The 484,620-nt window shown below is 46.4% G+C and overlaps 42 protein-coding genes, 4 long non-coding RNA genes and 3 other non-coding genes across 82 annotated transcripts; 24 read left to right on the top strand and 25 right to left on the bottom strand.

Annotated features, from left to right (window-relative positions):
* The first annotated feature begins 29,467 nt into the window (after positions 1-29,467).
* rgma (repulsive guidance molecule BMP co-receptor a) lies at positions 29,468-38,040 on the top strand. The gene is made up of 4 exons (XM_088996535.1): positions 29,468-29,975; positions 32,178-32,293; positions 33,541-34,061; positions 36,212-38,040. The coding sequence occupies exons 1-4, from the start codon at positions 29,962-29,964 to the stop codon at positions 36,860-36,862; spliced, it is 1,302 nt and encodes a 433-aa protein (XP_088852661.1). The 5' UTR covers positions 29,468-29,961; the 3' UTR covers positions 36,863-38,040.
* LOC148897346 (uncharacterized) lies at positions 31,699-39,432 on the bottom strand. 2 transcript variants are annotated; one of them, XR_016114996.1, is made up of 3 exons: positions 39,287-39,432; positions 33,927-34,098; positions 31,699-32,287 (listed from the first exon to the last, which is right to left on the bottom strand). It is a non-coding gene; the product is annotated as an uncharacterized LOC148897346 (long non-coding RNA). The 2 variants fall into 2 exon arrangements; XR_016114995.1 differs by having other exon boundaries at positions 33,927-34,092.
* Positions 39,433-40,996: 1,564 nt separating this feature from the next.
* On the bottom strand, positions 40,997-72,771 carry chd2 (chromodomain helicase DNA binding protein 2). 3 transcript variants are annotated; one of them, XM_088996531.1, is made up of 38 exons: positions 71,827-72,771; positions 68,335-68,581; positions 68,160-68,246; positions 67,908-67,969; positions 66,974-67,069; positions 66,359-66,589; positions 65,198-65,337; positions 64,806-65,031; positions 64,512-64,612; positions 64,398-64,439; positions 64,157-64,332; positions 62,885-63,009; positions 62,214-62,430; positions 61,327-61,416; positions 60,897-61,087; positions 59,700-59,888; positions 58,612-58,774; positions 56,849-57,001; positions 55,481-55,552; positions 54,287-54,436; positions 53,536-53,684; positions 52,912-53,008; positions 52,737-52,829; positions 51,124-51,294; positions 50,506-50,687; positions 50,351-50,392; positions 49,310-49,449; positions 49,098-49,236; positions 48,641-48,791; positions 47,628-47,750; positions 47,437-47,556; positions 47,229-47,372; positions 46,206-46,322; positions 45,942-46,120; positions 45,291-45,390; positions 45,060-45,216; positions 44,744-44,972; positions 40,997-44,130 (listed from the first exon to the last, which is right to left on the bottom strand). In XM_088996531.1, the coding sequence occupies exons 1-38, from the start codon at positions 71,883-71,885 to the stop codon at positions 43,863-43,865; spliced, it is 5,418 nt and encodes a 1,805-aa protein (XP_088852657.1). In that variant the 5' UTR covers positions 71,886-72,771; the 3' UTR covers positions 40,997-43,862. The 3 variants fall into 3 exon arrangements, with proteins under 3 accessions (XP_088852657.1, XP_088852658.1, XP_088852659.1); XM_088996532.1 differs by having other exon boundaries at positions 47,229-47,369; XM_088996533.1 differs by lacking the exon at positions 66,974-67,069.
* Positions 72,772-73,339: 568 nt separating this feature from the next.
* Positions 73,340-78,822, bottom strand: LOC148897344 (uncharacterized). The gene is made up of 5 exons (XR_016114994.1): positions 78,597-78,822; positions 77,261-77,326; positions 77,088-77,145; positions 75,329-75,386; positions 73,340-73,633 (listed from the first exon to the last, which is right to left on the bottom strand). It is a non-coding gene; the product is annotated as an uncharacterized LOC148897344 (long non-coding RNA).
* Positions 78,823-83,925: 5,103 nt separating this feature from the next.
* On the top strand, positions 83,926-87,149 carry fam174b (family with sequence similarity 174 member B). 2 transcript variants are annotated; one of them, XR_016114993.1, is made up of 4 exons: positions 83,926-84,794; positions 85,638-85,769; positions 86,276-86,335; positions 86,384-87,149. XR_016114993.1 is itself a non-coding variant. In XM_088996536.1 (3 exons), exons 1-3 carry the CDS (start codon positions 84,442-84,444, stop codon positions 86,277-86,279), a joined length of 489 nt encoding a protein of 162 aa, XP_088852662.1. In that variant the 5' UTR covers positions 83,931-84,441; the 3' UTR covers positions 86,280-87,149. The 2 variants fall into 2 exon arrangements, 1 of the variants encoding a protein (XP_088852662.1); XM_088996536.1 differs by having other exon boundaries at positions 83,931-84,794; positions 86,276-87,149.
* A 1,354-nt stretch (positions 87,150-88,503) lies between these two features.
* phf21ab (PHD finger protein 21Ab) lies at positions 88,504-100,212 on the bottom strand. Its single transcript, XM_088996534.1, is given in 18 exon segments — positions 88,504-91,762; positions 93,150-93,253; positions 93,334-93,409; positions 93,626-93,781; positions 93,966-94,121; positions 94,123-94,220; positions 95,171-95,231; positions 95,421-95,500; positions 95,581-95,632; positions 95,709-95,822; positions 95,882-96,187; positions 96,264-96,500; positions 96,886-97,041; positions 98,238-98,303; positions 98,406-98,438; positions 99,146-99,235; positions 99,308-99,356; positions 100,155-100,212. Coding segments are annotated over 17 exon segments (2,349 nt in total). The 5' UTR covers positions 99,350-99,356; positions 100,155-100,212; the 3' UTR covers positions 88,504-91,240.
* Positions 100,213-104,701: 4,489 nt separating this feature from the next.
* Positions 104,702-117,069, bottom strand: ambra1b (autophagy and beclin 1 regulator 1b). 2 transcript variants are annotated; one of them, XM_088996554.1, is made up of 19 exons: positions 116,785-117,069; positions 113,533-113,700; positions 113,377-113,435; positions 112,670-112,853; positions 112,427-112,599; positions 111,613-111,682; positions 110,386-111,533; positions 110,235-110,321; positions 109,974-110,156; positions 109,823-109,903; positions 109,562-109,665; positions 109,386-109,496; positions 109,125-109,313; positions 107,990-108,144; positions 106,872-107,011; positions 106,640-106,744; positions 106,392-106,573; positions 106,233-106,319; positions 104,702-105,572 (listed from the first exon to the last, which is right to left on the bottom strand). In XM_088996554.1, exons 2-19 carry the CDS (start codon positions 113,662-113,664, stop codon positions 105,214-105,216), a joined length of 3,549 nt encoding a protein of 1,182 aa, XP_088852680.1. In that variant the 5' UTR covers positions 113,665-113,700; positions 116,785-117,069; the 3' UTR covers positions 104,702-105,213. The 2 variants fall into 2 exon arrangements, with proteins under 2 accessions (XP_088852680.1, XP_088852681.1); XM_088996555.1 differs by having other exon boundaries at positions 109,974-110,105.
* Positions 117,070-118,413: 1,344 nt separating this feature from the next.
* On the bottom strand, positions 118,414-126,986 carry nox5 (NADPH oxidase, EF-hand calcium binding domain 5). Its single transcript, XM_088996941.1, has 16 exons — positions 126,229-126,986; positions 126,008-126,158; positions 125,039-125,249; positions 124,044-124,281; positions 123,599-123,752; positions 123,361-123,533; positions 122,408-122,590; positions 121,892-122,024; positions 121,105-121,244; positions 120,039-120,227; positions 119,922-119,966; positions 119,734-119,858; positions 119,577-119,661; positions 119,283-119,382; positions 119,047-119,213; positions 118,414-118,961 (listed from the first exon to the last, which is right to left on the bottom strand). The coding sequence occupies exons 1-16, from the start codon at positions 126,439-126,441 to the stop codon at positions 118,830-118,832; spliced, it is 2,439 nt and encodes an 812-aa protein (XP_088853067.1). The 5' UTR covers positions 126,442-126,986; the 3' UTR covers positions 118,414-118,829.
* Positions 126,987-127,048: 62 nt separating this feature from the next.
* Positions 127,049-141,464, bottom strand: rpgrip1l (RPGRIP1 like). The gene is made up of 23 exons (XM_088996983.1): positions 141,068-141,464; positions 140,196-140,331; positions 139,353-139,675; positions 138,095-138,194; positions 137,926-138,018; positions 136,927-137,032; positions 136,141-136,287; positions 135,989-136,062; positions 135,496-135,635; positions 135,325-135,431; positions 134,668-134,718; positions 134,172-134,318; positions 133,954-134,086; positions 132,711-133,115; positions 132,548-132,648; positions 131,352-131,682; positions 131,009-131,283; positions 129,790-129,928; positions 129,601-129,707; positions 129,330-129,516; positions 128,550-128,634; positions 128,345-128,481; positions 127,049-128,246 (listed from the first exon to the last, which is right to left on the bottom strand). Exons 1-23 carry the CDS (start codon positions 141,141-141,143, stop codon positions 128,128-128,130), a joined length of 3,519 nt encoding a protein of 1,172 aa, XP_088853109.1. The 5' UTR covers positions 141,144-141,464; the 3' UTR covers positions 127,049-128,127.
* A 375-nt stretch (positions 141,465-141,839) lies between these two features.
* tph2 (tryptophan hydroxylase 2 (tryptophan 5-monooxygenase)) lies at positions 141,840-150,676 on the bottom strand. 2 transcript variants are annotated; one of them, XM_088995878.1, is made up of 11 exons: positions 150,506-150,676; positions 150,310-150,426; positions 149,380-149,563; positions 149,199-149,299; positions 146,759-146,826; positions 146,463-146,659; positions 145,243-145,378; positions 145,014-145,140; positions 144,806-144,901; positions 143,788-143,921; positions 141,840-142,265 (listed from the first exon to the last, which is right to left on the bottom strand). In XM_088995878.1, exons 1-11 carry the CDS (start codon positions 150,674-150,676, stop codon positions 142,091-142,093), a joined length of 1,506 nt encoding a protein of 501 aa, XP_088852004.1. In that variant the 3' UTR covers positions 141,840-142,090. The 2 variants fall into 2 exon arrangements, with proteins under 2 accessions (XP_088852004.1, XP_088852003.1); XM_088995877.1 differs by lacking the exons at positions 149,199-149,299; positions 149,380-149,563; positions 150,310-150,426; positions 150,506-150,676 and adding exons at positions 146,906-147,006; positions 147,087-147,270; positions 148,054-148,170; positions 148,250-148,485.
* A 1,204-nt stretch (positions 150,677-151,880) lies between these two features.
* On the bottom strand, positions 151,881-169,066 carry tbc1d15 (TBC1 domain family, member 15). The gene is made up of 17 exons (XM_088995816.1): positions 168,808-169,066; positions 165,095-165,196; positions 164,907-164,981; positions 163,676-163,823; positions 162,890-163,094; positions 161,277-161,379; positions 160,993-161,187; positions 160,796-160,924; positions 159,688-159,791; positions 159,487-159,581; positions 158,434-158,550; positions 158,271-158,371; positions 157,412-157,511; positions 153,972-154,069; positions 153,776-153,892; positions 153,586-153,672; positions 151,881-153,007 (listed from the first exon to the last, which is right to left on the bottom strand). The coding sequence occupies exons 1-17, from the start codon at positions 168,829-168,831 to the stop codon at positions 152,810-152,812; spliced, it is 1,998 nt and encodes a 665-aa protein (XP_088851942.1). The 5' UTR covers positions 168,832-169,066; the 3' UTR covers positions 151,881-152,809.
* Positions 169,067-169,440: 374 nt separating this feature from the next.
* zfc3h1 (zinc finger C3H1-type containing) lies at positions 169,441-195,336 on the top strand. Of its 2 annotated transcripts, none has more exons than XM_088995814.1 (35): positions 169,441-170,402; positions 171,505-172,077; positions 173,644-173,837; positions 174,559-174,859; positions 175,594-175,760; positions 176,950-177,073; positions 177,153-177,214; positions 177,883-178,050; positions 178,315-178,461; positions 179,651-179,913; positions 180,751-180,861; positions 180,936-181,026; positions 181,240-181,323; positions 181,398-181,541; positions 181,857-182,420; positions 182,478-182,581; positions 183,454-183,585; positions 183,680-183,801; positions 185,098-185,199; positions 185,298-185,435; positions 186,466-186,631; positions 186,714-186,900; positions 187,938-188,129; positions 188,541-188,787; positions 189,631-189,736; positions 189,811-190,009; positions 190,331-190,425; positions 190,496-190,603; positions 192,054-192,161; positions 192,287-192,425; positions 192,506-192,606; positions 193,047-193,148; positions 193,229-193,268; positions 193,424-193,486; positions 194,724-195,336. In XM_088995814.1, the coding sequence occupies exons 1-35, from the start codon at positions 169,811-169,813 to the stop codon at positions 194,883-194,885; spliced, it is 6,198 nt and encodes a 2,065-aa protein (XP_088851940.1). In that variant the 5' UTR covers positions 169,441-169,810; the 3' UTR covers positions 194,886-195,336. The 2 variants fall into 2 exon arrangements, with proteins under 2 accessions (XP_088851940.1, XP_088851941.1); XM_088995815.1 differs by having other exon boundaries at positions 169,445-170,363.
* Positions 195,337-197,250: 1,914 nt separating this feature from the next.
* LOC148897335 (receptor-type tyrosine-protein phosphatase beta-like) lies at positions 197,251-211,259 on the top strand. 2 transcript variants are annotated; one of them, XM_088995650.1, is made up of 30 exons: positions 197,251-197,389; positions 198,501-200,062; positions 200,271-200,544; positions 200,737-201,012; positions 201,101-201,367; positions 201,459-201,725; positions 201,809-202,072; positions 202,146-202,409; positions 202,494-202,757; positions 202,901-203,164; positions 203,245-203,517; positions 203,591-203,854; positions 203,951-204,217; positions 204,348-204,644; positions 204,724-205,017; positions 205,186-205,335; positions 205,470-205,725; positions 205,846-205,940; positions 206,004-206,112; positions 206,882-206,959; positions 207,054-207,074; positions 207,161-207,242; positions 208,448-208,538; positions 208,618-208,694; positions 209,017-209,151; positions 209,223-209,345; positions 209,857-210,020; positions 210,083-210,218; positions 210,306-210,392; positions 211,032-211,259. In XM_088995650.1, the coding sequence occupies exons 1-30, from the start codon at positions 197,335-197,337 to the stop codon at positions 211,050-211,052; spliced, it is 6,777 nt and encodes a 2,258-aa protein (XP_088851776.1). In that variant the 5' UTR covers positions 197,251-197,334; the 3' UTR covers positions 211,053-211,259. The 2 variants fall into 2 exon arrangements, with proteins under 2 accessions (XP_088851776.1, XP_088851775.1); XM_088995649.1 differs by having other exon boundaries at positions 211,013-211,259.
* A 141-nt stretch (positions 211,260-211,400) lies between these two features.
* Positions 211,401-216,880, top strand: LOC148897334 (fibroblast growth factor receptor substrate 2-like). Its single transcript, XM_088995654.1, has 6 exons — positions 211,401-212,079; positions 213,595-213,691; positions 214,330-214,426; positions 214,502-214,688; positions 214,785-214,922; positions 215,514-216,880. The coding sequence occupies exons 3-6, from the start codon at positions 214,358-214,360 to the stop codon at positions 216,629-216,631; spliced, it is 1,512 nt and encodes a 503-aa protein (XP_088851780.1). The 5' UTR covers positions 211,401-212,079; positions 213,595-213,691; positions 214,330-214,357; the 3' UTR covers positions 216,632-216,880.
* Positions 216,881-217,013: 133 nt separating this feature from the next.
* On the bottom strand, positions 217,014-231,767 carry nup160 (nucleoporin 160). 3 transcript variants are annotated; one of them, XM_088995653.1, is made up of 32 exons: positions 231,622-231,767; positions 231,082-231,196; positions 229,708-229,918; positions 229,129-229,542; positions 228,803-229,057; positions 228,641-228,738; positions 227,424-227,508; positions 226,745-226,813; positions 226,578-226,661; positions 226,044-226,214; positions 225,879-225,978; positions 225,642-225,807; positions 225,433-225,563; positions 225,205-225,353; positions 224,990-225,126; positions 224,715-224,921; positions 224,205-224,274; positions 224,028-224,126; positions 223,829-223,951; positions 223,634-223,729; positions 223,078-223,172; positions 222,907-223,003; positions 222,722-222,827; positions 221,581-221,735; positions 221,445-221,505; positions 220,438-220,548; positions 219,767-219,890; positions 218,927-219,028; positions 218,720-218,861; positions 218,112-218,237; positions 217,412-217,507; positions 217,014-217,343 (listed from the first exon to the last, which is right to left on the bottom strand). In XM_088995653.1, exons 1-32 carry the CDS (start codon positions 231,710-231,712, stop codon positions 217,260-217,262), a joined length of 4,170 nt encoding a protein of 1,389 aa, XP_088851779.1. In that variant the 5' UTR covers positions 231,713-231,767; the 3' UTR covers positions 217,014-217,259. The 3 variants fall into 3 exon arrangements, with proteins under 3 accessions (XP_088851779.1, XP_088851777.1, XP_088851778.1); XM_088995651.1 differs by having other exon boundaries at positions 225,433-225,807; XM_088995652.1 differs by having other exon boundaries at positions 224,990-225,353.
* Positions 231,768-233,013: 1,246 nt separating this feature from the next.
* Positions 233,014-244,472, bottom strand: LOC148897332 (transcription initiation factor TFIID subunit 4-like). Its single transcript, XM_088996097.1, has 15 exons — positions 242,789-244,472; positions 241,790-241,947; positions 241,604-241,711; positions 240,122-240,319; positions 238,916-239,038; positions 238,757-238,846; positions 238,510-238,665; positions 237,706-237,769; positions 237,516-237,612; positions 236,276-236,445; positions 235,433-235,563; positions 235,235-235,360; positions 234,333-234,389; positions 234,109-234,231; positions 233,014-233,715 (listed from the first exon to the last, which is right to left on the bottom strand). The coding sequence occupies exons 1-15, from the start codon at positions 243,972-243,974 to the stop codon at positions 233,548-233,550; spliced, it is 2,955 nt and encodes a 984-aa protein (XP_088852223.1). The 5' UTR covers positions 243,975-244,472; the 3' UTR covers positions 233,014-233,547.
* Positions 244,473-245,304: 832 nt separating this feature from the next.
* Positions 245,305-253,259, top strand: lsm14aa (LSM14A mRNA processing body assembly factor a). Of its 3 annotated transcripts, XM_088996099.1 has the most exons (9): positions 245,309-245,715; positions 246,593-246,756; positions 247,172-247,328; positions 248,067-248,273; positions 248,348-248,521; positions 249,143-249,302; positions 250,049-250,084; positions 251,244-251,454; positions 251,775-253,259. In XM_088996099.1, exons 1-8 carry the CDS (start codon positions 245,595-245,597, stop codon positions 251,446-251,448), a joined length of 1,224 nt encoding a protein of 407 aa, XP_088852225.1. In that variant the 5' UTR covers positions 245,309-245,594; the 3' UTR covers positions 251,449-251,454; positions 251,775-253,259. The 3 variants fall into 3 exon arrangements, 2 of the variants coding, with proteins under 2 accessions (XP_088852226.1, XP_088852225.1); XR_016114947.1 differs by lacking the exon at positions 251,775-253,259 and having other exon boundaries at positions 245,305-245,715; positions 248,348-248,576; positions 251,244-251,345; XM_088996100.1 differs by lacking the exon at positions 251,775-253,259 and having other exon boundaries at positions 245,306-245,715; positions 251,244-251,455.
* A 1,062-nt stretch (positions 253,260-254,321) lies between these two features.
* gpia (glucose-6-phosphate isomerase a) lies at positions 254,322-264,659 on the top strand. 2 transcript variants are annotated; one of them, XM_088996375.1, is made up of 18 exons: positions 254,322-254,546; positions 255,199-255,289; positions 257,874-257,942; positions 258,013-258,132; positions 258,213-258,296; positions 259,559-259,705; positions 259,779-259,850; positions 260,032-260,076; positions 260,147-260,200; positions 260,568-260,628; positions 260,721-260,764; positions 260,824-260,976; positions 261,514-261,643; positions 261,742-261,818; positions 262,811-262,939; positions 263,008-263,083; positions 263,615-263,681; positions 264,247-264,506. In XM_088996375.1, exons 1-18 carry the CDS (start codon positions 254,425-254,427, stop codon positions 264,368-264,370), a joined length of 1,665 nt encoding a protein of 554 aa, XP_088852501.1. In that variant the 5' UTR covers positions 254,322-254,424; the 3' UTR covers positions 264,371-264,506. The 2 variants fall into 2 exon arrangements, with proteins under 2 accessions (XP_088852501.1, XP_088852502.1); XM_088996376.1 differs by having other exon boundaries at positions 254,328-254,546; positions 263,008-263,134; positions 263,595-263,681; positions 264,247-264,659.
* Positions 264,660-264,781: 122 nt separating this feature from the next.
* mphosph6 (M-phase phosphoprotein 6) lies at positions 264,782-267,222 on the bottom strand. Its single transcript, XM_088996385.1, has 5 exons — positions 267,088-267,222; positions 266,872-266,984; positions 265,686-265,776; positions 265,480-265,580; positions 264,782-264,932 (listed from the first exon to the last, which is right to left on the bottom strand). The coding sequence occupies exons 1-5, from the start codon at positions 267,133-267,135 to the stop codon at positions 264,782-264,784; spliced, it is 504 nt and encodes a 167-aa protein (XP_088852511.1). The 5' UTR covers positions 267,136-267,222.
* Positions 267,067-313,857, top strand: kcnj11l (potassium inwardly rectifying channel subfamily J member 11, like). 4 transcript variants are annotated; one of them, XM_088996380.1, is made up of 9 exons: positions 267,067-267,205; positions 306,174-306,236; positions 307,325-307,462; positions 307,552-307,732; positions 308,568-308,727; positions 309,142-309,393; positions 309,638-309,907; positions 310,574-310,781; positions 311,429-313,857. In XM_088996380.1, exons 5-9 carry the CDS (start codon positions 308,569-308,571, stop codon positions 311,818-311,820), a joined length of 1,281 nt encoding a protein of 426 aa, XP_088852506.1. In that variant the 5' UTR covers positions 267,067-267,205; positions 306,174-306,236; positions 307,325-307,462; positions 307,552-307,732; position 308,568; the 3' UTR covers positions 311,821-313,857. The 4 variants fall into 4 exon arrangements, with proteins under 4 accessions (XP_088852506.1, XP_088852503.1, XP_088852505.1 ...); XM_088996377.1 differs by having other exon boundaries at positions 307,544-307,732; XM_088996379.1 differs by lacking the exon at positions 306,174-306,236 and having other exon boundaries at positions 267,189-267,205; positions 307,544-307,732.
* LOC148897328 (ladderlectin-like) lies at positions 268,631-270,209 on the bottom strand. The gene is made up of 6 exons (XM_088996204.1): positions 270,052-270,209; positions 269,939-269,966; positions 269,783-269,868; positions 269,600-269,710; positions 268,940-269,039; positions 268,631-268,867 (listed from the first exon to the last, which is right to left on the bottom strand). Exons 1-6 carry the CDS (start codon positions 270,112-270,114, stop codon positions 268,794-268,796), a joined length of 462 nt encoding a protein of 153 aa, XP_088852330.1. The 5' UTR covers positions 270,115-270,209; the 3' UTR covers positions 268,631-268,793.
* LOC148897327 (ladderlectin-like) lies at positions 282,596-284,491 on the bottom strand. 2 transcript variants are annotated; one of them, XM_088997121.1, is made up of 6 exons: positions 284,093-284,491; positions 283,997-284,024; positions 283,841-283,926; positions 283,655-283,774; positions 283,187-283,286; positions 282,596-283,118 (listed from the first exon to the last, which is right to left on the bottom strand). In XM_088997121.1, the coding sequence occupies exons 1-6, from the start codon at positions 284,153-284,155 to the stop codon at positions 283,045-283,047; spliced, it is 471 nt and encodes a 156-aa protein (XP_088853247.1). In that variant the 5' UTR covers positions 284,156-284,491; the 3' UTR covers positions 282,596-283,044. The 2 variants fall into 2 exon arrangements, with proteins under 2 accessions (XP_088853247.1, XP_088853246.1); XM_088997120.1 differs by having other exon boundaries at positions 283,655-283,926.
* Positions 293,839-298,071, bottom strand: LOC148897326 (lectin-like). The gene is made up of 7 exons (XM_088996386.1): positions 295,558-298,071; positions 295,395-295,457; positions 295,302-295,329; positions 295,146-295,231; positions 294,958-295,071; positions 294,331-294,430; positions 293,839-294,262 (listed from the first exon to the last, which is right to left on the bottom strand). The coding sequence occupies exons 2-7, from the start codon at positions 295,455-295,457 to the stop codon at positions 294,189-294,191; spliced, it is 465 nt and encodes a 154-aa protein (XP_088852512.1). The 5' UTR covers positions 295,558-298,071; the 3' UTR covers positions 293,839-294,188.
* LOC148897325 (galactose-specific lectin nattectin-like) lies at positions 298,076-303,287 on the bottom strand. Its single transcript, XM_088996387.1, has 6 exons — positions 301,386-303,287; positions 301,290-301,317; positions 301,134-301,219; positions 300,948-301,061; positions 300,322-300,421; positions 298,076-300,253 (listed from the first exon to the last, which is right to left on the bottom strand). Exons 1-6 carry the CDS (start codon positions 301,446-301,448, stop codon positions 300,180-300,182), a joined length of 465 nt encoding a protein of 154 aa, XP_088852513.1. The 5' UTR covers positions 301,449-303,287; the 3' UTR covers positions 298,076-300,179.
* A 1,314-nt stretch (positions 313,858-315,171) lies between the features above and the next one.
* Positions 315,172-317,842, top strand: LOC148897323 (ladderlectin-like). The gene is made up of 6 exons (XM_088996388.1): positions 315,172-316,454; positions 316,523-316,550; positions 316,621-316,706; positions 316,798-316,908; positions 317,433-317,532; positions 317,605-317,842. The coding sequence occupies exons 1-6, from the start codon at positions 316,392-316,394 to the stop codon at positions 317,676-317,678; spliced, it is 462 nt and encodes a 153-aa protein (XP_088852514.1). The 5' UTR covers positions 315,172-316,391; the 3' UTR covers positions 317,679-317,842.
* A 718-nt stretch (positions 317,843-318,560) lies between these two features.
* pdcd2l (programmed cell death 2-like) lies at positions 318,561-337,338 on the bottom strand. The gene is made up of 3 exons (XM_088996381.1): positions 337,045-337,338; positions 320,730-321,256; positions 318,561-319,525 (listed from the first exon to the last, which is right to left on the bottom strand). Exons 2-3 carry the CDS (start codon positions 321,187-321,189, stop codon positions 318,921-318,923), a joined length of 1,065 nt encoding a protein of 354 aa, XP_088852507.1. The 5' UTR covers positions 321,190-321,256; positions 337,045-337,338; the 3' UTR covers positions 318,561-318,920.
* Positions 329,393-334,995, top strand: LOC148897322 (acidic mammalian chitinase-like). 2 transcript variants are annotated; one of them, XM_088996384.1, is made up of 12 exons: positions 329,393-329,499; positions 330,973-331,007; positions 331,110-331,136; positions 331,217-331,430; positions 331,522-331,575; positions 333,465-333,609; positions 333,678-333,775; positions 333,857-333,950; positions 334,144-334,266; positions 334,346-334,417; positions 334,480-334,623; positions 334,900-334,995. In XM_088996384.1, exons 2-11 carry the CDS (start codon positions 330,980-330,982, stop codon positions 334,603-334,605), a joined length of 981 nt encoding a protein of 326 aa, XP_088852510.1. In that variant the 5' UTR covers positions 329,393-329,499; positions 330,973-330,979; the 3' UTR covers positions 334,606-334,623; positions 334,900-334,995. The 2 variants fall into 2 exon arrangements, with proteins under 2 accessions (XP_088852510.1, XP_088852508.1); XM_088996382.1 differs by having other exon boundaries at positions 329,395-329,499; positions 334,480-334,985.
* A 740-nt stretch (positions 337,339-338,078) lies between the features above and the next one.
* On the top strand, positions 338,079-340,180 carry LOC148897320 (uncharacterized). The gene is made up of 3 exons (XR_016114964.1): positions 338,079-338,481; positions 338,786-339,129; positions 339,325-340,180. It is a non-coding gene; the product is annotated as an uncharacterized LOC148897320 (long non-coding RNA).
* A 151-nt stretch (positions 340,181-340,331) lies between these two features.
* On the bottom strand, positions 340,332-354,366 carry glg1a (golgi glycoprotein 1a). The gene is made up of 24 exons (XM_088996310.1): positions 353,888-354,366; positions 352,152-352,181; positions 351,992-352,078; positions 351,703-351,918; positions 350,778-350,981; positions 350,448-350,706; positions 349,125-349,333; positions 347,911-348,032; positions 346,749-346,850; positions 346,517-346,670; positions 346,070-346,294; positions 344,951-345,013; positions 344,765-344,878; positions 344,581-344,669; positions 344,044-344,161; positions 343,084-343,176; positions 342,870-343,007; positions 342,659-342,782; positions 342,363-342,505; positions 342,164-342,265; positions 341,989-342,096; positions 341,783-341,903; positions 341,469-341,575; positions 340,332-341,096 (listed from the first exon to the last, which is right to left on the bottom strand). The coding sequence occupies exons 1-24, from the start codon at positions 354,236-354,238 to the stop codon at positions 340,929-340,931; spliced, it is 3,447 nt and encodes a 1,148-aa protein (XP_088852436.1). The 5' UTR covers positions 354,239-354,366; the 3' UTR covers positions 340,332-340,928.
* Positions 354,367-355,943: 1,577 nt separating this feature from the next.
* On the bottom strand, positions 355,944-367,059 carry rfwd3 (ring finger and WD repeat domain 3). 5 transcript variants are annotated; one of them, XM_088996313.1, is made up of 13 exons: positions 367,000-367,055; positions 366,506-366,554; positions 361,185-361,435; positions 360,945-361,114; positions 360,823-360,872; positions 360,107-360,292; positions 359,138-359,229; positions 358,952-359,066; positions 358,447-358,869; positions 358,164-358,340; positions 357,883-358,097; positions 357,104-357,318; positions 355,944-356,371 (listed from the first exon to the last, which is right to left on the bottom strand). In XM_088996313.1, the coding sequence occupies exons 2-13, from the start codon at positions 366,512-366,514 to the stop codon at positions 356,151-356,153; spliced, it is 2,124 nt and encodes a 707-aa protein (XP_088852439.1). In that variant the 5' UTR covers positions 366,515-366,554; positions 367,000-367,055; the 3' UTR covers positions 355,944-356,150. The 5 variants fall into 5 exon arrangements, with proteins under 5 accessions (XP_088852439.1, XP_088852440.1, XP_088852438.1 ...); XM_088996314.1 differs by lacking the exon at positions 367,000-367,055 and having other exon boundaries at positions 358,447-358,597; positions 358,671-358,869; XM_088996312.1 differs by having other exon boundaries at positions 357,883-358,340; positions 367,000-367,059.
* An 859-nt stretch (positions 367,060-367,918) lies between these two features.
* tmed6 (transmembrane p24 trafficking protein 6) lies at positions 367,919-371,120 on the bottom strand. 2 transcript variants are annotated; one of them, XM_088996324.1, is made up of 4 exons: positions 370,801-371,120; positions 370,082-370,202; positions 369,708-369,856; positions 367,919-368,238 (listed from the first exon to the last, which is right to left on the bottom strand). In XM_088996324.1, the coding sequence occupies exons 1-4, from the start codon at positions 371,056-371,058 to the stop codon at positions 368,011-368,013; spliced, it is 756 nt and encodes a 251-aa protein (XP_088852450.1). In that variant the 5' UTR covers positions 371,059-371,120; the 3' UTR covers positions 367,919-368,010. The 2 variants fall into 2 exon arrangements, with proteins under 2 accessions (XP_088852450.1, XP_088852449.1); XM_088996323.1 differs by having other exon boundaries at positions 370,082-370,208; positions 370,801-371,107.
* A 286-nt stretch (positions 371,121-371,406) lies between these two features.
* ankrd27 (ankyrin repeat domain 27 (VPS9 domain)) lies at positions 371,407-392,070 on the bottom strand. The gene is given in 27 exon segments (XM_088996311.1): positions 371,407-372,563; positions 373,574-373,689; positions 374,544-374,580; positions 374,583-374,639; positions 374,705-374,878; positions 375,085-375,204; positions 375,269-375,454; positions 375,549-375,656; positions 376,605-376,649; positions 376,739-377,011; positions 380,891-381,094; positions 381,165-381,257; positions 381,747-381,862; positions 382,317-382,399; positions 383,471-383,592; positions 383,666-383,746; positions 384,225-384,357; positions 384,441-384,519; positions 385,317-385,438; positions 386,450-386,526; positions 386,599-386,664; positions 386,748-386,801; positions 387,304-387,363; positions 387,447-387,770; positions 387,832-387,942; positions 388,905-389,029; positions 391,646-392,070. Coding segments are annotated over 27 exon segments (3,234 nt in total). The 5' UTR covers positions 391,668-392,070; the 3' UTR covers positions 371,407-372,317.
* On the top strand, positions 377,051-380,846 carry LOC148897316 (galactose-specific lectin nattectin-like). Of its 4 annotated transcripts, XM_088996322.1 has the most exons (6): positions 377,051-379,152; positions 379,220-379,247; positions 379,318-379,403; positions 379,498-379,647; positions 379,912-380,017; positions 380,110-380,291. In XM_088996322.1, exons 1-6 carry the CDS (start codon positions 379,090-379,092, stop codon positions 380,184-380,186), a joined length of 510 nt encoding a protein of 169 aa, XP_088852448.1. In that variant the 5' UTR covers positions 377,051-379,089; the 3' UTR covers positions 380,187-380,291. The 4 variants fall into 4 exon arrangements, with proteins under 4 accessions (XP_088852448.1, XP_088852446.1, XP_088852447.1 ...); XM_088996320.1 differs by having other exon boundaries at positions 379,912-380,846; XM_088996321.1 differs by having other exon boundaries at positions 379,498-380,017.
* A 1,490-nt stretch (positions 392,071-393,560) lies between the features above and the next one.
* znf277 (zinc finger protein 277) lies at positions 393,561-401,904 on the bottom strand. The gene is made up of 12 exons (XM_088996318.1): positions 401,746-401,904; positions 399,663-399,858; positions 398,450-398,538; positions 397,774-397,856; positions 397,600-397,691; positions 396,219-396,329; positions 396,018-396,150; positions 395,851-395,918; positions 395,676-395,772; positions 394,698-394,740; positions 394,437-394,611; positions 393,561-393,830 (listed from the first exon to the last, which is right to left on the bottom strand). Exons 1-12 carry the CDS (start codon positions 401,771-401,773, stop codon positions 393,650-393,652), a joined length of 1,296 nt encoding a protein of 431 aa, XP_088852444.1. The 5' UTR covers positions 401,774-401,904; the 3' UTR covers positions 393,561-393,649.
* LOC148897314 (uncharacterized) lies at positions 394,661-395,773 on the top strand. Its single transcript, XR_016114965.1, has 3 exons — positions 394,661-394,763; positions 394,854-395,020; positions 395,640-395,773. It is a non-coding gene; the product is annotated as an uncharacterized LOC148897314 (long non-coding RNA).
* A 3-nt stretch (positions 401,905-401,907) lies between the features above and the next one.
* immp2l (inner mitochondrial membrane peptidase subunit 2) lies at positions 401,908-406,951 on the top strand. Of its 2 annotated transcripts, none has more exons than XM_088996327.1 (6): positions 401,908-402,048; positions 403,614-403,778; positions 403,863-403,966; positions 404,837-404,902; positions 405,397-405,499; positions 406,655-406,951. In XM_088996327.1, exons 1-6 carry the CDS (start codon positions 402,043-402,045, stop codon positions 406,778-406,780), a joined length of 570 nt encoding a protein of 189 aa, XP_088852453.1. In that variant the 5' UTR covers positions 401,908-402,042; the 3' UTR covers positions 406,781-406,951. The 2 variants fall into 2 exon arrangements, with proteins under 2 accessions (XP_088852453.1, XP_088852452.1); XM_088996326.1 differs by lacking the exon at positions 401,908-402,048 and adding an exon at positions 402,137-402,612.
* Positions 406,952-409,558: 2,607 nt separating this feature from the next.
* Positions 409,559-421,859, top strand: LOC148897311 (zinc finger protein 609-like). The gene is made up of 8 exons (XM_088996233.1): positions 409,559-410,003; positions 415,704-416,478; positions 417,041-417,242; positions 417,607-417,694; positions 417,758-419,432; positions 419,898-420,243; positions 421,025-421,369; positions 421,501-421,859. Exons 2-8 carry the CDS (start codon positions 415,831-415,833, stop codon positions 421,572-421,574), a joined length of 3,378 nt encoding a protein of 1,125 aa, XP_088852359.1. The 5' UTR covers positions 409,559-410,003; positions 415,704-415,830; the 3' UTR covers positions 421,575-421,859.
* A 430-nt stretch (positions 421,860-422,289) lies between these two features.
* Positions 422,290-428,750, bottom strand: prr5l (proline rich 5 like). Of its 3 annotated transcripts, XM_088996234.1 has the most exons (10): positions 428,473-428,750; positions 427,925-428,015; positions 427,674-427,813; positions 427,142-427,222; positions 426,363-426,411; positions 426,227-426,281; positions 426,070-426,161; positions 425,781-425,918; positions 425,456-425,573; positions 422,290-423,878 (listed from the first exon to the last, which is right to left on the bottom strand). In XM_088996234.1, exons 3-10 carry the CDS (start codon positions 427,796-427,798, stop codon positions 423,613-423,615), a joined length of 924 nt encoding a protein of 307 aa, XP_088852360.1. In that variant the 5' UTR covers positions 427,799-427,813; positions 427,925-428,015; positions 428,473-428,750; the 3' UTR covers positions 422,290-423,612. The 3 variants fall into 3 exon arrangements, with proteins under 3 accessions (XP_088852360.1, XP_088852361.1, XP_088852363.1); XM_088996235.1 differs by lacking the exon at positions 427,674-427,813 and having other exon boundaries at positions 428,473-428,749; XM_088996237.1 differs by lacking the exons at positions 427,674-427,813; positions 427,925-428,015 and having other exon boundaries at positions 428,473-428,746.
* Positions 428,751-430,622: 1,872 nt separating this feature from the next.
* Positions 430,623-436,612, top strand: actr6 (actin related protein 6). The gene is made up of 11 exons (XM_088996704.1): positions 430,623-430,814; positions 431,106-431,223; positions 431,972-432,040; positions 432,112-432,235; positions 432,304-432,439; positions 432,529-432,585; positions 433,049-433,147; positions 434,365-434,443; positions 434,520-434,691; positions 434,782-434,920; positions 436,189-436,612. Exons 1-11 carry the CDS (start codon positions 430,747-430,749, stop codon positions 436,316-436,318), a joined length of 1,191 nt encoding a protein of 396 aa, XP_088852830.1. The 5' UTR covers positions 430,623-430,746; the 3' UTR covers positions 436,319-436,612.
* Positions 436,613-436,807: 195 nt separating this feature from the next.
* Positions 436,808-439,597, top strand: sycp3 (synaptonemal complex protein 3). 3 transcript variants are annotated; one of them, XM_088996706.1, is made up of 8 exons: positions 436,808-437,417; positions 437,505-437,598; positions 437,674-437,708; positions 438,441-438,558; positions 438,676-438,775; positions 438,881-438,979; positions 439,075-439,179; positions 439,242-439,597. In XM_088996706.1, exons 1-8 carry the CDS (start codon positions 437,294-437,296, stop codon positions 439,293-439,295), a joined length of 729 nt encoding a protein of 242 aa, XP_088852832.1. In that variant the 5' UTR covers positions 436,808-437,293; the 3' UTR covers positions 439,296-439,597. The 3 variants fall into 3 exon arrangements, with proteins under 3 accessions (XP_088852832.1, XP_088852831.1, XP_088852833.1); XM_088996705.1 differs by having other exon boundaries at positions 439,075-439,597; XM_088996707.1 differs by lacking the exons at positions 437,505-437,598; positions 437,674-437,708 and having other exon boundaries at positions 439,075-439,597.
* Positions 439,598-442,122: 2,525 nt separating this feature from the next.
* On the top strand, positions 442,123-447,915 carry LOC148897307 (uncharacterized). Its single transcript, XM_088996553.1, has 11 exons — positions 442,123-442,263; positions 442,537-442,659; positions 444,184-444,241; positions 444,326-444,659; positions 445,244-445,338; positions 445,405-445,455; positions 445,574-445,684; positions 445,759-445,871; positions 445,939-446,038; positions 446,467-446,520; positions 447,776-447,915. Exons 2-10 carry the CDS (start codon positions 442,547-442,549, stop codon positions 446,512-446,514), a joined length of 1,023 nt encoding a protein of 340 aa, XP_088852679.1. The 5' UTR covers positions 442,123-442,263; positions 442,537-442,546; the 3' UTR covers positions 446,515-446,520; positions 447,776-447,915.
* nedd1 (NEDD1 gamma-tubulin ring complex targeting factor) lies at positions 447,081-454,033 on the bottom strand. Of its 2 annotated transcripts, XM_088996552.1 has the most exons (15): positions 453,944-454,033; positions 452,553-452,699; positions 452,360-452,454; positions 452,182-452,298; positions 451,983-452,123; positions 450,855-451,084; positions 450,587-450,788; positions 449,708-449,816; positions 449,516-449,644; positions 448,966-449,022; positions 448,683-448,897; positions 448,440-448,608; positions 447,893-447,971; positions 447,737-447,803; positions 447,081-447,672 (listed from the first exon to the last, which is right to left on the bottom strand). In XM_088996552.1, the coding sequence occupies exons 2-15, from the start codon at positions 452,695-452,697 to the stop codon at positions 447,565-447,567; spliced, it is 1,863 nt and encodes a 620-aa protein (XP_088852678.1). In that variant the 5' UTR covers positions 452,698-452,699; positions 453,944-454,033; the 3' UTR covers positions 447,081-447,564. The 2 variants fall into 2 exon arrangements, with proteins under 2 accessions (XP_088852678.1, XP_088852677.1); XM_088996551.1 differs by having other exon boundaries at positions 449,516-449,816.
* A 755-nt stretch (positions 454,034-454,788) lies between these two features.
* pclaf (PCNA clamp associated factor) lies at positions 454,789-458,917 on the top strand. The gene is made up of 4 exons (XM_088995804.1): positions 454,789-454,983; positions 456,861-456,950; positions 457,315-457,507; positions 458,497-458,917. Exons 1-4 carry the CDS (start codon positions 454,938-454,940, stop codon positions 458,537-458,539), a joined length of 372 nt encoding a protein of 123 aa, XP_088851930.1. The 5' UTR covers positions 454,789-454,937; the 3' UTR covers positions 458,540-458,917.
* A 249-nt stretch (positions 458,918-459,166) lies between these two features.
* On the top strand, positions 459,167-471,296 carry fcsk (fucose kinase). Of its 2 annotated transcripts, XM_088995801.1 has the most exons (24): positions 459,168-459,551; positions 459,625-459,776; positions 460,130-460,180; positions 463,352-463,477; positions 463,556-463,628; positions 463,712-463,809; positions 463,895-463,975; positions 464,054-464,173; positions 464,441-464,597; positions 464,670-464,776; positions 465,153-465,254; positions 465,322-465,495; positions 466,392-466,465; positions 466,533-466,888; positions 466,967-467,041; positions 467,106-467,337; positions 468,155-468,321; positions 468,429-468,656; positions 469,150-469,293; positions 469,356-469,475; positions 469,539-469,726; positions 469,849-469,948; positions 470,412-470,635; positions 470,710-471,296. In XM_088995801.1, exons 1-24 carry the CDS (start codon positions 459,479-459,481, stop codon positions 470,779-470,781), a joined length of 3,294 nt encoding a protein of 1,097 aa, XP_088851927.1. In that variant the 5' UTR covers positions 459,168-459,478; the 3' UTR covers positions 470,782-471,296. The 2 variants fall into 2 exon arrangements, with proteins under 2 accessions (XP_088851926.1, XP_088851927.1); XM_088995800.1 differs by having other exon boundaries at positions 459,167-459,551; positions 466,533-467,041.
* Positions 471,288-474,429, bottom strand: commd9 (COMM domain containing 9). The gene is made up of 6 exons (XM_088995802.1): positions 474,309-474,429; positions 473,794-473,910; positions 473,033-473,172; positions 472,208-472,242; positions 472,030-472,133; positions 471,288-471,942 (listed from the first exon to the last, which is right to left on the bottom strand). Exons 1-6 carry the CDS (start codon positions 474,360-474,362, stop codon positions 471,814-471,816), a joined length of 579 nt encoding a protein of 192 aa, XP_088851928.1. The 5' UTR covers positions 474,363-474,429; the 3' UTR covers positions 471,288-471,813.
* Positions 474,383-477,431, top strand: LOC148897299 (small ribosomal subunit protein eS17). The gene is made up of 5 exons (XM_088995803.1): positions 474,383-474,523; positions 475,401-475,552; positions 475,790-475,895; positions 476,986-477,051; positions 477,287-477,431. The coding sequence occupies exons 1-5, from the start codon at positions 474,521-474,523 to the stop codon at positions 477,362-477,364; spliced, it is 405 nt and encodes a 134-aa protein (XP_088851929.1). The 5' UTR covers positions 474,383-474,520; the 3' UTR covers positions 477,365-477,431.
* On the top strand, positions 475,579-475,704 carry LOC148897302 (small nucleolar RNA SNORA71). The gene has a single exon (XR_016115143.1). It is a non-coding gene; the product is annotated as a small nucleolar RNA SNORA71 (small nucleolar RNA).
* On the top strand, positions 476,786-476,913 carry LOC148897301 (small nucleolar RNA SNORA71). Its single transcript, XR_016115154.1, has one exon. It is a non-coding gene; the product is annotated as a small nucleolar RNA SNORA71 (small nucleolar RNA).
* LOC148897300 (small nucleolar RNA SNORA71) lies at positions 477,078-477,210 on the top strand. Its single transcript, XR_016115157.1, has one exon. It is a non-coding gene; the product is annotated as a small nucleolar RNA SNORA71 (small nucleolar RNA).
* Positions 477,432-484,620: the final 7,189 nt, after the last annotated feature.

Below are 484,620 nucleotides of genomic sequence, written 5' to 3'. Positions count from 1 at the left end.
GGACACATTTACACAGGACACATTGTCGGCATGGACTGGACGATGCGGCAAGCTAAATCCACCAAATAAATACATGAATAAATAAAAACAAGTAAACAAAAAACACAAAAATAAACAATCAAGTAAACAAAAAACACATAAATAAATAGATAAATACATAAATATATCAATATATCAACAAATAAATAAATAAAATGCAAGTAAATAAATAAATAAAAACAAGTAACAAAAATAAATACAGAAGTAAACAAAAAAACCACATAAATAAATAAAAAACAAGTAAACAAAAACACATAAATAAACAAATAAATAACAAGTCAATAAATAAATAAATACATAAGTAAAAACACATAAATAAATAAATAAACACAAAAATAAATAAACAAGTAAACAACAAAAAACAAAATAAATAAACAAAAAATACATACACACAAAAAAAAACAAAAAATATAAAAAAATAAAAACAAGTAAAAAAACAAATAAATAAATAAATAAACAAATAAATAAAATACAAGCAAACAAAAACACAAAAATAAATAAGCAAGTAAATAAAAAACCACTAAAAACACAAATAAATAAAATACAAGTAAACAAAAAAACACAAAAATAAATAAATCAATTACATAAATAAATACATAAATAAATAAATAAACCAATAAATCAATAAATAAATACAGGGCTGTTTTTGGTTGGTCATCCCGTTTGAATGGCGGCTTGCTAAAAGGCGCCAGGTGAGAAACGGCACAGCGGGCCAAATTCCCCACAGCGGAGCACAATGTACCCAGCGAGGGGGAGGAGTGGACCTCCATCGCCACGGTAACCAAAATGTCAAGTGGAAGGCGGGATGGGGGGTGTCGAGTAGAGGGGGACGCCGCCATTCAGGAAGTGGCAAATCTTGGCAACCTCGCTCGTTAGCCGTTGTCAATTTCATCCAAGTGGAGAGCTATCTAGCTGGCTATCTATTTGCTATCTGGCTATCTAGCTAGCTGGCTATCTATTTGCTGTCTACCAGCTATCTGGCTGGCTATCTAGCTAGCTAGGTATTAGCTTAATAGCTAATAGCTAGTTAGCTATGTAGTTAATAGATAGCTTGCTAGATATGTGTTAAAAAAAAGAAACCTAAAAAAATCTGTAATCAAATTCTGTCTCCTGTTTCATCGAGAACTGCTTCATGTCACAAAGAGGGTACAGAAAGTGCCGAAGAATGTAGTATGACTACGATAGACGGTCTTCCCCACATACCCTCCCCTTGGCTCCCCCCCCCCCAACAGTAAGAAGACACCCCAGAGCTGTTTATAAACTTGTCAAGTGGCAAGTATGCAAAACAACTCTATCGATCGCTTGTCAATCAACGAGCAAAGTCCAGTCAGACGATCGTTTCGAGCAAAAAAAGAAAAAAGACCACCAGGCGCCGTTTTGATTGACTGATGAAGAATATGAGACGTGGCCCGTTGGGGAACGGGAGGTGTCGAGACTTGGCCCGGCGGGGGAAGTCCGTCCAAAACAAGTTACGCGCTCCGTTATTCTAAAGTTAGCCAAGACGGACGGGAAATATACTCAGTTTTAATAAGAATAATAACAACAATAATAATCATTAATAATAAGAATGGGAATAAGAATAAGAATAAAACGAAATAATAATAATAATAATAATAATAATAATAATAATAATAATAATAATCGACCATAATCCGCTCCAGAAAGCTCTTTGAAAACAATTTGGTTGAAAACCAAAACACAATTTCCCGTAATAATAATAATAATAATAATAATAATAAATTGAGAGCTTTGAAAGGCACTTCTCTCTATTAGCTATCTAGTTGGCTATATCGCTGGCTAGCTAGCTAATTGAGTCAGGGAACATATTGGCTATCTAGCTAGCTATTGGCTATTAGCTATCTATTCCGGGTTGAGTGAATGCTGGCGCATGTGACTGCCGCAGCTCACCCACAGAAAAACCGATCCTGTGACTGTGAAGTCACATTGAGAGTTTTGAAAGGCACTTATAAATAAAATGGATTATTATTATTATTACTAGCTAGCTATTTATTAGCTATCTAGTTGGCTATCTATTGGCTCTGTGGCTGGCTAGCTAGCTAATTGAGTAAGGGAACATATTGGCTATCTAGCTAGCTATTGGCTATTAGCTTTGACATTCAATTTCTTTTGGCTCAACTCCAACCGGGTGATTGGGGTGTCTTTAGTGAATCCCAATGGATGGATGGAGCGTGTGGCCCCGCCCACTTTTGGCTAAACGACAAGCAAAAAAAAAAAAAAAAAAGCTTTTGTGGCGGCGCCGGTGGGAGGCGCATCATAAAACACTGGTGACCTTCTCCTTTTCTCTCTTTTGGACGCGAGCAAAAGTGCAACGCGCTTCATTCCCACCCGCAAATCCTTTTAATATTGACAACAATAAATTGTGCCGGCGATGGGTGTAAATCTCACCTTTGTGTGTGTGAGAGTGTGTGTGTGAGAGTGTGTGTGTGAGAGTGTGTGTGGTCTTCCCACCGCGGGAAAGGAAAGAAAATGTCACCCCCTGTTACATATCACAAAATCAATAGGCTGACTCTCTGGAACTATCCGAAAACTATCAGCAGGGAAATCAAAATGGAGGATGCGGAAAAAAATAAAAATTAAAAAAATATATATATGTATATATATCTACAGGTAACATCCGACTTACGAGCGGGTTTCCTTTCCGACAAAACGGTCGTAAGTCAAACGGTTGTAAATCGAAATGCATTCAAAATGGCTGACGTGAGGTTCATACAACAGGATAGCGTACGATGTCAATGTGTTGTTTTTTTAAGCGACGTTTTCGATTGAATACTATGATATACGTCTGCGTAAGCTCTCAGTCGTACAGGAATGGTCCATCGATGAAAAGGTTTCTTCAGCCGTCATCGGTACTATGATATACCAAAATGTTGACAGTTCATTTCTAAATGTGATCACTTTTAGTGTCATTTTAATCATTTTATATTTCGTATTATCAAACGTTATTACTGTGTCGGCGCACCCACTTTCTGCTGACCCAAATACGCACGGCTTTCCGCGCATGCGAGCTGTCCAAAAAAAAATCGCTCTCCATGCTAACGGAGAAGTCACCCAACACACACGCTCGGAAAGTAAAAAAGTTGTAGCGGTTGAGCTTTGCCCGCCATCTCGCCGCGCAGCAGAACGAACTGTCTCAAAGAGGCGGCGGGGCCGAGCGACCGCGACCCCTGATTGTGGTCAGGGGCCCATCCTTGCCCATCCCTGCCTTCCAGTCTAACCTAGCGTGGTTGCAAATGTCAGGAACGAAACGGCGAGGTGGCTTCGCTAACCACTTTTTACTTGCTCTATGCTAATCTAAGGTCCTGGTTTTTACTTTTTAGGTGGCGACACGTTTGCTTGTGGCTCTCAAACATATTGCTATTTTTCCATTTTGATTAGCATTTCCTGTATATGATACTGTAGCTGCCCATGTTAGCGCTTTGTTCCAGCTTTAGCTGTCGTTTGGCACGTTTTCATTGGACTCGATCCACGCTTCTTAAAATAATACTAAGAAACATTGGTGGCCGTTTAGCAGTCTCTCTATCGAAACATGCTATCGCTAGCTTCCATTTACTACTTGGAGCATGATTGGAAATTCCGAATCAGCGTTGTGAGGAAGGCCGCACAAAAGCGAGCGCAGGGATGATTGACACCCACTAAACGTTTCACTCGTTTTAATAATAATTATAATAATAATCATCCATTTCATTTCTAAGCGCCTTTCAAAACTCTCAAGGTCACTTTACAGTCACAAGATAAGTTCTTTCCGCAGGTGAGCAGCGGCAGCCACACGCGCCAACCCGGAAGCTAATAGATAGGAAGCTAGCTTAACATCTAGTAGATAGCCCATAGATAGCCAACAGATGGCCAGCCAGCTAGCTAGCTAGCCACCCAGATAGCTCCACAGTCAGTAGCTAGCTAGTTAGTTAGCTAATCTTCAGCGTACCTCATTTTTCCACCTGTTGCTTTTTCTTTGGCTTTCTTTGCTCCATTTAGCTATCTAGCTGGTTGGCCAGCTAGATAGCTATCTATTAGCTATCTATTAGCTGTATAGCGACCTGGCTGGCTTATACGGATTTGATCATGCACTGACATTTCTTGTGGGGGATGATGCAGAACCTCTCCTTTCCTTCCTAATCATTATTAATTATATAAAAACGGGTACAGATTTGGAATAATCTAGAAAAAAATACAAGGTTTGGAAAAAAAGCAAAAATGTGTAAAGTGTCATCTAAATTATAATTAGCATTTTATTGTCATTAATCCTCAACGTGTAGTGGTGCACGACCGCCCTCTCGTGGTATACGAAAACAACCACAGGCCAAATACAGTTCGGTAGAATTTCACAACAGTGTTAATTTAGTGACATCTCGTGGTCAACTAAGAGAACGCAATTAGTTGAGTTCGAAGCCGCTAACACACTACGGTGCCTCAGAAGGGCCATACTTCGCCATTAAAAATAGATTAAACATTTGTTTACGGTCCCACTCTACAAACATAAACATACCCAAGCACACTTTAATTACGGGCAAATAAATAAATATAATTACATCAATAAATAAATCAATAAAAAAATAAGTAAATAAATAAATATGTTCTTTTGACTTCAAAATGGCGCCGCGAGAGTGGCTGCCTTTGAGCAGCTCTTGTATTGCTTTTCCACTTCTTTCTTTCCTTTCCTCTTCCTTACATAACTTAAGCTGCTGCGAAATGTCAATTTCACCAATGTGAGACTAATAAAGGCTAATTCAAGCCAACCCAACTAACTAACTAACTAACTAACTAAAAATAATAATAAATTTAATTTATAAGCGCCTTTCAAAACTCTCAAGGTCACTTTACAGTCACAGGATAAGTTTTTCTGTGGGTGAGCAGCGGCAGCCACGCGCGCCAGTGTTCACTCAACCCGGAAGTAACTCAAATAGATAGCTATCGAGACGGCCAGCTAGCTAGCTAAACAGCTAGTCATCCATTATCTACATAGCAATACATCTAGCTAGATAGCTATCGCGATAACTATCTAGGAGCTATCTATTAGCTACCTAGTTAGCTAGCTATTAGCTATATATGTAAATATATATCTAGCTAGGCAGCTATCAGTGTGAATTTTAGACATCAACTAACTAGATAAATAAATAAATAATAAATACGTAAATACATGTCAGACTCATTCAATACATCGAGCAGATATTTTTTTTAACCTGAGCAATACTGAGTTTGGAATATAAATACACGCACGTATTTGTATAATTAAAACAAATGTCATGTCAATTTTTACCGACAGATGGCAGCATAAGCAAACAAAGTCCACATTGAGCGGGGGAAGGTTTCGAGATCTTCCTCCAGCGTTGATCAAGAAAGACACGTACGTCACGACGTATACACTAAAGTAAAATTCACACTTAGCATCACGTCGTTGAACCGAAAAAGGGGGATTCAAACCCACAACCTCACGACGGTGAGCCGGACGATCTTCCCTGAGCATCTGCAATGACATATAATAGATATTTAACAGTACAAATAAAACCCACCATCACAATCTGGGGTGAAAACAAATAAAATAAAAGGCCTATTTTTATAGCATTAACAGCACTTATTTTGAAATTGAGTGAAAGGACAACAGGAAGTTGAACAATTAAACAATTAATTAGGAAATCATGAATCAAAATAAAGAACTATTTTCGCAACTGAGACATCATTTGCCGACATTTTGCAACTTCAAATTATTGACATCTTTATTTCAGACTCTTAAAAAAAATGAAATTATTAATGAATTATAATTAAATATTGTGTGTGTGTATAATAAGTTAATACGAAAGAGTAGCACAATGTCCATTCAGTTGAAGTAAAAAATACGTTTTTTGATATTTTGTTGAACGATGTCATGGCTGACTGCATGCATTTACTAAGTAATAATAATAATAATAATAATAATAAGAAGAAGAAGAAGAAGAAGAAGAAGAAGAAGAAGAAGAATACATTTAATTTCTAAGCACCTTTTAAAACTCTCAAGGTCACTTTAGAGTCACAGGATAGGTTTTTCTGTGGGTGAGCAGCGACAGCCACACGCTCCAGCGTCCACTCAATCCGGAAGTAACTCAAATAGAGGGAAAGCTAGCTAGCTAGATAATGGATAGCCAATAGCCATGGAGCTAGATAGCTAGCCAGCGAGCTAGATAGCTATATAGATAGCTAGATAGCTAATATAGTTCACCAGCTAGACAATAAAATAGCAAATAGATAGCCAGATAGCCAACAGCTAGCCAGCTATATCACCCATTCCAACCCCAAGCCTCACGCTTATTTTGGACGGGGAAAATATTTTCTGAATGCAGGGGTGGTTCGGGACGGGGGTGGGGGGCTTCCAGCCAGCAAAAAGATTCATGACAGGCCTGAAGCCGCGCAGCTAGCAGACGTTTTCCCCCAGCGAGCAGCTGGCAACCGTCCGCTTGCCCAATGTCAACTCGCACTCCTCCACCACCACTCCCCCATTTTTGATCCCAAACAGCTTTCAACACTCATCTATTAGCTAGCTAGCTAGCTAATTTTCTGTCTATTTGAGCTATTCCGGGTTAAGTGAACGCTGGCGCATGTGGCTGCCGCTGCTCACCCACAGAAAAACTGATCCTGTGACTGTAAAGTGACCTTGAGAGTTTTGAAAGGCGCTTAGAAATGAAATGTATTATTATTATATAATAATATTGCTATATAGCTGGCTACCTTGGTAGCTATCAATTTGCTAACTAGCTATCTATCTGGCTAGCTACCTATCTATTTGCTATCTATTAGCTATCTAGATGGCTAGCTATCGTATACGATCCTGTCGTGTAAACATCATGTCGGCCATTTTCAATGGATTTCGACTTGCGACCGTTCGACTTACGACCGTTTTGTCGAAATGGAACCCGGTCGTAACTCGGATGTTACCTGTACTTTCTCACTTTACATTTTAAATGTCACACAAATACTCCACTTACAACCAAAAAAAAACTACAACTAAAACAAAATCTCACAAGAACACTAAACTAAAATCAAGCGTTTTCCCCCAAAATACTAATAACTAATATCAATGATCAATTTGCTCTAAAAATAAATTCAAAATCAACAGAATTTAACTCATTCACTGCCAGACGATGTGCAGAAAATGTGTCGCCGCCACTCGACTCCCCTTCACTTCCTTATACGTCACTTCCTCGTAGCGCGTTCCGTTTGTGCAGGCGTGTTCGTTTTGTTCAACTACAATAATAAATAAATAAATAAATAAAAGCAGGTGGAACGGATTAACCATTTTTGCATTGATTATAATGGGAATTGCTGTTTTGGTTTTCGAACATGTGTCAGGAACGGATGATGGTTGAAAAATCCGGTTTGACCATTTGAATTGGGATTCAACATTTCCATGAGAGTATGAATCCTGTTTTTTTTTGTATATATTATGGGCTGGCAACCGACCCTGGCGTGCTTTTCGATACAAAAAAATGGCCGTCACGGCTAACATAAAACTCAATTGCGATCGATTGTGTGTGATCAAAAAGTGATGATGATGATGATGATGATGATGCACCTGATCTCATGCTGTGACCTGATTTGTGTTTCCATGGATACGGCTGCGGTGGGAGGGGTCGGGTGTCCGACAAAATTGCTTTGTATGCGCTTGTAGCAATGCACACATTTTCAGTGTGTGTGTGTGTGTGTGTGTGTGTGTGTGTGTGTGCGTGTGCGTGATGTCAAGTGATGACATTGCCATAAGGCGTTTTTTTTTTTACATCCTGCCCTTCTACTTTTGGCTCTGAGGTCCAGCTGGCGCTTTCGTGTCAGTCAGTGAGGCCGAGCACCCCTCCCTACCGACCCCCCCCCCCCCCCCTGCATTAAAAAGTGACAAGTGCAAAATGGACACAATTAGAAGGAAAAATAAATTCTTTGGTTGATCAATCGCAATGTCTGAAATAGCGTCTGCTCGGATGCCCGCGGCGTGCAACATTGGGAAGACATTAAAATAAAGTATTCCCCAATCTTCATATCTTCAGGAATTATTGATAGAAATGTCGTTTGGGCGATGAAGCGATGGGTGCCTGTTGATGGCGCCATCTTAGAGGAACTTTGGGGGTGAGTGGGGGTGTCACAAAAACAAACGAGGAAAAACTCCCCAAATGCTCTTTTTTGTGAGCACTAATCTGTCTATTGATTATTAATTAGTTAATTTCATAATAAAAAAATTAATCATTTAGATAATTATCTATCTATCTACAGATCTACCTAGCGATTGACCTACTTACCTATCCATACATCCAGTATGAGATGATTAGTTTTCGTTGTATTTTTGTCTGAGTTGTTGTTTTTGAACGTGTCTTTCTTTTTTGTTGAGGATTGTCGAGGAATGCGTGTGTTGAAGTAGCATAAAAGCGCCAGACACAGAGAGATTGGACCCCCCCCCCCCCCTCAAAAAACAATCACGGTTTGTTTTTGGTCTTCAGCTCCAACAAATAAACGGCGGCGAGAGCGCAAACAACAAGCACGGCGACTGAACAAATTGCTAAAAGGCGCAGGGAGACAAAACGAAGCGGCAGCCGACGCACATTCTGGCGCTCCGTCTTACCAGGCCTTTGGGATACAAACAAGACCCCCGAAAAATTTGCTGCGCTCATTCCCGAGTGGGTGAGTGAAGGTGACAAATAAGAAGCGGACGGCGGCAATTTCAAAGAGTGAAAGGAAAGAATTCTCCGGAATGCCCATCGCCAAATTGGGAGAGGAAGACTCGTCGGGAGGGAGCCGCTCAAGTGTTGATCACGTGTCAAGCAGCTTAGCGTAGCTTATCTCGGACATCGCTACTCCTCGCTAACGAACATAAAACACAAAATAATTTACCCACGCGCCCCAAAAAAGACACTTTTTGATTACTTTGTCATCACATTTTTTTGATGCTGGCACCCTGACCTAAAAATAGACTTAAAATAATAGAATATAAAATAAGATAATAGGTTGGAGTTGAGACAGGACTAAAAAAAAAAGGTGCTGCGACCTCGACTCCAAAACATTTCTTAACTTGAAAATGGAAGCAGAAGCGTGTTTTCTTCGCCATAAAAGAAGTCATGCAGCTTGGGGAGAGATTCAAAGATGAGGCTGGACACAAATAAAAAAAAAAAAAAAAAAACAAGGGGGGGGGGGCGACCTGGGGCTTGTTGCCATGGAAACAAACCATGCTAATGGTTTGTTGACTCTGTCGATATTCATTGTTGTCCAGCGTGGCGCGGCATAACGAGATGCTCGTTAGTAAGTGCCGCTGCTCAACCTAGCTAGCTGGCTATCTAGCTGGCTAGTGCTTGAAAGGCACTTAAAAATAAAATGTATTATTATTATTATTATTATTATTAAATATACTTGCATGCAAATCTATCTATTAGCTCTAGTTAGTTATGTATTATGTATATTGCTATCGAGCTAGCTTTCTGTCTATTTGAGTTACTTTCAGGTTGAGTGAACGCTGGCGCGTGTGATTGCCTCTGCTCACCCACAGAAAAATTGATCCTGGAGATGAAATGAAATGGATTATTATTATTATTATTATTGTTGTTGTGGACCAACTGGAGACATTTGGTGGAGTCAGAACTCTCTCCGCTATATTATTATAAAAAAACCCAAAATGTCATCCAATTTTCTCCAAGCATGTGTCTTGGATTGGCCGACGGAGGCTGAGCCGTTTGGGTTGGGGCAGCCAAGGTCAGCGGCGGTATCAGGACCAAAGCTGTCAATCAAAGGAGAGAGTTCGGCGACGCTGACAAAATGGCCCCCGAGGGAGGAAAGGCCGCAAAAGTGCCGCAAAATCTGATAACCTTCACAAGAGTCCTTCGGGTGACAAGCTAGCGTCGATTACCACTTTTATTTTGAAAAACATTTGGAAAAAAAAGCTGAGAAGGAGATTCATTAAATAAATGTATTCTTGGTGAGGATCTCCAGAGGAATATAAAAAATATACATCAACATATAAATAAACAAACAAATAATAATAATAATAATAATAATCCATTTCATTTCTAAGTGCCTTTCAAAACTCTCAAGGTCACTTTACAGTCACAGGATAAAGTTCTTCTGTGGGTGAGCAGGGCTGGCTAGCTATTAGCTGTCTAGCTGGCTAGCTATTAGCTGTCTAGCTGGCTAGCTATTAGCTGTCTAGCTGGCTGGCTGTTAGCTATCTGGCTATCTATTAGCTATCCATTAGCTAGCTAGCTATTAGCTGCCTACCTGACTGGCTGTAAACTGTCTAGCCGTTGGCTATCTATTAGCTATTCATTATGTATCCATTAGCTGGCTGGCTAGATATTAGCTGTCTTTCTGGCTGGCTGTTAGCTATCTGGCTATCAATTAGCTAGCTAGCTATTAGCTGCCTACCTGACTGGCTGTAAACTGTCTAGCCGTTGGTTATCTATTAGCTATTTATTATGTATCCATGAGCTGGCTGGCTAGCTATTAGCTAACTGGCTGTAAACTGTCTATCTGTCTATCTATTAGCTATTTATTTGCTATCCATGAGCTAACTCTATTGATCGGCAGAATATCAACTGGGGAATTGTTGTGGTTGGGGGTAGTAATTGTATCGGGGTGGCCAAGTGGTTAGCGCGTCCGGCTCACAGTGCAGCGATACCGCTTTCAATTCCAGCTCCACCACTCCCTGTGTGGACTCTGCATTTTTATCCCCGTCCCTGGGTGGCTTTTCTCCTGGTGTTCCAGTTTCCTCCCACGTTCCCCAAAACATACATGACAGGCACATTGAACACTCCAAATTGTCTCCAAAAGGTTTTGAATGTCAGAGCATTATTATTATTATTGTTATTGTTGTTATTGTTATTATTATTGCTATTGTTGTTGTTATTATTATTATTATTATTATTGATCAGATGAACTGGAAAAGGGAAGATTTGCCTTTTTGCCACCCCTGTTTCGACGTGTGCCGCGGATATCTTGCCGACAGGTTCATTCACCTCCTTCCCGCCCTTGCATGACAGCAGCCATTTGTTCAGCAGCTTATCTCCTTCTCACCGACCGGCCGTTTTGTGCGTCTTGTCGCATACGGGCCTGCCGCCGGAGACACCTGACTAATAACAGCAACCCCCCCTTTCACACTGTGGGGGCTAGCTAATAGATAGCAAATAGATAATGAGTTAATTCCTAAACTAATTGGGTCTGTAGTTATATGAGCTTGAAATGAGGGTGGCTGTCTAAAATATAATGCAATAATACATACAGATTTGTTTATTTAGCGTTGGACAAAAGGCAAATGGTTCGCTGAAAATTATCGAAATTAATTGCTGATATAATAATAATAATAACAATCCATTTCATTTCTAAGCGCCTTTCAAAACTCTCAAGGTCACTTTACAGTCACAGGATAAGTTTTTTTTGTGGGTGAGCAGTGGCAGCCACACGCGGCAGCGTTCACTTAACCCGGAATAACTCAAATAGATAGCAAGCTAGCTAGCTGATAGATAATAACTAGCTAGCTAGCCAGCTAGCTAATAGAAAATAACTAACTAGCCAGCTAGATAGCTAGCGAGGCAGCTAATAGCAAAGCGATAGAAAATAAAGTGCTAGCTATGTAGCCAGCTAAATATTCAGCACAGTCTGCTCCATGATGAATGTTGTGGCCAAAAATGCTAACTAACTAAAAATGTTAGCTTGTAGTTATTTATTTGACACAGGGCAGCTCCGTTTTCGTCTATCTTTCCATATCAGTTCCTTTCAGATTTTTTTCATGCCATGTAGCAATGCGGATGCTAGCTAACAAGCTAATAAGTTGTTAGCACACACAAAAAAACGTTAGCTTGTGGTAATTTATTCGACACAGGGCAGCTCCGTTTTCGTCTATCTTTCCATATCAGTTCCTTTCGGATTTTTTTCATGCCATGTAGCAATACGGCTGCTCGCTAAAAAGCTAACGAGTTGCTCGCACACACAAAAATGCAAAGAATGTCGGCTAAGGTTGCCCCGCCCCCTTTACATTATTAACACACCAAATACTAATCCTTTCGCTACTCCTTGGCTATAAATCCAAAGCTAAGCTAACACATTCTGTCCGTACGTTACAAAAACGGCCATTAGCGCGTTCAGGGGTTTGCTTCTGTTTTTTCTCACTGTCTACGTTAGCTTCACGCGAACGATCGATCGATCGGTGAAAAAAAGAAGCTGATCGGCACCGTCGCAAAAAGGCTTCCAAATTCAAGATAGAAACACAAAACCGTGGCTTGGCTAATTAACTTTTTGAAACGGAGCCGTTTATCTTCATCGGAAAGGCTCGCAGATAAGAGCGCCGCGCATCAGCCGCCCAAGCGATCGATCCAAAGTTACGGGAAGACGTTGAATGGAGCCCACCAGCGCAATCGACCAAAACAGTCCGAGTACAGTGATACCTTGGCTTACCAACTTAATTGGTTCCAAAACAGAGTGTGTAAGGTGAAAAATGTGTATCCCAAAAATGAATTTCCCATAGGAAACCATTCAAATGAGAATAATCCGTTCCCAGGTAACCATAAAACATCATTTTCTAATTTTCTAAGCCTTCAAACTACACAAAATAGACCTTATTTTATGTATAATAAATGTGCTATGGTATTATCATTAAAGAAATAAACTGTACTGTATAATAAAGTGGTTTTATTGACCTTTGTGATGGTCGTTGATGGCTTGATGAAATGGAGTGGCCACTTTCATTAGCATTAAACACATGATGAGGAACGTAGCCTTCTTCTTCTACCATTTTGAGGAATGATTCCTTGTAAGCTTTGGCAGCTTTATCGTCAGAACTGGCTGCCTCACCATGACGAATGACACTATGAATCCCTGTACGACGCTTAAAGTTCTGGAACCATCCGTTGCTAAGCTTGAAATCAATCATCAATGGATGACGAACTTCCAGGTTGCCTCTTGACGATATCCGAGTGAAGTTGCCGCGCTTTCTCTGCCATCATTTTACCTAGTTCCTCATCAATTGTGATCTGTTTAGCTGGGTTGATAGCTTTTTGCATCAGGTGTACAGATGGCTTGCACGGGTTATTTGTTGAGCCTGATTGATGGGATATTTTAACCTTGCAGTCTACACTCTGGCTTTGAACTATCAAAGTTGAAAGGAGTCCAAATTTCACTGTTTTCTATCCATTTTCTCACACTCTCTCTCTGTTTGTGCATCTCTGCTTAGCTTTTGCGATGGCATAAAAAACCGAGTTTCGGCCTTCATCCAACCAAAGATTCTCTATTAGGTTAAATTGTGGACAACCCACTCAGCGAACAAGTCAATGTGCCTTAACAAGCTTCTGAAATGTTACAAAATGAATTTTCGCCATAGGCAGGATTTCAACATTGGCGTTGACAAGGCCCCGTCGGATGAAGCTAGCAGGGCTAATATTCTCCTGGCATGCGATAGCGGAACGTAGCGCTTGCGGCGTTCAATTGAGCGTGAAATGACCTACTTGGCGGCATCGTTCAGTGACGGGGGGCATCGGATTCGCCGCGACAAGCGTTCCAGAGGAATGGCACGACGGCCATTTTGATTTCGGTATTTGCATCTACACTCATACCTCAGCTTACAAAATCAATTGGTTCCCAGAAAGTGTGTGTAAGGCAACAAGATAGTCTTCCAAACATTTATTTCCCATAAGAAACCATTAAAATGAGAATAATCTGTTCCCAGGTCTCCATAAAACATCATTTTCGACTAAATAAGCCTTAAAACTACACAAAGTACAGTGATACCTCAGTTTACAAAATCAATTGGTTCCCAGAACGTGTGTGTAAGGCAAAAAGTTAGTCTTCCAAACATTTATTTCCCATAAGAAACCACGAAAATGAGAAGAATTTGTTCCCAGGTCCCCATAAAACATCATTTTCTCCAAAATGAGCCTTAAAACTACACAAAAAATACCTTATTTATTTTGGAAAAAAATTATGAACTACAAAAAGTTTGTCACTCAAGATGCATTTTCCATGTAAATGCCCAAATCCGTTCCATTCCCCGTAAAATACTGACGTGCAATGACGAACGAAGGTCGAATGTTTAAAAATTGTAATAGAGTGGGCCCTCTACTTACAAAATGAATTCGTCGTGGAAGAAATTCATGAACTACAAAAGGTTTGTAAGTCAAGACGTATTTTCCATGCAAATGCCCTAATCCGTTCCGAGCCCCGTTGATTGATGCACACTCGTGCTTTGGTTGAAGCTACCGTCTTAGGTTGCTTCTTTGAGGAAACGGAACCCGTTGTCGCCCGTCGCCCCCCCCCCCCCCCTCTGGCGTCATTGAATATTTATCAAGTGCGTGATTTGAGGCAGGAGAGAATGGCCAGGTCCCCTCAAGGCCTGCAACTCAACACCCTGTAATAGAAGCTCCAAAATGTGGCTGCCATTTATTTGTATTTTTTCGCCCGAGGACATGGATAATTAATTGCGTGCTGACTGCTACACTACAGTCCCCGAGCAAACTTTTTCCACATTAGCGCCAACTGGAATCATCTGAAAGAAATATTTATTCATTTTGAAACTGGGAACAGATGGAAAGATGGCGCAGGGCGTGTTTCAAAGTGTCAGATATCTTCTTTCTCGTGGCGTTATGAAAGTCAACCGATTAGCCGGATGATTTGAGCGCTCGCTCAGAGTGAGGACCGAGCTGGAGGATTGTCTTCAAGACGTTAGCTTGTCCTTGTGGGAAGCTTTGCATTATATGAGCGTAAATATGTCATTTTTCCTTTTTTTTTTAAATACAATTAGATTTTTTCTTGTCATCAGCTGGCGTTTTTTTTACCAGCTATCATTTTTTAAACAATTAGCACCTTTATTAGCTAGCTTTCTGTCTATTTCAGTTACTTTGGGGTTGAGCGAACGCTGCCGTATGTGGCTGCCACTGCTCACCCGCAAAAAATGAAACTTATCCTGTGACTGTAAAGTGACCTTGAGAGTTTTGAAAGGCGCTTAGAAATGAAATGTATTATTATTATTATTATTATTATTATTATTATTATATCAGCAATTAATTTAGATAATTTTCAGCGAACCATTTGCCTTTTGTCCAACGCTAAATAAACAAATAGGTATGTATTATTGCATTGTATTTCAGACAGCCACCCTCATTTCAAGCTCATATAACTACAGACCCAATTAGTTTAGCGCTTATAAATCCAATGTATTATTATTATTATTACTCTTTAAAGCGTGCAAGTGCGCGTTTCCTCAGCGCGGACCAAACCAAATATTAGCTTCTTTGGGGTTATTATATTAATAATAATAATAAGTAATATGATGATATGATGTCACCAGGGCTTGAAATTCCTCCCGTCTCCGACCGGCATCTTTCTAGTTGAAGACACTGGAGTCTGGCGATCAATCGATCGTCTGCAAAGGCAACATTAGCAATTCTGGGCTGGAGGGCATTCAACGCAAATGATTGTGTTCTATCGTTCGGCGTGTTGGATTGATTTCGTACCGGGTTTCGGCGACAAAACGGAAAGACGCTAGCATGGACGCTATCACGCGCAGAAAGATCTGGATCCTCACACAGACATTTTTGAAAAGGGATCATCATAATAATAATAATAAGAAGAAGAAGAAGAAGAAGAACAAGAAGAAGAAGAATCCATTTCATTTCTAAGCGCCTTTCAAAACTCTCAAGGACACTTTACAGTCACAGGATATTTTTTTCTGCGGGTGAGCAGCGGCAGGCACACGCGCCAGCGTTCACTCAACCCAGAAGTAACTTAAATCGATAGAAAGCTACAAGCTAGCCAATCACGCGCATTTGACAAGAAAACAAACATTTTCAGCAAACGGATTGTGAAAACTCTCATTTATTTACATGTATATATAATAGTATTCAATCGAAAATGTTGATTAAAAACAACATTGACATTGTATGCTATCCCGTCGTGTAAACGTCACGTCGGCCATTTTGAATGCGTCTCGACTTACGACCATTTTCGTCAGAACGGAACCCGGTCGTAACTCGGATGTCACCTGTATATTCTTGTAAACGTCACGTCAGCCATTTTGAATGTGTTTCGACTTACGACCGTTTTGTCAGAATGGAACCCGGTCGTAACTCGGATGTTACCTGTATATTGTTGTAAATGTCACGTCGGCCATTTTGAATGCATTTCGACCTACGACCGTTTTGTCGGAATGGAACCCGGTGGTAACTCGGATGTTACCTGTTTAGTGTTGTAAACGTCACGTGGGCCATTTTTAATGCGTTTCGACTTACGACCGTTTGACTTACGAGCGTTTTGTCGGAATGGAACGCGGTCATAACTCGGATGTTACCTGTATTTGTTGTAAACGTCAGGTCGGCCAGTTTGAATGCATTTCGATTTACGACCGTTTTGTCGAAAACATGATTTTGTGGGCTAAAGACACGCTTTGCTGCTTCACCACGCGGACAAAAAAAAATCCATCAGACAACACCAGAGCTAAAACAACCTTCAAGCGAAGAATAGAAAAGGGGCTGTGTGTGTGTGTGTGTGGGGGGGGGGGGGGTCTTTTTTTGCCGTGTCTCTTCATTTGCATGGGCTTTGTTTCACGAGCAGATTGTGACCTTTTTCGATCTGAAATCTTCCCAGTCTTTGTTTCCGCAGCCAATGAATTTCATGCCAAAACATTTAGTGAATTTATCACCTTGTGCGTTTATGTTCAGCGCAAACAATGCCTCCCTGTATAAACAGAGAAGGGGGAGATGGGGGTGGGGGGCTTTAATATGCTTCTTATCTCGTCGCATTTGTGTCCATTAAATTTTCAGCTAGACATTATTCTTCCTTCACGGCCCGGTTTGTTGGTCTGGATTTCCCGTTGGGTATTCTGCACGCGGTACTTTTGCCAAATAACTTTTAAAGATGATACCTCAGCTTAAAAACTTAATTGGTTCCCAGAAAGTGCGTGTATAATATTTATTTCCCATAAGAAACCATTCAAATGAGAATAATGCGTTCCGAGGTCCCAATAAAATATACTTTTTTTACTGTAATAATAAAATGTGCGGGTAATGCTGGCAGGCCATCTATTAGTTATCTATCCAGCCAGCTGGCTATTTATTAGATATCTATTAGCTAGCTAGTTAGCAGGTTATCTATCAGCTAGCTGGCTATCTATTAGCTATCTAGCTAGCTGGCTGAATCTGTTAGCTATCTATCCAGCTCGCTAGCTATCTATTATCTATCTAATAGCTAGCTAGCTTTTTATCTATTTGAGTTACTTCCGGGTAGAGTGAACGCTGGCACATGTGGCTGCCGCTGCTCACCCATAGAAAAACTTATCCAGTGACTGTAAAGTGACCTTGAGAGTTTTGAAAGGCTCTTACAAATGAAATGTATTATTATTATTATTATTATTATTATTATTATTATTATTATTATTAATGCTCTGTGTTAGCACACTGGAAAAAAAAAACGCTAACGAAAAATGGCGCTCATAGATTTAATTAGCCTGTTCCCATCACGGAATGGGGTCACCGCTACGTGATGCTAATACTTGAAGCTTCCTAATTGGATGTCGGGGGGGGGGGGTCTTAGTTTTTGTCCGTATGAGGTACATGCAGCGCACCCACCGCGCTGTGACATTTGGCTCACTGGCTAGCTCACAGCGGCGGGATTAGGATGCCTTTAATTGGAGCTGATTAGCCGTTGACAGCACTGCCGAGAGAAAGGTCACTTTGTTTGCATTCACAACCTTTTGGGCCAATTAAAACCTCAATAGCAAGTGTCTGCGCAGTCACCCACAGCCCACCCTCACCTCGCTCAATGTTATTCTCTCAATCATAATAATAATAATAATGACAGTCACAGGATGTGCTTTTCTGTGGGTGAGCAGCGGCAGCCACACGTGCCAGCGTTCACTCAACCCCGAAGTAACTCAAATAGACAGCAAACTATCTAGCTAGCAAATAGATAGCTAATAGCTAGCAAATAGATAGCTATTAGCTAGCGAATAGATAGCTGATAGCTAGCAAATAGATAGCTAATAGCTAGTGAATAGATAGGTATTAGCTAGCGAATAGATAGCTGATAGCTAGCAAATAGATAGCCATTAGCTTGTGAATAGATCGCTATTCGCTCGAGAATAGATACCTAATAGCGACTAGATAGCTATTAGCCAACAAATAGATAGCCATTAGTACTTGAGACGTGAAACAAAATGGCAGACCAAAGATCGTGTAAACGAAACAAACACCATAATAATAATAATCATAATAATAATACATTTCATTTGTAAGCGCTTTTCAAAACTACTATTTACAATACTACTACAATATTCATATGTGCCGTCGTTCATAACTCAAATGTTCGTAAGTAGGGGAGCGTCCGTATTGAAGAAAAACCAAAACTGACTTGAGATTTTTCATTTCCTGTCAGCCCCCCGGCGCAGCCTCTCCCCAAATTTGACCTCTCACACACTGACCCCTCCCCCCCTCCATGAATGGACAATTGTGGCCTTCAGTGGGGCCCCCGAGGCCATCGCGAAGCCTGCAGCCGGAGCGCAAAGCCCGGCCGCCCGAGGGCGTGCCGACAGCTGAGGAAGATCACTTGGGGGAAACGTTTGGCAGGGGAGCGCAGATGTGCGGGATGAAAAGTGACCTCGGCGACCCTTCGTGGGGATCAAAAGTTTGGCCCGCTTATTGGATGCGGAGGCGGCGTGGTCTCCAACAGGTGCTCGAGGTCTCAAGGGGGGGTTTGGACGGGGGGTGACGGAACCCGTCCAAAAGCAGACCGGGATAGTGACCATCAAGTACGGTGGTCAAATTCAAAATACAGAATGGGTTACTACTCGCGGCTCGATAGGCTCTGGAGCTCGTGGTCGTCACTACGGGTGGTCGTAAGTCCAGATGGTCCTAAGTCGGATGTCACCTACGGTTACGATCAAGTACGGTGGTCGCTCTAAAAGCGTCTTTTCGGACGATTTTTTCAAGTTATGAAACGCCTCAACAGGAAACAATTGCCTCTGGCTACAAAAAAAAACTTCTGATCGATAGCTAGATAGCTAGCTCGATACCTCACTCGATAGCTTGATAACTACATACTTCGCTCGATAGCCCAATCGCTCGCTCGCTCAATTTACATGGGACGTATTTTAGCATTTGCTTATTTTAGCGTCAAGTGTTTGAGCTGCATGAAAGATTGTGGGCAATTATTGCTGTGGCTTGATCAAGTGGCTAATAGCCCTTTTCTCTTCAGCGCTAACACGTCTTATCTCGCCCGAGCAGAGTTATTCGATGCGCCGCGGGGCAACGAGGACAAAAAAATAAAGAATATGCAAATGAGCAAAGGGGAAATAAAATCACGGTAGAAACGCAGCGGTGTGTGAACAAGATAAACACGATTGGAAACTGGCCGTCTTTCGTCATGACATCCTGCCTCGGAGGCCATTTTGTTCAACGTCCTCCCGCGTATTTTGTTTGGAAAGGCGCTTACAAAGGAAATGGATTATTATTATTATTATTATTATTATTACAATTTGATAGCTATTTGCTATCTAGCTAGTTATTCACTATCTAACTGACTGGCTATCTAGCTAGGTATCTGTTGGCTGACTATTAGGTGTCTATTAGCGAGCTAGCTTTCTATCTACTTGAGTTATTCCGGGTTGAGTAAACGCTGGCGCGTGTGGCTATTATTATTGTTAGTATTATTATGATTATTATTATTTGCTAGCTATTAGCTATCTGGCTAGCGATTTGCTATCTAGCTAGCTATCTATTCACTATCTTTTCATATAGATAAAAAGCTAGCGGGCTAGCTAATGGACAGCTAATAAATAGGTAATAGATGGCCAGATAGCCAACAGCTAGAAAGCTAGACAACTTACAAGCAGCTAGACAGCTAATAGCTGTGTAAATGGAGAGCTAATAATAATAATCCATTTCATTTCTAAGCGCCTTTCAAAACTCTCAAGGTCACTTTACAGTCACAGGATAAGTAGTTCAGTGGGTGAGCAGCGGCAGCCACACGGGCCAGCGTTTACTCAACACGGAATAACTCAAATAGAAAAGCTAGCTAGCTAGCTAATAGAAAATTAGCTAGCTAGCTAACTAGATAGCTAATATGTTTCCTGACTCAAATAGCTAGTTATATTGCTAATAGCTAGATAGCTAAAATATAGAAAGCTAGCTAGCTAATAGAATGCTAAATAGCTAGCTAGCTAACTAAATAGCTAATAGATAGTTGACAAATGACAATGACAAAAACCCTGGCACTGGAGTGGACACATTTTTGCACATTGTCTGGCAGTGAATGAGTGAAAATGCAAATGACCCAAAACGATTGTTGCTAAAATACATGCAGGCTTCCAAGCGGACCACAAGGACTGAGGAGAAGAGGGGGGGGGGGTGTCACCTTTCACCTTTGTCTGTATACAAAGCCCCTCCCACCCCCGCCCCCCGGTTTGCCGACTTGGTATAAAGAGCATGGCTAATATGGCCGCCCCCCATCACCCAGGAAACCGTTCCCTCTTTGGCTGCGAGAACTGGCATGCGAGTTGTCAGTGGCGGCAAAGCTGAATGTCACGTACCAAGAAGGCCAGCGGCTTTCTTTAAACCCCGACCCCCGACCCCTCCACTCTTTCAGAACTTGCTCCAGTCAGTTGAGGACGGGGGGGGGGGGGGGGGGGGGGGGGGGGGACCTGTTGTAGCAACCAATCGGAGATGAAAAGTCAAGATTGCGATTGGACAACAAAACAACAAAATGGCTGCTTTTGAAGCCCTAAAACGCAAACACTAGAACAGCTTTAGAACCTTTAGAACCTTGACTTCGGCGCACGCCAATTTCGTTCCTTCTGCAGTCTCACAATTCCAAATTATCAAAATGGTGAAACATTTTGCTTATGTAGCTAATGAACATGTTGGGGCTGAGCGAGTTCTAATAGATAGCTAGATAGCTAGACAGCTAGCTAGCTCATTAGCTAGATAGCTATCTTGAGAGCTAAATAGCTAGCTCGATATCTCACTCGATAGCTCGAGGCCTCACTTGATCGCTCAACTGATCGATCGATAGGTCGCTCGCTCAATCGATAGGTCACTCGATCGATCGCAAGTTTGCTCGATCGAAGGCTCAATCGATCGCTCGATCGCTAGCTTGATCGCTAGTTTGTTCGTTCAATCAATCGCTAGATCACCTGATCAATCACTCAATCAATCGCTCGATCGCTAGTTTGTTCGCTTGATCGATCGCTAGATCGCTAGTTGGTTCGATCGATTGATCACTGGTTTGCTTGCTCGATCGCTAGTTCGCTTGCTAGTTTGTACTATTATTCTTATTATTATAATAAACCCCAATTTTTTTCTGCGCAGGTAAAAAAATGGCGTTCTTGGCAAAATAAACCTCAATTACCAAACCGCTGCAATGTATTAATTCCCCCCCGCCATCAAATTCTTGGGGTCGCCATGTTCCCACTGGGGGGTGTGGGGGGGGGGGGTGTCTTTTTCAATTCATACACTTGTGCATGAATGCTCTTGAATGAGAATGGTAGGGCCCAATGTGCATTCCATTGGCTTTCCGTCCTTCAAGAAGGACAAATCAGCATCTCTCTGAAGCGCCTTTGGTCCTTCAGCCCATTCTCTGGAGTTTGCAATCCATTGGAGCTTCCTTGGTTTGGGTTGCCAGCACCAGTGTGGTGAGAACACCAAGCATGCTTTGAAAAAGCCTCAATGGGGGCATTGAAAGAAGCGGACATTTTTCTTTTCTTTCCTTCCATCCCCCCTTTTTGTTTCTTTCTTTTGCGGGGACTCCTTCAGTCGGACGGACAAAGACGACTCAAGAGGAAAAGCGCTTCATTGCCGGCTAATTTGAAAGAGGATCGGAAAATACCCAGAGTGTGTAAGGCGAAAAGTGTGTCTCCCAAACATTTACTTCCCATAGGAAACCATTCAAATGAGAATAATCCGTTCCCAGGTCCCCATAAAACATTGTTGTCTACTTTCTAATTTTTTTAAACTACACAAAATAGACCTTATTTTATGTAGAATAAATGTGCTATGGTATAATAATGAAAGAAATACACTGTATTATATAATAAAGGCATTTTATTGACCTTTGTGATGGTCGTTGATGGCTTGATGGAATGGAGTCATCAGCATTAAACACATTCTTCTTCTTGTGATATTCAGCCATTTAGTTATTCATCTATTCATCCATCCGTCCATTTATTTATATGTATTCAATAATTTATTTATGTCTATTTTATATTTATTTATTTTTTGATTTAGATATTTATTCCTGTTGTATTTATTTTTAGATTTTTCATTTTGATTCATTTTTTTCATATAAAATTTATTTATTCATTTTTTGTATATATTTTTTATTCATTCATGTTCCATCTGTTCTAGTGCTTGGGTGGATCTAGTTTAGCTAGTTATCATGTTTATCTAGCTAGCTCCCTATCTAGCTATGCTTATAAATGAAATGTATTATTATTATTATTATTATTATTAGTTGCAGTAGACGCATCCCAGCGTGCAGGTGGCGCTTTGACACGTCACTGGAATGTCACGTCGGATCTCCAAGCGAGGCGTGTCAAGTCACTGGAGACCTTTTAACAAGCTACAAATGAAGCTTTAACACTTCAAAGGATCCATGACGGCGACACGACGGGGCGTCCAGTTCTTTTTTGGGGGTCGGTCCAGAGTGTTGCAAATCCGGAGCTGTTGAAATAAACATCTTTTTGGGAGGTCTGTGGCTCCAATGAACACCCGGGCCGAGCTTGACAGCTGTGACGGCAGCCAGGGAGTCAATGGCAGGTGCGGCGTGTGGGGGTGCAGGAAGGAATTTCTGCCAGTGTTTGACAGAAAAGGCCACCGCAAGAAAGACCATGACAGCTGCTCCCACTTGATCCTGTAACGGGCTGACAAAATTACTTTGGTTCCGTCACCCCCCGTCCGTCCGTCCATCGGGAGGGAGGGAGCTCCGGTAGAAGAAGGAAAATGGCACCATGTCAAGCTAGCTAGACAGCCATATAGCTAGCTAGATAGCTAATAGACAGAAAATAGTTAGCTCGATAGCCAGGTACCTGTAGATAGACAGACAGCTGGATAGCTAGCCAACTGATAGATAGCCAGCTAGACAGCTAGATAGCTAATAGATGGATTTTTTTCTTCTATTCCCCGCCCCGTCTTTGGTTAGAGCCGCACGTGATTGGTCAAGCTCTGTGGTAGCTAACTAACTATCTAGCTGGCTTGCTATATTGCTATCTATCTGGCAAACTATCTGTTGGCTATATATTAACTATCTACTAGCTGACAAGCAGGCTTTCTATCTGTGTATTTTAGTGACATTCAGTGTATTAGTTTAACTATCTAGCTAACTAGCTATATGGCTATCAAGGTGGCTAGCTATCACATCAGTGAGGAGAAGGCGGAGGGGTTCGAGAAACTTTGTGTCGATTTCAGAGTGTCCGAGCGTGACCTGCGATTTTTAAGTATGGATCGCAGAGTCCATGAAATTCTGCTTAATCAATCAATCAATCAATCAATCAAGTAAGAAATGGAGGAAGTTAGCATTCCAACATCTGTGTGATACACGGAGCTAATATCGCTCTCACAGGTTCTCAACTGAGCCCAAAACAAAGTCGATAAATGTGGCGGAAACCTTTCCCCGAGCGTATTATTGATCTCAGAGTCATTCGATTCCGTTTTCCTTTGGGTGGAGAAATTCCCCTCATGATTCCTTCCTGCTACGATTAATCGGAAAAGCTTCCTCTCGCGACCAAAACAACGACTTCCCGGATGCTAGCGACCAAAATGAGTTTTCTCCGCAGGTTGCCCGGACTCTCCCTTGTAATAAGAATCATAATATTAGGATAAATACGATACATTTTTCTGTTGGTGAGCAGCGGCAGCCACACGCGCCAGCGTTCACTCAACCCGGAAGTAACTAAATACTGTAGATAGAAAGCTAGCTGGCGAGCTAGCTAATAGATAGCTAGATAGCTAATTGATAGCTAGCTAATCAATAATAATAATAATAATAACAATAATAATAATACGTTTCATTTATAAGCACCTTTCAAAACTCTCAAGGCATTCACTCAACCTGGAATAACTCAAATAGATAGAACTTTAGCTAGCTAGCTAATATATTCTGTTGCGCCTTATACGCCAGAAAATACGGTTATTTAGACTTGAGCTATGTAGCTATCAGGCTTGCTATCTATTTGCTAGCTATTAGCTAGCCGGCTAGCTCTCTAGCTGGCTATTAGTTATTCATTGGCTAGCTAATCTCGCTATCTAGCTGGATATCTAGCTAGCTACCTTGCCACATATCTATTTGATTTCTATTTGCTAGCTAGCTAGCTGGCTACCTAACTAGCTATCCATTTCATTTATATGCTATCTATTCGCTATCTAGCTCCCTAGCTATCTATTAGTTATCCATTAGCCAGCTAGCTAACTTTCTATTTGCTATCCATTATCTAGCTGTCTAGCTATTAGTTATTTATTGGCTAGCTAATCTCGCTATCTAGCTAGCAATCTAGCTGGCTACCTAACTAGTTATCTACATGTTAACGATCTATTAGCTATCTAGCTAGCTATCCATTAGTTATCCATTAGCCAGCTAGCTAACTTTCTATCTATTTGAGTTATTCCAGGTTGAGTGAACGCTGTGGCTACCGCTGCTCACCCACAGAAAAAAACTTATCCTGTGACTGTAAAGTGACCTTGAGAGTTTTGAAAGGCGCTTTTAAATGAAATGCATTATTATTATTAATGTACGCTTTGTGAACGGTACGGTCGCAAATAAGCCTCAATTCTTTCTATCCCCGGCATTAATTTAAGTCTCCGGCGAACGGACAAGGCTGCAAGTTGAGACAGAAAAGATCACGTTAGCCTGAAGGTAACGATGACTCATCAATGTTATTCCGTCTCTCGCCATTTTGTTTGTGTCTTCAGCTGTGTTGGGTTCAGGTCTCTTCCTGTTCCACAACTTTTCATGGCCGTCACGGCGTGAGGTGTTGACACAGCGAGCCGTCAGTTCACCGTCAACAGGTTCCATCATGGCGGCAAACACCTGACTAAACAACAGGCGACGCGTGCTCTTTGTGGGATGACTTCAGCTATGCTAGCTCGCTCCCTTCGCGGCATCTTCAGCACAACACATTCCACCACTATCCATTCGGGGCCATTTTTCCTTCAACCGGTCCGCTTCAGTCAACCCGTTTGGAAAAGTGGCCCAAGCGAGAGGTTGGACCATCTCAGTGGGATCTTCGGATCTTTCCTAAAGTCATTGCAGATAAGTTGGGGCGGCGCGGTGAGTCACTGCTTAGCACGCCTGTCTCACACTGCGGGGGTGGACGGTTCAATTGCTGTTCCTCAGTCACGTTCTTCTGTGCCTCCGTGGATTTTGGATGGATGGATGGAATAATGGATGAATGGATAGGTGGGCTTGGATGGATGGATTGAAGAAAGGATGGATGGATAGATAGATGGATGGATGGATGGAAGAATGGATGAATGGGCAGATAGATGGGTGGGTGGATGGATGACAGAGAGTGGCTGCCTTTCCAGCAGCTCATGTATTTTGTTTTTCTACTTTCATAATTTTGCTGCTGTGAAATGTAAATTTCTCCACTGCGAGACTAATAAAGGCAAATCCAATCCAATCAATGACCATCACAAAGGTCAGTAAAACCACTTTATTACATAGTACAGTTTATTTCTTTCATTACAATCCAATGGCAGATTTTTTATACATACAATAACATACTTTGTGTATTTTTATGGCTTATGTCGTATAAAATGATGTTTTATGGGGACCCGGGAACGGATTATTCTCATTTTAATGGTTTCTTATGAGAAATAAATGTTTGGAAGACAAAGATTTCGCCTTACACACATTTCCTGGGAACCAATTAAATGCGTAAGCTGAGGTATCACTGCACTTAGCACCTGGGCGCTATCTTGAGTCCCCTGCTGATATATTTTAACGTTGGGATAGACTTGGCCGTCGCTGCCGAGCAGAAGCTCTTAGCGTCAAAACGTGTCACGAATCGCTTTTGGTGTACATTGACAAATGGAATCTTCACGCAGTCAAGCCAAAACGTACTCCCGTCGGCTTCTGCTCGCGCAGGAATTTCAGAAGCCACAAATGAAAAAGGCAGCTGTCATTTGGACGGTGGGGGACGGTGGGGGACGGGCGCTTCAGCTTTTGTTTAAGGCATTCCGACGCACTTTGGGCCCCTTAGCAACGAAAAGTAACACTCCGCCAGGTGTGACATTGTCAGGAACGTTCTTTCTTTGTGTGAGTGACTTGACGTGAAATTTGTCTTGATGTTCTGCCTTTTTATTCGGGTTGGCGTGGCTTCGCGCCAAAGCTAATTATTTGTCTTGATGTTTTGACACACCACAGTGATACCTCGGTTGGTTGACGAACCACTTGGCTTACAAACTTTTTGGTTCACCAACGTTAAATGTATGAACATTTTACCTTGGCATACCAACTATTTTTTGGGATACACACGGAACGCGTCAAGAACGCAGCAGTGAAGGGGGGGGGGGTTACAGAGCGAGAGAGAGAGTGAGGCCGTTCTCCAAAAAAGAAAATGGCAGCCGACTTTTTTTTGGTCCTCTATTCCCCCACCCCCTAGAAGAAATGAGAAAATGGATAGAAAACAGTGAAATTAGGACTTGTTTCAACTTGTTTGATAGTTCTAAGGCAGAGTGTAGACTGCAAGGTTAAAATTCCCATCAATCAGGTTCCACGAATAACCCGCATAAGCCATCTGTACACTTGATGCAAAAAGCTACCAACCCAGCTAAACAGAACACAATTGATGAAGAACTAGATACAATTATCACAGAGAAAGCACCTCCAAGGGATCATTCGTCAAGATGGTGAAAGAAAAGGCTACGTTACTCATCAAGTGTTTCATGCTGATGCAAGCGGCCACTCCATTCCATCAAGCCATCAACGACTATCACAAAAGTAAACAAAATGACTATATTATATAGTACAGTTTATTTGTTTCATTATCATACCATAGCACAGTTATTATACATAAAGTAGTGTCTATTTTGTGTAGTTTTAAGGCTTATTTAGTAGGAAATGAAGTTTTATGGGGAACTGAGAACGGATTATTCTCATTTTAATGGTTTCCTATGGGAAATTAATGTTTGGGAGACACACTTTTCGCCTTACACTCTGTCTGGGAACCAATTAAGTTTTTAAGCTGAGGTATCACTGTAACGAGTGAAGTCCACAGCCAGAATTAAACTGATTTTGTATTTTTTTTGGGGGGGCAATTCCTCAGTGGATTGCAGTCTGTCTTTCTTCAAAAGCCTCCCTTCATCTTTCTGCCGCAGGAGGAGAAAAGGAGATGGTGTAATGAGGGTTGAGGTATTCAAGCTCACTCGTCGGCGGCGGCAGCCATTTGCAAAGCGTGCCTTCCCGCGTTCGGGGGGCAGTTAGCGAGAGCGCGCCAATCATTGCGCACGGCGCCACGTATCACCTCTTAATGCACTTTGGGAATTCATCCTCACAGCTTGCTTCTCAAAAAGCATTCGGATGGACGCATGAATTTGGTCGCATTAACATCGGTGGCAAATGCCAAGGACGCCATTTCCATTTGTAGCAGTTGTCGCCATTTTAGAAAATACAAAACATTGACAATCGCGTCTATTATAAACGTACATTTCTTTGCGAAAATTACCATTTTAGAAAAACTAAATTGCCACTTGAGAAAAATTGTAAAAAATTGAAAATCATCATTTTATAAATGATTTTTTTAAGAAAATCCCCATTTTAGAAAAAGAAAATCACAATTTTAGAAAAATGTAAAAAAAAAGTGCAAATTGCCATTTTAGGAAAAATGTAAAACATTTAGAAAATCGCCATTTTAGAAGAATTTTAACCATTTGGAAATTTGCCATTTTAGCAATTTTTCAACATTTATAAAATTTTCGAAACCTCCCCCAAATTGAGCATCATGAGAATTGAATGGAAATGGGCCCCGTAGCAGCAGGGTGGAATCGGGTGGGATGGCGGGTGGGATGGTGGCTGGGGGGTTTTGTTTTTTGTTTGAGGAGGGCCACGTGGAGCTTGCACCTGTGTTTGAGGATCAGGCCGCCAGCAGGAAAATACCACTGCAACCTCCCCCCTCCGGTCTAAAGCCACACAGGTGGCTCTCCCACCTCCGTTTTCGACACCTCCTGATCAGACCAAAAAAAGAAAGAAAAAAAAAAAAACCCATCTCTGCCGAGATCAGAATCAAAATGGAGGACCAGAACGTGGCTCGCTCGGTATCCAGCTCCCTTTTGTTACTTCCTCTATAAAGACCACGTAGAAGATGACGCTTTAATAATAATAGTACTCCGGAGGAGGTTGAAAAGGCACACCGACTTACTTACGCTATTAGCTATTGAGCTAGCTCGCTCTCTATTTTCTATCTAGTTGGCTGGCTATCTATCTAGCTCGCTATTAGCTATCGAGATAGCTATCTAGCTCTCTATTTGCTACCTAGCTGGCTAGCTATCTATCTGGATATTAGCTATTGAACTAGCTAGGTAGCTAGCTCTCTATTTGCTATCTAGCTGGCTATCTATCTAGCCATGAGCTATCTATTAGCTTGTGAGCTAGCTTTCTATCTGTTTGAGTAACTTCCGGGTTGAGTGAACGCTGGCGCGTGTGGCCGCCGCTGCTCACCCACAGAAAAACTGATCCTGTCACTGTAAAGTGACCTTGAGTTTTGAAAGTGCCTCAAATAGATAGAAAACTAGCTAGCTAGCTAGCTAGCTAAGAGATAGCTAATAGATAGCCAGCTAGACAGTTAAAATTAAAATCGCCATTATAGAAATGACACTTTTTTTTAGAAAATCAACATTTTAGAAAAAGAAAATCGCCATTTTAGAAAATTTAGAAAAATTGAAAATCGCCGCCATTTTAGAAATGTAATTTTTTTTTTTAGAAAAATCACTTCGCTTAAAATGTAATGAATTATTATTATGATTATGATTAGACATTTAATTTCAAAGCGCCTTTCAAAACTCTCATTGCCTTGAGCTAAAAACGAATAGCGACATGGTTGTTTTCAAAACACAGTCTAATTCTCTTTGTTTTAGATGAACTATTTTTAAAATAATATTCAAATTGAATTAGAAAAAAAAAACAGCTTAGGGAGTTGTTAAAATAAACTAATCTGTCAAATGTCTGCTAATGTTTAAATGTGGCGTATTTTTAAACGTTTTGCCTGCGGGTGAAAAGACAAAAATGAACCCAAATGACGGTTCTTATCTCAACAACAAAAAACAAAACAAACGTAAATGGAGTCACTTGAATCAGAAAAGTGTGACTTGAATGGAAACGTCATGAGCGGAGGCTGAAAAGCAATCAAAACAACTTGATTGCAAGCAAAAAGGATGCTGGCGTTGTCTTTGGTCGGTGGTTGCTTTTCAGAGCTTGACGGGGGGAGGGGGGGGGGGTCGCAGGCGAGGGGGGGGGGGTCTTTCACAGCTGAAGCTCGGCGTCACGCAGCGCCGATCGTTGTCTCCCTCGCACTTTCTAACGAGCCATTTCACAACATCCACACGACGGATCGCCTCACAGCAGCGGCGGCGGGCTACTAGCGACCCCCCCCCCCTCACCGCCGCTCCTCCTTTCCACGCGACGCCAACAATTTGGATTAAACGCGCCAATGTGGACCTCGACGGCGGGACTCGGGCTCACTTTTTTTACCCTTTGACAGGCACTCCATTGCAAATAGCAGAAGGTTTGGACCCCCCCACCCAACTTTTTCTTTTTCACACACGGGGCGTCCGTCATGTGCACGTCGGCGGCGCATTTGACGCGCGCGGAGCCGCCCCATCCCTGCGATTTTGGGATTAGACTAATCCTGGCCAGCCGCCTTGATTGACTTGGAGCAAGAGCCCCCCATTACCCCCTCGGCTTCCCGGTTCTCCGTCCTTCGGGATCCCGCGGGACTCCATGCAGCCGCAAAGGTGGGTTTTTCTCGAAATCAACACCTTGCAAATTGGCCTCGCGTGTGCACCCACGAGCGACGATGCCCCCACCTTGCCCTCCCTTCCCATCCACACGCACATTTCGACTGAAAAGGGAATGCAAACCTGTGGAGCGAGCGTTTTGTTACCCGTGCATTCATTGAGTCTAAAATCAAGTCACCCACGACCCCCCCCCCCACACACCCACACACACACACACTGGCCCGGTCTGCATGTTCACATTGCTCAAAGCCTATTAGCATGACAGCTGCAATTAGCATCAACCGAGGTGTCCGTTGAGATGGACGTTTCATGGCAGGTCTGGCCGTGGGGGGCCGTAGCAGATGGACCGGACGCACACAAGGTTTTCACATACAATATTTGGAGCCGCGAGGGTCGTTGGACACCATCTAAATCAAATACCTCAGCAGGTTTTAATCACAGATTTCAAGACCGCGTTCTATAAAAGTACATGGAGGCCATGACAACTGAATCTTGTATATATAATAATAATAATAATAATAATAATAATACATTCAAAATTGTCATTGCTTCAGATGTCTCGAAGCTATGTGATATGAATTATGGATCAACGCAGCGATTTTAAACACAGCGAGTATAAATGACAGATATTGTTGAACGTTTGGGGGGTAATGAACAGATACAAAGATTTTTTTCTTTATTTGACACTCGTGTGGGTAATTCTTATTCATATTGTGTCAGTCGGCGACATATTGAGTCATGTAGTTTATCACAACCCAGTCACCCCTAAAAAAATGGCCGATCAACGTTGTTGTCTGTGTCCTGATTGGACCTCAATGAGTCTTTTCCAGCCCCTTCAATTCGTCAATGAAAATATCCATTGTACTATCGCAGCGTCTGACAAAACATATTCCGTTACGAACTGTCATTCCACAGGCTTAACCAGAAAAACAATTCGTATCACGTCAAGGTTTCCCGTCAATCATCCAGCCGATACAATGCGATCGATCGGTCATTTCAGGCTGTCGTCGTTCAACGCGTGGATGTACGAGTCTGCGGAATTTTCGATCGGCGTTCACCGTACCGCATGTTTAACTCAATCGCTACCATTCCCAAATTTATTCGGGTATTGAAAAGTGTGACATTGAGCGCCATTCCCAAATTTGGGCGGGTTTTGGTTTAATCCGTGTCATTTCTAAGCGCCATTCAAATCTCTCAGGGTCATTTTACAGTCACAGGATAAGTTTTTTTTTTCTGTGGGTGAGCAGCGGCAGCCACACGCGCCAGCGTTCACTCAACCCAGAAGGAACTCAAATAGATAGAAAGCTAGCTAGCGAATAGATAGCTAATAGCTAGTAAATAGCTAGCTCGGGCTCGTTTTTACAATCCACTCCCATCACGCACAAATACTGCACCCCCCTCCCTAAAAGACATACTAATAGTACAGTACCGTACAAGTGTGTACAGTGAACCCTCGTTTATTGCGGGAGATAGCCTGTGATAGGTGACATCCACGAAGTACAATCTAGTCAGATTGTTTTTTTTACCCCAATGCAAAACTGTACATACTGCAAAATGAACCAAAAAAGACTAAGACTAATAAAGGCAAATCCAATCCAATCCAATCAATAAAACCTCTTTTGTGATAGTTTAAAGAAGGGTGTCGTAAAACTATCTTTTGCTGCTGCGCCTATTCGTCCTGACTCCGCTGGGATTTTTTTTTTTTTTTTTTTTTTGGGAGGGAGGGGGGGTTGCCTCGTCGTGTAACTTTCAGCATAGTTGAAAAATGAGTGTGGGGATTGAATTGCTGAATTCGTCCTTCTTCGGGAACGCTTGAGTGGCTCAACGTGGAACAAGTCGGCGCATTGAGGTGGAATTGGAACTGTGTGGAGTGGGGGTCGAGGCTAACCCCCCCCCCCCCGACAAGCGATTGGCTCCCCGGATCTCCCCCTCGACCTTCCTCGCGCTCTATCTACCCGGCCGACTCGCACACATTTGCGGCTAGCCCACCGTGCTCCCTCCCCTCCCCTCCCGGCAAGAAACGACCCACTCACTCGCCGCCTTTCCAACCGCGGCCGGCCGGCCGGCCGGCTAGCTTACTTTTCGCTTGACTTACCGACGACGAGGAGGGGGGAGTGATGAGAGCGGACGGGCCCGACTTGAGACTCGTTTTCCGGGCTTTTGTCAACTTGTCCCCCGCCGCGTGGCCTCTTCCGGCAGGCAGAGGAGTGAAGGGCGACCCCGAGCTGGATGGATGGTTATGGGGAAGAGAGGCAGACCTCCGGCGATTCAAGTGTGCGCAGTCTTCGCTCTCTTTTTATCGCTCTTGCCTTCAGGTAAGACACACACACTATTCAAATTAAAATAGAGCTTATTAAAATATTGATTATAACATGAAACTAACTCACTGGTCAAGGCTCCTTCCGATTGTTTGTTTTCGAACATTTGGCGCCCGTCAAGTGTTGTAAGTCGATCCAAGTGTCGTAAAAGGTTGCTAAGTGCTAACTTGTTCCGCAATTAGCGACAATCAATTACGACAAACGAGGAGTCGGGTTGCCAGATTCGAGACGACGTTAGTTCCTCCTGCGGCGTTTGGGGAAATATCAATGCCAGGGGGGGGATAAACTGCATTTAATGTTTGAAAAAAATGTATTGAAAAACGTATTGCCGTGTTTGTTTTGAGTCTTTGGAATTATCGTTGTTGGATTAGTGAAGGCAGAGAATAATAACATGTTTTTTTTAATGGTTTGTTTTGTTTGGGGGGAGGGGATTGGGATTTATACAGTAGCTCGTGGAAAGTTAATACTACCCCCCCCCCCCTTCAGTCCATTTGCTCATACCGAAGAAGATGGCTCAACGTTGAGCTCCATTTTAATAATCTCATCTCTCATCTCATTTTCCGTAGCGCTTCTTCCTCATTAGGGTCGCGGGGGTTGCTGGAGCCTATCTCAGCTGTCTTCGGGCACGAGGCAGGGGACACCCTGAATTGGTTGCCAGCCAATCGCAGGGCACACAAAGACATACAACAGTCACTCTCACACTCACACCATTTTAATAATAATACATTTAATACACATTTAACATTTAATAATACATTGAATTTCCAAGTGCCTTTCAGAACACCCAAGCACACTTTAGAATTAAAAGAAAAATACACCAAACAATAAAACCATCAATATATGATAAATCAATTCTCAATAATCACGTGTGGAGAAAAATGCACTCTTGTACTGTAAATATGGGTTGATGCAATACAGCTACATATCAATATACCTTTCTTGATACGTGCAATATGTACAGTTTTTATGAAGTGTTTTTGCACATTTAATAATAATAATACAGTGATACCTTTATTTCTTTAATTACAATGAAATATCACATTTATTATACATAAAATAAAGTATATTTTGTGTCGTTTGAAGGCTTCAAAAATTAGAAAAAGATGTTCTATGGGGACCTGGGAACGGATTGTTGTCATTGTAATGGTTTCCTATGGGAATTGAATTTTTGGGATACACACTTTTGGCCTTACACACTCTGTCTGGGAAGCAATGAAGTTGGTGATGCGTTTGTTCCCAAACAGTGAGTCTGCAGTGCAAGATCCTCAAGTGCAACTCTGAATTGTGGGCCTCCACGACAAACTCCGGACCGGAGGAGGAATTCTGCACGGCGCTGCGCACGTACAACAGCTGCGTACGGCGCACCGCTCGCACCTGCCGAGGCGACCTAGCGTACCACTCGGCCCAGCACGGCATCGAGGACCTGATGAGCCAGCACAACTGCTCCAAGGAAGGCCCCACCTCGCAGCCGCGAGGACGGACGCCGCCCCCGCCCGCCCACCCGCCGCCGCCGCCGCCCGACGGCCAAGAACGCTCGGACGGCCCGGAGGTTTGCCGCTACGAGCGCGGCTTCCAGCGCGACGGCGCGCGGCCCCATTTCACGCATTGCGGCTTCTTCGGAGACCCTCACCTCAGAACCTTTGGCGATGATTTCCAGACGTGCAAGGTGGAAGGCGCCTGGCCGCTCATTCACAACAAATACTTGTCGGTGCAGGTGACCAACACCCCCGTCCTGCCCGGATCTTCCGCCACCGCCACAAGCAAGGTGAGCCCGATGCTCGTTTGTCCTTTCGGGCCTGCAACTCATCCCAAAAAAAAAAAAAAAATTCATCCATCCAGGATTAAAATCGGCCAATTCCCAGTTGGGATCTCTGATAATAATTAAGATACAGTGATACAACTTGGCTTACGAACTTAATTGCTTCCCAGACAGAGTGTGTAAGGCCAAAAGTGTGTATCCCAAAAAGTAATTTCCCATCGGAAACCATTCAAATGAGAATAATCTGTTCCCAGGTCCCCATAAAACATCATTTTCTAATTTTCTAAGCCTTAAAACTACACAAAATAGACCTTATTTTATGTATAATAAATGTGCTATGGTATTGTAATTAAAGAAATAAACTGTACTATATAATAAAGTGGTTTTATTGACCTTTGTGATGGTCGTTGATGGCTTGATGGAATGGAGTGGCCGCTTTCATCAGCATTAAACACTTAAAATGTAATGTATTATTATTATTAGTAGTAGTAGTAGTATTGATGAGGAACGTCGCCTTCTTCTTTCACCATCTTGAGGAATGATCCCTTGTAGGTGCTTTCTCTGCCATCATTTTACCTAGTTCCTCATCAATTGTGTTCCGTTTAGCTGAGTTGATAGCTTTTGCATCAGGTGTACAGATGACTTCTGCGGGGTATTTGTAGGAGCTTGATTGATGGGATATTTTAACCTTGCAGTCTACACTTTGAACTATCATTAAAGTTGAAACGAGTCCAAATTTCACTGTTTTCTATCCATTTTCTCACTCACTCTCTGTCGTGCCTGTCTCTTTAATGTTTAAACCACCTCCCCTCACTGCTGCGTTCTTGACCAATCACATGGCTTTAATTGAAGTCTGTGGGCGGGGAATAGAGGACCGAAACAAGTGGTCCCCGGATCATCGCTGGCGAGTTCACGGGCGGGCTTTGCCGTGCTATGAATGCCTCGTCTTTGTGTCTGCACACTGAGGCCTGATTTGTTTTTTTTTTGTTTTTTGACACATTTTTCAAAGCTGATGGCTTTTTTTTGGACGGGGAGGCCAAGTTAAATGCCCCCCCCCCCTCACCTCCTCCCATGTTGAGCTGGCTGAAATGTGACACCAAAGCCATGTGGACGACATGGCGCAAAAACATTGGAAGAACTTTTCCTTTCGGTGGTTCCACTCCAGCTGAATATATTTGGATATGGGGGGGGGGGTGTTGTTTTTGTGTGTGTATACCTTGGAAACTACTGCGGTTTTGCTGTAATGACTACGGTTTTCGTGATCCCATTTCGCGTTACAGTTTATTAATGAAAATTACTGTATCCAATAAAAACAAAAACAAGTCAAAAATCATTTAAATTGTACACACTGTACTCAACATTCTGGCTAGTTAGCTAGCTATTAGCTATCTAGATATAATAGTAGAAAAGTAGAAAATTATGTTTTATGGGGACGTGGGAACGAATTATTCTCATTTTAATGGTTTCCTATGGGAAATTAATTTTTGGGATAATAATACATTTTTTTTCTAAGCTCTTTCAAAACTCTCACGCTCACTTTACAGTCACGGGATCAGTTTTTCTGTGGGTGAGCAGTGGCAGCCACACACGCCAGTGTTTACTCAACCCGAAATAACTCAAAAAGATAGAAAGCTAGCTAGCTAATCGAATTATAGATAGATAGCTAATAGATAGCTAGCTAACTAGATAGCTAATATGTTTCCTGACTCAAATAGCTAGCTATATGGCTAATAGATAGCTCTCTAGCTAGCTAGATAGCTAATAGATAGACATATAGCTAGCTAATAGAATGCGAGATAGCTAGCTAATGTTTCCTGACTTAAATAGCTAGCTAGCTAGCAATATTGCTAATAGCTACCTCTCTAGCTCACTAGATAGCTAATATGTTTCTTGACCCGTCCAGTTGCAAATGGCTGAAGAGTTGCTAGCGCGCCCAGATAAGAAGGCTAACGTCAATCGCAAGAGCTGCCTGTTGCCATGGTAACCACCGTCTTCTTTTTCTCACGTAATAAGGTCATTTGTAAACTACTATAAAAACAAAGTGTCGTGTTTTATGATTTCATAGTGTGGAAATGATATCCGATATCGGTACTCTAAGCGAAAGCTACTTGCTGCGAAAAACCCTAATAGCCTTGGCTCCCCTTACCCCCCTGCAGCTGACAATCATCTTCAAGAACTTCCGGGAGTGCGCGGAGCAAAAAACGTATCACGCCGAGACGGACGAACTCCCCGCCGCCTTCGCCGACGGTTCCAAAAACGGCGGCGAGCGCCACGGCGCCAACGCGCTGCGCGTCCTGGAAAAAGTTCCCGGCCGCCACGTGGAGATTCAAGCTCGCTACATCGGCACCACGCTGGTGGTGCGGCAGGTGGGCCGCTACCTGACCTTCGCCGTGCGCATGCCCGAGGAACTAGTGCGCTCGGCGGAGGAGGACGCCGACCGGGACTTGTACCTGTGCCTGCGCGGCTGCCCCGCCGACCAACGCATCGATATCAAAAAAGCGGGTCGGCGAGCGGCGGCGGCCACGTACCGCTCGGCCAGGGCCGAGTGCAAAGAACGTCTCCCCGTGGAGGACTTGTACTTCCACTCGTGCGTCTTTGACCTTCTGTCGTCCGGGGACCTCAACTTCACCATGGCCGCCTACTACGCGCTGGAGGACGTCAAGACGCTGCACTCGGACAGGAAGCGCTTTCACGTCTTTGACGAGGACGCCCTCGTCGGTGGCGCCGCCGCCGCGTTCCGGGCGGCGGCGCCACGCTTCCCCTTTGACCTTCTGGCCGTCCTCTTGTGCTCCGTTCTGGCGCTTTAGCCACTGGAATTTTGTCTTCATAATAATTACTATAGGCCTTCACTCAGTAACTCGGATAGAAAGCTAGCTAGCTAATAGACAGCTAACAGATAGCGAACTAGGCCTTCACTCAAACCCGGAAGTAACTCAGATAGAAAGCTAGCTAGCTAATAGACAGCTAATAGATAGCTAAGTGACTCGGATAGAAAGCGAGCTAGCTAAGCCTTCACTTAACACAGAAGTAACTCAGATAGAAAGCTAGCTAGCTAATAGGTAGCGAACAGATAGCTAGCGATCGACCTAGCTACTGATCGTCCTCGCTATTGATTGATCTAGCGAGCGATCGAGCTAGTGAGCGATCGAGCTAGCTAGCTCTCTTTCTATTCAGCTAACTGACTAATCCATTCGATCAAAGGTGTCAAAGTCAAGGTCCGGGGGCCAAATCTGGCCACCATTCATTTTAGACCTTTATCTTGGATGAGGCTTAATTTAAGCTAATGTGTACGCGCGACGCTTTGTTAGCATCAGTGCTACTTTTTTGTTTGTGCTGAAAAGGCGTCATTTCGCATCAGCGTTGGTGCAGAAGTCCTTTTGAGAGCTTGCTAAAGAAACAAGCTTCTGTGGCAACATTTTGTGGACGTCGACCAGGCTAACAACAACAACAACAACGTTTGAAAAGTCACATTCGCGCATTAAGCCTCGATTTCGACGTTAGCGCTCAACTCTGCTTTTTGTTTGATTTGAACACTGAAGTATTTGTCCCGACTGCTCGTTTTTGTTTTGTTTTGTTTTGTCGACAGCAGTGACGCCATCTTAAGTGATCGTAATGTGGAATCTGAATGTTTGCAGTTTGTGTGCTTTTTATTGTGACTTTTACAGTCGCTGCTGTGATATTGTAAATCGTGTGTATGTGTGCGCACGCGTGTGTGTGTGTGTAGTTTGACTAACTGTGAATGTGATTTAGATTTTTATTTTTCGCAGATATGAACAGCACGCAAGACAATTTTTGAGTGTTTTGTGCTGCTCATGATTGCCAAATGAACGCACTTTATGTTTTTAGCTAGCGCTTGTCGTTGTGGTGGTCGTTTGGAATTTAAAAAAAAACAATCGGGAAATGCTCAAATTGATCAAACTATGTTTTTAAAAACACTCACTGTTTATGTGTTTATTATTTATTGAATAAAAAGAAAAATGTGTTGTTTGTGACCGTCGTCTCTTTTTGGTGATGTAGCGTGTATGTCAGGCTTCTACTGCCCCCTTGATGGCTAGGATATACAGTGATACCTTGGTTTACGAACTTTTCGGTTTACGAACGTTAAATTTATGAACATTTGACCTTGGCATACCAACTATTTTTCGGGATACACACGGAGCGCCACAATAAGTGACGTGTCGTTCGCGAATGAGCCTGTTCTAACAAAAAAATGGCAGTCGCCAGCCCATCTTCGGTTAAAGCCATGTGATTGGTCTAAAACGCAGCAGTGAGGGGAGGTGGTTTAAACATTAAAGAGACAAGCAGGCGACAGAGAGAGAGAGAGTGAGAAAATGGATAGAAAACAGTGACATTTGGACTCGTTTCAAGTTTCATAGTTCAAAGGCAGAGTGTAGACTGCAAGGTTAAAATATCCCATCAATCAGGCACCATAAATAACCCGCGCAAGCCATCTGTACACTTGATGCAAAAAGCTATCAACCCAGCTAAACAGAACACAATTGATAAGGAACTAGGTAAAATGATGGCAGAGAAAGCATCTCCAAGGGAAGATGGTGAAAGAAGGCGACGTTCCTCAAGTGTTTCATGCTGATGAAAGCGGCCACTCCATTCCATCAAGCCATCAACGACCATCACAAAGGTCACCACTTTATTATACTGTACAGTTTATTTCTTTCATAATAATACCATAGCATATTTATTATACATAAAATAAAGTATATTTTGTGTTGTTTTAAGGCTTAGAAAATTAGAAAGTAGAAAAAGATGTTTTATGAGGATCTGGGAACGGATTATTCTCATTTTAATGGTTTCCTATGGGAAATTCATTTTTGGGATACACAATTTTCGCCTTCCACACTCTTGTTTGGGACGCAATTAAGTTCGTAAGCCAAGGTATCACTAGTGACATTTGGGACAGTGACATTTGACATTGATGTGCCATCAATAAACTTAATATTTCATTTCTAAGCGCCTTTCAAAACTCTCAATGTCACTTTACAGTCACAGGATATTTTTTTTAGGAATATCTTTTAACGTTGTTTGTTTCTGATAAACTTTTGTTCAACACTCGAGCCCATTTATCTATCAGTAGTCGTGAAAATGAGTGGAGTGAATGTTTACTTGACAATTCTCTCCTCGCCACCCTAAAACTGTCGCTAATGGGCGAGCGTGCCGGTCGTAAAACAAAGTTAGAACGGTCGTAAAACAAAGTAAGTACGGCGTCGTCTTACCATCGATTGGAAAAAGGGCTGCCACACGAGTTGTTTCGTGACTGTCGTCTCTTTGTGGCGATGTAGGCGTGGTTGTCAGTCTTCTACTGCCACCTATCGGACGCTAGGATGTAGTGACCTTTGAGACAGTCCAAGTAAATATTACAGCAGGGGTGTTCGTGCCAGCAATAAAAATGCCGTTTTTATTTGTTTGTTTGTTATTTAAATATCTTTTAACATCGTTTTGTTTCTAATAAACTTCTGTTTGACACTTGATCCCGTTTATTAGTAGTAGTGGAGTGAAAGTTTACTTTACAATTTTCTCCTCTCCCCCCTAAAAGTGCTGGTAATGGGGCTAGTCTGCTGGTCGTAAAAATAAATAATAATAATAATAATAATAAATTTCATTTCTAAGCGCCTTTCAAAACTCTCAATGTCACTTTACAGTTACGGGATACGTTTTTCTGTGGGTGAGCAGCGGCAGTGAATAGACAGCTAATAGATAGCTAAGTAACTCGTATAGAAAGCTAGCCAGCTAATAGATAGCTAACAGATAGCTACCTAGGCCTTGACTCAATCCGGAAGTCACACAGATAGAAAGCTAGCTAGCTAATAGACAGCTAATAGATAGCTAAGTAACTCAGATAGAAAGCTAGCCAGCTAGTAGCTAGCTAGGCCTTCACTCAACCCGGAAGTAACTCAGATTGAAAGTTAGTACAAAGTCAACTGATTATACATTGGAAAACATTGTGGACTCGATATTAATGATGGGAATTCTGGCTCTTTTTAGAGACTCTTTTGGCTCTTTCGGCTCTCAAATGGATCCTCAGTTGTTGTTTTTTTTGTTGCGTAAATTAATTTACAACCACAAATAATGTCAAATTATATGTAAAACGAATTACTCATATAAAAAAATGAACATTTCATCATTTTTTAAAATGTACTGTATATGGCTTCATGTATATTCTTCTCAACATACTCAACATTGAGTACTACCAAAAAAACTAAAATATAATGTACAAAAACACACATCTCAAAACAAGGGCAACAAGCATTTTCAATCTGTGTATATTTATAAGCTTTTTTTGCTTTTGACAGTAAAACAACACAAGTAAAGTTTACTTGATTACCACTCAACAAATTCTAAATTTTAATTTGTAAAGCCAAAAGGAAAAAGCAGCATCCAGGTAAAAGTTTTAGCTATATCTATATCTATGTAGCTATAGCTATAGATATCGATAGACATCTATCGATACCTATAGATATATACAGGTAACATCCGACTTACGACTGAGTTCCGTTCCGACCAAACGGTCGTAAGTCGAAATCGGTCGATTGCTGTGCGAGAGTGAGATGCTGGCTGGCTGGCTGGCCAGAATTGCCGTACACGTTGCCGGCCTGCTAGCGCGTTGCGGTGCCAGGCGTGAAATTAAATTTTTAAAAATAGGGTCTGGAGGTCGCGGTCGTAAGTACGGGTGGTTTTAAGTCGAGCTGGCCGTAAGTCGAATATATATTAAAATGTAACGCGTGAAAATAAAATGGAGTCTAAAAATTCAATATTGTGTGCGGTACAAAAAAAACACTCCCAAAAAGTGCAATAATGAAGTATTTGCACTCATTATTGCCACCTACTGGAGTATATGTGGAATAACATTCTAGTTCCTGGGGGTGGCACTCCGCTCCCCCATTTTCAAATGACCGTATTGTTCACAAATGACCTCAAATTGTGTGTACTTTTGTGTAACAAATTTTTATTACATATGTCCAAACATACGTACGAGAGCATTTCTCATCAAGAGTGGTTGTTGTCACAAATAGAAATTATTGAGACATTTGTTTGTTTGTTGTTTTTTTTGAAGCTATCATACAAGGACTGGAGTTTGCTTGATGTAGTACCGGAGGATGAGAAGAACACTTTTTTTTGGGTGTGTATTACTACCACATACAATACATGATGATTAACAGTTGGATCCTTTTTGCCACTTTTCACTTCGAGTCATTCCGTAAATCCTTAAAATGGCATTCTTAAAATATATATTAGGGTTACTTTTAATAATAATAACACATTTGATTCATAAGCGCCTTTCAAAACTCTCAAGGTCACTTTTTACAGTCACAGGAATTTTTTTTCTGCAGGTGAGCAGCGGCAGCCACACATGCCAGCGTTCACTCAACCTGGAAGTAACTCAAATAGATAGAAAGCTAGCTAGCTAGACTGGCTAGCTATTAGCTATATAGCTAATAGCTAGCCAGCTAGCCAATAGCTAGCAAAAGCTAGATAGCTACATAGCTTATAGCTAGCTGGCTAGATACTACTACGACGACTACTGAACGCTGGCGCATGTGGCTGTCGCTGCTCACCCGCAGAAAAACGTATCCCGTAACTGTAAAGTGACCTTGAGAGTTTTGAAAGGCGCTTAGAAATGAAATGGATTATTATTATTATTATTATTAATTTTACATGATTTGTGAAGGGATTTTTTCCCTTTAACAGTGCAAAAAAAATAATCCTCATTTTTTTTCCCCAAGGATGCTCTACACTGAAATACTTGTGAAAATGTACATATGAATTATTGAGAAATATTCACCCCCCCCCCCCTCACAAGCCCTCAAATCCAGTTGGACTGAAATTTGCTTTGCAAAAAAAGTCTCACAAAGACACGGCAAGGCGGCCATTTTAGGCTCTGCGCGTGGCAACTTCCCAGCGTTGCTTCCAAGATGGACTCCATCCAAATATTTGGTTGGATTGCCAACAAATTCCATTCGGGTTGCAACGTTTTGGACATTTTGAACGTGGGGAAACTTTGCTTTGTTTTAAGGAAATTTGCTGGGAAATTTACATTCCTTTGCAACAGTAACATTGAACCAAGTCAATCAATTCATTTGCCATTTGCGCAATTAGCACAATTAGCACAATTACACCCCCCCCCTCACCCCTCTTCCTTGATTTAAATACTGGTCATTAAGCCCCACCCCCCTCACAAGTCGCGTACAAGACCCCCGCAGGTCATAAGGCACAAACAGGAGAAAGAAGTTAGCACAAAATGGAGGCCAGCGCAATCCATGACGCGTACCCGAATTTAATACCACAAGGGGAAAAAAAAGAGGCAAAAATGAGGTGGGGGGCGGGGGCGGGTTGTTATGACGTAACTAATACTGATTCTTCCCATTTCCTTGGAAATTTTTCACTTGATAAAAATTAAAAAAAAGGAAATGATTCTATTTCTGCAAAGTGTGTTCATGAAACAGCATTGCGACAAGCAATGGAACAATTCCACCGTCATCCGCTAGAGGGAAGCAGAATCAATGGAAAGCGCCTCAAACGAGACAAACGGAAGGAAGAACTTTTTGCTCACAAACAAGTTGGCGCTGATTTCAATACTTTTGTGTCAAATAGATAGACGCTAAAGTGATTTGTTGACAGAAAAATGGTCACGCTAGCAAACATACCGAGCGGTGGTCGCGTGCGCTGACGCCAGGACGGGAAATTTCATGGCGTCTATTCGGATTTCACAAAATGGAAGATTCTTAGCAGGGAATTTCAATCCAATCTACAATTTTAGCATCATTTTGCTAGCTTAACTTGAGAGCACCTCGACGTCACAGTTACTGGCTATCGCTAAATTGTTTTTTAATCTTTTTTTTTTTTGCTTTGTGTTGCAAGCTAAATTTGGGCATGATTGGGAGGGGGGGCTAGTGTGGGGGGGGGGTCACTGATGATGGACAGGAATGTCCTTACGAGGAGTGCTCGCTAGTTTATGGCGAATAGTTTTCCACTTTGGACGGAACAAAACGATTGGAAATACAGTTCATGGACCTCCATCCCAAATCAATTCCCGCCAAAGTATTCGTTTTCAACTTGCCCGTGGAAATCTTCCATCGCTTTTTGCAACCCGAACAAATGCCGCTGCTGCTGATGCGGCGGCATCAAAGGACAACCAATTGTTCTGTGTTCACATTGACACTTAAAGCTAAACACACATTATCGCTAGCCATTGTTGCTAGCGAGCCAGGTAGGTCGCTAGCCAGCTAGCTAGCGTGGTCGCGAGCTGGCTCGGTCGCTAGCTCGCTTGGTTGCGAGCTAACTCGGTCACTAGATAGCTCGGTCGCTAGCTAGCTCGGTTGCTAGCCAGCTCCGTCGCTAGCTCTGATGCTGGCTAGCTCTGTCGCTAGCTAGCGCGGTCATGAGTTAGCGCGGTCGCGAGCTAGCTCAGTCACTGGCTAGCGCGGTTGCAAGCTAGCTCGGTCGCTAGATAGCTCAGTCGCTAGCTAGCGCGGTCACTAGCTAGCGCGGTTGCGAGCTAACTTGGTCACTAGCCAGCTCGGTGGCTCGCGAACTCGGTCGCTCGCTAGCTCCGTTGCTCACTAGCGCGGATGCTAGCTAGCACATTATGATTCCTCCTCGTCGTCCACTAAAAAACAAAAACCAAGCAGGCACTTTTAGGTCAGTGAAAAGTTCCTCGGGTCCAAAAGTAGCCCATGGGACTAAGCCTCCATTTCCGTTTCGTCCAGTACTTTCTCCATCTTTGAGGGCAACGTGGTCCGCTTCTGATGACGGACGGGGGTCCGGTTCTAAAGGGTTTTTTTTGGGTAGTTTTTAGGCCTTCCTGTGGTTCCAGGTGGTCTCGGCGGAGGCGTTGTTCTCCGGCGGGGACGAGCGGGAGTCGTGCGGGGACTTTTGGGCCTGCGGGGACCGCGGGTCCAAGGGCGAGGCTTTGTCCTGGTGGAAGGGTCGGCCGTAGTGGTCTTGGCCCGGCGGGGGGCCGGATGCCCGGTGCCGGAAGTCCTGAGAGGGGCCGTCGCGTCCTTGGTGGTGGTAGTTGGGGCGGAAGTCGTCCGGGCGCCTTCGTTTCGAGTCCTGGTGTCTGAAAGACAAAATGGCACAAATAGATAGAAACCTAGCTAGCCAGCTAGTAGATAGCCAACAGATAGCCAGCTAGATCGTGAGCCACCTCAATAGCTCTATAGCTAATAGCTAGCTAGCTTGATAATACACTGAATGTCACTATGAAACACACAGATAGAAAGCTAGCTAGCCAGCCAGCTAGTAGATAGCCAACAGATAGCTAGCTAGATAGCTATATAGCAAATACTAATAATACGTACATTACATTTGAAGTGCCTTTCAAAGCTCTCAAGGACACTTAGCTCAGCTCAGTCGCTAGTTATGCTAGCTGTCGGTAGATAGCGTGGATGTTAGCTAGCTCGGTCACTAGCGAGCTTGATCGCTAGCTAGCTTGTTGGCTATCGATTGGCTAGCTAGCTAGCTAGCTTTCTATCTATTTGAGTTATTCCAGGTTGAGTGCACGCTGGCGCGTGTGGCTGCCGCTGCTCACCCGCAGAAAAACTTATCCCGTGACTGTAAGGTGACCTTGAGAGTTTTGAAAGGTGCTTATAAATCAACTGCATTATTATTGTGATGCGAAAAGTGGGTGTTCCCGGTGCGGGGGGGCGTGGCCGCCCGGCGGTGGCGCTGACCTATCATAGTAGGGCCGGTGCAAGCGGTGGTCCCGATCGTTGCCGTAGAGATCGTAGGGCCTCTTCCTCGGCGAGCTGTTGCTACGGTAACCGGCGGCGCTGCGGTACGAGTCGCCGTGGGCGTGCCGCTCGCCGTAGTGGTCCTTGTAGCGGTGGGCGTCGTACGGGTGATGGCGCTCGCCCTGCCACGACGGGTTGTATTTGCGCTCCCTCTGCCAGTCGCCCCGATCTGCGTGGGCGCAATGACGGGCGGACGGCCATTTTGACTTCTGACTTCCAAATCAGCAGTCGCCGCTAAGCTAAGCCTCGTTTTTACCGTCGTTGGGAAAATGGCGCTTGGCGGCCATGTTGTAATCTCGGCGGCGTCCGTGCGGGCCCGACGTCGACTGCGAGGAGTCGCGAGCGGACGCCGACCCGTCGGCCCGGAAAGCTTTTCCTCTCCCCGAGGCCTCGTCTTTCTTCCTGTGCTCCTTCTGGAAGGGTCCGAAATGGAGGTCAAAAGGTCAGAGCGAGGACAAAGAGGACCGAGAGGACGCCGCTTTCTTGCCTCTTCCTCGTGGGAACGTTTCTTCTGCGCCATCTTGTAGAGCTTGTGCAACTTGCGGGCGCTGAACTCCGTGAACTTTGACACGAAAATCCACAAGTTTCTGTGACGGCGAAAGAAAACAACTTTCACAATAATAATAATAATAATCCATTTCATTTGTAAGCGCCTTTCAAAGCTCTCAAGGTCACTTTACAGTCACTGGATCAGTTTTTCTGTGGGTGAGCAGAGGCAGCCACACTCAACCTGGAATAACTCAAATAGATAGAAAGCTAGCTAGCTAGCGAATAGATAGCTAATAGCTAGGAAATAGATAGCTATTAACAAGTGAATAGATAGCTATTAGCTAGCGAGTAGATAGCCAATACCTGGCGAATAGATAGCTATGAGTCAGTGAATAGATAGCTATTAGTTATCTATTAGCTAGCTACCTAACCCTCCATCTATTTGAGTTACTTCCGGGTTGCGTGAAAGCGAGCCAGCTAGCTATCGGATAGCCAACTAGCTCGCTATCCAATAGATAGCCAGCTAAGCAGCCAGCCCTCTAATAGATAGCTAGCTAGCTGGATAGATAGCTCACAGATCGCTAATAATAATAATAATACATTTGACGGAAGCAAGTTGATGGACGGCGAGAGCGATCGTGGCTCTTACCGCCGCCATATTTTGACGTGTTCGGGGTCGTTGTAGGCTTTGAGGCACTCGGTGATGCGGTCGCCGATCTTCAGCAGGCACGTCCGCGTGTGCTGGAGCTGGTCCTGGTCCGACAGGCCCTCGTCCGGTTTGTCCAGCTGCTTCAGGGCCTTCTTGACCGGCCTCATGCGCTCTTTGCACTGCCACGCGACCAACGGCGACCGTTGTTCACGGACGTCGTGGCAAAGGCGGAAAAGGGCGGGCGGCTTTCATTTCAAAACTCACAATACTGAAAGTCTCCTGGTCCAGTTCGTCGTCCTCTTTGCCCTCGATGGGGACGGGCTCCGAACCTGCCGTGATGTGAACCGGACCTTGACTTTTCTTCCCTTTGGCTCCTTTCGGCTAAAACGCGCAAATGCAACAAAAGGGCGTCATAACAAATCATGGGACACAACACAGAGAGACAAAGACAGTTGTTCAGTCTTAACTATTAACTTGCTAGCTTTCTACCTGAGTTTATAGAAGGCCCAGCTAGCTATCTGTTAGCTATCTATTAGCAAGCTACCTTTCTATCCAAGTTACTTAGCTAAATATTAGCTAGCTAGCTTTCTATCCGAGTTACTTCTGGGTTGAGAGAAGGCCTAGCTAGGCATCTGTTAGCAATCTATTAGCAAGCTACCTTTCTATCCAAGTTACTTAGCTATCTATTAGCGAGCTAGCTTTCTATCTGAGTGACTTCCGGGTTGAAAGAAGGCCTAGCTAGCCATCTGTTAGCTATCTATTAGCTAGCTAGCTTTCTATCTGAGTTACGTAGCTATCTATTAGCTGTCTATTAGCTATCTAGCTTTCTATCTGAGTTACTTCCGGGTTAAGTGAAGGCCTATCAAGCTATCTGTTAGCTATCTATTAGCTAGCTGGCTTTCTATCCGAGTTAGATATTGATAGCCAGCTAGCTAGCTAGGCAATAGACAGCCAGCTAGCTAATAGATTACTGTGTTCCTGTTTTTTTTTATTTATTGTATTCAATATGTGATTGTATTTTATTTATTATAGTACTTATGTTTGTCTGCGACTGTAAAGTGTCCTTGAAATCTTTGAAAGGCGCTTAACATGAAATGTATTATTATTATCATTATTATCTTCATTATTATTATTATTTTCATTTTTATCTTCATTATTATTATTGTTATTATTATTATTATCTTTATTATTACAACTGGAGAGAATACTACATATGTTTGTATGTACCGTCGTTTGTAAGTCGAATGTTCGTAAGTAGGGGAGAGCGAGCGAGCGAGCGAGAGTGACCTTGTCTTTCGTGGCCCGGTTTGCTTTTTCTTTGTGGCCTTCTTTCTCCTTCTTGGGGGTTCCTTGTTTGTCTTTGTTCTCCTTGTTCTCCTTCTTCTTCTTGGCTCGTTTCTTGGCAGGAGATTTCTGGCTTGCGTCTTCCTGCTGGGAAAAGGGCAAGCGGTGAGAGCGCCCCCTAAAGGCGTCTTCCTTTTGGCGGCGGAGCCACCTTGAGCTCGCCTTCCTCCGACGGATTGTCGGAAAGTCGCGGCGACGACACGCTGTTGCCTTGCTCCTCTTTGACACTTTTGTCCTTTTTAGCGCGAGGCTTCCTCTTCTTGACTTTGACCTTTGGGGCGAACGGAGGTCAAGGACGCAAGGACCGACGGCGGGAACGGCGCCGGCTAGCCGCCGACTCACCTGGCCTCCCGTTTGGGCGGCGTCGGCGCTGTCTTGTTCCTTTTTGAGAAGCTTGAGGAGGTACTCGGCCCTCGCTTGGAGCTGCTTGGCTTGAGGTTTCTTGCCTGGATCGTCCGGAAGGATCTGTGCTTCAAATTGTTAGCTAGCTAGCATAGTTTTGGGCTTCCTTGTACAGCGATAGCTTAGCTTACGAACGCTTTAGCTAACAAAGTTCTCGCCTTACGAACATTCCTTGTCTGTTGATGAACTATCTATTAGCTATGTATGATCTCGCTAGCTTTCTATCTATTTGCTATCTATTGGCTAACTGGCTAGCTTGATAGCTAACTATCTATTAGCTGGGTGGCTATCTAGTTCGCTATCTGGCTAACTCTCTATTAGCTATGTATTAGCTAGATAGCTTTCTATCTATTGCAGTTATTGTTATGTTATGAATGCTGGCGCATGTGGCTGCCGCTGCTCACCCACAGAAAAACTTTGAACTTGAGAGTTTTGAAAGGCACGTCTGAATTAAATGTATTATTATGATTATTATTATTAAATTTGCGAGAATATAATCTTGGCATACAAACTTGTTTTCAGGAAACACGGAGCGTCACAAAGGCTGGCGGAAGAACACAAAACTACACTACAAGTTCTTTAATAATAATAATAATAACAATACATTTCATTTTTAAGCGCCTTTCAAAACTCTCAAGGTCACTTTATCTATTGGCTATCTGTCTAGCTAGCTAGCTATGTAGCTGGCTATTTATTAGCTATATGGCTATCTAGCTACTTAGCTAACTGTCCAGCTGGCTATCTATTAGCTATCTGTTAGCTCGCTGTCTAGCTTTCTATCGACTTGAGTTACTTCCGGGTTGAGTGAACGCTGGCGCGTGTGGCTGCCGCTTCTCACCCGCAGAAAAACCGATCCTGTGACTGTCATTTTCAGGACAACTTATGATGCGCAATGAAGGCACTCTAAAACATTTTTGAGGTGGCGGGGCGTGGCGACTATTGCCGAGTCTTGCCTTTTCAGCCAGTTTGAGGTCCGGATCGGTCTTGATCAGATCCCAGTTGCTGAATCCGTGCTCATAAATTCCAAGTAAGAGCTGAACGTCATCGTCGGCGTCCCAGTCCACATCGAAGTGGGCCACCTTGACTCTGCAGCTCAGCTTGAACCTGCGGGAAAAGGCCGGGCAACGTCAACTGCATGCAACCCCCTAAAAAACACTCAACACCTAGCTAGCTAGCTAGCTAGGTGGCTATTATTTTTAGCTATCTGTTGTCTCTCTGTCTGGATGGCTATTTAGCGAGCTATCTATTAGTTGTCTGGCTCGCTAGATGGCTATCTATCTATCTATCTAGAGATCTACCTCCTACCTACCTAGCGATCTCTTGAGAGTTTTGAAAGGCTCTTCTAAATGAAAGGTATGATGATGATGATGATGATTGTGAAGGCCCGGCGCGGTGGCCGGTCTGGCTTACGTATTGCGTTGCGCGGGATCGGACGGCACGGCTTTGTGCAAGGGTTCAAACTCCTCCTGGTGCTGAACGATGGACTTGGCGTTGACCTGCACCCCCGAGATCTTGATGTTGATCCCCCGCCGCTTGCCGGGCCCCTTGGCTGCAAAACAAACCAAAAAGCACAGGGTTTTCAGCCGCGCGACGGTAGAGCGGCGCGGCGCGGACGCCGCTACCTTCGATCGGGTTCTCTTTGAGGTTTTCTTCGTGCTCGTGCACCGCCGCCGCGCAGCTGCTGTGAATGAGCTCCCCCAGCCGCTTCAGGTCGGCGATGGATTTGTCCACCAGTTCAGAGTCGCGCGCAATGGCTTCCAACCTGGAGATACATAATAGTCATCATACATTTCATCTATAAGCGCCTTTCTAAACTCTCAAGGTCGCTTTACAGTCACAGGATCAGTGTTTCTGTGGGTGGGCAGCGGCAGCCACACTGGAAGCAACTCAAATGGATAGAAAGCTAGCTAGCTAGCTAATAGGTAGCTCACAGAATTTCAAATGAAGTAAATTTTAAAATGTGGATAATAAATAAAGCAATATAAATGAACAAACAAATAAATAACTACATATGCGAATGGATAAGATACATCAATAAGTGAATGAAGGAATGAAAAAATAAATAAATGGATAAATAAATATGCGTATGATTTCATGAATGAATAAATATGTGGAAAAATGAATGCAAAATAATAAATATTGACTGAATGAATGGATAAATATAGATAAATAGATGAGTTAAAAAAATAAATGAACGAATGAATTGCTAAATGAATACATATATGCATACATAAATAAATAGATACATAAGCAAATAAACACAAATAAATCAATAAAAATGAAGTGCATAGATACACAAGTACATTTTAAAATGTGGATAATAAATAAATCAATATAAATAAACAAACAAATAATTACATAGGTGAATGGATAGATACATAAATATGCGGATGAATGAATGAAGGAATGAATAAATACATGGATAAATAACTGTATGAATGAATATGTGGATAAATAAACAGATGAAAGAATAAAAATAAATAACAGAATGAATGACTGAATGAATATGTGGACAAATAAACAGATAATGAATACAAATAAAAAAACTGAATGAATGCATGAAAAAAAGGTGGCCTTTATTTGAGGTGAGGTCCGAATGATTTAGTGCGAGATGACGATTAAAATGGAGGTGTGTTATTTTTTTCACTTGAGCGCTTGCTTACCTTTCAAGTGGCGCTCCAAACTTCTTGTAAGCCTTAATGAACCTGGATTGACAAAAACAAACAAACAAACAAACAAACAGCAAGCAAGCAAGCAAGCAGGCTTTCAACAAAAGTTGTCCAAAAAAGTGGTCGGTCATCAACTAAAAAGCGGTGACCTGCGTATCTCGCCATCGTTGAAACCCTCCACGTTGTTCTTTCGGGCTCGGGGTCGTCCTCTGCGCTTGGGTTTCTTCTCCTCGTCGCTGTCGTCCGTCTCGCTGTCCGAGGCGGACGAGCGTTGCTTGAGCTTGGAGCCCGCGTCGCTGTCGCTGTCGTTGTCGTTGTCGTTGGCTTGAGCCTGAAAGGACAAAAACAAGATGGAGGTTGCCCCGGGAGAAAGGAAGTGCTCGTGGTGCGGGAGGGAGGAGCACAAGATGCCCGCCGCACCGTATTCACTTATTATTATTTATCTTTTATTATTATCTGCTTCCATCTATTAGCTACTCAGCTGGCTAGCTAAAATATAGTTAATAGCTAGCCAGCTGGCTGGCCAGATAGCTAATAGCTAGCCAGCTGGCTGGCCAGATAGCTAATAGCTAGCTAGCTTTCTATCTACAGTATATGAGTTACTTCCGGGTTGAGTGAACGCTGGCGCGTGTGGCGGCCGCTGCTCACCCACAGACTGTAAAGTGACCTTGAGGGTTTGAAAGGCGCTTAGAAATGAAATCCATTAATAATTATGATTATTCTGAATCTAAATAAGCCGCCTTGTTTTTGACTGTTGTTGTCGTCACCCGCTTGTTGGAGCTTCTGCTTCTGGGCAGCATGAAGAGATCCATTTCCCGCTGCTTTTCCTCCTCCTCGATTTTGCGCCGCTGATCCTCGGGGATGATGTCGTCCCATTCGCCAGCCGCTTTCTCCTCCAGGTCCGCAGCGCTTTCCTCCATGCTGGAAAAATTGGCCACCTGCAAGGGCGTTAAAAAATATACAATCATAATACTTTCAAAACTCTCAAGGACACTTGACAGTCACGGGATAAGAACAACAATGTTTTTTCTGCAGGTGAGCAGCGGCAGCCAGACACGCCAGCGTTCGTTCACTCAACCCGGAAGTAACGCTACACATTTATCTCAGACTTTTAACTCATGTAAATAAGGCTGCTTCACACGTTAGCGTCAATGCTCTACTTCAGCGGTCCCCAACCCCCGGGCCGTGGACTGGTACCGGTCCGTGGGTCATTTGGTACCGCGCCGCGCAGAAAGAATAAATAATTGACATAATTTCCGTTTTATTTGTTACCTGAGTCCGAACTATGTTTTATTTTGAAAAACGACTTCCTCTTGACGCATGTCAAAACGCTTGTCTAGGTCACGTGATACATACCGCTAAAATTAGCCCACCGTGAGCTAGCAAAAGGAGTAAAAAACAAACGTTGCGTTGATCCGCCGGTCCGTGAAAATATTGTGTGACATTAAACCGGTCCGTGGCGCAAAAAAAGGTTTTTGGACGGCTGCTCTGCGCGATCCCTCACGATGTCTGTCTCCAAAGACAGTTTGCGTTGGGGAAAGCGAGCAGAAGCTAATCACCTTTTGTCCCGAGTGGCCGCTACGCACCGAAAGAGGTCGAGAAAAAGTGTGGGTGGAAAACCGCGCCGGTCAAAGTGTGATCAATGGCTTTGCCCAGCTCGCATGTCAACGTGGCGACTCCAATTTTCTTGTTGATATTCGTTCGTCATGGATACCGTCAGCACAAAATGGCCGCCTGGGCCCACAATGCAATTTGGAGGACGGGTGAAAGGGTTTGACAAAAGGTTTATAATAATAATAATACATTTCATTTATAAGCATTTGGATTGACATAATTTATCAACGATAATATACGACACGGGTCGGGAACCCACATATGGCTAATAATAATAATACATTTGATTTCTAAGCGCCTTTCAAAATTGTCAAGGTCACTTTACAGTCACAGGATAAGTTTTTTTCTGTGGGTCACTCAACCAGGAAGTAACTCAAATAGATAGTAAGCTCGCCAGCTAATAGACAGCAAATAATAATTACTAGTAAAAATGACTACAAAAAGTAAAAATTCCTAAAAAATTACTAGTCACAGGATACTTTTTTTTTATGTGGGTCCCTCAACCCAGAAGTAACTCAAATAGATAGTAAGCTAGCTAGATAGATAGCTAATACATAGCACATAATAACAACAACAATACATTTCATTTATAAGCGCCTTTCAAAACTCACTTTACAGTCACAGGATCATTTTTTTTCTTGTGGGTGAGCAGCGGCAGCCACAGGCGCCAGCGTTCACTCAACCCGGAATTAACTCAACTAGATAGACAGCTAGCTAGATTTTACGGCATCAAATTGATGAAGCAAAAGCGATGAAGCGGACTGGCCTTAAACTGTGAGAGCAGCTCATCGGTGGCACTTTGACCCTGGTCGCTTTCTCTGGTTTCGGCCAACCTGAGGATCTCATCAATGTCCATTTCCTGCGGGAAAAAAGAAACGCAGGTCAGAGGTCAAATCAAAACCCTTGAAACGTGCGCTCTCGGGCGGTACCCCGCAAATCACCTGAGGTTCAGACTCTTCTCCTTCCGCCTCTTTGAAAAGTTCTTCGGCGCCAAATTTCAGGATCGCCGTCAGCTCTTCCTTGTTGAACGGATTGGAGCTGAAAGAGGTCAAAAAAAGGGCAAATGTGATCATAATAATAACGGAAATAGATAGAAAGCTAGCTAGCTAGTAAATAGCTAATAGATAGCCAACAGATAGCTAGCTAGCCACCTAGATCGATAGATAGCTAGTTAGATAGTTAGTTAGCTAAAACACTGAATGTCAGTATTAAACACACAGATGGAAAGCTAGCTTGCCAGCTAGTAGATTGCTAATAGATAGCTAAAAGGTAGCTAGCTAGATAACTAGCCACTTAGATAGCTATATAGCTAATAGATAGTAATAATAATAAGAAAGAGAGTTGCCCCCCACACCAAAAGATTGCTAGATAGCTCGCTAGATGGCTAGCCAGCCAGGTAGACAGCTAGTAGATAGCCATTAGATAGCTATGAGATAGCTATCCAAATAGCTAGTTCGATAATTAATAGCTAGCCAGCCAGCCAGACAGCTAATAGATAGCTTAAACGGAGTGATTTTGTCGCCAAAAGCGTGCGGGTTTGATTCCCAAAAAGGACGAGGTCTTACTTGGTGTTGCCCGAGTTGCTGTCCAGAACCGTTCGTCCAGTGGTGTCCATTCGCTGGATGACCAGATGGTCCAAAACCATCTTCTTCTTGGCCCTTTCGATAATGTCCTCCTCAACCGTTCCCTTGGTAACCAGTCGATAAATATTCACCTGCAAAATGGCCGACACCGAAAGGGGTTAATGTTACCGAAAATTGAAAATATGACGTGGAGCGCCATTCCTCAATTTGTCTGGGTTTTATTTTTTCATGCCTGGGTGCCGACCCAGATAGCTATATAGCTAACAGATGGCTAAATAGATAGAAAGCCAGCCAGCTAGTAGCTAGCTAATAGATAGCCAACAGATTGCTAGCCCCCTAGTTAGCCATATAGCTAATAGAAAACTAAATTAAGAGAAAGCTAGCTAGCCAGCTAGTAGATCGCTAATAAATAGCCAACAGATTGATAGGCAGATTGCTAGTCCCCTAGATAGCCATATAGCCAATAGAAAGGTCAATAGAGAGAAATTGGCTCTCTATTAGCTATCTACTAGCTTCCTATTTATTTTCTTCAGGGTTGAGTGAGTGAGGGTGAGTATAAAAAAAAAGTCCAAATTCTGTGGGTCCTGTCATTCAAGTGAAAATGACAACAACCCTGGCACTGGAGTGGACACATTTTTGCACATTTGGCAGTGAATGCCCTCCGTGTCCATCATGAATTTGAATGACGTGACGCTACGTGATGAGATTTGCGATTTTAGCGGCGCTAGCATACCTGCTTCTTCTGGCCGATCCGATGAGCCCTCGCTTGAGCCTGCAGGTCATTCTGAGGGTTCCAGTCAGAGTCAAAGATGACCACGGTGTCGGCCGAGGCCAAGTTTATCCCTAAGCCTCCGGCTCTCGTGGACAAGAGAAAGCAAAAGTCCTGCAAGAGATATAGCGCTTTGCTAACAAACAACATTTTTTTCATAGTGGGGTACCATGACGGTGTGTGCAAAAAATAATATTCCAATATTCCAATTATATAATACAGGTAACATCCAAGTTACGACCGGGTTCCGTTTCGACAAAACGGTCGCAAGTTGAAATGAGGATAGTCACGCAGTAGATTGCTGTGCGAGTGTGTGACATGCCGGCTGGCCAAAATTGTAGTACGCGTTGCCGGATGCTTGCGCGTTGCGGTGCCGGGCTGATAGAGATTAGACAGAATAAGAAGTTATCATATTTAATTTAAGTTGTTTCATTTTTATTATTTTATTTGTATTGATTTAAGTTTCATGCTTAGCTGGCCGGCCAAGCAAACAAAAGGTGCAGATGGCCTGAGGTGTCCATTTAAGTTTAACAGACGCAGCAAGTTCAACTGTCATCTTCATCTACCGTGTGCCGCGAGAGTGGCTGCCTTTCCAGCAGCTCCTGTATTTTGTTTTTCTACTTTCATTCCTTTGCTGCTGCCAAATGTAAATTTCTCCACTGCGAGACTAATAAAGGCAAATCCAATCCAATCTAGGAGATCTGGCCTTGGACAGAATTGAGGACTTGGGAAACTCTTTTATCACGGAGTCATTTACGCCTTCACAGGAAGAGCTCATTAGCCAGGTTACAAATTTATCAGTATTGCTTACAGCTGTTTGGGCTCAGAATGCTCAGGGGCGTGGTTTTCTAATCAAGAAAACAATGTTTTACTAATGTATCACTTAAATATGGATATACTCTCAATAAATAGCTTGGCAGAGGGCTGCAGAATTCGGGCGTCTGTCAAGAATGACTACGTTCCCTGCCGGCAGTAAAAGACACTCTTCCTGTGTTGGAGCCTTTGTCCACGGTGTCAGGCGTAGAATTAAAAAATAAAATAAAATAAAATAAAAGGGTCTGGCGGTCGTAACTGGGATGTTACCTGTATATAATATGGAATATTCGGCCCGTGTTTTTCTTTTCATGCAATGTTTGTCACCATTTGTGTATGCGGTACCTCTGAGCCTTCGGCATTAAAGTGGTCCAAGGCTTGCTTGCGAATTTCTCCCTTGATGGAGCCGTCCAATCGCTAAAAACCACAGAGACAAATCACAGGCGTGCGTGCGTGCGTGCGTCCATGTTGACTTTGCGCTCGATCGCAACAAATGCGCTTCGGCCGGAGACAAGGCGGCGATATAAATAACCGCGCCAACTGGCGGCCCGGCCGAGGACGCGCGACCGGGCTGAAATGTGATCCGTGTCACAAGTTTTTGCGCCGACGCGGAACCAGACAAATCTTTTTGGGACACGTTTGGACATTTGCAGAAGGACAACGATTCCATTTCAAATTGGATCTCTCATTGATTGACAAGTTAGAAGATGTGACGTTGAGGCGTGGGAGGGACATCAAAGTCGGAAGAGAACCAATATCCAACCAATAACCGTGTCTGAAATAACGTCTGCCCGGATGCCCGCGGGCGTGCAACTTTTACCTTGGGCGTACAACTTGCAAAACGTGTCCGCCCGGATGGCCGACAACTTTAAAAAAATGGCTTTTTTTCTCAATTAAGCAAACGTTTGAACAAATATTTCAACATCTGAATAAATTATTCCGATTTTTGGTAAGGAATAATAATAATAATATAATAATACATTAATAAATTATTCCCATTTCAAAATCTTCGTTTGGTTTGGAGAAATAATTATAATATAATTATAAATAATTTCAGTTCGTTTGGCAATTTGCATACTCGGCACGGCAGCCAATCAGAACTTCTCAAGGTCACAGGATACATTGCGAGCTATCTTGTTACCTCAGCTTACGAACGCTTTAGTTTATAAACTCGTCCTTTTATAATAATAATACATTTCATTTCTAAGCGCCTTTCAAAACTCTCAAGGACACTTTACAGTCACAGGATATTTTTTTTCTGTGGGTGAGCAGCGGCAACCACATGCGCCAGCGTTCACTCAACCCCGAAGTAACTCAGAGAGAAAGCTAGCTAGCTAATGGCGAGCTAATAAATAGTTAAAAACAGCTAGACAGGTTACAGCCAGCCAGCTAGACAGCTAATAGCTAGCCAGCTAGCTAATTGTAAAGTGTCCTTGGGTGCTTTGAAAGCCGTATTATGATGATGATGATGATTATTATTATTATTAGCATCATTATCATCATCATCATTATTATTAGTAGCAGTACGAGCAGTAGTAGTAGTATTAGTAATATTATTACTATTATTATTTAGTAGTAGTAGTATTATTAGTAGTATTATTATTGGAATTAATTCATGTCTTTGCATACGTGTTGAGAACGTAAATCAGGTCATTAGCATTATTGTTAAACGACCTTTGGGCCCTGCGTGATAACAACCAAAGTGACTCCCACCTGGAAGGGGTAGCGTTTCTTGGTGAGGTATTCAGCCAGGATGTCCAACATGCGAACCATCTGGGAGAAAATCAGCACTCGGTTGCCTCGCTCGCGCAGGCGAGTCAGCAGCTTGTCCAGCAGCACCAGCTTGCCGCTAGCCCGCACCAGAGCCTGCGGCAGCGCACGTTCTTTAGCTTCACGTCGATCGAGCTAGCTAGCAAACGAGCAAGATACTGTGATACCTCAGCTTGCAAACTTAATTGGTTCTCAGAAAGTGTGTGTAAGGCCAACATTTATTTCCCATAAGAAACCATTCAAATGAGAATAATCCGTTCCCAGGTCCCCAGAAAACATCATTTTCTACTAAATATTCCATAAAACGACACAAAACAGACCTTATTTTACGTATAATCAATGCCCTATTGTACCGTAATCAAAGAAATAAACTACAGTATAATAAAATGGTTTTATTGACCTTTGTGATGGTCGTTAATGTCGTTGCCTCTTGATGATATCCGAGTGAAGTTGTCGTGCTTTCTCAGCACACGGTCCCCTGCTAGCTGCTTTTCGTTAATCCAAGTTTTTCAACCTCTTCTATTGCCTGAAACCGTTGCTTAGACAACACCGACAACACCCTTAGCCGCACGCAGCAATGGTCGACTTAGCATACTGGTAGTGGGACGCTAAGTCACACAAACCCACACCTCGTTGGTGTTTTTTGATGATCGTTGACCGTCATTTTCTTTTGTGTCCTCTTTGGCTGAACACTAGCCTGTGGTGGAGTCTTTTTCCGTCCCATAATAGCACAAGTACTCCACTTGATAACAAACTATGTCTGCACTCAAAGAAAGTGGGTGTGGAAAAGTAGTCCACCAGCCACCGTGGCGCTGTTCCACTGTGTGGTTTGGTGTTCATCCGCCGAAAACAAGGTTATATTCTTGCCAATTTAATGTTCGTACAATAAAGAATAAATAAAATAATAATAAATAAGTACATAAGTGAATGAATGAACCAATAAAATAATAAGACTGACAAATAAATTAGCAATAAAGTACATAAATAAAGACAACATAAACAAATTAATACAAAATAAAGAGACAAATAAACGAAAAACAAATGAATAAATAAATTAGACATATACATGAATTAAAAAAAAAACAGATGATTAAATAGACTAAATAAATAAACAAATACCAAACACAAATAAATGAATAAATAAATAAGTGAATAAATGAATAAAAAATAAATGAATGAATAAATAAGTAAATAGATAAAACTGACAAATAATAACATAAACAAAGTAAATTAACAAGTTAATAATAATAAATAAACACATTAATAAAGAAACAAATAAATGAATAAATAAACAGAAATAAATAAATAAACTCAAAAACAAACAATCATGACTAAATAAACACTATTAATTCAATGGTGGAGAAAATATCATTTGCTAGCTATTTGCTATCTGGATGGCTAGCTAGCTAGTTATCTATTAGCTAGTTAGCTAGTTATCCAAAAGATAGATTGTTATCTATCGATGGGCTAGCTAGCATGCTTTCTATCTATTTGAGTTACTTCCGGGTTGAGTGAACACTAGCGCTTGTTGCTGCCGCTGCTAACCCGCAGGAAAACTATCCCGTGACTGTAAAGTGTCCTTGAGAGTTTTGAAAGGCGCTTAGAAATGAAATGTATGATGATTATAAAAGGAAAAGTTTGTAAACGAAAGCGTTCGTAAGCTGAGGTATCAGTGTCGCCGGCTAACAAGATAGCTGGCAAAGTACCTGCAGTTGTTCGGGTTGCGACTCGGGCTCTCCGTCCTCGGGCTGCTTGATGAGGAAACCGTGGTTGCAGCACTTTTTCAGCTCCATCACGATGTTCAGGAAACCCGAAGAGCTGCCTCGGGTGCCTTTGGAAAGAGCTTTGTAATTCCGCGTTAAAATCCACCTGCCAAACACAAAAGACAGACACCTGACGTCAACTGACGGGGAGAGCATCAAATTCACACAATCAATTCAAAGTCGGGTCTTACACCGATACCTTGCTTGGCGTACAAACTTCATTGGTTCCCAGATAGAGTGTGGAAGTGTGTGTCCCAAACATTAAATTCCCATAGGAAACCATTCAAATGAAAATAATCCGTTCCCAGGTCCCCATAAAACATCATTTTCTACTTTCTAATCCTTAAAACTACATAAAATAGACCTTATTTTATGTCTCATAAATGTGCTATGCTATTATCATGAAAGAAATAAACTGTACTTTATAATAATAAAGTGGTTTTATTGACCTTTGTGATGGTCATTGATGGCTTGATGGAATGGAGTGGCCGCTTTCATCGGCATGAAACACTTGATGAGGAATGTCGCCTTCTTCTTTCTCCATCTTGAGGAATGACCCCTTGGAGGTGCTTTCTCTGCCATCATTTTACCTTGTTCCTCATCACTTGTGTTCTGTTTAGCTGGGTTGATAGCTTTTTGAATCAAGTGTACAGATGGCTTGTGCGGGTTATTTGTGGAGCCTGATTGATGGGATATTTTAACCTTGCAGTCACAGTACACTCTGCCTTTGAACTATCAAAGTTGAAACCAGTCCAGATTTCACTGTTTTCTATCCATTTTATCGCTCTCTCTCTTTAATGTTTCACCCCCTCACTGCTGTGTTCTTGACCAATCACGTGGCTTTAATGGAAGACTGAGGGCGGGGATAAGTCGCTGCCATTTTCTTGTGAGGAGAACCGGCTCCTTCGCGAACGACAGACACATCACTCATGCGGTGCTCCGTGTGTATCCCGAAAAATAGTTCATATGCCAAGGTAAAATGTTCATCAATTTAACGTTGGTAAACCGAAAGGTTTGTCGTATCACCGCACTTGTAAAATTGCTTCTGCTGCGCGCTCATGTCGACGCGAAGAATTTGCTCCACTTTGGCGGGGAGTGATTTCTCCACGTCCTTTTTGACGCGTCGCAGCAGGAAGGGTTCCAGGACTTTGTGAAGGCTCTGGTAGCCGTTTTCTCTTCCTTTGCCGTGGTCGTCCTCAAAATCTTCCCACGAGTCAAACCTGGGAAGGAGATTTTAAATACAGTAAAGTCTCGTTATCTCGATATTCAAGGGAGTCCGAAAAAATATCGATATAACCGGGACTATCGATATATCCGACCCTGTTTGCATGTAATTTTCTCCGTGCGTGCATAGAAATAGTATCGATATAACCGGGACTATCGATATATCCCATATCGATATAACCAGACTTTACTGTAATAACACATTTCATTTCTAAGTGCATTGAGTTTTAGATCTGATCAAAGGTGGCGCGGAGTGGAGCATACTTAATAAATAATAATCCATTTGATTTCTAAGCGCCTTTCAAAACTTCCAAGGTCACAGGATAATTTGCTTTCTGTGGGTGAGCAGCGGCGGCCACACGCGCCAGCGTTCACTCAACCCCAAAGTAACTCAAATAGATAGAAAGCTAGCTAGCTCATAGATAGCTAATATGAATGGATGGATTAATACATAGATAATACAAATAAATAAATAAATGCATGCATATGTAAATAAATTTTGAAATGTGGATAACAAAGAAATGTAAATAAATTAACAAATATATAAATAACTATCGCCGAATGGATGAATAAATACATAAATATTTTGAGTAACAGCTAGCCAGCTCGACAGCTTCCAGCGATCCAGACAGCTAATAGCTAGCTAGCTACCTAATGGACAACCAACAAATAGCTAATAGCTAGCTAGCTACCTATCTATTTGAGTTACTTCCGGATTGAGTGGACGCTGGCGCGTGTGGCTGCCGCTGCTCACCCACAGAGAAACTGATCCCGTGACTGTAACGTGACCTTGAGAGTTTTGAAAGGCGCTTAGAAATGAAATTTATTATTATAATATAATATTATTATGTTAGCAAGCTAACATCCAGCCAGCTAGACAGCTAATAGCTATCCTTGCCGTTTAGCCATTTTAACAGAAGTATGTCAAAAGTGGCGCAGATCATGTCGCGATATGCGCTAATCGTAATAGCCTCAACAAAAAACGATGTCGGCGTGTGATTTACTTGTCCGGCATGAGGAAGTGCAGCAGGGACCAGAGTTCTTTGAGCGAGTTCTGCAGCGGCGTGCCGGTGATGAGAAGTCGGTGGTTTGACCTGAACTCCATCAAGGATTTATACAAGAGGGAATCGTCGTTTTTCAGACGGTGAGCTTCGTCAACGCCGAGGAAGGCCCAGTTGATGTTTCCCAGGACTCCCTAGAACACAGGTGTCAAAGTCAAGGCCCGGGGGCCAAATATGGACCATCGCATCATTTTATTCGGCCCATGAAAGCAAATCGAGCAAGTCCAGTGCCATGCTCAATTATCAAGCTAGCTAGCGATCTAGCAAGCAAGCTAGCTAAGTGTCTTTCTACTTAGCTTGCTCGCTAATCCCTTACATGGACAGGTGTCCAAATGTTATTGTCGTTGTGAAAGTGAATTTTTCAAGTACCCACCTTGTCTTTGAGGAGAATTTCGTAAGTGGTTAAGAGCGCATTGAAACGGATTCTTTTGGTTTGGTGGTTCACCCACTCGTAGTCGCGAATCTGTTTGGAAAAAAAATGAAGAAGAAAAAATCATTGAGGAGGCTCCGCATTCATTGACGGTCAATCAATTTTGATTGAAATTTGGGTCGGGGAAATGATAAAAATCCAGAACTTGGCAACGGCCATTTTGTATTATTTTGATTGAGAGAGCGTTTTGTTTTTGTTTTCGATTGATATGTGTTCGTTATATGGATAGCTCGCGACCCAGCTGGCTATCTATTTGCTGTCTATTAGCTATCACGCTGGCTAGCTAGCTATCCAGCTGGGTATCTATGAGTTATATGGCCGGCTAGCTACCTAGCTGGCTATCTATTTGCTATCCATTTGCTGTCTATCAGCTATCTAGCTGGCTAGTTAGCTCTATAGCTGGCTATCTATTACTTATATGGCTATCTATTTGCGAGCTGACTGGCTGGCTAACTATCTCGCTAGCTATTAGCTATCAATTAGCTAGCTAGCTGGCGATCCAGCTAACTAGCTGGCTCTCTTACCTAGGTAGCTCTCTCTGATCTAGCTGGTTAGCAATCTATCCCACTAGCTATTAGCTAGCTGGCTATCTAGCTAAATAGCTAGCTCTCTTAGCTAGCTAGCTGGCTATCTCACTAGCTATTAGCTATCTATTAGTTAGCTAGCTTTTCATCTTTCTATTCAGGGGTGAGTGAGCGCTGGCGCGTCTGGCTACCGCTGCTCACCCACAGAAAAATGTGTCCCGTTACTCTGAAGTGACCTTGAGAGTTTTGAAAGGCGCTTGGAAATTCCGATTCTTCTTGTAAAATGGTGGCGAGTGGCGTCCGTACCGTTTTCCTGCTCATGACGTCGCCGAGGTAGACGACGACGTTGATGTCGGGGGCCCAAGTGTTGAACTCCCTCTGCCAGGAAGTGAGCGTGGACAGCGGGACCACCACCAGGAAGGGTCCGTACAGCTGGTGCTGGTGGAACAGGTAGGACAGGAAGGAGATGGTCTGGATGGTCTTCCCCAGGCCCATCTCGTCGGCCAGGATCACGCTGTTGCACCTGAAGGTGAGCGCGGGCCACAGGAGATCGCGTCTCAACAAAAGTGAACATGGGCAACGGCACCGCCGGGTTGTTGTTGTTTTTTTTTTGTCTTTTATTGATCATTTCGCAAGTTTAGCTTTTGATGATTTTAGTATACGATTGATTGATTTTTTTGTGAAATAAATTCAATATTTCCCAAGTGCGGGAGATAGGTAGCTAGCCAGCCAACTAGCTATCGAGTTAGCGATGCAGCCAACGAACTATTGAGCCAGCTATTCAGGCAACTAGCTATCTAGTAAGCTATCCAGCTAACTATCTGGTTAGCTATCCAGCCAACTAGCAATCTAGCCAGCTACGCAGCCAACAATCTCGCTAGCTATCCAGACAGCTATCTAGACATCGAGGGAGATAGAAGGATAAATAGATAGACAGATTGCTAACATAAAAGACCAGAGGCGACGCCGCGCTCTACCTGCACCAGGAGTGAGCGAGCCAGTTGAGGCCGGCCAGCTGATAGTCTCTCAGTTCCAGGTTCTCATCTCCAATGTAGGCGGGCTGTTTTTTCAGAGCCACAAATCGGGGCCTTTGCTTCAGGACCTAAAAACAGACGGATGGGGGTGATATATATCATAGTGGCATGCAAACTAGTCTTCGGGAAACACACGGAGCGCCGCAATGGCTGGCGGGCTAATTTTCAGCAGAGGAACACCAAACTAGCGGACTACTTTTCCGCACCCACTTTCTTTGCATGCAGATGTGGTTTGTTATCAAGTGGGGCACTTTTGCTATTAAAGGGACTGAAAAAGAGCCCACCACAGGCTAATGTTAAGCCCAAGAGGACACAAAAGAAAATGATGCTTAACGATCATTGAAAAACACCAACAAGGTGTGCGTTTGTGTGACTTAGCATCCCAGTACCAGTACGCTAAATCGACCATTGCTACGTGTGGCTAAGGGGCTTTCCGTGTTGTCTAAGCAACGGTCTCAGGCAATAGAAGAGGTTGGAAAACTTCTGTTGGTTTGAGCAAGCGGGGGTAAGTGTGAGTAAGTGTATTATCACAGAGAAAGCACTCGGATATCATCAAGAGGCAACTACATCAACGACCTTCACAAAGGTCAATAAAACCACTATATTGCATAGTACAGTTTATTTCTTTCATTACAATACAATAGGACATTTATTATACGTAAAATAAGGGCTGTTTTGTGTCGTTTTAAGGCTTATTTCATCGAAAATTCGGTTTTATGGGGACCTGGGAATGGATTATTCTCATCTTAATGATTTCTTATGGGAAATTAATGTTCAACAGAGGAACTTTTCACCTTACACACACTTTCTGGGAACCAATTAATAATAATAATCCATTTCATTTCTAAGCTCCTTTCAAAACTCTCAAGGTCACTTTACAGTCACAGGATATTTTTCTGCGAGTGAGAAGCGGCAGCCACATGCGCCAGCGTTCACTCAACCCGGAAGTAACTCAAATAGATAGAAAGCTAGCTAGCTAGCTAACAGATGCTAATAGATAGCCAAATAGACAGTTAGCTAACTAGCAAGATAGCATATAGCTACATAACCAGCTAGCTAGCCAGATAGCAAATAGATAGCCAGCTAGGTAGCTAGCTAATATATTGCAAATAGCTAGCTAGCTTGGTAAGATGAGGTAAATGAAATGAAATGAAATGAAATGTATGATTATGATTGTAAAAGGCAATGTGTTTCCCCCGGTGGCGGGATTGGTACCTTGCAGTCTTTGGAGGGCAGCGTTTTGCTGGAGTTGCGGTTCAAGAAGCCGTCGATGCAGTGCTGGAACTTCTTCATGACCAGCGCGCCGTCTTCCCAGCTGCACTCCGAGTACGGGAGGCCCATCCACTTGCAGAGGTACTCTGGCTGGTCAGACGCGTTCTTGTGACTGTGAGCTGGGGACGACAAAAAGACATTTTGAGCGGACTTCACGCGACGCTTCCGACGGCGAGTCGCTTACACGGGAAGTCGGAGGAGCCGTGCGTTTTTCCCGTTTTGGTGGCTGGTGGTGACAAATGCAATCAGCGCCAAGGATTGGGTCCACGTCCGCACCGAGATGGAGACGGGCGCTTACCGATCACGCGCTCCACGAACTGGAACTGCTTGTTCAAGTCTGCGATCAGCTCCAGTTGGCAGTTGTGGAACTCCACGTCCTCTGGAGACGCTTTCTTCAACCTACCACATTTTCAAAACACTTTATCGTGAGGCGCCAGAGTAATCATCATCATCATCATCATCATCCTCATCCTCATCCTCATCCATTTGATTTCTAAGCGCCTTTCAAAACTCTCAAGGTCACTTGGAAATGAAATGAACGTGGAAAAAGCCAGACTGTGCATGTCAAAGAAAAGCAACAAAGTTTTGTCACCATGCGCTGAGCTCTTGGTTTTTCTTGGTGAAGTTGTCCAGCTTCTTCAGACCTTTGACCTTCTGCCGCGTCAGCGAGTCCAGGCTCTCCCACGTGTTGTGGATGTACGACCAGCCCTTCCACTTGACCAGATAGTGCCTTTCACCTTCGGGGTCGTTGGGGTCAAAGCCTCGGCACGGGTCCCCGTCCTCCTCCACGGCGTACAGGGTCGTGGGGGCGCCGGTGGCTAACAGACAATGGAATCCAATGGAAGGAACATTTAACTTTCGCTATCTAACTAGCTAGATGGCTAACTGGCGGCGCCATCTTGAAATGACAAATCATATGCTAGCAAAGCGCGGCAAGTGGTGATCTTTCAAATATGTCTGCCTTGCAGATGGTGTTGTAATGACCTCCTTTTTTCCCGATCCTGGTGTCCATGACTTTCTCGATGGTCTCGCTGTCGTCGTCTTGCTGCTCGTCGCACGCGTCGCCCGTCATCTCGATCAGGTCGTCGGAGTCCGTTTCAAAGTCGTGTTGGTCTTCTTTGTAGCTACGACAAGGAAAGGCCACACACACTATTACCACATTGATTTGATTTGATTTTTTTGGAGGGGGGAGGGCGAAACCCACCTCTTCAATTTATCGATTTATTTCTCAATTGGGCATATATACATATTTATTATGTATTCGGACATGTATTTATTTTTCTATCTATTGGGCATTTATTCATATACATATTTTCTTGTTTATTCGTCCGCTTAGTTATTTAGTCATTTATTTATCTCTTTGTTTCTTCATTTATTTGTGTATTTTATTTATTTATTGTGTATTTATTATTTAGTTATCAATTAAGTTATTTATTCGTTCATTTATTCATGTATTTATTCATGTATTAATTTATTTATTGTGCATTTATTTATATACATATCTTATTATTTATTTATTCATTTATTGATTCGTGTATTTATTTATTTATTTGTTTATTCATTTCTGCATTTGTTTCTATATGTATTGTGTATTTATTTACATACATATTTATTTATCCATTTAGTTATTCATTCATTTATTTATTCGTGTATTTATTCATGAATTTATTTATTTACTTATCGTGCATTCATTTATTTACTCATTTAATCATTTATTCGCCCATTTATTTATTTATCCATTTCTGCATTTATTTATGTATTCTATTTATTTATTTATTGTGTATTTATTTACCATTTAGTTATTTATTCGTTCATGTATTTATGTATGTATGTATTTATGTAGTTATTTATTTCTTTACTGTTCCGGCCAAAGCCATGCCTAATATATATATCCTGTTTCCTGGACATTTTTGCCAGTCTTATCAAATAATCGATCAATCAAAAAACAAATACAGTAAAGTCTGGTTATATCGATATGGGATATATCGATAGTCCCGGTTATATCGATACTATTTCTATGCACGCACGGAGAAAATTACATGCAAACAGGGTCGGATATATCGATAGTCCCGGTTATATCGATATTTTTTTGGACTCCCTTGAATATCGATATAACGAGACTTTACTGTAATAAAGAAAAAAAACCTTTTGACTTTGGTGGCCCCTCTTCGACGAGTTTGTCTTTTTGGGGTGTCCTCATCATCGTCATCATCATCATCATCATCGTCGTCGTCCTCGTCTTCCTCATCGTCGTCGTCATCTTCGTCGTCGTCGTCCTCATCGTCGTCGTCGTCGTCGTCGTCAGGAGAGGATTCGTGTTTGCGGGATTTTCTTGCTTTTTGGGCCACTTTTTTGGTTGACGATTTTGTTTGGGGTCTGCCAAAGAGCAAATGGCCCAACATGACAACAGAGGGGCTTAGGGGGGGGGGGGGGCACCAAACCAAACAAAAAGAAAAATACGGCGCTAACTTGACGAATTAAATACATGACGTGTATCTCAAATCAAAGTTTCCAATTGAAATGAATGGAAACACCATTAATTCGTTTTTTTCAAGACAAGCTTTCCTCACTTTTTCAACAAACTTTTCAATATTGCCTTGGACAGAGTTGCTCAGCATAAAAAGAACTTTTAGGCACTAGATTAGCATATTAGCCGTTAGCGCCGCTTTAAGTCGGAGCACGCCACAGAGAAAATTCCTGGTGGAAAGAAGACGACCAACGGGAAAGCTGTCTGACGGCCAGGCCTGGCTAAGCTCTTACCTCCTAGCAGGAAGTCGTCTGGATCTTACTTTTTTCTCTTCCTGTTCACTGTCTGTACTGCTGGAAGCTTCTTCCTCGTCATCATCATTCCAGATACTTTACGACAAAGAGATGCCACAAGTTCACCCACAGGGCCCATCACCACTGTTTTACCTGACAACGTGCAAGCTTAGCATTTTGGGGGCGAGGGTTTTGGGTCGTGGCTAACTGGCTTTTTTGGGGGGGGGTCAGGTTTATTTAGCGACCTATTAGCTAGCTAGCTTTCTATCGGAGTTACTTCTGGGTTGAGTGAAGACCTAGCTAGCTATCTGTGAGCTATCTATTAGCTAGCTATCTTTCTATCCGAGTTACTTAGCTATCTATTAGCTGTCAATTAGCTAGCTAGCTTCTTATCTGAGTTACTTACTGGTTGAGTGAAGGCCTAGCTAGCTATCTATTAGCTAGCTTTCCATGTATTTGAGTTACGTCCGGGTTGAGTGAACGTGGCGCGTGTGGCTGCCGCTGCTCACCTACAGAAAAACTTATCCTGTGACTGTAAAGTGACCTTGAGAGATTTGAAAGGCGCTTAGAAATGAAATGTATTATTATTATTATTATAATAACTGGAAAATGCTGAGAATGGCGATAACGTCATCTCCACGGCTAACTGGAATCTAAGTTGGCCAACAACAGTGACCCCGTTCCAAATGAGAAGACTAACTGGAAAGGCCGCCCCACCGATTGATTGTGAATAACTAGTTGTCAAATCTGAAGTCAAGAATAATGATGACTGTGATTGTGGTTGACATACGACATTTTGAAATTTGCGTTCGCAAGCATCATGGAATTTGCTATGGAGGGCCGAATACAATGATGCGTCGGGCCGTATTGGGCCCCCGGGCCTCGACTTGAACACCGGTGACCTATCAGATGTTTTCGCGCTGTAAATACTCACTCCTTCTTTTTGCCCCGTAAGCTTTTTCTTTTGGGACTTTCACTTTCTGAGTCGCTGCTGCCCTGCGAAAACATCAACAGAGGTGTTCGGCACAAAACAAAAGCAAAAAAATGACAACGGGGGTGGGGGCTCGTCTGTTTGACTCGCGGACTGACAAACTGCCGTCGCAACGGCCGTCACGTCACAAACAGAGGACCCCCCCCTTCCCCCGAGCCCCTCACGAACATCTGTTATGACTGTCTTGGCCTTTACCCCAGCGCCGATGTTCAGGCGAGACGGTTCCTGTCGACTGCGATTTGACCTTCTCACCCCGTACACATCTGGATGCTCCTCCCACATCTGGAAAGAACACGTTAAAAAACTCGGAATTCAGAGTTACAAAGTTGGAATTCCGAGTTAAAAAGTCGGAATTTTTGTAGTTTTTTACCTTCTTGACATCTGCCAGACGTTCCTTCTTCTTCACCGGTTTGTCTTTGGGATGTCCGCTCGGTTGCCTCTTGGACTCGGCAGACTCGCTGCCGCTGGCCGATGGGCTCTCCGACCCCGAGGAGCTGTTGGACAGCGTCCGGCGGGGGCGTCGCGTCTCGCCGCCGCCACCGACGCTTCTGCGCTGGCTCTCGGAGTGACTTCCCGACTCTGACGCCGAGCAATTGGATTCATCCGAGGCGGAAATGCTGCGGGAATGACGACACGGAATGTTTTCAATTTGCATTTTGTGTGATTCGTGCAAATGAATCAACTATTTCGAGCTGATTTGTCAAGATGTTTTTTTAAGAAAATAATTACGGGGCATATAATTCGCACAGATTTGCAGTGACTCGTTAGCAGGCCAGTTTCACGGTTGGATACAACAATATTAATAATAATAATACTAATCATAATACATTTCATTTATAAGCACCTTTGTGGGTGAGCAGCAGCAGCCACACGCACCAGTGTTCACTCAACCCGGAAGTAACTCAACTAGATAGCTAGCGAATAGATAGCGAATACCTCGCGAATCAATATCTATTAACTAGTGAATAGATATCTAATAGCTAGTAAATAGATAGCTAAAACCTAGCAAATGGATAGCCAATAACCAGCTAGCTATGTAGCTAATAGATACAGTAGCTAGCTAAATAGCTAGATAGCCAGCTAGATAACAAGATAGCCAGCTAATAAGATTTTCAAGACATCTTGAATGAGGTCAACTGGAGACACATAGCTGATGGATTGCCTACATCTGCTCAATTAATAATAATAATAATAATACATTTAATTTATAAACCCCCTTCAAAACTCTCAAGGTCACTTTACGGTCATGGCATACGTTTTTTTCTGTGGGTGAGCAGCTATTAGCAATATACCTAGCTAGCTAGCTATTTGAGTCAGGAAACATATTTGCTATCTAGTTAGCTAGCTAGCTATCTAGCATTCTATTAGCTAGCTAGCTTTCTATTTTTTGGGAATTGGAATTGGAATTGGATTTGCCTTCCAATTCCAATTCCCAAAAAATGACATGACACTTTTATATTATATGACATTATTAAGACAGAATGATCCATCACGAAATAGATTTATCACAAAATATACATTACAGCAGTCGTTAAAATATATTTTAGGGATGACACTACACTATTAAATTAATCCGTGGAGAAGCGAACAAAAAATAAGACATGTCTGCTGTAATGACACATGCGAACACATGGGGACGCCATTCAACAATACATCAACAGCTTTAAAATATACGTGTCATAACTAAGTGCTGAGTTTAAGCATTCAATTAATGATTTCAATTGTTTTTTAACAATTTAAGGTAAAGGGAAAACGGTTGTAGCGATTTATTAAAAAAAAAAAAAAATACAACAACAATCCAGGACGGAACTAAAACGGAAAAGCAAAGCATTTACTCTTTGTGGGATTCATAATAACGGTGGGACCAAAGATAAATTCTCGACTTCCTATTGGTTAAGGCGTTGCTAACGTGCCAGTCCAGCCAATCGCCGTTGTTCTGTTCAAATTGGCGGAAGAAGCACATCCGGTTCCCGAGCTCCAAATGTAGGTGAAGGGAACTCAGCACATGCAAATGACATTTGGAGATTTTTAAACAATATTTAACTCAAACGTGGTTTACACGCTGGGGGAATTCTTGCTTTGCGCCTTTCACGTTTGCTTGTATTATGTTAAAGTGAAAAAAAGAGGCAGTTTGACGGCGAACAGGAATAAACTCAGTTTCATGTTGAACCGACATAAAATGGCTTCCCACTAGTGCACCATTGCGTTCAAGGAGGAGTGGAAAGTTTGTGTGTATTCTGCGGTTTCTGGAGAAAATTTTGTCTCTGGCACATAGCTAACGTAATATTTAAATTTGGAGTGAAAATATATCTGGAGGAAGCGGATATCTCCAATCATCCGCCCCAGTTTATCACTTTCTAAATAAATTGAGTCATCACATTAGAAATACATGTTTGACTGATGCAAATTGTGCCAACAATATCAGTTTATTTATTGCGCAAAGTTAAAGGAGCCATAAACACGAGAATAAGACTACTTTTTGTATAACTTATGGAAATTAATGTTTAAACAGAAAAAAAATCCATATCTCGGGTCAAAGGTTACAATCGTATATTCTCAATTAGATGTTGCAAAGCCACACGAAGAAAAGTATCCACAGGCAACAGTGTAGTTACATTTCATTTGCTGATATGAAGTCATCCTGATCTGATTTTAAAGGTGACACGTCAAATCAAAACCATGACAGTAAATATAAGATCAATGAAATCAATAAAATTGTGAGAAAAAAAACATAAGGTGTGCTTTTTCTTTGAAAGTATTATAATGCGTTTCTAGTCACATTGTTTCACTTGTGTTTAAAATTTTAAACGAGTTAATTTTAATAAACGTGATGTGATGATATTGATCACAAGAAAAAGTGAACATGTTGTGATTAAAGTTCATTTGTATAAATATTGTATTGAACAAACATTGCATTCAAATGCATGTAATAATCCAAAATGGACTTTTTATCTATTTTACTATGTATTGATCTATTTTACCATTTATTGTATTGTTTTATTTATCACTTCAAAATGGTGCCGCGAGAGTGGCTGCCTTTCCAGCAGCTCCTCTATTTTGTTTTTCTACTTCCTTTCATAACTTTGCCGCTGTGTTACTTCCGGGTACAGTGAACGCTGGCGCGAATGGCTGCCGCTGCTCACCCGCACACAAAAGAAGTTCTTATCCCGTGACTGGAAAGTGTCCTTGTGAGTTTTGAAAGGCACTTAGAAATTAAATGTATTCTATTTGAGTTACTTCCGGGTTTAGTGCACACTGGCGGGTGTGGCTGCCGCTGCTCACCCACAGAAAAACTGATCCTGTGACTGTAAAGTGACCTTAAGAGTTTGAAAGGTGCTTAGAAATTAAATGTATTATTATTATCAAATAACATTGATAAAATGGTGCAATGCAGCACAAAGTAGAAATTACAAGGCCCAGCATGAGGCTTGCTTCTTCGTTTTTCTCTTTTATTTTGTACTTCTATGGTCTCTGTCGTCGTTTTATTGTTAAAATGATTATTTTTGCTCAATGTACAGCATTTTATAACACGTGGGGCTGTTTTAAAGTACAAGTTCTCTATAAAACAGTTGAGTGGAATGAAATTGAGTTGATCAACAACACCAAACGTGCACAAAACACTTTTGAGATGGAGGGAAGTTCGATCGGTTGCTTTCACTTCCAGGGAAAACATCTTCCGGCATGCTCACTACACTAAGAAGTGCTAGGAAAATCGGGGTGTGGCTATTAAAAACAATAGCAAGGTCATTGGTGACACTGATGTACCTCACGCATATGCAAATAACACGTATACAGGTGATCGACCACGCTTGACAAGGTAAACAAGTTCTGCAGAAGAAGAAAAAATGAATGAGTTTCATACCTGGAAGCATTGCTTTGAGTAGATCCTTCATCTCCTTGCTTTTTATTTGTGTTCTTCATCGTCGAAGAAGAAAAGTAATGCGCGTGCTTTCAATGCAAGTGTATCATCAATAAATCCGTTGGGAGAGGTGATTTTATGTCCTGGTATTCCGTCTCAGAAAGTTCCAGGAGGCATAACGTAGCATACAAAGTGCCTCCCGATTCTCTTCGCCTGTCGGGCAAGGCACTTTAGATCCCAACCGGTGCGACACGAGAGGAAAAAGTGGAATTTAATATAAATGATCGATCATGATAGATACAAACGCATTTGTTATCTAAACGAAATATACTTGCTAACGGCATGTGCTATTACATTAGCATACATATGCCAGCAATGTGGCTAAGTGCCGAGTCGCATCAATTAATTCAAACTGCGTCATCAAAAAAAGACTCGGTTAAAAATAAAGTTAAACGTAAAGATAATGTGGGACTAATCATGAAATAAATGTAAACAAGGCGATCCCGGAGCGACGTGGTGACGATAGATTGACAGTATTTTCGTGGTTGCAAAAAATGGAAATAAAACGTCAAATCGGCAGAGGCAGCCCAACGAAAAGTAAATTAATTGTGATTAAATATGAAATGAATTGAGTTTGGAATCCATTTTAAGGGGCGAAAGTGCCGTGCTGTCAAGCGAGCAAGCGCTCTTAAAAATGGAGGCGCGCCATGGCTGCCGGAGCCCCGCATAGAAAACGACGGCGAGCTACTCCCACGGCGCTCGCCGCGCGCGGTACAAAAGGGGCAGCAAAGCCCGGCGAAACGGCTTCAAACCCGTCCAAACGTCAAGCGAGTGAGCGAAGGCATCACTTGGAACATAGCAGGACGTCGCCTCAGTCGACACGGGGTTAGCGAGAAAAAACGCAATAACGACAGTTCCAATAGCAGGCTTCCGAAAGGCTCGTCCGCCATTGAGAGCTCCTTCCTAGCTCTGAAAGCCTTTGATTGACGTTATTTTCATTAAACCAACACTCAGGTGATGTTTAAGTCCCTCCCCTTCATCTTCATCTTTAACTTTTCGTTGACAGAAACGTTACAATTATATTTATCGCCATCTAACAAGCAGAGATCGAACAGGGAAACCTTTTGTATCACTTAAGTGGACAAAAGAATAACGCCTGGAAATATTTTGTTCTCTTCTTTTGCAGCAATTGCATCACTTCCTGTACGGACAGGAAGAAGAAAGCCAGAAGCCATTTTAGAAAGATGGAGGAAACCATTTCGTTTGCCCTCAAGTGAGATTTAACCATTTCACAGCCGTTATGTCACACCTTTATTAAAAAAAAAACATGTTAATTAATAAATGACTCACACTTTGTACCATTTGATCATAAATAATTCTATTAAACAGCAATTACAATATAATAAGAGCCCAACCAATGTCCTTTTTTAGGGAAAATAATGCAGCAGCCATCTTCAAGACTCAAATTCAGAATAACGAGCCAATTATCCAATAAGACAAAGCCAAGAAAAAAAACTACAGAACATATTTTATTCAAAACAGCAGAAATATCAATGTACAGTTGCCAATTTTGTGCTTCTGAAAAACAGTAAAAATGAAGACCACGACATAGCTAGCTAGCTACGTTGTTCCAATATCCAAGGTGTTGCCAAGTCTTTAGAAAATCCATACAAAAAGTCGTCAAAAACATCATCGTAATAATAAAAAAAAAGATTTCCGCTTGTGAAAAATAGCCATCTTCACGTTAAACAACGCGATCTTCACGTTTTAATGCCGTCTCCTTTGTCAGCGAAATCCAGTTGAATGGGGTCTTGATGAGACAAATGAAAAAGAACAACATTTCGTAAAGCCACATATCAATCACTGTCTCACATTTGGCAAAAATCGGAACGTGGTCAAATGTTCGTGAATAATAGTTCGGAAAAAAATATCAATTATAGACCACTAGATGATTTGGGGGTATGGCCAAGACAAAACTTCAGGTTTTATTACACCTCATATTATTCAACAGTAATAAGCAGTTGCACAATGAAAGTTAATAGACAAAACTAAATAAATAAAATGGAAAATAGGCAAGTCGAGGAAGTCGATGGCTTAGCGACGTCGCACATCAGATTGTAGACAGCTGCTTATCATTTTAAGACTTATCTGCAAATCCTTTCAAATATTTTAAATTGCGAATGATCTCGGAATAAAACATTAAATTTGAGTTTTATTTAAATTCAAAGTATTATGAAACTGTGAGATAGGGGAAGTAGACCTCCAGGTTGTCTTGGTTCACCCTCAAAGTATTTATCCAGCTGTTGTTAAACCGCTTTATAAATCAATATGTATTGTATTGTATTATCAACAATTTAAATGTCTGCCTTGTCGAATCTGATAAAGAATAGGACGGGATCCCATTGGCGGATGGGCCGTACAACATTTGCAAGAAAAAAAATTGTCCATTTATAATTTGCGATGACAAAGTAGACAAAATCTATTTTACAACCACAAAACTATGCCGTGCGTTTATTACAATTATTAGTTGAAAAGCCCAGTCGTTTCTATAAAATACAGCATTGGTTTTCCATATCAATGGCAGCAAATCCTTGATTTGAGAGTTTTGAAAGGCACTTGAGAAATGTGAAATGAAATGGATTATTATTATTAATGGCTAGCTCAATCTCTATTTGCTATCTGGCTGCTAGCTAGATCTCTATATGCTATCTAGCTAGCTATTTATTAGCTAGCGAGCTAGCTTTCTATCTATTTGAGTTACTTTCGGGTTGAGTGAACGCTGGCGCGTGTGGCTGCCGCTGCTCACCCGCAGAAAAAATATCCTGTGACTGTAGTGTCCTTGAGACTTTTGAAAGGCGCTTAGAAATGAAATGTCGTATTATTATTATTATTATTATAAATGCCTTTGCATTCAGAAGGGAAAGCTAAATCCACGCTTGTTCCAGACAAGTGGTACAATTCAGTTTATACCAACAGCGTGTGGTGGAAACAAAAACATTAAATAATAATAATAATAATATTAATAATAATAATAATAAAGCAATCATTTGTAGTCCCCATGAGCCAAGGCCACAAATAAAAAGGGCAACTCTGGCAATTCGTATTTTCAAAATGGGGTTTTTCATTTGTTACGTACTAAGGTGGACCAATCAACAGACAGCACGGCCTTAGGCTCCACCCCCTCTTTTACACTAGCACCCAACCAGTGTGCAGAGAAGTGCCTTTGTAAATTGTCTGTATAGCTTGGCCTAAAACTGCATGTCTTGTTCCAATGATGCTTAGCGCTGGATTTTTTTTTATGCTGAAAATTAGCAATAACTGTTGAAAGACTTGAAAATTGATGGTTCAATGTCATTTTTAAATAGTGGGGCGTTAACGGACAGCCATCTTGGGGCGGCGGAAAATAAAGGTTTCAGGTGTCCATTGAAAACTTTTTCTAAAGCAAAGATACAACCAGCGCGAGGGGCAAAAAAATAAAATAAAACGTACAAAAACAACAACTTACAGCGCTAGCGCCGTCTTCTTTTGATCCCAATTTGTGAAATCCTCCCACCTTGTCTCCTCTGTGGAAGAGATAATAATAATATTAATAATAATACATTTCATTTCTAAGCGCCTTTCAAAACTCTCAAGGTCACTTTACAGTCACAGGATCAGCTTTTCTGTCGGTGAGCAGCGGCAGCCACATGCGCCAGCGTTCACTCAACTCGGAAGTAACTCAGATAGAAAACTAGCTAGCGAGCCAGCTACCAGATAGCTAATAGATAGCCAGACAGCTAGCTAGCTAATAGATAGCTGATGGATAGCATATCACCTCTGCTGCAAAAAAGGTGCTTAACAGAACATTTAAAATACTACATACAAAAGGTCAGAATATTGTTCTATATAAAATGCATCAGATTATAAAGTGCACTGTCGAGTTTTTTTTCATGCTTTTTATAAGGACAAAAATAAGCGATATCCAATCGAGTGAACGCTGATCTGTGTGTTTGTGCTGGCTAAGTCAAATTCATTTTTCAAAGAGGTTCAGATAAGCTTGTGATCAAATCATTTTCACAATCCTTATTTGTCGCCTGAGTTGTAAAACGCAACTTATTTGAACAGCTAACATTGTTTTGCATTTCGAAAACAGTTCAGGGTGCCCTCGCACATTGTGTTTGGTTCCGCATTTTGTTGATGCGAGATCGAATTTGTGTTTGGGTCACATTCCGATATTTCGATTCATTTTGACTACCATCCACTAGGGGCGCCCCCAAAACGATCAATCTGTTTGTATCAAGTCTCACGTGTTGCAATATAAATTATCGATATTTTGAATCATTTTTGCTTACCATCCACAAGGGGTGCCCCAAAAACGATCAGTTTGTATTGAGTCTCACGTCTTTCACAAAAAAAGATCGGGATTCAGATCCATTTTGACCAACATCCACTAGGGGCGCCCCATAAACGATCAATCTGTTTGTATTAAGTCTCACGTGTTGCAATATAAATTATCGATATTTTGAATCATTTTGCTGACCATCCACTAGGGGTGCCCCAAAACAATCAATTTGTTTGTATGGAGTCTCATGTGTTTCACAATAAATGATCATTAATATTCAAGGTCTATGCTGTTGGTTGTGGTTTGGGAGGTATTGATTGCAATTGTCAAAAAATAGTAATCAGCAAACATGTCATCGCGGACCAATGAAACTAACCGAATCCGCCTTCATACCGAATACTAAGCCATTTCCGGTTAGGTTGCGCACACGTGAAGGCCCTCTGAATACTTTGTCCACGTTGCAGTTCGCATTTTAAGATGTTTATGCATAAAAAAAAAGTTTAAAGTCCATTTGTTTGAAAATGTCTTGAAAAAAATTCCCGAGTCATAACAGAGACCCGCTTCTAAGGTCAATGTATGTATAAATTAGTTTTTATGGCTAACTTTAGCATTAGCATCTTATAACCAGTTGCGATTTATCATCTGGGAATTGTAGTAATTTAAGAATCGGTTCTGCAAAATAAATCAAAACGAATGAAAGTCAACTATATTTCAGTATTCACAAAATGCAAAAAAAAAAAAACATAAACATCGTAGCACAGGCGGTATAACAGCGAAAATGTCCCGGCAGCATTGTAGTTATGAAATTGTACATTAGGAAAAACGATACGATACTAGCACACTTTTCAAATTCCGTTCTGTTCAAAGTGTTTAATTCGCAGCTAATAGCGAAATAGTATTTTAAAAACATGATTTCAATCTTTGGAGAAAAAAAAACACTTACAATTCTACTACGGAGAGAATATCGTACAAATCCATCCACGTCTCTCTCGACGTCAAGCCTTTAAAATACAAAAAGTTGAGTTACGAAATGAAATAAGAACATTGGTCACCCTAGTGGCGGCATGTAAAAGGCAGCTAATTCGGAACATCGGAAAAGGACGAAAACACACGTACCATTTTTCTTCGGTCAGACGATCCGATCCTTCTTTTCCGGATTGTGTTATCGACCAAATGGAACTCCTTGAAAATACAAAATCATTGATATTTTAAAAGCACGCTAATTTTTCAAATATATTTTGTTTTCAGATATTTTCGACAATATCTTCAACGTCCAGTTAAATTGTGTTTAATTATCTTGGCAACTTGCTTTGTTAATGGGCAAATGCTTCATATCTCTTGGGGGATTATTATTTTGCTCTCTATAGTCCAAACCTATAGGGAATCTATGAGCGAACATATTTTCCGCCCAATGTCGAGTAATTCTTTGATGCAATAATATATACTTTTGAGATTCACTTCAAGTTAAACTTGTCTTTGTAAGTGTCACTAACCAATAGTCTGTCTATGGGATTGGGTTTTTTTTTTTTTTAGAATATTTCATATTTTTTTCCCATTTTGGTCCAATATTTTAAGTTAACTCTATATAAATGTGCTTTCATATTCTTTAAAAATCACGTTTTAGGTGTTTCTTGCATGTTTAATGTGAGAAGGCGATGCAATATGTATGGCAAATTTGAAATAAAATCTCCATGCAGTCCCTTAAAGGGTTAAAAGCCAACACCCTATTTTATATATCCAGATATATTAAGTATTTCCACATTTCACATTTTCATTTGCTTAACATACCAAATACAATGCACACAGGGAGTCTACGGTTTATCTTTTGTCTTAAATGTGTGTTTTTTATTGTTTTTTTTAATTATTTTAAAACACATTAAATTGTGTTAAGACTTTGAAGAAATCTTTTCTAATGCATGTTCGGTTGCATCTTCGATTGTGAGGGGTACAAAACGTCTTTTTTTGCCATTTAATAAAATGAACAATTCGACGAAAACTCTTAAAAATTATTATTTAGAGGGAAAATCATCAAAACACGCAAACCGTCAAAGAATTCGTCACAAAGCACCAGTACACGGCTGAAAAAGTAAACATTTAGCACATTGTTTGGCTTTTATTCGACAAAAACCACACAAGGGCATTCGTCCCTTCAAGGACAAAGCAAATTTTAAATGCGTATGTTGGAGGGACAACAAGAAAATTCGAGAAAAAGACCTTTGTTCAAATTCCATCCATGTAAATACAATGCAAAGCAAGCAAACAAGTGATTTTACAACCAAAGCCAGTCAAGACCGAGCGAAATTTCGTCGTTGAGGTCGTTGTCTTTATTAAAAACCAGCACACCATGGCCATTTTGAGTCTATCAGTCGTCCTTTTCCACCATCTTGTCTCGTCCTCCCGGTCGACGCGCTTTCCCGCCTTTTCAAAGTATATTGTGCGATGAGTTTCTTACCGACTCCATGGAAAGCGACGATCCGCCGTCGTCTGCCCCGGACGGTGTGCTGTTTTCTGGCCATTTTCGTCGTTTTGGTGACCGTTTAGGCGGCGATGTTCGGGCGCTCTCTCTCGTCGATGTTGTTCGCTTGGCTTCGGTGTGGCTTGTGTCCTTCCTCTCCGCCTCCCGACCAGCTCATATCCTTTGCCGGCTCTGCCCCCTTTTTCGTTTGTGAGGCGGAAGCAATGGCCGCCACTGAAAGGCAACTAATGTCGTCGTCGTCGTCGTCATGTTGTTGTTTTCCAAACGCTACATAACCAAGAAGACACCATTTCTGTAATCCTATTTTATTAAAGTAAAATAATGGCTTGCTACAAGGAAAGCTAAAATAAATGTTGAACAGAAAATGACATCCGTGGCAGGTTTCAATGAGACAGTCCCAATTTGCATATTAGCAATAAATCGGGATGTGACAAAATATTTCAATAATAATTCATCACACATTTTATAATACCATATTAAAGTGCATTTAAATAGCTTTCAAATGATGTATAGATTATTGTTCTATGACAAATAATAAGGAAATAATGGAATGTTTAATTTTGGAAATATGAGGGGATTTTCTGCCTGTAATACAGACAGTTAAAAAATGAACATCTGTGACCGAGTTCTTTATTACAGTTTAAACTATCATAACTTTCTTAACTTTTCGTCAGTCCTTAACGAGTAAGGTACCATTGGAAAGCTTTTGAAATTCTAAACAAGAAAAAAAAAATACAAGAAAAGATTCAAAATATGAATGAGCAAATATCAACAATCGAATGCAGGCATATTTTGGTCAGAAATCCAAAATGGCTGTCACTGAATACTAGGAAAGAAAATAATAAAGAGCTCTAGAAATATAGATGATAATGCTTCTTTTTGCTTGAAACTTGGCACTTATGGAGAAAAATATATATTCTACCACTTCTATGAGTTATGAAAATACAACCTACTCCTTTCCTTACCTTTATAAACTGTAGTGTTAGCAAAAAGAGTGAAAACTTTAAACAATTTTTTCCCCGTTTCTCGTTGTCGTATTCGGACAGCAGCAGCAAAGTGATGAAAGGAAGAGTAAAGGAAAGAAAGAAGTAGAAAAACAAAATACAGGAGCTGCTGGAAAGGCAGCCACTCTCTGCGCCATTTTGAAGTAAAAAAAACTAAATAAATAATATGACAACACAAAGACATAGTCATTCATTCTTCAGCACTCTCTGTACCCTCTTTCTGACATGAAGCAGGCAAAAATACAGTACAATACACATTGATTGATTTATGTCTGTATCTTTCATCTAGAACTGCTTCATGTCATCACAAAGAGGGTACAGCAAGTCCTGAAGAATGAATGTCTCTCTGTGTCTTTGTTTGGTCATATTGTCTCTATGCTGTCATATTATTTGTTATTTAGTTTTTTTTTTGTTCTTTTGACTTCAAGACGGCGCCGCGAGAGTGGCTGCCTTTCCAGCAGCTCATGTATTTTTGTTTTTCTACTTTCATTCCTTTCATCACTTTGCTGCTGTGAAATGTAAATTTCTCCACTGTGAGACTAATAAAGGCATATCCAATCCAATCCAATCCCCCAAAACTCTCAAAATTGGCGGGGATACAACAGACTATCGTTTAGCTATCTAGCTATCTGGCTGGCTGGGTAGCTATCTATGAGCGACTCTATCCTGTGACTGTGAAGTAACCTTGAGAGTTTTTAAAGGCGCTTAGAAATGAAATGGATTATTATTATCCATCCATTTTCCGTAGAGCTTATTCCTCATTAGGGTCGCGGGGGTTGCTGGAGCCTATCTCAGCTGTGTCCGGGCACGAGGCGGGGGACACCCTGAATTGGTTGCCAGCCAATCGCAGGGCACACAAAGACAGACGACAGTCACTCTCACACTCACACCTAGGGACAATTTGGAGTTGTCAATCTGCCTGCCATGCATGTTTGGATTGGATTGGATTGGATTGGATTTGCCTTTAATAGTCTCGCAGTGGAGAAATTTACATTTCACAGCAGCAAAGTTATGAAAGAAATGAAAGTAGAAAAGCAAAACACAGGTGCTGCTGGAAAGGCAGCCACTCTCGCGGCGCCGTCTTGAAGTCAAAAGAACAAAAAAAAAAAAACTAAATAACAAATAACATGACAACACAAAGACACAGAGAGACATTCATTCTTAAGCACTTTCTGTACCCTCTTTGTTACATAAAGCAGTTTTTGGAGTGTGGGAGAAAACCTACGCGGGCCTGGGAGAACATGCAAACTCCACACAGGGAGGCCGGATCGGGACGCGAACTGGCAACCTCTGCACTGTGAGGCCGGTGTGCTAACCACTTGACTACCGGGACGCCCTATTATTATTATTATTATTGCTGCTCACCCACAGAAAAGCTTATCGTGGTACTGTAAGTGACCTTGAGAGTTTTGAAAGGCGCTTAGAAATAAAATGGATTATTATTATTATTAATGTCAAAATCTTAACAGAATTCCTCTTTTTAGACTGCCATGGAATAGTATTCAGATCATGGCTACGTGAAGCTAATTTTGTCGGCAAATTCCAAGTGCGCCACCCAAAACCTTGCAAAGTGGCTTTTGGATCAATGCAGTATTTGTTGTCGGCTCTGTAGAGCCTGCGGTATGCACTCCGCCCCGTTGCTAGCCAATGAGATGTTTCCATGCCGCAGCGCATGCACACTGCATAAAGGAGGTAGAGGGGGGAGGGCAGGTTCTGCAACAAAAAAAAAAAAAATCATCTTTTGCCTGGCAACAGCACCGGCCCGCCTTGGTGGGCTGTCTAAATGGCTTTCCTCCTTGGAAAAGAACACACAGTGGCCAGGCAAACCGCTTTGAAAGAGGAAGTCAGCAATTGCTAAATGTCGCTAACGTTACTAGCATGTTGTCTTGTTCAAAAACCTGATTTTTCTTCCTTATTTTTTTTTAAAGTAGCAGCCGTGTTGAACTCTTGGATCTTTTTGTTTCCAAGTGCCGATCTATGTCATCTTTTTGCACCCACCCTTTCCTCCTCGCCGTTTCCCAACGCACACCATCACCACCTTATTTATTTCTGATTGATGGACGAGCCATCCCATCATTTTGTCCAGCCTCCTCGGTGTGAAAATAAACAAAATAAAGTGTTTTTTTTTCTAAAATGATGATCACCAACAATTTAGCTAACTAGCTAGCTATCTATTTGCTGTCTATTAGCTATCTGACTAATTAGCTGGTTAGCTAGTTAGCTATTCGCTATCTGTCTAGATAGCTAGATATTAACTAGCTATTAGCTGGCTAGCTTCCGGGTTGATTGAACGCTGGCGCGTGTGGCTGCCGCTGCTCATCCACAGAAAAAACTTGCCCTGTGACTGTAAAGTGACCTGAGAGTTTTGAAAGGCGCTTAGAAATGAAATGTATTATTATTTATTATTATTATTATCGAACAATGGCTGCTGATGTAAAGCGATGGCGGTCATAAGTAATACAATAATAATAATAATAATCCATTTCAGTCAAAGGATAAATTATTCTGAAGTTGAGCAGCGGCAGCCACACGCGCCAGCCTTCACTCAACCTTGAAGTAACTCAAATAGATGAGAAGCTAGCTAATAGATAGCTAATACAGTATTATAATAATAATGCATTTCCTTTATAAGCACCTTTCAAAACACTCAAGGTCACTTTACAGTTACAGTTTTTCTGCGGTTGAGCAGCGGCAGCCACATGCGCCAGCGTTCACTCAACCCGGAATAACTCAAATAAATAGAAAGCTAGCTCAGGGATAGTTAATAAATAGGTAATAGATAGCCTTCACTCAACCCGGAAGTAACTCAGATAGAAAGCTAGCTAGCTAGCCAATCGATAGCCAACGGATACCTAGCTAGATGGCCAGCCAGCTAGATAGTAAATAGCTAGCCAAATAGCTAATAGATAGCAAATACATAGAAAATGATAATAATAATACATTTCATTTATAAGTGCCATTACAAGCACTAATACGACCGATAATTCTAATACTACTACTACGACTAATAATAATACATTTTATTCATAAGGACATTTCAAAGCTGTTCAGGACACTATCCACTGTGGCTTGTATCAGTCCATGAAATGTGTCGTGATCAAAAAAACTTCGTGACAAAGTGTGTTTTCTAGCCGTCAATTAACAATGCAGATCTCGCGGTTTCTCGTCACATCTTAGGCGTCATGCCAAATGTTCATTTGCAAACTGACGGGAGACATTTCACACAACAGAAATATTTCACCACTTCACCGATGATTCACACTCAAACAGCCTGTCGTGACAAGATGGCGTGTCGGGTTACGTCACACAAGGAAGTTTTCTTCAATTAGGTTCGACATCTTTTCAATGGTGAAACGTCGTCGCTAAATCGCTGTTTGTACAAAGGTCAACACTGTTCGATCGCTAGCTAGCTAGCTAGCAGTTCCCCCTGAAGCAAAGGTGGCTTCCTATTACAGGAAACGACTCACAAGGAGAGTCGCTAGGGGGGCGGAGGGGTTAACGTGCACATTCGGCAGCAATGTGTCCCTTTTCGAAAATGCTGCATGTTGAAGTTGAAACACAACAACGACGCTTCGATGGAAAAGCCAAAAGCAGATTGCAGAAGGGGGCGGGGAAAAGACATCTGCAGTTGTTTTCGGCTGCCACCTGCTGGGCTCCTTTCACTAAAACACAACCAACACATGCGAAGACTAACTACTACTACTACGTATTAATAAGAATAATAACTCATTTCATTTATAAGCGCCTTTCAAAACTGTCAACGTCACTTTACAGTCACAGGAAAAGTTTTTCTGTGGGTGAGCAGTGGCAGCCACAAACACCAGCGTTCACTCAACCCGGAAGTAACTCAAATAGAATAGTAAAATAGATAGATAGAAAGCTCACTAGCAAGCCAATAGATAGTTAATAGCTAATACTACGACTATTATTACTACTACTACTACTACTACTACTACTAATAATAATAATAATAATAATAATAATAATAATAATAATAATAATAATAATAATAATAATAATAATAATTGGCTAGCTATCTAGCTATCTATCTGTTGGCTATCTATTGGCTGGCTAGCTAGCTCACTATCTATTTACTTCCGGGTTGAGTGAACGCTGGCGCATGTGTCTGCCGCTGCTCACCCACAGAAAAACTGATCCTGTGACTGTAAAGTGACCTTGAGAGTTTTGAAAGGCGCTTAGAAATGAAATGTATTATGATTATTATGATTATTATTATTATTATTTATTATTATTATTATTAAGGGACCGCGTCGTTAATTTTGTCTTCGGTGTGATCGAAGCTGTGACGTCAGTGGTGAATACGAAAAATCGGACACTATCCTTTTTTATATTTAAATTCAAATGATAATGTAACTTTTTTTTGTTTGGTGGCGGACCGAGTTTTAATTTGTAAGGGGATCTAAGTGACGGAAATGGTCACGTTTCTTTAAAAAGATGAAATCTTTGGTTCCGAAACTGCCGAAGGAATCGGTGACGTTGGTCGCCGACGGTGGCGATTCCGAGTGTATTTTGAAGGCGTCACTGAATGTCTACGTCACACGCGAGGAGCTAAGAGGGCGTGTCTATTGAGCGTTTCCGGAGGAGGTGGCTAATCCCAATCTCCTAATTCGACCGCAAGGGAACCGGCGACCGCTTCTCGGGATCACATTCAAATTCATATTTCAATTCATTTTAAAGATGGATTCTAGCCGAGATGTTATTTAGTGTCCCCAATTGTTTTCATTGTGTAAAATAGGGGCGAGGGAGGGGGGGGCGTCAATCCTAATAATGTGACAGCTGTCGTTGCGTATCTGAATATGAGGTTTTTTTTAAGGGGGTGTGAGGACCAAGCATCTGTTTTCCGTTTCGGCTCAATGGCGACTTTTTATTTCGCCCTTACTTTGCTGGTGGCGACGTTTTGGAGAGCCGGCGGCGAGCCACGAAGTCTGTTTTCCTCTCCGGTTTCGCTGACGAACGCGACGTCGGTGGCCGTCGGCCTCCAACCCGATGACGGCGGCCACGGCGGTCCCAACAACGGCACCGGGGCGGCGGCCGTCGGTTCTCCGACCTCGTCCGTCATGACGCCCCTGCCGACGCTCAAAGTCGTCGTCATTCTCACGTGCGCGGTGAGCGGCGCTCTCGTCACATGCCTGCTCTTCAAAGTGCTCAGGTAGTGGCATCGACGTTTGCTCTTCACTAAAAAACACCGATACGTATGTATAGTCAGAAAAAAATCCATATGTATTTTTTTAAAAAAGCATAAAAACAAAAAAAGCGAGATAGATGGATAGTGTATAGATAGCGCATAGATCGCTAATCGATAGCTAGCTACCTAGCTAGACAGCAAATACGTAGATCGATAGGGAGAAGCAGCAATAGCTATAGAGACTTTAGTTTGTATGAAAGAACCCTAAAATACACATCAATAATAGTAATAATAATAATAATAATACATTACATTTTAAGCGTTTTTCAAAGCTCTCAAGGACATTTTACAGTCACAGACAAGCATAGGTACTATAATAAATAAAATACAATCACAAATAGAATACAATAAATAAAATATTCTATTATAAACAGAAAAGAGAGAGAGAGAGCTACACAAAAAATGCAATTTTAAATAGCTATCTATCTATCTATCTACCTATCTATCTATCTATCTATCTATCTATCTATCTATCTATCTATCTATCTATCTATCTATCTATCTATCTATCTAGCGGCAGTAGCTGGCTGTTAGCTATCTATTCGCTGGCTGGCTATTAGCTATCTAATCGCTAGCTGGCTATTAGCTATCTATTCGCTAGCTGCTATGAGCTATCTATTCGCTAGCTAGCTAGCTATCTATTTGAGTCACTTCTGGGTTGAGTGAACGCTGGCGCGTGTGGCTGCCGCTACTTACCCACAGGAAAAAAAAACGGATCCTGTGACTCTAAAGTGACCTTGAAGGTTTTGAAAGGCGCTTAGAAATCACTTTATTCTTATTTTTTTTTTTTTTTGGGGGGGGGGACAGATCTGGGCGACGAATCAGGAAACCGCGCAAATATGACATCATCACGACCCCGGCGGAGCGCGTGGAGATGGCCCCCCTCAACGACGAAAACGACGACGAGGACGACTCCACTTTGTTTGACGTCAATTACAGGTTTGTGCGTGGAAACGCACCTTTTACAGTTTACCTTGGGTGGGTGGGGGACACCCTGAACCGGTTGCAAGCCAGTCGCAGGGCACACGGAGACAGACCAACATTTGGACTCACGGGGACCATTTAGAGCACAGGTGTCCAAGTCAAGGCCCGGGGGCCAAATCTGGCCCGCCACATCATTTTTGTCGGCCCACGAAGGCATATTACACTTTTGCGATTCCATGCTCATCCATCAAGCCAGCGAGTTAGCTAGCGATCAAGCTAGCCACCTGGCTTTCTTTCTATTCGGCTAGCTGTCTAATCCCTTAGTTCACAGGTGTCCAAGTGAAGTCCCGAAGGCCACATCTGGCGTCCAACGTAACACCCCCCCATCCTACCGGCGCTATTGTTCCTGCGGGTCGCTTCCTCAAGGGAACATCCGGCCGGCGTCCTGTTTGCCCCCGCCCACCTCCCCTTTTCCTGTCTTCGCTTTCAAGTGACATCCCCTATTTTCTGCTTTCTTGCAGGTGACTTTGTCGGGCCTTTTGACATTTTTGGATCCATTTATGCAGCGTCTCGTCTAGCTAGCTAGCTAGCTAGAAGGCTAGCTAGCTAGCTAGAAGGCTAGCTAGCTATATAAGACGAAGCTTCTTGGATAAGAAGCGAAACGTCCAACACCTTCCAAGAAGTACAGATGACGGCTGAAGCAACCTTTTCATCGATGGACCATTCCTGTACGACTGAGAGCTAACACAGACGTATAGCTAGCTATATAGCTAACAGATACACAGCTAGATAGCTTGCGAGCCAGCTAATAGATAGCAAATTGCTAGCTAGCTTTAAGTCATTTTCATCCAAACGTCAAGTAAATTCTGTGACCTAGCTAGCTAGAAAGCTAGCCAGCTACATAGCTAACAGATATATAATAATAATAAACATGCGACCATGCTTTTAAAAATGTTGTACGTTTTTTTATGAATATATTTTTCTTTATTCAAGACAAAACATTTATGACCGTTATTTTACATTGTTGTTTTATTTCAATTTTTTTAGACCACTTTTATTTTAGAATTTGAATTTATTATTATTTTTGGGTCATTTAGAAAAATTATTCAGAACTTTTTTATAACGATTTAAAGGACAACCGACACCCGGATAACCGCTGTCGTCATCTCAGCCAGTCTGACGATGGGTAGAAAGTTGCTTCCAGTGGTGAAAGAGAGCAATCGTCATAATAGTGGAGCAAAGCTATGGGACAAACATTCGGCTGCTGGAACAAGGAGCTAACCGGAGTTAGCGATGGCTAACCGCTGTCATTCATTCATACCCACGTTCGTAACTCTTCATCTTGAAAGTTTAAACAACGTTTTGCATGCACAACCATTAAACAATCTGCATTGACATCTTGTAGCTTATTATTTGTTATTCATGTCTTCATATGCCACATATCACGCAAGTTAATGCGATATTGCTTCTTCACGGAGCTTCATATATGCTTCATATGCCAATTTCGGCGCTTTGCTTACACGGCTCAGAATTGATACGGAAGGACTTCTTCAATCGATGGCAAACATTTATGCTTTCCTCTTCAGAACTATTTGAATCATATTCACAAGTGGATGAGTATCAAGAAAGGATCTTCTCCCAATCTGAAGCCATTCTTTTGATTCTGAGCAAGGCAGTTTGTGAAGGAGTTTCCTCCTGTGACCTCACAAATTTGGGGCGGCACTTTCTGAATCTCTCCAGTTCTGAGCTCATTTTGTTGCAGTTTTGGGCCACTTTCAGTCATTTGTATTGGTGTTTTGCATTTGACTAAAATATCCTGTGTGTTTTGGTTATTTTAGATGCTATCAAACGTTTGATGACGTCTGATGTCAGTTAGGAAAGCAAATAAAAAATGGTGTCGGTTGCTTTTAAATATTCTTATCCCCCGTGTTCTATTGTCCCAGTCAAAAACGTCTTTATCAATGTAACCTGAAAACGTTTTGAGCCATAAATCGGCTCGCACCTCACCAACACAAAATAAGTTGAGAGCATTGTCATCAAATGGTGACTAATTTGACTTGATTTGAATGTTATTGTGCCGATCAGCCATTTTAGATTCCAGTTACTTCCGGGTTGAGTGAACGCTTATCCCGTGACTACAAAGTGTCCTTTCGAGTTTTAAAAGGCGCTTATCAATGAATGTTATTATTATTATTATAACTAAAACAAAATGTAAAAAGTTCTTTTTTAAAGAAGCCGACACGAACATACCCGAAAGCGTTTCCGTGTTGATCTCCCATTGGCTAGTAGCTTCGGCTCTCTTTCGGGCGCTCAGGGAGCGCCCGGAAACTGCCGGTATGAAGCCGCAGCGCCCCCTGGCGGTGTAAAGCGCTCAGCGTCCTAAATTCCAGAGGCATCCCGTGCGGGCTGGAGTTGGACTGTATATATGTACAGTAAAGTCTCGTTATATCGATATGGGATATATCGATAGTCCCGGTTATATCGATACTATTTATATGCACGCACGGAGAAAATTACATGCAAACAGGGTCGGATATATCGATAGTCCCGGTTATATCGATATTTTTTCGGACTCCCTTGAATATCGATATAACGAGACTTTACTGTGTATATATATATATACACACATATGTATATATATAATCCATTTCATTTCTAAATGCCTTTCAAAACTCTGTCACTTTAGTCATAGGATCAGATTTTCTATATACTGCATATTGTTGTCCAGCAAAAATACAAAGACAAAAAGTGATGGTTTTGAGGATTTATTAGCAAACTGATAAAATAAATAAATAGAAATTGATCAAATGCTCCTAGTGGTGGCTGGTGCCATCCTGTAACCTAGCAACAGTATTTAGTGAAACACTGCATCATCATCATCATCATCACAAGAAGAAGAGGAGGAGGCTCAATACAGAGGTAAGAATCCCAGCAACATGGCCAACAGAAGACACGTGTGGAACGCAAGTCCCAAAAAAATAAACACATTCCTTTCCAAAATTATGAAAAAATACAAACAATTATACAAAGATTCCCCATGTACACTTGTTCTTTATTTGGAGCGCTACAATGCGTCTGAGCACATGGATTAAAAAAAAAGTGTGTAGGGGTCACGGGGTCACGTGAGGACAACACTCGAAGGCCACAGTCATGACGAGACGCTTTTTTTTCAAAAATGGACACTTGACTTTTTGAGCAACGCAGGCAAGCGTCATATGTTCTTTGGATGAATGGGCCATTTTTTAAAAATCTTTTTTGCTCCGCCCACTCAGACGACAGCTCCGCCCATTCCGAACCTACCCCCCCCCAAAAAAAAAAAATTTAAAAAAAATCCCAAAATGACCAAGATAATAAACAAAACAGGAATGCATCATGAACTTGTGTATAAAATTTGCATAAGAAGGCATGCATTGATGGGGGTGAGGCAGGGGGAGGTCACATTTATAATTACAGGCAACATCCGATTTACAACCGGTTCGATTTACGACCGGCTCAACTTACAACCAACCGTACTTATGGCCCTATTTAAAAAAAATATTCTATGCCTGGCACCGCAGCGCGCTAGCAAGCAGGCAAGGCGTACGACCATTTTGGCCAGCCAGCCAGCATCTCACGCTCGCACAGCAATCGACCGCGTGATTGCACCAGAAGGGGGAGTTTGCGAGTCATTTAGCCTCTGAGTCTCTATTCAACATTTTTAATGGATTTTGACTTACGACCGTTTTGACTTACAACCGTTTGGTCGGAACGGAACTCGGTCGTAAGTCGGATGTTACCTGAATTATTATTATTCTTTTTTTGTTATAATACTGCTCAAGTGAAAAAGTGCATCACCGCCTAGGCTTTTGTCATCGTGACTACCCGGCAGACTTGGCAACCTTTGACCCCCTCAATGAGCGAGTTGATCAGGTTAAAAAAAAAAAAAAAAAAAATTAAATAAAAATAAAATAAAAAACATTTAAGGCAGTAAAACACTGAGCGGCCAATGAGGTGAATGGGCGGGTCCACGTGTCACAGTGCAAGTCGAGACAAATCGAAGAAGGCACTCGAGGTACCTACTGGGGGAGTGAATGGGCGAGGGGGCGGGACAGCATGGGGCGGGGTTATGACTATGAGATATGTTCATTGGCTGACACGAGTCAAATGTGGACGTAAAAAAAAGAACGTAGAAAAACAAAAGAGGCACGTGAATGAGGAACAAAGCGGGAAGTGAGCGGGGGCGCCCCCTGCAGGCTCTTCTTGTGCTTCCTCCAAAGTGGGAGGAGTCAAGTGACGTCACAGAAACCAACTTGTGCTTTTTTTTGGGCGGAGGTCGCCGTTAAGTGGAAACTTTAGCTCCGCCCACCCCCGAGGGGGCGCATTTGATGCGTTTGGCAGTTGAAGATGGTGGGCTTTGGGGGGGGGGGCGGAGCTTAACACAAAAAAGCACTTATTTCCCAACACACCAGGAAGACGTGAACACATTGTCCTAAAAACAAAAAAGAAACCAAAGAAAAAAGCACATGACACGGACACACCAATGACGACTCACGACAACAACTTCGCTCTGGCTCCGCCTCCTTCCACGCCTGCCGAGATGGGTGGGCGGGGCTACAGTCTGTAGAACAGGTGCGGGGGGGCGGGATTCTTCAAACAAAGAAGTGACGGACAGGTGGCGGCACTTTTAGGGGGCGGGGGGGAGCTCCGGGCGGCCATTTTGGATCACCACGGCGATGATGTCACCGTCGTGCTCCTTCTCTAATTATAATAATAAATTTCATTTCTAAGCGCCTTTCAAAACTCTCACCTTACAGTCACAGCACAAGTTTTTCTGTGGGTGAGCAGCGGCAGCCACACGTGCCAGCGTTCACTCAACCCGGAAGTAACTCAAATATATAGAAAGCTAGCTAGCTCGCGAATAGATAGCTATTTACTAGCAAATAGCTATTTGTTCGCCAACAGATACCTAGCTAGATAGCCAGTCAGCTAGTGAATAGATAGCTAGCTAGATGGCTATATAGCTAATAGATAGCAAATAGTTAGCATGCGATTAATAGAGCCTTACTTAGTGTACCGTTCCTCTCACCGAAATGGATAAAAAAGTTCACGTTAGCAGCTAGCGCTAACGGATGCATTAACTCATTCACTGCCATTGTCAAATTTATTCTGGAATTGAAAATATGACGTTAGAACGCCATTCCCAAATGAGTTTGCGTTTTGGTTTTTCTTGCTGGGGTGCCGATAAAGCGCCGGCCGGACCTCTAGCGACGCTTCCTCCCCTTCTTTGTTTGAAGGACCTCGACGGGGGGCGGGACAGGCACACTTTGGCGAGATGGATTCAGTCTCCTTTGCGAGCGTTCCCATGACAACGTGTCTGGCGAAGTGGCCCCGCCCCCCTCGCCGCTATCTACCATCGACAACAGGCTGACGATACCACGCAAACAGACGACATTTTACACACATTGGCAACTTTTTTTCGGGTTGATGTTCGGCGGCGGCGGCGGCGCTCACTCGGCTGGCACAGAATGTCGCGAGGGTTCTGAGGTTTTGCTGTTGCTCATGTCCCGTATGTCCCTCGCCGCCGCCGCCGCAGGGTCGGCGGCGGACATTTTGTCCTCGGGGGCGTCCGCGGCGAGCAAAGGCGGAAGCTCACCCGTACCGTTGGCGGCGGCCGGCGCGGGCGCCTCCGGGGAAGCCGCCGCGCCCGTCCCGTCCCCCGCCGCCCGTACGGGAGCTTCCGTTAGAGCCCCTCCCCGCTCATCCGTGACGTTCTCGCTCCTTTGCGCCGCCGGCTCCTCCGCTCGGTCGGTCTTTGTTACTTTGTTCCCTTCGGGCGGCGTGGGGTCCATTTGGGGCGGCGCCGACTCGCTTTGGGGCGGAGCTTCCTGGACTTCCCGGACCGGTCCGTCGGAAGCAGGCGGCTTGAAGTTGAAGGCCTGGATGAGGCGCACCAGACGTTTGACTTTGTCCAGGGACGTCTGCATCTCCTTCTGGCGGGCCACGATGCCGTTCTTGCTCTCCATGCACTTCTGAGCCACACAAAATAAAATAAAAAAGTCCGCACGTCAACAAACCAACTTCACTCGCCGAAAATGTGGACTTCCTTTTTTTCTTGCACCGGGGTGCATATCAAGCTCTGGTCAGACCCGTTTTTCGGTGGGCGAGCAGCGGCAGCCGCACGCGCCAGCGTTCACTCAACCCGGAATAACTCAAATAATAATAATAATAATACATTTTATTTCAAGCGCCTTTCAAAACACCCAAGGACACTTCACAATAAAAACAATAGAACACAGCACATAACAATAAAACCATAAGTAAAATGATAAATAATAAAATAGAGAGAATTAGACATTGAAAGCAATTTTAAACAAATGGGTTTTGAGATGAGCCTTGAAAATAGGGAGGGAGTCAATATTACGGATGTTGGGTGGGAGTGAATTCCAGAGTTTGGGAGCAGAGCGGCTGAAAGCTCTGCATCCCATCGTGGTGAGACGGGCAGAGGGCACATAGAGGTGAAGGGAGGATGAGGATCTGAGGGACCGAGAGGGAACAGAGATTTGAAGCAGGTCAGAAAGATAGGGAGGAGCAAGGTTATGGATGGCTTTGAAAGTAAACAGAAGTATTTTGAATTCGATACGATGTTTAACCGGTAGCCAGTGGAGTTGCTGGAGTACAGGGGTGATGTGGTGATGTACAATAGATCAAGTTAGCTAGCTAGCTCGCTAGGTAATAATAATACATTGTATTTCTAATCGCTTTTCAAAAACTCTCAAGGTCACTTTACACAGCATCAGTTTTTCTGCGGGTGAGCAGCGGCAACCACACGCGCCGACGTTCACTCAGCCCGGATAGAGAGCTAGCTGGCTAGCCAATCGTTAGCCAACAGATAGCTAGCTAGATAGCCACATAGCTAATAGATAACAAACAGCTAGCAAATGATAATAATAATACTAACTCTACTGGATAGAGAGCTAGCCAGCTAGCTAAAAATAGCTAGCTAGATAGCTAATAGGTATCGCCGTGATAGCACTCGCTATTTGTGTTGACTACTTTGTGGACAATGATTCTTTTTTTCCAAAGTTGGGTCGGCTAGCTAGCAAACGAGCAAGCTGACCGTTCGCTAGCTCGCTCGTTCTCTAGCTAGCTAAATAGGAAACATGGAATTTCAAAAGTTTGATTTGCTTTTGCGGGCCGAATAAAATGAAACGGCGGGCCGAATTTGGCCCTCACGCCTTGACTTGGCCACCCGTGGTCTACGAGCTAACCTTTAACGGGCCTATTAGCACTACCCGTGACGAGTTGCGCAAGCATAATCGCCCCCTCCATTTGATTAGCAGTAGTGTAGTTTTCAGCCGACTAGTAGGACAAAACGGACCGATCGATCGATCGATCGATCAATCAATGAAGGTTTACCGTGATGGAGTTGCTGAGCTGCTTGACTCGCTGCTCCAGCTGCTCGCGCTCCAGCCGCAGTTCTGCGCTCCACTTCATCAGCTTCTGCTTCTCTTCTTCTTTCGCTGCGCAAAACGAGCGGCAATGAGATGAGCTAGCCGTAGCCTAGCCTAGCGCCGCGCGAGGATTCGGGGTCGGAGGTCACCTTCTTTGTAGGCGATGTAGGAGTGGACGATGGCCAGCGTCCCGGGCCACGGAACGGCTTCGTCTTTCTTGAGGATCTGCCGAGAGAAGCTGGCATTGGTCAGGTCAGAGGGGGCGGGGTTTGCGCACGGACGGGGGCGGGGTTTGCGGATGGAAGCGGGCGGATGGGCGGCGACAAACGGTACAAGCGTGCGGCGTGGATGCTTACAAAGGGTTGAACAGGCCTAAAAAAGGGGGTGTGGCGTGGCGGGGGGGTCAGAGGTCACGGGGTCAGAGGGGGGGGGGGGCGTTACCTGATCTTGGCATTTGGGACAGATCCACATGCCTTTAGGAATGCTTTTCAGGGGCGGTTCCAGGCAGTCCAGGTGATAAACACGAGAACACGTGTCGCACATGAGCAACTGGCCACTGCGTCTGCACACAGTGCAGAAGTCCTCATGGATGTCGCCCTGCGGGCAAGAATTGGACCAATCAGTCGCCCCCCTCGCCCGCCCGTCGAGCTTTTAGTCAGGGAGGGGCGCGCCGATTTCATTTTGGCCGACGGGCTGTTCACTTTGTAAGACGATCTGATGATGACATGTGGGCGGATGATTGACAAGACGAGCGAGACCCCGCCCCCCCGCGGTTACTTACGTCCCCGGAGGCGGGGCTGGGCAGGGGGAGGGGGTGGGCGGGGCTGGAGGGGGAGGTCGGGGTGAGGCAGCCCAATTCCGGGACGCCGACGTATTTGGGTGGGCGACCTGGGTGGAATGAGACAGACGACAAAGACCGACAAAAAAAAAAACAACAAAAAGAAAAAAGAAAACACAAAAAGATGGAGGAGGAGGGGGGTGGGGGGAGAACAACAACAATCTGCGTGACATACCTTGGAAAGGGAGTCGTCGTTGGCTAGCGTGAGGGGTGGGAGGGGAAAGGGGGCGGGAGGAGGAGGAAGGGGGAGGAGTCAGAAGCACAGACAGTGTTAGTGCGCGCGGCGCCGTCATGCGAGAAAGAAGAGAAAGAAGATCCTCAAGGGGGTGGGGGGCGGGGCATCGAACCTGCTAGCGGGAAAGCTACGCTACGTGGACGCGCGATCCATCTTTTCGCCGGGCGATTGCACGCATTTGGACCGTTAAGCCCCTCCCCCTCCCCTCGCCGGGGGCTTCCGAAGCGGGTTAGTAGTGAAAAGGGAGTGAAACTGCTAGCGTGTTAAGAGACACGGGAGGGTGGGGGAGGGGTGGGACCCGCCGTTAGCGCCGACGCCATATCATAATACGACATTTCATTTCTAAGCCCATCAACACACGCCTTCAGCCCGGAAGTAACTCAAATAGATAGAAAGCTAGCTAATAGGTAGCCAGCTAGATAGCTTGCCAGATAAATCGCTAATAGATAGCTAATATATAACCAGCAAAACAGATGATAGCAAATAGATAGCTAATAGCTAGCCAACTAGATAGCTAGCCAGAAAAATAGCTAATAGTTAGATAGCTAATATATAGCCAGCTAGACAGATAATAGATCGCAAATAGATGGCTAATAGCTCGCCAGATAAATCGCTAATAGATAGCTAGCTAATATATGCAAATTTCCCCATTGTGGGACGAATAAAGGTTTTCTGATATAGCCAGCTAGACAGATAATACATGGCAAATAGATAGATAGCTAATAGCTAGCCAGAAAAAGAGCTAATAACTAGCTAGATAGATGATAGCAAATAGATAGCTAGCTAGTTGGACGGTCGAATTTTGAGGTTAGAAGACGGAGGGCAGCGTCGGTCAGTAGATCGGTCAGTCGGTGGGTCACGCACGCACTTTGCGGCGGGGGCGGATCGGTCGCCGCGGCCAGAGTATACCGACCTCTCTTCCGGGTCCCAAGGTGCAAAGGGCTGTTCAGGTAACTCACGGCGCTCTTTTTCCTCTGAAACGCACAAACAAAAGGGCAAAAGCGTGAGGTGACAATGGCAATTTTGGGACCTGTCGCCCCCCCCAAAAAAAAAATATATATATATATATATATATATATATATATATATATATATATATATATATATATATAATAAAATAAACAGGAAAAGCGGTGCCTTTTGACGGACGGACGGGAATTTACCTCGGGCTCAAACACGGCGCCGCTGTAAACGGGGTTGGCCGTCGTCCTCCTTTTCCTTTCCTGACGTTTGTTCTGAATCTCTGCCAAGAGTCGCCACGCGTGACAAAATGGCGGCCGCCGAGCGCCCACATGGCCAAAGACGGTGGGGGCGGAGTCTCACCTTCCAAGTGGTCGTGCGTGACGAGGCCCAAAGACACCATGAAGGCCACTTTCTACAAGCACAAATCCCGCAAATGAGAGCGGCGGCGATGGCGGCGCGTCGCCACGGCGATGCCTCGGCTCGCCTACCTCCGGGCTCTCCTCCTTTTTGGGCACGGGGGGCGGAGACGGGGGCGGAGTCGACGACGAGGGGAGCCCGCCGGCTAGCTTGCGTTCGGCTCCGCCCGCCGATTTAACGGGCCGCTGGGAGAAAACGGCCAGAGGTCACGTGACGCGGCCAAGGGGGCGCGGCTCGACCTTACCTCGGGCTCGGCGGTCACGGCGCCGATCTGGAGGGGCCGGGCGGGGGCGGCGACGAGGGCGGGGTCGGGCGCCCGGGCGGGGCCGGCGAGGCAGGCGGGGGCGATGACGATGCCCGTCAAAGGGGCGGAGCCCGTCTTGACGCAAGGCTGCCCGTTGACGATGCGCAGCTGGTGGATGGGCGCCGCCGACGAAAGCGACGGCGACAGCATGACGGGCCTCTGCAGGAGCTGCGGCGCCGCCATCATGGGCGGCGGAGGGGCGGGGGCGATGGGGACGTTGGCGGGCAGGGCGGACTTCGGGCGGACCTAAGGGGGACAAACGGGGCGAGGCGGGTCCAGGTCACGCCGTTTGTCGCCGACGACAAACGGCGGATCCTCGTACCAACACGGCGTTTTTGGAAAGCAGCCTGAGCGGCTCCAAACTGTGAGCGCCGAGCTTGGCCGCCACCTGCAGGTTGACGGGCGCGTTGTGGGCGTCGCCCTTGGAGAGGGCGGCGGTCACCATGGTGACGGTGGCCGGGCGTTGAGGCAGGATGGAAGCGGGAAGGGAAGGCGCGCCGGCCGCTTTCAGCACCAGCGGTAACGTCTTGGCGGTGAGGACCGGCGTCACCGTTAGCGTCTGCCGCAGTCGCGCAAACAAATCAAACTTGGCTGGGGGTCGATCATCATCTAGCTAGCTGGCTGTTAGCTATACAGCTAGTTAGCCAGCTATTTGAGTCAGGAAATATACTAGCTAGCTAGTCTGTGTACGTACAGTAAAGTCTCGTTATATCTCAGGAGTGAGAAAAAAAAATGGATCTAACCGGACTATCGATATATCCGATCGTGCGGCATGTACATTTTCTCCTTGCGTTCATAGAAATAGTATCGTAATAAGCAGTACTATCCATATAACCAGACTTTACTGTATGTATACACACACATACATATAGATATACATACACACACATATCCACATTCACACACACACATATGTATCTTTTTTTTTTATGTGTGTTTGTTACCTGCTGCAGGGCGGCAGGAATCTGTTGGCTCTGCATCAGGTTGGCGGGCTTGTTGACATCGCCCCCTACAGGAGGCGCGTGGACCTGCAGCTGCACTTTGCTTTCCGGTTCTTGCTTGACCAGCAGTTCTTTCCTCAGCTGCTCCACCACCTTTTTCTGTCGGTGGAAAACGCACAAGTCGTCACGCTAAATATTCTCGCCCGTTCGGAAATTATTGGATTGTAGTTTTTTTGTTTTTCTGTTATTAGGAGCCACCCGGTATGGAGTGTGTTCTTCAGACGCAATGTTAGCGCGACCTTTTCAGGCAATTTCCACGTTGCGTTGGTCTCCGAGGGAACCAGCGACAAACTCAAAGAGCCCAAAATCTTTTTCAAGGACGGCGATACCTCCACTTACGAACGCCTTGGCTAACGAACTTTTCGCCTTACGAACGTTAAATTCACGCAAATTTAATCTTGGCACACCAACTGGTTTTCGCGATACACACGGAGCGCCACAATGAGTGATGCGTCGTTCGTGATCGAGGCCGTTCTCCTAACAAGAAAATGGCAGCAGACATTTTTTTTGCCGCACGTGATTGGTCAAGAACGCAGCAGTGAAGGGGGGGGGGGGGGGGGGGGTGTTACAGAAATACAGAGCTGCAAACATTAAATAGATAGGCAGACGACAGACAGAGAGCAATAAAATGGATAGAAAACAGTGAAATTTGGACTCGTTTCAAAGGCAGAGTGTAGACTGCAAGGTTAAAATATCCCATCAGCCAGGCTCCACAAATAACCCGCACAAAAACCCATCTGTACACTTGATGAAAAAGCTATCAACCCAGCTAAACAGAACACAATTGATGAGGAACCAGGTACAATTATGGCAAAGAAAGCACGTCAACTTCACTCGGATATCGTCCAAAGCAACCTGGAAGTTCGTCATCCATTGATGATTTCAAGGCTAGCCACGGATGGTTCGAGAACTTGAAGCGTCGTACAGGGATTCATAGTGTCATTCGTCATGGTGAGGCAGCCAGTTCTGACGAGAAAGCTGCCAAAGCTTACAAGAAATCATTCCTCAAGATGGCCACTCCATTCCATCAAGCCATCACCGACCATCACAAAGGTCAATAAAACGACTTTCTTATACAGTACAGTTTATTTCTTTAATTACAATACAATAACACATTTATTATTCATAAAATAAGGTCTATTTAGTGTACTTTCAAGGCTTAGAAAATTAGAAAGTAGAAAATGATGTTTGATGTGGACCTGGGAACGGATTATTCTCATTTGAATGGTTTCCTGTGGGTAATTAATGTTTGGGATACACACTTTTCACCTTACACACTCTGTCTGGGAACCAACCTGCTTCTCGCTCAGCGCCGTGATCTTTGCTTGGAGTTCATGGAGTTGCTTCTTCAGATCTGCGTTCTGCGGAAGAACACGGGAGGAGGGCGGGATTATTATTATTATTATTATTATTATTATTTTTGAAACTTTGGGTCACATGATGGCTTCTTCTGGTGACCTTACCTGAGGGTCCCGCTTCATCTGGGCCACCAGTTTCTGCGGACGACAAAACACACCGTCAGCGAGCGCTCCTGAGACCGAGTGCAATGGTGACCGATATTGACGCCCGATGGGGTCAAAGGTCACGGGCCTTCAGTGATGCTTTTTGGCCTTTTCCCGCTTCGTGCGTTCAATCTTTCACTGGCTATTGAGCACCGAGGAGTATTAAAATACGGTAGCATCTTGTGAGTTAGAATGTATCATGTATCAAATCATAGTTCACCATTGGAATGAATAGAAATGTGATTAATCTGTTCCAGCTGCCACCCCTCGCCCCCCCCAAAAAAAAAAAGTAAAACACATCCTTTCATCACTTTGATGCTGTGAAAGGCCAATTTCTCCTCTGCAAGACGAATAAAGGTATATCCAATCCAACTATTTATTTATTTATATATATATATATATTTGTATTTATTTATTTCTATATTTTATTTTGGTTTGTTTATTTTTAAGACAGACTTCACGACAGCAGTCTGGTACCATACATAAAACCTGTCCGCTTCTCAAAAAGTTCCCAAACTACCAACAGAACTTGTTTTCCTTTGCGCTTTCCCCTTCGTTCCCTTCCCTTTTTTTTGGCCAAGCTTTTACGTGGGATGCCCTTCCTGACACAACCCTCTGTATTTATCCGGGCTTGGGACTGCCAGCAGAACAAAGGCAACGAATATGGCAACAATCAACAGCGAGGGAGGCGGGATCATCACCTGATGGATCTGGATCTCCACCTTCAAAGCCTCCTGCAACGTCTGTAATTCCATCATTGACGCAGTCAGTCTTTCAGCTGATGGATCAGCCTGGAAGCGGGAAAAGGGAGCAACGGTTTGAAAGGGGGCGCCGCCAAAATAAAAGGATTGACGCGACGCTACCTGAACGCCGTCTCCGGTGGGAAAAGCATCCAACTGAAGCATGAACGTGCTGCTGGGAGAAACACATCATGGTTGACACTCAACAAGTCCAGCCAAATACTGCAACACATTTCACCTCTCGCGCAACAACTTTTCATTTCTAAGCGCCTTTCAAAACTCTCAAGGTCACTTTACAGTCACAGGTTCAGTTTTTCTGTGGGTGAGCAGCGGCAAGTAAGTCACTCAACCCGCAAGTAACTCAAATAGATTAAAAAAAACTAGCTAGCTAGCCACTAGATAGCTAATAGATAGCCAGCCTGCTAGCTAACAGATAGCCAGCTAACCAATAGACACCCAGCCAGCTAGTCAAAATAATAATAATCCATTTTATTTCAAGCGCCTTTCAAAGCTCTCAAAGACACTTTACAGTCACCTATAGCTATCAAAGTGGCTAGCGACCTAGCTAGCTATCTGTTGGTTATATATTAGCTATCTACGAGCTAGCTTTCTATCTGTGTATTTAATAGCGACTCAGTTTATTAGCTAACTATCTAGCTAGCAGCTATATAATAATAAAAAAAATAATACATTTTATTTCAAGCGTCTTTCAAAGCTCTCAGGGACACTTTACAGTCACAGACAAGCATAGCTATCGAGGTGGCTAGCTATCTGGCTAGATATTTGTTGGCTAGCTAGCTTTGTGTCTATTTACTTCCGGGTTGCGTGAACACTGGCGCGTGTGGCTACCGCTGCTCACCCACAGAAAAACTTATCGTGTGACTGTAAAGCGACCTTGAGAATTTTGAAAGGTGCCTATCAATGAAATGTATTGTTATTATTATTAAATATGGACTAAATGGGGACTCACCACCCGGCTGTGGGACTGGACTCCGCCCCTCTGCCTTGCCCTGCACAAAGGGTGCACATAGCGGCCATTTATAGACATCAACATCTTACAAATGAATCGTCAATACACTTGCAGGTGGTAGGAACGCACTCCAGCCAGTCAAATCCGTGACTGAACAATACAGTCGAACGCTTTAGTTTACCAACTTTTCGCCTTACGCACATTAAATTCGCCAGAATATCATATCTTGGCATACCAACTAGTTTTCGGCGGATGAACACCAAACCACACGGTCCAACAGCGCCACGGTGGACTGGTTTTCCACACCTCCTCTGAGTGCAGACGTGGTTTGCTATCAAGTGGAGTACTTTTGCTATTACGGGACCGAAAAAGACTCCATCACAGGCTACTGTTAAACCGAAGAGGAAACAAAACTAAATTACGGTCAAGCAGAAGAAGATCATCAAAAAACACCAACGAGGTTTATGTGACTAAGCTGTCACAGTACCATTACGCTAAGTCGACCGTTGCTACCATCCATTGACAACTACCATCACAAAGGTAAATAAACCGACTTTATTACACAGGACATTTTCTTTAACTAACTTTTCGCCTTACACACACTTTCTGGGAATCAATTAAGTTAATAAGCTCAAGCATCACTGTCATCGATGATTCATACAGATGTCAGATCAAACGCTTTAAAAAAACTGCATCGAAAATGACATCCACAAATATGCTTCAACTTGTTGAGGCATATTAATCATGTTTGAGCTGCTCGCCAACTTCATTAGTGACAAAGGGTATGATGTGCTACAGTTGTACAGTACAGTTATTAATTAGCATTGTTTTGTAACAGCACCATAAGGTACCGTAAAAGCTTTCCGTTCTATTTTAGTGACGTCGGTTGCAAAGAGGAGACGCAGTGACGTCACGAGCAGAATTGTTTCACTCCTCTTGGATCAAAAAAAAAAAATAATAATAAGTCGGTTCTTTCCACTTTCGGAGTAACTGGCGAGTAAAACGTGCCCACTGAAGGCTTGCCAAGTTGAAAAGTTGCAAAAGCGACACTCGTGAACGCGAAGGGCGCGCAGGTGAGCGGCGGTCGGTCGCCTCCGGTCGCCGCCGGGCTAATCGGCGTCATTGTAGCCGGGATGGGACGTCAGGTCGGCGGGACCGCGAGGACGGCCCGCCGACACCGACCACGTTAAAAATGGACGTTTCACTTTGTGCTCCGAGCACTCGAGTCAAGTGCTCCAATAAATGTTTTATAAGCGACTCCGTTTTATAAGCGACGCCGGATGCTCCAACTCGGCTTCGGAAGCGGCCCGGGCCACCGCCGCGAGCGACGTCGGTTCCGGCGGGGGTTCCTCGGAGCCTCACCGGTTCCGAAAGGTCCAAAGCGACGGTGGCGCCCGACGGTCGGAGAACAAGTGAACGTTCACGTTAGCTCGCTCGCTCGCTAGCTAGCGAAGGCTAGCGCCGCGTTAGCCTGGCAAGCTAACGCGGCTAAGTTCTCCCGAAAGGTGAAGAAGAGGCGACGGGAGAGCGGAGGGGGGAGGCCGGCCAGGCCGGCCGGGCGGCCGGAGCGCCCTCCGAAGCCCACCCGAGACCGCGACCGCCGACGGGCGGCGGGAGGGCGCCTCCGAGGCCGCAGAAAGGCGGCCCCCTCCGCCGGCCGCGGAGGTGCGAGCGAAGGCTACGGAGGCTACGGAGCCGCCCGCCTCTGGCTGTCCAACTTGTGTCGGCCTCTTCCTCGTCGTCCTCGTCCGCAAAAACTCCGACAAGAAGCCGCAAAGAGGCAGCAAAGAGCCCGACGAGGCCTCCCCCAAAAGAGCCCGCAGGCCGCAGGCGAGCACGGGACGCGCTTCAACTCAACTCGGGGCGAGCGAGGTCGACATTAAAGTTAGCAACATTTGAAAGCTCGACGTGCACTTACTCAGCAGCGGTCCTCCTCCAGATTAATTCGAGATAGATCCCCGAGTAGCCGATCGGCGATGGAACAAGAGCCCGCAAAGAGTCCCGCTCGCTCCTTCCGCGGCGCCTTGACTCGGTTGCTCAATTTTGGACGTAGTTTGAAGCAAATTGCTAAGAAAAGACACAAACTGAAGCTACAAAACAAGAACTCTTGTTCAATCTCATTCAGCTCAGCCTGCGCGCAGCTCGTATCGCTCCGCCGCGGAGCTACGCGAAGGCCCGACCAAAACTACTTGTCCGTCCCCGTCAAGTCGCTTTGGGTCGCCCCGAACCGTCGACGTCGGCGACGCCGTTGCCGAAAGTGCGTCGGACGGCGCCGATCGGCCCGACCGGGACGCGAAAAGACGTCTTCCCGAGCGGACTAGTTTTTTTGTGTCGGTGCGGCGAATTTATTTCACTTTGCCTAAGGAACGGCGGTGCTGCGACTCCCATTGCCTAGGGAAAAGACCCGGATGTAAACTCAGCGAAACTACCGAAAGTGCTCGCGAACGCGCGAGCGTTTCCACGTCCGCGCGCGCGTCCGACCCCACTCTTTATATCGATTGAACTATTGGCGCGGATCATCTGCATATCGATCGATCGTGGTTTGTGATCGATTTGGAAATCGTCTAGGCGCTTGTCGCCTCGTGTGCTTCAAACACTTGGGAAGAAGTCGGCCGCTTACGAGAATCGTTCGTCATGACGCCGTCGATATTTTTGACGGGATTTGACTCACGTTTGTTCTTCTCCATCTTTTCCAGCAGGGGTCGCGAGAGCGTTCCATTTTTTTCATCGCGTTTCAGCAAGGAGAGGCTCGCCCGCCTGCCTTCGCTGGAGCAGCTTGTCCCAACCGCGTCTGTGGTCCTCGAGCACTTGCTGAATGTTTCCGGATTGCTTTTTCGACTTGTTCAAAAATACTTTCAAAAACTCACAAATTCTACCCTCTCCTCTTTCATCTAGAATTGCTTCATGTCACAAAGAGCGTACAGCAAGTGCTGAAGAACGAATGACTCCATGTATTAAGAGTACAGTATGTACTTTCCATGTACAGGCATGGGCGTATTTTGTTCAATAAAAACAAAACATGTTCACCCCCTGGCTCGTTCTACACGTATTTCCACAAATGACCTTTAGAGGGTGCTGTTTCACTTGCATTCAATTTGTATCGTACGTTTTGCAATTTTGGGCTGCTTTGAAATGGCGCAAATATGCAAATGACAACAACTTGGCGGCGTATAGACAAACACGTTCCTCTTTGTGCCGTCGTGACGTCACAAGTGGGGTAAGCAGATTCATTTCAAGAATTACTTTTTATTTTTGTACCCTTGACACTATTTTTCACTCCGATTTGATGTTTACTGTAAAATATCTAGCGACCTAGCTAGCTAGCTAGCTATATTCTATGTACAGGTATTAGCTATTTAACTGGCTGGCTATTTTTTGGAACATGTCACACTTTATTTTTCACTTCAATTTAATGTTTACTGTAAAATATCTAGCTGGCTATCTGGCTCGCTACCTAGCTAGTTGCTATCTATTAGCTATCGAGCTGGCTGGCTAGCTATTAGCTATGTAGCTCACTTTCTATCTATATCAGCAGGCGTCGGAAGGCGCTCCTGAAGGCGGGGTTGCAGAGGACGTAGCAGGCGGGGTCCACGGCGCTGTTGACGTAAACCAGCCCGAGGCCCGCCTGCCACAGGAAGTCGTGGACGCGCACCTGACAGAAGGCCGCCGGCGGCGCCCGGGTCAGGACGAAGGTCGGCGGGACGGTCAGGATGGTGCGGGTCACCCTCCTCTCCCGGGCGGCTACCCGACGGCGGCGCGGGGGAGCCGGACGAGGCCGCCCGGTAACGGCGAGAGCGAGCCGAGGCGTCGTCGCCGTGGTTTTGGCCGCCGCAGGACGGGGGCGGCGAGAAGGCGGTCAGCTGGGACCGGCAGCTTCCGACGGACGACGCGCCGCTCCGCCGAAATCCCCCGGCGCTCACGCGGCGCCGGCCGCCACGTGCCCGTACAGGCCCGCCGCGGCCAGGCCGGGGAGGAAGAAGGCGGGGCTGGCCAGCTAGGCCGTTAGCTAACTAGCTAGATAGCAATATAGCTAATAAATAGCCAGCTACATAGCTAGCCGGTTTTAAATGGGTTGTTACTTGTAGTTGAATGGTTCTCATTACATCATGTAAGCTTTCTAGCTATCTAGCTGGCTACCGAGATAGCCATCTATTTTCTGTCTATTAGCTATCTGGCGTTCACTCAACCCAGAACTCAAATAGATAGAAAGCTAGCTAACAGATATCTAATAGATAGCCAGCCAGTTAGCTAATTAGCTAGATTGCAATATAGCTAATAAATAGCCAGCTACATAGCTAGCCAGACAGATAGCAAATGGATACCAAAAAGATAGCTAATACGAGAAAGAGAGAGAGATAACTGCTAACCAATTCTATCTTTGTCATTAACTTATTCACTGCCAGATGATGTGCAAAAATGTTTGCACTCCAGTGCCAGGGCTTTTGATTAACGGGGACGGGAAAAATAAAAATGACGTGACAATCATCCGTCCATCATAATGGAGGCAAGCCGGCCGCCGTGGTTGTCGTCATCACACGTCGAAAACAAACAAAATGGAGGAGGTGTCGGGAGTCTCCACGTTCTTTAATGACATCACATCTAAAAAGTCAAGAATGACGACAACGGCGTTTTCGTTCAGTGTTAAGCAATCAAGTAAAGCCAGGAGGAGGAGCTTGGCCAGGTCGCCATGGAAACGCCACCTCCGCCTGACCTGACGCACGCGCGCACGCTTGGAGGAAATGTAAACGCGGCGCCTGTACAGTCGACAGGATATATTTCAAATTTTATTTTGAAGGAGTCAGAGGGGGGTGGTCTTGAAAGCCGACTCTGCTCATGTCCGTCATGAATGGTGAGCGAACGGCGGGCGGGCGGGCGGGCGGGAATGTTTTCATTTTTTTTCCAATAAATTAAGCGAGCGAGCACCAGTGGGAGGAGCTTCGGCTGTCGCAAATGATTGACAGCGGCGCAGTGGCGTCTCCAAACGCAAACGTTGGAAAAGTCACGCAAGTGCTAGGTTTGTAGAGAAGATGACGGCGATTGACGGCAACCGCGCCCTCGACTACCTGCTATAAGCGTCGCCGTGGAAACTGTTGCGAGGGGAGGAAGAGGCGGGGCCCGGCAGGGCGTCCCCCTCCGCCCTCCCCGCGTCAAAAACGTCGTCGGCGCCTTGGGCGGAGCGCGGGCCCGAGGAGGGGGCCGGGCGCTCGGGGGACGGCCCGGCGGCGGTTCTGCCGGACCGGGCGCCGGTCTGCGAGCCGCGGTGGATCCGGTGGCTGACGATGATGTTGTTGCCGAAACCGCCCATGGACGCCATGGTGGTGCTCTGCTCGCGCTGGACCACCGCCGTCATGCCGCCCTCGGCGATCAGGCGCCGGATTCGGGCCAGGGCGTCTTCGCCGGATCCTCCCCCTTCCTCGCCTGCAACCGGAACAACCCGTCACATACGGCTCGCATCCGACTTACGACCGGGTTCCGTTCCGACAAAACGCTCGGAAAAGGTCGTAAGTACGGTCGTAAGTCGGTTGTTACCTGTCGTTGAATGATTGGCGTTACATCACGTGTATGCTATCTAGTTGGCTACTTATCCGGCTACTCAGATAGCCATCTATTTTCTGTCTGTTAGCTATCTATCTAGCTGTCCATCTATTAGCTAGCTAGCTAGCTATTAGCTATCTACTGAGCTAGCTATCTGGCTGGCAATTTATTAGCTAGCTGGCTAGCTTTCTATCTATTTGAGTTATTCCGGGTTGAGTGAACGCTGGCGCGTGTGGCTGCCGCCGCTCACCCACAGACAAAAACTGATCCCGTGACTGTAAAGTGACCTTGAGAGATTTGAGAGTTACCCGGAAGTAAGTCAAATAGAGAGAAAGCTAGGTTCATCCTTCATGAAAAAAATCCTTTGTACTTTGCAACAATCTTTTTGTGTTTCAAGTTGTGAAAAATGGGGCAGGCAGGCAGGCAGGCAACTTTTCTGCCCTGTTGTCTGCCCTGGTGTCCGCTAACTTTTTCTCATGAGTTTCAGACAGCGACTGTAAAAAAGGCCCAATTTCCAGTTTGCGACTTTTGCGGGCGGCGTACCTGCGCTCGCCGTGGCGTCCGCCGAGGCTCGGCCGCTGTCCGGACCTCCCGCGTTCTGAGACTCAAGATGGCCGACGGGCGGCGGCGCTAGCCCAGCGAACGAGACGGAAAGCGGATGGGTGAGATGGCCCAAAAGGAGGGAGGCGGGAAAGTCAGTACCGTGTGGCGGGCGGGCGGCGCCGGACTCGGAAAGCTCCGTTTGGGTCTCGGCGTTGTGCAGCTGGACCACGGGCGTCTGCGTCCCCTGAGAGGTGACGGAGGGGGCGGGGTTTCTGGGCTGAAGTCCGATGGCGTTCATCAAGCCCATGTCCCGGTCCAGCCTCCATCCCGAGCGACTGGGCCTGAAACGCAACCGGGCCCGTTGGCGCGCAACCCACGGCGTGGCCCGCGGCTTGGTTCCTACTCACCCGGGGCGATCGGACCCCCGCGTCCGGCTGCTCCCGCCGTTGTTGACCGAGAACAAAGGTTCGGCGCCGGACTCTACGACGCTTTCGCCGTCGCTGCGGTAGAACCTGAACAGGCGAAGCAAATTGAAGGTCAGACTTCCTGATGCCGGCGACCGTTAGCATTAGGACCATAATCGCATCAACGGCAAAAACGTCGGAACGGGAAGCGACGCGGGCGGGCGGGCTAACTCACACGGGTCGACAGATGACCAGGTCGCCCTTGTTGGTTCCGTACGCCAGGCCCATGCCGGGCTCGGGGAGCCAGCGGGCCGAGTTGATGCTGACGTGGCGCCGCTGATCCGGCGCCATGGGGTAAACCACGTTGAAGACCATCTGGAAGACAGATGAAGAATTAGCGCCGCTAAGCCAGACGCCATTCCATTCGCTTCTGGGTGTAAACGGTACCTCGGTTTACGAACGCTTTCGCTAACGAACTTTACGCCTTACCAACATACGGGCATAAGGACTAGTTTTCGGCGGATGAACACCAAACCACACGGCAGAACAGCGCCGCGGTGACTAGTTTTCCACACCCCCTTTCTTTGAGCGCAGACGTGGTTTGTTATCAAGTGGAATACCTTTGCAATCATAGGACCGAAAAAGAACCCGCCGCAGGCTAGCGTTAATCCGAAGAGGACACAAAAGAAAATGACGGTCGAGCGGAAGGAGATCATCGAAAAACACCAACGGGGTGTGCGTTGGTCTGACTTAGCGTCCCAATACCGATATGCTAAGTCGGCCATTGCTACGTGTGGCTAAGGGTGTTTGTGCGTTGTCTAAGCAACGGTCTCAGGCGATAGAAGGGGTTGATTTGGATTAACGAAAAGCAGGAAGCAGGGGACAGTGTGAGTGAAGGTATTCTCGCCCAGAAAACACGGCAACTTCACTCGATTATCATCAAAAGGCAACTACATCAATGACCATCACAAAGGTCAACTGTATTATAACACAGTAGTTTATTTTTTTTATTACAATACAATAGCACATTTATTCTACATAAAATAAGGGATATTTTGTGTAGTTTTAAGGCGTAGAAAGTAGAAAATGATGTTTTATGGGGAGATGGAAATGGGTTATGCTCATTTTTCATGGTTCCCTACGGGAAATTAATGTTTGAAAGCCACGCTTTTCACCTTACACACACTTTCCGGGAACCAATTAAGTTTGTAAGCTGAGGTATTTGGTAAACGGTCATCTTGAAATATCACATAAGGGCGGCGACAGCACGGATAAACTTGTCACGATAGTTAGCGGACGCTAGTTTGACCCGCCAAAATGTTCCGACTTTGCGTCGCGGTGCTTTGGACTCACCCTGATGGAGGTCTCTCCTCCGTGAGGCTGCTGCAAGCGGAAGACTTGCGCCACCATGTGGTCGGTGGTGGGATGCAGCAGGATCCTGCGAGAAGCCAGGCCGACCATCACGTAGCAACCCAGCGGCGAAAGGCTCACCGAAATGGCATTTGGACCTGCCCAGGGTAAACCAGGATGGTTTTGGCTTACATTTTTTTGGTAACCGATTCATTGCCAGACGATGTGCTAAAAATGCGTCCACCCACCCCAGTGCCAGGGTTTTCGTCATTGTCACTCAAATTCCAGGACTCGTTGAATATTGAGTTTTAGGACGACATCAACATTCAATGCAGCGTAAAAAAACCTTAGACTCTCTACTATCATCTGAAAAAAAACGAGTTAATTCCTAAGTGGTATGGGTCTAGAGTTATCTGAGCTTCAAATGGGGGCAGATGTACAAAATACAAAAAAATATTCTAAAATAACGATTTTCTACATTCAAAAAACAAAAGGATAATTTCTACATTTCAAATGATATTTTTCAAAATGGAGATTTTCCACGTGAACAAAAATCTAAAATAGTGATTTTCTACGTTTAAAAAAATCTAAAACGGTGATCTTCTCCATTAAAAAAAAAATAACCACATTGAGAAATTCACCTTTTTAAAAAATTATTCTAAAATGGCAATTTTCTACTTGTAAAATTAGAATGGTAATTTTCCACATAAAAAAAAAAATCTAAAAGGGAGACAATCAACAAAAGAACAATTACAGGTTACACCGACTTACGACCAGCTGGACTTACAACATCCCCTACTTACGACCATGACCTGAAGACCCTATTTTTAAAAATTTTAATTCTACACCTGGCACCGCAACGCGCCAGCAGGCCGGCAACGCGTACTGCAATTTTGTCTCGCCAGCCAGCCAGCCAGCCAGCCAGCATCTCACGCTCGCACAGCAATCGACTGTGCGATGCCAGTCATTTAGCCTCCGAGTCTCTATTCAACTTTTTGAATGGATTTCGACTTACAACGGTTCGGTCGGAACGGAACTCGGTCGTAAGTCGGATGGATGTGTCCTGTACTTGCGTTGAAATTCGCCAACGGCAGCGAATGAGTGGACGCGGTCGGAGGGTGAAGGCGGGCGACGCTACCGAATCGTTTGGTGTAGAGCATCTCGCCGAGGTTGTGCGCCGCCAGCGAGTAGATGGCGAGGATCCCTTCGTCGGGAAAACCGCGCTGACTGCTGGGAATGAAGACGGCCAGCAGCTGGCCGTCGGCCGAGATGTCGCAACTGGCGTCGTTGTAGATCTTGCAATTTGGCACCAGGACGTTGGCGGAGGCTGCGTGCAGACGTCGCCCTTTAGCGTAAGGGGGAGGCGGCGCTAATCGATTAGCGGACGCCACGCGGGTACCGTTGCTGATCTCGGGGAGGTCAAACTTGGTAAAGTCCCACCACTGCAGCCGGTAGGTCGTGTTGGCGATGTTGCTCGCCACCGCCGACTGGCCGTCGCCGATGGAAGCGCCTAAAAAGGGGGCGGGGTGAGCCGGCGGGAACGGGACGCCATGTTTACGGGAGACGCCCCCTTACCGGCGAGCACCCTGTTGACCGACGAGTGCGTGGCTAGGCCGGGCTGCCCCCTCTCGTGGTGGAAGATTCCGGCGTAGGGAAGGTACTCGGGAAGGTGGAAGCGCCTGCGGTCGAGACGGCGACACCTCGCCTCACAAACTTCATTGCTTCCCAGAAAGTGTGTCTTCCAAACCTTAATTTCCCATTGGAAGCCACGACACACTTTCCGCCCAAAACCAAAACCCTGGGAACCAATCAAGTTCCGAAGCCTCGCTAACTCACCTGGGCACGAAGCGTCCTAACGACGGCGCCGACATCCTGGCGTTTCGGGGCGCCCTGTGCCGCGCTCGCTCGCCGGTATCACTGAAACAGGGTCACGGGGTCGTCAGTTGACGCCGGCCACGCCCCCCCACCCCCGCCACCGCCCACTCACTCGAGGTCGTCAAAGTCCACGTCGGCGGTTTCCACGGAGCCCGACGCGCTTCCGGCCGGCCCGTCGGACGACGACACGGCCCGCAAGCGGTTCTGCTGGTAGCGGGGAGACCGCTGACGGATGCTGTCGCGTCTGGACAAATACTGGATCATTCTCTGCGCGTAGTACGCGGCGGGGGACAGCCTGGACAGCGAGCGGTTCGGGCGCGTGACTGCGCGTGCCTCGACGGGACGGACGGGGCGGGGCGTCGACGGGGCTCACCTGGCCGGGTCGGGATAGATGGGGTGGTCCCGAGATCCGCTCACGTCGTAGCGAGACAAGGACATCAGGGAAGACTCCAGAAGTCTCCTGAGGGACAAAAAGAGGTGAGGGGAGCCGGGCCGGACGGGGATTCCGCCCGGCGGTCGACTACCTTCGCAGGTAGTCCTCGTCCACGGGGGGGTCCGCAGGCATTTCCTGGTTTAAGGCCTCGGGGGCGGCGGCCTGGCGGTAGACCCGCTCCCACTGGGCCGTGTCCTGGTTGTAAACCAAGCCCACCGTCTGCTCGCCGGTCGACGCCGGCGGGGGGTCCGGCCGCCTCCGGCCGCCGCCCGCTTCCGGGCCGCCGGTGGAGGACGTCTGGTCGGTGCGCTCCCAGCGTTGAGAATCGTGATTGAAGGTCAACAGGTTGTGACACGCCCGGCAGCGGTTCAAGTGGCCCCGAGAAGGCGGGGCCGCGTCCGGGGGCGGGGGCCGGTAGTGGACGACGGCGGGGGACGAGGACGGTCCGGCGCCGTCTGGGTCCACGTTGTTGTTCAGGAGCTCGCGGCCGTGTTCCGGCCCCGCCTCCATTTCCTGCATGCGCTCAAACTCCAGGAAGTAGCGCCTCAGGTTGCACTGCAGCACGTTGCGAAAGGAGGCGGGGTTGCCGCGGGAGACGTCCCAGAAGGGGTGGTGCCCGCCGCTGGTGCCCGCCCCCTCCCCCCGCTGCGGGAAGCCCCGCCCCTCGCCGGCCGAGGTGTACACCGGCGAACGCGACGAGCCGTCCTGCTGCCGCAACACCGCCAGGAGGCTGAGCGAGGACGACGACGAGGTCCGCGGCGGCGGCGGCGGCGGCGCCTGGGGGGCCGCGGGCCCCTCCCTCACGCGCGTCCAGTCCGGACCGGGCCCCCCGCCGCCGTAGTAGAGCGAGGTGAAGGCCGAGGGGCGGGGCTCCGAAGGCTGCCGGGGCTCCGTGCGGGCGGCGGAGGAGGAGGAGGGAGGCGGGGGCGGGGCTTCCGGCGGCAGAGCCGCGCCGCGATTGGCCGAGCAGTGAGCGCACATGCACGCCATGCCCAGGAAGCGGGTGCAGCCCAGGAAGGACAGGCCGCGCTCGGCGTTGGCGGGCGATTCCGCCGTTTGGGCCGGCGGGCGGGCGTGCTCCGCCGGGTTCTGCGCGCCGGGCGAGCGCGACGACAGGATGTGCAGGAAGTTGTGCAGGATGGGCGTGCGGCGGACGGGCTGCGGCAAGAAGGACCGCTGGCGGAAGTGCGGGTGAGGGAGCTCCACGCTGTCCACGGGGACCTCGGCGTCATCTTCGCTCTGAAAAAAGAAAACGAGCCAACGTTGAGTTGGCGCGCCGAGCCGCCGGAGCCCCGCCCCCCCGCAATCAAGCGCTCACCTGCTGATTGGACGACGGGTTGACGATGGCCGTCAACAGGTTGTGACCCAGCGGGTCGAACCTCACCAGCCTGAGGAACACGCGCGACTTTGAGCTCGCCGGGCGGGGACGTGCCAAACGCCACAGACAATACAACAAGCTTTACTGACTGATAGAGCTAGCCGTCGAGCTATCGAGCTGGCTATCTCAATGGCTACCTACATAGCTAGCTAGCTAGCTAGATGGCTACCTAGCCGGCTATCGATTAAGTAGGTAGCAAAATAAAATTGAGATTTGCTACATTTTACCAAAAATGTCTAAAATGGTAATTTTCAACATTTTTTAAAAATTTTCTAAAATGCCGATTTTCTACATTAAAAAACATCTACAATCGTGATTTTCACATTAAAAATAGATATAAATAATTGAGATTTTCTACATTTTAAAAAATATTCATAAAGTGTGATTTCTACATTTTAAAAAGATAACAAAATTGAGATTTTCAACTTTTTAAAAAATATTTTAAAATGGAGAGTTTGTACATTTTGAAAAAAATACTTTAAAATGGCGATTTTCTACTTAAAAAAAAATCTAACATTGAGATTTTCTACATTTTTAACAAATATTCAAAAATGGTGATTTTCTACTTTTGAAAAAAATCTAAAATGGTGATTTTCTACCTTTATTAACCCGAAAATAGTGATTTTTCCACTTGAAAAAAGTCTTAAATTGAGATTTTCAACATTTTTCACAACTATTGAAAAACGGCAATTTCCTCCTTGGAAAGAAAGCAAGGAAAAGCGGCGCTTTGTCCGTTTGTCGCCGGGCAACCCACCTGACTCGCTCGGCGTCGCCGGCGGTCTTGACGCAGGCGAAGGGTCGCGGTCGGCTCCAGTCCCAAAAGTGCAGCTCGTTGTTGGCGGCGATGAGGAGGAGCTGAGCGCTGGGATGGAAGGCCAGCGAGGCGATGGCCACGTTGCTGTCCGTCAACCAACTCTCGCTGCCGCCCTGCTCGCGCGCAAAAACAAAAAAGTCGTCGTCGTCGTGGTGGCGGCGGTCGCCCGTCCCGCCTACTCACGTGCAAGTCCCAGATGCGCACTTCGCCGTCAAGGCACCCGGAAGCCACCAGGCCGGGAATGGTGGGGTGAAAGGTCACGCACCAAGGGGTCCGCCGGTGGCCCACCAGGGAATGGAGGCACTTGCCGCTCTTCACGTCCGTGATGTAAATATTGTGGTTGACGTGAGTGGAGGCCATGAGGGTCCTTGGAGAGCACGGGCGGCAAAGTCAAGGGCCACATTTCCGGGGGGCCAAATGTGGGCCCGCGCGTGCATCAAATCCAAACCAAAAGGGCTCATTTAATAGCTAGCTAGCCGTTACGCAGTCTGGCGGGGCTACCTGGCTGGCTATCTATTTGCTATCTGGGTAGCTAGCTATGTCGATGGCTATTTATTAGCTATACGGCTGTCTAGCTAGTTAGCTGGCTGGCTATCTATTAGCTATATTTCTATCTCTTTGAGTTACTTCCGGGTTGAGTGATTATTAGCCAACTCTTAGCTAGCTAACTTTCTATCTATTTCCTCAAGGCAACTAGCTTGAGTTTTGAAAGGCGCTTAGAAATGAAATGTATTCTTATGATTGTTATATTTGAGAAGTTATGATTAGTTAGTTATGAATTCACATTTGGAACAACAGCAAGCGCTGTTTTTTGGTGGTCTCGGTATGACTCGGCACCGATTGGAAGATATATAGACGAGATAAGAACGAAGCTAACGTAGCATCCTCACCGGTCAGGGCTGAAGGCCAATAGGAAGGTGGATCTGGGGCTGTCCGGCAGTTCCACTTTCTGAGCAGCAAAACAACAACAAGAAGAAGAAGAAGAAGAAGAAAATTGGCCAGGTGCTTGAAAAGGGCGTCGTTGTCGTTGTCGGCGGGCGACTCACTTGACTCTGCCACTTCATCCAGCGCACTTTTTCCTCCACCAGCAAGTGCAGCAGGCGCTGCGAGCTGCACGTCAGCCAGCCGCGCTCCCGTCGCGACAGCAGGCGCACCGCGTTCCTGGGACTGGACGACATGGCGCCGTCGGGGAACGTCTTTGCTGCCCGTTTAGGCTGCCGCTTGCCAACAGACAAGCAAAAACAAAGACAAAACAACAACAACATAAATGCACACGAATGAGTGGTCGTCATAGCAACGTGCTATTTGTTTATCTGTCTATTCACAGATTTATTTATCTATGTATTTATTGGTGTATCTATCCATGTATTCATCTATTCATATATTTATTTATCTAAGTATTTATTGATGTATCGATCCATTTATTTATTCACCCATTCATTTATTTATCTATTTGTATGACTATCCATTGACCGATGTATTAATTTAGCTATTTATTTATATACGCATCTATCCATGTATTTATTGATGTATTTATCCATTTTTTAATGTATTTATCTATCTACTTTGTTACTTCCGGGTTGAGTGAACGCTGGCGCGTGTGGCTGCCGCTCCTCACCCGCAGAAAAAAAATGATCCGGTGACTGTAAAGCGTCCTTGAGAGCTTTGAAATGAAATGTATAATTATTATAATTATTATTATGAAACTACTGAAAAACAGATCAGCACTGCAAATGTTGTCAGGGTTAAGGAAGTAAAGTGCAATTTAATTTCTAAGCACCTTTCAAAACTCTCAACGATACTTTACGGTCACTGGATTTTTTTTTTTGTGTGCGCGGGTGAGCAGCGGCAGCCATTCGCGCCAGCGTTCATATAAAAATGCTATGTAGCTAGCTACCTAGCTCTATCTATTTGCTATCCATTTCCTATCTATTAGCTTGGCTATCTATAAGCTGTCTAGCTAGCTATGTACTTGGCTATCTATTAGCCATATGGATGTCTAGCTAGTTAGCTTGCTGTCTAGCTGGCTATCTATTAGCTATCTGTTAGCTTTCTAGCTATTTGAGTTACTTCTGGGTTGAAGGAACACTGGCGCATGTGGCTGCCGCTGCTCACCCGCAGAAAACTGATCCTGTGACTGTAAAGTGAACTTGAGAGTTTCGAAATGAAATGTATGATTAGTATTATGATTATAACGGTAACTCGGCTGTTTTTTTTTGTTTCTTTTGGTATACGTTTGTCAGTGCGAATGAATCAAGACAAAAGACCTTTGAGTCACGCAAACATCAGGACAATCTTTGGACTCTTTCCAAAAAGAAAGAAAAGGATCTTTTGATCCATGTTTTGACGCTGGCTTCTATCTTTAGCTGACCTCATCCCTCAAAAGTCCAACTCACTCCCACTTCACCGCACGCTGTCTGTCACCAGTCACGTCACACTCACACAAATTACTTCCAACAAAGAAGTCTTTGAACAGAATGCATCTTTTTTTAAGATATATATTTTAAACAAGTTAAATCTAATGGATGGATAAAATAAAGATGGTACTTATTTTTAACTACATCATCAAATATGCAAGTATATATATCAACCTTGGATCATACACGGAACACAATATACAGTGACCCCTCGGTTTCCGAACGCTTTAGCTAACCAACTTTTTGCCTTACGAATATTAAATTTGCGAGAATATAATCTCGGCATACAAACTAGTTTTCGGGAAACACATGGAGCGTCACAATGAGTGATGTGTCATTCGCCAACGAGACGGTTTTTGGAGCTCCTAACCAAGAGCTGAAAATGGCAGCCGGCTTTTTTCCCCTCTATTCCCAGCCCCCAGTCTTCAGTGAAAGCCACACGTGATTGGTCAAGACCAGAGCTCCTTGATACACACACTTGATGCGAAAAGCTATCCATTCCATCAAGCCATCAACGACCATCGCAAAGGTAAATAAAACAACTTTATTAGACAGTACAGTTTATTTATTTAATTATAATACCATAGCACATTTGTTATACATAAAATAAGGTCTATTTTGTGTAGTTTTAAGGCTTATTGGGTTGAAAATTATGTTTTATAGGGACCTGGGAACAGATTATTCTCATTTTAATGGTTTCCTATGGGAAATTAATTTTTGGGACACACTTTTCTCCTTACACACACTTTCTGGGAACCAATTAAGTTCGTAAGCCGAGGTATCACTTTCTGTAGGTACGCTACAGTTTGCTATATTCCACCGCGATTGTACCTGTCCAGTGAAGCGAGCGCACTCTGTACTCGTATCTCATTTCATTTTTGTGAAGTCCATTGTGGTTTTTGGTGGGATTTTCCGAGCTATGCAGTTTATGATGACGTATGACACGTTTCCCTTCATGCTGGTTCTTGAAATTTCCCAATAGGACAACCAGAAACGGGGGGGATTGAAGTTGACACTATTTTGCTAACACTACAGTTTATAAGGGCGAGTAAGTTGTTTTTTTATAGAAGTGGTAGTATATATATTTTTCTCCATAATTGCCACGTTTCAAGCACAAAGAAGCATTAGCATCTATATTTCTAGAGCTAGCAATTTTCTTTCCTAGAATTCAGTGACAGCCATTTTGGTTTTCTGACCATTTATTTATATTTTATATTTTGAATCTTTTCTTGTGTTCTTGTTTAGAATTTCAAAATCTTTCCAATGGTACCTTTATTCAGTAAGATTTGCCAAAAATTAACAAAGTTATGATAGTTTAAACTGTAATAAAGAACTCGTGGACAGATTTTCATTGTTTCAACAGGCAGAAAATCCCCTCATATTTCAAAAATTAAAAAGTCCATTATTTCCTTATTATTTGTCATAGAACAATAATCTAGACATCATTTGAAAGCTATTTAAATGCACTTTAATATGCTATTGGAAAATGTGTGAATAATTATTATTGTCACATCCCTATATACATACACACACAGACGTAGGTACACATCAACTATGTCAATCAAAGAGACTGCTGTGAATTACGACGAGGCTTATAACGTCATCTATTTTGTAAAGATGATTAAATCTTTGAGTCAGCCACGAAAAAAGGAAAGGGGGAAAAAAAACGACATTTGAAAAGTGCCCGTCGACCAGAAGACGCTCGATGACATTTTGTTTTTCGCCGTGCTTTTTCCGACCAAATACTTCCAAAAACCGGCTCGTCCTTCAAATATTATTCTCACCTTATAACTGTGGGAGGATGAGTTGATTTCGCGTTTAATTATTAGTGATATAGAGAGCAGGAAAGATGAAGTGAGAGTGTTTAAAAGGAAGGCCTACCTTTCTTCATCTTTGGAGCTGCTAAAGTTAGCTACGGAGCCGCTCGCTTGAGCCGAAATGGTGGCCGAGGGCTGTCCGTTGGAAAGAAAACTCAATCTTCATTCGTTTTGGGTTCAAATGCGGCGTTCACTTTCACGAATGGGCACTATTGACATTTTGCGTTGGCAAAGAAAAAGCGACGTTTGCGAAGCTTTTGGTCCACAGTTCGACTAGCTAACCGACGCCGTACGGCTCCTGCGTAGCCAGCCAGCTAAGGGCTAGCCGCACGCTATGCAGACCAATCAACAGAGCGCCGAGTACTACTCATCGATCAAACCTACGAACGAAAGGCAAAGTGGAGTCTCATTGTCCAAGAAATAGAACAAACAAAAACAACAATCACAGTTCACACTCCCAGCAAAAGAAGCACAAAGCTACCTTTGATTGACTGAAATATGTTCTATCGGCATAAACAATCATTTGAAACGCGAAAAACTAACTGACAGCTCTTCCGTACTTTACTCTTCAAGTCACGACAAAGACTCGATATAAACATACTAAAATAATCACGCAAACATTTACATAATCTGTACAGTGATACCTTGGTTTACGAATTTAATTGGTTCCCAGAAAGTGTGTGTAAGGCGAAAAGTGTGTATTGAATACACTGTATTCCAAACATTAACTTCCCATAGGAAACCATTAAAATTAGAATAATCCGTTCCCATGTCCCCATAAAACATAATCATCAACTAAATAAGACTTCAAACTACACGCAATTTACCTTATTTTATGTGTAATAATTTGGCGGGCGCTAAGACCATGTATCTCACCCAGCAGGTGTACAGCAAGGGCCGTGTTTATGATAAGACTATTTTACTGCATTTTCTGTTCAAGTCAGATCCACTTGTTAGCCGTTGGAATAAACACGTCTCCACATTCAGTCGTGTGTGCTCCTTCCTCAACGGCTACAATAAAATAACAAATGTGCTATGGTATTGTATTTAACGAAATAAAGTCAAAGTCGGGTTTATTGTCAAAGATTGCTAATATGCATGACATACAGCACGGATGAAATGACTGTCCTCTCTGACCCAGCGTGCAGGCACTTATAATGACTTTAGCAAACATAATAAACACGAAAACGGCAATTTGCCGAGAGAGTGGGCAGCCGCTGCGTGGTCACGCGCCGCCATCTTGGGGGAAAAAAATCTAAACTGTACTGGATAATAAAGTTGTTTTCTTGACCTTTGTGATGGTCGTTGATGGCTTGGATAGCTTTTTGCATAGTGTGTCAGGGAGCATCTTGGAAGTTGTGATATAGCAACAGATGCAGGCAGACACACTCGAGCCTTGCATGCTAACCGAAGACTGGGGGCGGGAAATAGAGGGGAAAAAAGCCGGCTGCCAAGACACATCACTCATTGTGGCGCTCCGTGTGTATACCGAAAAATAGTTTGTATGCCAAGATGATATTCTCGCGAATTTAACATTCGTAGGGCGAAAAGTTCGTTAGCTAAAGCGTTGGTAACCCGAGGTATCACTGTACTTCCATTTCTGTAAAACTGACATTCACATAACATTGGAACTACGATTACCAAATTTAGCACCACAGTCGATCAATACACATACACGGTGATTTAAGGGAGTTAGCAATTTTATTTTTGAAAGAATCTACCACAGCAGAGTATCTTTTGTTTAATTCATTATACATTACAACAAAATACAACTTCAAATGTATAATTTTTGAGTTAACGTAACAGGTAAAAGTCACATATTACCAGCGAAGCGGCAGTCGCTAGCTTGTTCACTGTATTTATGCTATCTTACTTTTGCTAGCACTGTGATTTCATGTACGTTGAATATTCAAGTGCGTGTGAAGCGGATGATAATTTGGCAGTAGTCCATACGCGGTGGGTAAAGATGCTTTGGTGTGGTGCTCTGGTCCCATTCGGGCTTGCGTGACAAGGGTGTGATGATAGCCCCGACTGTTTGCTGCGCAAGACGCCAGTTAGCACTCCAAGCCGATGGACGCATTGTCACGGAAACGTGTCTTCTTGGACTTTTCAGAAGTTTTCCTTGTAAAAGTGGAAGCCAAAGTGTTCACATTGAGCTTTGATCACTTTAGCCAACGCAGGAGAACCGCAGTAGAACACGTGAACTTTCCCTTTGTTCTCCTCTGAAATTTTCTGGAACACCTGATCGTGACCAGAACAACATTGGTTCGGTTTGGTTCGTTAGCACACAAAAGTAAGTCTTCTGGTACATCTGGAATGATCTAACCTTGGCCCATTCGGGTCGCCCGGGTTGCGTTCTAGTCCTCAGACCTGTGATGGAGTCTCTCTTCTCCTTCTTGGCCAGTAGATCCAGCGCCATCTGTAGGCCAATGGCCTTCATGTCGTTCTTGCACAGGGCCGACGTCATGTACATGTGCATCTCCAGGAAGCGACCTTAGCACAAGAGACCAAATTGAGGTCACACCGTTGATTGTTGAGGTCACACCATCGGCTGGGCGGGACCTTCGGGCTCTCCGTCGGCCTGGTCCATCTCCAGTTTGGTCAGGAGGCTGACAAACCACTCAAAGGACTTTTGGTCACGGTTGATCCAGATGAAGTCAACCTGAGAAACCAGCAAAATGAGTTCTGGGTCCCACTCAATACGGAGAAACAAACAAACATTGGCGCGACGGTTCCCGTCTAAAATGGCACCAGGAAGCACCCGGCGTTCTGTTTCTCAGTGGCAGCGCCACGGCAGCTACCGTCACAGATTTCGGGAGGTCGCTTGACTGAAACGAGACTCTCCAACAAGCTTACTTTGCGTAGCTTCATTTCGCTGTCCTTAATGTTTTCGCACCACGAGTAGCTGCAGTTGGGACAATTCTGCTTGCGGCGGCGGTACCTGGGCACACAATTTCACGGCGTCGCGGGAAGCCCGTTACCGCGAGGCATGGACGGGACGCCACGGAGTCACCTGTACATGATGCTTTGCAGTATGGAGGCGAAGGGTGTGATGCCGATGCCCGCCCCGATCAGAACGGCATGCTCGGACGCAAAGATCTGTCTGGTTGGGGTGCCGTAGGGTCCGTCTACATAACACTGCGGCGAGGCGGAGGTCCCGTGACCAAGGCGTCAAAGCACTCCAGCCCACCGTTGGCTCACCTTGATGTTGCAGAAGCGGTGGTTCTCGCCAAACTTTGCGGAAACCTAGAAGAACGCCATCCGGCATCGGCGGGTGTCGCAAGGTGACCGGTTGTGAATGCTCATGAGCTGATCTACCTCTCTCGTGGGCGGGGCCTCGCCTCTCTCGGCGGTTCCTTGATCCTCTGAAGGGACGGGGGGAGGATTGGAGGTTGGTGGGACTGCGGCAGCCCGGGACATGTTTCGACGGTACATGGTAAGCTCCACCGCGTTGTCCTCGTTGGACGCTACGGTGCCGTTCTCGTTTGGTAATTTGAACAATTCCTCCTGGGGGTTTATGGCAAGGATCTCTTAGTCGCATGGAGAAACGGTTCAAAAAGGTGCACCTGGGGTCTATGAAATGATTTTGTTTGTGCTAGAAGGGAAAAATCCTCTTTCAAATAAGGATTACGAAGACATCAGATGCCAAAGAGGCCCCTAAAGATCCCCCATTTTTAGCTCTGTGCCAAACGAGTGCCAAAGACTACCACAGACGTTAAAATGGATGCCAAATCAGGACCAGGAAGAGGCCAAGGCTTAATCCACTCAGCAGCTGCATCTCAACCAGTCGTTAGCACCTCAAGGCCATCTCTCCAGGTCTCCTTGGACAATCCTACCCAGAATGTCGACACTCAACATTAAATTAATTGTACTCTTGAAATTCTTCTGAACTTTTGAAAACGGAGGTTCCGTTTTCACCAGCTCCAGGTTACCCAAACTGAACTCAGACCTGCTTTTACTACTAAGAACCGCTGCCCATCTTTCGCAATGCACTGGCTCTGCTCCTGTACTGTCACAGTGCTGGGACTTTTAAGAGAGCTGATTCTGTACTCTGGTGGAGGCGGAAACCAGATTGGAACGGTTCGTAGAGATCATTCTGGGAGAGGTGAGAGTGTAGCTGGGAGGACACCATTTTTTCGAGGATTACAGAGCTTTCAGCTGCTCTGCTCCCAAACTCTGGAACTGGAATTTCATTGATTGTATTCTATTTATAGTTGTATTTTATTTATGATTGTACCTATGCTTGTCTGTGACTGTAAAGTGTCCTTGAGAGCTTTGAAAGGCGCTTAAAATATCATGTATTATTATTATTATTAACTAGTTGATCACCAATGAATCACTAATCCAAACATGAATGCTGAATGTTTTCTTCCTCCCCCCCTACCGGACTCTTCATCAGTTGTCTGTTCCGCAAGCTTGCAGCTAGCCTCGTAGGACTCGGCGCCGGAGTCTGCGGCTGGCGGAAGTACTCATACAGACGGTTGGTCCACTGGCCCATGGAACGGATGTGCAGCCACAGGCTGTCTGTGCACAAAAACACACCAGCGCGCAATCGGAACCGGAATCAAAATCTTTATTGGTCAAGTAGGGAGAACACACAAGGGATTTGTCTCCGGTAGAACTCGGTGTAGAGAGTTAATGGCCAAGGGAAAGAAGCTGTTTAAATGTCTGCTGGGTTTGGTTCGCACGGATCAGTATGTAACTGACTGGCTATCTAGCTAGGTATCTCTTCGGCAGCTAGCTAGCTTTCTATCTATGTGAGATACTTTCGGGTTGAGTGAACGCTGGCGCGTGTGACTGCTGCTGCTCACCCACAGCAAAACTCATCCAGTGACTGTAACGTGACCTTGACAGATTTGAAAGGCGCTTAGAAATTAAATGTATTATTATTATTATTAGCTAGCTATTTACCAATTATTAGTTATCTGGCTTGCTATTTGCTATCTAGCTAGCTATCTATTGGATTGGATTGGATATGCCTTTATTAGTCTCACAGTGGATTCACTATGTAACTGAGTGGCTATCTAGCTAGGTATCTGTTGGCTATCTATTAGCTAGCTTTCTATCTATTTGAGTTACTTCCGGGTTGAGTGAACGCTGGCGCGTGTGGCTGCCGCTGTTCACCCACAGAAAAAAACCTATCTTGTGACTATAAAGAAACAAGGCGTTACCAGATTGTTCCGGAGCGCTGCTGATGGTGAACGGGTGCCACTCGTACTTGGCGATGACGGGAATGTTGATGTACACGTAATCTCCCGGCTTGAACTGGAAGAACTGCGGACGCTTGATGACCAGATGAGTCACCTGCACATGAAATGACTCCCAATGCAGGTAACATGCCACTTACGACCACCAGACCCTATTTTGAACATTTTCATGCTACGCCTATGCTAAGTGCTGCTTTGGCTCACAAGGGAAGCCATTTTGCGAAAACGGCATCGTGGCGGTCCATACCGTTAGCGTTCACGCTAATATATGAACATGCCACATCGGATACCGATGATCTTAGCGGCTGTTTTTAGAATAGAAATGGGGGTTGCGAGTCTCTATTCAACATTTTGAATGGATTTCGACTTACGACCATTTGGTTGGAACGGAACTCGGTCGTAAGTCGGATGTTACCTGTATAATGCCGCGGTGATGGAGCGGGAAAGTCAACCAAAGGTCACACAGAAGTCGTTTGTCACCTTAGACGGCAGCAGGTTGACCTCCACGATGTAAAGACCTCCTATTCGGGATACAGCGATTCCGATGATCTTCTCTAGGAGGAAGAGCAGACCGGGAACCAGGAACCACTTCCAGAAGTTGGCGCAATGGACCATGAGCAGTGACCAGACCCACACGTAGGACAGGTGGGACCAGTAGAACACCTACCAGGTCAGGGGGGCGGAGCATGTGACTGTGCTACTGTGTTGGAAGTCAAAATACAGTAAAGTCTCGTTATATCGATATTCAAGGGAGTCCGAAAAAACATCGATATATCCAACCCTGTTTGCATGTAATTTTCTCCGTGCGTGCATAGAAATAGTATCGATATAACCGGGACTATCGATATATCCCATATCGATATAACCAGACTTTACTGTACTTCATCTTCGCTAGCTATTAGCTATCTATTCGCTAAGTGTCAGCTATTCGCTAGCTATTAGCTATCTATTCGCTAGCTATTAGCGAGTTATGTATTCGCTAGCTAGCTTGCTATCTATCTGAGTTACTTCCGGGTTGAGTGAACACTGGTGCACGTGGCTGCTGCTTCTCACCCACAGAAAAACTGATCCTGTGACTGTGCAGCTTGGAGAAGAACGTGAAGGGGGAACAAAATGTGTCAAGGAAATTATTAGCTAACTACTGTATCTATTAGCTATATAGCTAGCTAGCAATTAGCTATCTATTCGCTAGGTATTAGCCAACTATTCACTAGGTATTAGCTATCTATTTGCTAGCAATTAGCTATCTATTCGCTAGTTATTAGATATATATTCCCTACATATTAGCTATCGACTATCTATTCACTAGGTATTAGCTATATATTCGCTAGCTATTAGCTATGTATTGGCTAGTTATTAGCTATATATTCACTAGCTATTGGCTATCTATTCGCTAGCCAGCTCGCTTGCCCTTATCTTCATGGTCACCTTACTTCAAAATGTCCGCTGCGTCGTACAAATGTGCTGGAGCAGATCCCCATGAGGCAGATGACCACCTGAAGAACGACCCCCGTCAAGGACGCCGTGCCCTTCACCCACCCGATGCCGGGCCGCGTGGTCAGCAGGTACTCCCAAACGCTGAAGCCGCTACGCTCGGACAGCTGGACTGGAAAAGACACGCGGAGAATCGGAAGCCGTCGCATGCTCCGACTTAGCTTGGGTACGGCGTACCAAAGTTGAAGATGTGCGCCGTGGTGTGGACCAACGTGTAGCCCAGGATGGCGTAGCCTACGATCTGATGCAAGAGAATGTTCTGGTCCAGAGGCAAAACCCGGACCAGCCAGGTGGCCCTCAACCACGTGAGACAGCGACGTAGCATCAGGACCTTGAAGCAGGCGCAGATGAGCCGCGTCCGCTAAACTATTAACTATTTATTTGCTATCCATTAGCTAGCTAGATAGCTATAAGCTGTCTAGCTGACTGGCCGTAAACTGTCTAGCTGGCTAGCTGTAGGCTATCTGGCTAGCTATTCACTATTTATTTGGTCTCCATTAGCTAGCTAGCTATTAGCTGTCTAGCTGGCTGACTGTAAACTGTCTAACTGGCTAGCTGTTGGCTATCTGGCTAGCTATTCACTATTTATTTGCTATCCATTAGCTCGCTAGGTAGCCATTACCATGACGAAGGTGCAGTTGAAGTTGAGGCACTGCCCGCATCCTTTGGCTAGCATGTAGCAGGCACTCCCGTGACGATGCTGCAGGACGGCGCCCACGAAGAGCGCCAGGCTGAGGCACGCGTAGCCGCACAGGAACAGCAGCTTGCGACTGTTGTTGTGCCAGTACGCCCGCGTCAGGTAGCGAGGGGTCTGACGCTTCTTCTGATCGGCTTCCGGAGGTTTCAGCCAGTTTGCGGCACTGAGGGGGGCAGTTGAAACAATGCTGATAAAGACGTACGGCGATACTTTAGCTTACGAACTTAATTGGTTCCCAGAGAGAGTGTGTAAGGTGAAAAGTGTGTATCCCAAAAAATAATTTCCCACAGGAAACCATTAAAATGAGAATAATCCGTTCCCAGGTCCCCATAAAACATCATTTTCTACTTTCTAATTTTCTTTTCTAAGCCTTAAAACTACACAAAGTATACCTTATTTTACGTATAATAAATGTACTATGGTATTATAATGAACGAAATAAACTGTACTGGATAATAAAGTGATTTTATTGACCTTTGTGATGGTCGTCGATGGCTTGATGGAATGGAGTGGCCGCTTTCATCGGCATGAAACACTTGATGAGGAACGTCGCCTTCTTCTTTCACCATCTTGAGGAATGATCCCTTGGAGGTGCTTTCTGTGCCATCATTTTACCTTGTTCCTCATCAATTGTGTTCTGTTTAGCTGGGTTGACAGCTTTTGCCAATTTCCCCATTGTGGGACGAATAAAGGTTTTCTGATTCAGATTTTTGCATCAAGCTTGCGCGGGTTATTTGAGGAGCCTGATTGATGGGATATTTTAACCTTGCAGTCTCTTCCCTTGAAATATCAATAAGGTTGAAACGAGTCCAAATTTCCCTCTTTCCTTTCCATTTTCTCACTCTCTCACTTTGTCTGCCTGTGTCTTTAATGTTGACAACAAGAAGTTCTTGAAGGGAGGGGGCGAGGGCGGGACCCACCTGATGGTCAGGTTCTCCATCACCTCCGGAAAGTCTTCCAGTTCGGCTTTGAGCTCCTCGAAGGTGATGGCCCCGCTGTTGTCTTTGTCGGCCGACTCGAAGAGCGCCAGCGTCAAGTCGTCCAATTTCTCTTCCGGCAGAGAGATAGCGCTCTCGCGCAAACACGATTTGAGAACCGTGCGCAGCTCGTCCGGGTCGATTGAACCGCTCCCTGCGCAGTCCCGCCCAGAACCTCTTAGAATTTGCCGGATCAGGTGACATAACCACGACCGACTCAGAAATCGTTTTTTTGGACTCGACACTTTACTAGACAGCTAATAGCTAGTGTTAGGTGAATAGCAAATAAATAGCAAATAGATAGCCAGATAGCCAACAGATAGCCAGCTAGTCAGTTTACAGACAGTAGGTTAGACAGCTAATAGATAGCCAGCTAGCTAATGGATAGCTAATCGATAGCCAATAGCTAGCTAGCTAGACAGTTTACAGCCAGTCAGCTAGACAGCTAATATCTAGCTAGCTAGCTAATGGATAGCAAATAAATAGCGAATAGATAGCCAACAGCTAGTCAGCTCGACAGCTATCTCTTGGCTATCTAGCTGGCCGGCTGGCTATCTATTAGCTATGTATCTCGCGAGCTGGCTCTATATCAGCTATCTATTGGCGAGCTGGTTGGCTGGCTCGCTATTAGCTACCTGTTAGCTATCTAGCTAGCTGGCTGGGTATCTGTTAGCTAGTTAGCATGCTGTCTGTCTATTTGCTATCTATTAGCTAGGTAGCTGGCTATCTATTAGCTATCGAATAGCTGCTCACCCACTGATCCAGTGACTGTAAAGTGACCTTGAGAGTTTTGAAAGGCGCTTAGAAATGAAATGAAATGGATTATTATTATTATTATTATTTGAATGAATGAATGAATGGAAGAAGCCTTGCACACCCTTGAGTGGTCAAGGAGCGGGTGCGCGTACTCACCGTCCACATCGTAGACCTGGAAGAGGAACCTGAGCTTGTCCGTCTCGCTGCCGTGGATGAGGAGGTCCAACGCCTCCAGCAGCTCGTCCAGGCTGATGGAACTGCTCCCGTCAGAGTCGAAAAGCGCAAAGAAGCGCTCGGCGAAAAAAGACTGGGAGACGGCGGCGCCGGAGCGTGAGGTCATGTGACGCGCGGAGTTCGGGGGGCACGGGCGGACCGACCTCTTTGACCTTGAGAGCCGTCTTGAACTCGTCCAAGTCGATTTCTTTGTCGTCTCCGGCGATGCTTTCAAATTGCTTGGTCACCCAGTCCAGCCATCGCGCGTCCTCGTCCGCGCTCATAGCGCACACCCGCGCAATCGCCACCCACGATCTCCACTGGAAGAAAAGACGCCAGTGAGGTGGGGACCCGTTTGAATAATAATCATAATACATTTCTAAGCGCCTTTCAAAATTCTCAAGATCACTTTACAGTCACTGAATATGTTTTTCTGTGGGTGAGCAGCGGTAGCCACACGCGCCGGCGTGCACTCAACCTGGAAGTAACTCAAATAGATTGAAAGCGAGCGAGCTCGCGAATAGATACAGTAATAATAATACATTTGATTTCTAAGCGCCTTTCAAAACTCTCAAGGACACTTTAGTCACCGGATCAGCTTTTCTGTGGGTGAGCAGCGACAGCCGCACGCAACACAGCCGGCGTTCACTCAACCCGGAAGTAACTCAAATAGATAGAAAGCTAGCTAGCTAAGAAAAGACGTCAATGTGGGGGGAGCCGTTTGTAGCGCTCTGGTCCCTTTTTTCCCCCTCCTGTGATCATGTGATTTCGCGGGCGGTGAAAGACAAAGTCAACATCCACAATGCGGGTGTCAAGCCAGATCAGCCATTTTTTTGCCAAAAAAGGAGTTTTTACCTGCGTCTGTTCCCGGTCTTCTTAGGCTGCCGCTCAATCTTCCTCCTCGTCTTCATCGTCAGCTGGAGGTGACAACCAGCCCCGGTCTCCCCCGCCCTCCCCCCCTCACCCATCCCGCATTTTTTCCAAACCGGCCCCTTCGTCCAATCACACGGGGCGGAGGTGCGCTCTTGACATATTTTTTTGTCGTCTTATACAAAATACTGCAATACCTCAGCTTACAAACTTCATTGGTTCCCAGAAAGTGTGTAAGGCAAAATGTTGGTCTTCCAAATATTTATTTCCCATAAGAAACCATTAAAATGAGAATAATCCGTTCCCAGGTCCCTATAAAACATACTTTTCTACTAAATAAGTCTTAAAACTGCACAAAATATACCTTATTTCACGTAAAATAAAGATGCTATTGTATTGTAATTAAAGATATAAACAGTAACGGTATAATAAAGTTGTTTTCATTGACCTTTGTGATGGTGGTTGATGTCGTTGCGTCTTGATGATATCCGAGTGAAATTGCCGTGCTTTCTGGGTGATAATACCCTCACGCACACGGTCCCCTGCTAGCTGCTTTTCGTTAATCCAAGTTTTTCAACCTCTTCTATTGCCTGAGACCGTTGCTTAGACAACACAGAAGCATCCTTAGCCACATGCAGCAATAGTCGACTTAGCGTTTTGGTACTGGGACGCTAAGTCACATAAACGCACACCTTGTTGGTGTTTTTTGATTATCTCCTTCTTCTGATCGACCGTCATTTCCTTTTGTGTCTTCTTCGGCGTAACGGCTTCGGCTGTGGTGGGGTCTTTTTCGCTCGGGTAATAGCAAAAGTACTCCACTTGATAGCAAACCACATCTGCACTAAAAGAAAGTGGGTGTGGAAAACTAGTCCGCCAGCCACCGTGGTGCCGAAAACCAGTACGTACGCTCGCAAATTTAATGTTCTTGAGGCTAAAAATTTGTGAGGTTAAGCGTTTGTCAGCTGAGGTATCACTGTACAACAGCTCACCGGTTAGAAACATAGAAAATGGTTTTTATTTCACAAAACGGAAAATTGCACTCGACTTCCTAATTAAAATGATGACCAGAGCAAAATTGGGCTCGGTTCTTACTTGCCCACAACTCACTCGCACGTTAGCGGTTAGCACGCTAAGATGCTAGCCTGTCACATGTCCGGCGTCCCGGCATTCAGCGGGCGCCCGTCACGATGACGTCACCGCGACGACGGGGCAACGCCGTCAGACTCTTCCAAGATGGCGCGCAGCGCCCGCACTCCCTCGAATGAAACGCCAAGACGGCCCAGCGGCGTCACGCCGTCTTCCGTGTCCAGAACTGAAAGACACGCACGAGACAGTCCGTCCGTTCCGAACCGGGGACGGACGCACGTAGAAAGCGTGATCCGAAAAGGAAGAAGGACGAGGCGCTCAGACCTGGCAGGTCCAAGCGGGCGACGTCATCCGCTTGGCTCAACAGGTCTCGGATCCTCAGATAGGCCACGCCCACGTCCTCGCACTCGCGCTCTTGCTCCTCCTCTTCCGGCGGTTCGCTCACCACAGTGAAACGAATTCTGCCCGGCGACGACGACCACCAGCGGTCAGTGCGAGTCACGAGGGCGAAAATCCCAGATGGACTCACCTCTCCATGTCGGGGTTTCGTCCTTGCAGGACTTCCTTGAGGAGTTTCCGTCTCGGAGCGCTGCTGGTCGAATCCACGGCGATGACTGACAACCAAACAAAGTTTCAGTGGGACACTTGAAGGAACCGCACACGGGGGTGAGGGGGACGGACATTTTACAGCCCATAGCTTAGCGTGTCATTAAAAAGGGACGTTGAAAAGAAGATCCAAAATAAATGAAAAACGAAGCTTCACTCGATGACATTTTTCACTTTGAAGCTTCTCATATTTTGGATCCTCGTCGAGTGAAGCTTATTTTTTGGATTTTGAAGCTTCACTAGACTAGTAGGCAAAATACGTGAAGCTTCAAAATGAATAACGAAGCTTCCCTCGATGAGGATTTTGAAGATTCACATATTTTGGATCCTAGTTGAGTGAAACTTCATTTTTTATTTTGAAGCTTCACTCGACTAGGAGTCAAAATAAGTGAAGCTTCACATATTTTGACTCCCAGTCGAGTCTTGAAAATGAAAAATGAAGCTTCACTTGACTAGGTTCCAAAATATGTCAAGCTTCAAACTGAAAAATGAAGCCTCACTCGTTTTGGATCCAAAATATGAGAAGCTTCAACATGAAAAACGAAGCTTCACTCGATTAGGATTTTGAAGGTTCACATATTTTGGATCTACTTGAGTGAAGCTTCATTTTTTATTTTGAAGCTTCACTCAATTAGGAGTCAAAACATGAGAAGCTTGAACATGAATAATGAAGCTTCACTCAACGTCGCGCGCGCTAACGCACTTTTGCTAAAGTTAAAGCTGACGCTCTTCCCTGGAGGAGGTTTGGGTAGCGACACGGGGGTCTCCTCGGTGGGCATGTCCAGGAAGCAGAACTCCACGAAGAGTCGGACCACGTTGACGTCTCCATACAAGCGAGACTCCGCCTCCAGGCTGAGGGAGGCCACCTCCACGCGCACTCGCTGCGAGCCCTGAACATCAAACGGAAGTGAAAGGTGACTCGGGGTGGCTCCGCCCACAATGGACAGCGGCGGGCTCGTCGAGGCCACGCCCACCCGCCCGGCCCGACGGTGAACGATGTCGTCGTCGTCGTCGTCGCTGTCGGATGGAGACCAATCGCTGGCGTTGCGTTTCGACGGCGACTCCACCGCGCCGCCGCCTGCTGACAAAACACGTCAAGGCTACTTAAAAAGCCTTCGGCACGTGCCGGGCGGGGGAACGAGGGGTCAAAAGGTCGTGCTCACCGGGAGGAAGTGGCTGTTGCGGGGCACGGAGGTCAGAGGTGAGGCTCGGAGGCGGCAGGAGGAGTTGACCTTCGGAGATGGAAGACTCTTCATCCTCATCGTCATCCTCGGCGGGGTGGATTAGCCTGCTAGGTGCTAACTGCAAAGAGGAAGTTGATGGATCAGGCTCCGCCCACTTGACTGCTTTTTAGTATGTGATAATAATAATCCATTTCATTTTTAAGCGGCTTTCAAAACTCTCGAGGTCACTTTACAAGTTTTTTCTGTGGGTGAGCAGCAACAGCCACATGCTCAACCCAGAAGTTACTCAAATAGATAGAAAGCTAGCTAGCGACTAGATAGCCAATAGCTAGCGAATAGATAGCCAATAGCTAGCAAATAGATAGCCAATAGCTAGCGAATAGATAGCTAATAGCTTGTGACTAGATAGCTAATAGCTAGCAAACAGATAGCCAATAGCTAGCGAATAGATAGCTAATAGCTTGTGACTAGATAGCTAATAGCTAGCAAACAGATAGCCAAGAGCTAGCAAACAGATAGCCAAGAGCTAGCGAATAGATAGCCAATAGCTAGCGAATAGATAGCTAATAGCTTGTGACTAGATAGCTAATAGTTAGCAAACAGATAGCCAAGAGCTAGCGAATAGGTAGCCAACAGCTAGCGAATAGATAGCCAATAGCTAGTGAATAGACAGCCAATAGATAGCCAATAGATACCCAATAGATAGTGAATAGATAGCTAAAAGCTAGCGAATAGATAGCTAACAGATAGCGAATAGATAGCCAATAGCTAGCAAATAGATAGCCAATAGCTAACAAATAGATAGCTAATAGCTAACAAATAGATAGCTAATAACTAGCGAATAGATACGTCTGTGTAAGCTCTCAGTCGTACAGGACTGGTCCATCGATGAGAAGGTTTCTTCAGCCGTCATCTGTACAAAAGTGAAGGTTTCGGACGTTTCGCCTCCTATCCAAGAGGCTTCGTCAGCCAACTAAAGTCTGACTGATATATAAATGGGGCCGATACGACCAGTCAGACTTTAGTTCGCTGACGAAGCCTCTTGGATAGGAGGCGAAACGTCCGAAACCTTCACTTTTGTACAGATGACGGCTGAAGAAACCTTCTCATCGATAGCGAATAGATAGCTAATAGCTAGCGAATAGAGAGCCATTCGCTAGCGAATAGATAGCCTAAATAGCTATTAGGGGGGAATCACCTTCGGATTGGTGGTCTCGGCTTCTTGAAAGGTGACTTTCTTTGCAACCTGCTCGTCTTTGCCGGGAAGCTTCTTGGCAGGCGTCGACGCTTTGGCGGCAAAAACCCGTCCGCCGCCGCCGCCGATGAGCTTTGAGGGCTCCGCATGCGTTTTGAGCAACCCGCCGCCGCCGCCGGCTTCCGCTTTGCCGCTTTGGACAAAGGGCAACTTCCACTTGATGGCGAGATCAATATGGCCGACGTGGCGCCCGGTGGAGTCGTGGAGGTCAAAGGTGCCTTGAGAAAATGGGCAAAATTCCAATTCAATAGCAATCACGGGCGAGGGCGCAGGAGGACGCTCTCACCTGCGATTTCCTGGTCCTGGAGTAGCGGCGCTAGAGGAACGGCGGCCTTCCCCAAATACTCGTCCACCCGCGGCTCCTTGTAGTCAAAGACGTAAAAGCTGAGCGCCTCCGAGGCCAAGTAGTCCTCCAGAGCGCCGTCGGCCACCAGGCGGAAGGATTTCACGTCGGCAAAACGAGGCTGGCAACAGTCGTGCGCGGTGGAGGTGGGATAGTCGGCCAAGTGGAACAACTTGTAGACCACGTAGGGACTGGGGAGGGACGCGCATCTGGATTGCAGGCCGCCGCAGCCGCGTACTTCCACCAGCAGCTCCTTCTCAACGCCGGTCGCCATCTTGTTTGTATTGTTCAATCACAATTTTAAAAAAACAAAAAGCAGATGGAACGGATTAACGACTTTTACATGCATAACAATAGGAAATGCTGTTTTGGTTTTCAAACAAAACGGTTTTTGACTCTATTCTGTTTATGTTGACATTAAAAACATCGTCCCGACTTCATGAAGATAGTTTTTCATGTGGAATCACTACGTTGTCTCAATGTCGTGGCTGCGTTTGGATGTGTATTCATTGCGAGAAATGTAGAATAATAATAATAATAATTTCAAAACTCTCAAGCCACTCGCGCCAGCGTTCACTCAACCGGGAATAACTCAAATAGATCAAGTTAGCTATATAACTAATAGATAACTAATAGCTAGCTAGCTAGGTAATTAGCTATTTAGACAGCTAATAGATAGCAAATAGATAGCTAGCTAGGTAGCCAGCAACGGTGACCCCGTTCAACCGGGAATAACTCAAATAGATCGGGTTAGCTAGCTAGCTGACAGATGACGAATAGCTAGCTAGCTAGCTAACAGCTAGCAAATAGTTAGCTAGCTAGGTAGACAGCAACGGTGACCCTGTTCAACCGGGAATAACTCAAATAGATCAAGTTAGCAAGCTAGCTAATAGATGACTAATAGATAGCCAGATAGCTAGTTAGCCAGCTAATAGATAGCAACTAGACAGCCGGCTAGGTAGCCAGCAACGGTGACCCTGTTCAACCGGGAATAACTCAAATAAATCAAGTTAGCTAGCGAATTGATTATGGTCACGACTGGCCCGATTGCCCCATTCGCTTTGGTATCACCTCATCGGCATGACCGGCGGCCACTGGCGCCAGCGTTCACTCAACCCGGAAGTAAAGGACGGGGGTACCTGTTGACGGTGGCTACCGAGCCTGTCGGACTCGGCAAGGGGATGGCGCAGCTTGACCCAATACTCCAGCGAGCCGAAGGAGGTCTCCTTTCCGTAATTCCCTGAAAACGGCAAAAGCGCATTCCGTGTCCGGCGGCGGCCATTCGGGCGCAAAGTTACTCACCGACCAGCGGCAGCGTCCCGGCCACGGCGCCGTCCCGCAGGAGGCGGCGCAGATCCAGCGAGGCGGTGGCCATGGTTTTCCAGCGCAGGCCGAGCGCCTGATGCAGCTCCACGCACAAGCGGCGCCCGCCGACGTATTCCAGGAAGCGGCGGTCCACGCTAACCACGTAGCGCGACGTGAAGCCGTAGCGCGGCGTCGGCCCCGTGGCCACCGGAGTGGCGTGCAGGTCGAAGAGGTAGAAGGCGTACGTGCAGAAGGTGGACGGCCACGCGTCGCCCAGAGCCTCCAGGGCGGCCGGCGACAAGGCGGCGCCGATGATCTGGAGTTCCACCAGGTTCTCGCCGTCTTCCAGCGCCGGACTTTGGTCCGGGTCCGCTGCGCCGATGCTCTTGGCGCCGTAGGCTACGAGCGGTCGGCAGGAGGTGACGGAAACGGAACCCCGTGAAAACTCGATTGCTAGCTAGCTCCATTACTAGCTAGCTTGCGATCAAGCTAGCAAGCTCGATTGCAAGCTAGCTCTATCATTAGCTCAATCGGTAGCTAGTTTCATTGAGCTAGCTTGCGACCGAGCTAGCGAGCTCGATCGCAAGCTAGCTCTACTGCTCGCTCAATCACTAGCTAGCTAGCTCGACTGCTAGCTTGCTCGATTGAGCTAGCTTGCGATCAAGCTAGCTCTATCACTAGTTCAATCACTAGCTAGCTCGATCGCAAGCTAGCTCGATCACAAGCTAGCTTGATCGCAGGCTAGCTCCATCACTGGCTAGCTTGATCGCTCACTAGCTTGCTCAATCGAGCTAGCTTGCAATCAAACTAGCGAGCTCGATCGCAAGCTTGCTCTATTGCAAGGTCAATCGCTGGCTAGCTCGATTGCTAGCGAGCACGATCGCTAGCGTTCGCGGGCCGACAAAAATGATGTGGCGGGCAAGATTTGGCCCCCGGGCCTTGACTTGGACACCTGTGATGGAAGGGATTAGCTAGCTAGCAGAATAGAAAGAGAACTAGGTAGTGATCGTGCTAGCTAGCTCTCCTTCTAGCGAGCAAGCTTGATTGCTAGTGAGCTTGATTGCTAGCTAGCTTACTAGCTATCTAGCTTGATCACTAGCAAGCTCGATCGCTAGCTCGCTCACTAGGTAGCTAGTTCGATAGGTGAGCATGGAATTTCACAAGTTTGATTTGCTTTGGCGGGCCGAATAAAATGAGGTGGCGGGCCAGATCTGGCCCCCGGGCCTTGACTTTGACACCAGTGCTTTCAGTGTACCTTCCATCTTGAGCATTTTGGCCTCCTTGGCGGCCATCATCTGCGCCTGATGTTCCAGCTGCTGAGCGTGCGACCGCTTGTCACTCTCCATTTTCTTCTGAACGCTATCAAGCTCCACCTACAAACGCGTCACATGATGAGCTTTCGTGTGGCGGCTCGATCGCGGTAAGCCAAATAAAAGAAAGAAAAGATTGAAAGTGGACCTTCAGGTCACTGCTGATGCGACTCTCCACGGCCAGCAGCTGCCTGACCTTCTCCAGCTCGTGAATGGTTTCCACGTGAGCGTCGGCGTGTTCTCTCACGCCCCCATCTTGGCCTTCCAATTCGCCGCTTTGCTGAGATTTCTGCGCCTAATAGATAGCCAGCTACACAGTTAGCTGACTAGCTAGAGGGCTAATAAATAGCCAGCTACATAGCTAGCTAGACATAGCCAATAGATAGCCAGCTAGAGAGTCAGCTAACTAGCTAGATCGGCATATAGCTTGTAAATAGCCAGATACATAGCTACATGTGCTAATACATAGCAAATGGATAGCAAATAGATAGCCAGCTAGGTAGCTAGCTAATAGATAGGAAATAGATAGCCAGCTAGACAGTCAGCTAACTAGCTAGATTGCCATATAGCAAATAAATAGCCAGCTACATAGCTAATAAATAGCCATCTAGATAGCCTGCAGAGCTACGTGACCGGCGACGCACCTTGATGAGCAGCAGCGCCTCGGTGAGTTTCTCGCCGTCGTAGTCGTCCGTCTGCGAGCGACACAAAAATGAGTGTCAGGAACCAAAAAGAAACATTTCCAGATAGCCAGATGCGCCATATAGCTAGCTACATAGCTAGACTGCTAGCTAGCTAGCAAGATAGCCAGCCAGCTAACATATAGCTAATGAATAGCAAACAGATAGAAAATAGATAGCTAGCTAGGTAGCCAGCTAGATAGGAAAGACATGCATAGACAATTTTTATCTATTAGCTGTCTGGCTAGCTGACTGCCTATCTAGCTATCTATGTATTAGCTGACTCGCTATATCGCGAGGCATCTAGATGGCTACCTAGCCAGCTCTCTATTTGCTATCTATGAGCTATCTAGCTAGATGGCTGTCTATCTAGCGGCCTATCGAGCTATCCTTCTATTAGCTGACTACCTATCTAGCAAGCTATCTGGCTGGCTACCTGTTAGCCATGTATTAGCTAGCTAGCTTTCTATCTATTTGAGTTATTCCGGGTTGAGTGAACGCTGGCGCGTGGTTGCCGCTGCTCACTCACAGAAAAACCTATCCTGTGATTGGAATCGTGTGAGAGTTTTGAAAGGCGCTTCTTATTCTTCTGATGATAATTCAAGATGGCGGCGGCCTCACCCGACTGTAGGCGTCCACGCGGCGTCGTAGCTGCTCGATCTCCCGTTCCTGTTCGTCCAGCCGGTCCAGCAGCTTGCGATTTTCTTGCGTCAGGTTCTGGAAGGCATCTGAACAAATGCGACGACGGTCTCCTGTTACGAAACGTCCTTGTCATCGATCGGGGGTTGTCACCTCTTTCCGCCTTGACGTCCTCCATGATCTTCTTCTTGTCCTGGAGGTCCCCTTGCAGCGCCTGTTCCAGCTGAGCGATGTGTCGCTGAAGATGCTGTTCCTGAACGCTCCGCCGTTGCTGGTGGGCGCCGTCAAACATGCTGCGGGCGAACACATTGCCGTGTTGCGCATGATCATTCCGCGGCTTTTTCATATCGAAAACAAAAAGTGAGCTTTGCCGCCATTTTCATATCAAATTTGAACTCATTCCCAAATGTATTGGCCAATTGAAAATTCGACGTAGAGCGCCATTCTTGAATTTATTCGGCTATTGAAAATTTAACGCACAGCGGCATTCCCAAATTTATTATTATTATTATCATCTGGCTATCTAGTTGGCTAGCTGTTGGCTATCTAGTTGGCTAGCTAGCTGTTAGCTATCTGGCTGGGTATCTAGTTGGCTAGCTAGCTGTTAGCTATCTGGCTGGGTAGCTGTAGTAACTTGAAGACTCACCTATGAAGCAATTTCTCGTTGTGCTCCTTGAGAAGCTCTTTCTCCTGCTCCACCTCGTCCACGCGCTCCTGCAGCTGTTGGCCAAAAGAGACGTGAGCAGCGGCGAAGGCGGAGAAGGCGGCCGGCGAAGGCCCAGAAAGCGCCTCGGGCACCTGCCGCATGGTGGCGTGCGACAGCTGCTCCGTCTGCAGTTGCGTCCTGAGCTCCACGCTTTTGGCGCGTTCGTCCCTCAGCTGCGACGTCAGCTCCGTCATCTTAGCTGTGGCGGCTTCGTAACACGCCTTTTGCGTGTGCTGACTCTGTTAAACGCAGGTGTCCGAGTCAAGGCCCGGGGGCCCAATATGGCCCGCCACATCATTTTATTCGGTCCGCAAAAGCAAATCAAACTTGTGAAATTACATGCTCATCTATTGAGCTAGCTTGTGACTGCGCTACATAGTGACCGCGCTAGTTAGCGTTCGAAATAGCTCCTTTCTATTCAGCAATCTGAAATGAAATGTATTATTATTATCTATTCGCTAGCCATTAGCTATCTTTTTGCTAGCTAGATAGCTTGCTATCTATTTGGGTTACTTCTGGGTTGAGTTAACTCTGGCGCGTGTTGCTGCCACTGCTCACCCGCACGAAATCAGTTCATTTGGTCCGCGAAAGCAAATCAAACTTGTGAAATTACACGCTCATTTATCAAGCTAGCTAGGGAGCGCACTGTGACTGAGCAAGCTAGTGACCGAGGAGGTAGCTAGCGACCACACCAGCGAGTGACAGAGATAACTCTTTCTATTCAGTTATCTGGCTAATCCCTTCGTTCACAGGTGTCCAAGTCAAGGCAAGGGGGCCAAATCTGGCCCGCCACGTCATTTTATTCGGCCCACGAAAGCAAATTTGAAAAGTAGTTTTTCAGAAATTTGTTGTGCGCGTTCTCGATGTCATCACGTCACCTCTTGCAGTTGCAGGAAGCGTTCCTCCAGCTCCGCCATGGCGTTGCATCGTTCCGTCAGCTGCTTTTGCAGTTTGATCATGGTCACGTTGTTGTTGATCTGCGACCTGCGGCGGCACCGCCGCCATCATTATCATCATCATCATCATGGTCGACATTTTGGTCATAATAATAATAATAATAATAATAATAATAATACATTTCATTTCTAAGCACCTTTCAAAACTGTCAAGGACATTTTACAGTCAGAGGATATTTTTTCTGTGGGTGAGCAGCGGAAGCCACATACGCTAGCATTCAACACCCAGAACTAAATAACAAATACAAAAATAAAAATAAAAATGCATATAAATAAATATACACATAAGTGAATAGGTGAATAAATGAATAAAAATGAATTAAAAAAATATGCGGACACATAAATAAAGCAAATAAGTAAATAAATACATAAATAAATGAACAAGTAAATAAGAACCAATAAAGGAATCAATCAATAAAACATATAAATAAATAAATATATAAACAGACATATAAATAAAAGAATAAATAGATAATTAAATAATTGGACAAACAAATAAATGAAGAATAAATAAACAAAATTTAAAATATATATATAAATAAATGAATCGGTGAATAAGTAAATAAAAATGAATTAAAAAAATAAGCGGACGGATACATAAATAAAGCCAATAAATAAGTGAATAAATTAATGAATTAAAAAACATATATAAATAAACAAATGAACAAGTAAATAAGAGAATCAATAAAGGAATGAATCAATAAAACATAAATAAATACGTGAGTAAATAAATATATCAACAGATACATAAATAAAAGAATCAAGAAATAGATAATCAAATAATTGGACAAACAAAAAGTGAATAATAAAGAAATAAAATGTAAATAACTATATAAATAAGTGAATGGGTGAATAAATAAATAAAAATGAATTTAGAAAAAACTAAGCGGACGGCTCGACGGTGATTTGTGTGCGTTGTACCTGAGTTCGGACTTGTTCTGCTGCTGAAGCGTCACGTGTTTCTCTTCTTCCAGTTGAGCGATGCGACGCTGCTGCGACTCCATCACGTTTTCTCTGCGGCGCCAAACCTTTGTCAACATTGTACTCCACCCTCAGCGGCCAATACGACGTAGTCGCGCGCGGCTCTCACAGGTTTCGACTCTTTTCTCGCGCTTCCTCCAGCAAAGCCTGCACGTACGCCATCGGCTGGCCGCTCAACGGACGCTCGTCACCCGCTACGCTCCTGGCGCCTGATTAATAATCATAAATATCCATACATTTCATTTAGAAGCGCCTTTCAAAACTCTCAAGGTCACTTTTCAGTCAAGTAAATAGATAGAAAACAAGCTAGCTGATAGATAGCCAGCTACACTATAAACTAGCTATATAATTTATAGATCGCCAGCCAGATGGCTAGCTAGCCGGTAAGTTAGCTAATAGGTAGATAATAGATAGCTAATAGAAAGCCAATAGATAGCCAGCTAGACAACTAGCTATATAACAAATAGATAGCCAGCCAGATAGCTAGCTAGCCGGTCGGTTAGCTAATAGGTAGCAAAGAGATAGCCAATAGATAGCCAGCTAGACAACTAGCTACATAACTAATAGATAGCCAGCCGGATAGCGAGCTAGCCGGCCAGTTAGCTAATAGATAGCAAATAGATAGCCAATAGAAAGCTAATAGACAGCTAGACAGCTCGACAACTAGCTATATAACTAATAGATAGCCAGCCATATAGCTAGCTAGCCGGCCAGTTAGTGAATATGTAGCAAATAGATAGCTAATAGAAAGCTAATAGATAGCCAATTGATAGCCAGCTAGACAACTAGCTATATACCTAATAGATAGCCAGCCAGATAGCTAGCTAGCTGGCCAGTAATAACAATAATCCATTTCATTTGTAAACGCCTTTCAAAACTCTCAAGGTCACTTTACAGTCACAGGATCAGTTTTCCTGTGGGTGAGCAGCGGCAGCCACACGCGCTAGCGTTCACTCAACCTGGAATAACCCAAAAAGATGGAAAGCCATAGTTGTATGAAGTTCATCCTGTCTACTTGATATCTAATTTAAAACCAATTCTTATCTTCCAGACAGTCTATTACAGACGGTGTTCAAAGACGCCGAAACATGTCAGCTATTTGAACACCGTCTGTTATAGACTGTCTGGAAAATAAGAATCTGTTTTAAATTAGATCGAAAGCCAGCTAGCTAGCTAGCTAATAGATAGCCGGCTAGATAGAGAAGATAGCTAATATGTTTCCTGACTCAAATAGCTATCCAGCCAGCTATCTAGCCAGCTGTAAGCTAATAGGTAGCAAATTGTCACTGGAATTCCAGGACCCACGCGATTGTGGGGAAATTAGCCACAAGTTAGCTGGCGTGCGGCGTTTTTTTGACGTCACTCACGTCTGGGCGGCGTGGGCGAAGGTGACGGGGCGTCGTCGGGCTTCCTGGCGCCGGAGACGGCGCGCGTTTGGACACGTACGTGCGCCGAGCGGGCGACGGGGGACGAGGCCATCAGCTGCCGCTGTTGCTTCGCCACGAAAAGACGCTGCCGAAGCTTGTCGTTGTCCGTCTCCAAGGCTCGCACCTTCTCCTTCAACTCGTCCACCAAGTCCTCCTTGTCTGCGTCCCACCGCCTGGGCGTCACAGGACCGCCGCCGCCGCCGCCGGCTAGCTGCTCCATTCGGCGGCGGTCATTGACCAACTTCAGCAACTTCGTCCCCAGCCTGCAAGATGGCAGAGGATGGAGCATCAGAATCATAATCATAATTATAATGATAATAGCTAGTGAATCATTAGTTAATAGCTAGCGAATAGATAGCTAATACGTAGAAAATAGATAGCTAATAAGCTAGCTAGCTATGTAGCTAATAGATACAGTAGCTAGCTACTTGACAGCTAATAATAATAATCATCATACGTTTCATTTCTAAGCGCCTTTCAAAACTCTCAAGGTCACTTTAGTGACAGGACGAGTTTTTCTGTGGGTGAGCAGCGGCAGCCACACGCGCCAGCCTTCACTCAAATAGATAGAAAGCCAGCCAGCCAGCTAATAGCTAGATAGATAGCCATATTGCTAATAGCTAGTCAGCTAGATAGCTATCCAGCAGACCAGACAGATAATAGCTAGCTAGCTAGCTAGCTAGCTAGATAGCCATCCGGACAGACAGCTAATCTAAAATAAGTAGCAAATAGCTCGTTAGCTAGGCGTTCAGCGAGAGCAAAATGGAGAAGCCGCCATCTTACTTCTTGATCTTGTCCTCCTGTTGGTGGATATGTTGCTTGTGAAACAGCGATTCATCGTGCAGCTGCAGGAAGTTGTCCTCCAACTCCTTTCTGGACACCCGCGACACGTCCACACGCAGCCGCACATTATGAACGTCTGATAAGATAACAAGAAGATGAAGCAAAGACCTCCATGTTTGCTACTCGTATCTTTCTCTCCCTCCCCCCAAAAGCAAAAGGAGTCATTGAAGCCTCCGAGTCTCTCTTCAACATTTGGAATGGATTTCCACTTACGACCATTTTGACTTAGGACGGAACGGAACTCGCTCGTAAGTCGGATGTTACCTGTACATATTTGAATACTACAAGATTGTGTGAAAAAAACATGAAGTTCAACTCATTCACTGCCATTCCCAAATGTATTCCGTAATTGAAAATATGACGTCGAGCGCCATTCCCAAATTACTTCAGTGCATTAGCATCTCTATTTCTGGAGCTGCCATTTTTCTTTCCTATGATTCAGTGGCAGCCATTTTGACGAAAATCTGCCTGCATTCGATGGTAGATATTTGCTCATTGATATTTTCAATCTTTTCATTTGTTTTCTGTTCTTGTTTAGAATTTCAAACGCTTTCCAATGGTACCTTACTCGTTAAGGTCTGCCAAAAATTAAGAAAGCTATGATCGTTTCAACTGTAATAAAGAACTCGCTCACAGATTTTCATTGTTTAACTGTGTTATTACAGGCAGAAAATCCCCTCATATTTCCAACATTAAAAATGCCATTAGTATTTCCTTATTATTTGTCACAAACAACAATGTAGACATCATTTGAAAGCTATTTAAATGCACTTGACTAGTATTATGTGTCACATCCCTTCACGAAGACAGACCTGGTGGAGCTTTGAGAGGTTGGCTGATGTATTTGACAGGTTCGTGTACTGCTGTGTCGTCCAGTACAACAGACATCTTTCACCTATGAAATATAACCAAAAATAATAATCCAGGCGTAGATTAAACATATAGAAGATAGTCGATGTTAAATTTATGAGGATGAAATTGAGACGTGGTGAAAAGAAGAAGCGGAAAAAAAAGATTGTGGCGGGTGCCAATATTAGCATTCTTCGAGGGTGTCCATTGAGGAAGCCACTATCATCCATGTTGGATATACATAAATACATAAAAAAAAAACAAGAAACATGAAGTACTTGGAGTACTTTAGCGTCCGCGCGAGGTACTCAATTGAAGAGGGTTGCCAGTGTCAACAATGGCCATCTTTTTTCCTGATTTTTCTTCTTCTTCGCATAAACTCCCCGAACAGCGCCCGTTTCTGCCACCCGCCGGTCATGGCCGTCATTACACCTCGATTCATTTCGTTTGCTCTGTTCCGAGTGTTAGAATAATAATAATAATAATAATAATAATAATAATAATAATAACACACTAAGACTAATGCTAATACGAAACGTACTAATACTAATTCGACTACTACTACTATTACTACCACTACTACTATTAATAATAACATACTAATACTAATTATACTACTACTACTACTACCACTACTACTACGACTTTGGCTACTACTACTAATAATAATAACATACTAAAATTAAATTAAATTAAATTCGATTAGGCCAGAATAAGGAACAAACTGAAGCCCCACTTGCCCATCTTCTGTATTTTTACACTGACAAGCAAAAATCAATTATATTTAATGACACATTGGCACATTTCTTTCATACTATACTAATACTACATGTTATTCATAAGATCATAATACATGATGAAAGGCAATTCAATTTGGCCGTGTCCCTGTTCAGCCTCTTGTAATGTTGTCATGTCGTGTCGTGTCCAATAACTTGACTATCTCTGAAGTCTTCTGCCAGATTAGATGTTAAAGTGGGCGGCGGCGGTCAGATGCCCATGTAAGTGTTCATCTTGCCCAGTGCATCGCACACGGTGGTCAAGTCGTTGCGGAGGTCCTGCACCACGTCCTCGATGCTACGCGTGTCTTTGAGGAGATCCACGCTTTGCGTGTACGGGTTGTAGTACACGGAAAACGGACGCTTGATGCTTTTGGCAAACTCCCTGAAAAAGAAAGAGTCCAAAGCTTTCATTTGGACATTTAGTTGACGCAAGCAAGTTAGCTGTGGATTGGAAGACCTACGGGGCTCCGTCCTTAGACCAATCCTGTACTGCGATACCTCGGTTTACGAAGACCTTGCCTTACAAACTTTTCAGTTTACAAACGTTACATCGATGACAATTTTACCTCGGCATACAAACTATTTTTCGGGATACACACAATGAGTGATGTGTCGTTCAAGAACCAGCCCGTTCTCCTCACAAGAAAATGGCAGCCGACTTGTTTTTTGTCCTCTATGCCCCGCCCCCAGTCTTCGGTTAAAGCCACGTGATTGGTCAAAGCAGTAGTGAGGGGAGGCGGGGGGGTTAAATATTAAAGAGACAAGCAGACGACAGAGAGTGACAAAATGGATAGAAAACAGTGACATCTGGACTCGTTTCAACTTTGATCTTTCAAAAGCAGAGTGTAGACTGCAAGGTTAAAATTTCCCATCAATCAGGCTCCACAAATAACCTGCACAAGCCATCTGTACACTTGATTCAAAAAGCTAAACAAAACACAATTGATGGGGAACTAGGTAAAATGATGGCAGAGAAAGCACCTCCAAGGGATCATTCCTCAAGATGGTGAAAGAAGAAAGCTACGTTCCTCATCAAGTGTTTCATGCTGATGAAAGCGGCCACTCCATTCCATCAAGCCATCGACGACCATCACAAAGGTCAATAAAATCACTTTATTATCCAGTACAGTTTATTTCGTTCATTATAATACCATAATACATTTATTATACGTAAAATAAGGTATACTTTGTGTAGTTTTAAGGCTTAGAAAAGAAAATTAGAAAGTAGAAAATGATGTTTTATGGGGACCTGGGAACGGATTATTCTCATTTTAATGGTTTCCTGTGGGAAATTATTTTTTGGGATACACACTTTTCACCTTACACACTCTCTCTGGGAACCAATTAAGTTCGTAAGCTAAAGTATCGCCGTACGTCTTTATCAGCATTGTTTCAACTGCCCCCCTCAGTGCCGCAAACTGGCTGAAACCTCCGGAAGCCGATCAGAAGAAGCGTCAGACCCCTCGCTACCTGACGCGGGCGTACTGGCACAACAACAGTCGCAAGCTGCTGTTCCTGTGCATCACAAAGGTCAATAAAACCACTTTATTACACAGTAGTTTATTTCTTTCATTATAATAGCCTAGCACATTTATGAGACATAAAATAAGTGTAGTTTTAAGGCTTATTTAGTCAAAAAATGATGTTTTATGGGTACCTGGGAATGGATTATTCTCATTTGAATGGTTTCCTATGGGAAATGATTTTTTTGGGATACACACTTTTCGCCTTACGCACTCTGTGTGGGAAGCAATTAGGTTGCTAAGCCAAGGTATGACTGTATTGTCGCTATCAAGTGTCGTACTTGTTTGTAACACACAGAGAGGAATAAATGGCTTGGAGGTGGCGTCCTAATCCCGTAAGTACGCGTCATGATGAAAATGTTTGCGGGTGTGTCAGTTTACCGCATCTTCTGCTTGGCCTCGTCAAAGCTGTCGGAAACAAAGTAAACGTCCTGGAAGCTGGTGATGAGACATTCTTGCTTGCAGGTGGTCTTGGGGTCAAAGGCCTTCACGCAGGCTCGATCTGACAAAGCGTGCTTCGGGGGGGAAAAAACAACAACAACAACAAGCAACAAACAAACAAACAAATAAATACATCAATAAATAAATAAATAAATAATTTAATTAATTCATCATTTAATAGAGTAATTTATTTATTAGTGAATTAATTCATTAAATAATTAGCAAATAAATAAATTAATTGGCGCAAAAAGAAATAAATACATAAATGGATGTGTCTGTCAATGGATATGTAATAAACAGATAAATAGACAAACATAAATAAATAAATGGGTACGTAAATAGATACATAAATGAAGAAATAGATAAATAAAATAATGAATGAATACATAAATAAAAGCAGATGTACATGGATATGTCAATAAATAAATACATAAATAAATAGAAACTTAATTGATCAATAAATAGATGTATAAATAAATGGACATGTAAAGGGGTAAATAAATAAATAAGAAATAAATTGACAAATAAATAGATGAATGAATGAATGTTACATATGAATACATACATACAATGAATACATAAATTGATAACTAAATAACTGGAGAGGTAAATTGATATTTAAATAACTAAATAGATACAAACTTCATTGATAAATAGATATATAAATAAATGGAAATGTAAACGGTTGCATAAAGAAATAAATACATCGATAAATAAACAAACAAATAAATACATTGATCAAGAAATAAATACATTAATTAAAAGTAAACACAGTGATAAATAAATAACTACAATATCAATAAATTGAGAAACAAATACAAAATAAATAAATAAATGTAAAAAAAAAAAGACATTGATGAATGAATTGAACGTGTGTACGCGTGTACACGTGTACGTGTGTACGCGTGTACGCGTGTACGTGTGTACGCGTGTACGTGTGTACGTGTGTACGTATTACTCTGAGTTCTCCAATGGACGACAGCAAACCAGCCCCGTAGGCTCTCAGCTGACCTTCTTGCTTGCAGAGTCCAAACTCAATCGTGAAAAAGTAACACTGAGGAGGACACGGACACACAAAGCGCCGTGCGGATCAATAATAAGCAACGTCTCAAAGACACCAGAGAAGAGCGCCAGCTAGCTAGCTAGCTAGCTAGCTATCTCCTCACCGTGGCCAGTTTCTGCACGTCGTCATCCGAAGCTCCCAGCGACGCCAAACCGATCTCCTGAGAAAACTGAGCAAACTTGGGATCCGCCAGCAGAGGAACGTGACCCAGAAGCTCGTGACACGTGTCCCTGAAAGGCAAGCAGACGCGTCACGGATGGCTCGAGGCCTTTTCGCCGGAACCACGAGGAACCACGAGGAACCACGAGGAACCACGAGGACGCCGGACTCACGGTTCAGGCGTGTAAAGCGGGTCGGTGCCGTGGCGGATGTATTGCGTACAGTTGAAGACGCGGTAGGCCAAAGCCGCCAGAAAGTCTCGGGGCGACAGGTAACCTGCGACCGGTCGCACGCTGAAACCGGACCTCTCTGGAGCACAACAAAGATGCACGCCCGTCAACCCGGCAACTTACGAACGGCGACATTTTGCAAACTGACTGACGACAGCAACAAAAAAATCAGACGCGAGTGTCCAATATTTCACATGTAAACATGAATGCTTGGAACAAGTTACAACATATTTCCAGCAATCAGCAAGTATGTACAGTGATACCTTGGCTTAGGAACTTCATTGGTCCCCAGACAGAGTGCATCCCAAAAATGAATTTCCCATAGGAAACCATTCAAATGAGAATAATCTGTTCCCAGGTCCCCATAAAACATCATTTTCTACTTTCTAATCCTTATAACTACACCAAATAGACCTTATTTTATGTATAAGAAATGTGCTGTGGTATTATAATGAAAGAAGTAAAGTGTACTGTATAATAAAGTGGTTTTATTGACCTTTGTGATGGTCGTTGATGGCTTGGCTCCATTCCGGAGTGGCCGCTTTCATCGGCATGAAACACTTGATGAGGAACGTCGCCTTCTTCTTTCTCCATCTTGAGGAACGTGAAGGTGCTTTCTCTGCCATCATTTTACCTAGTTCCTCATCAATTGTGTTCCGTTTAGCTGGGTCGATAGCTTTCTGCATCAAGTGTACAGATGGCTTGTGCGGGTTATTTGTGGAGCCTGATTGATGAGAATTTTTAACCCTGCAGTCTACACTCTGCCTCTGAACTATCAAAGTTGAAACCAGTCCAAATGTCACCGTTTTCTATCCCTTTTCTCACTCTCTCTCTGTCGTGCCTGTCTCTTTAATGTTTAAACCCCCCCCCCCCCTCACTGCTACGTTCTTGACCAATCACGACGACTGGGGGCACGGAATAGAGGACAAAAACAATCGGCTGCCATTTTCTTGTTCGTAGAACGGGACCCATCACTCATTGTGGCAGCTCCGTGCGTATCCCGAAAAATAGTTTGTATGCCAAGGTAAAATGTTGATCAATTTAACGTTTGTAAGCCGAAACGTTTGTAAGCCAACCGAGGTATCACTGTATTAAGATGGCCGACTTGTCGGATGAACTTGGGTGAAAATAGGTCCAAAAAGCGAAGAGAACCAGGACAGGACCTCTGAGGAAATGCGAGACGTCCTCCAGCTGAGGGATGTTATCGTGTCTGTAGCCGCAGCGCTGACTGAGCAGGGGGAGATTCTTCAAGTATTCCTTACAGGCGTGAGTGGGGTACAGCTTGTTGAGCTCCCTGAAGACCACCCCCCACGTGCGGACCTCCTCGGGAGTGTACTCGATGCGGGGGATGGGCTGGCCGCTGTAAAAAATGTCCCCCCCCCCAAAAAAAAACACACACACACACACACACACATTTGAAAAAGTCGCCACGGAGTCCGTCGGCGTCGGCGGCGCTTACAACTTGTACTTGGCGGCCACCTCCACGAAAAACTTGCGGCGCTGGCGGTACACTTCGTCTTTGAAGCCCTGAAGACCCAAAAAAGTGTTTTTCACCCGTTGCGCCTGGTCCATTCGGTTCTTGAGCGGAGAGTCGCGGTGAACGTACCGGGTGGTCAGCATCCAACTCGGAGCCGTACATCAACACCCGATGGCAGCACTGATCCAGTTCTGAGATCTTCATGGGAAACCACGGAACGTCTTCCTCATCTGCAGGAGCGCAAACACACGATGGGGGTCTGAGAAAGTCCCAGGTGACCCCGTCGGGTGTCGGCGTGAGGAGCACCGACCGGCCTGAGCGGCCCAGACGTTGGCCGGCGTGTTGAAGGACAGGATGTTGACGTGATCTTTCAGGACCTCCAGCAGTTCATTGAAGTCCTTTTTGCTGCAGATGCAGTCGGCAAAGATCTCCACCTCGTCGGCCACGCGTTTGGACGAGCGCGACTCGATGTGGTTCAGGTTCACCCGTTTTTCCTGCCAAAACGGGAACTTTCCAGTTGAGACCCGAGACTTTACGGTGACTTAGTCCCACTGGCGAGCTGTGGATTTCACTGCCGGGCCTTCAGTAGTGCTATGTCTCAATCAATCAGCTGCGAATGTCGTGTGATATTACTAAACGTCCACTAGATGGTGCCATTGGCCAGGAAAGAAAGGTAAAAATAATCATAATCCATTTCATTTCTAAGCGCCCTTCAAAACTCTCAAGGTCACTTTACAGTCACAGGATAAGGTTTTCTGTGGGTGAGCAGCGGCGGCCACACGCGCCAGCGTTTACCCAACCCGGGAGTAACTCAAATAGATAGAAAGCGAGCTGGCTAGCCAATAGATAACTCATAGATAGTTAGCTAACGTCTGTGTAAGCTCTCAGTCGTACAGGAGTGGTCCATCCATCGATGAGAAGGTTTCTTCAGCCGTCATCTGCCTTAAAACTAGACAAAATAGACCTTATTTTATGTAATAAATGTGCTATGGTATCGTAATTAAAGAAATAAACTGTACCGTACAATAAAATCGTTTTATTGACCTTAGTTTATGTAGTCCTAAAAGTCAATATCGTGTGGGTCCTGGAATGACAAAAACCCCGGAACTGGAGCCGACACATTTTTGCACGGCGTCTGGCAAGGAATGAGTTAATACGTAATAAGAATTCATGGACAAAATGTCATTGACATTAGTGGCCAGCAGAGAAGGCCTTGCGGGCCCTGCCGTCCACCACTGCTTCTTAGTCCCCCATCGCGCGAGGAGATTCTTTCTCACCTGGAAGAGTCGCAGCGCTCGAACCAAACACCCGACTTGGTTCTTCAGGGAGAAAACCACCGCCCGACTCGGTCCGCCTTCGGTCTCGCTGACGGGATCGAAGGACGGGCGACGCGACTGGACACAAACACGGAAAACGTCAACATGAGGACCGATACGTTGAAGGCCGGTCAAGCGTGAAGGAAGTTGAGGTGACCATCTGGCCGCCGGTGTGACGTAGCGGCGGGCGGCGGTGGTCCAACGTGGCCGAGTCGAAGGAAAGTCCCCGTCGGTTCCAGTACTTGCTGGAGAACATCATCATGGCGGGTTGCATGGCGGGCGGCGGCGGCGGCTCGTCCTTCATCACGTGAGAGGACGCCATGGGGAACCAGTGGGTGTACGAGTACCACGAAGGCTCCAGTCTGAACGTTGGTGGCGAACAACCCGATGGCCGACCGGTCGCCGCCTTTAAATAAGTCGCGGAGGGGCGGAGACCGATCCTCGGGAGTCCTTGCGTCACGTTGGACCTTTCTTGCGCTTCGTGCGTGCATAGATTGAGAAGGTCGGCCAAAATGGCCGTCCAAGTCGTCGGCTGATAACGTTAGTAAGCACCTGGCGCTCCGAGACAATTTCCTGTCAGTCAGGAAATGAAAGCGGGACGGCCTCTCAGATGTGCCGCCGCCATTATGAACTGATGCGCCGATAGCGTCGCCGCCACGCATCCGCATTCAACATCTCGCAGTCAGCGCTAATCACCAAACGTCACCAAAGTCCAGTTTAAAATCGCCATTTTAGAAGGTTTGAAAATAAATAGAAAAGCAAACATAGAAATTCAATATTTTACAATAACAAAATAGGAAATCACCATTTTAGATTTTTTTTAATATCAGAAAATTGTGATTTTAGAATGAAAAAAAACCTGAAAATTGCCATTTTAGATTAAAAACAATAAAAAAGCAACATTTTAGAATGTTTTTTTGAACATTGAAAATCGTAATTTTAGAATTAAAAAAAATAAATAGAAAATCAACATTTTACAATTTAAAAAAAAATCACCAATATAGATTTACACTTCGTCTTTGAAGCCCTGAAGACCCAAAAAACTGTTTTTCACCCGTTGCGCCTGGTCCATTCGGTTCTTGAGCGGAGAGTCGCGGTGAACGTACCGGGTGGTCAGCATCCAACTCGGAGCCGTACATCAACACCCGATGGCAGCACTGATCCAGTTCTGAGATCTTCATGGGAAACCACGGAACGTCTTCCTCATCTGCAGGAGCGCAAACACACGATGGGGGTCTGAGAAAGTCCCAGGTGACCCCGTCGGGTGTCGGCGTGAGGAGCACCGACCGGCCTGAGCGGCCCAGACGTTGGCCGGCGTGTTGAAGGACAGGATGTTGACGTGATCTTTCAGGACCTCCAGCAGTTCATTGAAGTCCTTTTTGCTGCAGATGCAGTCGGCAAAGATCTCCACCTCGTCGGCCACGCGTTTGGACGAGCGCGACTCGATGTGGTTCAGGTTCACCCGTTTTTCCTGCCAAAACGGGAACTTTCCAGTTGAGACCCGAGACTTTACGGTGACTTAGTCCCACTGGCGAGCTGTGGATTCCACTGCCGGGCCTTCAGTAGTGCTATGTCTCAATCAATCAGCTGCGAATGTCGTGTGATATTACTAAACGTCCACTAGATGGTGCCATTGGCCAGGAAAGAACTTGAAGTAACTTGAAGAAACGTAAAAATAATCATAATCCATTTACAGTCACAGGATAAGGTTTTCTGTGGGTGAGCAGCGGCGGCCACACGCGCCAGCGTTTACCCAATCCGGGAGTAACTCAAATAGATAAAAAGCGAGCTGGCTAGCCAATAGATAACTCATAGATAGTTAGCTAACGTCTGTGTAAGCTCTCAGTCGTACAGGAGTGGTCCATCCATCGATGAGAAGGTTTCTTCAGCCGTCATCTGCCTTAAAACTAGACAAAATAGACCTTATTTTATGTAATAAATGTGCTATGGTATCGTAATTAAAGAAATAAACTGTACCGTACAATAAAATCGTTTTATTGACCTTAGTTTATGTAGTCCTAAAAGTCAATATCGTGTGGGTCCTGGAATGACAAAAACCCCGGAACTGGAGCCGACACATTTTTACACAGCGTCTGGCAAGGAATGAGTTAATACGTAATAAGAATTCATGGACAAAATGTCACTGACATTAGTGGCCAGCAGAGAAGGCCTTGCGGGCCCTGCCGTCCCCCATCGCGCGAGGAGATTCTTTCTCACCTGGAAGAGTCGCAGCGCTCGAACCAAACACCCGACTTGGTTCTTCAGGGAGAAAACCACCGCCCGACTCGGTCCGCCTTCGGTCTCGCTGACGGGATCGAAGGACGGGCGACGCGACTGGACACAAACACGGAAAACGTCAACATGAGGACCGATACGTTGAAGGCCGGTCAAGCGTGAAGGAAGTTGAGGTGACCATCTGGCCGCCGGTGTGACGTAGCGGCGGGCGGCGGTGGTCCAACGTGGCCGAGTCGAAGGAAAGTCCCCGTCGGTTCCAGTACTTGCTGGAGAACATCATCATGGCGGGTTGCATGGCGGGCGGCGGCGGCGGCGGACGCTCGTCCTTCATCACGTGAGAGGACGCCATGGGGAACCAGTGGGTGTACGAGTACCACGAAGGCTCCAGTCTGAACGTTGGTGGCGAACAACCCGATCGCCGACCGGTCGCCGCCTTTAAATAAGTCGCGGAGGGGCGGAGACCGATCCTCGGGAGTCCTTGCGTCACGTTGGACCTTTCTTGCGCTTCGTGCGTGCATAGATTGAGAAGGTCGGCCAAAATGGCCGTCCAAGTCGTCGGCTGATAACGTTAGTAAGCACCTGGCGCTCCGAGACAATTTCCTGTCAGTCAGGAAATGAAAGCGGGACGGCCTCTCAGATGCGGCGCCGCCGCCGCCGCCATTATGAACTGATGCGCCGATAGCGTCGCCGCCACGCATCCGCATTCAACATCTCGCAGTCAGCGCTAATCACCAAACGTCACCAAAGTCCAGTTTAAAATCGCCATTTTAGAAGGTTTGAAAATAAATAGAAAAGCAACATTTTAGAATTAAAATCAAACATAGAAATTCAATATTTTACAATAACAAAATAGGAAATCACCATTTTAGATTTTTTTTAATATCAGAAAATTGTGATTTTAGAATGAAAAAAAAAACTGAAAATTGCCATTTTAGATTAAAAACAATAAAAAAGCAACATTTTAGAATGTTTTTTGAACATTGAAAATCGTAATTTTAGAATTAAAAAAAATAAATAGAAAATCAACATTTTACAATTTAAAAAAAAATCACCAATATAGATTTTTTTAAATATTAGAAAATCGCCATTTTAGAATGTTTTTAAAAAATAGAAAAGCGCCATTTTAGAATATAAAACTGGAAAATCAACATTTTACAATTTAAAAAAAATCACCAATATAGATTTTTTTAAATACAGTAAAGTCTGGTTATATCGATATCGGATATATCGATAGTCCCGGTTATATCGATACTATTTGTATGCACGCACGGAGAAAATTACATGCAAACAGGGTCGGATATATCGATAGTCCCGGTTATATCGATATTTTTTCGGACTCCCGAGAATATCGATATAACGAGACTTTACTGTATTAGAAAATCCCCATTTTAGAATGTTTTTAAAAAATAGAAAAGCGCCATTTTAGAATATAAAACTGGAAAAATCAACATTTTACAATTTTTTTACATTTTTTTAAATAAAAGAACATTGCGATTTTAGAATGTTTCAAAAAAAATGAAAATTGCCATCTTAGATTAAAACAATAGAAAATCAACATTTTAGAATAGTTTTTTTAATTGAAAAATAGAAAAATTACCATTTTAGAATAAAAAAAATAGAAAATCAACATTTTACAATAAAAACACCAATATAGATTTTTTTTAAATATAGAAAATTGCCATTTTAGAATTCGAAAAATATAGAAAATAGACATTTTAGAATGTTTTTTAATTGAGAAGCGCCATTTTAGAATTTAAAAAAATAAATAGAAAATCGCCTTTTAGAATGAATTTTGAATACGTGAAAGTCTAAATGAATCATAGAAGACGCAATCATCCAATTGAAACCTGACTTGTTTAAGTACAAGCCATCACACGCGCTCGATTGCTGTGCGAGCGTGACATGCTGGCTGGCTGGCCAAAATTGTTCCAGGCGTAGACTTAACATTTAAAAAAACAATAGGGTCTGGAGGTCGTGGTCGTAAGTCGGACGTTACCTATAGTTGAATGGTTCTCTTGACATCATGTGTATGCTAGCTTTCTAGCTGGATACCTAGCTCGCTACCGAGATAGCTATCTATTTACGGTCTATTTTCTGTCTATTAGCTATTTATCTAGCTCGCTGGCTTTCTGGCTATCTATCTATTAGCTATCTTCCGAGCTAGCTATCTGGCCGGCTATCTATTTTCTGTGACCGTAAAGTGTTCTCGAGAGTTTGGAAAGGCGCTTAGAAATGAAATGTATTCTTATGACGACGATGATTATTAAGACAAGGTTTTTAATGCGTCCAACCTGTCGCTTGAGGAGACAACGGATGTTTCCATCTGTTGCCAATGCGACGACGACCAGCGTGCTTTAAAAAGAAAAAAATCCTTTGCAAAATATGTCCCAGCGGCAACTTCCAATCCGGAGTCATCGAGGACAAAAAAGTGCACGCGGTCGGAAAAAAAAAAAAAAATAATAATCAGAATACGAATCTTGTGTTAGGACATGAAGGCAACTTTGCTCAGATGCTGAGAGTCGATGGCTGTCAAATGTCCGTTAGCGCAGGCGCGCCCGCCTCGATGCTGCAACGCACCCGCCTGCGCCGGGGCCTGCGCCGGGGCCTGCGCCGGGGCCTGCGCCGGGTGCGACGACTTCCGTTCCAATGCCAGGATGTTGACCACGGACTGAGGCAGGCCCTGAGGACACATATCAGGTCATGTGACATACCTGACAGATGACAAAGCTACTTGTCTAGCTGGCTATCTATTAGTTACCTATTAGCTAAGTGGCCGGCTGTCTCGCTATATGGCTGGCTCTCTATTAGTTATATAGCTAGTTGTCTATCTGGCTATCTATTGGCCATCTATTAGCTTTCTATTTGATACCTATTAGCTAAGTGGCCGGCTGGCTATCTATCTGGCTGGCTATCAGTTATATAGCTAGTTGTCTATCTGGCTATCAATTGGCGATCTATTAGCTATCTATTTGGTACCTATCAGCTAACTGGCCGGCTGGCTAGCTATCTGGCTGGTAATCTATTAGTTATGTACCTGTCTAGCTGGCTATCTATTAGCTAGCTTTCTATCTATTTACTTCCAGGTTGAGTGCACGCTAGCGCGCGTGGCTGCCGCCGCTCACCCACAGAAAAACCGAAACCGTGACTGAAAATTGACCCGTGAGAGTTTTGAAAGGCGCTTAGAAATGAAATGTATCCTTCTTATTAAAATCATCGACGGGGGACACCCTGAACCGCTGGCCAAAACAACTTGACTACCTGACACTGGTGGATCTGCAGCCAGATGCTTTCTCCTTCCTGAAGGATCTCCTCGACGTCCAGCTTCATGGAGAGCTCGTTGACGTGCTGGCCAAAACGAACATTGGTGTCATGGACGTCACGTCACGTCGCGTCACGTCGCGTCGCCGACCGCAACCAGCAAAATACGAGGGGGAAAAAGCGCCTTTACTTTGAGGATCTCGTTGAAGCCAAAGTTCTCCTCCATCATTTTGCTCTTCTCCGAGTCCAGGATGGCACAGCAGAGCAGGAGATGGAAATTGTGACAGGGGAGGCCGGTCCACATGACCTGAAAACGGCCACCGGGTCAAATGTCAAATGTCAAATCCCCACGAAAAACGGGTCGGCGTGGCGTCGGGGTCACTGACCTCCCACAGCCTGAGGATATCCTGGAAGGAGAACTCCCTCTTGAAGCGGATGAGAAGCCAGCGGAAGCAGAAATAAAGATAACCCGAATCCTCACGCTCTGCAGGCGCAGCGGACCATCGTTACAAGGATGAAGGAAGGCCTGGCTGGCTATCTGCTAGCTAGCTAGCTAGGATCGATGAAAAGCTTTCTTCCGCCGTCATCTGCCGAAGAAACCTTTACATCGATGGACCGCTCCTGTAGGACTGAGAGCTTACGCAGACGTATAGCTAGGTAGTAGCTAGCTAGCTTTCCATCCAAGTTACTTCCGGGTTGAGTGAAGGCGTTGGCCATCTATCTGTTAACTATCCATTAGCCAGCTAGCTTTCTATCCGAGTTACTTAGCTATCTATTAGCTGTCTCTTAGCGAGCTGGCTTTCTATCCGAGTTACTTCCGGGTTGAGTGAAGGCCGAGCTAGCTATCTGTTAGCTAGCTATTAGCCAGCTAGCTTTCTATTCGAGTTACTTAGCTATCTATTAGCTTTCTCTTAGCGAGCTGGCTTTCTATCCGAGTTACTTCCGGGTTGAGTGAAGGCCGAGCTAGCTATCTGTTAGCTAGCTATTAGCCAGCTAGCTTTCTATTCGAGTTACTTAGCTATCTATTAGCTGTCTCTTAGCGAGCTGGCTTTCTATCCGAGTTACTTCCGGGTTGAGTGAAGGCCGAGCTAGCTATCTGTTAGCTAGCTATTAGCCAGCTAGCTTTCTATTCGAGTTACTTAGCTATCTATTAGCTTTCTCTTAGCGAGCTGGCTTTCTATCCGAGTTACTTCCGGGTTGAGTGAAGGCCTGGCTGAGCTATCTATTAGCTGCTAGCAAATAGGATTCTTATTTGTTCTTCTTCTTCTTCTTCCTTTTGATGGCAAGTGAGGCGTACCGAGATAGTTGACGAAGGCGGGATCCAGCAACCTGAGTAGCGTGCTGAGCTGGATCAGCTGAGTCTTCATGCCTTGCATCTGCTCCTCAAAGTTGTGGTGCTGCAAAAACAGCAAATCAAAACAGGCGCAAACGTCACCAAAGTCTCGACCAAAATCGACATTTTACAATTTAAAAAACAAAATCGCCATTTTTGATTTTTTATTCAATATTTTAAAAAATCGCCATTTTAGAATGTTTAAAAAAATAGAACATTGCCATTTGAGAATAAAAAACAATAGAAAAACAAAATTTGAGATGTTTTCAAAAAATACAAAATCGCTATTTTAGATTTTTTTTTAATTTCTAAAATCGCCATTTGAGAATATTTTTTTTTATATTAGAAAATGGCCACTTTAGAATTTTTTTTAAATATAGGAAAATCGTCATTTTATCATTTTTAAAAATGTTTGAAAATAGACATTTTTGAATAAAAAAAAACATTTAAAAAAATCACATTTAGAACAAAATAAATATGAAATCGCTAGTTTAGAATTTTTGTCAATATTAGAAAATGACCACTGTATAATTTTTTAAAATGTTAGAAAATCACCATTTTAGATTTTTTTTAATGTTTGAAAATAGACATTTTAGAATTAAAACAACAAAAAAAAAATCCCAATTTTAGAACCAAAAAAAATATGAAATTGCTATTTTAGAATTTTTGGGGAAAATTGCCATTTTAGAATTTTTGAAATAGACATTTTAGAATAAAGAGCAATAGAAAATAAATAATTTAGAAAACGCCATTTTAGATCATTTTTTTAAATTTGAAAATGTCCATTTTAGACGATTTTGTTTTTTTTTGCGCTTCGACTCACCACGTGTTCCATGAAGGAGACGAAACACCAGAAAGCGTCCACCTCGTTCTCCATCACGAAGACGATGGGCGACAAAAGGTCGCTCATGCCCTGCACGTAACCTGCCAGCAAGTAGAAGGTCAACGAGGCGGTATGGGAGGGCTCAAAGGTCACGCTCGCTCACCCAAGTCAAAGTCGTACATGCAGTACGTCATCAGGATGTCGTGCAGGAGGACCAGACCCGGATTATCGATCCCCTCGTAGAATCGATTGCTTCGGTCTGTCCGGTTGACGTCTTTTTCTGCGAGCGGGAGGGATGTCGTGAGTAAATAGGAAATCATAATAATAATAATAAATGACATTTCTAAGCGCCTTTCAAACCTATCAAGGTCATTTTACAGTCACAGGATAGGTTTTTCTGTCGGTGAGCAGCGGCAGCCACACGTGCCACCGTTCACTCAACCCGGAAGTAACTCAGATAGATAGAAAGCTCGCTAGCTACTAGATAGCCAATAGATAGCTAATAGATAGGCAGCTAGCTAGGTACCTAGATAGCCGTATAACTAATAGACGTCTTTCAAAACTCTCAAGGTCGCTTTACAGCCACGGGATCAGTTTTTCTGTGGGTGAGCAGCGGCAGCCACACGCGCCAGCGTTCCTTTTTGATGAATAGCTAGCTACCTAGCTCTTAGCTATCTATTATAATTTTCCGACCGGTGAAATGTAAAAGTAACGCCTACCAGTGACCTTGGGAGTTTTGAAGGGCGTTTCGAATTGAAATGTATTAATATCATTATTATTATCATTATCTATGAGCTAGCTAGTGTTGGATTGGATTTGCCTTTATTCATCTCGCAGTGGAGAAATTTACATTTCTCAGCAGCAAAATGATGAAAGTAGAAAAACAAAATACAGGAGCTGTTGTGTTGCAGTGTGAAAAGTGTTTGAGCTATTTGAGTTACTTCCGGGTCGAGTGAACACTGGCGCGTATGGCTGCCGCTGCTCACCCACAGAAAAACTGATCCCGTGACTGTAAAGTGACGCTTAGAAATTAAATGTATTATTATTATTATTATAGCCAGCTAGATAGCTAGCGAGCCAGCCAGATAGCTAATAGATAGCCAGCTAGGTAGTAATCCTAATAACCATGATAATAATGACAACAACATATTACTAAGATAGAAAGGTTCGGCGTCATTCTCACCGATGAGACTTTGGTAGTGGCGAAGTCGTGAATTCCTCCTCTGCTGCTCCTCGCTAAGCGACTTCCACTGCAGTTTCATGCGGAAATATTCATCCCTGCGACAGCAAGCGGCGCACGCGTCAATCATCATCCTTCCAGAAACACGCCCCCCTAATTTGCGTTGGCCATCTATCTGTTAACTATCCATTAGCCAGCTAGCTTTCTATCCGAGTTACTTAGCTGTCTCTTAGCGAGCTGGCTTTCTATCCGAGTTACTTCCGGGTTGAGTGAAGGCCGAGCTAGCTATCTGTTAGCTAGCTATTAGCCAGCTAGCTTTCTATTCGAGTTACTTAGCTATCTATTAGCTTTCTCTTAGCGAGCTGGCTTTCTATCCGAGTTACTTCCGGGTTGAGTGAAGGCCTGGCTGAGCTATCTATTAGCTGCTAGCAAATAGGATTCTTATTTGTTCTTCTTCTTCTTCTTCCTTTTGATGGCAAGTGAGGCGTACCGAGATAGTTGACGAAGGCGGGATCCAGCAACCTGAGTAGCGTGCTGAGCTGGATCAGCTGAGTCTTCATGCCTTGCATCTGCTCCTCAAAGTTGTGGTGCTGCAAAAACAGCAAATCAAAACAGGCGCAAACGTCACCAAAGTCTCGACCAAAATCGACATTTTACAATTAAAAAAACAAAATCGCCATTTTAGATTTTTTATTAAATATTTTAAAAAATCGCCATTTTAGAATGTTTAAAAAAATAGAACATTGCCATTTGAGAATAAAAAACAATAGAAAAACAAAATTTGAGATGTTTTCAAAAAATACAAAATCGCTATTTTAGATTTTTTTTTTAATTTCTAAAATCGCCATTTGAGAATATTTTTTTTATATTAGAAAATGGCCACTTTAGAATGTTTTTTAAATATAGGAAAATCGTCATTTTATCATTTTTAAAAATGTTTGAAAATAGACATTTTAGAATAAAAAAAAACATTTAAAAAAATCACATTTAGAACAAAATAAATATGAAATCGCTAGTTTAGAATTTTTGTCAATATTAGAAAATGACCACTGCATAATTTTTTAAAATGTTAGAAAATCACCATTTTAGATTTTTTTTTAATGTTTGAAAATAGGCATTTTAGAATTAAAACAACAACAAAAAATCCCAATTTTAGAACCAAAAAAAATATGAAATTGCTATTTTAGAATTTTTGGGGAAAATTGCCATTTTAGAATTTTTGAAATAGACATTTTAGAATAAAGAACAATAGAAAATAAATAATTTAGAAAACGCCATTTTAGATGATTTTCTTAAATTTGAAAATGTCCATTTTAGACGATTTTGTTTTTTTTTGCGCTTCGACTCACCACGTGTTCCATGAAGGAGACGAAACACCAGAAAGCGTCCACCTCGTTCTCCATCACGAAGACGATGGGCGACAAAAGGTCGCTCATGCCCTGCACGTAACCTGCCAGCAAGTAGAAGGTCAACGAGGCGGTATGGGAGGGGTCAAAGGTCACGCTCGCTCACCCAAGTCAAAGTCGTACATGCAGTACGTCATCAGGATGTCGTGCAGGAGGACCAGACCCGGATTATCGATCCCCTCGTAGAATCGATTGCTTCGGTCTGTCCGGTTGACGTCTTTTTCTGCAAGCGGGAGGGATGTCGTGAGTAAATAGGAAATCATAATAATAAAAATAATAAATGACATTTCTAAGCGCCTTTCAAAACTATCAAGGTCATTTTACAGTCACAGGATAGGTTTTTCTGTCGGTGAGCAGCGGCAGCCACACGTGCCAGCGTTCACTCAACCCGGAAGTAACTCAGATAGATAGAAAGCTCGCTAGCTACTAGATAGCCAATAGATAGCTAATAGATAGGCAGCTAGCTAGGTACCTAGATAGCCGTATAACTAATAGACGTCTTTCAAAACTCTCAAGGTCGCTTTACAGCCACGGGATCAGTTTCTCTGTGGGTGAGCAGCGGGAGCCACACGCGCCAGCGTTCCTTTTTGATGAATAGCTAGCTACCTAGCTCTTAGCTATCTATTATAATTTTCCGACCGGTGAAATGTAAAAGTAACGCCTACCAGTGACCTTGGGAGTTTTGAAGGGCGTTTCGAATTTAAATGTATTAATATCATTATTATTATTATTATCTATGAGCTAGCTAGTGTTGGATAGGATTTGCCTTTATTCATCTCGCAGTGGAGAAATTTACATTTCTCAGCAGCAAAGTTATGAAAGTAGAAAAACAAAATACAGGAGCTGCTGTGTTGCAGTGTGAAAAGTGTTTGAGCTATTTGAGTTACTTCCGGGTCGAGTGAACGCTGGCGCGTATGGCTGCCGCTGCTCACCCACAGAAAAACTGATCCCGTGACTGTAAAGTGACGCTTAGAAATTAAATGTATTATTATTATTATTATAGCCAGCTAGATAGCTAGCGAGGCAGCCAGATAGCTAATAGATAGCCAGCTAGGTAGCCAGCCAGGTAGTAATCCTAATAACCATGATAATAATCATAACCATAATAATAATCACAACAACATATTACTAAGATAGAAAGGTTCGGCGTCATTCTCACCGATGAGACTTTGGTAGTGGCGAAGTCGTGAATTCCTCCTCTGCTGCTCCTCGCTAAGCGACTTCCACTGCAGTTTCATGCGGAAATATTCATCCCTGCGACAGCAAGCGGCGCACGCGTCAATCATCATCCTTCCAGAAACACGCCCCCCTAATTTGCATACGGGCGTGACGTAGAAGAAACAAAAAGGGCAAATGGTACGTTTTGCTTCCGCGCAGACTTTTCCTCTCGTCCAGCGTGCTGTTCCAGGGAAAGTATCCCAAAAGAAACTTCCAGGCTTCTTTCCGGATGGCGTGGCTCAAACCCTGCACGTGGGCGGGGAAGGAGGGAAGGAACGCACACCACAACATTGCAATCTAAGACAACAATCAAAAAATAATGATGATGCTATATTGCTAGCGAGCTCAGTGTGCAGGTTGGCTTGAGTTTAACCTCGGTTAGCATGCGCTAATCTCATCCTCTTCCCTTCTGGGTTACGACTCCGTTCAAATTGGAAATTGGCTGAATAAATTGGAGCTTTGGAAGCTACATCCACAGGAGTTAAGCTAACTAACTGCTAAATTGAAGTTTGATGCATTACAGTGAATTTGCCATCTCTTTGCTATATATTAGCTATCTGGCTAGCTATTACTTATATAGCTATCTAGCTGGCTAGACTTTTAGCTATTTATTGGCTATAACAAAAATAATACATTTCATTTACACGGGCTTGCTAGCTATTAGCTATCTGTTAGCTAGCTTTCTATCTGTTTGAGTTGGCTTGAGTGAACGCTGGCGCATGTGGCTGCCGCGGGTCACCCGCAGAAAAAACGATGCCGTGACTGCAAAGTGACCTTGACAGTTTTGAAAGGCTAGCTAACTAGCTAGACAGCCATATACGCGAGACTAATAAAGGCAAATCCAATCCAATATAGCTAATAAATAGCCAGCCAGGGGCTATCTATTTGCTATCTACTTAGCTGGCATTCTATTTGCTATCCATGTTTCTATCTATTTACCATTTACTAGCTATCTACCTGGCTGGCTACCTATTTGCTATCCAATTGCTATCTATTAGCTAGCTAACTGGCTGGCTATCCATTTGCTATCTATTAGTTGTCTGGCTAGCTAGCAAAGCTAATTAGCTATCTTTTTATCTATTAGAGTTATTTCTGGGTTGAGTGAACGCTGGCACGTGTGGCTGCCGCTGCTAACCCACAGAAAAACCTATCCTGTGCCTGAAAAGAGACCTTGAGAGTTTTGAAAGGCGCTTATAAATGAAATGTATTCTTATGATGATTCTTATGATTATTCCCAGAATGCAACTTGCCCCTCTAAAGATGGCCTCCCGTAGACGAGCGCCGTGCATCAAGCGTCCGTCCTGGTCTTGGTGTCCGTTCCACACGTCGGCGGACACGGGGGGGCCCCGTGACACCTGCGGTCGGGCGCCCAAATCCACCTGGCGGAGGCGGAAGGGTTGACGGGCGGCGCCCGACGGACTGGAGAAAAGCGGCAGCGGCAGCTCACCCTGGTGACCACCTCAAAACCGGGTTCCTCCTGCTGGTTGATCTCCAGGCCCGGGATGATTTCCCCCAGGAGGTTGGCCACCTCCTCCGGGGGGCGCTGGCGCTGCTCTTCGGGGCCCTTGAAGGCGTCGAAAAGGTAGTTGGTGACTTTGGAGAAGCGGCCCAGCGTGGTCACGTAAGGATCCTTGCGAAATTTCTGCCCAAACGAACACAAAGCGCCACGTGGACGTGCGCGGCGATTCCGCAAAGGACCGCGCGGCGATTCCCAGGCGGTTGAAGACTTACGCGGACCAGGCCCAAGTTGTTGTCGTCGGCCAGGTTTTCAAAGGACTGACTCAGGACTTTGTTGGGGGCGCCGATCAGCAGACGACGTTCATCTTCTGCGCACCTGAGCCAACCAATTCGGCAGATGTCATCGTCATAGCAACACATTTTGTTTCAGATTGTTGCACACACACAATAAGGATCACTCTGTGTGTATTTACTACGATAATATTGCTATTTATTAGCTGTCTAGCTGGCTATATGTTAGCTATCTATCTGGATAACTAGCTATTAGCTACATTTCTATCTATTTGAGTTACTTCCGGGTTGAGTGAACGCTGGCGCGTGTGGCTGCCGCTGCTCACCCACAGAAAAACTGATCCTGTGACTGTAAAGTGACCTTGAGAGTTTTGAAAGGCGCTTAGAAATGAAATGTATTATTATTATTATTAGTAGTAGTAGTAGTAGTAGTAGTACTAGCAGTAGGAGTAGTAGTATTAAATATTGTAGACTGTGTCTTTTGTGTTGTGTCATATTATTAGTTATTCAGTTTGGGTCTTTTGACTTGAAGATGGCGCCGCGAGCGTGGCTGCCTTGACAGCAGCTCCTGTATTTTGTTTTTCTACTTCTTCTTTTCCTTTCCTCTTCCTTTCATCACTTTGTTACTGTGAAATGTCCATTTCCGTCCACCGCGAGACAAATAAAGGCTAATCCAATCCAAGATGGAGTTATTGCTAATTGCAAAGAGAAGTAAGTCAGTAAAAAATATTAAAAATTAGGATGGAGAAATAAAAAAACTCAATTTTCAAAAAGCTGTTTATACGCTGTGTGTGTATTGCAGAGAAATGGTGGCGTCAAGCCGGGTGAAAGGATTTGGCACGTGTCGCAGCCCAGACAATTTCCTGTGTGTGTTCAGATAAGAGGTTTCATAAGGTGCCATTTTGTTCAAAGGAAGACAATTATGAGCATCTAAAGGACGCGCGCTGGTGCCACTTGCCAAAAGATTGCAGGCGCTTAGGAATCGGCCCTCGCCATCAAAGCCTTCATCCATGGCGGCTTTGCTTTGGAAAACACTTTTTAGCCATGTATTTCCTTACCTATTCTTTATGTATGTTTTATTTATCCATGTTTATTTATTTATAATAATAATCATCATCATCATCATCATCACATATATGTAATTTATAAGCGCCTTTCAAAACTCTTAAGGTCGCTTTACAGTCACAGGATAAACGTCTCTGTGGGTGAGCAGTGGCAGCCACACGCGGCAGCGTTCACTCGCCCCGGAAGTAACTCAATATATTTATGTATTTATTTATTTATCCGTCCATCACGGGTTCTTTTTGAAACGTCACCCTTGGAATAACCAAAGGGGCTTCGTGGTTTTGTGTACTGGCTGGCCTTTAGCTGTTGGCTATCTATTAGCTATCCATTAGCTAGCTGGCTAGCTCTTAGCTGTCGAGCTGGCTAGCTGGCCAACTAGTCGCTATTTATTTGCTATCCATTAGCTAGCTAGGTACTAGCTGTCTGGCTAACTGTTGGCTATCTACTATCTGTTTATTAGCCGTCCATTCTCCTTGAGTTTTGAAAAGCGCTTTGAAATCAAATGTATTATGATGATTAATATTACTCACTGGCTGAGCGTGGCCACTCCCATCAGGCTGTCCAGGAGCTCTTTGCTGCCGCCCTGGTGGAAGTGCAGCGAAGGCAGCGCCGAAGACCCCTTGAGTGCGAAAAGCAACGCGGGCGTATTGCGATGGCGGCAGCAGCCATGACGCTGCGTGACGGCGGCCAGCTGACTCAGACTGACCGAGAAGAAATGGCCGCCCGTGGCGGAACCTGCCGGAGGGATCGACAACCACTTAGCCAGCGGCCCGTAAAAAAACTAAAGCGCGGGCTGCTAACATGCTAACGTGCTAACGTGGGGCCAGGCCATCCATCGCCTTGACTTTTCTTCGTGACATTAAGTGTATTAGCTAACTAGCTGTCTATCTATTAGCTGTATAGCTATCAAGCTGGCTCGCTATCTATTAGCTATCTACGAGCTGGCGAGCTAGCTTTCTCTCTATTTAGCTTTCCATTGGCGATATGGCTATCTAGATTGCTAGCCATCTGTTGGCTATCTGCTAGCTGGCTGGCTGGCTTTTTATCTATTTAGCTATCTATTAACTATATAGCTATCTGGGTGGCTGGCTATCTAGTTAGCTATCTGGGTGGCTATTTATTAGCTATCTACTGGTGGCTGGCTAGCTTACTATCTATTTACTTGCGGGTTGCATGAACGCTGGCATGTGTGTCGGCCGCTGCTCACCCACAGAAAAAAAAAGATCTTGTAACTGTAAAGTGACCTTGAGAGTTTTTAAAGACACTTATAAATGAAATGTATTATGATGATGATGATGATGATGATGATTACTGACCATGTCCGGCGACGCAGGCCTTCTTCTTGAAAGACGCGGCGTTGATCAGGTCCCATTCGGTGTCGTAGTTCTGCTGGCTCTCCGAGGGACGCTGGCCCGGCTGGCCCGGATGCTGACACTGGACCCACTCCATGACCGAGCTGGAGTCCTGCCGGCACAGCAAACGCTCCAGGATGGCTGAACCGGAACGCTTGACAAGATGCTTGGCGGGTCGGGTCGGGTCGGGACTGTCACGGCCCGTTTTGGAGTTAAGGGCGTAGAACCGCCGTGATTTATCGAGACATCACCACTGCCATCTTTGGCTAGCTAGCTATGTATTAGCTATCTATCCATCTTACTATCTATTAGTTGGCTATCTAACTAGCTAGCTATTTGTGTCTATTAGCTATTTAACTAATTAGCTGGCTATCTATCTATCTAGCTAGCTATCTCGCTATCTATCTAGCTATCTATTAACTGGCTATCTTGCTAGCTATGTATTTCCTGTCTTTTAGCTATTTAACTAACTAGCTGGGTATCTAACTAGCTATCTATTAGCTAGCTATCTAGCTAGTTATCTATTAACTAGCTATCAGCTAGCTATTTGCTGTCTATTAGCTATTTAACTAACTAGCTGGCTATCAAGATAGCTATCTCACTATTTATCTATCTAGCTATCGATTAACTAGCTTTAAGCTAGATATCCAGCTAGCTATAAAGCTATCTATCTATTTGCTGTCTATTAGCTATTTCACTAACTAGCTGGCTATTTATCTATTTGCTATCTATCTATCTAGCTATCTATTGGCTGGCTATCTAGCTAGCTATCAACTAGCTATTATCTGGCTAGCTATCTAGCTAGCTATCTATTTGCTATCTATTAGCTATTTAACTAACTAGCTGGCTATCTAGCTAGATATCTATTAACTATCTAGCTGGCTATCTATTAGCTGGTTATTATCTAGCAATCTAGCTAGCTATCTAGCCAGGTATCTAGCTGGCTATTAGCTAGCTATCTTTCTATCTATTTGAGTTACTTTCGGGTTGAGTCAATGCTGGCGCATGTGGCTGCCGCTGGTAACCCCGCTGGTAAAACTATGCCTGTGACTATAAAGTGACTGAGATTTTTGAAAGGCGCTTATAAATGAAATGTATGATGATTATTATTATTATGATTATTATTATCACTGCCATCTTGGAGGCTTCATTCACAATCACAAGCATCTGATATTGGCCATTGTCAAACAGTCACCTTGGCGGCACACAAGATGTGTGAAGGGTCCACGGAATCCTCAAGAGGCGTGAATTCCATCGTGATGTCACCATCCTGACATTCGAATCAAGAAATCAACACAGAAATAACATAATAATAAAAAAATGATTCGCCCACGTTGTTTGCCCTTCATTTTAAAAGTAAGACTTGTTAAAAAAAACATTCACCTTGTCAACGATTCTTAAAGAACCACAAACAAGAAAATCCTCTTCCGTGTCGTCTTCATCTCCACTCGGATGGACGAACACGCCTTCCAGCTCAAGCACAACCTGAACATGACACACAAGAGCCAATGTGAACAAATAGCAAACAAATGTTTGTGTGTTCAACACACACCGAAACACCACAAGATGGTGGCAAAAAAAAAAAAAAACAAATACAGGAAACATCAGACTTACGACCGATTTCCGTTCCGACCAAACGGTCATAAGTCAAAATGGGCGTAATTGAAATACATTAGAAATGTTGAATCGAGACTCGGAGGCTAAATCATCATCATCATAATACATTTCATTTCAGGATCAGTTTGTCTGAGGGTGAGCAGCGGCAGCCACATGGACCAGCGTTCACTCAATAACTCAAATAGAGAGAAAGTTAGCTAGCTAGAAGATAACTTGTGTATATATATATATATAAAAATCCTCGTCTCACCCACCATGGGTGGTGTCTGTCCCCATTTCAGCTCGGGTCCTCTACCAGAGGCCAGGAAGCTTGAGGGTTCTGCGCAGTATCCGTGCTGTTCCCAGCACTGCGCTTTTCTGGACCGAGATATCCGATGTTGTTCCCGGGATCTATTGCAACCACTCGTCGAGTTTGGGGGTCACTGCCCCAAGTGCTCCGACCACCACAGGCACGGCTGTCACCTTTACCTTCCAGGCTCTCTCCAGCTCCTCTCTGAGCCCTTGGTATTTCTCCATTTTCTCATGTTCCTTCTTTCTGATGTTCCCATCACTCGGGACCGCTACATCCACGACAACGGCTTTCCTTTCCCCTTTATCTATGACCACGATATCTGGTTGGTTGGCCATTACCATCTTGTCAGTCTGTATCTGGAAGTCCCACAGGATTTTTGCTCGGTCATTCTCCACCACCTTGGGAGGTGTTTCCCATTTTGACCTTGGGGTTTCCAGTCCATACTCCGCACAGATGTTTCGCTAGACTATGCCAGCCACCTGGTTATGGCGCTCCATGTAGGCTTTTATCGTCGTTTATCTCTATCTCTCTATCTCGAGATGGACGATATATATATATATATATATATATATATATATATATATATATATATATATATACACACACAGTAAAGTCTCGTTATATCGATATTCAAGGGAGTCCGAAAAAATATCGATATAACCGGGACTATCGATATATCCGATCCTGCGCCGAACTGCATTAAACAAAAGCCGCCAAAAGAGGGCAGCCAAGCGCCATATAAGAAACGGAGCTGGCCATTAGCTCCCTTTTTTTTGGGTGAGATGCTCCCCCAATCGATGAGAAGGTTTCTTCAGCCGTCATCTGTACAAAAGTGAAGGTTTCGCTGACGAAGCCTCTTGGATAGGAGGCGAAACGTCCGAAATCTTCACTTTTGTACAGATGACGGCTGAAGAAACCTTCTCATCGATGGACCACTCCTGTACGACTGAGAGCTTACACAGATGTTCCCCCAATGTTGCCTCAAAATGGCACATATAATTCTTTAATGATTGTAAACATGTATGCTTTAATCTTCACAACTACAGTGTATTTGAAACATATTCATAACTGGATGTGTAACAAGAAAGCATATTATCCGAATCTGAAGCCATTGTTTGGATTCACAAGCAATGCAAGACGTCTTGGCGTGAAGTCATTTTTATTTGCATTTGAATAAAAAGCGACATCGGCTGTCCTTTAATACACAGTATGGAATGTTAATAATTTTCAAAATCATCGCGCTTCAGCAGACAAAACAAGAAACATTGTTTGCATTCATATACAGTACAGTGGGCATGTACATAACACAACAGGGAAACTGCAACGCTTACATCTTACTGTATTATGTATACCATTGAAAAAAGTCATCCATCTTCTCCTGCTTCCCATTTTTACCTTTTAACACAAACACTTCAATCTCGTCTGCTACACACGAGCTAGCGTCTGAAAATGAAAATGGCTCTGCTACACGGGTGCTGGGCACGTAACCAAGTCACCTGACCAAGTCGACCAATGGCGCGACTGATGGCGTGACACGTGACAAAGTCACACGGCCAAGTCGACCAATGGCGCGACCGATGGCGTGTCACGTGACAAAGTCACACGGCCAAGTCGACCCAGTAGCGTGACCGATGGCGGCTCATGTGACCAAGTCGACCAATGGCGCGACCGATGGCGGCTCACGTAACAAGACACGTGACCAAGTTGACCAATGGCGCGACGGATATATCGATATAAACAACAAAAATGGCCGGCGGGGGATGAAAAGGAGCACCGTAATAACCGGATTATCGTAACAACCGGGTATCGTACTAAACGGTACTAATTATACATAAAAAGACTAGAAATGTGCAAGGGAAATGAAAATAGTATCGTAATAAGCGGTACTATCGATAAAATCGATATCGATATAACGAGACTTTACTGTGTGTATATATATATATATATATATATATATATATATATATATATATATTTATATATATATATATAACCGGGACTATCGATATAACGAGACTTTACTGTATATACAGTAAAGTCTCTTTATATCGATATGGGATATATCGATAGTCCCGGTTATATCGATATTTTTTCGGACTCCCTTGAATATCGATATAACGAGACTTTACTGTGTATATATATATATATATATATATATATATATATATATATATATATATATATATATATATAGCTAGTTAGATGGCGAATAGATAGCAAATAGATAGCTAGCTAGGTAGCCAGATAGCTAGTTAGTGAATAGAGAGTAAATAGATAGCTGGCTAGGTAGCCAGCTAGCTAGTTAGATAGCGAATAGATGGCAAATAGATAGCAAACTCCCCCCTCTGCTGCCATCACACGGTCGCCATGCACCTGCCATCTATTTGCTATTTAGCTAGCGACCCACCCATCCACCTGACACCCAGCTTGCCGGGCTATCATCGGGCTATCTAGCTAGCTACCTAGCTATCTATTTGCTATCTAGCTGGCTGGCCATCTAGCTGGCTACCTAGCTATCTATTTGCTATCTAGCTGGTCAGCTGGCTATCAATTAGTTATAGATAGCTGTTAGCTATTTATTAGACAGCTTTCTATCTATTTGAGATAGCGAGCTAAACAGCAAACAAACAGATAGCAGTACATAAGTGTCCCCTCATATTTCGAAAATTAAAAATATTTCCTTATTATTAGTCATTGAACAATAATCTAGACATCATTTGAAAGCTATTTAAATGCACTTTAATATGCTATTAGAAAATGTGTGATGAATTATTATTGAACAATTTTGTCACATCCCTTCCAGTGACGGTGGGCAGATCAATATTTTGGTCACAAATAAAACACGTTTTGCGTGCGCAAGCTGTGTCGTCGCTTGCGGTGGAGGCAAACTTGAACAAGTCGCGTCTCCAGTTGACAACGAGTTCCGTGTTGGGAGATTTCAAGAGCCTCAAGGCGGCGTATTAAAAAGCAGCTAGCTCGCTAGCTGTCGAGCTCAGTACGTAGAGATAACTCGCTAGCGAGCTAGCTCACGTTATTGTTGCTGATTGCGGCACAATTCCGAGCAGCTCCAAGGAAGACGAATGACAAAAGACGGCACAAGACACCCGCGCTGACTTCCTGCCGACAAACGTCGTCAGAGCAGCCAAGCCTTTTCGAACAGTCGCGGAGAGACACGCCTTGTTTTTACCTTGACGGGAGACTCGGCCGCCATGTCGCCACCGCGTCACGTGTCCGTCGTGCGCCACAACAACAAGACCGACGTCAGCTTCCGGTGACTTTCTTTTTCCCGTCACGCTATCACAGGCGAATGGAAATTATATTCTGTCCATGAAGTTTTATGAAATCATTCCACATTGTCTTTCCTTTTTCTTTTCATCCTGTAATAACTATTTGTGTACACTTAAACTGTAATTTTGAATACTTGTTTTACAGACGAGTTAGCTTCCGGTGTTTCTAATCTTCTGTTGCTTGTTAATTGCGTGTTGAGGACTTCCTTCTTGAAAGAGTATGACGTCATATAGAGACGGGACGAGCCAGATTAAAGAGAAAGGACGAGCCGGATAACAGGAAAGTCCGCTCTCTGTCCTCGTGGCTGGGGGTATAGAGAGTATGGGGGTGAGTTGTGGCCAGCAGAAACTCGAGCAAAGTCAAAGTCAGCTTTATTGTCAAATATGCTTATACACTTATAATGACTTTAATAAACATGAAAACGCCAATTTGCCGGGAGAGGGGAGACGCTGCGTGTTCATGCGCCGCCATCTTGGAAAAAAAAACAAAAATAACGAATATGACAACACCAAGACAGAGTCATTCATTCTTCAGGACTTGCTGTACCCTCTTTGTGATGACATGAAGCAGTTCTAGTGTGATCAGTGCTACCTTTGTGAAAGAAAAGGCCTGGCCAGTTATTATTATTATTATTATTAATAATATCGTATAATCTTCAACGTGTCGGTTCATCTCGATTTGCCTGGCATTTGCAGTTCCCGTAAGATAGGTGGCGGTATTTAGCTAAAGCGACGTCGTCAGCCGTGAAATAAAACCAAAGAAAAAGAGTCGCTCTCGCGAGACTCAACGAAAATGAGGCGAACGAAACTCGTCTCTAGCCAAAGGACGAGCCGCTTAATGTGACACGATGGCCTCGTCGAGATAAAGACAACCATTGCGAAATTGCCACTTTCCTTTTCGACATGAATTTGGAGTCGGCGGCTCGGCTTCCGCCCATCGACGTCGAGTTAGAAGACGGAGAAATCTGCGACGACGACGGCGAGGAGAGCTCCGCCGCCCGGCTGGGGGAGGGGAGCGGCAGAAGGCCTCCCGGCGCCGCGGTGTCTTCTCGGGGTCCGAGGCCGCCCTACGCGGGCCCCTCGCCGCCAGCCTTTCACCGCATGATGGCCTACAACTTCCACGGACCGTCGAACCACCGGCAGCAGTGCGGGCCGAGCGGGCCCGAGCGACCTCACCCTCACGGCCCGCTGCCGCTGCCGCTACCCCTACCCCTCCCGCCCGGCCCTGGGCCTGGGCCTGGCACTGGGCCTGGCCTCCCCCCTCTGTGTGGCGGGCCCGGTCCGCGCCCCAGCTTCTGGGAGCGGAGCCACGGAGCTCTCGGGAGGTTCCGGCACCGAAGCTTCTCCAACGGCGGGCGAGGAGGCTGGAACCGAGAAGGCTGGAGCGGCCACAGACCCCCGATGCCTCGCTACGGGCCGGCAGAGAACGACAACTGGGAGCCCCCCGGCCGGAAACGTATCCTAACTTCATCACAAACTTTGCACTCTGACCTAGGCACGTGACCAAAAAATTCAATCATACTTCATCACGCATTTCTAAAGCCATATTAAAGTGCATTTAAATAGCTTTCAAATGATGTATAGATTATTGTTCTATGACAAATAATAAGGACATAATTTCCGAAATATGAAGGGATATTCTGCCTGTAATTCCACAGTTAAAACACGAATTTCTTTATTACAGTTTAAACTATCATAACGTTCTTAATTTTTGGCAGATCTTAACAAGTAAGGTACCATTGGAAAGCTTTTGAAATTCTAAACAAGAACCCCTCTCCCGGCAAATTGGCGTTTTCCTGTTTATTATGTTTGTTAAAGTCGTAAGTGCCTTGCATGCTGGCTCCGAGAGGACAGTCATGTCATCTGTGCTGTATGTCATGCATTTTAGCATATTTGACAATAAAGCTGACTTTGACTTTGAGAAAGCACAAGAAAAAAATCAAAATATAAATGAGCAAATATCAACGATCGCATTCAGGCAGATTTTCGTCAAAAATCAAAAATGGCTGTCACTGAATACAGGTAACATCCGACTTACGACCGGGTTGCGTTCTGACCAAACGGTCGTAAGTCAAAAATGGTTGTAAGTCCATTCAAAATGTTGAATAGAGACTCGGAGGCGAAATGACACGCCACCCACTTGTGCCATCACACAGTCGATTGCTGCGCGAGCGTGAGATGCTGGCTGGCTGGCCAAAATTGTTGCACGCGTTGCCGGCCTGCTACCGTGTTGCGGTGCCAGGCGTAGAATTAAAATTTTAGAAATAGGGTCTGGAGGTCGTGGTCGTAAGTCGAGCTAGTCGTTCAGCGTTCACACAACCCAGAATAGCTCAGATAGAAAGCGAGCCAGCTAGCTAATAGCTAGCCAGCCAGCGAGATAGCTATCCAGCGAGCCAGACAGCTAATGGATAGCTAGCCAGATAGCAATCCAGATAGACAGACATGGAACAAGTTTGAAAAGACACCATTCATTTATCAATCTCTCCAATTTGAATAATTGTTTGCCTCCATCGTTTGAGCGAGGTCTAATGTTCTCGCCATTTTGTCTCATTATTTCAAAACAAATAATGGTGCCTCTCCTTGACACGCCACCGCAGAAAAGCCGCCCGGGAGGACCCCGGCAAGAAGACCGCCGCCCATTCAGGCCAAGTGCGATGGAGTGGAATCCTTCGAGGACCTGCTGTCCAAGTATAAGCAGATCCAGATGGAGCTGGAATGCATCCGCAAGGAGGAGAGCGTGGCCCTGGAGGCCAAAGCTCAAGGGGCGGAGCCTAGGGTTCAAGGGGCAGGACTTAAGGATCAAGAGGTGGAGCCTAAGGCTCAGGAGGTGGCGCCTAAGGCTCGGGAGGTGGTGCCTAAGGCTCGGCAGGCGGCGCCTAAGGCTCGGGAGGCGGAGCCTAAGGCTCGGGAGGTGGCACCTAAGGCTCAGGAGGCGGAGCCTAAGGCTCAGGAGGTGGCGGCCAAGATTGAAGGGGTGGAGGAATGTCCCACGGAAGAAAACGACGTCATCGTCGTCGGCGCGCTTCCGCAGGCTTCCGCGCACGTTGCGGCGGTCGCCAAGAAAAGTTTCCAGGCCTTCAACATCAAACCTCTGCGGGTGAAACTTTTTACGCCTGCCGCTCTGGACACCAGCGCAGTGGAGAAAGAGAAGCCAAAGGAGGAGAAAGGCGGTGAGCCAGTCGGAAACGCTTTCTTCAGCAACTGTGACCCCGTTCAGCCGGGAATAATAATCATAATAATAATCCATTTCATTTCTGAGCATCTTTCAAAACTCTCAAGGTCACTTTACAGTCACGGGATTGGTTTTTCTGCGGGTGAGAAGCGGCAGCCACATGCGCCAGCGTTTACTCAACCCGCAAGTAACTCAAAAAAGCTAGCTAATAGATAGCAAATGGATAGACTAGATAGTAAACTACTAAATAGATGGAATTGATAGTTAGCTAACTAGCAAGATAGTCATATAGCTAATAAATACCCAACTACATAACCAGCTAGCTAGCCAGATAGCTAATAGATAGCAAATGGATAGCCAGCTAGGTAGCCAGTTACATACGATGAGAAGACACTACATGATATGCTAGCTAGGTAGGTATCTATTAGCTATATGGCTATCTCGCGTGCTAGCTTACTAGCTGGCTAGCAATCTTGCTAGGTATCTATTAGCTAGCTAGCTCGCTTTCTATCTATTTGATAGGGATACCTATGTCCTTGAGAGTTTTGAAATGGCACCTATAAATACAATGTATTATTGTTACTATTAGCTCTGTATTAGCTGGCTGGCTAGCTTTCAATCAATTTGAGTTCCAGGTTGAGTGAACGCTGGCGCGTGTTGCTGCCGCTGCTCACCCACAGAAAAGCTTAACATGTGACTAAAGTGACCTTGAGAGTTTTGAAAGGCGCTTATAAATGGAATTACATTAAAGTCTCGTTATATCGATATTCAAGGGAGCCCGAAAAAATATCGATATAACCGGGACTATCGATATATCCCATATCGATATAACGAGACTTTACTGTATTATTGTTATTATTATTCCCAGAATAATAATACATTTGATTTATAAGCGCCTTTCAAAACTCTCAAGGTCACTTTTCAGTCACAGAATAAGTTTTTTCCGTGGGTGAGCAGCGGCAGCCACATGCGCCAGCGTTCACTCAACCCGGAAGTAACTCAAATAGATAGAAAGCTAGCTGACTAAATACAGTGTTACCTCAAATTGATAGAAGCTAGCTGGCTAAATACAGTGTTACCTCAGCTTACGAACTTAATTGGTGTGTGTAAGGCGAAAAGTTTGTCTTCCAAACATTTATTTCCCATAAGAAACCATTAAAATGAGAATAATCCGTTCCCAGGTCCCCATAAACCATAATTTTCAACAAAATAAGCCTTTAAACTACACAAAATATACCTTTTTATTTCACCTTTATGATGGTAGTTGTCAATGGCAAGTGTAATGGTCCTGGGATGCTAAGTCACACAAACGCACACCTCGTTGGTGTTTTTTGATGATCTCCTTCTTCTGATCGATCGTCATTTTCTTTTGTGTCCTCTTCGGCTTAACACTAGCCTGTGGTAGGTAGGGTCTTTTTCGGTCCCATAATAGCAAAAGTACCCCACTCGATAACAAACCACGTCTGCACTCAAAGAAAGGTGGCCACCTCCCACAAACTCCAGCAGCCTGTAGGTCCCATTGATGCAGTAGATGACCTCGTCCATGTTATTTTGTTGACTGCAGAGCCTGAGGTGGCAAAGACGGACTTGGAGGTCGTCAAGCCGGCAAAGACGCAATTGGACGTCGTGAAGACGGCAAAAACGGAATTGGATGTGGTGAAGACGTGCGTGTGTTGCGACAAAGAAGCCAAAAAAGACGACAAAACCCCCGGCAGAGAGTCGTCGTCCTCCGAGGACGTCTTCATTTGTATCGATGAGGTAACGTTTGGGGTCTCCGTCTTTGTCCTTCTTGAGCCTGAAATGGACATTTTGGTGGCTCGAATTGTATTTGAAGACGGGGGAGAAATGATTGTTGGAATTAAAAGTACAGTCAAACTTGGGTTTTTGGCCATGTAAATTTCTCCACTGTGAGACTAATAAAGGCATATCCAATCCAATCCAATAAACTGTACTGTATCCCAAATAACCCGCACAAGGCATCTGTACACTTGATGCAAAAAGTTATCAACCCAGCCAAACAGAACACAATTGATGAGGAACTAGGTAAAATGATGGCAGAGAAAGCACCTCCAAGGTATCATTCGTCAAGATGGTGAAAGAAGAAGGCTACGTTCCTCATCAAGTGTTTCACGCTGATGAAAGCGGCCACTCCGGAATTTAGCCAAGCCATCAACGACCATCACAAAACCACTTTATTATACAGTACACTTTACTTCTTTCATTACAATACCGCATAGCACATTTATTATACATAAAATAAGGTCTATTTTGTGTAGTTTTATGGCTGAGGAAAGTAGAAAGTGATGTTTTTTGGGGATCTGGGAACAGATTATTCTCATTTGAATGGTTTCCTATGGGAAATTACATTTTTGGGATACACACCTTTCCCCTTACACATTGTGTCTGTGAACCAATGAAGTTGGTAAGCCAAGGTATGAGTATATGTTGTTGTTGTTGTTGTTGTTTTTCGCCGCTGCAGCTGGGCGGTCCGACGGCGGAGGAAGACCTGTCGGAGTTGCAGCTGCGTTTGCTGGCGCTGCAGTCGGCCAGCAGGAAGTGGCAGCGGAAGGAGCAGCGGGTGATCAAGAGGAGCAGAGAAACCGTGGCCGCCAAGGCCAGAAGCGACGAAGCCCGGACCCGGACCCGGTCCCGGTCCAGACCTCAGGACCGGGAAGGAGACAAGACCAAAGCCGGGAGCAGGGAGCGTCCCAAAGCCTCCCCGAAAGCCGCCGCCAGAACTCCTCCGGACAGAAGTCGTCCCAAGAAGAGCGGCGGCTCAGGTAGAGGACAGGAAGTGATTTTTAAAATGTCCAAAAAATTCCAGTGTCTAATTTTTGAAAATGTAGCAAATCTCCCTATTAGACATTAAAATGTCAGAAAAAAAATACAATGTAGAAAATCTCTATTTTAGAAAAAAAATGATACTTTTATTTCACGTTTGTTAGAAAATCTCCATTGTTGAAACGTTTTTAAATGTTTTTATTGTCATTATTATTAAATGTAGAAAATCTCCGTATTAGACATTAAAAATGTGAAAAACCTCCATTTTATAAATCTTTTAAATGTAGAAAATTTCCATTTTTGACATTTAAAAATTGTAAAAATCTGCATTTTAGACTTTTATTGAAAAAATAAAATAAGAAAATCTTCATTTTAGAAAAATACCATGGAGAAAATCCATTTTTGATTTTTTTTTTTTTTTTAATGTAGAAAATCTCCATATTAGACATTAAAAAATGTGGAAAAATCTCCATTTTATAAATCTTTTAAATGTCAAAAATCTAAATTTTAGACATTTAAAAATTGTTAAAAATCTAAGAAAAATCTAATCTAAGAATCTTTAAAAAATTTAGAAAACCTCAATTGGTGACATTTTTTCAAATGTAAGAAAAATCTCCATTTTAGAAACATTTTTAAAAATGAGGAAAATCTCCATTTTAGAAACGTTTTAAAATGGCCGAGGTCGTGAAGTGGGCGGAGCAAAATGATGTGAAGGTGTTTGTGTGTCCCGCAGCCCCGCCCACTAAGCAGGCGCTGAGGAAGCTGCAGCGCCAGCGGGATGAAGACGAACGCCACAAACGGGAGGACGAAATCCGCAAGATCCGAGACCTCTCCAACCAGGACGAGCAGTACAAGCGCTTCATGAAGCTGGTGGGCGGCAAGACGCACGCCCCCGCCAAGGTAAACTCCGCCCCCTAACTCCAAAACGTCATCATCAACATCATCGTAATACATTTCATTTCATCCGAAAAAAAGAGTTAATTCCTAAGTGAGATGGGCCCGGAGTTATATGAGCTTGAAATGGGGGCACATGTACAAAATACAATAATACATTTCATTTCTAAGCGCCTTTGAAAACTCTCAAGGTCACTTTACACTCACAGGATCAGTTTTTCTGCGGGTGAGCGGCGGCAGCCACACGCGCCAGCCTGGAAGTAACTCAAATAGATAGAAAGCTACTAGACAGCCAGCCAGCTACCCAAATGGCTAATAGATAGCTAGCTAGGTACCTAACTACCTAGACAATAACCCGGTCAGGAACACCAGCGCCACCTCTCCAAGACACTTCCATACCTCGATTGGTACATCATCAGGCCCGAGTGAGTGCCTTTCCCCCCTTCGTCCTCGCTAACGCTTGCTACGTCTTGGTCTTCTGCTCTTTGTTTCTTGTCATTTTCCTCATTCGTCAATTCTTCAAAGTCCTCTTTCCATCTTGCCATCACACTACCGGCGCCTGTTAATACATTGCCATCTCGATCCTTAACCACCCGAACCTGCTGCAGGTCCTTCCCGTCCGTCTTTGTCTCTGTGTCTCGCCTTCCTTGCTGTCCAGCCGAGCATTGGATTGGATTGGATATGCCTTTATAAGTCTCACAGTGGAGACATTGACATACAAGTCATCATAGTTTGGCCTTTGCCACCGCATCTCCTTGTACTGCCGTCTACTCTCGTCCGTCCTGTCCGTGTCCCACGTCTTCTTTGCTAACCTCTTTCTCTGTATACACTCCTGCACCTCCCCGTTCCACCACCAAGTCTCCTTATCTACCTTTCTCCCACTTGATACACCAAGTACTACCACCAATACTACTACTACTAATAATAATAATAATAATAATAACAATAAGAGTAGTACATTTCATTTATAAGCGCCTTTCAAAACTCACGGGATAAGTTTTCCTGAGGGTGAGCTGCGGCAGCCACACGCGCCAGCGTTCACTCAACCCGGAAGTAAATCTAATCGATAGAAAGCTAGTTAGTCAGCTAGCCAAATAGCTAATAGATAGCTAGCTAGGTACCAAACTACCTAGACAGCTAATAGATAGCTATAGAATAAAAGCAACTAAAAAATAACCACATCTCCGTCCTTCAGATCAGGGACGGCGAGGGCAGGAAGTCCGCCGGCAGGATGGGCGCGGACGCCACGGGAAACCTTTACCAGTATGATAATTACGACCAGGTTGCCATGGAAACGGACAGCGAACCCGGTTCTCCAGGTGCGTTGGACGCCCGCGTATTTAAAAAAAAAAATGGTCGTGAATTGAACAATTTCAGTTTTGGCGTTTTGTTTTTCAGCGTGTGGCTCCGCCCCCTCCGTAGTCCCCGCCTCCTCCCCTATGACGTCACTTTACCCGACGGTACGTACGCTTTTCTTCATATTATCACAAAGTCATTTCAAATAATACATTCTGACATTTTGTTGAAATCATCGACCTGCGGAACAAGAAGGTGAGTTTTTCATTATTTGCCCAAAAAAAAATAATAATTTTGAGCGGTCCGACGAGCTAGCTAGATAGCTATTGGTCATCTATTAACTCGCTAGCTAACTTGATCTATTTGAGTTATTCCCGGTTGAACAGGGTCGCAGTTACTGGCTACCCAGCTAGCTATCTAGTTACTATATACTAGCTGCCTAACTAGCTATCTGGCTATCAATTAGCTAGCTAGCTAACTTGATCTATTTGAGTTATTAAAGGCGCTTAGAAATGAAATGTATTATTATTATTATTATTATTATTATTCCCGGTTGCACGGGGTCACAGTTGCTGGCTACCCAGCTAGCTATCTATCTGCTATCTATTAGCTGCCTAACTAGCTAGCTTGCCTTTATTATTCTTGCGATTATTATTTGCTATTAGCTAGCTAACTTGATCTATGTGAGTTACTTGCGGGTTGAGTGAACGCTGGCGCGTGTGGCTGCCGCTGCTCACTGACTGAAAAAGTGATCCTGTGACTGTAAAGTGACCTTGAGAGTTTTGAAAGCCGCTTAAAAATGAAACGGATTATTTTGATTCTCTTGCGACAGGCTTTGGCCAGCGGCCCCCCTCCCTTGCCGCCGCCTGTCCCTCCGCCGGCCAACGAGGGCGCTCTCCCTCCAAAGCCTCAGTTTGCGGATGAAGAAGAAGAAGAAGAGATGCTCCTCAGGGAAACCTGCCTCATGTCCATGGCCAACAAGCGGGGGCCCGCCGCAGAGGTTCACATACTCCCTTTTTTGCTATTTACACGCTGTCTAGCTAGCTATCTATTAGCTATCATCTCAAATGTAGAAAATCTCCGTTTTCGAAAAGCATTTAAAATAGAGAAAATGTCCATTTTAGGCATTTTTTCTTTTGGATGTCGAAAATGGGCCTTTTCGAAAGATTCCACAATTCCCCGCTTGTCCAATGGAATAACATCGGGTGACCTTTCAGAATGTCTCGCTCTATCAATGACACGGTGGTCGTCCGTCCGTCCGCAGGAGCTGTCCTGGATGGGCTCCCAGAGCGTCGTCGCCGCCGCCGAGCCGCCGGCCAGGGGCAACCTGAGCGCCGTCAGCCTCAACACCATGACGGTGCCGCGCGCACACAAATTTGCCAGAGGGGGGGCTTCCAGAACGCCATTGGTGGTAAGATCATATCTATTAGCTATCTATCTATCTATCTAATTAGCTAGCTAGGTAGCTATGTAGCTAGCTAAGTAGCTAGATAGCTATATATCTTTGTAGCTTTGCTAGTTTTCTATCTATTTGAGTTATTCTGTGACTGTAAAGTGACCTTGGGAGTTTTGAAAGGTGCTTATAAATGAAATGTATTATTATTATCATTATTATTATTATTATTATTATTATTCATCCATCCATTTTCCATACCGCTTATTCCTCATTCCTTATTGTTGTTGTTATTGTTATTGTATTTATTGTGATGAATATGATAATGAAGATGATAATAATGGCGGAATTGGCAAAGGTACTCATGTTGATGAAAAGCAACATTAATATCATAATCATCATATGTAAATAACTAAATTATCATGTATGTAATTATTTTATTGTATATTGTTATTTGTTTAATACTTAATTTTATTAATGACAAAAATACATGTTGAAAAACTATTGATATCATGATTATTGTATGCAATTTATGATATCATAAATTGCATGTATTTAATTATTTTATTATATATTGTTATTCGTGTAATAATACAACAGTAAATTAAAAGTACATAAAATACAAATAACAAATACATTAAATTCTTAATACATTTATAATAAATAAATTAGTAATCATTTTATATTAAATAAATGCATTATTACAATTGTGTACTATATATATATACAGTAAAGTCTGGTTATATCGATATGGGATATATCGATAGTCCCGGTTATATCGATATTTTTTCCGACTCCCTTGAATATCGATATAACGAGACTTTACTGTATATATTAAATGATGACCCTAATTATTTGTTGACTTGACTTTATGGCTTAATTAGCATTATTTCTCATGCCAGTTTGCATCACAATTTCTTGATTTCCCCAATTTGTGACTTTTTTTTTTTTTTTTTGGCATTCTCGCCCGCGGTTCAGAACCGCTTGCTTAAGAAGTACCGCTACTTCCTTTTTTGGGAATCAATGCGTTTGTATTTTGATTCCTGCCGGCGAGCTAGATAGCTAGGTAGCTAGCTAGATAGCCAGATAGTGAGCTAAATAGCAAATATAGATGGCTAGGTAGCTAGCTAGATAACGAGCTAAATAGCAAATACAGCTAGCTCGGTAGCTATCCATCTGACTCATTTGCGTGACGCGTGTTGCGCAGCTGCCGCGCCACAAGTCGGTGGTGGTGTCTCTGAACGGCTCGGACGACAGCGACTCGGACTCGGACGCGACGTCCCGCGCCGCGTACGGCGGCTTGGAGTTTATGATCAAAGAAGCCCGAAGGACGGCCGAGGTCAACGCCAACAAGTCCAAAGGCGCCGCCGAGACTTGGGAGAAGGAGAACGAGCCCCTGCGCGCCCCCGAGGCCTCGCCCCAGGCCAAGAAGGCCCGCTGTCGCGGCCTCGGGGACCACCGGCTGGACAGGTAGGGACGGACAAAATTCTACGCTCTTTACTCAAAATGCGCACATTTGCTTTTGGATCCATTTTGGTTTTCCCAAACCGACATTTCAATCAAGGTCATTTTTGGGCTTGTGTCGCACCAAAAATGAACCAAAGTGTCCACACTCTCAGAATCATCCATCAGTATCCTGGGAAAAGACTTGAAAAATGGAGAAAAGCTCCAGTTAATAAACTACATTTTTTATGTGGAAAATCTCCAATTTAGAATATTTTTCAATTTTAGACATTTTTAAATATAGAAAATCTCCTGTTTAAAAACTGTTTTTAAAATGGAGAAAATCTCTATTGTAGACATTTAATTTTTAATGTAGAAATCAGAATCAGAATACCTTTATTCGTCCCGCAATGGGGAAATTTGCAGTCCACAGCAGCAATTGAAGAGGGATGGGGTTGGAGTGAAAGGATAGAAAACAAGATATTCTAAGCAAATATCCAAAAAAAATATCCATTTTAGACCTTTTTAAATTAGAAAAATTCCATTTTAGAAAAAAAAATATTACAAATGTAGAAAATCGCCATTTTAGAAGTTTTTATGTAAAAAAAAAAACTCTCTATTTTAGAACAAAATTAAAACATCTGGAACATCTCCATTTTAGAGACATTTTTAATGAAGAAAATATTAATTTTAGAAAAACAAATCTGAAAATGTTCTAATTTTTTCCCCCAAAATGCTGCATTTCAGTGTTTATGGGATTTTTTTTTTTTTGGGGGGGGGGCGGTAGAGGGTGTTCATCAAGTGAGAGACCCCCCCCAAAAAAACGAGCTGACAAAGTATTGTCGTATGGCGTTTGCGCTGCAGCAGAGAGAAGCAGAAGGCCTCCGTCGGCCGTGACGCTCACTCAGCGACGGCCCCGCCTCCCGCCGCCCCGTCGCTCGTCAATGAAGCCGAGCAGAAGCTGCTGAAGCAAAGGTGAGTGAGGGCGCGACGACGGGACAAACGGACTGGAAAAAGCGGCGACGTCAAAATCACCTCCCGCCACTCAGAGAGTTGCTGGCCCGAGACGAGGCGCTGCTCAAGAGCCTCCTGCTGCAGCAGCTCAAGAAGTCCGAGTCCCTCAAGACGGCCGAGACCAAGGTCAACACCAAAGATTTGACAGTCCAATCAAATAGCAAGGAAAAATGAAAGGGAGGGGTTTATTTGCATGGCAACCAACCTATCTATCTATTTGACGAGCTAGCGAGCGATCTGGCGAACTAACCACCTAACGAGCGATCTGGCTAGCGAGCTAGCTCGCTGACTGGAAAGTGACCTTGCGAGTTTTGAATGAAACGTATGCTGATTAATAAGGTGGCCAGGCTGCGGGAGCAGATGCAGGCCTCTGAGAAAATCGTCCTGGCCAACAAAACGCTGTTGAAGAAGATTCAAGAGCAGGTGAGCTCCGCCCCCTCCCCGGCCGCTACGCCACGCCCTCTCTGTCCTCTGACCGCCACGCCGCCTGCGCTCAGGTGCGCCGCGTGGAGCACCGCGTGTCCATCAAAAAGGCGCTGGCGGCCCGTTTGGAGCAGGAAATGCTTTGGACGCACAAGGCCGCCGCTGCCGCCGGAGGAGGAGGAGAACACAAACGCAAAGCCGCAGGAGGACACAAGCCGGTGAGCCATGGGCAATTTTAGACAGTTAAAAAACAAACAAAGAAAACATGTTCATTTTTTTCATGTAGCAAATGTGTCTTTTAGAACTGCATTGTAGACTTTTATTTCAAAAGCTTAAAAACAAGTACATTTTAGATACAAATAACACGGAGAAAATCAATCTCTACATTGTAGACATTTTTAAGATGTGGACAATCTCCATTTTAGAAACATTTTTAAAAATGTGGGAAATCTCCATTTTGGACTTATTTCACAAAATGTAGAAAAAGCTCCATTTTTGAAAGAAATCCAATCGATTGGACTGCGCCCTCTCAGGCCAGGAAGCTGCAACGGGTGGATGCGGCCAATCACGTGGCGGCGCTGATGGCCCAGAAGCGGCGCCTGCAGCAACTGGAGTCCGAATACGCTTTGAAGATCCAAAAACTGAAGGAGGCGCAGTTGTCGCGCAACAGGGCGGCGTCCGAAGCGCCCGGCGAGCGGCGGCGTCCCAAAGCGCTGGCGCTACCCGACCCCAAAGTCCGCGTCCCGGGTTGCCCCGGCCCGCCTCAGCCCTCCCTGCACGACCTCACCCAGGACATCCTGGTCCTGGACGGCGACGACGGGCCGGAGCCCGAAGCCGACGAGCCCGCTTGCGCCGAGTCGGCTCCCCCCCGGCGCCGCTCCGGCTCCACCAAACCCAACCTGGAGCGGCTGAGTTCCCCCCCGCCCCTTAAAGGCCCCGCCGAGAATACCCGGGGGGACGCCGCCCCCGACGCTCTGGACTTGGAAGCCCTCAAGATCCTCCACCGGCGGCGACTCGGGCTGGGGGAGCTCCTCCTGCGGGAACTGTCCGGCCTCGGCGAGCTTCACCGCGCGGAGGAGCGGGACCGAAGCGCTAAGGTACGCTAGTTAGCGGTCGCTCTTGACTTCGCCGTCATTTACGCAGGCGTCGCGCAGGTGCTGGCGCTCAACGCGGACACCGGCAAAAGCGTCGGGGGTCCCGCCGGGCCCGTTCCTTTTGCTCCGTACCAAAGTCCGCTGTTGCTCTTCAAGTCTTACAGGTGAGCTTTCCATTTCGAGTCCTCCGCCGACACGCTAAATGCAGAGCTCCCACACGTCGCTCCACTATTTAGTGCAATTCGGCAGACGACAGAGCGACGGTGAGAAAACGGTGACATTAGGACTCGTTTCAACGTTTTTGATAGTTCAAAGGCAGAGTGTAGACTGCAAGGATAAAAAATCCCATCGGTCAGGCTCCACAAATAACCCGCACTAGCCATCTGGACACTTGATGCAAAAAGCTATCAAGCCAGCTAAACGGAACACAATTGATGAGGAACTAGGTAAAATGATAGCAGAGAAAGCGTGGCAGCTTCACTCGGCTATCGTCATGAGGCAACCTGGAAGTTCGGCAACCATTGATGATTTCAAGCTTAGCCGCGGATGGTTCCAGAACTTTAAGCGTCGTATAGGGATTCGTAGTGTCATTCGACGAAAAAGCTGCCAAAGCTTACAAGGAATCATTCGTCAAGATGGTAGAAGAAGAAGGCTACGTTCCTCATCAAGTGTTTCATGCTGATGAAAGCGGCCACCCCATTCCACCAAGCCATCAGTGAGCATCACAAAGGTCAATAAAACCACTTTATTATACTGTACAGTTTATTTTTTTTAATGCTAATATTTTATAACATTTATTATACATGAAATTGTGTATTTATTTTGTGTCGTTTTAAGTATTATTTTGTAGAAAATGACGTTTTATGGGGACCTGGGAACGGATTATTTTCCCGTGGCAAATGAATTTTTTGGGATACACACTTTTGGCCGTACACACTCTGTTTGGGAACCAATGAAATTGGTAAGCCAAGGTATCAATGGGTGTGTGTGACTTTCCCCATGACGTTTGTGAGCCCGCCCCCTTTGCCGGCGCCAGGTTCAGCCCGTATTACCGAACCAAGGAGAAGTTGTCCCTGAGCTCGGCCACCTACAGCAACAGCATCCGGCCCAAACGCTGCTTCTGCCGCTTCGACCTGACGGGGACGTGTAACGACGACGACTGTTCGTGGTGAGCGAGCGGCGCTTTCGCTCACGTCTACGTCACGCCGGCGATCGGCGACAATGACGTTAACGACCTGCGTTTCCTTGGGGTCGTCCTGCAGGCAGCACGTGAGAAGCTGCGCGCTGACGGGAAGTCTGCTTTTTCAGGACGTGCTCTCCTACGACTTGTCTCTGATTGGCTGCTCGGACAGCAGCTCCGATCGCCAAATCGGCGCCGCCACGGGTGGGGTCACTTGCTTTTTCCTAAAATACAATACAATACAGTACCTCCATATTGATTGATATAGCGCTTTAACAGCCGTAGCTGTAACAAAGTGCTAACATGGACAAAAGGCAAATGCTGCCCCCTCGTGCAAGGGGGGGGGAAAAAAAAAAAAAAAAAAAACCATTGCCGGAGGTCTGGCCAGCGCTTTATCGGCACCCAAGCAAGAAAAACCCGAAACCCGAAAAAAAATTCAGGAATGGCACCGCTATGTCATATTTTCCAATTACCAAATACATTCGAGAATGGCAGTGGATGAGTTCGTTTGTTAAATTCGTCAATTGGCTAGTTAATTAATTAGTCATTGAATTGGTTGATTAGTTAATTGGGAAATGTATTATTGAATATGTTTGTCAGTTAGATAAGTAATTAAGAAATCATTTCATTCATATTTTAATTTGAATAATAACAATAATATACAGTAAAGTCTCATTATATCGATATTCAAGGGAGTCCGAAAAAATATCGATATAACCGGGACTATCGATATATCCGATACCGATATAACGAGACTTTACTGTATTTCATTTGTAAGCGCCTTTCAAAACTCTCAAGTTCACTTTGCAGTCACAGGATAAGTTTTCTGTGGGTGAGCAGCGGCAGCCACACGCGCCAGCGTTCACTCAAACCGGAAGTTACTCAAATCGATAGAAAACAAGCTAGCTATTAGATAGCCAGCTAGCTAGCCAATTGATAGCTAATGGATACCCAGATAACCAGCCAGCTAGCTAATAGATAGCTAGCTAGCTGGGTAGATAGCTAACAGATAGCTAGATAGCTAATAATGATGATAATACATTTCATTTGTAAGCGCCTTTCAAAACTCAAGGTTCCTTTCCAGTCACAGGATCAGTTTTTCTGCGAGTGAGCAGCGGCAGCAACATGCGCCAGTGTTCACTCCCAGAAGCAACTCAAATAGAAGGCTAGCTAGCCAGCCAGCTAATAGATAGACAGTTAGCTAACTAGCTAGATAGCTATATAGGTAATGGATAGCCAGCTGGACAGTTAGCTAACTGGCTAGATAGCCATACAGGTAATAGATAGCTAGCCAACTAGCCAGATAGCTAATAATAATAATAATACATTTCATTTATAAGCGCATAATAGATATTATTGGTTATTTAGGTCATTAATTTGTTGGTTAGTTAATTAGTTGTAATTGATTAATTTTGTGTTTATTTGGGGTGAAATGTGAACTTTTTCTGTATTTGTTGACACCGCCAAAAGCTAAATTGTGATGGTTATGGCGTCTCGTAGAAAAGTACCTGAGCAAGCTGTTCGGTCCACACAAAGACGGGATGGCGGTGGACCAGAAGGCCGTCTTTCTTGTCAGCAAAGTCAACGAGAGCCGCCGTCACGGTGAGCGACGGCGTACATCCTGGACTTTCCTTTCCTGTCCCGTCCGGGCTAGCGGGGGCGGGGCCTCTGGCTAACTCCGACGCTTGCTTTGCGCGCAGTTCCGCCTTTCACCACCTGGAAGGACAAAAGGAAATGGAGGCCGTCGGCGCAAAACGAGCGCCCCGAGGACCGCGACGGCGAGGAAAACGCGCCGCCAGAAGAGCCCACTTGCGCGACGTCCAGTCACTTCCCTGCGGGTGCGTACCTGCGACGCAACTTGCATGGGATTAGCTTTTGTTTGTCGCGCGGTGGAGAAATTGACATTTCACAGCAGCAAAGTAGGAAAACAAAATACTGCTAACGTCTGACTTACGACAGAGTTCCGTTTCGACCAAACGGTCGTAAGTCAAATAGGTCGCAAGTTGAAATCCATTCAAAATGTTGAATCGAGACTCGGGAGGCTTAATGACTGGCAAACCCCCCCCTCTGGTGTCATCGCACGGTCGATTGCTGTACGAGTGTGTGACATGCTGGCTGGCTGGCCAAAATTGTTGCCCGCCTTGCCGGCCTGCTAGCGCGTTGCGGTACCAGGCGTAGAATTAACATAACAATAAAATAGGGTCTGGAGGTGGTGGTCGTAAGTACGGGTGGTCCTAAGTCGAGCCGCTCGTCAGTCGGATGTTACCCGTACCGGAGCTGCCGGAAAGGCAGACGCTCTCGCGGCAGCCATCTTGAGGTCAAAATACCAACAAACTACCAAATAATGTGACACAACACAAAAAATACAGACCACTTCCTGCACCCTCTTTGTTGTATGAAGCACTTTTACATGAAAGAGAGGGTCAAAGCGCCCTTTTCACCAGTGGATCAGGGACGTCATCATCATAATAATAATCCATTTGATTTCTAAGCGCCTTTCAAAACTCTCAAGGTCACTTTACTGTCACAGGATAAGTTTTTTTTTCTGTGGGTGAGCAGTGGCAGCCACGCGCGTTCACTCAACCTTGAAGTAACTCAAAAAGATAGCTAGAAAGCTAGCTAGCTAATAGATAGCCAGCCATCCAGCTAGATAGTTGGAATGTGCTGCACGTCTGCTACAAGCTAAATATTGAAAGCAAACACCAAGCTGTTAGCATCCATTGACCAAATCTCCCGTTGCCACCGTAACTCCGCTTCAATTCCAAGCTGCGACCGATCCACGTCCACTTTGTCCCTTTCGCAAGGTCGCTGTCGGTCGTGCGTGCGCATTGACGCCCGCCCGTACGGTGTGTTGTGTCGTGTCGTCAGACGTGGGCGTTGGCTCGCCGGACGCTCTGGTGACGTCCGAGGACAAGCGTTACTTTGTCAGCGACACGGACGACATCTGCAAGCTGGAGAGCAGCGTGGCGGATAACCCCGGCGACACGCAGCTGTGGATCAAGCTGGCCTTCAAATACCTCCACCAAGAGCGCACGTACGCCCGTCTGGCTGACCGTCTCGCCCCGTCTCGCTTGTGACGCCGTCCGTCTTGCTCTGTCGTTTGTTTGTTGTCGCAGGCCCGCCGGCGAGTGCTTGGAGGCGGCCCTCAACGCGCTGTCTCGGGCGCTGGAGAGCAAGTGCGACGACCCCGAGGTGTGGACGCACTTCCTGACGCTCTTCTCGCGCCGCGGACGCCGAGACGAAGTGGAGGAGATGTGCCGCGTGGCCGTGGAGCACGCGCCGCACCACCGCGTCTGGTGGAACGTCAGTCTCATTCACTTTTACTCAATAGTCAGAGCAATACGCATTTACAAACAAACAAACAAACAAACAAAAAGCAGCATAATAGGAATGCATTCTGGGAGGACTGGTAGAATGATACAATTGCTTGTGCCTATGTTTATTGACAAGTTTCACAATGTATTATTATTCTAATATACAAATATGAATTTATAATCATCATAATAATTTATCTAATTATTCTATTTGTATGTAATAATACATTTGATTCATCAGCGCCTTTCTGGACAGTTTTGAAAGGCTCTTTTAAATAAAAATGAATTATTATATACACATTTAAATAATACATTTTATTTATAAGCGCCTTGAAAAACTATAAACAAATAAGCAATTCTATAATTCTACCAGTCCTACCAAAATATTATCATAATTATTATTATTGTTATTATTTTATATTTTTATACAATAATAATATATTTTACTTACAAACACCTTTCTCGAGAGTTTTGAAAGGCACTTGTGAATAAAATGTATTATATACAAATATTAATATATAGTAGGAAGTATAATATGGTAGGACTGGTCAAATTATAGAATAATTTGGCGCTTATAAATAAAATGTATTATTATTATTTATTAATATTTGTATATAATAATACATTTTACGCTTATGCATAAAATGTATTATTATTATATATAAATACAGTAAAGTCTCGTTATATCAATATCGGATATATCGATAATCCCGGTTATATCGATATTTTTTCGGACTCCCTTGAATATCGATATAACGAGACTACTGTATTAACAAATATGAATAATAAATCATTTTATTGTATAGTATAGTATAGTTTATAAGTGCCTTTCAAAACTCTCAAGAAACAAATCTTTCTATAATTGTAGCAGTCCTACCAAAATGTATTATTTTGATGTACACTGCAAGAATAGAAACAAGGGCGCGGAAAATCCTACTGGACCCTCCGCACCCTGCCCACCACCTTTTCCAGCGACTCCCCTCAGGCACTGTGTTCTATTAAGACGATTGCGATTGTGGTGTCCAGTATCTGAGTTTGGCGAGCACCTTCGAGGCCAAGGACTCCGTTTGCGAGCGCCTGGTGGGCTTCCTGTTGGGGGCGGAGTCTAGGGGGGCGGAGTCCGAGCAGCGCTCCTTCCAGCTTTTGGAGGCCCTGCTCTACCGCGTCCACTTGAACGTCTTCACGGGCCGCTCGGATGCCGGCCTGGCCATCTTCCGGGTACGCCTCACCCTTTTCGCACATTATTGATCACGGAGAAAATGTCAATCAATCAAAAAAAAAAAAACAAGCGGGAACACAAAAACTGATCCTGTGACCCTAAGAGGTCTTAAAGGCGCTTAGAAATGAAATGGATTATTATTATTATCATTATTACCATTTGCTAGCTGTTTGCTGTCTATTAGCTATCTGGCTATCTAGCTAGGTATCTGTCGGCTATCGATTGGCTAGCTAGCGAGCTTTCTATGTATTTGGCTTACTTCCCGGTTGAGTGAACGCTGGCGCGTGTGGCTGCCGCTGCTCACCCACAGAAAAACGTATTCAGCGACTGTAACGTGACCTTGAGAGTTTTGAAAGGCGCTTAGAAATCAAATGGATTATTGTTATTCTTCTTCTTCGCCGCATTTCCAGGACGCCTTGACACGCGAACACCCGCACGAAGAGCCGCGCGTGGCCGCCCGCCTGGAGGTTTCCCACCGCGCGCTGGCCTGGTTGTCGTACATCCACCTGAAGGAGTTCGGCCGCCTCCCGTCCGCTTTGTACGACCCCGCCGAGTCGGGCCCGTCCAGGCTGGTCAGCGCCGAAAGCTTCCTGTTACCGTGGCGATCAGCCTCCGACGTCAATATGCCCGAGGAGCAGCTCATCGGCCTTTTTACAGGTAAATAAAATGGTGTGGTGAGCATGCGAACATCCGACTTACGACTGAGTTCCCTTCCGACCAAACGGTCGTAAGTTGAAATGGTCGTAAGTCGAAATCCATCCAAAATGGCATTGCGGTGCCAGGCGTGGAATTAAAAAATAGGGTCTGGACGTCATGGTCGTAAATATGGGTGGTCGTAAGTTGACCTGGTCGTAAGTCGGATGTTACCTCGATGATAATATATATAATAGCTAGCTAGCTAGCTATCAAGCTATTAGCTATCTATCTAGCACTCAATATAGCTGGCTATCTATTAGCTAGCTAGCTTTCTGTCTATATATAGTTATTCCGGGTTGAGTGAACGCTGGCATGTGTGGCTGCCGCTGCTCACCCACAGAAAAATGTATCCTGTAAAGTGACCTTGAGAGTTTTGAAAGGCGCTTAGTTATTTGCTGTCTTTTAGCTAGCTATCTGGCGGGCTACCTAGATGGCTATCTGGTTTGCTACGTAGCTGGCTATTTATTAGCTAGCTATCTGGCTGTCTACCTAGCTTGCTAACGATTTGCTGTCTATTAGCTATAATTCTGGCTAGCTGGCTATCTAGCTAGCTATCTTTTTTGACTTTACAGTCACTGGATGATTTTTTTTTTCTGTGGGTGAGCAGTGGCAGCCACACCCGCCAGCGTTCACTCAACCCGGAGGCCACTCAAATAGGTAGAAAGCTAGCTAACTATCTATTAGATAGCCATGAGATCGCTCGCTAGCTCATAGATAGCTGTAAAGTGACCTTGAGAGTTTTGAAAGGTGCTTAGAAATGAAGTGTATTGTTATTATGATGATGATTATTTGTGTGTATTCCAGACGGCATCCGCCATTGCTGCGACGAGTCCCTGTCGCCGCGAGAGCGGACGTTAGCCTGCTTGCCGCTACATACCAACTTCCTGCTCCTGCACAAACTGTTGGGCAGGTGAGCCGCTCGCTCGCTCGCCCGGATGGATGTCCAAGTCGCCCGGCGCGACCTGACCGAGTCCTTGGGCGTAGGTTGGAGGCGGGCGCGCTGCTGTGTGAGGCGCTGTTGGAGGCGTGTCCCGACTCGTGCGTCCTGCGCGACGTCCTGTGCGACTTCCACGTGCTCCGCGGTAACGCCAACGGCGCCGCCGGCGCGTGGCTACGGGCGCTAGCCGAGTGTCCTGGCAACGCCGAGGTTTTCTACCATTGCTGCCGCTTCCTCATGGATCAGGTGGGCCCCACTTCCCGTTTTCTCCGGGTGCTCCGGTTTCCTCCCACGTTCCAAAAACCATGCTTCCAAATGGTCCGGGGATGTGACTGTCGGCGCAAACGGTGCCCTGCGATTGGCTGGCGAGCGGTTCAGGGTGTGCCCTGACTACTTCCCGATCACAGCTGACGTTGGTTCCCTCATGAGGATAAAACTATGAGCATAACTAACTCCAATACAATTGTCAATGGAAAGAAGCCGGTGATTGTTTGACTTGACCACAAGGGGGAGGCAGAGGCTATCTGATGAAAATGAGCTTTTTGTTTGGCCATGTTTGTGCGACAGGACAAACGGAGCGCCGTCACGCCGCTTTTCCGACAATTCGTGTGGTCTGTGTGCGAGGAGCCGCGCGCGGACGTGGCGCCCGTCCATCTCCTGCGGTGCGTCGTCGCACCTTTGCTTTGTCCGCGCGGTCGGCCATTTTAACGGCGGGTTTTTGCCCCCCCGCAGGAGCATCCTGGGCCTCCCCACAGATGAGGTGCGGGCGTCGGCCGTGGTCAGGAAAGATCTGCAAGATGGCCTCCTCCGACAGCGCTCCTTCCTGCACCTCCTTCACTGGTAGCGAGCGCATTTGCATGCCGCCCTCTATTTCCTAAATGGCCCTTTTACATTTAGTTTTGTTTCATGGTGATTTTCAATTGGCTATTTTTTTTTTTTTTTCATTCTAAAATGGCGAATTTCTTATTTTTTTCTAAAATGGTGATTTTTTTTCAAATGTAGAAAATTCTAAAATAGCAATTTTCTATTTCTTTTTTCATTCTAAAATTGTGATTTTTGTATTTATAAAAATGGTGATTTTCTATTATCCTTGGCATGAATTCATTTTGATGCATTTCAGAGATGTTTTAGATTTTTTTTTTTTTTTTTAGAAAAAAAATTCGTTTTAAGAAAATGGCCGCTTTTTTAGAAAAAAAAGATGTAGAAAATCACCATTTTTTTTATGTAGAAAATCTCCATTTTAGATTTTTATAATATAGAAAATTGCCATTTTAGCATTTTTTAATGTAGAAAATTGCTGTATTCGATTTTTTTAATGTAGAAAATTGCCATTTTAGGATAAAAATTAACATAGAAAATCGCCATTTTATAATTTTTTTAATTTTGAAAATTGCTGTTTTAGATTTTTAGGTAGAAAATCTCCATTTTAGATTTTTTTAATATAGAAAATTGCCATTTTAGATTCTTTTTAATGTAGAAAATCTCAATTTTATAAAAAAAATAATGTAGAAAATCTCCATTTTTGATTTTTTTTAATGTAGAAAATGCTGTTAAATTTTTGAATGTAGAAAATCCCCATTTTAGCTTTTTTTATATAGAAAATTGACATTTTAAAATCAGAAAATCTCCATTTTACATTTCTTTAATATAGAAAATTGCCATTTTAGAATTTGTTTTAATGTCGAAAATTGCCATTTTTGACTTTTTTTCAAATTGTAAAAAAATCTCCTTTTTTGATTTTTTTTTATGCATAAAATCTCCATTTTACATTTCTTTAATATAGAAAATAGCCATTTTTGATTTTTTTAAATGTAGAAAATCTCAGTTTTAGAAAAAAAATGAATGTAAAAAATCGCCATTTTAGATGTTTTGAATGTAGAAAATGGCTGTCTTTGAATGTTTTCAAATTGTAAAAAAAATGTCCTTTTTTTGAATGTAGAAAGTTGCCATTATAGATTTTTATAAATGTAGAAAATGTCCATTTTAGGGAAAAAATGTAGAAAATGGCCGTTTAAAATTATTTTTAAAAATGTAGCAAATCTCCATTTTGGGAAGAAAAAGAAAATTGCCATTTTCAAGAATGGGGAAGCTGAGTCAGTCATGTACTAATTTGCAGTGCAGTTCCTAATTGAGCCTCTAGTTGGCAGCACTTAATTCAATGTTCAATGTTATGGATTTTTTATTTTTTATTTTTTTTTTGGAATGAATTTCCGCCATGTTGCTGATGATGGATGCGTGGTTGGTTGAAGTGATTTGAGGAGCTCACACGTCCCTTTTTGGCTGTTTGCAGTCGCTGGCATTGGCTGCAGGGCTCGGCGGGGGACACGCTGGACGCCTTCGAGAGGGCGCTGGGCTCGTCGGCCATGACGCCCGGCGAGCTTCACCGCCTGTGGAGCGAGTGAGCGTCGGCGGATCAATAAATAACGAGCGACTTGGGAACGATTGGCAATTTGTCAATGAGCCGGCGCTAGCCCCTCCCCCTTCTTTTTGTTTGTTTTGTTGTTGTTGTTTTGGCGTCCTCAGCTACCTGCGCTTCTGCCGCGCGCACGCCGCCCAGCGCCTCCCCAACTTGATCCTGCGCTGCCTGGGCACCGTGCCCGCCCGGCTGGAGGTGCCCTTTGACCCCACCCACTTCTGGACCTCGTACGCCTTCCACAACAAGGCCAGAAATTTCCCGCCGTGGGCTTAGGCCACGCCCATCGGCGGCCTCTGTCAACGCCGCGTCTTGCCGTTTGTCCGCAGGTGGTGGCGCTCTACCTCAGCTGCGTGGACGCGGCGCAGCACGCGGCGCTCCTGGAAAGACTCCATTACGCCATGCCCGCCAATCTGCCACTTTCGCTCAGGTAAATCATTTCTCTCAAGGTCACTTTACAGTCACAGGATTCATTTTTTTTCTGTGAGTGAACGGCGGCAGCCACACACGCCGCTCAATCCGGAATAACTCAAATAGATCGAAAGCTAGCGAGATAGCTATCAAGGTATTTAATAGATAGATAGCTAATACATAGCTAGCTAGATAGCAAGCTCGGTAGCTAGCCAGGCAGATATCTAGCTAATAGACAGCAGATAGATCGCCAGCTAGGGAGAAAGCCAGATAGCCAGCAAATAGATAGCTAGCTGGATAGGCAGCTAGATAGCTAGCTAATAGATAGCCAGCTAGGTAGACAGCCAAATAGATAGATTGCAAATAGCTATCTAGCTAGATAACCATCCAGCTAGATAGCTATATAGTTCATCGATAGCTAGCTAGCTAGCTAGTTGACGGATGTGCGCCTGTGGCCAGGTTGATGCAGCACGAGTGTTCGGAGGGCAACCTGGAGCACGTCCGCTTCCAGGCCAGGATGCTGACCAACAGCGCCCCCAAATGTTTGCCGGCGTGGAGCGTGTGAGGACATCTCCGTGCCGCGCGTCCGACCCCCGACCCCGACCCCGTCCGTCCCACTGACGTCATCTGTTCCCTTGCAGAGCCATCGCCGCCGAAGCGGAGCTGAGGCAGCCGGCAGAGGTGAGCCGCCGACGCTAACGACGCTGCTGGTTTGAGGCTAAGCGCGACGCCAGCCGCCCTTCAAAGCGTCCCCCCGTCCGTCCCTCGTCCGTCCTTGTCCCTCCTCACCTCCACTCTGTGGTCTTCCTGGCGTGCGCTTTTGCCGTCTTTTGCAGGCTCGTCGTGTGCTCCAGCAAGCGCTCCACAATCTGCCGCTCTGCGCTCAACTCTGGAAACATGTAAATCACACACACACACACCGCTAGGCTAACATAGCGGATCCAAAGTAAGAATATTAATCATAACAACAAGAATATAATAACCATAATCAAATAGAACGGATAGAAAGCTTGCTAGCTAGCTAGCTAGCTAGCCAAGAGATAGCCAATATTGAGAAAATAATCAAGAGATCACAAATTCATGTTGATTGAAAAAATAAATAGGCAACAGATAGCTTGCTAGTTAGCTAATACACTGAACGTCACTAAAATACACAAATAGAAAGCTAGCTAGCCAGCTAGTAGATAGCTAATAGATAGCCAACAGAGAGCTTGCTAGATAGCCATATAGCTAGCTAGCTAGATAGTTAGCTAGTACACTGAATGCCACTAAAATACACAGACAGAAAGCTAGCTAGCTAGCCAGCTAGTAGACAGCCAAGAGATATATTTAAAAAATCTAAAATGGCTATTTTAGATTTCTTTTTTTAATCATAAAATGTTGAGTTTCTGTTTTTTGTATTCTAAAATGGCAAGATTCTATTTTTTATGTTGAAATGGTGATTTTTTCTATTTTTGTTATTCTAAAATGTCGATTTTCTGTTTTTTTATTCTGAAATTGCAATTTTCAAATTAAAAAATTGTAAAATGGCAATTTTTCTTTTTTTATTCTAAAATGTAAAATAAAAAAATCTAAAATGGGAATTTTCTTTTTTTTTATTCTAAAATGGCGATTTTTCTATTTTTTTTTAAATTACAAAATGGCAATTTTCAAATTAAAAAAAAATCTAAAATGGCGATTTTTCAATTTTTTGGTTTATTCTAAAATTGCAATTTTCAAATTAAAAAAAATCTAAAATGGCAATTTTCTATTTCCTTTTTTAATTATAAAATGTCGAATTTCTGTGTTTTTTAAATCACAAATTGCAATTTTCAAATTAAAAAAATGTAAAATGGCAATTTTTCATGTTTTTTAATTCTAAAATGTTAATTTAAAAAAATCTAATGGCAATTTTTCTATATTTTTAATTCTAAAATGGCAATTTGAAAAAAATCTAAAATGGTGCTTTTCTGTTTTCTTTCTTGTAAAATGGCCATTTTCAATTGTTTTTTTTTTTTCTTGTAAAAAAATTGCTTTTTCAGCCCCTCGCCTTCTATGGAGTGACTCAGGTTCACTTGTGCATCTCCTATTCCTTCCCCCCTATCCCACTTCCTGCTTGTCCGCCATCCTATTCCTTCCCCCCCCCCCCCTTTCAAGCTTCTGCAGTGGGAGGCGAGCGTGGGCAACGCGGGCGCTCCGGAGCGCGCGTGCCGCGTGCTGTCTCGCAGCCGAGAGGCGGGCGTGTCGTTAGCGGAGGCGATCGGCGCTGACGCTCGGACGTCCGCCGATTGGTCCGTCCAATCGGCGGGCTCGCTTTGACGGCCTTTGCCGGGCGGCCATACTTTGCGAGTCAGAAAGTTGAGAGCAAAAAGCGGCGCCTCCTCCTGGTTGTACGTAAGTATTTCCTGTTGAGTGACGTTTGCTTTGTCTCACTTGCTCTCTTTTCCCCTTGGGGGGAGGGGCCCGAGCCTGGGGGGGCGGGCTCACATGCCAAAAGACCTCCTCCTTCGCCAATTTTTTTTTCTTCTCTTTTTGTGAGGAAGGAAGCAGACTTTTATTTTGTTAACTCGTTAGAAACAAAGACAGTGGCGAGTGCATCGCAAGCAGGGCGCAAGAAACGCTGGACACCAAACGACACATTTTGTCTCTTTTTATTTTTTATTTCATTTCATTTTTTTCCCCCTTTTTTGTGATTAAAATCATTGGTCATCACTGAATGTTATTTTATTTTTATTTTTTTTGCATATATCTATATTAAATTATTTAATCCACACAACTCGTCTCTCTGGTCTTTTTTTATTTTTTGACTAAACAGGAAGTTGCATCTCAAAATAATCATAATAAGAATAGATTTCATTTCTAAGCACCTTTCAAAACTCTCAAGGTCACTTTACAGTCACAGGATAAGTTTTCCTGTGGGTAAGCAGTGACAGCCACGCGCGCCTGCGTGCACTCAACCCGGAAGTAACTCAAATAGATAGAAAGCTGGCTACCCAGCTAATAGATAGCTGCTACCACTAATAATACATTGTATTTGGAAATGCCTTTCAACTCTCAAGGACATAGCTAATAGCTAGCTAGCTAGCTTTACATTACACTAAGCACATTCAACTAGCTAGCTCATTGAGAACTAATAATACATTGTATTTATAAGCGCCTTTCAAAACTCAAGGACCGAGCTAATACCTAGCTATATAGCTAATAGCGAGCTAGCTTTACATTAAACTACACTACGCGTACGTACGTGCGTGTGTATATGTATGTGTGTGTGTATGTTTGTGTGTACATGAGCGAGCGTGAGAAGGTCAGGACATTGATGGGTGTGGGCCGGCACAGGATGCGACGGGGCGTGCAGGGAAACGGGAGGCGACTTTGACGCTTAGCCGCCGGCTTCTTGAAGCTTCAGACAAGTGGGAGAAAATCATCAATCAATTCAAAGAACATCAAAATCCATGAAAATTCACAGAATTCCCAATCAAAGCAAATGGACTTGCTCAAAGTTGCTTTAGTAAACGCGCGTGTTGCTCATTGTTTTTTTGTTGGCTTGAATTGAAGCAGGATGTTGTGTTGCTGTGACCTTTTGACCCCACCCTCGCCGGCTTCCTATTTGCACCCTTGCACGCATACCCGGATGGCCATCCATCTCCTTCTGCGACATTTCCAAAGGAAAGCGGGGCGCGCCCCCTCGATCCAATCAAAGGTGTACTTTCAAACCTTTGTCCATTTACGTGCGTGCGTGCGTGCGTGCGTAGAAGGCGCAACGGACACGAAGGCGTTGAATAAAACAAGTTTTCCACATTTTATATATAAATACAGTCATAGCTCAGCTTACGAACTTAATTGGTTCCCAGAAAGTGTGTGTAAGGCAAACAGTTTGTCTTCCAAACATTTATTTCCCATAGGAAACCATTCAAATGTGAATAATCCGTTCCCAGGTCCCCGTAAAACATCATTTTCTAGCAAGTAAGCCTTAAAACGACACAAAATAGACCTTATTTTATGTAGAATAAATGTGCTATTGGGTTGTCATGACATAAATAAACTGTACAGTGATACCTCAGCTTAATTGGTTGCCATAAAGTGCACGTAAGGAGAAAAGTGTGTCTTCCAAACATTAGCCATTTCCCATCGGAAACCATTAAAACTGAGAATAATTTCCCCTTTTTTGCCATGTTAGCGCTTTGTTCCACCTTCGGCTGTTGTTAAAGCACGCTAGTATAAATCAACGCGTATTGTATTTTGTCCATCTGCCCCCATTTCAAGCTCATATACCTCCAGACCCGTATCATTTAGGAATTAACTATTTTCTTCTGATGAAATAAGCGAGTCTAAGGATTTTTACACTGTATTGAATGTTGATGTAGTCCTAAAACGCAATTTTCTGCGGGTCCTTCCATTTGAGTGACAATGACAAAAACCCTGGCACTGGAGTGGATACATTTTTTGCACGTCGTCTGGCAGTGAAGGAGTTAAATGTCATGGCTTTAAAAAAATCATTTTGAGCGTCAAATGTTGCGCTTTCGGAATTGTTGACGTGCTTCGCGCGCCGCGTGAAGTTGAGGTGTTCTGTGGAATTTCCTGCCGTGTAAAACATGAAGCAGAAGAATTGAATTGAAGGAAACGGCGCCGCTTTGGCTTTTTCCTGTCCGGGGTTTGACGCCCCGACGCCCCGCCCACCAAAGGGCGACGCTTCACTTGTTCACTTGCCTTCCAAACGAGCACGCGTCGGACAACGTTGAGCGCCGCATGAACGGCGGCGGCGGCCGATATGGACTCGCTTCTACTTTTGTGCTGGTTGGCCTTTTGGGGGACGTCTTTCGCTCGTGAGTCGTCGATGCCGCCTGATCCTGGTTTTGTAGTTCCGAGTTTCGCTGTTCACTTGGCGTTTGTTCAACTCGCCGTCGAATTGATTCGGGAATTGAAAATATGACGTCAATCCCCATTCCCGAAATTGTTCGGGTTTTGGTTTTTCTTGCGGGAGGCCCATAAGGCGCTGGTCTTCCCTCTGGCAATGTTTTTCCCCCCACGAGGGGGCAGCATATACATTTTGTCCATGTTAGGGTTATCTAGCTCACTATCTTGCTAGCTAGCTATTAGCTAGCTAGCTAGCTGGATTTCTATTTATTTGACTTACTTCCAGGTTGAGTGAACGCTGGCGCGTGTGGCTGCCGCTGCTCACCCACAGAAAAACTTATCCTGTGACTGTAAAGTGACCTTGAGAGTTTTGAAAGGCGCTTAGAAATGAAATATAATTATTATACAGTAAAGTCTCGTTATATCGATATTCAAGGGAGTCGGAAAAAATATCGATATAACCGGGACTATCGATATATCCGATATCGATATAACCAGACTTTACTGTATATAAATATTGTTATTTATTATTATTATTATTATTAGACCTCTGGGAAATTTTTTTTGCCCTTCCACGACGGGGCGCCGTTTGCCTTTTGTCCATGTTAGCGCTTTGTTACAGCTTCGGCTGTTGTTAAAGCCCCATACAAACCAATATGTATATTGTACAGCCGCCCCCATTTCAAGCTCAGATAACTCCATATCATTTAGGAATTAACTCTTTAAAGCTTTGTTCCAGCTTCAGCTGTTGCTAAAGCGCTATATAAACCAACATGGATGTATTGTATTGTATTTTGGACATCCGCCCCAATTTCAAAATCAGATAACTCCAGACCCATATAACTTAGGAATGAACTCTTTTTTTTTCTGATGAAAGAAGATAATCAAAGGTTTCTTACGCTTTATTGAATGTTTATATAGTCCTACAACTCAATATTCTGTGGGTCCTGGAATTTGAGTGACAATGACAAGAACCCTGGCACTGGAGTGGACACATTTTTGCACATCGTTCGGCAGTGAATGAGTTAAAAATGAATGATTTTAATTTATTCTAATTTTTTTGGTGGTTTTTCCATTCAGACCAAAGTTCAACGTTCAGTGTTTCCTCAACAACACGTGAAAGTTCATCAGTGACAAGATCACCTTTAATGTCACCCATCGCAACGTCCCAGCATGTGACCTTTGCCCTTTTGCCACTGAGGTCAGACAAAACTCCGCCTCAGGTCATCACGTCTGACTGGCAGCAAACGTCGGTGACTTCGCTTCCGCCAACGTCCGATTGGTCGGAAACATCTGAAACCATCATGTCGGAAACTTTGGTCGCATCCGATTGGCCAAAGATATCGAAAACTGTACGATTGGAGACCCTGCCGTCAGTCACAACGGACCGGTCGCAAACATCAAAGCCAATCAGATCCGAGACTCCACTGACAGACTCGTCTGAAGGCCAGCAAACTTCAAAGTCGATAACGTCCGGGATTTTGTTTTCCGCAACGTCCGATTGGCCCGAAAAACCAAAAACGCAAATGGCGGAGTCTTCGTCTTTGGTCACATCTGATTGGCCGCAGACGTCTATGACGATAACGTCCGAAACTCCGCATCCGTCTGCGTCCGATTGGACGCAAACGTCAGAGATGACGACGCCGGAGACTCCGCCTTTACCTCCATCGGAATGGCCGCAAACGTCAAAGACGCTAACGTGGGAGTCTGCGCCTCACAACCCCCAAACGTCCGAGACTTCGTCCAACAACCCCCAAACTTCTGAGACGATAACGTCCGAGACTGCGCCTGACAACCCCCAAACGTCCGAGATTGCTTCCGATAGACAACAAACATCTGGGACGATAACATCCGAGACTTCGTCCGACAATCCCCAAACTTCCGAGACGAAAACGTCCGAGACGAAAACGTCCGAGACGATAACGTCCGAGACGATAACGTCCGAGACTTCGTCCGACAATCCCCAAACGTCCGAGACTGCTTCCGATAGACAACAAACATCTGGGACGATAACATCCGAGAATTCACCTTCCGTCATGACTGATAGGCGGCAAATTTCAAAGACGACAAGACCAGGGACTGGGTCTTCTGGGGGGTCAACGGCAAAGACTTGGGAGACTCAGCCACACGCCACGTCCGATTGGTCGCAAACGTCAAAGACGCAACCGCCGCCGTTCAACATGACTGACGGTCCAGTCGCGACACGTAACCTCACATCAACGACGGATCTCGGCGTGACGTCAATGAGTGCCGTCACTCCTGCCATCCTTGACACCGACAGGACCGCCTCGACTCCTCCCCTTCATGCTAGCGGACCCCCCACCCTTGCCGGCAGAACGGTTGATTCTACTTCTAGCAACACCGGCGCCGGCGCCGTGACCGCGTCCGGTCCTGGCTGGACTTGGGCCAGCACTTCCGCCTCCCTTGGATTGGGCTCCCCCGTCCTTCCTCTGACCTCGAGCCCCATCACCACTCCCACCACCTTACCCTCCTCCGCTCCTAACCCCGTCCTGTCCACTCCTGCACGTAGGCTTATGAAAACATCCTTAGCCCCGCCCACATACCCAACAGACATTATGCTGACGATGGTCGCCGTGACCGCTAGCAGTCCTTCAGGAACTGAACCAAAGATCAAACCGCCTGTAAGTTGAGCGACCTTTCCTTTTCTACCGCCGCATCCTGGCCTCGCACTGGCTAACTCGCCTGTTCACAGTGTTTGGCACTCTGCTGCCACCTTGTGGGATTGATGTGTAACTACACCATTTTATTTTCCATTCCCAATCGACGTACTTCCCGTAGTCACTTTGTATGATTCGTTTGTCCCTTGCGTATTTGTGTTTCCGTGTTCAGAACCGGCCCAGCTGCTTGGTCACCTTCACACAGGTCAAGGTTGGCGTTACTTGGGCGCTACTGACCTTCAGCTCCCAACCCTTGTGCACCAACTTTACGGCAGCCGCGGCGGCCGCGCACGTCAACCACGTGAGGCTTAGCGAGTGCCAACCAGTTGCAGAGACACGACAAAACTTTACCTGCGCCATCACAGAATTGCTTCCGGGGACAGCGTACCACATTAGCATTGTCTCGGCCCTGAAAGGACCGCCGGCACAAGCGGAGGTGCACACGGGTAATCCCTCCCGTCACCCTTCAGTCACCTGACCTTCAAGTCACCTTTGTTGTCACAGTGGAAAGCGTCTTTCAGAATTTTATGAAGCTAAACTTAGAGTCCATCCAGGACAGCCAAAGCCGACCAGTTAGAAATGACGTTAGCCTAGCGAGCAAACATTGATTTTGGTTGATGTTGTTTGGGGTGTTTCAGTTCCCGATGGGGTGTCGGCGTTGTCCGGCGTCTCGCTTTCTGAAGGCAGCGCCTTGCGTCTCGCTTGGATGCCCCCCAGTGGTAACTGGGACAAGTACAGTGTCCTGCTGCGTAACGGGTCAGCGGTTCTGGTCAACGCTAGTATCGGGAAGCTGAGCCGGAGCTACGAGTTTCACGCCAAGGAGCTGGACCTGGTGCCGGGTCGGGTCTACGGCGGCGAGGTCATGGTGCACAGCGGCACACTGACTAACACCACCCGCTGTCAAGCACAAGTGGGTGAGTTGGCGTTCAGTTCTGTGACAAAATGTGAACATGACCTCTTCGGTTCTGGTGTTGGCGGACTTCCCGTTTGTGAAATGTTTAGCCCCTGGGTTGGTCCAGCAGCTCCGCGTCTCTCGTGCCGTGGAGACCGCCGTGTTCCTCCAATGGCAGTCCCCGCGGGGCGAGTGGGACGGCTTCAAGGCGGTCATCCAAGCGGCCCGGCCCAACTCATCTGCGGTTCAAACCCTCCTCCCCCGAGACGCCACCGGTTGTTCCTTTGGCGAGCTCACCCCGGGCCAGCTGTACACCATCACTGTGGCAACCACCAGCCGCAACCTGAGTAGCTCCGTTTCTGTCAACACGTGGACCAGTAAGATTCCTTCAGCTGACTCGGGGTTGTGGCGTCTGCTGATATCCTCGTGTTAGTAGGGTTGTCATTTGGTCCCTTTGTCCCTCCTCAGCTCCATCTCAAGTGACCAGGCTGGAAGTTCGCAATTTGGGGAGTACCGAAAGCCTCTTGGCTCAGTGGGAGAAGGCCAGCGGGCGTGCAGATTTGTACCTGGTCCTGCTTATCCACGAGGGCAGCATCATCAAGAACCAGAGCGTGGCGGCGGATGCTTTCAGCCTGATTTTCATTGACCTGAGGCCTGGCGCCCTCTACAGGGTGGTGCTGACAACAGTCCGAGCGGGACGCACGTCCCGCCAGGCGGTGGCTGAGGGACGCACCGGTAACACTATCGCCCTTGATGGTTTTGAACATGGTGTGGTCTACTACTTCACAGCCACCCCTGTTGTCATCCTACCCCTTTAGTACCCGCTGCTGTTGGTGAGGTAACCGTCAGTAACAACGGGCGCATGGACTTTCTTAGCGTGTCGTGGCGTCCTGCTTTGGGGGAGGTGGACAGTTACCTGGTGGCCCTGAGAGACAGAGACAAGACAGTCCACACGCTGGTTGTCTCCAAATCCAGTCACCAATGCGTTTTTAGCTCCCTCGTCTCCGGACGCCTGTACAACATCTCCATCACCACTCGCAGCGGAACCTTCCAGAACCACACCTCCGTCCTGGAGAGGACACGTGAGTGTAGCAAACAGAACTTCGATGTGACTCAGAAAGTGATTTGGGAATTTGAATGATTGTCATTGCTCAGAGCCCTCTAAGGTCCAGAACCCCACGGCTATACATGGTGCCCGTGACGACTTCCTGAAGGTGTACTGGCGTCCCGCCTCCGGAGACTTTGACTTCTACCACGTTGCCATCATGCACAACAACGCAGTACTGCAGAACCAGACGGTGTCCAGGATGCGTAATGAGTGCGTCTTTCATGGCCTGGTCCCTGGACGAGTTTACACGGTTGTGGTCAGCACCTGGAGCGGCAACTACGAGGCCAGCGCCTCCACCCACGGTCGCACCTGTCAGTGTCTCGCGTCTTCCTCTGCATCTGTAAAAGGTTCGATCGTGTGAGAACTCAGCAGACGTTCCGATTTGCATTCCTCAGTCCCGGCAGCGGTAGTTTCCCTGCATGTCGCCCGTCAGACCTCCCAGAAGCTCTGGGTGGCCTGGACGGCGGCTCCTGGCGATGTGGACCACTATGAGGTGCAGGTGCTCTTCAATGACATGAAGGTGCTCCCTCCGGTCACCCTGGGAGACAGTGTGGGAGAATGCCTGGTGTCCTCTCTCACGCCTGGACGACTCTACAAGGTCTTGGTGACCACCTTCAGCGGCCCCAACCAGAGGACCCAGTTCATCGAGGGTCGGACAGGTCAAATGCACACGAGAACACAATACCGGCTTGATTTTTGTTCCAACTGGGGTAAAGCCGTGTCCGACGTAGTTGCGGGAGAAAGTGTAAGTTTGTGGGCCGGGATGAGGAAGCGGGCCGTCTGATGGTGCTTTCCCATTTAGTTCCCAGCCGAGTGACGAACATCCAGGTGAGTAACGGCGGTGACAGCAGCAGTTTGCTAGTGAGCTGGACCCCGGGCCAAGGAGACGTGGACCGGTATGCGGTGGTTCTGTACAAACAAAGCCAACAGTTGGACACGAGGCTGGTGCTCAGACATCAGAATCAGGTTACCTTCGGCTCGCTTCAACCGGGTCAGCTCTATGGTCTGATGGTTCAGGCGTTCAGCGGCAACCTCTCCAGCAATCAAACGGCCAGCGGACGCACAGGTGAAGATCGGTTCCTTGTGGTTGTTTGGCTTTGGTATCGCTTGCTCCCTGAAGTGGACCGCTGGGTGTGCTCTGCTCAGTCCCGTCGGCTGTAACAGCACTGCAGGTGGAGAGCCCAGTCGGTACCGGCAGTCTGCAAGTGACCTGGCGGAAAGCCGCGGGAGTGTCGGACGGATACTTCCTGCAGCTTCTGGATAATAAGCTAGGCTCCGTCCTCGCCAACGCCACGCTGACTGCTGCCCTCACGCGACACACGTTTGACGGTCTCAGCCCAGGAAGACAGTACAATGTCCTGGTCCGGACCACCAGCGGGGGAGTCCAAAGCCTCGGAGTCACCGCACAGGCTCGTACATGTAAGACTTGCTGTTTCTGTAAATTACGACGAGGTCTGCGTTGACGACACGCCCTGCTTCCTGTTCCCGTCAGGTCCGGCGGCCGCCACCCAGCTGTCAATCCAGAGCAACACCAGCACCGGTCTGACATTCTGCTGGTCCCGGCCGGCGGGTGACTTGGACTCGTACGATGTTCTCCTGTACGGGGCGGATGAGGTTCTGCGGGAACGACGGCAGATCGGGCCGTACAACCTGGAGTGCTCGTTCCGGGGACTAACACCTGGTTCGGCTTACAAGATGGTGGTCGTCACGCGCAGCGGAGACTTGAGCAACCGCTCCAGCATTTGGGCTGGCACAGGTCAGCGCACGTTCCGGACATACGGCGACTTCGCAGAGGTATAATCAATCGCCATGGTCTTCATCATCGCCATCTTCATGCGTTGTCTCCTGTCAGTACCGTCCGCCGTCACGTCTCTACGTGCCGAAGGCGGGGATGGTTGCGACCAGCTGCGAGTCTTGTGGCGGCGGTGCCAAGGCGGCGTGTCCGGGTACCGGATTTCGCTGTCCGGCCCTGACGGCTCGCGACGGGCACCGGAGGAGCTGGAGCCGCAGGTCACAGAGTTTGTTTTCAGTGGCCTGACGCCAGGTCGACTTTACCGGGTCGAGGTCCTGAGCCTCAGCGGAGGTCTCGCCAATGCCGCCAGTGTGCACGGAAGGACAGGTCAGACTCACGATCCTTCGCAATCATCACGGGCTATACAAACCCGCATTTACAGGATCTCATGCGGACGTTTTTGTGTATGTGGGTGATCTCCTGGTACAACTTCATCGGACTCACCTATGCCTCTCAGCTCCCAAACCGCCGAGCCCAGTCCTGTTTGGAGCAATCACCAACACGTCTCTGGAGATCACCTGGACCGCCCCGCCGGACTCCGACTACGATGACTTTGATGTACACTGGACGCCGCCCGACCGCGGCGCTATTGTCAACCCATACGAGAACCGGCGGTCCGGCAGTCGCATCGTTCGAGGGATGTTCCCCGGACGTCTCTACAACTTCACCTTGCGCACTGTCAGCGGAGCCTCAGAGGCCAGTGACGGGGCACTGCCCTCCTACAGCCTGCCCATCCAGCGTAGCATCCGCACCAGTAGGTCCTTCAAAGTGATCACGAGCGACCAGTCCCTAAAGACGGATGGAGTTCCTGACTAGCCGCTGTGTTCCCGCAGAGCCGTCCCCCGTCGTCGGCCTCCACTGCCGCCCTCAGAGCTCCACCTCCATTTCCTGCTCTTGGTCGTCCCCGGAGGCCGACTTTGACTCCTATACTGTCGAGTGCCTGCACGAGGACTCGCAGAGTCTGGTCTATTCGCGCCGGGCGGACAGACGCCGGGCGGACAGACGCCCGGCCGGGTATGTCATCGACCTGCTGGAGCCTCACAAGCGCTACACCGTGTGCGTCAAAGTCATCTCGGACACTAGCGTCAGCGAGGCGGCGCGGGATAGCGTGGTCACCATGATCGACCGTAAGTGCGCGACGGCTCCGTGGTGGCCCACAGCGAAAACTGTGCTTGTGCGGCTTTTCTTCGGGTATTTGGGTTCCTTCCATATGACATCAAAGCACTCTCAATGTGGATGCGTCAACGGACGGTACATGAGGGTTAAAATTTCACGAGTAGTCGCCCTGTGTTTAGGTCCCCCCGTACCGCCGGTCAGCACCCGCGTGGACGCCGCGTCGGCGCTGGCCACCGAGTCCTCCATCCTTTTCCACTTCAACTGCAGCTGGTTTAGCGACATCAACGGCGCCGTCAAATTCTTCAGCGTCGTCGTCACAGAGTCCAAAGGCAGGAAACGCTCGGCGTTGTTCAAACCTGATTCGAAGGACGCCTCCACAAGATTGTCGATGCTTAACAAAGTGATAAAGTTTTATCGCAATCTTTCCTGTGCGCGCGGGTGTGTGCGTGTGTGTGGTACGTAGGTGAAGACAGGGTTTTACCCGAACAGCGCCACCCTCTGCCCTCCTACGCCGACTACATGTCCAATACGTCCATCAAATCATACCAGACATCGTTGTTTGCCGGCGGAATCCCCGCCGACGCCTGCGCTTATGACATCACCGTGGGGGCGGGGTCAGACACCCTGGGAGGGTCATGTGACCGCCCCCACTCGCGCGCCCACCACGACCGCCGGCATCGCTTCTGTGACGGACCGCTTAAACCCACAACCGCTTACAGGTGCCTGTCCAGAACATGCTAACATGTCGCTAACATGATATCACCCGCACACCCGCGCAATCACACCCACTGCAGTAATGTGACAAAAAAAGAGGGGTCACTGTTCTCGTTGCGCTTTAGGTTGAGCGTGCGAGCGTTCACCCAAGTTCCCGATGGCGTTTCGGCGCCGCTCTACGCCGACACTTTCCTATCGCTGCCCGTGCGCACCGCAACAGGTGAGCAAAGATGGCCGCCAGCCCCGGCCCGCGACCCCCCGCTGAATCGCCTCCCGTCCGCAGACCCCGCCGGCGGTCTCGTGGGAGGAATCGGCGCCGGGGTTTTCGTGATGGTTGCCGTGACAACGCTGGCGGCGCTCATCCTCTACAGACGAAATGCACGACCCAAAACGTAAGTGGGTGGTTGATATCCGGGTGTGCGTGACTTTCACGTGTGTGTATGGGTGTGTGTGTATGTGCATGCGTATGTGTATATTTTGACGGCTATACTTGTGAGGACAACCGTGATTATATACCATACGTAGTGAGGACATTTTTGACTAGCTATTTGCTGTCTATTAGCTGTCTAGCTAACTAGCTGGTTATCTAGCTAGACAGCTATTTTCTGTCTATTAGCTATCTAACTAGCTGGCTATCTATCTAGCTAGCTATTTTCTGTCTTTGCTATCGGACTAACTAGCTGGCTATCTATCTAGCTAGCTGTTTTCCGTCTATTAGCTATCTAGCTGGCTATTAGCTATCTATCAAGCTAGCTAGATAGATAGCTATCTATTAATTAGTTGGCTACCTAGCTAGCTATTTGCTGTCTATTAGCTAACTAACTAGCTGGCTATCTATCAAGCTGGCTATTTTCTATTAGCTATCTAACTGACTAGCTGACTATCAAGCTGGCTATCTATTAGCTATCTTTCTAGCGAGCTATCTAGATAGCTATCGATTATTATTATAGTGAGGACCGTTAGTTCGGTCCTCACAAGCTTTTCATTCAAAAGGCTTCTAGAAGGTCTAATGTGTGTGTGTGTGTGTGTGTGTGTGTGTGTGTGTGTGTGTGTGTGTGTGTGTGTGTGTGTGTGTGTGCGTGCGTGCGTGCGTGCGTGCGTGCGTGCGTGCGTGCGTGTGTGTGTGTGTGTGTGTGTGTGTGTGTGTGTGTGTGTTAAAAGTGCCCATGAGAGCATGTCCGTCAACATGTGTGTGAGGAGCGACCGAGCTTTGCCAAGAGGTCACCTGGGGGTCAGAGGGTGAGGCCACATGACTCGACATAATACACACCAGACGACAAACATGCACACACACACACAAATGACGACTTGTTTCTCCTTTTTCCGAAATCAGGAAAGGTCGTCACGTGACGAGGTAGCAACATTTTGATGGTCATTGTTTGGGTGGTTTGAAATCACGCCGCGTGGTTTTGAAAATGCTTGTTTTCGCCGTTCTTTCAGCCCCATCAACGTGGCCGAATTTGAACGTCACTACAACAAACTGCAGGCCGACGCCCACTTCCTACTTTCGGAGCAGTATGAGGTGAGGCATTGCCATCTTTGCTAGCTTCTTCTCGCGCGGAATTTTCCCCCAAATTTGCCATCCGGCTCACATTCAGTTGGGATGCTCATACAGTGAGACCTCGGCTTACGAACGCTTTAGCTCATGAACTTTTCGCCTTACGAACATTAAATTCACGACAATATAGTCTTGGCGGGCGGACTAGTTTTCGGAGGAAGAACACCAAACCACACGATCGAACAGTGCCAAGGTGGATGGCAAACTTGTTTTTCACAGCCACTTTCTTTGAGTGCGCTTTGTTATGGAGTGGAGTACTTTTGCTACGATGGGAGCGAAGAAGACGCCACCACAGGCTAGTATTAAGCCAAAGAGGACGCAAAAGAAAAGCACCAATGAGGTGTGCGTTTGTGTGACTTAGCGTCCCAGTACCAGTACGCTAAATCGACCATTGCTACGTGTGTTGTCTAAGCAACGGTCTCGGGCGATAGAAGGGGTTGAAAAACTTGTGTTGATTTGGATGAATGAAAAGCAGCTAGCTGGGGACAATGTGCGTGAGGGTATTATCGCTGAGAAAGCACGGCAACGTCACTCGGATATCATCAAGAGGCAACATCAAGAGGCAACAACATCAATCAATAAAACCACTTGATTATTACACTACAGTTTATTTCTTTCATTATAATACCATAGCACATTTATTATACATAAAATAAGGTATATTTTGTGTAGTTTTAAGGCTTAGAAAATGAGAAAATTATGTTTTTTGGGGAGATGGAAACGGATTATTCTCATTTTAATGGTTTCTTATGGGAAATAAATGTTCGGCAGACGACCTTGTCGCCTTACACACACTTTCGGCGAACCAATTAAGTTCGTAAGCTGAGGTATCACTGTACTGTTTATTTCTTTAATGACAATACAAAAGCACATTCATTATACATAAAATAAGGAATATTTTGTGTCGTTTTAAGTCTCATTTAGTCGAAATGATGTTTTATGGGGACCTTGGAACGGATTATTCTCATTTTAATGGTTTCTTGTGGGAAATAAATGTTTGGAAGGCAAACTTTTTGCCACTTTGCCACAGGTATCACTGGATACGTTTTTTTCAAATGGAATTATTCATTTATTCCGCGCTTGCTAACCAAAGACATCCATCAAACTCCAAAATGGCCGCCTTTTATTGACATGTTTCAAAATGGCCCCCGTCCGCCTCGCCCACCCAGAGTCTAAAAGAGGTCGGCCGCAACCAGAGCAGCGACGCCGCCCTGCTGCCCGAGAACCGCGGCAAGAACCGATACAACAACATTCTACCCTGTGAGGCCCGCCCTCGCCCGCCATCGCCCGCCGCCTGTCAAGCGCACGCGTGTGCGTCACGTGTGATTTCCGTTTGCAGATGACACCACCAGAGTCAAGTTGTCCTACGTGGATGACGACTTCTGCTCCGACTACATCAACGCTAGTTACGTACCCGTAAGACTCTCTTTCTTACTTGCTCTTACACGCACTTTATGGCAGTCGGATCAAACTCATTTTTTGCCGCGGGCCGAATAAAATGCTTTGGCGGCCCAGATTTGGCCCATGGGCCTTGACTTTGACACCCGCGATCGAATGGATTGGCCGGCTAGCTGAATAGAAAGAGTTTGTTTGCTACTTAGCGAGTGAGCTAGCTAGCTTGATAGAAAAGCATGGATTTTTCACCAGATTGTTTTGCTTTGGTGGGCCGACGGCCCAGATTTGGCCCCCGGGCCTTCACTTTGACACCGGTGCTTTATGGGGTCGATTGTCCCCACAGGGCAACAATTCCCGGCGCGAGTACATCGCCACGCAAGGTCCGCTGCCGGGAACCAAAGACGATTTCTGGAAAATGGCCTGGGAGCAAAACGCCCGCAACGTGGTCATGCTAACGCAGTGCGTGGAGAAAGGACGCGTACGTAGCGCCCGTCGTAGCTTACGCCAGGCTTCGTGAGTGCTAAGCTGGCGTTTGTGCGCGACCCTCAGGTCAAGTGCGACCGCTACTGGCCGGCGGAACGCGAGCCGCTCTACTACGGCGACCTCATCGTCCAAATGACCTCCGAGTCGGTGCTGCCCGAGTGGACCATCCGGGAATTCAACGTGTGCAGCGTGAGTTTTTTTTTTATTGTCACGCCGCCGTCAAAGTCGCCACAACTCTCAAGTGACCTTGAGAGTTTTGAAAGGCGCTTAGAAATTAAGTGGATTATTATTAGTACAGTAAAGTCTCGTTATATCGATATTCAAGGGAGTCCGAAAAAATATCGATATATCCCATATCGATATAACCAGACTTTACTGTATTATTATTACCATTTGTTAGCTATTTACTAGCTATTAGCTATCTGGCTAGCTCGCTAGCTATTTATTTACTATATAGCTGGCTGGCTATCTAGCAAGGTATCTGTTGGCTATCTATTAGGTATCTAGCTAGCTTTCTATCTATTTGAGTTACTTCCGGGTTGAGTGAACGCTGGCACGTGTGGCCGCCGCTGCTCACCCACAGAAAAACTGATGCCGTGACTGTAAAGTGACCTTGAGAGTTTTGAAAGGCGCTTAGAAACGAAACGTATTCTTATGCCGATGATTGTGACCAAGTATGGCGGGTGCGTGACCCCGACAGGAGGAGGACGTGCGTCAGGTGCGCACGCTTCGCCAATTCCACTTCACGGTGTGGCCCGATCACGGCGTTCCCGACGGCACGCAGTCGCTGGTCCACTTTGTCCGAACCGTCCGAGACTTTGTCAACCGCAGTCCCGCCGGCGGGCCCACCATCGTCCACTGCAGGTAAGGAAGTAGGATGGCCTTTGCGCGCCAACTCGACGGGCGCTTGACGCTTTTTCCGTTAGCGCCGGGGTGGGCCGAACGGGCACCTTCGTGGCGCTGGATCGCCTCCTGCAGCAGTTGGACACGTCGGACGCGCTGGACATTTACGGCTGCGTTTGGCAACTGCGCGTGCACCGCTCGCACATGCTGCAAACCGAGGTGGGTTTCGTCTCGCTCACCCCAACGTCGGACGCTTTTTCAAACGTGTCCTTCTCACGCCGCCGTTTTCCGCGTGCGTGCCTGCAGCGGCAGTATGCGTTTGTCCATCAGTGCATTAGCGACGTGCTACGAGCTAGGAGCTTGATCGTGTATGAGAACATCAGCTTGAGCCAGGTCAGTTGTTGATTTTTGTTTGTGTGTCTCTGTTTTCCCTTTGGGTATTGTTTTTTGTGTGTTTTTGAAATGATTTCTGGTTAGAAAGGGTTAGCTAGCTAGCTAAATAGCTATTCGCTGCCTAGCGATATGATGATTATGATTACTGCCTGGCTGACTATCTAGCTAGCTACCTAGCTGGCTATCCATTAGCTATCTGGCTGGCTCGCTAGCTGTCTAGCTGGTTATCTATTAGTTATACGGCTACATAGCTAGCTGTCTACCTATTATGGCTATCTATTAGCTAGCTAGCTTTCTATCTATTTGAGTTACTTCCTGTTAGCTATATAGCTGTGTAGCCATCTAGCTAGCTGGCTGTCTAGCTAGCTATCTAATGGCTAGCTCTTAGCTAGGTAGCTTTCTATCTATTTGAGTTTATTCCGGGTTGCGTGAACGCTGGCGCGTGTGGCTGCCGCTGCTCACCCACAGAAAAACTGATCCTGTGACTGTAAAGTGACCTTGAGCGTTTTGAAAGATGCTTATAAATGAAATGTATTATTATTATTATTATTATTATTATTATTATTATTATGATTATGATTATTAAGTTGTACATTGTTGTTGTTTGTCTTATTTGTCAGTCTTCTGTTTCGTCCTCAGACGCTGAACGGTCGACCGTAACGTCATAAGACGACGCCACGCCCCACCTGTGACGTCCGCGGAAGTCTGCAGAACTTCCGTATAAATCTGATGTCAAAGTATCGATGACATACGGTTTCTATAATTTGACGTATTTTGGAACTTTGCGGCGGATTATTTTGCACATTGCCGTTAGAAAGTGTACAGTATAGTCATTTACACTGCACGAACATTTTATATATATATATATATATATATATATATATTACATTTATGTGTATTTGTCGAATGTTTGGCGCCGGAATTAAATATTTCTCTTTTTTATTGTTGCTTAGAGCACATAAAACCTGCTGTTAATGGTTGTGTAGTTAATTTTTTAATGCATATTAAATGTTCTTAAAGAAGACGTCGTCTGACGTGTGAACGGATTGCTGCGCATGCGCAGATGATAGCTGCCTGCACCGCACCGCTTCACTTGTGGTTGCTTAGGCGGTGTTTGGCAGCTGAGGTAATGGCTACCTCGCTGTAAGAGGACTTATGATTGGTTGGTTGGCTCATTGGTGGATTTTGATTGGTCGATTGCGATTGAGTGGAGGTTTTGGGGCAACTTTGAGCCCGACGGTCGAGCTAGCGAGCGAGCGAGCTAGCGAGCTAGCAGCGACAACGAAGAGGCCAGCAAACTTTCTCTTTCTTTTTTCCTTGTTTTTTCTTCGCCTCATTTACAGCGTCAACGTCGCGCTCGGTTGGCGGTGCTACGCCGACGCCTTCTCGATGGATCCCGAACGCTTTCCATCGTTTGAGCTCCACGAAAACGAGCGTTAGGAAGACTTTGGGACAACTTTTCTGGTGTGTTTTTTTTTTCTGGCGGAGGAGGAAAGAGAAAGATGGACGCGGCGGCGGCGGATCTCGTGTAAGCAGCGGGGGCTGATTCGGATTCTAATGCTAATGCTAAGGCTAATGCTAAGGTAACTGGTGCTAATGCTAACGCCGACCGTCCATCCGTCCGTCGGAGCTGCTCGGCCGGACGCAGCGCGAGGATTTCTGCCGCCTTTGGAGGGATCCAGTCTGGGTGAGTTTTCGGGCCTTTCTTCTTTTTTTTCCTCGTTGTTTTGTGCCAATTAGCCCTTTAGCCTAGCTTTAGGTTAGCCTAGTCGTGCTAACCAAGTAAAGTAATAAGTAGCTGGCATCACAACAACGGTTCCCAAAACAACTTGAAGGCGACATGAACCAACTGCTCTCATCTCACATCTTTTAACATCTTATTTCAATAAAAATATAATATTTATTTATTATTCTTTTGCGGCTTCCGTAAACGTACTTTGGTACGTTCGATGGAACGCTTCGGCAAACTGCGGTTGTCAGGAAGAACAGGTTTTCGTTTCATGTCCTTTTTTAATGTGTTGTGCACTTTAAAAAAAGAGCGAATATTCAAATAATATTTATTTATTGAGATATTGCGTTCCACGGACGTGATTTTCGAAGAAAAAACGGTCAAATGTCAACCGAGCTGGACATTCAAACTTTTTTTCCAATATCTAAAACGTCCAAATGAATATTTTCTATTGATTAAAAAAAGTAGACACCGAAAATAGACAAGTACAGTGGTCCCTCAGTTTACTAACTTCATTGCTTCCCAGAAAGTGCGTGTAAGGCGCAAAGTGTCTCTGCCAAACATTGATTTCCCATAAGAAACCATTAAAAATGAGAATAATCTTTTCCCAGGTCCCCATAAAACATCACTTTCCACAAAATAAGCCTGAAAACTACACAAGCTCTTGTGTTGTAACTAAAGAAATAAAATGTGTCATTTGAATTGACCTTTGTGACGGTGGTTGATGTCGTTGCCTCTTGATGATATCCGAGTGAAGATGCCGTCCATGCTTTCTCGGCGAGAATACCCTCACTAACACTGTCCCCTGTTAGCTGTTTTTCCTTCATCCAGATCAACAGAAGTTTTTCAACCTCTTCTATTGCCTGAGACCGTTGCTTAGACAACACCGACAACACCCTTAGCCACACGTAGCAATGGCCGACTTAGCGTGCTGGTACTGGGACGCTAAGTCACACCACGTTGGTGTTTTTCGATAATCTCCTTCTTCTGCTCGACCGTCATTTTCTTTTATGTCCTCTTGGGCTGAACACTAGCCTGTGGTGGGGTCTTTTTTGGTCTCATAATAGCAAAAGTAGTCCACTCGATAACAAACCAGGGCTGCACTCAAACAGACGGGGTGTGGAAAACTCGTCCGCCAGGCACCGTGGCCCTGAGCCCTAATTGCGCCAATGCCAAAACAAGAGCAAAGTATTAATCAATTAATCCCTCAGACTTCAAAAAACAAAATGGCCGTATTAAAATAATTGGTAGTTGATAATATTTCATAATAATATTTTTCACCGCGTAGCAAACTTGCTTGGATTACATTTAACATTCTTGAAATTCTTCTTCCTGAATTGGATGTCAAATAGAAGGCGAAAGATGTTTGTTTTCTATCTTTGGTGGCGCTTTGGAGGACGTCGCGATGGCATTGTTTGAAAGTCAAATTCAACATGAGCTTTTTTGTGTGTGTTTTTTGTCTTTAACCTGCAGCTGCTTTGATCTTCGTCTTCATTATCATCTTCATCTTTGCTGTGGCAAAGGCTCGCGTGCCGACGATTGCGCCGCTAACCATGGAGGAAGACCTTAGGCGAGTCTGCCGAGTGACATTGATGATGAGAATAATAATAATAATAATTCATCACGACATTTGTTTCAATTAGGCGATGTTGGTCACATTGCTTTATTGGCAGTAAATAGATGTGTTCATTTGTTGTTGTATCTATTGTATGATTGCACAATCATTTCTTGACAAATTATAACAGTCATGATTCACTTCTTTTGATTTAGCTAGCTATCCAGCTATCTATTAGCTACATAGCTAGCTACCTAGCTAGCTATTAGTTATCTATTAACTAGCTAATCTCACTATCTAGCTAGCTATCTAGCTGGCTACCTTGCAACATGTCTATTTGCTAGCTGGCTAGCTAACCAGCTATCTATTTGCGATCTATATGCTATATATTGGCTAGCTGGCTATCTATTAGTTATCCATTAGCCAGCTAGCTAACTTCCTATCTATTTGAGTTATTCCAGGTTGAGTGAACGCTGGCGCGTGTGGCTGCCGCTGCTCGCCCACAGAGAAAAACCTTTCCCGCGACTGTGAAGTGACCTTGAGAGTTTTTAAAAGCGTGTCTAAATGAAACGTGTTATTAAAACGACATTTGCTTTGTAAGACGTCGACGTGGCGGCGCTTTGCGCTAATCTCACGACGTTTGTGGCCCGCAGACGAGGCGCGCGGGTGCAGTGAGGCATCATGGGTAGTCGCTGTTCAAGCTGTCCAGACAAAGAATTGATCGCGGATAATCATCAAAGTCAATTCAAGGTGAGTTCCTTCGTCTCTCGGGAGCAAAATGGCCGTCGAATTAGCGGCGTAACGGAGCGAGCGCCCCGTCGTCAGGTGATCAACGTGGACGACGATGGCAACGAGCTCGGCGCCGGCGCGATGGAGCTGACGGACGGCGAGCTGGTCCTGCACACGCATCGCCGCGACGACGTCAGGTGGCCGTACCTGTGCCTGCGTCGCTACGGCTACGACTCCAACCTCTTCTCCTTCGAGAGCGGCCGGCGATGTCAGACGGGACAAGGTTGCCGTGGGCGGGGCTCGGACCGGGGGACGCGGGCGGGGCCGGGACCGGCGCCACGGCGGCCGTGACGCCCAACTTTGTTTTGGTGTCTTTCAGGCATTTTCGCCTTCAAGTGCGCGCGAGCCGAGGAAATCTTCAACATGCTGCAGGAAATCATGCACAGTCACAGCATCAGCGTGGTGGAGGAGGCCGTCATGGACGCCGGCCACCAGGGGGCGGCGCTCTCACCCGCAGGTTGTTATCATCTTCATTTCAATGTCATTTGGGAGCGCCTTTCAAAACTCTCAAGGTCACTTTACAGTTTTTCTGTGGGTGAGCAGCGGCAGCCACATGCGCCAGCATTCACTCAACCCCAAAGTAACTCAAAAAGCCAGCTAGCTAATGGATTGCAAATAAATAGCTAATAGATAGCCAACAGCTAGACAGTTTACAGCAAGTCAGCTAATAGCTAGCTAGATAGCTAAGATAGCAAATAAATAGCGAGCCAGCGAGATAGCTATATAGCTAATAGCTAGATAGCCGGCCAGGGAGCTCGATAGCAAATAGCTAGCGAGATACAGTAAAGTCTGGTTATATGGATAGTACTGCTTATTACGATACTATTTCCATAAATGCAAGGAGAAAATGTACATGCCGCACGATGGGATATATCGATAGTCCGGTTAGATTGAGAATATCGATAGAACGAGACTTGCCTGTACTTACAATTACTTCTGTTCAACTGCGACAAAAATGTTCGTGTTGAAAAAAAGGATGAGAAGCGTATGAGGTTAGCCGCGTACGCGAGCGTTTGTCGGCTAACGTTGGCCCCGCCTTCTTTTCCAGCCTTGGGGTACTTGGTGCCGACGGTGCCCAACGGCGTCTCGCGGCTTCCGTCGGCGGGCGACGTCCCGTCTCACCCGTCCAGCCGCCACCCGTCGGTGGCCAGCACCCGGCTGCCGTCGGTGGGCGAGGAGTCCACGCACCCCCTGCTGGTGGCCGACGAGGGCGTAGGCGCGCCGCGCGCTAACGCCGCCCCGGCGCCGCCCGACGAGCGCTGCGACTGCTTCCAGGCGCACACGTACGTCAACACGGCGCGGCTACCGGACGAGCCGCCCAGCCCGCCCGGCGCCGCCCCGTTGGTGGAAAGCCCCGCCCCCTCGGAGGCCCCGCCCACCCCGCCGCCGCCCCCGCGGGCGGCGGAGCCCCGGGTGCTGCTGGAGCCGCAGGGCGCCCGCTTCGTGCTGGGCCCCACGCCGGTCCAGCGCCGGCAGCGGGAGGCGGGCGACGGCGAGGCGGGCGAGGCGGGCCGAGCCCCCCACTGCCGCCGCCCCACCCCGCCGACCCCCGACCTGCACAACGCCAACAACTCGGCGCAGCGACGTACGGCGCTGCTGGACTACGAGAACCTGCCGGCGCTGCCGCCCGTGTGGGAGGCGCGCAAGTGCGGTCGGGGGGGCGAGGACGCCGGCGGCGGCCTGAAGACGCCATCGCTCAACGGCTTCAACTCCGCCCACTGCTGCCCCCTCCCGCTGTCGCCCGCCGCCGAGTCGTCGCACAACTACGTCAACACGGAGAACGTGACGGCGCCGCTGAGCGCCCACCGGCCCGACACGGCCCGGCGCCGCCCGGACGGGCCGCCCACCGTCTTCAACTTTGACTTCCGGCGGGCGGGCGGCGGCGAGCCCGCCAAGACGCTCAACTACATCGAGGTGGAGACGGACGTTGGCGGCCAGCGCGGCGCCTCGGACGGCAGCGGCCCGCACACGCCGCGCACGCCCACTTCGCCGGCGATTCCGCCCGGCACGCCCACCCGCCGCACCGAACTCTACGCCCTGATTGACATTGAGCGCACGGCCGCCATGTCCAACCTGCAGAAGGCGCGGCCGCGCGACGACGGCACCTCGCGCAAGACGCGCCACAACAGCACCGAGCTGCCGAGCAAGAGCGCCGCCGCCATGTGACTCGCTTCTTCTTCTTCTTCTATGGTACAAATCAGTATTACTGAAGCAAGCATTCCATTCAGCTCTTTTGGTGCTGCTCCAACTTCCCGGTAAGAGCGCCGCCGCCTTGTGACTCGCTTCTTCTTCTTCTTCTTCTATGGTACAAATCAGTATTACTGAAGCAAGCATTCCCATTCAGCTCTTTTTGTGCTGCGACACTTGCGACTTTCTTTTATGATTGCGCCACATTAAAAGTATCTTTTCTTTGTAGACGCTCTCGTTTGTCTTTTGAACTCTCGGGGTTCTAATTTTTGTCTCGTCCTTGAGGGGAACTCCAAAGTTGGGCTGGAAAGTCCATTCGGGGTTCCTCAATAAGGTGCGGATTTGAAAATTCTGCCTCGCTCGGTCGCTAGCTAGCTAACTGGCTAATCACGTGACTGTAAAGTGACCTTGAGAGTTTTGATAGGCGCTTAGAACTCAAATGTATTATTATTATTATTCTAATTATGATGATGATTATAAATGGAGCTGGGAGGGCCGCCGCAGCCATTTCAAATGGAAATAAAAAACAAAAGGCGCTTTGGTTGGTTGGCAAAAAAAAAACGTCACATTTTATTTTCTCAACAGGTAACAAAAAAACAGTGAATATTTAACGACTTGCCAGCACCATCCGACTGGCGTTTTCCACCATCTTGTGGTAGTCGGCCATTTTGTCGAAAAGTCGCCTGTAAAGCTGAAAAGGGGGAGCGAAAGGTCAATCCAAAGCGCCTCCGCCCAAACAGGAAGTGAGGTCACACTCACGTCTCGGTTGCCGTGCGTGTCCTTGAGCGCCGCCATCAGCTGATCGATGGGCGTGTACGGCAGCCAAACGCACGGATTGCGTGCCGAGAGCGGCGTCTGAACAGCAAAAATCAGATTTGTTGTTCCCAGAAAGTGTGTTTAAGTCTGCCAAATATTTATTTCCCATAAGAAACCATTAAGATGAGAATAATCCGTTCCCAGGTCCCTATAAAACATTAGCTAGCTAGCTCGCTTTATTTTTGATAGAGATAGCTATGATAATAATAATAATACATTTCATTGATCAACACCTTTCAAAACTCTGAAGGTCACTTTTCAGTTACTGGATAAGTTTTTCTGTGGGTGAGCAGCGGCAGCCACACGCGCCAGCGTTCACTCAAACTGGAAGTAACTCAAATAGATAGAAGGCTAGCTAGCTAATATGGAATAATATGTCCTTGAGAGTTTTGAAAGGCACTTATAAATACAATGTTTCTATTAGCTGGCTAGCTAGCTTTCAATCCATTTGAGTTACTTCCAGGTTGAGTGAACACTGGCGCGCGCGGCTGCCGCTGCTCACCCACAGAAAAACTTATCCGGTGACTGTAAAGTGTTCTTGAGCGTTTTGAAAGGTGCTTACAAATGAAATGGATGATTATTATTATTTTTCTTATTCTTATGATGACAAATGTCGGCGAGATGTAAAGCCGTCAAGCGTTACCTTGATCCCGAAGTATTGGTGTCCGCGTCCCAACAGGGCGTCCACGTACTCGATCACCAAGTCACCCGCTGCGTCCAGCAGGTCAAAGTTCAAGTAGAGACGCAGCAAAGCCGCCGCGTCCACTTCCTGTGTAAAGCAGGAACAAACGGGAAGCAACACGACAATCTGTCAACATCCCGATGATTAGCGCCACAATTTTGGGACCCGCAGGGTTATCATCATCAAGTACAGCCCAACCATAATCCGGTTTTAAAACAAATTTGTTCAAAAACCAAAACAACATTTGCCCTTATAATCAACGTAAAAATGGTTAATCCGTTCTTTCTGCTTTTGTTTTATTGCGATTGAACAATGCGTACCGGGAAGCGTCGGGGAATCGAGTGGTGCATTCAAGTGCACTCAGTTAATTCGAGAACTGATTTTTTTTTTTTGTTATAAACCGAGACGTAAAAAAAAAAATGGAAATTTTGGGTGGAAAAGTTTGACGGTAAAAAAATTGGGACTTTCAACCGTTACGAAAGGTTAGCGATTTCAGTCGCGCAGCGGATTAGCCGTTAATTGTGCCAGCTAGCAAGACGGGAACCCGTTTGTGAGTTTGAGACACGCACTTTGTAGGACTTGACGAGCCAATCGGGCGGCGGGACGCCGTGCGACAGCAGCTTGACAAGAACTTGGCGATGGTGAAGCCCGTCGGATGACGGAAACTCCGAAAGGAACCACGACAGCAGGCGCCACGCCTCGTCCGCCGCGCTAACAACAAACAAACAAAGTGTGATGTCACCAAGGGGGAATTTTGTTGAAGCGTCGCAACTCACCTGGACTCTTTGGTGTTGACCACAAACGGGAGCTGATTGGCCGCCAACCAAAGCCAAGCATCGCTTTGAGCTTCCTCGCTGCCAAACTGAAGCTTGATGCACCTGAACGCAACGCAACAACGCAAATGCATTTTTAAACCAATTTTGATTTATTATTTTAAAAACACAAATACAGTGACAGTTCAGCTTCCGCACTTAATTGCTTCCCAGAAAGTGTGTGTAAGGTGAAAAGTTCATCTGCCAAACATTTATTTCCCATAAGAAAGCATTCAAATGAGAATAATCTGTTCCCACGTCCTCATAAAACATCATTTCCTACTAAATAAGCCTTAAAATTATTATGATTATTATTACTGTTGTGTAATGATGATCATTTTAGGTTGAGTGAACGCTGGCGCGTGTGTCTCCCGCTGCTCACCCCCAAAAAATATCACGTGACTGTAAAGTGTCCTTGAGAGTTTTGAAAGGCACTTACAAATGAAATGTATTATTATTAAAACTACGCAAAATATACCTTATTTTATGTCTAATAAACGTACTATTGTATTGTCATTGTCAGCCCGTGGTGGGGTCTTTTTCACTCCCATAATAGCAAAGGTGCTCCACTCGATAACAAACCATGTCTGCACTCAACGAAAGGGGGCGACAAAAACTAGCCCGCGGCGTGGTTTGGTTTGTCCGCCGAAAACTAGTACGTATGCCAAGATGATATTCTTGCGAATTTAATGTTCATAAGGCGAAAAGTTGGCGAGTTAAAGCGTTGGTAAGCTGAGGTATCACTGTCCCAATTTTAGCGGCGCGCACCTCCCAGTAGATGGCAGCAAATTTCTGGCCACTTACCTGAAGGTCAGCGCGTCGAAAATGGGCGCCAGCGGCAGCTTGAAGACGTCGCACAGTTGCCGGGCGCACATGAAGAGTCCGGCGTCCAGTAGGAGGCGCACCAACTCCGAAGGACCCGTCCCGACTCAACGCAAAAAGAGGGTTTTGGAAAACTCTTAGCTTAGCTTTCTATCTAGTTGAGTTACTTCTGGGTTGAGTGATTATTAGCTAACTCTTAGCTAGCTTTCTATCTATTGGAGTTACTTCTGGTTTGAGTGATTATTAGCTAATTCTTAGCTAGCTAGCTTTCTATCTATTGGAGTTACTTCTGGGTTGAGTGATTATTAGCTAATTCTTAGCTAGCTAGCTTTCTATCTATTGGAGTTACTTCTGGGTTGAGTGATTATTAGCTAATTCTTAGCTAGCTAGCTTTCTATCTATTGGAGTTACTTCTGGTTTGAGTGATTATTAGCTAATTCTTAGCTAGCTAGCTTTCTATCTATTGGAGTTACTTCTGGGTTGAGTGATTATTAGCTAATTCTTAGCTAGCTAGCTTTCTATCTATTGGAGTTACTTCTGGGTTGAGTGATTATTAGCTCACCCACAGAAAAAGTGATCCTGTGAGTGCGTGCAAAGTGACCTTGAGAATTTTGCAAGGCGCTTAGAAATGAAACGGCGGCGTGGCGGCTTACCAACGACGGCGGCCGCCCGCGGCTGATGTTGAACCAACGCCAGTCGACCGGTCGCCATCATCAATTCTTTCTCCAGGTCGCGCAGTTCCAAAATGTCCACCTGCCGCTTGACTGCCACACATACAGGAAGTGACATCACACACCACGAGGATCATCGGCCTATTCGCGAATTGATTTGAGCATTGAAAATACGACATCGAGGCGCCATTCTCGAATTTGTTTGGGTTTTGGGGTTTTCACGCTCGGGTGCCGATAAAGTGCTGGTCAGACCTCTGGCAATGCTTTTTTTTTCTTCCACAAGGGGGCGGATTTTCCCCTTTTTCTATGTTAGCGCTTTGTTCCAGCTGAAGCTGTTAAAGCGCTATATAAATCAATATGTATTATATTTTGTACATCTGCCCCCATTTCAATCTCAGATAACTCCAGACCCGTATCATTTAGGAATTAACTCTTTTTTTTTTTTCTTATGAAAGAAGAGCGTATATGGTTTCTCACGCTGCATTGAATGTTTACCTAGTCGTAAAACTCTAGCCAATAGATAGCCAGCTAGACAACCAGCTATATAACTAACGGATAGCCGGCCAGATAGCGAATAGATAGTAAACAGCTAACTTATCCTGTGACTGTAAAGTGTCCTTGAGAGTTTTGAAAGGCGCTTATAAATGAAATGTAGTCATAAATATATACAGTAAAGTCTCGTGATATCGATATGGGATATATCGATAGTCCCGGTTATATCGATATTTTTTCGGACTCCCTTGAATATCGATATAACGAGACTTTACTGTAGCTCATAGAAAGCTAATAGATAGCCAGCTAGACAACTAGCTATATAACTAACGGATAGCCAGCCAGTTAGCTAATTGATAGCAAAATATACTGTGACTGTAAAGTGTCCTTGAGAGTTTTGAAAGGCCCTGATAAATGACATGATTGTTATTATGATTATGAAGAGATAGCTAATAGATAGCCACACTCGCTATTGATTGACAGCTGTCCAGTCTGACCTGGTGGGTCCACAATGTCGCCGTCAGAGTTTCGTTTGGGAGATGCTCCCGGATGCTGGGCCTGCAAAGACAGCAATAAAATTAATCATAATAATAACAAATGACATGAGCGATGCCGGTCGGGTGCGCTGGTCACCTCGGAGACGGGCAGAACCATCCAGGCGTATTCGGGCCGGATGAGGCGCAGGCAGTTGATGGCGGCCAGGAAGCAGTTGACTTGTTTCTTCAGGCCGCGCACTGAGCACACTTCGCGACCCAAACGCACCGCTAGCTCCAACATCACCGTGCCCGCTACACACACACACACACACACACACACACACACACACACACACACACACACACACACACACACACACACACACACACACACACACACACACACACACACACACACACACACACACACGCAGCGATTCAGATCATGTACCTATATCATGAAATGTATTATTATTGGCTATCTATTAGCTAGCTAGCTAGCCTTCTACCCATTTATAATAATACATTTCATTTATAAGCACCTTTCAAAATTCTTAAAGATCACAGGATACAGTCGCTGATAGCTAAACAATAGCTAGCTAGATGGCTAGACAGCTAATATTTTGAAAGGCGCCTAGAAATTAAATGATACGATATATTATTACAATAGATAGCTAATAGATAGCAAACACTGTAGATCGCCAGGTAGCTAGCTTGAGAGCTAGCTAGACTGTCATAAGTCTTCTCTCATAAGGAATTCTGTCAAACGGAAATTCCTTAACCCGAAAAAAAAAAACACGTATGATGTATGTATTTGAGTTACTTACAGGTTGAGTGCTATTAGCTAGCTGGCTAGCTAGCTATTTGCTATCTGTCAAGCAAGATAGCCAACTTATCCTGTAACTGTAAAGTAACCTTGAGAGTTTTGAAAAGCGCTTAAGAATGAAATGTATTATTAGCTATCTATTAGCTAGCTAGCTTTCTATCTATTTGAGTTACTTCCAGGTTGAGTGCTGTTAGCTATCTAGCTGGCGAGCTAGCTATTAGCTATATAGCTGTCAAGCTAGATAGCTAACTCATCCTATACTGTAAAGTGACCTTGAGAGTTTTGAAAAGCGCTTATCAATGAAATGTATTATGATTATTATCTAGCTAGCTAGCTTTCCATCTATTTGAGTTACTTCCAGGTTGAGCGAAGGCTGGCAAACGTCATCCTGTGACTGTAAGTGACCTTGAGAGTTTTGAAAAGCGCTCAGAAATGAAATGTACGATGATACCCGCGCTAGCCGCCCGCGTACCTTTCCTGTAGTTGTGTCGGTTGATGTGAAAGGCATAAAGGAGTTCGTAGTAGTTGTGCGCCAGAAGGTCGACGCCCCTCGCCCGCGATTCGATGATTCCGACCACCTGATCGAGGAAGGAAGGAATGATGGAAAAAAGTGGGCGGAGTCTCCTTAAAATGGTGGCTTTTGCCCCTCCCTCCCACCTGGTCGTGCAGGTTGACGTAAGAGAAGCGGACCAAGTCGTGAAGCTGAGCTCGCTCGCAGAGGACCACCACCAGCTGACGGAGGCAGTCCAGCTGCCTGCGCGCAAAACGCACACGCGTCTTCGTGGGTCAGGCGGTCGCGCGACGGCACGCATGCGCGCGCGCACTCACATGCTAGAGTCCGGGTTCTGGATCAAAGCCTCGTAAGCTTCGCGGTTGTGTCCCAGATCCAGATGATGCTTGAAGATTCGGGTCCACAAGGCCGCCTACACGCGCAAATCATAAATACACAAAAATGACAGGGAACAACCGAGCTACGAGCGGGTTCCGTTCCGACAAAACGGTCCAAAGTCGAAATCCATTCAAATTGCAAACAATGGACGACTTGTTGGTACATTTTCAAACGCTTCGCGTCGAGTCAATGAAAGGATGAAAGACGGGAAGGCTTCAACTGGAGCTGGAATGAGTCGAAATCCATTCAAAATGGCCGACGTGGCATCTATACGACAGGATAGGATAGGATACCGTGTCTACCTCTTGTTTCCTACTCAATACTAGTGGATAACAAAGTGTTTACAGGTCATTGATTAATTTCATCACTTTTCGTGTCATTTTATATTTCGTATTATCCACACGTGTTCTGCTATATATCATAAATATATATTTTTTGGGGAGGTGATTGAAACCATCGTGTGTGTGTGTGTGTGTGCGCGCGCGGTGTAATCACCTGACTGCCGACATCATTGACGGCTTCGGCTAACGCTAACATCGCTAACTGGATGACAAGCTCCGGCAGGCCGACATCCTCCAGCAAACGCAGCACCTGAAACAAACGCGGGCACGCGGCCCGTTAGCGGTTAGCACGAGCGGCAATCTTTTCGGGAAAGTGCCAGCCGGTCGGCGGCGGTCGGCGGCGTCTAACCTTGTTGTAGTAGCGCAACGCCGGCGAGCAGGCGGCGGCTCGCTCGTCCTCGGCTCCCGTCAACCTCACCAGGAAGTCTTCCTTCTCCACTTCGGTGGCGGCTTCTTGGAAGCACCGCAAGGCCTGATGGGAAGTCGGGAAGAAAGGTGAGAGTCGACGGGACGCGTCCGCGACGCGGCGGTCGGCCGCCAGCGCTCACCTTGTGACCTTCGCCGTTGGCGAGGTAGCATTGAGCTAGCATAAAACGGCAAGAGCCGATGTTGACTTGGCACCACGGCGCAATCAGACGCACGTAATCCTGCGCCCAAAACACAAACGTTTGGCCGACGGTTCCGTCTGGCGACGAGGCGGCGGCGGCGCCTTGCGCCGTACCGACCTGCAGCTGAGCGTACTGGCAGTTGGCCATGAGGCATTCTGGGAAATGGAAACCCGAATTGCTGGGCCAGCTGCCAGGCAGCGGTTAAGTGAGGACAACGTATCAAAGTATTTGCTATCTATGAGCTCGCTAGCTAACTGTCTATCTATTTGAGTTATTCCCGGGTTGAGTGAACGCTGGTGGTGCATGTGGCTGCCGCTGCTCACCCACAAGAAAAAAAAAACGGATCCTGTGACTGTAAAGTGACCTTGAGTTTTGAAAGGCGCTTAGAAATCAAATTTATTATTATCATCTAGCTATCTGTTAGCTAGCTAGTTAGCTTTCTATCGATTTGTTATTCCAGGTTGAGTGAACGCTGGCGTGTGTGGCTGCCGCTGCTCACTCACAGAAAAAACATCTCCCGTGACTGTAAAGTGACCTTGAGAGTTTTGAAAGGCGCTTAGAAATCAAATGGATTATGATAATTATCAAAGTGCGGTGGGTCGTCACGGCGATGGCGGTTGAGGATACAGCAGTTGAGCGAGCAGCTGCAGCACGTTGGCCGCGGCGTGGTTCCAGGAGGCGGGGGGGCCGCCCGCCGCGTTCTGGGCGAAAAGGTGGCGCACGGCTAGCTTGCGCCCGCAACTCCGGTAGAACATCTCCGCCGCCGGAACGCACGAGACGGCGGCCGGCGCGTCGTCGAGGCGCAAGGCGCCGAGGCGCCGCAGGTCGGCGTCTCTGGAGAAACGGCGAGGTCAAAGGTCAACGGCGGGGCGCGGCTTCGACCCGGCGCGCGGGGCACTCACGCCGCGTCGTCCGCCACTCGCGCGCCCACGCCGCGGCTGAGGCGGCGGAGCAGGAAGTACGACGACAAGAGCTGGGCCGCGCGCGGGATCGCTTCCTGCTGGAGCCGAAGCAGCTGAGACGCCGCGCCCGGCGACGCCTGACGCGCAAAGAAAGCTTCCGTGAGCGGCGTCAAAACGGCCGCCGTCCCATCCCGCGGCGGGCGCCGCGCACGTACGTGGTCGCCCAGGCGCAGGCACAGCTTGAGGAGGAGCAACGCGTCCCGGCACAGCAGCGTCCGCGTGGCGCTCACGTGACTCAGCGCGCGACACAACAGCGACGCGGCCGCGTCGCTCGAGTACAGCTGAGACGCGCTCAGACTTTCGCCTGGAAGACGCACGCGCAGGGGCAGGCGCAGACAGTTCACGCCGAGCAGCTGCTTGGAAGGAAGGAAGGTGAGCCATACCCGCTAAGAGGGGAGCGTCCCCATAGTCCAAGTCCGTCTCCAGGTCCAACTCGCTCAGCAGAACCAACATGGCCGCCGTCAGGTTGGAAACATCCTGCAGTTTGTTCTGAATGTCCTCCACCACGTTTTGACTGCACACACGCACGCACGCACGCACGGTAACCACGGTGACAGCAGCGCGCGCACGCGTACATGCGCCGGCGACGGACTTGTCCTGCGCCAGCATTTTGTCCAGGACGACGTTGGCGCTCCTCTCGGGCGACTCGGCGTGCCGCAGCGCCGTCTCCATGTCGGCGGCCATTTCCGACGACACCCCGTCCCTCAGCACGCGCAAACACGCCATCAGCGCCGCCACGTCCGCGCCCGCCGCCGACTCTGAACGCGCGCGCGAACGCGTCAGGAAGCGCGTACGCAGGCGCAGGAAGCAGGAAGCAGGCGACGCTTACCCCGGGCTAGCGGGACGTCGTCCTCGGACGGGAAGCGGCGGTCGGACGACAGGTAAAGATGGTCGACGGCGAAACAAGGCAGCAGGAAGGAAAGAAATCCCTAAAACGGGCAAACGCGCGCCGGTGAGCGGGAACGGGCGCGAGGCGGCGCCGACCGTCGCGGACCTTCTTGAGCAGGCACGCCATGTGACTGTGCGGACTGACGCTGATGGCGAGGGGCGTGGCCAGCGCCTCCTGGTACTGCACGCAGCACGTGTACAACTTGGACCAGAATTCCACCTGAAGGTGGCCGTATTCCTCCTGGGAAAACTCAAACTCCGTCACGCTGCTCTGGAGCTGGACGGACAAAAACAACAACAACAACATTTCAGGAGGACGGACGCAGATGGATGGATGGATAGATAGACAGACAGACAGACAGACAGACAGACAGACAGATAGATAGATAGATAGATAGATAGGTAGGTGGGTAGGTAGGTAAATAGATAGACAGCCACTTAGCTAAACAGCTAAGAGCTAGCTAGCTAATGGGTAGCAAATAAATAGCGACTAGATAGCCACCAGCCAGTCAGCTAATAGCTATCCAGCTAGCTAATGGACGGACGCCGCCTTTCAATTTGGTCCTTCTTCCCGCCATGTTTTTTTTTTTCTTTCTCCAAACTCAAAAGGTGAATTTGGATCGGTGACAATGACGCTCACCTCGTTCTCCACGGCCAGCGTGATTTCCTTCTTCAGCCCCTCCCGCGAAACGTCGGCTAGCACGTCCGGACCTCGCCGGAAGATCTGCCGGTCAAGACGGCGGCGACGGGGGTCACCCGCGAAACCCCCGCAAGGATTGACCCGTTGCCGCGGTAACGGCCGCTCACCCGCAGAGCTTTGACGACGGCCGCCGCCGCGAAGCCGTGAGGCGAGAAGATGGCGTCCAAGTAGGTTTCCTGCCAATCATGTCGACAGGAAGTTAGCAGTCCCGTTCTCGCTGTCATGATTAGTTATTGATTCATCTGTCAATTTTTTTCATTGATTAACAGACGCATTTGATTGATATGACAGGAATTCAATAGAAACCTTTTAAGAAAACAACGGATTTTTTCAAAAGCTGACCATGTAAGCTGGCTAGCTGTTGGCTATCTATTAGCTAGATGGCGAGTTATTGGCTGTCTAGCTGTAAGATGTCTAGCTGGTGGCTATCTATCCGCTATCCATTAGCTAGCTGGCTAGCTATCAGCTGGCTATCTATTCATTATTTATTTGCTATCCATTAGCTAGCTAGGTAGCTATTAGCTGTCTAGCTGGCTATCTAGCTAACTATTAGCTATTTATTTGATATCCATTCGCTAGCTAGGTAGCTATTAGCTGTCTAGCTATCTGGCTATCTATTTGCTATCCATTAGCTAGCAAACTTTCTCTCGTAGCTCTATTTGAGTTGAGTGAATGCTGGCGCATGTGACTGCCGCTGCTCACCCAAAGAAAAAAAGTGACTTTGAGAGTTTGGCGCTTATAAATGAAATGTATTCTTCTTCTTCTTATTATTGACGGGCGACTCACCCGGGGGTCCTGATCCACGCCGATGTGGACTTCCTCTTCTGGGCGAGGCTGAACAAACACCTGATTCCATTTCCCCGATACGTTCCTGAGGAGTAACGACAAAAAAAGATGCATGCGGATCAGCATGTAATATGCCAGCACCGTTTTTGATTGGGAGGAATGTCGGTGCCATTCGACTGCCATTGTGCTTTCTTGCGCCTGTCGTGGGGGGCCACTGAACTTCTCGCTACTTCAAACCAAGAGTGACAAATTATTTGCTTGAGGAAAGCAGACTTTGGTTCTTAGTTGGACACGTGTGCTGCTGCGGCTTGGAATTGAAGCGGATCTACTTGGGAAAGTAGATATGAGACAATCTCTTTTTGTAGCAGACGTGCACATTCCAACTGTGACGTCCCTGATCCACTGGTGAGAAGGATGCTTTGATCCTCTCCTCTTTCATCTAGAACTGCTCCATGCAACAAAGAAGGTACAGAAAGTGCTGAAGATTGAATGACTGTCTTTTTGTTGAAAACCGAAACAACCTTTTCCATTATAAACAATGTAAAAATTGTTAGTCCGTTCCATATTATTTGTTATTTAGTTTTTTGTTGTTGTTTTGTACTTCAAGATGGCGCCGCGAGAGTGGCTGCCTTTACAGCAGCTCCTGTATTTTGTTTTTCTACTTCTTCCTTTCATCGATTTTCTGCAGTGAAATGTCATTTTTTTTTTGTCCACTGCGGGACGAATAAAGGTACATCCAATCCAATTATTTAACATGTATTATTATTATTTAACTTGTAGCAGACGTGCACATTCCAACCATGACGTCCCTGATCCACTGGTGAAAAGGACGCTTTGATCCTCTCCTATTTCATCTAGAACGGCTTCAAAAGAAGGTGCAGAAAGTGCTGATGATTGATTGACTGTGTCTTTGTGTAGTCATATTATTTTGTTATATGTTGAAAACCAAAACAACCTTTTCCATTATAATCAATGTAAAAATTGTTAATCCGTTCCATATTTTTGTATTTGTTTTTTTACTTTAAGATGGTGCCGCGAGCGTGGCTACCTTTGCAGCAGCTCCTGTATTTTGTTTTTCTACTTCTTCCTTTCCTTTCATGGATTTGCTGCTGTGAAATGTCAATTTCTCTACTGCCAGACTAATAAAGGTTCATGGAATCCAATCCAATTTGTTGCCGGGCGAAGACAAAGAAGCAAAGATGAAGTTTTGGACTGACTGCTCAAAGTTGATGTATTTGACGACGGCGTTGTTGTCTTCGTCCAGCCACAGGGCCCAAACGTCGCTGGCGGTCAGCGTAAAGTCCACCGGCGTCTCCTGAGGACAAACATGGCCGCCGGTGGACATTTGGGAGATGCTCACGTAAGGAGTTTCCGCTTACATGAGAACAGAAGAGCGAGGAGATGTGCTCCAAGACGTAGCGGTTGCTGTTGTTGTCGGCGGCGGCGGCGGGCAGCAGCTGCAGTACCACAAACTGGCCCACGCGGGGCGCCGCCAAGTACACGGCCAGACACAGGCCGGCGGTTGCGCAAGAGGTGAGGCGTACGCGGTGCCCCGCCCCCGAAAACCGCCCGGCGCCTTTCCACGCCAGCGGCATGTAATCTAACATGTCCGCCTCCAGGAGGCACGTCTGCTCCTGAACGGATGCAAAACAATACGATCGTTTCACGCGCGGCGTCGTTGTCGGCGGCGCCGTCGCCGACTCACCCGCAGCGACCACACGCGCAATTTGTGGTCCAGACACACGGCCAAGACCAGCGAGTCGTCGTCCATCTCCCGCGCCGCCACGCCCGCCGCGCCGTCCCACGCGCCGTGCTCGCCGCGCATGGCGCTGGGGATCCACCCCGACAGGCGGCGCATCATCCACTTGGTCTTCAGCTCCGTCACAAACGCAGCCCGCGCCGCCTCGGCGGGCAGCGTGACCACCGCCGCGCCGCCGCCGGGCGAAGCGAAGGCGTAGTGGGCGTCGCCGTGCTGCGTTAACCAGGCGGCGCTCACTCCCGCCGCGCCGCCGGCGGGGCGGAAGGCGGCGGGGATGGCGGCGCCGTGACAGACGTCCTCCAAATTCAGCTTGCCCACGTCCGTCAACACCGACTGCGTGTGAAGCTCCGTCAACACGTCCTGAAAACGCCGGAGAAATACACACGGGGAAAAATAGAGCCGGCTCTTTTGGCTCAGCTCACTAAAAAGAGCCGACTCTTTCGGCTCCCAAATGGCTCCGCAGATTTTTTAATAATAATAATACGACACGACGCAGCACTAGTCATAACCAAGGAGAGGACTTACGCTGCGATACATGCGCTTGGGATGCGGCAGCAGCATCCTGTGGACGCTCTGATTGGTGGCCACCAGGACCACCACGTTGTGGAGGGTCTCGGCCAGGGCCACGCCCCCGGGCATCACCTGGCAGTGGGCGAAGCGCAGCCGCACGGCGTTGTTCAGCAGGTTGCCGTCCAACGAGTGCTCCGTTAGCTGCACCGCGTTGCCCGAAGTGGTCCTGATGGCGAACGGCGGGAAGCGACAAAAGATCAGTCACGGGCTTGCCGAAACGTAGCGCCGCATCCTTTCAAAATAAAATCACATTACATTTCATTTCCAAAATGGCTGTTTGCGCAGACCACGCAAACAACAACAAGCAACATCAATGCAGCTTTCTATCTATTTACTTCCGAGCTGAGTGAACGCATGTGGCTGCCGCTGCTCACCCGCAAAAAAAATATCCTGTGACTGTAAAGTGACCTTGAGAGTTTTGAAAGGCGCTTATAAACGAAATATATTATTATTATTATCATAAAGTAGTAGAAGTAAGTAGTAGAGTAGAAGAAAAGAAAAAGAAAAGCAACAATAAGTAAACATGTAGAAAAAAGAAGACTAATACCAAGGCCGATAATAATAATACCAAATGATAAAAATTATAATAATGATGATAATAATAATGATAATACATAATACCAAACGATAGTAATGATAATAATAATGATAATAATAATAACGATAATAATAATAATAATACCAAATGATAAAAATAATAATAATAATGATAATAACACATAATACCAAATGATAATAATGATAATAATAGGGGAGACTCAACAAATTCTCAAAAAAAAGACTTTATCAACATGGCAGGGATAATACTAGTGGGCCTCAATCGGTAGTACATTTGCACCTAAAAGCTAGCAAGCACTCATTTGACGACAATGAGGTTAAAATCTTAGCGAAAGAACGTAGATGCTTTGAAAGGGGAGTAAAAGAAGCGATTCTTATAAAACAACAAAATCCTTCTTTAAAGCGGTCTGGTGGGGTGAGGTTCAATTTGGAGCGTTCATACAAGAGCAGTCGTTAGTCAGGAATGTAGGAACGATCAGTGGGGCCACAGGGAGTGGTCCTCTGCCCCCCCAACCTGAGAGTAGGGACCTATCCCAGCTGTGTCCGGTGCCGCCATGTCTGGACATTAGAGATATATAAATAGGGCCGATACGACCAGTCAGACTTTAGTTCGCTGACGAAGCCTCTTGGATAGGAGGCGAAACGTCCGAAACCTTCACTTTTGTACAGATGACGGCTGAAGAAACCTTCTCATCGATGGATGGACCACTCCTGTACGACTGAGAGCTTACACAGACGAATGATAATAATAATCAATGGATTGGCGCCGACCATGAGATGAATCTGTTGCTGGTGAGCGAGTGCACTTTGTCATCGCCGCCGCTGTCATAGTGGAAGGCGCCCGCAGAGTCTGGAAATTTCACGGCTCCCGCAACGGGCGCTGAAGCTGCGCACATCACACCAACATTGAAATTCAGACAGTGGCATTTTGGAATGCAAAAAAAGGTTCCTAACAGGAAATGCCAGCAAGAAATTCCGGGTCAATGATTCCAAATTAAAAGTGTCTCAGTATAGGAGCGGTCTCAATATTTCATTGATTAATTCCACAAGGGCTTATATCGATTGTAGAATTTACGTTTAAACGTATGTAAGGACATGCATAGGTCGCTTCTTTAAATATGTAGTAATCAATATTAAACACGAAGATAAAAGTTACGGTCTATTCATACACACGCGCGCGCGCGCAGAGCGTAATCGGCTGTTGTCTCCGGTTAGCATGTGCCGTCCGTAAAATGTCTTTGTTTATAACGAGCGGAAGTTGGACATGTTAGACAAGACACAAGACACAAAACACGCACGCGTTGACCTTACCGAGTTTGATTTGGACTTCTCGGAACCTTTGGACGGCTTCCCGCTCAAACGCGCAGACCTCAAAGAAGCTTTTGCCCAGCGTGGCCGCCATGTTGGTCGCTTAGCATGTGACGTCACGACCGGAAAGAGATGGGAGGCACACCGGGGACGTCCTTTAAAAAGATGGCGTCACATTGTTTAAAAAAAAATAATAATAATAATAATAATAATATGTGCATATAGATCATCGGGAGTCAAGATGGCTGCGAGTCTCCCACAAACAACCTCGCTGTGAAGAAAGCTTCAAATAAACGCAGACATGTCTTTGCTTCCTTCATCTTTGTGAATCAGACAAGATAAGTAAACAAGCAAACCCAGGATGATGTTAGCTGTAGTATTTTCCAAAACACGGGTGCTAATTTTCATTAGCATGTCTGCCTAATTCAGTACTGTGTGATAGCTAAGCTTCCCCAGTGTGATGTTATTTCTTTTTATTTGTTGATTGAGAAATAAACAGACAAATAAATTCGCTGTGGCGAGACCTGAAGGGAAAAGACAAAAGAAGAGTGATAGTTGCTTGTTTGTTTCTTGAGAGGCACCAATAAATAAAATGATTTATTATTATCATATACAAATATAAACAATCATGATACATTTTATTTGTGTAGCCTGATGGCTAGCTATATTAGCTAGCTGGATAGCTAGCTATTAGCTATCGATTAGCGAAGTGATAGCTAGCTCTCCCGGCAAATTGGCGTTTTCATGTTTATTATGTTTGTTAAAGTCATTATAAGTGCCTTGCATGCTGTGTCATTTCATCTGTGCTGTATGTCATACATATTAGCATATTTGACAATAAAGACGACTTTGACTTCTATCTATTAGCTATATAGCTAGCTAACTCTTTGAGTCAGGAAATATATGAGTTATCTAGCTAGCTACCTATCTATTGGCTATCTATTAGCTAGCTTTCCATCTATTTGAGATACTATTTGAGTGAACGCTGGTGCGTGTGGCTGCCGCCGCTCACACACAGAAAAACTTCTCCCGTGACTGTATAGTGACCTAGAAATGAAATTATTATAGCATGTAGCTAACTAAGGCCGGTTTTGGATGCAACAACAATGGCTTGGCATGACAAATAAACAAGTTGAAGTGACAACGTTTGGCCTCTTGTCAAAGTGGTTAAATGGCATTTTTTTTTTCAAAATAAGACGCTACATTGCAGTTCTTCAACTGATTTTTAATAGCATCGTTCGAATGTAAAACTTTGCCGGGCCCGGCCATCGCCACGGTGACGTCAGTGCGCGATGATGACATCACAACGGCGACATCGCTGCCCGCTCACGTGACAAAGATCTTTGATTTGAGTAAAGGTACAAACAGGTGTAAAAGTCCGTGGTTGGAGTAGAGAATGTAGGAAATATAAATAATCGTAAAAGTTGGCGGCGCTCGTCGCAAGAAGCCAAAGAAAAGAAAACATTTAAAAACCTGCAAAAGAGAGACTGCATTCCGCACTACAAGATCCAAGCGGAACGAAAATGTGCTGCCGTGGCACCGCGCGGGACCAGAGCCTCCCGCTTCGTCCAGTGTCCACCGTACTTTAGCATGTTAGCAAAGCCGCTAGCCGGCTTGGATGTTACGGCAACAAAAAAATTCAGTTACTGCTAGCGTGCCGCGGTCAGGTCTTGATCTTGATTGGCCGGCTCACCTCCGATGGCTTCCGATTCTGTTGTGTGTGTGTGTGTGTGTGGGCAGGACCCCCATTTTAGCGTTAGGAAACCTCGCGCACGCATTTAGCCCACAGACGGGCCGCCACCGAGCCGTCGCTTGTTAGCTCCGCCGTCTGACCCCACGTGTGGTCACGCGATACTACGGGAAGTGTTGCCGCGGCGATGGGGGAAGGCACACGTCAGCGGATGAGCTTGGGGGGGCGGGGTTTCGTCCTCACTTGAGCAGTGCCTTGTAGAGCGTTAGCGAGCGTGCTGTGCTGCCGTCCTGTTCCAGACATACGATCAAGTCCCTGAGGTTGACTCTGGTGATGCGCTGGCGCCAAGGCTGGCGAGGCGACGACAAAGACGCCGCCGACGTGGACGCCGACGATGCGGACGACGCCTGCCGACAGAGGAGCCGCTCACTTTCACGACACCGATTCAGCTAGCTAGCTCGTGAACTAGCTAGCTTGATAGACGAGCATGGAATTTTACAATGTTGATTTGCTTTCACGGGCCGAATAAAATGATGTGGCGGGCCAGATTTGGCCCCTCGGACCTTGACTTTGACACCTGTGATGTAAGGGATCAGCCAGCTAGGTGAATAGAAAGAGAGCTAGCTAGCGAGCTCGCTTTATAGATCGCGAAGTAGCTCACTTGATAGATGATCATGGAGTTTCACAATTTTGATTTGCTTTGGCGGGCCGAATCAAATGCTGTAGCGGGCCAGATTTGGCCCCCGAGCCTCGGCTTGGACACCCGCGCTTCATCTGGTGTGCGTGTGTGTCGATGTTACCTCGGCAGCGGCGCTGCCACCGCCCGGCGAGTCCATTTTGCGTTTTTTTCTGGGCCCGATGGCGGCGAGCGCCGTCAGGTTGGCGTCGCGTTGCCGCATCTGGGCCAACTCCTGCTGCTGCATCTGTCAAGCAAAAAGCACAAAAACAAGTTGAGAAGATCCAGAAGGGACGGACGGACGGACGGACGGAGGGAGGAAATGTGGTCCCACGAGACCAAACAAACCTCTTTGGCCTTCTGCTTGAGACGGGCCTGCTCGGGATCTTCTTGCCTGGCTCGACTCTGCAAAATTAAACACAAATGAAGCCAAATAGAATAATAATAATACAGTAAAGTCTCGTTATATCGATATTCAAGGGAGTCCGAAAAAATATCGATATAACCGGGACTATCGATATATCCGACCCTGTTTGCACGTAATTTTCTCCGTGCGTGCATAGAAATAGTATCGATATAACCGGGACTATCGATATATCCGATATCGATATAACCAGACTTTACTGTAATAATAAATGTCATTTTTAAGCGCCTTTCAAAACTCTCAAGGTCACTTTTCAGTCACAGGATAAGTTTTCTCTGTGGGTGAGCAGGGGCAGCCACACGCGCCAGCGTTCACTCAACCTACTCATAGAAAGCTAAGTAGCCAGCTAATTGATAGCTAATAGCTAGCTTGCTAGCCAGCCAGATATCTAATAGTTAGCAAATAGCTAGCAAATAAAGTGCTCTCAAGGGCACTTATTTAATAAGAAGAATAATAATTATAAATGTCCTTTTTAAGCGCCTTTCAAAACTCTCAAGGTCACTTTTCAGTCACAGGAACTTTTTTCTGTAGGCGAGCAGCGGCAGCCACCCGCGCCAGCGTTCACTCAACCCGGAATAACTCAAATAGATAGAAAGCTAGCGAGCGAGCGAATAGATAGTCACCTAGATAGCTAATAGACAGCAAATCGCTAGCTAGCTAGTCCGATAGCTAATAGAAAGCAAATAGATAGCTAACTAGATATGTACGCGGTTGCAATGACGCAAACCCAGTTTTCACGGCAAAGACCCGATGAGCGTTCGCAGCCTCCATTTTGGCTGATAACGGAGGAGGCTCAACCTGAACGTTAGCGTGGCGTTTTTCAGACCTTGGCGGCCTTGAGCAGGATTTCCCTTTCTTGCTCGTCCTTGCGTTGCTTCTCCAGGCGCTCCAGTTGCTCGAAAAAGCGCAGCTGGGAACGCACGTCGCTCGTCTGCTCGTGATGCTCTTCGTCCTGCTCGCAATAGCAAACGTGGTTAGCGGGTTAGCTGTCAGGTCAGCGGCGGGGCGTCATCGGCTGCGTCACCTTGACGGCGTCCGATCGATGCTGAGCCAGCGCCGAGACTTTCTCCAGCAACGAGCGCAGTCGCGACTGCGTGGCGTGCGACACCAAGTTGACCACTTCCAGGGGGACTTCGCTCACGCCGAGTCTGCGGGCTGATCACGCAACACGGCGGCGTCGTAATACGGTCATGGCATTTTTTTTGGGTGCGGGTGAGCAGCGGCAGCCATTCACGCCAGCGTTCACTCTACCCGGAAGTAACGTAGCAGCAAAGTCATGAAAGGAAGAGGAAAGGATAGATAACTAATAGCTAGCTAGATAGCTAATAGATAGCAAATAGATAGATGATAGCTGTGTAGATAGCTAGCTATCCAGCTAGCTAGATAGCTTGATATCTCATGTGAGCAACATGATGTCAACAAAGCAGAAACGACCCAGTCTCTCAATGGGACATCAACAACAATAGATAAAAATAATAAATAAATAATAATCATAAAATTATAATACATTTAATTTCAAAGTGCCTTTCAAAACACACTACAGTCATGGGACAAGAACTACCCGGCGGAAGTAACACAGCAGCAAAAGTATGAAAGGAAGAGGAAAGGAAAGAAAGAAGTAGAAAAACAAAATTCGGGAGCTGTTGGAAAGGCATCTTGATTTTCTCACTTTCTTTGATTATACCTCTTTTTCTTTCTATTTGAGTTACTTCAAGGTTGAGTGAACTGTGGCGCGTGTGGCTGCCGCTGCTCACCCGCAGAAAATGTTATCCTGTGACTGCAGTTTTGAAAGGCGCTTATAAATGAAATGTATTCTTATGCTGATGATAAAATGTAGCAGTGAGTGGCGGCCATTTTGGCGGCTGACCCGTGTCCAAGATGCGTCGGTGCAGCAGGTTGGCGGGCAGGAAGGCCTCGTCCTTGCACGAACGGATCTTGGTGCCCACCAGCTCCGAACTGGTGGCCAGGATGCGGGCGTTCTCCTCGCTCAGGTTGACGCCGGCCATGGAGGCCACGTCGTTGATGTCGTCGTCGTCCCTGCCACAAATAAAGTTTCCAAAGCTTGAACGTGAGAGTCCTTCGCGTTCCACCCGTAACACGTTCAGATCGCACGCTAACTCGACTGACTGATGCTAATACAGTCAATACCTGGCTCTTCTACCATAATCCGTTGAAGAAACCTGTTTTAAAACCAATTTGGTTGAAAACCAAAACAACATTTCCCATTATAATCAATGTAATTTTTTTTAATCCGTTCCATTTGCTTTTTTTTTTTTTTTTTAATCGTGATTGAACAATACAAACACAACTCCACAGAATGGGAGGACTACACGAGGCTAATGCGTCGGACACAATGAGATGAGACACCGGGAAGTGACATATAAGGAAGGGGAGGGGAAAATGACAGTCGAGCAGAAGATCATTGAAAAACATGAACAAAGTCTGTGCGTTTGTGTGACTTAGCGTCCCAGTACCAGCACGCTAAATCGACCATTGCTACATGAGGCTAAGGGTGAGTCTGTGTTGTCTAAGCAACGGTCTCGGGCAATAGAAGAGATTGAAAAACTTTTGTTGATTTAGATAAATGAAAAGCAGCTAGCAGGGGACACTCCTTACGGAAGGTGACTCTCCTGCCAAACAGTAGCTCTCCCTCCCTCCCTCCCTCCCTCCCTCTCCCACTCCATTCCATCAAGCCATCAACGATCATCAATAAAACCACTTGATTATCTTCTTCTTTTCCTTTGGGCTTTTCCCTTCAAGGGGTCGCCACAGCCAATCAGTAACCTCCATCTTCAGAGGTATGATATTATACAGTACAGTTTATTTCTTTAATGACAATACAACAGCACATTTATTATACATAAGATAAGGTATATTTTGTGTAGTTTTCCGGCTTATTTAGTTGAAGATGATGTTTTACGGGGACCTGGGAAGGGACTTTTCTCATTTTTAATGGTTTCCTATGGGACAAGACACAATTTCTGGGAAGCGATTAAGCGCATCAGCTGAGGTCTCACCGTACGGACAGCTTATTTCATTCCCACGAGCGTAAGTGTGTGCTTTGAAATTTACGAGGAGGTCCTGGTGAAAAATGTGACAAGACTGACCTGAAAGTCCCGCCCCCGGGATCTCCCAATTTCTTCTGATTGGCCGGCGCCGCCAAGGAGACCGCACCTTTAGCGACGGGTCCTCGCATCAGAGCGCCTGCACAAAACGAGCAATACGGGGTGAGGCAATGGCGCAATTGCCCCGGTGCCACACTGACACCTGGTGGAGGGAGGACCTTCCAACACTCACCTGGAGTTCTCACTCCCATCATCATGGGGGAGCGAAGAGTCTGCATCCCGCCTCGACCCATAGCCTGAATACAAATTCGGCATTATTTAGTCTTATTCTTTCAACCAATAAGAATGTAGACAGTTATCTAGCTGGCTAGCTAGCTTTCTATCTATTTGAGTTACTTCCGGGTTGAGTGAACGCTGGCGCACGTGGCAGCCACTGCTCACCTGCAGAAAAAAAAAACTTTTCCTGTGAATGTAAAGTGACCTTGAGAGTTTTGAAAGGCGCTGAGAAATGAAATGGATTATTATTATATAAAGCAATAAGTATGTATTGTATTTTGTACATTTGCCCCCATTTCAAGCTCATATAACTCCAGGCCCATATAACTTAGGAATTTGCTCTTTTTTTCGGATGAAAGAAGAGAATCCAAGGTTTCTAACACTGTTTTGAACGTTTATGTAGTTCTAAAACTCACTATTTTGTGGGTCCTGCAATTCGAGTGACAATGACAAAAACCCTGGCGCTGGAGCGGACACATTTTTTGCACGTCTGGCAGTTTACAAAAAATACGCAAGCTAAGTATTTATAATAACTATAATATATTTCATTTCTAAGCGCCTTTCAAAACTCGTTTTTTTCTGCGTGTGAGAAGCGGCAGCCCCGAGCGCCAGCGTTCACTCAACCCAGAAGTAACTCAAATAGACAGAAAGCTAGCCAGCTAGCTAACTAGCTAGACAGCCATATAGCTAATAAATAGCCAGCTACAGCTACATAGCTACATGCGCTAACAGACAGCATCCAAGCAAGCGTAAATATCACCGTGGAGAGCGGCGCGTTCATTCGGACGCCGGGCGTCCCGACAGGCAAACGCGGTCGGATGGCGGCGTTGATGGGCGGGGCGTAGTTGGCGGCGGGGGGCGTGGTCAGCGACTGCTGGCTGCTGAGAAGTGATTGACGCAAGGCGGGTAGACTTTTCTGAAAAGGTGAAAAAAATTTCGATTGGCGTGAGACGAGGCGTCGGTCGGGTCATTCGCCGGTCGGGCTTGAGGACGACGACGACGACAACCTTGAGGAAGGGGATGAGGTAAGGTTGCGGGGACGATTTCAGCTCCGCCTGCAGACGACTGGTGAACTCCTCAGGCTCAATCTTTGCATCCTGCCAACGAGCACACGGGCGCACCTTAGCCTGGCGGCGTCCGCACGCGGCGCCGACGCCGTGACGTACCAGCAGATCCTGGACCAGCGCTTTCACGTTCTTGGACGTGTCCGGCGAGGGCGAGTTGTTGGACGCTAGCTTGATGAGCGTAGCCAGGAAGTTCTTGCACTTCTTGACGTTCTCCTGCATTTCCTGTCGCCGTCAAAATAAAAGAAAGCCTTTCACCACCCGTTGCCGGCCAGCCGCGAATCCGGCGATCAAATAAGAATGATAATAATTAGAATAATAATAATACATTTCATTGCTAAGCGCCTTTCAAAAATCTCAAGATTTACATATTTATTTATGTTTTTTATGGGATTTATTCATTTTTCATTTATTTACTCTTTGTTTGTCCAATTATTTGATTATTTATTTATGTATCTCTTTATGTACTTATTTATTTAATTGATTATTTACTCATTTATTTATATATATATATATATGTTTTATTTATTCATTACTTCGATTGTCTTATTGATTTGTTAATTTGTTTATTTATTCATTAATATTTTTGCTTATTCATTTGCTTTATTTATGTGTCCGTACACTTATTTTTTATTCATTTTTATTTACTTAGTCACCTTTTCACTTATTTATATATTTATGTATGTTTTTTATTTTATTCATTTATTTACTCATTTATTTGTTTGTCCAATTATTTGATTATCTATTTATTTATTATTTTATTTATGTATCTGTTTATACATTTATTTGATTATTTATTTACTCCCTTATTTATGTATATGTTTTATTTATCCATTACTTTTTCAATTCTCTTATTTACTTGTTCATTTGTTTATTTATTAATTAATTAATTTGCATTATTTATGTGTCCGCTTAATTTTTTATTAATTTATTTCCCTATTCACTTATGTGTATATTTATGTGTTTTTTCATTCTAGGTATTTATTATTTGTTATTTAGTTCCGGGTGTTGAGTGAACACTGGCGCGTGTGGCTGCCGCTGCTCACCCACAGAAATACTGATCCTGTGACTGTAAAGTGTCCTTGAGAGTTTTGAAAGATGCTTAGAAGTGAAATTTATTATTATTATTACATTATGTATATCCATATTTATTTCTGAATAATTATCACATCACTGCATGCTTTCTTAGCTCATTCGCTGTCATTCTCGAATTTATTTGGGAATTGAAAACCCAAATTTGTTTGGATTTTGGTTTTTCTTGTGGCGCGGGTGCAGACCAAGCTCCGGTCAGACCTCCAATGGACGCACCTGCGAGACCAAGGTCACTCTGCTGCCGCCAGGTGGGGCGGCGGTACCAGGCGGCGGCGCTGCCGCCGCCGACTTGACGGCGGCGTTCGTCACCGTAGGTGCGGCCGTCGTGACCTCCGAAGACAATGCCGGCGCTGCCTTCGGGGGCGGGGCCATTTTGACCGGGACGCCGGCAGCGCTGGAAGTCGCCGCGATGGCCTTTGGGAAGAAAATAAAAATGAAATAATATTAATAATGATATATTTCATTTAAAAGCGCCTTTCAGAATACACTGATACCTGGTTTACGAATGCGCTAGCTAACAAACATTTCGCCTTACGAACATTAAATTCGCGAGAATATAATATTGGCATACAAACTAGTTGTCAGGAAACACACGGAGCGCCACGGCGGCTGGCGGACTAGTTTTCCACACCCCCTCTCCGAGTGCAGACCTGGTTTGTTATCGAGAGGAGTACTTTTGCTATTATGGGAGCGAAAAAGACCCCTTCACGGGCTAGTGTTCAGCCCAAGAGGACACAAAAGAAAATGATGGCCGAGCAGAAGAAAGGCATCATCAAAAAACACCAACGAGGTGTGTGTTCGTGTGACCTAGCAACCCAGTACGAGTACGCTAACTCGACCATTGCTATGTGTGGCTAAGGGTGTTGTCGGCGTTTTCTAAGCAACGGTCTCAGGCAATAGAAGAGGTTGAAAAACTGCTGTTGATTTGGCTGAACGAAAAGCAGCTAGCAGGGGACAGTGTGCGTGAGGGTATTATTACAGAGAAAGCACGGCAACTTCACTCGGATATCATCAAGAGGCAACGACATCAACGACCATCACAAAGGTAACCAATAAAAACCACTTGATTATAATTCTTTCATTACAATATAGTAGCACATTTATTATACATCAAATAAGGGATATTCTGTGCAGTTTTAAGGCTTATTTAGTCGAAAATGATCTTTTATGGGGACCTGGAAATTGATTATTCTCAGTTTTGATGGTTCCCTATTGGAAATTAATGTTTGGAAGACTTACACTTTCTGGGAACCAATTAAGTTCGTAAGCTGAGCTATCACTGTACAGTTCTTTCAATAAAATACAATAGCACATTTATTATACATAAAATAAGGTCTATTTTGTGTCGTTTTAAGGCTTATGTAGTAGAAAATGATGTTTTATGGGGACCTGGGAACGGATTATTCTCATTTTTAATGGTTTCTTAGGGGAAATTAATGTTTGGAAGACACACTTTTTGCCTCACATGCACTTTCTGGGAACCAATTTAGTTCGTAAGCTGAGGTATCACTGTAGATAGATCTAAAGCTAGCCAGCTAATAGATCGCTAAGAGCTAGCTAGCGTATTCATTTGGGTGGCAATATTGCACAAACGTTTTGAAGGCGTCATCGCTTGGAATTGAAATCCGTGTGAGCTGATTGGTGGATATTTTACACGCCTTCATTGTGATGAAGGTGGAAGAGAAGAAAGAGTCTCACCTGCACCGAGGAGGACGAGGATGGCGAAGGGGACGAAGAGGACGAGGGAGACTGAAGTCTGGCGTGAGGGGGGGTGGCCAGACGGATGTTTTGAGGTGAAACAGGAGTCTGCGCATACACACAAGACCCGCACAAAATCAGACGCTACGCCGCTTGGCGCCATCACTTGGCGTCACCTCCACTCACCGGAGCGGCGCCGCTGACCCGGATGGCGGCGGGCGCGGTGGGCCCGGCGGGTCTCTGCGGCACGCCGGGGTTCTGCTGCGTCTTGGCCTGCGCCTGGGCTAGAACCTGCTGCGGCACCATCACCAACTGACCCGTTTCGATGCGGACCAGAACCATACCTGACACACCACCAATATGTCAACACCAATCAGAATACAGTCGGCTTACGAAGCCCTTGACTTACGAACTTTTCGGTTTACCAACGGCATACAAACTATTTTTCGGGATACACACAATGAGTGATGTGTCGTTCGCGAACGAGCCCGTTCTAACAAGAAAATGACAGCCGACTTTTTTTTGCCCTCTATACCCCGCCCATAGTCTTCGGTTAAAGCCACGTGATTGGTCAAGAACGCAGCAGTGAGCGGAGGTGGTTTAAACACACAACAAAGAGACAGGCAGACGACGGAGAGTGAGAAAATGGATAGAAAACAGTGAAATTAGGACTTGTTTCAACTTGTTTGATAGTTCTAAGGCAGAGTGTAGACTGCAAGGTTAAAATTCCCATCAATCAGGTTCCACGAATAACCCGCATAAGCCATCTATCTGTACACTTGATGCAAAAAGCTATCAACCCAGCTAAACAGAACACAATGGATGAAGACTAGATACAATTATGGCAGAGAAAGCACCTCCAAGGGATCATTCGTCAAGATGGTGAAAGAAGAAGGCTACGTTCCTCATCAAGCGTTTAATGCTGATGAAAGCGGCCACTACATTCCATCAAGCCATCAACGACCATCACAAAGGTCAATAAAATGACTTTATTATACAGTACAGTACATTTCTTTAATTGTAATACCATAGAACGTTTATTATATATTATAATATTCTATTTATTATAGAAAATTAGAAAATGATGTTTTATGGGAACCTGGGAACGGATTATTCTCATTTTAATGGTTTCCTATGGGAAATTAATTTTTGGGATACACCCTTTTCACCGGTCAAGACGCTCACCTGCGGGCATGGTGAAGCCGGGGGGCAGCTGGATGGTGGCCTGTTGCTGAGGCCGGACGGCCAACAGGGGATGAGGGGCGGCCGGACGGACGCTGCCGGTCACCGGTCCGGCTCTCTGGACGTGGACGGCGCCGGCCGCTCTCACCGCGCCTTGGCCGAGTCCGTTGACGGCCGGCTTGGCCGCCGGGGGGACGGGCGAGCAGGCGCTCGCGGGCGGCGGGGTGCTCGCCAGGATGACCGAGTTGCCGGAAGCGGGCTGACCCGCCACCGCCATTTTGCCGTGGTTCCCCACTTGAGACGGCGAGGGAGCCACCGGGGCTACCGCGGACCCCGTTTTGGACTCCGCGCCGTTCTGTGCCGGGCCGGGGAGTCTGTGCTGGGGCGCGGGTGGAGCCCCGGACTGGGCTCCAGGAAGGAAGTTGACCGGGGCGGCCATGGCCGAAAGCGGGCTGTTCGCCGCCGCCGTCACCGCCGTTGTGGTAGCGGTGCTGCTGCTGGTGGTGGTGGTGGTGGTTGTTGTTGCGGTGGTGGTCGAGGCGGCAGAGCTGAGCAACTTGACAGCTCCCGCCGCGCCGTTCAAACTTTGCGAGCCGGGCGACGACGCTTCGGGAGCCCGCTGGAAGCTAACGGCGGCGGCGGCGACGCCGCCAGCGGCGGGCTGGCCGCTCAAACTTTGAACGGGCGAGCTCGAAGCCGCCTGTCCGAACGTCTGCGGGCCGCCGCCGCCGCCGACCGGAGCCGCGCTTCCGCCGCCGGAGGGAGAAGAGTACGAGGGGAGAAGCGTAGCGGCGGGAGGCTGGAGCTTTAAAGCCGCCTCCGGGTGTCCTTGTTGCGGCTCTTGCTCGCGCACTTTCCCTGAGAAGTGAGTGGCGGCGGCCGGAGCTCCCTCGCGTTTTCCGGCCGAATAGGACGCGGCGGGGCCTTCGGCCTCCCCAAGTTGCGATTCGAGCGAGCCAACCAAGTCGCTGACCGCCTTCTCGTCTACTTCATGGAAGAGCATGTCCTCCAGCGGGTCGGAGGCTCCCGCCATCTTTGATGCTGGCCCCTTGTGCAAATCGCCTTTTAGAATTTTGCGCATGCGCCGAGCACCCGCGCGGTTTTCCAGCATAGAAACATACAAACTAGATCCACTCCAACGACTCCACGTTCTTCGGTGCGTTACGTAAGCCGAGAAACAAAAATACATCAACGATTGTAACCGTTATTGTTGTCGCTGTGTTTTTTTTAAATAGATATTTTACATGTTTTTTTTCTATTTCATCCATATTTTAACAAACATGAAAAGTTTGAGGAAGGAGTGTGGAATTTGTGTCGTCTTGTGTTAGCCGACACGGTGGGATTTTTTTAGAAAGGATGATTCAGACTGTTATCCCATTAATTAATCATGTAATCTGATAGAAAAAAAACATTTTGTTGAATTAAAGTGAATTACAAAAGTACTGATAACATTATATTAACCAATTGGGGACTATTTAGTATTGTTCAGTGATGTAAACACCGATAACAAAACTGGGTTACTTTTTTGTAACTTTTGGACCTATTTTTGTGCATAAATATATTAAATAGAGACTGCTCTTTAAAAAATGCAAATGATTAGAACGCATTCGGTGACATGAGGTAGGTACGCTACACGTCGCTATATTCCACCGCGATGGTTTCTGTCCAGTGAAGCGAGCGCACTCTGTACTTGCAGTCGTATATTTGTCGCATTTTTGTGAAGTACGTCATGGTTTTTGGTAGGATTTTCCAAGCTATGCAGTTTATGATGACGTATGACACGTTTCCCTCCATGCTGGTTCTTGAAATTTACCAATACGACAATGAGAAACGCAGAAATAAATGGATTGAAGTTGACGCTCTTTTTGCAAACACTACAGTTTATAAAAATGAACAAGTTGTATTTTCATAACTCATAGAAGTGGTGGAATATATATTTCTCCATAAGTGCCAAGTTTCAAGCAAAAAGAAGCATTAGCACCTATACTTCTAGAGCTGGCCATTTTCTTTCCTCGTATTCAATGACAGCCATTTTGGATTTCTGACCAAAATCTGCTTGCATTCGATCGTTGATATTTGCTCATTTGTCGCTTATATTTCGCTTTAGACAACAAATACTGAAGAATACAGATGATTTCATATAAATTCAACTAAACGATGGCTAAATCATTTCAATTAATAATTGACATAACTAAAATAGTGACCGTGTTCAGATGTTCGGTCACAGATTTTGTCATTACAGGCAGAATATCCCCTCATCTTTCCAAAATGTCATTATTTCCTTGTTATTTGTCACAGTAATCACAATAATCTATAGCTCATTTGAAAGCTATTTAAATGCACTCTGTTATGCTATTAGAAAATGTGTGCTGAGTTATTATTGAAAGATTTTTGTCACATCCCTACATGAGGAGTGATGACATCACCCTTTGCCTGTCTCCGACGCGACTTGTGCAATTTATGACGTGAATTGACGCCTAGCGACTTTTGAATGTTGTCTTGGACTTGTCACGAATGACCGTGGCGACGGCGTGACATATCGAGCACCAGTTTTGTTTCTTTCCACGTTGGCAAATGGCGCTACGGTCGACGTTCTTGATCATCTACATCTGGCTTTCCGCTCAGGCAAACGTTTCCCATCATCCTTCGCGGCCGCGGGCTGTCAATGGCGGATGAGGGTGACGACGGATAGCAGCCCTGTTAGCAGCCCTGTTAGTAGCCCGTTAGCATGTAGCGGCGAGAAACCGACGTCGCCGTCGACATCGACGCGCCCGTCGTCACGAAATCGTTGACATTTTAGGAGGACAACATGAGCGGCGGTACGCCCTACCTCGGCAGCAAAATCAGCCTCATTTCCAAGGCCCAAATCCGCTACGAGGGCGTCTTGTACACCATCGACACGGAGAACTCCACCGTGGCTTTAGCCAAAGGTAACCATTAGCATTAGCATTAGAACGCTAGCGGCTGCTAATTCGGGAACTTGTCGCCGGGCTGTCAAACTTGATTTGGTCGCACTTAACGCTTCCATTCCCCTGGAAGCGTTTTGCTGCCACACCGGTAAATAAAAGTTTAGCGCCACATCATAACGTGATATGTTAGACATTTCAACGTGAAAATAGTTGTCTTTAAACGTGATAAATGGCACATTTTATACGTTTGGCTTTTGGATTCGCCTAAAGAAAAACAAAGCAATTCCTTTCATGTTGGGATGTGACAACATTTTTCAATCATAGATGACACATTTTCTAGTACTATATTAAAGTGCATTTAAATAGCATTCAAACGATGTCTAGATTATTGTTCTATGAGAAATAATAAGGAAATAATGGAATTTGCTGCCTGTAATTACAGTTAAAACGATGAAAATATGTGACCGAATAACAAACATCTGAACACTGTCACTATTTTAGTTATTTAAGTTATTAATTGGAATGATTTAACCATCATTTACATTTATTTGAATTTATATTAAATCGTTTGCATTCTTCAGTATTTGATGTCTAAAGCGAAATATAAGTGAAAGATTAGCAAATAGCAGGCAGATTTTCGTCCGAAATCCAAAATGGCTGTCACTGAATACTCGGAAAGAAAATTGCCAGCTCTAGAAATATAGATGCTAATGCTTCTTTTTGCTTGAAACTTGGCAGTTATGGAGAAAAATATATATTCTATCACTTCCGTGGGTTGTAAAAATGCAACTTACTCACCTTTATGAACTGTAGTGTTGGATAAACAGGTTAACCAAGCGTATGAGTGAGTAGGTGATGACGTGAAAGGACGCCATCGGAAATGCGTGTGTCTCCACAGTGCGTTCTTTCGGAACCGAGGACCGGCCCACCGAGCGACCCGTGCCCCCCCGAGATGACACCTTTGAGTACATCATTTTCCGAGGCAGCGACATTAAAGACCTGACGGTGTGCGAGCCCCCCAAGCCCACCGGGTCCCTCCCACCGGACCCCGCCATCGTGCAGGTGCCAGCACTTTTTATGGCAATTCCTTGCCAGAGAAAAAAAAAAAAAAAACTATTCCAATGTAGCTGTCTATTAGCTAGCGAGCTAGCTAGCACACTTGTCCTGCGACTGTGAATTGACCTGGAGAGTTTTGAAGAGTGCTTGTAAATGAAATGTATTATTATTATTATTATTATTATTATTATTATTATTATTAATAGCTATCTCTTAGCTAGCTAGATTTGTATCTATTTGAGTTACTTCTGGATTGAGTGAACACTGGCGCGTGTGGCTGTCGCTGCTCACCCGCAGAAAAACTGATCCTGTGACTGTAAAGTGACCTTGAGAGTTTTGAAAGGCGCTTATAAATGAAATTTATTCTTCTTCTTATTATTCTATCTATATATCTGTGTGCTTTTATTTTTCTTCTCCTCAGTCGTCCGTAAGCTCCGCCTCTTTGTCGTCGTCGTCGGTGTCAGGCGATGCCTCGCTTCCCAACGCCTTCCGATCGGCACCTTCCTTCAACCGGACCGCCGCCAGCCCGTTTGCTCGCACTCGTCAGCTATCGCCGCGCACGGCATCCGGCGTTAGCGGTAAGCGCTTAGCTTCCCCGCTAATGACATCACTGGCGCTGCGCTCCGAGCACACTCATCTGGTGAGCGGATGATTGTCAGGTTTTGACGGAATACTGAGCTGGCGATCAATAATTAGCTATCTAGCTGGCTATCTGGCTGGCTATCTATTAGCTACCTAGCTAGCTATTAGCTTTTCTAGCTGGGTATCTAGCAGGCTATCTAGCGAGCTATTTGGCTGGCTATCTCGCTATTAGCTTTTCTAGCTGAGTATCTAGCTGGCTATCGAACTGGCTATCTAGCTGGATATATATTAGCTATCTAGCTATTGGCTTTTCTAGCTAGCTATCTGGCTGGCTGGCTAGCTATCTAGCTGGCTATCTGGCTGGCTATGTATTAGCTATCTAATTATCTATCTAGCTATTAGCTTTTCTAGCTGGCTATCTGGCTGGCTATCTAGCTGGCTATATAGCTGGCTATCTAGCTGTCTATCTATTAGCTATCTAACTATTAGCTTTTCTGGCCGGCTATCTATTAACTAGCTATCTAGCTTTCTATCTATTTGTTATTCCGGATTTGACTGAATGCTGGCGCATGTGGCTGCCACTGCTCACCCGCAGAAAAACGTATCCTGTGACTGTAAAGTGACCTTGAGAGTTTTGAAAGGCACTTAGAAATGAAATGGATTATTATTATTATTATTATTATTATTATTATTATTATTATTATCATGTACGAGTTTGGCTCATTGTCCTGCAGGTGGTGTTGATGCGTTGGGGAGGAACCCTGCGGGTGGCGAGCAGACACCCATCCGGGCGTCCTCATCAACTCCGGGCGACTCCGCAGCCAATCCCGTCACCAAAACGGGGGAACGCCCGAATCCCCGCCAACGCCGCGCGGCTCCTCCTGCTTCGGGGGCGAGCGGCCATAGTCGCCCTGAACAGGACGCCGCTGACGCCAGGAGGGGTGAGAGCGCACGTGAATCTACGCCCTCTGACCCCGTTGTGTCCCCCGCCGAGCGTTTTTCTCTCTTTCCCCAGCGCACAACGGTCGGCGAAGCCGAGGCGGCGGCCAGCGCGGCAGAGGATGCTTCATGGTGCGGCGAGACGGCGCCAGCGTGAAATTCGACAAGGATTTTGACTTTGAGAGCGCCAACGCGCAATTCAACAAAGATGACATTGAGCGCGAGTTTCAGAGCAAGTTGAAGCTAAAAGGTGCTCGCCCTCGCTCCTTCGCCACCATGACAGCCGTGTCTCGAATTAATTACAGGTAACATCCGACTTACGACCGAGTTCCATTCCGACCAAACTAAATGGTCGTCGGTCGAAATCCATTCCAAATGTCGAATAGAGACTCTGAGGCCAAATGACTCGCAAACTCCCCCCTCTGGTGGCATCACGCGGTCGATTGCTGTGCGAGCGTGAGATGCTGGCTGGCTGGCTGGCCAAAATGGTGGTACGCCTTGCTTGCCTGCTAGCGCATTGCGGTGCCAGGCGTAGAATTTAAATTTTAAAAATGGAGGTCGCGGTCGTAAGTACGGGTGGTCGTAAGTCGAATGTCACCTGTATTTAAATGCCACACGAGTTCTACTTTATCGTGGACCCTTTTGATGTATTGTACAGGTAGCTTCTGACTTGCGACCGAGTTCCATTCCGACCAAGCGGTCATAAGTTGAAAGGGGGTCGTAAGTCGAAATCCATTCAAAATGTTGAAGAGAGACTCAGAAAACGTGGACGCATCAAAGCGCCCGTTCACGTCTGAACAAGTCCGAGTCACATCAATCTCCCCCCCCCACCCCGTATGTGTTCAATGTGTGTTGCTGTTTTGCCGCCCAGACGAAACGAGCGACCCGGCGCTCGACGGCCAGGAGAACGTCGACGTTCTCGACAAGGTGAGCGACGCGCATGGACGACGGGGAGGAGATGCGCTGGGACCAAAGTGCTACTATGACAAGTCCAAGTCCTTCTTTGACAACATCTCCTGCGATGACACCAGGTGACGTCACACACGGCGGGCTATTAGAAGAACAAGAATAATAACAATAAGAATCATAAGAATACATTTCATTTATCCATTCATCCACGCGCCAGCGTTCACTCAACCCGGAAGTAAATAGATAGAAAGCTAGCCAGCCAGCTAGGAGATAGCTAATAGATAGCTACCTAGATAGCTAGCCACCTAGATAGTTATATAGATAGATAGATAGTTAGCTAATACACTGATTGTCACTATTAAATACACAGATAGAAAGCTAGCTAGCCAGCTAGTAGATAGCTAATAATAATAATACATTGTTTTTTTTTTTTTTTTTACTTTGTTACTTCCGGGTTGAGTGAACGCTGGCGTGTGTGGCTGCCGCTGCTCACCCGCAGAAAAGATATCCTGTGACTGTAAAGTGTCCTTGAGAGTTTTGAAAGGCGATTGGAAATGAAATGTATTATTATTATTATCGTTACATTTTCTGCAGGTGAGCAGCGTCAGTTCACTCAACCCGGAAGTAACTCAAATAGATAGCTGACATCTTTCTAATAGCCAGCTAGCCATATAGCTAATAGATAGCTAGCCAGCTAGAGAGCCACATTGCTAATAAATAGCTATCTAGCTCATAGATAGCTACATAGCTAATAGATAGCCAGCTAGCTAGAGAGATATCACACATGTCAACGAATGTCTCCCGTGAAATGTGCACAAACTACAGAGCGGTGAACTCTGACCCCTAATGCGTGTTCTTGTTCCAACAGAAAAGGCAACAACGGCTGCGGCGGCGTCTTTCCCAGGTAGTGGCTGAGCTCCCATACTGACGCTAGCACGGGGTGGCGGAGAAATGATGCTACAATACAATACAATACATCCTCATTTATATAGCGCTTTCACAACAGCTGCCGCCGTAACAGCGCTTCACATAATAGTCAACACAAAGCAAAATAATAAACACAACAGGAACATAATGAATGTAGCAGCCCGGCTCAAGCCTGTCGATTGTAAGTTCCGGTTGCTAAGCAACCAAACAGGAAGTAGCCCGGTGCCCTTTTACCCGTAGTTCAGACGACAAGTAGGAGGCCGCCGCTGGGCACTATGCATTTGTCGCCAACCGAAAACCTAAAACCTGCGGCATTTTACCACTTTCCACGCCGGGAACGGTGCGGATCTGCCTCCATTGCTGCATGTTGCGATTGGATCAGATTAGCCTTTATTAGTCTCGCAGTGGAGAAATTGACATTTCACAGCAGCAAAGTGATGAAAAGAATGAAAGTAGAAAAACAAAATACAGGAGCTGCTGCAAAGGCAGCCACTCTCGCGGCGCCATCTTGAAGTAAAAAAAAGCCCAATAAAAAAATATGGAACGGATTAACACTTTTTACATTGATTATAATGGAAAATTTTGTTTTGGTTTTCAACCCCAAAAAAATACTAATATGACAACACAAAGACACAGTTATTCAATCTTCAGCACTTTCTGCACCTTCTTTGTTGCATGAAGCAGTTCTAGATGAAATAGGAGAGGATCAAGGCATCCTTTTCACCAGTGGATCAGGGACGTCATGGTTGGAATGTGCATGTCTGCTACAAGTTAATAATAATAATAATAGGTATACATGTTAAATAATTGGATTGTATGTACCTTTATTCATCATGCAGAGGACAAAAAAAAATACATTTCACTGCAGAAAATCGATGAAAGGAAGAAGTAGAAAAACAAAATACAGGAGCTGCTGTAAAGGCAGCCACTCTCGCGGCGCCATCTTGAAGTCAAAACAACAACAAAAAACTCAATACAAAAATATGGAACGGATTAACAATTTTGACATTGATTATAATGGAAAAGGTTGTTTTGGTTTTCAACAAAATCCATATCACTCGGACGCCATTTTGGCCTTCAGATTCCATCAGCATCTCTCATGTGGAAAATGCGTCAAGATGTCGATCCCTTTTCAGGGAACGCCGTCAGACGTGGGCGGAGGAGAGACGGATGAACGCCGAGACGTTCGGCCTGCCGCCGCGTCACCATCGAGGTTTCCGGGCGAGAGGGCGGCCCGCCGGGCGAGGGTCTTCGGCCCCGTCTCCAGGGGGGCCGGGGCCTCCTCGGGGAGGATACAGAGGAAACCGGGCGGGGCGGGAGTTTGGAGACGTCGCCGCCTAATACAGGGTAACGCAACGTTTTGTTTTTTTTTCAGATATTAGCATGGAAATTTCAGCTCCGTCGCTAGCTAGCTCGCTAGCTCGATAGATGGCCACGGAATTTCACAAGTTTGATTTGCTTTTGCGGGCCGAATAAAATGATGCGGTGGGCCTCCTGTGAACTAAGGATATTCGCCAGCTAGCTGATTAGAAAGAAAGCTAGCTAGCTACCTAGCTAGCTGGCCAGCTTGATAGATGAGCGTGGAATTTCACAAGTTTGATCTGCTTTGCGACAATGCCAATATTGTGAATTGATCGACAACTCTCTTTGTTTTTGTTTGTTTTCAGAAGGACAAAAAGATGGCCGCGTTTTCGTCACCAGCACTTGCTTGACTGCTCCGGTTTCCCAGAAAAAAAAAGCCCACAACAATCCATGGCCTTTGGGTGCGTTAGCTTGCTCTGATGCAACTGTCCGTTGGAGTCGATGTCACGTTGTTGACAGATGCTCACCCTCCCTGTCCTCCAGGTCACTGCGCTTCTCCTTACATTACATGGTCAATGTCATCACGTCGCGTTTGTTTCTCCTCCGAGCGTTACCTCAAAACAGTTCAGACTGTGCGAAGCTAACAAAGCAGCCCTCGCCTTTCTTGTAGTGTTAGCTTAAAAACCCGTCAAGCTAACGGCGCGTTAAAGGCCAACCGACACCTACGGACAAGTTGCGTCCGTCATTTGTCAGATGACTCGGTCGCGCCATGCATTTTGGCTACTTTGTTTCGTCTGAAAACACCGCGTCGATGGCGAAATGACAAGGAAAACAATAGAAATAACTGCTGGAACGAGGATCTAAACGGAGTTAGCGATGGCTAACCGCTGTCATTCATCCGCAAGTTTGTTACGCTTCATCTTGAAGGTTGAAGCACAACCAGTACACAATCTGCATTGATGATGTTGACATCTTGTAGCTTAGTATTTGTTATTCGTGTCCTTCTATGCCACGCATCACGCAAGTTGATGCGATATTGCTTCTTCGCCGAGCTTCATATATGCTTCGTATGCCGCGTCCCTCACCAGATACGGAAGGACTTCTTGAATCGACGGCAAACATTTGTGCTTTCCTCTTCACAACTATTTGAATCCTATTCAGAACTGGATGAGTAACAAGAAAGCATCTTCTCCCAATCTGAAGCCATTGTTTTGATTCTGGAGCAAGGCAGTTTGTGAAGGAGTATCATGGCGTGACGTCACGAACTGGGGGCGGGGCTTTCTGAATCTCCCCAGTTTCGAGCTCATTAGCGGCATTTTTGCGTTTGACTAAAAATATCCGCTTGTGTGTTTTGGCTAGTTAAGATGCTATCAAATGTTTTTCGGAGGTCAGGAAACAAAAAAATGGTGTCGGTTGTCCTTTAAATAGCACATAAACCATGTTTACGTGAGTAAAATGTCCCAGAAGGCCATCAAACGACCAGCAAGACCTAATGCCTAAGGCCTTTCCAGCAGCTCCCGTGTTTTGCTTTTCTACTTTCATTTCTTTCATAACTTTGCTGCTGTGAAATGTAAATTTCTCCACTGCGAGACTAATAAAGGCAAATCCAATCCAATGGTGGGGTGGAGGGGGGGGGGGGGGTGTGTAGAACGTTAATGAAGAGTTGTCTATCAAAGCCAATTCGTTTTCTTGATACGATTTCTGCTCCGGAGAACCTGCTGACTTCTTTTTGCCTCTCCAAACCAACAGAATGGCGGCTGGTGCCGGCTCGCCCTGTAATGTCACATAAAAGGTTCCCTTTTTTAACAATAAATGACTGAAATAAAGTGGCGTTTCCCAAACATTTTAGATTTGCGCGACTTGAGTGTGTGTGTGTGTGTGTGTGTGTGTGTGTGTGTGTGTGTGTGTGTGTGTGTGTGTGTGTGTGTGTGTGTGTGTGTGTGTGTGTGTGTGTGTGTGTGTGTGTGTGTGTGTGTGTGTGTGTGTGTCTGTCTGTCTGTCTGTCTGTCTGTCTGTCTGTCTGTCTGTCTGTGTGTGTGTGTGTGTGTGTGTGTGTGTGTGTGTGTGTGTGTGTGTGTGTGTGTGTGTGTGTGTGTGTGTGTGTGTGTGTGTGTGTGTGTGTGTGTGTGCGTGTGCGCGTGCGCGTGTGGGTGTGTGTGGTTACTTCCGGGTTGAGGAAGGCTGGGGCGAATAGCTGGCGCCGCTCAGGGAAAAAAATGTTCTTATCCTGTGACTATAAAGTGTCATGAAAAGTTTTAAGAGGCGCTTCTAAACAACGTATTATAATATGATTAATGATCATATTTCCTCCACCTGTGGACAGAGTTGAGAGGGCAACTTTTTGTAAACGCCCATCTTCGTCGTTCGTTGTAGTGATGTGTCGTTCGCGAACGAAGACAGCAGGTGTTTAACAAGGAGCCGGAAATGGGAGCCGACTTTTTTGGGTCAAAACAAACAAACTGAGGAGCCATTCGGGAGCCAAAAGGGTCGGACGTTTTTCGGGAACTGAGCCAAAAGAGCCGGAATTCCAATCACTAGAACTAACTAATATTTGATATAGTGTATTTTTGACACGAGTAATTCGTTTTTCACATAATTTTACATGCTTTTTAGTAGTAATTTAAGCAACAAAAAAATAAACAAACTGAGGAGCCATTTCGGAGCCAAAACTGTCCGATCTTACAAGTGAATCGAGCCAAAAGCACCGGCTCTGTGAACAGAGCCGCGATTGCCATCACTATTTCATTGCCTGGACAGGAACTGTGGGCGGGAATTTCCGCTGCTCATTGGTCAACGCGAAGAAAGGCGGGTCTAATGAAGTGGTGCGCCGTCGCTCATGGGCTGGAACGCGGGGAAGGCGGATGTCATTGGACAGGGTTTATATGATCCTGCTCGCTTGGCGTTTTGGACTTGGTCTCTGCGTCTGCACCGAGCCGAGCAATAGTGGGTGGCAACAACCGATCGGCGAGTGTTCTCCGCGTTTGTCTTCTTCTTCTGCTCGTCGCGTCGTCCATCATGTCCCTCCTCACCGAAGATCCCAACTATCGACGCCTGGAGCAATGGCATCGGGCCTTTGGCGGAACTATGAAGATGAGGGACATGTTCGCCGCCGAACCGGAGCGCTTCAGTCGCTTCAGGTGGGTGACGCGCTTCCAAAACCAATAAATACATGGCGAACGTCACGAAAGGTGCGCGCGTGCTTGTCACGTCTCGTCTTGCGCCGCAAGGTCACCTCCAACCACCACAACCACCACCACCGCCACCGCCGACGATTAATCGACACGAATTCGGGGTTTTTCAAGTTAATTTACTCTCCCGTCGACGTATTCGTCGCATCTAAAAACGTGACGACGCACGGTGACCTTTTAAACCTTTTGGCGGCTTAATAAGGAAGCGAGCCTGCGGGTTTAAGCCCGCCCCCTTCCCGGCACCCGCACTTCTAATAATCAAATAATAATCATCGCCATCCAGAATGAATGACAAAAACAATGCGGTGGTGACGTCGCGAGCGGTGAAAAGAAACGCGCCCCGCCGCACGTTCACCCTGCGACCCCCTCCCGCACTCCCCGTGCTTGAAAAGAGACGACGTGACGTCACACATGACGTACCATCTCACTTGAATAATTGCTAGAAGGTGTGTGTGTGTGTTTGTATAACTATTCTTGTGAGGACCGCTAACATTTTATACCACACAAGTGAGGACGTTTGTTCGGTCCTCACAAGTATTTCATTCAAAAGTCTTCTAGAAAGTCTAATATGTGTGTGTGTGTGTGTGTGTGTGTGTGTTAGCGTGAAGGCGGAAACGCCTGATGGGGACCTCCTGCTCGACTACTCCAAGAATCTCATCACCCAGGAAGTCATGTCCATGCTCATCGCCATGGTAACCACTCCCTTTTTCCAATCAGCTTCAAGTTTTGCTTGGGTGATTTCGTATAGATATTTTTTTATTCCGTTGCGAAAATACGTCCGTACGCATTCAAACAATGTTTTCAACAATCGGGATTAAAATGTGAGCCATATTGCACACTGCTCGTATGTATCCAGTCCAACCTGGGTTTTCGACCGTAATCACTTCCAGAATCTCAGAATGGAAAGTTACACATGGATAATGCGTCGGACACAATGAGACAAAATAGCAGGAAGTGGAGGGGTGTCGAGTGGTGCATTCAGGTGCACTCGGTTTAGTCGAGAAACTATTTTCAATTGAAAACCGAGGCATAAAAAAAGACATTTTTGGTCGAAAACCATATTGTTTGAAAACTGAAACAACATTTACCATTATAATCAATGTAAAAATTGTTAATCCGTGTTGTCTGCTTTTTTTATTTTTTATCGTGATTGAACAATACAAACACACCTCCTCAGAATGAAGGTTACACGAATAGAATGCGTCAGACACAATGAGACGAGACATCAGGAAGTGACATACCTGTATAAAGAAGTGGAGGGGAGTCGAATGGTGCATTCAGGTGCACTCGGTTTAGTCGAGAAACCATTTTCTATTAAAAACCGAGGCATAAAAAATAATTTTTTGGATCGAACACCAAATTGTTCTAAAACTGAAACAACATTTGCCATTATAATCAATGTAAAAATTGTTAATCTGTTCCAGCTGCTTTTTTTAAAAAATTGTGACGGAACAATACAAACATGCCTGCTGACCGTGCAAGGCTACACGAGTATAATGCGTCAGTCACAATGAGACTTTCGAGGTTTGACTGGGAGTAAATTTTGGATCAATAATAATACATTTCATTTAATCCCAATAATACATTTCATTTGTAAGCGCCTTTCAAAACTCTCAAGGTCACTTTACAGTTATAGGACAAGGTTTTCTGTGGGTGAGTAGCGGCAGCCACACGTGCCAGCATTCACTAAAGCCGGAAGTAACTCAAATAGATAGAAAGCCAGCTAGCTAATAATAATAATAATAATAATAATAATAATATATTTCATTTATAAGCACCTTTCAAAACTTCCGAGGTCACATGTATTTCTAAAAAGTTGTTTTGTTCATCTAGTAAGCTAATTCTTGTCAAGCTAGCAGTAGTTCAGTTCACATCATGCATCTGTCTATCTAGTTAGTAAATGCATGGATTTGTAAAAAAAAGTTGTTTAGCTCAACAGCTAGCTAAATAAGGTCTATTTTGTGTAGTTTTAAGGATTATTTAATAGAAAATGATGTTTTATGGGGACTCGGGAACGGATTATTCTCATTTTACTGGTTTCTTGTGGGAAATAAATGTTTGGAAGACGCACTTTGTGTAAAACTCTGTAGGACATTTTTCCAGTCACAGGATATTGAGATGGCGCTTGGCCTTTTCCACTTCTTTGTTGTCGTGGAAAGAGGAAGTTGGCGGGTCTTATTTGGCAAACAAGGCGGAACGGGAATGTCGCAAGGCAGCAGGTGAAGGCGTCGTCATCGGCAGGCGCAATAACGTCCCGTTCTTGCCTCTCAGATTAGAAGGAAATGTCGTAACAACAACATTGTTTGGCCTGAGGGGGAAAATGGCGAAAGCTTTGCTCAAGGCTCCAGGGTTAGATGTACATTTGGCAATCCTATTTTGGCCACTCAATGGCCAAATCAAGTCAAATATTGAAATATTTGTCAGAGGTGACGAAAACGGGCTGAAAATGGGGGTCGTGTTCAGGCTTTGTCTTTTCTCTCTGTCGGGGGGCGGGGGGGCTCCATCTGGGCTCCATCTTTTTTTTTTCTCCTTCACTGGCAGACGATGTGCAAAAAATGTCCACTCCAGTGCCAGGGTTTTTGTCATTGTCACTCGAATTCCACGACCCACAAAACATTGAGTTTTAGGACCACATAAATATTCAATGCAGGGTAAGAAACTCTCTTCTTTTATTTGAAAAAAGGTTAATTCCTAAGTGACTTAGGTCTGGAGTTGTATGAGCTTGAAATGGGGGCAGATGTACAAAATACATTGATTTCTATAGCGCCTTAACAACAGCTTGAAGCTGGAACAAAGCGCTAACATGGACAAAAGGCAAATGCTGCTGCCTCGTTTAAGGGAAAAACATTGTCAGAGGTCTGACCAGTGCTTTATCAGCACCCCCCGGAAGAAAAACCAAAACCCGAACAAATCTGGGAATGGCGCTCCACGTCATACTTTTTAATTCCCCGAATAAATTCGGGGAATGGCAGCGAATGAGTTAATCCGGCTACAAAAAAAACAAAAAAAACAAACAGACACCTTTGCCCCTACTAGCTTAGCGCTACTGTAGAGGTACAGCTCCAAAGAGGCGTGTTCTTTTGACCCGCTATCCTTTGCAGATTTTGTCCCCCCCCCCCCGGTTTACTCTAAGCCTCGGCGCAGCATGGCAGATCACTTCCCCTACGCGCGACCAAACCCGCCGACACTTTTGCCCCTACTAGCTTAGCGTCTTCTTTTAACCGGGCATTTTTTTTTGTCTCTGCCCCGTCACGTGACCTTTCCCGCGGGGGCCAGGCGGAGTCCCGAGGAGTCGAGCAGGCCCGGGAGGCCATGTTCAAGGGGGACAAGATCAACTTCACCGAGGTGCGTTCGATTGCGTTAACGTGGACGCGCCTCCGGATGGCGCTCGTTTATTTTGCACGTGCCCGTATAGGGTCGCGCCGTGCTGCACGTGGCCCTGCGCAATCGCTCCAACGTCCCCATGGCGTTGGACGGCAAAGACGTCATGCCGGAAGTCAACCGCGTGCTGGACAAGATGAGGGTCTTCTCGGAGGTGCGTTGGCGGCGGCGTCGGCGAGCGGACGGCGCCCGGAAGTGGCGGCGCTTGAGCGGCGCGTGTGGTGTGCCGGACAGAAAGTGCGCGGCGGCCAGTGGAAGGGCTACACGGGCAAGAGCATCACGGACGTGGTCAACATCGGCATCGGCGGCTCGGACCTGGTGAGTTCACCTCAAAGTCGCCGCCTCAAATGCCACGAGTCGGCGTTTGAGTTGTTCTTTTATTTTGAAAGGCACCGCATACGGAATGATTTATTGTGAAAGTTCAGCGTGATCTGTGGCTTTGTTTTGCGATGGCCTTTTTTGTTTTCAAAGTGACCTCACGTAGGATGCTTTATTGTGAAGGTTCCGTGTGATTGATTCTCATTTCCTGTCGGGGAATCTGAGGTTTTGTTTTGTGATTGGCTGTTTTATTTTGAAAGGTTCCCCCTTTTGATTGGAGCAGTTCTATTGTTCGATTTTGAAAGTTACCTGACGCGGGATGTTTTGTTGTGAAAGTCGAGTGTGACTGATTGTCATTTCCTGTTGTGGAATCTGAGGGTGTTTGGTTGTTTTATTTTCCCCTTTAGTTTTCCTCTTTTGAGTTCAGCAGTCACTTAGGAAGCTTTATTGTGAAAGATTAGCCTGACTATTTCTCATTTCCTGCTGTGGAATCTGACTGGGTGTTTTATTTTGTAAGTCACCTCACCATCGGAGCTTTATTGTGAAAGTTTCAGGTGATTGACTCTCGTTTCCTGCTGTGGGATCTGAGCTTTGTTTTGTGATGGGGTGTTTTATTTTGAAAGTCACCTCACCATGGGTGCTTTATTGTGAAAGTTTAGGGTGATTGACTCTCGTTTCCTGCTGTGGAGTCTGTTGTTTTGTTTTGCGATTGGGTGTTTTATGATGAAAGTTTCCCGCTTCTGATTTGAGCAGTTTTTGTTTTATTTTGAAAGTCGCCTCAAATAGGAAGCTTTATTGTAAAAGTTTCTTGTGACTGATTCTCGTTTCCTGTTGTGGAATCTGAAGTTTTGTTTTGTGTCATGGCGTTTCATTTTGAAAGTTTCCCGCTTCTAATTTGAGCAGTTTCATTGTTTGATTTTGAAAGTCGCCTCAAATAGGAAGCTTTATTGTGAAAGTTTCACGTGTTTGATTCCCGGGTGGGTTGGGTGTTTTATTTTGAAAGTTTCCAGCTTCTGATTTGAGCTTTTGTTGTTGTTTTATTTTGAAATTTCCTTACATAGGACGATTTATTGTGAACGTTTCGAGTGATCGAGTCTGGTTTCCTGTTATGGAATCTGAGGTTTTTTTTTTGTTGTTGTTGGGTGTTTTATTTTGAAGTTTTCCCCTTCGTTTTATTTTGAAACTGGATCTTGTAAGTTTTGTCAAGGTTTTGTTAATGCCTTGTAAATGTTGCGATTGACGGTGGCGTTTGTCGCTTGCAGGGTCCTCTGATGGTGACGGAGGCGTTGAAGAGCTACTCGGCGGGGGGTCCCAACGTCTGCTTCGTCTCCAACATTGACGGCACTCACCTGGCCAAGACGCTGGCCGGCCTCAACCCGGAGACCACCCTCTTCATCGTCGCCTCCAAGGTCACTTTTTGTTTTTTAGGGGGGGGGTCTTCGTCATGATGACGACGATGACGGCGGCCATTTTTGCGCGCAGACGTTCACCACGCAGGAGACCATCACCAACGCTGAGTCTGCCAGGGACTGGTTCCTGGCCGCTGCCCTTGACGTAGGCACACACACACATTCTCTCTCTCGCTCTCTCGACCAATACGGCGGATGTTTTCGTTGGTGACTGCCCCCGTGTGTCCTCGTAATACATGTTTGTTCCATTTTGTTGATGTCGTCCCCCCGCCCCCAAGGCCCACTTGTAATACTTTGTCAATGTTGATATTTCTATTGTTTTGTAGAAAAGCGCCGTTGCCAAGCACTTTGTGGCTCTCTCCACCAACTCGGTACGTTCTTGGACTTGAACGCGCTCACCGCCGGTGCTCCTCTGACAATGAACTTTTTTTTGGTCTTCAGGTCAAAGTTGAACAATTTGGAATCGACCCGGCAAATATGTTTGAGTTCTGGGACGTACGTATGTCGTCTCTCTCTCGCCGCATTCGCTCGCGTCTTGACATTCGATTCTCTCAAGGTCACGTTACAGTCACAGGATCAGTTTTTCTGCGGGTGAGCAGCGAGCTAATAGATAACTAATAGATAGCTAGCTCGCTAGTTAGATAGCAAATAGACAACTAGCTAGGAAGCCAGTTAGATAGCTAGCTAGATAGCCAGCTATCTATTTGAGTTATTTCGGGTTGAGTGAACGCCGGCGCATGTGGCTGCCGCTGCTCACCCGCAGAAAACGTATTCTGTGTCTGTAAAGTGACCTTGAGAGTTTTGAAAGGCGCTTAGAAATGAAATGGATGATTATTATTGCCGTGAGTGATGTCATCCGCAGTGGGTCGGAGGTCGTTACTCGCTGTGGTCCGCCATCGGCCTCTCCATCGCGCTGCATATTGGTACGCCTAGCCACCATTTTTATTGTCCTTTGCTAGCTAGCTAGCTAGCCAGCCTTCTGAACTCACCCGTGGTTTTTTTTTTTTTTTTTCAGGCTTCGACAACTTTGCGCAGCTTCTGAGCGGCGCTCACTGGATGGTAAGGATGCTAACCGCCGTCTCGCGTCGTGCTAGCGGAATGACGGCGGCGTGTTGCAGGACAATCACTTTGCCAGCACCCCCCTGGAGAAGAACATTCCGGTGTTGCTCGCCCTGCTGGGCGTTTGGTACATCAACTTTTTTGCGGCCGAGACGCACGCCATGCTGCCCTACGACCAGTACATGCACCGCTTCGCCGCCTACTTCCAGCAGGTACGCCCGTTAGCATACGCAGGACTAGCAAGATAGCATCAACTTGGTTGATATGTGGCACAATAACTAATGACATGACATGAAAAACAAATAATAAGCTACAAGTTAGGTTTTCAAATGCTAGCTAGCTATCTATTTACTAGCTATTTAATAATAATAACTTTCATTTTTAAGCACCTTTCAAAACTCTCAAGGACACTTTACGGTCATAGGATAAGTTTTTCTGTGGGTGAGTAGCGGCAGCCACACGCGCCGGCGTTCACTCAACCCGGAATAACTCAAATAGATAGATAGATAGCTATATAACTAATAGATAGTCAGCCAAATAGCTAATTGATAGTAAATAGATAGGCAGCCAGATAGCTAATCTATATAAAGTATAAATACTGTTAATAATAACATAAAGAAAAAAAGCAATGTATTATTGTTATTGTTGTTTATCACATGACTGCATGCTTTCTTAGCTGATTCGCTGCCATTCTTGAATTTATTTGGGAATGATGATGATGAAAGTGGAGGGCGGGGTGGTGTCGGCAGGGGGACATGGAGTCCAACGGCAAGTACATCACGAAAGAAGGAAGTCGGGTGACGTATCACACCGGGCCCGTCGTGTGGGGCGAGCCGGGAACCAACGGCCAGCACGCCTTCTACCAGCTCATCCATCAAGGTGACGCATGCGCGCCGTTGATAACTTTTGGCGCCAATTAGCATCCATTTTTATTTTTTTTATTTATTTTTTTTTTTTTGGGGGGGGGGGGGTTGCAGGCACCCGCATGATTCCCGCCGACTTCCTCATCCCGGCTCAGACGCAAAATCCCATCAGGGACAACCTGCACCACAAGGTTAGCCGGGGCGTCTTATTGGTGGCTTTTGTCCCTCCCCTTCAGGTCATGTGACGCTTGAAACTGGACTTTCCAGTTGAGCCTGAAACTGGGACGCTTTAGACCAAGGGTGTCAAAGTCCTTTTTTGTGGGCCATATAGTAGTTCCCATTTCCTCACGGCGGCCATTTTGAATTTGGGGAAGCCATTATAATACATTTAATTTATAAAAAAACGACTTTATTATATAGTACCGTGTATTTCTTTAATTATAATACAATAGCACATTTATCATACATAACATAAGGTATATTTTATATAGTTTTAAGGCTTATTTAGTAGAAAATTGTGTTTTATGGGGACCCGGGAACGGATTATTCTCATTTTAATGCTTTCCTAAGGGAAAATCATGTTTGGAAGACGTACTTTTCGCCTCATATACACTTTCTGGGAACCAATTGAATTCATAAGCTTGAGGTATCACTGTACAGTTTATTTCTTTAATGACAATACAATAGCACATTTATTATGCATAGAAGAATGTGTGTGTGTATATACAGTCAAGTCTCGTTCTATCGATATTCTCGGGAGTGGGAAAAAATATTGATGTAATCGGACTATCGATATATCCTATCCTGCGGCATGTAAATTTTCTCCTTGCGTTCATAGAAATAGTATCGTAATAAGCAGTACTATCCATATAACCAGACTTCTGTATATGAAATAAATGAAAATGGAATCTCACAAGTTTGATGAGCTTTGGCGTGCCGAGTACAATGATTTGATAAGCCACATTTGGCCCCCGGGCCTTGATTTTGACACCTGTGATCGAATGGATTAGCCAGCTAGCTGAATAGAAAGAGCGCCAGGTAGCTCGTTAGCGAGTGAGCTAGCTAGCTCGATAAATGAATATGGAATCTCACGAGGTCGGTTGATTTGCTTTGGCGGGCCGAATACAATGACGCGGCGGGCCGGATTTGGCCCCCGGGCCTTGACTTGGACACCTGTTTTCAGATCCTGTGCGCCAACTTCCTGGCTCAGACGGAAGCGCTGATGAAAGGCAAAACGGAGGCGGAGGCTCGCCGGGAGTTGGAGGCCGCCGGCTTGTCGGGAAAAGCGCTGGAGCAACTCCTTCCTCACAAAGTAAAACTTGTCGGAGGTCAGGGGTCGGTTGTTTTTCACGGCGTCGGTGACTCTTTGAACTTGTGAAGGTCTTTGAGGGGAACAAGCCAAGCAACTCGATTGTCTTCAAGAAGCTGACGCCGTTTGCGCTGGGAGCGCTCATCGGTCAGTCCCCTTTGCTCTCCCATTTCAAGGACATCGGAAAAACCTTTGATGGCATCTAAAATAGCCAAAACGCGCAGGCCGATTGATGTTTTGAGTCAAAGTGTCCCAAAAGTGCCACAAAATGAGCTCGATACGGAAGGACTTGTTCAACCGATGGCAAACATTGATGCTTTCCTCTTCATTCGAATCATATTCATAAGTGGATGAGTCACAAGAAAGGATCTTTTTCCCAATCTGAAGCCATTGTTTTGATTCTGGAGCAAGGCAGTTTGTGAAGGAGTGTCCTGGCGTGACGTCACGGACAAGGGGGCGGGACCTTCCGAAAGTCGCCATTGCCGAGGTCATTTTGAAGCACTTTTGGGACACATTTTGATCTGTGTTTTTTTTTTCATTGGACTCAAAAGATCAGCCTTTTATAAAATGTTTCCCTGATGTCAGTTAGGAAAGAAAAAAAATGGTGTCGGTTGTCCTTTAATGATCCAAATTTGATTTCTTTGACCTTTTTCTGATGATGATGATGATGTGTGGCAGCCATGTACGAGCACAAGATCTTCGTCCAAGGCGTCATCTGGGGCATCAACAGCTATGACCAGTGGGGGTAAGTTAGCTTAGCATTTGAGGCCTGCCTCAAATTTGAGCCACTTTGGCATCGAGAGCCGACGGAAAAGAGGATTAGGGCCACCGAAGAGGAAACAAAAAAATAAAGTTGGCAAGATTTGGACTTTTGTTCCCCTCAGAATTCTGACCATTAAAGTGAGAATTCTGACTTTATTCTCAGAAGTCTGACTTCTCCGAATTCGGACTTTAAAGTGAATTTTTTTCCCTCTCAGAATTCTCACTTTAATGGTCAGAATTCTGAGACTAAAGTGAGGATTCTGCTGACTTTGAATTGTGACTTTATTGTCAGAATTTTGAGATTACAATCAGAATGGTGACTTTGTATAGTTCTAACTATAGCTCCACGAACAGAATTGTGACTTTCAAGTCAGAATTTGGAGAATAAAGTGAGAATTGTGACTCTTGCCAACCTTTTTTCCTTCTTCCGTCAGCGCCAAAGTCGTTCGTTTGAGCCTCTTGTTCGTGACTGAACTCACTCACTCACTCACTCACTCACTCACCGTTGTTGTTGTTGATTTTTCTTGTGTGTTTTGCGCGCCCCCTAGTGTGGAGTTGGGCAAACAGCTGGCCAAGAAGATCGAACCGGAGCTCGGCGACGGCGCCCCGGTTTCTTCTCACGACGCCTCCACCAACGGACTCATCCATTTCCTCAAGAAAAACTTTGCTTGACGTTTTCCGCCTCGCCTTGTTTGTGTCGTCACCAGAAGCCTTTCTTTCAATCCGCCCAACAAACGAGCAAACGCTTCCTGCTTTAGTTTTGTGGCCAAACACTTCCTATTTTTGGCAAGGCCCCGCCTCCAAGCACTTCCCGCTTCTGTTCACCACCAAAACGTGCAAAGACTTCCTGCTTTGGTGAGGCCCCGCCCCCAAAACAGGTAAACCCTTCCTGTTTTTGGTTAGTCCACGCCCCCATATCGCATCAGTTGCTGTCAACTAACAATAAAAGTGTCCAAATGTCTTCTGCCAAAGGCTTTTTTTTACTTACTAAAACCTCCAATGTCCTTGTGTGCGTGTATATTAAAAAAAAAAAAAAAAAAAAAAAGTCAAAGAAAAAAAGCAGTTGACTGGTGCGTTTGTGTGTCAATCGGAAGGTTTCAGGAAGCTTTTCTTGACGTTTTGCTGCGTCTCGTTTCTGTTGACGTCCAGGTCGTCGTCATCGTCGTCTTGCAAGGCGTTTCGCTCTCGCTTGCGGGCAAACTTCTTCTTCAGGCTTCCCACTAAACTTTCATACCTGCAAAATAATCATCATCGTAAGAATACATTTCATTTTCAAGCGCCTTTCAAAACTCAAGATCACTTTTTGTCCGTGGGTGAGCAGCGGCAGCCACATGCGCCAGTGTTCACTCAACCTGGAAGTAACTCAAATAGATAGAAAGCTAGCTAGCTATTAGACAGCCAACAAAGACAGCTAGCTAGCTAATAGATAGCTAACAGATAGCTAGCTAATAGATGAACAGATAGCCAGCCAGCTCGCTAGATAGCTAATAATAATAATACACTTGATTTCTAAGTGCCTTTCAAAACTCAAGGTCACTTTACAGTCACAGGATCATTTTTTTTTTCTGCGGGTGAGCAGCGGCAGCCACACGCCAGTGTTCACTTAACCCGGAAGCAAATCAAATACATAGGAAGCTAGCTAACTAATACATAGTTAATAAATAGAGAATAGCTAGCTATTGGATAGCCATTAGATAGCTAGCCAAATAGCTATCTAGCTAGCGAATGGTAAAAGCGTCTATCGTTTGGGATTGTCCCCCGCGTGCCAAGCAAGGACCGACCTGAGCGCCATCTCCTCATCCGTCACGTCCGTCTGCATGGCCCCGACGTGGGCCTTTTCTTGGGCTTCCTCCACGTTGGAGTTCATCAGCGCCATCAGCTTCTGCAAAAAGCGCAAGGTGACATTTGGGTGTGGCACCCGACGTGGCTTCACAATCACAAAACCTTTATTCGTCCTACAATGGGGACATTTGCAAGGTTGACAAACCTCCACTTCGGGGTTGAAACCTCGGAAGGACATTCGGCCGTACAGAAGATCCTCAAACGGGACCAAACTTTTCTCCTCCACGATCAGGTTCCTTCAAAATAAAACAGCACATTTGACATCCAGTCACAATTGCCATGGCAAAAAGTCACTTTTTTTGTGCATGTACTTATTTTAAATGCTGTCTTATATTACATGTGCATATCTATATCGCATCTATTTGATTCAATGTTTATTTTTCAGTACAAACCAATACAGGTTACTTATACAAGCCTTAAAATAGCCAAAACACGCAGGCTGATATTTTGAGTCACATGAAAAAAAAAAAAAAAAAAACACCAATCAAAATGACTTCAAGTGTCCAAAAACGACTTCAAATTGAACCCGGATGTGGCCAGTTTCAGAAGGTCCCGCCCCCTTGTTCGTGAAGCATTCAGATTGGGAGAAGATGCTTTCTTGTCACTCATCCAGTTATGAATAGGATCCAAATAGTTCTGAAGAGGAAAGCATAAATGTTTGCAATCGATGAAACAAGTTCTTCCAGGTCATTTTGAGGCGTCAGGACTGATGTGTAGCGTCCCAGAAAATGCACAAGATGGTGCCCAAGCTCCGTTGGGATTTGTGTCAGCGAATATCAAATAGTTGTCTTGGTGCAACACATAACGAGTCACCAACGCGTTATTGATGTGTTTTCCTTCTAATTTCGCCATCAACACGATGATTTCAGACAAAAAAAGGAGCCAAAATGCATTGTGTGTCGCTTTCTCTGTCAGGGGCGTTCCTTCGGTGACGTCACGTCAGGTATCGTCACCAACTCAAAAACAAGACTTCATGAATATTCAGCGCGAGTCTTAAAAGGTCAAATAGAGCTATATTCTGTGTTATCTTTGTCAAATACGCTCAGTAGAAGTCAGTTCAAGTGATTTTACAAATTATAGCTACAACTTGTCCTTGAAATGGTTCAAGTTGAGTTCGTTTTCTAGAGCTCGCTGTGCGAATGTGAAAGGTCATTCGTTACTTGGCAACGGTACTTGTTTTCACATCATGTGGTTCTTTGTTAGGTTGAGGAGCGTTCGTGGATTTGGGGGACATGTTTTGTTTTTTGTTTCTTTGACGTCAGGCGTTTTACGCCGTCCCGGATGATGACGACGACCAAACGCGTCGTCAGTGTGCGCATGTGCCTACGTACTCTTGCGTGCGTTGTTCGGGCAGGTCCAGGTACCAGTGCTCGTCGCTGATGATCCTTTTCTCGTCTTCTTGTAGCTGCCTCTTCGTCTCGGCGTCCAAACCTCTCTGCATGAACTACAAACAAGCACGCGCGCGCACGCACGCATGCGGAAATGTAAACACGTGCTCTTCGCGTGATGAATTAGCAGCTCGCTTGCCAGTCGTCGGCGTCACCTACCTTCATGCGAAGAAGGTTTTTAGAAAGTTTCGCCGTCTCGGCTGACATCGTCGACTTTGAAGGGGAGTCGACGATTAAATGTCGACGGAAGACAACAAATGAAGACGACAAAAAGAAGGTAAAAGAACATCGACGCTCGACTGAAGTGAAGCGGCTCTTTCTCGAGTAGGGTTGTGTCGTTCGTGAACGAGCCGGTTGTTAGAGCAGGATCTCCGAAGTGAACGAAGGAGCCGGAAATGGGGGACGACTTTATTGTCTTCCATTCCCCGCCCCCAGTCTTCGGTTAAAGCCGCACGCGATTGGTCGATATCCGCGGGAGGGGAGATTTACAGACACACATGCAGCAGTGAGTAGAAAAGCGGGGGGGGGGGGGGGGGAGTAGACAGGTGAACAAATGTTATCACATTATGCTGTTGTTATTATTCACTTATGATATTTTGTACGAGTATGATGGCATTATTAATATAAAAAGCAAATGAGTGACAGCTGATCATCAGACCGGGGTAACCACAGGGAAAGTCAAAGTTAGCATCCACTAACTCTGTGCACATATAAATCAGAATCATCTTTATTACCAAGTATGTAAAACACACAAAAAATATGTAATATGGTGTATTTTTTTACATGAGTAATTCGTTTTTCACATAATTATCCCTGATTTTTTTGGTAGTTAATTAATTTAAGCAAAAAAAAAAAAAAAAACCAGCAACGAGGAGCCATTTAGGAGTCAAAAGAGCCGAATCTTTTTATTGAGCCGAGCCGAGCCAAAAGAACCGGCTCTCTGAAAGGAGCCGGAATTCTCATCACTATTCTCTGGTGGGCGTATGACGGCGCTTTGGAAACACAAGCAGTACGTTACCCCCACCCAGTGGTTTGGCGTCATTACTGCATCGTTCCTTTCCAACTTGAACCATCTATCTATCTATCCATCCATCCATCCATCCATCCATTTATCCATCCATCTCTTACGCTGTCTGTCTGTCTCTCGATCTCTCTCACTTTCTCTCTCTCTAGCTGTCTGTCTGCCAAGATCGGATAAATAGCTATCTCGTTTGATAGCCATCGAGCTCTCGGGTGAATCTCAGCAAGGAGAGGGCTATTATAATCGAGTACCATACAATCAACCCTGGGTTTTAGACCATAATCCGTTCCAGAAACCTGTTCGAAAAACAATTTGATCGAAAACCAAAACAACATTTCCCATTATTACCAATGTAAAAATTCGTTCTGTCTGTGTTTTTTTCTTAATACAAACACGCCTGTCTATGTTGGAATTCTACTTGAGGCACTTATAAATGCAATGTATTATGATGATGAGATGATGGTGATGCATCGTTCATCATGACACGCGACACCAGGAAGTGACGTAGAAGGAAGCGGAGGTGAGTCGAGTGGCGCGTTCAGGTGCGCTCTGTTTGGTCGAGAACCCTTTTTCGGTTGTCAACCGAGGCATAAACAAATTTGGAGTTGAAAACCGAATTATACGAGAATCGAGGCGTTCGAGGTCTCGCCTCAATTGCATGAAATCCGGTGGAGGCGCTTCTACGGTGGGCAATGTCTTGATTTATTTGAAAGAGAGAGATTCTCTTTGAGCTGGCCGTTCATGATAACGTGCCAAGAAAACAAAACAAGACAAGACAAAGACAGCACTCAAGTTTGTCCAGGTGTCATTGAGATCGCTGGCGAGATGGGAGCAGCTCCGTCCGTCACCACCGGGGCGCCAACTTCCTTTTGCAAACAAACGGGAGCTCCGTCATACACGGAGCATCTCCCCACACTCCTGCCGGCGGGCGGAAATATTCGGCCTTTACAAATCTGAACGGGACTCTCTCCTCAACACATTTTCACTCACCGGCTAGGCTACCGACACACGGACCGGCGTTACTGGGTTGTCCCGTCGCAAAATTTCGGAAATCGTCTTCGGTGCCGTCGGTCCAGAAGAACTTGTTATCCTGGGACACACACAAAGACCAAATGTAGTCTTAGAAAGCGGAAAGGAAATCTGCCAAGCGCCGGTCCAGGCTGGTGTCCGATGCCTCGCCGGACAGACGGGCTTCCTACGTCATCGCCAACTCGTAGTTTGGCGGGTCCTTTGCAATAAAAGATGACAAATAAGCTGACAGGCGACACTGACATCTTCAATTTGGACTTTGATCTCACGAGCTCGATAGATGAGCGTGGAATTTCACAAGGTTGATTTGTTCTGGTGGGCTGAATAAATTGATGCGGCGGGCCAGATTTGGCCCCCGGGCCTTGACTTTGACACCTGTGATCAAATGGATTAGCCAGTTAGCTGAATCGAAAGGGAGCTAGTTAGCTTGTTCACGAGCTGTCTTTCGCAGACAGCCCCGTGGCGTCGGAATTAGGTCGTTTTCAAGTCCTTTTGCACCGAGTCTCTATTCAACATTTACAACATTTATTCAACATACGACCATTTTGACTTATGACCGGTTGTTCGGACTGGAACCCGGTCGTAAGTCGGATGTTACCTGTATTGCTTAGGCTTTTTTACCTCAACTGTATCTTGGAATCCAATCCAGACAGGACCCAATATTTGAAGAAAACTATTTTCCACGGCGCTGTGGATGGACGCCAGATTCCCATCGAGAATGTTGCAGACGCTCTGACGGGGCGAGAGCGGAGTGAGAAAATGGCCGCCAGGGATTTTGGGCCCGTAGATCCAAGTGCGCCTCACCTCGGCGTCGGCGAAGGTCCTCCGGTGTTCTTGTACGATGTAGCAATGTTGGTCCAGGCGAGTCCAACCCTTTGGACAGCCGTTGTCTGCCGCACAAAAGCAAATCCTTCACAAAAGAAAATGGTGGCATCAAAGACGTACCATTGAGGGTCCGACCTTTTTCTTGAACGACGACCTTGCACCACTGAAGAAGAAGAAGAAGAAGAAGAAGATGAAAATGAGACGGCGGAAAACCAAAGTGGGAGCCTGCAACCGAGTCGGGGACTTACGGTTCCGGTCGCCAGGAGGCCGAGCCCCCAAAGGAGAAACAACGAGCGACGGGCCGACGCCATCTTGGAAGCCAAAAACTGGATGAGTTTCAAGCGTTGCCCCCCCTCTAGACCCCCAACGTGCCGATGGAGGCTGAACAATGAACGCTGCACTTACCTTTGCCTTGGAGATGCTGGTGGAGTTCCACGCATCCTTTTTATGCTCCACTTTGGAACTTGTGGAATGTCATTTGTTCGGTCAATTATGTTGACGATGCCAAGTGTTTAGCGTCACGCCCAAACACATCTGGAGAAACGACTTTGAGAGCCAAGCCAAATCAGTGTCCGGTTGCTAGCTGGCTCAGTCGCTAGCTAGCGCGGTTGCTAGCTAGCGCAATAGATGACCATGTAATTTCACAAGTTTAATTTGCTTATGAAGGCCAAATAAAGTGTTGTGGTCGGCCAGATTTGGCCCCCGGGCCTTGGCTTGCCCACTTGTAATGTAAATAAGGGTTGATGCAATACAGCTACATACAGTAAAGTCTCGTTATATCGATATTCAAGGGAGTCCGAAAAAATATCGATATAACCGGGACTATCGATATATCCGATCCTGCACAAACTGCATTAAACAAAAGCCGCCAAAAGAGGGCAGCCAAGCGCCATATAAGAAACGGAGCTGGCCATTAGCTCCCTTTTTTGTTCCCCCAATGTTGCCTCAAAATGGCACATATAATTCTTTAATGATTGTAAACATGTATGCTTTAATCTTCACAACTACAGTGTATTTGAAACATATTCATAAGTGGATGTGTAACAAGAAAGCATATTATCCGAATCTGAAGCCATTGTTTGGATTCACAAGCAATGCAAGACGTCTTGGCGTGAAGTCATTTTTATTTGCATTTGAATAAAAAGCGACATCGGCTGTCCTTTAATACACAGTATGGAATGTTAATAATTTTCAAAATCATCGCGCTTCAGCAGACAAAACAAGAAACATTGTTTGCATTCATATACAGTACAGTGGGCATGTACATAACACAACAGGGAAACTGCAACGCTTACATCTTACTGTATTATGTATACCATTGAAAAAAGTCATCCATCTTCTCCTGCTTCCCATTTTTACCTTTTAACACAAACACTTCAATCTCGTCTGCTACACACGAGCTAGCGTCTGAAAATGAAAATGGCTCTGCTACACGGGTGCTGGGCACGTAACCAAGTCACCTGACCAAGTCGACCAATGGCGCGACTGATGGCGTGACACGTGACAAAGTCACACGGCCAAGTCGACCAATAGCGCGACCGATGGCGGCTCATGTGACCAAGTCGACCAATGGCGCGACCGATGGCGGCTCACGTAACAAGACACGTGACCAAGTTGACCAATGGCGCGACGGATATATCGATGTAAACAACAAAAATGGCCGGCGGGGGATGAAAAGGAGCACCGTAATAACCGGATTATCGTAACAACCGGGTATCGTACTAAACGGTACTAATTATACATAAAAAGACTAGAAATGTGCAAGGGAAATGAAAATAATATCGTAATAAGCGGTACTATCGATATAACGAGACTTTACTGTATATCAATATCCCTTTCTTGATATTTGCACTATGTCCAGTTTTTTAATGAAACGGTTTTGCACATTTGCAGTTGTAATGTCATGAGAGGCTAGCTCTCAGCGGGGCAGGACAAGGAGTCCAATGGGTGACAGGTTTGAATGCAAACAAAGGTTTTAATAAAGGGTTTCAAGGGGAATTCACAAGCAACAAAAGCAAGAATAGCGTCCCTTCCAATTCTTAAATCATAATAAAGTCTCTTCTGAGGTGAAACTGAAGACGGAGTTCTTTTCCATGTGTTTCTAGGCCTCACCTCTCTTGATGTCCTTCCTAGGTAGCCTAGCCACCATTAGCAAGGTTCCAAAACCGGTGTTCCGTGCTACGGTCCCAACTGGCGCCGATTTCCCTGCAGCAATCAGTTTCTCTGTGTTTCTCCACCGAGGACAACAATGGCGCTTGTCTCCCCGGCTGCACACTCAGAGGCTCTTTGGCCTTAAAAGCCACGCATGCCAATCAAGCCACGATCAGCCACAGGTGTGGGGTTTGGATTGCTGCCTTCCACCAGACAGGGCCAAAAAACTCTCTCTGGATGAAGCCATCTTAGTGGAATGTATTTACCCTCCAGGACCCAGCCTCTCGTGACGTCACACAGTATACATCTCAGTCTGTTGACGTTTTTATTTTACTATGCTTAGAATATCTTGTTTTTCTATCTTTTCCCCTTTCAAATTGCTGATGTGGACTGCACATTTCCCCATTGTGGGACCATTACAGGTTTTCTGATTCTGAATATAAGGGATTATCCAAATAACTGAATAGAAAGCGAGCTAGTTAGCTTGCTCGCGAGCTAACTCACTCACTTGCAGGCTGTTGTAACTTTGACTAGTTTGACTCGGCTTCTCGGCTTTTCCAACCCGACTGAGAAACCATCGAGCATGCGTGCCACGTCATGTATTGCTTGTCCCGGATCGGGTACCAAAGACCCAAATCAGCGTTGCATATACAGTAAAGTCTCGTTATATCGATATTTTCTGGAGTCGGAAAAAATATCGATATAACCGTACTATCGATATATCCAATCTTGCGCCGAACTGCATTAAAAGTGGGCAATAAATCTTTGATAAGGCATGTCATTTTCTCCTTGAGTTCATGGATTGCGTAACTAGCATGCTTTTGTACTATAGTGTGTCACGGTTTGCTAGGTGGTGATGGCGGTTGTGGATCCCCAAAAAAAAGCAGGCAGGAGGGAGCAGCAGGTCAGCAGTCAGCAGGAACAAAATCTAAAACATCAAAAATCATCTGAACAGAAAAATACAACGTATCAAATAAAAAGCAAGAGTAAAAGTCTGACAAGATGAAACAAACTTGACAGGGTGAAGCAAACACATTCAATGCATACAATGCATACACAATGCATATACACTACACAATGCAATGACCCGACACCAAATGGTCGTGCCGGGAGTCCTTGTAACCGCCACTGATTGGAACGACCGACACCTGTGCGGGTGCAGGCGGGGCCGACAGCGCCACCCTTGGTCGCCAACCAGATCATGACATAGTGAAGTGAAAAATGCATGCATGAAATGCCTCCACCGGATTTTATGCATGAAATAAAAACGTGATTTATTATTTTCATAACGCACTCTTGCGAGAGTGACTCTGAGTAGCACTCTGCATTGTTCTATACACACGAGAGAAACCACCAACGCCAGCATGTACATACTGTATGAAAAACAGTGATTATTGCAAGCGATAAAGATATCTGAATACAACACAATTACATACATGTATGGAAAACTGCAACGTTTACATGACTTACGTTGATATTAGTATTCTGCGGCACATCGAACTCTTTCGCAATTCTTGTTGGATTGTCCTCCACAGCCACTATTGCCTTGTACAGTGAGACCTCAATTTACAAACTTAATTGGTTCCCAGACAGAGTGTGTAAGGCGAAAAGTGTGTATCTCAAAAAAAAAAAAATTCCCATAGGAAACCATTAAAATGGGAATAATCCGTTCCCGAGTTTCCATAAAATCTACTTTTAAAACTAAATAAGCCTTAAAACTACACACAACCTGCCTTATCCTATGTATAATAAATGTGCTATTGTATTGTAATGAAAGAAATACACTGCACTGTATAATGAAGTCACTTTATTGACATTTGTGATGGTCATTGATGGCTCTTAATTGACACCTGTTGCTTTCTGACTTGTAAGGTCTTACGAAACTGAGGCATCACATTATCATTCATCATGTTGATGATTCCTATAGCCTTTTTCGAATGGAACTGTTCGATAAAAGCCTGCACATCAACTGTTGAATGGCCTGCTTGCGCTTGTCCTCTTGAAGGCAAATCAAATTCTCTGTGTTGATGACCTCATTATGGTCAGCAACAAGCTCCTCGATGTCATCTGCATATACTTCGAGTCCCGTAGGTGACGCCACAGATTTTATGACAACAAAGGGCGCGAGTCCGATGATTCCATGGACGCGGAATAAAATGCGACAAAAGAAGGCGGGCGGGGCAAATAAAAGGGCACACTCGCGTCTAACAATCACCTCGTGCAAATCAAACTTTTGGAGCACAAGACATAGCGATGCACTTTCGTCGTAATCATGTCACTGGTGAGGTGACAGTGACTCGTTGAAATGAAATGAAATTGAAGTGTCGCGAGCGGCAGCCACGCCCGAGCTGTCAACTCGCACGTGACAATTTAGCGTGACTATTGACACGCTGTTCCGGCTGTGTGAAAACACTAGCTCTGATTGGCTTACCATGACACATGACTCTACCCTTTAGCCAATCACAATCACTTCTATCGCATCTTGACAGGGGGGTGCGTTCCAGTGTAGCAACGCAAAAACGTTGGCAAGTGTTTGTCACCGCTCATTCAGTTAGACAATGCTTTCCAAACAGCCTAGAGTCATAAGAAGTCGTGCGCTATTCTCGAACCTGACCGCACCCCAAGTCTTGGATGACAAATAAACAGAGAAGAGTAGACGTGTACGGCTGGTAGTTCCTTCCATTTATTCATAGTAACGCACCACATTTGAACTGAGGCTGAACACGAGCCTGTGGTGTTTATTTTCCGGTCCCATAATAGTAAAATTATCAGCAAAAAGCTCCAAGTAGGCGATCGACGTGTGCATTCAATGAGAAGGGGTATGGAAAGTAGCGCCGGCTGGAGCGCTGTTCAGTCGGGTGCTTCTGCCAAAGATCACTTTTGCCAGATCCGAAGGTCGTGTGCTTGATGGACCGGCCGTGGTGGGTGTGTATTATGAAAATAGTGCTTATTATATGGCTTAATTTTCATAAATTTGACGTTCATATGATGAAAAGTTCGTATTATAAGGCGTTCGTAAGTTGAGGTCTCACTGTACTTCGTTCCGAGGTCACAATTCTTACGTTTCCCCATGGTTGAAATTGGTGTTGAACAACGGTATACTGTATAAGAAGAAGACTAGAGTATGTTTCAGATGCCATTGCAGCTCTGCTACACAGTGCGAGACACGAAAGCTGGTCACGTGACCAACGGTGTTACAGATACAGATTTCGCTAATGGTGGTACTGTATTGAAATCCTGAAGCAAATATCGATTCCGCTTCCGAAACTGCTTTTGTATCGATATAAGCAGAGCAAATTGGCTGGCGGGAGATGAAAAGGGCACCGTAGTAACCGGATTATCGTAATAACCAGGTATCGTACTAACCGGAACTAATTATACATCAAAGACTAGAAATTTGCCGGGAAATGAAAATAGTATCGTACTATCAATTTAACCGATATCGATTTTACGAGACTTTACTGTATTTACAATTATTTTTTTTTACGTATGTGTGAGTGTGTGTGTAGTTCCCAAACGTTGAATGTTGTTGAAAGAAACGATGATCGGACACGGTGTAACAGGTTTTTGCATCCATAAAATCTGTATCCGTTGTCACATTTCATATCTTGTCTTTGTTGTACAGTGACACCTCAGCTCACAAACTTGGTTCCCAGAAAGTGTGTGTAAGGTGAAAAGTGTGTCCTCCAAACATTAATTTCCCATAGGAAACCATTAAAATGAAAATAAACCGTTCTCATCAAACACAATTTTCAACTAAACAAGCCTTGAAACTTTACACAATATACCTTAACTATACTATAAATGTGCTCTGATATTGTAATTAAATAAATAAACAGTACTGTATAATAAAGTCGTTTTATTGACCTTTGTGATAATAATAATGATAATACATTTTATTTAAAGCGCCTTTCAAAGCTCTCAAAAATACTTTACAGTCACAGACAAGCTTCTTCTTTTCCTTTGGGCTTTTCCCTTCAGGGGTCGCCACAGCGAATCAATGTCCTCCATCTATCCCGGTTTTGTGCATCCTCTTCTCTCACATCAGCTACCTTCATGTCCTCTTGGACCACATCCATAAAGCTCCTCTTGGGTCTTCCTCTCGGTCTCCCGCCTGGCAGTTCAAGGCTCAGCATCCTTCTCCCGATATAGTCACTCTCTCTCCTTTGGACATCTGGTCCAAACCATCTCAGTCTGACTTTCTCTGCAAAGCCTCTAATATGTACTCCTTCCTGATCCTATCCAACCTGGTCACTCCCAAAGAAAGCCTCAACATGTTCAGCTCTGCTACCTCCAGCTCTGCTTCCTGTCTTTTCTTCAGTGGCACTGTCTCCAGTCCAAACATCACGGCTGCTCTCACCACGGTTTTATACACTTTTCCTTTCATCCTAGCTGAAACCCTCCTATCACACTTGACATTTTTCTCCAGCCGTGTCAGCCTGCCTGGACACGCTTCTTCACCTCTTTTCCACACTCTCCATTGCTCTGGACAGTTGACCCCAAGTACTTAAAATCCCCCACCTTCTTTATCTCTTCTCCCTGTAGCATCACTCTTGCACTTGGATCCCTCTCATTCACACACATATATTCCATCTTGCCGCGACTGATCTTCATTCCTCTCCTTTCCAGGGCATATCTCCACATCTCTAGTTTCTCCGCCACCTGTTCCCCGTTCTCGCTACAGATCACGATGTCATCTGCAAACATCACGGTCCAAGGAGATTCTTTTCTAACATCGTCTGTCAGCCTGTCCATCACCATAGCAAACAGGAAGGGGCTCAGAGCTGACCCCTGGTGGAGTCCCACCTCCACCTTGCATTCCTCAGTCACACCGACAGCGCACCTCACAACTGTCTTACAGTCGTGATACATGTCTTGCACCGCTCTGACATACTTTTCCGTCACTCCAGACTTCCTCGGCTCTTCTCTGGGCACCATGTCGTACGCTTTCTCCAGATCCACAAAGACACAATGCAATTCCTTCTGACCTTCTCTGTACGTCTCTATCAGCATTCTTAAAGCAAACACTGCATCTGTCGTACTCTTTTTTTTGGCATGAAGCCATACTGCTGCTCACAAATGTTCACTTCTGCTCTTAGTCTAGCTTCATCTTCTCTTTCCCAGAGTTTCACAGACAAGCATAGATACAATAATAAATAAAATACAATTATAAATAGAATACAATCAATTATTTGTAAGTACGTTCGTTGTCAGGAAGAACTCTTGGATTTGGTTATGTGAAGAAAGTTATAATGTATCCTCATTTTGTGCGACGACAAAATGTGACGGAAGACAACAAACAAAACTAAAAAGAAGGGAAGGGAAAGAACGTCAACAAGCTGTACGTTGCCGCCACCCAGTGGTCAACCGTCAGGACTGCATCAGCGCGCGACTCAAATCGTTCCTTTCCAACTTGAACCATCTATCTGTCTGTCTGTCTGTCGGCCTGTCTGTCTGTCGTCCTGTCTGTCTGTCTGTCTGTCTGTAGTGCTCAGGTAATAGCTATCTAGCTAGATACCTATCGAGTTCTCGGGTGAATCTCAGCAAGGAGATGGGTATCGATGAGAAGGTTTCTTCAGCCGTCATCTGTACTGTTTTGAAGGTGTCGGACCTTTTGCTTCTTATCCAAGAGGCTTCGTCAGCGAACTAAAGTCTTACTGGTAGTATCGGCCCTATATATATATATATATATATATATATATATATATATATATATATATATATATATATATATATATATATATATATATATATATATATATATATACAGTAAAGTCTCGTTATATCGATATCGGATATATCGATAGTCCCGGTTATATCGATACTATTTCTATGCACGCACGAAGAAAATTACATGCAAACAGGGTCGGATATATCGATAGTCCCGGTTATATCGATATTTTTTCGGACTCCCTTGAATATCGATATAACGAGACTTTACTGTATATATATATATATATATATATATATATATATATATCGGAAGCGGAATCGATATTTGCTATATATATATATATATAATAATAATACATTTTATTTCAAGCGCCTTTCAAAACACCCAAGGACACTTTACAATAAAAACAATAGAACACAGCACATAACAATAAAACCATAAGTAAAATGATAAATAATAAAATAGCAGAGAGAATTAGACATTGAAAGCAATTTTAAACAAATGGGTTTTGAGGTGGGCCTTGAAAATAGGGAGGGAGTCAATATTACGGATGTCGGGTGGGAGTGAATTCCAGAGTTTGGGAGCAGAGCGGCTGAAAGCTCTGCATCCCATCGTGGTGAGACGGGCAGAGGGCACATAGAGGTGAAGGGAGGATGAGGATCTGAGGGACCGAGAGGGAACAGAGATTTGAAGCAGGTCAGAAAGATAGGGAGGGGCAAGGTTATGGATGGCTTTGAAAGTAAACAGAAGTATTTTGAATTCGATACGATGTTTAACCGGTAGCCAGTGGAGTTGCTGGAGTACAGGGGTGATGTGGTGAAAGGAGGGGGTTTTAGTGATGATCCGGGCTGAAGAATTTTGGACCAGTTGGAGTTTATGGAGAAATTTCTGATTGACACCGAAGAGAAGTGCGTTGCAATAATCGATGCGGGAGGTGACAAGACTGTGGATAAGGATAGCAGCGGAGTGAGGGGTGAGCGAGGGACGGAGACGCTTAATATTACGGAGGTGGAAATAAGCAGACCGAGTAATGTTATTAATATGGGAGTGAAAGGAAAGTGAGCTATCGAGGATGACACCCAGACTCTTGACCTGAGGGGAGGGGGACACGGTAGAACTGTCAATGGTGAGGGAGAAACTGTTAGTTTTGTGGAGGGTGGATTTGGTACCGACAAGAAGAAGTTCAGTTTTTTCACTGTTGAGCTTGAGAAAGTTATGGGAAAGCCAGGATTTAATTTCTGAGAGGCAACATGAGAGGGATGAAGGTGGAAGAGAAGCGTCGGGTTTGCTGGAGAGGTAGAGTTGGGTGTCATCCGCGAAGCAGTGAAAGTGAATGCCAAACTTACGGAAAATATTGCCAAGAGGAAGTAGGTAGATAATAAAGAGAAGTGGCCCCAGGACAGACCCTTGAGGCACACCAGAGGACACCGGAGAGGACCGTGAGGTGAACGAGTTGATTTGGATGAATTGTGCGCGATCAGAGAGATAGGAATGAAACCAGCGGAGTGGGGTGTGGGTGATGCCTAGGGTGGAAAGTCTGTCGAGCAGGATAGGGTGGGAAATGGTGTCAAAAGCTGAGGTCAGGTCGAGAAGAATGAGGATGGAGAGTGAACCGGCATCGGCTGCCATAAAAAGATCATTCGTGATTTTTATGAGAGCCGATTCAGTACTGTGGCGGGGGCGGAAACCAGACTGGAATTGTTCGTAGAGGTTATTGTGAGTGAGGTGTGAGTGAAGCTGGGAAACAACTGTCTTTTCAAGAATTTTGCCGATGAATGGAAGGTGGGAAATTGGACGTAAGTTATTGAAATCGTTAGGGTCTGAGCCAGGTTTTTTCAAGATTGGAGTGACAGCTGCAGTTTTGAGTGGGATAGGAACAATTCCAGTTGATAATGAGGAGGTAGAAATAAATGGGAGAAGAGAGGGTAGGCAGGACTTGATAAGGATAGTGGGGAGGGGGTCGAGTTGACAGGAGGAGTTCTTGGATTTAGTGATAATGTCTGAGATTATAGAGGGATGGGGGAGTGCAAAAGCGGAAAAAAGTTTGGAAGGAGTAGAAAGGCTGGGAGAAGGGGGGCGGACAGAGGACCCGAGGTGCTGATGGATTTTGTTGATCTTTTCGCTAAAAAACATCAGCAGAGTGTTGCATGTCTCAGAGGAATAAAAGTGTGAGGGGAGAGAGATAGGAGATTGTGTGATTTTGTGATAGAGGGAAAAGAGGGCCCGTGAGTTACCAGAATTTGAATCAATGAGTCCAGAGTAATAAAGCGATTTTGCGCGTGAGATAGAGTCCTTATAAAGGGTAAGGTGAGTTGCATACATGTCCTTGTGGATAGTGAGCCCGGACTTTCTGTAAAGTCTTTCAAGTTGGCGAGTCTTTGTCTTGATGGAGCGGAGATGGGGGGTGAACCAGGGTGCAGGTCGGGTAAATTGAACAGACCGGGACTTTACAGGAGCAAGGGCGTTGAGGGTGTTTGTGAGGTCCGCGTTGTACCGGGAGACAAGTTCATCAGGAGAAGAGTTGTGGTCCAGAGTCAGGGTGGCAATCATCTCAGCAAGGGTGGCAACGTTGATGTCCTTGATGTTGCGATATGTGATGACACGGGGTGGTTTGGGGAGAGAGAGAGTGATGGAAACATTGAATGAAACCAGGAAATGGTCTGTTATAGGGATTTCATCAGCTGTGCAATTCTTAGGGGTAAGGCCAGACATGCAGATGAGGTCCAGGGTGTGGCCTTTTATGTGGGTGGGAAAATCCGAGAATTGGTGCAGACCAAGGCTGTCGAGTGAGGAGGTGAAGTCTTTAGTGAGGGGAAGAGTGGAATTGTCCATGTGGATGTTGAAGTCTCCGAGAATAATTACATTCGGTGACAGGGTGGAGAGGTGTGTGAGGACCTCAGAGAAAGTCACAATGTGGTTTTGGTGCACGGTATACAGTGGCTATGATGGTGGGTGAGGGTCCAGAAATTTTACACGCAAGACATTCAAAAGATTGGGTTTCCTGGATAGAAACTTGAAGGATTCTCCAGTTCTTGCGGTAAAGTATCGCAAGTCCACCTCCGCGGCCTGAGAGGCGGGGCTTAGCAATGTAAACAAAGCCTGGTGGAGTTGCGCCATTGAGCTCGGAGAAGTCTCCCGCCGTTTGCCAAGTCTCAGTTATACAAAAAAAGTCAAGCTTACGGTCAATTAGAATGTCTTGGATAAGACAGCCCTTTCCCGTAAGCGAGCGGACGTTGAGGAGGCCGAAGTTGACGCTGGTGGCGTCCCCACGACGAGGCGCATTAGCCGACCTAGCCAGGCCGGCTAACATACGGTGGTCGATCGTGCGGCTACTCCCTCTGCGCGGCTGGCGGACGGATGACCACAGGGAGGTGATATCCTTGGAGCCATCGAGGTGAAAGCCTCGACGTGATCCGCGGTGGATATACCTCCGTGAAGGGCGACGAGCGGTTTCCGGAAACCGGAGAATCGCCGGTGGCACGCTCGTCCATCGGGAGCGGAACTTCAGCAGCTCCGCCGCCGAGTACTGTAGCCGCCCAACAGGTCGATGGAGAAGCGCCATGATATTCACCGGCAACACCCAGAGGGAGGCAGCGGCCAGGTAGCCCTCGACAGCGGGAACAGGTGGGTGGAGATGATAACGCGGCTTCGTCAGTGATCCGGATAAGCGACCGGAATCATGAGATGGATCGATAGCCAACGTTCGTTTGGTGACTGTCTGGTAATTCCAGAGGTTCGTGAACCATAAAAAAACTAAAAAGAGGTTTAAAAGGCTAAAAGAAGGTAAAAAACAGGTAAAAAACATTACGCGGGAAAGCAGCGGCAGCCAAAGCGCGCCAGCGTCCGCTCCTCCCGGAAGTTCACCACGAAATATATATATATATATATATATAAAATCTCATCTCATTTTCCGTAGCGCTTGTTCATTAGGGTCGAGGGGGTTGCTGGAGCCTATCTCAGCTGTCTTCGGGCACGAGGCGGGGGACACAAAGACATACAACAGTCACTCTCACACTCACACCTAGGGACAATTTGGAGTGATCAATCTGCCTGCCATGCATGTTTTTGGAGTGTGGGAGGAAACCGGAGGACCCGGAGAAAACCCACGCGGGTCCGGGGAGAACATGCAAACTCCACACAGGGAGGCCGGACCGGGATGCCAACCGGCGACCTCTGCACTGTGAAGCCGCTGTGCTAACCACTATATGTATATATCCCTAATGTCCAGACATGGCGGCGCCGGACACAGCTATGGTAGGTCAATGATAGCCAAGGTATAATAGGACCTATCATAGCTGTGTCCGGCGCCGCCATGTCTGGACATTAGGGATATATATATATGTGACGGGTGTCACAACAGTGACTGTCTTCATCTAATTTAATAATCTAGTGCACAACTCCGTGACATATACTATATAGGGCTGATACTACCAGTAAGACTTTAGTTCGCTGACGAAGCCTCTTGGATAGGAGGCGAAACGTCCGAAACCTTCACTTTTGTACAGATGACGGCTGAAGAAACCTTCTCATCGATGGATGGACCACTCCTGTACGACTGAGAGCTTACACAGATGAAGGAGATGGGTATTATAATCAAGTACAATCAAACCTGGGATTATTATTATTATTTATTTTTTTTTTTTATATAATTTTTTACTATTATTTGTATTATTTGTATTCTTTTTCTATTATTATTTTACTATGATTATTATTTGTATTATTATTTTTATTGTTGTTGTTATTATTTTTATTATTATTATTATTATTTTAATGTTATTGTTATTTTGATTAGTTTTTACTATTCTTTTTATTTTTCTATTATTATTTGTATTATTATTTTTATTATTATTATTTTAATTGTTATTTTTTATTGTTATTTTTATTATTCTTTTTTATTATTTTTCTATTACTATTATTATTATTTTACGATTATTATTATTTTACTATTATTATTTGTATTATTTTATTATTATAGTTATTGTCATTATTATTATTGTTCTTATTCTTATTATGATTATAATTCTTCATCGGCCATAATGAGACGCGACACCAGGAAGTGACGTAGAAGGAAGCGCAGGTGAGTCGAGTGGTGCGTTCAGGTGCGCTCAGTTTGGTCGAGAACCCATTTTCAGTTGTCGACCGAGGCATACAAAAATGTTTACGTTGAAAACCAAATTGTACGAGAACCGAGGCGTTTGAACAATAGGTTTCACTTCAATTGCATAAAATCCGGTGGAGGCATTTCTACGGTGGGACATGTCTTGATTTATTTGAAAGAGAGAGATTCTCTTTGAGCTGGCCGTACACGATAACGTGCCAGGAAAAGAAAACAAGACAAGACAAAGACAGCACTCAAGTTGGGCCAGGTGTCATTGAGGTCGCTAGCTCGCTGGCGAGATGGGAGCAGCTCCGTCCGTCACCACCGGGGCAGCAAATCCCTTTTGCAAACAAACGGGAGCTCCGACGTACACGCTAGATCTCCCCACAATCCTGCCGGCGGCAATATTCGGCCTTTACAAATCTGAACGGGACTCTTTCCACAACACATTTTCACTCACCGCTCATGGTAATGACACACGGACCGGTGTTATCGGGTTCTCCCGACGCAAAATTTCGGAAATCGTCTTCGGTGCCGTCGGTCCAGAGGAACTCGCCATCCTGGGACAGACACAAAGACCAAATGTGGTCTCAGAACCCAGAAAAGAAATCTGCCAAGCGCTGTTCCAGGCGGGTGTCCGAGGCCTCGCCGGACGGGCGGGCTTCCTACGTCATCGCCAACTCGTAGTTTGGCGGGTCCTTTGCAATAAAACACGCCAGGATTAGCCATTTGGCTGAATTGAAATAGAGCTAGCTGGCTAGCTTGTTCGCTAGCCCCCGTGGCGTCCGAATCAGGTTGGTTTCAAGTCCTTTTGCACCAAGTCTCTCTTCAACATTTTCAATGGATTTCGACTTACGACCGGTTGTTTGGAACAGAACCCGGTCAAGAATTGAATGTTACCTGTATTGCTTATGCGTTTTTTTTTTACCTCAACGGCATCATGGAATCCAATCCAGACGGGACCCACTACATCTAGTTGAAGAAGGAAAACATTATCCACGGTGCTGTGGAAGGATGCCAGATGCCCATCGAGAATGTTGCAGACGCTCTGACGGGGGGAGAGCGGAGTGAGAAAATGGCCGCCAGAGATTTTTGGGATCAAAGTGCGCCTCACCTCGGCGTCGGCGAAGGTCCTCCGGTCTTGTTGTAAGATGTAGCAATGGCAGTCCAGGCGAGTCCAACCCTTGGGACAGCCGTTGTCTGCCGCACAAAAGCAAACCCTTCAAGAAACAAAATGGCGGCATCCAAGACGTACCATTGAGGGTCCGACCTTTTTCTTGAACGACGACCTTGCACCACTGAAGAAGAAGAAGAACAAAATGAGACGGCCGATTGCGCAAGGCCAAAAAGCGAGTCGGGGACTTACGGTTCCGGTCGCCAGGAGGCCGAGCCCCCAAAGGAGAAACAACGAGCGACGGGCCGACGCCATCTTGGAAGCCAAAAACTGGATGAGTTTCAAGCGTTGCCCCCCCCCCCCCCTCTAGACCCCCAACGTGCCGATGGAGGCTGAACAATGAACGCTGCACTTACCTTTGCGCTGGAGATGCTGGGGGAGTTCCACGCATCCTTTTTATGCTCCACTTTGGAACTTGCGGAATGTCATTTCTTCGGTCAATCATGTCGACAATGTCGAGTGTTTCGCGTCACGCCCAAACACATCTGCAGAAACGACTTTGAGGGCAAAGACAAATCAGTGGCAGTTTTTTGTCACTTCAAACAATCTCTCAAACGATAGCGTTTGTCATCATAGGGGCGAGTCGCTAGCTGATGCGGTCGAAAGCTAGCTTGGTCACTAACTAGCACGGTTGCTAGCTTATGTGGTCGCTACCTTATGCGGTTGCTAGCTAGCTCAGTCACTAGCTAGCGCAGTTAATAGCTAGCGCAATAGATGGCCATGTAATTTCACAAATTTAATTTGCCTAATAAAGTGATGTGGCGGGCCAGATTTGGCCCCCGGGCCTTAGCTTGCATACATCTAATATAAGGGATTAGCCAGGTAGCTGAATAGAAAGTGGGCTAGTTAGCTTGCTTGTTAGCTTGGTTGCTAGCTGAAGCGGTTCCTAGCTATCTTGGTTGCTAGCTAGATCAGTTGCTAACAAGCACGGTTGATAGCTAGTGCAATTGCTATCTAGCGTGGTCGCTATTTTATGCGGGTGCAAGGTTTTGCGGTTGCTAGCTTATGTGGTCGCTAGCTTGCGCCATTGCCAGCTAGCGCGGTCGTTATATGCATTCGCTAGCTAGTGCGATAGATGAACATGTAATATCCCAAATTTGATTTGATGCCACTTAGACAATCCCTCAAACAACAGCGTTTGTCCTCATAATCAGAATCAGAATCATCTTTATTGCCAAGTATGTAGAACACACAAGGAATTTGTTTCCGGTAGAACGCGCTGCACTAGTATCATCGTCCAAAAAACTGCTAAGTGGCACTATACGAGTCGGTAGCTGATGCGGTCGAAAGCTAGCTTGGTCACTAACTAGCACGGTTGCTAGCTTATGTGGTCGCTAGCTTATGCGGTCGCTAGCTAGCTCAGTCACTAGCTAGCGCAGTTAATAGCTCACGCAAGCAATGGCCATGTAATTTCACAAATTTAATTTGCCAAATAAAGTGATGTGGCGGGCCAGATTTGGCCCGTGGGCCTTGACTTTGACACCTGTGATATAAGGGATTAGCCAGATAGCTGAATAATGAGTGAGCTAGTTAGCTTGCTTGCTAGCTAGCTCACTCGCTAGTTAGCTTGAAAACAAGCTTGACCCTTTTTAGGTAGCTCACCGCATATTTTGTCGGTTGTGACTGACTGTGCGGAGCGCAAAAGTTTTTGTTTTTCCTTGACGCACCTGAACACAGCACCTTTTGATGGACAGGTGGGACCTTTCCCATGCATTTCCTCCAAATTGGTGCAGGGCTCCTCCTGCCCCACCTGTTCCACGACGCTACCCGATAAGTGTGTGAGAGAGGTGTGCCGATTTGGGCTTTGCTTCAGCTCAACCCCGCACATACTGTACTTCCAATTAACTTTTTTTTCTAGCGTGTGTGTGTGTGTGTGTGAGAGAGAGTGTGTGTCGTTCCCAAACGTTGAATTTTGTCGAAATGTATGCGATGATCGTACACGGTCTAACAGGTTTTTGCAGGTTAATCATTCCTGGCTCAAAGCAATCACCTTTATCCGTTGTCACTGTCATGATGCCAAAAGAAATCTCATCTCATTTTCCGCAGCGCTTCTTCCTCAGTAGGGTCGCGGGGGTCGCTGGAGCCTATCTCAGCTGTCTCCGGGCACGAGGCGGGGGACACCCTGAATTGGTTGCCAGCCAATCGCAGGGCACACAAAGACGTACAACAGTCACTCTCACACTCACACCTAGGGACAATTTGGAGTGGTCAATCTGCCTGCCATGCATGTTTTTGGAGTGTGGGAGGAAACCGGAGGACCCGGAGAAAACCCACGCGGGCCCAGGGAGAACATGCAAACTCCACACAGGGAGGCCGGACCGGGACGCGAACCGGCGACCTCTGCACTGTGAAGCCGCTGTGCTAACCACTCGACTACCGGGCCGCCCGCCAAAAGGAATGTGAACTAATTTCTTGTTTTCTGGATTTTGAATGGCAGAAAGCTGCGCATTTCTCCCCATCCAAAACAGTCGAGTCGGGCGACCATTAAAATGGTAATAATCCGTTCCCAGGTTTCCATAAAATATGCCTTAAAACTACACACAACATACCTTATTCTATGTATAATACATGTGATATTGTATTGTAATGAAAGAAATACACTGCACTGTATCATAAAGTCACAAAGAGAGGCACATTACATGAGGACTGTAATTAAAGAAGAGAATGGGAGCAATGGTTGACTTAGCATAGCCGTGCTCGGCCACTAAATCACACAAATGCACACCTCGTTCGTGTTTTTCAATTATCTCCTTCTTCTCAGCGACGGTGTCTTCTTATTTTGTGTCTTCTTGGGCTGAACACGAGCCTGTGGCGGTTTTTTTTCGCTCCCATCATAGTAAAATTATCAGCAAAAAGCTGCAAGGAGGCGATCGATGTGTGCATTCAATGAGAGGGGGTGTGCAAAGTAGCGCCGGCTGGAGCGCTGTTCGGTGGTGTGCTTCCGCCGAAGATCACTCTGCCAGCCGTGGTGGGTGTGTATTATGAAAATAGTGCTTATTATAAGGTTTAATTGTCATAAATTTGATGTTCTTAAGACGAAAAGTTTGTAAGATAAGGTGTTTGTAAGTTGAAGTCTCACTGTATACCTTATTTTTGTCACGATCTGGTTGGCAACCAAGGGTGGCAGTGTTGGCCCCGCCTGCACCTGCACAGGTGTTGGTCTTTCCAATCAGTGGCAGTTCAAAGGACTCCCGGCACGACCATTCCTTGTCGGGTCATTGTATTGTACTGTATGTGTTTGGATTGGATTGGATTTGGATTTGCCTTTATTGGTCTCGCAGTGGAGAAAGGTTGAGCAGCAGATGGCTGCGCTTTATTTTCTTGACGTGCATTGCTGTTGCTTTGTTTGTCGTCACTTTTGGTCCAGGTTTTTTTCCGCGCTTCTTGACTTCACTCACTTTCATTTGACCGAGAAGACGGCGAGAATGGACACGCTTGATCATTGTCCTGTTTAGCAAGGAAAAGATTAAAAAGATCAAAACTTCCATATCGGAGCGCAGAGCGGGCAAAGTGGGTTGTACCATTTTATCGCATACGTTTATGTGTAAATAATAGCGATATTTTTAGACTTGTTTGTAGTTCTACGCTGGCGATTCATCATGCAAGTGAAATCACATTCAAGAATTAACCATCAGTGGAAAGACCCGGAAGTCCTTGCATGTTTCGTAAGGAAGCACCTACTCTTTCCCATAGTTTCATTGTATGGCTCATCAACTTAAAAACATTAATAATAAGAAGAAGACATTTTATTTCAAAAATAATACTACATTTAATTTATTTCAAAACTCTCAAGGACACTTTACAGTCACAGACAAGCATAGCGTATTTTTCGGATTATAAATGGCTCCGGATTATAGGTGGCACCAGGCAAAAAAAGCATCATTGCGAAGAAAAAAGCGTATATAGGTCGCACTGGAGGATAAGTCGCATTTTTGGGGGAAAATTTATTTGATAAAATGCAACAGCAAACAACATACGCACATGTCATCTTGAAAAGCAATTGAAAATAAATGAAAATAAAATGGAGAACATCAGGCTCCGTTTCACTTCTTTTTTTCCCAACGTAACAGCGCAGCTCTCGCCGTACGCAACTCCGATGGACACACCTCCTTTTTGGTAAGCCACAACAGTCTTTTATTCAGATAACACAAAGGACATGCTAACAAGTTAGAGAGGCGTTTGCGTGGCATGAAGCGGTAACACCAAGAAGGTCCTCCTGCAAAGCCGTTGCTATTCATCGCCTTGGCAACGACCTGGGCGTGGACTGCACCGTTGACAAACCTCTCCCAGCAGCACCCACGCGTGAACTCGTTCCTCCAACTGCGGCCACCTAGCTTTTGGAGCTTTTGGTCTTTGCTTCATTTCAGTAAGCGTCACCTCTGCTTTTCGCCAGTCCCTGACAAGTTCTTCGCTCACTCCAAACTTTCTTTCTGCTGCTCGATTGCCGTTTTCGGCTGCATATTTCGCTATGTGCAGCTTGTAAGCTCCAGAATATAACTATCTTTTCGGCGCCGGTTTTATTCAGCCCTTCTCGGTTGTGTTTATAAATAAGAGGCAGAAGTGACAGAAAAATCTGAGCCTGCAGAAACCGCGAGCGCAGGGACGACACCTGTTCTCGAAATGTGTAGGCTACTGTCTCTGCGCTCACAGATTTTGACGGCTCGCAGATGTTTCAACAGCACAATATCAGCACAGGCCGAGAGCGCGCTCTTGCGCTTTAATGTGAAAAAAAAAAGCATATATAAGTCGCACCCCCGACCAAACTATGACAAAAACTGCAATTTATAATCCGAAAAATACGGTAGATACAATCATAAATAAAATAGAATTAGTCGTAAGTAGGTTTGTGGTCAGGAAGAATTGTTGGATTTAATTATGAGGTTGGAGATTCCTCTGTAGTGAGTACAAGTGTGCACATCTGCCTTGTTCTTCAAAATGGCCACTTTGCCTCCATTCTTCAGGCTCAGATCTTGTAGAACAACAACAATTCAAACGGAGAAAATAATCAACATGAATTTCATATGAACACACTCGTGCTTAAAGTGGAGCTGGTTTTTTTACAGCCAGTTGTAAGAAGGTGAAAGGTCATTTTTTTTCAAGCTTCTTTTTATTTGGATCCAAAAAGAAAGTTTGAAAATGTGAAGGAATTTCATTGGTTTCGCTGTCTCGGCCGACATCGTCGAGTTTGCTCGGAGCGACGACAAAATGTCGACGGAAGACAACAAACAAAACTAAAGAAGGCAATCGACGAGAAGCTTTGGTTTCTTCAGCCGTCATCTGTACGAATTTGAAGGTGTCGGACGCTTTGCCTCCTATCCGAGAGGCTTCGTCAGCCAACTAAAGTCTGACTGGTCGTATCGGCCCTATTTATATCTCCCTAATGTCCAGACATGGCGGCGCCGGACACAGCTAGGATAGGTCCCTACTCTCGGGTTGGGGGGAGTAGGGACCTATCATAGCTGTGTCCGGCGGCGGTCCCAATGAGACGTGACACCAGGAAGTGACGTAGAAGGAAACGGAGGTGAGTCCAGTGGTGCGTTCACGTGCGCTCAGTTTCGTCGAGAACCCATTTTTCGGTTGTCAACCGAGGCATACAAAAAATGTTGGAGTTGAAAACCGAATTGTACGAGAACCGAGGCGTTTGAGGTTTCACCTCAATTGCATGAAATCTGGTGGAGGCGTTCTTACGCTGGGCAATGTCTTGATTTATTTGAAAGAGAGACATTCTCTTTGAGCTGGCCGTACACGATAACGTGCCAGGAAAAGAAAAGAAAAGAAGAGAAAACAAGACAAAGACAGCACTCAAGTTAGGCCAGGTGTCATTGAGGTCGCTAGCTCGCTGGCGAGATCCGTCCGTCACCACCGGGGCGGCAAATCCCTTTTGCAAACAAACGGGAACTCCTCCGTACACGGACCATCTACCCAAAATCCTGCCGGCGGAAATATCCGGACTTTACAAATCTGACCGGGACTCTTTCCACAACACATTTTCACTCACCGTCTCGGCTACCGACACACGAACCGGCATTACTGGGTTGACTCTGCCCAAAATTTCGGAAATCGTCTTCGGTGCCGTCGGTCCAGAGAAACTCGTCATCCTGGGACGGACACAAAGACCAAATGTAGTCTTAGAACCCGGAAAGGGAATCTGCCAAGCGCCGTTCCAGTCGGGTGTCCGATGCCTCGCCGGACAGACGGGCTTCCTACATCATCGCCAACTCGTAGTTTGGCGGGTCCTTAGCAATAAAAGACGCCAGTCGCATCTTCAATTCGGACTTTAAACTCGCTAGCTCGATAGATGAGCGTGGAATTTCACCAGGTTGATTTGCTCTCGCGGGCCGAATATAATGATGTGGCGGGCCAATTTTGGCCCCCGGGCCTTGACTTTGACACCTGTGATCAAATGGATTAGCCAGTTGGCTGAATCAAAAGAGCGCTCGCTAGCTTTTTCGCTTGCCCCCGTGGCGTCCGAATCAGGTCGTTTTCAAGTCCTTTTGATTGCTTTAGTTGGGATTTAGTTTTTTATTTAATCCCCCGTTCCTTAATAAGGACAAATTTTTTTTTTTTTTTCCAGGAGCCCCGAATGTTTTTTTTTAATACTTGGCGTTTTTAAATTTTAATTTTTTTTTAAGGGGCCGGTGTGCGTGCCGCGCCCGTTTCCCGGCCGGTTTCGGCCGTTCCCCAAAAGGTCCAATCCGTTTCCTGGACATGGCCCCCCCAGCCCAGAAGAAAAAAATTTTATGGGCCCTTCAAAAACCTTTGTCATATTTTTTTTTCCTATTAAAAGGAGTTTTCAAAATGATTTTTAAATTAATTTTTAAATTATAATAAAAGAAAGTTTTATTTGGATTTCATAAAAGAATTTATTAACGAAGCCGGCGCCCCCCAGTTGCCGTTTAAAAGAAAAAAAAACGATTTTTAGGATAGTCAGGTTAAAAACAATTTTTTTTTTGTACCAAAAAACAGGGAAAGCCTCCAAATACATCCCAAGTGCCCCCCTTCCCGTTATTTTGCCAACCAATAGCATTACCTTCCCCCCCCACGCCAAACAAAAAATAAATTATACACTCCCCCCCTTAATTCTCTCCCCACCCCCCGGGGTTCCCCAAGATCCATCAGCTCCCTATTAAAGTTTTTTTTTTTATTTTTGGAGAGGTTGAAGTTGCCGGGAACAATTTCTTAAAAAATTACTTTTTTTTTCAAACCCAAATTTTTTAACATTAAAACAATTCTTTAAAAAATTACTTTTTTTTTTAAACCCCAATTTTGGAAACAAGATAACAAATTTATTTTAAATACATAGATTGAAAAAAAATTCGCTTTTTTGTGGTAGCCCCAAAATCCAACTTTTAAGTAACATAAATTTCAGAGATTTTCGATAAAAAAAACGGGGGCATTTTTTCTTTTTTTTACGTGGAACCGGGCCAGACGCCCCAGGGAGGCAGCAGCTTGCCCTTTCCGAACACGGGGCCCCCGTCGTGTGGTTGGCCGCTTTAAAAAAAAAAAAAGTTCACCTTTTTGCTTAAAGTTTTAAAAACAGGTTTTTGCTTTAAAGTTTTAGTAGGGCAAAACAATTGTTGCTTTCTGGTTTTAGAAAAACAATAACGCCCCCCCCGGGGCCCCGCCAAATGCGGCGCGGGGGCCCGGGACGCCCCAGGGGCAGGGGGCGGCCCCCCCCCGACCGCCCAACCCCCGCGCGGCCGCCCCTCTTTGGGCTCATGGCCCGAGCCCCGGGGGCGCTCCCCCAACACTCAACCACCCTTTTTTTAAAATTCGAAATTAGCCGGCTGGCCATCTTGTTTTTTTGTAGGCCAAAAAAATCTTAACTATTTAAGTAATAATTTTTTTTTTTTACACAACCAAAGACAATTGGTGTTCCCTTCCCCCCCAAGGGAATGCTCGCGGGGCAAGGTCCCCGAGGACTCGGTCTGCGGGTCCCCGCCCCAGCCCCCCCCCAACATCTGGGCATTTGATTTCACAAAAAAATTTTAAAAGTTGGTTTTTTTTGGGCCTACCGAATTTAAGAAAAATTAAAAACTTTACGAAGAAGAACGCTACCGAAGAAAAGGCTACCGAAAAAAAAAACAGCAAAAAAAATGGACCTTGGGAAAAGCGGGCTGCCCCAAGGGGGCTGGGCCGTGGAGCCGTCCTTTACCTGCCGTAACGCGGTCCGCCACGCGCGGGGGCTTTCTACACGGGGGGGAGAAAAGCCTTCGCTTGAGTGTTCGAACGCGTAAAGAGAGAGGAAAGCAAAGCACGTGAAAGAGGGAGTGGAGGAGCCGGGCCGCCGGGCCCGGAGCACCCAAACAAGCAGTCTTGCCGGACGGACCCCAATTTTAATAGAATTTCAACACCACTTAAAAGTTGTTTTGGGCGGGCTACCGAAAAAAAATTCACTACAGGAAGGGGTGCCCCGTTCTAACCTGAGCGGGGTGGTGGGTCGCCAGACCGCAACCTCGCATGAATTCTACCAATATAAAATTTTTTTTGTCTTTTTTTTTTTTAATTTTTTTTTTTTTATTTTTTTATTAATTTTTTGTTGTTTTTTTTTTAATTTTTTTTATTTTTTTTAAATTTTTTTAAAAAAAAATTATTTGTCTTTTTTTTTTTTTTTTTTTATATATATTTTTTTTTTTTTGTGTGCTTTGTTATTTTTTTTTTAGTTTTATAAATCCTAGGTCTTTTAACCTTCATTCTTAATTAAAAATATTTCAGAAAAAAAAAAAATTAGGTTGGCTTCCCCGGGCACAAACATCCTTAAAACCTTTCTTTTTTGAAAAGTTTTTTTAATAAATTCTAATTTACCTCTGTTTTTTTTGTTTCGGTTAAAACCTTCAGACTTCAATCCCCCTCAAGTGACTTTTTGCACAAAGCCTTAAGTAAATTAAAAATGAAAAGGTTTCTTTTCCTCAAGGGAAGGTAATTTTAAAATAAGTTAATTTAAAAGAAAGATTTGAAGGGTTTCATAAGGGAAACGCCCCCCCCCTTTCCCCGGCCCAAACTTAATTCCCCACTATTATTCCAAAGATCTTTTTTTTCGAAAATCTTTGAAATTTAAGTTTTTAATTTTTGTATAGCTAACTTAATAAAAAAAAAATTAAAAAAAAACTTTCAACAAAGAGAAAAATCAAATTTTAATTGTGAAAATCTTAAAATCCTTAATAAAAACATACTTTTCCCTTTTGGAATTAACGGGAAGAGAAACCCAAAACTAAAAAAATGAAAGGACCAAGATGGGGTTTTGTACCAAAAAAAAAAAAAAAAGTTGGTTACGGGATTCCTACGGTTTATTAAGGCGTTCGCCAAAAGGTTAAGCGAGCCTTTTTTTTTTTCCCCCCCGTGTAACTCTGGGGGGAGAGAGGGGGGGTGGGGAATTTTTTTTTAAAAAAAACAGGAGATGAAACAAAAAATTTTTTTTTATTTTCTTTTTTTGTTAAAAAAAAAAAAAAAAAGACTTGCAAACTTTCCAAAAGGTAAACAATCCAAAAGAAACCCGGGTTTTTTTACAGCGAGTTGTAAGAAGGTGAAAGGTCATTTTTTTTCAAGCTTCTTTTTATTTGGATCCAAAAAGAAAGTTTGAAAATGTGAAGGAATTTCATTGGTTTCGCTGTCTCGGCCGACATCGTCGAGTTTGCTCGGAGCGACGACAAAATGTCGACGGAAGACAACAAACAAAACTAAAGAAGGCAATCGACGAGAAGCTTTGGTTTCTTCAGCCGTCATCTGTACGAATTTGAAGGTGTCGGACGTTTTGCCTCCTATCCGAGAGGCTTCGTCAGCCAACCAAAGTCTGACTGGTCGTATCGGCCCTATTTATATCTCCCTAATGTCCAGACATGGCGGCGCCGGACACAGCTAGGATAGGTCCCTACTCTCGGGTTGGGGGGAGTAGGGACCTATCATAGCTGTGTCCGGCGGCGGTCCCAATGAGACGTGACACCAGGAAGTGACGTAGAAGGAAACGGAGGTGAGTCCAGTGGTGCGTTCATGTGCGCTCAGTTTCGTCGAGAACCCATTTTTCGGTTGTCAACCGAGGCATACAAAAAATGTTGGAGTTGAAAACCGAATTGTACGAGAACCGAGGCGTTTGAGGTTTCACCTCAATTGCATGAAATCTGGTGGAGGCGTTCTTACGCTCTTGATTTATTTGAAAGAGAGACATTCTTTTTGAGCTGGCCGTACACGATAACGTGCCAGGAAAAGAAAAGAAGAGAAAACAAGACAAAGACAGCACTCAAGTTAGGCCAGGTGTCATTGAGGTCACTAGCTCGCTGGCGAGATCCGTCCGTCACCACCGGGGCGGCAAATCCCTTTTGCAAACAAACGGGAACTCCTCCGTACACGGACCATCTACCCAAAATCCTGCCGGCGGAAATATTCAGCCTTTACAAATCTGACCGGGACTCTTTCCACAACACATTTTCACTCACCGTCTCTGCTACCGACACACGAACCGGCATTACTGGGTTGACTCTGCCCAAAATTTCGGAAATCGTCTTCGGTGCCGTCGGTCCAGAGAAACTCGTCATCCTGGGACGGACACAAAGACCAAATGTAGTCTTAGAACCCGGAAAGGGAATCTGCCAAGCGCCGTTCCAGTCGGGTGTCCGATGCCTCGCCGGACAGACGGGCTTCCTACGTCATCGCCAACTCGTAGTTTGGCGGGTCCTTAGCAATAAAAGACGCCAGTCGCATCTTCAATTCGGACTTTAAACTCGCTATCTCGATAGATGAGCGTGGAATTTCACCAGGTTGATTTGCTCTCGCGGGCCGAATATAATGATGTGGCGGGCCAATTTTGGCCCCCGGGCCTTGACTTTGACACCTGTGATCAAATGGATTAGCCACTTGGCTGAATCAAAAGAGCGCTCGCTAGCTTTTTCGCTTGCCCCCGTGGCGTCCGAATCAGGTCGTTTTCAAGTCCTTTTGCACCAAGTCTCTCTTCAACATTTTGAACGGATTTCGACTTACAACCATTTTGACTTCCGACCGGTTGTTCGGACTGGAACCCGGTCGTAAGTTGGATGTTACCTCTATTGCTTATGTGTTTTTTTTACCCCAATGGCATCATTGAATCCAATCCAGACGACACCCGGTAACACCACAAGTATACTATTTTCCACGGCGCTGTGGAAGGACGCCAGATTCCCCTGGAGAATGTTGCAGACGCTCTGACGGGGGGAGAGCGGAGTGAGAAAATGGCTGCCAGAGATTTTTTGGGCCTGCAGATCAAAGTGCACCTCACCTCGGCGTCGGCGAAGGTCCTCGGGTCTTCTTGTAAGATGTAGCAATGGCAGTCCAGGCGAGTCCAACCCTTGGGACAGCCGTTGTCTGCCGCACAAAAGCAAACCCTTCAAGAAACAAAATGGTGGCATCAAAGACGTACCATTGAGGGTCCGACCTTTTTCTTGAACGACGACCTTGCACCACTGAAGAAGAAGAACAAAATGAGACGGCCGATTGCGCAAGGCCAAAAAGCGAGTCGGGGACTTACGGTTCCGGTCGCCAGGAGGCCGAGCCCCCAAAGGAGGAACAACGAGCGACGGGCCGACGCCATCTTGGAAGCCAAAAACTGGATGAGTTTCAAGCGTTGCCCCCCTCCCCCCTCTAGACCCCCAACGTGCCGATGGAGGCTGAACAATGAACGCTGCACTTACCTTTGCGCTGGAGATGCTGGGGGAGTTCCACGCATCCTTTTTATGCTCCACTTTGGAACTTGCGGAATGTCATTTCTTCGGTCAATCATGTCGACAATGTCGAGTGTTTCGCGTCACGCCCAAACACATCTGCAGAAACGACTTTGAGGGCAAAGACAAATCAGTGGCAGTTTTTTGTCACTTCAAACAATCCCTCAAACGATAGCGTTTGTCATCATAGGGGCGAGTCGCTAGCTTATGCGGTCGCTAGCTAACTCGTTTGTTAGCTAGCTCAGTCGCTAGCTAGTGCGGTTGCTTACGAGCGCAATAGATGACCATGTAATTTCACAAGTTTAATTTGCTTTTGCGGGCCAAATAAAGTGATGTGGCGGGCCAGATTTGGCCCCCGAGCCTTGACTTGGACACATCTAATATAAGGGATTAACCAGATAGCTGAATAGAAAGTGAGCTAGTTAGCTTGCTTGCTAGCTCACCGCATATTTTGTCGGTAGTGACTGACTGTGCGGAGCGAAAAAGGTTTTTGTTTTTCCTTGACGCACCTGAACACAGCACTTTGATGGACAGGTGGGACCTTTCCCATGCATTTCCTCCAAATTGGTGCAGGGCTCCTCCTGCCCCACCTGTTGGATGACGCTGCCCGATAAAATGTGTGAGAGAGGTGTGCCGATTTGGGCTTTGCTTCAGCCCAACCCCGCACATACTGTACTTCCAATTAACTTTTTTTTCTAGCGTGTGTGTGTGTGTGTGTGTGTGTGTGTGTGTGTGTGTGTGTGCGTAGTTCCCAAAAGTTGAATGTTGTTGAAATATATATGATGATCGTACAGTGATACCTCAGCTCACAAACTTCATTGCTTCCCAGAAAGTGTGTGTATTCCAAACATTAACATCCCATAGGAAACCATTACAAATGAGAATAATCCATTCTCAGGTCCCCATAAAACTAAATAAGCCTTAAAGGACAACCGACGTCTCCGGACAAGTTGTGTCCATAATTTGTAAAATGGCTTCAAATGACTTCTACTCAGCGTATTTTAAAAAGATTCCACCACATATAGCTCTAGTTTACGTTTTAAGACTCGCGCTGAATATTCCGGAAGTCTTGTTTTTGAGTTGGTGACGAGTCCGTACGTGACGTCACAGAAAGGACACATTGTAGTAGTCGTCACGTCATCACGTCAATGCATTTTGTGGTACTTTGTTTGCTCTGAAATCTTTGTGTTGATGGTGAAATTACAAGGAAAACACATAAATAACGCAATGGCAAATCTTTGTGTGTTGCACCGAGCATCTATTTGATATTTGCGTACAAAAATTCTCAGGGAAAAAAAATCTGTTGGTTTCCACAGAGCTTTGTTGCCATCTTCTGCCTCTTTTGGGTGCTACATTCCCCCCCCCACAGCTCCTCTATTTTGTTTTTCTACTTTGATTCCTTTCATCACTTTGCTGCTGTCAAACGTCCATTTCTCCACTGCGAGACTAACAAAGGCCAATCCATCCAAATCGTGAGACTTTAGCTTTATAGATGTATTTAAATAATGATAGTGAACAAGCACGATGACGGTCGTTTTTAACGGACTCGTTGTTATTCCCCTAAAGTTAAAGAAAGATGATGTACACGTGAACTTGATGGCGACATGATTGGATTCATTTTCACGAGTCCCGCAGTGGAGAATTTGGAGGAAGACGAAATTGAGACGTATTGAAAATGCTCTCGGAATATTTCTCATCCAACCGCCTCAGAGTTGTATCGTCGTAAGTAGCGGCAAATTTGATGTTGTCATTTGGAATTTTTCAACGCCGCAGGAGCCGGCGACCGATTGTGACGCAATTGGGCTCCATCGCAGGAAAAATATTCGACGTTGGCGACGGGGTGGCGGAAATCAGCCGCAAAAGCTACATTCTCTTCTAGCTGCCTTTTGCGTACGCTGATGACATTTGCCAGTTCAAAAGTCGTTTAGAGTTACGACTAAAAAGGCAGGCTAACCTGTTGCGATTGATTATGAGGATTATTATTGATTGAATGCAGTGCACACGTTCAGGTCGGAAAGTGTGTCGTTGGCAGATAAGTTGAGCGGGCGCCGGTGTCAGTCGGAGATTCGGGCGGCATCAGAGGTGACCTTGCGAGCCAGCTTCTTTCGCAATTGGGAGAAGGAGATTCTCCAGAAGGGAAGAACTCCCGCGCATCCCTACCGGGGTGACCGCAGATGACGGATGTCCCGCGCACAAACAAGAGACTGAGGGTCAATCAACGACAAAAGGCGAGCATGAGGACCATTCATCCATTCGTGCAGATCGCCGCGGTGTTTGCCGACCGCGCCGACTCGCGCTAAAGCGTCGGAGAAGGCTGTCTGTCCTCCACCCGTGCAAATGTGGCGGCACGTGAGCCGCGGATGCGTGTGATCGGCGGCGGAAGGAGCCGTGCTCGTCGCGCTACATTTTCAAGGCGAACGGCGCGCGCACGACGTTGGCCTCGGGATTCGAAAGCAGCCATTGACAAATGCCACTCTGCAAATTGATACAATACATTGATGCGAAACGGGTGCCGTTTTCCACGCAAACGCATTCCCAGTTGGCAAATTGAGACTTTTCATGTCTCAACAAGGGGGGGGGGGGGGGGGGGGTGACGGTAACTAGCTCAAATCCCCATTCCCGACATTTTCACTTTTAGTCGTGAGTTGGCTACAAGTCGTTCCCCAAGAAAGTTTGCGCCCTCCAGAAACGCAGACTCACTAAGCACTCACTTTTACTAACCAACTAACATCTAACGATGATTTGCTGCCATTTTTTGGTGAGAGAATGCACGACAGAGCCTTCGTGATGAGACCGACTTGGCGAGGGAAAGGAACGCCCAGCAAATGCGCCACGCGCAGAATGAAAACATCCTGTCGACATGCGACCTGCCTCGAGTCTGAAGAGGAGGACGTGGGACGCGCCGGTGCGTTCGCCGAGCAGCCACGATTGGCGAGGACATTGTTCGTCGCGGAGATTCCCGGACGGAGCCGCGTCGACAAATCCCACCCTTTTCCCAGTCGCCCGCTCATCCGCACCCTGGCGATAAATGCTGCAAACAAATTCGTCCCCCCTCGTCGTCCTGGCGATCGCCAGGTGAAGATTTGACTCTTGCGGCGAATGCCATGACTTTAATTAGAGATGCTTTCCATTGTGATTGTTTTATTTTGTGATTTTCTCTTCTTTTTCTATTCCCCTACACCGATGTTAAATATGGGGCAATTGGCTATACCGACATCTTTTTCTTGGACGATCTGACACGTCATATCCCGCCCACCTTGACATGACGTCACATCCTGTCCGCCTTTTGTAAACACGTCTCTCTCCGTCCCTCCTCACGACGTCCCCGCCGTCTACAAGATGACAAGAAGTTATTGTGTTCAACACCTGGCTTCCTGCTGGTTTTCCCATCCCACTTGGAACACCCTGAAGAGCCACGAACCGGGGACAACAATCACGTTCCGAGAAGAAATCATCTTTCTGTTCCTCATCTCGATGACTGCTGATTGACGATTTCAACCAATTGAAGCGAAGAACATGACCCGGGAGAAGAACAACAACTTTGATGCAACAGATTCCTTGTAAGCTTTGGCAGCTTCATCGTCAGAACCGGTTGCCTCATCACGACGAATGACACTATGAATCCCTGCACGACGACGCTTCAAGTTCTCCAACCGTCTGTGGCTCGAAATCATCAATGGATGACAAACTTCCAGGTTTGACCCAATTCATCGTCACTTGTGTTCTGTTTGATGGCTTTTTGCATCACGTGTCTGAAGGAGCTCTGGGTTGTCCGTCCATCTTGGAAGTTGTGATATTGCAACAGATGCAGGCAGACACACCAGAAACTTCATTCATAGCTGGTTCCCTTGCTTGTCTTTTCTGTTTGAATTGTACAGATGGCTTGTGCGGGTTCTTTGTGGAGCTTGATTGATGGGATATTTTAACCTTGCAGTCTACACACATTTTCTCACCTTTTCACTTTTGTTTTTTCTTTGTCGTGCTATCAAGCTCTGTTGTCTCCCTTTCCCGAAAAAAAAACTGGACACTTGTACTGTAAATATGGGTTGATGCAATACATATGTCAATATGCCTTTCTTGAAACTTGCACTATGTAGAGTTTTTTTAATGAAACGATTTTGCACATTTACAGTCTACATCTCAGTCTGTTGCCATGTTTATTTTACTCTGCTTAGAATATCTTATCCTTCCCCCCCCCCTCCCCACCCCACCCCCTTTCACATTGTTGCTGTGGACCGCAACTTCCCCCATTGCGGGGCGAATAAAGGTTTTGTGATTCATGTGCTCACAGTGTGTTTGTGTTTCTCCAACCCCTCGTCGTCCTTCTCCTCACTGCTGCGTGTGTCTGTAATTCTCCCTCCCTCATCCACCAGGAGCCAGCTCTCCCTCTTGTTGTCAATTGCATGAAATCCGGTGGAGGCATTTCTACGCTGAGCAATTTCTTGCAATGTCTTGATTTATTTGAAAGAGAGAGATTCTCTTTGAGCTGGCCGTTCATGATAACGTGCCAGGAAAAGAAAACAAGACAGCACTCAAGTTAGGCCAGGTGTCATTGAGCTAGCTCGCTGGCGAGATGGGCGCAGCTCCGTCCGTCACCACCGGGGCAGCAAATCCCTTTTGCAAAGAAACGGGAACTTCTGCGTACACGGGTCATCTGACCAAAATCCTGCCGGTGGGAATATTCGGCCTTTACAAATCTGAACGGGACTCTTTCCACAACACATTTTCACTCACCTTGTGCACTAAAGACACACGAACCGGCGTTATCGGGTTGTCCAAACGCAAAATTTCGGAAATCGTCTTCGGTGCCGTCGGTCCAGAGGAACTCGTTATCCTGGGACAGACACAAAGACCAAATGTGGTCTTAGAAAGCGGAAAGGAAATCTGCCAAGCGCCGTTCCAGGCGGGTGTCCGAGGCCTCACCGGACGGGCGGGCTTTCTACGTCATCGCCAACTCGTAGTTTGGCGGGTCCTTAGCAATAAAAGACGCCAGTCGCATCTTCAATTCGGACTTTAAACTCGCTAGCTCGATAGATGAGCGTGGAATTTCACCAGGTTGATTTGCTCTCGCGGGCCGAATATAATGATGTGGCGGGCCAATTTTGGCCCCCGGTCCTTGACTTTGACACCTGTGATCAAATGGATTAGCCACTTGGCTGAATCAAAAGAGCGCTAGCTAGCTTTTTCGCTTGCCCCCGTGGTGTCCGAATCAGGTCGTTTTCAAGTCCTTTTGCACCAAGTCTCTCTTCAACATTTTGAATGGATTTCGACTTACAACCATTTTGACTTCCGACCGGTCGTTCGGACTGGAACCCGGTCGTAAGTTGGATGTTACCTCTATTGCTTATGTGTTTTTTTACCCCAATGGCATCATGGAATCCAATCCAGACGACACCCGGTAACACCACAAGTATACTATTTTCCACGGCGCTGTGGAAGGACGCCAGATTCCCCTGGAGAATGTTGCAGACGCTCTGACGGGGGGAGAGCGGAGTGAGAAAATGGCTGCCAGAGATTTTTGGCCTGCAGATCAAAGTGCGCCTCACCTCGGCGTCGGCGAAGTTCATCCGGTCTTCTTGGAAGATGTAGCAATGTTGGTCCAGGCGAGTCCAACCCTCGGGACAGCCGTTGTCTGCCGCACAAAAGCAAACCCTTCAAGAAACAAAATGGTGGCATCCAAGACGTACCATTGAGGGTCCGACCTTTTTCTTGAACGACGACCTTGCACCACTGAAGAAGAAGAAGAACAAAATGAGACGGCGGATTGCGCAAGGCCAAAAAGCGAGTCGGGAACTTACGGTTCCGGTCGCCAGTAGGCCGAGCCCCCAAAGGAGGAACAACGAGAGATGGGCCGACGCCATCTTGGAAGCCAAAAACTGGATGAGTTTCAAGCGTTGCCCCCCCTCTAGACCCCCAACGTGCCGATGGAGGCTGAACAATGAACGCTCCACTTGCCTTTGCGCTGGTTATGCTTGGGGGTTTTGACGCCTCCTTTTTATGCTCCACTTTGGAACTTGTGGAATGTCATTTCTTCTGTCAATCATGTCGACAATGTCGAGTGTTTCGCGTCACGCCCAAACACATATGGAGAAACGACTTTTTTTGTTTTTTGTCACTTAAACATTCCCTCAAACAATTGCGTTTGTCTTCATAGGGGCAAGGCGCGGTCGCGAGCGAAATCCTTTGCTAGCTAGCGCGGCCGTTATCTTATGCATTCGCTAGCTAGCTTGGTTGCTAGCTAGTGCGCTTGCTAGCTAGCGCGATAGATGACCATGTAATATCCCACATTTGATTTGCTTTCACGGGCCAAATAGAGTGATGTGGCGGGCCAGATGTGGCCCCCGGGCCTTGACTTTGACATCTGTTATATAAAGGATGAGCCAGATAGCTGAATAGTGAGTGAACTAGTTAGCTTGCTTGCTAGGTTGAAAACAAGCTTGTTATATCGATATCGTTTATATTGATAATACTGCTTATTACGACACTATTTTCATTTCCCGTGCACATTTCTAGTCTTTTTATGTATGATTACTTGCGTTTAGTACGATTCGTGGTTTTTACGATAATCCGGTTACTACGGTGCTCTTTTTCATCTCTCGCCGGCCATTTTGCTATGTTTATATCGATACAAAAGATATTTAAGATGAATGGATATTTGCTTAGGGGTTTCTATACAGTCCCACCATTATCGAAATCTGTATCGGTCGTGCCATTGGTCGACTTGGTCATGTGACCTGGTCACGTGACTTGGTCACGTGGCTTGATCACGTGCACGTGACCGGCTCCCGTGTAGCAGACGACGCCAGCTCGTGTGTAGCAGACGAGATTGAAGTGTTTGTGTTAAAAGGTAAAAATGGGAAGCAGAAGAAGATGGATGACTTTTTTCAATGGTATACATAATACAGTAAGAGCGTTTCGCCGGTTTTTGTTAATGCAGTTTGGCGCAGGACGGATATATCGACAGTACGGTTAGATCGACATTTTTTCTAAGTCCCCAGAATATCGATATAACGAGACTTTACTGTACATATCACCGTCGTCATGATCTGGTTGGCGACCAACGGGTGGCGCTGTCGGCCCCGCCTGCACCTGCACAGGGGCCGGTCGTTTCCAATCAGTCGCACTCAAAAGGACACCCGGCGCGACCATTCGGTGTCGGCTAAGTGTTAAATGTCATTGTATGCCGTTGGATGCAATTGTAATTGTATGCATTGTGTGCAGTGCACGTGTTTGTTTAATCTTGGCGGACTTTTGCTACTTTGTATTTTTTCCATTCAGATGATTTTGATGTTTTCCATTTTGTTCCTGCTGACCTTATTTGAATACAATTTCTCAAAGACAACCTCCTGCCTCCTTTTTGGGGGCCGCGCCCACCATCACCACCTTGCATAACGTGACAGCTCTTTCATTGATTTTTTTTTTCTTTTGATATTTCCATGATGACAGGTGAGGCACTGCCTCACCCGTCTCCCCTGAATGCACGTCACTGCTGTACTTTCAAGTAACTTTTTTTTTTTTTACATGTGTGTGAGTGTGCGTTTGTGTGTAGTTCCCAAACGTTGAATGTTGTCGAAATATATACGATGATCGTACACGGTCTAACAGGTTTTTGCATCCATAAAATTCAAAGTTAGTCATTCCTGGCTCAACACAATCTCATTTATCTGTTGTAACGTGTCATATGTTGTCTTTGTTGATGAAAGTTTCTTCAGCCGTCATCTGTACTTCTTTCAAGGTGTCTCATCCAAGAAGCTTTGTCAGCAAACTAAAGTTTGGCTGGTAGCTCTGGCCCTATACATCCGACTTACGACCACCCGTACTTAAAACCCCGACCTCCTATTTTAAAAAAGTTAATTCTACGCCTGGCACCGCAACGCGCTAGCAGGCAGACAACGCGTACGACAATTTTGGCCAGCCAGCCAGCACGTCACTCTCGCACAGCAATCGACCGCGTGATGGCACCAGAGGGGGTTGTTTGCCAGTCAGCCTCCAAGTCGCTCTTCGACATTTTGAATGGATTTCGACTTACAACCACTTTGACTTACAACCGTTTGGTCAGAACAGAACTCGGTCGTAAGTCAGATGTTACCGTATTTATATACAGTGAGACCTCAACTTACGAACTTAATTGGTTCCCAGACAGAGTGTGTAAGGCGAAAAGTATGTATCTCAAAAAAGAAATTCCCATAGAAAACCATTAACATGGGAATAATCTGTTCCCGGGTTTCCATAAAATATACTTTTCAACTAAATAAGCCTTAAAACTACACACAACATACCTTATTGTATGTATAATAAATGTGCTATTGTATTTTAATAAAAGAAATACACTGCATTCCTCATAAAGTCACTTTATTTACATTTGTGATGGTCATTGATGGCTTGATGGAATGGCGTTGGAGGTCGAAGGTCAAAGGGAATTGCTTTTTGGAAAGAGGCGCATTACATGAGGACTGTAATTAAAGAATAGGGCCGATACGACCAGTCAGACTTTAGTTCGCTGACGAAGCCTCTTGGATAGGAGGCGAAACGTCCGAAACCTTCAAAATTGTACAGATGACGGCTGAAGAAACCTTCTCATTGATGTAATTAAAGAAATAAAATCAAGTTTTATTGACCTTTTTGATGGTCGTTGATGGCTTATGGAAGGAGGACTGTTGGTAAGTTAACCTCTGGTGCTGTTCGGTCGTGTGCTTCCGCCCAAGATCACTCCGCCAGCCGTGGTGAGTGTGTATTATGAAAATAGTGCTTATTATAAGGTTTAATTTTCAGAAATTTGACGTTTGTAAGATAAGGTGTTTGTAAGTTGAGGTCTCACTGTATCCCTACTGTCCAGAGGTGGCGGTGCCAAACCTCTGCTATGATAGGTCCCTGCACTAAGGTTGGCGGGAGCAGAAGACTATTCTCTGAGGCAACACTGATTACTTCTATTGTTCTGACTGATTATGGCACCGATTGCCCCATTTGCCCTGGTATCACTCATCCGCATAACTAAGCCTATGTGGTCTAAGAAGTGTGTTGTAAGCACGATCCAAATGAAACCTCAGCCCACCACTCCGATTTAGCCAAGGGTTTTGCTGTTTGATGAAAGTAGCTTCTTTGACTGCCCTTTCAAAGCATCTATTTTCTTTCGCCAAGATTTTCACCTCGTTGTCGTCAAATGAGTGCTTGCTAGCTTTTAGGTGCATATCTACTGTCGATTGAGGCCTACTAGTATTATCCCTGCCATGTTGATAAAGTCTTTTTTTGACATGAAGATAGCTCGTGTGAGAGAAGAGGATGCACAAAACCGGGATAGATGGAGGACATCGATTCACTGTGGCGACCCCTGAAGGGAAAAGCCCAAAGGAGAAGAAGTTGATTGTCTTTTTTGGAGAATTTGTTGAGTCTCCCCAATGTACTGTATTGCTCTTGACGATCAAACGACATGGCTTTGTTTTTCATTTGGCAGCCTATCTTTTGGATGCACTCAACACGTATGCTCGCTCTTTGTCTCAGTTCCTGACAGGTGCAGCAGAGGTCGCCGATGAGCTGATTCTGCCATTCGGATCGCTTGCAGGAAGGAAAACAACCCTCGGGGAGCAGCTTTTCACGCCTTTGTGTTTCATACTAGTGATGGGAATTTCGGCTCTTTTCAGACAACCCGTTCTTTTGGCTCGGCTCACTAAAACGATCGGATCTTTTGGCTCCTAAATGGTTGCTCCGTTTTTTGTTTTTTGTTGTTGTTGTTGCTTGAAACGACTACCAAAAATCATGTAAAATGATGTGGAAAACGAATTACTCATATAAAAAAAAATACACTCTATCAACTATTTTTATTTATATGGCTTGATTTACATGTGCACAGAGAGCATCCACTAACTTCCACTTCCCTTGTGGTTACTCTGTTCTGATGATCAGCTGTCACTCATTTGCTTTTCATATTAATAATGCTATCATACAGACGAGTACAAAATATCATAACAGCATAATGTAATAACATTTGTCCACCTGTCTACCCTAACTCCCCCCGCCTTCTCCTCACTGTTGCCTGCGTCTGTCATTCTCCCCTCCCTCCTCTACAACGGATATCGAGCAATCACGTGCGGCTTTAACCGAAGACCGGGGGCGGGGAATAAAAGACAAAAAAAGTGGGCTGCCACTTCCGGCTCCTTGTTAAGAACCGCCTCTCTTTGTTCACTTCAGGGAGCCGGCTCGAAGAACCGGCCCGTTTGTGAACAACACATTGCTACAATCAATAACCCAGTGGTTATATAAGCTGTGGGAAATTCCCCACAGGTTAAGAACCACTGCCGAATAACCGTTTTTTTTTTTTTTTTGTAGATTGGGTGTCGCGAGATAGATTAATACCAAGATAAAATGTGCCCCGCTCCAATATGTTGTGCCTTCTTGTAGGTACGCTACAGTCGGCTCTATTCCACCGCGATTGTTTCTGTCCAGTGAAGCGAGCGCACTCTGTACTCGCAGTCGTATTTCATTGCATTTTTGTGAAGTACGTCATGGTTTTTGGTGGGATTTTCCACACTATGCATCTTGTGACGTATGACACACCTTTCCCTCCATGCTGGTTCTTGAAATTTCCCAAGACGACAATGAGAAACGGGGAAATAAATGGATTGAAGTTGGCGCTCACACTACAGTTTATAAAGGTGAGGAAGTGTCATTTTTATAACTCATACAAGTGGTAGAATATATGTTTTTCTCCATAACTGCCAAATTTCAAGCATAAAGAAGCATTAGCAGCTATATTTCTAGAGCTGGCAATTTTCTTTCCGAGTATTCAGTGACAGCCATTTTGGATTTGGTACGAAAATCTGATGGTTGATATTTACTTATTTATATTTTAAATCTTTTCTCATGTTTTCTGTTCTTGTTTAGAATTTCAAAGGCTTTCTAATGGTACCTTAATCGTTAAGATCTGCCAAAAATGAACGTTACGATAGTATGAAGTGTAATAAAGAACTCTGCCACAGACTTTCATCAGAATCAGAATCATCTTTATTGCCAAGTATGTAGAACACACAAGGAATTTGTTTCCGGTAGAACACGCTGCACTAGTATCGTCGTCAAAAAAACTGCTAAGTTCCATTTTGGCTACTGTGGAAAGAGTTCAAAGAGTTAATGGCTTGGGGGAAGAAGCTGTTTAAATGTCTGCTGGTTTTGGTGCGCATGGATCGGTAGCGCCTGCCTGAGGGGAGTAGCTGGAAAAGGTGGTGGGCAGGGTGCGGAGGGTCCAGTAGGATTTTCCGCGCCCTGTTTCAACTGTGTCATTACAGGCAGAAAATCCCCTCATATTTCCAAAATTCCATTATTTCCTTATTATTTGTCATAGAACAATAATCTAGACATGATTTGAAAGCCATTTCAATGCACTTTATTATGCTCTTATAAAATGTGTGAATTATGATTGCAACATGATGTCACATCCCTACTTCTTGCCTCCACCTTGTTCGGTCACACAACGGGAGTAACAAACGTGAATACGGCGACTACAACAAACCCGTCGCTTTCATTTCCATGAATTGTCTCTATTTTATCTTCTAAATCTTTTAATATGAGCCGATGTTTGATCTAAGACAACAGGGCGTCCATTTTGGAGATGCGTTCGCGGTCCATCGAAGAAAAGAATCTCGCGGCATTCTCTCACACTCCGAATCACCTTGATTGGCGCAGTACGCAGAACAGACGGGGGAGGAATTTGTCTGCGGTAGTAAAGGTGTGCTTCCATTGGAAACAGAGGACTGCGGTTCTTTCTTCAAGAAGCCCGGAAGTGACAACAATCCAACGTAATGTCAAGAAAAGTAAAGCACAGCCAACTGCTGGTCAACTGTGGGATAGCAGTTACAGACAAACGTATCAACAGCATTTACAATCGGTAATATATCAACACTATATTTTCAATTTAGAAAAAAGCAAGTGCGATGTCATATGCCTCACTTTTCTCCTCTCATCTAAGTCAAACAGAAATGACAACGAGGAAAACGGACAGGTGACGCTTTACTTTGAAAGAGCGGCGGAAGTGTTGGAGTCATTTTGGCTTGTCTACTAGGCAGTCGTCCCGCGCGCATCCGGCGGGCGGAAATGGAGCCCGCAAATCGATCACCCTGAACAATTGTATTTTTTTTTTTCATCGTCCGCTCTTCAGGTAATCAATGACACGTGACGTTCATCTTTTCATGTTTGTCAAATCATTTGAAAGGTGAAATTGGCACGTGATCAGCTCACTGCTCTCGTCTCGGCGATGGTGTGTGTCTTATCGATCGAATAACACAGCAAGGCAACCTCCATGATTCTCAACGCGGGCTCAATTCATTGCGTTCAATTCAACATAGAATAACCTCGATCATTAATAATAGTAATAATAGAAATAATATATTGTAAATGTCTCCACTGTGAGACTAATAAAGGCATATCCAATCCAATCCAATAATAATCATAAATAATAATAATAAAATAATAATTATTATTATTCTAATAGTAATAGTAAAAGTAATAAAAAAAGTAAAAGTAATAGTGAGGCTAATAGCCGATAACTAACAAGATTAGTACATGAAATGTATTATTATTATTATTATTATAGATATTTAATAAAGAATAAGAAATTTTGACAATAGTATAAAAATAATAACTGATAATTAAAAATAAATAATAACTCATTATTAATGAGTAATGATGAATCAATAATAAAAGTAATAATAGCCAATAACCAGCAATAATAGTAAATGAAATGTATTATTATGATAAATATTGAATAAACAATAAGAAACGTTGACAATAATAATGTAAAACAATAAATAAATAATAACACGTTATTAATAAGTAATGATGAATCAATAATAAAAGTAATAATAAGGATAATAGCCGATAACAACAATAATAGTCAAATGAAATGTATGATTATGTATTATTATTATAATTATAATTGTTATGGGCTATTACGCTAAGAGGCAAAGTGTGTTTGCGTGCGTCCGTGTCAACAGCATGTTGGCCAGGAAGGGTTTGGTGCCGGACGGCTTCCACTTGGGCCGTCTAGCGGAAGAGCGCCCGCACGCCAAGCCCAAGCGCCCCAGATGCCAGCGGCCGCGCTTCATCACCAAGACGGGTTCTTGCAACGTGGCGCACAAGAACATCCGCGAGCAGGTCAGCGCGGCGCGGCGCGGCACACAACCGCTGCCCGTCCTTTCGCCACCTTGGCTATTAGCAATATGGCGAGCTAGCTAGTTGAGTCAGGAAACATAGTAGCTATCTATCTAGCTAGCTAGCTATTAGCTAGCTTTGTAGCATTTTGAGTTATTCCGGGTTGAGTGAACGCAGGCCCCTGTGGCTGCCGCTGCTCACCCACAGAAAAACTGATCCTGTGACTGTAAAGTGACCTTGAGAGTTTTGAAAGGCACTTATGGCTGGCTAGCTAGCTAGCTAGCTAGCTATTGGCTACATCTATCTATTTGAGTCAGGAAACATAATAGCTATCTATCTATCTAGCTAGCTATTTGCTACCTATTAGCAAGCTAGTTAGCTTGTAAATGAAATGTCTGCTTGCGATTGGCTGGTCAGGGTCGCTTCCTCCAGGACGTGTTCACCACCATGGTGGACCTGAAATGGCAACACTCGCTCCTGATCTTCACGTCGGCCTTCTTGTGCTCGTGGATGTTGTTTGCGATGGTCTGGTGGTTGCTGGCCTTCGCCCACGGGGACCTCCGACCTCGGCGAGATGGCGCCGGGACGCCCCAGATGGCGGCGACCGTTCCCTGCGTTACCGCCATCAACTCCTTCGCCTCCGCCTTCCTCTTTTCCATCGAAGTCCAGGTTGGACCTTTTGGCCTTTTCTCGACGCCTCCATTAGCGCCGTTAGCATCCTCAGCGTATTCCTTCGAGTGACGCGTCGTTTGCGAACGAGCCGGCCGGTTCTTAGAGCCGGATCGCTCAAGTGAACCAAGAGAGCCGCTTCCTAACAAGGAGCCGGAAATGGGAGCCGACTTTGTTTGTCCTCGATTCCCCGCCCCCGGTCTTCGGTTAACGGCAAAACTGGCCCGTCCGTCCGTCCGTCCAGGTGACCATCGGCTTCGGCGGCCGCATGGTGACGGAAGAGTGCCCGTCGGCCATCGTGGTTCTGATCGTTCAGAACATCCTGGGCCTGATCATCAACGCGGTGATGCTAGGCTGCGTCTTCATGAAAACGGCGCAGGCTAACCGACGGGCCGAGACGCTCATCTTCTCCCGCAACGCCGTGGTGGCGCCCCGCAATGGCCGCCCCACCTTCATGTTCAGGGTGGGCGACCTACGCAAGAGCATGATCATCTCGGCCACCGTGCAGCTCCAGGTCAGTCCTTTTGCTCATTCCATAGCTAGCTAGCTCGCTAGCTATGTGCCAGCAGCCAACGCAACGGGTATATATTCCTCACGAGCACCATGATGAATTAGCTATCTAGCTAGCTATCTTTTAGTTATTTATTAGCTAGCTAGCTTTCTATTAGCTGTCTCTTTGCTAGCTAGCTTTCTATTTGACTTACATCCGGGTTGAGTGAAGGCCCAGCTAGCTATCTGTTAGCTATCTATTAGCTAGCTAGCTTTCTATCCGAGTTAGTTCCGGGTTGAGTCAAGGCCTGGCTAGCTATCTGTTAGCTATCTATTAGCCAGCTAGCTTTCTATCCGAGTTACTTCCGGATTGAAGCAAATGGATTATTCTTATGTTCTTAACTAATTAGCTTGCAGCTTCTTTCACCTAGTTTGCTAGCTAAAATATGTTACTTCCGGGTTGAGTGAACGCTGGCGTGTGTGGCTGCCGCTGCTCACCCGCAGAAAAAAAACATCCCGTGACTGTAAAGTCTCCTTGAGAGTTTTGAAATGAAATGTATTATTATTATTATTATTATTGGTGATTGGTAAAAGTCATTAGCATCCAAATGCTAATGTAGCATTCGGCCCCGCGAAGGAAGCTATTGACAGGCTGTGACTTTCTGGGGGGCGGGGCCTTGTGGGGCGTCAGGTGATCCGTCGCACGGTGACGTCGGAGGGCGAAGTGATCCCGCTGAGCCAGCTGGACATCCAAGTGGAGAACCCGCTGAGGAGCAACGGCGTCTTCCTGCTGTCGCCGCTCATCGTTAGCCACACGCTGGAGAGGGGAAGTCCGCTCTACGACCTTTCGGCTCACTCGCTGACCTCCGCCGACCTCGAGGTCATCGTCATCCTGGAAGGTCCGTCAACATTCACTTCCTAGCCCTTCGTGTTGGGGGCGGGGCTCAAAGGGGAAATCGCCATGCATCGTCAACCCAACAACATGATTGTATCGATTAGCTAGCTAGCTAGCTAGCTGGCTATCTGTTAGCTATCTATCCAGCTAGCTAGCTTTCTATTAGCTAGCTGGCTGGCTATCTATTAGCTATCTATTGGTGAGCTAGTTGGCTAGCTAGCTTATAATAATAATAATAATAATAATAATAATAATAAATACATTTAATTTATAAGCGCCTTTCAAAATTCTCAAGGTTACTTGACAGTCAAAGGATAAGTTTTTTTCTGTGGGTGAGCAGCGACAGCCACACGCACCAGCGTTCACTCAACCTGAAAGTAACTCAAATAGATAGAAAGCTAGCGAGCTAGCCAATAGATAGGTAATAGTTAGCTAGGTAGCTAGGTAGCCAGCCATCTATATAGCTATATAGCTAATAGCTAGCTAGATGGCCCGCGAGGGACCTAGTTAGCAAATAGCTAGCGAGATAGCTCATTTTGCCAGGAGTCATCAAATGTATTATGACTATTATTCTTAAAAGTCTGAAGAAAATGGAGTGGCGGTGAGCGTTAGCGGTGGCTACGTTTGGTCAACGGTTGGCGTTGCGTTCAGGCGTGGTGGAGACGACGGGAATCAGCATGCAGGCCAGGACGTCGTACACCCCCGACGAGATCCTGTGGGGGCGCCGCTTCGTGTCCATCGTCAGCGAGGAGGACGGCCGCTACTGCGTCGACTACTCCAAGTTCGGCAACACGCTGGCCGTGCGCATGTCGCCGCTCAGCGCCAAACAACTGGAACGGGCGCGCGGGATCCGGGACTCCGACGGCCGGCCGCAGGGCTGGGGTTTGGCGCGGGCCGGGTTCCGGCGAGGGGGGAGGGCCTGCCGCGGCGCCGCCTCCCCATCTTGGTATGACCCCGCCTTGGAGGAGGCGGAGCCTGGTTCCGCCCGAGAGGAGGCGGAGCCCGTCCCGCTCCAGGCCATCGGCCGCCGGACGCCTGAATGAGACGCTTTCTCTTACGGGCGCCGACGGTGGGAGATCGGTGCCCACCCATCGGGGGGTGGGCACCGGTTTAATGTGTGTGTATGTGTTTGGTTGTTTGTTTGTCCTCACTTGTCAAAAATGTCCTCACTACCAATGGTCTAAAATCATAGTGGTCCTCACAAACATAGCCATACAAACTCACATGCATACGCATGTGTGTGTGCGTGTGTGTGTGCATGTGAGTTTGTATGGCTATTTTTGTGAGGACCACATGCATCCGCGTGTCTGTGCGTGCATGCATGCCTGTGTGTGTGTGTGTTCATAAGTCCTCACTTGTCAAAAATGTCCTCATTACGTTTAGTATAAAATAGTGGTCCTCACAAAAGTAGTCATACAAACCCACACGCACATGCGTTGGCGTGTGTGTTTGTGCACGCATGTGCGACTTTGTGTGTGTCACTTGTGAAAAATGTCCTCACGTTTTGTATAAATAGTGGTCCTCACAAAAGCAGTCATACAAACGCGCACACACACACGCGCGGCGTGGATGCGATTGGACGTGAGACGATAGAGACAACCTTTTTTTCTTTTTTAATAACAAGCGGCCTGAGGTCAGGTGACCTCACAGACCGCAAACCGTCGCATCGAGCAGCCAACCAATCAGCACCGGCGACAATCCGGGCGGGGCCGCCCGTAGCGCAGCGCCGGAGTTGCGCAGGTTGTTGTCGCCGCAGCGGTAGGAAAAGGGCGACGTGGCCGCAAACATCTGAGACGGACGCCAGTTCTGGCAGTCCTTGTAGCGGATGCACCGCCGCAGCGTCTTGCCGCCTACCTTGGACGCAGAGCGTCAGGCGGGCGTCCTCGTACGTGCACTCGTGGACGTTCTCGCAGTCCGAGCACTTGTAGCGGCGGAGAGCGCCACCTGTAGCGCCATCGGGTCACTTTGCCCAACCGGATTCATCATCATCATCATCAAAAAAAATCGGAAAAAATCATTGGCACCGCCCTACCCACTCTCGAGGACTTAGCAGTTTTTTTGACAACGATACTAGTGCAGCGTGTTCTACCGGAAACAAATTCCTTGTGTGTCCTACATACTTGGCAATAAAGATGATTCTGATTCTGATTCATCATCATCATCATCATCATCATCATCATACATTGGATTTCTAAGCGCCTTTCAAAACTCTCAAGGTCACTTTACAGTCACAGGGTCAATTTTTCTGTGGGGTGAGCAGCGGCAGTCACACGCGCCAGCGTTCACTCAACCCACTCATAGACAGCTAACTAGCCAGCTAATAGATATCTAAATAAAATGGCCGGATAAATAGATTTTCATTGATTTATTCTTCCACAAATGTTCCGACTCGTTGAAGATTGGTTGAAGTTATTTCATGAAATGAATAACATGTCTTGAAGATACAGTCAAATTTTGGTGTTTGAATGTCTCAGTTCGTCACCACTTTGGTTTTCCGCCAAAAATTTGGGGGTTTTCAAAAGAAAAAAGCAGACTGAACGGATTAACAATTTTTACATTGATTAAAATGGCAAATGCTGTTTCGGTTTTTGAACAATTCGGCTTTCAAGCAAGCAAAAATTTTGGGGTTTTGGAAAGAAAAAAGCAGACTGAACGGATTAACAATTTTTACATTGATTGAAATGGAAAATGCTGTTTCGGTTTCTAGTCGCTCTCTCCCCTGGACATCTGGTCCAAACCATCTCAGTCTGACTTTCTCTCCAAAGCCTCTCCTACGAGTTGTCCTTCCCTACAATAAATAGAAGACAATGATTAATAGAAACAAGAAATAAAGCGACACAGAAAATGCCATTTTAAATTGAAGGTGGGAAGAGGATCCATGTTGGCAACGTTGGCAGGAAGTGAGTTCCAGAGTTTGGGGGCAGAGCAGCTGAAAGCTCTGTCCCCCGTCGTGCTGAGACGGGCACGGGGGAGCACAGAGAGTTGGAGGGAGGAAGAGGATCTGAAGGAAATTTGAAGAAGGGCAGATAGGTATGGGGGCACACAAGGTTATGGATAGCTTGAATTGTATGAAGAAGCATTTTCAAGTTGATTCTGTTTTCAGTTGGATTGTAGATTTGAGCGGGAGCCAGTGGAGCTCTTGGAGGGCGGGGGTGATGTGGTGAAAGGATGAGGTTCTGCTGAAGAATTCTGGACCACTTGAAGTTTGCGGAGAGGTTTCTGAGGGACACCAAACACAAGTGAATTGCAATCGTCAATCCGGGAGGTGACAAGACTATGAACGAGGATAGCAGTGGTGCGAGGGCTGAGAGACGGGCCAAGACCGTTCATATTGCGGAGGTGGAAGTACGCAGATTGGCTTAAGTTATTTAGATGAGAGGTGAACGATAGCGGGCTGTCGCGTCATCTACTTTTCCCCGTTCGGATGTTTTGACATTTTGGCTGATGGAGATGTTGAAGCCGTGAAAAAAAAAAGTTTGTGGTTTTACGTTGATTGAAACAGCACCACTCTGCCACTTAGTGGACAATCCTTGAATTGCACCTCCTTAAAAATATGAATTCCATGGCGTTTGTGCATTTTTTTCCACTTTTTAAAATCCTGCGGGCCTGATCAAACCTGCTTGGGGGCGGGTCCGGCCCGCGGGCCATATGTTTGACACCGCTGGTTTAAACTATTAAAGAAGTCGCTCACAGTCGCTTTCCTTGTTTTAACTGTGTCACATTACAGGCAGAAAATTCCCTCATCAAAATTAAAAATGCCATTCTTTCCTTATTATTTGTCATAATCTAGACATCATTTGAATGCTATTCAAATGCACTTTCATGTGCTATAAGAAAACGTGTGATGAATTGTTGAAACATTTTGTCACATGAAGTGAAAACAAGTATCGTTGCCAAGTGTTTTTGATGGATGCAAAAACCTGTGAGAGCGTGTTCCATCATCCTTTCTTTCAACAACATTCAACGTGTGGGAACGACACACACACACACACACACAAACATACACGTGAAAACAAAAGTTAATTGGAAGCCAAAATGGGCACTCTCTCTCTCACACTTTCTTTTATCGGCTAGCGTCGTCAAACAGGAGCAGCAGGAGGAGCCCTGCCAGAACTTGCGTGTGAAATGAAATGTGTTATTACTGTTATTACATCTCATCTCATTTTCCGTAGCGCTTCTTCCTCATTAGGGTCGCTGGAGCCTATCTCAGCTGTCTTCGGGCACGAGGCGGGGGACACCCTGAATTGGTTGCCAGCCAATCGCAGGGCACACAAAGACATACAACAGTCACTCTCACACTCACACCTAGGGACAATTTGGAGTGGTCAATCTGCCTGCCATGCATGTTTTTGGAGTGTGGGAGGAAACCGGAGGACCCGGAGAAAACCCACGCGGGCCCGGGGACAACATGCAAACTCCACACAGGGAGGCCGGACCGGGACGCCAACCGGCGACCTCTGCACTGTGAAGCCGCTGTGCTAACCACTCGACTACCGGGCCGCCCCTGTTATTACATGTGAAAAAAAAAATTTAAAAATCAGCTTTATTGTCAAATATGCTAATATGCATGACATACAGCACAGATGAAATGACTGTCCTCTCGGACCCAGAATACAAGGCACTTATAATGACTTTAACAAACGTAATAAACATGAAAACGCCAATTTGCCAGGAGAGGGGAGCCGCTGCGCGTTCACGCGCCGCCATCTTGGGAAAAACAAAAATAACAAATATGACAACACAAAGACACAAGAGACTCATTCATTCTTCAGGACTTGCTGTACCCTCTTTGTGATGACACGAAGCAGTTCTAGTTGAAAGAGGAGAGGATCAAAGCATCCATGTCAGCAGTGGATCGGGGACGTCATGGTGCAATTTGTACGTCTACTACAAGCTAAATGTTGAAAGCAAACAAGAAGCTGTAGCGTCCATTGACGAAAAGACATTGTCTCACATGTCCTGTCCCACATAAATCCGCTTCGCTCTGCACAAGCGACAAATATGCGGCGAGCTACCGAAACAGATTCCAGCTTGTTTTCACGTGAGTGAGTCGGTAGAACCCAAGTGATTTGGGTCTTTGGTACCCATTTCGGGACAAGGCACGCATGCTCGATGGCTTCTCAGTCGGGTTGGAGAAGTCAAAGTCACTCGCAACCTAGCTAGCTAACGAGCAAGTTAACTAGCTCACTTTCTATTCAGCTATCTGGCTGATCCCTTAGATCACCAGTATCCAAATCAAGGCCCGGGGGCCAAATCTGGCCCGCCGCATCACTCTATTTGGCCCGTGAAAGCAAATCAAATGTGTGAAATTACAACCGCATAAGCTAGCGACTCGCTCCTCTGAGGACAAACGCTATTGTTTGAGGTGACAAAAAGCTGCCGTTTGGCTTTGCCCTCAAAGTCCTTTGCCAAGTTATGTTTGGGCGTCGACATGATTGACAGAAGAAATGACATTCCGCAAGTTCCAAAGTGGAGCATAAAAAGGAGGCGTCAAAACCCCCCAGCATAACCAGCGCAAAGGCAAGTGGAGCGTTCATTGTTCAGCCTCCATCGGCACGTTGGGGGTCTAGAGGGGGGGCAACGCTTGAAATTCATCCAGTTTTTGGCTTCCAAGATGGCGTCGGCCAGTCTCTCGTTGTTTCTCCTTTGGGGGCTCGGCCTCCTGGCGACCGGAACCGTAAGTCCCCGACTCGCTTTTTGGCCTTGCGCAATCCGCCGTCTCATTTTGTTCTTCTTCTTCTTCAGTGGTGCAAGGTCGTCGTTCAAGAAAAAGGTCGGACCCTCAATGGTACGTCTTTGATGCCACCATTGTCGTTTTTGAAGGATTCTCTTTTGTGCGGCAGACAACGGCTGTCCAAAGGGTTGGACTCGCCTGGACCAACATTGCTACATCGTACAAGAAGACCCGAGGAACTTCGCCGACGCCGAGGTGAGGCGAAGGTCACTTTGATCTGCAGGCCAAAAAAATCTCTGGCGTCCATTTTCTCACTCCGAACCCAAAACCGCTCTCCCCCCGTCAGAGCGTCTGCAACATTCTTGATGGGCATCTGGCGTCCATCCACAGCGCCGTGGAAAATAGTTTTCTTCAAGGACTGGGTGTCGTCTGGATTGGATTCAATGATGCCATTGAGGTAAAAAAAAAAAACAACAACACATGAGCAATACAGGTAAGATCCGACTTACGACCGTGTTCCGTTCCAACCAACTGGTCGCAAGTCAAAATCCATTCAAAATGTTGATTAGAGACTGAATAGCGCCGACGCCTGTCCGGCTCGGTTCCAGTCCTGGTCGCGCGTTGGTGGACACTCCCCCCTCCGATGCCGTCACGGGTCGATTGCTGTGCGACAGTGACATGCTGGCTGGCTGCCTGGCCAAAATTGTCAGACTGTGCCAGTCGTAGAATTAAAATAAAAAAACAGGGTCTGGTGGTCGTAAGTCGAGCCGGTCGTAAGTCGGATGGTACCTGTACTCCACAGGTATCCAAGTCAAGGCCAGGCCACATCATTTTATTCGGCCTGTGAAAGCAAATCAAACCTGTGAAATTCCATGCTCATCTATAGCGAACAAGCTAGATAGCTAGTGCTCTTTCTATTTAGCTAACTGGCTAAATTCTTCCGGTTTCGAAAAATACATTTGGTCTTTGTGTCTGTCCCAGGACGGTGTGTTCCTCTGGACCGACGGCACCGAAGACGATTTCCGAAATTTTGGGCTGGGTCAACCCGATAACGCCGGTTCGTGTGTCGGTAGCCTCAGCGGTGAGTGAAAATGTGTTGTGGAGAGAGTCCCGTTCAGATTTGTAAAGGCCGAATATTTCCGCCGGCCGGCAGGATTGTGGGCAGATGGTCTGTGTACGGGGGAGTTCCCGTACGTTTGCAAAAGGGATTTGCCGCCCCGGTGGTGACGGACGGAGCTGCTCCCATCTCGCCAGCGAGCTAGCGACCTCAATGACACCTGGCCTAACTTGAGTGCTGTCTTTGTTTCTTTTCCTTGACCGTTATCATGAACGGCCAGCTCAAAAATAATCTCTCTTTCAAATAAATCAAGACATTGCCCATCACCGCTCAACTCACCTCCGCTCCGCTTCCTTCTACGTCACTTCCTGGTGTCACGTCTCATTGTGACCGACGCATTATCCTCATGTAGAATTCCAATATGAGCAAGCGTCTTTGTATTGTTCAATATCGATGAAGAAGAAAAAAAAACAGACAGCACGGATTAACAATCTTTACATTGGTTATAATGGGAAATGTTGTTTTGGTTTTCAACTAAATTGGTATTCGAACAGCTTTCTGTAACGGATCATGATTGAAAACCAATGTTTGATTGTACTTGATTATAATGGCCCTCTCCTTGCTTCACCCGAGAATCTATTTCGTTGTATTAAGTTCATCGTGTCGACTTGATAGCACTCTGACGAAGGCGGAAGTAGTCGCCAAAACATGTCGGCTATTTGAACACCGACACTGTGTGGAAGTAAACAATCTGCTTAAAATTAGAGAGCTATTTATCTGAGCTCGACAGACAGACAGACAGACAGCTAGAGAGAAAATGAGAGATCGAGACGGGGGGGGGGGAGAGAGAGAGAGAGAGAGAGATGGTTCAAATTGAAAAGAAATGATTGGAGTGGCGCGCCGATGCAGTAATGACGCTCAACCACCGGGTGGCGGTGACGTACTGCTTGTGTTTCCAAGCAGTACGTCACGTGACTGCCGTGTCCTTAGTCTTGCTTGACCGAAACGACACTAATTGTGATTTGCGGGTCTGCAATATTTTTGGGGGCTCATTTCACAATCAGAATCATCTTTATTGGCCAAGTATGTACAACGCGCTGCACTAGTATCATCATCAAAACATTGCAACGAGGCACTATACCCTTTTATTTGGGTTACTGTTGAGAGAGTTAACGGCCTGCTGAAGAAGCTCTTTAAGTCTCTGTTGGATTTGGTGCGCACGGCGCCTGCCTGAGGGGAGTCACTGGAGAAGGCGGTGAGCAGGGTGCGGAGGGTCCAGTAAGATTTTTCCGCGCTCTCGTCTTGATTCTTGCAGTGCGCAAGTCCTTGCGAGCGGCTCGTGCGGCGCCAATGATTTTCAAACCAGCCCGCGGGCCACTCGCGACGTCCGCGAGCAGGCGACCGGTCGCCGGTCATTTAAAGAGCCGATGATCCGGGTCCATTTGGACGAAGCAGACCTCGCGGACGGGTTGCCGTTGCGAAGATGTCCAGCAGCTGCGGGCGCAGGTGTAGACCAGCACCGTTCCAAAATCGGGCTGCGACCAGTGGCCGGCGGCGCCGGCGTCCTTCCAGCGTAACAGGTTGACCAGCGCCGGCATGAGCTGCAGCTCAAACGTTAGCGGGCCGCCGCAGGACGTGCACCGCGACGCCACCGCCGGTCCGTCGGCCGGCGGTTCCGAGATAAAGAGCGGTCGCCCGCCGCGACAGTAACGCAGGATCTGCTGAGGACACGTCGAGATCCTCTTGCGGAACCGGGAGAAGGAACGGTCGCCGTGACGGGCGTGACTCTTCTCATACTTCTCGCCGCCGAGGTAGTCGTCCGGCTGGATCGCCACGGCTCCTTCCCTCCGCTCGTAGTCCTTCAACAGTTGCTCAGCGTGCGACCGCTCCTCCTCGTTGTCTTCACCCCGCGCGTCTTCTTCATCCACCACGCTGATGAAGAACGCTCGCAGGACGGCAACATCCGGCGGAGGCTCTGCCAGACGGAGGGCGTCCAGTTGGCTGCTCATGACGTCCTCTGGAACCGCAACCGTGACAAATTGACTGGTCGCTCTAAGTTAATTCATTCACTTCCAGAAAATGAGTTTTAGAACGACGTCGGAAAAAAAAAAAAAGAGTTAATTCCTAAGTAATACGGCTCTGGAGTTATCTGAGCTTGAAATGAGGGCGGCTGTCCAAAATACAATGGTTGAGATAGCGCTTCAACGACAGCTGAAGCTGGAACAAAGCGCTAACGTGGACAAAAGGCAAATGCTGCCCCCACGTGGAAGGGAAAAAACATTTCCAGAGGTCTGACCTGCACTTGATCAGCCCCTAAAGAAAAAAAAAAATCAAAACCCGATCTAATTTGGGAATGGCGCTCGACGTCATATTTTCAATGACTCAATACATTTGGGAATGGCAGTGAATGAGTTAAACTTTATGTTTACGGCAGATTTTGTCGGATTCAAATACGGGTAACATCCGACTTACGACCGAGTTCCGTTCCGACCAGACAGTCGTAAGTCAAAGTGGTCGTAAGTGGAAATCCATTCCAAATGTTGACTAGAGACTCGGAGGCTAAATGACTGGCAAACCCCCCCCCCCCCGGCGGTGCCGTCTGGAGGTCGTGGTCGTAAATCGAGTTGGTCGTAAGCCGGACGTTACCTGGATAGTCTTGGCAAATTTAAGACGAACGGTGGTTTAAATAAAATGATTTAGATCAGAGGTCCCCAACCCCCGGGCCGCGCAGAAAGAATAAATAATTTACATAATTTCAGTTTTATTTATTATCTGAGTCCGAACTATGTTTTATTTTGAAAAATGACCAGATTACATCCATCTATGACTTACTCTTGACGCTTGTTTTTGTGGTGCATCTTATTTTGAAGGCACGTGGTGACCATAGAGCGTTAAGGGACAGAGACGATGTTACCAGGACTCTGCTAATAAAGTTGTATAAAATTACACAATGGATTCACGTTTATTATTATATTTAAAAGAAAGGAAAAAACAGTTTCCATGCCTGTCGTATCATTTTATTTTGTTGTATTCATCCGCCGGTCCGTGCAAATATTGCGTGACATTAAAGCGGTCCGTGAGGCAAAAAAAAAGGGTTGGGGAGCGCTGATTTCGATTGTGACTTAGGGTCGTCGGTTAGGTTGCCATTTCCGCCCCCTGGCGGTCGCCAAAGGTGACGCATCAGAAGACTAACTCCGTTTCCGGTCATTTCGCTGACTTACCTTTTTCGTCTTCCGGGACGAGTTCGTGGACGTCTTTCTTCGTCTCTTCCTCCTCCTGGGCGTGGCCGTCGTCGTCGGCCACGCCCCAGTCATCGGCGGAGTCACACCAGTCACTAACCGCCATCGGAGCCTCCTTCGCCGGCGCCGGCGCCGGCCCCCCTCGGCTCTGAGAGCGGAGCGCCGTCCAGCTCTCCCGGCGCCCGCCGCACGCGAGCGCCGGGCAAGCGAACAGCTGGAGGCTGCGGTGGTAGGGCGACTCCTCTAGGGGGCAGTACACCTGCACCGCGTGCACCAGCGGCGACGAGCAGCTCCCGCAACGGGGAAAGGCGCGGGGGAGGCCCGGGACGGCGTCCGGAAGGCCGCCCACCTTGTTGGTGAGGAACGACGAGCGATACGTCAGCTCGTCCAGTTCGCCGTCGCAAAGGCCCAGAAGCGTCGAGTCCCGGGCGGGAGACGACATCGTTGCACGTCGAGCGACGCGCCAGCGTCTGGGAGGCAGGCAGCCGGCGCTGGATGATGACGTCTCCCTACGGCGAACCCCAAAGGACAAACTACGTTAGGCGTCATGACGTCTCAGTCGGGACTTCGTTGACCGATAATACGTTTCATTTATAAAGCGCCTTTCAAAACTCTTCACGTCGATGCTCGAGCAATTGTAGACAATTGTAGAAAATATGAGCGTACAATCATCATAAGACTTAGTCAGATCATGTAAGGGAAATATGTATAGTTAAAATAGGTTGATATTGGAATGTTTTTGCGCCGATTTTACCTTTGAGTTACTTCCGGGTTGGAGGAACGCGAGCGCGTCGTCTGGCTGCCGCCGCTCACTCGCAGAATGTTGTGTTTTTGATAGTTTTGAAATGTATTATTACAATGTCTTTTTCTTGTTACAGTGGGGCCTTGGCTTCCGAACTTAATTGGTTCCCAGACAGAGTGTGTAAGGCGAAACGTGTGTATCCCAAAACATAATTTCCCATAGGAAACCATTAAAATGAGAATAATCCGTTCCCAGGTCTCCATAAAATATAATTTTCAACTAAATAAACCTTAAAACTACACACATCATACCTTCTTCTATGTATAATACATGCACTCCTGTATTGTAATGAAAGAAATACACTGCACTGGATTATAAAGTCAGTTTATTGACATGTGTGACGGTCGTTGATGGCTCTTAATTGGCACCTGTTGCTTTCTGACTTGTAAGGTCTTACGAAACGGAGGCATCGCATTATCGTTCATCATGTTGACGATTGTCATAGCCAGTCTTTTCTGGACGGAAGTGTTCAATAAAAGCCTGCACATCATTCCACTTAGCCAACATTGCCTTGATGCGCTCACTTGATGCTGCAGCCATCTCCTCCTCCTCGCCCTCAGATGACAACTTCCGAATGGCTTGCTTCTGCTTGTCCTCTTGAAGGCAAATCAAATCCTCCGTGTCGAGGACCTCATTATGGTCAGCAACAAGCTCCTCGATGTCATCTGCATCCACTTGGAGTCCCACGTTCTGTCCAATGGAAACAATGTCGTCCAAAACAACAGAGTCAGTCATGAGGATCAAATGTTGTCGAAGCATCCGTTGCTGGCTTTAAAATCATCAATAAGCGCCAAACTTCCAGGTTGCCGCATGGCGATATCAGAGTGAATTTGCCGTGCTTTCTCGTATATAATTGCTTTATTCACGCTGTCGCCGGATAGCTGCTTTTCGTTAATCCAAATTAACAGAAGTTTTTCAACTTCTTCTATTGCCCGGGACCGTCGCTTTGACAGCACGGAAACACCTTTAGCAACACTAGCACCCTTAATGGCTTCTTTGTTGCGAAGGATGGTAGCAATGGAGGACTTAGCATATCGGTACTGGGCTGTTAAATCAGACAAACGCACAACTCGTTCGTGTTTCTCAATGATCTCCTTCTTCTCCTCGACTGTAATTTTGTTTTGTGTCTTCTTCGGCTGAATACCAATCTGTGGTGGGGTCTTTTTTGCTGCCACAACACCAAAGTATCTGTAAAAAATCTGTGAAGACGACCGACGTGTGCACTCACAGAAAAGGGGTGTGGAAAGCCGGGCCGGCTGGGGCGCTGTTTGGTTGTGTGCTTTGGTGGTCTTCCGCCGAAGATTACTCCGCCGGCCGTGGTGGCGCGGCGCTCCATATGTTTCCCGAGAAGTAGTGCTTATGCCAAGGTTTAATTTTCATCAACTTAATGTTCGTAAACCGAACATTTCATAAGGCAAGGTGTTCGTAAACCGAGGCCCCACTGTACCTGTAAATTTTGTGCATGGTTGAGGGTTGGCTTTGTCGAGGAAGCGTGACGTCACGGGTAGAAGGGAAGGCCCGACAACGAGGAGTCCGAGAGAGTGCCTGAGTAGAATGACTGCGCGTGAGTTTTTGGCGGAACAACAGCTCCTGTTTGTATGTGACAACTGCTACTTTTTGTTATTAAAAGATCGAGCCGCTATACCAGCGACTGTGTGCATCATTTGTCACGCTGAGGGCAGGCCAATATCAAGATGGACGGACGGACGGAGGGAGGAAGGAAGGAAGGAAGGAAGGAAGGAACCTCGCATTCCACTCGTCTGACTTTCTCCATTGTGTGCTTTGAGATCATTGCAGCAAATCCAGTCAAGCCAACTTTGACAACAATCGTAATTATAAAACATTTGTTTCCTAAGTGCCTTTCAAAACACACAGAAGACAGCAGGAAGCAAGAGCAATAAAACAACAATTAGTCATTATAAATAGCAACCAACAGAAGAAAAGATGAATTGAAACGGAGTGCGCGATGTTGAATAGGCCGGTTTTCAGGTGGGCAGAGAATCAATATTACCTCATCGTTATGAGACAGGCAGAGACGGGGGGTTTATGGCTGTTCATACGGCAACAGTTAAACCAGAGAAAATTCAACATTGGCTCGGACGTGTGCCACGGACAACACAAAGGCGTCGATAATAGACCAAATCGTTGACTTGGATGGGGAAGTATGAACATAAATGACGTCACACACACAGACAAGAAGAAAGTGCACGACGCACGTCCGGATTACGACCGTCGAGCACCGCCGCAGAAACTACCGTGTGAACGCAAACGGAGCTGCCCCCCCCAGTGGAAACACGCTTCTCTTTGGTGTGAACGCAACCCCCAAATTTAAACCGGTGTAAAATCCACCGGAACAAAAAACGAAAATACACCTAAATCTTTGCCGTGTGAACATCCCGTTTGAAATAGCTGAGACAGACGAGAGAACGGGGCAAGGTTCTGGTTGTAACCTTCAAAGTGTAGAGAAGTACGGTCAAAGCTTGCTTTTAGAGCGTCTCGGTTGTCGATTAATTCTGTTTCCCGACAAAAATGTGGTTTTTTTAATGCCTGGGCTCGCAACCCAAAATGGGTTTTCGAGAAAACAGAGCGCACCTGAACGCACCACTGGACTCCCCTGTAGTACCCTCCTGGTGTCGCATCTAATTTTGACCCATACCTTAATAATAATAATAATTATTATTATTATTATTATACATTTCATTTACAAGCGACTTTCAAAACTCGCAAGTTCAATTTACAGTCACGGGATAAGTTTTTTTCTTCTGTGGGTGAGCAGCGGCAGCCACACGCGCCAGCGTTCACTCAACCCGGAAGTAGCGCAAATAGATAGCAAGCTATCTAGCTAGCAAATAGATAGCTAGGTAGTGAATAGCTAGTGAATAGAAAGCTAATAGCTATCGAATAGATAGCTAATACCTAGTGAATACATAGCTAATAGCTAGTGAGTAGAAAGCTAATAGCTAGCAAATAGATAGCTAATACCTAGTGAATAGAAAGCTAATAGCTAGTGAAAAAATAGCTAATACCTAGTGAATACATAGCTAATAGCTAGTGAATAGAAAGCTAATAGCTAGCGAATATATAGCTAATACCAAGCAAATAGATAGCTAATAGCTAGCTAGATATATATCTAATAGATACAGTAGCTAGCTAAATAGCTAGATAGCCAGCAAGATAACAAGATAGCCACATAATCCACACAATGCTAAACCAAGCTACAAGTCCAAAAAAAGAGACGGACAAGCTCAATGGTGTTGAATCAAGTTTTCAAGTTAATGAAGAAAGAACAAAATCATCGGACATAATTCATTTGTTAGTAGCGCGAAGGTTCACGACATGTTTGGCAGCGGTCCCGAGAGCAAAGAATGATGGAATGAGCACCTGCCGCAAGGCTTCGCTTGAGGTCGATGAAAGCATCTTCTCCCAATCTCAAGCCATTGTTTGGATTCTCCAGCAAGGCGAGACGTCTTGGCGTGACACCACGAACAAGGGGGCGGGACCTTCTGAACCTTTGACTCAAAATAAGCGCGTTTTGGGCATTTTAGATGCTATCGCACATTTTTGTGGTGTCAGTTAGGAAACAAAAAAGTGATGTCGGTTGTCCTTTAAAATAAACTGTATTACTATTATTATTATTTTTTTTTTTTTGCACATGGCAGTGAATGAGTTAAGATATCAATAAACAAATAAATGCATCAGTATGTTAATTCATATTAAAGTTTATTAATATTAAAATTAATTAGTAAAGAAATAAGTAAACAAATAGCTAAATAAATAACCAAATGAATGCATCGATAATGTACAAATAAATAAGTCAAACAAATAGCTCATGAACTCAAGAATTCATGACTTAACTGATGGATTGATGAATTGAATGAAAATGCAAAGAAGGAAGGTTTTGCGATCAAACGGCCGCCGCCGCCGCCGCCGAGCGTCAAAAGGACAAAGTTGCCAAATGCAAAAGGACTTTTTGTGCAAGATTGAAAAGAAAGTCCCAAGGCCGCGTTAGCCGAGTGCTTGCGTTTCGTGTCTTGCAAGCACGTCAAATTTTGGGACGCCGAGCCAACTTTCAGCGCCTGCCAAGAATGTTTTAAAGGTCAAATGGAAGAGGGTGTGCTTTCATCATCATCATCATCATCATCATCATCATCATCATCATCATCATCATCATCATCATCATCATCATCATCCATTTGGTTTGGGCGTTTTCGCCATTTGCCCTTTTCAAAGTGACAATGGGGAGCAATTCAATGATGGTGATGTTGACACGTTCCTTCCACTCGTTTACAACCAACACAATGGAATGGAAGGCACATTACAGGTCACGTCTGACTTACGACCGGCTCGACTAACGACCGCCCGTACTTACAACCACCACCTCCAGACCCGATTTTTACCATTTGAATTGTAAACCTGGCACCGCAACGTTCTAGCAACGCCTAGGACAATTTTGGCCGGCCAGCCGGCCGGCATGTCACGCTCGCTCGCGCACCAATCGACCGTGTGATAGCACCGCAGGGGGGAGTTTGCTCGTCATTTATCCTCCGAGTCTCTAGTCGACATTTGGAATGGATTTCCACTTACGACCATTTGGTCGGAAGGGAACTGGGTCATAAGTCAGATGTTACCTGCATTTGCTCCTTGCCACACAAACAAGCCACTTGTTCGGTTTGGGCCTTCTGGAAAGGCTCTAACCAAAAATGCCATATCTATATATCTAGATCGATCTATCTAGGTATCTATCAGTGGTGGGCCGTCAAGGTCTGCAAAGCCTTCACTGCTGGCCTAAAAATATCTGAATCACAGACTGATGTTAATTGTATTTTGATTGAATAATTCCAAATGATCTTTCAGCTTCCTTTGCTTGCTTTTGTCCTGTTGCGCTGCTTCCAGATGTGTCTTTTCGTATTGAAGTACAGTGGGGCCTCGGTTTACGAATACCTCGTCTTACGAACCTTTCCATTTACGAACGTTACATTTATGGAAATTAAACCTTGGCTTAAGCACTATTTTCGCGATACGCACCCCCCGCCACGGCTGGCGGAGTAATCTTCGGTGGAAGAACACCAAAGCACACGACCAAACAGCGCTCCAGTCGGCCTACCTTTCCACACCCCCTTTCTATGAGTGCACATGTCGATCGTCTTCAATGCTACTTTTGCCGTTATGGGAACGAAAAAGACCCCACCACAGGCTCGTGTTCAGCCGAAGAAGACACAAAACAAAATTACAGTCGAGGAGAAGAAGTATATATATATATATATATATATATATATATATATATATATATATATATATATATATATATATATATATAGAGAGAGAGAGAGAGAGAGAGAGAGAGAGAGAGAGAGTAATGTCTCGTTATATCAATATTCTCGGGAGTCAGAAAAAATATCGATACAACCGGACTACCGATATATCCGATCCTGCGGCATGTAAATTTTCTCCTTGCGTTCATAGAAATAGTATCGTAATAAGCAGTACTATCGATATAACGAGACTTTACTGTATATATATATATATATATATATATATATATATATATATATATATATATATATATATATATATATATATATATATATATATATATATATATATAAAATCCTACTGGACCCTCTGCACCCTGCCAACCACCTTTTCCAGCTACTCCCCTCAGGCAGGCGCTACCGATCCATGCGCATCAAATCCAGCAGACATTTAAACAGCTTCTTCCCCCAAGCCATTAACTCTTTGAACTCTTTCAACAGTAGCCAAAATGGAACTGTATAGTGCCACGTAGCAGTTTTTTTGACGATGATACTAGTGCAGCGTGTTCTACCGGAAACAAATTCCTTGTGTGTTCTACATACTTGGCAATAAAGATGATTCTGATATATATATATATATATATATATATATATATATGTAACGGAGTTGTGCACTTAGATTATTAAATTATGAAGGAAGTGACGCAACGGCGCACAGTGTGGCACTATGTCCCGCCCATAGTTTCCAGAACAATCTCGAGGAGATTCAGGTTAATCACAAGACGAAACCCATGCGACTTCACCCATCCCTTCTGCCATACTGTGTTGCAGAAATAAAAGAAATAAAAAGACACATCCACGCGTCTGGTCTTCATTAAGACGGCAGCATCGTGGAGATGAAGACAGTCACTGTTGTGACACCCGTCACATATATATATACAGTAAAGTCTCGTTATATCGATATTCTCGGGAGTCCGAAAAAATATCGATATAACCAGGACTATCGATAGATCCGACCCTGTTTGCATGTAATTTTCTCCGTGCGTGCATAGAAATAGTATCGATATAACCGGGATTATCGATATATCCGATATAACGAGACTTTACTGTATATAGAGTAATGTCTCGTTATATCGATATCGGATATATCGATAATCCCGGTTATATACAGTAAAGTCTGGTTATATCGATATCGGATATATCGATAGTCCCGGTTATATCGATACTATTTCTATGCACGCACGGAGAAAATTACATGCAAACAGGGTCGGATATATCGATAGTCCCGGTTATATCCATATTTTTTCGGACTCCCTTGAATATCGATATAACGAGACTTTACTGTGTATATATATATATATATATATATGACAGTCGTGCCTGTGGTGGTCAGAGCACTCGGGCAGTGACCCCCAAATGATATAACTCAAATAGATAGAAAGCTGAGCGGCTAGCTAATAGCGAGCCAGCCAGCCACAATTCCCATATTGGATTGGATTGGATTTGCCTTTATTAGTCTCACAGTGGAGAAATTTACATTTCATAGCAGCAAAGTTATGAAAGAAATGAAAGTAGAAAAGCAAAACACAGGAGCATTAAAACATTATTGGAAATGAAAAATGGATAAGATATGGGGAAAACGTATAAATTGCGGGTATGTCCTCAGGTATCGAGTTTAACTCTCTCATTGTAAAGCTAAGTTAGCACACAGCCCCAAATATGATAATAATAATACATTTTATTTTCAAGCGCCTTTCAAAGCTCTCAAGGACACTTTACAGTCACAGACAATAGCATAGAAAAAAAAACAGTTCAATAATAAATAAAAAACAGCACTTGCTGTACCCTCTTTGTGACATGAAGCGGTTGTAGATGAAAGAGGCGAGGATCAAAGCCTCCTTTTTACCAGTGGATTAGGGACGTCATGGTGGAATGTGCACGTCTGCTACAAGCTAAACGTTAAAAGTAAACACGAAGGTGTTAGCATGCATTGACAAAAAGAGATTGTCTCGCATCTCTTGTCCCATGTCAATCCGCTTCAATTCCAAGCCGCGACACTTCCACGTACTTAGCCAACACAAAGGTGGTTTGGCTGCCATTTTCACCGGGTTTGTTTTTCTACTGCCGGCAATTAAACATTCAACGATTTCCATGACCCAAAGCGTTTTATCCTGACTGGAGTTGCGGGAAGTTCCGAGGCCTATCCCAGATGTCTTCGGGCACTCGGCGGGGGACACCCTGAACTGGTTGCCAGCCAATCGCAGAAAGGAACAACCATTTTGCGTTCGCACTCGCAGCGAGAGGCAATTCGGAGCGTTCATGCATATAAGAGCAACAGCGGAGTACCCGGAGAGAACCCACGTAGGCTTTTCGAAAACCTTCAAATTGCGCACGGGGCAATAATTGAACTCGCTGCACTGTGAAGTTAGCGTGCAAAGCACTCGACGAGCGTGGCGCCCGCCCTTCAACCGATAGATTTGACAAATGTTAATGTCAGCAATTAAGTCATTACAATTCCTTCCCCATCTTCCTGTTTGGATGGCCCGACCCGACCCGACCCGACACGACACGACACGACACGACACGACACGACACTGCACGACACTCCTTGCTTGCAGTCAGCAGATAAATAGCAGAGCATCTCCCGGTGGAGCATCACTTCACAACTTCAGAAGTTCTCGCAGCTTTCACACGCTCGGTAAGTCCATCTTCAAGCGGCAAATCCCTTTGCTCGCCGCTCCGCATTTGATCGGATTTATGCTCAAGCTAAAATGTTTGAATGGCTCGCCCAATGCGTTTCAACTTCTCAAAACCTTGAGCGCACGGCAAAGTTTCCTTCCGGAATACGGGTAACATCTGAGCTACGACCGGCGCCAGTTACCGCCACCTGTACTTACGACCGTGACTGCCAGACTTTTTTTTTTTTGCAATTCTGCACCTGGCACCGCAATGCGCAAGTAGACGGCAACGCGTGCTCCCATTTTGGCCAGCCAGCATGTTTACACGCTCCCACAGCAAAATACTGCGTGACGACACTCAATCCGGTAGTTATACAGTGCAGATACCGTCTCCTATAGTACTGTACTAGTACTGTACAGTTTTTTTTTCCCTTTGGCGCGCGCCTTTGTTCAAGCGTGTGTGTCGGGCGACCCTTTCTGGCCGTTAGCAGGAAGAGCAGGCGAAATATAACCATTCTAAATGAAGTGTACAGTAAACAGTTTTGTATATACAGTAAAGTCTCGTTATATCGATATTCAAGGGAGTCGGAAAAAATATGGATATAACCGGGACTATCGATATATCCGATATCGATATAACCAGACTTTATTGTATTACAGGTACGTACAGCTATACGGTAATAAAAATGGATAATACCAAATATAAAATAATAAAAACGACACTAAAAGTTATCAAATTGTAAAGAGTTTGGTATATAATAGTATTCAATAGAGAACGTTGCTTAAAAACAACAGATTGACATGGTATACTATCCTGTCGTGTAAACGTCACGTCGGCCATTTTGACTTAAGGCTGTTTGACTTACAACCGTTTTGTCGGAACGGAACCCAGTCGTAACTCGGATGTTACCTGTATGTGAAAGAAATGCTTAGAGGGGACCAAAACAAACAAACAAACAATCTGCAGGCTCAGGTCACATATTGGCGGTCAGTGTTCAAAGCAAAGGCGGTGAAGCAGCATCCAATTGCTATGCTGCAACAAAATCAAACAAAAATTTGAGTAAATATGAGTTCAAAGTATCTTTTTTATCCATTCTTTGTTTTGAAAAAGTGCTGACTTTTGATGTTCCCCAATCAATTCAATCAATCAATCAATCAATCAATCAATCAATCAATCAATCAATCAATCAATCAGATTCTTTGGTACACTTAGATAGATCGATCGAATTGAAAGTCACAGAAAATCTATTGATGAATGGATGGATAGATAGAGATAGAGAAATAGATAGAGATAGAGAGATCGATACAAATCGATAGAGAGATTGATCGACAGAGATCGATAAATCGATTGATAGAGAGAGATTGATGGAGGGATCGATTGATAGCGATCGAAAGAGAGATCGATCGATAGATTTTGTGTGACATCCAAATTTGGCCAGTTGGTGGAACGCCTTTGATTGATACTATTCTACCCCCCCTTTGCCCCCCATCAGAAACAAGATGCAGAAGCTATTTCTTGTGGTGGCAGGTAAGTAAGGCGCCCCCTTGAGGGCTGCGATGGGAAAAGTTGTTTGATTCCAATTAGAAAACAAATGGAGATTTGTGACCAAGTGTGCCAATTGATTCCAAGGTCTGTGCGTGCTCGCGGCGCACTTGGGTAAGTTAGCTCCTGGCGCCCGTTCCAGCCCCCGGCGACCAATCGCGCCTTGGTCGTAACGCACCGCCGTCCATTTTCAGGGGCCACCGTGACCCCCAAAGTGGTGTGCACCTTCCAAAGCGTCCCCAACCCGGTGGCGCAGAACCTCGTCGCCGTTGACGCGGCGACCCAATTGGATCCGCTGCTCTGCAGTCACATCATCTTCAAGTCCGTCCGTCCGGATGAAGAGATGGACATCATCCCGAGCTCGGGTCTCATTGACGATCATCAAGCATTCATTGAACGAAGCGACAGGTCCAGATTTTTGTTGTTGTTGTTGTTGCCGCCATTTTGTTGAATACGTACGTTGATCAATAACCAGAAACGTTCTTTGTTTCAATGACAGCGTCAACACCAAAATCCTTTTGGAAGTCGATTTGAGCGAGACTGACAGCGACACGTGAGTCACAAAAACACGCGCAACGTGCCAGACGCGCTGGCGGAAACCCGAAAGATTTGTCAAAGTACACTCATACCTCAACTTACCAACGCTTTAGCTCACCAACTTTTCACTTCACGGCGAGCATCGAGCCGCGGCTAATGAACTGTAGTTTTCAGCGGACGAACCAAAGCGCACAGCGCCACGGTGACTGGCAGACTAGTTTTCCACAACTCCTTTGAGTGCAGACGTGGTTTGTTATCGAGTGGAGTACTTTTGCTCTTATGGGACCGAAAAGACCCCACCGCAGGCTAGTGTTAAGCCGAGGAGGACACAAAAGAAAAACTTCTGTTGATTTGGATTTATGAAAAGCAGCTAGCAGGGGACACTGTGAGTGAGGGTATCATCGCACGGCAACTTCACTTGGATATTATCAAGAGGCAACGACATCAACGACCGTCACAAAGGTCGATAAAACCACTTGATTATACTGTACAGTTTATTTCTTTCATTACAATACAATAGCACATTTATTATACATAAAAGAAGGTATGCTGTGTGTACTTTTAAGGCTTATTTAGTCGAAAATGGTGTTTTATGGGGACCTGGGAACGGATTATTCTCATTTTAATGGTTTCTTATGGGAAATAAATGTTTGGAAGGTGAACTTTTCACCTTACACACATTTTCTGGGAACCAATTAAGTTCGTAAGCTGAGGTATGACTGTGTATTTGTCTTGTCACTAGTCTGTGACTGCAAAGTGTCCTTGAGAGCTTTGAAAGGCGCTCGAAATAAAATGAGGATGATGATGATGATTATTATTTCTCGATCCATCGTCGCCATAAAGAAGATTCATATTTCATCCACTTTGTTTGCGGACGTTGGAACAATTCCATTTCCCCTTTTGTTGGTGGTGGATTGCGTTTTACTGCCCCCTGGTGCCCAATGCGGGTACATCAGAACGTATGTTCTGATTATGACCTACAAACTGTTCAACGCGGTTTTTGTTGTTTATTTTGCTTCACAATGTTGATTTTTTTTTTTTTTTTTTTTTTTGCATGTATTTTCGACGCGAGGCAACTCAACAGACTTCGTACAAGAGAAAGCGCCGCGCCTCCAAAATATTGACGGAACAAGAGAACGGGCCTTCGATTCAACACGTTTACACATTTTTGAAAGACATAAAAAGTATTCTTTTTTTTTTTCACTCATTGACTACCAGACGATGTGCAAAAAATGTGTACACTCCAGTGCCAGGGTGTTTGTCCCATAATGGCCTAGCTAGCTATCTGTTAGCTAGTCATCTTTCTATCAGAGTTACTTAGCTGTCTATTAGCTAGCTTGCTTTCTATCTGAGTTACTTCCGGGTTGAGTGAAGGCTTAGCTGTTAGCTATCCATTAGCTAGCTTTCTATCCGAGTTACTTCCGGGTTGAGTGAACGCTGGCGCGTCTGGCTGCCGCTGCTCACCCACAGAAAAACTTATCCTGTGACTGTTAAGTGACCTTGAGAGTTTTGAAAGGTGTGTGTGTGTGTGTGTGATGCTGAAGAATGTTAATGACCATTTCAGGTTTTATAATTCAACATTGAAGTAAATGTGCGTACTGCTATCGTGCTGGTCTCCAATAGATCAAGTATGAATACTGTTGACATTTTTTAATGAGGCTGGTACTCACAAACAACTTCCTCGGGGAGGTTTGTGGGGACGGAGAGTCCCCAACTTTGCGGATTTGTGACTATCGTCGGTGATCCTGGTCCCCGTTAACCGTGAAAAAGGAGGGCTTACTGTATTCGCCATTTTATTTCAGAGTGTTTGTGACAAGCTTTTATAATAATATAATAATCCATTTGATTTATAAGCGCCTTTCAAAACTCTCAAGGTCACTTTACAGTTTTCCTCCCGTTGACCAGATTCTCGCCTTCCAAGAGGACTCTGCTGGTCGCATCCATCATCGACGTCTTGGACGCCGCCGACTTTGAGGGCGTCAACATCTGGTGGGAGCAAAGCGGACCTTTTAGCGTCCTCGTCAAGCAGCAATTCACACAATTCATGCAGGTCCGATCTTGGGAATCGTCCCCGCGTTTGTTTTCCAAAAAGCTTGACGGCCGCGTTTTGCCCAACAGGAGCTGGATGCCAATCTGGGCAACCGACTGTTGAGCGCCAGCGTATCCGGCGCCATTCCCGTGATCCAAGACAGTTACGAGATCCCGCAGCTTTCCGCGTAAGCCCAAATCTCATTTGTTAGCTTTGCGGCGTCGACGGTGGGCAATGACGGCCGCCCCGCGGGTGTGCGTTTGTCCAGGGTCGTCGACTTCTTCAACGTGATGACCGAAGATCTCGACCGAACACCCCAACCGATGGCAGTATCCGCAGCCCCGGCGGCATTCCCCGTGGCGGTAAGCAAGTCCCACTGTACAAGTATCAGATCCAACGGTTGCGCGGGGATGTCGCCGCACCGGTCTTGACGTAGTCTGCGATCCGGTCGCGGTCGGGAAGGACGCGGGGGCCACTTGCGCACCCTCGGATAGCCCAGAGTTGGCCTTCCCGTTTCCGTCCTCCGGCCCGTCAAGGCTTTCCCGTGCGTTCCAGGTGCAAGGCATGACATACTGGCACAACCACGGAGCGCCCAAAGCAAAGCTCAACATGGGAATCGCCACGTACGCTTACGACGCCGGCCCCTTCGCCTTCCCCAAGATCCGGGCCAAATACCAGGTAGAAACCCCGAGAGCGCCGGCCGAGCAATTCAAAGCGGCCAGACGACGCAGAGTGCAAAAGCCAGTCCGTCTTTCAGGTGTGTCCCGCCGCCCCATTGTCGGTTTCCGCCACGCTGATCATCGACAGCGACGCGACCGTCGACGCCAAGGTACGACCAATCGTCCAAAGCAAATTGTCCTTTGGACGTCAACATTTTCTTTGGCCCTCCAGGCCCAGTTCATCGTGAATCAGATGTACGGAGGAGCCTTCATGAGGTCTCTGGAACTGGACGACTTTGATGCAGTCTGCGGGGCGGGGAAATTTCCCGTCATCCAGCGTGTCAAGGACATCTTTTAACCGCGCGCGAGGGTGAAGGTCACTATTCCCGCGCTTACTTGGGATGACCTTACTAACCCCACACTTGGGTGCTCTCGGCCAACCACACTCGGCATCGGAATTTGACAAAAACGCTAAAAAAGGAAACCTTGATCAAATTTGGGATGGCTAGCCTAGCATAGCATAGCATAGCATCAGACGCACAAATTTTAAGAAAAAAGTTGCAAGTCGCAATTTCTGATTTTGCCCCAAACTGAACGCTTGCTCTTGCGATATTTTGCTTTTAATCTTGAATGTTTTTTTTTTTCTCAGCAGCCGGGAATGGCGCCAGCGGACGCCGTCTGCCTCCATTCACTTCCTTGTTCAGCAATAAAACGTGTCATGACGCAACATGCCAACGATTGATTCGCTTCATACATGATCAAAACAAACAAACGGCAAATTTTCCGATCGCCGCTTGCGACGCCGAGCATCCCGGAGTTATTTGAGCTTGAAATAAGGGCGGCTCTCCAAAATACAATACAATACAATACATACATCCATATTGGTTTATATAGCACAAAGAAATTAAAGGGCAGCATTTTTTTTATTCCTAACTGACATCAGAAAAACATTTGATGGCATCTAAAATACGCCGGCTGATATTTTGAGTCAAATGAAAAACAGCGAGAAAAATGACTTCAAGTGTCCCAAAACTGCCACAAAATGAGCTCGGAACTGAGCAGATTGAGAAAGTCCCGCCCCCTTGTTCGTGACGTCACTTCAGGAAACAAACTACCTTGCTCCAGAATCAAAACAATGGCTTCAGATCCTTTCTTGTTCCTTATCCAGTTATGAATAGGATTCCAATAGTTGTGAAGAGGAAAGCATCAATGTTTGCCATCGATGAAAGAAGTCCTTGCGTATCAATTGGAGCCGTCTGGACTCCAACGTAGCGCCCAGAAAATGCACAAGATGGCGGCCAAGCTCCGTTGGAAATGGGCCGATTTGTCCGCTGGGAATAGGTGTCAACTTACACCTTTTTTACCGCAATCGGCCGCGACGCACAACGATTCACAGAGGCCTTGTTGATGTCGTTTTCTTTCTAATTTGGCCATCAACACGGTGTTTTCAGATGAAAAAAAGGACCCAAAATGCATTGTGTGTCGTTTTCTCGGTCAGGGGCGTTCCCTCCGTGACGTCACGTCGGGCATCGTCATCAGCTCGAAAACAAGACTTGAATGAATATTCAGCGGCGCTCTTAAAATGTCAAATAGAGCTCTATGCGCTGGAATCTTTGTCAAATGCGTTCAGTAAAAGTCATTTGAAGTGATTTGATAAATTATAGACGCAACCTGTCCCGCCGGAGGTGTCGCTTGTCCTTAGATGCTTTGAAAGGGGAGTGAGTCAAAGAAGCCATTTTCATCAAACAACTAAATCCTTCACTAAACCGATACGATGAGGTGAGGTTCAATTTGGATCGTTGGTACAACAGTCTGCTAAGGCAAAATAGGATTAGGAATACCGATGAGGTGATACCAGAGCAGACCAGACTCGGCAGACCACGCGGTGCGCTTGTAATGGCTGGCGCACGGTTCAACCCGCCACCGACACTCACGGGCAAATGAAACACGACACGACAAGAAACTAAATATTGTTCAATAAAAACGAAATGAAACAATTATTACCTGCAACACAGTATGGCAGAAGTCGCATGGCTTTCGTCTTGTGATTAACTGCGCAATAGAAAAGCACATGTGCTTCAAAGTTCCACTCGACAAAACGTGAAGTAAATAATGACACAAAAAGTAATCTGGACTCGAAATGAATAAGGGAAGTAATTAGATAACGCTAGACAGTACAAAATAAGATATTGTCATGAAAATGCGCGTTAATCGAGACCAACAGAAAATTGCGACTCACCATGAATCTCCTCCAGATTGTTCTGGAAACCATGGGCGGGACTTGGTGCCACACTGTGCGCCGTTGCGTCACTTCCTTCAGAATTTAATAATCTAAGTGCACAACTCCGTTACATATATATATATATAAACTGTAGAGATTTTGAATGTGCGCTGTATGCATTTAAAACTCAGTGCTCACTTGTACAAATGACGCCGAAAGGGGACAACTTGACAGGTTTGTAGATATGATCGACGTTTTGTCACGACAGATCGATAGATTAATTGAGACCCGCGCGCAGTTGTGCCTTGAGAGAGAGTTCAATTTGTATCGTGATCAAAGCAAAGCGTCCTTTTTGAATTGCTCTCTTTTCTTTGAACGCGCCAAAAGATGCTGCGGCGACCCCTAACGGCGAAAGACTAGAAAGACAAGACAAGACAAGACAAGACAAGACATCAAAAAAGGAAGATTGGACGCAGCGCGAGGAGGGTCGTCAACCTCCAAAACGGTTCAGAGATGGAATGCAAATCCAAACAAATTCATTGGCGGTCTGGCAAAGAAGAAGTGAGGTCAACTCACCATGGAAAGGCGCGACTCGGCTCGCTCCGCCAAAGTCGGCGTGTCACGTTCCGCCGGTGGCGGTGCTTTCGAAATCGGCGTTGTCGGCAGCTTCAAGTCCAAAGAGGGGTTAAAAAAATAAAAATAATATAGTGTGAGGGCGGCACTCGGACCGGGCATGTCACCCAGCAGGTGGGCGGGAGTGGGCGGGACCGGCGGCTGCACGTGACTTCTCCTTCAGTGCAGTTTGTGTTTGAGTGACGTCCACTTGTTCGCCGTCTCCGCGTGGAGTCGCGCGTGTGCTCCTTCCTCAACGGCCGCGCTTGTCCGCGCTTGTTCGAGACTTGGCTTTCCACCAAGATGGCGCCTCGGCAACAAAGACCGTCAGTGAGCAAGCACTGAAAAACACGGCGAACGGTTGGCTCGTGAAATACCGGGAGCATTTCATCCAAAACAAAACGAAACTCGGTGGCAGTCTGTTGTACGGAAACACATTGCAGCCAAAATTGTTTCCCCAGAATGTTCCTAAATACGTACTTTAAAAACACAACAACCATCAGAGTCTTGCCTTACATGTGAAATTCAGGCAGCAAGAATAAAAAAAAAAACGAAGTGTGAAAGAACAATTATTATTTAGCCAGCCTTGTGTTATTTTTTTGTCTTTTACGTCGTCCCAAACCCTCTTCCGTATTTTCTTTCGTTTTCTTCTTCACTTTGATAATCTTGGCCGCAAACCCACGGGCCTCCCCATTTGTCTCCCTCTGCTGGCCATCGTTTTGTTTGCGTTAATATCATCGTCAATAACAACAATATTAATAATAAAACATCTGATTTCTAAGCGCCTTTCAAAACTCTCAAGGACACTTTACGGTCACAGGATCTTGTTGTGCAAGTGAGCAGCGGCAGCCATTCGCACCAGCGTTCACTCTAACACATCAGCAAATTAATAACAAATCCAATTTATAATCGACATTAAAAACTTTCAAAGACGCTTTACAGGCACAGGATTTTTTTTTTCTTTTGCGGGAGAGCAGCGGCAGCCATTTGCGCCAGCATTCACTCAACCTGGAAGGAACACACACTCGCCACTCAAATATCAAAGTTCTTTCGTCCTTTCATTGACTTGATGCCAAGCGTTTGAAAATGTTCCAACAAGTCATCCATTATTTTTCTTGGATTTATTTATTAACGCCAAAGGTCAATTCTGAGCTTTCATGCACATCTTTGGAATGCTGGAAGAAATCACTCAGGTCAGCGTTCAAAGCAAAGACGGTGAAGCAGCAACCAATTGCTATGCTGTACTAAAATGAAACAATGATTGGAAACATGACTTCAAAGTATCTTTTTTTCCCTCCGTTCTTCGTCCCTTCCAATGTTGTGAGTTATTTTTTTTTTGATTTTGATCTTTCCCAATCATTCGGATTCTTTGGAAAATTGTCTCCAACGACCCCATAAAAGGTAAGCGTACCGTTAACAAAAAATGGTTTGGGCTCATTGCTATCTGACCTGAAATAGTTTGGCCGTCCAAAGTTGCTTCACATGGATGGATGGAGTGATAGCGAGCGAGCGAGCTAGCTAGCTGGCGAGATAGCTAGTTAACTATACAGATGGCGAGATAGCTCGATAGATAGCTAGATAGATGGAGAGGTAGCTAGCTATCTAGCTAGCTAGACGGCGAGATAGCTACGTTGGCGGCTTGGATGGCGTCAACAAGAAATTAGAGGATCTTCAAGTCGAGCGGGGATTCGCCTTTTCCACGCAGGTCAGGTCTCGGAACCCCGCCCCCAAGCCCCTTTTTCCAAAAGCTCGATCGTGACGACGACGTTCTGCTGAACAGGAGCTGAAAACCCAACTGGGCAAAGGACCGCTAAGCGCCAGCGTGATCCCTCTGATCCAAGGCAGTTACGAGATCCCGGAGCTCGCCACGTAAGCACAAATGTCATTGGCTAGCTTTGACGCCGCCGCGATGGCCAGTGGCGATTGGCCATCGCGGCGTCTGCGTTTGTTCAGGGTCGTCGACTTCTTCAATGCGGTGAGCGGCGATCTGGACCGAATTCCTTCCGAATTTGCCTCAGAATCCAGATCGGTTTGGCGTTCCCCACGGCGGTAAGCGAGGCCCACTCTCGTAGTATCGGATTCCATTGCGAGCGCTCAACCAAAGGCCAAAACGATCCGACGGAACGTGACCAGCTTTTGCCCTTTATTCGAAAACAAACACACGACAACAACGTTTGGCATCGGGGCGAGGGGAGCAATTCCACTCCAATCTCAAAGCGCAAGTTGGCTTTCCCTCCGTTTCAGGTAAAAGCCACCAAGCGCTTTGCAAATTTCGGAGCCCAAAGAAAAGCTCGACGCGGGAATGGAATCGCCGCGTACGCTTACGACACCAAGAGCGGCGCCGTTCCCGAGATCCGGGCCAAATACCAGGTGGAAACCTCGAGAGCGCCGGTCGAGCAATTCAAAGCGGCCAGACGACACGTGACCGAGGGCAAAAGCCAGTCCGTCTTTCAGGTGTGTTCCGCCACGCTGATCGGCGAGGGCGACGCCAAGGTACGATGAATCGTCCAAAGCAAATTGGCCTTAGGACGTCAACGTTTTCCTTCCAGGCCAAATTCATCAAGGAGCAGACGTTCGGAAAAGGACACTATCCTGGCCTCTCACAAATCCCACGTTGCTTAACCCGCACCCCCCTCTTGAGACTTAGTGGTCTCAACCACCGAGTTCGTCATCGCAATTGGACAAAATGCACCAAAATGCTGAGAAAAAAAAAAAAAAAAAACATGTGACCAAAACAATTTGACCAAATTTCGGACCAAACACCCTCTCAAAAATGGTCAAAAATCACAGAAAAATAAATGATTAAAGAATGGAATCTGGTCCAGCAGTCAGAAAAAAAAATAAAGGTTAAAATGTCAGCGAGTGTTAGCAAAGATTTGTAAAAAAAAAAAAAAAAAAAAGGTGGCCAAGCCCGGTTGCAATTTGTCCCCATTTTGCCCAAAAGCGAACGTTTGCTCTTCCGAAATGTTGCTGTGGATTTTCAATGGCGGCTTTTGTCGGGCAGACGTACGCGACGGGCCTCCTTTCCTTGCTCAGCAACAACAAGAAAGAAAGCAATAAAATGTAGCATGACGCAACACGCCGCTGATTGTTTGTCTTCATGTCGGAGCAAAACGGCACAGGGAAGGAAACGGCTACAAATGATGAAAGAGGCTCGCTCGATCGATCGATCGCTCGATCGAGCAACGCGCCGACCGACCGAGCGATCGATCGAGCCTCTTTCAAGCGCGTTCGTCAGACGAAAAGCCCAATTAGAAATATGGAGAGTTTATTATGTACAAAGCGCTCACGTTCAAAACAAAGCATTTTTTCCCCGCCCACATCAAGACGGCGCCCTCGCCCGCCGCGGCAAGAACGGCAAAAGGAAAGCCGCAAAGTCCATCTGGCGCCAAACGCACTTGAGTGTCCGGTGGACGACCTCCGCGCGCTCCCAAAGTCGAGACGATCGCGGCCGCGGCGACGTCGTCGGTCGGGTTCCCGCCAGTCGGCTGTCCGTCTCGCGTCGAGCCACTTTCACGCGCTCGCGTCACAAACTAGCATCCGCGTCACACGTTGGCCTTGCAAGGCAGGCGGCAAAATTACGCCGCGGACGCAAAAGGCGCAACCAGGGGCTAAAGCGGCGCTCCGGGAAGTCCGTTTGAGGACTTTGTGCCTTCAAGCAAAACAAAAGTGAAAAAGAGGGGCGGGGCCGGTCCCCGGCGGTCCCGCGGCTTGTGAAATGGGGCGGAGTCACGGCAGGTCACGTGACACGGGTCGATCCTCTTTGTACGCGTTCGTCCGTCCGGCAAGAGAGCGCTCTGCGTTCCGGGAGGGTCTTTGAGGGGCGGGGTTCCTCCTGCGGGCGGGGTCTACCTGTCCTTCAGTTCCCGGGTGACGCGTTTGGTGAACCTCCCGCACAGCAGGCCCATGAGGAAGAGCAGCGCCACGCCGCCGCCCGTCACGCTCAGGATGTAGTTCTTGGACGGCGACATCAGCACCTGCGAGGCCAAGTCCGAGAAACCCTCGGCCGGCGCCACCTGCAAAAAACGCTACTTCAGTCGGAGCCGTCCAGGGACTCGGTGCCGAGGGCCGCCCGCCCGCCCGCCCGCCCGCCCGCCCGCCCGCTCGCCCGCCGTCTCCTGTTTTGATTGCAACATGAGCAGCCGACCACCGGGGCTCATTTTTACGTCTCAGCTGAGAAACACTGAACTCTGCTGGTCGGAGATGGCAAGTGCACCCTGCGACCTAAAGGCCAGATAATCTACCTTGGCGGCGTCACTAAAAGCTAACTTGGCGGCATCGCTAAAAGCTACATTGTCGCCATTGCTAAAAGCTAGCTTGGTGGCGTTGCCAAGAGCTACCTTGGCGGTGTCGCTAAAAGCTAGCTTGGCGGCGTCGCTAAAAGCTACCTTGGCGGCGTAAGTCCACATGTCCATGCGGTCCTGAAGTCTTTTCTTGCACTCGGGCTGGAGACGCACGCGTTTGTCCTGCAGCGCGTCCATCAGGCACGACATCTCTGCGCGCAGGCAACATAAAGCGCCAGCAAAAATCACAACATTGTTCAATTTTTGGTCCAACTTGTTTTGTCAACGTTTTTTGTCCACTTTTTGGTCCAAGTTTTATGTTCCATTTTGTTGTCCAAGTGGTTTTGTCCGACTTTTGAGTCCTTTTGTTTTGGAGCGTTCCCGACGTGCAGCGGAGTGTCGCGTGGGCGGCTACTCACGGCGGCCTTTGCCGGGCGGGATGGCGGCGCAGTGGTGTTTGATGTCCAGCGCGCAGGCCGTGTGCAAAACGGGGTCCACAAAAATGTCCGCCTTGCTCTCCTTCAGCATGTTCAGCACCTCCTGAAAGGTCAAAGAGAATTCCAGTTGCCGGTGGAGGAACATGAAAGGTCGCGAGTGGTTTTTGCGGCAAGAAAACCGTCGTCACCTTCTTGCAAGCTTCCTGTTTGACCTTGAGCAGGTTGAGCTTCAGACATTCCTCCACTTGCCCCGTCTGCTCCTGCGCCGCCGCCTCTTCGGGGCACAGACGGGAAATCTGCGCGGGCAAGCGGGCGTTAGCTTAGCGCGGCGCTACGGCGGCGCTACGGCGGCGGCACGCCGACCTCCTGAGTGCAATGGAGCTGCAGCTGAGGGTCCAAGCGGTAATCCAGCGCCGACTCCTGAAGGATGACGCGGATCTGGTCCTCGCAGTCGGCGGACAGGCGCTGACGAGCACGCCAGACCAAACGCCGCGGCGTCACCGCAAGCGAGGGGAGGCGAGGGAAGGGAAGGGGGAAAAAAAAAAAAAAGCGGCGCTCTGACCTGCTCGGCGTATTTGAGCTTGAGGCAGGCGATGACTTGACCCTCCAGCTCGCCGTCCGCCGGCGCCGACTTCAAGATGGCCTGGCAGAACTTGGGAATGTCGGCTTTGCACGCCTTCCTCAGGACGGGGTTCAGCCGGAAGTCTGACCCACCGCCACGACGACGACACAAACTTTTTATTTGCCATTGCTAGCTCGCTAACTTTCTATTCAGCTCGCTGGCTAACGCGCCAATGACATGGCGGGCGCTCGGGGACCAAAATGCGCGGAGGGGATGAAAGATCCCCAAACACGTACCCGTGTTTTGCACCATCTGCCGCTTGGTGATCATCTGCTTGCACTTGGGATCCATCAGCTCGCTGTTCTTGTTCTGCTTCAGGCACTGAAGGACGTTCTTGCCTTCGGACTCGGTGCAAAAGCGCTACGAGGGGAAGAGCCGTACCGGCGCAAAGTCAGCACGCCAGCCGGCGGGAGGAAGGCAATAAAAGACGCGGGTGTTGCCACCGACCCTGATCATGTGCTTGCACACCCTCATGAGCTGATAATCCAGTTCGGGATCCACCATCTCCACTTCCTGCACTTTGAAGATCTTCTGGCGGCAGCGCTGAGTCAGCTGACGTTTGCTCTCCTTCAGACACTCCATCACCTTCGCGTGTCCACACGCGTCACATGTCACGCGTCCACACACGCGTCACATGTCACGCGCGTGCCAACCAACTGACCTGCGCGTTCCCAAAGGCCACGTTTTGACACAGGCGGCCGATGTCCTGCTTGCACGATTCGTACAGTTCCGGTTCCAGCCGGATGTCTTCAGACTGGGGGATGAAAACGTGACAACGTCAATAATAACAATAACAAGACATTTAAAATAAGAAGAATAATATTTCATTTTCAAGCGCCTTTCAAAACTCTCAAGGTCACTTTACAGTCACAGGTTAAGTTTTTCTGCGGCAGCCACATGCGCTAGCGTTCACTCAATCCGGAAGTAACTCAAATAGATAGGAAGCTAGCTAGCTAGCTAATAGATAGCTGATAGTTAATAGAAACTTAGCTAGATGAATAGCCAGGCAGCTTGAGCGCTAATAGATAGCTAATAGAAAACTAGCAGATAGCAAAGAGATAGCTAGGTAGGTAGCCAATAGATAACTAATAAATGGCTAGTTAGCTAGATACATAGCTAGCCAGCTATACCGCTGATAGCTAGTAGGTAACCAAAAGATAGCTAGCTTACTGTCATAATTCACAAATTGTTTTCTAAGTTTAATCATTTTCTAAGCCCCTTTCAAAACTCTCAACTCAGTCACAGGATATTTTTTTTCTGCGGATGAGCAGTGGCAGCCACACGCGCCAGCGTTCACTCAACCCAGAAGTTACTCAACTAGATAAAAAAGTAGTCAGCTCGCGAATAGGTAACTAATAGATAGCTAGCTAGCTAGTTAAATAGCAAATAGATAGCCAGCCAGCTAGTTAGATAGCAAATAGATAGCTCGCTAGGTAGCCAGCTAGCAAATAGATAGCAAGTAATTAGGATTTGGATTGGCCTTTATTAGTCTCGCGGTGGAGAAATGGACATTTCGCAGCAGCAAAGTGATGAAAGGAATGAAAGTAGAAAAACAAATGTCCAGTTCCGGGCGACACGAGTTCCCGGCGGGCCAAGCGGGCGGGCGGGCGAGCGTACGTACCATCTCCACCTCCTCCACGCGCAGCTGCTTGCGACATTTGACGGACACGCGTTGCTCCTTGGCGTCCTGCAGGGTGTCGTTCCTCACCGTGGTGCTCAGACACATCACCACGTCCACCCTGGACAAAAAACGCCCACGTTTGTTCACACTCGCGCTTAGCTAGCTAGATAGATAGCTATTTGCTATTTGTGACTGTAAAGTGACCGCTTACAAATGAAATGGATTATTATTATTATTTATTAGCTGGCTCGCTAGCTATCTAGCTGAGTATCTATTAGCTAGCTAGTGAGCTTTCTATCTATTTGAGTTACTCCGGGGTTGAGTGAACGCTGAAAAACTGATCCTGTGACTGGAAAGTGACCGTGAGAGTTTTGAAAGACGCTTAGAAATGAAATGGATTATTATGATTATAATTTGGGGGTGTTTTTTTTGGGGGGGAATATCCGGACAAAAAAACCCAATACCCGGAGAAAAGCCACGTGGTTCTAAGTGTGGCAAAAAAACATGTCCGCCGCGGGTCGGGCGGGCGGCTCTTACTTCTTTTTGATGTTGGGGCAAAGTTTGAGGACATCCTCCTTGCAGGCCGTCTTGAATTTGTAGGAGAAGCGGAAGTCTTTGACTTGGATCTGCAAACGGAAAAAAAAAAGAGTCAAAAACGCCCCCGAAACGCGGACGGACGGACGGACGCTCGCTCGGTCAGTCGGTGAGAAGGACGTCTCACCAGCTGGAAGTGGGTGACTCCCACCGAGCACTTGTCATTCATCTCCTTTTGGTGTTTGTTTTGCGCCAAACACTCCATCAGGTCCCCGGAGTCGATCTGGTTGTCGGCCACCTCCTGAGAAGGGGTGGAGTGCTCAGGATCTCAAGGGTATCAACCGGCGGACGTCTTCGGAGGAAGCGGACTCACGTGGCAGCGGGCCTGAATGACGGCTTGGCAGGCTCGCATCAGCAGCGCCTCCATCTGAATGTCCTGAAGTCAAGAGATAGACAACTAACTCATAGATAGCCATCGAGACAACGAGCTATATAACTAATAGCTAGCTAGCCGGCCAGTGAGCTAATAGGTAGCAAATAGATGGCTAAGAGAAAGGTAATAGCCAATAGATAGCCAGCTAGCTCTATATAACTAATAGCTAGCTAGGCGGCCAGGTAGCTAATAGGTAGCAAATAGATAGCTAAGAGAAAGGTAATAGCCCATAGATAGCCAACTAGCTCTATATAACTAATAGCTAGCTAGGCGGCCAGGTAGCTAATAGATGGCTAAGAGAAAGGTAATAGCCCATAGATAGCCAGCTAGCTCTATATAACTAATAGCTAGCTAGGCGGCCAGGTAGCTAATAGGTAGCAAATAGATAGCTAAGAGAAAGGTAATAGCCCATAGATAGCCAGCTAGCTCTATATAACTAATAGCTAGCTAGGCGGCCAGGTAGCTAATAGGTAGCAAATAGATAGCTAAGAGAAAGGTAATAGCCCATAGATAGCCAACTAGCTCTATATAACTAATAGCTAGCTAGGCGGCCAGGTAGCTAATAGATGGCTAAGAGAAAGGTAATAGCCCATAGATAGCCAGCTAGCTCTATATAACTAATAGCTAGCTAGGCGGCCAGGTAGCTAATAGGTAGCAAATAGATAGCTAAGAGAAAGGTAATAGCCCATAGATAGCCAGCTAGCTCTATATAACTAATAGCTAGCTAGGCGGCCAGGTAGCTAATAGGTAGCAAATAGATAGCTAAGAGAAAGGTAATAGCCCATAGATAGCCAGCTAGCTCTATATAACTAATAGCTAGCTAGGCGGCCAGGTAGCTAATAGGTAGCAAATAGATAGCTAAGAGAAAGGTAATAGCCCATAGATAGCCAGCTAGCTCTATATAACTAATAGCTAGCTAGGCGGCCAGGTAGCTAATAGGTAGCAAATAGATAGCTAAGAGAAAGGTAATAGCCCATAGATAGCCAGCTAGCTCTATATAACTAATAGCTAGCTAGGCGGCCAGGTAGCTAATAGGTAGCAAATTCCATGCTCATCTACCTCGGACTCCAGCTCGGTGAGGTTAGCCACCACGTTGCGGCAGTCCGCCAGCAGGTCCTCCAGGTGGTCCTGAAGGCACTCCAGCTCCTGTCCGGCCTGCGTCTTGTCGCTGCACCATTTGCCCAAGTCGCTCATGCAGCGGCGCTGCAGCTCGGGGTCCAGTTTCACGTCCAGCGCCCTCTGGTGGAGGATCCTCTGCACCTCCACCTTGCAGTCCCGCGACAGCTACGGCGCCAACGCTCGTTATACGGCCGTTATACTTTTATACGTTTGGTTTACACGTTTTTACCATTGTCTATTTGCTACTGTTGAAAAATCGATCGCAAGGCACATCGACGCCAAACGCTGGGCCGGCGCGACTATTTTCAACCACCTCAAATCGACGGAGGCCAAGTCGCGTCCATTTTGGGACGACCCCCCCGACCCCGCCGGAGCGGCTCAACTCACCCTGCGCCCCTGATCCACCGATCGGTAGGCGTGTCGATACAAGCAGGAGAAGATGGCGCCGGGCGGCATCGTCTCGCCGGTCTCGTTCCAGCCGTGCGTGTGGCACAGGCGCGCGGCGTCGCCCTGGCACTTCCTGTACAGGACGGGGTCCAACCTGGACGCGCGGCGGTTGCCCGGAGCTTAGTGGGCGGGAAAGGGGCGGGGGGTGGTCAGCGAGGGGCGGCGGCCTTACTTCCAGTCTCGCGCGATAAAGTACTGCAGCTCCAGCAGCCGCCGCTCGCAGTCCTCCACCATCTTGTCGGTGTACAGGTGCTCCATCAGACACGACAAGATCCTGAAGGCCGCAAAGGAAGCAGACGCGCAGGTTGAAAATTGCCCGCGTGGAATCCACCGGGAAATAAATACGCTCATTTCAAGCCGCAACCACATGAAAACACACTCACAAAACGGCCACAACAATTTTTAACAATTTGGACAAAGGTGTCCACTCCGGTGCCAGGGTTTTTGTCATTCTCTCACTCAAAAAATTGAGGACTACACAAACATTCCATTCAGCAGAAGAAACCTTACTCAGATGCTCTTCTTTCATCGGAAAACAAAATGTGATCTGGCTCCCCAAAATACACATTGGTTGAGATAGCGCTTTAGCAACAGCTGCAGCTGGAACAAAGCACTTCAGGTGGCAAAGGGGAAAACATTGCCAGAGGTCTGACCGGCACTTTATCGCCACCCCTCGCCCCACCGTGCAACAATATGGACTTTTAGGACCTTACAATTAATTCCTAAGTGATATGGTTCTGGAGTTATACGAGCTTGAAATGAGGGCGGCTGTCCAAAATACAATACATAGTGATTTATACAGGTAACATCTGACTTACGACCGGCTCGACTTACGACCACCACCCCCAGACCCGAGTTTTAAAATGTTAATTCCGCGCCTGGCACCGCAACGCGCTAGCAGGCTGGCATTGTGGATGACAATTTTGGCTAGCCAGCCAGCCAGCCAGCCAGCATCTCACGCTCGCGCAGCATTCGACCGTGACAGGGGGAGTTTGCCAGTCATATAGCCTCAGAGTCTCTATTCAACATTTGGAATGTATTTCAACTTACAACCATTTGGACTTACGACGGTTTAGTCGGAACGGAACTTGGTCGTAAGTCGGATGTTACCTGTATCCTGTTTTAACATCTGCTGCGGGTGGAATAAAGCGCTCATGTGGACACAAGGGAAATGCCACTGCATCGCGGAAGGGAAAAACATTGCCAGAGGTCTGACCGGCGCTTTATCGGCCCCCCGCGCGCAAAAAAAAAAAAAAAACAGAACGAATTTGGGAATAGCAGGCAGCAAATGAGTGAAAGAAGTCGACGAAGAATGTGTAAAGTGCGGTTGTTACATGGGGTCGCCGTTGCGGATGTGCTTGCAGGCCGTCTGGATGACCGACTCGCAGGCCTCGTTGAGCGCCCGGTCGATGCGGTAGTCGGCGCCGGGGTCGGCTTCCTGGATCAGCGTCTGCAGCTACAATGGAGGAAAAACAAGCACATTCAGCAGCGGCTCGTGACGGGAGGCGGAAAAGAAAAAAAGGCCAGTGGAAGCCATTTTGCTCCACGCTAAATAAATGATATCATGGCCTGCCCACATTTCCACACGGCACTCGTGGAATCCATCACACGTGTTCGTCCATCGCGCTTTGCTACAAAATCTAATTTCAATGGACGGATAGGGAAAAAAAACAACAAATATTGGCACCGCCCGAGAACACTGGAACAACAGCTGGCTGGCTGGCTGGCTATCTCACTAGCTCTCTATTAGCTATGTAGCTAGCTAGCTCGCCTTCTATCTTTTTTGAGTTACTTCCGGGTTGACTGAACGCTGGCGCGTGTGGCTGCCGCTGCTCAACCACAGAAAAATAAATAGAAAGTGACCATGAGAGTTTTGAAAGGCGCTTATCAATGAAATATACTAATAATAATAATAATAGATTTGATTTACATTCACAGGATATTTTTTCTTCAGGTGAGCAGCGGCAGCCACAAATGCCAGCGTTCACTCAACCCGGAAGTAACATAAAATGATCATCATTACACAACAACAACAACAATAATAATAATAATAACAATAATAATATTCAAGATAGCTCGACAGAGATAAATAGATAGAGCGGCTACATAGCTAGCTAGCTAGAGATAGATAAATGTATTATTATTAAGAATCAAGACAAGACCCTCCGCACCCTGCCCACCACCTTTTCCAGCGACTACCCTCAGGCAGGCGCGACCGATCCCTGCGCATCAAATATAGCAGACATCTTTATATAATAATAATAATACATTTAATTTCTAAGCACCTTTCAAAACTCTCAGGGTCACTTTACAGTCACAGGATACATTTTTCTGTGGGTGAGCAGCGGTAGCCACATGCGCTAGCGTTCACTCAACCCACCCCAAAGTAACTCAAGTAGATAGAAAGCTAGAAAAACCAAAAGCCGAAAAAAATGTGGTAATGGTGCTCCGCGTCACACTTTTCAATTCCCGAATAAATGCTGCGTCATTTTGAGCGTTAGCATTTTGGGGAGTGTTTGTTTGTTTGTTTGGGGTGGGCCGGACTGACCGCGTGTTGGCAGTTGGGGTCGACGGCGTCGCCGCGGGCGACCCGCATGAGGCAATGCAGCGTGCGTCCTTTGCGGTGGAGACCCGAGCAGTGGGCCTCGATCTCGGCGCGGCACTGCAGGACGATCTCGGGGCTCAGCGAGAAATCCTCCATCAGCATCCGCCGGTAGTCCATCATCTCGCCTTGGCACTCGCCGCTCACCACACGACCTGGACGCAAAACAAACCGTGCTCGCCACAGGCCCACTCGATCACAGACGTGCTCGAGCGTACCGGGCGCCGGTGGACTTCTAGCTAGCTAGCTACTTGCTATCTATTAATAATCATCATCATCATCATAATCCATTTCATTTACAAGCGCCTTTCAAAACTTTCAAGGTCACTTTACAGTCACAGGACGTGCTTTTTCTGTGGGTGAGCAGCGGCAGCCACACGCGCCAGCGTTCACTCAACCCGGAAGTAACTCAAACAGATAGAAAGCCAGCTAGCTAGCCAATCGACAGCCAACAGATACCTAGCTAGATAACCAGCCAGCTAGATAGTAAATACATAGCTAGCCAGCCAGAGTTAATAGATAGCAAACGATAATAATCATAATACGAATAATAACAAATGTCATTTCTAAGCGCCCTTCAAAAGTCTCAAGGCCACTCCACAACCACAGGACCACTTTCTAGCGAATAGATAGCTATTAGCTATCTAGCTGCCTAGCTGGCTACCTATTAGCTGTTTGCCTGGCTAGCTAGCTAGCTAGCTTTCTATTCATTTGAGTTTTTCCGGGTTGAGCGAACGCTGGCGCGTGTGGCTGCCGCTGCTCACCCACGGGAAAACTTCATCCTGTGACAGTCAAGTGACCTTGAGAGTTTTGAAAGGTTCTTAAAATTAAAAGCATGATGATGATGATGATTATAATTATTATTATACTCCCCTACATTCAAGTTCCAAACAACGGTACAAAGCAATATTTTTGCGGTGAGTACGTTAAACGTCATTTGTCTGTATTTGTCTTATTATGTGCGTTTTTCTCTCTCTAACAGATGTAGTATTCTCTATGTTTTATTGAATGAATGTGTTTTTCAGTACAAAGCAATACAAGTTAGGTGTTTGACGAGCGAGCTTTGGCCATCGTTGCTTAGGTCAACCTAAAAGAGAAGAAAAGAAGCCTTCCTTCCATCCAAACAACGGCTGTGAAGCAACTGAGGAACTTGTGAAGGTGACAAACGAGCGTTGGCAAGGCAAGTCAAGTAAAGTATGTTGTTGCGGGCAAGTCGGGGAACGTCAGCCAATGCAAGAAATGCCCGATCCCATCCTGACCATCACTTACCTCGATGCAGGGCCGATTCCAGGCACAGCAGCAGGTAGGAGAGGCGGGCCTCGCGGGCCCGCGGCACGCCGGCGTCGGCGCCGCAGCGGTACTTGCGCAGGTCCGACTTGCAGGCTTTGGCTAGCGTGTAGCTGACTTTGTAGTCCTGCGCGATCAGCTTCTGGCGGGTGGTCAGCGCCTCGCGACACCTCTCCGACATGGCCTCCTCAAACTTGCGGTCGAAGAGACACTTGTAGACGCGACCTTCCCCCGCCGGCGTCTGCGCAAACGTTCGTGAAAGACCCCCGAAGCAGGAAGGTGGGCGGACCCCCCGCGGGCACCTCCACTCACGCGCTCGCAAAAGCGCTCGCGGTCGTCGCGGCAGGCAAAGTAGAGATGGCGGTCCAGGTGGAAGTCCTCCGAGGAGAGCTCGGCCACCCGCATGATGGACTTCTTGCAGCGCTCGTGGATGGCGTAAGCGCCCGGACGCTCTTCGGCCTCGCGCACCAGGCCTTTCTCCAGGCACGCGATCACCTCGCCCTGCGAGTGGACGTCCTGCGCACCAAAAACAAGGGCCGCCCGCCCGCCCGCCCGCCGCTTGAAAAATCGTCCGGCCTCACATTCCGCTCTCGACGGCATCAAAACCGCCAGCAACAAGACGGCGTTCGGCTTTGCGTCGTTTGGCCGGCGCTCTTAACTCAAGTTTTTGCTCTGAAGTCAAGGCGAAAAACAAATCACCGAAAAAACATAGAAGGCACACGTGTGGGGAAAATGCCTTGCGTTGGATTATTTTGTCTTGATGTTATTCTGACTTCAAGATGGCGGCGCAACCACTCCCAAATGTGGTTGCCAACTTCCTTCCTTTGCTAAGTTTTGCGTTGTCACTTCGAAACGTCTCCATTGTGAGACCAATCAACGGTTTTGTCATTGTGATTCAAAATTGTCTGGCAGATGCCGTTGGACTTGGCGTCGTTTGCTTGCTGCTCTTAACTCAAGTTTTTATTCTTAACATCGAAAGAAAGACAGCTCGGGAAAATAACACGAGTTGGACCATTTTGATTTTGTGTTACTATGACGTCAAGACGGGGAGAGCAGCTCCGAAATTTTGTTCTTCAACAAGTTGACCCTTGCCACTTGGAAATGTCTCCAATGGGGGACGAGTAAACGGAAAAAAAAAAATCGCAAGCGCTCTCACTCGTCCGGCCGTATTAGTTGGCGCGGGTGGCGGTCTGTGACGTCGCCGAACAGCGCCAATTGTTGCCTCGGGGCAAAAAACCTTATCTCCCGAGTTGATGCTGCCGCAGCGGAGGGCGTTGATGTCGTCGCGGCAACTGTCGGTGAAGCCGCAGATGAGGCGGTAGTCGCTGAAGACGACGCCGGTCATCTTGGTGATGTACTGCTTGCACCGGTATTCGCTGATGTTGCCGCGGTGGTCCACCAGGCACGATACCAGGTACCCTTTGCCCAGTTCCTCCGCCGCACATTCTTTAATCTGCGGACACCCGACGAGACTTTTTTGGGTGCGCGCCCGGGGCGACGTTTTGGCGCTAACGTCGGCAACTCACCTCGGAGATGGTGGACCTGCACACCTCCACGGCCACCGACTCGAACTTGGGGTCGGTGGTCAGGTTGAGCTTGTAGTTCCACAGCAGCTACATCCCATACGAAAAAAAGGTTTAGAAACAGAGCGGTGCACACGTATGAAATTCATACGTGTGCACTCACATGGCTGCATTCGGCTGCGATGTCCGTGTCCTGAAAGACAAAGAGTGCACGTGAATGCACCAATTGACCCCCCGCCGCTTCTTAGTACGACACTTCCTTGTGTCCGACGCGTTATCCTCGTGCAGCGTTCCATTGTCAGTCGACGCGTTTGTATTGTTCAATTACGATAATAATTAAAAAAAAACACAGATGGAACGGATTAACAATTTTTACATCGATTGTAATGGGAAATGGTGTTTTGGTTTTCGAACCTCTCGGTTTCTGGAACTGATTGTGGTTGAAAACATTTGCCTTCATACAAAATATCACACACTTCCTCCATGGCAAAATCACGGACGGGACAGGCTGACAAAATAAAATCATCAGAATTTGGGGCAAAAACAAAGAAATGGCATCGTCTTGAACAAAAGGATTCAAAGTCGCGGCCGACGGGCCAGCTGGCGGAACCTGTTCCAACAATGGCGGCGTGGCGTGGCGTTACACGTTTGCTCATTGGTTCATTTAAAACCGCGGCGGCGTCACGGCCACCGCGTTTGCGTCGTTGCTAACGCCTGCTTGGAAATGCATCGCTAGCTTTGTTATAGCGCAAAGTTTGGAGAAGAAACAAACGGGCTCATTCCGGCTCGGCTATTTTCCCCCACACGTGATGAAACGTTTGCGAGCGGACGCCCGGCGTCCTCCCCGACAAAGTCCACGTCCACCAAACCACAACACGCCAGAGGGCGCGACAAAAACGGCTAAAGGCTCGCCGCTGGCTTTTGGCTTCATGCGCCACCCGAGATGGACACTCCGCGTCGAACGCGGTGTCAAAGTGACGGCCCGGGGGCCAAATCTGGTCCGCCGCATCAACCCTCGAAAGCAAATTAACCTTGTGAAAGTCCCTGCCGATCAATCAAGCGAGATAGCAAGCTAGCTAGTTCTCTTTCTGTTCAGTTAGCCGGCCAATCCGTTTGATCACAGGTGTCCAAGTCACGGCCCAGGGGCCAAATCTGGCCCGCTGCATCATTTTACAAGTGCCAGGTGTCAAGTGCCAGGATGCTAGCTAAAGTCCCAACCAAAATAACAATAAGCCATTTCATTTCTAAGCGCCTTTCAAAACTGTCAAATGGTCGTATGTAAAGTTGTTTGCGACTTCTGATTTGAAAATTAGTCATTCGTTAGTTTGTCGTACGCTCTCTAGTTAACATCTGGATGGGGATGAGACATTCTAATGGCTTCCCCAAATTCATAACGGGGGGGAACCGGAACTACAACCGGCAGCAAAAAAAGGACTGACACCCCTAGGCGGAAAAAAAATACATAAATACATGTCTACGTATAGCAGTGGTGTCAAAGTCAGGGCCCTGGGGCCAAATCTGGCCTCCCACATCATTTTATTCGGCCCGCCAAAGCAAATCAAGTACGCTGCTTCTTGGAGGTTCCCGTCTTGACTTGAACTTGCCCGGAAGCGGCTGCTAGCTAGTCCCAAGAGAGGCGGTAGGTTCGACGAGCACTTTTAAGAGGTCGCAAAAAAGGCAAGGATGTGATGGGGGTGGGAGAGGAATCACGCCGAACAGAACCGCAGAGGCCGAATCCAACGTGACGCCCGCAAGAGTCCGATTCGTCATCATCGCGATCGGGGTTGCGCGTGACGTCCACTGTGGACGTGGGCTGGCTGGTGGCTAACAGAAGCGGCTAAGCTTTAACTGGCAGCCCAGCCACCCCCCACCCCCACCCTAACCACCACCCCAACCAACCTCCTTCTTGTCCTGGAGACACTCGAGCACCGCCAGGTTGTTGATCCACGTCTCCTTGGAGCACAGGCGGACCAGGTCGTCCCGACACGCCGCCTCCTCGGACAACTTCCAGGCGGCGGAGCGCTTCCGAGACGCCGAGGCCCCGCCGCCGCCGCCGCCGCCGCCGCCACCGACGCCGCCCGGGTTCTTCTCAACGGCAGCTCCCGCGTTGACCGCGCCGGGCAGGTTCTGGAAGTTGGCGGCGACGGGCCGCGCTTTGGCCGGGCCGTTGCCGTCCGCTCGACACAGGCGGAAAAGCGACGACAAGCACAAGAAAAGCAGAAGGTGAGGAACACGTACGCAATCCGCCATCTTCGGCCCGCTGCTGGCGCTGCGTTCAGGGCCACTCGGGAAAGTCGCTACGCCGGTTGTGAGGGGAGACCAACCTCAGACTGACGACGCGAGGCAAACCCCCCCACCACCACCGAGTCGAGCTCCTCCGCGGTGGGCGGCTCATGAATAATTCATGAGCACGCGTGGGTACAGATGGCGGCTCGTCCAATCGCAGGACGCCCGATTTCAATCGTCTTTGCGCATGCGTTTTATGGAGGACGGAAGCTCGGAAACGCCGAGTTTTAAATCTCAGCGGTGACCAGCGGTGTCGGTCATTTTTTGTTTGCCGCGGGCCACATTGTAGTTCTGTTTTCGATCCCGATGGAGGGGAGGGGTCAAAATAAATTCATGCTGTAGGCCACGTGGTAGTTCCGGTTTCCTCTTGGATTGGATTTGCCTTTATTGGTCTCACAGTGGAGAAATGTACATTTCCCAGCAGCAATGTAATGAAAGTAGAAAAAAGAAATACATGAGCTGCAGGAAAGGCAGCGACTCTCGCGGAGCCGTCTTGAAGTCAAAAGAACAAAAAAAAAAAAAAAAAACAACAACAACTCAATAACAAATAATGACAATATGACAAAACAAAGACACAGAGAGTCATTCATTCTTCAGGACTTGCTGTATGTACCCTCTTTTTGATGACATGAAGCAGTTCTAGATGAAAGAGGAGAGGATCAAAGTGTCTTTCCACCAGTGGATCAGGGACATCATGGTGGAACGTGCACGGTCGACTACAGGGCCGTTATGTACTATTACTATGTACTATTATATACAGGTAACATTCGAGTTACGACCGGGTTCGGTTCCGACACAAAGGTCGTAAGTCAAACGGCCGTAAATCGAAATCCATTCAAAATGGCCGACGTGACGTTAACACGGCAGGATAGTAAACAATGTCAATCTGTTGTTTTGAAGCACCGTTTTCTATTCAATACTGTTTAAAGTTCATTTATAAATGTGAAAACATTTAGTGTCGTTTGTATCATTTTATACTTCCTATTAGCGATAACCATAACTGTACCCGTAATGTATACAGAACTGTTGACTGCACAGTTCATGTATAAATGTACCTTACCTTACCTTTTAGTGTCGTTTTTATCATTTTATATTTTCATATGATCGATCTTTATGACTGTACAACTGTCATTTTTATCATGTTATATTTCATATTATCGATGTATATTTTACATCATGGTTTCAAGAAAACAATTGTACGGGAAGAATACAGCTGTTGAAAAATGGCTCTCCCTGCGAACGGCCAGAAGAGGTCGCCCGACACACACACACACACGCTTGGACTCAGAAAAACAGTGTACACTACGAGTACACTACGAGTACAGTACTATAGGAGACGGTATCTGCACTGTATAACTACTCTATTAAGTATTTTGTTGTGTGAGTGTGTGACATGCTGGCTGGCCAAAATTGGAGTACGCGTTGCCGGCTGCTTGCGCGTTGTGGTGCCAGGCGTAGAATCAAAAAAAGGGGGGAGGGGTCGTGGTCGTGGTCATATAGTGCCGGTCATCACTTGGATGTTAGCTGGACACAAGCACGCAAGTTAATGAATAACTCGTAGTTTTCAAATGAACGTAAACGAGCGTTGTTGCGGTTGACATGGGACAATGTGAACTTTTCCTCGGGAGCTAGCTAGCATGATGGAATTTCCTCCACATTTCAAAACAACTCAGAGTGAAAAATACTTTTTATTCATGATGTGTAAGAGAAACAAGGGAACAACGCATGTAAAACAATCATGCTACAAACTGTACACGGTTGGTAAAAGTGGCTTTCGGGGTCTCCATTTTGGAGCGCGTCTGTGGTCGCGCGCCTCGTTTGGTTTGGTTTGGTTTTCCAGGGCGTCGAAAACACGGCAGGATTTCATCCAATCGGATCAAAGGCTCAACACGATGATGAAAGTCCACTTGGGATTGGGCGGCCCGGCCGGCCGGCCGTCTGGCTGGCTCTTCTTCATTTCCACTTGTAGAGCTTCAGCATCTTCTCCGTCAGCGTGGCCAGGAAGTGCTCGCCGTCCACGGCGAACGGCGAGATGTCCAGCACGGGCAGGTCGGCCGGAAGCTTCTGGAGGAGAGCGCCGCCGGACGCCTCCCACACCTCAGCACGCGGCGGCGAGAAGAGAAGAAAGAGGCCGTCAGATCGGGCCCGAGCGAGCGATCGATCTCGTTCGTGTCAAAGGATAAAACGTCCGACTTACGACCGAGTTCCGTCGGAAGTGGAAATCCATTCCAAATGTTGACTACTAAACGACTGGCAAACTCTGGTGCCATCACACGCTCGGTCGATTGCTGTGCCAGCGTGAGATGCCGGCTGGCCAAAATGGCGGTACGCGTTGCCAGGTGTTCAATTAAAATAGCATGGCCAATTGGATACTTTTTAAAAAAACAGAATGAATTGACGTATCATGGCGGATTGGATATTTTTGATGAACATTTTGAATCCATTTAACAAAAACAAATCAGCAGAATCAATGAACGTATGTATGGTGGCGGACTGGATCTTTTTAGGATTATTTTTAAACTCAACCAATTTCTCTTGCACGGCAAATTGGATCATTTTTTTAAACAGAATAAATGTACTTTCCATCGCAGATTGGATATGTTTTTTAACAATCAATTTATGGATCATGGTGGATTGGATATTGGATATTTATTTACTTTTCTTTTGACTGAATCAATTTACATACATATTTCTATTTATGAATGGAATACATTTATATACCACGGCGGATATTGTATTGTTATTGTTTTTTAAATCACAATCAATTGAGGTATCACGTCGGATTGTATTTGCAATTATTTTGAATAAGGTCCTCCCGAATGTGCATACCATGGCGGACTGCATGGCCTCGTCTCCGGCGCACACCAGAGCTCCGCCTCCGTCCGGACTGGCAAAGACGGCGTTTTTGGTGAGGAGTTTGCAGGACGAGCCGGCGCTGAACGTGTGCACGGGCGAGACGGAGCAGCCGGGCGGCTCGCCCTCGTCTCGCCGCGGCGTCCGGGTCAGCGCCATCAGGACGCAGCGCACCGTCGGGTGGAGCCGGCCTGCGGGCGGCGGCAAAACCAGCGCGGCTCATCATTTTGCCAAATCGCAGCGTAGCTAGCTAGATACTTAGCTAGCGAGATAGCTAATAGATAGCCAGCTAGCTAGATAGGGAGCTCGCTAGATAGCAATCGATAGCTAGCAGGATAGCTAATAGAGAGCAGATTGATTGATAGCTAGACAGGGAGCTAGCTAGACAGCAATAGATAGCTAAATAGACAGATGGCTAGTGAGATAGCTGATAGAGCAGATTGATAGCTAGATTGTGAGCTAGCGAGATAGCAATAGATAACTAACTCGATAGATAGCTAGTGGGGTAGCTAATAGATAGCAAATCGATAGCTAACTAGATAGATAACGGGATAGCTTATAGCAAATACATAGATAGCTAGCTAGATAGTTAGCTCCCGAGATAGATAAGAGATAGCAAATAGTTATCTAGCTATGTAGCCAGCTAGCTAGATAGCCAGAAATCCAGCTAGCTAGCTATTAGTTATCTATTCGGCAGCTAGCTGGCTTTCTATCCGTTTGGGTTACTGGAGGGTGCGTGCGGCGGTGCATCTCACCGGCTCGGTAGGTGACCAGGCAATGTCGGCTCTCCGTCTCCACTTGGATGTCGGTGCAGCTTCCCGCCTCCAGCGGCAGAACGTGGGGCTTGTGGGTGCTTTGGTCCAGGCGCTCCCAAAAGTAGCCCCCCTCCAGCGTGCCGGCCAGCAGGCCCCCGCACGGGAACGAGCCGGACGCCGCGCGCGGGACGTAGCATAGCGACGCCACCGGGGCCCTGAAAGCGCAAGTTCAAGCGCAAAGACGCGCACAGGCGGCGACCGGGCCGGGGGCGAAAGGTCACCGGGATCCCAGCGGCGGGAACTCCTGCACGTGGGCGCCCGTGTCTCGGATGTCGTAGAGGAGAACCGAGCCGTTGCTGAGCCCCGCGTAGACGTAGTTGGGCTTGTCCAGGCACCAGCAGCAGCTCCACACCGGCTTGCCCGCCTTGTACGTCTGCACCACCGCGTTGGACGGCAGGCTGCAAACATCGCGCCCGGCGCGGGGAAAGTGGGACGGATGTCGCAAAGCGGGCCGAGTCGCAGACACAAAGTTGGGCCCGCAAAGCGTCGGCGGTTAAGGGCTACCTGGTAAGTTTGAGAGTGTTGTCCAGGGACGCCGACAGCAGCAGTCCGTCGCTCTCCCGGTTGAAGCTCAACGCTCGAATTTGAGCGCCGTGGATGGGAATGTACTGGCCGGACCGGATGCGGGCCAGGCTCACCTTCTTCACGCCCCAACCTGCGGACCAGCGGCGATGACCACGGCGGCGATGACCGCGGCGGGCAAAGAAGCGACAGCGGCGCCGGCTCACCGGGCGCCAGCGCCGCGTGGGCCGACGGTTGCGAGGCCAGAAGACAGTCCAGGGATCGGCAGTGGGCCAAAACCCGGCAGCCCCCGTTGGCGGAAACCAGCACCGCATCCGAGAAATCGTAGGGCGCCGCCAGGCGGGACCCCGGAAGGCCCCCCGGCGAGGGCGGCGCGCCGGCGCGAACCGCCCGAGCTCGGAGCTCCTGCCGGACAAAAAGCCAAGCGGCGTCGGGCGTGGACCAATCGCGCGGCTTCCACTGGGAGAAGCGCGAAGGAGGTACGTACCTGCAATTCCTGTTGCGCTTGACCGTACTTGTTGGCGATCACCTGAAGTTTGAGTTTGTATTGGGCCGTCTCTAGCTCCGCCTTCCTCCTCAGAGAACGCTCCTCCTCCAGGGACCTGCGGGGGGGGCGGGGTCACGCCAGATGAGGTGGAGAGCGATGGCGGCGTTTTGGGGGGCGGAGTTTCACCTCCTGAGGCTCTCGTGCGCGATGTTGTCCACGGCGCGCAGCTTAGCGGCGTAGAGGAGCACGATGTCCGAGCGCTTGGCCTTCTTGTTGCACTGACGAGGAGACGCGAGTGAGCGGGAGGGCCTCGCGTGACTTTCTTTTTCCTTGTTGCTAACGACGCTTTAGCTTACCAACATTAAATTTGCCAGAATTTCGTCTCGCTCGACAAATTAGTTTTCGCTAACCACGCGGCGCCACGGTGGCTGGCGGACTACTTTTCCACACCCCCTTTAGTTGAGTGCAGACGTGGTTTGTTATCGAGTGGAGTACTTTTGCTATCATGGTAGTGAAAAAGACCCCAACGCAGGCTAGTGTTAAGCCAAAGAAGACACTAAGATAGCGAATAGAAAGAAAATCGTTATCTAGCTATGTAGCCAGAAAGCCAGTTAGATAAATAGCTAACTTTTAGTTATCTATTCACCAGCTAGCTAGCTTTCCATCTATTTGAGTTATTCCAGGTTGAGTGAACGCTGGCGCGTGTGGCTGCCGCTGCTCACCCACAGAAAAACTGATCCTGTGACTGTAAAGTGACCTTGAGAGTTTTGAAAGGTGCTTAGAAATGAAATAATAATCATCATCATAAATAAAATTTCTAAGCACCTTTCAAGGACACTTTACAGTCACAGGATTTTTTTTTTGTGCGGGTGAGCAGCGGCAGCCATTCGCACCAGCGTTCACTCTTATAGCGCTTTATGAACAGCTGAAGCTAAAACAAAGCACTAACATGGAAAAAAGACAAATGCTGCCCCCCGGTGGAAGGGAAAAACATTGCCAGAGGTCTAACCAGCGCTTTATCAGCACCCAATAATGAAAAACCAAAAGGTGAACAAATTGGGGAATGGCGCCGGACGTCCTCTTTTCAATTCCCTCATATAAAGGTGTCAATGGCAGCGACCGAGTTCACGGCGTTGTGGCGCGGACGTGGCCCACCTGCGGACATTTTCCGGCGGCGCGCTGAGACGTCAACCACCTCTGGATGCAGGTGAAGCCAAAAAGATGGCCGCAGCGCAGGGCGGCCAGTCGATGCTGGCCCGCCGCCGTCCAGGCTTCAAAGCAGATGCTGCACGTGTCGCTCTCGCCCTCCCTCTCGCCCTCTTGGTTTTGGGGCGCCGGCGGCTGCAAGTGCACAAGACGACACTTTGGAAGGAAAAAAAAAACTAAGGGGAATGGCGGCCCCTTCGCCGCTCAAACTATTTGATGCGCTCACGTTAGTTTGTTAGCTAGCTAGCTAGCTAGTCAGTCAGTCATCCATTTATCTATCTATCTATTCATTCATTCACCTCTTGACTTACTTGTTGACTTCTATATTTACTGGTGTATTTACTTATTTTCTGACATAATTACATACTCGTGTTCTAACTTATTTACCTACTTTTTTCTCATTTACTTACACATTTTCTTACTTATTTATTTACTTACATATGTTTTTACTTATGTTCTTATTTATTTACCTACTTATTTACATACACATTTTCTGACTTATGTGCTTAATTACTTTCTTACTTATTTACTTACCTACTTACTGATTGATGTACTTATTGACCTCCTTATTGACTGAATGACTTGTTTACTTGCTCACTCGCTCATGTCATTCATTCATTCATTCATTCATGTATTCATTCATTCATTCACGTCTGTCAGCTGACCTGTCGCACGCCACGCGCTTCATCATCTCCTTCTCTCGGTCCATCCGGAGCTGAAAACCACAACAAGATTTGAAGGCAAAGCCCACGCCAGGACCCCCCCCCACCGGGCGCCGCATGGGCACCTTGCCGCATCGGCGCATGGTCGTCGGGGCCGTCGGGAGGAAGGGAGAGCGCGGCGGGGGCCCCTCGGACCTCCCCCTCCTCTTCGGACCCGGCGGCCCGCGGGACGAAGTCGGGGAATCCCCCGGAGGGCGCTGCCGTTTGGCTGGCGTAGTGCACCCGGAAGCCCCGCCTGGAAACACACACGAGTCGCAATCGGGCGTCCCGCAAAGGCACCGGCAAGCGAGCGAGGGTCCACTCGCCTCACCCGCCTCCGCACGGGCGGCGACGGCGTGCTGGAGCTGCTTGGCCCCGCCCTCCTCTGACTGAAGGCCCAGGAGGCGGGAAGCGTGAGCGGGACCACCGCCCGGGCTTCAGCCCCTCGCCCGCCGCCGTCCGCGTCGTCGTCCTCGTCCACTTCGGTGCTGCTGTCCGAGTCGGAGATGATGAGGGGGGCGGCGGCGGCAACGGCGGCGCTTTGCTGGAGGAGGGGCTCCACCTCCATGGCTTCCATCTGATGACAACATCCACTGCACGTTACCGTTCTCGCTTAGAAAATAGCTCGTCTTTCTTGCATCGCTGACAAATACGGTGATAGCTCAGCTTAGCGACGCTTTAACTCACCGACCTTTGGCCTTATCAACATTAAATTGGCGAGAATGTCAACTTGGCATACAGACTAGCGGACCAACCAAACCACACAGCGGACGAGTTTTGCACGCCCACTTTCTTTGAGCGCAGATGTGGTTTGCTATCGAGTGGAGTACTTTTGCTATGGGACCAAAAAAGACGCCACCATCGGCGAGTGTTAAGCCCAAGAGGACACAAAAGAAAAACTGCTGTTGATTTGGATTCATGAATAGCAGCTAACAGGGGACACTGTGAGTGGGGGTATTATTGGCGGCAACGTCACTCGGACATTATCATGAGGCACCGACATCAACGACCGTCACAAAGGTCAATAAAACCAATTGATTATACAGGACAGTTTAATTTCTTTTATTACAATACAACAGCACGTTTATTATACATGAAATAAGGTCTTTTGTGTGTCGTTTTTACGTTTATTTAGTAGAAAATTGGACCTGGGAATGGATTATTCTCATTTTAATGGTTTCTTATGGGAAATAAAAGTATGGCATACGAACTTTCGTAAGCTGAAGTATAGCTGTATTCATTTTGGAATCGGATTTGTATTTGCTGCCTAGCTTATTTTTAAGCTAATAAGCCACAGCGAATGGAAGAAGCATGTTGGTCGTTCTTCGTGTCACGATTCCCGTTTTTTCATCGCTTTAGAAAACACTCGAGTTTTCATGCAGCTCATGTTGTCTTCTTTTAGTTGGACATATGTAACGGAGTTGTACACTTAGGTTATTAAATTATGAAGGAAGTGACGCAACGGCGCACAGTGTGGCACTATGTCCCGCCCATAGTTTCCAGAACAATCTCGAGGAGATTCAGGTTAATCACAAGACGAAACCCATGCGACTTCACCCATCCCTTCTGCCATACTGTGTTGCAGAAATAAAAGAAATAAAAAGACACATCCACGCGTCTCGTCTTCATAAATACGGCAGCATCGTGGAGATGAAGACAGTCACTGTTGTGACACCCGTCACACATACGTACGTACGTATATCTCTTCCCTGAAAATATGGACTGATATTGAACCGCTCCGTGCGGAGAAAATGGTTGGGTGGGGGGCTGCTCTAATGCACAGCCGCCCTTCGAGCGTTTCGGGCTGGAAGGGGTGTCGATGAGCCCCGCGGGTGGCGAACCGTCAACTGCCGCCCGACCCAGAAACACGCGAGGCCGTCAAGACCTCCAACAACAGGCCGCTAAACTTACTTGCTAACGAGCAGCCGCTCGGTGCTAACCACGAGCCGCGAAACCACTTGTTCGTCCTCTTACCGATGCGGCAGTCAACGTTTACCGGCGCCGTTCATCTCATCGCACGGCGGGCCCGCCGCTCTTCGTCGCTGACTCCAAAAGTCCCGAAACAAAAGCGTGAAAAGTCGTCAGAATTTGGGCGACGGCGACGGAAAAGAAGCTTCTGTCGCGCTTCCTCGTTTACTTCCGGTTACGTTCGCAGCAAAGATCCTCCACGGTTGAGAGGAGGTTTCACACTCGTTCAAAAAACAAAAAACTAAACAGAGACGCAATTACTGTACGCAGCTAATGCTTAGCCCATGCTAAGCCATCATCTATTTTGAAAAACAAAACTTGCTACCTTCTTGTAAAAATAGCAGATCATTTTCTTAACACGTACAAAACTTTATTCCCATCACATTCCAGCTTAGTTTCTAAAACAAACAAAAACATCTTTTGCCCACAAAGAGTCACAGAAAAATGGTTTTTGACCTAACATTCGTTCGAACACTTGGACGTCAAAAAATGGAGAGCAGCTTTGCAAAGAAATGCCAGATAATCGAGAAATTTTTCTCTTAACAATTGTCTTAACGCCGCTTGCAACTCACTCCGGTACCTCTCTGTCCTCCGGGGCCGCCATCTTGGATATTTTCGATGTCTTCCTCGTCCTGCCGAGCCCCGCCTCCTCACGTCATTCACGTGACTAGCCAATTGTGATTGGCCAGTCACATGATTGGCTAGCTCACAAACTTCATCTGTTCCCAGAAAGTGTGTGTGTGAGGCGAAAAGTTCATCTTCCGAACATTAATTTCCCATAAGAAACCATTAAAATGAGAATAATCCGTTCCCAGGTCCCCATAAAACATCATTTTCTACCAAATAAGCCTTTTTTTTTGTCAACCCAAAATGACTGAAGGAGCAGAAGAAATGGATTTGGTTGCATAAAAAAATGGACATCATTAAGAAAGGTGGGTCAGTTATTTTCTGGCGAATAGTACCCTCTCGTAGCACTATTGAAGGCCTAGCCATGAAATCCCCACCTGTCTCCTTGACGAAGGCTCGTATCCGGGATCTTGCTCTTTTGGTCACGACGCGCATCTCAGCCGTATCGAGTCCACCGTAACGGACGTAAAAAGACGCTCGGTCAAATCACCAATTTGAACAAACCGCCAACCGTGTGTTGGATGCATTGCACGTTGCGTTTTATTGCACAGGAAATATTGGCCGGAGACGGGAAATCAGGTTTTTGTGGATGACGTCCTCCCTCCCGTTTGAGGAGCTCCCAGTTGGATTATGGCGGTGAAATGAAATAAGTGCTGGTGACGCGACTACCAATCACGTGACCCTGCGGCGGCAAGGCGGCAACGGCTCGGGCCAGGTTCAGGGCGGCCTCGGAGGGGCGGCGGTTGTAGGTGATGACGGTGGAGGTCGTTGCGTTGGTGGGGGGGCGGTAGAGTATTGGCATCTGATTGAGGACCATGGTAGGGCTTGGGGACGCAATGGGGTAGGGGTAGACAGAGATCGGTGACATGGGGACAGGTGACATCAGAGGAAGTGAGTGCGTCATGGGGACGGGCATCATAGGGACGGGCGTCATGGGTACCGGCGTCATGGGGACCGGCGTCATGGGGACTGACGTCATGGGTACCCGTGTCATGGGGACTGGCGTCATGGGGACCGGCGTCATGGGGACCTGCGTCATGGGGACGGTTGACCTCGCAACAGGTGACATTCTGGTAACAGGGGGAGGCATCACGGGCACCGGAAAGCCGGGTGAAACCGGAACGGGCTCCTTGGTGTCGGGTGACGAGGCATCAAGTGACGTTGGGTCTTTGGGCGCCTCGCACGGTGCCTTCACCGGTAAGGCAGGAACAGGTACCTGACTCCGTGGCTTGGTCGCGGAGGCCAAAAGGAGCTTGGCGACAAGCGAGGTGGCCTTGGGGGGTTCGGACCGAGCCGGGTCATCGTCCGGACCCTCGTCGTCTTTCACTTCGACGGCCCGGCACACCCGTAGGACGGGCTTGCGCCGGATGGGCGCCGCGCTCTGACTCTTGGTGGCCCTGTGCTCGTCGACGATGGCCTTGAGGCCGTCCCTTATGGCGTCGCCGTAGCAGATCTGCAGGGCCACGGACAGCAGCTGGACGTCCTCGTTCAGCCTCTGGCTGACTTCCTGCAACTTGGACTCGTTGCTGCTGGAGGTGAGGACGCTGACGATGGCGTTGGCTTTGGAGACTTTGCCCATCAGCTCGGTGGCGTCCTTCAGACGGCCGGCCAGGTCCACCAGGGCCTCTTCGACGTCCGGCGAGGCGTTCTCGGGCCGTTCCTTGATGCGCAGCACCATCTTCTCTAAAGTGCGCACCCGATCGCCCACCTGCTGGCATTGGGCCTTGTTGGACTTTGCCGTCTTCACCATTCTGTACACTTCCAAGCATAAGCTCAGGACGTAGTCCGCGCTTGTCAGCATCAACTGACAAAGAAAACCCAGACAAACGCTCAAAGACACGTCCTCGGACGGACTGACACTTCAAAGACACGGTCAGCCCCACGCCGCAGAACAAAATACTCGCCATACTCCGACGAAAGACACACCGGCATCTCAAAGACACATCACGTACACACCTCAAACACAAAGTACACTAGACCAACGGTCCCCAACCCGTTTTTGGCCCTTTGAACCGGTTTGAAGCCAGACAATACAGGTAACATCCGAGTTCCGACCGGGTTCCGTTCCGACAAAACGGTCGTAAGTCGAAATACATTCAAAATGGCCGACGTGACGTTTACACAACAGGATAGTAGACGATGTCAATCTGTTGTTTTAATAATAATAATAATAATAATAATAATAATAATACATTTCATTTATAAGCGCCTTTCAAAACTCTCAAGGACACTTTACAATCACAGGATATGTTTTTCTGTGGGTGAGCAGTGGCAGCCACATGCGCCAGCGTTTACTCAACCCGGAATAACTAGATAGAAAGTTAACTAGCTAATAAATAACTACTAGATCATATTATACATGTTCTCATCATTGTAAGTCTTTAAAAATTCGTGCGTGAAAAAAATTAAATACATCATTTTTGGGGGTTTTGTTTTTGACTTCAAGATGGCGCAGCGCGAGTGGCTGCCTCTACGGCAGCTCCTTTATTTTGTTTTTCTGCTGTGAAATGTAAATGTTTCCACTGTGAGACAAATAAAGGTTCATCTCATCTAACAATACAAACGTTCGCTCACGTACGAGGCAGAGTCGCCTTGGGGAAAAATCTCAACGTAAATGCCTATTTCGGATCTCGTCGATTATATTTGGCCGTTTTTCCTTAAAATTCTCGCCTTCTCTTCTATCTTCGAGGTGGCCATTTTCCGCTTCCCAAAGAACATTTTTATCCATTTGTTGTTTGCCTTATTTGGCGAGCTTCCGGGTTTCATTTGAAGGGGGCATATCACGTGACCGAGAAGCGGGCCGAGACTTGCGCCAAGAAGACATAGAAATGTAGTACAGAATCCGGAAAGCGTTTCAAAATAAATCATCTTTCGATTGAGAAAACGACAAAACGGAAGTCTTTAAAAGCAAACGATTTGACTTCAGGATGGCGCCGCGCGAGTCGATTCGGAAACAAACTAAAAGGAAGTAATCCAAGTTAGGCGTTGTGTGGAATGAACGCGCACGCAATCAATCAATCAATCAAACAAACACGTTGCGCGTGTTTCTCACCTCACTCATCTCGTCCTTTTCGTTTGGGCTCCGCTTCCTTCCGCCTTGCCTGGAACGTCAACGGAGTTCAACGTCAGCCATCATCAGCAGCAGAAATGCCCCTCCCCCCCCCCCCCCCCACGCGACAGACAAGTTGCGAGTAAACGGGGCATTTCGTTCGAATGAGAAAGTGATGAAAATGGCTTGATTTGAGCACTCGTTGGTCCTGCAGTGCCTTTGAGGGGCCGTCGAGGCGCTAGTTGCGGTTCGCTTAGCCAACTTTCTCCTTTTGTTCTGTCGAATTTTGCGCTTTGTTTGGAAAAGTGGACCGAGGTCAACAACTTTTGGCTGAGCGACATTTCCCGAACAAAAGCTTTCCACCGACATTGTCCTTTCAAAGAGCGAAGCGAAATCCGACCAGGCACAAACGCTTAATTAAGCACCCGCCCGACTTAACCTTCGGATATTCAAATCAAGACGTGAAAAAAAAGAAAAGTGTGTGATCAATAAACAACCTGATTATTTGTCGGGTCGAAGACGCAGACGACGACAGACAGAAGTGGCGACGAGACGAGACGCGACGATCGTCACCATTGTGGAATAAACCGGTCTGAGCGCTTTGTGCCAAAAGCGAAACCAAAAACAAAGTGTGCTCGCAAACAAAAACAAAGACACAACAACATTCAGCTAACATATAACACGGCTTGTTTCTTTTTTCTAACATGCTAACATGCACTCATGCATAACATGTGCTCATTAGAAGACGGCAGACGTAACGTCGCCAGTTTGACAACAATCGCAGAGCCAAGGTCGTAATTTCGGTGTATAAGGCGCACCCCCAATGAATGAAACAAAAATCTCGATTGCTAGCTAGCTAGCTCAATAGTTAGCTAGCTAGCTCCATAGATGTGCTTTGATTTGCTTTCGCAGGCCAAATAAAAGGTGGTAGCGGGCCAGATTTCTACATTCCAAAAAAATGTCTAAATGGCAATTTCCTCCATTTTTTTAAAAACAATTCTAAAATGGTGATTTTCAAAATGAAAAAAAAAAAGTTCTAAAATGTTGTCAAACTTTGGGAAAATTTTCTAAAAAGGTGATTTTCTACATTCAAAAAATGGTTTGAATCGATCAAGCTCATAGCTCAATTGCTAGCTAGTTTGATCACTAGCACGTGCGATTTCTAGCTAGCTCAATCGCTAGCTAGATTTCTTGCTAGCTATCTGGATCGCTAGCTAGATTTCTTGCTAGCTAGTTCGATTGCTAGCTAGCTCAATCGCTGGCTAGCACGATGACTAGCTAGCTCAATGGCTAGCTAGAATTCTTGCTAGCCAGCTCGATCGCTAGCTAGCTTGATAGTTGGGCATAGCACTTGACCAGGCTGACTAAAATGATCCGCGCCCGCGCCTTGACTTACACACCTGCCCGAAATATTCGTTGTCGTTGTTGTTTGTGGCCCTTTATTTTTCACGATGAAAAGCAAACGGCGAATCACAGACTTTTGTCGCCAGCGGCGGGCCAAGCAAGCGTCAGCAGGCGCGCGGCTGGCCGTGCGGGCGTTGCTCAAACAGGCTCTGGAGGAAGCGCAGCTGGACGTACGCGGCCAGCACGATGAGGACGGCCACGGCGGCCGAGCACGAGCCCGCGAGGCGCCGCTTGGACCTCAGCAGGAAGTCGTCGGCGGCGCGACTCAGGCGCCCCGCGCTGGAGTGGCGGAACATGTGGAAGACGGCGTTCTCCAAGCGCCGCGACGACGCCTGCGAGCAAACAGCGACGGCTTGAGAAGCCGCCTCCTTTTTCACAACCGCGCACGCAAATCGCTCACAAAAGAAGAAGAAGAAGAAGAAGAAGAAGAAGAAGCAGCTTGAAAGAAAGCCTCACCAAAAGACACATTTTTGCAATGTCTGTCGAAAATGGCCATTTCAGAAAATCAAAAAAAAGAAAAAAAGAGACAATACTGTTGACTATTTTTGGCGACAAGTTTGGAAAATTGCCATTTTACCCCCCAAAAAAAATTCAATGTGGGAAATCGCCATTTTGGAACATTTTTAAAAATCACCCATTCCATCGGCATCTTAGAAGATTTCATTTTTGGGGGAAAAATCACCATTTTAAAATAGTTTAAAAAAAAACACATTTTAGAATATTAAAAAAAATGAACATCACCATTTTAAAATAGTTAAAAAAAAACGTAAAAATTGACATTTTTGAATATTCTCCCAAAAAATTGAAAATGGCCATTTTAGAATATTTTTTTAAAAATGTAGGAAATTGCCATTGAAACATTTTTTGAATGTAGAAAATGGCCATTTTAGACAATTGTCAATAAAAGTTCATCCATCGTCGTCTACCTGATGTCTAATTTAAAACAGATTCTTATTTTACAGACAGTCTATAACAGTCGGTGTTCAAATAGCTGACATGTTTCGCCGTCTACGTGAAACATGTCAGCTATTTGAACACCGACAATACACTGTCTGTAAAATAAGAATCTGTTTTAAATTCGAGAACATCGATCGCCATTTTAGAAGATTAAAAAAAAAACATTAACATTGCCATTTTAAAAAAGTTTGAAAAAAACTTGAAGAGCGCTGTTTTAAAGAAACATTTCGGAAATGGCCATTTACAATTTTTTTTGGGAATGTCGGAAATCGCCTTTTTTGTCATTATTTTTAAAAATGACAAAATTGCCATTTCAGACCTCATATTTTCCACATAACATGTAGGAAATCCACATCAAATTTGTTGAATGTAGAAAATCGCCATGATGGGAAATTGAAAAAAAAGAGGATATCGCCATTTTAGAATATTTTAAAACAAGTTTCATCAATTGCCATGATAAAAAAAAAGTTTCATTGTAGAAAATGTGGCCATTTTCAGAATATTTTCAAATGATTAGGAAATCGCCATGAGCATTTTTTGGGGAATGTAGAAAATAGCCAATGAGCAGGTGAGGCTAGCGCTAGAGGCGAGCGTGGGTGGGCGGAGTCACGCTAGCCAACAATGGTCATTTTGTCCTCATTCGCTCTCAACTTTGTTCCGGTGCCCTCTGGTGGTTGCTTTGAGGTCGCCGCCCCCCAACGGTGACCTCAATGGGCGGAGGGGGTCAGCATCCAAATTCAGGATTTTCAGATTCAGAACGAGCATTCCTTTCCGTCGAATCAATTCTTTGTCAATGTGGCCATTTTCCCGTTTGTTAGCGTTAGCGTTAGCGGCGGCGGCGGACCTCGATCATGCTGAGCGTGTCGTTGAGCTTGTCGGCCTCGTCCCGCTGAGCTTTTTCCGTCGCCCGCTCAAAGTAAACGCCGAAGCTGAGGGACAACTGCATGCTGCCAAAGCGGTTGTGGAAGTTGCTGAAACACATCTGGTAGAAACCTGACACGCACGCACGCACGCACACGCACGCAAGCACGCACGATTAGCTTTGGCGGGCCAGATTTGGCCCCCGGGCCTTGATTTTCACATCTTTTTTTTTTTTGTTCCAAGTTGAACGTGTCACACATGGAACGGTGGCGGATGATTTTTTTTGTCAGGAAGGATTGCGGCGGAAGGAAAAGGAAAATTTGCGCTTGCGGCCAAAGGAAAGGGACGCAAACGGACCGGTCTGGCGGACGTCCAGATCGATTTGTCCGCTGGCGTCGTCCACGGTGGAAAGAAGCAAGCCGCCGGGAGCGTTGACCGTGACCGACAGGTGGCGGTCGTGGCCCACGCCCGTCACCCACTGCACCTGAACGCAACCACAAATTCAAACAAAACAAAAAAGACGAAGGAGGCAAGTCAAGACAAGTCAAGTCAAGACAAGACAAGACAAGACAAGACCCCCTCACCGCAATAAGAATAAGCATCATCATCATCATCATAATAATACATTTCATTTCATTTATAAGCGCCTTTCAAAACTCTCAAGGTCACAGTTTACAGTCACAGGATCAGTTTTTTTGTGGGTGAGCAGCGGCAGCCACACGCGCTAGCGTTCACTCAACCCGGAAGCAATTCAAATAGATAGAAAGCTAGCTTGCTAGCTAGCTAATAGATAGGTAATGATAATAATAATAATGACATTGTATTTAGAAGCTTTTGAAAAGTGTCAAGGACATAGCTAAAGGCAAGCTAGCGATATAGCTTGAACCAAAATGCATTGATGTGCTCCAAAAATGAAGTCAAGTACAGGTAACATCCAAGTTGGGAGTGGGTGGTAAGTGGAAATCCACCCACTCAAAATGGCCGCCGCGACCGTTCCACGATGTCAACGTGTTGTTTTGAAGCAACGTTTTCGAGGACATTTTTGTCGGCGGGAGCGGACGGCGCAAGCGGCTCACCGTGAAGCTGAGGTAGAACTTCTCGCCGCGGTGCGCAAAATGCCAGAAGCAGTCCGTCCCGGCGGCCGGCAGAACCACGGAAAAGTCGTACTGGTCGGCGCCCCAGAAGAGCTCCTGGTCCGTCATGTCGGGGCGGGGAGCGCCTCCGGAGCCCCAAAGGAACGAGACCAGCGCAAAGCAGGCTAGCGCCCGGCGCTTCATGATCGCCACTGCCGGCCCCGTCGCTCCGCTTCTTTTCCGCGCCGCCGCGCTAATCATTAAACCGGCTGGGAAGGCCGAGCGCTCCGCCAGCTGCCCGATTGGGAAATCCGCGTCGAGAGGAGGCGCGTGAGCCAAGCCAAAGTACGCTCAGGCCTCGCTTTGCCGACACCACACCCCCCCCCCCCGGCTTACAAACTTTTCGAAAACGGGGAATTTCCGACTCGTTTCAACTTTGATACTTCAAAGGCAGAGTTTAGACTGCAAGGTTAAAAGATTCCATCGATCAGGCTCCACAAATAAGCCATCTGTACACTTGATGCAAGAAGCTAAACGGAACACAATTGATGCTGATGAAAGCGGCCGCTCCGTTCCATCAACGACCATCACAAAGGCCAATCGAACCACTTGATTTCTTTCACATTTATTATCCATAAAATAAGGTCTACTTTGTGTACTTTTAAGGATTACAAAGTAGAAAATGATGTTTTATGGGGACCCGGGAACGGATTATTCTCATTTGAATGGTTTCCCATGGGAAATACATTTTTGGGATACACACTTTTGGCCTTACAATGTATGAGTGTAGTATTGGAAAGGAAAGAAGTTTTCAGGCGGGAGGCAATTTTTTGTCGGTGAGTTGCACTTCCAACATGCAGTCCCCTCCCCCCCCCTCCCCCTTTCTCAACAGCACCGCGTCTACTGGAGAAAGAAACGCCACAAGCAACCAAATTGGAGTCAACGAGAGAGCCCATTTTCTCAACTTTGTTCACATTTTCCAAAATGGAGATTTTCTCAACTTTTTGGGAAAAATGACTAAAATGGCCATTTTCATCGACATTCAATCGAAAATGGCCATTTTGGAAAATGTTCTCAAGTGCCAATTTTCACAATGAAAAAAATGTCAAATGGCAATTTTTGAAATTGCTGGAAATGTTTGTAAAATGGCGATTTTCTCCAAAAAATAACTCAACAATTGTGATTTTGTCCATTAAAAAATTTGTAATAGCGGCACTTTTTGAATTTTTTGAAAAAAGTTCTCAAATGGCCATTTTCAAACATTTGGGGAACATTTTGTACATTAAAAAAAAAAAAAAATAATAATAATCAAAAATGTTCCAAATTTGGGGAACAATTTGCGATTTTCGACAGGAGTCAAAATGTTGACGGCGGGCGGCGTTTGTGGAAAGGCGGAGACGTCGGCCACGCACGTGCATCCCTTTGTGGCCAAAGTCAGCAAGGGCGCCCCCCATTGGCCGTTTTGCTTTTCGCCATCAAGGCGAGCGTCTTTCACGTCACTGGAAATGGGCGACGTCCCTTCAAATGTCTTTGTCGCCGGACAGGTCGGTGACAAAGACGTCTTTGGAGACGCCAGCGGAAAGGGGCGTGTCTCGGTCGCGGGCGTCGGCGCGTCGAAGGGCGCTCGGAATAAAAGACGAGATGACGTCGTCGTCCGACCAAAGTTCCGCGTTGGCCGTCTGTCCGTTTGTGAACGACGATGTCATCGCAAAGGCCTCGTCGTCGCGGCGACGCCTCGGCCGCACGTGCCTCGCCTCGGGACTCGCCTGCACGCACGTCGGCAAAACTCTCCGGTCAAACTGGCAAAGGAGACGTTTTTTTGCGGGTGAGCGGCGGCGGCCAGACGCCCCATCGGAGTCGTTTGAGCGAATCGGAGCCCCGATTTTCAAAAATGCCATCGCGGACATTTTCTATTTTAGTTTGAAAATCTTGCCATTTTTGGGGTGGAAAGTTACTCAAATGGACATTTTCGACATTTCCCAAAACAAACAAAAAAATGTTTTTTTGGGGAAATGGCCACTTTCAAATGATGAAAATGATGTAAAAATGGTCATTTTTCGACATTCCCCCCCAAAAAATGCAAAAAAATGCTATTTTCCAAAAGATTCTTTTCAACTTGATTTTCAAATGGCAATTTGGAACATTTTTGAAAATACGTGCGTGCCCTCAAATTGTCATTTTCTGGGAAAAGGTTCTCATTTTCTAAAGAACTTTCCGCATTGAAATAAAATGTTCAATGGTCATTTTATAAAAATATTCCAAAATGTTTGGAACCTTTTCTAAAATGGCGATTTTCCACATTGCCATTTTTCCAAAACTTTTTCAAACTATTCGACAATGTCGATTTCCAAAATGTTTGGAAATTTTTTGGACTAAGATGGTGATTTTTCTAAATGTTGGGGGAAAAGATTCCAAAATGGCAACTTTCCAATTTTTTTTTTTTTTTAGATATTCCAAATTGGCGATTTTCGACTTTTTTGGGAACATTTTCTAAAATGCTGATTTTCCACATTGAATTTTTTTTGTAAACTTTTGAAAATATTTAACAATGGCGATTTTTAACAAATATTTTTGAAACTATTTTAAAATGGTGATTTTCTCATTGTAATTTTTTTTGGTCAACTTTCGCCATTCAAAAAATGTTCAAATGGTCATTTTTTAAACTTTTTAAAAATAGTCCAAAATGTTGTAAAATGTCGTGGATTTTCTCCTTTTTTTTTTTTTGGCCACTTTCATTGTCAAATGTTTGAAGATGGCGGCGAAGGCGGTAAGCGACCTGGTCGGGGGCAGCGGAGCTCCCGGTGGGAGGGCGAGCGTCGCTTTTGTCGGCGGCGGGCGACGATTGGCGGCGAGCGCCGTCGTCGCGTCTCAGACGCAGAACCAACGAGTGAGCTGCAAACACAGCGAGGACTTTCTTGAGTGACGCAATCGACAACGCAGGCGAGCGCAAACTCGTTGGGGCCATCTTGGTGGCGACGCCATTTTGAAAACACAGCACACAGCCCCGCCCCCCACAACAACAAAACAAACATAATAAATGCGGGAGGGTGCAATGTCTCACTGTGACCGCCAGTGGGCAGCGTTGCCTTCGTTCACACGTTTATTCATCGATTGATTGATTTTTCATCCATTCGTTTATTCATCTATTTAGTCATTCATTCGTGTCATCATTCATTTATTTAATGTATTCACCCATTTATTTACTCCTTCATTTACAAATCTATTTATTCCTTCATTTATTTATAGAATTAATCATCTATTCATTCACTCGTTTATTCATCTATTTATTCCATCATTCATTCATGTATTCACTCATTTATTTAAGCATCCATTCATTTACTCGTTAATTCATCTATTCATTTATTTATTGGTGCATCTATTTATTCCTTCGTTCATGTATTCATCTATTTATTGAATCATGTATTCATTTGTTCATCTATTTATTTTTCCATTGGTTTACTCATCTATTTATTCATTCACTTTCATTCATTCATTGATTGATGTATTCATTTCTCCATGTATTTATTGATGGATGTATTTCTTCATCCATTTGTTTCCTTGTCGTGTATTTATTGATTCATGTCTTCATCTATTTCTATATTGATTGGCTTCCTTCTTTCTTACGATTTGGGGTGGGCGGGACTTTAGGTGGCTGTGCGCTTCGTATTTGGAATTGAAGAGGTAGAAAACGAGCTAGCTCACTCGCTCGCTAGCTAGCCGGCTGCCTCGTTAGCTCTCTCGCTTACCCAGAGCGCCTTTGGGCACAGAGAGCGGTTTGATGGGTCGTCGTCGTCGTCGTCGTCGCCCGACGCCATCCGGAGCGCCCGCACAATCTCCGCGTTCTAAAGCACAGCAAAGTGAGTTTGGCGGGCGGGGTCATGGGTCAAGGCCGGGCCGGGGCGCCGACCTTTCCCCCTCGCCGGTAGGCGTCGTCCAGAGGCGTCCTGCGCTTGTTATTGCGCAGGTGCGGCGAGGCGCCGGCCTTCAGCAGCTTCTCCACCAGGCCGCGGTGAGCGCCCCGCACGGCGCAGTGCAGCGCCGAGTTGCCCCGAAGGTTGCGCGCGTTCACCAGCGCCGAGCTCTGAAACGCCCCGAGACAAAAGCCGCAAAAGCACCACGTCGCCATCTCGCGTGCCAACGAGCTAGCTCCATGGAGGAGCGTTGCTTCGGTTGGCTGAATGAAATGATGCGGGGCGGGCCGGATTCGGCCCCCGCGCCTCCGCTTGGACACCCGCGCCCGAGACGTTTTGAGGCGACGCAAAGCTGCCGAAGAGCGGCGTGACGCACCTGGATGAGCGCGGCGGCTGTGTCCAGGTTGCCACGGAGACAAGCGTGGATCAAGGCCGTGTTGCCGTAGCGATCCTTCCTGTTGGGCTTGGCGTTGGCCTCCAGAAGCAATCGGACCACCTGCGCGCCAGCGCGGTGAGGAGGGGGAAAAGGGGGCGGGGACGACCGGCGAGGACGCGCCCACCTGCGGGTGATCCTTCTGGCTGGCCAGGTGAAGGGGCGTGGCCTCACGCTCGGTGCGCGCGTCCGCGTCGGCGCCGTGGCGCAGGAGCAGCGCCGCCAGCCGGGCGTGGCCGTACGAGGCGGCCACGTGGAGGGGCGTCACGCCGTCCGCGTCGGCGCTCTCGGCGGTCAGGGCGCCGCGCGGCGCCTGAAGGCGACGCAACGCAAGGCAACGCGAGGCCCTTGTTCAGTGACGCGTTTGGCCACGCGTCGACCCCGCCCCCAAAAGGCCCTTTCTTCACCTCGTGGGCCGGCGCGCACCTGGGACATTGGCACAGAGGGTGGCACGGGGACGCCGCGGACCAGGCGTCCGTCTCGTCCTCCTCCGTCCATTCCAACAAGTAACGCACCTGCGGCAGACACAAAGACAAGCACTAGCGCAACAACGTCATTGCTTCCCACAAAGTGTGTCTTCCAAACATTTAGTTCCCCTAAGAAACCATTCAAATGAGAATAATCCGTTCCCAGGTCCCCATAAAACATCATTTCCACTAAATAAGCCTTAAAACGACACAAAATGTCCCTTATTTCATGCGCTATTGTATTGTAATGAAAGATATTAAAGTGTGCCGTATAATCAAGTGGTCGGTTTGATTGACTTGACCTTTGTGACGGTCGTCGATGTCGTTGCCTCTTGATGATACGTGCTTTCTGGGCCATAATACCCTCACTCGCAGCGTCCCCTGCTCGCTGCTTTTCGTCACAGAAGTTTTTCAACCTCTTCTAATTGTCTGAGAGCGTTGCTTAGACAACACGCAAACACCCTTAGCCGCACGTAGCAACTTAGCATACTGGAACGCTAAGTCACACAAACGCACACCTCGTTGGTGTTTTTTGATGATCTCCTTCTTCTGCCTGACCGCCATTTTAGATTTGTGTCCTCTTTGGCTTATCACTAGACGATGGCGGGGTCTTTTTGCACCCATAATAGCAAGAGTTCTCCACTCGATAACAAATGACATCTGCACTCAAAGACGAAACTAGTCCGGGAGAGCAAGTAAAAAGCCTTCTGTCACTTTGAAGAAGACCTAACGGGTTTTTTTTAAAGCTCATCAGCCGATATATTTTTAGCTATTTTAGCATTAACAGCGATGTTAGCATTTAACAGCATTGTGAGCGCTATTTTACGTGGTTTGGTTCCTCCGCCGTAAACTAGTTGCTATGCCAGGATGATATTGTGGCAAATTTAATGTTGGTAAGGCGAAAGAAAGGTTTGTAAACTAAAGCGTCTGTAAGGCGAGGTATCACTGTCGCTAGCACGTGGGGGTGCCGCGAGCGAAAGAGGAAAGCGCCGTCACCATTTCAACGTCTCCGTCCGCCACGGCCCGCAGCAGCTTTTCAACCTGTCAATCACGGACACACACACACACACGCACGCACGCAAAATGAGCATCCAAAAATGTTTTTACGGCGCGGCGGGCGACGCCCCGACCTGTCGTTGCGGCGCCGCAGCGGCGCCGGTCGGGAGGTCCCGATCGGGCGAGGACGACGAGCCGCTGGACGCCGACGAACGGCGAGCGCCGCGCTCGGACGCCGGAGGGCAAACCCGCGCCGGAGAAAAGGGGCGGGGCAAAGACACCGCGCCATTGGGGCAAGGGCTCGGGCGTCGGCCTTCACTTTGGGCGTTTGCCAAGCCAACCTGAGAGCCGCCGCCGCCGTTCCTGCGGCGGCGCTGCCCTCCGTCCTCCCGCAGCAACGTCAGCACCTGCGCACCAACAACAGGCAAAAATGGGTCCAGGCCAGTGCCAGGGCTTTTGTCATTGTCACATGAATTCCAGGCCCCACGCAATCTGGACTTTTACCACAACATCAACAGCCAATGCAGCGTTGGAAACCTTAGCCACGCCTCTTTCATCGGAAAACAACGAGTTCATTCCTAAGCGATATGGCTCTGGAGTTTTCTGAGCTTGAAAAGGGGGCAGATGTACAAAATACAACGCGCATACTACAGCGAACGTCATCGGTTCCCAGATCGTGTGTGTAAGGTGAAAAGTGTGTCTTCCAAACATTCGTTTCCCATAAAAAAACATTAAAATGAGAATAATCCGTTCCCGGGTGCCCATTAAACAGAGCGGATGCCAAAGATTGTAACGAGCGATTGGCAAACGCGGAAAAATACTCACACCCGTCTCGGGAAACACTAGCTGGCGACCGGAGAACGACCTAGCGGTGCGGTATCGGGTGACTTCACGGCGCTCCAATGGTCTGAAAAGTTGAAACAAAGAGTCCACACCCGATGCCCAAGATTCAAACGAGCGATTGGCGAACGCGGGGAAAGACTCCGACCGCTCCAGGTAACGGGAAGCATTCTCCGCTTGCCCGCCGGCCCTCCAGAAAGCCGATGCAGCCCGTTTGACAACATCTCGGTCCTCCAACACGGCGGATGGTCATGACACGCTTTCCGATGGCTTGTCCTCCATATTCGTGGTTCCGAAACAGTCCTGGGGGCGGCGGGTGAGCAGTCCGGGGTTGGGCCCAAAGTCACGGAGGCCCAACGACGGGCGGGTTGCCAAAATGAAGCTTCCCAGGCCGGGGGCCACTGAGGCCGCGAGGCATTTGGCGCTTTGCCAGCAAGGAAGGGCGGAAGATGCAGCGCAACATTCTGGAACGTTTTGGGCGCGACAGTCAAAACGACACATTCTCAACATGCTCTGCGTTTAATGGACAACCGACGGCATTTTTTGACATCAGAAAAACGTTTGAGAGCGTCCAAAACACGCAGGCTGATATTTTGAGTCAAATCCAGCAAAACACCAATCAAAATGACGCAAAGTGTGCTCAATCTGCCAAAAAATGGAGCTGCGAATGTGCAGAATTTCCCCAAAGTCCCGCCCCCGCTTTGTGACGTCACACCAAGACGTCTTGCATTGCTCCAGAATCAAATCCAAACAATGGCTTCAGATTGGGAGAAGATGCTTACTTGTTATGAATAGCATTCAAATAGTTCTGAAGAGGAAAGCATACGTGTTTGCCATCGATTCAAGGAGTCCTCCCATATCAATTCGAGCTATCAATGACAGCAATGTAGCGTCCCAGAAAATGCACAAGATGGCGCCCAGGCTCCGTTGGAAACGGGCTGCTTTGTCCGCTGGGAATTTGTGTCCACCAGTATCAAATAGTAGTCTTGTCGCAACACGCGAGGATTCCCCACGGCGTTATTGATGTCGTTTTCCTTCTAATTTCGCCATCAACACCAGGTTTTCAGAGCAAACAAAGTACCCAAAATGCATTGTGTGTGGCTTTCTCGGCCAGGGGCAATCGTCACCAACTGGAAAACAAGACTTCCGGAATATTCAGCGCCAGCGAGTCTTAAAATGTCCAATCTCGCTTTAAGATGCGCTGGAATCTTTGTCAAATACGCTCAGTAGAAGTCACCGGAAGTGATCGAGTGACTTGACAAATTAGAGAGACAACTTGTCCCGCCGGAGGCGTCAGTTGTTCTTGAAGTTGTCGTGTAGGTGCATTTCTTCACCAGGGAGGAATGGTTGGGGCAAGAAGATACACGAGAACATTCTGGAAAGTTTTGGGCGCGGCAGTCCCAAAAAAAAGGCCACTTTGTCAACGTGCTCTGCGTTTAAGCGCATTTCTGTCACGTGGACGCGAGTGACGACATTCCAAAAGTGTCGCAGCGCTCTTTAAAAAGCGCAGGTCGCCATCGCCGGCGTCAAGCATCACGAGCGCCGAGGCCATCGCACGTCCGACGTTCTTTCCAATTGGCGCCTTGACGGCCTTGAGACCTTCAAACAAGTCAACTCATTTTTTTTTTTGCCGGGGGCTTCCAAGATGGCGTCGGCCCCTCGCTCGTTGGTCCTCCTTTGGGGGCTCGTCCTCCTGGCGACCGGGACCGTAAGTCTCCCACTCGGTTGCAGGGTCCCACTTTGGTTTTCCGCCGTCTCATTTTCATCTTCTTCAGTGGTGCAAGGTCGTCGTTCAAGAAAAAGGTCGGACCCTCAATGGTACGTCTTTGATGCCGCCATTTTGTTTCTTGAAGGATTCTCTTTTGTGCGGCAGACAACGGCTGTCCCAAGGGTTGGACTCGCCTGGACTGCCATTGCTACATCTTGCAAGAAGACCAGAGGACCTTCGCTGACGCCGAGGTGAGGCGCACTTGGTTCTGCAGGTCCAAAAAAAAAAAAAATAAATAAAATAATCTGTGGCGGCCATTTTCTCACTGCGCTCTCCCCCCGTCAGAGCGTCTGCAACATTCTGGATGGGAATCTGGCGTCCATCCACAGCGCCGTGGAAAATGCTTTTGTTCACCAACTGGTCCGCGCCAACGAACGGCCGCGCCTTCCCTGGGACCCCGCCGACGCGTGGATCGGACTCCACGATGCCATCACTGTGAGGCGCTCAACAGGCCGCAGCTTCTCCTTTGCTTTCGTTCATTGTTTTCACAACGCATCCAAGCACAATTTGTCACAAACAAATAAGAGGTGGGAAAAAAAAAAAAAACGGCAAAATACTGAAGAAGAAAAAAAGACAAATGGCCAAATATTGGGTGAAAAAAAACTGGGAAAAAACCCGTCCAAATATTGGAAAAAAACGTGGCCAAATCTCCTCTTGTTGAAAAACTTCCGGTGGTTGTTGAACATGTTGTTTTTCCAGCTGGACGATGACTTCATTTGGAGCGACGGCACCCTGGAGGATTTTCGGGCTTTTAACGGCACCGAGCCCGATAGCGACGGCGCCTGCGTCCAGATCAATGAAAGCGGTGAGTCAAACAAAGGCCTTGCTTCCCGTCGCCCCCGTGTGGGGGCTTTTTTTTTTCTCTTGGGAAAATTGGGAAAAGCAACCTCTTCTCAGACGGCTGCTGGGCGGACCTGGACTGCACAAGGGAGCTCTATTACGTTTGCAGACGAGAACTTGCGCACCACTGGTGAGCTCCAGCCCGGCAACCTGATCCCGCTCGATGGCATCGGCGATTTTGGGCAAAGAGGCTCATTTGGAAAGAGCAACTCGCCAATAAACAGAGGTTTTCGGCTCCATTCTCTGCCAGGGTTTTTGTCATTCTCCCCACGCAACATTGACAACATTCATTGCAGCATAAGAAAGTCTCTTCTTTCATCACAAGTTAATTCCCAAGTGAGATGGGTCTGGAGTTATGCCAGCTTGAAATACATTGCATATATTGATTTCTATAGCTCAAGCTGGAACAAAGCGTTAACGTGGACAAAAAGGGAAATGCTGCCCCCTTGCGGAAGGGAAAATCATGACCAGAGGTCTGGCCAGCGCTTTTTCGGCACCCAAACAAATTTGGGAATGGCGCTCGACGTCGCAAATTGAAATCCCGACTAAATTCAGTTAAGAATGGGCATTTGGGCGGGGGCGTCCCGCAAGGGTCAATGCCCGAACCACTCGGCTTTGCTCATTTTGTGCTTTTCTTTTGATCCAAAAAGCGCCAATCTTGAAATGTCATCGTTTCCGTTTGACGTCATTGTTGATATTTTGATGGCAAAGCGGTGCGACGGACGACTCGGTGGTGTAGCGATTACGGGCTAGCGGAAAAAAGCCCGTTTCTTTTGGAGGGTGAGGCCAATCAAAGGCGGCGACCAATCCCGCCCGGCGCGTTTCCTTTCGGACGCACGTTGACCTTGGAGTTGAGGGCGCAGTGGGCGGGCGTGCGCGCGTCGTTGTTGAGCGCCCGCACGCCGGCGCCGTTCTCCAGCAGGACGCCGACGATGGCCCGGTAGCCCCAGCGCGACGCCAAGTGCAGCGGCGTGTCGCCTTTGTCGTTGCGCAGGTCCAGGCGGCACCTTTGGAAGTCGTAGTAGACCAGCGCCTTCACGCACTGGCCGCAAGCACAAAAGTCAATCCGCAGCCGTCCGTCTCGTCGGCCGATCGGGAAAGGCGGGACTTACGTCCTCGTGGCCGTACGTGCACGCCAGGTGGAGCGGCGTGTTGCCCTTGTTGTCCTGAGCGTCGGCGTCTGCTTTGTGGTGCAGCAGCAGCAGCTGCGCAAGATACAAAAAAACCAACAACCTTCAGATCAAAGTCAAGTGCGCCGCGTTTTCCACTTTTGGGGTCCGGGAGTTCTTGGTGGGGCAATTACAGGCAAACCTGCGTCTCGTTCGCTTTTCCACCAAAGATTTGGAGCTTTGTTTATGCCTCTGTTTACAACTGAAAATGCTATTTTACCAAAGTGAGTGCACCCGAACGCACCACTCCAATCCCCTCCGCTTCCCTATAGGTCAGTCACTTGCTGGAGTTTTCCTCCTTTAGCGTTCCATTGTCAGTCGGGGAGTTTGAACGGATTAATAATTTTTACAATGATTATAATGGCAAATGTTGTTTTGGTTTTCAACCAAAAATGTCGTTTTTTCTTTTTTTTTAATGGCCCAGTTTACTCCTAAAACTGGCTTGTGGACCAAAGCGAGTGTACCCGGTTGCGGCCAGGTTTCTGCAAGGTTTTCCTGTGCAGTAGTGGGTCGGAAAGGAGGTACCGTGACTCCCTGGTATCCCTTTTGACAGGCTAAGTGCAGCGGCGTCAGCGTCTGGTCATCGGTGGCGTTGACCGCTGCTCCTTTGGACACCAGAAGGTCAATCAGCTGCGCCTGACCTACAAAAAAATAAATATTTATTCATTCGTTCACTTATTCATTCATCCATTTATTTTTTTTTTATGGGGGGGGGGACTTAAAGGTGCACAGTGCATTAAAATAAATCATTAAATGGTTGGATATTTTTCCTTTGACAAAAAGATAAGTCAAAATTACCTTTCTTCTCCCGACTGTCCCATCCCCCATTTATTTATCGCTAGCTAGCTAGCTCGCTAGCCATCAAGATTGCTAGCTAGAAGGCTATTGTATCTATCCATCTTTAGCTAGTTTGCTAGAACGCTAGCAAGCTAGATCCCGAGCTAGCTCGAGGGCTATTGTATCTATCTATCTGGTAATTAGCTGATTTATTTATTTGTGTATTGATGAATTAACGGCTGTTAAGTTGTTTGTAGCTTGACAAATAAACAATGAAGTCAATGAAGCAAAGAAAGCAAAAGTGCGGTGGTGGCTGACCGCAAATGGCGGCGACGTGCAGAGGCGTGTAGCCTCGCTGGTCTCTGGAGGACGCCGTGACCGCCGACGGGTCGTTCAGCTTCCTGAAAAACAAAGACGGCGGACGTTGCGACGGTTAGCGCCAACGGAAAGACTCTCGTCATTTTGCTGCGTCAACCTCCATTTTGATTGGGAACATCCAAAGAAGGCCGGAGAAGGCCGAAGAAGGCCAAAGAAGGCCGACGCCTCGTCCAAGGCAGCCTTCCAAAAGGCTGCGATGGCTAAAAGTCACCAGCAGACGGCGCTGTTGCCTCACTTTACATTTGAGACGGAGCTAGCGGAAAAGTTAACTCATTCACTGCCATTCACACATTGATGAGGGAATTGATGACGTCGTGAGCCATTGCCGAATTTGAATCCGAATCCAGGTCATTTCTAAGCGCCTTTCAAAACTCTCAAGGTCACTTTACAGTCACAGGATACATTTTTCTGTGGGTGAGCAGCGGAAGCCACATGCGCCAGCGTTCACTCAAGCAGGAAGTAACTCAAATAGATAGAAGGCTAGCGAGCAAATCGATAGCAAACAGATACCTAGCTAGATAGCCAGCCAGCCAGCTCGATAGTGAATAGCTAATAGCTAGCAAATGGTAATAATATTAATAATACTGTAACAACAACAATAATAATAATACATTTTTCTTTCTAAGCATTTTTCATGCTTGGGTGGCGATAAAGCCATGGCCTCTAGCAATGTTTCTTATTTTCCACAAGGGGGAGCATTTGCCTTTTGTCCATGTTAGCGCTTTGTTACAGCTTCAGCTGTTGTTAAAGTGCTATATCAATCAATATGGATGTATGGATTGTATTGTATTTTGTACAGCCGCCCCCATTTCAAGCTCAGAGAACCCTAACATTTAGGAATTAACTCTTTTTTTTCCTGATGAAAGAAGAGAGTCGAAGGTTTCTTACGCTGAATTGAATGTTTACGTCGTTAATATTCGGCAATTGCAGTGAAAATGACAAAAACCCTGGCACCGGAGTCGTTAGTCTGGCAGTGAATGAGTTAAGATGAAAACTCAGTGCCCAGCTACGATGATCCCCCCCCCCCCTAACCACCAATCTGGCCTGTGGATGACCGCAAACAAGTCACAAAAAAGAACCCATCAAAATCCGACCTGGACAGCTGAAGGTCACAAAGGTCACAGGAGCACAAAGGGTGACAGGGCGCCGCGTCCTCTTCGCTCTGGCCTTCGCTCAGCAGACGCCGCACCTGCGCCTCGTTCCCGTTGGCCACGTGCTGCGCGCAAGACACACGCGAGTGACCGGGTGCCGCAGGTCAAAGGCCAAAGGTTACGGGCTCCGCCGCTGACCTCGAACAGTCGGCCGACGGGCGTCGAGGCGCTCGCCGGCTCCACGTTCATTTGCACCGCTCGGTTGGCGTCGACGGAGCCCTGAATCAGAATCAGAATCATACATTTCTTTTCTAATCGCCTTTCCAAACTCTCAAGGTCACGACAGTCACTGGAGTTTTTCTGCGGGTGAGCAGCGGCAGCAAAATGCGCCTGCATTCACTCAACCCGAAAATAACTAAAATCGATAGAAAGCTAGCTAGCTAGCTAATACATGGCAAATAGATAGTAAATGGATAGCTAGCTAGGTAGCCAGCGAGCTAGCTAGCAAATCGCTAGCTAGTTAGATAGCAAATAGATAGTTAGCTAGGTAGCCAGCCTTTCAAAACTCTCAAGGTCACTTTACAGTCACAGGAGAAGTTTTCCTGCGGGTGAGCAGCGGCAGCCACACGCCAGCGTTCACTCAACTCGGAAAATGTGCGTTGAAGGTACTAGAATAGCAACACAAGTAAGTACACAGCGCTCTATTTTAGCGTGACAGTCATGACAGGCGCACGTTAGCGCTCGGTTAGCTACGCACCGCCAGCGCGCGCCGCAGCTTCCCCAGCTTGATGTACTCGACGGCCGCCTCGAAGGTGCTCAGGCAGTAGCTCAGCTCGTCTTTGCTGGACTGACTCAAGCAGAAGTTCCTCATGTAGCTCAGGTTAGCCATCCTGCGTACGCACACGCGTAGCGTTCATGGACGTGCGCGCGCGCGTGAAACCTCGTGTGTGTGCCCCCCTCACGTCCCCCTCACCAGTTGGGAATTTCCATCTTGACCAGCAGGTAGAGGATGACGGACAGCAAGTCGTCGGCGCAAACCGCTTCCATGCTAACTGCAACGCACAAATGCGCAACAATTGAAAGCGGGCGCGACGGCTAGCCGTTAGCCCCCGCTGGCCTTCTTAGCGTCGGGCCCTTCCAATGAGATAATTGTCAGGCGGACAAACAAAATTAAGAGGGGGGCCTCTCGGCTGCGCGACAAACAGCCACTGGGATTGTGGACCCGTCCGATTGGATTAACTTCACAACTAGCATGTTAGCCAACGACCATGGCGCCATCTCCGTTTATTTCTGCTTTGTCAACAGCAAACACATAAGAGGTGTCCTAAAATCGCATTGTTTCTCTCGCTCATAATCGGCATGATCATCATAATAATAATAATAATAATAATCCATTTCATTTATAAGCGCCTTACAAAACTCTCAAGGTGGCTTTACAGTCACAGGATACGTTTTTCTGTGGGCGAGCAGCGGCAGCCGCACTCAACCCGGAAGTAACTCAGATACAAAGCTAATAGATAGCTAACACAGTAGATGGCTATCTAGATAGCCAGCCAGACAGACTGCTAATAGCTATCTAGCTGGACCGCTAATAGCCAGCTAAATGATGAGTCCAATCTTTTTATCTTCAACTTAAAAGCTGTGCTGATCTCAAAACATACATGATGTAAGGCTGCCATCGGGGTGAACGTACGTGTTTCTTGTGTTGTCGTTTTTTTACAAACTTGATTGTCACAAAATGGAGGGCTGAAGATTTGGAAAAACAGACGAGCATTTTAATCCTTTGCTGGAATTGCAATTGGGATTGCAAGTGCAGCAGAGTCCGTTTTGTGGCGGCGTGCTACGCTACCTGCGCGGGAGGGCGTGCGGGTGGCGCTCGAGGCCACTCGGCGCAGGCAAAGCAGCTTGAGGAGCGGCGACGTCTGCCGGTTGAGTTGACTCAGCTCCCGTTCGGCGCCGGACAAGTTGATGCTGAAAGCGACAACAAGAAGAAGAAGAAGAAGAAACGTGAGAGCAGATCTCATTGCGGACAAACCGAGAAGAAGAAGAAGAAGAAGAAAAAAAACCCCGACATGTGACGCCACGTGACGACTTCCAAGGTGGATCCAATCATGGAGCAAGCGCACCATCGTAACAGCTACTGTTTGTCAACAAACAGCGTGTGCAATTGTGGCTCCCATTGGAGAGAGAGCTGTTGGTCTTTCCAATGGCGGCCGCGCATCGTTCACTTTGTGGGCGACCATTCGGCGACAGTTTCTGTCACGCTTTGCTGGCTTTGTGGCTTTCCCACGACGCTTTCCAGGTGTCCGGCGTTTGGTTGCAGGCGGGCCGGCGCCGCCTGCAACTAAAACGTGCGGCCTACTTCAAATTTGAAAAACAGGGTCGGAGGTCGCGGTCGGAAGTCGGATGTTACCCGCAGTTGGATGCTTCTCATTACATCACGTGGATGCTAGCTTTCTAGCTAGCTAGCGATCAATTTTAAATAACAATATATCAATACATAGATGAACAAATAGAGAAATAAATACATTCAGTATATCAATAAATTCATCAATCAAGAAACAAATAAATAAACACAAAAAAACAATAAATATGACAATCAAGAAAGAAAGAAATCAATCAATAAACACAAACAATTAAATAAAAATGACAATAAATACATACGTGGATAAATTAACACAGAAATGAATACATAAACAAATACACACACACAATTAAATGGATAGATACATAAACAAACAAACTGATGAATATAAAAAGAATGGGTAAATAAATCTAACAATAAATACAAAGATTATTACAAAAACACAACAATAAATAAACATATAAATAAATAAACACATCAAACAATATTTATATAAACAATAAAGAAACAAACACAATTTTAATTTTAAATAAATAAATGCATGCATCCACACACACGCATGAATGAATGAATGAATGAATGAATGAATGAATGAATGAATGAATGGTGTAGGCCACCTGAGGTGCGCTTTGACGCCGACGTCGTTGTGCTGCAGCTGGTGAAGGCTCCTGGTGATCTTGTTGAAGGCGGCGTCCTGTCGGAGGGAGGGACAAGGAAGGCATCATGGGGGAGGGGCCAAACGGACGGCGCCGCCCTACGCACCCACCTGGCCGGCTTCCAGCGCGCCCACCAGGTTGAAGATCAGCGAGAAGAGGGCGTGATGGACGTACACCTGGCGGGAAAGGCCACGCGGGCGCGTTAGCGAGCCCCGCCCACTCTGCCAAAAACATGGCGTGCCGCTGGCTTCCCGTTTACCTCCACCGCTTGTTTCACAAGACTCATTTGGAGCTCCTGCTCGGCCGGCACCTTCTGCGCACAGCACCGCAAGGTCAACGCACGGCGACGTCACGGCCAACGCTTCCTTTAGCCGCGCGCAAAAAAAAAAAAAAAAAATGCGCAGGGGGGCGGGGCTTGCATTGTTTCGAAATCAACCCCGCCCCCTCCTCTTTCCTTCCTTGAAACGGAACGAAGAGCAGCGAAATTCCGTTTCACATCGTTTGTGTCGCGCGGCAGCACGGTTACCGTAGCCAGGGGGCGGGGCTCGCTTAGTTTTCAATAATCATCATACGTTTGATTTCTAAACGCCTTGCAAAACTCTCAAGGTAACGTTACAGTCACGGGATACGTTTTCTGTGGGTGAGCAGCGGCAGCCACACGCGCCCGCGTCGACTCAACCCGGAAGTAACTCAAATAGATAGAAAGCTAGGTAGTTTGCTAATAGATAGCTAGCGAGATAGCCAGCCATCCAGATAGTTATATAGCTAATAGATGGCTAGCTACATAGCTAGCTAGATTTTTGTCTCCTACTCACCAAGCAAGCGTCTCGCAGCACACACTGAAGACACCGCGTGTAAAGGCCGTGGACCGAGTCCTGAGGGCAAAAAGAGACGGACGGACGGACGGACGGACGGACAGGTGACATTTGTGAGGCGTTAGCCGCAAAAGGCGTCCTACCATGAGGTGCCTGAGACCCTCGCGCTCGTCCTCCTTGAAGCTGTGACGGAAGTTTGCAATGAGTTTGTCCAACTTGCGGCTGTGGCGGCCCAGGAACTCCTTGACCTCTTCCAGGCTCCGAAGGTGGCGAGCCGGTCCGGCCGCTCCCGCCGTCCCCGCCACCCCCGCCGCCCCCTGGCCCGCTTCCAGCGGTCCGGAGATGCACAAGATGCTGTAGCTTTCCTCCCTGGCGTTGTAGAAAGTTTCTTCAAAGAGGATGGGGACGGCGAGCGGCGGCGGAAGGGCGGCTCCCACCAGGACCTCCCTGTCCAGGATCCGGACCTCCTGCCAAAGACGGAGAGCGTTTCAAGCGTCCACCTCGTCTTCCGGGGGGACGAGCGCCAACCTCGCCGTCGGCCGTCCGGTATCCGTCCTCCACGGGTTGAAGCACGTAGCTGTCAAAGTGAAGCTGCGACACCGTCAAGCCCTCCAGACTCCCGCAGCGCGGCACCAGAACCTGCGCAAGTCCGGATACAAGGAGGTGCCATTCCATAACATTCCATACAATACGAGAAGATACCGTACCGTACCATTTCCATACCAGTCAATACCATATAAGATACCATGCCAGATGATACAATAACATTTGATACCGTACCATTCCATACAATATGAGAAGATATGAAGCCATACCATTTGGATAGCATTCAATACGATAAAAGATACCATTCGATACTATACGATATAAGGTACAATAAGATACGATACCGTACCATTCAATACGATAAGACACCATATCCTTTCTTCATGTCAGATGGGGATATATTCAGTGTGAAAAGCAAGCTAACGCAGTTAGCGACACGACGGCCAATGAAAAGCACACGGCGGTGATGTCGATTTGTCAGAGCGAAGCGCCGATAAATGCGCTTCTTATGCGGCGACGCGTGACTGTCATCCACGTTCGGCGTTGCATTTAGCCCGCGCACAAGCCACTTTTCCGGCCTAGCGGTCCACCCGCTAATTCATTTCACCAAAGTTCTCAAGGAATCCCATGCGGCCTTTTGGGATCATGCCACGCTTCGGTGAGACGCCCGCACCTCCTTTCAAGTTCGCTTCGTTTCGATTTTATCACAAGCTCATAGCGGCTAACTCAATTCGATACGCTAGCAGCCAGCTGGTCTTCAAAGCACCGTGGGGGAGGGGGGGGAATGGCCACGTGGGAGTCGGACCTAGTCAACAACGCAGGAAATCCCTAATTGACCTGCAAGATCCGGGCTACTTCATCACTTAGCCATCAGTCGATTCCGATCTTTCTTTGCGTACACCCCAAAAAAGTCGAAGTCCTCCGTTTGAAGCAGAATGGATCTCGTCTACCCGAGCGAGGACCGGGACCACCGGGACTACCGGGACTACCGGGACTTCGAAACCAGGGTTGTCAACGTTCTTTTCTTTCAATCCGATGCAAACGTGTATTCTTACGATGCCGCGCAGTCGGGCCGCGCGCTCGCAGAGGTCCGGCCTGAGCTTCTCCAGGGCCGCAAAGAAGGGGTTCTTGGCCACGTTCTCGTCGTAGACCGCCATGGGGGAGGCTGCCAATGCGTCACCTGGGGGGAGGAAATCAGAGAGCGGGTCAAGTTTGAAGGACAAACTAGCGCTTGCTAACTTGTAGCACGGCTAACTTTCACAACCTCTATTTCAGCAGAGTGATCTCGCATTTGAAGCGCGACGTCACCATTTTATCATCTAAACCACAAGTGTCAAAGTCAACTGGGCAAGGCCCATATGAGAACAACAAAGTCGGAAGATGAATGAATGAATGAATGAATGAATGAATGAATCAAACAACCAACCAATGAATGACTGAAGCAACCAACAAACAATGAACAAACCAATGAATGAATGAACTAACCAACAAACCAAAGTACGAATAACCAACGAACAAAACTAATGAATGAATGAATGAACGAACGAACCAACCAAGGAATGAATGAATGAAGGATTGAATAAAGCAACAAACAAACCAACAACGCTGCCACGAATACATGAATGAGTGAACCAATGAATGAACCAACGAACGAACCAATGAATGTATGAATGAATGAACCGTCGAACCAACCAGCCAGCCAGCAACGAATGATTGATTTTCTGAGCAATGAAAGGTCGCAAAACTAGAAAAAGTTCCAAATGTGCAAATATGTCGCCCCCAAATCATTTTGATCTTAATTTTAGATTTCATATCATAGAAAAAAAAATAGATCATTAGATAAATACATAAATAAACAATATTTCAATTCAACTATGATAATAATAATAATACATTTCATTTCGAGGCGCCTTTCAAAACTCTCAGGGTCACTTTACAGTCACGGGATAGTTTTTTCTGTGCGTGAGCAGCGGCAGCCACACGCGCCAGCGTTCACTCAAACGGGAAGTAACTCAAAAAGATAGAAAGCTAGCTAGCGAGCTAATAGAATGCGAGATAGCTAGCTAACTAGATAGCTATTATCTTTCCTGACCCAAATAGCCAGCTGTATTGCTAATGGCTAGCTCTCTAGCTAGCTACATAGCTAATAGATAGCTTGCTAGCTAGATTGCTAATATGAGCTCGTATAAAAGACCCGAAAGAAGCGTCCACGCACAGAACGGAGCAGATTCGCACATCCATCTTGGCAACGGCGAGAGGAAGCGAGCAACAGGAAGTGAAGCGCCGCCCACCAAGCGGGTGCACTCACCATCGCGGCGTCCGTCACACGTGATGCCGTCCTGACTCCGGCTGCTTCTCAAAGCGTGGAATGAGCTCCATCACGTGAGCCCTCGCGACCCCTCGTGACGGGATGCGCGAGCAACGGCCATGACGACGCTCCGCCTCACGTGACCTTTTCAGGCTTTCGCGTGAGGCCAGATTCCAAAAACTGTCGCCGCGGGAACACGTCGGCCCTCCTTACTGGCGTCAGTCCACCAGTTTTTCAAAGGACAAGCGCCGTCCGTCCTTTCGAACCTCACTTGAAATGACTTCCACTGAGCGCATTTGACAAAGATTCCAGCGCATCGAGCGAGATATTACGTTTCGTTTTCGAGTTGATGTCGATGCCCGAAGTGACGTCACGTCGGGTACGAGAAAGCGACACGCAATGCATTTTGGGTACTTTTTTGGGGGGTCTGAAAACACTCGCAACTCTGTGGTGAGTGTTAAAATAATGTCAGCGCTACGAAATGAAATACATTGTTTATTGATACATTCAATGAGTACAAGAATGTATTTTGTGTTTTTTTTTCATTTTCATGTTGTTTGCAAGTATTGTGGTGAAAATCAGGAGTCTCCCGACCATACGGTGAGACTTCCGTCAGCGTTTGGTTCGGAGCCGCCACACTAATCAGCGGACAGTTAGGACGGCGGAAAAAAGCATTGTCGGCGCCCTCGCCGCTCTCGAGGACTTGCACGCTGCAAGAATCTAAACAAGGGGGCGGAAAATCCTACTGGACCCTCCGCACCCTGCCCACCGCCCTTTCCAGCGACAGCCCTCGGGCAGGCGCTACCGGTCCACGCGCACCAAATCCATGAGACATTGAAACAGCTTCTTCCCGCAAGCCATTAACTCTCAAAACAGTAGCCCACATCCAACTGTATAGTGCCTCCATTTTTTGATGATACTAGTGGACACAAAATCCTTGTGTGTTCTACATACTTGGCAATAAAGTCGATACCGATTCTCATTAACTGCACTTGACATGTTTGATTTGGTCTCATGGGCCGAATGACGATGCGGCGGGCCACGTTTGGCCCCGGGGCCTTGACTTTGACACCTGTAATGTCAACGATTACTTTGAACAATATGACACAACTCAAAACACATCCTCAGACCAATGACATCTTGGTGCAAGTATGTTTGCAATGTCGTATTTGCTAGTCGATCCTGTCTGGAAATAAAGCCGGGGTATGGCTTTGTTCAGATTGTTCTTCTTCTTCTTCTTCTTCTTCTTCTTCTTCTTGGCCCAAACGCGCGAACGGGAAGACGGAGCTCGTTGGGAGTTGATCAAGCAAGCGAGCGAGCTCCAAACGACGACGTGCGAAGGGGCCGCTTAGGGGCAGTGGGGACATGTTTGCTCGGCTCCTGGGTCGAACCGAGCCCGGAAGTGGCCACGATTAGCTTCGTGCGCGTCACGTTCGCTCGGACGCCCCGAGACGGCGGAAAAGAGGCACCGTCGTCATTCGTCGTTACCTTTCGGGACTCTGCTCATCATCCGGAGGCTCGCAGGCCCGTCGCTGCCTTCGCCGGCTTGGAGCTCCCTTAGCCGTTTAGCTTAGCGGCGGCTAAGCACTCGCGCTCATTCCCCTCACGACGGCCGACGAGCTTTGAAACGACGAGGCTCGAGACCGGAACAAAACGAACGTTTCGACCCGCTCGACGCGTCGGGTGAGCGACACTTGACGTCGACGGCGAGCGCTTTCATCGTTGGACCAAGAGCGCGCCCTATCGGCTAACGGGCGTACTACAAGTTTTCCTCGTCGCTCATGTTGTTTACGTCAAACGATTTCAGATTTGGAACTAAAAATGAAACTTTTTAGAAGATGAACAACCTTTTCCGATAATATTCCTACTACTAAAGTTTGAAAATGTCATTTTTTTTGGTTCAAAATACATATCCGGAACTTAATGAAGGCGTTTGACCAACAGCGCGCTCTAACGGCTGACAGGCGTACTTCAAGTCTTTCGAATTGTTCGTGTTGGTCACGTCGTATAGAAATGGTGTTATGGAAGGAAGGGGAACGGAAAGGAAGAAGTCAGTGACGTGCAGTCAGTGGAGGCAGGTGAGGCAGTGCCTCACCTGTCATCATGGAAAGCTGTCATGGAAATATCAAATGAAAAAATAAATTCAACAGTTAGATGTATTTAGTGATTTGTACTTTAAAGTTCTTGTCCATTTAACTTCACCGTTTTAGGATTTTTTTCAAAATCGCTGTATTTACCGTTCAAATACTAAGTAGAGACGGGCGGTGACGTCATTGATGACGTCAGTGCCTCACCAGCCATGAACCTCACCGCACGTCACTGGAAGAAGTAGAAAAACAAAATTAATTGTACAGGATCTGCTAGAAAGGCAGCCACTCTCATAGCGCCATCTTGAAGTCTAAACAACAAAAGCAACGAAATAACAAAATATGTCAACTCGACAGTCATTACATCTCAAGTACTTTCTGCACCGTCTTCCGTTGTACGAAGCAGTTCTAGATGATAGGAGACGATCAAAGTGTCCTTTTTGCCAGTGGATAAGGGACGTCACGGTGAAATGTGCACGTCCGCTAGAAGCTAAATGTTGAAAGCAAGCATGAAGCTGTAATATCCATTGACAGAGATTTCCTTTCCATCAATCCGCTTCAATTCCAGATCCACATCAGCGCCTTTGCAGCAGGTCCTGTATTTGGTTTTTCTACTTCTTCCTTTCCTTTTATCAGTCTGCTGCTGTGAAATGTCAATTTCTCCACCGCGCGACTATAATAATAACAATGTACATTTCATTTCTAAGCGCCTTACAAAACTCTCAAGGTCACTTTACAGTCACAGGATGTTTTTCTGTGGGTGAGCAGTGGCAGCCACACGCACCAGCGTTCACTCAATCCGGAAGTTAATACAGTAAAGTCTCGTTATATCGATATAACCGGGACTATCGATATATCCGACCCTGCACGCATGTAATTTTCTCCTTGCATTCATAGAAATAGTATCGTAATAAGCAGTACTATCGATATAACGAGACTTTACTGTAGATAGAAAGCTAGCTAGCCAGCTAATAGATATGCAACAGATAGCTAGCCACCTAGATAGCTCTATAAGGTCACTTTAGTCACGGGATAATTTTTTCCTGTGGGTGAGCAGCGGCAGCCACACGCGCCAGCGTTCACTCAATCCGGAAGTTAATAGATAGAAAGCTAGCTAGCCAGCTAATAGATATCCAACAGATAGCTAGCCACCTAGATAGCTCTGTAGTAGCTAGCTATCTAGTTACTTGCTTAATACACTGAATGTCACTGTTAAATACACAGATAGAAAGCTAATAGATAGCTAGCTACAATTCCCCCCTAACAAAGGCTAATGCGATCCAATCCAAGAAATGCGCCACAAGGTGACAAAAGGAGCAAATGGAAATGCATTTATTGCATTTGGATTGGAAGCAAAAGCAAACAAAAAAGTGTCCCTCCCAAAGAGACAAGTGGGTGTTGTCCATCACATCAGGACTTTTGATGGGGCGTGTTGGTGGAGCAGATGGTTGAGGACGCCGTTGTCTTTGTCGATCAAGTCCTCGGCGATGACGGGGACGCCGTCTTCCGGCGCTCGTCCGTCGCTTTCCTCGCCGTCGGACAAGGCGCACAACAGGGCGTCGTTCTCGTAGGTGGGGAAGTAGTACCTGCACGGGGCGCACCAAAGCGCTTCACAACAACCAATCGGGACATTGATCCTTTCACGAGGATCCTTATTGACGACGCAATGGGGGATTCGGCGAGAAATGCGCGCAGTCTTTTCAGTTGGAAGTGACGATTCCCATCAAGTCGTGTTCCAAAAAGCTAGTAAACAACCACACATTTCTTTTCTTATGCCTATTTAGTTATTCGTACATTCATTTGTTTATTCCTGCAGTTATCTGTTGATGTATCAGCTTATCTAATATATATACAGTAAAGTCTCGTTATATCGATATTCAAGGGAGTCCGATATAACCGGGACTATCGATATATCCGACCCTGTTTGCACGTAATTTTCTCCGTGCGTGCATAGAAATAGTATCGATATAACCGGGACTATCGATATATCCCATATCGATATAACCAGACTTTACTGTATTTGGTTTTTAATTTTTTTATGTATGTAATACTTGGTTAACCCAAAAAACCTTCCCTTTCCAGGAAGCTCCTTTGACGCCAAAGCCATCACAGGCATGAATGATTGATCGATCGATCGATCGATCGATCGATCAGGACGACGGGCGTGAAGGTTGCCGGCGGAGGCGACTGACTGGGGTTGGTTCCAGGTGCGGGCGGGGGGCAGCATCATGGCGTGCCGTCGCTCCCGCAGATGGCGCAGGACGTCGTCCCGGCTGCCGAACTTGCCCTGGCAGGCGTGGCAGCGGTTCTGGTGGAGCTGACGGCGGATGAAGTTGACCAGCTTCACCTGCTGGTAGAACTTCAGGTCTGGCGGGGGGTCGGATAGGGGGGGGGGGGGGGTGTCACGCTTTAGACAGCAGATCGTGTGCGTGGGGTGGCGCCGGGAGACTCACTGAGCTCCGCCCTCAGATGCCGCAGATCAAAGTCGTGAGCTTCCTGAAACACAGACACAAATACAGGTGACTTCCAACTTAGGACCGACCGACCGCTTTATCCGACAAACTTTTCGCTTCACCAACATGACATTCGCAACAATATCATCTTGGCAGACAAACTAGTTTTTGGCGGACCAACCGAACCACACGGCGCCGCGGTGGCTGGCGGCCTCGTTTTTCACATCCCCTTTGAGTGCAGACGTGGAAAAAGAGCCCACCGCAAGCTCAAAAGAAAATGGCGGTCGAGCGGAAGAAGGAGATCATGGACAAACACCAACCAGGTGTGCGTTTGTGTGACTTAGCGTGCCAGTACGCTACGTGTGGCCAAGGGTGTTTGTGTGTTGTCTAAGCAACGGTCTCAGGCAGTAGAAGAGGTTGAAAAACTTTCTTTGATTTGGATTAAAGAAAAGCAGCTCCAAGGGGACAGTGTGAGTGAGGGTATTATCAGCCAGAAAGCGCGCCAACTTCACTCGGATATCGTCAAGAGGCAACTCCATCAACCACCATCACAAAGGCACATAAAATAAAGTACATTTGGTGTCGTCTTAAGGCTTATTCAGTAGAAACTGGTGTTTGATGGGGACCGCGGAACGGATTATTCTCATTTGAATGGTTTCTTATGGGAAATAAATGTTTGTCAGTCGCACTTTCTGGGAAGTGATGAAGTTCTTAAGCTGAGGTATCACTCTACAAACGATATTCCATTTCATCTTCTTGTGTCAATGTGTACAGTTTATTTCTTGAATCACAAATCCAATAGCACATTTATTCTAGCTAAAGTGAGGTCTATTTGGTGTGGTTTTAAGGCTTATTCGGTCGAAAATGATGTTTTACGGGGACCCGGCCGGGAAGGGATCATTCTCCTTGTTTGATGGTTGACAAACTTTTGGCCTTCCACAGACACTTTGTGGGAACGAATGAAGTAGCGCCAACTACCTTCATGTGAGCATAGATGTCATCCGTGGCGTCGCGCCGAAGATCGCAGAACAAGCAGACGGCCGACATGGGACGCGAGCGCCAGTCGGACCAGTCGCTGCCGAGAGACAAAGGCCTTCAAAACGGACAACAACAACAACCAAACAAGGAGCGGCGACGCCACTTGTCCACTCACTCGTCTTTGTCGTCCAGCAGCTCCCGGTCGTCCTCGCTCTGGACGTCCTCCCACGTCTTCCCCAGTTCCTGCCGGCGGTCGCACGTGAAATCGGGCTCATTTCAAGCTGCCGTCGAGTCGGGCCGGGACAACGCAGCTGTGCGCAAAATGGCCGACGGCGCGGCTACCAGGTAGTTGATGATGTAGAACCGGTCGTATTGTCGGTTGTTGGCGTTGATGCGGCGGTGCGCTTTCTTCCTCATGTGATCCTTCAGCGTGGGCTTGTCCTTGAAGGTCTTCTCGCAGTACAAACACTGCAGGCTGACGCGACAATCCCACAATGAAGGCCGCCGCCGTGATTCTCCGCAACAACATTTGGACGTACGCACTTGTCCACTTTGCTCTGCAGCGTGTCCAGAAGCTGGTCGCAGTAGACGATGTTGTCGGGAAGGCCCACGCTGAAGGCGTGCTCGTGGGCCATGTGGTTCAGGAGATCCGACCTGAAAACACGTCGGGCAATTAGCCGCTGTGACGGTGCTCGACGTCGTTGCCTCGTGATGATGTCCGAGTCAAGTTGCCGTGCTTTCTGAGCGGTAATAATACCCTCACTCACACCGTCCACTGCTATCTAGCTACTCTTCGTTCATCCAAATCCACAAAACTTTTTCAACCTCTTCTATTGCCCGAGACCGTTGTTTGGACAACGCAGAAACACCCTTAGCCACACGTAGCAATGGCCGACCGACTTAGCATACCGGCACTGGGACGCGAGTCACACAATCGCACACCTCTTCTGCTCGACAGCCATTTTCTTTTGTGTCCTCTTTGGCTTAACGCCAGCCTGCGGCGGGGTCTTTTTCAGTCCCATAATAGCAAAAGTACTCCACTCGTTAACAAACCACATCCGCACTCAAAGAAAGAGGGTGTGGAAAACTAGTCCGCCAGCCGCCGTGGGGTTTGCTTCGTCCGCAGAAGACTAGTTCGCGTGCCAAGACTATATTCTTGCAAATTTAATGTTCGTAAGGTGAAAAGTTTGTGAGCTAAAGTGTTTGTAAGCCGAGGTATCGCCGTACTTATTAGTTTGGAAGGGCGGGGCGATGGCCTCCGTTGAAATGAAAGAGGAGAGCGCCCCTGGCGGCCGCCGAAGGTACTGCAGGCCCCGGAATAGTTTGGCGAAGGACTCATCCATGTAAGGCTCAATTTTAATGTGTATTCTTTTTTTTTTGTTGGGAAACAGCACGTGTGTCTAATGTGGGCATTTAAAATACTCTCATTATTTTAGAATCGGCAAATTGTTCTACTGTATTTTGAGCATTTCTTCAGAAAAAAAAACACAATCATTTTGTTTTTCTTTAGAATACTCGACATCTTTTAAACGCTGCAGTCATTATTGGCCCGTTCTGAATGGCAATCTTGCAGATCCCTAACGGATATATTTTGGATTTGCTTGTTCATAAGTCTTGTTGTGCCGGTCCCAAGCCCGGATAAATACAGAGGGTTGTGTCAGGAAGGGCATCCGACGTAAAAGCTTGGCCAAAACAAACCTGCGGATCATAGCTCGCTAGCAAGATGGAGGACGCCGATTCGCTGCGGCAACCCCGTCAAGGGAAAAGCCCAAAGGAAAAGAAGAAGAGAATGAATGGGAAAATGGCCTGAACAGGGTCGCGCCCACTGGCGGTCGCCGGCGGTACTGCGCCTCCATTCAAACGAATGGGAAAAATGGCGGAAATTCTCCCGGTCGGAGATTTTTTGCGATCCCGACGATCTGACCTGTTGCCGGCGAAGTGGTCGTTGCAGAACATGCACACGCGACGGAAGCTGCGATCGTCCCGTTCCTTCTGCTGCTGCTCCAGAACCTCCTCCTGATCACGCCAAGCAGAAAGAGAGATCAGGCGCTGGCTTGACGGACGTCCCGGAAGACGGCGGGAAGGCGGGCTTTGTCACCAGGCGTTTCTGCTGGAGCTTCTCTCGCAGGGCGCGGTCTTCCGGAAGGACGTCGCACAGCAGGAAGTAACGCTCCTGTTTCTCTGGAGGGCCATTGGGCGTACAGTGAGGCCTCAGCCTACCGACGCTTTAGCTTACCAACTTTTCTTTCGCCTTACAAACACGACATTCGTGAGAAAATCATCTTGGCATAGCAAGCGAGCAAACAAACCACACGGAGCGCCGCCGTGGTCGGTGGACTCCTTTTCCACACTCCCATTGTTTGAGTGCACACGTGGTTTGTTATCGAGTGGAGTACTTTTGCTATTATGGGACTGTAAAAGACCCACCGCAGTCTGGTGTTATGCCAAAGAGGACTCCGGTATTTTGCTTTTCTACTTCTTTCTTTCCTTTTTTCTCTTATTTCTTTCATTACAATACAATAGCACATTTATTATGCATACAATAAGGTACATTTTGTGTCCTTTTAAGGCTTATTTAGTCAAAATTTGTTTTATGGGGACCTGGGGACGGATTCTTCTCATTTGTAATGGTTTCTTATGGGAAATCAATGTTTGGCCTTCCACACACTTTCTGGGAAGCAATGAAGTTGGTAAGCTGAGGTATCACTGAACTTGTGAATTGTCATGTCTCAATCCCACACCAAAAAAGGACGTAATTGGACGTAAGTCCTTACCCACGGGCCCAGTGGAGTTGGTCTTGATCTCACTGCAGAAATCAGTGATTGGCTGCTCCAAGAAGCGGCCTTTCCAGTACACAAGGTACCTGCAGAAAAAAAAAAACAACCACCAATCACAGCACATCCATGCACGCCGCGTGTGGACTGATCAGCTGTCCAAAATTTGTGGGGGGAAAAAAATGATGGGAATGGAGCAAAATTTGACACCGGGGGTACTTTTGAGCGGCCACGGCAGCGCGAATGCCTTTGCCTTTTTTCAAGCCATAAGCGGTGAGACGGGTTATTGTTATTACTATTATAATAAGAACAACAATAAGAGATCCGCGTCAGCGCCTTTACAGCAGGTCCCGTATTTGGTTTTTCTAATTCTTCCTTTCATTACTTTGCTGCTGTGAAATGTCAATTTCTCCACTGCCAAACTATAATAATAATAATAATAATAATACATTTCATTTCGAAGCGCCTTTCAAAACTCGCAAGGTCACTTTACAGTCACAAGATAATTTTGTTTTTGTGGGTGAGCAGTGGCAGCCACACGCACCAGCGTTCACTCAACACGGAATTAACTCAAATAGGTAGTAAGCTAGCCAGATAGCTAATAGATAGCCGATAGCCAGTGAGCTACATCGCTAGCCAGCTAGACAATATAATAATAATCCATTTAATTTCTAAGCGCCTTTCAAGAGTTTCAAGGTCACTTTACAGTCACAGGATCAGTTTTTCTGTGGGTGAGCAGCGGCAGCCACACGCGCCAGCGTTCACTCAACCCAGAAGTAACTCAAATAGATAGAAAGTGAGCTGGCTAGCTAAATGATAGCCAATAGATAGGTACCAAGCTACTATATAGCTAGCTAAAGATCTTATTAGCTGGCTTTTGTAGCGCTAGCTAGCTATAGCTATGTATTTATTTAACTACAGTAAAGTCTCGTTATATCGATATTCAAGGGAGTCGGAAAAAATATCGATATAACCGGGACTATCGATATATCCGACCCTGTTTGCATGCAATTGTCTCCGTGCGTGCATTGAAATAGTATCGATATATCCGATATCGATATAACCAGACTTTACTGTATTTATTGAATTGCGGTCGTGAAATTGGCTTGATTTTTTTTGCCGTGTCAAATTGAGAAAACACTTTTGCCAGCTATTTTAAAATGTGAACCTGAAAAGGTAAGATGAATAGCCATATTTCTTTCTATGTATTTACCGTGGCAGGTCCGCAATGAGTGGCACGTCGGCGATGACCAACTTGTGCTGCAGCAGGAGATGCTTGAGGAGGACGTCCCGGCGCGTCCGAGGGAGCCACTCCGAGCACAAGAGACACGACAGCGTCTCGGCGGGAGGTCGCGAGGCCGCATGGGCCGGCTCCGGGAAACACAGCGCGTCCAGAATGCGCTCCGCACCTAACGCCAGAACAGATGCTTCATTTAATCCTCCTAAGATATCCATTGTTTACAAGTCTGCTGTGGCGTCAGCATCAAACACGGTGGCTTGACCGGAAGACGGAAAGAAAAAGCTCTCGGGAGCCGCCATCTTGGTTGGAACTAGACAACTTGGTCATACAGGACACTTTCTTTCTTTCTTTCTTTCTTTCGTGACGGTCAATACAAGAGCACATTTAGTAGATCTAAAATAAGCTCTATTGTTTAGTAGAAAATGATGTTTTATGGCGACCTGGGAATGGATTATTCTCATTTTCAATTGGATGATTTTTTTCTCATTTTCAACATTTTGGCAAATCATTTTTCTAATCTTCAAAATTGTGCCAAGTCATTTCTCAGGCATTTTGGGAATTGTCAACACTTTGGCTCATAATTTTTCAGGGACTTTGCTCATTTTCAACATTTTGGATGTGGATTATTTCACTGCTGTAAATTGTGTCATTGGGTAAGACAAATAAAGGTTTTCTTAAGATGACCATGTTACTTCCGGGTTGAGTGAAAGCTGGCGCATGTGGCTGCCGCTGCTCGCCTGCAGAAAAAATATCCCGTGACTGTAAAGTGTCCTTGAGAGTTTTGAAAGGCGCCGATTATTATTATTATTCAAATTGTGGACGTTGTATCTCTCTCGTTTATTTACAATACAAGACAAGGTTATTCATACATTGCGCTTTCACAACAAGCGGGGTTGCAACAAAGCGCTTTACACAACAACTATTCTGGGATTGCGCTTTCTTTGGAGCAGTTCCAGATGAAAGGGGAGATAGAGACTCAAAGTTTCAGTTTATAAAGATGAGTAAATTGTATTTTTATAACTCGTAGAAGTGGTAGAATATCTCTTTTTCTCCATAACTGCCAAGTTTCAAGCAAAAAGAAGCATTAGCACATATATTTCTAGAGATATTCTTTCCTAGTATTCAGTGACAGCCATTTTGACGAAAATCTGCCTGCATTCGATGGTTGATATTTGCTCATTTATATTTTGAATCTTTTTCTGTTCTTGTTTAGAATTTCAAAAGCGTTGCAATTGTACCTTAGTCGTTAATATCTGCCAAAAAATAAGAAACTGTAACAGTAATCAAGAAGTCGGTCACAGATTTTCATTTTTTCACAGTGTCATCACTGGCAGAAAATCCCCTCATATTTCCCAAATTAAAAATGCCATTATTTCCTTATTATTTGTCATAGAACAATAATCTATTTTCATGTATTATTTGTCATAGAACAATAATCTATACGTCACGTGAAAGCTATTTCAATGCACTTTAATATGGCATTTGAAAATGTGTGATGAATTATTATTGCAACATTTGTCACATCCCGACGTCATGCTCAATGCGTGCATGACGCCCCACATATCCTTTCTCGTGTTTATTGAAGGTTTTACGTTTTGCCCGTGACTTTTTTTACCCCAGCCCAGCTTTGTTTATCCAGGAAATGTAAGTGACAATGTTTACAACGCGGACTTGAAATGTTAGCTAATAACAAACAGTACGACGTCGTCTAAATACACAACGAGGAAACAAAGAATGGCCACGATCGCCATCGTTTACATATGCTACATTAATATATCTTAAAACTTAATCCACGACAGATTGTTCCGTGTCCATCGATCGACTTTGGTGAACGCTGAAGCACTAGCTAGCTTATCCTAGCACGCGCAGCTAAAGGTGTCCAAAACGGAAGCGTTGAAGAAGATATCTGTGTGTTTTTCTCCCTAACTATAGCACAGGTTATCGGTGTGTGTTTCTCCCTAACAATACCACAGGTTGATTTTAATCAAAGAAATCATCGAAACGATGGAAAATGCGCTTAAAATGACACAATTTTACTCTTCAAAGTCCAACAAACCATCATCGCCGCTGACGCTGGCCGCCATTTTCCTGCACCACGTGACAAAACACCACGCATTTGACCAATCGCAGGGATGCCACAATATATACAATCGATGAGGTTTTCGGCAGGCGGGTCGCCTCAATTCGTGTTACGCGACTGCTAAATTAAAATAAATGTTACAATTATTCCCGTACTAATTAAAGTGAGAATACATTGTCAGGATTTTGATTATTACACAAAACCGGGCATGTATAAAAAAGGGCTTGAGGACCCGGGGTGGACTTCCCCTGCGGCGTCAGGAAATTGAAGTGTATGCCGGTGAGTGTGTTTCTTCGCATCTGTCTAATTTAGTTCAAATATATTGTAATGCCCTTCGGCGTGACAAATGATGCGCACAGTCGCTGGTATAGCGGGTCGGTCTTTTAATAACAAAACTTAGCGGTTATCACAAACAAAAGGAGGAGAAGGTTTCTTCAGCCGCGGTCTGTACTTTTTGAAGATGTACGACTGAGAGCCTACACAGACAAACAAACGGGAGGTGTTGTTTGGCCACAACTCACGCGCAGACATTCTCCTCAGGCGCTCTCCCAACCCCCGTGGTCGGGTCCTCCCTTCGTCACGCGACCCCAACAAGCCCAGCCCCCAAACATGCACAACGCAAGCGTTGAACCTTACGCTATGTTGCTATTATTCGTGTACTCAATGAAGTGGGAATACGTTGTCAGAATTTTAATAAAGAGATACAAATGTGAGATTGGGACATCAGAAAGGCGCTTATAAATACCATGTATTATCATTATTATTATTATCCTTACGGTGTGGAACGGGCTTTAGGACCCGGGGGACTTCCCCTGCGGCATCAGGAAGTTGAAGCGTATGCCGGTGAGTGTGTTCGTGTTAGCATCGATGTCATTTAGCGCAGTATAATCTACGAGTCACACGTCACTGAGATCGTTTGCGGTCAAAGATATCATCCCTGAGTGTAAAATGACGTATGCGGCCTTTTCAGTCCATCCACGATTTGATCATATCGTTAATATGTGATCTTAATCGACTGTCGTTAGCCAGACGGCTAGCCTTTGGCTCCTGAGACACAATGAATGGACACCCGTGACGTTGAGGTCAAACAGTCAAATATTAAGTCAGTTAATTTGTCAGATGTACTCGAAGTAAATTACGAATTAACGTGTATATTAAAATAGCGTTGTGAAAATGTAGAAATTGGCTGGAAAAATCAAATGCACCAGGATCTCTTTTACAAACTAGAAACTTGAGTTAGATGCTAACCCGGCGCTCGTAACATAATCATAATAATAATACATTTCATTTCTAAGCGCCTTTCAAAACTCACTTTACAGTCACAGGGCAAGTTTTTTTCTGTGGGTGAGCAGCGGCAGCCACACGCGTCAGCGTTCACTCAACCTGGAAGCTAGCTAGCTAGCTAATAGCTAGTTAATAGCTAGCAACCTAGACAGACAGCGAATAAATAGCTCGCTAGAAAACCAGCCAATTAGTCAGATAGCTAATAGACAGCAAATAGATAGCTAGCCAGCTAGTTAGTTAGATAGCCAATAGACAGCAAATAGATAGCCAGCTACATAGTTAGAGAGCTAATAGACAGCAAATAGCTAGCCAGCTAGTTCGTTGGATAGCTAATAGACAGCAAACGGATAGCTAGGTAGTTAATAGACAGCAAATAGCTAGCTAGCTAGTTAGTTAGATAGCTAATAGACAGCAAATTGAGAGCTAGATAGCTAATAGACCGCAAATAGCTAGCTAGATAGCCAGCTAGATAGCCCGCTAGATACCTAAAGCCAGTTTTGATGAGTGAGCAAGCTGAAATTTGGAAGGCGGATGACATAACCCTGTCAGGTGTTTTCCAGCTGGCCGTTTGCCTCCTCCTCCCGGCTAGCATGTCTCAGGGGGTGGCATGGGGTCGACGCTACCTGCGCGCCTTTGTCAGTGGCTTTTTTGTGGCCGTGCCCGTCACCGTGACCGTCCTGGACCGCTTGGCGTACGTGGCCAGGGTGGAAGGCGTGTCCATGCAGGTGAGTCCCACCACAAAAAAAAAACAAACGCTTGCACATGCGTTGTTGTTGTTGTTGTTGTTATTGTTGTTGTTGTTGTTCAAGCCCTTCCTGAACCCGGAAGGAGCGTCCCAGTGCGACGTGGTTCTCCTCAACCGCTGGAGTGTCAGGAAGTACCACGTCCAGAGAGGAGACATTGTGTCCATCATGTAAGTCCACTACAAATTTGACGCTGGCGTCTTCACCGACAATGTGGAACTAGCTAGCTAGCTATTGGCTAGCTAGCTAGCTAGCTTTCTATCTAATCCGGGTTGAGTGAACGCTGGCATGTGGCTGCCGCTGCTCACCCACAGAAAAACGGATCCTGTGACTGTATTTGCTCTCTATTAGCTATCTAACTAACTAGCTAGCTATTTGCTGTCTATTAGCTATCTAATGATCTAGCTGACTCGCTAGCTATTTTCTGTCTATTAGCTCTCTAACTAACTAGTTGGCTATCTAGCTAGCTATCTATTTGCTGTCTATTAGCTGTCTAACTATCTCGCTGGCTAGCTAGCTATTTGCAGTCTATTAGCTATCTAACTAACTAGCTGGCTATCTAGCTAGCTATCTATTTGCTGTCTATGAGCTATCTAACTAACTAGCTAGCTAGCTAGCTAGCGATCTGTTTTCTGTCTCTTAGCTATCTGAATAATTGGCTGGTTATCTAGGTAGCTATCTATTGGCTATCTGTCTAGCGAGCTGTCTAGGTGGCTAGCTATTAACTAGCTATTAGCTCGCTAGCTTCCGGGTTGAGTGAACGCTGGCGCATGTGTCTGCCGCTGCTCACCCACAGAAAAACGGATCCTGTGACTGTAAAGCGACCTTGAGAGTTTTGAAAGGCGCTTTGAAATGAAATGGATGATGCTTATTCTGATTATTCTGATTGTGATTGTTTTTGTCTGTCGATGAGTGGATTGTGCGGCTTTCTTTCCTTCCTTCCTTCCTTCCTTCCTTCCTTCCTTCCTTCCTTCCTTCCTTCCTTCCTTCCTTCCTTCCTTCCTTCCTTCCTTCCTTCCTGTGTGTGTGTGTGGTGGCAGGTCTCCCCGAAATCCCGAGCAGAAGATCATCAAGCGCGTCATCGGTCTGGAAGGAGACTTCATCAGGTGGTCGCCCACCGTGGAAAGCGCACTATTTTTTGCATTCTTGCATGCTCATGGGATTGGATTGGATTGGCTTAGCCTTTATTAGTTTTGCAGGAGAGAAATTCACAGTTCAGAGCGGCAAAGCGATGCTAGGAAGAAGTAGAAAAACAATATGGAGTTGATCAGCGAAATGAAAGATGAACCAATGTCAGTCACACTCGACTCGTCCATACTTGCGTTGGCGCTGCGCTCATCGGTTGAGCGGATGATTGACAGCCTTTGATGGAATACTTAGCTGGCTATCAATAATTAGCTATCTAGCTGGCTATTCCTATCTATTAGCTAGCTATTAGCTTTTCTAGCTGGCTATCGAGCTCGCTATCTAGCTCACGATTCCCACTTTGAACCCTGAATTGTGACTTTGAAGTGAAAATTGGGACCACGGGGTTGTATTCCGGGTCCTGGCCTTCCTTGCGTGGAGTTTTTCGGTGTTGACGAGGTTTCTTTTTGCGCAGGACTCTGCATTACAAGAAGCGCCACGTGCGCATTCCCGACGGTCACTTGTGGATTGAGGGCGACCACCACGGGCACAGTCTGGACAGCAACACCTTTGGCCCGGTCAGTGCAAGCGCCGCAGGAACCCTCCGTTGCGGATTATCTGATTGATATCTTTTTTGGAAAACACGGATATTATCGTTACTCCTGAAAAACAAATCGATCAGGAGATTTAAAGGTTAGCGCAAAAGTGCAAAAATGGCCACAGGTTGAAGTCTTGAAAATCTATTCGCTGGCTATCTTGTTATCTAGCTGGCGATCTAGCTATTTACCTAGCTAATGTATCTATTAGCGATATAGCTAGATATTAGCTATCTATTCGCTAGGTATTAGCGATTGATTGGCTAGGTATCGGCAGCACCTAAAAGCTAGCAAGCACTCATTTGACGACAATGAGGTTAAAGTGTTAGCGAAAGAACATAGAGGCTTTGAAAGGGGAGTGAGTAAAAGAAGCCATTTTCATCAAACAACTAAATCCTTCATTAAAGCGGTCTGGTGGGGTGAGGTTCAATTTGGATCGTTCATACAACAGCCTGCTTAGGCAACGTAGGATTAGAAATACCGATGAGGTGATAGCGGTCGAAATGGGGCAGTCAGGCCAGTCGTTAGAACGACAGGAACTATCAGTGGAGGAGCTGCAGGGAGTAGTCCTCTACTCCCCCCAACCTGAGAGAAGGGACCAATCATAGCAGAGTCTGGCACCGCCGTGTCTGGACAGTAGGGATATATATATAGGGCCTAAACTACCAGTAAGACTTTAGTTTGCTGAGAAAGTTTCTTGGATAAGAAGCGAAACGTCCGACACCTTCAAAGAAGGACAGATGACGGCTGAAGAAACCTTTTCATCGATAGGTATTGGCTATCTATTCGAGGTATTGGCTATCTATTAGCTAGCTATTCGCTAGCTAATAGCTGTCTATTTGCTAGCTAATAGCTATCTATTTGCTAGCTAATAGCCATCTATTTGCTAGGTATTAGCTATCTATTCACTAGATATTAGCTATCTATTCGCTAGCTAGCTTGCTCTCTATTTGAGTTACTTCCAGGTTTAGTGAACGCTGGCGCGTCTGGCTGCTGCCGCTCACACACAGAAAAACTGATCCTGTGACTGTAAAGTGAGAGTTTTGAAAGGTGCTTAAAAATGAAATGTATTGTGAATCTTGCGCTTCTTCTTGCTGACCCCCCAACGTTTGGTGTGTGTTTTTGTGTTCCGGGAAGGTGTCTCTGGCGCTGGTCCACGGTCGCGCGTCTCACATCATTTGGCCTCCGGGCCGCTGGCAGCGCATCCGTGCGCGTCTCCCGCCAAACCGAGAGCCGCTCGTCAGCCGCGACCATGACGAGTGAACGCGTCACGGCGCCTCCTGCTGGCGGGAGGCTCCGTGTTCACATTTGACAATCGAGTCGGCACCATTTGCTCCCAACCGGAGCGCGACGGACTCCACTCGCGGGCTACTTTGACACAGAAACTCTTGTTGCGTCGCCACCGTGACTTGATCAATAAAGTTGACAACTCGTGATATGATATTGGTTCTCAATTCATTTATTGGAGGCTTTCTTTTTCTTTTCAAGGACAACCGACAGCATTTTTTTTTTCTTTCCTAACTGACATCAGAAAAACGTTTGATAGCATCTAAAATACGCAGGCTGATATTTTGAGTCAAATACAGCAAAACACCAAGAAAAATGACTTCAAGTGTTCCAAAAGTGCCACAAATGAGCTCGGAACTGGGCAGATTCAGAAAGTCCCGCCCCCTTGTTCGTGACATCACGTCAGGAAACTCCTTGCTTCACAAACTGCCTTGCTCCAGAATCAAAACAATGGCTTCAGAGAGTTCAGATTCGGAGAAGAGGCTTTCTTGTTACTCATCCACTTATGAATAGGATTCCAATAGTTCCGAAGAGGAAAGCATACATGTTTGCCATCGATTCAAGAAGTCCTTCCGTATCAATTCGAGCCGTCTGGACTCCAATGTAGACGGAATATATGTGTGTGAATGAGAGGGATCCAAGTGCAAGAGTGATGCTACAGGGGGAAGAGATAAAGAAGGTGGAGGATTTGAAGTACTTGGGGTCAACTGTCCAGAGCAATGGAGAGTGTGGAAAAGAGGTGAAGAAGCGTGTCCAGGCAGGCTGGAGCGGCTGGAGAAAATGTCAGGTGTGATGTGTGATAGGAGGGTTTCAGCTAGGATGAAAGGAAAAGTGTATAAAACCGTGGTGAGAGCAGCCATGATGTTTGGACTGGAGACAGTGCCACTGAAGAAAGAAAAGAAAGGAAGCAGAGCTGAAGATGTTGAGCTTTTCTTTGGGAGTGACCAGGATCAGGAAGGAGTACATAGAGGGACAACTCATATTAGAGGCTTTGGAGAGAAAGTCAGAGAGGCCAGACTCAGATGGTTTGGACATGTCCAGAGGAGAGAGACCCACTATATGGGGAGAAGGATGCTGAGTCTTGAACTGCCAGGCAGGAGACCGAAAGGACCGAGAGAGGAAGACCAAAGAGGAGCTTTATGGATGTGGTCCAAGAGGACATGAAGATATAGATCGATGGAGGACATTGATTTGCTGTGGCGACCCCTGAAGGGAAAAGCCCAAAGGAAAAGAATATATATATATATATATATATATATATATATATATATATATATATATATATATATATATATATATATATATATATAATAAACAGTAAAGTCTCGTTATATCGATATTCAAGGGAGTCCGAAAAAATATCGATATATCCGACCTTGTTTGCATGTAATTTTCTCCGTGCGTGCATAGAAATAGTATCGATATAACCGGGACTATCGATATATCCCATATCGATATAACCAGACTTTTGTATATATATATATATATATATGGGGGGGGGGAGTTTGTCCAGTGGGGGAGGGGGAATTGTCAGCGCTCCCGCATTGGAAACAACAAGTGGAAAATTGCGGTCACCATTAAGCGGAAGCAGATGTGGACGGACGGACGGACGGACGGAATTGTGTGCCAACGCGACACGGCGTCATGGCGAGAAACGCTCGGCGCTGTCTCCACACCTGCTGCACACTTCAGGAACCTTTTGGAAGACCACTTTGGTCCCCGTTCCAAAAGGGTCAAGGAACTTCCAAATTTGGCAAGACGGCCTTTGACCTTCCAACAAGACGATGCTTCTGAAGGCAAGAAAAAGAGAATCCGAGTTCATGGTCACAAAACGGAAACTTGGCAGGTGACAAAATCAAGGGGGAGCCCCTCGGCCCCATTTTGGGCTCTTTCGCGTCATCTTCTATTTCAATCTCCTTTGTGCAACTGCTCCTATAATCATCATCATCATCATGAATTTAAAGCGTCTTATGTCTTGCATGAAGACGGTCAAGCCTTTGTTTCCTGATTTGAAAAGGTCAAATATGGCTTCCATGTTTTCAACATGTCAGGAAGCAAAATGCTTTCTCCTTGATGCCAAATCCAGGAAATCCTGATGGGGACTTTGCAGAGGACCTCAAGATGAGTCGCCGAGTTCCTCAAAGTCACAAGTGTCAAGTATCCCATCGGGTGTGTGGCAAGCGCTTATGCTAATGCTAACACCCCGGTCCGTTTCAAGGGAATGATGGCTCAATGCTAGCGATGCTAATGTCCTGTCGAAATTGCCCCCTTGAAGATAAAAAAAACAAACAACGAAAATCAAGACCACCAGCGAGGGGCATGAAGGTACGGGCGCTGTTCTTCTCATTTCTTTTAGATTACACAAAGAAAGATTTAACATTCTCACATGTACACGAAGGTTACTTCCGGGTACAGTGAACGATGGCGCCAATAGCCGCCGCCGCCGCTCACTCGCACAAAAAAATCCCGTGACTGTAAAGTGTCCTTGAGAGTTTTGAAAGGCGATTAGAAATCAAATGTATGATGATGATGATTATTATTATTGATACGATGATGATTCTGATGATTATTATTTGTGTGATTTTCAACACGCCTGAGCTTTCCACGCGTCGAAGTTGCCATTCATCCTCCGTCCGCGAGGAGGCACCAAATCTCTGTCAGTTTGCCGTTTCAAAGTTAGAAATGGAGCCAGCGAAAACGAACCGTTTTCACGTTATTTATTTTTACAACGCATCACACAAAATACGGCCTTGTTTGATATTTGTGTTTTTGCTTCCCCCAAGCTCGTTTTGCCCTGACCCGGAATACGAACTCCATTCCAGCGGACGAGCGATCCGGTGCCATGCGGATCGCGCGTTCTGGGCTTCCGGATTTTCCTGGCTTTGTACCAGTCCCGAGTGGATCCGCCGTGCCGCTTTCGCTCGCGTCTTCTCGTCCGATTTTCAAGGCGAATCTTTGCACTTTGGGACACGCGGGGACCATCCGAGCCGCTCATGGGACAGCCGGGCCACTGAGTGCGGGATGAGCGTCTTGAAGGCGGCGTGCAGGCCGGGGGGGCCCCGGGGCCGCGTGACGCCTGCGCTCCACTGAGGCCGGCCAGCGAACCGGGAGCCCGTTCGACAGACACTCTTCCGCGGGGTCGCCGTCTGGGCCCGATGGAGTGCACGTGAAGCGGGACGCGTCGGAATTGGAAAGCGGGGTAAGTGGCCCCGAGGCCCCGGTCCCGAGCGAGCGAGCGAGCGAGCGAGCGAACGAACGTCGGCATGCCCGGCGTTCGCTGGCTCGCTCGGCGGGTTAGCTCAGCGGGCTAACCGTCGCCGTCTTTGTCTGTAGACGCCGGGGAGCTAGCTACCCTTCTTCCATTGTCGGACACGTCCCCATCTGACCCGAGTCGCGCATTTGACACTTTTTTTTTTAGTTTCGACCACTTTTTTGGTAGACTTTGTACGGATTCTTCCTTTTTCATGTTGAATAAACGGGCAACTGCGCTTACGGGACGTGACGGCAACTCGGGTTGTTTAACCCGAAACCAGCACCTCGTCTTGTTGTCGAGCTTCTTAATGCTACTAATACTACTAGTAATAGTCCATTTCATTTCTAAGCGCCTCGCTAGTCTCTCGGGTGGCGAGCTCGCACATATTCGGTCGCCGGTGAGCGAGTTTGCGTCCGACGTTTGTGTTGATTTCACGGCGACATTCTGACTTGGTTCCGTGGCCGCAATGGCAAGTTTACAACAGCTTCTCGCATCTCAACTAACGACTTCAGATGACGTTCCACGAAGCGTTCGTCCGCACGTTCAGATCCGAACGTTACGTTGACGCCGCGTTTGAACCCCCTCCAAGTGATGTTGATTGAAAGTGGTGGTGGGCTCCTGACACTTGCAAGCTGAACCTGTCCGATAATGGATCCCGCCTGGAGCGTAGCAGCGGGCCACCGCGGGCCTCGATGCAATGCTTCCGCGTATCCGACCTCGTTCCGGCGGACGCGATATTCGATATTTGCCGTCACGTTCGCCCTCGTTGGGTGTCTTTTAAGACAACAGAGTTCACCTGGCGGATCCGTCAACGTTTCTCCGAGTGCCCGTTTGCGCTTTCGACAGGCCGGCCGACGGCTTCTATCGGCTAGCATGCTAACTGTTAGCCGCTGAGCTTGCTAGCTAGTCGGGTGTCGGCGCTCTCGCCAGTGAGCTGTCTTCGGGCATTTCTTTCCATTTACTTGACATTTTTATTTCAAACCGAAGTAGAAATGTTAACAATTGAAATCGTCCGGTGATTAAACTGTCGCAAAAGCTCCACCAAATGTTTTGGTAACTTTGCTATTGTGAGGCTAGCTAGCTAACTAGCTCCGTGTCCCAAAATGCGCGACTTCGCTTCTTCCAACTTTTCTGGCGAGTCAAATTGAAATATTTTCTTCATTTAGGCACTTCTGATTGAATGTTTGTGAACGAACGTGTCCGTTCTGGCGAAACTGGACCTACGTTTCCAATGACAAGCAGCAGTCGTGAGAATATTTGTCTCACATTGGAGACGTTCCAATTTCACAGCAGCAAACTTGTGAAAGGAAAAGAAAAGGATCAAGCATGAGTAGAAAAACAAAATCGAAAGACAAAAAAAAGATGGGGCTAAACACTCAAAGTCAACTTCATTTCTCCAAATAAACAAACTGGAAGAAGAACTGTTGTAACACATGCGTATATTTGCTGTTCAAATGTAAGTACAGTGAGACCTCAACTTACAAACACCTCAACGTACAAACTTTTTGTCTTACAAACGTCAAATTTATGAAAATTAAACCTTACAATAAGCACTATTTTCATAATACACACCCACCACGGCTGGCGGAGTGATCTTCGGCAGAAGCACACGACCGAACAGCACCAGAGGTTAAGTTACCAACAGTCCTTATGGAAGGTGACTCTCCTTCCATAAGCCATCAACGACCACCAAAAAGGTAAATAAAACTTTATTTTACAGCACAGTTTATTTCTTTAATTACAGTCCTCGTGTAAGGCGCCTCTCTTTCCAAACAGCAATTCCCTTTGACCTTCGACCTCCAACGCCATTCCATCTAGGCATAAATGACCATCACAAATGTAAATAAAGTGACTTTATGATACAATGCAGTGTATTTCTTTCATTACAATACAATAGCACATTTGTTATACAGAGAATAAGGTATGTTGTGTGTAGTTTTAAGGCTTATTTAGTTGAAAAGTATATTTTATGGAAACCCGGGAATGGATTATTCCCATTTTAATGGTTTCCTATGGGATTTTTTTTTTAGATACACACTTTTCGCCTTACACACTCTGTCTGGGAACCAATTAAGTTCGTAAGTTGAGGTCTCACTGTATTAGAAATGTGAGAACGCAGCAGCCCGAAGAAATGTTCGGAATAAACTCATACAATCTAATGCGTTTCATATTGACATATCGGCGAACTAGTTTGCGGCTACGCTAAGCTACTCCTTCACCAAAAATTACAAGCATGACGATTTGCTTCACATTTTTTGGCTGACATGATTGACACATCAATTCGTGGATCGTTCCACTCCGGGGATGGCCAGTCAAGCCTTGCTTTATCCGATATGTCCCTACTTTTTGACACAAATTAAAAAAAAGAGTGATACCTCAGCTCACAAACTTCATTGGTTCCCAGATAGTGTGTATAAGGCCAAAAGATCTGCAAAACATTTATTTCCCATAAGAAACCATTAAAATGAAAATAATCCATTCCCAGGTCCCCATAAAACATACATTTCTCTAAATAAGCATTAAAACTACACCAAAAAGACCTTATTTTATGTCCAATAAATGTGCTCTTGTATTGTCATGAAAGAAATAAAGTGTACTGTATTATCAAGTGGTTTTATTGACCTTTTGTGGTGGTCGTTGATGTCGTTGCCTCTTGATGATATCCGAGTGACGTTGCCGTGCTTTCTGGGCGATCATACCCTCACTCACACTGTCTCCTGCTAGCCGCTTGTAGTTCATCCAAATCAGCAGAGGTTTTTCAACCTCTTCTATTGCCTGACGCCGTTGCTGAGACAACACAGAAACACCGTTAGCCACACGTAGCAATGGTCGACTTAGCATACTAGTCCTGGGACGCTAAGTCAGACAAACGCAGGCCTCGTCTGTGTTTTTTTTCTTCAATTGATTTTTTTTGAACAGTTAGAAAAGGGAGAACATGGTCACATTGAGCATCATCTGGTCAAGACATCAAAACAGATCACATGACCATCTCAATAAGACGTTTTACATTTCTTGCAATTCTGCTAATGCAATGTCCTGTTCGCTATGCCGTATAAGAAAGAAAAGTAAAACAAATAATGAAAAAACAACAATCAGAAACAAATAAAAATAATGAGTAATAGTAATTATAATAGCAATCATGAACAATTTTGATCTTGAGTGGATTGGGGTTCATAGGTTAACTTAAGTATCTTTGTAAGCACTTAGGTTGCTGTAAAAAATTTTCCCAGGTATCCCACAGTCTCTCAAATTTCTCTCGCTCGCCTCGGACAATGAAAGTAATCTTTTGCATTTCCTAAATTTCACCCACCACCTTAATCCAGTCTTTGACTGTCGGGGGTTCTTTTGTTAGCCATCTCCTCGTGATTGCTTTCTTGCTTGCTAATAGCACGATGTTGTATATGTATTTGTGGGTAGAATGAAGAATGAAATCAGATTCCAGAGCCAGATACAGGGCTTCGAAGGTTGGAGGAACCACTTTTCCCGCAATCCTACCCACTGTCATTCTTGTTTCTCTCCAGTATTTGGAGATGACCGGGCATTCTCAAAAAACATGATAATGTGAAGCTTTGTTGTTGCCACAGGATCTCCGGCAAACTGTACTTAATCCTTGCGCATGCCCTTGAGCCGGAACTCTAAAAATCTGATGATATTCTTCCACCCAAATTCTTTCCAAGAGTGAGCAGATGTACAATTCCATCGTCGTGCTCTTGTTCTTTCCCATGCTTCCTGTTGGATTGTAATGCGTCCCTCCGCCGACCACTCGTGCTTTATAAATGTTGTTTCTCCTCCTTCCAATTCCTGCAACTCTTTGTATATTTTTGATATAATTCCTCTGCCGGGTTTTGACATGTATACGTTAATAGGAATATCTTAATTAAACCGAAAGCACTTTGTTGGACCCATCCTTTCTGTAAGTTTCTCTCTAAGTAGTGTCTTAGTTGAAGAGATCTATAGAAGTCGTGATTACTCAGTCCATAGTCGTTTTATCAGGTCTTGGAATTGTCGGTCTCTGTAAATCTTTATCCCTTTTCCAACCCATTTTTGAAAGCCTGCATCCGTTCCGTATGGTATAAAATCAGTCAAATCCGATCCATTTTAAAAGTAAATATGGGCTATTGTCTTGATCTCGTTTTAATAGTCCATGCCACACCTTGATTGAAGTTTTGATCCAAGGGTTGACGCTTTTAAGATAATTGCTTCGTCCGGGGTCTCCAATAATTGCTTGCAATGGAATATCACTTGATTATTTCCATCTGGCCCTATATGATGGCTTACACCAAAATATTTATCTGGGTTGCCTTATAATAATGCATCATCTTTGGGAGGGAGGAGCCTCCCTTGCTTTTCTTTCATCAGTTGTAGAGTCTTGTATCGAATTCTTGGTCTCTTGCCCTTCCAAATGAATCGTGATATTACTTTGTCCAACTCTTGGAATATATCCTTGGGCATGTCAATTGCTAAAGTCTGAAACAGATAAAGTAATCTGGGCAACGCGTTCATTTTGATTGCTTCCACTCTTTGCAATATTCCAAGGAATGGAAGCAGATTCCATCTGAACAAGTCTGCTTTAATTTGGGCGAGGAGGGGGTAGCAATTTTCAAGCACAATTTTTATCTAAGTCTTTTGGAATATTCACGCCCAAATATCTGATACTGTCAGAGTCCCATTTCAGGTTGACTTCATCTCTTCTCATCTTGCTCAAAGAAAAATTAAATGACAATATTTGACTTTTATGGATGTTTATTTTGTATCCCGAGAAATCTCCGTATGCCCTGATGGTCGAGAACAGTTCCTGGAGAGAGGTAGATGGTTTTCCCAAATATATTAAACATCGTCCGCGAATAGGGCTACTTTGTGGGTGTCTTGTCCAACGGTTATAGCCTCGATCTCTTCTTTTTGTCTTATCCATTGACTTAGAGGTTCTATAAAAATGGCAAATAATAGTGGGGAAATGGGGCAGCCCTGTCCACATCCCCTTTCTAACCTGAAAAAATCAGTTGATGCTCCATTTATTCTAACTCTTGCGATTGGCCTATCATATCAAGCCCGTATAGTTCATTGAATTTAAATCTCCGTAGTACATTAAGTATGCCCAGTTGACAGAGTCGAAAGCTTTTTCTGCATCTAATCCCAGCAAAACGGCTTCTAAATCGCGTGCCTTTATGTGTAGAGTTCTCCGAATATTATCCATTGTCTGTCTTTGTCTACTAAAAGCAGGCTGGTGTAAATGTAGGATTTCTGGAAGTATCGATTCGAGACGCCTTGCTAGAATCGACGTCATCGTCGGTGTTTTTTGATGATCTTCTTCTGCTCGACCGTCATTTTCTTTGGCGGGGTCTTTTTCGCTCCCATAATTGCAAAAGTACTCCACTCGATAACAAAGCACGTCGGCACTCAAAGAAAGGGGGTAACGAAAAGTAGTCCGCCAGCCACCGCGGCGCCGTGTGGGTCGCTTCGTCCGCCGAAAACGAGTTTGTCAGCCCAGACTATATGCTAGAGAATGTAATGTTTGCGAGCTAAAGTGTTGGTAAGCCGAGGCATCGCTCTACGATATTGTTTGCGGCAGTTGAAGCTGAGCAAGGTCTCTGGATGGGCATTTTTCAAAATAAAAGTGTAACGCGAGCTGTGTTTTGTGCGGCGCAGGAAGCCATGCGGGCAGCGCGGCGGTGGCGCCGGGCCCAGCCCTGAGCGGGCGCCCCGCGGCCGGCTGGGAGGAGCGCGGCCCTCCCGCGGCCCCCCACCCGCGGCGCTCCGGGACGCCCCTTCTAAGATGTCCCTCGGCGGCGTGGACTCCAACGCGGTGGACGCCTACGACAGCGGTGATGAGTGGGACATCGGCGTGGGAAATCTGATCATCGACCTGGACGCCGACCTGGAGAAGGACAAACTGGAAATGTCCGGCGGCACCCCCGCGGCCGGCGGGCCCCCCGGCGCCGCGGCCGCCCTGCCCGACAACATGAAATTTGTCAGCCCCGCCGGCCAGGCGAAAGACGGCAAATCCAAATCCAAGCGCGCCAAGAACGGCGCCAAGGCGGCCGCGCCGCCGCCCGACGTGGTCAAGAAGGAGCTTCTGGCTCGGGACGCCGCGGCGCCTCATCATCTCGCTTCGGGTCTGACCAAGGCGGGCGACAAGTCCGGCAAGGTCTCGCGGATCTCGCCGTCCGTCAAAAAGGACAAAGACGGCGCGTTGGCAAAGACTAAAAAGGACAAAACGGAGGCGGACAAGGAGACGGCGCTCCCCGGGGCCCCCCCGCAGAACTCTGAAGGCCCCGCCGCCGAGCTCCCGGGTCACGCGGTCCTGGACTCTGTCGGGCCGGGCCAGTCGGTTTCCATGACGCCCGAGGAAGAAGAAGAGGAGGATGAGGAGTTGGACGGCGCCGATTGTCGCAACCTGAAGAAGATGCTGTGCGGGGACAAGGTAACATCGGGACGGGGGGGGGGGGTTTCAAACGTGTTGGTCTCCACCCAAATTTGTGATTTTTTTTTTTTCATGCCTCGGTTTACAAACGAAAATGCGTTCTGGACCAAACTCAGCGCACCTGAATGCACCACTCGACTCCTTCCGCTTCCTTCTACGTCACTTCCGGGTGTCGCGGCGCATTGTGACCGACGCATTATATTATCGTGTAGCGTTCCTACAAAAAAACAGACGGAACGGATTAACAATTTTTCCATTGATTATAATGGGAGATGTTGTTTTGGTTTTTGAACAAATCAATGTTCAAACAGGTTCCTGGTACATTTTATGGTTGAAAAACCGTGGTTGGACTGTACTCTGACCGTTGCGAAAGGCAAAAGGCGGCTACCGCTAACGCTAGCTCAACAATCCGAGAGCGGCAAGATGACAACTAACCTGGAAATGGGACGCGTGAGGCCCCGCCTCCTCTGCTCTCGTGTTTTGGCTTTTTCCCTCGACGCCGACCGACTTGAGCGTTTGCTCGACGGAGCCTCGTGTCCAAAACGCCCCTTTTGTGTTCCAGATGGAGTCGCCCGGCTCCACGCCGAGCGCGCCGGCCAATAGCGCCATTTCCTCGCCCTGCGAGCAGATCATGGTGCGCACGCGCTCGCTGGCGGTCAACACGGCGGACGCGGCGCAGGCCACCGAGCCCGAGTGCCTGGGACCCTGCGAGCCCGGAACCAGCGTCAACCTGGAGGGCATCGTGTGGCAGGAGACCGAAGACGGTGGGTGGAAAAAGGGAAAAAAAAGGCCCGTCGCGATAGGTCGTTTGCGCTTTCCGGACCCCCTCTGCCCCCCCGTTTTTCATTCACCTTTGTTTACATGTGGTTTTCACGCAAAGGTGGTGCAAAGCATTTGCAGCTTCCATCCAAGTTCACGTTTGTGTGCCTTTTTTCATGCAAAGCGGGCACCATATGCATCTGCATCTGCACCTTCCTCCATTTCTTTCTCGTTATTCGACCCCGCAAAGCATTTGACCTCGCTCAGTATTTGATGGATGGGCGTTTGTTTTTCTCCGAATTGGACAGTCATACACCGGCCGGTGTCCGTCTTTTGAACGCTTGCTAATGCTTTGCGCTAAATGGGCAGGGATGCTGGTGGTGAACGTGACGTGGAGGAACAAGACTTACGTGGGAACCCTGTTGGACTGCACCCGGCACGACTGGGCCCCCCCCAGGTAGGTTTCGCGTCCGCGGACGTAGCCCCCCGTCGTCCTGACCCCCCGCCCATGTCTTTTCAGGTTCTGCGACTCCCCCACCAGCGACGTGGAGATGCGGGGGGGGCGGGGCCGGGGCAAGCGGATGCGGCCGGCCGGCGCCGCGCCCGCCAACGACAACGGCGCGTCGTCTGACAACAAGGGCGGCGGCAAGACCCGCGGCGCCAACGGCAAAGGGCGGCGCGGCGGCCAGGCGGGGGCGGGCGGCGACGACGCCGCGGCCAGCCCCTCCTCCTCCGCCAAGAGGAAGAGCAAGCCCGCCTCCGACATGGAGCCCACCTCCAGCTCCGAGGACACCAAAGCGTCCAAGCGCGTGCGGGGCGACTGCGCGGGGGGCGGGGCCAAGCCGGAAGCCCCGCCCCCGCCGGAGCGGGCCTGCCCCTCGCCCGTCCTCATCGACTGCCCCCACCCCGACTGCAACAAGAGGTACAAGCACGTCAACGGGCTCAAGTACCACCAGGCGCGCGCCCACCGCCGGCGCCGCGCCGACGGCGAGTACGGCGACGGGGCCGGCCCCCCGCCCGACGCCGCCGCCCCCTCGCCGTCGCCCGGGAAGCAGCCGCCCAAAAAGAAGGCGGGCGAGCCCGACGACGCCGAGTGCCTGACGGACGAGGCGAGCAACGACGGCGCGGACGCCCGGAAGGTGACCCCCAAGGTGACCCCCAAGGGCGTCAAGCCCGCCCGCCCCGGGCCGCCCGCCTCCCCCTCAAAGACCGGGCAGCCCAAAGCCGGGCCGGACCCCGCCTCCAGCCCCCCGGCCAAAGAGAAGAAGAAGAAAGACAGGAAGAGGCGGGAGGGCGAGGAGGGCGAGGGCGAGGCGGGCGACGTCCTGCTCAACGGCTCCTCGGAAGCGCAGCAGAACCGACTGGCCAGCATCAAGGCGGCGGCCGACAAGGTCTACAGCTTCTCGGACAACGCCCCCAGCCCCTCCCTGGGCGGCGGCCAGGGACAAAACGGCGCAGACGGCGCCTCGGTTCAGACGGGAAGCCCCGCCTACTCGGACATCTCGGACGAGGGCGAGGACGGCGAAGGCGTCAAAGTGAAAACGGAGCCCAAGAAGGCGGCGTTCCCCCCGCAGGCGCCGCCCGCCAAGGAGCCCGCCTACTTCCCCCATTACGACGCCTACTACCCGGCCCCCTACGCGGCCGCCGCCTCCCCGCCGCCAAATAAGGACGAGGAGGAGGAGGAGGAGGAGGCGGCCCCGGAGGTCAAGGTGAAGGCGGAGCCTCCGGAGGACAGGAAGGCGGAGCCGGCCGCCCCGCAGCCGTCCGTCATCCAGCAGCGGGCCGCCGTCTACGCCCCCCCGCCCCTCTACTACAACCAGTACTACGGACAGCCCTACTCGTACTCGCCCGACCGGGCCTACCACGCCCACCTGCTGGCCTCCGGCCCCGCCTACCGGCAGCAGTGCGACGAGCGCCAGCGGCAGGCCGACAGGAAGGCCGAAGCCAAGGCGGGGCCCCCCGCCTTGACCCCGGCCCCCCCCGCCCTCGCCGACATGGCCAAAGCCAGGCCCAAGGAGGCGGCGCCGGTGGCGCCGGCGGCGGCGGGGTCCGAGCAGGCCAAGTCCGTCATCGCGGTGAAGGGGGAGGACCCCAAGGCGGTGGTGGTCGCCGCCGCCCCCCCCGAGGGCCTGAAGATGAAGCTGACAGAGGGGGGCCACCACGGCAAGGACGAGGCCGCCGTGTGGTACCGACAGGTAGGACCCGCGCTTGCTAATGTTGACGTTTGTCCACCTCGCGCTTGCTAACGTTGCCGTTGTCGACCCGCCGCTTGCTAACGTTGCCATTTGATGACCCCGCGCTCGCTAACGTTGACGTTTGTCCACTTCGCGCTTGCTAACATTGACGTTTTACCACCCGCACTTGCTAACGTTGCCGTTTGTCCACCTCGTGCTTGCTAACGTTGCCGTTGTCGACCTCGCGCTTGCTAACGTTGCCGTTTGATGACCCCGCGCTCGCTAACGTTGACATTTGTCCACCTCGCGCTTGCTAACGTTGCCGTTGTCGACCTCGCGCTTGCTAACGTTGCCGTTTGCTGACCCCGCGCTCGCTAACGTTGCTCCAAGGTCGCTCATTTCCTGTTGGTGTCACAGAAATGAAAGTCCTCCGTATTTTTCGAAAGGTCCTTGAGGGAAAATGAAAGGTTGCCCTCCTCCCAACAGGAGCCCGACGCCCGCCTCTGGCCGTACGTGTACCCCAGCAAGTACTCGGAGGCGCCCAAGGCCCAGGAGGACGAGCGCGACAGGAAGTTGAAGGAGGAGCGCCCGCGGCCCAAGGAGGCCGCCTTCCACAAGGACGACGCCAAGGAGGGGGCGGAGGAGCATCCGCATCCGCAGCAGCGGGCCAAGGAAGCGCGGCCCCCCCACGTGCAGTTTGCCGCCCCGCTGGCGCAGCACCAGGGCTACGTGCCCTACGTGCACGGACCCTACGCCTACGGGCAGGCCTACGAGCCCGGGCACCCCGGACACTACAGGGGCGTGCCCTCCGTCATGATGCAGAATTACCCCGGTAAGACCGCCCGTCGCCCGACGGCTAAAAATGATGCGGACGCTAACTGGTGCTAGCGGGCAATGACAACACCATCAAACGCAACTCTGTAATGGGAGCGAGCGAGGGAGGGAGGAATGGAGGGAGTCGAGAAGGTAGCGAGGGAGGAAGACAAAAGGGAAAGATAAATGAGGAAGAACTAAATGCATCTGCCAGAGGGGGACTCGCCGCTTGATTGTGGTCCAACAAATACGGCAAAAAAGACACGTTGGAGGCTTACTACTTCTTCTTTTCCTTTGGGCTTTCCCCGTCAAGGGCTCGTCGCCACAGCCAATCGGCGTCCTCCATCTTCAGAGGTTTGATCCGCATGTTTTGTTTTTTTTTTTTTGGGGGGGGGGGGGGGGGCAAGCTTAGACGCGGGATGCCCTTCCTGACTCGAGCCTCTGTCTTTATCCGGGCTCGGGACCGGCACAAGATGGCTTCCGTGCCCTTGCGGCTCCAGAACAAGCAACTACTGTCTAGCGATGCCGCCGCCGATGCCGATGCAGTGTTCCGTGTTGAAAGAAAGCTTCCTCGTGACTTTCAAGGCCAAACAAACGCCAGCAAAGTCAGGAAGGAAGCAAGCAAAGAAGCGAGGGAGGAAGGAAGTGAGGAAAGAAGTGAGGAAAGAAGTGAGGAAGGAAGTGAGGAAGGAAGTGAGGAAGGCAGGCCAAGTTGGCAAAGGCCGCCAAGGCAGCTTTTGGAAAGAAATGAGAGGGAGAAAGGCGGCGTCAGCTCACCCGCGCCCGCTCTCTCTCTGCAGGCTCCTACCTCTCGGCCGGCTACTCCTTTTCGCCGTACGCCGGCAAGGTGGCGGCGGCTGGCGAGGACGCGGCGGAGAAGGCGTCGTCACGTTCCAGCCCCGCGGTGAAGGCGGGCGGCGGCGAGGCCAAAGCGCTGGAGCTCCTGCAGCAACACGCCAGCCACTACAAGAGCAAGTCGCCCGGCGACAAGAACGCTCCCCCGCCCGAGGGCGAGCGGCCTCGCTCCTCGCCCGCCCAGCGCGCCCCCCTGCCGCCGCCGCCGCCGCCTTCGCACCACCACCACCATCACCACCTGGCGGCCTACCCGCTCCTCGCCGGACAGTACGACCTCGCCTACGCCTCAGGTGACAACGCCCCTCTTCCCTCCATTCCTTCACTCCTTTCTTCTTTCCTCCCTCTCTCCCTTCCTCCCTTCCTCTTTCGGCCGGAGAGTGCCGGGTGGTGACGTCTGTCCCTCCTTCCGTGCGTCCGTCAGGTCTGTCGTCGTCGGCCATGGTGGCCAGCCAGCAAGCGTCGGCGCCGTCCATGTACCCGCCCCCGCGGAGGTGAGGAGAGGTCACGTGACCGGATGGCGCAGGGACGCGGTCGCCGCCGAAAGAGGGAGGAACGCGCACGGACGCCGTGCTTGCTTGGCGCCCAACTCGGAGGGGCGGAACTCCCCCCGCCGGCCATTTCCCCCCCCCAATTCACCGTGTAAATAGTGTACAGAGGAATAATTTTTAAGAAATTGGATGCGTTTTTTTTTTGTTTCCTACTCTTTTTTTTTTTGGGTGAGCGTCTCTTGTTTTTCTACACTTGTCAATCATATTAAAAACCATGTAGCTGGACCAATCACGTGGATGCCCCGCCTCCTCAATGGCGTTTCTGTGACGTCACCAGCCGAGGGCTCAATAAAAGAAGCCGTTGCCTGCCCCCTCGAATACAATACGTATTGATTGATATTCTTAACGTGGGCAGCTATCATACAGGAAATAAAGCAGTCACAAAGATAGTAGAAAGCAGGAAATGTAGTCGTGGGAAACATCTGTCGGGTGTATTGCTATTGTTCTTGATTTCGGCAAGGGATTTATTCAAAAAGAGGAACGCTGCCAAAAGAAAAAATGGCCGTGGAATGGGTCGTGACCGTATTTTCTGCACTAGAAGGTGCACCTCATCGTGCGCTGGGCCTTATGTATGGAAAACCACACCGTATGAAAAGCCGTTCGTTGTCCGACGTCAAAGCAGACTGAGGATTTTTCAAAATAAGACCTTTGCAAACACTGCTGTTCAACTTGGCACCGTGATCGCTTTTCATGTGCGGGCGACCGTTTGATTTTGAAATCCTCTCACCCTTCCCGTGTCCTCGTCCTTCATCTTGCCTTATTTTGAAGGCCGCTTCGCTCGTCTTCCTTCCTTCAAGAATTCCGGAGGACGGCGGACGCCCAGCGGCTCGCCGGCGGTCGGAAGGACCCAAAGTCCCAGCCCAAAGTCAGGTAACCGAAACATGGCCGTACGACATCCTTTTATTTTGGCGGGACGGAATGAAAAGCCTGACATTGACACTTGCAAAAGGTGCTTGATGAAGTTTCGGTCTTGCATCTCGGATGTCAAAGTTGACTTTGGTGTCGAGTAGTTTCTACTAAAAACGCCTTACTAGACATGGTGGGGTTTTTTTTTTTCGGCTAAAACGCCTTACTATACATGGTCGTTTTTTTACTAAAAATGCCTTACTATACATAGTCGTTTTGTTTTGGTTTTTTTTGCTAAAAACGCATTACTGGACATAGTCGGGTTTTTTTTTTACTTAAAACGCTTTACTATACATGGTCGTTTTTTGGGCTAAAAATGGTTTACTATACATCGTCGTTTTTTATAAAAACGCATGACGATTAATGGTGTTTTTTTTCAGCTAAAAACGCCTCACTATACATGGTGGGGTTTTTTTTCGGGTAAACGACCATGTATAGCAAGGCGTTTTTGAACAAAAAAACCCACCATGTATAGTAATGCGTTTTAGCTGTAAAAAAATAACCATGTATCGTAAGGCATTTTTGACCCCCCAAAAATAAACGACCATGTATAGACGGCATACACACACACACACACAAAAACGTGCAGTCGTCACGGCAACGCAAAGTGCCATGTGGCGCCCGTTGATGGTGCCGAGTTGCCTCGCTGGCTGACCAATCACAAGGCTGGTGACCCGCCGACCTCTAGGATGATGACCTCTAGGATGACATCGCAGTGTAACCATTCACTTCCCACACGGGGTTTCCGCTAGCTGTCATTTAATGACCATAATGGGATTACAATGTAATCTGATTACACGGCGGTCAGAGGTAAAAAGTTGCTTACAGGCTGTCAATCAAGATTCTTTCACAATAAAAGAAACTTGTCCGCAATTGCAGAGGCTCGTTTCCCGTGGAAAAAGTACCGAGTCAAAACGGAAGCCATTCAATTTTGCACCTTGTCCGTCCGCGACGACGTGTTGCCCAGCTAGCCCGTTAGCAGGAAAAATGGAGTTTTATTTTGTCAACAACTGCAGTTTCCCGCGTCCCGAGCGCACTTCCTGCTTTAGCCGTTATCGCTAGGAGCGCTCGACGTGGGTTCAGTTGCCGAAGTGTCCGGCGGTGTCGTCGCCCGGTCGGACGCGCCCGTCGTCATTGGCGACGGCGCCCGCCGCCGTCGCGCAGCGCGTTCTGCCGGTAAGCAGTCGCGCGTCAGAATCTGCGTTGGCCACCGTGTGGCGCCGCGTGCCGCCCGCCTTCTCAAGGTAGGCCTCGCCCTCGTGCTCCACCAGGGGCGCCAGTGACGAGCACACGTCGGGGTAGGATCCATCGCCAAGGACCCAGGGCAGACCGCTGCCGCAGCACTCTGAAGAGCCAGAAACCCAGGAAGAAACCGGTCTTTAAAAAGAACCCTAGAAAACGTCACGCCAAGCGGAACTTCTTCAGAAGTTCAGACCCTTAAGAATGTCACTGTCAGCTAAGATTGAAGCTTTACTGAGGACCGGACCCTCCAATAATCCAAAGTGGAAGCCAACCCTCAGTCAGGACTGGAACTTTACTAAGCACCAAGCCCTCAAGAACAAGCAGACCCTTGTTAAGGCTCACCGTTTTATGAGGAAGCGGGTTCTAAATAAAAACCGGAGCCTCAAGAAGGAGGATTTCAATAAAGACTAAGGCCATACCAAGAACCAAGCCCAGAAAGAAGCAACTTTTCACCGAGAACTGACTATCCAACAAGGGCAAAAGCTAGATCCCCAATGAGTATCAAATCTGTACAAGAACCGGAAACTCGTTCCAGTAAAAAGTTGAGATTTTGTTTCAAATTTCTTTGAAAAATGGGTAGTTGATCGCCTCGAGAACCGGACCTCATCTTATAAGTGACCTTGGCTATAGCCCAGGACCTCAAACAGAACCCTCCGTACAAAAAATGGACCAGAACCTCGAGAATGAACAGAGCCTTAATAAGGACCAGGTTCAACCGAAGGACAGTAGCCTCATTCAGGCCGCCACCAGTTTGCGTCGAAAGCGGTATTAGGACTTTAATCTGACGTACTTGTGATCCTCTTTGGTTTATTTGCGTTCTTTGCTTCCAAGAATGAGCACAAACACATTCCAGGCGGCCGAGCCACTTAGGATGAAACGCCACGGTCTCCGTCCAGCATTGCTAATCCATCTCGCGACGGCAAAACCAAGGCCGTGTTCCAAATAGTTCCACGAGTTCCCAATGTCAATATAGCCCTGGTCCTCGTTGACGCTTTGGTCCTAAGCAAAAGTCCTGCAAGGTTCTGAAAAAGGGTCCCAGGTTGTTATTAAGTTCCAATTTGAATTTAGATCTTGGTTCTTAATTAAGTTCTGCTTCTTATTAGCAATGGTCTGATCCTTGTTGAGGGTGTGGTTCTTTTTAAGGGTTTGGTTTTTCATAAAGTTCCGCCTCTTATTGAAGCAAAACTCGTTCCAGTCAGCCAAGAGATCTTATCTTAATACAGACCCTGTCCTTTCTGAAGGTCTGGTTCTTTTTGAGAGTCTTTGTTCTATAAAGTGATGGTCCTAATTAAGAGTAGGGTCGCAAAGACATCTGGTTCTTATCCCAGGTCCGGGTCCTAGAAAGGGTTTGTTACGGTTGTGAATAAACAGCTGAATCTATTGGTGGGTCCAGGTCTCGCTATTAGTTTGGCCCTTGTTGAGGTTGGTCTTGACTCGGATAGCATTGAGACCATCGAGGGACCAGGTTTTTATTTCAATCATGGTTCTTAGTAGAGTTCCGCTTCCCATCTTAGCAAGGGGTCTAATTATTAGTCGGGACCTGATTCTTTTAAAGAGGCCGGTCCTTAGAAAAGGAGGACTTAGTCCTAGTCATTCGTCGCGTGCTGCTATTGTTAGCGTCACTGTTACGGAACGTGCTAATTCGCTAACTAGCTGGTCCGTTGGGCAATCAGGACTCACCTGAGGAGTGGAGCTCCACGGTGACCAGGTCGCTGAGGTACGGTGACACCACCATGGCCGTCAGGTGCTCCAAATGACGGTAACGTGAAGTGGACTCTGCGCCAGACTCGCGCACCCCCTACAGGAGGCAGGTGGAAATGAATGCGTGACGTGTGTTACAGTGACACCCTGCCATGTTGCGCTTTCATTTTGGAGGCCACTTCACTGTCAATTGAAGATTTGAAAATGCTCATTTCGGTGATCCTGTCTATGGAGTTTTGCATCAAATGTTAGCATGTGGCTAGCAGAAGAAATAATTATGTCATCCATGGATGATGATAATCACCTGGAGCACCAGCAACATGTGGGTAATGGGGGGTGGGACGCTCTCCGCGCTTTGCAGACTGTCCTCCAGGGGGAGCTTCAGCAGCACCAAGTCTCGGAAGGCTAACAGGACCATCTGTCGCACCGAGAGCTCCTGACCCTGCGTTCACACACCATTAGCCACACCCACACAAAATCCAAAAACACACATTAGCATGCGCACACACAGACTTGCGTGTCCGTACATTCACCCGAGTTAGCGAATGTTGATCCAAACAGGAAGTGATTAGCGGGCTGGATGATAGCATCACCTGTAGCGGGTAAAAGATGGCCTGCAGGGTGGGCAGCGTCTCGGTGAAGAATTGCCGCCACGTTTCGCTCACCGCCACCAGCCGCTCAGCATCTAAAGGGGCGGGGCTTGCGTGAAGTGACCACGCCAATGACCGACACCGCCGCTTCCGCCCTCACCGGAGGTGAAGATGCGCTCCAGAAGTTCTGTCAGGCCGCCTGTCAGAAGACGATTCTGAAGACGCAAATGCACAATAGATCAACTTCCTGTTTTTTCGCTACCGAACTTCCTGTTGCGAGGAGAATGCTAACGCACCTGCAAGTAGTCTGTGACAAAGGAGCCCATCTCACTCTTCAGCAGCCACCTGTGGGACAACCAACATGGCCGCCGCGCATTAGGTAAACACAACCAACATGGCCGCCATGAAGAAAACCAAGCACAATAGAGCTGTCTGGCTAGCTGGCTGGCTGTCTATTGGCCATCTGATGGCTAGCTGGCTAGTTAGCTGGCTATCTGTTGGCTAGCTAGCTGGCTGTCTGGCTATCTATTAGCTATCTAATGGCTATCTCGCTAGCTTTTTATTTATTTGAGTTATTCTGGGTTGAGTGAACAAAATAAATGTATTATGATGATGAACTCATTGACTGCCAGACGTGCAAAAATGTGTTCACTCCAGTGCCAGGGTTTTTGTCATTGTCACTTGAATATCAGGACCCACAGAATATTGACTTTTAGGATGACATACACATTCAATGCAGTGTCAGAAACCTTAGACTCTGCTTTTATCAGAAAAAAAGAGTTAATTCCTAAATGATCCGGGTCTGGAGTTATATGAGCATGAAATGGGGGCAGATGTACAAAATGCAACACAAAGCATATACGTATGTATATTGATTCCCATAGGGCTGTAGCAAAGCGCTAACGTGGAGAAAACGGAAATGCCGCCCCCTTGCGGAAGGGTACAGACATTGCCAGAGATCTGGCCAAGCGCTTTATCGGCACCCCAGCAAGAAAAAGCAACATTTGGGAATGGCGCTCGACGTCACGCTTTTTAGTTCCCGAATGAATTTGTGAATGGCAGTTGCTGACGTCACCTGATGTTTTCATTCAGCGTGAAAAGCTGGTTGGGTTGCAGAGCTCCGCCCCGGAAGACTTTCATCACTGCCGATTGGACACTGCGGACACAGAAGGAGGAGTCACGCCATTTTGGATGATGCCCATGAAGTGGCTGTTTTACTACGGTGGTTCCTGAGCTAGCATGCTACCATTAGCCTCCATGCACATCTGCAAGTGTGACAGGAAGTGACCTGCCAGTCCGACATTACCATTTCCTGTCAAACATCTTAGTCATGTTAACAGCAGGAAATACACACAATATAAACCCACTGCACAGACATATACATAAATAATATGAAACTTGTAATCAGGAAATACACACTTCCTGATTTGACACACACACACACACACACACACACACACACACACACACGTACACTCGTGAGGACAGACCAAAAAGTCCTCACTTGTCAAAAATGTCCTCACTTTATAGATATCCTCACAAAAAATAGCCATACAATCACACACACACACACAGGGAGAGTTTTTGAATGAAAAGTGCCCGTGTACCAATTCCAGATGGTGCTGTTGCACGTGTGTAGTGTGTTGTTGGGTCCAACGTTGATCCGGGTCAGGTCGGACAGAACCGGGGAACTCATGAAACGTGGTCTGGAGCGCCGGAGAGATCCCATCATGCCCCCTCCCCCCCTCTTGCATCACACACACACAAATGAACACACACACACACACACACACACACACATGACATCCTGTTTGGAGCACGCATGTTCAAACTTTGATTGACAGCAGATCATTCTTACCCGGACCCGCCCAAAAGCTTCCTGTCCTGTTTTGCTAGCAAAGGCGCATGATTGGCGCGAGCAACCACGGCAAGCAGCATCCCCACCACGTCTGCTGACGGCCACGGGTTGTAATGACAAAAAATAAAAACAACGAGTTAAGCCTGTGTGACACTTCCTGCTGCCGCCACTTCATCAATTAGCTTGTTTCCAATCAACCGCTATCCAGTGACCCCTCGCTACAACGACGGCACGATATCCCATAATTTACAGCTATCTTCTCAGCCCCGTCATGCACCCTCTTCTGTGTTCTTCTACGGTAACTGTAATTCGCGGATTTTTGTCTATCGCGGGTGGTCCTGGTCGCCATCTATCGCGAAAAACGAGGGACTATTGTACGGATGCTACTTCCTTTTCTCTTTTCTCGAAAACAAGAAACCTTGCCGGCGTCAAAGCTTTTGTGTGACACGTGACAAGTCATCATCCGTTTCACGAACTCCAGACGCGCGCGCTCGCGGCCGACGCGCGGATTCAACGTGGACATCCGTGCGCGAAACGTTTGAACTGACCTCGCGGTCCTGGTTCTTGACTTTTTTCTCTTCGGGGGCCATAATCAGATGAGCCCAAATCCAGGCGTCGCGTCGCGCCTCGCCGTGACGTGACGTGGCCTCCGTCGTGAGCTTCCGCGACTTTTTTTCGTGTTAAAAGTCGCAAAGGTTTGAAAAGTGTCCCGTCGCTTTCTCGCTTTCTCGCGCGGTGACTTTCTGGTACCGAAGTGTTGGCGGGACAACAAGCTTGACGTGCTGCACGCCGACACTTCCGGTGCGGACATTCTCAGTAAAAGCACGACTGACTTCACTCCAGCCATTTCGCGCCATACTTCCGCAATGTTTTGATGATTATAAGTGCGCCCCCTGGCGCTCGCGCTTCCCGATCTCCTGCAGGGAAAATCGACAGCTCAATCCCCCCCAACATTCGTCTACCTTGAACATTTTTCAAAACATTTGTGACATTCAAAACAGTTGTACATGGTGTTTTATCTTTAAAAATAGATTGTGTTTAACATGTTGACGTGTTTTTGTAACGCGGAGGAAATCGATGTCGAATCGGCAGTCTTTGAAGCCTATCGTGTGAAATAAAATACTTCCAGCGAAGAAACGCGCTCGCTCCGAATGTATTTTAGTTTGTCATCACGTTTAGTTTCGCCAAAACAACGACGGTGGTCGCCGGTTGATGACACCGCAATCGCGCCGCGTACACTCGCCACTACTGACGGGAACATCCGTCTCTTTCAGTTCCCAATTGCTCCGCAGTTGTTGTTTTTTTGTTTAAATTAATGTGCTATCAAAAATAATGTAAAATGGCATGTAAAACAAATTACGAATACTAAAAATATAACATGTATCATGATGAAAATGTATGTCAGAATCAGAAAACCATTAATCGTCCCACAATGGGGATATTTGCAATGGCTTCTTTTCTATTCCTGCGTGTGAGTGTGCGTGTCTTCTACCGCGGATTTTGACCAATCACGTGCGGCTTTAACCGAATAACGCCTTTGACACAAAGGCGTTATTTAGTCGATGCTTTCACGTGACTAATGACGCGTTTTATTCCGCGTCCGTGGAATCATCGGACTCGCGACTTTTGTTGTAACAAAATCTCCGCCGGCACCGACGGGACTCGAAGCGGATGCAGATGACATCGCGATGGTCAGCTTGTTGCTGACCATAATGAGGTCCTCAACACAGAGGATTTGATTTGTGCAGGCTTTTATTGAACACTTCCATCCAGAAAAGACTGGCTATGAGAATCATCAACATGATGACTGATCATGTGATGCCTCAGTTTCGTAAGATCTTACAAGTCAGAAAGCAACAGGTGCCAATTAAGAGCCATCAACGACCATCACAAATGTCAATACAGTGACTTTATCGTACAGTGCAGTGTATTTCTTTCATTACAATACAATAGCACATTTATTATACATAGAATAAGGTGTGTTGTGTGTAGTTTGAAGGCTTATTTAGTTAAAAAGTATATTTTATGGAAACCTGGGAACGGATGATTCCAATGTTAATGGTTTCCTATGGGGAAAAAATGTGATACAAACTTTGGCTTACACTCTGTCTGGGAACCAATTAAGTTCGTAAGCTGAGGTCTCACTGTATTTGATTTCTAAGTGAGGCAGGGCTTTACATTGTGCCTCATGCAAATTTCCCCATTGTGGGACGAATAAAGGTTTTTTTTCAGATTCTGATTCTGATGAATATTGACTTTTTCAGACATAAAAAAGTAAAAAATGCTCCCAGAATCTTCCCTGCTTTTCTTGTGTGTGTGTTTTTAGTGTCGATATTTGTGTAAACTCGCCCTGTCACTTCGGCCATTCCAGTTTGGACGTGTTTCTGGACGGACGGTTTTAGTAAGGAACTTTTTTGGCTTCTGATTGGCTGTCGCATCGGCGGGTAAACTTGGAAAATCGCTTGCGTTTGTATGTAGTTGTATTAAGTTCATTCTGTCTATCTACCTTTTTATCTAAATTAAAACAGATTATTTCCTGACAGACAGCGGCGTTTTAGGTGTTCAATGACTTGACATGTTCGGGCGTCTTTCTACGTGTTTCATACGGACGACTTGAGTGATGGACTTCATTTGGCGTTCCTGATTGGCTGTCGCATCGGCGAATGAAGGTCGAGATTCACGGCAAAAGCGGAAATGACCCAACCGCATATGAATGAGCGCTCAAACCGATGAACCGATGAAACACTTTGTTACGACGCTGCGATTCGGGAGCAAAGTTGACTCCATGAAATGAGCCGCTAAGGTGTTACTTTGCCTTCCAAATGGCCACTCTTGTGTTGGACAACGGAGCCTACACGGCAAAAATTGGATATAGCTCTGACCAAGTCAGGTGAGCTGTTTCGGGTGAGCTTATGCTAGCGCGACAATTTAGCGTAAGGCATTTAATGCGAATAAACTCTCTCCGTTTTAATGTCAATATTGTCATTTTGACGTAAAATGTATTGGTTTCAAAGATGGCGCGGGAGCGGGGGAAAAAAAACAAACAAAACAAAACATGGCTGTGTGTTGATCGTAAAGTTGGGTATACCTTTGCCATGACTGCAAAAGGTTTTTGCGGTGTGGCCAAAGCAACCGGCGGTGAGCTTTGTTTTGTGTGTGTTCGTCCTTGTTTGTTTTCCAGCGTCATTCCCAACTGCCAGTTTCGCTCCAAGACCTCCCGCATGAAAACGTTCACCGCCAACCAACTGGATGAGATCAAAGACCCATCGGCGCTTTTCTACATCCTGCCCTTCCAGAAGGTCAACATTTTCTTGCACATCGTTTTAGAAATACATAAAGTCTCGTGATATCGATATTCTCGGGAGTGGGAAAAAATATGGATCTAACCGGACTATCGATATATCCGATCGTGCGGCATGTAAATTTTCTCCTTGCGTTCATAGAAATAGTATCGTAATAAGCAGTACTATCGATATAAGCGATATCGAGTCTTTACTGTACCTCAGCTCACGAACATACAGTCATAGCTCCGCTTACCAACTTCATTGCTTCCCAGAAAGTGTCTGTGTAAGGCCAAAAGTTTGTCTGTTGAACATTTATTTCCCATAAGAAACCATTAAAAATGAGAAGAATCCGTTCCCAGGTCGCCATAAAACATCATTTTCTACTAAATAAGCCTTAAAACTACACCAGATAGACCTTATTTTATGTCTCATAAATGATCTATTGGATATTCTCAGGAATTTGATGTTTGTAAGGCGAAAGGTTTGTAAAGGAAAGCGTTTGTCAGTGGAGCTATCACTGTGATCATAAGAATCCATGTCATGTATAAGCGCCTTTCAAAACTCTCAAGGTGAAAACGACTCAAATTTCAAGCACATTTTGAATCTTTGCTTTGTTTGTTTTTGTTCACGTGCGCCTAGGCAACGTGAATCTCTCTCTCTTTACGCTGGAAAAATCATGTTCCATTTTGAACAACATCGCTAGCATGCAAAGTCACAAATGGCCCCCCCGTCGTCTTTGTTTTGTTTTTTATTTCCTCCTTAGGGTTACTTGGTCAACTGGGACGTCCAGAGGAACGTTTGGGATCACTTGTTTGGCAAAGAAATGTTCAAGGTTCTCCCCGGCGCTGGTCTTTGTCACCGACGTCTTTCCGCGGCGCACCTCACGTCGGGCCGTGTCTCCAGGTGGACTTTGCGGACACCGGCATCGTCATCAGCGAGCCTTTCTTCAACTTCACGACCATCCAGGAGTCCATGAACGAGATCCTGTTTGAGGAATACCGTTTCCAGTCGGCTCTCAGGATCAACGGTGAGCGTGGCTGCGACACGCGGGCGGAAGGCGCCGGCCGGATACTGACGTCGGTCTTTGTCGGTCAGCCGCTTCTCTCAGCGCCGGAGGATACTTCCGTTCGGAAGCTTCCGAGCTGTGCTGCCTGGTGGTGGACAGCGGCTTCTCCTTCACCCACGTGGCCCCCTACTGCCGAGGGAGCAGGATGAAGGACGCCATCCGCAGGCCAGCGCCGCCGGCAAATCCTCCGCTTCCTTCTCGCCCTTGCGTCCGTTCGTCTTAAGCCCCGCCTGTCGTCTTCCGCCGCCTTTTAGGATCAACGTCGGAGGGAAGCTGCTGACCAACCACCTGAAAGAAATCATCTCCTATCGGTAAGGCCGCCTCATCCCGAGGAGGCGGCTTCGTCCTTAGCGCTTGAGCCCAGCCCAGCGTGCGTGCGTGGTTGCAAAAAAATCGCCATTTTAGAACATTCTCCCCAAAAAATATTTGAAAATCGCCATTTTAGAACATTCTCCCCCAAAAAATATTTGAAAATCGCCATTTTAGAACATTCTCCCCCAAAAAGATTAGAAAATCGCCATCTTAGGTATTTTTGAAAGAGAAAAAAATAGAAAATGGCCATTTTGGAAAATGTTCACAACAATTTAGAAAATGGCCATTTTCGGAATGTGAAAAAAAATTGAAAAGCACAATTTTCGCCCAAAATGTTGAAAATCCATCTTCCTGAAAGAAATCATCTTCAATGGCGGTCATCCCAGCCGGGGCTTTGTCGGCTTTGTCGTCGTTCCGAGTTGAGCCGATCCGAGCCCAGCGTGCGCGTTTGCGTGTTTGCAGGCAGCTGCACGTGATGGACGAGACCCACGTGATCAACCAAGTGAAGGAGGACGTTTGCTTTGTGTCCCGGGACTTTGACAAGGACATGGCCGTGGCGCAGTAAGACCTCCGACCGCTTGTGGACAAGAAAAAAACTTTCTGGCCGAGCGCCTTATCGGCACCCACGCGTGAAAAAACCAAAGCCGCGTACGTTGGGGGAATGGCGCTCCGCGTCATGCTTGTCGATTCTCCAACAAATTTGTGGATGGCGCTTCCTGTCCATCCATTTCAGCCAGCCATTCTGTTTTTCACTTTTGCTGCTTTTCATTTGAATTTCAGCCATTTTAAGCATTTGAAACATAAGCATATATGACATGGAAAAATGGACTCTTCATGCAACCTCGCTTGATTTCACCTTTTCAACACAAGTCATCGTTCTTTTGTTGATTGGCGCCATTTTAGACATTTTTTTGGGGGGAATTAGAAAATCACCAATTTAGAAAATGTTCAAAACATTTTGAAATTTGCCATTTTACAAGATACGTCTGTGTAAGCTCTCAGTCGTACAGGAGTGGTCCATCCATCGATGAGAAGGTTTTTTCAGCCGTCATCCGTACTTCTTTTAAAGGTGTCGGACGTTTCGCTTCTGATCCAAGAGGCTTCGTCAGCGAACTTTAGTTCGCTGACGAAGCCTCTTGGATAGGAGGCGAAACGTCCGAAACCTTCACTTTTGTACAGATGACGGCTGAAGAAACCTTCTCATCATTTTACAAGATGTTTCATTTTAGAAAAAAATTCCCAAAATTTAGAACATCAACATTTCAGATTATTTGAAAAATCGCCATTTTTTAAAAATGTCACAAAAATTAGAAAATGGGCAATGTCGACATTTTTCAAAACATTTTGAAAATTGCCATTTTCATTTTTTTTTTTTCATTTAGAAAATCACCATTTTAGAAAATTGCCATATGATAATAAAAACGTAGAAAATCGTCATTGTGGAAATTTGTCAAAACATTTAGAAAATCACCATTTTAGAATTTGTTTTTAATGTAGAAAATAAACCATTTGAGAATTGTTTTTTTACAAAATTAGGAAATCACCATTTTAGATTGTTTTTCAAAAATGTAGAAAAATGTCCCCCAAAAAATGGAAATTGCCATTTTGGAAAATGTTCAAACAGTTTAGAAAGTGGCCATTTTCGAAGACTTTCCAAAAATGGCCATTTTGTAAAATGTTTGGCAACAACTCTTTTGGGAAATGTTTCGTCCACAGTTTAGAAAGTGGCCATTTCGGAAAAGGTTGCGAAAATGTGTAAAAGGCGTGGCTGCTTGCAGGTTGAAGGGCCACGACAACACGGTGATGAGAGACTACGTCCTTCCCGATTTCAGCGGCATCAAAAAAGGCTTCTGCAAGGTAGGCCGGCGTGCGCTCCTGGCCGGTAAGCGAGCCAGCGAGCCACGTTTCTCTTTGTCTTCCTTGTCAACGGCAGCCGGCCGAGCAGATGGCGCTGAGCGGCAAGTACAAAACGGGCGAGCAGATCCTCCGTCTGGCCAACGAGCGCTTCGCCGTTCCCGAGATGCTCTTCCACCCTTCCGACATCGGCATCCGGGAGATGGGCATTCCCGAGGCCATCGTGGACTCGGTGCAGTCCCTGCCTGAAGGTCTCCTTCAATTTGGCCTTTGGGCGTCGTACGTCGCCGAGGTTCTCCGCCGTTCTTCACGTCGGCCTTGTTGCGTTGGCGTGTGCGCAGATATGCGGCCCCACATGTACGGCAACATCATCCTGACCGGAGGCAACGTTTTGTTTGCGGGCTTCCGGGAGCGGCTGGAAGCCCAACTGCGCTCTCTGGTTCCCGCGCGCATTCCCGTCAAGGTCACCCTGCCCAGCAAGTGAGTGGCACCGCTCGTCCCTGACGCGTTTCACTCCACATGAACTTGGACAAAAATGGACTCGATGACTTCTGCGCAAAAGAAATCATTGTTAGCGCCCGACCCAGTCTGGAGGACTCGCGCGCTGCAAAAAAAATTCGACTGGACCCTCTGCACCCTGCCCACCACCTTTTCCAGCCACATGCGCACCAAATCCAGCAGACGTTTAAACAGCTTCTTTCCCCATTGCCGTGAACTCTCCAAACAATAACCCAAATAGAACTGTCTAGTGCCTCTTTGCAATCTCCCTTACTTACATTAAATAATTCCATTAGATTAGATTAGCCTTTAGCAATGTCCTCCATACTTATCGGTCATGTCTTATTTATGATGATGATAATAATAATAATCATACATTTCAGTTCTAAGCGCCTTTCAAAACTCTCAAGGTCACTTTACAGTCACAGGATTTTTTTCTCTCTGGGTGAGCAGCGGCAGCCACACATGCTCAACCCGGTAGTAACTCAAATAGATAGCAAGCTAGCTAGCTAGCAAATAAATGGCTAATAGCTAGCAAATAGACAGCTAACAGCGAACGACTAGATAGCTATTAGCCAGCGAATAGATCGCCATTAACTGGTACTTGTGCAGCGTGTCCTACTGGAGATAAATTCCTTCCTCGTGTGTTCTACAAACTCGGCCAATAGATGATGATGATTCCGAGTCTGATTCTGATGAGCGATGCAGAAACAAAATCATGTCATTTGATCATTTCTAGCCAATGGGAGACAACACGGCTTGGTTGTCATTGCATTGATTGGATTGGATGGACCTTTATTCGTCTGGCGGTGGACAAATTGACATTTCACAGCAGCAAAGGTATGAGCGGAAGAGGAAAGGAAAGAAAGAAATGGGGAAAAAAATACAGGAGCTGCTGGAAAGGAAGCCGCTCTCGCGGTGCCATCTTCAAGTCAAAAATAAATAATCATCATAAATAACAAATAATATGACAACACAGACACATAGTCATTCATTCTTCAGCAAAGAGGGTACGGCCACTCTTTGTGACATGAAGCAGTTCTAGATGAAAGAGGAGAGGATCAAAGCGTCCTTTTCAGTAGTGGACATGGTGGAATGTCATCAATCATAGATGGTAGAAAAAGCAAAGAGAGAAATAATGCCGATTTCATGAGAATGGCTAAAACTGGGATGAGGATTTGATGGAATATCATTTGAGATTTGACCAATGACATGCATGCCTTGTTGTTGTTGTTGTTTTTTGGCAACAGTCCCATCACGTATGCATGGGAGGGAGGGAAGCTGCTGGCCAACCATCCAGACTACGAGGAGATGGTGGTCACCCGCCATGACTACGAGGAGAACGGACATTTTGTTTGTGAAGAAAAGTTTGACATCTGAGCAGCCATTTTGTGACCAGGCGGCAAGAGAACAAGTCGACTGGCTCAACCCAGAACACCGTTTACATGTTGCTACTTTATTTGTAGAAGATGAAGAAGAAGAAGAAGATGTGACAACATTTTGATGACATTGTGATTAGCGGTGGGCAGGAAGGCATCTTTCAAAGCCATTCCCTCTCACAGCTACCCTTTGGGAAGACATTTCTTCGGATTTATTTATGAAGTGATTTTTTTTTTTTACTTGAACCAACTATACATACAACCATTGATTCAACATTTCTTCATCCTCAATATTTTATCGGCTAAAATGAATTTTGTGGTGTGATTTGATGGTATTATTATCCCACTGGCGCGTGCACACACAAACATGTTCACATCAAGTCCATTTTCCAGGTGGAGTTTTTACATAGGTTTGATTCATTTGATATGTATTCATTTTAGGAGGTCAGAACATATTAAGAGAACACCCATGCGCTGATAAACATGCCTTTATATATGTTCTGAGAAAAACAAGTATTTACCTCTAATATCTTTGATGCAATATTATAATTAGGAAAGAAATATATACCTCAAAGTTTAGAGTGAACGCAATTTGTAATACAATTCCAAATTCACAATAAGTCCCTAAATAATTCTTTTATTTACTTTATTTTAAATATCTAAAAAGTTTGACACGAGGCAGATCTTTCATATGAAGAAATTATTGGTTTTTTTTTTTTCGTCGCCGTTTCCGGGTGGACAAAAAAGGCGGCATTCGAATCTACTGGCGGGAGAAGACGGTCGGCCTGGCTAAATTCGGCTTGTTGATATCAATCTTCTTCGTCAAACTTGATTAAACTGGGACAAAAGCGACCAAGAAAAGTTTACTTCACGCAATTTCATTTCAAGTTTACCCCAGCCGTCAACCCGCTCGCGCCAAGCTAACATTAGCCACCGCCAACTTAGCCGCCCAGTTTAGCAAAAAAAAGCCACCAAAATGTCGGCTGGCAAACGAATGAAGAAGAAACTCTCCGAAGAAGCTTTTAATAAAGTCTTTGAATTTTCACCAGTCGCCAAGAAGAAAACGCTTAGCTACGGCTCAGAAGACGAACACGGAGAAGGTAAATTCAACGAAATGTGTGTGTTCTAAGCGTATGCTTTCTCGCTAACGGATGCTAACAGGAACCATTTTTCGAACCCCCAAAAAGCATTTGAAGAGAAAACTCCCAATATGGATTTAGCTCCGTTGAAGAAAAGACCGGCTGGCAACTTGAAAGATGAAGACACCGCCGTTTCTGTTAGGTAGTTAGCAAATTCAACATTTCTTCCCCATGTCATTTGTAATTACAAGCTAACGAAGCAAATTGTTTGTGGTAGGAGTGAAGTTCACAACATGTTGGAGCGCTTTGGGGGTAAGGGAAAAACGCTCTCATTCATCAGTAAAACATTTCCTTTCAACACCTTTACTGACTTTTTCAATAAAAAAACGTTCATGCAGAAGCTATCCAAATTATTACATTGGATTAAAGAATTACCATACAGTCACACAGAGATACAGTAGTAGAAAGTACCAGGGAGTAATAGATGGTCGAAGGGAGCAATAAGACCTTAACCATACCGTGGCAGATCTATTTTATTTATTTTTGCCGCGGAAAAAAAGGGTCACTCGAGGGGTATACGCTATTAGTCACGATCACCGTGCAGCCCAGATCAATATGTCGATGCAGTGTTTCTGTCTTCAATGAAAGAAAATTGGTGCTGTTCACACATGTGCTTTGAGATTACACGGAGAAGTAAAATCAACCAAAAAAGTCAACTGGTTTTCGAGAAAAAAAAAAATCAATTTATATGCTGCAATCGTGTCAATATTTCATGGACTACATATATTGCACAGCCCGGCAAGGTGTGTTAATTTTTTTTTTCATTTGTTTATGTGTGAATCGATGAAAAGGTTTCTTAAGCCGTCATCTGTACTTCTTTGAACGTGTCGGACGTTTCGCTTCATATCCAAGAAGCGAAAAGAAGCGAAACGTCCGACACCTTCAAAGAAGTACAGATGACGGCTGAAGAAACCTTTTCATCGATGGACCGCTCCTGTACGACTGAGAGCTTACACAGACTTATGTGTGAATATACGTGCGCAGCTGACATCAACAAGGTGATGCTCACTAAGCGCAAACGTTTGGAAAATCTGACCAAGAGTTACATGAACGGAGGTCAGCAGAGAATGGAGCAACTGTGGAACGACTACCACAAGCAGAGGTATGATGACCTGCCTGTGCCTGCCTGCCTGCCTGCATACTTGCTTACATTCTTGTCCGACATGCGTCTGGTTGCTCTCCTTGGGTCCTGATGTCTTGCCGCTGTGCATCTGCGCAGGCAAAAGATGACTCAGGAATGTTCTCAGCAGTTGTCGGCAGTTCTGCAGCAGTGGCAGATTGAGGTTCAACAATCGGAGGAGCAGGAGGAGAAGCTCAACGTGCGCCCGCACACACGTGGAACACGACTCACGCTGGCCAATTTCTACATTTGATCCGTTAGCCCAGCAACATTTCCAAATACGTGACGGTTTGTGTGTGTTCAGAATCTGATGCGCCAGCAGCAGAAGATGATCCAGCAGAGCAAAGTTCTTCAGAAGCAGAAAGTGGACACTTTGCAAGAGCTCTTCAAGCACTTTGTCAAGGTCCAAAACAACAGCAACGATCACTTTTCTAGACAGGGCCAAGCACCCGTACGAGCTTGATAGAAGTGTCTTCTTTTGACATTTGGTGCGCGCAGAACATGGATGAGATGGAGAAGAGCCAAGAGGACATCCTCAATCGGGCGCAGCAGGAGCTACGGAAGGAGATGGCCACCATGCAGAAGAAGATCCTCATGGACACTGTCAGTCAAGTTGAGTTCACGCGCCGAGACATGAAATCATCTGGCGCTTTGTCCTTTGACAGCAACAGCAGGAAATGGCGTCTGTGCGCAAGTCCCTGGAGAGCATGCTCTTCTAGAGTCCCTGGAGAGCATGCTCTTCTAGAGTCCCTGGAGAGCATGCTCTTCTAGAGTCCCTGGAGAGCGTGCTCCTCTAGAGTCCTTTCAGCTCATCTTGCTGACTTGAGCGCCGTCATTGTTTCTTCTTCCCGAGCGGACGTGTTCGTCTTTTCTTCGCTGTTGGAAAAGGAGAACGCCGAGGACTTCGGGGTGAGGTTTCTGTCCTCCCCAGCCACCACCAAGTGTCACTGTTTTGGTGCCAGTGTTCGGACACAATGTGGTGGGTGGTTCAATTCCGTTTGGGGGGGAATAAAAACGATTGAAAACCTCAAAGTATTTTGCCCAGGCATTTTTACTGTCAAACTTCATTGATGACTAAATTTGACAAGTCTGGAAACAAAAGTGTCAAGCATGCAGTACATGCAGTGAAACAAGCATTGAAACTTTTGGACGATTCAATCTTCAACCTTGGGAAAACTCCACCCAAACGCATACGGAACATGTCACGTGAGTCCATACATGAAGTCAGAAGCTGAGGCGCCAACGTAAAGCCTATCAAGCTTCTTCTTTTCCTTTGGGCTTTTCCCTTCAAGGGGGTCGCCACAGCCAATCAGTGCCCTCTATCTTCAGAGGTTTGATTGGCATGTTTGTTTTGGCCAAGCTTTTACGTAGGATGCCCTTCCTGACACAACCCTCTGTATTTATCTGGGCTTGGGACCGGCACAAAGAAGACACTAGCTTATGTCCCCTTGTGGCTACGGAACAAGCAACTCGATGAAATGAATCAAGATGAAGATGCTCAGTCAAAGGCTCCCAAAAACAAAATGGTCATCTCCGCGGCAATAACGATACTCACCATTTGATGACAAAGCTCTGATCTTCCCGTGAAATGGCCATCTCTTTCCCTACATGACGTCACAAAATAATTGACCTGGTCATTGTGTGAAATTCAGCCATTTTCTATTACAGATGATGGCCACTGGGGGCAGTAGAGTACATGTATGCCTATCGTCATGGAGTATAATGGACAAAGGTAAATAAAACGACTTGATTATGCAGCACACTTTATTTATTTCATTACAACACAATAATAATAATAATACATTTCATTTTTAAGCGCCTTTGAAAACTCTCAAGGACACTTTACAGTAGCACATTTATTATACATAACATAAGATATATTTTGTGTAGTTTTAAGGCTTATTTAGGAGAAAATCAGGTTTTGTGGGGGCCTGGGAACAGATTTGGATTTGCCTTTATTAGTCTCGCAGTGGAGAAATTTACATTTCACAGCAGCAAAGTTATGAAAGAAATCATTCTCATTTTAATGGTTTCCTATGGGAAATTGATGTTTAGAAGTCACTTTTCGGCTTAGACCCACTTTCTGGGAACCAATTAAGTTCGTAAGCTGAGGTATCCAGTGATGTGCAGTCAGGGGAGGCAGGTGATGCTGTGCCTTACCTGTCATCATGGAAATATCAAATGACAAAATAAACAGCTATATTTATTTATTTAGTGATTTGTACTTTAACGTTGTTTTCCATTTAACTTCACCATTTTTGGATTTTTTTTTTCAAAATCGCTGACTTCACGTTTACCGTTCAAATATTAAGTGGAGACTAGCGGTGAGGCAAGCCTCACTATGGATTGCGCAATGACTATGCTAACTGCTGGCTTGCTCTGCAGTGAGACCGCATTGCTGTCCCTCTGCATATCGCGATTAAAGTGTTCAAACACTTTTAGTATATGAACTAAATTTCTACACTTTAGCTGGTGTATATAATGTACAGTCACTGTACATTATAAACACTGTACAACAGTTTTTATTTTATTTTTATCAAAACTGTGTGCATAGGTGAGGCACACAGTTCTCCTGCCTCATGACAGGGGGTGCTGGTGATTAGAGATTCTTCTTGCGCCTCCTCGGCTGCAGAATACTAGAATTGGTGAGAGCAAGCTACAGTCAACAGTTAGCAGGTTAAGTGCAAACATCCAGTCATTTTTTTCGTCTTGCTTGGCCTTATTTTCAGAATGGAGTATTACATATCTAAATTGAAAGAAATAGAGAGACTTTTAAAACTGAAGAAAGATAAGGAAGGCTTCTACAAAGAAGGTATAGTGGCCTTCAGAAGAAGCAGCGCATGGAGTTCATTTACAAGTAAAGGTAACACGATAATAACATTCTTTTTTTGAACTTGTTTTCTATGCTATGCTGTTGCCAATCAAATTGTGAATAAGCTCCCCTAGAGTTCATATGTTTGTAAATCTGACTGTGATGACGTCACTGCCTCACCAGCCACGAACCTCACCGCATGTCACTGGAGGTATCACTGTATTTAAAATCAATATCAATATCAGGCTGTTCTGAACAAACGGCAAAATAATTGACACTTTCAATGAAATATTACAAACGCCGCCGCTGAGGGTGTTGCGATACACTCGCCTGACCATTCCCGGAAGTGGGTAGGAACGCTAGTTTATCGCTAAATCTACTCTGTGATGGGGGTTACTGATTCGCTGTGGCGACCCCTTGAAGGGAAAAGCCGAAAGGAAAAGAAGATCGATTCGCGACCAGTTCATGGTGCACTCCTATTTCCACCCCAAGTCAGATGGGGTCGCATCCGTTTACTAGCATTTCGGAAACGCGGTGTTACAAACGATTGGATGGATGATATACACATTTAAATATATAACCGATCTAATCTCATTTTTCGAGGTTTGAATCTTGGCGTTTACGCATGCGGAACATCCGTTGTGCTTGTTCACCAACGAGCATGTGTTGGTGTTACACACGTTCAAACTCTTAACGTGTTGATTTGTGGAGCTTCTTGTGTTTTATTATTAATCCTAAATTATTTTTTTGTGTTTTTGTGTACGACGATTACACAATTTATTGTAGGAAGAGGACACATTTAAAAATATTTAAACGTTTGTTTGGTTGTGTTGTGAACGCCGGAAATCGTCATCCACTTCCGGTTCTAAACTGCGGTAAGCAACTTCTCCCCACTTTCCACAAAAAAACAATGAATTTGCTGAATTAATTAATTTTATTCGTGTTAAAATGTGAATATCGTATTTATTTGAACGTTTTGTGTTGGTTTGAACCGTTCATTTGACTATATTTGCCTCCTCGCTATGCTAACGATGCTAGCCCCGAGTGCTTATTGAATGAGCAGATCGTTTTGGGCGATGACAACGTCGTCACACTTTTGAGGAGACATTTATGACTGTGACCTATTGTTGTTGCTCTTTTCCTTTTAGTGGATGGCAAATGTTGAGAATGGAATCTTCCTTCACGGCCGACTGGAGCGGTTCTGAAGACGACCAACTGGACCGAGCTTTCCTAGTGGACGAATTGTCCCTCGTCGTCTCAGAGACGCCCAGGTATAGGGATGTGACGACATTTTTTCAAGCATAATTCATCACACAATTTCTAAGACCATATTAAAGTGCGTTTAAATAGCTCTCCAATGATGTCTAGATTATTGTTCTAGGACAAATAATAAGGAAATGATGAAATTTTTAATTTTGGAAATCTGGGGGGATTTTCTGCCTGTAATGACACAGTTAAAACAATGACAATCTGTCACCAAACATCTGAACACGGTCACAATTTTAGTTATTTAAGTTATTAATTGGAATGATTTAGTTGAATTGATATTAAATCATCTGCCCCTTCTTGTTTGCTTTGGTGATGGACAGGCTGACAGACGATTTTAGACAAGAATCTCCTTGGACCGTGATGTTTGCAGATGATATTGTGATCTGCAGCGAGAACGGGGAACAGGTGGCGGAGAAACTAGAGCTGTGGGGATATGACCCGGAAAGGAGGGGAATGAAGATCAGTCGCAGCGAGACGGAATACATGTGTGTGAATGAGAGGGACCCAAGTGCAAGAGTGATGCTGCAGGGAGAAGAGATAAAGAAGGTGGAGGATTTTAAGTGCGTGGGATCAACTGTCCAGAGCAATGGAGAGTGTGGAAAAGAGGTGAAGAAGCGTGTCCAGGCAGGCTGGAGCGGCTGGAGAAAAATGTCAGGTGTGATGTGCGATAGAAGGCTTTCAGCTAGGATGAAAGGAAAAGTGTATAAAACCGTGGGTCAGACCAGCCATGATGTTTGGACTGGAGACAGTGCCACTGAAGAAAGAAAAGAAAGGAAGCAGAGCTGAACATGTTGAGGTTTTCTTTGGGAGTGACCAGGTTGGATAGGATCAGGAAGGAGTACATATTAGAGGCTTTGCAGAGAAAGTCAGACTGAGATGGTTTGGACCAGATGTCCAGAGGAGAGAGAGCGACTATATCGGGAGAAGGATGCCGAGCCTTGAACTGCCAGGCAGGAGACCGAGAGGAAGACCGAAGAGGAGGTTTATGGATGCGGTCAAAGAGGACATGAAGGTAGCTGGTGTGAGAGAAGAGGATGCACAAAACCGGGATAGATGGAGGACATTGATTCGCTGTGGCGACCCCTGAGGGGAAAAGCAGAAAGGAAAAGAAGAAGATTTTGTATGATTTTTCTTTGGAAATCTTTAATTCGGCCATGCAAGCAACGTTTGATGCTGTTGTTCATCTAAAAAAATGGGGATGGAATTATGAATACTGTACTTTCCAATATGAATCACTTGATTGTTGATGGCAAGAAGCGCGTGAGGCTGCCGCTGCTCAACCGCGGAAAAACGTATCCTGTGACTGTAAAGTGACCTTGAGAGTGTTGAAAGGTGCTTAGAAATGACACGAATGATTATTATTAGCTATCTAGCTGGTTAGCTAGCTATCTATTAGCTATCTAGCTATCGATCTCACTGATCCCGTGAGTGTAAAGTGACCGTGAGAGTTTTGAAAGGCGCTTTGAAATGAAACGTCTGCTGAAGGGCGCAAGTTGACTGTGGCGTTTGTTGTCGTTTTGCGTCAGCCCGCAGCTGCCCAAGAGCGGACGATGGCCACGTATTGCGGAGGAGGCGTCCGGCCCGGTGAGTCCCAAACGCTGACATTTGAATTGAAGGCCAATCCTCGAGTCTCCTTTGTCCCGGACATCCGCTGTTACGGCTCGGCAGGCGACGATGCGACGTTCGGCGGCTCGAGGGAAATGTTGCCGGCCCGCCGCCGCTCGGTCGGGGCCGCCTAAGCGCAGGAAGCTAGCCGAGGCGCCGGAGGAAGGCGGCCCGCCGCCCGTGTCTTCCTCGCGCTCGTTTCTCGACGACGTCTGGCTGGACCGCTCCTCCCCTGCTTCGTCTTCGTCGTCCTCTTCCTCGTATTCCTCATCGTCATCGATGACCTCGGAAGCGGCGGCCGATCATCCCGATGTCTGTTGGCCGTCCGACGCCTTGTCCTTCCTGACGGCGGAGGAGAGGCGGTGGCTGAGCGGCGAGCGGCACGCTGCCTCAACAGGTCAACGAAGAGCCATGGCAACATCAATAGGGGAAGGTTTCAGGAAATAACACAAGATTGAGTCCTCAGCTCATACAGTCATACCTCAACTTACAAACTTCATTGCTTCACACAAAGGGTGTAGAAGGCCAAAAGTTCCTCTTCCAAACATTTATTTCCCATAAGAAACCATTCAAATGAGAATAATCCGTTCCCAGGTCCCCAGAAAACATCATTTTCTACTAAATAATCCATAAAACGACACAAAACAGACCTTATTTTACGTATAATAAATGTGCTATTGGATTGTCATGAAAGAAATAAACTGCACTGTATCATCAAGTGGTTTAATTGACCTTTGTGATGGTCGTTGATGTCGTTGCCTCTTGATGATATCCGAGTGAATTTGCCGTGCTTTCTGGGCGATCATACCCTCACGCACATTGTCCCCTGCTAGCTGCTTTTCATTCATCCAAATCAACACAAGTTTTTCAACCTCTTCTATTGCCTGAGACCGTTGCTTAGACAACACCGACAACACCCTTAATAGCTTCCTTGTTCTTAAGTGCCACCTTATCAATTTATGGGTGTGTGCGTGTGTCCAGCACTGCAGGAAACGGTCATCAGCGACGACGACGGCGACTTGTCGGTTCGGCAGGCGCAGATGGAGGAAGACGAAGCATTTGCGCGAAGCCTGCAGGTGGGCGTGGCCGTTCCTTACGAGACGTCGCCGCCACCGTCCCGCTAAGCGCTTCCTGTTTGACAGGCCCACTTTGACCAAGAGGAGGCGGAGTCACATCACTTTCATCATCACAGGGTAACGCGCCATTGCCGTGACATTATCCGCAGAGTCGTCAAGATGGCGGACATCGCCGCCATGACGATGACGACGTCCTCTCCAAGCGGGCTAATCTTTCCTGTCACGTTTCCCCCAGCGCGACGCACTCCATCACGCCGAAGCCCACGGGTCGCCGGCGCAAAGGACGGGCCGCCGCCGCGGACGCCAGCGGAGAACCGGCGACGACTTCCCCGGCGACGACTACGAGGTGAGCGCGCTCGCCGACGTGGGCGTGGCAGATTTCCCGCCCGCGCTGACGTGGGTTGCGCGCGTCATCCGCAGGCGCTTCTGGCACTGGAGGAACGCCAAGGATCGGTCGTGTCTAAAAAGCTGCCGCGCGCCCAAGTCCTGCGCTTCCCCGTTAAGCGCTTCCGGCCGGGCGCCGGCAACACGCAGTGAGTGGTGCGCCGTCCGCCGCCATCCGGACGTGTGCGCCGTGCTTACGTTGGCTTTTCCCGTCAGATGTCAGATCTGCTTCTGCGATTACGACGATGGCGATCGGCTGAGGATGTTGCCGTGCTTCCATGACTACCACGTGGCCTGTATTGACCGCTGGTTGCGGGTGAGATTTTAACCTTTCTTTTTTACGTCATTTCCTTGTGACCGACGCACTATCCTAGTGTCGCGTTCCATTGTGAGCAGGTGTGTTTGTATTGTTCAATCACGATTAAAAAAAAAAAAACAGAACGGATTAACATTTTTTACATTCAGCATAATGGGAAATGTCGTTTTGGTTTTTGAACAAATCAGTTTTCGAACAGATTATGACGCATTATCCTAGTGTAGCGTTTCATTGTGAGCAGGCATGTTTGTATTGTTCAATCACGATAAAAAATAAGACAGAACGGATTAACATTTTTTTACAGACAGCATAATGGGAAATGTTGTATTGGTTTTTGAACCGATGATGGTCGAAAATCAAGTTTTGACTGTATACGTATTCATCTTAATGTGATGGGTGATGTTGCTCTTGTTGCTTGTCATTGTCAGGAAAACACCACCTGCCCCATCTGCAGAGTCGACCTGGCTGACCTCTGACCCCTGGTACCTTGCATGCATGTGTTCTTGTCATTTTTCGGAATAAAAACTCAACTTTTATTGACCTTCAATAAATCGCGCCTCCTTTCAAGCCACCGAGCCAAAAATTGGCCCATTTGACTTGTTTTAAAGCACCGGTGTCAAAGTCGAGGCCTGGGGGCCAAATCTGGCCCCCACCTCATTTTATTTGGCCGGCGAAAGCTAATCAAGCATGTCAAGTGTCATGATGCTTGCTAAAGTCCCAACCCAAATTTCAAATTGTCGTATGTAAAGTTATTATTCGTCTCATATAATTTGTTGTGGCTTATGCATGTAATATGTGGAGGGGATATATTTGGCACCCTTGTTCCAAAAATTTTTCAAATACAGGTAACGTCCGAATTACGACCGAGTTCCGTTCCGACCAAACGGTCGTGAGTTGAAATGGTCGTAAGTGGAAATCCATTCCAAATGTTGAAGAGTGACTCGGGGGCTAAATGACTCGGAAACTCCCCCTCTCTGGTGCCATCACAAGGTCGTAAGTCAAATGTTACCTGTATGTATGCATTTGTCTATTCGTTTATATGTTCATGTTTATTTTATTTATTGATTAATTTGTGAGTTCATTGTAATATTCATAGTTTTGTAATCATATTCATTATAATAATGGGTTGATTAATGAACCGAAAAAAAATATATATATATATATATATACACAACCAAATAAATGAGTTAATTGGTGAACAGATTCCTGATCAAACGAACCCAATAATTGGTTAAATAATGGTCGTAAGTACGGGTGGTCATTAGTCGGAGCTGGTCGTAAGTGGGCTGTTACCTGTATTGCATGAATCGAAGCTATCGGACGTATTCAACGATGACTTGTTTACTCGTTCGTCATTGCCGCAAATTGATTTCAGATGAGGTTTGATTTCATGTATTTTTTGTCGTTGCTGCTGATCTCGGAATCAAGCGTCCATTTTTTGTTACGGGCCTTCCGGGATGGGTGGTGATTGCGCAATCCGGACCGGGCGCGCTTGATCACGAGAAAAAGGCTCAATAGTGCATTGTTCAGTAGTTGGTCTTGAGGCGAAGGTTCTCCTCCTTGAGCCGCCGGTTCTCCTGCACCAGCGCCTCGTTGGCCGACTGCTGCGCCGACATTAGCGCCTGGAACTCGTTCTGCCGAGACACGCCTGCCATTTAGCCCCGCCCCCACTCGCCATTTCGCCCCGCCCTCGCTCACCTGCTGGATGCAAAACTGTCGAATCATCTCCACCTGCAGGTTGACGATGTCCCGGTGGCACGCGTCCCTGCCGAGGCGCCGAGTCACGTGATTGGATGGACGGACGGATGGACGGACGCACGCGCCGGAGGCGGGAAGCCGACGTGTCTGACTGACCTGGACTCGTCCAGCGATTGGCGGATGTCGCTGATGGCGTTGATGAGGACGCCGTTGAAGGGGGCCGCCTCGGTCGCACCTGAACGCCACAAAAAAGTGCCCGTGACATGCCCCGCCCACTTGCAGCCAGCTCGATAATATCATGAGAACAATACATTTCATTTCGAAGCGCCTTTCAAAACTCAAGGACACTTTAGTCACGGGATAAGAATGTTTTTTTTTGTGCGGGTGAGCAGCGGCAGCCATTCGCGCCAGCATTCACTCTACCCAGAATTATCTATCTATCCAGCTAGCTGGCTATCTATCGATATATAGCTCGCTGGCCATCTATCTACATATATTAATATTATATATGTAGCTGCACGCAGATGATTTTGCATTGTGTGCAACCACGGACAAAATAGAATTCATTCTTTTGTCTTCACTTTTTCTACAGTCAGAGACTGCATGAGGATCAATGAGGGACGTGGGACTCCACATTGACCTCTTGAGAGCTCATCTACTGCCACCTCCAATTGCGAGCAAGCGTTTTTTTTTGGTTGCGTACCTGCGCCGCCGGGCGAGTCGTAGTCCAGCTGAGCTTGAACGCCGTCGGGCCTCCCTTGAAGCTCCGGCGTGAAGACCGACGTCCGGGGGCCACAATTGGGGGGCCGGGATGAGTCGGGCAGAGTCTGACCCCGCCCCTCCAGGCCGGGGGAGGACTCGCTCGTCTCTGCCTGTCAATCAAGAAGGACATTCAGTACTTGCGGTTGAGCATTTACAAAGCGGCGGGGTCCATCCGGGTCGCGACCTTGCGAGGGTCGCCGGCTTGGGCCGACTCCTCCTCCGCCTCCTGGAAGGGGGGGGTCCGGTAGGCCGAGGGGGGGCAACGTAAGAGTCGCCCCGCCGCCGACGCGTTCCCGAGGGCCGCGTCGGGGGCCGGGCCTTCTCGGAGTGGCGAAAACATGTCCAGGCTGCCACGCCCACAAAGCTGAGGAAGCCCCGCCTCCTTGCTCACCGCCATTGCTTTGGAACGGACCACAGGGTTAGCGTGGGCGCTCTCGGGCGAGCGACGTCGAGACGCCGCCACGTACCTGCAGCCGCTCCCAACGATTCGCCGGCGCTCAGCGGCGGCGGCGGCACCGCCGCGTCTGTGGGTGAGCATGTGGCACATGTGTTGGCAGAAAAAAAAACCATCCTGAACTACATATGAAAAATGCTGCTTTATTCAAGCTCTAACTTGTTTGCTGTCTTAACTGCCTCTTGGCTGTCTATTTGCCATGAGCTAGCTAGCTATCTTCTGGATAGTTAGCTAGCTAATAGCCAATAAACAGCCAAAAATGTTTTATTTAAGTTGTAACCTGTTTGCTGTCAGTGAGCTGCCTGTTGGCTGTCTAGTGGCTATTAGCTAACTAGCAATCTATTAGTTAGCTAGCCAGCTAGCTTTCTATCTATTTGAGGTACTTCCTGATTGGGTGAACGCTGGCGCGTGGCTACCGCTGCTCACCCAAAGAAAAACTTGTTCTGTGACTGTAAAGTGACCATGAGAGTTCTGAAAGGCGCTCCCAAATTAAATGTATGATTATGATGATGATTATTATGGTGTGTGTGCTTCATGGAAGGAGGGGGGTGTGGTCCTGATACCTTGTCGGAGTGGCGAAAACATGTCCAAGCTGTTTCGTCCGACGCTCGCCAACTTTTCCGCGAGGGACACTAGCTCCGCCCCCTGCGCTCCGCCCACATCTCTCTTGGCCATCGGCACTCCGGCGCCACCTGCGGGGAAAAAACGCAAGCTGGGAAAGGGAGCTCCTTCGCCTGCAGAAGGCAACAATGTACCTGGATTGATGTGAGGGGAGGAGTTAAGGGCGGGGCTTGGCTGCCCGCCGCACAGTTGAGAGGCGGAGCTCCGGGCTGCCGACGCCCTGGACGAAGACATTTTGCCCGACTGTCCGGGAACGCAAAAGCTGCCGTTAGCATCGCTGCTGCTGCAGGTACCATTTTTATTCATCTCAAGAGTCGCATGCTAGCGTTTCATCAGATTACAGTCCAACCAGGGTTTTAGGAACATCTCTGCTTTCAACCAATTGGGTTATCAACCAAAATTTTTCGTTTTTTTTTCTGCCTCAGTTTGCATCTGAAATTCAGTTCTCGGCCACTTTCTGGAGTCTGTCTCAATGTGACCGACGCGCATTATCCTGGAGTGGCGTTCCCTTGTGAGCAGGCGTGTTTGGATTGTTCGAGATCGAGAAAGGAAAAAAAAAAAACGCATTACCAATTTTTACATTGATTATAATGGGAAATGTTGTTTTGGTTACCAACCAATTTTTTTTTTTTTTTTTTTTTTAATTCCTCAGTTTACAACCGAAAAAGGGTACTGGACAACACTGAGTGCACCATCGGACTCCCCTTAGCTTCCTTACACGTCACTTTCTGGTGTCTCATCTCATTGTGACCGACGCATTCTATTATCATGTAGCGTTTTTTAGCATTGTGAGCACGAGGTTTGTATTTTTCAATCAGGATTAAAAAAAAGCAGAGGGAACGGATGACCAATTTTTACATTGATGACAATGGGAAATGTGGCTTTGGTCTTTGAACAAATTGCTTTTGGGACAGGTTTCCGGAAGGGATTATGGCGGAAAACCCCGGTTTGACAGTATTGGATTTAGTAGCTGGCGGGAGGGAGGGAGGGAGGGAGGGACCGTGTGGCGCCACCTTGTGCCTGGCGGTGGCGCATTGGAAGCGCAGACAGGTGACGGAGGTGGCGTGCGCCGGCGTGACCGCCGGGGGGGCGCTGCTGTTCCTCAAGTCGTAGCGCAAAATGTCGCCCTGGGTGGAACCCACCAGCACCCCCGAACCGTCCGGGGTGAAGGCCACCGACGTCAGCGGGCTCTCCGCACGGATCCAACGCACGACGCTGACAAAACAAAGGCACGCGTCACAAGATGCTAACATGCTAACAGCCGCGTCAAGCCAGGCTGACATTTTGCTGGCCGTGTCGTAGCAGACGATCTTTTTGTCCAGGCCGACGCTGACCACCAGCAGCTCGCTGGCGGGCGAGAAGGCCACGGCCGAGCCGGGCGCGTTGTGGGCCGCCCGGAAGGCGTGGAGCTCCTTTTGGCTTTTGGCGTCCCACAGGGTCAGGCAACCGCCGTCCGACACGCTGCCCAGCAGGGAGCGCTTCAGGCACGACAGGCCCAAGTCGCGCACGGCCTAAGGACGACAATGCCCACAAGACGGGAGTGACAAAACCACAAGAATACACTCGCCAACGTCATTGCTTCCCAGACAGTGTGTGTCTAAGGCCAAAAGTGTGTATCCCAAACATTCATTTCCCATAGGAAACCATTACAATGAGAATAATGCGTTCCCAGCTCATCATAAAACATCATTTTCTAAGCCTTAAAACGACACAAAATCGACCATATTTTATCTATAATAAACGTGCTGTGGTATTATAATGAAAGAAATAAACCGTACTGTATGATAAAGACGTTTTATTGACCTTTGTGATGGTCGTTGATGGCTTGATGCGTGGAGTGGCCGCTTTCATCAGCATGAAACACTCGCCATCTTGAGGAATGATCCCTTGGAGGTGCTTTCTCTGCCATCATTTTACCTTGTTCCTCATCAATTGTGTTGTTTAGCTGGGTTGATAGCTTTTTGCATCGAGTGTACTTGTGTGGGTTATTTGCGGAGCCTGATCGATGGGATATTTTAACCTTGCAGTCTACACTCTGCCTTTAAACTATCACAGTTGAAACGAGTCCAAATGTCACTGTTTTATATTCCTTTTCTCACTCTCTCTCGGTCGTGTGCCTGTGTCTTTAATGTTTAAACCACCTCCCCCTCACTGCTGCGTTCATGACCAATCAAATGGCTTTAACCGAAGACTGGGGCAGGGAATAGAGGACAAAAACAGTCGGCTGCCATTTTCTTGTTAGGAGAACAAGAACACTCATTGTGCGTATCCCGAAAAATAGTTGGTATGCCAAGGTTACATTTTCATAAATATAAATTTAACGTTTGTAAACCGAAAAGTTCTTAAGCCAAGGGGTTGGTAAACCGAGGTATCACTGTACCGGGATTAAAAAAAAAAGGAGAGCGCCACCTCCTGGTTTTCGTGTCCGAAGGGTTTACTGGACGTGTTGGTGGTGAGACTGTAGATGACGAGATGTCCGTCGGCGGCTCCGGACGCCAGCAGGCTGTCGTTAGCGTTGAAGGACACGCAGGTGACATCGTCGGCGTGATCCTGCGCGCAACGGCGGGCCATGAAGACCACCGAGACGAAGACGGCGGCGGCGTCTCACCTTGAGCGAGCGAAGCAGCTTGGACGTCTTCAAGTTCCAAATGTGGACGCTGCGATCCAGACCTCCGCTGGCTACAAACTGGGAGGACGAACTCAGGCTGACGCACGTTTGTCCTTTCTGGAAAGAGACGCAAGGCGATTGACCAAAGGACGACGAGCGGTCGCCGGCGTCCGCTCACCCCCTGGCCGAGCTCCAGCAGAGGAACGTCCGGAGACTTCAGACTGGACACCACAACTTTGTCCCCGCTGCTGCTGGCGCTCACCACATGCTGATCTGCCCACGGCGTCAAGGAGCAAACGCCGGAATCTTTGTATTCCGTCTCAAACTCCGCTTTGACTGTACTCGTTTTGTTTTTTGAAAGCAGAGGATACTGTTTGCCATCCAGCAGGCCTGCGCCACAGGGTGGACGGCGCTATGCGGGTTAAAGTGCTGCAGCGGCGTCATGGAGTCCGCATCCCAGATCTTCACCGTGTCTCCAGTGGACATCAGACGGGTGACGTCGTCCGTGGCCGCCATGCCTGCGCGCACAAACACATTTTTATTCAATTGCGATTGTTGGTGAGAGCCGAGTCAGTCACATTGAGCATTAACGGGTCTCTGGGGTGTCAAAGTCTGTTTTGTCTTTTGCGGCGGTTGGGGAAGCCATTGGAATCTTTTTCAAATTGGAAGTCATGCTTTTTGGTCCAAGCTATGCAGCTTATGACGACGTATGACACACGTTTCCCTCCATGCCGGCTCTTCAAATTTCCGAGAAACAGGGAAAAAAATGGATTGAAGTTGACGCTCTTTTTGCGAACACTACAGTTTATAAAGATGAGTAAATTGTATTTTTATAACTCATAGAAGTGGTGGAATATCTCTATTTTTCTCCATAACTGCCAAGTGTCATGCAAAAAGAAGCATTAGCACATATATTTCTAGAGATTTTCTTTCGTAGTATTCAGTGACAGCCATTTTGGATGAAAATCTGCTATTATTATTGCTATTTGCTAATCTGTCGGTTATATTTCGCTTTAGACATCAAATGCTGAAGAATACAGATGATTTAATATCAATTCAACTAAATGATTGCTAAATCATTCCAATTAATAACTAATTAACTAAAATAGTGACCGCGTTCAGATGTTTGGTCACAGATTGTCATTGTTTTAACTGTCATTCCAGGCAGAAGATCCCCTCAGATTTCCAAAATTAAAAATGCCATTATGTCCTTATTATTTGTCATAGAAGAACAATCTATCCGTCATTTCAAAGCTATTTAAGGGCACTTTAATATGGTTTTAGAAAATGTGTGATGAATTATACTTGAAACGTTTTTTGGCAAGAAGCAGGTCGAAATAATGTCCAGGTGCGTATTAGCTTGGGTTGTAGTGTCTGTAAAATGATGTCGTCTGATCTTGGCATTGGTGCCGAACTCCAATCGTTTCGCTTCTTTTCGGGAAGAAACTGTGTGGCAACTTTGACAGCTCTCTGTATGAAGTTTCCATTTCTTTCTAGAAACTTGTACCACTTGACTGACTTTGGGGCTACGAGAAGGCGTCCGCTGGAAAAAGTTACAAACACAAAACGGACGAGCTGAAAAGGTTCAAACTAACCGGCGGGCGGGCGGCGGCTAAGCTAACAAGCGAAAGGGAAACTTGACAAACAGCTAACGAGCGAACTTACAAGTTGTCTGCAGCTCACGCGAGCATCATCAATGACACACAGTTGACACCAAGTCGGGAAAAGTCACCCGCCAAAAGCCCAAATCTGTTTGACAAACCTTTTATTCCTTTGTCTGCTTTTTTCTTATTTTTGAGCAAACTTGACGCGAAACGATTGAAGAGCAAGTAGCTGCCGCCACTACGGAAGGGGTCGAGGGACAAGCATGGCGTCAACCAAACAACAAATCGAAATTTGAAATTATAAATACTAACAACATCAACACTATATATATATATAACGGTGAGTATAGTTTTTGCTTTTTTGAATGTTGCTGTGCCGATGACCATTTTTTGTTTGGGAGCCTTTGACTGAGTCAGTTGCTTGTTCTGTAGCCACAAAGGGACATAAGTCTTCTTGTGCCGATCCCAAGCCCGGATAAATACAGAGGGTTGTGTCAGGAAGGGCATCCTGCGTAAAAGCTTGGCCAAAACAAACATGCGGATCAAACCTCTCAAGATGGAGGACACTGATTTGCTGTGGCGGCCCCTTGATGGGAAAAGCCGAAAGGAAAAGAAGAAGATATTCTTATCCCCTAAACAAGTGATTGCAAAAGTGACTACGGTGTAGTTATATCTTTATTTTTGATAAAACATCTGTTTGAATCAAAAAGTCTACGGAATTGACCTACATCATATGATAGATATTTCGCCTGCAATGAAGAAAATCCCGCCGATATCAAGTTTGTCGAAGTAATAATTGACGTTTGGAGTTATTATTAAGTGGAAACTCTTTCGTCGCTGTAAAATGTCCTTGAGAGTTTTGAACAGTGCTAATAAATGAAATTTATAATACATAATTATGAAAACTTCACAGTTGAATGTGGGACCTTTCTGAGTAGTCTCACTGTTTCATCATTAGGGGGCGGAAGAGAGTAGAGCCGCCAAGACGCAGAACGAAGAAGAACTCTCCCGCTCCGTCCGATCTTGATCTTTTCGGAAGGCGGGAATGCGAGCGGGTCGCCATTCGACCTCCTGTGCACGTTCTTCGCCTTACTGTCGCGACAACTTTCGCTTCCTGACTTCTTTTCCTCCTCAACTCTGACCGCGGACAAAATGGTGCGGACGAAAGCGGACGGTGTCCCCGCGGCGTACAGGAAAGGTAAGCCGTCGTCACACGCCAACTATTTCAAAGTCAAAGTCAGCTTTATTGTCAAATATGCTAATATGCATGACATACAGCACAGATGAAATGACTGTCCTCTCGGATGTAAGCTTGACCGTTGCGAGTTGTGTCCTGCCTGACCAAGCCAACGTCACTCGGCTCCTTCTTTCCGTTCGAGCAACGTTTGGCGTTCAAACCCAATCGGTCGAGGAGGCCATTTAATCATAAATAATAGGAGGCCATTGAAATCAATCAACCTCCCGCCAAAACATCGCCTTCAAACGCATTTGGGCAACAAATGTTGACGCATGGTTGAGCTCCGGACGGACAAAACACGTTGGCTTTTCGCCCTGATTGAGGATTCTCTTTTCTAGGAAACAACAAACAAAAGCAACATTCGCCGCTTGAAATAACAACAAAGGAAAGTACGGCGATTCCTTGGCTTGCGAACTTAATTGGTTCCCACAAAGTGTGTAAGGCGAAAAGTGTATTCCAAACATTAATTTCCCATAGGAAACCGTTAAAATGAGAATAATCCCTTCCCGTGTCCCCATGAAACATAATTTTCAACGAAATAAGCCTGAAAACTACACACAATATACCATATTTTATGTATAATAAATGTGCTATGGTGTTGATGGAATGGATAGCTTTTTTGCATCAAATGTTTTAAGGAGCTCTGGGTTGTACATCTTCGAAGTTGTGATATTGCAGCAGAAACAGATGCAGGCAGACACACACGAAACTTCATTCATAGCTCGTTCCCTTGCTTGTATGTTCTGTTCAAATTGTACAGAAGATGGCTTGTGCGGGTTATTTGTGGAGCCTGAATGTTACCTTGCAGTCTACACGCCTTTGAACTATCAATAAAGTTGAAACCAGTGCAAATGTCACTCTCTTTTCACTCCATTTTCTCACCATTTTACTTTTTTTTTGTTGTTGTTCCAAGCTCCGTCTTGCCCCTTTTGCGAGTGTGTGTTTCTGTGACCCCTCCCCCGCTCACTGCTGCATGTGTGCCCTCCCTCCTCTACCACGGATCTTGACCAATCACGTGTGGCTTTAACCGAAGACTGGGGGCAGGGAATAGAGGGAGGGAAAAAAGCCGGCTGTCATTGGATTGGATTGGATTTGCCTTTATCAGTCTCACAGTGGAGAACTTTACATTTCACAGCAGCAAAGTGATAAAAAGGAATGATAGTAGAAAAACAAAATGCATGAGCTGCTGGAAAGGCAGCCACTCTTGCGGCGCCGTCTTGAAGTCAAAAGAACAACAAAAACTAAACAATAATATGACAGCACAAAGACAATATGACAAAACAAAGACACAGAGTCCTTAATTCTTCAGGACTTGCTGTACCCTCTTTGTGATGACAGGAAGCAGTTCTAAATGAAAGAGGAGAGGATCAAAGCGTCATTTCAGGAGCTCCGAGAACTGGCTCGTTCACGAACGCTCATTGTCAAAATATCAAATCAAATATGCTAATGTGCATGACATACAGCACAGATAAAATTACTGTCCTCTCGGACCAGCATGCAAAGCACTTATAATGGCGTTAACAAACATAATAAACATGATAACGCCAATTTGCCGGGAGAGGGGAGCCGCTGCGCGTTCACGCGCCGCCATCTTGGGAAAAACAAAAAAAACATATGACAACACAGAGTCATTCATTCTTCAGGACTTGCTGTACCCTCTTTGTGGTGACACGAAGGAGTTCTAGATGAAAGAGGAGAGGATCAAAGCATCCATTCAGCAGTGGATCAGGGACGTTATGGTGGAATTTGCACGTCTACTACAAGCTAAATGTTGAAAGCAAACACGAAGCTGTAACATCCATTCTTCCATCCAGTCTTGACATTGAATGTGATTGCAGCTGTTGCAGCTTCTGCACCCAGGAAGTCTTTGGGTTCCAGTGTGGCCAACAGCGCCGCATCTTCCTCATCAACTCAGGCGTCCACTCCTGGTCAGACACTCACACTCTTATTCAACTCATTCACTGCCAGACAATGTGCAAGCATGCGCCGGGTTTTTGTCATTTTCATTCAAATTCCAGGACCCACAGAATTTTGACTTTTGACACTACTACTCCTAATAATACATTTGATTCATGAGCGCCTTTCCAAACTCTCGCGGTCACTTTACGGTCACAGGATAAGTTGTCGCGACTTTAACGACGACAGCGTGAAAAGACTTACTTTTCAATGTAATTTTTTACATTTCATTTTCAATTCCCAAATAAATTCAGGGATGGCAGTGAATGAGTCAAAGTGCGCGAGCCGGATACTGAGTTTGTAACCCCCCCCCCTCCCTTCCCCTCACCCACACAGGAAAGAACAAGTATGCCGGGGGGAACCCCGTGTGCGTTCGGCCAACCCCCATCTGGCAGAAGGGCATCGGGGACTTCTTCGGGGGTCCGGGAACAAAGCCGGAGAAGGAGAACCGGAAGCCCCGCCAAGAAGAGGAGGAGGAGGACGACGGCGAAGAGGCCGGAGGCAGCGGTGTGACCAACACCAGCAACAAGTACGTCAGCTTTCGTCTACATTTTACTGGCTGCTGTTTTGCTACACCATCACAGCTCTGTGGTCACCACATTTTCAGGGCATCGGGCATCTTTTATAAATAAGAATGAAATTTAATTTAGGACAACCGACGTCTCCGCACAAGTTGTGTCCATAATTTGTAAAATCGCTTCAAATGACTTCTACTGAAAGATTCCACCGCATATAGCTATATTTGACCTTTTAAGGCTCGCGCTGAATATTCTGGAAGTCTTGTTTTTGACTTGGTGACGAGTCCTCACGTCACGTCACTAAGGGAAATCCCCCTGACTGAGAAAGAACACATTGCAGCAGTCCTTTCATCACGTCAATGCATTTTGCGGTACTTTGTTTGGTCTGAAAACTTGGTGTTGATCTGTGTTGATGGCGAAATTAGAAGGAAAACGCATAAATAACTCCATGGTGAATCCTTGTGTGTTGTGACAAACATTTTGAGCCCATGTATTATTATTACACACGGAGCTTTGTCGCCATCTTCTGCCTGTTTTGGGTGCGACATCCACCCGCCCCTATTGCCTCAAAATGACACGGAATAAGTTATTTCCTCTTCAGAACTATTTGAATCATATTCATAACTGGATGAGTAACAAGAAAGCATCTTTTCCGAATCTGAAGCCATTGTTTTGATTCTGGAGCAGGGCCAAGACGTCTTGGCGTGACACCACGAACAAGGGGGCGGGACCTTCTGAAACTGGCCACTTCCTGGTTCAATTTGAAGTTGTTTTTAGACACTTAGTCATTTTTATTGGTGTTTTGCATTTGACTAAAATATCATACTGCGTGTTTTGGGTATTTTGGATGCTATAAAACGTTTTTCTGACGTCAGTTAGAAAACAAAAAAGGGATGTCGGCTGTCCTTTGAATGTTGTGAAGAGCGTCGTCGTCGTCTTTGCTTTGCTTTGTCTTTGTTTTCCCTGTGTCCATGAATTGTTTTTGTGCATGTACGTGCAGGGCCCGGCCGCTGCCATCCGATGAAGAGGATGAAGATGAGTGATGAAGATGACTCCCATTTGAAATGTAAATGTGTACATAAAATGTTGAATTGTTTAGGTTATGACCAGTATGTTTTTAATCCCTCCACAATTTGCACTGTTTCATCTCGCTTATACATTTTTATCAATAAACAACAAAAATACTTTTTTAAATGCTCATCTTGTGATGGAAAAAAATGCCTGTTCAATTAAAAATTGAATTCAAGCTGTTCAGTAGTAAAAACACTGAACGTTTCAATTATTTTGCTCATTAAGCCTCGATTATAAAAAGAATGTAAAGTTGTTGTTTTTTAATCCTTTGACGGAATGGAGGGATTGGGCATGGGCAATGTATGTTCACAAAAATTGAATAAAAAATGGCTCATTTTTTACAGACTGTATTTGAGCACTTTGCGTATGATTTGTCATGTTTTCTCCCAAATGTTCAATGTTTTGAAAGCATAGTTATTTTTTTGTATGCAGAAAATAACTCATTTCGTGGCGCAGTAAATTGATTGCAATTTGAATGTCTTCAGAATGTACAATTGAATTGACGTAGTACAGTTAAATTCAGGTATTTTATTTGGCTTGACTTTTTGCTTGTTGGTTCCCGCCCGGCAGAGACGTCCTCAATGGTTATTGAACTGCTACTCATGCGGCTACGGAAATCCCGTTAATCCCAAAAACGACGTCTAAAATGTCGACAAGACAAGACAGAATCGAAGGTCCATTTAGCGCGCTTTTTAGAAGTATTCTAGAAGAAGTATCTGCCGACTCGATATGATATATGTGCGGCGTTGATGAACAATAGATTTATCGTCATGTTTAGTTGAATTGTGTGCTGCCAGCTTGCTCGCTGCTTTCGAAATAGTTGAGCTAGTACCAAGCTAGCTCATTTCCAATCTTCCGGGACCAAAATAATCATCACAAATTGTCGATTGCGGGACCCGAGTGGGATTGAGATGTCCACCTTCAGCTGGACCGTGGTGGCCCTCACCTGCCAGCATAAAGACAGCGTCTACGCGTTCCAGCGAGGTTGAGTACGCCCGACGGACCGCTTGCTGTCCCCGGTTAGCCTTTTTGGTCAAGCGTGTCTCTTTGTTTTCAGAGTTGGAGTTGCGTCAGCGCCGCGGTTGCTTGTCCTCGAGGACCTTGCTGCTAACCGTGCAGGACCGCCAGGAACCGCTTGGCAGTGGGGGGGCAACGCTCAACGCCCTACTCGTCGCAGCCGAACACCTTAGTAGCCGGGCGGGATACACCGTGAGTACCCACACACTTCTTCTTTTCCTTTGGGCTTTTCCCTTCAGCGAATCAGTAACCTCCATCTTCAGAGGTATGATACGCATGTTTGTTTTACGTCGGATGCCCTTCCTGACACAACCCTCTGTATTTATCCGGGCTTGGGACCGGCACGAGAAGACTTATGTCCCTTTGTGGCTACAGAACTAGCAAATCCAAAATATATCAGTTAAGGATCTGCCCACACACGCACTCACTAAACCCCCAAGGAGGAACAACACCGACCCGTGGACACAAAGTCTCCGCATCACGTGAGCAATCGGATTTTGTGATGGTGTGACTGAGCGTTGGCCCTCGTTGTTGTGCTCCATCAGGTGGTGACGGCCGACGTTTTGAACGACGCTCACATCCTCATCCTGCACACGGTCGGTTTGGCCTCTTCAACACTTTGAGTTCCTGATCTTAACTCACTGACTGCCAGACGATGTGCAAAAAAGTCTCCACTCCGGTGCCAGGGTTTTTGTCATTGTCACTCAAATTCCAGGACCCAGAGAATATTGACTTTTAGGACGACACCAACATTCAATGTAGCGTAATAAACCTTAGACACTCTTCTTTCATCAGAAAAAAAAGAGTTAATTCCCAAGTTATATGGGTCTGGAGTGATCTGAGCTTGAAATGGGGGCAGATGTACAAAATATGATACAGTGATACCTCGGCTTACGAACGCCTTGGCTAACGAGTTTCTATTACAAACGTTGAATTCACGAGAATTTAACCTTGGCATACAAATTATTTTTTGGGTTACACGGAGCGCCACAATGAGATGTGTCGTTGGCGAACGAGCCCCTTCTAACAAGGAAAGGGCAGCCGACTTTTTTTGTCTATTCTATTCCCCACCCCAGTCTTCGGTTAAAGCTGCACCTGATTGGTCAAGGACGCAGCAGTGTGAGGGGGCGGTAAAGAAAGACAGAGCTGCAAATAAAAATAGATAGGCAAACAACAGAGAGTGAGAACATGGATAGAAAACAGTGACATTTGGACTGGTTTCAACTTTGATAGTTCAAAGGTGGACTGCAAGGTTAAAATATCCCATCAATCAGGCTCCACCAATAACCCGCACAAGCCATCTGTACACTTGACGCAAAAAGCGAAACAGAACACAATTGATGAGGAACTAGGTCAAATGATCACAGAGAAAGCAACAGCAACTCGGAAGTTCACCATCCATTGATGATTTCAAGGCTAGCCACGGATGGTTGGAGAACTTTAAGCGTCGTCGTGCAGGGATTCATAGTGTCATTCGTCATGATGAGGCAGCCAGTTCCGACGATAAAGCTGCCAAAGCTTACAAGGAATCATTCCTCCAGATGGTGGAAGAAGAAGGCTACGTTCCTCATCAAGTGTTTCATGCTGATGAAAACGGCCACTCTCATTCCATCAAGCCATCAACGACATCACAAAGGTCAATAAAATCACTTGATGATACAGTACAGTTCATAATTGCAATACCATAGCGCATTTACGTCTGTGTAAGCTCTCAGTCGTACAGGAGTGGTCCATCCATCGATGAGAAGGTTTCTTCAGCCGTCATCTGTACAAAAGTGAAGGTTTCGGACGTTTCGCCTCCTATCTAAGAGGCTTCGTCAGCGAACTAAAGTCTGACTGGTCGTATCGGCCCCATTTATTACTTCCCCCAAGCCATTAACCCTTTGAAAAGTAGCCCAAATGGAACTGTATAAAAAAAAGAAGTCCAAGATGGCGCCCGAGTAGGCAGCCTCAGCAAGTGCTCTCATGAGCCTTGCTTTTTTTGGTTGTTTTTGTCTTGTGTTTTCTTTTGTCACTTTGTGTTGTTGTGCATCGTGTGGAACGGATACAGATTGTTTTTCAGCATTTTTGACCACGACATTCATCAAGGAGGAGACTGTGCTGAGCGGTTGCTTTTCGGCAGCATGAATATGCCAGTACTGTTTTTGAATGGGAGGAATGTCGGAGCCATTCGACTGTCATCGCTGGACACCAAAGGGGCCATTGTGCTTTTTTGCGCCTGTTCTGGGCAGCATCTTCACAGCCCCGCTTTGTTTAGCGGAAAGGTCGGTGCCGTTGGACGGTCTGCGGCTGGATGGATGCATGGCTGGAGGAACCCGCAATAAGAAGAAAGGAGCGTCAGCGCAGAGTGCCGATGCGTATGTGGAACTGTTGCGGCTTGGAATTGAAGCAGATTTATGTGGAACAGGAGATGTGAGACAATCTCTTTTCGTCAATGGATGCTACAGCTGCGTGTTTGCTTTCAACATTTAGCTTGTAGTTGACATGCACATTCCACCATGATGTCCCTGATCCACTGGTGGAAAGACGCTTTGATCCTCTCCTCTTTCATCTAGAACTGTTTCATGTCATCACAAAGAGGGTACAGCAAGTCCTGAATAATGAATGTCTCTCTGTGTCTTTGTTTTGTCATATTGTCTCTATGCGGCGCCGCGAGAGTGGCTGCCTTTCCAGCAGCTCATGTATTTCGTTTTTCTACTTTCATTCCTTTCATCACTTTGCTGCTGTGAAATGTACATTTCTCCACTGTGAGACTAATAAAGGCATATCCAATCCAATCCAATAAGGAAGGCCTCTTTGCAATTTTTTGATGATGATACTAGTGCAGCGTGTTCCACCGGAAACAAATTCTTTGTGTGTTCTACATACTTGGCAATAAAGATAATTCTGATTCTGATCATACATAAAATAAGGTCTATTTTGTGCAGTTTTAGGGCTTAGAAAGTAGAACATTTTGTTTTATGGGGACCTGGGAAGGTATTATTCTCATTTTAATGGTTTCCTCTGGGAAATTAATGTTCAGAATACTCACTTTTCGCCTTACACACTCTGTCTGGGAACCAATTAAGTTCGTAAGCCAACGTATCACTGTATAACGAGTTGTTTTTTTTGTGTGTTTGCAAGAAAAAACAAACCCCAAATAAATTTGGAAATGGCGCTCGACATCATACAGTAAAGTCTCGTTATATCGATATTCAAGGGAGTCCAAAAAAATATCGATATAACCGGGACTATCGATATATCCGACTCTGTTTGCATGTAATTTTCTCCGTGCGTGCATAGAAATAGTATCGATATAACCGGGACTATCGCTGTATCCGATATCGATATATCGAGACTTTACTGTATTTGCAATTCCCGAATAAATTCATGAATGGCAGTGACTGAGTTAAGAAAGGTGGGTCAGTTATTTCCTTGCTAATGGTAGCCTCTAGTGGACTTGTAGTCAACCACACCACACTTTTTTCAGTCTGGATTGATTCAGAAGTAGCGCTACTGAAGGCCTAGCGATAAATCCAGACACCCCGCTACTGGAAAATACACAACTGAAAGCTGAAAGACAAATTGGAATTATTTCATAAGAATTCAGGGACACAATTTCATTCAAATTAGTCTGTGATTCAGATAATTTGAGGCCAGCAGAGAAGGCCTTCTAGGCCTTGACGCTGCGCCACTGAGCACGGATGAGGTTGGCGTCGCACTCGAGCGCAAATGCTCGTATGCCGATGCTTGTTGCTGACCTTTGGTGACCTTTGTTGCGGGTGCAGGGTCGCGACTTTCCGTGGAGTTCGTGCAGCCGAGCGTTCTGCTGGCTGCCCGCCGAGGACCCCAGCCTCAGGGTTCAGGCGCCCGTCTGCTGCCTGGACCTTCTGCTCAAGCTTCTTACGCAACAGGTCCGTCGCGTGTGTCCGCCGTGTGTCCGCCGTGTGTCCGCCGTGTCCCCGCCTGGCTGTCATTTTGCGTCTTGTCAGGTTTGCCCGGGGTCTCCTCCCGGCGTTTGGGTGTGCAGCACAGACATGACGTTCGGCGTGCCGGCAAACTTTGGTGCGAAAAACCCGGCCGAGGCGTCTGCGTGTTGGCATCCATCTTTGTTGTCAAGCTGGTTTGTGTGTATGCGTGTGCGTCAGCGCTGTCGTGGGACAGCTTTTCAGGTGTTTGTGCTGTGGCGCTGCCTGGCGACGTGTCCTACGCCGTCCGGCATGGCGTCTACTTGACTGACCAAAAGGTGAGATCAAACCCGAGGCGGCTTTTGCCTTGTTTATTATTATTATTATTATTATTAGTATGATGATGATTATTTGTCATTTGAGGGTCACGTCAGGGACATCATCTACAAGGGAAGCCCCGAGCGTATCCAGCAAACGCTGATGCATGATGGGAAAGTGCCTCTGGTGACACGCACACACACACACGCTTATTTGTGTTAGCGATGCTAGTGCTGCGCGCGCATCAACTTGCGTTTGCGGCAGGTTTCCGGCCCGGTGTTTTTTAGCCTCCCCGTGGCCGAGAAACTTCTGCAGTTGCACGTGACGCCCCCGCTGGACGGATGCACTTATCTGGGCCTGGACTCCGGAGCTCCGCCCTTCCAGGTTGGTCCTCGACCGCCACTACGGCGAACTCAACGCTGTTAACTGGGGACAAGGATGTGAGCGAGGCCAGCCGGGCATTGAAAAAAAAGCCCCGCCCCCTCCCCAAATGTGGCCAATTGCCAAAAGTTGGCATGATGACAATGACGAAGCTCAAACGTTCACCCTTCACATCCTGCTCACCACCATCACATTCTCCCACAACATAAGCAGTGTTTTGTCCAAATGAGAGGAGTTAGCCGTGCGCGTTTTGTCCCGCCGTCGATGCAGCTGTCCCTCTTCCTGGATGTGCTCAAGTGTTTGTGTTTGGATCTGACGGAGGAGGATTTTGTGGGCGGCGCTCCCGCCTCCGACCCCCGGGGGGCCATGTTGCGGCGCGGCAGGAAAGAGCTGTGGAGGATCCTGAGAGGAACGCCGCTTAGCCTGGGTGCGTCTTTGTCACCGCTTAGCGCGTCGGGGACTCGTTGTGACCTTCACGTGACCTCTAACCGCCCCCCAGCGTACGTCCCGGAAGGGAGCTACGACTACATGACTCCGTCCGGGAAGGAGCACGTCCTCCGTCTGCTCCGGGACCCCGCCGGGGGACACGCCCACTCCCATATACAGGTGACGTATTCCGCCAGGTCCTCGCAGGATCTCAAGCGAGCTAACCAGCTAATAGATAGCCAACAGATAGCTACCGAGATAGCCAGCCACCCGGATAGCGGCTATATAGCCATAGATAGCTAAATAGATAGAAAGCGAGCTAGCCAGCTAGTAGATAGCTAATAGATAGCCAGCTAGATAGCTATACAGCTAATACCTTGAGAGTTTTGAAAGGTACTTATAAATGAAATGTATTATTATTATTATGATTATTATTATTAGATAGCTAGCTAGCTAGCTAGTTAACTAATCCACTCAATGTCACGACAGTAATGGACCCACACAAAAACGGGGGTGGGGCCCTGGCACACCATTTATTGCCCCGCCCCCTGGACAGGTAGCAAGCGGCGTCAGCGACGGGGGACGAATCATCAACAGCGTTCTGGAGGGAGGAGTGACCGTGGTGACCGGGGCGGTGGTGCAACACTGCCACCTACAGGTCGGCCGTTGCTTTCATCAACATTCTCCGGGTTCCCAATCCCGATGACGCGGATTCCGTCCACCAGGGTCCCCTGTCCGTCCCCGCCGGTTGTTTACTGTCGGGCCTGGAGGCGTCGGTGTCCCCCGACGTGGCCCGTCTGTCGCTGGATGATGACATCATCATTCAAGGACATCGTATCAAGCTGGGAGAGCTGGAGCTGAAGGTCTACACCGTGATGGGAGGACTGGACGATCTAGAGGTAAGGGACAAGACCCTTGTGTCCTTTTCACGTCGCCGTCCAGCATGTCAACCATCCCATAATTTTCCAGTTTGCTCTATTGCGTCCCCTAATATTGTCTCTCGCAATCATGTCCTCAGCGTCCCTTGAAACGTCCAACCATGGCTGCTATTTGGTTTCCTCATGTCCGCTATGGTCACGCTGCTTTTTAGTCTGCCTCATGATGTCCTCGATTGTCTCTTCCCAAAATGTCCACTGTTGCGCTTAGTAACATGGCCGTCCGTTATTTGCACCGATATCCCACATTGCCTCAACACGACCCGAATGACAATCAAACCTGGTCTTTGACCATTTTCCCTTCCAGAAACTTGTTCGAAAACCAAAACGTTTCCCATTATCCATCCATCCGTTTTCCGTAGCGCATTTTTGCTCAACGTTTGAAAACTGAAACAACGTTTCCCATCCTAATCAATGTAAAAAGTGTTAATCCGTTCCATCTTTTTTTATATTGAACAATACAAACACGTCGACTCATACAGGTGGTGCATTCAGGTGCGCTCAGTTTGTCGAAAACCCATTTTCGGCTGTAAACCAAGAAAAACAGAAAATTTGGGTGAACAACTGAATTGGGTAAGGACCAAGACGTTCGAAAACCGAAACAACGTTTCCCATTATAATCAATGTGAAATTTGTTAATCCGTTCCGTCTTATTTAAATACAATACAATACATTGTATTTACATATACATATGTATATACAATACATTCAGGTGCGCTCAGTTTGCTTGTGAACTGAGTTTCGGTTGTAAACCAAGGCACCAAAAAAAAAAAAAACACATTTTGGGTGGAGAAGCGAGACTTTTGCAAAACCAGCTTTGACTGTCGTCCATTCCGTCATGTCCCAATGTCTGTCCTCAGCTGTCCTACGATGCTGAAGGCGCGTCCTTTGTCAACATCCCCTGGCAGCGCTTCTTCAGCAGGACCGGCATACGGTAGGACCTCCCGATGGCAAATTGGTCTTCCGGGCGCCACGCGGGAGGTGACGCGGTTGCGCTTCAGGCCGGAGGACCTCTGGCAGGCGGAAGAAGGGCGCTCCCTGCTGGCGGCGCGACTCTTCCCGGTCCTGCACCCCGCAGGGGGCGACGCCGGGCCGCTGGGGGGCGTGGCCTGGCTGCTAGGCGGCGCCGGCTGCGCGCCACGTTGGCGGACGGCTTGGCGCCTTTCCCTGAAGGAAGTGATGTCGCTGACGCACCAGGAGGCGGAGCTTCGCTGGAGGGAGACGTTGCTGTTCCTTGCGGGCAGAAAGAGGACGCAAGACGCCCTTTTAGGGCAAAGCGACGCCTGCCTGCTGCCCGGCTTCAGAGCCGCCGTGGCGGCCGGCCAGCAGGGGGCGCTGCTCGACGTGCTGGATGACAGTGAGGCGCCCGCCCGCCCGCCCGCCTGCGCTTTGCTTCCTGCTTTCCGATGTTTGACGGAAAGCGTCCGTCTGTCAGTCGCAGCGGGAAGTCGAGCCGCGCAGGGGGAGGAGTCTCGCCGCAAGGACTCGCTTGACCACGGCCATGTCCAAGGTGAGTCCCTCACGGCGTCCCGTATTGAACGGCCTGCAAATTTGCCAACGTTTGCATCGCAAAGCGTCGGCGGGTAAAGGGGCGGAGCCCGGAGCCCAGCTGGGCGTGTCCGCCCGCTGCCTGTCGTGCACGGCGGACGTGTTGAGGTGCTGGGCCGAGGCGGAAGGCGGCGCCGGGCTGAGGAGCGGCCCGGCCGGCAACCGCAACTGGGAGGCGGCCTTCCGACTCTTGGAAAACGGAGAGCTGGGGGGCGGAGTCAGGGCCCTGGCCGCGCAGCGACGCCGTTGGCTGAGCAGGTGAGCGTCTCCCGTCAATGTCTTGGTTTCTGCTTAAAAGTGTGTCCATTGCACGGGCGGTGCGGTGATACCTCAGCTCATGAACGCCTTAGCTCACAAATATGACATTCGCGAGCATATACTCGACGCTAACCGACTCGTTTTCGGCGGACGAAACAAACCACACGGCCGAACGGCGCCACGGTGGCTGGAGAACTAGTTTTACCCGCCCCTTTCTTTGGGTGCAGATGTGGTTTGTTATCGAGTGGAGTACTTTTGCTACGATGGGAGCGAAAAAGAGCCCACCGCAGGCAAGTGTTAAGCCCAAGAGGACACAAAAGAAAATGACGGAAGGAGATCATCGAAAAACACCAACGGGGTGTGCGCTTGTGTGACTTAGCATCCCAGTACGCTAAGTTGCTACGTGTTGCTAAGGGTGTTTCTGTGTTGTCTCAGGCAGTAAAAGAGGTTGAAAAACTTTTGTTGATTTGGATGAACGAAAAGCAGCGAGCAGAGGACGCTGTGAGTGAGGGTATTATCGCCCAGAAAGCACGGCATCTTCACTCACAGCATCATCAAGAGGCAACGACATCAACCACCATCACAAAGATCAATAAAACCACTTGATTATACAGTACCGTTTATTTCTTTCATTACAATACAATAGCACATTTATTGCACATAAAAGAAGGTGTCGTTTTCAGGCTTATTTCGTCAAAAATGATGTTTTGTGAGGACCTGGGAACGGATTATTCTCATTTGAATGGTTTCTTATGGGAAATAAATGTTTGGCTGACGAACCTTTCGCCCCTCCTCGACCTCGACCTTTGAACCCCAGGCCGGACTTGCTGGTGCGAGCGGCGCGTCACTACGAAGGCGCCGCCCAGGTGCTCCTGCGCCGGGCTGTGATGTCATCGCAGAGGTTTGCCACCACTCAGCAGGGGGAGCTGCCGCCCATCGGCCAGTGGCATCAAGTCGAGTGTCCCGCCAGGATCGACCTTGCCGGTGAGGAAAATACCGTCGTAACAATATCAATAATCATCGTAATAGTCAGTCAAAAGATGGCGTCGAGATGTATCGATCCGGTGACGGACGTCACGTCAACTTGACAGGCGGCTGGAGCGACACGCCCCCCTTGGCCTTTGAACATGGCGGCTGCGTGACCAACGTGGCGGTGACCGTTGACGGCCGGCGACCCATCGGCGCCCGGGCGCGCCGCATCCGGCGACCCGTCCTTTTATTAGTCAGCCGCACCGGAGGGCGGGACTCGGACGTCGCCGCCGAGACCACCTGTGAGACCCTGGACCACCTTCGGGACTACTGCCAACCCAACGCACCCGGTAACCACGTACTCCCTGTTCCCGAGGTTGCCATGGTGACCGGGTCCGCTAGCACGAATAACAATAATCTAAGCGCCGTTCAAAACTCTCGAGGTCACAGGATCCGTTTTTCTGTGGGTGAGCAGCGGCAGCCACACACGCAAGCGTTCACTGAACCCAGAATTAGTCAAATTGATAGCTAGGTAGCCAGCTAGCCTTGTATTTATTTGAGTAGCTAATAGATAGCCAACCAGCTAGGCAGATAGTTAATAGATAGCTGGCTAGATACCTGCGGATATTATTTGACTGTCTTGTGTGGATTTTTACATCCAGGTAAAAACGACCCACGTCACTATCAATAATGGATAGCTAATGGCTAGCTAGCCAGATAGCTAAAAGCTAGCCAGCTCGATAGCCGCGGATGTCGCGCGTAGTTTGTCTCGTTACCGCGGCGTGCGGACGTCGCTCTTGTTACCGTGCCCAGCGTGCGCCCGACCTCTGTCGCCTCCGTCAGGTGCTTTGCTGAAGGCGGCGTGCGTCTGCGCCGGCGTGGCGTCGCCATCTTGCCGCGATCCTTTGGCGCAACAGTTGACGTCCGGCTGGAGCGGCGGTCTGGAGCTTCACGGCTGGTCGGCGTTGCCCACCGGCTCGGGACTCGGTGAGTGACAAGTCGGCCGGAGGACGCTAGCTTGACGCCGCGCTAACCCTGCCGCGCGCTAGGTACCAGCAGCATCCTGGCGGGGGCGCTGCTGGCGGCGGTCTACGCCGCCACGGGGCGCTCCTACAGCACGGACGCGCTGGTCCACGCCGTCCTGCACCTGGAACAAGTCCTCACCACCGGTAGGCGCCGATCTGGCCGTCCCGCCGCGCCGCGTCCGACGCCGCTTTTGCGTCTCTCGGTAGGCGGCGGCTGGCAGGACCAGGTGGGAGGTCTGGTGGGCGGTCTTAAAGTGGGCCGGTCGGAACCGGGCCTGCCGCTGCGGGTGCGCGTGGAACGCCTGCGGCCGCCCGACGGCTTTGCCGACGCTCTGGAGCGCCGCCTCCTGCTGGTCTACACCGGGAAGACCAGACTGGCTCGCAACCTGCTGCAGGTGACCCCAACGCCGCCGACAACCAAAAGCCACTTCCGACTCCCGCGCGTGCGACTGTTCGCAGGACGCCGACAAGGAAAAAACCCCCCACTTCTGTCTCTCGCGCGTGTGACCGTTCGCAGGACGTGGTGCGCAACTGGTACGCTCGTCTTCCTGGGATGCTTCGCAACGCTGGCGAGCTGGTGAGCAACGGCGAGGACTGCGCCCGAGCCTGTCGTGACGGTAAACGCCATCTTGAAGGATCTTCAGTGTTTGGTCCAACATTTTGTTTCAGCTATTAACTATCTAGTCACTAGCTATTAGCTATCTACTCACTGACTATTAGCTATTTATTCACTCGCTATTAGCTATCTATTCACGTGCTATTAGCTATCTATATGCTAGCTATTAGCTATATGCTATCTATTAGCTACCTATTTGCTAGCTATTAGCTACGTAGTTGCTATCTATTCGCTAGCGAATGGATATATATTCGCTGGCTATTAGCTATCTATTAGCTAGCTAGCTAGCTTGCTATCTACTTGAGTTACTTCCGACTTGAGTGGACGCTGGCGAGTCGGGCTACCGCATTTTGAAAAGTGCTTCAAAATGAAATGTACGGTTATCCTTCTGACTAAACGCCGACCGCGTCCCGAGTTTCCAATTGGCTGCCGGCGGCGATGTCAGCATTGGCCCCGCCCAGCAGGTTGTTTGCGGTCGCTGGGCGCCTGCCTGGACCGTTCGTGGCAACACAAGAAGCAAATGGCGGCGGGCTGCGAGCCCGCATCGGTGCGGCGCATGATGGCGGCGCTGAGGCCGCTGGTTCTGGGTCAGAGCCTGGCGGGCGCCGGGGGCGGCGGCTTCCTCTGCCTGCTCACCCGACAACCGGACCACGGGGACCAAGTCGCCCGCGTTCTGGCAAACACGCCGGTAAGTGACGGGAGGTCGCGGGGTCGCGGGGCGTTGACGTGCTGACCAGATTCCGTCTGCTTTTTTTTTTTTAGGGTCTGGGAGATTTCAGCGTCCACACTGTCCAACTGGACTTGGACGGCCTCACTGTCCTCCAGCCAGCATAAACACACACACACTTTAAAATGGCCGCCATTCCACCTCAAATTGAATGACTTTTAGAAACATGCACAAAAATGTCAAAAGTCGTCTTTCATTCTGCAAAAAAAAGAAATGAGCACATTTTCCGGCCCACTCAAAATCCCCAAAAAATTTCGGCCAAAGATGACCCTGCGCCTTATATGTGAAGTTTTTTTTGATAATAATAATAATCCATTTCATTGATAACCGCCTCTCAATAGTTAGCTAGCTAGTGAGCCAGCCAGCTAGGTAGCTATATGGTGATATCTCAATTTACGAACTTAATTGGTTCCCAGAAAGTGTGTGTAAGGCGAAAAGTGTGTATTCCAAACAGTAATTTCCCATAGGAAACCATTAAAATGAGAATAATCTGTTCCCAGGTCCCCATAAAACATACTTTTCCATGAGATAAGACTTAAATCTACACAAAATAGACCTTATTTTATGTATAATAAATGTGCTATCGTATTGTAATGAAAGAAATAAACTAGTGTATAATCAAGTGGTTTTTTTATTGACCTTTGTGATGGTCGCTGATGTTGCCTCTTCAAATGGAAAAAGTTTGAAAAAACACCATTGATTGGAGGTGCGCCTTCTACTCCACTGCATCTTTTATACTGTAAAATATGGGATGTTGTCGTCCTTGAAAGTGTCAAATCATCGGTGGCCATCCATCAAATTTGGGCATTTAAAAAAAAAAAACATCCAATGAAGGAGTAGGCCTTTAGATGTGTTTTTTATTAATATGTCAGAAATGAAAAGTATTTTTTGACACCAGTGAATTGGTTGATTTTTTTTTTTTTTTTTCACATTTAATGCACATTAAATACTGAAATATTAGTGTGGTCAAGTGGGCGGGGCTAGTGGTGCAATTTGAATGGAATTCGCAAGGCCGCAAGCAGCCACATTTAAAAACACCACCGATCGTATTTGATTGGCGGATGTTCCAAAAAAAAAAAAAAAAAGAGCATCCTGGCGTCATTGCGAATAATTTAAAAGCCCAAAGTAATGGGTCTGCGTCATTTCCCAGCAACCATGGAAAGTTGGTCCCGGATGCGTCCCAGTCCGTCCAACATGGTGTCCAGACTCTCCCTGCTCAGTTCCACCGTCGCTTGGGAAAGGCAATCCTGGCCAGCGACGTTCTCTGTCTGTCAACCGCACACAAATACACACTGGACTCCACCACTTTGTTGGTTGGTTGGTTGGGAGTGAAGGTAGCGGGGGGAGGGGCAAACCTTGAGCTGGACCAAACACGTGGGGACACACATCCGACTGAGGGTGTCCGAGCTGCTCACCAAGTCCACCCGCCAGTCCACGGCCTTTAGCTGGGGCAGCGAGACTACACGCAACACACACACACAAAATAAGAAGCCCCTCCCACAAAAAAAACGGGGGGCGGGATTTTTGCCTTACTCTGACTCCCGATAGCATCCGTTTTCCAGGCGTTGCTGTAAAACACCAAAAACACAAGTATGACATCATCACGTCTGTGTTAGCGCTCTGTGGTACAGGAGTGGTCCATCGATGCAAAGGTTTCCTCAGCCGTCATCTGAACTTCTTTCACGGTGTCGACACCTTGAAAGAAGTACACATGACGACTGAAGAAACCTTCTCGCTATCTTTGTTATCTATATCCTATCAGCTATCTTGCTGGCTACCTTGCTACATATCTATTTGATGTCTATTTGCTAACTAGCCATCTATTTGCTTTCTGTATGCTATCTATTAGTTATCCATTAGCCAGATAGCTAACTTTCTATCTATTTGAGTTATTCCAGGCTATCTATTTGCTAGCTCTCTCGCTGGCTATCTATTAGTTATTTATTGGCTAGCTAATCTCACTATCTTGCTGGTTATCTAGCTGGCAATCTTCCTAGCTATCTAGCTGCCTATCTTGCTACATACCTACATTGTATTTGCTAACTAGCTATGTGGCTGGCTATCTAACTAGCTATCTATTAGTTATCCATTAGCCAGCTAGCTAACTTTCTATCTATTTGAATTATTCCAGGTTGAGTGAACGCTGGCGCGTGTGGCTGCCGCTGCTCACCCACAGAAAAAAAAACTTATCTCGTGATTGTATAGTGACCATTAGAGTTTTGAAAGGCGCTTATAAATGAAAAGTATTATTATTCTTCTCATCAATGACATCATCACCACGCTGAAAAAGAAGGCGTGGCCTGGAAAGGGCGTGGTGATCGATCCGGGAAGTCAGTGGGCGGGGCCTACGGAGCCCACCTGTTGTCCAGCAGGATCTTGGTGAGCAGGTTCTTCAGACTGGAGTGGAAGCTCTCGGGAAAAAGTCGGCCCACGTCCTCGGTGGAGCTCAAGTTGTGGAAGAGCACGTGAGTGGACAGCGTGCGCAGCGAGCGCAGCAGCTGAAAAACACACCTTATCCTTTAATCATCGGACAGATTTCAGCTTTTTATGGAACTCGCAGCTAACAGATCCCCATCGAAAACAGGTGTCCAAGTCAAAGCCCGGGCGCTGAATCTGGCCCGCCAAATCATTTGATTTGGCCCGCGAAAGAAAATCTAACTTGTGAAGTTCCATGCTCATCTATCTAGCTAGCGAGCTCGCGATCGAGCACCCTCCTCTGTCTTAGCTCGTGAAAGTGAAAATAAAACAAACGTGAAAAGGTGAGAACATGGATAGAAAACAGTGAAATTTGGACTCGTTTCAACTTTGGCAGAGTGTAGATATATTCAAAAGTACTTCAAAGAAGTACAGACGACGGCTTTAGAAACCTTTCCATCGATGGACCACTTCTGTACGACTGAGAGCTTACACAGACGTACGTAAAATAAGGTATGTTGTGTGTAGTTTTAAGGCTTATTTAGTTGAAAATGATGTTTTCTGGGGACCTGGGAACGGATTATTCTCATTTGAAAGGTTTCCGATGGGAAATTAATGTTTGCAATACACACTTTTGGCCTTTTACACACACACACACACACACTTTCTGTGAAGCAATTAAGCAGTGCATGAAGTGAAAGTACCTGAGCAGCTTGAGCTTCCGGGATGGCGAGCGCGGTGGCGGCGTTCTGAGTCAGAGCGACATTAAGAGCGACGTGACTCTGCAGACAAATATCCTTCACAAACTCTTTGGAAGGAGCCTGAAAACACACATTGACGCTAAAGACATATCTAGATATTGATATTGTAAAAGTTGCTATTGTTTTGAAATGATTCACAACTGCATGCGTTAGCCGGGTGGCTAACACATCACACCCGTAGTGCAATTTGTAATCATGCTTATCAATCAAACATAAAAAGCCTCTCGCAACATTATCATCGTAACAATTTTGTAACTGCAATTTATGAATGCAATCTACGATAAACGATTCTTTCTGTCAACGGAGAAACCCATTTTATCAACAACTTCGTCGGAGTAGCTCGGGAATCGATTAAAGTCCAACAAATCACTGTCCCGTTTTATGATCCAAGCTACTCACGCGAACAAAACAGCTTCGTTACTAATAGCGTTGCTACGAATTATTGAAGGGGCAAAAACCTTGAGAAGAAGCTGCAAATTGTCGAAATGTTCGCTTGACAGTGCGGCAGCCATGTTGCTGGCTGTCACGTGACACCCTCGGTGCTCTTTTTTTCTCTGTTGTCATTGCGCTCTCCTACCAAAGGGGGCGCCCCCTCAGCGACTCAACATTCCTTGGCGGATATAAGTTCTAACCGGAAGTGACGCGTCCTCTTCTACCAGGCCGAACCATCATGGTGGGTATTTCCCACTTACTTTGCCAAGATATCCAATGTAATCGTGCCATCGAAACGCGTCGGGGCGCCGTGGTTTAATCATCGAGGACGCTCGTGCAGTTTTTGCGATACAGTTGTCATCTTATTTTCTGAGAATGTTGTTAAATGTTCGATATTGTGATGGAATGGCGCTCGCCACTAATGCTGGAGCCGGAGTGACACTCAATGAAGCGCCGAATCGCATTATTTGTGTATTTTCTTCCGTTTTTCGGGTAAACTGAAACGAACCACAGGCGAGGCCCCTTGGGCGTGCAGGCGTGCCTTTCCCACCGCCAGACTCACAGCGTGTTGCTTTCGCCGAAGCTAAGTTAGCCGCTTATGCTAAACGCTTTGCATGCTGGGATACGAATAGCGTCGCTCCCTTGTTTTAGCCCGAAGCGGTTCAGATCAATAGATTGAAACGCCTTCTTGCAAGCTAGCTAGTTATCTGTTAGCTATCTAGTTAGCTATGTATTAGCTGGCTAGCTAGCTTTCTATTTATTTGAGTTATTCTGGGTTGAGTGAACGCTGGTGCGTGTGGCTGCCGCTGCTCACCCACAGAATAACGTATCCTGTGAGTGTCAAGTGTCCTTGAGAGTATTGAAAGGCGCTTGGAAATGACGTATTATGATAAGCAAATGTGATTTCAGTTCCAAATTGGGCAGGGGGGGTCTTGGCTAGCTTGGTCACGCAACAAATTCCGTTCTGACAAGCGAAAGACGCTTATAAATGAAATAGATTATGATTCTGACGATGATTTTGGATTGTGACTTGATGACGATGTTTTCTTTCATTGATGGGGTTGTCGTACTAACATGTTTGCGTCTATGTGATGTGTTGATGTACGTGTGGCGTCCAGGGTCGCGTCAGGACCAAGACGGTGAAAAAGGCCGCCCGAGTGATCATCGAGAAATATTACACCCGACTGGGGAATGATTTCCACACCAACAAGCGGGTGTGCGAGGAGATCGCCATCATACCCAGCAAGAAGCTGCGCAACAAGATTGCCGGGTGAGTTGATCCCGTGGATGGAGTGGCCCTGCATCGAAAGTGACCCGGGCGTCATGGTGGCCCGGTCATTGATAGTGCAGGAAAAGGACGCGGAGGGCCTTTCCCGTGTCTGCTGGACCACCGTTCCTGACAGACCCTGGCGCCCTCCCACATCTTCACCACTCGTCACGTCATTTGTGGCCTTTTGGAATTCACCCGACGTACTCCATCTTGTGACGTTTAGCGTTTGCGTTGTAGCTACGTGACGCATCTGATGAAGCGCATCCAAAGAGGTCCCGTGAGAGGAATCTCCATCAAGCTGCAGGAGGAGGAACGCGAACGGCGCGACAACTACGTGCCTGAGGTCAGTCCAGTCTGCATTGCTCACATTTCTCAGCCAAACACGCCGTTGAGTCTTGGTGCGTTTACGCATCAAAAACAAGACGGTCCAGATGTTCGTTATGCAAGAGAAGGTCACTGATAACAAAGTTTGAGGAACCCAAATCCCTTTTGCCGAACAGTGACAAAGGGTGTATTTCAGCTTTGTTTGGCTGTCGCTAGCTTCCGACAGCTAGCGTGCCATGCTAAGTGTTTGTTTACATCAGGGGTGTCATCGATGAGAAGGTTTCTTCAGCCGTCATCTGTACTTTTTGAAGGTGTCGGACGTTTCAGAATCAGAATCATCTTTATTGCCAAGTATGTAGAACACACAAGGAATTTGTTTCCGGTAGAACACGCTGCACTAGTATCGTCGTCAAAAAAACTGCTAAGTGGCACTATACAGTTCCATTTTGGCTACTGTTGAAAGAGTTCAAAGAGTTTTGCCTCCTATCCAAGCGGCTTTGTCAGCGAACTAAAGTCTGACTGGTCGTATCGGCCCTATTTATCTCTAATGTCCAGACATGGCGGCGCCGGACACCGCTATGATAGGTCCCTACTCTCAGGGCTGTCAGTCATTTTTTTCTGCCGGCCACACTGTAGAGTAATACCTCAGCTTAGCAACAAGTTTGATTTGCTTTGGCGGGCCAGATTTGGCCCCCGGGCCTTGACTTAGACACTCATGTTCGAAGGGCTCAGCCAGCTAGCTCAATAGAAGGAGAGCTAGCTAGCTCGATTGCCAGCTAGCTTTCTGGCTACGTGAGCATGGAATTTCACAAGTTTGATTTGCTTTGGGGGGCCGATTAAGATGATGTGGCGGGCCACATTTTGTTCCGCGGGCCTCGACTTTGACACCAGTGGCTTTGGCCAAGTGTCCCCTGTATCGAAAGTGGCGTCGGCGTGCTTGTCGCCCGCGTCATTGATAGTACAGGAAGAGGAAGTAGTGAGCCTTTCCCGTGTCTGCTGGACTGCCACTTCCTGTCAGACCCTGACGCTCACAGACATCGATCAAAGTGTTCAAAAAAGAAAAGTACAAGCACTTTGCTTTGCTAACATGTGGCGGCGTGTGTTGCTAGGTGTCCGCTCTGGATCAGGAGCTGATCGAGGTGGACCCCGACACCAAGGAAATGCTCAAGCTGCTGGTGAGTTGCGTCACATGACTTGGACTTTCTGTATCGAAAGTGACGTCGGCGCGACGTCATGGCCCACGTCATCGATAGTACAGGAACACAAAAGCCGTGTCGGCCTTTCCCGTGTCTGCTGGAGCGCCACTTCCTGTCAGACCCTGGTGCCGGCGCACATCACTTCCTGTCTTGTCCCGCGCATTGCCATCTTAACTTCGTGTGTGTGTGTGTGTGCGTGTGTGTGCCACATCAGGACTTTGGCGGTCTGTCCAACCTTCAGGTGACACAGCAAACGATCGGCATGAACTTCAAACAGCCTCGAGGAGTATAAATCTACTTCTCTGCTTCCCCCTCCATCCCTCTCTTGTTCTACTAATAAAACACAACAGTCAACACAAGTGATTTTGACTTGTTCTTTGGACAAATTCAACCAAAAATATCCTCTGGTGGACTGGTTTTCGGCGGAAGAACATCAAACCACACGGTGGCTGGCGGACTAGGTTTCCAAACGCAATTTCTGTGCAGACATGGTTTGTTATCGAGTGGAGTACATTTGTATAATGGGAGCGAAAAAGACCCCACCATAGGCTAGTGCTCAGCCGAAGAGGACACAAAAGAAAATGATGGTCGAGCAGAAGAAGACTATCAAAAAACACGAACGAGTTGTACATTAGCGTCCCAGTACCAGTACGCTAAGTCCACCATTGCTACCATCGTTAAGAACAAGGAAGCTATTATGAAGCGATTGCAAAACTTCTGTAGATCTTTTATTAATGAAAATCTGCTAGCAGTGGACGCTGTGACTCAGGGTATTATCACCCAGAAAGCACAGCAACTTCACTCGGATATCAAGAGGCAATGACATCAAGCACCATCACAAAGTTCAATAAAACCACTTGATTATACACAACAGTTTATTTCTTTCATTACAAAACAATAGCACATTTATTATACATAAAATTGTCTATTTTGTGTCGTTTTAAGGCTTATTTAGTAGAAAATTATGTTTTTTGGGGACCTGGGAACGGATTATTCTCATTTTAATGGTTTCCTATGGGAAATTAATGTTTGGAATACACACTTTTGGCCTAAAACACACTTTCTGGGAAGCAATGAAGTTGGTAAACAGGTATCACTGGAGAGTGATCCCCACCACTCCACTTAGATGGGTTCAGTGCATCGCAGATTTTTTTTCCAGTAAAAAAAAAAGGCAAATTGCTCAGAGGTCTTTTGTACGTGGTAATCTATCTGGCGAGCTATCTACCTCTCAACGGCCATGGCTCTTTAAATTAACTAATAGCTTGTATAGTAAAAACGATTTGGCCACTGTGATTACGTGAGCAAAGGAAAAAACAAGCGTGTGTCCAATTTGTGTAATGGGTGACGCCGTTGGCCCCGCTTGCAGCTGCACAGGTGGCGGTCGTTTCAATCAGTGGCAGTTACAAAGACTCCCGGCACACCATTCGACCATTCGGCGTCGGCTCATTGGGCTTGCTGCATCCTGTCGGGTACGTTTCATGATTGCTGGGGTGAGGCGAGTTTCCAATATTCAGAGCAGGTCTGTGTAACCCAAGAATAAATAAATAATTGATTGTCCATTCAATCATCATGAACACGTCTGTATATGCCTTCATCGTGACTGACAGAATGCTGAATAAGATTCCTGCCGGTGACACAAAGTGAACGTGGTTGGCGGTGTGGAGCTCTTCCTGATGAGTGTGTGCCGCCACCTAACTTTTAATCTGCGAACTCCTGAAACCAGGGAATGTCCAAACCTGATCCTCAATGACCGCCGTCCTGTTTGTTTTCTTGATGTTCCAGGAGCACGTTAATGCTGGCTGCAGGCATACGGCATGTTTGACCCATTGCTGGGGGGGAGGTGAGTTTCCAATATTCAGTGCAGGTCAGTATAATTCATTGTGCATTCAATCATGAATATGTCTGTTTATGCCTCCCCCAGCGCCACTGTTCAGAAGGGCAGCTTCATTGAGACTGATGGAATGCTGAACAAGATGCCTACCGGCGACAGAAATTGAACGTGGTTGGCGGTGCACAGCTCTTCCTGATGAATGAGTAGTAATAGATTTTATTTTAGGCGCCTTTCAAAGCTCTCAAGGACGCTTTACAGTCACAGACAAGCATAGGTAATAAATAAATAAATAAATAAATAAATAAAAACAAGAGAGCTACACAAAAAAATGCAATTTTAAATAGGTGGGTAGTTAGGCCACCTATCTCGTAATCCGCGAACCCCAGAAACCAGGGAATGTCAAAGCTTGCCCCTCAATGGCCACTGTCCTGTCTGTTTTCTTGCTGTCCCAGGATGAACACATTTCATTCAAACAATCAGGATTGTTCAAATGCTGGCTGATGAGCTGATTGTCTGAATCAGTTGTGTCCCACCCAGGGAAGCTGGACTATGGAAGGACAGTGGTCGAGTGCCAAGTTGGGACAACCTCTGTTTTTATAGATCCAAGATTCGAGTTGGGGTGTGCTTTGGGTTTAATGTAGAATTCAGGCATTATACCGGAGTTTTATAATAATGCATTTAATTTACAAGCGCCTTTCTCAACACCCAAGGACACTTTACAATAAAAACAATAACATCATGATTGGGTAAAGTTAAGGGGTTCGAGGTTTGCTTAGGCAGCCGATTAACCGGTTTGACTGTTAGGCAGCTAGGTTGCTGTGGTACGCAGCAGGGGAATTAAGAACACAGATGCATTTGTCAGTTTCATGTATGTAGAGGTCTTGAGCTCTACTCGCATTCATCAGAAAGAGCTGAGCACCACTCCTGCTGAGATGACCTACCAACATTCGGCACAAGTCTGTATAACCCCTACAAATCAAAAGAAATATCTACAATGTTAACCCCTGTAGTGCATTCAATCATCATGAACACGTCTGTTTATCCCTCCCCCAGCGCCGGTGTTCAGATGGGCAGCTTCTTCGTTACTGACGGACTGCTGAACAAGATGCCCGCCGGCGACAGAAAGTGGATGTGGTTGGCGGTGTGCAGCTCTTCCTGATGAATGAGTAATCGATTTTATTTTAAGCGCCTTTCAAAGCTATCAATGACACTTTTCAGTCACAGAAAAGCATAGGTACTTGAATAAATAAAACAAATAAATTAAATAAAATACAATTATAAGTGGTAAGTAGAGAGCTACACAGAAAATACAATTTTAAAAAGGTGGGTAGTAAGGCTACCTATCTCGTAATCCGCGGACCCCAGAAACCAGGGAATGTCAAAGCTTGCCCCTCAATGGCCACTGTCCTGTCTGTTTTCTTGCTGTCCCAGGCTGAACACATTTCATTCAAACAATCAGGATTGTTCAAATGCTGGCTGATGAGCTGATTGTCTGAATCGGGTGTGTCCCACCCAGGGAAGCTGGACTATGGAAGGACAGTGGTCGAGTGCCAAGTTGGGACAACCTCTGTTTTTATGGATCCGGGATTCGAGTTGGGGTGTGCTTTGGGTTTAATCTAGAATTCAGGCATTATACCGGAGTTTTATAATAATGCATTTAATTTACAAGTGCCTTTCTGAACACCCAAGGACACTTTACAATAAAACCAATAACATCATGATTGGGTAAAGTTAAGGGGTTTGATTAGGCAGCCGATAAACCGGTTTGACTGTGAGGCAGCTAGGTTGCTGTGGTACGCAGCAGGGGAATTAAGAACACAGATGCATTTGTCAGTTTCATGTATGTAGAGGTCTTGAGCTCTACTCGCATTCATCAGAAAGAGCTGAGCACCACTCCTGCTGAGATGACCTACCTACATTCGGCACAGGTCTGTATAACCCCTACAAATCAAAAGAAATATCTACAATGTTAACCCCTGTAGTGCATTCGATCATCATGAACAAGTCTGTTTATCCCTCCCCCAGCGCCAGTGGTCAGATGGGCAGCTTCACCGTGACTGACGGCATGATCAACAAGATTCACGCTGGTGACACAGTGGAGGTGCTTGGCTTTGTTTGGAAATCTAAGCAGTGCGCAGCTCTTCCAGATGTATGTAAGTAGGGGCATGGCCTTCAAAAACTTCATACTTGTTTAAGTGTTGCAATGTTTGCATCGAGATAGTTTTGGTCTCTGCCCAGGTTGTTTCTCCAGCCCCACCCAAAATTATCGCCACCCCTAAATCCTAATCCATCTCATCTCCCCTTCAAATCATCAAAATCCTTTAACACTAATATCTTAATATTACCTCCCATAGCTAAACCACAACACTAGTACTTGACCCAAACCTGGCTAACTGTTAAATTAATTGTAATCCTGTTTTGACTCCATAATCCCTAAATCCTCCACATGAGCTCTTATCAAAAACCTAGGCATGTCGTGCTCTGGGAGTAAAGTGCCCCAGTCAGGCTATTGTATAAACTTTTTGAGAGAAGCCAAAGATTAGCCACAACACATATTCCAAACAGTCAGCCCTCTATAGCTGGCCTTTCTGTTTTCCTGTTATTCAGGTCTAATGCACTTAAATAACCTTACAAATCCTCAAATTGTCAAACAAACTTCCCAAATGACCTCCAACTCACTCTAAACCTTACCCTCTTTCCGTTAAAACTATACAATAGCTTAACCATTTATTAGCCTCAACACATAAAATGCATAGATCCTTGATGTATAACTGTCCTTTACACTTATTCCAGGTCTCATACACCTAAATAAAATGACCAAAGGCCATTACACCTTACTTTATATCTCTAGAATCTCCAACTGACCCTAAACCTTACCCACATCTCGTTAAAATGACTAATATCGTAAAGATTAACCCTTGAGGGTCTTGAAAGGCGCTTAAAAATGAAATGTATTATAAATTTTACCCACTTGTTAAAGTGACAATAATATCGTAACAATTTAAAGATTAGCTTCAACAGATAAATTCCAGACCTAATAAACACTTGGGCCCTCGCCGTCCAAGTGTCCTTCCTGTTTTGCTTCTATTCAAGGTTTAATGCACCTACATCAAATGATCAGCTCATCAGCCAGCTCTCAATTACGATCCTGATCATTTGATTCTGTTGTGTTGCACCTTGGACAACTGGAAATCAGGGAGGACTTGACAAAACTAACCTAATTTGGAACACAAAACCCTAATGTCCCAAACTACAAAATACAACCGTCTACTCGCACTGAACCTCAAAATACGTATCCTCAAATTATCAAACAAACTCCGAAAATCTCAAATCACCTCACTTTAAATCTCTGGAATTTTACTTTGTTACTACCAGGTTGAGTGAACGCTGGCGTGTGTGGCTGCCACTGCTCACCCGCAAAAAAAAATCCTGTGACTAGTGTCCTTGAGGTTTTTGAAAGGCACTTATAAATAAAATGTATTATTAAAATTATAAACCTTACCCACTTTTGAAAATGACAATATGTAATATGTCCAAGTGACCTTCCTGTTTTGCATCTATTTAAGGTTTAATCCACCTAAATCAAATGATCAGCTCATCAGCCAGCTCTCAAATACGATCCTGATCATTTGATTGTGTTGTGTTGTACCTTGGATAACTGGAAATCAGGGAGGACTTTTGATAACCATAATTTCACAAAACTAAGCAAATTTGGAACAATAAACCCTAATGTGCTAAAAAAAAAACTTCCAACCAAGCGCTCAAACCCTAACCAATAGAAACTAGTTATTTCATTCTTAATGAAAATGCTGAACCAAATCACCCTAGTTTAAATATAGTATCATCCTTACCCACTTCTCTCTAAAACTTTCTACAATAGCCTAAGCGTAAGATTAGCCTCAACAGTTTGGGCTGTCCTTCCTGTTTTGCACTTATTCCAGGCCTAAGCCCCAACCTCTATCACTTCAGCCTAAACTCCGACCCATACTGCCCCTCGCTCCCCTTCCAATGGTGGCTAATAAAGAATCTGTTTTCCCTCCTACCATCCATTTCCTGTCCATTTTTCAATGCTGCTCCAACTGAATAAAGATGTCACAATAAAGTTTTATCTGTATCCATGGCTTTTATTACTCTTTTTTTTTGGGGGGGGGGGGGGGGGGGGGGGGGGGATTTGGCTAAGGTCCGAGGCAATTGGAGTTTACGCTTAGGTGTGGTGGCTTAGGGATAGTTTTCTTCAGGTGTCGCTTTTTTTAATGCTATTTTTTTTCCAGGCTTAGGAGTTTAGTTTTCAGGCATTTTTTTTCAGGCTTAGGAGTTTAGTTTTTGGGGTTAGGGGTTTGGGGTTGGGGTTTGGGTTAGGGGTTGGGGTTAAGGGGGGTTTGGGGTTAAGGGGTTAGGGTTAGGGTTTGGGTTAGGGTTTGGGGTTAGGGGTTTGGGGTTAGGGGTTGGGGGGTTGGGGTTAGGGGGTTGGGTTTGGGTTGGGGTTAGGGTTAGTTTAGTTAGTTAGTTAGGGTTAGGGTTAGTTTAGTTAGTTAGTTGGGGTTGGGGTTGGGGTTGGGGTTGGGGTTGGGGTTAGGGTTAGGGTTGGGGTTGGGGTTAGGGTTGGGGTTGGGGGTTAGGGGTTAGGGGTTAGGGGTTAGGGTTGGGGTTAGGGTTGGGGTTAGGGTTAGGGTTAGGGTTAGGGTTAGGGTTAGGGTTGGGGTTGGGGTTGGGGTGGGGGGTTAGGGTTAGGGTTAGGGTTAGGGTTAGGGTTAGGGTTAGGGTTGGGGTTAGGGTTAAGGGTTAAGGGTTAGGGTTAGGGTAGGGGTTAGGGGTTAGGGTTAGGGGTTAGGGTTGGGGGTTAGGGTTGGGGTTAGGGTTGGGGTTAGGGTTGGGGTTGGGGTTGGGGTTGGGGTTGGGGTTGGGGTTGGGGTTGGGGTTAGGGTTAGGGTTAGGGTTAGGGTTAGGGTTGGGGTTGGGGTTGGGGTTGGGGTTGGGGTTGGGGTTGGGGTTGGGGTTGGGGTTGGGGTTGGGGTTGGGGTTGGGGTTAGGGTTGGGGTTAGGGTTGGGGTTAGGGGTTAGGGTTAGGGGTTAGGGGTTAGGGTTAGGGTTAGGGTTAGGGTTAGGGTTAGGGTTAGGGTTAGGGTTGGGGGGGTTGGGGTTGGGGTTGGGGTTAGGGGTTAGGGGGGTTAGGGTTAGGGTTAGGGGTTAGGGGTTAGGGGTTAGGGTTAGGGGTTAGGGTTAGGGTTAGGGTTGGGGTTGGGGTTGGGGTTGGGGTTGGGGTTGGGTTTGGGTTGGGGGTTAGGGTTAGGGTTTGGGGTTAGGGTTAGGGTTTGGGTTTGGGTTTGGGTTTGGGTTAGGGTTGGGTTAGGGTTGGGTTTGGGTTTAGGGTTTGGGTTAGGGTTAGGGGGTTAGGGTTAGGGTTAGGGTAGGGGGGTTGGGGTTGGGGTTGGGGTTGGGGTGGGGGTTAGGGTTAGGGTTAGGGTTAGGGTTAGGGTTAGGGTTAGGGTTAGGGTTAGGGTTAGGGTTAGGGTTAGGGTTAGGGTTAGGGTTAGGGTTAGGGTTAGGGTTAGGGTTAGGGTTAGGGTTAGGGTTAGGGTTAGGGGTTAGGGTTAGGGTTAGGGTTAGGGTTAGGGTTAGGGTTAGGGTTAGGGTTAGGGTTAGGGTTTAGGGTTAGGGTTAGGGGGTTAGGGTTAGGGGGTTAGGGTTAGGGTTAGGGTTAGGGTTAGGGTTGGGTT

This window comes from Hippocampus bargibanti, linkage group LG05 (assembly GCF_051943395.1).
Source record: "Hippocampus bargibanti isolate YZ-2025 linkage group LG05, ASM5194339v1, whole genome shotgun sequence".
Lineage (NCBI taxonomy): Eukaryota > Metazoa > Chordata > Actinopteri > Syngnathiformes > Syngnathidae > Hippocampus > Hippocampus bargibanti.
Note: the sequence above shows the minus strand (reverse complement) of the source record. Positions and strands in the feature narration are given on the sequence as shown.

What these genes read in the sequence shown, in the direction of transcription:
- LOC148897316 (XM_088996319.1), top strand. Translation starts at nt 379,090, where the DNA reads ATGGCGTCGGCCCCTCGCTCGTTGGTCCTCCTTTGGGGGCTCGTCCTC. An exon ending in GGTCGTCGTTCAAGAAAAAG is followed by an intron (nt 379,248 to 379,317) that starts GTCGGACCCTCA and finishes TTTGTGCGGCAG; the next exon opens with ACAACGGCTGTCCCAAGGGT. An exon ending in GGACCTTCGCTGACGCCGAG is followed by an intron (nt 379,404 to 379,497) that starts GTGAGGCGCACT and finishes TCCCCCCGTCAG; the next exon opens with AGCGTCTGCAACATTCTGGA.
- prr5l (XM_088996234.1), bottom strand. Translation starts at nt 427,798, where the DNA reads ATGATGGGATCTCTCCGGCGCTCCAGACCACGTTTCATGAGTTCCCCG. An exon ending in ACGCTGAATGAAAACATCAG is followed by an intron (nt 426,412 to 427,141) that starts GTGACGTCAGCA and finishes GTTGTCCCACAG; the next exon opens with GTGGCTGCTGAAGAGTGAGA. An exon ending in ACATGTTGCTGGTGCTCCAG is followed by an intron (nt 425,574 to 425,780) that starts GTGATTATCATC and finishes TGCCTCCTGTAG; the next exon opens with GGGGTGCGCGAGTCTGGCGC.
- pdcd2l (XM_088996381.1), bottom strand. Translation starts at nt 321,189, where the DNA reads ATGTCGTCTCCCGCCCGGGACTCGACGCTTCTGGGCCTTTGCGACGGC. An exon ending in CGTCCCGGAAGACGAAAAAG is followed by an intron (nt 319,526 to 320,729) that starts GTAAGTCAGCGA and finishes TTGCGGTTCCAG; the next exon opens with AGGACGTCATGAGCAGCCAA.
- LOC148897327 (XM_088997120.1), bottom strand. Translation starts at nt 284,155, where the DNA reads ATGGCGTCGGCCCGTCGCTCGTTGTTTCTCCTTTGGGGGCTCGGCCTC. An exon ending in GCCTCCTGGCGACCGGAACC is followed by an intron (nt 284,025 to 284,092) that starts GTAAGTCCCCGA and finishes CTTCTTCTTCAG; the next exon opens with TGGTGCAAGGTCGTCGTTCA. An exon ending in GTGTGTCATTACCATGAGCG is followed by an intron (nt 283,119 to 283,186) that starts GTGAGTGAAAAT and finishes TGCCGCCGGCAG; the next exon opens with GATTGTGGGGAGATCTAGCG.
- rfwd3 (XM_088996312.1), bottom strand. An exon ending in AACACTCTCAAACTTACCAG is followed by an intron (nt 358,341 to 358,446) that starts GTAGCCCTTAAC and finishes CGATGTTTGCAG; the next exon opens with CCTGCCGTCCAACGCGGTGG. An exon ending in CCTGGTCACCTACCGAGCCG is followed by an intron (nt 357,319 to 357,882) that starts GTGAGATGCACC and finishes CGCCGCCCGCAG; the next exon opens with GCCGGCTCCACCCGACGGTG.
- kcnj11l (XM_088996380.1), top strand. Translation starts at nt 308,569, where the DNA reads ATGTTGGCCAGGAAGGGTTTGGTGCCGGACGGCTTCCACTTGGGCCGT. An exon ending in CGGCCACCGTGCAGCTCCAG is followed by an intron (nt 309,908 to 310,573) that starts GTCAGTCCTTTT and finishes GTGGGGCGTCAG; the next exon opens with GTGATCCGTCGCACGGTGAC. An exon ending in GGTCATCGTCATCCTGGAAG is followed by an intron (nt 310,782 to 311,428) that starts GTCCGTCAACAT and finishes CGTTGCGTTCAG; the next exon opens with GCGTGGTGGAGACGACGGGA.
- gpia (XM_088996376.1), top strand. Translation starts at nt 254,425, where the DNA reads ATGTCCCTCCTCACCGAAGATCCCAACTATCGACGCCTGGAGCAATGG. An exon ending in CTCCATCGCGCTGCATATTG is followed by an intron (nt 260,629 to 260,720) that starts GTACGCCTAGCC and finishes TTTTTTTTTCAG; the next exon opens with GCTTCGACAACTTTGCGCAG. An exon ending in GGGACAACCTGCACCACAAG is followed by an intron (nt 261,819 to 262,810) that starts GTTAGCCGGGGC and finishes ACCTGTTTTCAG; the next exon opens with ATCCTGTGCGCCAACTTCCT.
- tmed6 (XM_088996323.1), bottom strand. Translation starts at nt 371,058, where the DNA reads ATGATTAGCGCGGCGGCGCGGAAAAGAAGCGGAGCGACGGGGCCGGCA. An exon ending in AGTTCTACCTCAGCTTCACG is followed by an intron (nt 370,209 to 370,800) that starts GTGAGCCGCTTG and finishes GGTTGCGTTCAG; the next exon opens with GTGCAGTGGGTGACGGGCGT. An exon ending in TCTGGACGTCCGCCAGACCG is followed by an intron (nt 369,857 to 370,081) that starts GTCCGTTTGCGT and finishes CGTGCGTGTCAG; the next exon opens with GTTTCTACCAGATGTGTTTC.
- fcsk (XM_088995800.1), top strand. Translation starts at nt 459,479, where the DNA reads ATGTCCACCTTCAGCTGGACCGTGGTGGCCCTCACCTGCCAGCATAAA. An exon ending in TTCAGCAGGACCGGCATACG is followed by an intron (nt 466,466 to 466,532) that starts GTAGGACCTCCC and finishes GTTGCGCTTCAG; the next exon opens with GCCGGAGGACCTCTGGCAGG. An exon ending in CGCCCGAGCCTGTCGTGACG is followed by an intron (nt 469,949 to 470,411) that starts GTAAACGCCATC and finishes CCCGCCCAGCAG; the next exon opens with GTTGTTTGCGGTCGCTGGGC.
- nox5 (XM_088996941.1), bottom strand. Translation starts at nt 126,441, where the DNA reads ATGTATTATGATTATTATTCAAACGGGTCCCCACCTCACTGGCGTCTT. An exon ending in GACAACTGATGAAGAGTCCG is followed by an intron (nt 120,228 to 121,104) that starts GTAGGGGGGGAG and finishes ATAAACCCCCAG; the next exon opens with GAGGAATTGTTCAAATTACC. An exon ending in AGGCCCCGCCCACGAGAGAG is followed by an intron (nt 119,967 to 120,038) that starts GTAGATCAGCTC and finishes GCGTTCTTCTAG; the next exon opens with GTTTCCGCAAAGTTTGGCGA.
- LOC148897322 (XM_088996384.1), top strand. Translation starts at nt 330,980, where the DNA reads ATGCAGAAGCTATTTCTTGTGGTGGCAG. An exon ending in CGTGCTCGCGGCGCACTTGG is followed by an intron (nt 331,137 to 331,216) that starts GTAAGTTAGCTC and finishes GTCCATTTTCAG; the next exon opens with GGGCCACCGTGACCCCCAAA. An exon ending in AGATCCGGGCCAAATACCAG is followed by an intron (nt 334,267 to 334,345) that starts GTAGAAACCCCG and finishes TCCGTCTTTCAG; the next exon opens with GTGTGTCCCGCCGCCCCATT.
- znf277 (XM_088996318.1), bottom strand. Translation starts at nt 401,773, where the DNA reads ATGGCGGCCAGCGTCAGCGGCGATGATG. An exon ending in CTCATTGCGGACCTGCCACG is followed by an intron (nt 398,539 to 399,662) that starts GTAAATACATAG and finishes TTTTTTCTGCAG; the next exon opens with GTACCTTGTGTACTGGAAAG. An exon ending in CAACTCCACTGGGCCCGTGG is followed by an intron (nt 397,857 to 398,449) that starts GTAAGGACTTAC and finishes ATGGCCCTCCAG; the next exon opens with AGAAACAGGAGCGTTACTTC.
- tbc1d15 (XM_088995816.1), bottom strand. Translation starts at nt 168,831, where the DNA reads ATGGCGGCCGAGTCTCCCGTCAAG. An exon ending in ACAACTTGGGCCTGGTCCGC is followed by an intron (nt 161,188 to 161,276) that starts GTAAGTCTTCAA and finishes TCGTTTGGGCAG; the next exon opens with AAATTTCGCAAGGATCCTTA. An exon ending in TCTCCTTCATGGAACACGTG is followed by an intron (nt 157,512 to 158,270) that starts GTGAGTCGAAGC and finishes CTGTTTTTGCAG; the next exon opens with CACCACAACTTTGAGGAGCA.
- LOC148897311 (XM_088996233.1), top strand. Translation starts at nt 415,831, where the DNA reads ATGTCCCTCGGCGGCGTGGACTCCAACGCGGTGGACGCCTACGACAGC. An exon ending in CCGCCGTGTGGTACCGACAG is followed by an intron (nt 419,433 to 419,897) that starts GTAGGACCCGCG and finishes TCCTCCCAACAG; the next exon opens with GAGCCCGACGCCCGCCTCTG. An exon ending in CATGATGCAGAATTACCCCG is followed by an intron (nt 420,244 to 421,024) that starts GTAAGACCGCCC and finishes CTCTCTCTGCAG; the next exon opens with GCTCCTACCTCTCGGCCGGC.
- LOC148897326 (XM_088996386.1), bottom strand. Translation starts at nt 295,457, where the DNA reads ATGGCGTCGGCCCGTCGCTCGTTGTTCCTCCTTTGGGGGCTCGGCCTC. An exon ending in GGACCTTCGCCGACGCCGAG is followed by an intron (nt 295,072 to 295,145) that starts GTGAGGTGCACT and finishes TCCCCCCGTCAG; the next exon opens with AGCGTCTGCAACATTCTCCA. An exon ending in GATTCAATGATGCCATTGGG is followed by an intron (nt 294,431 to 294,957) that starts GTAAAAAAAACA and finishes TGTCCGTCCCAG; the next exon opens with GATGACGAGTTTCTCTGGAC.
- LOC148897299 (XM_088995803.1), top strand. An exon ending in CTGCGCAACAAGATTGCCGG is followed by an intron (nt 475,553 to 475,789) that starts GTGAGTTGATCC and finishes TTTGCGTTGTAG; the next exon opens with CTACGTGACGCATCTGATGA. An exon ending in AGGAAATGCTCAAGCTGCTG is followed by an intron (nt 477,052 to 477,286) that starts GTGAGTTGCGTC and finishes GTGCCACATCAG; the next exon opens with GACTTTGGCGGTCTGTCCAA.
- nedd1 (XM_088996551.1), bottom strand. Translation starts at nt 452,697, where the DNA reads ATGGCGGCCACGGACGACGTCACCCGTCTGATGTCCACTGGAGACACG. An exon ending in GTTTTCGCCACTCCGACAAG is followed by an intron (nt 449,023 to 449,515) that starts GTATCAGGACCA and finishes GCTCACCCACAG; the next exon opens with ACGCGGCGGTGCCGCCGCCG. An exon ending in GACAGTTTTGCATCCAGCAG is followed by an intron (nt 447,673 to 447,736) that starts GTGAGCGAGGGC and finishes GTGTCTCGGCAG; the next exon opens with AACGAGTTCCAGGCGCTAAT.
- LOC148897325 (XM_088996387.1), bottom strand. Translation starts at nt 301,448, where the DNA reads ATGGCGTCGGCCCATCTCTCGTTGTTCCTCCTTTGGGGGCTCGGCCTA. An exon ending in GGTCGTCGTTCAAGAAAAAG is followed by an intron (nt 301,220 to 301,289) that starts GTCGGACCCTCA and finishes TTTGTGCGGCAG; the next exon opens with ACAACGGCTGTCCCGAGGGT. An exon ending in GATTCCATGATGCCATTGGG is followed by an intron (nt 300,422 to 300,947) that starts GTAAAAAAACAC and finishes TGTCTGTCCCAG; the next exon opens with GATAACGAGTTCCTCTGGAC.
- LOC148897323 (XM_088996388.1), top strand. Translation starts at nt 316,392, where the DNA reads ATGGCGTCGGCCAGTCTCTCGTTGTTTCTCCTTTGGGGGCTCGGCCTC. An exon ending in GGTCGTCGTTCAAGAAAAAG is followed by an intron (nt 316,551 to 316,620) that starts GTCGGACCCTCA and finishes TTTGTGCGGCAG; the next exon opens with ACAACGGCTGTCCAAAGGGT. An exon ending in GGAACTTCGCCGACGCCGAG is followed by an intron (nt 316,707 to 316,797) that starts GTGAGGCGAAGG and finishes TCCCCCCGTCAG; the next exon opens with AGCGTCTGCAACATTCTTGA.
- mphosph6 (XM_088996385.1), bottom strand. Translation starts at nt 267,135, where the DNA reads ATGTCAGCCGAGACGGCGAAACTTTCTAAAAACCTTCTTCGCATGAAG. An exon ending in AAAACCTTCTTCGCATGAAG is followed by an intron (nt 266,985 to 267,087) that starts GTAGGTGACGCC and finishes GCTTGTTTGTAG; the next exon opens with TTCATGCAGAGAGGTTTGGA. An exon ending in GTTTCAACCCCGAAGTGGAG is followed by an intron (nt 265,581 to 265,685) that starts GTTTGTCAACCT and finishes CGCTTTTTGCAG; the next exon opens with AAGCTGATGGCGCTGATGAA.
- tph2 (XM_088995878.1), bottom strand. Translation starts at nt 150,676, where the DNA reads ATGGCGTCCTCTCACGTGATGAAGGACGAGCGTCCGCCGCCGCCGCCG. An exon ending in GAGCGCTGCGACTCTTCCAG is followed by an intron (nt 149,564 to 150,309) that starts GTGAGAAAGAAT and finishes CCGTTTTGGCAG; the next exon opens with GAAAAACGGGTGAACCTGAA. An exon ending in CGTCCATTGGAGAACTCAGA is followed by an intron (nt 143,922 to 144,805) that starts GTAATACGTACA and finishes TCCCCCCCGAAG; the next exon opens with CACGCTTTGTCAGATCGAGC.
- rgma (XM_088996535.1), top strand. An exon ending in TTTATCGCTCTTGCCTTCAG is followed by an intron (nt 32,294 to 33,540) that starts GTAAGACACACA and finishes GTTCCCAAACAG; the next exon opens with TGAGTCTGCAGTGCAAGATC. An exon ending in CCGCCACCGCCACAAGCAAG is followed by an intron (nt 34,062 to 36,211) that starts GTGAGCCCGATG and finishes ACCCCCCTGCAG; the next exon opens with CTGACAATCATCTTCAAGAA.
- LOC148897332 (XM_088996097.1), bottom strand. Translation starts at nt 243,974, where the DNA reads ATGTATTTTTGTTTCTCGGCTTACGTAACGCACCGAAGAACGTGGAGT. An exon ending in CGGCTTCACCATGCCCGCAG is followed by an intron (nt 241,948 to 242,788) that starts GTGAGCGTCTTG and finishes GTGGTGTGTCAG; the next exon opens with GTATGGTTCTGGTCCGCATC. An exon ending in ATCGATCGGACGCCGTCAAG is followed by an intron (nt 235,361 to 235,432) that starts GTGACGCAGCCG and finishes TATTGCGAGCAG; the next exon opens with GACGAAGAGCATCACGAGCA.
- glg1a (XM_088996310.1), bottom strand. Translation starts at nt 354,238, where the DNA reads ATGGCGGATTGCGTACGTGTTCCTCACCTTCTGCTTTTCTTGTGCTTG. An exon ending in TCGCAGCCGAATGCAGCCAT is followed by an intron (nt 352,079 to 352,151) that starts GTGAGTGCACAC and finishes TATGGGATGTAG; the next exon opens with CTGCTGTGGAACTACAAGCT. An exon ending in AGCTCAAATACGCCGAGCAG is followed by an intron (nt 342,266 to 342,362) that starts GTCAGAGCGCCG and finishes CGTGCTCGTCAG; the next exon opens with CGCCTGTCCGCCGACTGCGA.
- LOC148897328 (XM_088996204.1), bottom strand. Translation starts at nt 270,114, where the DNA reads ATGGCGTCGGCCCGTCGCTCGTTGTTTCTCCTTTGGGGGCTCGGCCTC. An exon ending in GATTCCAAGATACAGTTGAG is followed by an intron (nt 269,040 to 269,599) that starts GTAAAAAAGCCT and finishes TGTGTGTCCCAG; the next exon opens with GATAACAAGTTCTTCTGGAC. An exon ending in GTGTGTCGGTAGCCTAGCCG is followed by an intron (nt 268,868 to 268,939) that starts GTGAGTGAAAAT and finishes GCCCGCCGGCAG; the next exon opens with GAGTGTGGGGAGATGCTCCG.
- LOC148897307 (XM_088996553.1), top strand. Translation starts at nt 442,547, where the DNA reads ATGTTGAGAATGGAATCTTCCTTCACGGCCGACTGGAGCGGTTCTGAA. An exon ending in TCCCCGGCGACGACTACGAG is followed by an intron (nt 445,685 to 445,758) that starts GTGAGCGCGCTC and finishes CGTCATCCGCAG; the next exon opens with GCGCTTCTGGCACTGGAGGA. An exon ending in CCGGGCGCCGGCAACACGCA is followed by an intron (nt 445,872 to 445,938) that starts GTGAGTGGTGCG and finishes TTTTCCCGTCAG; the next exon opens with ATGTCAGATCTGCTTCTGCG.
- actr6 (XM_088996704.1), top strand. Translation starts at nt 430,747, where the DNA reads ATGGCCACTCTTGTGTTGGACAACGGAGCCTACACGGCAAAAATTGGA. An exon ending in TATAGCTCTGACCAAGTCAG is followed by an intron (nt 430,815 to 431,105) that starts GTGAGCTGTTTC and finishes TTTGTTTTCCAG; the next exon opens with CGTCATTCCCAACTGCCAGT. An exon ending in AAGGACATGGCCGTGGCGCA is followed by an intron (nt 433,148 to 434,364) that starts GTAAGACCTCCG and finishes GGCTGCTTGCAG; the next exon opens with GTTGAAGGGCCACGACAACA.
- lsm14aa (XM_088996099.1), top strand. Translation starts at nt 245,595, where the DNA reads ATGAGCGGCGGTACGCCCTACCTCGGCAGCAAAATCAGCCTCATTTCC. An exon ending in CACCGTGGCTTTAGCCAAAG is followed by an intron (nt 245,716 to 246,592) that starts GTAACCATTAGC and finishes GTGTCTCCACAG; the next exon opens with TGCGTTCTTTCGGAACCGAG. An exon ending in CACGGCATCCGGCGTTAGCG is followed by an intron (nt 247,329 to 248,066) that starts GTAAGCGCTTAG and finishes ATTGTCCTGCAG; the next exon opens with GTGGTGTTGATGCGTTGGGG.
- pclaf (XM_088995804.1), top strand. Translation starts at nt 454,938, where the DNA reads ATGGTGCGGACGAAAGCGGACGGTGTCCCCGCGGCGTACAGGAAAG. An exon ending in CCCCGCGGCGTACAGGAAAG is followed by an intron (nt 454,984 to 456,860) that starts GTAAGCCGTCGT and finishes ATGTGATTGCAG; the next exon opens with CTGTTGCAGCTTCTGCACCC. An exon ending in AACTCAGGCGTCCACTCCTG is followed by an intron (nt 456,951 to 457,314) that starts GTCAGACACTCA and finishes TCACCCACACAG; the next exon opens with GAAAGAACAAGTATGCCGGG.
- commd9 (XM_088995802.1), bottom strand. Translation starts at nt 474,362, where the DNA reads ATGGCTGCCGCACTGTCAAGCGAACATTTCGACAATTTGCAGCTTCTT. An exon ending in AAGATCCTGCTGGACAACAG is followed by an intron (nt 472,243 to 473,032) that starts GTGGGCTCCGTA and finishes GGTGTTTTACAG; the next exon opens with CAACGCCTGGAAAACGGATG. An exon ending in CGTGTTTGGTCCAGCTCAAG is followed by an intron (nt 471,943 to 472,029) that starts GTTTGCCCCTCC and finishes TGCGGTTGACAG; the next exon opens with ACAGAGAACGTCGCTGGCCA.
- nup160 (XM_088995651.1), bottom strand. Translation starts at nt 231,712, where the DNA reads ATGGCGGCCACGCTGGGCAAAAGCTTCTTTGAGGTCTGCGCGTTTGAG. An exon ending in ACGTCAACCTGCACGACCAG is followed by an intron (nt 222,828 to 222,906) that starts GTGGGAGGGAGG and finishes TTCCTCGATCAG; the next exon opens with GTGGTCGGAATCATCGAATC. An exon ending in GCGGGCGGCCGCCGTCGTTG is followed by an intron (nt 219,891 to 220,437) that starts GTAAGCCGCCAC and finishes TTTTGCGTTGAG; the next exon opens with TCGGGACGGGTCCTTCGGAG.
- rpgrip1l (XM_088996983.1), bottom strand. Translation starts at nt 141,143, where the DNA reads ATGTCTGTTGTACTGGACGACACAGCAGTACACGAACCTGTCAAATAC. An exon ending in AACGAGAAATTGCTTCATAG is followed by an intron (nt 135,636 to 135,988) that starts GTGAGTCTTCAA and finishes GTTCGCCCGCAG; the next exon opens with CATGTTTGACGGCGCCCACC. An exon ending in TTCACCGTCGGGCCGGGCGG is followed by an intron (nt 129,517 to 129,600) that starts GTGGGCGTGGCC and finishes TTTGATGTTCAG; the next exon opens with GGCTCGCAGCGAGTGCGCGT.
- chd2 (XM_088996531.1), bottom strand. Translation starts at nt 71,885, where the DNA reads ATGAAGAACACAAATAAAAAGCAAGGAGATGAAGGATCTACTCAAAGC. An exon ending in AGACGACTTCCTGCTAGGAG is followed by an intron (nt 66,590 to 66,973) that starts GTAAGAGCTTAG and finishes GCTCTTTGGCAG; the next exon opens with ACCCCAAACAAAATCGTCAA. An exon ending in AAATTCTCCTCAAAGACAAG is followed by an intron (nt 61,088 to 61,326) that starts GTGGGTACTTGA and finishes CCTGTGTTCTAG; the next exon opens with GGAGTCCTGGGAAACATCAA.
- ambra1b (XM_088996554.1), bottom strand. Translation starts at nt 113,664, where the DNA reads ATGTCGTCCAGTCCCAGGAACGCGGTGCGCCTGCTGTCGCGACGGGAG. An exon ending in GGTCAACAGGGTGCTCGCCG is followed by an intron (nt 109,497 to 109,561) that starts GTAAGGGGGCGT and finishes CCCCCTTTTTAG; the next exon opens with GCGCTTCCATCGGCGACGGC. An exon ending in GAGGAGAGACCTCCATCAGG is followed by an intron (nt 107,012 to 107,989) that starts GTGAGTCCAAAG and finishes TCTGTCTTCCAG; the next exon opens with ATGGTCTTCAACGTGGTTTA.
- LOC148897334 (XM_088995654.1), top strand. Translation starts at nt 214,358, where the DNA reads ATGGGTAGTCGCTGTTCAAGCTGTCCAGACAAAGAATTGATCGCGGAT. An exon ending in GCGATGTCAGACGGGACAAG is followed by an intron (nt 214,689 to 214,784) that starts GTTGCCGTGGGC and finishes GGTGTCTTTCAG; the next exon opens with GCATTTTCGCCTTCAAGTGC. An exon ending in GGCGGCGCTCTCACCCGCAG is followed by an intron (nt 214,923 to 215,513) that starts GTTGTTATCATC and finishes CTTCTTTTCCAG; the next exon opens with CCTTGGGGTACTTGGTGCCG.
- LOC148897335 (XM_088995649.1), top strand. Translation starts at nt 197,335, where the DNA reads ATGGACTCGCTTCTACTTTTGTGCTGGTTGGCCTTTTGGGGGACGTCT. An exon ending in CGTCGTCACAGAGTCCAAAG is followed by an intron (nt 205,336 to 205,469) that starts GCAGGAAACGCT and finishes TGTGGTACGTAG; the next exon opens with GTGAAGACAGGGTTTTACCC. An exon ending in AGTGCGTGGAGAAAGGACGC is followed by an intron (nt 209,152 to 209,222) that starts GTACGTAGCGCC and finishes CGCGACCCTCAG; the next exon opens with GTCAAGTGCGACCGCTACTG.
- sycp3 (XM_088996705.1), top strand. Translation starts at nt 437,294, where the DNA reads ATGTCGGCTGGCAAACGAATGAAGAAGAAACTCTCCGAAGAAGCTTTT. An exon ending in CATGTTGGAGCGCTTTGGGG is followed by an intron (nt 437,709 to 438,440) that starts GTAAGGGAAAAA and finishes ATACGTGCGCAG; the next exon opens with CTGACATCAACAAGGTGATG. An exon ending in TCTTCAAGCACTTTGTCAAG is followed by an intron (nt 438,980 to 439,074) that starts GTCCAAAACAAC and finishes TGGTGCGCGCAG; the next exon opens with AACATGGATGAGATGGAGAA.
- immp2l (XM_088996327.1), top strand. An exon ending in TGGAAGGCGTGTCCATGCAG is followed by an intron (nt 403,779 to 403,862) that starts GTGAGTCCCACC and finishes TTGTTGTTCAAG; the next exon opens with CCCTTCCTGAACCCGGAAGG. An exon ending in GGAGACATTGTGTCCATCAT is followed by an intron (nt 403,967 to 404,836) that starts GTAAGTCCACTA and finishes GTGTGGTGGCAG; the next exon opens with GTCTCCCCGAAATCCCGAGC.
- fam174b (XM_088996536.1), top strand. Translation starts at nt 84,442, where the DNA reads ATGAGGTTTTTTTTAAGGGGGTGTGAGGACCAAGCATCTGTTTTCCGT. An exon ending in CTGCTCTTCAAAGTGCTCAG is followed by an intron (nt 84,795 to 85,637) that starts GTAGTGGCATCG and finishes GGGGGGGGACAG; the next exon opens with ATCTGGGCGACGAATCAGGA.
- zfc3h1 (XM_088995814.1), top strand. Translation starts at nt 169,811, where the DNA reads ATGAATTTGGAGTCGGCGGCTCGGCTTCCGCCCATCGACGTCGAGTTA. An exon ending in CAACGAGAGCCGCCGTCACG is followed by an intron (nt 185,200 to 185,297) that starts GTGAGCGACGGC and finishes CTTTGCGCGCAG; the next exon opens with TTCCGCCTTTCACCACCTGG. An exon ending in GCGCCCGTCCATCTCCTGCG is followed by an intron (nt 190,426 to 190,495) that starts GTGCGTCGTCGC and finishes GCCCCCCCGCAG; the next exon opens with GAGCATCCTGGGCCTCCCCA.